At 43.4% G+C, this 576,716-nt stretch overlaps 4 protein-coding genes and 1 long non-coding RNA gene across 7 annotated transcripts; 1 reads left to right on the forward strand and 4 right to left on the reverse strand.

The window, feature by feature from the left end:
* Positions 1-148,867: 148,867 nt before the first annotated feature.
* On the reverse strand, positions 148,868-407,921 carry ptprua (protein tyrosine phosphatase receptor type Ua; the record flags this gene model as incomplete). Its single annotated transcript, XM_080516344.1, has 31 exons — positions 148,868-149,923; positions 153,233-153,368; positions 157,112-157,263; positions 161,655-161,780; positions 166,183-166,497; positions 167,618-167,767; positions 169,512-169,647; positions 173,438-173,592; positions 174,535-174,651; positions 175,859-175,956; positions 182,750-182,786; positions 185,540-185,557; positions 188,093-188,169; positions 192,436-192,508; positions 196,351-196,538; positions 196,862-197,022; positions 197,472-197,501; positions 201,458-201,596; positions 211,730-211,766; positions 217,094-217,373; positions 219,660-219,762; positions 224,566-224,767; positions 228,541-228,650; positions 235,617-235,937; positions 244,685-244,978; positions 252,030-252,201; positions 254,918-255,033; positions 266,686-266,767; positions 281,164-281,435; positions 339,049-339,177; positions 407,852-407,921. The coding sequence occupies 31 exons, from the start codon at positions 407,919-407,921 to the stop codon at positions 149,861-149,863; spliced, it is 4,359 nt and encodes a 1,452-aa protein (XP_080372470.1). The 3' UTR covers positions 148,868-149,860.
* A 33,194-nt stretch (positions 407,922-441,115) lies between these two features.
* Positions 441,116-453,357, reverse strand: gmeb1 (glucocorticoid modulatory element binding protein 1). 2 transcript variants are annotated; one of them, XM_080516206.1, is made up of 11 exons: positions 453,319-453,357; positions 450,521-450,705; positions 450,379-450,431; positions 450,179-450,294; positions 449,519-449,622; positions 448,261-448,409; positions 447,407-447,532; positions 447,174-447,311; positions 446,858-446,995; positions 443,461-444,309; positions 441,116-443,317 (listed from the first exon to the last, which is right to left on the reverse strand). In XM_080516206.1, the coding sequence occupies exons 2-10, from the start codon at positions 450,652-450,654 to the stop codon at positions 443,471-443,473; spliced, it is 1,797 nt and encodes a 598-aa protein (XP_080372332.1). In that variant the 5' UTR covers positions 450,655-450,705; positions 453,319-453,357; the 3' UTR covers positions 441,116-443,317; positions 443,461-443,470. The 2 variants fall into 2 exon arrangements, with proteins under 2 accessions (XP_080372332.1, XP_080372331.1); XM_080516205.1 differs by having other exon boundaries at positions 441,116-444,309.
* An 8,677-nt stretch (positions 453,358-462,034) lies between these two features.
* Positions 462,035-464,717, reverse strand: rab42a (RAB42, member RAS oncogene family a; the record flags this gene model as incomplete). Its single annotated transcript, XM_080515493.1, has 2 exons — positions 464,500-464,717; positions 462,035-462,476 (listed from the first exon to the last, which is right to left on the reverse strand). The coding sequence occupies exons 1-2, from the start codon at positions 464,712-464,714 to the stop codon at positions 462,035-462,037; spliced, it is 657 nt and encodes a 218-aa protein (XP_080371619.1). The 5' UTR covers positions 464,715-464,717.
* Positions 464,718-466,068: 1,351 nt separating this feature from the next.
* LOC308144614 lies at positions 466,069-467,704 on the forward strand. Its single transcript, XR_013937056.1, has 6 exons — positions 466,069-466,103; positions 466,589-466,647; positions 466,868-466,934; positions 467,104-467,153; positions 467,366-467,441; positions 467,612-467,704. It is a non-coding gene; the product is annotated as an uncharacterized lncRNA (long non-coding RNA).
* Positions 467,705-467,730: 26 nt separating this feature from the next.
* ctps1a (CTP synthase 1a) lies at positions 467,731-479,667 on the reverse strand. 2 transcript variants are annotated; one of them, XM_080515778.1, is made up of 19 exons: positions 479,516-479,667; positions 477,685-477,868; positions 477,436-477,606; positions 477,243-477,343; positions 475,382-475,498; positions 475,204-475,287; positions 473,259-473,339; positions 472,994-473,145; positions 472,778-472,910; positions 472,113-472,201; positions 471,361-471,455; positions 471,224-471,286; positions 470,850-470,893; positions 470,647-470,743; positions 469,453-469,508; positions 469,265-469,361; positions 469,035-469,179; positions 468,609-468,706; positions 467,731-467,883 (listed from the first exon to the last, which is right to left on the reverse strand). In XM_080515778.1, the coding sequence occupies exons 2-18, from the start codon at positions 477,851-477,853 to the stop codon at positions 468,622-468,624; spliced, it is 1,779 nt and encodes a 592-aa protein (XP_080371904.1). In that variant the 5' UTR covers positions 477,854-477,868; positions 479,516-479,667; the 3' UTR covers positions 467,731-467,883; positions 468,609-468,621. The 2 variants fall into 2 exon arrangements, with proteins under 2 accessions (XP_080371904.1, XP_080371903.1); XM_080515777.1 differs by lacking the exon at positions 467,731-467,883 and having other exon boundaries at positions 467,893-468,706.
* Positions 479,668-576,716: the final 97,049 nt, after the last annotated feature.

A 576,716-nucleotide genomic window follows, 5' to 3' on the forward strand; every position in this document is an offset into this window, starting at 1 on the left:
CGAAAAAAAAGTCTCATATTGTGACCTTAACTTGTACCTCTTTATTGTTGTTGTTTTTTTATTAATTCCTTGTTTATTTTTTGTTGATTTATGTTTTGGTTTTTTGGGAAAAACAAATCCAAAAAGACAAATAAGATAAGTCTCCACCTCTGAATCTTGTTCTGCAGGTTTCTTCTTGTTAAATAAGAGTTTTTCCTCACGACCGTCTCCTCTGCCTGCTCATCTGGAATTGTTGGGTTTTGTATGTAAAAGTGCTACCACGATTATGTAAAGTCCACACAGGAAGTCGAGCCCATCACCTTCTTGATATGAAGCCAGAATACAAATCACTAAAATCTGCACACGGCCCTCCCTCAATATTAATATAACTCTATATTTTCCTGTGCAGTGTGTAATTTGTTACCTGGCTTGAAATTCTAAAATGGTATGGCCCAAAGCGATCCAACAGTTTCTAACTGTGAGTTGAAGCCCATTTAACTGCAAAACTCATTCCTACAACTCGCCACTTTTGATGAAAATAGACACATTTTTACTGAAAGGTAACATTATTGATTGCATTTAATGTGCATTCTCGGACATATAGCATGAAAATCCAATGGAATTCACTCTTAACTAAGACTATTTTAGACAGTGTTGCTAGAAAATCATTACAGAAACAGAGTCCAGGACTCTGTTATGCTAAGTTTTACTTCAGACCAAGAGACTCCACTGTCTTCTCCGTCAAACTCATTTAAAGCACGGTATCCTCGAGAGCCCTCATTTCACACACACACACACACACACACACTCCATCCTCTGTTTCCCCTCCCCTTTACTTCAGTTAGTTTTACTCCCTTGCCGGAAGAGCAGCAGACACACAAACAGAGATAAACAAAACTACTTTGCTAAACTGCTTTTCATTTGAATAATGTCAGCCTACCTTGCATAATTACCCACATCACAGGCTGAGGATAATTATTTTGCAAACACGGTTCTAAGCACAAATTTCTCACATTACTTACATCCCTTCCTTGTTTGAATCTCTTGAATACGAGATGTGAAAAAAATCCCAACTGGGAACATTTTACGATCTGAGGAGCCAGAAATACCCAGGCCTCATCTCGACGAGAGAAAAAAAATAAATAAAAAGTTGTCATTGTACATTCACACAAACTGTAAACAAGTTAAAAGTTGAAAGTAGTTACTGGTGAAGTCATTAATTAAATTGGTGGAGCTTCAGAGTGGTTCAGTGTGGAGCAATTCAAAAGTATGAAAGACAACAAAGTCATGTATTTGGGGGGTTTGCTGTAATTGTTATTAGCCTTTCAGGATACAACTGTTTTCATCTCACTACAAGACTGCATAAAAGCTTAAGAGCGTTGTATCAAGTAATGTGGTGTCATATATCTAAAAAAAAAATCTAACAAAACACTGAATAACATCAATTTGCACAGTGTGGCTAATGGCTGTATATCTCACGAATACGCACTATTTATACATCTGGGAATTCAGAAAACGGAAGTTCAAGTTGTGATTGATGACAAATGCCAACCTGACAATTCTGCAGAAAAAAGATAAGAAGCAATGCCATCGCCCATATGAACCAACACACGGATGAAATCATGCTAGCGGACCAGCTACATAGGAAAAGTGTATCATTTGCGTGTTTTCATTTCACAAAGGTTTTGTATTTAGATTACAGCCTTTTGTAAACAATGGAAACGTACACAAAGAAATGGTCCAAACACTAAATCGATGTAGTTTTCATGTTCGGCCACTAGTGGGCACTGCTGTTTGTTCTTGTAATGAAACCACACACACGGTCAGACAAGAATGCGCTATGAACATTACCAATGGGAGGATATCATAATGAACAGGTGCTCAAGTTGGATTGTTATGACAGGTGAGTGTCAAAGTTGTGTTTTCTTGCCATTTCCAGGAAGACGGAGTTGGAGCGTTTTCAAAAAGTTCTGTTTTCAATGACTATAAGCACTGTTTTCACATAAACAGACACCCAAAATGCTACTAAAGTGTGTCACTTGAAAATGTTGTGGCGTAAATGAGGCTTAGGTTCATTTTCATATATTCTGTATCTGAGAGTAAGTTTCTAAAAAGTTTAAAGCTATGGTAATTATTCTTGCCACTAAAGATTATCTTCTGTCTCATGCATTCATTAAACCAAAGCCTTTCAAGCATCACAATAGTGTATTTATGATTTGCAGGAATATGAAACAGCAGTGATTACATTAGGATGTTGTGTAAACGGGGCCGAAGTGACGTCACATTAGCTTCTCTGATGTCTCAATCTTCCTGGTAAACAAACCATTTGGACTTATTAGGTGATGTGATATTCCAGAGCTACTAATGGAGATGTGAAATATTTTGTTGGGCTGAAAAATGAATATGTCATTCGAGAAATATAATGGACATCAAAGGGAATTGCCTCGTAATTTGTGACAGCGTCATCACAACGACACATGAAAAAGCCATCTTCTCTCAAACGCACACGGTTGCAACGCTGCTGCATTTCTACCTGCTTCCACAGTTGCTGCCGGCTACAGAATTACTTAATGTCATGACTAATTGGCTTTGAAACGATGTTGATTCATGTACGGTTCCTCACGCTGATGGGAGCCTTGTCATCCACGGGCATCTTCCACCGCAATGCAGTTGCCTTCAGAGCGTCATACATGATAAACATCAATAAATAATGGCGGGGGGGTTAAAAGAAAAAAAAAAAAAAAAACTCCCGGCGAACCGTTCATGCCAGTCACGATGATCTGGTATCTCTGAGGTAGCTCAATCATTTCTTCAAATGTCATCATCAGAGCCGGGAGCTGCCATAACGCTCTAGGCTCCCTTGAATTTGTCTTCAAAAATAAATCCAAAGCTGCATTTGAATGAAGGGCTACAGCTGCTCTCCCTGCTGATAACTACTGACGGGAGGGCCCGCGCTGTAAAAATTAATCTGCCTGATTTGCCTCATTGCACAACGTGCATGCAGGCGGCTCGGTTTGTCAGTTCAAGGGTGAGAATTCACAAACGCCGCCTCGTGGTGCTTTGTGTCTCATCTCGGGTGCAATTTGCTCACGAGCGCAACTGAAAAATCTGCTACAGCTTCCTTTTGTTTGTTTGTTTTCTCTTTTTTTGGTGTTTTTTTTTTTCTGGGGGGGGGGGGGGGGGGCAAGGCTGCTTCATCCGTCTGTCAAGGCAAGGTGCTGTTTCACCTTGTAAACATGGAAATCAGTCACAACTGTTTGATGATGTGCATCTCTGAAGGACACTGCCAGAGACAGACGAGCGCCACAGGGGTAAAAAAGAGAAGGTCTCACTTCCATGGAAACGTGTCCTTTTCTTCTTGTTTAGCTTGCACTGCATGAATGGAGGTTTCCACGATGGAAGTATCTAATGTGAAACTACAAACATATATTGGAAGAAAGTTCACTCTAATATCTTTTTTTTCCCTCTTCATACTGTGAAATGTTGTCCGTTCTAGAGAATCCCAGGGCTTCGCTGGAGCCTTTTACCCATTTTTAACCAATGGCCCAGATGTGAGAGCTCAAAACAAAATGCACAGACCAAGCAATTCAAATTAGTTTGATCCCTGCAGTGCCAAATGCAACACAATCCTTTCAAAGCACTTTTTACAGTGAAAAGCCAACAACTCAACATGAGCAAGTAGGAGACGGTGGAAAGAAAGCAATAAATTCAATTTCAGCAGGACAGAACCTGCAGAACCAGACTCAGAGGTGGAGACGTTAGTTGACAGAAACAGGGAACAGGACAGGACAGAGACAGAGAGCAACAAGCAAACAGACATAAATCCAGTCGCTGTTTCACAAAGTATGGTATTGACCTGAACGCAGAGACAGCTTGGTTTAGAGGTTAGCATGTTAATAAGTGCTATTATACACATATACTCCACAGCCCGGGGCAGATGGGAAATATTTGTCTGAGTGTCCTCCCATAAAAAACACAACCCCATAACAACCCGACTGTGCACACAGCTTGTTATGACCAAACGGTTGCCTTTCATTGGACATAAGATTGGACTCAAGGGAATGTGCAAGTCACCCGAAGGTCGCAGCTCCTTTTAACAACGACCAGACCCTAACTTTAATTGGACAGTTTTTATTGTAACAACAGCTATCAATGCACTTAGTTTTAAACCAGACTCCAAGTTGTTTGTTTCTACTCCTATAGAGCGTTTAAAGAGGACAGGAGTGGAGGATTTGTTGGTTTATCGAGAGCTAAGGATTCTTCCTGTTTGTCTCAAACTAATAACTGTACATTGATAGCAGTCACAATGTTCGATTTCACTGTTAAACATTAATATATTGTCCTATATACTCATATGTTGTTTGAACTATGGATATGTTATCAATATGTTAATAGGACAGTGATATTCTCTTGTATTTATTCAAACTTTTCCAGAAATCCAGTGAGAAATCTGTGAAATTGAAAGACATGTAAAGCTAAAAAAAAAAAAATTATAAAAAAATTGTCAAAGGTGAAGGGTGGATTGAAAAGCCAACACACAGTGGATAGCAAAACAAGTGTTTTCCTTATGAAGGTCAGATTCAGAATTTCACTCAAGGGCTGGGCAGGAATCTTGGCCAGACAGAAACAGGTTGGAAAGATGAGACTTGAAATGCAAGACGAAAGTTGGAGTGACAATCACACACTCAGTCACAGGTGAAACACATCAGGTCAAATCAGACACAGCTGAAACACATCAGGGCAAATTAGACACCGCTGAAACTCGTCAGGGCAGGGAACAGCAATAAGACAACTTTGGTCAGTCCTTTCAATATAACTTACCATGTTTAAATAGCATATATGTGTGATTAATAGTGATTTTCATTCATTATACTGTATTTTAGTTAGTGCACACGTCATATTACATGTTGTGCACACTGTGAGTTATTTAATTTAATTAGCTTAATACTCTTTTGATACCACAACATTGTGGAATCCTCTCGTTCAACAGTGCTGGTAATCTGACACAATAAAGTAAATGAGCATAAGTCAGGTGATCTGCCTTTTCTTTCTACATTTGTGTGTATTGACGATTATGCGCCTGGGAATGATGATGATGATGCTGGGACCACTTTATCCACGACGACTACTCCGGTCAGAGAGCAGATAAGGACACCGGGGTGGACTTTATCTCTTTTAATTCAATCAGCTGGCAGTACAACGATGAATGAATGAATGAACGAGGATGGATGAACGATGAACGTAGAATGCAGATTAATGCTGAATGCATACACGACGAATGTACACACGATGAATGTATACACTACGAATGTATACACGATGAATGTATACGATGAATCTATGCACGCGATGAATGGTTTTCTGCAACACAGAAAGATGTGCAAATCAATAACTGGTGGCAATGCTACTCCACAAACCGAATTAAATCTCTTATAGTATCACACACACGCAGTTAGCCGATTAGCATTAGCGTCATCCACACCCGAGCTAACTGACACATAACTGTAGCCAAACACACATCTACCGACCTATACACTTAAAATGAACATATGTAGGCATGCTTGGTGACTATTAAAGACTCACTTCTTCACGAACACATTCACGGCGTAACGAGGGGTTCACTACCGTCTTATTATTACACCAGAAAAACTCCGTCCACCGGGACGTAACGCGAGGACCCCACCACCTGACTGGGCTGTCCAAAATAATGCCTGATGAAAACCCCTAATTTAACACAACACACATTATACTTCACAGGGAATTTGTAACAGCCGCCCCCAGAATAGCAAAGATATTATGTAAACAAATTAAATTCCCTGAGGTACAACAGCAGTCTCTGAATTAGCGTCCTCTCCTGGAAGTGCTGGCAGCTGGACGAGGCGTGCAACCGGCCGCAGGTAAGTTCTGTCCCCGATCTGGACCTCGGCTGACCGGACACGTCCATCAACACTGGCATTCAGCTTCACCACCTTTCCGATGGGCCAATGTGCACGTGGCAACTGGGGATCGACGATCATCACCACCGTGTCCTGGAGGATGTCATCAGTCTGCTGCCGCCATTTCTGGCGAACCTGAAGAGATGGTAAGTAGCTTCTGAGGAATTGTGCCCAGAAGTGGTCCACAATCATCTGGCAATGGCGCCACCGTCTCCGGGTAAGAGTGTCAGGAGCAAATGACACCTGCGGGAGAGACGCGTCCCGCCGCCCCATCAACAACATGTTTGGTGTCACGGGATCCAGATCTGCCACATCTGATGACACATATCCCAAAGGTTTGGCATTAAGGATGGCTTCCACCTCGATCAGGACTGTGAGTAGGACTTCTTCTTGGAGAGCTTGAGTGCCGATAACAACCTGCAGCGCCTTCTTTACTGATTGTATTTCGCGCTCCCAGACCCCACCAAAGTGGGGAGCTGCTGGTGGATTGAACCGAAACTTGACTTGCTGCTTAGCAAGCCTTTCTCGCAACTGTGGATGCATTGCAGAGAACGCCTCCCTCAGTTCTCTCTCAGCGCCTCGAAAGTTGGTTCCCTGGTCAGAGAGAATCTCGGAGGGTGTGCCTCTACGAGCGATGAATCGCCTCAACGCCAAGAGAAATGCGTCTACGTCGAGACTTGTCAGCAGATCCAAGTGGACGCATCGGGTCGTGAGACATTTGAAGATGACACCCCATCGTTTTTCGGTGCGCCGCCCAATCTTGATGCTGTACGGCCCGAAGCAGTCCACCCCTGTCGAGAAGAATGGAGGCTTGAGGAGCCGCAGCCGGGCCGGAGGTAAGTCTGCCATCCTTGGGACTACTGGCTTCCCTCTCCACTTCCTGCAGTCAGCACAGGTTCTCTGATGCCGCTTGACAGCTTGTCTTCCAGACAGGACCCAGTACTGACGTCTCATCTCCGCGAAGACTCTATCAGGCCCTGGGTGAAGCAGACGTGCGTCCACGTCCTGGATGAGGAGTCTTGTCACAGCGTGCCCAGGATCGAGAACTATGGGATGGATGTCAGTCGAGCTGGGGATGTCAAGATGGCGAAGGCGTCCGCCGACACGGATGAGACCCATGGCCGAATCCATTTCTGGTGACAGCATACTGAGCTTACTGCTGGGTGGTACTGCTTTACCAGCCCTGAGACATTTAAGCTCTTCTGGGAAGCAATCTGCTTGGCTGGCCTTTAGCAGGAGGGGTACAGCCTCATGGAGATCAGGCTGAGGTAGAGAAGGGTCAGCCGCCGCCCCGTCAAGAAGCTGCTGCTGGGTGGCATTGACCAGATCTGTCCAGCTGCTGAACTGTGTAGCATCTGGTGTTCGCAATGCTGGACTCGTCGATGTGAGACCACAGAAAACACTTTGCTTGTGTTCAGCAGTATCTTCTGGCTCTGTGAAGGCAGGAAGTTTCGGCCATTCGTCAGGTGGACCATAGAGGAATTGTGGACCTTGCATCCACCGACTTGGAGATGCCAGTTCAGCCAAGGTCTTGCCACGGGTGAGATCATCAGCCGGGTTGTTGGCTGAGTCCACATACCGCCAGGTGTGTAGGGCCGTCAGCTCTTGGATTTCCGAGACCCTCGTCCCCACAAAGACCTTAAACCTGCAGGACTCTGAGGTCAACCAAGTCAGGACTGTGGTGGAGTCAGTCCAGAGGAAGGTCTGAATGATGTTTATGGTGAGCTCACGGTGGATGAGGGAGGACAGCTGGGCTCCTGTCACTGCTGCACAGAGCTCTAACCTTGGCATCGATTGCTGGCGCTTTGGGGCCACCCTCGACCTTGCCATAACAAATGAGACATGAACTGTTTCGTCTCCCTTCATGGTGAGGTAGGCCACTGAACCATATGCCTGTTCAGAAGCGTCACAGAAAATGTGCAAGATATAGTCTGTGTCTTCGGTGGCAACATGCAACGGTGCATAAGTTCGTGGTAGGGAGATGTTTTCCAGCTCGGGGAGTTCTCTCTCCCAGCTGGACCAGGCATCGAGAATGTCAGGAGGGAGGTTTGGGTCGTCCCAGCTCCTCTTCTTTGCCCACAACTTCTGGACGAGAACCTTGGCCCGTGTTGTATAGGGAATGATGATCCCAAGAGGGTCGTATTGGCGGGCTAGCACCTTGTAGATATGGCGCATAGTGGGAGTCTCCCTCTCCACCAGGCTGGGCTTGTAGCCAAGGTGATCCGTTGGGCAGTGCCATCGTAGGCCCAGAACCGGCTCCTGAGGGTCAGTGCACTTACCAGCTAGCCACTGGTCTGTAGTCTCTGACACTGCGGTGGAGGGCAAATGAGATGTAACCGATGAGAAGTTACTCGCCCATTGTCGGATCTCAAATCCTCCCAAGGTTAGGCTATGCCGCATCTTGTCGATGAGAAGCTTGGCTGACTCTGGTGTCGAAAGGCTCTGAAGACAGTTGTCTACGTAGAAAGCCTCCTCGACGGACTCTAAGATGTCTTCATTTCCCTCCAAGTTGTCTCTGACATGCCTCTGCAGTGCAAACGTTGCACAGCATGGGCTACTGGTTGTACCGAACGGCAGGACCTGCCATTGGTAGATATCCGGTTTTTCCTCCCTCTGTAGATTCCTCCAGACGAACCTTAGTAGCGGCTTGTCCTCGGGTAGGAGACGGACCTGATGAAACATCGCCCGGATGTCCCCACTGATGGCAACTGCATACTGTCGGAATCGCAGGAGGACGCCGATGAGCGATGGTCCAAGGGTTGGACCTGGGAGGAGTTGCTCGTTGAGAGAGAGACCGTGGTAGGTGAAGGAACAGTCAAAGACCAGTCGATCCTTGCCGTTATGATGGACGAGGTGATGGGGTATGAACCATGACTCGCTGGACTTATCCACCTCATCTGGTCCAAGCTTGGTAACACACTCTGCATCAATGAGCTTCTGGATCTGTGCTTTATACACTTCAGCCTTAACTGGGTCTTTCAGCAGACGTCTCTCTGTGTTGCGGAGCATTGGCATAACTGCTTCAGCAGTGACTTTGAGTCGGGGGGCATCCTTGATGCGGAGCAGAGGTGTGGCGTAACAGAGTGTATCACCGACCTTCACCCTCTCGGTGCGTGCTTCCAGGATGTTGATGGCCTCTTTATCCAGGCGGGACCTCACTGCAAGGCGTTCACTTCGGAATGGAAGCACATCAAGCTGCCAGAGACGCTCGACATGTTGGTAGAGGTCATCTGGTGCTGGTTTGAGAGCGGTGAAGTAGCATGAGGTTGTACAAGACGCAGCCCCATCCGGACCCTGAAGTGCCCAACCAAGAGCTGTGCGAATTGCTGCTGGTCCACCTCTGGGCCCGAACCTGACTGGCTCTCGAGCCGTAATCAGGTGGGTACAATCTGCACCAATCAGCAATAGTGGTTGTACCTTACTGAAGGTCTGCAGCCGGAGGCCCCTCAGGTGGCGGTAGCGTCTTTGTAGTGTGGACACAGGGTAGGATTGCTCTGACAGGGCAAGCCGACCCGCTGTGAAGGCACCTTTAATCAGGTGTCGTTCCGAAGGCTGCATCTGGGGAGCCACATACACGTCGACTGACTCACCATTGAGGTGAGCCACATCTTGACGGATGGTCCGCAGATCTAGGGACTCCGTTTCACCTTTGAGCTCCAATCGTTGAGCAGCAGCTGGTAGTATTATCGTGCGTTCTGCACCATCGTCCAGGATTGCATAGGTTTGAAGTGACTTGCTCCCATGGCTAATAATAACTGGCACGACCTTGAGAAGCACACGTCCACCTTGCTTGGAGTTTGTGATTGCGGTACGGTCCCTGGGTGTGATGAGATAGACGTGGGGGCCCGGCCTGGCAATCGGATGGAGAACCCTCAGGTGAATCTCCTGGCATTCACTGCATGCTTTCTTCAAGGTGCAGGCCTCCTGTCCATGGTTGGTGCGGCCGCAGTTGCGACAACGCCTGCTGTCTGCTATCCACTTCTCGACCTCCTCTGGTGAGCGCTGGATGATGACTGAACACTGTGATAAGTAGTGCTCACTACTCTTGCAGAAGAGACAGATCCTGTTCGGCTTCTGCTGGTGGGCTTCCAACCGAGGCACCTCTGAAGGTCGACGGTTGTCAGGTTTGGGCTTGTCGGTACCGTGATAGACCGAGACCGGCTGGGCCCGGGGCCTAGATGGAGGCGGTGGTTTATCTCTTTTGAGAGGGTGAGTTTCATCCGGACGATAGCGCTGTGCCATCTTAGTGGATAGTCTTTGAGCTTCCGCTTTCACCCTGAGCCAGTCGGAGAGGTCACGAAGGTTGTATGGATTCAGGCTGCTCGTGTTGAGACGACCTTGGGCTTGTAGATGCTCCACAAAGCCATCTCTCGAGTACTTGGGAAGCTTGCTGAGAAGCCGGTCAACATGACCGGTTGACATCACTTCCATGCCATTAGGCCCCTCCAGTGACAGCAGCATCCCCACCAGTAGGTCAACTCTAAGAGCGAAGCTCTGAAAGGCTTTAGAGTCTCCGGCTCTGACCTCAGGAGAGTTCAGGATTGCGGCAATCTCACTTTGAGCCAGTTGATGTGGCTGCCCGTACTGTCTCTGTAAGGCCTGCATGGCAGCGGTGTAGGGCTGTGCATAATGTCTGCACGACTGAGCTATCAGCCTGGCCTCATCCAAAATCAAGTGCTCCAGAAGTACTCGGTACTTGTAATGTTCAGACAGCTCGGTGTGTGGATTGAGTAAGTAGTCCAGCGCCATCTTCAGGTCCGCAAACTCTCTCTCACTGTCATGAACCAACTTTGGCAGTTCCGGTGTTGGGACTGGCTGCCTTGGGGCTTGGACAGGATACAGTGTTTGTGGTGCCATATAGGAGGGCTGATGACCATACTGAACATTTGGTGCTGGAGTGGATGTTGGATGTACCAGAGGATAGACCGGCTGAGTCGATACTGCAGGCTGGGGCTGATACACAGTTGGTTGGGAATAGCTCAGCTGATATACTGGCGGTGCAGCGCTGACTGATGGAGGCGGATACACTGTCGGCAGGGGAGCAGCTGGGACGTATGGAGATTGGTAGGTGAACTGCGGATGCATGACTGTTGGTTGTTGACCTAACAGCTGGGGAGCTCCAACTGCAGCAGGTGGGTGAGGTGCAGGATAAGGCATTATAGCAGTCTGAGGTTGATATGCAGGCTCCACTGGGTGATGAGCATTCTGGTATGGTGCATATGTAGGGGTTACAGAAGGATAATTAGGATGCGCCGCCGCCGATATGCCACCATGTATAGTCTGCATTGGTGATGGAATATGCTGCGTTGACTGGAAGACAGGTTGGTACACGATTGGCGTTTGCTGACCAAGGGGACCACCCCCTGTCATCGTCTGGACGTTAGCAGGTGTATTAATTGCACTGATCATGTTATGCGCTGGTGGCCTCGCGACTGCTCCAAACGATGGTGCGGAGGTCACGGTTTGTGGTAGGGAAGGAGTTAGCATGTAGCTTTCCTGCCTCGCTCCTGTTCCCGAATGAGAGTGCATTGTTGCCGTTGTTGTGAGGAGCCGTGTCGTTGGTGGCAGGTCACCTTGTCTCTGGGTAGACGGCCCCGGTGGGAGGAATAATGGTGGCTGACGATGGGCACTGTTATTCACTTGGGAGATTGCTGGGACAGCCCAATTATTGGGTGTTAATTGTCGTCTTGGAGAGAGGCCATCTTGACCAGTGCCGAAGCTCCTTTCTGTATGGTGCTCACTGTCGTCGCTCTTCTCTGAGAAGGTTGGCGATGAGGGCTCGACGCGCTCGTCCAACAGACCATGCACATCAGTTGGGTGCCGCACTGTGTCCCATCGGTTCACCTTATCGACTGTTCCCGGTGGTGAGAGACAGGGGGGTGGCCCGAGCGCCGGACGTAGCTGGTCATCCGTAGCAGCAAACTCGGTTTGCAGGCTGAGTGACTGCAGCTGTAGGGCGCTGACGCTCCCGCTGTCATCGTTTTGGGGGGCAGTATAAGGTGTAAGGGACCGTGGTAGACTGACCTCATAGCCTAGCAGGTGGGCTGGAAGCTGTCGTAGCCTCCCTCTCTCTGGAGCTTCACTCTCGGGTGCTGCCGTTCTCTGTGTGTCCATGGCGCCGTCGTGGGTGAAGTTATCCGGCTCGAAGGACCAATATTGACGATTATGCGCCTGGGAATGATGATGATGATGCTGGGACCACTTTATCCACGACGACTACTCCGGTCAGAGAGCAGATAAGGACACCGGGGTGGACTTTATCTCTTTTAATTCAATCAGCTGGCAGTACAACGATGAATGAATGAATGAACGAGGATGGATGAACGATGAACGTAGAATGCAGATTAATGCTGAATGCATACACGACGAATGTACACACGATGAATGTATACACTACGAATGTATACACGATGAATGTATACGATGAATCTATGCACGCGATGAATGGTTTTCTGCAACACAGAAAGATGTGCAAATCAATAACTGGTGGCAATGCTACTCCACAAACCGAATTAAATCTCTTATAGTATCACACACACGCAGTTAGCCGATTAGCATTAGCGTCATCCACACCCGAGCTAACTGACACATAACTGTAGCCAAACACACATCTACCGACCTATACACTTAAAATGAACATATGTAGGCATGCTTGGTGACTATTAAAGACTCACTTCTTCACGAACACATTCACGGCGTAACGAGGGGTTCACTACCGTCTTATTATTACACCAGAAAAACTCCGTCCACCGGGACGTAACGCGAGGACCCCACCACCTGACTGGGCTGTCCAAAATAATGCCTGATGAAAACCCCTAATTTAACACAACACACATTATACTTCACAGGGAATTTGTAACAGTGTGATTAAATCACAGTCGATGCGAAGATACGATAGTATTACATGATGATGTCTCAGGTGAAAAAGCATCGTTTGGGGGTTTGTTTCAGTAGCTTTCCAGTAGGTCTTCTCGTGGGTTCAGTTTTTATGTAATAAAACCACTTAAGTATGCGCGCAGAAAACAGTGTGCTGTATTTCCTTGTAATTTTGTTCTACTCAGTTGTTTGTAAAAAAAAAAAAAAAAAACTGTCCATGTGATCTTTTGTTGTAAATGTTAATTTTATTAGAGGAGTGCTGTTGAATCCCAGAGTGAACATCACACACTTCATTGGTATGAATGAATGAATCCTTCTCACTCCTGCACAGAATGATTTACTAAGTGCAGCATTTCAGAAAAGTTGTTCTCTGTTTCGACAGAGATGAATTTTTCAAAAAGTTGTGTTTTCCTCATTTCTATGGAAACGGAGTCCAAGGTTTTTCACAAATGTCAATTTTTAGTGGCATCGAGGAGCCAAAATCCATTTTTTCCGTTTTCTCTTGTAAAGATTGTCATATAAACAGAGCCTTGATACAACAAATGAAAACGTGTCTTTGGTGTTTGCACACGTTGTCAAGAGAGATTATTGCTTAACCTCTGGCTATACTGCATAGCATCAGCTGATTTTAAACCGATCACCCCAATAGTTCTTTGTATAGTTCACAAAACAACCAATTTGGTAATGAATCAGTGGAAAAGGAATAGTCTTTTCCTGGGGAATTATGTCACTTTCAAATCATGTGCATATGCATGTTTTCTGAGGAATGCATCGCATCACTAAGTACAAGGGGAATGGAAATACTTTGGGTTAAACTTGGGTCCTACCATGCATGTTGGTGTGACTTTGTCAGATATCACCTACCTGAGGTGTTGTTTACACAACTTTTTCAAGTAATAACAGCAAACTTTAATTGCCTTTTGGCAGTTCATTTACACAACAATGGAGTTTGAAGTCTCTGAACAAGGCATTTTGTGAAAGCTGAATCCGCACTGCAACATTACCCCTCCATCGCTTTCTAAACTGACAAAAAGGGAAACAAAATCTTATTTTTTTTCCCCCACACTATAACACTTCCTTTTGCACATGCACAAGTTGATTGGCAACAACAACAGTGGAGGATTGCAGAGTACTGTTTGGGCTCCTGCAGCAAAGTGCAGACTTCTCACTGTTTACTTCACCATCGTCTGGATGGGCAGAGACGTGATGGAGGCGCTTCAACGTTTACAACATTCTGCTCTCTGCATGTGTGGCTACGTTACAAACAAAGAGGCCCTCAAAGAGCACAAACCTCTTTCTGGCAGGACCATTTTCTCTTCCAGCTGTCTCCGACTCATGGTACATACGTATGTACATGTCTGGATGTGCATGGTAATATGGATCTTGACATTTACATATAGATTCTTTGTCCATTCTGTAACCTTTTTGCCTCGGCACATACGTACTCAATCAGCCTATTAAATTCTCGATTCATGGGTAATATTTGTATTTCAATGTGTACTCACAATTTCTCAGTTTTAATTCTGGATAGGTGTGTGTATATTGAGTATAGATTTATTAATGAGGGGTTTATAAATATATGCAGATAAAGGACGGACAGATGGAAGTTCAAACAATATACATGTGTATGTTTCCACTTGTCTACGACAAAAAAAGGGAATCTAAGATCATTTTCTTTCAGATCTCAACCAATTTTAAACCACTTGCCCCTTTCGATAAGATCTGTTAGTCTGACAATTTCTATCAAAATCTATAAACAAGTTTTTTAGTAATCCTGTGAACAAACCAACAAACTGACATTAAACACCACCGACGCCTGGCATTGTTTTCAATTATTCAAAATTGAACAAAATGATACCAACAGTCTTTGAGTCTGGATGGTCAGGTCATAGTTGTTATTATTATTAATTTGTTTTATTTCTTTTTTACATAAACCTGCATAAAAACCTGAATGAGAGTGACTATGAGCATGCCAAACCTACAGGGGGCAGTGTAGCAAGAAGCCTCCACTCCTCAGCATAATATAGCATTTGTGATTGTAAAAGAACGTATATTATGCAGACGATGATTCTGTCGTATACTGTGACCATAGAGTCTCTGAGTTTTCAGATAGAATTATTTTTGTGGCTTTATTTACATGTACACGAAAGGCTGAAACACATTGGAGAAATTACTGTTTTTGCTACATGTACAAACTGTACCTAATTATCATCAGAACACATGCAGTTTCTCTTGGATGATACTATCTGATGTTTCCTTTTTCACACTTTTGCACCTGTTTCTGTTTAAAAAAAAATAAAAGAGGTGTCACTCAGCGAGGTGTCAGGACTCCCCGGTGGATAAACAAACCAAACCCAAGTGTATTTTCTCGATATGTGCCACCTTAATTTCTGCTTATCCACCTTTCACCAAGTGAAGAGACTCTCATAAGGCAATAAATATTAACTGGCAGGCAAATGGAAAAAAAAAACTGGCTGCTGGAATAAACCTCGTGTGTTGGGGCTTTTAGATGTATTAAACACCCCCCCCCCCCCCCCCCCCCACCCCGTAAAGCTTCTCCCCTCATATCAGGAATGTGACTCTGCTGGTGCTTGGTGGGAAACACATTTTAATAATTTGACGCTTTTTAAATCGCAAGCAGGACACACAACAAACTGGTTCCTTTTTTTTTTTTTTTTTGACATTTTGTTTCGTTTACCTGCAGAATAAGTTTCCTTTAAAGTGCAGTTTTAACTCAACTTTCTATAAAACAAATGGTGATATACAAAGCTGAGGTCTCTCTAAATATTTTTTTTTTTTTTAAGACACAAATTGACTGATAGCTTTATCTCTCCTTTGTCTCCGCACCTCGTCACTCTACATTAACGTCTATAAATCCTTTGTAATTGGTATGCTTTGATCATCATCAGGTGTGTAAATCTCCTTGTCGGCCCGGGCGTGATTTCCTCATCTGCAAGTGGCTAAATGATCCTCCCACACATGCAGCTTCAGCTCGTGACATTAGAGGGAACAGATTTCTGGGTATTGCAATCAAAAAGGAAAAGAAAAAAAAAACAGCTATAGCCTATTAAGATAAGAGGCAGATGAATGATAATATGAGACTCAAATGATCCCCCGTTGGGAAATTAGGTCAGACACAGGAACGGATTATGCACAGATATAAGAGTGAAAGGCATGAAATGTGCGAATGAAATGTGCATAATGAAAACATGTGCCATTAAAGCCGCGGAAGACAAAACAGTGCAACGGTGAGACACACGGGGGTTGCATAAAATGACGGGGTGGCTGTGTTGTTCAATTTGTGTATGGTGCAATGCCACTTCTGGATCTCAGAGGAAATAAACTTCACCTCGGCTCTCGGGCGATTACGTGAGATTTTGACACGGTTTGGCTTCTTGAAGCCTCCGGATATGTAACGAAGACAAACTTCTGACAAGAATACTGAAGTAGAAAAAAAATAATAAATTCCACCATGACCTAGGATACAAATGTATATCCAGAGATCTGTCTTTTTATTCAATGCCTTATTTAACATGAAATTGATGGAATAAGATAACTAATCTGTAAATATCCTATTTTACTGGCTTTACCTTTTGCGTAACAGTGGAGAAAATATCAAGAGCCCGTCTGATGGCAACTCGGTCAGGGTTTTAGTGTTCATAGCTTTTTCAATCAAACTTGATTGTCATTTCAAGGCCATTTTTACAGAGAAAAAATAAATAATTCCTCATGAGCAAACGTACGTGACAGTGGAAAGAAAGAAGTCCCATTTATCAGGAAAAATCCTGCAGAAACAGCCTCAGAGGTGGAGGCTTCCTGTTCTGGTTGGATTTAGGGGATAGAAAGAGAGAAAAGGATGAGACAGACAGACACAGATTCAGAGTACTATATAAAACTATATTTTTTCTCCCCAGCCTTCTCCCAAAACATTCTGTCCACACGTCACTTATGAACACACCTCAACACGAGGCTTCGGGGCATGTAGTACACATGACAGGCCTTTAGAGGTGCTGTGACTCACCAAACACACCAAAAATGCAGAAGAAGACAAAGCACATAGAAATGTAGAAGATTATATTATCTTTTTTCCACAGATGCCGTCCACACACCGAGGGGTTGGACAGCAGGAGCCGGGGTTTTAAAATATTCGTATGCAAAAAACCCATCTTCGCGCTCTTTAAACAGCGCCTCATGTGGATGACAGGCCAAAAACAGCACGTTTAGGTGAAGCGGTTTCATGGTGTGGACGGCCCCTCAAACCCTGCTTCCATTATGGGGGAGGGGTTTCAAGGTAAAGCCTCATTTACATGACAATAGTGTGACAAAAGTGTTTTGACTGTCTCTTTCCATGACAATGGTGGTCAGAGTCCTTGAAAAAGCAAGGTTTGAAAAAGAGGCTCCCAAGGTGGAACTTTTTGCATATGCTCTGACTCAGTCTCTATGAAAATGGGTGAAAACCCAATTTTATGAAAATGGTTTGAGTCTATTTCCATTGAAATGCTGCTACTGTTCACAACTGCAGTAGAAATCAGTTCATCTGTACGTGAGTGAGTTGGTGAACAATTACTACAGAGTTTCCTTCCAGTTCATATTCTTCTGGGACTTAGTATTTTATTTTGACAGTCACCGTAATAACAATCCAACTTGTCGTCTGTCATTACGAATGTCCATTTTCTCTCATTTTTAATATTATATATACATATTATTCTCCAAGTTAATGCTTGTGTGGTTTCATTACAAAAACAAAGAACAGCATTCACTAGAGGCCCAACATGCAAACTATATCGTTTTTAGTATTTCTGCCATTCCTGTGTAAATAGACAACTTTTGTGAAATGTAAACGCCTGAAACGTTGTGGTCTGAAGGTGGCTCCTTTGCTACATATATTTTCTTCATCGAGTACATAAGAGACGTGAAAATAAAGTAGCATCAGTCAAAAAGAGCGAAGTCAAGGGATGGGAAAACAGTAAACTAAATAAGAGATATAAAGTGGAGGAGTTACAGGAAAATAAATGTGGCATCAAGTTATAAATCGATTCTTGTGTTTAGCTACCAAACTGAGGACGTTAAAGTAGTTAGCCTCCAAGCTGGCATTGGCTTCAGACTTGAAGAGGAAGATAAAGTCTTCCCTAAAGTGGCCATATATCAAAAGTGTGGTGAAGACCGGGCTGCGGGCCTTTCTAAGTTTGAAAGCATTGACAAGCATTTTTCTACATTGTGACCTTCACTGCAACGCCCTCAATAATGCGGTCAGGAAACGTCGGCATGAATTTAAATCCCTCAAGCATCAAGGCTTATTCCATTTAACTTCCTTTTAACAGTTTTGTGTTCACACTGTCATAACAGTAATATTTATAACCCAGATTTTGGAGCCTGATTGACTGGTACAGCGTATTATAGCACTTGTTGCTTTAGAGAGAAAGACAGCATTCCAGGAAAAAGTCTCAACTCTACCAATTCAAAATGTGCAAAACATGAATTCACCTCATTCCTGGAGTCTTTTAACAGTATGATTCATAAACCAGCACATCACTACTTTCTGTGTCTGTCGCAGTTGGGATGACTTGCAAGGTATTTCTTAGACCTTATTTTGGAATCACTTTAGGAACTGACCCCGATCCACACTGATCAAACATATTTTCTCAAGCAATTCAAACACTGTTTCAATGCCAGCACTTTCAATGCTTTCAGTGTTTTACACGTTTCCTTATTTTTTTGGTAAATGTGCAACACAATACAACATAGATATCAAATACACATTTCAACGGGCTGCGAGCAGTCAAGGCAGTATAACTCGCCGAGCCATTCCCAATGGGAGTATAGATGGACAACCAGGTTGGATTGTTTTTACAGGTGAGAATGTGGACACTTATTTCTTGTCTTCAAGGTTACTCGAACTGGCACATCGCGATCACACGGCCGTTCACATCGAGCGCCACCTTCAACGTGGAGATCAACAGATGAGGGCCACTCATACTTCAGACTGTCGCTGAGAATCGAGTGCACCCTTGGATCTTCCCTCTCCATCGCCTTGCAACTCTTGCTGGTAATTTAGTCAGGAAATTGTTTTGTGTTTGTTTACGGCCCGGGCGGCTCCAGGTGGGATTAGTGCAAAGGGTGATGCAACAGAAAAAGGAGGTCGTACTCCCGCGGTGATGACAGTTGTTGCAGGTGTTGTAGAGTCTTCTCCCCCCGTCGCTTTCCATTACCACTTCAGAAAACTCACACACGGTATACTAATCAATCCACATCACGGCTCAGGCGGAGCAACAAGCTCAGGAATAACACTGAAATTACTCTTCACCTTTAAAGAACATCCTGGCTTCAAGGTCTCGGCCCGTTTTATGATCTACATGATAATCCCTCATCTGCTCACACGGCCGCCGAGTGGCTTATTTTCCTGTAATGCAGGCGAATGAAAAGGTGATCATGGCACTTAATCTTCTTGAGGATTTCCTCTTGTTCACCATGTCTGTCAGTTCTGTTCTGATTCATCAGGCTGACCTTTCCCGTTTTCGGGCCTGAGTGATTATGGAAGGATTCATCCTTCATTCTGTAAAGGCCTTTCTTTAGTGGTAACTGGTGTTTTTCATTGAAATGTATAACACTTCACATTTGAACTGTTTTAGGTGTGAAAAGTTCTGAGGACGTAGCAGTGGGTGGGGAGTTGGTGTTGGATCGTATCGGCCAGCTGAGATAAAATGTTACAGTAATGTCTTTTGCTGATATAGATAAACTGCTTCTACTCGGATCCAGCAACATCGTTTGTGATTAATGCAGTTACAAATTTTCTTTCACGGGCAAATGAGGGATGAACCAGAGGAGACGGCCGTTTCCAGTTTGTGTTTCGAAAAATAAAAAAGTCACATTTTTTCTCATAGTGCACGAGAATGTATAACTGATATTTCATTTTATATATTTTTTTCTTTTTTTTTTAATGGGTTACTTTTAAAGGCAAATGCAATGTTTTGAAAATGTTTTTTTTTTTACAAATTCCAAGCAAACAGCAAAACAGGGACGAGTCTCTTTTTCGAGGTTTTCGCCGGCATGCTGTCGATCGAATTCATGCGAAATTTGTTTTTGCCACGAGTGCCGCCCGACACAGTCCCGAAGCTTTCTGCTGGTAAAGTTCTGTCAGCGTGTTCCGTTTGTACCAGTCCCATCAGTGCACACTGTGCACCCACACACAGACACCGCTCAGCTCCATTCAATTCCAGACACTCACCGAAAATTCAATACATGTATTTTCCCTTGGATTTGCTTTGGAGTGCTTAGCAAAATAACATTTCCTCTCCACAAAGTTCTCCTCCTGAAGCTCGAGCCGCACCAGGGTCAGATGAGGGGGGGAAGAAAGGAATCATCTTTGCTTTCATCCGACTGAAATTCGCGGCACACCTGCAAACTGGAGACCTCCGTGACCTGCTCAGAGTCGCCTTGCAAATTCACATCTTTCTAATCATCTTCATCAAAGCCGACAGCTAAAAGAAAACGAGAAACATTAAATAACTAGCTACACTGGTTGCATACGATTCCATGACACGTGACCCTAATATGACCCCAATTAACTTTAACTATCTGATGAAGGCTTTGAGGCAAACTGTTCTGAGTGGATGATTTCCATCAGATGGCTTGCACTGCCAGTTGGTGGGTTTAATGGGGGGAATATGGTATAACTACTCAAAGAAATCAACATCAGCTTCACATCTTTGGTATTAATGTGTTACCGTTTGTTTTAAATCCTTGTCTTGGAAATATTAGCATTAGCATGGACTCAGTAGCACACAGGAATCACCCATTGGATTGTAATCTGTAAATGTGAAGGGTTTCATTCTTCAAATCTTCCCATGATTTCATTTTTCTACATCTGTGCACTTTTTCCTGGGGATAACTGAATGAGCTCCACCAGGATTTAAAGGTTACTCCAGCCAATGAAATTAACTACATCCTTGAGGCTTTCTTCCCCGCCGCAAAATTTTTACTGTTCTTGCAAGGGTGTAACAACTCCAGACAAAACATGGAGCTGAAATCTGCTCACAATGACAAGTCTCACATCACTTTCAATGACATAAGGGGAAAAGCACAAAATGACGCAGAGAAAACTAAATGTTTTAACTCTGCTTTTATTACCACAACATCCTTTAAGGCCAAACTTCCTCAAATGGACCTGCGCTTTCATCAGACCTGAATCCTATAGAAAATGTCAGCTGAGTGAGTAGAGGCCTCAAACCCTCGATGACTTGAGGACCCTTCAAGAACAGTGAGATGCCTCAGCAGACAATAAGTCCACTTGTAAACAGCAGGAGACGTTGTCAAGCTGTAATTGATGCTCAAGGACACATAATTGAGACACTGACAGTTCTGTTGTGGTCCACTGCTGTTTGCTTCATCACCATTGCAAGCTTCTACTTTACTGCCCTTGTCGTGATTGAGTATCACTGTAGTATACAAAGACAAATAATCCTGAACTGCTTGTGAGCAGTGTCCATCATCCATCCATCCATCCATCCATCCATCCATCCTGTTTTAAGTCTGGTCTTAAAACTCATTTTTATCGCTTGGCTTTTAAAAACTAAAGTTATTTTGTTCTTGTTGTTTTCTGATCTCTGTATTTTATAATTGTAAATGTTTTTGTGGTTTTGAATGTAAAAGCATGTTGTAACCATGTTTAGAAAAGTGCTATACAAATAAAGTTTTTATTCTACTACTTCATCCCATGTAGGGTCATGGGGTGCCGGAGCAACAGGGTACAGTTTGAGCAGTGTATATCATATTATTATACACTATAAGATTATCAAATATCCTCAAAGTCACTTGAAACTTACTAAATCACACATATTTTATCATTTCAAAAGTGAGATTTGTGTGAATGGACTTTAGGTCATTAGGATATTGTCAAGTATTTCTGTCCTTCATCACAGTGCTTTAATTTATTATTCAGGAAAATATTGTAATCATGACCCTTTTGGGTTTTATGATGAGAAATTGTGATCTGATTTTGTGAAGGACATTCTGAAACCCCTCGAAACATGTGTTGGGTCCATTTAAATTCTCAACTGTATTGCATAACCGTCCTGTCCTGTTTTCCACAGAAAAAGCAGAAATGCTGAAAACGAAGTAGTTAGTATGTTGGTCCACGAGGTGGCGCTGTTGGTTGATTTTGTAGTGAAACTACACATGTGCACACAGAAAACAATACGCTATAAACATCAGCAACGTGAGCAGATGGAGTTGGATTACTTTTCTGGGACTTAGAGGATATGGACTGGGAGTCATGACACTTTCAAAAAGTCCTTTTTCCCCCTGTTACCATGGAGCTGGGGCTGCTTATCTTACTTTTGAACCTCTCAGTTCACAGCTTTTCCTCAGAGATAGAATGATGACAACCTTTATATAGAGATCTGGTCCAAAGACACCTGTACTGGGTTTAGTCAGGGATGTGACAAAAGGAATAAATAGCACATGAGAGTAGTTTAAAACCCTGACACTTTCAGTAAGGAAAAAGGGATTAGCATATGCTCCCAAACTAAATCCCCAGAAAGCAAGATGAGAGGAATATATATTACAGGGTCATTAGAGCTCAATGTGCAGGAAAAATACAAAGCAGAAGCAGGAAAACAGAACTATGAAAACAGGTGAGTCCTCCTCCGCATTTATTATCTCTAAAATATTGACGTGAGTTGCATTACATTACACGAGAAAATACCTGTTAATTCTTTGAAGGTGAAGAGTATCAAATGAAATAAAGCTGTTTCTTTTAAATCCTTATCTTCTCCGATTTGCTTAATCCGTGTGATTGTTCTGAGGCAGCCGAAAAGCAAACGTGAAAACAGACTTTTTACACTCTATTTACACCTGGGATTAATGCGATATCTCTGTCTGGATATCGTCTCCAGATAATGACCTCCGATCGCACCTCGTTACCACAGGGATTCATTTCCGCCTCCTTCCACATGGCGATCGGATCTCAACATGAAAACTGCTGAGAGGTGAAGTGAAAAACAATGATGGCGTTGGTCCAGCAGCACCAGTCGAGAGATTCATTAGATAGTTAGAGAGGTTAATGGGCAATTCATTCTGCCTGGTTGCTCAAAGCGAATTAAAAAAAAATAATCAATGTACTTAAATATTGTGATATTAGATTTGTCTATAGGGTAACACTTTAAAATTGATAGCCGTGTTTCATATTTAGAAATGATCTTTTAGGATCAGAAGGATTTTTTGTTGCCAGGTGTGAATCCCTTGCAGAGGTAAAGCTCTTGGAAGATGTAGAGATGCTAAACCTCAGTGGTGTGACTGGGACTTTCTAACTTTCTGTTGCAGATGGGATGGTTTTGGTCTTTATGGACTGATGCTTCCTATAGGATGGGACCTTCTTCATAACCTTCTCAGTACAACAGAGGGTATGCTGCAGTCTACCTTTGTCCTTGGCAGTACTTGCAGTGTAGATGTTGATGGAAGACATCGAGATAGATTCATTGATTTTCACCAAACCAGCCATCACTTGGTAAGACTTTCTGACGCAATAAATTACTCTCTTCCAAGAAATCGCTAAGGATAGATTCACAACATCACTGGGAAGCACAAAGGGTTGATGCACTTTGATAAAGGCCTTATTTTCTGATCCAATGCCAATTTAGTTTAAAGAGCACATATAGTTGTCCCTATCCAGCAGACATGTTCCGATGTTGAGATGTGATGAAGTAATACTGGCCTCATCAGAAATGATCCAGTGTTTTCTTTTATTTTGAAAATAGAATAGTATGTGCGGAGAAGAAAGTGCCAACTTTACCAAAGAGGTAATGTATTTCTCTATGTTAGGGCTGAAACTGAAAATGACGAGACAGGTAAACAACACTATCTTAACCAGGGATGGAGCGAGTCCTGACAAATACTGCAAAGATCAAATCATCTCAAACTTGTTTCATGACCATGATGGTTAGGGTTACCATAACAGTCCAGCTCCCTGTACTTTGTATTTTAAAATGATTGTCAAAGCATTACTGTGTCTAACTCAAGTTCCCAGGGTTCAACTTCTCAGAAAAGATGATTATTAAATCAGATTGTGTGCTTGGAATGTAATTCAGTGTATTTTTAAAACGATGAATATGTGCTAGCAGTCTCACCTAAAACTAATCTGAAATGTTCCATATCAAGGAAACAAACCTTGTGTTTATTTGAGTTATTCTTTTCTTTAACAAGTCTCCATGTGAAGAGACATCGAATTGTGAATATATCCCCGTAATGTTAATACAACTAAACTTCTTTTTTCTTTTTACTGGAATCTTTCCCTCAGCGAGGTCACATTTGGAGACAAATTTCCTGAGTGCAACATTCTTGTTGTGATTAATTGACTCAGAACAAATCAATATCGCCCACAGCGGGAGAAGAAGGAGGCAATAGAGGTATGCTAGAATCTGTCTGAAATTCTGTGACCTTCAATTCACTGGATAACTCATGCCCTGTGACAGCAATCCATTTATATAGATGAAAGTCCAGCGGTATGGAGGTGTGTGCCTCAAAGGGGCAAAAGGGAGAAAGAAAAATGTTTGAAATCATGACCTGGAAGTTGTGGCAGTTCAGACTTTTCCGACCAATTGTTACGGTGTTGCTAATACATCTACATGCCAATATCTACTGCGAGTCACGTACAGACTGACTTGCTGGACGCATTGAAAAATGCAGTTTCAATCAGTTGAGGTCAAAAAGTCAAACATCAGTGAGCCGAGCTCTGCCTCACTTACAGAATCTATTGTGTACAGAAGGTTACACCTCTTGACGCCTCACCTCACAGATACGGGTGTTGCAGGATCAAGTGCAGGTCTACTGCAGACCGCCAACCCTTTTGAAAACCTGGGCACCTGGTGGGCCTCCCTGGCACTGTTTCTCACTGATTCACCTCATAGAAGACTTCTGATAGGCGTGAATAGATGCTTCTCGGGGAATCATGAAAGAAAAAAATGCACCAAGGCTCAAATTTAGGCCCAATTTTTTAACTTGTACAAGCTCCCACTTGGTGATGACATCAGCAATTTTCACAGTTATGCTGACAATGCACCGCACTACATTGCCATGTCTCCTGAGGATATGCAGCTAATTGATGAACTTTATTATTACATTTTAGATATCAAATCATGGATGGCAGAAAATCTATAAGAACTCAATGAGGACAAAACTGAAGTTTTAGTTATGAGTCCTAAGTCAAAGAGAGAAAAACATTTGTGAGCATTTCAAAAAATGTCAGATCAAGTAAAGACCATGGTACACCACTTTTAAAGAGGTCATATTGTGCAGATTTCCAAAAATTTCACACGGCCTCATTTGTCCAAAAACGTTTTTTTTTTTTTCAAAGTTTATTGCCTCAAATCCAACTTTTCCTTGATTTTCCTCCATTTTAATTTTGGATCCCAGGAGCTGCATTCAGAATCTGCTGTGTCTGTTTGAGCTGGACTGGCTACACCCACACATGCCCATCTTGGGAAGAGGAGGAAGTACTTCCTCTCGTGGTGCCATGTGCCAGAGTGCCTAACTCTGCATGATTGTGGGAGGAGTCAAAGGGGAGGAGATAGCCTTGATTGGGATTGGCTAAACCCCCGATGACACTCTATAGGGTTTGATTTCTGATTGGCTGGTTGGAGCAACACACTATTTAAAAATTGAAACAAGCCAGGGAGAGATCCACATTTTCTTCCCTATTGGGGCATCATGTCAGGTATGAGGAGGATTATTACTGTCGGAGAACCAGTAGAAAGTCAAGTTTGCTTAATATGACCCCTTGAAAGGCTCCCTGTGTCTTTAAGGATCGTTATTAAATGGTTCTTAAAAGTATCCAATGGCCTTGCGCATTCTTATCTTACAGATTTACTTTTATCTGATGAACCACTGCCAACCCTCAGGTCCTCTGGCACCGGCCCTTTAATCATCCCCACCATTAATAGAAGAATCTGCTGTTTTCCAGCGCCATGCTTATGGAACAGCCTGCCGGAGAAACTGAGGGCTGCAGAGGACATCCATGTTTTTAACAGCAAACTCGAGACCTTTTTTAATCAGGCTTTTAACTAATGTCCCCTTTTACCTGCTCTAGAATTTTACCATTTTTATTTTGATATGATATTTAGCAGGGGTGCACTGAGCTAATAACAGTATTTTTCATTATAAACCCAAATTGAAGCATTTTAACAGTAATCAACACGAATTAGGTTAAAGTGCTTGTTGTTTCACTTTGAAAATGTAGCTCAAGTCCCACAACGACAGAAATTAACTGCATTAAAACAAGAATCACTCCACTCCAGTGTTCAGTCAATACAATATTTTGCAACAATCACAGGCATTGACTTAAAATTGTTCTCAAGCAGCTTATTGTGTAGGAATCATGAAGGTTTAACAAGCTTCCAATACCTTCAAATTAAAATAATATCGATATAAATCAATCTAAATAAAGGCCAGTGTCTGTGGCTGATAAATCTGCAGTTTGTCAGTCTTAGAAAGAGCTGCAGCTTCTTTATGGCCAAGTGTTTGTCTTGCCGTTGTCCTCACACGGGCTGAGCTCAGTTGTTAGCTATTTCTGTTGCACTCTTGAGAAAACTACCAAGACGTTTGTTTTGTACATTGTGAGCTTTGTAGTAAGTTTCTTGTATAACCTGACAACTGTTTCAGCAATCGAGCCTGTTTATGTGATGGAAATGAACATCGACTGTCTCCAGGTTGGAAACAACCGAACAGCAGCGGGTTGGTCTCTGTTGAAGGAGATTGACAATAAAATCATGCCTCATGTGGGTTTTCTTTTATTAAAACACACAAATACATATGTATGTTTTAATATTTTGTCATCGCCTGAAATGTCACAATAAACAAAAAGTTAATTCTGAGTAATTGTTCTGACAACCTATTGAAATGCATGTGGTTCACACACACACACACACACACACACACACACACACACACACACACACACGCACGCACGCACGCACGCACGCACGCACACACACAGATCTATATATTTTTTTCTGTCTTATGTCTTTCAGAGCAAATACAATCTCAACCTTTACAATGACAATTAAGGAATAATCAATGTGTTGTGTAAATGTATGAAAGTAATTGCACTTAAAAAAAATAAAAAAGAACAAAGGAAAAACATTCCGTGAGCTGAATTTAGGTATTGTTCCTTTTATTTGTATTCATCCGGCAAGAAAACAACAAGCGGTACAAATTAATGACAGAATTATAAATATGTATTTTTTTCAACGGCTGTATCTGTAGCAAATAATAGACTGAATCACAAGGTTATCACAATGAATGATAACTTTTTCTTTTTCGCTTTTGTAAACAAATAATGTTGTCTTTCGTTGGCCTTTGTTTGAGCCTGATTAAAACCACCAGCCTTGTCATTGTTCAGCCTACTATGATTACAATGTTTTCTCTTCTTGGAGTCAAAGTGAAAGCATGTTGTCTTTTGTTGGTCCTTCTTCAGGCATGATTGAACCTAATTAAATAAATATATAATATTCTTTTGACAATCCCACTGCATGAGTGAAATTAATGGATACGCATGTTGTGTTCGATTGACCTCAGTGATTTAAACTGTCACACATACGTTTGTCTTCTGTTGGTGTTGACTGGACTTTAATCACAAATCTTTTGTTGGAGCTTCACTTGTGCCCTATCCATGACAACGTTTTAAATAAAAAATTGCATCGTTTTAAAAACGATGTCTGTCTACACAGAAATGGCAGAAAAGCTGAAACCCATAGTAAGCATGTTGGGCCACTAGTGGGTGCTGTTTGTATAGAATACATGCTCTGTATGCATCCAGAGAACATTACACTGTAAACATTGAAGCTCCGTTGAAGCATGTCCACATGTAGAGCAAGTTACTGTTTTTACCGGAGTGTGCATGCACCATATCAGCATTTCAGGAAAGTTTTCTTCACCTGCCCACATTTCCCTGGAGACTCAGTCAGATCATTTTCAAAAAGTTTCACCTTGAGAGCAGCTTCCAAAAACATGCATTGTCAGTGGTTGTCTGAGCATCGCTGTCATGTAAACAGACGCCAGAAACACAACGAAGGTTTTCAGTTGGAAACACTGTTGTGTAAACAAGGTCTTCAAAAAGCTTGTCATTTCTCTGCCTTTTTATAAGAAGTGAAATATTAGTTTGTTATTCTTCATTGGCTTGTTGGAGCATCACTGAAAGGTTTGACAGAATGACTCATAGTGACTGTATAAGTATCTTGTTGCACAATCCATTTGTCTTCTGTTGTTCCATCATAACTTATAGGGCTGTTTGTCCCATATTACCTATTATCATAGTGCTGCTTCCTGGAGGTTCCTAGGTTTTCTAAAAGTAGAATGTGAGCCGGAGTTTTCAGCTATTAGGCTCCTCTCATGTGGAAGCAGTTTCTATTTTCAGTTAGGAAGGCTGACACAGGTTAGACTTAAAACTTTTCTATTAGATTAAGCTCACACTTCCAGTTCAGACCGTCCTGGACCATGAAGCTGCTATAGGTTTAGACTGCTGGGTGATTAGCATTAAGCTTCTTTACTTCCTCACTCGACATACAGTGATGTTTCTTTACTACATGCAACTTAAAACTCTGAATCATCTCTGACAGTGGGACTGAAAGTTTGAGGTCTGAGCTTCCATGACTGGACAAAAACAAACAAACATGAGTACTACTAATCATACTAGGAACTAGTGTCACATCCCATTCTGTAACCTCTCAGCCACCACTGGTCACTATTACGTTAAATTCCCTTTGGCTGTGTGTACATGCCTGAAGGTAAAATACACAACCTATGACATATTTAAAGTAATTCAGTCCCTTCTTTTCCCAATTCTGGTGCTCAGTTTAAACACCACTCTTGACTCTTCTTACATGCATTGCGTTCCTATCACGCTGATAAACATATACTGTAGATTAAGAAGCTATTGATCAAATCAACCTAATATCATGTGTCAAGTGTTACTATTCGGAAAACTGCTGTGATGATTTATTGATGAGTAGAAATGGAGGAATATAGATCATCTGCCCATTCTGTAAACTCTGCCGACTGGAAGAGGAGACCAAGCAGTAATTATCCAAATGTGAATCGGTTATGACTCGCAATGCTGAAGAGAAACCAGGGAAGTCCCGACATTAGCTTCTCATAGAAATAATAAATAACTCGTAAAAAAAATACCCTTCAAATCTATAAGCCAAGTTAACTTTGTGTAAATGTTTGGGCTTATTCTAAAGATCGCATTTTATGACTTGCCACAGTTTGGTATTACCGTCAGATGTTTAATTACATACATAGTGGGCTCAGTGAGTGACAGGATCATAAACTGACTCTTATTCTTTTCGGATTACCAAGTGCTCATTCTTTTCTGCAGAGAGAGAGAGAGGGAGAGAGAGAGAGAGAAATGAGCATCTGTTTTACAACAAGAGAAAAAGCCTTGGATTTTTTTCATTTATACTGGATGGAAACTCATATTTCATAGTGACAAAAGTGACAAAGTTCATGTAATCGGACTTCCTTTGGCTTGACAAAGTGCTGGTGATCAGTGTCTCCCGCAAATGTAATTACCCAGATGTAGCTTAAGCAGACGCCAGAAGAAGAAGAAGAAGTACGAATGCACGGATACAAACAGCCAGCGCTCGGAATGACAAACGACTTCGACTGCCGAAGCAAAGCTATGGGAAAGTCACGAAGTCGCGGGTTTGCGTCAACCCAACTCAAGGATACTTTTTGCCTGATCGCAGGTTTTCCTTTTTATTTTTCCAACAACAAACAACAGCAGCTGGCTTTTCCTCAGCAATTGATTGTGCAGCGCGCTTAGTCTCATCTGTGAATCACTTTGTGGCTCATCACCCCCATTTTGCCCTCTCAGTACACGGGTGCAGAAAGTCAATTTCGTTTCCCCAAGATTGCAATTTCTCTTGTTTATGGTATGAAAATGAGTTTGTATCAAGATGAAAAGGAATCACATTCTAATTTGTTTGGAGCTCGCCTCAATGTGATAATGAGATTCCGTTGTACTCCAGTAATTTTAATACATCTCTGGTGACGGTGATGGAGGAAGGCGGTAATAACAAATACCATGAGCTGGGAATAATGTCATTGCGTCATCGTGCAATAAGGCCCAGGCGTTTATTACTCGTGGTAACAACGTGGCTTAATTTCACATTTCAAATATGCACTTGGTGCAAATGTTCTTGTTTGTTCACAGTTAATCTACGACATTTGTAAGCAAGTATAAACACATTTTAGAAAAAAATTTTGCCCTATTAAGAAGAGCAAAGACAGATTGGTAATCTGAGGATAGTGGAGGCTATATTTTGTTTTAAACTGCATAGAGAACCAATTGAAGAGAGAGGTACTCCTGCATATGAAGAAATGTTTCAATTTAACCGGTGCCTGCGTTTCAGCAAACAAAATCTCAATAATGAAGATGTACCTTCCTTTACCGATGCAGGCAGTGAGATTTTCACTGATGATGCGAGACAAAAATGTGCGAGACAAACATCTGCAAAGCAAGTCTCGATCACGGAGCCGCACCTCATGACTTTTACAACTGTTTGTACTATCTTGACATCACGATGCATATTTTACAGAGAAAATGCCTTGATTGGAATGACAAACTGAGAATCCAAACAACATCAGGTAGTTGCTTTGATATCGTGGCTGCTAATCCGTGTACATGGATACTAAATTAGAGCATGAAAAGTTGTGTTTTTCCAAAACACAATCTCCAGGCAGGCCCAGAGTCGTTGCTCTTTTGAATTAATTAGGAGTCGTCTCAAGCTGCTGTGAATCAAGAACATGACTGTGTAACGAAACTCGCAACAAACTCAAGCTTTGCACTAAAACAAACAACTCATAACGAGACACCAGTCTCATTATCTTGACAGTTACTCCGATTCCCAGAACAGAAGGTCATACAAACCTGGTCCAGGAACAATGAGACACCAACCTCATTTAATTGCTGGTGACTGCTTTTTGGATTGTAATTGTACAGCAACCTCCAAACTCACTCATTGTTGAAATCTGATATCGGTACAAACAAGTGCTTGTTATGATCTACCTGCATCTTCCTCCCTGGTATATATAAAAACTCCTCCCTCGTGATCATCTTCACGCCTTCATGTCGAGACGTCCCGTTACCTTCCTTGTGTTCCCCTGTGTCCTCTTTCGTATTCGGACATCCTTATATTTTTGGATTTTTTCGCTTGTGCTTTGGATTTTTCCCTCAGGAAAGCTTCACCAAGGTTCAAACTTTTCAATAAACTTTTGAACTTTATACTTGTTTATGAATCTGCTTCTGGATTCATCCACTTGTACAGATAAACACTCAGCTATTCCGTCTGAGCAAGCAGGGGAGACGGTTGAAAGGAACAACTCCCTTTTTAGCAGGAGGGAACCTGCAAAACCAGACTCAGAGGTGAAGATTTCAGCAGAACCAGACTGAGAGGTAAACACTTCCTGCTGTTCCAGTTGGACTTGGCGGAGAGAAAAGTGAGCAAGCAGACATAAATCCACTTGCTTCTTGTACCAGTTTACAAAGAAAAGCCTTGGTATTTGGAACCAGCCTCATCACTGTTGCTTCTCTTATTCGATGACATGACTCTGAAAAGAAACACGTAGTGGATTTCAGTGGAACTGGACCAGGGAAGAAATGAGTTCTTGTAATTTGACACCAGCCTGATCGTCTTGCCACTTGCAAGTGTTTCTAGAGCATAAACGTGTAAAATGTTTGACATCCAGTTATAGTCGCCTGTCCGTAAGTTGACATCAGTCTCAAAAAATCTTTGATTCACTTGATTAGAACCTTGAATATGTGACACGGCATACAGAAATGTAAATAAGTCTGAGATGACGCTGCACACAACATCACATTGGACATTATATAGCTGAAGATAAGGCTTTGACTGAATATTCCACTTTTAAAAAAGCAGCACTAATACCACAGTCTCATTCACATGGTTGCGCCGTGCCAAGGTGACCAACTCATTGCATTTCTTGAGTTTCCCAAGGTGCCATGGCTATGGTCTCTCTGACACCAATGTGAAAATGTATTCATTAAACGCCACAGTCAGGAAAGGTTACCGAGATGTGAAAGTGCCGTGTGAACAGATTGTGAAAATCGTCTGCGAGGGTCAGGCCGGCCTCCGGCTCTTCACAACTCCTCCTGGAAACAAATGAACAGATGGAGGTGAACGATTCTGGAAGATGTCAGGGAACATTAGTGAACTTTATTCTTCCGAATGATGACCGCAGTCACGCTAACCTCAGACGTTGATCTCTGTGAATCCCTCTGCCGGCAAACCCGTGGTCACCTTACATTCCAACTCAAAACAGAAGCGTAACTTTGCAGGAAGGAAGGATTTTATTATGGACGTGTTCCACCTCTGCTCTATTAAGTGTCCACGGCGCTCTCTCCCCTCATCCCTCGTGGAACAAATAAGAGCAACAGACTGATAGAATCAGCAACCTCACATTTGTTCACCCTTTTGACAGAGAGCCAATATTCTACAGCTACTGCCACTGCTCAGACATAGTGCTAGGTTCTTTTGTTTAGTTTTTCTTTTTTTCTGTTAGCGATCCACAAGTGTTTACTCACTCTTAATTGCACTTTACAAGAGATTCTTTATGTAGAGCAAAGTTGGCAATTTTAGCAGGTCCTACTAGCCATCTTTAAATGTGAATATAGCATGTGTTCAATTTGAATTATGGGCAAATCATTAAAATGTGAATAACTGTTGTTTGAATATTTGGTCTTGATAGAATAGAATAGAATAGAATAGAAAACCTCACCACCACACCTGGAAGAAAGGAACCAAAAATTATGAGGAAAAAGGTTGATTAAGGCAAAAAGAGAGGAAATGCAAGATCATTTTGTGGCATTGCAATATTTTGTACCATCAACTTAAAATGAAAAGCAAATCAATGACAAAGTAGAAGAAAGAGGATAAACCATTGCTTTGTCAGGATAGAAAATTCAAAAATGAACTCACTTATGCCACATTACACGACGTTTTGAGTGAAAACATGTCGTTTTTGCATTTTCATTTCTGAAAACCTCCGAGTTTACGCAATAAACATTTGAAAATGAAGTTCAACTATACAACTATTAAGTCCGAGGAGAATATGGACTGGGAGTCATGACACTCAACCATTGTTTTTATTGTCCTGCTACTGAGCATGTGCAGAACAACTATTTACTATGGCCGTGGTGTGCATGTGCAGTAGTAGCAGTATCGGCAAGAAGCTAAAGGTTGGTGCTCTTGCTTGTACTTGTCCTTAAAAGAAGTGGTATCTGTGCATCTCCAGACTGAATGACTGTAACTCGGCGTTTATTATGAAAGGGAACATGGGGAAGTTTGGAATCAATATAACAAAGGTGATTGAGTGATTGTAATCACAAACGTCTGGAAAGTGACTGACATATTGAGGAAGACATTACAACTTTAATAATCCCAGTTGCGGAAGTCTCAAACAACTTTCCCAACTTGTAATCACAATTGGGCTCCAACACAAAGTCGTCTTAATATTTCAGGACAGTTATCTCCGATCAAGTTGTCAAATAGGCTTTCTGACCCTTCAACTTCTAATTACCATTGCTTTGAAATACACCTGCAAGTAGCAGATTGCTCTGCTATGAGTTTATGACATCAATCAGTTTCAGAAATAGCTTCGGCCTTGGCCAATAAGAAGGCGAGATAAGCAAAGTTGTCATAGCTTATCAAGTAACTGTCAAAAGAATGGTGTCTTATCTCTGAATCGTTCCAGGTGGTATTTCAGCAGACATGTTCTCTTGTAAAAATAGGACAAAAAGAACAAAGATGGAACATCAGTGTGTTTGACCCAACAAATTTACTTCAGTTTTCAAAGTCTGTGAGAAAAAAGGTTTATTCAGAGCTTGAAATAAAAAATAAAAAAAATAATAAAAAAAAAACAGTTGTAGACATTAGGAGAATCAAAAAATATACCCAAGGGAGCCTTCAAAGACAAAACTGATAGTTCCCTCTCTCCCAGCATCCTGCCTCATTTTTATCCTATCAAAGAAATTCCGATGATTAATTGATATTTTTGTGACGCTGCACAGAGCCCCTGAGCAAATGCAGTAGCGTAATGGGGCGCCCAGCAGAATTTCGGTTTGGAGTATTGACACCCATTAGTCGATTCAGGGTCACGTTCTCCATTCAGCTTCTGCAGGCCCAGACTGGAGGCGAGCGGCTGCTTGGGTAGATGTACTGAATAGCAATCCCACAATCAAGGCCATTCAATCATTAAAAATTGTTCAAGTACCAGAATGTTAATAACTTCAGGCCTGTCAAATGTCTTGCATGGGAAAGTGTGAAACACCTCTGAACTGCTCAAGTTGGGCAGGAATTCACCACAGCAGAAGTCAGCACAGAATCCGTTATCGTTTCAGAATGTCGTTAGTAGTTTAACTCCCCAGTGGATCCAGGAGGACTTCGCCTCAAGCTGTGCGCTATGCTAAAGCGTTTCGGGGCTCATATAAGAGCAATGCAATCCCACCAAACACCCCACGTGATTTTGACATTGTTTGTGGGGGCTAAATCTGGTCTGTCATAAACTCGATATAGCCCAAGCATAGTTGTAGAAATTAGGTTGTAATTAGACCATTCAATGTGGTGAAATAAAGCTCAGATATAGTCACCGAAATTGGGTTGTTACTCAGTCCCTTCAGGAATTCGGGGGTCTTTTAGTGATTGTTGTGGACAAAATCCATGATTTTGTGGCAGATTTTACAGAAAATTGCAATAAAAGTTTTTTTGGTGTTTGTTGTGGTGAAAGTCAATTAAATTCAGCTCAGGTTATTTATTTAGTGCCAAACACAACACAGACATCTGAAGGCAAATCCACATGAGCAAGCATACACGACTGTGGAAAAGAAAAACTCCTCTTAATAGGAGTTTTTAAAGTTTTTATACCTGTAGATCCAGCATCAGAGGAGAAACCTGCAGATCCAGGCCCAGAGGTGGCCAAATTGGGAGAGCAAGCGGTTTTGATGAATGGTTTCAAATTCTCCCTTTTTTTTACAGTACCGTATTTTCCGCACTATAAGGCGCACCTAAATACCTCAAATTTTCTCAAAAGTTGCCAGTGCACCTTACAACCCGGTGCACTATATATGGAAGAATTGCTCTACTTGAGACTGCTATTTGACAGCTGCACAACCAGAAGCTTTCATTTAGACAACTCTAACTTTGCATAGGGATCTTCAGAGCGCAGGACACTCCACACAACACATTCATCACTCATGGTTGCACACCAACATTCTAACAAACCAAAATAAACTAGATGAAATAATTACTCCCTAAACTGGGGAACAAAAACACAGCATAAACACAATCAACACAACACCAAGCCCAACAACAACCCACAATAACCTCCAACAACACAAAACATGAATTCCCATCATGCCTTGCATCCTGAGCTCCTCAGTGCAGCCGATAGAAACTCCCATAATTCATTGCAGCTGTTTGTGGTGTTTTAAATGCAATTATTGGGGGTTATGTTTGGTTTGTGGTGTCGGTAATAATTGTGTTGTGTTGTGTTTTTGTTGCTTAGTTCATGTAGTTTAGTTTATTACCATTATTATTACCGGTAGTTGTAAGTTGTCAACCAGCAGTGAAGAAGGTTTTGTGTGTAGTGTCGTCCTGGCATAGGCTGCAGGTAGGACTATCAAAGTAAATTGTGTACACCTCTCTGGGTGTTAGAATTAGTGGAAAATGTAACCTAATGGCTTTGAGCTATAAAGGTTGCTGACCATTGGTCTATTCCATGTGCCTTATAATGCGGTGTGCCTTATATATGAACAAAGTTGTAAATTATGTCAATTAATGTAGGTGTGCCTTACATTCTCGTGCACCTTATAGTGCAGAAAATATGGTAATTTATATTGTTTTGCTGAGAACCAGTTTACATGAAAACATCTTAAAGTGAAAATGTTCATTGTGCTTTAGGTGTCCATTTACACGACAGCAGGGCTTGGAGCATCTTGAAAATACACATTTTTGAGAATTGCTCCCAAGGTGGAACTTTTCAAAAATGCTATGACTCCCATCTCCATGGAAGCACAAGTTTTTGAAAACGCTCTGACTCAGCCTCTGTGAAAATGGGGAAAAGCAACTTTTCAAAAATGCTGCTATTGCACATGTTCATCATGGCCATGGTAAATAGTTCTTCTTGAAAGTTGCAAGTAGATGATTCCAGAGTGTCATGACTCCGAGTTCTGTTGGGACTTTTATAGTGGTTAGTTTTATAGTTGGGAGTCACCCCGAATAACAATCCAAATTGGTCGTCTGCCCATTGGTAATGTTCAAAGCTTATTATTGTCCGTACACGTGTGTGTGCGTGTGTGTGTGTGTGTGTGTGTGTGTGTGTGTGTGTGTGTGTGTATGGTTTCATTATAAGAACAACCAACAGTGTCAAGTGAAAATGATGGCGTTGGCATGCCTGGCATGCCAACGCCATCATTTTCAGTATTTCTATCATTTCCTTGGAAACCGACATAAAATCAATGGGTTTTCACTTGACTTCAGCATCTGGCGTTAATAACTTGGATGAAGTGAGCAAATTAATGGATCCACAGGAGCTTTTGGCAGCATGTCGGATTGGACTTGCTGGGAAAGATACTTTACAATAGTTGCTTTTTGGCAACCAAGCCGTGCTGCTTTAATGGCAATCTGAGATTCAGGACAATTTACTGGCCAACGTGGCTGACATCAAGCACCTGGTCTGAGGAAGTGACACCCAAGGAGTTTCAAGGTTAGTGTTCCTGGAATGTATGTCTGCACTTCCCTGTGAATTTCAATGCATCTTTACTGAAGGTTGTACTCTCGGTGGTCAATTTCTATTCACTCAACAATGTTTCCACCAAAGCAACCTTCCATCAGTGATGAGAGATATGAAAACTGGGTTGCTTTCTCCCCCCGGTCACACTCGCAAATAATTCCCAAAGCTCTTATCACCAGCCCCACACATTACCGTTGAGCCCCTTTCACCGATGCTCCAGTAAAAGCCAGATGTTGGGCCACAGCTGACTGCTCTTCAGACACATGAAACATTACGAGTCCACCCTGTTGGGCTGCTTTATTTTTTTTCCCTTCTCTTAAGAGGTTAATAATTGCAGGACAAAGGTGGTCATTGCGGGGTTGAATGTGAACCTTAATGGGAGAGTAATTGGTGTGATTAAAGAAGGTCAAAGCATTAGCCAGCAGTAGTAATAACCCAACAGTAAATCCGGGCAGGAAGTTTACTGCACACTCCGCTCTTGTAAAGTCTCACTTCTTTGTAATACAGGGCTACTGTATGTGATGGAGTGTTTGGAGAATGACAGCATTGAGGTGTGAGTCAAGTCATTACAATGTACTTTGTGTTACAGGACTACCACATCGTAATGATGGGATGATAATGTTCTATCACAGTACTGATGCCAGATGAGAAAAGAACATTTCTTACTGAGGCCAATTTAGTTGCAATCACATGGTTCTCTTTCTCTCTCTCTCTCTCTTAGTCGACCTCAGTTGGATATGGTTGTGCATATGAATAAAACTATGAATGTCATGTGCAAAGACATTCTTCATCACCTTTGCCTGGAAATGATGTATTGCACAGACACCAATCAGGCACATTCAATCTAATGACAGTCATAAAATACAGTTTGCCTCCTTGGAGTTACATGGTGAGATTTATTAGAACCAACATTCCCCAAAGTTATTCTGTAAGTGTAAAGACTTACACCTCTCTGCAGTGTTGGATACTGCAAAGAGTGCAAGATCATGATTCAATTTTCACTCCTTTACTAGTCGGCAAAACAGATATTATTTGCTCAGCGTTTTATCCAGGTCCATGGCACCCCAAAACAGGGGGGAAATCCCAACATGAATAACTCCTCAAGATCTCCTTCCATATTACTCAGAGTGTATCCGCAAAACTTACTTCACTTTTGGGGAGGCCCGTTTACACCACACCAGTGTGTGGATCCACTGTATAAGCAAAGTTTTTATCCCGGCTTCCAAAGTGGACAGATTCTTTCATGGTTGCGATTCCCTACTGCCGAGAAAGCCAGAAGTGATGGGGTGCTGTGACTGTGCATCTCTACCCCCTCCCATCCTTTTGTCAATAGTTCTTCTGCTCATTTTGTGGGACAACGGATGGAAATTAGCCTTGTGCTAAATCCGGCATATTTACGGTAACCTCAAGAAGAGAGTGGTTGTTCGTTAATATGCGCTGTCCCGTCCAAATAAACAAATAAATGAAATGCGCCTGTAAACAAACATGGACGACCCATAGTGGTTTGAATCGTATTCTAGTTTTATCATCCATATCGTTAGTTTAGTTGTTGAGACTCTCCCCTGATGTCGTCCGATTCCTCGTCAGTCCGTACGAATGTCGGGTTCTCTCCATTTTGCCCACGTTTATAGCGTATTGTTCTCTGCACACGTGTCTGTGTAGTTTCATAACAAAAACCAGTGACAGTGCCCTCCTGTGACCCGGCAGACTAACTACATCGTTGTCAGTGTGTCTGCTGCTGCAGTGGAAATGCAACACTTTTTGTTTGACGGATTAGGTGTCGTCAGGTGAAAGAATGTGGTGTAAATGAGGCCTTTGTTGAAGGTAACCGCTTCAGGAAGTTAATGGGATAAGCTGAACCCATCAAGATGGGACATGAATTTATAAATTATAGCATTACCATGCCTACCAAGTGCCTCCAACTTCAAGAACAATTCAAGTAGGATATGAATTGAGATTGAAATGACTTCATGAAGGAGATAATGTTAAAAAAAAATACCCTACGATAATTTTTGCCAAATGTTGACTATACATGTCGTTCAAACAACTGGAGCAATCGACGCAAGTGTTCATGAGGACTTCCCTTCATCTATCCATTTTGTGTAACGCTTTCGGGTCAGAAGGGCCTGCAGCTGACCCCACAGGTCTCAGTAGAGGCGGGATATTCCCTGTAGAGGTCACCAATCCAACTCCGGAGAAACAACAATCACATGTACAAAAAAATCATGTTTCTGCAATCAACTGGTTTTATAACAAACAGGAATATGGGGTTCAGTTTATCAAAATATGTAAACTTTTGCACTGACATGACACTTTGAGTTTAGGTGTTTACTATTGTAAACACTGTACTGTTTTTATTGTGTCTATTTTATATTGCTTTCAATTTACTTTTCAATTCTATTCTTTGTTTATTTATTATAACCCTAAGTACGGAATTTCGTACCATGTCATGCAAAATTCATAGCGATAAAGAATCCTTGAATCCTATAAATACTTTATCCCTTGGTTTTTTTTTTTCCAATAGAAAAGTTTAATAAACCAGGACTTTTCTTTATGATGGGAAATGTAAAATTCAAGGTTTTGAGCACTGTTTTGATTGGTAATCTATTTAATAAAGCATTTAATCATGAAAGATGTAACTCTGAGAAAACACTCCATGTCCTTGAGTTCAGCAAATAAAAATATTGTTGCTCCTGCTCATGACAGCCATCCCTCAGGCCACGAGTGATACTGCCTTTATGTCCTTCACTGCATCAGATGAAAAGTACAGAAAACAGAGAAAAACCTCAGCAATCCAAAGGTCTTTTTTCATGTCCCAAGATTTCACCCATTTCTTACAGAAAAAAGAAGAATCTCATTAAAAAGACAATGTTCTCTTCTCGAGTGGGAAAACTGTTCGTTAGACCAAAATTTTCTTCTGTTTCTTATTATTTTGTGGACACTTTCTTTCGCTCTCTCTCTCTCTCTTTCTCTCTCTTTGCTGCAGCTGAATAAAGACGCGAGTTGTGCAAAGGCTGGTACAACGTTTGCTTTATTTGACATGGCAGTTTGGAATGCTAATTCAGCAGCAAACACAAGAGGAAGTACTGCTAAAACCAGTGGTGAAGGCTGAGGATGCGAAGTAAAAAAATGAGGTATAAGATCACAGGAATGTACAGAGAAAGGTCTCCTTTAGCTGCACATGGTGGTGGATCAGTTCGTGGCTGTTGAGGGCTGCTGGGTGTGGTAATGCAGAATGACAGCAAGGCCCTTTCACACACTCTGGGTGGAGCTGCCCTTTGCCGAGCGTGTTGCGCAAAGATCTCAGGATGTATGGTGGGTGATAGAATCTGCTCTTTGCTCGCCTCCACTTTGACGATCACTCACATCTCCGCCACCTTCACTATAACAGCGAGACAGAGCATACCTGGGCAGAGCTGACCTTACTTTTATTATAAAATGCAACAAGTAGTCACATGGACAGCCACCATGACGGTGACAAAAGAGCTTCTGAGGCATTGAATGGTAAATTTCACTTTAATTTGTATTTCAGTATAGCATGTTTACACTGTTAATCGCATTCACCCATTCACACACCAATGGAGGGAGTTGCCATGCAAGACACTCAATCCATCCATTGGAAGCAATGGGACTCAGTGAGAATCTTCCAACCAAGTTCACGCTTCATCATAAGGAGATGAGGTATAGAGCACTTTTCCCAGGTAGAGGAAGGCATTTTACCTGAACCGTGGTCATGCAGGTGAGGGTAAAAAATCTTGAATCAATCAGTTAATGGCTGGAATGGAATCTTTGTCAGACAGAAAGAGAAACATGGAAACGGCTGGTGAAACAACACAGATGAATTGTGGCAATAAAACACAGAACCGACGCCCAACTTACAGTGCAGTCACCAGGTGCAGACAATCACACTCTCAGGCACAGGTGAAACACATCAGAGGAGGGAGCAGCAATTAGGCAGTGAAGGAGACCGAAACCAGGGCCAGTGTGAGACTTAAAAATAAAACAGGAAACAGTCAAGGCAGAAAATGTGCACTGTCTATATGGTGATGTTCCAAATTCCCAACTACATAAATGCCCTGACTGGACAAGCCTCTTGCACAGTATTTGAAATTTCTTGCCCAAAAAATAGCAAAAGTTTATTTAATAAAAAAAAAAAATCTTGAATCAAGGTGTTTAACTTTCAAAGAGGTACTGCTTGATGAGAATCGCATCCACACACTCAGTCACATGGACCCATGCTAACTTCACTGTTTTTATAGGTGTGTTAGAAAATGAGATGATAATCCTCTTGCTTTGATAACCTTCACACACTTTATATGTAATAAAGCAATCAGCATGTCTGAATTATGCTGATTTGAAAGAGTGTGGTGACAAAGTGCTGAAGTCCCTTGAAATAGAATGTTTATTAAACAGCTACTGAAGTCGAACTTTTTTCGACTCCATCTCCATGGGAACCGGCAAAAATGGAACATTTCTAGTTGAGTCACGCGTAATAGCAACATAACTTCGTCAACCGTCCATATGGAGGTCCGTATGGACAATTGTTACTGCAATTGTTAATATTCATCGCGTATTGTTCTCTGTGGTTTCAACACAAAAACAAACAACAGTGTCCACTCAAGGCCCAACATGCTAACGACATTGGTTTCAGGGTTTCTGCTGTTTCCCCGTAAAAAGATTTTCAAACGTTTTAAAAATGTTACATGAACTAATTTCTGAAATTTCAGCCCTGCTTTGTTCAAGCACGACCTCAAGGACACCGACCAGATGTTTGCTTGTTGAATTATTCCCAAACTTTAACTTTAGAAGGCCATTAAATCCAGATTCCCCTGAAACTTGTCAAAATAGGCAATACGCTTGAGATTTTTCCTGTAAAAAATATATTCCAAAGTTGTGTGAAAAGAGCGCCATTAGATATTTCTGTCTAATTCAAACCTCTGACATTTAAGGTCTGCAGTTTTCTGTGCTATTTAAGTATGTGCTGTCTTCATGCCAACATCTTAAAAGCTCAGCAAGGCCTCGAGAAGAGAAGTTGTGGATGACTTTTTGGTGAGATAATAATAGATCTTCACATGATTCCACTGTGAGGAAAATGCTCTGTGGTGTAAAACAATGTACACATTAAGTTAACTTGTATGAATGTTTTTGAATTGGTATGATTAAAAAAAAGTGTGTCTTGCCTAATATGGTGTCCAGAATCAGCCATAACCCTAACCCTTTATTAAATATAAAAGTCTTAAGCCGAACCGCTTTCTTTTCAAACAACAGCCCATTTCAAATGGATGTTTATGCCATTTTGAGGTTTACTGCTAATGATTTGTATACCATAATACCCAGTGCTCAGTCTCTTCTGCTCACACAAAAGAGAATTATTCCATTTTGTTCACAGCAAGCATTTTAAATTCAATTAACAGGCTGGATGCTAAAACAACAACAATGGCTGACTTCCATTCACACTTGCCAGCAAAACACGTGTCAGAGAGCTGGAGAGGCTCGGGGAGGGAACACATCCATTTCCAGTTGAAGCTTGCTGAAAGTACTGATGTGCTTTGTGCAAACACTTCCATAAATGGCTTAAAATAGGCCCAGGTGTGTTCGCACTATTTAACTCCTACAGGGCCATGTCTTTACTTCTCAAAACACAAGTGAACTAGGGAGTTTTGTTGAGTTTCACACCCTAGGCGATTGACTTCACTCATTTAACAGCAAATTATGTACAGTAACAATCACTGTTAAAAAAAAAAAAAAAAAGCAGCCTGGTATAACCATATGTTTATGTTTAGTTGTAATTGGTTTCGATATAAGTTTAGTGAATTCAATTAAATTATGTGGAATTTTATTTATATGCTCCAAATACAACATAATCAATACAGAAAAACCAAAAAGTATAATAAATTATAATAAAAAGTAAAGAAAACTGTGGAAAGCATAAACTGGCTTCCTGAGGTTACGCTGAGGTGACGTGACAGAGGGAGAGAAAATTATCCCACAGCTGGGATTTGAACCCTGGTTTGGTTATAGACTAGGAATTAAAGAAAATAATCAGGTGTTTTATAGGGTTCGATTTAGAATAAATGTGCAAGGAATAATCTGAAGCTCAACTAAATACTAAGGGGGTTTTTTGTCAGTAAATGGTAACAAGGGCATAGTTAAATGAAAATAATTTTGAGAAGTGAATAAAACATTAATACCGGTGATAAATCAGACTGAATGGTCCAACACTGCAGGTTTAGTTACACACAAGCCTCTTCCCCTCAGCTTTCTCCACAACCTCACAATTTATGTGCAATACATCCCATTAGCACTCGATTTTGACTCAGCTTTCGCAGTGGTTCAGTGTTTTGAGTTTTGGTGAGGTGTTAATGCATCTAAAGTGTGGAAATGTTTCAGGTGTTGGCATTGTAATTCTGGGCACACTTATCGGGAGTGCAGCTGTTTTTCTTGTTTTTTTGTTGTTGATCATTTATGACAGACTGTCACACTATCCATGTGAAGGACACTTTACTGATCGCTTTTCCCTGCAAAACCCAGCAGACATCCCAAATTCTGACTATGAAAGCTTCCATTAATGTTGTCGCGCAATATTTCACGGGCATCAGTCACCCGCTTTCGTTTTGTTTCAGAAAAGTTTCACGATAGCACAGCAACGTTTTGAAAATGATGTCCGTTTAAACAAAAATGGCAGAAATATACCGTATTTTCTGGACGATAAGTGACGCTTTTTTTTCAGTTTGGCTAGTCTTATAGTCCAGCATGACTTATACATGTTTTTTTCCTCTTCATGACGCCTTTTTTTTTTACTTGTGCGATGTATAATCTGAAGCAACTTGTAGTCCAGATAATACGGTAGTTCGTAGGTCAGGCCACAAGTTAGAAGCCGCACACACGAACAATACGCTGTAAACATTAACAATGAAATACACGGACATTCATGTGGACAGACGACCACGCACTCGACCTCGTACATGTGAAATTACATTCAAAATGATGGTAAAATCCAAGACGCTGCTCCTTAATCCTTCAAGATTAAGAAGCTTGATCCACCCAGTTTCACATATATCATCTTCTGTAAATAACTCGAGAAGTACACAGAAAGTCGGGAGTCAGCAAAGCACACTGATTTCACAGCAATTTGTTCCTGTTCGTGTTTCAAATTCGTCTCGTTAGATTTTCATCACTGAAGATAAACAAATACATTATTTTCCGGCTTTCATTGTCAAACGAGGGTTTTTGTTTAACTACTTTCTTTTTAGATTTGAAGCCATAAATTAAAAAAAAAATTTGTCTTCAAACTCTAATCTATTGGGCTGAGTCCTGTGATCAGTCCACATTTATTAAAAAAAATCTTCCTGTCTTTCCATTACTTCCTCTGCTCACATTTTAATGTAGCACAGATGAAGTCTCCCCAAACATTTGATCCTCTACTTATTTGATCTTCAACTGTCTTGACAACTTGCTTCTCTTGAACGAACAGGGAAATGTGCTACTTTATTTTTTGGGGGGGATACTTGTAGTATGGTTACAATTACACAAGTGTCACTGGCTCAGTGTTTTCTTTCTCATTTTAGAGTTTTTTTGATCTTTCATCATATTTTTCATCACAACCTAACATTAACCTTCCATCGGGCCCAAAGCAAGTGTTTGATTCATTATTTATGTATTAAAAAAAAGACGAGCTCTTCCAGTATTTTGGCTTTTATCGTACAACTCACAACATAATTTGCAGTGCACCTTATCCATTACCAGTCTTCCCACGAAGCACATAAACAACCAGGGATTAATTTAGCTGAGCAGGGCATGTCTTCCAAATCATGAGATTTTATTCTTGAGATGCTGCCAAGAAATGACGCTCCACAGCTGAACATGATTTTAAGGTCCTTCGTATTTCTTTGATAACAATAGTTGAAGCAACATGATTTTTTCCAACGTGAGCTGAGGCACTCCGTTTGATGGCCTGCAGTAATAGGACTTTAAGTGCCTGTGGTGACTCACATCAAATTATTCCTCACTTATGGGGCTGCCCTGACAGGAGAAAATGGTACACGAATATTTCAACTACCCATTTTTTTTTTTTATAAAATAAGATGTAAACAAACAACATGTCAAGCCAATCTCATAAAATCCCGCACCCCCCAAAAAATGATCAATTTGTCAAAGCTTATCTAAAGACTGAGGAGTAAAAAGGTATTTTCCAGGCCAATTAGTGGAACCAACTCCTGAGACTTTACAGCCACAGAGAATATGCAATCGCATGCCTTGCATCGTATTATTAATCCTGTCCTATTGTGGCTATGATATCGGTTTTACACCCACACAGAGACAAGTCATTCAGGAGAATTGATTTGAGTCTTGTTTCAAACAATTATTAATTCAAGTAATATCTAAAAAAATCTTGTTTGAGGCAAAAAAAAGGTTTGCTATCTAAACATTTCTGACCTATGAAGAGAATCACATGAGACCTTTGTAGGGAAATGTGTTGTTATTACAAGCATCGCAAAATCCTGCAAAGCTGTTAGATTTAGGCCTCTGTGAATACAAAGTTATTTTCAAGAATATTCCACAAATGCTTAATTGAATTGAAATGTTGGCGATTCATGGGCCAAGTCAACACTTTCTGCAGCGCCAGACTCAGATGTGGAGAATTTCTGCTGTTCAGGTCCGGGTGAGGAGATAGAAAGAGAGAAAATGAGAGGAGAGATTCAAACCCTGGTTCAGGTGGGTGGTAGGTAACAAACAAAAAGCAAAATGCTCAAACTGAAATGTTGTGGTCTGAGCAAATAAGTATTTTGTATCTGGTCCAACAAAAGACTTTGGAGGAGATCAGGTTTGAATAAACAACCTGATATGAGGTGTACTCATAATGTAATCTGAGACAAAGCCACTGCATTCACAAAAGATGAGGTACAATTTAGAAAAGCTACAGTTTTAGAAACTCAAAAAAGCAAAATGTGGCTCCTGTCAATCTCCTTCATATCCTCACTATTACCTTGAGCTTCAACAACTGACAGTGCACTTGTGTGGTGCCACAAAGTTTGGATTTCCTAAAGTGGGACATCACTTCCTTGAAAATAAATAAAAAGGATGAAAGGTTCCAGTTGATTACAATATTAAACGTCAGTAAATAGTATAAAACATGACCTTTTCGCTGAATGTTACACAGAATCAATAAATCCATTACAGTCCATTTTGAAGTAAACTATAACTTGTACGTGGCCGCGTTAAAAACTGAACTCAACGGAGGCCTTTCTTATTTCTTTCACTCCATGACATCAGTTTTTTAAATGACTGCATGTGGCAAATAGAAAGCAGCATACCTTACACCAACGGACATGTTTCAATGTGATGAGAGAATTATTGTCCTTTGGTTGGTGGTCATTTTCCTATGGCCTTTATACAAATAACAATAATTAAACCTGACGAAACAAATCAAGCTTCTTCCCGTGACTATATAGCTGGAGATGAGATCAAATTGTGAATGGGACAATAAACATAGGGGTATTATAACAAAGGCCTGTAATTGCAATGGTTCGAAGTGTCGGCTTGATTTGAATGGTTTCACATTGTCTTGCCTTTGAATGCAGGCCGTTGAGCTTTCCGTTGGTGGAGGTGCTCCATGGTAACGCCGCTCTGGCGGTCACTGATTAGGGGTCCTGGAATGACAGCGGAGGTGATTTGGACTGGAGGTGGCCCGGCACTCTGCATCCAGGCGGAGGGGATGAATTGATGTGAAATCTGGAGCTGCCCCGCAACGTCTCCTCATTACACACATTGTGTGGGAACACTCCAGACACGAAACGAGGTAAGAAATGCACACGTTTATCATCACGCTAAAATCACCGAGGCACAAGAATACATCTGACTCTTTGATGGTGTAGTTTCACTGGCATTTGTACTTGTTTTATTCATTTCCGGTCTAAACTATATAACTTAGGCCCCTTTTACACGATATTGTGAAAATTCAAGTGAAAATGCATTGTTTTTATATTTTTGTTCCTGTAAAGTTTCACGTTGACATGGCAGAAACACTGAAAACTATGTAATTTGCATGTAGTGCCACTAGTGGGTGCTGTTGTTTGCACTACGAAAAAAGGTATCCCAAATATGAGATATAAACACTTAATTTTAAAACTAGTGAAATTATCTGTTCACAAAGAAAGTACATTACACTTGCTATTAATTCTTGAAATAACATTTTTTCAATTATAGGTTTAAGGCTATACTGTAAAATCAAGGACTAGAAATAAGAAAACTTTTAAATCAAGCCAAATTACCCACAAAAATGAAAATAGTTGGGCATTGCTCCAGTTGTTAACATATAAATGAGCCAAGTTCTATGAGCATAATCTAATTCATGAACTAAAGTTAGAAGAACTTGATTCATTTAGATGTAAAAAATTAAAGCAGTTGAATTAAGTTGGTCCAACTATTTCCAACTCGTATTTTCTTTTTTCAGTATATCTATCATGGCTCAAAATATTATAAGATTTAAATATTGGCAATTGCCAAATAATCTGCATGGTTTTTGTATGAAAACACACACACACACACACACACACACACACACACACACACACACACACACACACACACACACACACACACACACACACACACACACACACAGACATGCACGCAGAGAACAATATGCTATAAACATTAAAAATCAAGATGGAGTTTGAGTGTTTTCGAAAAGTTCCACCTTGGAGGCCATTTACAATAAAAAAAAAATATCTCATCCTCAGTGGCTCCATACACCTTGTCGTGCAATTATGCAACCAACGTTTTTGACTTGTAAATGGCCCCTACAGTGGAACACACCAGGAATAATTGCACTTTCACTCAGTTTTCTGTGTCTGGTTCTTGCATGTACTGTGTATGCAAATGGGTCGTGTCATGTAGTATTTTCACAGAACAGAATTTGCATTTGTGTAAACACACACTTAACACGTCCACTCTTTTTTTGCACGCACTCTGGCTACCTGAAATGCAGCCGGAATAAAAGCGTTACCTTAAAAATGCAAATAATGTGCTCAGAGCATAACAAGTAGCGGGCATGATTTCGAGCCATGACAGGATTATGTGCAAGGGAGCGAAGGAGCAACGGGCAACTGTTTCTATTTAAATGAAACAGTGGGAAGTAAAGTGCCTCAAACTTCAACCGCACAGGAGAGATTTATCCACAGAAAGTCGTGCTCTGAAGAAAAACAAAAAAAGCAACTCAATGTTAAGTCTGGTGTTGTAGCAGAAGTCAGAGTTATTCTCGGTCAAAGTGGTGAAAGCAATCAAATCAAATCAAATCCAATTAAGTCAAATTAAATCAAATCAAAACAGATCCCATAGGAAAATTCTCGAATTTTTTGACTAAGTGGAATTTGAGTTTGATTCATATTACTGAGACAAAACCAGATTGGTTGAAAAAGATAAGATAAAATAATTTTTAGATTTGAGTTTGGGATTACAGAAAGTGAGATTAAAAAATAATAACGGAGGAAAAGTGAAAAGGGATAAAAAGACAAAAAGAAATATGCCAAAGAAAGCGAACCCATTTGCATGTTTTCAGTTTTGTACTAGAAGCCATGAGCTCGAGAATCATCGGTTGAAAGTGTTTGGTAGGAACCTGAGAGTCACCGTGGTCTGGATCTCCTGCCAACCAAAGCTTCAAAAGTTTAGCTTTGGCCACAGCTTGCGTTTAATTTCATCAAAAAAATGTGAGCCCCATTCCAAAGAGAAAGTCGAAAACGGAAGAAGAAATGAGGGCAACAACGGCGCAATTTCAGGCCTTCGGGCTCGAACCTCGACAAGGAAATTACACTGCAGAAAATTACGTTTCCTGACCTCCTGAAGTGAAATAGTGTTCCTCCCATCCACGCCGCAACGTGGTGTTAATGCCTCCTACTGCCTGGAAATTCTGCCGCAGCCTCCAACTTCTAATGAGATCTATTATCTGAAAAATGTGTAATCACTGTGAAAGCTGATGAGATTTTGTGTTGAAGGTATTCCAAGCATTAGAATAAAACGAGGCTAATATTGACATTGACGTCACGCCGGCGGCGGATGACCGCGGATGCCAGCAGCGGCCTGAACACTTCAGTCTTCCTCTGTGAGACAGAGTTCACATTCCGACCTGGCTGGACTTCTCACGAGTATCTTGACACACGTTTTTAAATATAGCGTCTCTCCGTTTCAAGCTGCTGAATGACTTCCTGGTTTTTCCTTCCAGTCAGGCCAGCGGTGTAACGTCTCCATTAATAAAGTCTCAAAGCGGCTTATCTCTGCTGAAAAGACACAAAGTCCACATGACTCATCAAATTCCTGTTGCAAATTTATTTTAAAAGATGTTCTCTCAGAGGCGTTTATGACTCGGATGTTTGATTACGTGAGCATGTTTTATTATATTCCCCAAACAATGTCAGCCAACAGACTGAGGATTAATAGTCCAGGACAGTTACGTTGAGGAAAGCAGCTTTCTGGAGGGAAAAGCTTCAAACGGTTCCACAAAATAAAGCTCACCGCAACATAACAGCAAGGTGCCGTTCACCTGACGGTGTTTCAAGTGAAAATGCATCGATTTTGCCTTTTCATTCAGTGAAGTTTTGCATTTACACGACATTTTGAAAAACAATGTCAGAAGCAGTAGAAACTCTGACACGGATACTACCGTGATAGTACTGTGATTTCTGGACTACAAGCAGCTACTTTTTTCACACGCTTTGAACCCTGAAATTTCTAGATTTTTACGGGTTCATGCAGCTACGTGGGTGATGCGTTCAGGTGCATCACGTAACTCTGTCCTTTCATTTTCTCCTTAAATTAATTGGGTGTGCCTTATATTACGGCTCAATGGGGCCAGCCGGGATGTACATGCACAATAGCAGGGTTTTAGAAAAGTTGTTATTTCCCAGGGTTACATGGAGACAGAATCAGAACATTTTGCAAAAACGTTCCATCTTTGGAGCCATTTTCAAAAAGTTGTGTTTTAACTGGCTGCAAAAACCATTACCAGGCATAATGTTTTGAAAATGCTCCATCTCCATGGAAATGGTGGACGATGCATGCGTGTCTGGCTTCATTATAAAAACAAACAACAGCACCCTCTAGTGGACAAACATGAAAACAACTCGATTTTCAGCATTCCTGTGTAAACCGACATGGTTTTCAAAACATTGTTGTGCAAACGCAAAACTTTGCTGAAACAGAAATGCACAAACGACGCAGTTTCACTTGAATCATGCAAGACTAAGTGGGATGAAGAGTCAACTGCAGCCAGGTCACGTCTCCTGGTAAAACCATGTCATTAACCTGCCCCTCCCCCATGCCAATCCTGTCATTATAAAATGCCATCACTGATATCAGTACTTGGACGTCAGGAAACCTAAAGCAAAAGTTTTCACAAGTCAGTAACAAAGTCTCTTCACTCACTTTCAGAAAGTTCCCAAACTAAATGTAGACTTGGGAGGAAAAAAAGTACTTTAATTTACTGATTGTGCCTCCGGTCTTCGTGTCACAATGAGTCCTCATCAGTTCTGACATTTCATTTTCCTCGGCTCGGAGCTGAACAAGCCAATCCAGATGAAAACACATAATAATGCTGATTTACCACAGAATCAAAGTGCTGATTAGAAAGAGAAGTCAAGAGATGGACTTTAACCCTCCTGGTGTGTTCACTGAAACGGCAGAACAAGAACAATTATTAGTCATCCCAGGTCCGATTGAACCATTTTTAACAAGACCAGTAATTATTTTCATACTGGCAGTGATCAAGATTTATGTTTTGTTCTATTTATTTCCCCAATATTGGCCCACAAAATCTACAAGTAAATAAATACACAACAAACACATGTGTTGTTCCTTTACATCTTAGGTGTACATACAGTACCTACTATTACTGTGTGTGTGTGTGTGTGTGTGTGTGTGTGTGTGTGTGCGTGCGTGCGTGCATGCGTGCGTGCGTGCGAGCGAGCGAGCGAGTGAGTGAGTGAGTGTTTGTGCGTGTGTGTGTCCATAAAGTACGCATTAAAGTATGCAAATACTGCAAATTGGTACATATGTATTTATATAGATTAAAAAAAAGTGTTTATATTATATATATTGTATTCAAAGTAAATAATTACCTGAGTCTAAGCGTATTCACAAATGGTACACACACACACACACACACACACACACACACACACACACACACACACACACACACACACACACACACACACACACACACACACACACACACACAGAGTTTTGTCAGGATGTTAAAACTTTCCAGAGCACCCGATGAGCCCGACAGGAAGGTGATCACAGGAATCTTTATGACCCTGAGCCACAGATTAAAAGAATTGCCCCTCTATCCACACAGTCCACTTTTCTCCACAGAGCCGGGGCGGAGTCCTGCGGGCCCCGAGTCGCAGCCATGCACTGAATGGCAAATAACATGGATGAATGCGTTCCGGCCCCCTAATTTAATGACAAACTAACTCATTAAAATCTCTCCGCTCTGAACCAAATCCCGAGATCGAGCATCGCAGCAGACGGGAGGCAGCGGAAAGTCATATTTCGGCAGGACTCGGACTTAATTGGAAGAGATGGATGCGGACGGAGCTTAGAGGAGGCATTTCCGATGGCGGAAAAGTAAATACCAAGACAAAACGATTCCCATGACTGCGCTAAGTCTTCCTATTTAATACTTATTGCTCGGGCTTTATTCATTAGCACAAGTGCACGTCTCTCTCGCTGCTCATATCAGTTGGATTTACTTTTTGTGCCGCTCCAAACTTTGTTGCAACATCAGCTTATAGCAGCCTGGCATTAGGCCTCGTGTCCCGCCTTGTTGGAATTAAGTCTCATTTACTGACACCTCGTGTGGTGATCCGTGGGATTAAGCGAGACGAGGCTCTGAAGACAGTTGTTTATTTGGATTCGTCTCGCAGACAATGGAACGCGGCACGAGCAGGAGCAAGTGGTAGGATTCCTCGAATGAAGCCGACGAGCTCTTAAAAAAGTCCTTTGTATCCGGCTGCAGGCAAAAACAGTCGATACCCGCCGCTCCCTGTTTGACGGGCCACGTCTTGGGGAAATACTAAGATGAGGTCTTCTACTTTAGTTGCACTATATATTTGGGTTATTAATCCAGATTAGCCGCAAGAAACTTTTTCCAGAAGATGCAAGACTTTATTCATTAAAGCGGCACAGGGAGGACGTGTCTGTTGCATCGACCTCCATGCTTAATTTTCTCACTCTGATTATCGTCCAATAACACAAATAAGGATCTATATGGCACTTTGCTTTAATTTTTCTTTAATTGGCGCACGAGATTGAGTCCTGCTAAGCAGCCGACAAGCTTTTCCCCCCAATCTTCACTGCAATAGCATCAGTGGCAATGGGGAGACACCGGCTGTATCAAAGGTTTTTATTCTTCTGTGAATTGAATCCTTGTACGTTTTGACAGTGTGAGATGTGTCTATTAATCTTAAAATTGCAAAATAAGTCTAGATTAGATAAATGGACCAACGGCCGCAATCACATCCTGAAAGACCAGCAATATATTGATCATATGGAGCCTCACCTGGGTTCTTCATCTGGAATAAAAAAAGCTAAAATATCTAAAAATTACTCTAAGAATGATGCACATCGACAGAAAAGTTAATAATAATAATCAAAATAGCTTCTGATGCTTCAGGTGGAGCACCAACATTTTATCAAGTGAACTCTGAAGAGATGCAATATTTCCAAAAAGCGACTCAAATCTAAATTTACAAAGTGACGATGATGGCATGCAAACAGGTTCCCTTAAACAAAAATTAATCCGAAATGACATGAAAGTGCCGCGAAATGGCACAAAAATACACAAGTTGGCCACAAAATGAGAGACAGAGCGACTACAAAAGTGCAAGTGAAACAACCGGACCGCCGCTGCAGAATACTAAACACCAGCAGAAATGCCAAGTGACGGCTCGTGACAGATTGAATGATCTCAGCAGATCGCAATCGCGAGACCGAGCGGATCTCAGGTGTTTTATCGGCTTCCGGAATGCGAACACATTCATCTGGTCGCCTGACAGAAGAAAAAAAAAAAAAACTTGCGTTTGAAAGCAGGCCCAACCGCTTCTTACATTAGGATTTTCATACAATCTGCCGGCATCAATCTCATTTTGCAACGTGGAGGTCTTTGGGGTTCCGATGAATTGAGGGGAAAGGGGAGAAGCATGATGTTGCAGACGCTCTCAAACGGCATGTTGATGACAGAGTGCACCAGCATCACAGTGGTATCTTCCTATACACACCAGATTACTGAGAAATAGAAAAATATACCCTTTTAACCTGCAGGGTGCAAGAAGAAGAATGCAAATAGGAAAAAAGAAGAAAGAAAAGATGCTTTTAGAAGTTAATTTCACCATCAGAACAAGACGGGAGAAGAAAAACATGTTTGATGTTATTAAGAGTCGAGACAGAGGTTTCACGAAACTAAGAAAACACAGATGGTGAACAAAAGCCAGACTGCAGTCACATAAATAGCGTTCCTAAAAAAAAAAAAAAAAAAAAAGAGTGAGTATTCTAATTGGTTGCTGGGTTGAACAAGGTTTTCATTTGTAACTGTGTCAACAACTATATGATTCTGAAGGTGCAGCTGCCACATGAAGTAAAAGTAGAAGATGATATATAAAACCAACATGGTTTAGTTAAAAGACACGGCTTGCATTGTGGGGGTCGTTCTACACGACAATGCTGCTCGAAACTTTTTGAAAATTCTTCATTGCAAACTATAAAAAAAAATTTAAAATCAATGACCTTCACCTTTTCAATGAGCGTCGATGTGATAAAAGACATTTTCTGGTGTTTTCCTTTGATATGGAGACTTTATTGTAACATCTAATCTAACGACGACAAATATTCCAACTGTGAAGGTTTAATCTGACCACTCTTTTCGCTCTGGTCACCTTGTGTCTCGGTTCTGAGTCGACTTACAGTTCATTGCTCCTGTAAAGCTGCTCTATCAACAAGTTAACCCTGGATTAAATGACTGTGTAACGCAGGCTAATGAGCCTACAATAAAGGCGTGTCAAGTTGAATAAACACTACAGCCTCGACGAGAGAACGAAGTTGAAATGGGAGCGAGTTCAGGGGCGACTCTGCCGCCGTACCTTTTTAATTAATGTCACTCAGGGAGAAAAATAGTGGCGGGAAACAAGGTCCCAAACTGCTTTTGACAGGTGAGCTCGTGTTGATTGACACAATCATTTTGGAAAACTGCTTAAAAAAAAAAACAACCCAAAAATATTCTATAACAGAAATATTGATATCTCATTAAGTAGCAGACCTCGTTGCATTTTCTTGAGCACCGTTTCTGTATTGACATGCATCATTTGTGACAATCATATGTCAAATTCTGACTGATTTAAGTGACTTCTACAGTAATAATATTTGAAAAGAGACAGAAAGAATGTCAAATGGGGCTAAAATAAAAAAAATAAAAAAATAAAAAATAGCCACAGAGTGATGCAATTAACCACAAAGTGACAACTGATGGTGGCTGGAGAGGTTTTATTTGATAGATCACAAACACATTTCCAGTTTGACAGGTTTATTACAGGTGAAGCAGCAGGAAGACTAAGATACACAAGTTTTCATTCAAAACTGGCAAGAAGTAGAACCTGAAGAGTTCGAAGAGTGTAGAACCTGAAGCAACACAAAGCAACGTCAATATTATGGAAAATGGTCAGTTTGAAGCAACTGAAAGGAATATTTACTCAAAAATTATGCAAAACAACTAAAACAGACATAGAATAACTACAATAACTGATCTTAGACAGATAATCAGGGCCCTGTTTACACAACATTGTGCCATTGTTGTTATTGTCCATCGATTCGCTCATGAGCGGGAAAAACTACAGTATGTGTGCTTTTGAAAAGTTGCAATTTCAGTGGCTCTGAACATCGTTGCCATGTCAACGGACAACCAAAATGCTGCAGTTTCGCGTTTTCGCAAACCACAACAATTTTTCCAAGATTCTCAATTTGAAAAATTAGCATATGACATTACTTGGCATCCATTCAATGTATCTTTGGTGAAAGTGTATATTCAGTCAAATAGTCAGCTTTAAAGGTGTACAGGAGGATTTTCCTGAATTTTAGGAAAGAACCGCCCTCTCCACCTTTTGAAAAAATGCACATGCGCAACGCTGTACCTGCTCCCGAGACGGAACGCCTACTAAAACGTGTGCGAGAGACATGCAAGAGCCCAGTTCTCCTCGTGCACGCTCTGTTTACAAGTCGGCGTCGCTCGTAGCGTACCGTAATAACTACTGACGATGCAAATTACAAAGCAAACTAATCAACCCTGGAAAGTTACAATAGAGACGTAGATAACTTTTACTGAAAGTTATTTGAAATGGATTTCTCCAAATAGAAGCCAAACTTTACCTGTGGAGTAGAAACTTGGCGACTGAAGCGTCAGTGGGAAGCCCAACCTGGGCTTTCAGCGCCATCGTGTGAAACAATCTCCCAAAAACACTCTGGTCTTGTTTCTCTCTTCCGAAGCCTTTCTCTTCTTCTCATACACTTCGAAGACACTTCTTCTCTTGCGACCCTCTGCCATTTTCAAAGTTACCGGTGAGAACTGCGAGCTAGCTGAAGGCGTAGTTCACCATATACACCTGAAAGCGCGCATGCGCAGAAAGTGAAAACTAATAGATCCACGCTACCTGGGGACGAGCACGTACGACGGCCTGACGTAATATATCACCAGAATGATTGACAATTGGGAGGACCAATAGTCTTGATGATCCACCCAGAAAAAGAACATCCTCCTGTACACCTTTAATGTGTGCGCTTCAACACGCTCCCCGCACCGCACCAGCGCCGCCCCCTTTCTGCAGGCGTCGCTTCACCGGTGTTAATATAATCTGTAAAAATCAGGACTACACGCCCACTGGTAATTACTCCCACTCCCAAACACTTCGACACAGACTCAGGGGCTGGAGGCTGAGTGAAAACAAGAAGGCTCTGGATCAGGCGTCTCCATTGTGTCGAACATCGGGGGCGTTGCTCGTTAACACGTGTTCATCAAATGGCCACGTCGGCGCCACTGTTGGTAAATGAGGCTTCTGCCGACATCCGACACATCACGATGAAGACACTCGCCAGCGGTTGATCACGTCTCAGGAAAAGTATTTGCTCAACGTCTGGGAACCAGGAGGTATTGATGTCGGTCATCCACCCCCCCCCCCTCCCACCCATCGATCGTCGGGACCGTCGATAAGATCGACTGGCGTCGAGGGAGGCCGGGGGAAGGAAATTACAGGGTCAAAAGATCCAAATGGTGTTATGCTGATGTTTTTATTTTCTTTCAGTCTCCATCAATAAACGGAGCACTCGGTGTAGATCTCCATCGCACTCAGCGTTGCGTTTACAATAAATGAGGTCACAGAGCGGACGCTATTAAAGGAGAGGCTCCAGTGTGTCACAGACACCAGGGTTATTGACTCAGATGACCAGAAGGAGAGTACAAGAGCCGCACTCACAGGGAGCAGCAACTAGTCTTTAATAAAATGTATCGTTTTAGGCACTTAAATTAAACAGATTCTATACATTCTCGATAAGGAGACGACACATGAACGCTGGCTGTCGTCTTTTGGGCTAAAACCTTCATTTGTTTAATCGACTTAATGTCCGTGTTTACTAGAGTCCGTCTACTCACATGTACAGAAGAATTATTTACTACGGTCGTAGTGTGCATGTATCGTAGCAGCGTTTCAGAAAAGCTGTGTTTGCCTCGGTTTCCACGATCATTTTGAAAAAGTTGACTTTTCCACCATGGAATCGAAGTGTTTGCAAAAACTTTGAGCACTTTTCCAAAAGTTGAATCGTTGGTAATGCTGAACACAACCAACGTTTCAGCAGAAAACATTGTCATGTAAAGGTGTTAGATAAAAGCGGAATAGTGTGTGTGTGTGTGTGTGTGTGTGTGTGTGTGTGTGTGTGTGTGTGTGTGTGTGTGTGTGTGTGTGTGTGTGTGTGTGTGTGTGTGTGACAGAGAGAGAGAGAGAGAGAGAGAGAGAGAGAGAGAGAGGTGAACATTGCACAAGGGTACATGTGTATTTCCCACATTGACTCTCGGATCTTTGTTACCTGCTGTACATCTGACAATTTTTCTTTTTTTTGTTCTTTTCTTTCTTGTCCACTTGGCCTTGTCTGCTTCTTCCTGTGGCTGATTTCTGCTTCCTGTCATCCCTCACACCTTCCCATTGCTTCAATGCTTTGCAGTTGGGGGCAAACGTCCGGTCGACTTATTATGTGCGATGTGACAGGCGCATTGGAGAGCTTATTGAGAAAGAGCTGTCTCGCTCTGGTGATACTAGTCAAGAATTCAGCCTTGAAGAATGTGCAGGCATTCAGGATGGCAATGTCAAGCATGTTGTACCGCAGCGTCTACACCTCCTTTGGTCTTCTTGAAGAAAATGTCGCCACTTCTGTTTTTCACTCTCTGGCTCAGTTCACCCACACATTCTTTTGTGACGCTTCATTTTTTAGGGGAATAACAGCCATTTCTTTCTTTCTGACAGAGGCAACAGTTACACAACCCTGGAAAACTTTTGTTAAACTCTAGGTGTCCGTTTACACGACAACGGTGCTCTGAGCTACTGAAAACATTACTTATTGAACTACATGGAGAAAATGCTCCATGGAAACGGGGGAAAACACAACTTCTGCAACTGGTTTTTCTGCTCATGCGCAAGTAGATGGACAATAACACGGCATAATAACCTTGTTTACAAGACAACAGAAGTAGGAGCCACTAAAAACGCAATGTTTTTCAACATGTTTTCCTCCCTGGAAACGGGGGAAAAACACACCTTTGTGTGAACACTCTGACTCTGTATCCATGGAAACACGGGAAATATAATTTTTTTCCAAAACATTTCCACTGCAGGTGCAACAGAGCTGTAGTAAATAGTTCTTCTGCTCATGTAGAGTAGACAATAACAATGTTTCCTCCAGAGTGTCCATTTTCTTCTCTTGGTAGTTTCATCATTGAGATTCACAGAGAAATAACAACCCAACTCCATCATTTGTCCATATATGTCTGTGAACTGCTCGCACTTGTGGCCTGTCATGCTAACGAAATTAAGCAGTTTCAAAAAGTTGCATTTATCATCACAGCGCTATGGAAAAGTTGCAGTTTTTCCACAGAGATGGACTCGTGGAGATGGAGATAGCCATTTTCAATAACTTGCATTTTCAGTGGCTCTGAGCATCATTTTCATGAAAACGGACCTTCAAAATGTGAAAAAGGTTTTCCGTTTGCACTGAAAAAATGTTTTTTTGTAAATGGGGCTTTAACATTGCCTGACTCAATGAAGTTAAATCGTGTCAATCCACGTTCACATCAACGGGAAAAGCAGCTCTCTCATTGACTTCAATCAGAGTCCTAAAAAAATCACCACGTGTCTTTTAACTGAAATTCACGAAATGGAGGATTTACATGTGGTTTGCACAATTGCCTTTGGTTTTTATCACGTTTACAAGACCTCTCGACTATCCGTCAAATTGTGTAATATATCCCCGCGTCTAATTATTCCCTGTTTAATACCGCATTCCGTTTCGTCTGACATTGTCATTACGACGCTCGTGTGTCTTGACCTTTTCCACACCTCGTCTGTGTGGACGCTCGCCACCGAGGATCGCTTGACCTTTAATAAAAGTGGAACCAAATCCGTAGTCACAGTCACGTGTCACAGATGTGAGCCGCCCCAGGTGTGCAAAAGTCGTCCGCGCCACATTTTAATTAATCACCAGAGCTTTGTGGAAGACTGGCTTGTACTGAGCTGTGAGGTTGTGAGGCGCAACACCGAATTAATGACTTGTCAGAAGTTTTATTTCTATTTACTTAAGTTGTACATCCTAACCTGTATCTTTGGATTGACAACTGAAACGGTCCTAAGCTGGAGAAAATGTGGAACAGAATGGCGGCCACATGAGCCTAAACATCTCTATTATCTAAATGTCACTGGTGACACTGCATGAATGCATCAAGGAATTGTATATTCATATATATGTAAATGTATGTTGATATTTCAATAAGATTGCATTGATGGCAACTTCATCTGCACTGGAGCTCACAACTATGCATGTAAACTATGACTACACTGTTTTCCTTTATTCACGTCGGTTTGTTTGTTGAAATTTATCAACAGAATCATTTTCAATGAAAAGATGGTGTGAATGAGGCCATGCTTTCACTTACTTTTTTAGTTAGCAATCCAGGTTAAAATACAACTACAGTTTGTATTATTTCCATCCAAGGGTCATACAGCTCATACGATTGAAAGAAAATATATGAATCATAAAATAAATCTCGGACATGAATGTGTAGCTTCATGTCATTTCGTTTATTTGTTCAGAGAAACTTGGTTGAGATGAAAGTCAGAGTACCGTGCGATTAAGAATAGAGTGGATGTCTTTCGGATGAGAGGGACCGGAGCGTCATACAGTACGACTGCAATAGATGTTGATTGGAGCGATTACATGTTCAAATGACTTGCCAGAGGCTTCGAGCGCCACGGCCAGGCAAGGCGGCAATTGAGATGGAGCCCGACTCTTGGAGGTGGGAGTCACAGTGTCGACAGGATCCGCAATGCAGCATGTGAATTGGAACATCAGCCAAGCAGATGCGCAGATGCGTTTTTTTTTTTTTATCTCTCAGCTGCGGGGCAAAATTCTACTTGCACGTCAAATATCTTATTTTACACCTCTATTGCCACTTTGCTTTACCGAATGGAGCGGCGGATGAGGCCAGGAATAGGACAGCGGCTTTGTTTGATCACAGCCATTCACTGAAGAATACAGCAGAGCTCGCAGGTTCCGTGGCCGACTCCTCCGACATCCACACTGCCGCATTCTAACAGGACCAGGAAGCATACGCATAATAAACCTCTCTCTTATTCCAGGAATGATTACGATAATCACCTGTGTCACATGTCAGAATCAGTTTAGAAGTCATTCCGGTGATACATGGAGGTGTCCACTGAACTGAAATCCCCTGCTCTCCACAAGTCACCAGCTTATTTATATGAATCTCGTACCATCCAACAGAGGAATCGATCGAAAGCAAAATAAACTCAAATCGGAGCAGTCATCAGGAAAAAGAAAATGGCTGACACAGCAGTTTTTCGGCAGACACTCCAGAGAGGGGAAACTAAACCTTCCGCAGGAGCAGCTCACTTTGTTCAAGAAAGTTTATGTCGAAGTTTGCGCATTGGGAAAGAACTTGTTTAAAGTTCAAGATGCCATGAAAGCTTTTGGGAGTTATAATTAGTGGGAGCTCAAACGTAATTAGAGACACCATCACACTAAACGCTAACGTGGTGTACTTATTGTCAGGAGAATTGTCCTACCTCAGAGGGACAGAATACACAGGAATCAGACTGAGAGCGATTTGAAAAAGTTTAAGACAATTTTATTCCATTATTCTTGCAAGAATAGACGATGTCAAAGTAGAGCCTTTTGCATTATTCTCCAGGAGTTTGTCTAACGCTGAAGTCAGACGGTGCCTTCTTGAAGGCTGAAGTTGTTTTGAGTCTGCAGTGAAGGCCACCCAAAGTAGGTTTGAACAGTGCTGACACACGTCATCCTTGAACACAGATTACACATCATTCTTTATGAGGCAAGATTTCCCTAACACTTAGACTGAAATTGTTTTAAGCATTTGGTGGATATTCCAGGTGTAGAAGCAGCCTGTGTGTCAGTCTTCCTCTAATATGCGTTTCCTTTACACAGCGAGGTTTCAATTGAAAACGCATCTCGTTTTTGCATTTTCATTTCAGAAGTTTAAAGTTCACACGACATTTAGAAAATTATTTACATGGAAACAGCAGAAATTCTGAAAACTAAGTAGTGAGCATGCCAGTCCACTAGTGGGTGCTGTTGGTTGTTCTCGTGGTGAAGCAACAAACATTGTGTATTTATTGTAACTACAGTCATGGTGCACATGTGCTTTAACAGCTTTTCAGAAAAGGTGCACTTTCCTGCTTTTATCCATGGAGACAAGTGTGTTTTCGTAAACGTGCATTTTCCCACAATACTTATATCAAAAAATATTTACACAGTTGATTTTTCATGTGCTTTAATTCTTCCCATTTGAGAGATCAGTTTGAAGCCTTTACAGATACATTTCATCAAGTAATCACATTACTGTATGAGGCTTATTTAAACCAAAAATATCCAACAAATACACATCACACCTATCTGTCACAACCACCATTATCTTCTGTTTGTTTTTTAAATGCTGGATTAGCCTTTAATGCTTTTTTTTCCCTCCCTGGGACCACTTTAGACAGATACTGACCACTGAATCCCACAAGAGCTGTATTTTTGGACAAGCTCTGACTCAGTCGTGTGTCGGTAACCCGCGGTGTATTGATCCATGGAGAAGTGGGTATACTCTCGATTTTTGCCTTCATTCAAAGCAGCCTAGAAAATCCATTTTTCAGAAACAGTGGTGTGTGAGACAACCATCCAGTGAAAATCTTACTATGACAGCGGGGCAACAATAGTTGCCCCGCTGGACCTGCCTTACGCCTCCTCTGATTGGCTGAACCCTCAAGCCATATGGTGAATGAGGACTGGCCAATTGAAGGCAGAGTAGGGCGGGTCATGGTTTCATCATCCTCTGGGAATAAATAATCAGTCTATTCTCATGGATACTGCAGAGTGGTGCATCATGGGGGATCATCACATTTTGCAACAGTTATTACAAAATGCAGGTCCCTTATTGTTTTATGAAAATGTAATAATTTGGTGCATTATGTAATAAATCATCAAAATACATGACTTAATGAGAAAAGCTATCATGCCATCAGAAAGCTTCTGGCTTAATTAGGATTTATTAAAAACAAAAACAAAACAAAAAAACTAGTAGGATGTTATTTCCCAAGCGAAATCAAATGTAACTGTACCCAGTGTAATGTGTTCACAAGCTAGAAACAAAAGCTACACTAATTAATTATTACGGAAACAAAAATGACGGGTGCACTGAAATTGTGCAAGACAGAAACACATGTAATCTGCATTATGTTATATAATTATTATGATACAAAGCATAAAAAGACAAACATGTATTACATTATTACATATTGCACTATTATTACATAATGCAGTGCTACAGGGTGTATGTAATGCTCACTGAAAAATATGTGTGTTTTTACCATATACCACATCTTTCTGCTCCTAAATCATCAACGTCGAGGACAAAATGTTCACATGCTGCCGATCACATCCCACCCAGGGATGATTACAAGGTAATCAGTGTCAATGGTCATAATCTTTGTGCTTATTCATCAATTTGGTTTAAATAGTTTCTCATCCTTTGGGTAGAGCAAGTGACTTCATGTAGAAGTTTTGTTTTCATGAGGCCACACAGATGCATTGTTTTCTTCCTCTGCGCTGATTTTCCAAAGCAGCTTTCACCTCTTCCTCCACCCAGTGAAGCAGAAGAACACACAGCAGCTTATCGTTTCCCACATTTCAAGTTGAGGTTACGGAAAATAGTTGTGAAGTGTCTGCATATTTAACATGAATAAAGCCACAGCAAAGAGCAGCTATATTTGGTACGAGTATTATTATTATTATTCTATATTTTTGTAGGAGCTGCTGTTGTTGTTGTTGTGGCCCGGGGTTCTCTGTGGACAGTCGACCAGCAGCTGAGCCTCTCAGATAAGCTTCAAGCCAGAGCGCAAGAGAGGGAGCAACAACAACAGTGGGGGGGTGAAAAAAAAGAAAAGAGGAGTGAAATAAAGAGCTGGCCAACAGTGCTGTGTGATTGAGAAGGGCTCCATTTCACAGTTAAACGCAGGCGGAGGAACGAGGAGGTCGACGGAATGGGAACGGCGATGGAGGGGGGGGGGGGGGGGGGTGGATAAAAGGCACAACATAGTATTAGGATATGGCCTGTGGGAGCTTTTTTTTTTTTTTCCCCCATTTTTGGGGTGGGGGGGTGAGGTTTGGGGGAAAAGTTGCGAGAGCATGTCGGTGACTGCAACCTTCAATGCCGCACTGCAGGGAAAGCGAGTTCGGTCGGTCTCAGTCTAATGGTGGTGACAGCCAGCCCTGAATGCTGAGATGCTCCCTCCGTCTCCCGCTTTCTCACTGCTTTTCTGACTTTCTGTCCTCTGTGTGAGCCACCATGCCCCCCCACCAACACACACACACACACACACACACACACACACACACACACACACACACACACACACACCCCTCCGGGTTTGCTGATGCGTTGAGGCTGCTGGACGTTATATAAAAGACTCCCTCTCTTTGGAAATGGCATCATCTGCCTCTTGTCAACAAACGCAGAGTGAAAGTGTGCTCATTTTAGTAGCTTTTGTCGTTATGAATATTTAATGACGTTACAATTAAAGAGAACTACAGTATTGTAAACACCACCAACACTTGCTTGGAGCCCAGTAACCATAAAGATGTCTGAGCTCTCTGTTTATAGTGATTAGAAAAAAAGAACATGCAGTAAGAAAAATATAGAATTTTTTTTTTTATTATTCTTTATTGCCCGAGCCACAAGCAGCACCAACACAAACCACAAGACAAAAAGTTTCCCTTTTTTTTTTTTTTTTCCAGTGCAAAGAAGCACGAGCGCATGAACTTTTGTTTTCTATATATTTTTACAAGATGCTAAAATTTACAAGTATAATCAATTTCAATAAGATCCCATCTGAGCAATGCCTCCCAGTCTAGACGTCAATAAACCATGTCACCTATTTAGTGTTTCTTCTGTGTTGCAAAGAAAGTGGAACAAATGATGCACATCTGTTGGTTTTAAGAGTTTGAAATCGACAAAAGGAACCAAATTGATTCCTGTGACTGTTTCACTGTGTGCAGAAAAGCTAGAAAAGTCAGTATTTTGACCAGATCAGGTGGAACATATCAGGTTACGTGTTTTCATGTAATGAGGGAGAGTGTATCCTCAGAGGATCAACACCTTCTATGACAAAATGTGTCGAATTATTGGGCAGATAAGGCTAAAAGAAGTGAAATCGCTGAAATAATGGCTCGTGATTTAAATAACAAGTAGAAACACAACAAAGACACAATCGATTGAGCTTGTGTTTGGCATAAAGGACCTTGTTGAATTTTTTTGGTTTGTTTATTTTTACACTGAATAACACATAAACACCAACTGAGCTTAATTTTAGTTTGCCTTAATAATGTTAAACAAAAGACACTACCGAAGAACAAAAAAGCAAAGTAAAGTGCAAAAAATTCGAAATCGTTCGTTGTTGTAATGAACCGCAAGCAGAAACAAATTGGGTTTACAATGAGTTACATTCTCACTTGTGCACCTGTATTTCTTTTCGGCTCCTGATTATTTGTTTTCAGAGTAATGACAACAATTTAAAGCATGGTGAATGTTTGTGTTCAATTCAAACCCCACCTTATAATTGAGTCGAGTCACAATGAGCAGGCAGGGATGTTTTTGTTAAGCTGGAGTTAATCTGACAGCATCAGCAATGAGAAACTGAATTATTGAACTGCTTTTTTTTTTCCAGGCCCTCGTTTAATCAACATAAACAACAATTTTACCTGCCAGGCTTTGAATTATGGAGGTTAAGTTCCACATTAATGACATACATATAAGCATGGCTTCACAGCACTGCAGGAGAGCAGCTACACAAAGCATCAATGTCTTCTTGTATAATTACACAGATGAAATATTATTTCCGAAAACATTACATAATGAATAAAGCAGGTACAAAGACCAACGATTTCGCCAGTTTTCTTTAATGCGTCTCCAAGTTTAAAAACTTTATTTGATGCATTTTGGACTGAAATGTGCCAAAAGTATTTTATACTGGTGTCAAATTGGGGATCGTTTATAGAATCTGCATTTAAGGCTTTACGCCTTAAGGCTAATTTAACCTCCACCAGCAAATGATAAATGGCAGCTTGTCAACAACAATGGCGTACTACAAGTACACGCTCCAGACTGTGCTGTGGAAGCTACTGATGCTTTTGAGTTTAATAATCCGATATGTCGGACATGTCGATTCCATTTCTGCATTTTGGCAGGCCCTGTTTCTTCTTCCTTGTTTTTGTTGGATTTCTGTGCCAGTTATAGCCCCACCTAAAGGCCTGGCAAAGGTACAGCATCGTTTTGAGTAATTTTCATTGTGATATTTTATGCACTGATGCCTTGTGGATAGGAAATCTTTTCATAACTGGGGCGAGAAAAAGTTTTGGCTCTTGTCACTCAGTGTTGTGTTGTGTCAACTACACTTTAAAAATATGTGCTTGGTGATTTGACAGGTTGGATTGGAGCCTCTTTACAGGATCTTATGTTTGATGTCTCGGCTTTAGATGGTATTAAACTGCATCTATGCTGCTTCTAAGAAAGAAACGAACTAACACTGTTTTTTTTATGGTACAACTTAATATTAACATACAGTTTCTCATGAAGTCAGATCTTTTTTCCCTAATAAACTGTAACACTTGCTACAGTTTTTTATTTTTAAATGAATTTAAAAAAACAACAACAACAACAACTTTTGTTTCTTTCATTAAAGAAAACAGTTTGCAAAAATCTATATTTTCTGATCACAACACTCATAAAAAACAGGCCCAACATCAAGCTGGTGAACAGATAAGAACAGAAATTAACAGATGACTGATGAAAAAATCTCACTAATGTGTTTTAAAAGATAGATTCTTCACCTTGTACCAACACGTGTTACTTTATTCTCCTTAAGAAACTCAGCATTGGTTTTTTCTAACAAAGAATGGAGGAAATCACAGAAAATAAAAACTCGAGAATTAATGAAAAACCTGATTCTCCTTATTACGATTCAGTGCTACTTTGGGATGATGTCCATCTTTTACAGAAATTATATCACAGGTCTACAAATCCTCACAAATTCCACAAATCTACCATTAGGATGTAGTGAATCCTCTCCAGGTGAGCACTGCATGTCTGAGTGGTAATCCAAGCTTTAAAAGTCAGTTCTGATAAAAAGCATTTAAAGGTGGACGTGGTCGACTTTGAATCCCGAAGACCAGTGAAAATGAAACTATGGCGCCTCAGGAAATATGGAATTAGACATATAACTAATAAGCTTGGATTGCAAAAGATAAGATTCAACACAGTATTTAACAAAGTAAAGCAGCGAAACTATTTGTGAGCCGTTTTGTTTGATTAGTTCATTTTTTTCCCCAGCAAAACGTAAGTGAAAGTGTTTTGGGTGTTTTCTGTTACATACGTGCACCGTTAGATGTGCAATTTCAGGTTAAGCACACTGAGTTTGTCAAAACCTGTGGAACATATTCTCAAGCCAGTGCCTCGTGAGGAAGCTGCTAGTTTGTAGGAAACTATTTGTGCAGAGTATTCATAAGAAAAGAAAAAGAAGTAGTTATTTTCCCCAACTGTTAGCTCACACGTGCTATTTGGCAGAAACTTCACCATGGTCGCAGGAGTTTGTTTTTGCTGAAAGCCTTGAAAGACCCTGAGATCAATACGTCATTGTTCTTCAAAGACAGAACCAAGACTTTTCGAGAATGTCGTGCCTCGCAGGCATGTTGATGTACTCGTGATGGGAACCTGTGCTGGTTCATTACTGAATCACACTAATAAGAAGGCCCACATGTGGGTCGTTACAGTGGGAACTACCAGTGGAAATAACGTCGGATGACTTCTGTTCATAAAGGAACAGAGGAGGTTTAATGAAGTCGCCACTGTGAGCTGGTGACGGAGTCGTTCTCCCTTTCAATCCTTCTCTTTACTTGAATTGATGGCGCAGCACCGCCGCTGACACACGTCCCTCCTGAGCTCCTTCACTCATAAATTAAGGAGGCACCCCGTTAAAATTCAGCGCCACCTTTTCCAGCGCTTGTTTGTCCCAACCTCCGTCCCACAAGTGCCTCCAAATTGAGCAGAAATAAACCGTATGTTGCTCCAAGCATTCAGATCCAAGTTTACCAACACAAACCCACGGATTCATTTCATTTGATTTGTTTGTGGGCGGAGAGGAGGAAACGTTCGGAACGCCTTACTGACTCCGGTGAGCACATTAACCCGTTTACCCCCCGTGAAACAGTCAATTATCTCATTGCCCACCAGTCCAAGCAAGAAAAACTAAATATAAACTGGATAAATTGTAAAAAACATTTCTGTTTTGCCAATCCGCTGAACATTAAAGCGTTTCTCCCGTTGCCATGGAAATGCTAAATTTTTCTGAAACAAACATTCATTTCCACTCAAGACAAAGTGACATTACTACTTTTGTTTTGTTTTACATTTTATTTATTTGTTATTTTTGTGCTTTCACGTGCCCCGATGGAGAGGTTTGCTTAATCTTTCAACATGTCGGTCCAACCTTCAAGTCATACGATGAATAGTTATCCTCATTCCAGGTGCGTCCATCACATTTTCATTGACATGGTCCAATGTCAGCAGCTTGAGGTCCCGGGCTACTGCCCACACAGACTAACTTAGTCCTATACCGAAACAAACAGTGCGTCCCTTGAAGTCAGCACAACAACTTTGCATTTCTGAAGCAATCATTGCTCTTTGTTTGTAGGAAGGAAAATGACCTGGCAAAAAGCCTAAAAGACATTGCGATGGCCTTTCATGAGGTTTATCTCTCGCTGGACCAGCACTAACCGAAAACATCTTCGCACTCAGATGTTGTTTCAACTAAAAATGCATTGTTTTCATGTTTTCGTTTCAGAAGGGCTTGATGTTTACACGGCAACGTGGGTGCAGTTGTTTTTATGTTAACACCACGCATATGTGCAAGCAGAGAAAAGTGCACTCTAAACATTAATAATAGGAGAACACCGACATTCTAGTGGACAGACCACCAACTTGGAATTGTTATTACGGTGACTGTCAAAATAAAACTACCAAGTCCCGGGAGAATATGGACTGGGAGTCCCGTGACACCACGGAAGAAACTTTATTGTTATTGTCCATCTACTGAGCATGTGCAGAAGAAGTATTTATTCTGGCCATGGTCTCCATGTGATGTAGCAGCGTTTCCAGAAAGTTGTGTTTTTGTCCATTTACATGATGACGGCGTCGGAGCGTTTTCAAAATGTTTGCAACTTTTTCAAAACAACTCCCAAGTTGTTCTGACTGTTGCGTCCCATACATACTGCAGAAAACAAAAGGACTAACTCCATTTTATCACCACTTGTGAATTAGTTTTACATCCCAAACACCAACATTGCTAAAAAATAAAAAAAATGTAATCAACGGTTGTTGGAAGATAAACGAAGAGACATGGATATTTTGTTCTCAGCCTGGCGATGTTTCGCACAAACAGTGGCAACATTAATTATCGCTTATCAGTCGTTAATTGTGCTGAGAACTTGTGCTGGAGCTGCTTCACAGACGTGAGACACAACCGGAGCCAAGAAAATTGGAATCCGTCAGCTAAAGCAAGCCAAACGAGAAAGTGGGGGGGGGGGGGGATTCGCCAGAGCCTGCAGCAACACATCAAGAGACGCATTTTCATATCTTATCAGGAGATAATAAAAAATGATAATAAACTCTCCGCAAACACATGATGTTGTTTGTCTTGTTTTGAGATGAAAAAGCAGGAAAGATTAGTGAACAAAGGAGATGAGTAGAACACACTCCCACCGCTCCAGAAGAGCAAATAAAAGGTAAATTAAAGCAACAGTGCGATGCATTAGTTGAAATGCTGAACTAAAATAAGCAGCGACCCGAGGAGAGTGCAATCGTTTCAAAGCTGCAGGAGTGTTTTCAGAACGGACTGGCGGTGATGGATGACTGTGCAAAGCGTTTGACTTCGGCGCAGGAGACTGCAGACTGCAGCAGACCCCACGCCAAAAGTCAACTGCAGTTTTATGTACATCGACAGCAGCAGAGATTCTCTGTAATTAAAGCCGCGAGAGGCTCGGGCCGCCTTTACCTGAGCGACAGGTGGAGTTTGAACCTGAGACGAGTTAAAGTCACGCAGTCACTTTTGACCTTTGCCAATGAAAGTTTTGGTGAAGGTTTTGTCTGTGTGTATTTCTTTATTGGTTTGTATGTATGTGTGTATGTATGTATGTATGCATTTTTACAACTTTTCACAAAAACTATTCCAGCTCAATCTCAAGCTCACTCATATTATACAAAATTTGCTTTCTAAAGGTTTACCAATAGCAATATCATCCCCACACCTGGACCGACGCCCCAGAAGTGTAGAAAGTGTGTCCTCTCTCTCCCTGGCTTGTTTCAGGTTTTAAAAAGTGTGTTGCTCCAACCAGCCAATCAGAAATCAAACCCTATATAGTGTCATCGAGGGTTAGCCAATCACAATCAAGGTAGAATCCTCTCTTTGACTCCTCCCACAATCAGGCAGCTCTGCTCTGGCACATGGCACCACCAGAGGAAGTACTTCCTCCTCTTCCCAAGATGAGCATGTGTGGGCGGAGCCAGTCCAGCTCACACAGACACAGCAGATTCTGAATGCAGCTCCTATGATCCAATATTGAAAATCAAGGAAACACAATAAACTTTGAATATGAGGTTTCTGGACCAACGATACTATGACCCCTTTAAAACTGCTGAAGAAGTTTCGAGTCAAACCTGTTGCTGACTTGGTTTGGTTCAAATTTAAGATTCATGAATGTACATATCTGGCTTACTGTATCAACACTATCTTATTTAATGTTAGCTGTTAGCCTTTTCATTTCAACTTAAACCTGCATGTTAAACACAAATCTGCTGTGCCCATTATTTATCTGAGATTTAACTTGAAATTCTTAGAAGAGGAAACGGGGCTGGAAACGATCAGCAGAACAGGAACCGTGTCAAACAGTGTCAGACTGGCTAAAGGTTACCATATTACCTCAGGATCATTCAGGATGGTATATTTTTGTGGAACCCCTCTGCTCCAGCGAGGAGGGTTCACAAAAATGTATCGCGGGATGCTGTAGGCTTGGTTTAAACTATTCATATTATTTCCTCTACAGATGCAGCTCTTCGAGCTCCAGCACCTCCAGCGCTTTGACAGGTATTTTTCATGCGATGCCTCAGAATGTGTCAGAGTTAAATGATTATGTGACGCGATTTCAAAGGCGTCGCTAACTCCTCACTTCGTTTTGGGTGTTGGAACCTGAATTATAGATGATCTGACAAATACATCAGTTATTAATTGCTGCACCTGCCTGAGTAAAAGTGGAGAAGTTGTCAGAGTGCCGCGGCACAGTCTCTCTGATGGATTAGTGACTCTGCAGGAGGCTGGAAGCTTCATGTGGTCAGATCGAACAGAAGTTATGTTTTGATCTGCACAAACTTAAAGTAACACCGCTTCAGTCGAAATCAGGTGTTACGTTGGAAAACGAGAAGAGACGTGTGTTTGCTAGTGTTTATTCCAATAATGTATCATACAAATAAAGGAGTATGAACTCACGTTGCAGTGAGAAGAACATTGATCACCATAACACTTCATCCAGTGGAAAGTATTCAAGCTCGCACTTTTTAAAAAAAAATTGCACAGCATAACCTTGCTGTGTAAACATGAAACTTTTCGAAATGATGTGTAAATGAAGCCTTAGTGTTTTTCGTGCTCTGTAGCTATAGTATTGATTATATATGGATTAAAACATATACCTAAATTAAATAACAATAAAAAAAACATCATAATTGGAACAGTTTTAGAAGGTAGGAGAGAAAAATAGTATTTGATTAGTGAAATAGGTTTTGTTATAATTGAGATAACTGGCCACTGTTCTTGGTATTTGGAGAAATATTTATATTAATATTTTGATCAGAATTAACCTTTAACCCCAAGTTAAGGAAGGTTTCTTCTTGTTAAAAGGGGTTTTCTCCTTTTCACCGTCTCCTCTTCTTGCTCATGTGGTATTGTATGTTTTTCACTGCAAAAGCACCTTAAAATAACTGTTTATTGAACTTTATACAAATATCAAATTGAAATGAATTAATCTTTAAAAAAAAACATTTTAAATCTAAGGTGATAATCAATTAATGTTTGGTTGAATACTAGAATTTTCATATTATAAGGTAATATATCAATATCCATTTCAATTGCAGTTCTGGTTCACAGGGAATGACAAGCAGTAATGTTCTGTTGCGAGTTAGATCTGTTTTAAATCAATTTGCAATATTTTTATTGGCGTATATACAGATAGCATTATTCCGGGTAATTGGCTTTACTTTTCATACCTTCTTCCCTCATTCTTCCACCAGCCAAACCTGCCCTCCGTGAAACCGACATCACACCGACTCCCGGAACATGAGGAAGTCATTTCTGAAGAGGCCAAAACAAACAAACAAAAAACTGAGTAAGGACAACAGAAGAAAAAAAAAAGAAATATCTTTTGAAATTGAAAATATTTGGAAAAACGTCCTGTTTAGTCTTCAAAGTAACTGTTATAATTCTGGTTTTGCATTACAGCCTGTTCAATCATTATGATTTCGCCTATGTTGCACTTATTATTTTATTTTTTCATTTATTTCATCAGGACAATGCAAATTAATGAACAATCATAAACAAATTGTACACAAATTGTAGATGGGCCAGATGATAGGAAAACTGCTAACCTCCACCTGTAGTCCCGAGGCAGGTCACACAATCAATACAAAACAAAATATAAAAACTATACAAAGAGCTGAGTTGTAATAAAGTCAGCTCATAAACTGTTTGTTTTGGTATGTAATACTTCATCCCAGAAAAGGCTTCCTGATGGTGCCTCTCTGGCGCCCCCCCAAGGATGCAGCCCTGACACTTTGCAAAATTGGTACATTTCAGTTTGATTCCCCCAAAAAGTAGGGAACCGTTATAGAATCTCAGAATATTTGAAGCGTAGTTATTTTATTTATTAAATCCAGTGTATTATTTTAAATTACTATTTCTTCGACTAGTATTTATTAGTTCGGTTCATAGCCTGGATGTTTGAAAGGCTCTTCATAAACGGTTGTGGTACAAAAGCTGCTATGACAGTCCAGTAAATGTGAGTGTTATGCTGCTCTCTGCTTTGATCACTTCATCAGTATGTACAGGAGTTACGATAAAGACTTTTTTTTTTCCCCTGTCTGGATCCTTTTTCATATGAATATTTTCCCTTCTCTACCCCCGCACTCAGGAGGAAGATGAATATGTATGAAGGTCGTATATCCGAGTCGTGGTCGCAGAGCGTGCAGCCATGAAATATACGCCGACGACACACAGAATCTGTACAACAAAGTCGGGAGTGAATATTAAGCACATGCTGGGGTCGATGGAAGCGCCTCCATCTGGCATCGACTCGCCGCCTCCTTGCTGGGCGCACATCGGGTCCTTTCTGAGAGGAGACGCCGTAGAGCGGCGTTCTCTTTAATTAACATCTGGGAGCAGAGACAGTCCAAGAGATCCTTTGCAAGAGCTATTAGGTTTTCAGTTGGGGTTTTTTTCCTCAGCCTGAAAATAGAGTTCAACTTTTGACCTGCAGAGCCTCAGGGGCACAATCACCCCGAGTCCCAACGACTCAATTAACACGGGAGACATCCATCAAACACCGGTAGTCCCAAGCAGCAACTACTGCAAAACCGCTAATGAAATCACTTGCAATTATGAACCGCGGAGCAGCGAAAGTCTTAACGATGAACCGCCGACCTCGTCATTAGACCGTACGCTGTGTTCCCCTTCTAACACCAACGGTTATTAAGTTAATCTGAAGAAAACACAGAGTGGGAAATTGATATATTTGCTATGGCTGTCTGGAAAACGCGGCCCTGCATTGTTATCGCCGCTTTATATTGGAGATGCATGCACGTGTGTGTTGGCGTGTTCGCCAAGCGTGCATGTGGAAAATGATTTCACCTGCTCCCGCTGACATTGTGGAACAATGTAAAAGGACGAAAAACAAAAAGCTTTGCAGCGCGCAGAAAACAGAATTTCCTCTTTTGTTCTTGTTTGTCTGAACATGTGTGATCTTTATTCAGTTTATACCATTTAATGTCAACTTGTTAAAAGTATTCACCCCCAAAGATGTAAGTCTGCTTTTATCGATGGAAGATGTGTTATTATCACATGAATTTATGGAAAGAAAAGAATAAGCTTGTTACTGTCAGAATAAGGCTGATTTCACTAAAGTAATGCCAGCAAGTGGAAGATTTGTATGTGAAACAATCGTGAGCATAAATATTCACTCCTTGAAGTCAGTACCTACAGCAGAGTCTTTAAACCCAGAGTTGCACATCAGGGAATTAAAGTTTTTCTCTGTTCTTCTCAGGCTGTACTGAGATGTGAAAAAAATATCTTGCTTTTTCATGCACAGCCACAAATTCTCCACTCATTCAAAGTCGAGACATGTGAGCCGGAAAATGACATTTCTCTTGAGGATCAGATGGGCATCCCCGTGGCATGATGCTGCCACCACCATGCTTCATGCTGGGTATGGTGTATATGTGTGTTGACATGCATTTATCCTGTTGGCTGGAAATCATTTGGCTCACAGTCCAAAATCAGCCTCGTCATGGTGCGAAATGAGAATGAAGCTTTAGGAAATGTTGGTGATGTAACACGGAACTGAAGCATGAAACCGAAAAGTAGATTGTTAAAATTCCCACAGATACAAAGGCTTATATTTATCGCTTTGGAAATGATGACGTACATATGTTGTTCAAATCTCCTCGCCTGAAGAGAATAAAGACAATACTTCGAATCACGCTCAAGCTGTAATGAACTTAATTGAATGGCTGACCATCAAGCTGCAGTGCTAATATGGTTATCATGGTGAACTGCAGCAATTCTGGAATATCCTCAAATTTCAATCAAGCAGCTTTTCAGTTACAGCCCATTAGCAGCACCAGGCAGTGTGCAGCAGGTCTATATTTGCTATGCAGAGGAGATTGATCCCGATAGAAAACCCCCAAAGCGTCCCGAGTCTGCTAAATTTGTGTTTTGCTGATGAGAAACTATAATAAACTTCATCAGCCGTGTCATACGAGGTGGCATGAGGACAGAAATCAAAGGCACAATAATACAAAATGAGTGAACAAAAATAATTATGAATGGTTTTAAACTGGTCATATTGTGCAAAATTCACTTTTGAATGGTTTTCCAACAGTAATAATCGTCCCCATACATGGAATGACGCCGCAGAAGTGAAGAGAGTGTGTCTTCTCTCTCATTGGCTTGTTCCAGGTTTTAAAAAGTGTGTTGCTCCAACCAGACAATCAGAAATCAAACCCTATATAGTGTCATTGGGGGTTTAGCCAATCATAGTCAAGGTAGGATTTTGAATGCAGCTCCTATGATCCAATGCTCAAATGGGGGAAAATCAAGGAAAAGCAAGAAACTTTGAAACGTTGGTTTTTGAACCAACCATGTGCTCATGAACCATGTGAACAGCTGGAGAATATCACCCCGTTCAGTCATCTCAGTTTCATCTCAGTTTTTGAGACACTAGTAATGACTAGTAATTGCCCGGTTCTAATTACCAGTTAGGCTAACAATGCCTTTGTACAAACTCTAATCCTAATTTAATCCTACTTTTGTCTTGGTCACTCTTCCATATCTGTCTGACTCAACAACCTGCAGAAGCTTTCAACTCCTTCCCAATACTGAGACGTTTCATGGAATAGACCTCATGTCTCCTTGCTTGGTTGCTCTTGGTTTTATATGGACTTTATGTCTTTCCATATTTTCATGATGGATTTAACAAAGAGAGAAAAAAAAGTTTGCATCCATTGCATGACATTTTGCTTTTCAAGAACCTTTCAAGAAAGTTTATGAAACTTTGATGTTTACGTTCATGTTGGGCCACTAGTAGGTGCTGCTGTTTATTTTTGGAATGAAACCACACACTCAAGAATAGAGAGAAATAGGCTAACGGGATGATTCGAAGGACGGATAAATGGACCCTCCACCAAAATGTACCACGGCCACTGCACTCGGGTGATATTCCATTCACCAACACCAATTGTATTCATTTCATTCTATTGATCCAATAAACACAATTCGAAGGGAGAACAGAGGGTTTTTTGGTTTTTTTATTTTGTGTCAGTGGCAGTGTCGACAGCAGTCCAGCACAGAGCAGTCGGTGTGAAGCAGCTCGTGAGGCCACTTCACTTCATGCTGTTCCCCCGAAATCCCATGAAAGCAAGTGGATTTGCCGTTTGGATAAATGTCAAAGGAGTGACTTTGTTCTGACATTTTGAGAGCTCTCTGTTTCACTCACCCGGTGGTTTGTTTTGCAAACCTGTATTTTTTTTTTTCCTACAATGATATGCAATTTTTTTTGTTTCTTCCTCTCGAGGGATATTCTTTGATGTCCTTGTACAGAAAAATACAGACAGGAGGCAAAGTCAAGGTAGGCATACATGCAAAATGCTGAAATCTGCCCTCCAAATCTCACTTTTCCCATAATTGTATTTTATTTTATTTTTTTAAAAGGTTGCCATCCCAGATGACAGGATGCTCCGTGTATGCTGTCGGCGTCCTCAGAATACCAGCGGCCGGCGAACACCTCCCATCTCCTCTCTGTCTTCTCGGCTGTCGCCCAGGACACCTTCAAGAGAGTTAATAAACGGTAATTGTTTACCGTTGCTCTGTTTACCCGGCTGTCACACGGCTTGCTCTGAATTTAAATACGCTTCAAACGTTTAGAGGCGCGAGGCGTCGCACCCGCTGAGCGATGACAAGCTCACGGAATCATCATTACCAAGGGCTGAGAGCAGAAGTGGCGCTAAAGGGCTTTTTGGGAGGATTTTGACTCCAAAGTAGCGGGAGGTCGTGCAGCATGAAACCATCATCGAAGCTTTTTAACAGCTGGTATCAGAACCTGCCTCGTCCAATGAGACGGGGAGTAAGATCGCGACAACGACATGCAGGGATCCGCTCATAGGTCACATCCGCCACGTTCGCTCTTGTGCGTAAATGTGGTCCCGACCAAAGTGAAAGACCTGAACACTGTCGAGCTGTCAGGCCAATTATAGAGCAGGGGTTTTACAGAATTTGATATTTTTCCTTTTTTTTACATCAGCAATCATCCAACTAGTCAGCCGAGAGGGTGAAGGTTGAAGCAAAAGCTTTTCACATCTACCCCATCACAAAAACAAAACAAGACTCTCTAGATAATGTCACACAAATTCATTAATAAAAAAAATTACTATTTTTACAATACACATTCAATATATACTATACACAATATACTATATCGAAGTTTTATATATACAGTTTATGCATGCACATCAAGCATATATACATATGTACATACATGTATACACATGTACATAATACTAGTAATAATAATAATATACTATTTAAATGTCATCAATTACATTTTAAATACAAAATAGTGTGGTAAAAAAAAAAAAATCCCCTCTCGCCCTCCGCGGGCGGTCACCTGTTTTTCTATTCCAAGCTCGGGTCCTCTACCAGAGGCCTGGGAGCTTGAGGGTCCTGCGCAGTATCTTTGCTGTTCCAAGTACTGCGCTTTTCTGGACTGAGATGTCCGAGGTTGTTCCAGGGATCTGCTGTAGCCACTCCTCCAGTTTGGCACTACTGTCACCTTCACCTTCCAAGCCCTCTCCAGCTCCTCTCTGAGCCCTTGGTATTTCTCAAGTTTCTCATGTTCCTTCTTTCTGATGTTACCATCAGTTGGTATTGCTACATCCACCACGACGGCTTTCCTCTGCCCTTTATCAACCACCACGATGTCTGGTTGGTTCGCCATTACCATCCTGTCTGTCTGTATCTGGAAGTCCCACAGGATCTTGGCTCGGTCATTCTCCACCACCTTTGGGGGTGTCTCCCACTGTGACCTTGGGGTTTCCAGACCATACTCCGCACAGATGTTTTGGTACAATATGCCAGCCACTTGGTTATGACGTTCCATGTATGCTTTCCCAGCCAGCATCTTGCACCCTGCAGTTATGTGCTGGATTGTCTCAGGTGCCTGTTTGCACAGTCTACACCTTGGGTCTTGTCTGGTGTGGTAGATCTGGGCTTCTATGGCTCTGGTGCTCAGAGCCTGCTCCTGTGCAGCCAGGATGAGGGCCTCTGTGCTGTCCTGTAGGCCAGCCCTCTCTAGCCATTGGTAGGACTTCTTGAGATCAGCCACTTCAATTATGTTCCGGAGGTACATCCCATGTAGGGGCTTGTCCTCCCATGATGGTCCCTCTTCCAGCACCTCTTCATCTCGCCATTGTCTGAGACATTCGTTGAGTATGTCGTCCGTTGGAGTCCTGTCCTTGATGTACGTATGGAGCTTGGATGTTTCATCCTGGATAGTGGCTCTCACGCTCACTAGTCCTCGGCCTCCTTCCTTGCGGCTAGCATACAGTCTCAAGGTGCTGGATTTGGGATGGAACCCACCATGCATGGTAAGGAGCTTTCGTGTCTTAACATCCGTGGTCTGTATCTCTTCCTTTGGCCACCTTATTATACCCGCAGGGTACCTGATCACTGGTAGGGCGTAGCTGTTTATTGCCCTGGACTTGTTCTTGCCATTGAGCTGGCTTCTTTGGACTTGCCTCACTCGCTGGAGGTATTTGGTCATTGCCGCTTTCCTTGTTGCCTGTTCAAGGTTGCCATTTGCCTGTGGTATTCCCAGGTACTTGTAACTGTCCTCAATGTCTGCTATTGTTCCTTCTGGGAGTGAGACCCCTTCAGTGTGGACTACCTTGCCTCGCTTTGTTACCATCCTACTACATTTCTCGAGCCCGAATGACATCCCAATGTCATTGCTGTAGATCCTGGTGGTGTGGATCAGGGAGTCTATGTCCCGTTCGCTCTTGGCGTACAGCTTGATGTCATCCATGTAGAGGAGGTGACTGATCGTGGCCCCGTTCCTGAGGCGGTATCCGTAGCCTGTCTTGTTGATTATTTGGCTTAGGGGGTTCAGACCTATGCAGAACAGCAGTGGGGACAGCGCATCACCTTGGTATATGCCACATTTGATGGACACTGTGCAAGTGGCTTACCATTGGCCTTGAGGGTGGTTTTCCACAACCTCATCGAGTTTGCAACGAACGCTCTTAGAGTCCTGTTGATGTTGTACAGCTCCAAGCATTCAGTGATCCATGTGTGTGGCATTGAGTCGTAGGCTTTCTTGTAATCAATCCAGGCAGTGCACAGGTTGGTATTACGGGACCTGCAGTCTTGGGCGACTGTTCTGTCAACTAGGAGATGGTGTTTGGCTCCTCTGGTATCTCTACCAATGCTCTTCTGTGCTTTGCTCATGTATTGATCCATGTGCCCGCTTATCTTAGCCGCGATGATGCCTGACATGAGCTTCCATGTTGTGGAGAGGCAGGTTATTGGCCAGTAGTTGGATGGGACTGCACCTTTGGTAGGATCCTTCAGGATCAGGATTGTTCGCCCTTCGGTTAGCCATTCTGGGTGAGTCCCAGAATGGCTAACCGAAGGGCGAACAATCCAATATATATATATATATAATTAATAATATTCTCTGTCACAATGTATACCTTTTATTATGTTTATTAAGTATGAATATATGTTATACCATTTTATACATATATTATTGCTGTCCTAGGTAAAATTGTTTTCTTTCTTATACGTACTAATTATATGATTTAAAATACTTTTTTTCATGTTTATTGATAGTTGTTTGAAGATGTGAATCCCAATCAGCAATAATTATATTTGATTTTAAACGCTGCTAAATTACAAGACTCGTTTTATGTTGCACTCTGGATCTTAGCATTTAGCATCTCAGCTCTATTTATTCTTTGGCTCAAGATCTGATCAAATACCATCAACTAAGTAAAAGCAGACCTCAGAGGGTCATTGTCAGTTTGGGTGAAATAAGAATTTAAATGATGTCAAACTAGCATGAGCGTGGAGAGCCAGCAGCAGACTTTCATTTACTGAAGGTTAATATACAGATTCTGAGGTGAATGCGGATGTGCAGTGCTCCTATGGAGGGTGTTTTTCTTAATGATACAGCTATTTTGTTTTCATTCTCTAAATTAATATTATTCCTTTGCTGTTTTCCTGAGCACTGACGTGGGAAGGTAGACTGCCGTCTGATGGCACTTTAATTCCAATTAAAGGCTCGTGCATGACGGTTAAGCAGCACCTTGTATGTTGATGAAACAGTAAAATACTCGTTAATATTTCTCTTTGGGGGGTGGACGTTTAACCGTTTAGCCGACTGATAATAATGTGCAGTCCGACCGTCTACAAGGACGTTCACTACATTGTTTTCTTCTGCTGACCAGCTTGAATGAAAAGCGGATTTCATTTTCCAGCACTCGCATGTCCATACTGCTAAATTTCCAAATACATGGATTGTGGTATCTTTGCCCTTGATTGGACAAGGAAATGTGAGACACCAGATGTTTTGAAAATGATCTCCATTGACACAGAAATGACCAAGAGACAAACCTGTATCTTTTGGACCTTATTCTCCCAGAAATCCTATCAGTTTTTGTAGTTTTGCTTCATGGCAGGAATTGTGAACGAAACATCAAATATGCTCCTAAATGCCAAGAAATACGAACATTTTCAGATGCTTTTATTAGTAAAGTGTCGGTCAGGTTGGACTTCTGCTTGTGTCCCATCCAATGTTAAGTAGTTGTGCCAATGCCACATTAGTGAAGTGTTTTCTGAGTGTCTGGAGCTGAGGTGTCAAACACAAGGTCTATATAAATAAGGTGCAATACCACCATCGATGTCTGTTTTTGGAAGTAAAATAAAGTAAAATATAATGTAAACATAAAATACAGTTTGCCTCACTGTCTGTTTAATAAGCTTCAGGATAATGTTTGGATCCACGACGGAGTAAAAACACCAAAGTCAGACCATTCAGAAATTTGTCTTCCTGAATTATTTCCTCTTCACTTGTGGTGCATTAGAAAACAGCCCCGAGCGACTTTCAGAAGCTGAATTCCCATTGCTTTTACGCCGCTCTCCCCGTGCGCTGCTAGACTTTCATTTCCTTGTTTATTTACATGTTTGTTTGTGTCTAAAGCAGAAGAACAAGTGGCCACTCGTAACATATGTGGGAGAGGCTTTCCAGCAGCAGGCGGGAGCGTTTGTGCTTCAGGCGTCCACTCGTGACTGGAGCACCGGAGATGCCAGGTGTGGACAGACCCTGTGAAATTAGTCAGAGCTTTAACGCTCGACAATATCACACGTGCTGTTGGTAGTGTTGGACAAATGTCAGTACTGCGGAAGAATTACATTCTATTAAGTCAGATGCTGAGCTGGCATGTATGACAGTCCAGTATTGTGATGTCCACTATCCCTGTGGAGGTATTTTATATAAAATACACATTGGAATAAGTACAAAATTTTGTGAAAAAGTTTTTATTTGCCAGACAGGCAGAGCATTGATTCAATTCAGTTTTATTTGGAAAGCACCAGATTCAACACAGTGACAGGAAAAAAGAAAAAAAGGAAAAGAAACTTTTAACAGGAAGAACCCTGCAGCACCAGATTCAGAAGTGGACATTTTGTCTGTTTCTCAACCTCAACCAGGACAACAGAGCGATTCAAACCCTGGTTTGGGTACGGGGACAAAAGCAAACAAACGACAATGAGATTATCACAACAAAGTCATAAATCCACCTTCTGCAGGTACAAAGGGAGCCTCAGACCATGAACTTCACAGTTGTAAATACAGAGAGAACACATATTGTAACTTACAACTTCAAACTCCAAATCCAATCACATCAGAGCACTTAAGTAGCACTATGAAGAAAATAGGTAGATCTTCACACATTAGACAAACACCAGTCTGGTCTGATCTTCTGACAGTTCTGGATTTCATGATTTTTAAAAGATGTTTCTATCACTTTGATTAATCTGAACCCAAGTGTCAATTCGATGACTTTTGTTATTTAACGGTTGCAAAGAGCCGCCCTGACCCAAACAAACCCAACCAGTATATTGAACAGACAGAAACTCATATTTAAGCCACTATTTTCAAAAGATTTCAGCCACAGTCTACCAGTGTGCGTGTTTATCATGTGATGGACTGGCCAACCTCGAACACAGTCAGCTGGGATTGGCTCCGGCAACCCTGAACAGGATACAGCAGCATAGACGATGGATGGATGGGTCCACAAAAGACCAGTGCAACCAGTTTTGACAATATGTTACTTGTTTCCAAGAGTCACTAAATGAAAAACAGACGGACATAAGAGGGAAAATGACTCAATCAAAAGTTTGAAAAAGCCTCAAAAGTCATCATGAACAACGTCAACGCCTTCCAATGCCCTATCCTAACGCCCCGTCTTCCTGATGTCGCAATGGCGGCACAACTTCATATATAATGACCTGGACAGGCGTCTATGAATATTTCAGGGAATATTCACAAGAATATAATAACGGGCTAAATTGACACTTCCATCCTGCGGGCCCGGCAGCATGGACGAGCCGGGGAGGGGAGGAGACGGAACAATAAAGAGCCGGGCGGAGGAACATCTATAATGCAATCACAAACAACACAGAGCTTCATTTTCTGGACCACCCCGAGGGACCTGCCCTGCACTGGATGCATATTTTCTCATTAAGCCGTCTCAGGAGCATAGCCTAGCCTTAACATCATGGGCCTCCGCTGAGCAGCTACTCCCATCTGGGTTCAGGTAGAGTTTATCTTTCAGATTTAATATTGCTTCTCATTGGGATGGTATCTCAACGGGGAAAGAAAACATGTCCCAGTGTGATTAGATTTTTTTTTAAACCTAGAACCATACATCATTGAGATGTTGTTCTTGTCTTTCTTTCAAAAGAGAGTCTTTAGTCCCATTAAACATTCCTGCCGACCAGTTGGAAGCACATGGGCATAGCACAGGCATATGCGAGCAATATGTTTCCCTCAGCACCTGATGCTTAATATCTTCTCTGACCTGTAGAATTTGAGCATTCAGAGAATGTCTTTGTGTTGTTTAGTTATTACTTTTCATGTGGTTTTACAGTCTGGACCATACTACTTGAAAAGCTTGTTGACATTGACTGTATTCAGGAAGTGGCAACCAATGAAAAGCCTTTCAGTCGGTAATCCTTTCAGAGCTTGTTTTTTTCCCCCTGCTGCAACACAATGCAGTGTCATTTAGCCATTTACGCCGGTGGGCACGGGAATGTGGTTTATAAAATATGGAAGGAATGACTGTCACGCACAAGCTACCAACCATGCACAAAAAGTTCTGAAGACATTTTAAAACTTTTGAGTTAATGTATTAATATAACTCCAAGAGGTGAGAAAGAAACGTGGTTATTTTTCTGCATAAGACGATGAAATATATTTTAAAAAGGAGAAAAAAGTGAGCCAATCAAGCAAAGAGCGAAAATGCAGCCGCAACCCAAGGAAAGTGTGTAAATTGTCTATAAAACCAGAACCTCAATTATAAATCGACCAAGTCCCAGGAGAATATGGACTGGGAGTCATGACACCCTGGAGGCTTCCATGTTTGTTATTGTCCATCGACTTGCAGAAGAACTATTTACTACGGCTGTGGTGCGAATGCACAGTAGCAGCATTTCCACCATCTTCACAGAGACGGAGTCGACTCGTTTTCATTGTTGTATAAATGGGACCTCGAAGCCTCTAACTCGAGGTGCTGACGGAGGATTTTCTTTCTTTAAAACTAGTCATCAAGGAGTAATTAAAGGAGTTTTTATGTTTGGGCTTTGTTCAAACCAGAATTGGCCACAAGGGGACGCATCGCAAAACGAGAGATTTTGATCATCGGTCAATATCATAAACCCACCTTGGTTAAATTAACAACAATATTCCTGCGACTCTCCCAGCCGCTCTTCATGAGAGAAAAATTAGTCACCTGGAAGATTCCGAGCACCAGACCACTAACAATTCCGTCTACCGAGAACAAGTGTCTTATCACGATGATAAATATTAACATAGTCTCTCATGTTAGGCAGACCAATCAGAAAACCTCTATCTTTCTCAAAAGTTAGAGATGAATATCTGTCCATGTTCATCAAAGTCTTAGAAAATTCTTCTTGACGGTCCTCAGCATCTCATTTTCTCTTCTTCAAAAAAAACCCACTCGTCTAAATGAAAGCCTAATCTCCTGCCTCTCCGGCTGATTGCACTGTCTACACCCTCAAATCAGTCTTTGCGTTAACCCGATGCCGTCTACCTCTATGTGATCGGCCGTCTCAGCACGCGGTGGTACGAGACGAGGTGGGAACGTCGTACAAGGAGTCTGACGCTGAGCATCACAGCCCTGGATGACAATTTGAGTTTATTGTGAAATGATTGCGGCAGCATAAGGCAGTGCTTCTCAAACTTTATGGCTTGTGAACTCCCTAAATGAAGCAATGCTTTTTTTTTTTTCACAGAGTCCCATCGAGGCATGCATAATGGTGGAGTTCAATCAGCAGAGGATTTTCTCTTTATAGATTGCTTGCTTCAGTTAATTATCAGGGGAGGCCTCCAGGCAGATTAAGTTTTTCATACAGTGGTGGCAATACTTTTCTACTGTAGATGGATGTTTCTTCTGCAACTGCCCATGGTCTTGCAGTTCCCCCAAATAGAAATGAACTTTAGGGGAGAGATTGTTGAGGGGGCTTCAAACACTTCAAATCACATCTTTTTCGCTTCTCCTGCCAAAAGGGAACTTTTCCTTCCCATCGTCTCCTCTGAGTGGGAGAACGTCTAAAAACTTTGGGAATCTTTTCAAAAGGTTTTCATCAAAGACAATAGTTCAAACTGTGTGCAAAGAATGACCAATATACACCTACGAGGACTCCGCAGTAAAGGTAATAAAATGAGCACTGTTGGGAATGGAATACATCCGACGGTCAATCACCGAGCTCTGAACTGGGAGCTGTACATCCTGACCTACAGGTTAATCAACAAAAGCAAACAAAGCTATGTGTTTGTGATGTTTGCTGCCTGACAGCCGAGGCGAAAATCCATATTACATCACGCTGCTGTGGTTCAGAGTGACGGGAAACTTACTTCACATACAGTACAGGCTTCCAAAGAAACATCTGCTCAGGGCTTTTTCAGTCAGAATTTAGAATATTTCACGAGAGTTTGTAGTCTGTTGAAGGTGCTTCCAAACCGATGTGGTTTTTATGTTTGTGATTCCTGTGTGCATTCAAATGAAGGTCACATCCACTGGAGCTGGCAGGAGAAAGCACACTGATAGTGTAAAAGTGTTAGAACACTAAAAAAGCTCCCACACACATTTCCAGTCAGAGAAGACCAACCAATAGAAATGCATGGCGTAGTTATTCACACAACACCAGAAATACACTGAAGAGACGCTCAGACCCGCGCTGATCTGTGGATTATCAATACTGTCTTTTTCCACACACGCTCAGAATTTATTTGACCTACAATGTCGATATGCACCATGCAACATAAGGCTCCTACAACGGGGAGAGTTCTGTCCTTGTTTCACGCCATTCTTTTTTCCGGAATGGATGGCACATGCTTCTGACGTTTTATTCTTGTGTATAATCACGTCGAGTCTGCTCTGAATGAATGAATGAATCTATATGGATTTTCTACATGGGCATTCAAAATAAAACATACAAATATATATTAATCATTTTGATGACATGTAAAAACACGAGGATTTTACATGTCTTATTTGCATTGTGGAATATGAAAGATAGAATCAAAATATAAATCAATAGATAAGATAAATAATAATAATATAAATCCCATAAAAAATATGAAATAGTGACATTAAAGTGAACAACCAAAAACACAAAATTGTACAAAAGTACGGTATACATTTGGAATAAATAGACAAATACAAGTTCTACCGATACAAATCTATTGCAGAAAAATATTAATCAGAAATGTATCTATAGATCCCAACATAAATTATCACCTACTGATTAATCATAAAAAAGAATAGAACAAAATGAAATGAGAAATTCAAGCTATGCATCGCAATTTAGTTAAAAGGTATATGGGAATAATTCAGCAGCTTGTATGGATTACTTTCTTTATTTGTTTATTTTTCAGGTACCATGCACAGAAAACTATTACTCTTAAAGAAAAGATGCTTTGTACCAGATTTAGCCGTGGCTGGTTTCCATCTGCAGTCCCCGGGCAAGAACAGAACATTACAATGCATATTACAAATATAACCTACGGTAAAAATGTGTAACATTGGCAATAATGATTCAAATTCATCGCCTGGTTTCATAAACATCAAAGAGAATCAAAAAAATTGTATGTAGTACATTATACAAACAATGCAACAAGCAGGAACACAACGTTACAATACACATTATAAATACAACATACACTACAATTTGGAATATTATTATTGACATTAACAATAATCATTATAATGCATCACCTGGATTCTTAAAATGCATACAGAATACCAAAATATATTACGCAACAATGTAATCAACAAATTAAATAGCGTTGACACAGTTTTGTGATTCAGCTCCTGTTCCTCCGTACAGTCTGCTGACACGATTATTTAGATTAGTCTTGTACAGAGAGGCTGTGAAGATTGTTAAACTTGTAGTGTGTGGGGAAGCCTTAACACACTTTAACTTTACAGGGTTGTTACTTTATGATTGCTTTGCTGAGACCTACTTATCTCATAGGTAAGGCAAAATGTTTTGCGATGAAGTTTCAAAATGAAGCACGGTTAAATACACTCATATTTTTAATGCCTTATGTTTTCTGTAAGTGAGCGAATTCAACGTGTTGAAGTCCTTGCTCCAATCAAGAACTTAAATCAATGCTTCTATCTGTCTTGGCATCAACACACCAAAGCCACCATCATTTAAACACCACTGGATTGTTACTGAACAGAGATGACTATTTACTAATCCTCAAGCCCATGTCAGGGTTCACCAGGATCATCAGGTGTAGAAGATTGATGGACGAATCATGACAACTTCCAAGAGGACAATGCATCAGGAGACAAAGTAGTACTGGCTCCATGAACAAGACAGTGATTTCAATAGACTATAGAGTCAATGAAACCGCTGTAGGAAGCGGTGGAACAAGAGATCCGCGGATCTACCAATGTGATGTGACGCAGAACCTTAAGGGAATGAGCCCACTGTCTTATAGAATAACAGACTCTTTGACAACAAAAGAAAGAAGTCAAAGTCCTCAACGTCTCCATTTAAACTACCTTCCAATTTATTATGCCAAAACTCCTTAGACTCTTCAGAGGGTCAAAGCAAGACCACCCTGTTGCCATCGGGGAGACATTTCCTCATTCTATCCAGGGAGTCCATATCGAAACATAAGGCTACAGTGCCCGTGTGTCCAGGATTGTTTTTTAATCATATCTGCGAGGCAGAACCGCAGAAAATTATAGTTGCAAGCAAGCAATCAGTGCCACTTAATTCCTTCGCCCAGTGGACAAGATTATGCCGTGCCACACCCGTACGTGCTGCATTTCCCCACGTTTTGCTGGAATCCCGGATTGAGTGGAGCAAACACGCTCAGGACAAACGAGCGAAAAAGTTGTGGATGAACAGCACGCAGCAAATGAGTTTTTAAATTGCCTGCATGCGAGCTCCATACATTCACGCGGGACAAACACTTCAAGTACCTCTAAGTGATTTAGAGTTGATTGGAACTGTCCCGGCCGTGATGAATGACGGCGGGTAATGAATTGATCGCGATCAAAACGCGTGCCGGGCCAGAGCCTGTGCATGCGACAACCATGCGTCAGCCGCCCTTACTGTAATCCCCATATTGCCTGTGCATCCATCTGATGAAGTGTAAAGTGATTGGCCGCCCCCGCGCCGCTGTAGTCCCATCAATCACGGCTGGGTCAAGTGTTCGGGGTTGCCGAGTGCGAGTGCAAAGAGGGCCTCCGGGGGTGTTAATGCGAAGCAGGCGAGGCCCCGGTGGAATCCAGGCGGATGGAGCGCAGCGAGGGCCTCCTCCACCCCTCCAAGCTGCTGTCGCCGCAGGTGCGACGAGCAGCGTCTGCATTCGACCTCACAGCCTGAGCTAACAACTGTGTTGTTTCTGCGGGCTGCTCTCAAAACATCCCCAAACATGAAGCAAGGAAAAGGGAAAATAATGAGATCCTCTGCGAGTTTGGGTCAAAACTGCAATGCAAAAAAAATTGGATTTCTCATCAGATAAATAGATGCATTCAGAGATCAAATCCAAAGCATCAAATCACCAGAAACCTACATTTTTACACACTTTTTCATTAAAAAAGATGTAAAAGGTTCGCTCTGGTTGGGAATGACTTGAAAGAAGTCAAGGTTGTAATCATGGTTGCACAGATGCTGCTTTTTTAAAAGATGAGTACAAGTTCTACCCTTTAGCCACTTGTCAATACCGAGTACTCATACGAGTACTTATTAAATACCATTAGGCCTAATTTATACTGCAAATGCATACGTGGAGGCTATGCAATGCTGCAAAATGAGCTGGCAAGGAACGTCTATGAACTGGTTATTGTTACTTCCCACACTGTAGCCAGGTTGTAATATATGCGTAAAGAAGTAGCCTTGAGATCTGCAGTATTATGTAGTATTGGTGCATCACGATGTATGATATGTATTTTACTGAAGTAAAATACCAATGTAAAAGAATAAACATGTACGGCGTATGCACATGCTGAATGATTGTAGTCTCATTACGTGATGCGATCAAGGCCCATTTTTCTAGCAGCGCTGTTTCCATCTGAAATGCAGATGAACGTACATCTGGTGAAAGCGAGGGAGCCCGACTCATATTTCCCTGAAATGTGTTGCGAACAGCCGTGGAGCAGATGGTGAAGATGCCGGGATGCTGATATGTTAATAAGTGGTGATTGTTTTATTCTTTTATTTTTTTATTTTTTTACTCAGATCAAACATCAGCATCTTCATCTTCATGTTTCGATCCAGATTTCTGTGCCACCACCCTGCAGAGGCACGTCTTTCTCCAAAGCATGACAACTCCCTACTGTGTTGAAACATCCGGAGCATAAATATGTGTATTTTTACCAGTGTACTATTTGTATGATTGAAAAAATACATCCCAAGAAGATGTTTTTCACATCTACGTCTGCGATACCCACACGTCGAATGGACTCCAAGTTTAGTGGCGATGACAACTGAGTGAAAACTGCCCAAGAGTTAAAATTAAGACAGATTTTATGAGGTTTAGATATGAATAATTTATTTGCATGGGGCCAATAATTATTATGCATCCAGTAAGTGACAACATGAGAATAAAGCTCAAAAACTCTTCAGCAAAAACTTCTGCTTTGAGAAAAGTACACAGTTACAATTCCTTACCTTTACACAACAAAGTGAAAACTTTTTCAAAACGTTCCAACTTATTGATTGTGGCTCCTCTGTGCTTGATTGGTCAGCAAACTCACATGACCTACAGAAGATGCACAACATCAGCAACGCAGCAACACCAATAACTCTGATGCAGATGTAATTTTGGATCAAAGTTTCGAGGAAATCCCAACAAACACTGAAAGTTGCATCACAATATTCGTTTTTTCACTCTTCAGCTGGAAACGTTAATCAAAGACTTGGTTACACAAAAATGTTTTTAAGTGAAAATGCATTGATTTGGCATCTTTATTTCAGAAAAGTTGCAACGTTTACACGGCAACGTTTTGAAAACAATGTCCGTATCCACATAAATGGCAAAATCGCATAAAATAATGGTGTTTGCATGGGTTGGCACTGCTGGTTGTTTTTGTAATGAAAGTACACACATGACCACAATACGCTTTAAATATTAACAGTGGAAATACACAGACATTCTAGTGGACAGACGACCAAGTTGGATTGTTATTATGGTGACTGTCAAAATAAAAGTACCATGTTCCAGGAGAATATGGACTGGGAGTCGTGACACCATGGAGGGAAATGTTGTTATTGTTCATCTACTTGCCCATGTGCAGAACTACTGTAATTTCCTGCCACTACTTTTTTCACACACTTTGAACCCTGAGGCTTACAAAACGACGAGGCTAGTTTATGGATTTTTACCAGTTAATGGGCTTCATGCCGCCAGATTCTACTTCCGCATATAGATACGTGCTGTTTTGAGTCTCTGCTCCTCTAAAACGTGCCCTAAAAGTGATATTTCTGCTCTTGGTGACCTCGTCTTGTGTTGCTTTCTGTCGTCCAGAAATCCAGCAGCTGACAGCCATAAGTGATACGTTCAGGTGCATCACGTAAAACCGGTCTGCTGCACTCCGTGGCTGAGAAATCTTCCTTCTTAGAATCACAATCAGCAAAAAAAAACACAACAATATAATACTTTATCAACAGAGATAAAACCCTGGCTGATTGTCTATCTCTCTTTCTCTCTCTCTTTCTCTGCAGGCTTCTCCCTGGCTCTGAAACCCAAAACGCCACAAAAGTTTTCCACTTCTGCACATGAAAAGATTGATATTAGGCCTTGGTGTCAACATGTTATCAAACAAGCACGTCTATTGATTGTATTAGGAAGCCAGGTAACAGCCACTCGTGCCATGTGAGAACATGCAAACTCGGAGCCGGCACGAGAAAGAACCTGAACTAAACCCTCGGTGTTCTCAGCACCAACACTGACTTTCCCCAAGAATCTAAAATTGCAATCTATGAAAGAGTCATGGCTTGGATGAACACCTCAGAAGATTCACATGAATTTTCCACGAAGTCAAAGTCATCAGAGCAATGGAAAAGGAAACTTTGCACCCGTAACGAGCTCTGATTGGAAGTTCATTTATGTTGGAGTTCAGGCGGAGAGGAAGTGAGATCTGGAGTCTTTTTTTTTTTTTGGCACGAGCTGAAAAATGATCCTAAGCTTAAGAGGATGCTGATGAATACTAACTCCGCTCACCCACCTGTTTCATCCGTCACGTCGGGAGCGGCTGCACGCCTCGGAAACATCCTTCCCAGCTCATCCTCACATCACTCCCATTACCTAGTTTACTCGTATAGGGGAGAGGAGATAAGAGAAAAAAAAGCTCTCCACCTTCCCTATTTCAATGCATAGCGGAATACGGAAAAAAAAATGTGTTTCAGTGCTGGAGATAATTACCCCCCCCATGCCAGGACTGTTTTTCTTCCCCGAATGATTTGAGGGTTTTATAACTACTCCTCCTTATTCATATGCACAGTTGAAAAAGCATCGGTGCCCATTTATGGGGAACATAAAGAAACGAGTGGCGTCCTATTTTCCCATTAAAAAAAAAAGGAAAAAATATTTCTCGCCTTCATTCTGGCACTTTCGGCTCTGAGATTTTTGGACACTTTTCCAAGCGTGAAAAAAGTGTCACAGCACTTGGTAGCTGAGTAACTACCATCAAGTTTTAATTAAAGAGACGAGGGAAACTATGATGTATATTTTAGACCTAATTAGCACGACGACTCAGGGGAGTGGAGTGATTAGATGAGTAAAGACTCCCCGTGGATGCTGCAGATGAGTGCACGCACACACACTCACACACACACACACACACGCACACACACACACACACACACACACACACACACACACACACACACACACACACACACACACACACACACACACACACACACGCACACACACACACACACACACACTTGCATTTGAAGCCATTTTCACTCGGACTCCCGGCTTTGCAACACTCAGAGCCATTATTCTCCTCACTGTGACATTTTCATTTTGTGGCATACAGCTTCGGGGTTTTATACCCCCCACCCCCCCCACCACCCACCCACCCATTCACTGTTTCTGGCAGTGCTCCGGCTTTATCACCATTTGGAGCAAAGTGAAATAGCGTGGTGAAAGAGGAAGATGGAAAACATGCTCCGCACTATCTATAACAATAACATTGCGGGGCCGCTATGTGCTAAAGTGGAGGTTTTCACAGCTATCAGTAAAGTGATCACAAATGGAATAAAAGAGAAAGAAAAGGCGGGGTTAGCCATTCGTCAAGGCCTCGGTAATCCAAACAGAAGTGGCGAGTGGGGAAAACACGAGGTGAATGGTGGGCGCGCTTCGGGTTGCAGATCGACTGGTGGTCGTAAACTGATGCGGCCGTTTTCCAACGACTGTTCTGAAGTCGTGTGAAAAGTGTGAAAAGTGAGGCAGCTTCGCTGGCGACCAACAGTTCTCTTCTATATTCAGAGCTCATCTGCATGATCGACTCCTTGACATGTTTGGATTCATCTATTTTGGTGGTCATTTACTGAATATACCATACACCTGTATGGCCTTGGAAAAGAAAATTAGAGCAAAAACGCATAATGTCAGCGCAAGAGGGATTTAGACTGTTGATAATAAATGTGTCTGTTTGTCAGGAAGCACTCGCTCTCTACCAGCTGCCTCTTTGGGCAGAAAGTTATACCTCAACATTAAGTACTTTTTTTTCCTCATTTCTTTGTTTGAATCACCAACACGAATGATGTTTTATTTCTTCAAAAGTGAGTTATCTGTATTGATGCGTAAGGAAGCGGTACTTCAATTGAATTAGTTAAGGTTTTCTTGAAAATGTTAAACTTGTTCTGTGCTGAATTGGCAGGTGGATCCAATTGTCTAGTCAAGAGAAAGAACAGGGATTGATGTGGGAGTGGGAAGACCGGCTGGCTCTGGAGGCCAGAAATCTGAGAGGAAATGGAAATGTATGCCTGGATGAAGAATATAGTCCCCCCAATATAGAGATGCAGATGATTACCACAATGCCCTGCTTTCTAGTCTCTCCAAAACTAGTATCTCACCTTCAATTACTCCAGAATTCTGCTGCAAATGTGCTGATGAGAACCATAATAAGGGTTTTCTATTACAACAGTTTGTCTCCCCGTGTGTTTCAGGATTGACGTTAAGGTCTTTTTAATCATTCTTAAATGTCTTAATGGTCTTCTTCCTTCTCATCCGTCAGACCTGCTTTTATCTTATGAACTCTCACAAAGCCCGAGGTCCTCTGGCACCTCTGGTAGTTATTCTACAAGTTGAGACAAAAAGCCCATGTGTGTGGCAGTTTTCCAACATTATGCGTCTATGGAACAGCCTGCCAGAAAAGCTGAGGGCCCGAGAGAGAGTTGACATTTTTCAGAAGTGGACTCAAGGCCAACATTTTGAATTGTCCATTTTATCATTTTGATTTTACTACATTTTGCTTTTTACTAAACTTGCAAATTTTGCTGCTAGTCTTTCAAGTGAAAATGCATGGTTTGGGCATTTTTAATTTCAGAAAAGTTTCATGTTTTCGTGGAAATGTTCTGAAAATTATGTCCATTTACATGGAAATGGCAGAAACGCAGAAAGGCTACAAAATACGCTGTAAACATTAATGATGGGAGAACAACATTCTCGTGGACAGACGACCAAGTTGCACGTTATCACGATGACTGTCAAAATAAAAGTACCAAGTCCCAGGAGAATACGGAAGCGTTGTTGTTGCTGTCCATCAGTTTGCACATGTGTAAAATAAATATTCACTACAGTCGTGGCGCACGTGCGCAGCAGCAACGTTTCAAGTTTGTTGCCATCGACGCAGAGCCTGAGCGTTTTCTTCCATTTACTGTACATAGAGACCAAGTCAGAGCATTTTCAAAAAAATACTTTCCCAGGCCATTTTAGCACCCCCCCCCCCAAATCAGGCCTGAGATTTGGATAACTGGCGTTTTCTCTCTGGTTTATTACTTTGAACTGTGTGCCGGGTTTTGGTTATTCAGGATCACCTGATTGCTCCAGCATCCTCAATTTTTTTACACATCATTTTAAATCGGAGTCCCATTTACTTGCCAAAGAAAATGTATTGTACGTTATAAGTCATCTTCATCCCGTGTCCCGAAAACGCCTCTACAGACTAGAGTCCCTGCTAAATGAATCCACTAAACCCAGACACTCCTCACTGGCCTCTCTCACCCCGACTCGGCAGCTGTGAGCTCTTTCATCAGGTCCCCCAGCTCCAGACATGGAATTCTTAAGTATTCTCAGTATTTTAAGAAGGCTGTCCTCTCGCTTAAATAAAGCATTATTCTGTGAACACCCAGCCAAAAAAAAATAAAAATCTGGCTCCACCATCCGAGCTACCTAGACTCACCTCCAGCTCAGTCATAACTCTCAACTGTGGCCAGCCAAGACCTCATATGCAACCTACTGCAATGTTTAACTCCCCATGCCCCTGGCTATTTCCCCCAACTTCCACCTGGAAGACAAAATAACACCAGAGAATTCACTCAGTAAAAGTTTCACCACTGTAAAGGCCAAGTGGACAACACTGGGCATCATGGATAAAAAGTTACTTGCAATAAATACAATAAATCTCATCAGGTCAGAACAAGATGAAGAAATGTTCATCGCAGGTTGTATAAGAGAGTCAACACTGATCTTATCAGTCGAACCGAGATCTGCGGAAACAGACCTTCAAACTGATGAATATTGTACGCAACATGTTTTTTTTAGAAAAGTTCAAAAATCCCTGAGTGCAGACAGAAGTGGACTGTTCTTTGACTGGTGCCTCTGATTGCATAATACTCATCTTAAAAGACCCATTTTCATTAAAGGTAAAAAAGCAGCTGCCACTCAGTGGGCTTGGTATTTTTGGTTTTCTTCTCTTCTGGTAAGTAGGTTTTATCAACGTACCTTTGACAGGGTTGCTTTTTGATGCAGGCGGGTGACGACAGTCAAAACCTCTCGAAGGCGTGCACTAAGAACCTGATGTCTGAAGAGAAGAAAGTATTTCACTCTGGCTTGTACCAGGTTTTATTAAAATTGGCTTCATGTGGAAATTATAGTGATTAGTTTTTTTTTACTTCAACAGTCTTCAGAAAAAGAAAAACAGAACAAACAACACTGGACGACTGGTCCAACTAATCAGCTGAAAGGATGAAGGTTGAAGCAAAAGCTTTTTCACACATACCCCTTCACAGAAAAACTAATCAAGGCTCTCTAGATAAAGTCACACAAAAAACTTTTTAAACTAATATTACTATTTTTACAATACACATTCAATATATACTATATACAAGTTTTATATATAAACGTCCCATACATGAACATGTATGCACGCACACACATGTATGCACATATACATAAATATACATAATATTAAAGATAGTGTACAAATAATCGGCATAATATACTTTTCAAATTCCGTCAATCACATTTTAAATGCAAACTATAGTGTGGACATGTTTAAATTAATATTATCTGTCACAATATTTACTTTTCATTATGTTTATTAAATATGAATATATTTCAAAACATTATATACATATATAAATATCATATACATTCATATTATAGTTATTGCTGTCCTGGGTAAAATTGTTGTTCTTCTTTCTTATTTATTCTTTAATTTTGGGAGTAAACGACTGGTTTTGTACAATAAGAGACATTGTCATCACATATATTCAGCGCCACAACAAAGAAAAACTTTAGGCGTATTCAATTTATTTAAGCGCTTTGAGTCTCCTACAATGAAGACTCATGCATTATTATTATCATTATTATTATTATTATTATTATTATTATTGTTGTTGTTATTGTTATTAGAATGATTGTTCTTAAGACGAAATCAGGTTCCATGTGGCTCCTGAACTAAGTGAGTTTGCTTTAACTGCTGTTGTGTTTTCTCAGTGGTCAGATGGGCAATTTTTGGCCGATGAGTCGTCTTCCGCTGCACCTCGGCCCCTGACATGGTGGCAGCAGCAAAAAAAGGGCACGTGACGGAAATCCATGAAAATCACCAGCCTCCTATTCTCTACTAAAGGCGGCAATCCCATCACAGCTATCGCTCTTTTTTTTTTTTTTTTAAATCCAATCATGGCAGGGACAGAATCTACAAAGGTCACGGGCATCGACTTGATTCATGATGAAGTGAATTCCATCGTGATACAGCTGTGATCCTTAAACCTGGGTCCGGGATCACCTGGGGGCACCAGAGATCACAAAGGGGAGCCTGAGGCAACACTCTTCTCAAAGGTTGTTAAAGCCACATTTGCACATGTCAAAGAAAAGCAGGATGAGACACTTTCAATGGTTTTGCATGTTGGCGACGGTGAGCGTGTCCACCAGCATTTGACTTCACAGTGATGTTTCATCATCTGAAGTTGTTTCATCACCTCATTATCTCGCAGCTTCCTTGGCTGCACCCACCATGAGACGGTCTCTATATTGGCGTTCTTCTAAGATTGTAGCACTGCTGCATGTGCAAATACGTCCCGACCACAGCCGGCTGTCCCATTAGGCAATAGAGGCAACTGCGAGTGGCGCTGTGGACTCAAGGGGGCGCCACAAACTCTGGGGAAAAAGAGTCACCTTCATTATAATTCTATTATAAATAATTACTATTAACTCATAAAGTTGAAAAGTTCACATTTGTATTTGTTCTGTTTAACTTTTTCTATATTTTTATTAGTTTTTAATGGAATTATTGCATAGTGTAAATGTAGCTTATGCAGTTATGAGTTATTGTGTACAAATTGTGTGCTTATATAAATTGTCCAGTGGCAATTGTTGCAGCTATCATTTATTACTATTATTCCCTTATTTGCAGGAATTTGATTATATTATTATTTTGTGGTGACGGTATTTACAGCACAATCTGATGAATCTGCAAAATACAGTGTTGAGGACACGACTGCCGATTCTCCTCAGGTAAATAAATAATAATCCTTAATAAATCATGCATACTGGGGCTAATATAACTTGATACCATGATGACTCTGAATATTAATAATCCATAAATGACAGATCTTAACCTGTATAGTGTATTTCAGATTTTTGATATTTATTTGCACTTAGCTAATCGTGCACATTTTAGTGACTTATCCCATAAATGAAACACAATGGGAAACAATCGATTTCTTTTGTAAGCGTATGGAAATCACTCATAAATCGGGGCACTAAACCTGACCCAGGGTGCCATATTGGGTAGGTATTGCAATGCATTCAAGCAAACCAGCATCCAGTAAGACAAACTTCTGGATCAACCCAGGCACAGATATCTGCAGTTTGTTTTTTTTTTGTTGGGTTTTTTTTTTGGAGTGAATAATTTACCAGCACTTAATTATCAAGCAGACTTCCATTTCCCCACACATATTGGATTTGTCACTGCGTGGCTCTATAATTCATAGCTTTCATAGCTGTGCACCATTTACTCAGCGAGTGGCCATCAGTGTTTCCTTCCAACTCGGCTGTGTATTTTAGTCGGTCCTTTTATTCCTCGGAGGTAAACCTTAAAACTCTCCGAGCTTTAAAGATCCGACCTAGTAAAGGATCGGGGTAATAAACTCCGGCATATGTCGCCTTTATGTTCTCTGTATATCTACATTTAAGGGCTGTGTGTTTTCAGCAAATTGCTCATAAAAGCACAAATGCTTTTTATCATGTGAAACCCTCTTAAAGAATCAGTTTTTTTTAATACTTTTGGAAAGGGTTCTACTTTATGGAAGCAGTTTCAGAGGTAGCGGTTGATTCGACAGCACCTGCTTGCATCCCGCTGAGTCCTGACGACATCACTTTGGTTTAAATTCCCTCCGAGGAGGGTTCTGTTTTTTTTGGGGGGGGGGGGGGGGGGGGGGGGTTTATGCGAAGCTGCTTTAAACTCTTCAACCAGACCAGACCAACTGCTGAGACTGTCGATACTAATGTGCCCTGCCAGGCCATGAGGTTGTTGTCACTAGCAACCTCATTTGGAATTTTGGCCGAGACGCCGCAGTGTTGAAAAGGGCCTGATAAGTCCAATAAGTCAGGTCGAATCGACTCGGACGGATCAGCTGCACATTTTCTCTGAACAAGAGGTATTTTTCGTGATTTTATTGTGTCAGAGATAATATTGGTGACCTTCGAAAAGAACCCTGGAGATATATAATTATTGGTTTCCAGATATGTCAAAACCCCAGTATGAAACAAAATACTAACACATGCACACTAAATAATGTATTACACACACACACACACACACACACACACACACACTTTAATATATACAAAAATGAACAAATCCATACAGAATGTACACATGCCTATTGAGGCATAAATACTTATATACACTTACAGATACATACAAGTGACTAATATGAAAAGGCAACATATAGATCATCCCCAGGCGTCCCCACTGCAGGCCAGTGTAGGATAACAGAATGCTGCCGCTGAACCACAGCAGAAGTTTCACATATGACTGAATGGATGCCAAACCTCACAAAAAAGAAAGTGCGAAACATGTTTTCGAAACAGCAGCTGCAAGATACCCTAATGGTGTCAGTTACATCGGAGCATGGAAAATATATATACTGCACAGTTAGTACAATTTACATATATCATTATGCCCTCTTCATATAGGCTGGATAATATGGTAATTAGTGTCCGAACACATGAAGTTAGTTTTATTTTTCGCCAATTTAGAGTTTAGAGTCATATCCTCAGGTTGGTATAGTAAGTACTTGATGGCCATTTAGGTGACTCTAGACAGTCCTGCCACACCTGGAAATCTACGTCGAGGTTGTACGTTCCACGAAATAGTTCACCGCCATGACTCTAGGGGGCGTAGTAGGATCAGTTGTGAAACCGCATGAAACTCAGTAGTGTGTATTTTCCAGTCTTTAATGAGCCATTTGGCAGAAAGCTCGTCAGTGATGCAATATTATAGAACTTATTATAGAACATATAATATTATAGAACTTAATATAGAACTTGTAATATTTTATTAATTATTAATGACATGATGACTTAAATGGCCACTTGAACAAAACAACACAGGCAGAAACAAATTGAACTTGTTCTTTGACAGACAAAAGGAGACTCAAACAGGAAGAACGTTTTTATTGTTTTGCTTCATTTTTGCATCTCAGATGTTGCTTTTCCTTGATTTTCACCCATTTGAATATTGAATTCAGCTGCATTCACAATCTGCTGTGTCTCGTGAGCTGGACTGGCTCCGCCCACACATGCCCATCTTGGGAAGAGGAGGAAGAACTTCCTCTTGTGGCGCCATGTGCCCATTTCCCCAGACATATTGGATTTGTCACTCTATAATTCACAGCTGCCTAATGGGAGGAGTCAAAGGGAGAAGCTTACCTTGATTGTGATTGGCTAAACCCCCGATGACACTATATAGGGTTTAATTTCTGATTGGCTGCTTGGAGCAACACACTTTTTATAACCTGGAACAAGCCAGGGAGAGAGAGGACACACTTTCTTCACTTCTGGGGCGTCGGTCCAGGTATGGAGACGATTAGTACTGTTGGAAAACCATTCGAAAGTGAATTTTGCATAATATGACCCCTTTAATTAACATTTTAAAATTAAATAATTTTGCTAACATATATTCTTGGGTTATTTTTCTTTCTTTCTTTCTTTCTTTCTTTCTTTCTTAACGAGCTCACCCCTCATTCCAATGAACCTACAGCCTTAGAGAGTCCTGTAATTTCCTTGGTGGCGTTACTGGACTTTAGCCCTTTTTATTCCATTTTAAATCTTCCGAAGCAGCTTTTTGGAGTTTTTAGTGTAATTTATGGAGCCAACCCACGGGTCGGATTGACTCCAGGTCACATGCTCGAGCAGACGCCACAGCTAATTACTAATGAATCATTGAGAGTTGTTCAACCACTATAGATGCAAAAAAAAACTAAAAAAAGTCTTACAATCTGCAACCACCAGCTAAATATAACCTTGAAATGTCCAATTCATATTATTCACTTTGTGCTCTGCAGTAAAGTCCTGACTCACATTAGCATCCATTACTGTAGCTGTAACGATACCTTTGACGTATATTTGATTGTTTAACCAGGCTTTATTTGGACTGAAGGATTAGCACATTCTCACACTAAAATCAATCCTTTCAGCTAAACTTTATGCTCACAAAAGAACAGACTTCACAGCCAATCGCATGCGGAGCGACGCCCGCTCCAAGCGTCCTTCAGCGCGTATTTCTCAGCCTTTGTGTGCCTTTCATTAACCTCGGCCTCAATATGCAGCGAGAGAAGATGCGCTGACGTGTTTATAGATTGCATACTTTCAGCTTCACTCATCTATTGTCAGAGCGAATGAGGAATCCGACGCAAAAGTCTCATTGAGAAGTTCAATTCGTAAGGTACAAACACGCGGCAAATCCTTTAATCATTTTCCGCTCGCATCTTTCACACTCTTTGTCTTGTTCTCTTTGAACTCGTTAGTTGTTTTGTTTGTCTTACCTGTGTGTAATTGTGACTTGTGACCAGACTCCACGAGTGCTTCCAATTCAGCTTCAGAGGCTTTTTCAATTATTCGAAAAGAGACAGAAACAGCTTTTGAATAAATATATTGCACCCTGAAATGATAACATTAAAGTTCTACTGGAGGTCTTTTTTTTTTTTTTTCAAGTGAAATCGCTGTCTTTAATATTGTTGGCTCCAGAGGAAGTAAACAAAAGTTGAAAGACATTCTTGAGTTTTTGAACACTGGGGTGCTATAAAGTGTATATCTGGATAGTCTTTTTCACCATTCAAACAAGGAAATTCAAGGATTTTTTGGAGTGACTGAAAATGCAACTTTTTGAAAACCTCACATAAGGTGGATCTTTTCCAAAAAACCCACTAATGTGTGAAAACACAACTTTTCGGAAATACTGCTGCACATGAACGCCGCGACCATAGTAAATAGTCCGATTGTTAAACACAAGATATACATTTTCTTCAATTATTATCTGCTTTATCATTTAGCATGCATTAACTACTACAAGAACCAATTGTCTGACTATATGATTCCATCTTCTTCTTTTGATTTGGGTTAACGATAGCATCTCTCTTCACAATTAACTACAAAGACCTCTGATTCGGTGGAGATTCCCATCCTGTGGTTCAACTTGGTGACAAGTTCTGAAATCTGTCTGCACAATCAACTTATGAATTGCTAGAAAGGAAATAGACATTCGAGAAGCATATAAATGAGCCAAGAGGAGGAACGTGGAGCAGACAGATGACAATAGAGAGGATCTTCATCAAAGAGACTCGTTCTAATCAACCAACTGATGGAGGTTCATTTTCAATTTGCAAATTTAGTATGTTTGATTAAACAAGGCCCCAAAAACCAGATACGTAACTATTCGTGCCTAATCTGAACTTTTCAAGAGTATAACATCCAAGTATCCATCTTCTACACCGTTTGTTCAATTAAAATCCCGTTTACACGACAATGTTTCAATGTGCATCATTTTTGCGTTTGTCCATTCAGAAAAGTTTCTACTTTACGTAGCAACGTTTGGAAAGTGATGTCTGTTTACATGGCAATGGCAAAGAAGCTGAAACTGATGTAGTTTTTGTGTAGGGCCACCAGTAGGTGGTGCTGGTTTTATTTATAATGAAACCACACGCAGTACGAAGAGAATGATACGTTAAAAACAGTAACAGTGACGAGTACACAGAGATTCATATGGACAAACGACCAAGTTGGATTGTTTTTACCGTGGCTGAACTCTGAATCTACGAACCCCAGGAGAATACGGGTGTCATGACACTCTGGAGTCGCCATTGCTGTTTTTGTCCATCTTCTTGTGCAGGAGCAGAAGAACTATTTAATGATGCTGTGGCGTGCATGTGCAACAACTTTGTTTCTACACCGAGAATTGAGCGATTTTTTTTTTAAGTTACATTTTCGACCATCTCTATGGATGAGAACGTTCTCAAAAAGTTCTGTGTTCAAGAAGTTGTGTTTTCAGTGGCTCCGGCCACTGTTGTCATGTAAATGGACGCCCAAGATGCAATGAAAGTTGTCAAATGAAAAAGGTTGTGTAAATGTGGCCTCGGTGTAATGAAGCCTTGTCCAGCTCCCATTGACTGAAGGCAGGTAGAGACCCACATGTCTACGGCCAATTTAGGGTCAACAATTGAGCTGACGTTCATGTTTTTGGACTGTCCTTAGAACAGATCATCAGGAGAAACCCTACACTTACACAGGGAGGACATGCAAAGTGGCTGGCCTGAAGATGAACCCTTCCTTATTTTCAGTCGAGGGCAGGGGTGGGCATTGGGCATTCCTGGTCCTCATGAGCCTCAGTCCGGCATGTTTTCAATGTTTCCCTGCTCAAACACACCTGAGTTCTCATGAGGCTCTGCAGAAAGCTTGATAATTACCGTACTGTCAGCTGTGTTGACGTGAGGACACATTGAAATGTTGCAGGACTGCGGCCCTCGAGGACCAGGAATGCCCGCCCCTGGCCGAGAGCGCTCACCACTACATCCCTGTAAGTGTAATACTGTGTCGAATCCTACAGAGGGCTGTGTATTTCTTGAGAACAAACAATGACATCCTAAACTGCCAATCGACTGGCAAACAAGCCATGAATCACGCTCGCGTCATGAAAGTGAAACAAAAGAAAAATCCTGGTCATCAGGGGATCTTCACAGCTCCGCATGTCTGGTAGCTTTTGGTGGATTTGATGTATCCATCACGGCGATGAAGCACAGAGAAGCGCGCCTGTGCAGCTGCCGTCTCATTTTCCCTCCCTCTCCCTGGTCCGTGGCTCAGAATGGGACATTATGCCGGCTTAAGTGGGATCGATTTGGCACGAAAATTAATAGCACATTGCAGCACTTGAGCGGTAGGTACGTCATTGTCTGCCATCACGGCCCTATTCAGAAAAGATGACAGACTATTTCACTGATAATTTAGGAGTCTGCCGTGGGGCCTTTTGTACTTTGTGATTTCAGAGCAGATGCATGAGCAGCACCGTGTATTTAAGACCTGGAGTGAGGTTTAAAAGCGAGGTTTAGAAGCGAGTCTTGAAAGCGAGTCTCGAAAGCTCGGCACTACAGTGGATTGACCTGCGAAATCTCGGAGGCATGGAAAAACCTATTGCGAAGTATAACAGGCAAAACGTACAAATGATGCAGTTTATCAGGAAGCTGCAGCAGCGCGGCATTTCATGCACTCCTTTGGCTGATGAGCGCCGCCGCCTGTGAGTGCCTCGCAGATTTCCCTCTGGCTCGGCTGTGCAGGCGATGGGGAGCGTGATGTGGCGGCGCGCTATCTCTATTGACAGCACATTTATCACACTTTGTCTCTGATAGCATTCATTTGCATGGGCCTGTCTCCAGTCGTGTTGCTGGAGGTTGGCGTGACAGTATGTTCTTTTTTTTTTTTTTTTTTTGTCCTAAAGCCACGCAAATATACAAACATTTGTTCTCTGCCAAACAGGGGAAGGCTGAATGCAATTATCCGCCCGCTGAAAACGTGGGATCCCTTCATTGCTCATTCTCACCCATTTATTCTGGGCAAATGTTTGCCGTGCATTGTCACATGGGCTTCATATCATGTGCCGCAGCACAGGACAGGACAGCACTTGACTGTTTTGATTGGAGTAAAGGAATCCTAAATGTGGAGGAAACAGGAATTTTTCCTTCCTATAAATGAATCATCATTTGTGGCATTTATTGATTGTGGGTGAAGTGATCGCCAAGTCCCACGTTACATTACCAAACCACAGACAGGAGGTGCACCACTCATTAGCATCCAGCTACTTTCTTCTCTCATACTTCCTGTTTGTTTACAGCAGTTTAGCAATAGCTCTCAATTGGATTCCTGGATTTATGATGATCATCAATTGGGAGTCATGAATACAAACTCCAGACAAGTCATCTCTGCATGCATTCTTCTCTCAATGAATTTTTCTATGGAAGAAATTGACATAGATTGAATATTATACTGCCAACTAGTGGACAAAAAGGCAACAGCTTGTCAAATTAATTGCACGAAAGTCTTCATTTAATTTTGGATATTTGAGCATTGTGGGGAAATAAAAAGCAGATTTCACAATTTAATTTGCAACCAAAGATTATGAATGTTTATTTTGCTGTAAAACTGAATAAAATCTAAATATATTGTCTTGCTTATAGTAAGAATATGTATCATATCACCACATCTGTGTTACAACTCAACCATGCCACTGGCAAATGGCTCCAGAGGTGAAACTTTTCGAAAATGCTCGAGGACCATCGCCATGTAAATGAGGTGAAAGTGACACTTTCTGGAAACACTCGGGGTCCCTTCTTCTTGTAGATGGCGAAAATGCTGCTCCCACACATGTACACCACGGCCAGAATAAAGAGTTCTTCTGCACATGCTCAGTTGATGGACAGCAACATCCCAGTCCATATTCTCCTGGGACTTGGTAGTTTTATTTTGACAGTCACCGTAATAACAAGCCAACTTTCTTGTCTGTCCACTAGAATGTCCGTGTTCTCCCACTCCAAGCGTTAAGTTTATCGTGTTTTCTTCTCTGCGTGCATATGTGCGTAGTTTCTTTGCAAAAACCACCCCCCTGCCATGAAAAGATACTGTATTCAGAACTCTGAATTTGAAACCTTTCTGAAATAAAAGCACAAAAATGATGTGTGCCTGTACGATCTGTTTCGAGACGTGGAGAGCAAAGAGCAGGAACTGAACTCACCTCAACAGGTAGGAAACATACTTGAGATCTGTATTTTTGTGGGACACTTGCTGAACCACTTTCGCTCGTCTCAAGATGGTATTGCATTTGATCACATCTCGCATTAAGAACAAGAATCCAATATGTGCTCAGACAAGCCATTTGAGCAGCATGAGCACCAGACGGGAAAATGATAATAGTTTTGTTCTGAAGTCGCCACAGAGACTTACACAAAGATTTATCTTGGACAGACATCCGAAGTACGCAAAGGCAGACGAGTCAAAGGAAAGCCTTAAACTGATGAAGTAACTTGGGGGGAAACTTCAATACCTACCTCCTACCCAAACCACGGTTTGAATCCCTCCACACAATCTGTCCATCCTTTTTTCTTTTTCTTTTCTAACCCAAACCAGGACCGCAGAAATTCTCCTCTTCTGAGTCGTGTAACCCTAATCCTGTTCAATAGGATTGTTTTCTTCTCCACAGTCTGCTCTGCTTGCTCATGTGGAATTGTTGGGTGTTTCTCTGAAAAAGTACCTGAAATTGAATTTGATTAAATATTCAAGTCCAGTTGACCTGATTCCTTTGATTGGACCTGCCTCTGACCTGGCCGACATACTAATTTCACATATTTAAGGATATTATGCTCTCTGAATCACTTTGAAAAGCCATTCTCCACATGTTGCACATACATTGCATGAATGTCGCATTACTGGAACGATCAAGAAAACTTGGGTCAAAATGCGTCTGTCGTTTCCATGCATGTCATATAGTGATTGCGTGACTTTTAGTTGATAATCACTCAAGATTTTGAATGAATTGTTTATTTCTGGTTATAGCTGGACACATCGCATCACTTGAAATGACCAAGAAGTTAAAGGAATAACTTGGAACAAAAGCAACCTATGAACAAAAACCCAAAACAAAACAAAAAGAACGAAAAAGGTCATACAGAACATATCGCCATAATTAATTACATTTCCTTTATCTTATCAGTAGTATGAACTATAATTCTTAATTATTCCCTATTTTCTTGACTTTTGCAAGATAAATTCACCAATTCTTGGCATTTGAATATTTTTTGAAATGTGCTAAATTTGAAATGTATGCAATGGGCGCAATTTCTTGAAATGTGTGCAATATATGGAATTTTAGGAAATATACCAAAATTGCAAGATGTCCCATAATGTAAGATATTTGAGAATTCTTGATTGTTATATCTCCTGGAAACAAAATTGAGAAGGGTTGAACACATTCGAGATACAAATAAGATCAACAATGAAAGATCATAAACCTTCACTGCTACAAATTCTTCGCCGGTTATCAGACGACTCCTGCTGAAAACCCCCAAAGTCAGAAAGACGCCCATTCCTCGCTTGCATGGTCTCCATTCGGACTGAAAAATCAAGATGAAGCGAGCGTTTGCCCTTCTGCTCTGCTGGAGCTTTCTTTCCTCCCTGACCTCACCTCAGGACATCTGCATTAGTTTGACAAGCGCACCGGCCAAACTGCACATCTGCCACTGTGCCTAGTGAGTCACGGCTGCTGAGGCATCGCGGGGCTTCAAACCAGAAGAGAGGAACAAAAAAGTTTTTATTGTGTTCACAATCCGGGCGAAAAGTTTGTGATGCTCCGAAACACCTGATGACAATTTGCCAACTTTGAGTCCGATCAGCGCTAAGTATTTGATTTCCTTTTAGAAAGACGTCACGTAATGCGATGAAGGTTTCATGATGTACCTGAGAGGCAGTCAAGCAGAGACGAAGCCATTGTGTCAGAAGTGTTTGGGTAGAATTTCGGGTTCACGTCAACACCAGCAGGAGGCAAATAGAGAGCTTCAATGGCAGGTTTCAAACACGAGCGGCACTTCAGAGAGCGGAGAACAAAATGCAAAATATAGCTGAAAGAGAGGCAAATTGTCCAATTTCCTTCGCCTAAAGTGTCTGTGGCGGCTTCGAAAGTCTCCTTGGATACCGTCTCCAACACTCTTGACCTAGGTGGATGTTTTCTTGTTTTGCTCCTTTGCAACAGAGTGGATGTTTGTCTCACACGATAGCAAGAATAAACCCAAAGCTTTTAGCTGAATTACTCAGAAATGAAATGTCAGGAGGAGGTAGGTATAATGCTAAGGTTGGTTGGTTGGCCTTTCTCCCGCTTTGTTGCGGCTCTCAAATCAATTTGTCTTTCACTTTAGGAAAATAAAACTAGTCAAAATTGAAGGTGGAATTCATTTGTGCATTTTTAATAAATTTAAGTCTTTGATCCTGAAAAACGAAAACTTGATTTGGTTGGTGTGTACACACACACACACACACACACACACACACACACACACACACACACACACACACACACACACACACACACACACACACACACACACACACACACACACTGAAAATACAACTTTTTGAAAACAGCTCCCCATGTAAAACATTTTGACACATTTTGAAACAGCAGAAAATGCTAATTTTCAAAAAATGTTCATCTCCATGAAAATGGAGGGAAACTCTGCATGCCCACTAGTGGCCACACATGAAAACTACATTGTTTTAAATATTCCTGCCATTTCTGTGTAAACGGACATTGTTGTCGAAACCTGGAGACGCAAAATGTTTCTGATTGGAAAACGCAAAAATTGTTCGTCTTCACTTTACTGTGTAAACAGGGTCCTAAAATATATATTAGAGATTCTTTTTCCGCCTGGGAGGAAAACTTTTATCTACAGAAAAATTCTGTGCATCCTGTTTTTGAAAAGAAAACTACAAGTAAGTCAAAGTAACTGATCACTTTTGAAAATAAGTCATCAATAAAGTAACTGGATTTTAATCTGGAGTTCATGCAGGTTTGACACAGTCTGTGATGTCAGTCTATTTGCTCAAATAAACAGCAGGTTTGAATTTTGGGCCCTAATTCCTCTGGTGGCCAGAAGCACACGTCCGTAAAAGTGGCCAAAAAAAAAAAAAAAAAGGCCCAAAGAGAGCTAGGCATTAGACTTGTGTGCCTCTTCATGACAATCTTCCCTAAAGCGGCTTTAGAAGTGACATTCTTGTTAATCCCTGCCGGCTTCTTGAGGCCCTGCTTGAAAAAGCGGAACACCATTTAGAATCTCCTGCATTTGCTGCCGGCTGCTTCTCTTCACCAGTTTCTGCTCCAGGTGAACCTCAGCATCGACACAAATCTCTATTATTTGCGTCAGTGGAAGGAATCGGCAAGGAATCGTACTGGTGAAAGGCGTTCAATGCAAATTACATGACGTGGCAGATTCCTTCTCTCTTATATCACAAATTACTGATGATCTGGTGAAGATTCAGTGAAAGAGTTGGACCCGGTATGCACGGCGGGGAGATTTCGTTTGCCGTTTCTGTTCATCCTTCCCCTGCCAGGCTTTGGTTATCAGATTATTCCATTGAGGGGATTCTGCAGGGAACAAAGACGCTCTTGTTAACGACCTGAAGAGAAAGGTGGAAGAAGCATCTGATAGGGTTTTTATCAGCACGACTTTCAAACCATTTCCACCGTCGGACCACGGTTAGCGATTGATCTCTTGTTTTCCCAACATGCACTGTCCCACCGTGAAGTTTGAACCCGAAGTGAGTCACGGCACCTCTCAGGGAAGGTCAGCGCTGCTGAATGACGTCTTCCCAACTGACTCATTCGCCGTTTCTCCGGAAATCGCTTTTGGCAGGCCGACTTCGGCCAGCCTCGTGGCGTCATCGGAGGACAACAGTTAAACTTTATTATGTCGTCTCTCAACTGTGCCTCGGCCCATCTCTGTTTACGGATCAGGAAACACGGGAAGCAACCGTTGGGGAGAAACGCTGGCTGCACACACAAACTGGATTGAGAACTCTGCAAAGTCACGCAAGGACGACAGTATGGAGACCATAGAAGTCACCCTCAATATCCTGTTGACTCGCTGCCATCAGATAGGTTACGGGAATAATTCTTCTAGTATGTATTAGTTGAATTCTAATCACATAAACTGAAATTCCAAGGAGAATAACACAAAATTGAGTCCCGATGTCATTCTGCCGTTATATCTACTCAGCTACGTTGTCTGGTGGCTCTTCCAAGGTGGGACTTTCAAAAAGTTGCATTTTCAATGCATCGCTGTCATTTAAATGCAACCAAGTCACGTCACCTTATATTCATGTACCGTTTTAAAATATATTTCTTAACTTTGCCAACGAAAGTTGGGGCAAAGGTTATTTTTTTGTCTGCATGTATTTATTTATTGGTTTGTATGTATGTATTTTACTGACTTTTTGTAAAGACAATTCACTCTAATTGTCATTAAACAAGGAGGATTCCGTTAAGTTTTGACAGCGATTTGGTCAAAGGTCAAGGTCACAGAACGGTCAGTTTTAATCCGATTCATGTCAAGCCCAGGCCAAAATGTTCAATTTCCATGTCCCTATCCTGACTGAATAATAATAATAATAATAATAATAATAATAATAATAATAATAATAATAATAATAATAATAATAATAATAATAAGAAATATATTACAAAAAGTATATAAAATTATTCTAAATTAAATAATTATTATATTAAATATGAATTATTATTAAACAAATACATTTGTTATAGGTGCCTTTCACCACACAATGTCACCTCACAAAAATTTAAAAACCACATAAAAACCAATATGAGACAGGAAAAAAAAAACACAGGTGGTATAATTGAAAAAATAAAAGGTGATATTGATATCAATCAAATAATTGGTTTGACATGAGTCATGTGTGACTTGGTCCCATGTAAATGAGGCCTCCGATTAAATCGTCTCATAAAGGCAGTGACTTCACCTGTTTGTATGAAACATGACATATTCTGGGTGAAGATCTGCTTTTCCAAGCTGTTGCATTGTTGGGTTTTTAAGTGACTCTTTAGTTAAATGGCAGCATCTCACTGGGCTTAAATAGCAGCACAACAATATAGCAGATATACTAGTGCTGGCACTATAAGTGTTGCATTAGCATTGTATACGTAGCTTCAGCCATCTGTGTAATTTGTAGCGTAATTTAGTCCTGGGATCTGCAATTAACTCTTTAAATTAAATAACATCATTATGAAATACGGAGCAATTTGAAGCTCGTTGGCCAGAAAAAAAAAAGTCTTTTCTCCAACAATAATGAAATAACCCCGTGGGATCGTGCCCAGCGCTTCTAACCGGACTAATAACATGGGCACAGTGTGGCGACACAAAAAAGCTAAAGTGCAAAAAGCACATATTCAGTATTTTGGAGCCTCAGTGTGACACTATCAAATCCATTCACGTTGCGCTTACAAGTTGAAAAAGAAGTGCTGATGGAAGCACATGAAATACATGTTGATATGCCCCGGGAAATTCTCTTTTCTTCTTTTTTTTCCCCAACTGTTCAGAACAACACAAGGCACCCTCAGCAGAATGAAATGATAAGGGACAGATGAGTGGGTCTGAGCTGGAAGAGGCAGAAAATGATTCACCGCAGCCTAATTCACTCCTCCGTCACTCAGTCCTAATGTTTCGCTGCAATTTTACACCCTCCCTTCATCGGCTGGCGGTCGGCCTCGGCTTCGCTCTCGGGAGTCAAACTACTGGCTCTGGCAGCCCGCGTCCACGAACCCCGGCGTTCTCCGCCGAGATGCCTCGCCGTCACCGCGGCCTCCGACAAACGACGAGCGGACGAGTCCAGACTCGTTCCTCCGGGCCAGCTTTTCATGTGGTAACTCAAACCTGTTCTCGCCAGATGACTGCCGGCTGCTACGACCGAGCACCGAGCGCTTTGATGGAGCGCCGCGCCGCCCGGGGACGTCTGCAGGCTGATAAATATTGAAGGTGTGAGTTCGGCTCAGTTCAATGTTAGAGAGCATCTGTGAACTGGAGGGGCTACCAATACAGACAAACATCAAACGTAGACAAACATAAACCAGAAAGTAAAACTTGTCAAAAAGCCTGCATAGGAAACACCAACAGATTCTAGGTTCTACAGTTCTAGAATCAGATTTTCCCAAAAGGTCTAATCTGCAAACATTGTTATATTAAACAAAACAACAACAACAACTAACAAATAGAAGTCTGAGGTTTGGTTGACTTGACGGTGTTGAAAACGCAACTTTTTGAAAATGGCTCTAAAGGTGGAACTCCCACGCCGTCTCCGTGGAAAAATGGGGGAAAACGCAACTTTTCTGAAACGCCGCTCCCGCGCACGCACACCGCGGCCGTCGTGAATAGTTATTCCGCACGATGCATTTCCACCTGAAACATAGTCGTGTAAACGGGGCCCGAAAGCTTCCACGTCATGAATATCATTAGAGATCATTACATTTCTGAGACTTCTGCATCATCTGTGTTGTTTTTCAGTCAGACACATGGCCTTTAAGGACAATCGTGTCTTTATATCAGCTTTTCTACCATGGTGAAACTTTTCTGCTACTACTTAATTTCTTTATATCTGAATAATACTGGTTTTAATGACTTTTTGAAATGTGTGTGAACTTGATTCTTTTGATTCCATGCCTAGCTTGTTCCATAAATTGACCCCTTTTTTACAGAAATGCAGCATTTCTAATTAATTTTAAACTCAATACATGGTGAAATTATGTTGTAAATGTGCGTTTGAAAGTAGATTGAACTTGTATTTATTGAGCACGTTGAGGCCAAGATTCTAAACGGGTACAGTAATTTGCAGTCCCCTGCCGAAACCACGGGCATGTGCATTGAAATTTAACTATGCAGAGAATAACTTCAATCTACTATAATTTCCTAAAGCAGAGCAATAAACTACCGAACCTCAAAGGTGCTTTAATAGCAAATCTCTTGGTTTAGTACATAAAATCACTACACAGTATTTTTCTTGTTCCATTAAGATACTTTAAGGTTTAGCTGACCTAATTAGCTACTCAGACTAGAAATTGAGATAATTCTAAAAATAGAGAAAACACTTTCAACACTCAGAGATAAAAATGAACATATTTCAACACAGCACAGAGCCTGTATGGAGACAAGATGAATGAAAACTGTCAGAAGGAGGAAAATGAAGAGGAAATAGAATCAGTGGAACAATAAAACCGTCCAGATTTGATAAGCGTGTTTAGAGAAATTCAGAAACTGGCCACGCACATTTTTATTACCGAAGAAATGCTACGTGAAATGACTAAATGTAAATTAATGAACACTGCTTCACAAAAACAAGCAAAATTCCAGGAAAATCCATTTTATGAAAGACAAAAACTTTTTCGCAGTCTATAAAAAGGCTAAATGAAAAGGTTATGAATTCTCACTCTGCAGATCCCGAGTGCTTAGGGATCATCTGTAAACCGGAGAATCTGCTGATAATCTGCATGTGAAGCATTTAAGGAGCTAAAACGCAGCATGGATTCGAGGCGCTCAGGAAATATCCAAACATTAGAGCAATCGATCAAAGTCCTACTTCGGCTTGTGCTTAGGGAACATCTATAAATCACAGCGTCAGTGATAATTTAGGTATCTATAAATTAAAGAATAAGCGTGTAAAGTGCCTCGGGAATGTTGGCTTGTCTGCCAGGCTGCATATGAAGGAACAACGTGAAAGGGGTTAAAGTTGCATTGGAGGCAATAACGTCAATAAATTGCAGCATCTTCTCTTGTAAATGACCGAGTTTACGTGAGGATTTACGTGAAAACGCGTCATTATTGTTTCAGGAAAGTTTTGTTTTTACAAGGAAATGTATTAAAAACCGATGTCAGTTTACACGGAGGTGGCAGAAACACTGAAAACAGTCGTTTGTGCGCTTTTCCTTGTAAACAAACATCATTTTCAAAAAGCCGAAATGGAAAGATAGAGGAGCATCAAATATGAACACAATTGTTGAGTTAAGTGTTGAGCCGCACAGAAAATAAAATTTAAAAAAATATCCAGAGCTCACATGCACAACAGACAATCATGGAATAATGGTGAATTTCAGTTCAAGCACTCAGAATCTATCTGCTAAAGTGGAACACTGAAAATTGTCCCTCAAAATCGATGCGAGTAATACTCCAAGTTGCATTACTCACACTGCCCGACGCGCGTAGAAACGCAACCTGCAGCCGCGGCGTTTTCACAGATGTGCCTCGCCTTCGCTGCGGGCCCCAACAAACATTCGCCCGGTGAGACTCGGCGCCGCCGACGAGTCCAGAATCGCGCCCCGAGGCGAGCGTTTCATGCTCTCGGTCCCGCCAGCAGCCCGGCGCTTTGATGGAGCAATGCAGAGCTGTGTGGAGTGGGGAGGGGGTGGAGGAGGGGGTGGAGGGGGTGTCTGCAGACGCAGCTCATGCAGCTGGATGAATATTGAAGGTAAAAGTTCACATCGGTTCACCAGACGGTGATGAAAGAAGGTTTGTACGGCTTCGACATTTTTATTTATTTTGGTAGCAAACGCTGAGAAACGAGTCTAGTGCGGGCGACTCGCTGGAAATTGTGCCACAATCATTCCGTCTCCACGGAAACAAGTGGAGCATTTATCTACCATCTTTGCGACCGGGCTCATCTCTCTGTGAAACTGATATGAGCCTCCATCACTCTCCACCAGACCGAACAAGCGCTGGTGTTTCTGGGAAAAAGAAGATTCACTTTCCTCCGTCATTCCAGTGTGACCAAATTGCCAAACGCCGCTTGACAGAATGAGGCTGGAGAGTTGCCTATAGCGCCATCGAGAGATGACATCAGGCTGGAAAGAGAGAGAAAAGGATTTCTTTTCTTTTTTTTTTTTAAACTCACAGACACCCGGGCCTCTACGCTCCTCCACTTCCTCTCACTTGGTGGCTCCGCGGGGAAAAGAGAGGTCATGTGGGGAGATCGCAGGACGGCGAGCGAGAGCGAGGCTCAATATTCCCCAATTAGCTTCAGAAAAAAGTTACGGAAAAGTCGTGAGCCGGTTGTCTGCACGGACTCTTGGCTTTGCAGTCAAGAGGGGCGATCCTGCCGGGTTTGGAGAGCTCCGAGTCTCGGAGGCCAGTGGAAAGGAAGTGAGGCCTGTCGGGGTGAATTTGGAAAGAGGGCAAAGCCGGTCAGTCCTCCACATGTCGGCAGAGCTTGCAGATCACATGGAGATTGCAGATTTTGAGAAAGTATCATAAGTTTTTCATAAGGGAGTGTCAAACATAAGGCTCGTGGGCCAAAAACCGGTCAGCATGAGGCTCCAATCTGGCCCACCAACACCAAATTGTGAAAATTTCAAAGAAAATATGGATTTAAAAATGTTTTAAATACATTTAAGAGTAGCGGACACAACATAGCATTGAGACCTGAGCTGAGATTTCGGCGCCGCCATGAAAACTGGTTTAAAAAGCTACTTTACCTCGACACCATCAAACCAGCCTCAAAGCCAGGCGGTCGGGGGGAGAAACATGCACAATGCAACTGCTATACAAGACGTGTTTTGGACATTTCGCTGTATTTTTTCATTAAAATTGTCTTTATGTTGAGAGTATAATCGTTTTCTGGAGTAGTTGTTTGATTTTGTGGAAGAAAAAAAAAATATATATATTTTTTAATTTCCTATATTTTGCTCCACAACAAAGAAAACCTTTATATTTTGAATTTAAAGATTATTATGCCCCCCCCCCCCCCCCCCCCCCCAGTCCTGGCCACACAAGATGAAATCAGCATTATGTGGCCTTAGAAGTAAAATGTGTTTGACACGTTTTAGTTAGTAAACATTAGTGCCGTAGAGGCTACGATAGATTGGGAACATGCGTTGGAGTAACATTGACAACCTTGTTTGACAATTGAGATATAACTGGATACGGTCGATTCTATCTTTTTTTGTGCGTCCAAAACACCTGTAACCACCATGTGTAACAATTTCTATTTAATTCCATAACAAATAGATCCATAGCTGCTGCATAGCCTAAAGTCTGACGTTAACTATTAGTCTTTTCTCATCCGAGAATTCTGAGAATTCAATCAAACATGTCAAAGGTCTGTTGGAAAAACCTACTTGCCTGAAGGGAAGAAAGACAAAATACTTACTTAGCACGTTAAAGAGATAATGAACGAAACTGAACTCTCCACTCAAGTTCTGACTGTTTTTTTTCCAGGGTCAGATGTATTTATCGTTTCATAACTGAGCTCCACACTTTCCCTGTGTTGGTGGTCAACTTCTGACATGACCCTGTGCTCCACTAAAACAGCTGTATTAGCATCAGAACACGGAAGAGGAATCAGTCACTCCACTGAGCAGCAAATAGGGCCGACATATCGAAATACCTTTTAACTTTAAAAAATAAATGCTGCATCTAAGAAAAGTAACTACAATGCAAATATTGTTATTTTACCATGAGAATAAACCCAATAAACAGACATGCTATGGAAAGTATTGATCTTTTGATGCTCGTCTTTTGATGCCCGTCCTTCTGCCACAGGCGTGCGTCTGTGATTCACTTGATAAGGTCAAATTTATCAAAGGCCAATGCATCACAGAGTCCAACTCATTTCAGAAAATCAGCTTCGAGGCTCAGTTTCAGTGTGACAATGGTAGAAATAATGCATTTGAATCATTATGCCTCATTCAAAACATCAGAAGAAGGTCCTAAAATGGACTTTAGATATGAACCGAGTCATTTGAGTTCAAATGAACGCCAAATGAGTATTTTCCGGAAGTAAACATCATTGGATTTCTTCCCTATTTTGCATTCGATTCTAAGGGAATTATTGCTTACACTGACCTTAAAATGTGAAATACCTTTCTATTTTTTTTTTACATGAAAGAAAATTCAGACCAATCACAATTTATTACACAAAAGTGATATTGTGCAGCCCATATGAAAATAAACCCAATCATAGCAAATGTTTTTAGGATATATTTCAAGAAAATAACAGTTTGATCCTGCTTTGATAGCTTAAATTCTCATAAAAGTGAAATTTACAGCTCCTCCAGCTGGAGCATGCATCTGTCACCGAAAACACTTACAGGCATTCAAACTGGTCTGGTTTCTTTTACTCAAACAGGAACATTTTGTCCCTGTTTTAGACGACAAGTGACAACACATCATTACATCATTACTGTTCAAGTGACAGCACATTGTTTTTGCATTTGTGTTTCTTGTTTACACGGAAATGTTTTGAAAACAATGTCCATTTACATGGATATGGCAGAAACACTGAAAACGGTGTAGCGAGCCTGCCAGGCCACTAGTTGGAGCTGTTGTGTAATAAAACAACAGAAATATGCTATAAATATATATAAATGGTGAGCACATGGACATTCGCATGGAAAGACCAACTTGTCCGCCTGGCGCGTCAACGTCTTCCATCCCATGGTTTGGGAAGCTTTTCCCTGCATGATTTCTTTGTTTAAATATTTTTAAAAGCAATCACAAACAGAAACTAAAACTAAGCAGAAGTGGAGTGACGGCAACGGGTGAAATCCACTGTGATTCAAATAGAATCAACCAACAGCTGGTCAGAAAAAATATTTGATTATGTAAAAACTTATCTGGCCCTCCAGCATTCAGCCAATAACTATTAGTCTACTGGAACATTTATTGCTGTTTTTCTTTGTGTCTTATATTTCCTTCAATTGATTTTTATTGCCATTATTTGAAGTGTTTTTATATCGTTGCTTGAGCCCATGTTGTTTTAACAGCATTTTGAGATTTACAAATGTAAAGTGCAACACAAATAAAACACATTAGTATTAATCACCCTTATCATTGTTATCATTATTATCTTCGCAATCCCCAATGTAAACACGTTGCTCAAAAGCTGAACGGGCAACATTTCACTAATGTACATTCTCAACACTGCCTGCAGTGTGCTTCTTGCAGGAGACACAAACAACCAGAGAAAATAACGCCTACCTCAGCGTCTTAGCGCCTCCCAGCAAAGAATTCAAAGTGTCAAAGCAGAAGTGAGGGAAAAATCTGAATAACAAACCTGGTTCGTGCTCAGCAGCATTCTGATTTCTCACATCGTCTAATTCCTACGCAACACACCGAGCAGCATTTCTTAATCTATGGTTGATCTTACATTAAAGCACCTTATGTCACTCGCTTAGAGCCATAATCATATGTATCGTTTGCCTTTGGCGCGAGAAGCTACTAATAACTTGAAGTAAAAGTTGCTCTGGGGAGATCGCTGCATTATAGTGGCTGATTGGACAGATGCCAGGGATTATTGGATATAATGGTGGATGCTACAATTTACAGATGTTCCCTCAAACAAACCTTTGAGCCTAACAATAGCTGTCACCAGGTGTGCAGGGACGATCGGTAAATCACGGCGCATACTGATGACTCCCACGTCGGTAAAGCGTTGCTTCTACCTCCAGCGTTCATGTGACTCACTAAGGGAACATCTGTTTAATTTAGGGTCTCTGGCTGGAAAGCAGATGTAACTTGTCGCATCGAATGCGAGACGTGTATCAGTGATGTGTGACGGGCTTCACGGCAGGTGAGGCACTGATGCAGATTTACAGAAACACGAACCCAATCGACAAGCTTCCATTTGACATTTAATTGCCGGCCTGTGCATCAACTCGAATGCGTTTCAGAATTCTCTTCACACTGTTCGGGAAAGTATACACCGAATATGCTGATTGAATGTAGTGTCAGCTGGTCAATAGGAGGCGCCGCTCCTCCCTTGTGGAAGCTGAGGAATTTGTTTTTTTTTTGTAATGTAAAAGATATGAATAAACTGTAATATTGTCAAAAATGTATTTATGCCAACAAACTAACAATGGGCCCTGAACTGTATTTGCTTCATTTTCTACAGATTATCTTCAATAAAAGAGAGGATTTCTTGATTTCTCTCTCTTGTGTGTTCGTTCAGCAGGGGGTGATGAGGAAAACCACCCAGAGGAGGCGGGGCTAAGCAGCGATCTGACCAATCACTGATCAACACCAGAGTGACTGACATGTAATCAAACTAATCAGCGTCATTTCATGTCTGAAACTTGGGGCGACTGTTAAATCGCCACTAGTTCAGTGATTGCTTTAAAGTCAGTTCTCGTTTGTTCTGGTGTTTCTACCAGATGTTGAGATGAAGACAACAAGCGGAGAGTCTCTGATTATTAACCCTGTCACGTCTCTTCTAATTTCCTGTTTGAAAGGAGAAATTTGGCTGAAAAGCTGCAGGTCAGGTTCAACTTTCTCCATCATAGCTATTTTTAAATCCACACAAACTGAACTGTGTTCAGAATTTTGTAAATGTGTCCAGGTTTGTTGGTTCAGAATGTTTAGATATGATCATATTTGTTAATGACTGAAAATCTAAGTGCTTCCAAAAGGCACACAGTTTATTTTGCAATTCTTGTTTGAGGTGTCTAAAATGTTTATCCCCCTCATTCTAAAATTCTTTAAAAGGGGAATGGATGCGTTGTGTGAAAATGTGAAAATAAACCTGATAAACCTTTTGTTTTCCCTAAACTCAGACTAACTGTCATTTCCAGTAAACCAGCAACAAAACACATTCATTTTCTAAAATGGACTAATGAAGCTACTGCTCGTATTTGTTTACATGTATGTTAATAAAAGTCTTAATAAGTGTCCCTATTCATCAGCTGTTTAAAAGAACTGAAGTGTTTCACCACTAGGGGGCTCTCTCAATCTGAAAAAGGCAAGATTGTTGTAATGTCATTTATAAACGCACAAGTTCCATGTTTCTCAGGAGACTGTTTGATTATTAGGTTGGATTTTTTTATTTTTTTTTTACATGATGAAAAATTACTGCTGGTAATGAGAAGCTACTGGATGTTACATTTCTATTATTTGTTTTTTGGATTTTCTTTTTAACAGGAGAAATCAAGACGATGCTGTAACTGAAACCTTTCCCAAGAACAGTTGAGGATGAAGGGGAGATAATCTTTGAATCTTCCTGGTACAGTGCTCCCTGTCGTAGAAAGGCACCAGCACAACAAGCCTAAACTCCTGGGGTCAGTACTGCCTCAGTACTGCCCCCTACAGAGAGGCAGAGGCACCAACCGTCTCACTTCCTGCTCTTTCAGGGCGGGTTCTTTCCTCAGATTGGAGACGAGATCTCCTGTGGTTCAGGTTCCGTTCACATGGAAACAGCAGACGTACTAAAAACAATGTAACTGTCATGTAGGGCCACTAGTTGGGGCTGTTTGTTTTTAAATCGAAACCACAAAGATGCTTGCAGAAAATAATGCTCTAAAAAAAACATTAACAATTGGAGAACACAGACATTCTAGTGGACAGATGCTCATGTTGCATTGCTATTATGGCGACTTTCAAATATGTAACTCGTCCCAGGAGAATATGAACTGGGCATCAGGACCCTGTCATTGTTGGTATGATAAACTACCGACACAATGGGACCTAAATATTTCACCAACAGAGATGGAATGCATTACTTTCCTATTGAAAATGTAGACATAACATCGGTCACCGGAAAAGACACACGTTAAACTCATCAATTCAAGCCACTTTTAAAGTGATCGTACAACCTGAGGTCAGGTTTCTAGTCACCCTCACCAAAATTCACGATCAAGAAGGTGTTGCACAAGTAAAACGAGCGACTTCAGCTTTCGTGGTTCAGTCATGAAAACAGTTCAAAGTCACTTGGACTTGATTACATCGACTCATATTGTTTCCTTCACATTCACACCAAGCAACGCTTGAATTCCGGGATCCGAGGCATCATTCACACAACATCCCCAGGCTAAAACACGGCTTTTCTTTTCAGAGCGACAATGAGTAATCATAAAGCCTAAAGCATTTGAAGTATCTCCAAAGCCTGAGACACATTAGATGGAACAGCTAAAGACAGAAAAAAGAAAAACTTCTTCATCTTACACAAGTCTTACTTTTGTTATTTTGTTAGCCACATTCCTTTTTCTGCACTTTGAGATTTATTTATTTTTTTGGCCCTATTTCAAGTGTAATTGCAAGTAACAGCTGCTGAAACCACAGAAATCTGGACTTTCACAATGTGTCACATGGGTATTTAGTTGTTTTTTTTTCTCTCCACCTGTGAATCAAACTGTTAGTGACAAACTGAAAGAAACAGGTTGTGAGGACAGAAAGTTCTGTTGGTTTTTGTTCGAGCTGAACAGACTGAACACTTTCATTCTAACTCTGAAGGTGAGGTTTTGAAACGTGGAGCTCCTAATGGAGTGTCTCATAGTTCCAGTGTGATTCCAGCGTCATCTAAAGGCACAACATGTTTGACTCCAGCAGCGCCACACACGTCTACAAAAGCGGATTCAGATGCAGCAGCAGCAGCACAATTTCTCCGAGAATGGAAGCCTTCTGCTGGGAATCGCTTTGCCTCATCTTACCAGAGTGACGTGAGGCAAAGTTCAAGCAATTCCTCAGCAAACCAAAACGATCTCTTGAAACTGGAAATTGGTGTTTGAACATCGTGGACACCGACGGCGCGCCGCAGTAGTGAGACACTAACGAACCATCTCCATCATTTGTCAGAATTATTAATCCGAGCAAATACGCTCTTTGAACTCAATCTGTTTGACAGATAATTACAGGCGTGTTGAGCGATGATTAACTGCTGTGAAGGCACGAGCAGGACGAGCTGATTTTTACCGCCGCTGTTGGAATACCCATCAATAAATGGGTTTTTTGGTTTTTTTTATTAAAGTGTTTCATTCATCAATTTAACATAATTGAATTTTTTGCTTAAACTGTTGAGGAATGATGAATTGTTCTTCTCTAACTGACTGAGGACTTCGTACATTTTGGTTCATCGTTCTCTTCGCCTTTGGATGGACCTCCACTGGGCATTTACGTTGTTATCCAGTTCTTCTGGGGTTTCACCGCCTTTTTTTTGTGATTGTTGAAGCCTAAATCCCTGACTTCTCCAGAAAGTTTTTTTTTTTTTTTTTTTTTTTTTAGGTGTTTTGTTTTGGTAAAATTTCATACAATTCAACTTTATTTCTAAGGTGCCCGAAACACAACACAGTCACCTCCAGGCAGTTTTACATAGAAAACTCAAGAATTCCACATGAGCAATTGTGGAAAAGAAAAACTCCTCTTTAATAAGTAGAAACTGCAGAAAGTTTCATTCCTTTTTTTCACCACAGTAATTCAGTATTGTTTTGGAAAACGAGTAATTAGCATTCTGAATTCATGAAATATCTTGACCAAAGAACAAAAAACGCTGAAAAGGATCTGTGATATTGCCTTAAGATGACAAACGAGTGGAAAAGTGTCAGAGACGAGGCGAGGCGAGTCAAATAGGGCCGAGTTGGTACTCCTGGAAAAGCACCAATACTCAGTGTTATTGATCATTAATAGTCCTTAGATAGGAAACGACTGTTCAATTTCAATAACACAGAAAATGTTCCTCACAACTCTGAGCTGTGCAGAACTGCAGGTGTTCCCCTTCACCATTACATTGTCGGTGTCCACATTATATCAAGATGTAAAGGGACCTCGAGCACCAAAAGTATGGGAAATCTCCATATGACAACGATTCACAGCATCCCGATGCACATTTTCAAACTGACTATATGAGAAGAAAACTTTGAAGAAGTACTTTGGGAAGCCCGAATCTAAAGAGCATCACTGATAATAAAACATGTGTCAAAACAACAAGTCAAGGCAAAGACAGGAGTGTGTGACAGTTCACTCTCAAACTCTGACTCACAGTCATTATTTTCATTTCTTGTTTGTTTTGAGAGTGAGGAGTCGGTGACATGTTTTGTTCCACTTTAAGTTGCTCTGTGAGGAAATTGATACGTTTAAAGATGGGATATGAAGCGGAGTAGGATTCGTGAGAATAAAAAGCACTGCCTTGTGACAATAATCACAGCAACCACACATTATATTTTTCTGGTAAAAGCCTGAATCGGAGAGAATGCTGCCGACTTCAAAATTCTCATGTTTTCACAGCTCTTTGTAAAATTATTTGATTAAAAATAAAGACATAGGATTAGCATTTTAAGAGGGAAGTGTGTAGCACTCTAAATGCGAGCAGCCACTTAGGGACAAGGAGTCGGTACGAGGTTCATGAGCAGCGAAAAGTAAAAACTAAAATAACATCCATCCATCCATCCATTGACTACCGCTTATCCGGGGCCGGGTCGCGGAGGCAGCAGTCTGAGCAGAGTTGCCCAGACTTCCTTCACCCCAGACACTTCCTCCAGCTCTTCCGGTGGCACCCCAAGGCGTTCCCAGGCCAGCCGAGAGACATAGTCCCTCCAGCGTGTCCTGGGTCTGCCCCGAGGCCTCCTACCGGAGGGACATGCCCGGAACACCTCCCTAGGGAGGCGTCCGGGGGGCATCCGAAATAGATGCCCGAGCCACCTCAGCTGGCTCCTCTCGATGTGGAGGAGCAGCGGCTCTACTCCGAGCTCCTGTCTGGTGGCTGAGCTCCTCACCCTATCTCTAAGGGTACGCCCAGCCACCCTACGGAGGAAGCTCATTTCAGCCGCTTGTATCCGGGATCTCGTTCTTTCGGTCATGACCCATAGTTCATGACCATAGGTGAGGGTAGGAACGAAGATCGACCGGTAAATTGAGAGCTTCGCTTTTTGGCTCAGCTCCTTCTTCACCACGACGGACCGATACAACGTCCGCATGACTGCAGACGCTGCTCCGATCCGCCTGTCGATCTCACGCTCCATCTTTCCCCCACTCGTGAACAAGACCCCAAGATACTTGAACTCCTCCACTTGGGACAAGGGCACTCCACCGACCTGGAGGGGGCAAGTCACCTTTTTCCGGTCGAGAACCATGGCCTCGGATTTAGAGGTGCTGATCTTCATCCCAGCTGCTTCACACTCGGCTGCGAACCGTGTCAGTGCACGCTGGAGATCCAGGCTTGATGGGGCCAACAGAACCACATCATCTGCAAATAGCAGAGATGAGATCCTGTGGTCCAAGAGGAACTAAAATAACAGACCAATCGAAATGAAAAATCAATCGATTACCAGCTTTCTTTATGTATCTGGAACGGCTGACAGAAAGCAACATGTTTACATGTAATTCATAAAAATTTTTGTACAGTTTTACTTTAACCCGAAATTAAAAAAAAAAAAAAAACATTAACCACGAAAGTGATTTCCTTTCTGGGGTTCAGTATATTATTTCAGTCCTTATTTGGATTTTCTAATCTAATTTGAAACTAAACTTCCTTTAAGTTGTTTTATTTCAGTTCTATCCTATCTTTAGTGTTTTTTCAGGTAGGTCTATTTCAGTGTATTCCTCCTGTTATATTTTTTTCCCCCCCAGTGAACTCCCTCGAGACGTGGTAAAGTCTCAAAGAAAACTCCATGCACGATGGCTCCAGCCCAGATTCAATCCTCTACTTTGGTGCAGTGATCCACTGCATCACTGTCACAAGCCGAGTAATAATTCATAATTAATGGAATGGCTTTGTGCCATGTGCATGAATAGGTAATATCTGTCTTGATTTAAACACAAAGACCCGGCTGTTTTCATATGCTGCGGCCATCGACACGCTCAAAGAAAATACTTTTTCAACTTCAGCGGCTGATAACGTTTCGAGCAAAAAAAAAACCATATTCACAGGAAAGTAGTGCGAGAAGTCCTACATGCCAATGTAATTCTAAAGATTTGTTTAACTGGGTTTACATTTAATTATATAAACAGTGTGAACACATGTGATCAGGAAATGGTCCACTGGTCTGGAACGAGAAAAATCACTTGGCTTTTATTAATTTCCAGCAGTTTGAACATCAACCCATGTGCTTTCTGTACTTCCTCATTTAACCGCCTCACACCACCCCCATTATCCCCATTATGATGAGACAAACGTTGTCTGGTTACATGGAAAACGGCCAACAGGGCTGACAAAAATGTAGTTTTCATGTTGGGCCACTAGTGGGTGCTGTTGTTTGTTTTTGGAATAAAACCACACACACATTCAGCAGAGAACAATGTCTTATGAATATTAAAATGCAAGGACATTTGTATGGACGGACGGACAGAGAAGTTGGGATTGTTAAAACGTCCCATGATTGTTAAAGTCCCAAGAGAATATCGTCGAGGAGTCACGACACTCTCGAGGCAGCCATTGTTGTTATTTTCCATCTGCAGAAGAACTATTTACTACGGCCATGGTGCTCATGCGTAGTAGCAGCCTCTCAGAAAAGCTGTGCTTACAGAGTCGAAGAGTTTTCAAAAAGTTGCATCTTCAGTGGCTCCGAGCGCCGTCGTCGTATTAATGGACACCGGAAACACAACTAACATTTTGCGTTTTCACCTGAAAACCTTGTTCACTAGACTTTATCCAGTCTCTGTCTGACTTTCTCCTGCTAATCATCGACATGGTCCTCATGGTTCAATCTGTTTCGTTTATCATTTGTTCATTAACAAGAACTTTCCCTGGATCGTGCAACTTTTGCATTTTTGGAGCCCTTGTTGATAACACACGTCTTGCTGTGAGCACAAAGGCCAGATCAATATTTCTCTTTCTAATGTGATGATATTTGGAAAGTGCCGTTTACTTTAAAATAGATTTGTCTATTTACAGGGAATCTGGAGCAGATTTAATGAGCACAGCCTTGCAGGTTCTAATTTAAAACGCACGGTGAGCTCGGCGACAGGCACTTTCGCTGAAAAGATGGAAGATGTCTATATTTACAAAACAACAGTCCCTGTATGGCATAACTGGATTCTTACACCGATGGAATATTAATTGGAAATGTCTTCGGCTGCTATTTGACTGCCGTTATTCACACTTCAAGCCTGCATGGTCATAAACAACTTTTTTTTATAATTTAGGCTGGCTCACAATTACGCAACACAAACATAAATATTTTTGAAACACCAGCTTTACCCCGTCGTTGGTGTGCCATTGAAATAACTGTGCTTTTCCAATCAGGATACTACTGGGCATGTTTGGTGAAATTGAATAAGTATTGACGTCGTTTCTGGAAGCCGTTTTCTGCAGACTGTGAAGCTGTTTGGAGTGGGAATGCAGAGTCCCTCACGACTGAACTGTGAAATACAATGAATTCACTGCAACTGAAAAATAGACAAATGCTCATACGACTTGCTCAGAGTGCCAGATTAAACCTACGAGGCATTAAGTGTTAAGTATTTGGAAATATCTTAATGACAAGACGCCTTAATGCGGAATATTATGTGTTTCTCATGTGCATTGAACATGGAAGAAATAAACTGTGATAGTTTTGTATCAACGCTACAACTTGTGGTGGATTTTACTCTGCATGTTAATGCAAATATAATACTTTGTGTATCCCTGGTTATTAGGTCTCCACTCTGTGTCTCGTTCTTCGGGCTTCCTCCTGTTAAAAGACAGTTTTTCCTCTGATTGCTCCTGTGGAGTTATTGGTTTTTCTCCGGAAAAGTGTCTACAAATTACTATTTGATGCTTTACACCAAAAATCTAATTGACTCGAACTGCATTTTTTTAATTTCCCAGAAAAATACTGGGTTGAACGCTTGTGTAGGATTAGTGTTGTGACATTTTATCAGTGGAGAAGTCACTCAGACAAAGTAAAGTGTACTAAGAAGTCAAAATAGTGGCAGTTACTAAGGCATTCAGTTCTACAGAACAAAGATCTGCACTATGGAAATGGCTGTTGTGATAAACATCACTTCCTGTGTTGTAACAATGTTGGACGTCATTGTAACACTGCTACTTTTGTAAAGAAGCACACAAGAAACTAATGTAATTAATGATTATTACACGACTGAAACAGTGGTTGAGCTGCACATCTGCATCCCTGCTCACTGCGCCAATCATTGACTGCAGCGCTATTATCTTAACAGTTAACTATTTCGGCCGGCTAAGCAATTCTGCAAAGTGAATCAAAGTACTGGTGATTTATTGTCAGTGGCTCAACTGCCCCAATCACCATCAATGAAGAGGAACTGGAATCCAAGAAGCCTTACATGAGATGAAAAGTTGGTGCCTTTCATAATCGCTTCCTCCGTAAGATCTGTGATATCTTCTGTTCTTCTACACGTTCTTAAAGTTCCATTCCATCTGTGTTTTATACTGTATATAGCTTTACATGTTCTTACAGTCCTGAATCCACGAAACTCAGAAGTGTTGTCAACGTTTATTCAGAAACTGTCTAAAATATATGGCAAACAAAGAAAAAGCAGGGAGACAAAGTTTCAACTATTTACAACATCAAGCACCGTAAGTATTTACTGAAGTAGGGCTCTGCAGCACCACGGTTTCTTGCCATGGAACACGTCCCACCGGCGTTTAGGAGAAACACATCCGGTGTTGAGTGCAGCACGCGATGCTCTGGCCGTGGACGGCGGCCCGGGATCCAGCAGGTTGCCGTCGCCTCCACTCGCCTGGTTGGACGTCTCCAGATTGTGTTGTGCTGTCAGTATGATTTGCAGGGATTTAACGTGTGTTTGCTGTATCCGCGGCATCCTTGCATGTAAGGAAGTTGTGTTGCGCCACACAAGCCTTCACCATAAGGACAGTGTTGTCTGGACTGCACTCGATTGGACGTCCAAACACTCTCCGCCATGATGCCAGGACCCTCAAGGCATTCTCAATGATCCTGTGTGCCCGGCGGCGACGGCAGTTGTGCATCTGTTGCTCCACGGTGAGGATGGAGCCTGTAAACGTAGAGAAGGAACACATTTGTAAATAGTAAATATGACAGTGAAAATAACAGTAATCACAAACAACATGCCACAGACACATGTCCACATTTTAACTAGTATAATCACCTGGGTATGGACGCATTTGATTTTGGTGGCAGGTTGACAGGTGGTGGTATCGACAGGTTCCCATCAATGAGCTTCGAGCCAAACAGGCTGTCTTGGAAAATGTCGCCATCGCTTTCAGGACCGTAGGCCCCGACGTCCACCATTGTGAAGCGGTCATGTGCGTCACAGGCCGCCACCAGCACAATGGAGTGGGTCCATTTGTAGTTAAAATAGTCACTGTCGGAGCTCTTATTTGGATGTCTTGGCCATCAGTGGCACCCAAACACAGTGGAAAGTTCCAAATTCTCCAAAATAAATCCTGTGCTATTCCCACTCACTGTGCTGGCGACGGGAAAACTATACGGGGCTCGCCACACCTCCGGTACAATGAACGCAATGGCGCTGCTGCCAAACCGATAACTTGCAGCTGTGACGATCCAGTCGATAAAGCCTTTCAGCCACACCACCCGGAGAGCCGTGTATTTTTTTCCTGGCGGATATAAGGAGAAATGCGACGCACCAGCTCGAACACACTTTGAAGCTGACATACGATAATATAGTTGATGCTTGTCCTCGTCGACGCTCCTCGTTTCCTGGACCAGCGTGCTGAACTCTCCGTCCCTGGTTCGATTCACGTTCAGCGTTCGCACACCATTACATCTTCGTTTCTCCGCCCAAATACAGCAAAGCACAGGAGCTCCATTTCTTCTTCTTCACGCACGGTCGACGTTTTCAATGCACAGCGTCCTTGTCGACGGGGGTTGCGTGGACCAATGCACGTGAAGGCCTTAAGTCCCATTGTTGTGACTGCGAAATTTCTTTTAGAAAATAAATGTTTTCTTTGAAATGTGTCCATTTTGTCCAGTTTTGGGCCACGAGTCTTTTGTTTGACACCTCTACATTACACTGACCGACACTGTGTCACAATAGTAAAAAGATAGTAGCTGAAATAACACCATTCAACTCCGGGGGTACAGAAATTGAAGTCATTCGGTACGCGGAAGCTTTGAAAGTCTAATTTTTGGACATGCTTTTTGCTGAAGTTGACTTTGAATTGTGTGTCAGAAGTCCTGTTTATTGTTCCTCCGTGAGCTCAAAGCTTCACATATTTGGCTCCTTCAGGACGACTATAACAAGTCACAGACTGGCAGCAAAGCACAGACTAATTGGTGTTGCTGAGGGCATGTCCGTCGTGTATGACTCATTAAGTTTAGTTTTAATGAACCGGTGTAGTGCATGATTAGGAGTGCAGGACAATGACCCGGCGCCCCGGTGCATTAGTGTGCTTTATAGTCTGACAAGCTGGGTCTCGAAGAGTCAGGGTGGAGAAGCTGGCGAGTGCTTTCCGGTGGCACCTATCTTTTATTTTTTTCGAGATTCGGTATCTTTAAAACGGCGAGAAGAGGCAGAGAAGTTTTAGTTCAAGTTAAGGTGAAAACATCCAAAGTAAACTGCAAAATCAAAAGCCAACTTCTCTTCAAATACCACCAGCGCTCAGGGTAACCAAATAATGATGCACACTTTAAAAGGATTTATGGCAAGAAAACACTTGAAAGAGGTTGAGGAAATATTGATGCATTATCCATGGGCTACATAGACCCCACCTCTGAGTTATCTTTTATCACGCTGTGCTGGTGCATGTCCCAGAGCTATTTGCTCCGCAATCGTCAGCGGGTTTCCACGTCAACATTTTGTTAGTGGTTGCTGCAGTGTGACTGCCAAGGAGCAGCAGCGGAGCTTTGATCCCACCAAGAAACCATGGTCGACTGGATATTAGTTCAGATTGAACACGCCGACATTGATTTTTTCCTCCTCCGATCCGCAAACCTCATTTCCGGACAGGCCAGAAATTTTCTCCCGTTAAATGTCACCGGGTCAGCCTCTGTAAAGTTGATGGAATTGACAAGGACTACGTCACTGTGCACGACCAGTCAAAGCGAAGGCATTTTGGGGAAATGCGCCCATCCGCCAACAAAAGCCAACAGAAACTGGGTGAACTCATGATTTGGAAATGATTCCGTGCCGAGTGCAATCATGAGGAGAAGTGGAACACAAATGGAATCTCTCTGGACTGACACTTCCACTCCAATCGCCCCAAATAAATTATCTCACCGTTCACGTGGATAACACCGAAATGTAAGTGTAATGTAAATGTAAGTGTGTTATATTTCCAAAATGTGTGGCTGACCTGCGTCACAATCAAAATGTCTTCTACCACCGTTTCTGTAACCACGTTTCAAGATGCAGTTTTTATGATTTGTTTAAACAAATGGCCAGAAGCAGCAGAAATGCTGAAATGATTTAGTTTTAATGTTGATCCACTAGTGGGGGCTGTTTGTTTTTGTGATGAAACTACACACACACACACACACACACACACACACACACACACACACACACACACACGCACACACGCACACGCACACATGCAATATGCCATAAAGAACAATATGCTATCAACAAAGCACACGGAAATTTTAGTGGACAGACGAGCGAGTTGGATTGTTAGTACGGTAACTGTCAAAATAAAATTACACGACACTCTGGAGGAAAACGTTGTTGTTGTTTATTTACTCACAAATGTACAGAAGAGCTATTTGCTCGGGTTTTCCTTCATTTACACAGAGACAGAGCATTTTCAATAAGTGCCCCCTGGAGAGCCACTTTCAAAAAGTTGCATCTTTCGTGGCTCTGAGCACCATTGGACTGGACACCCTAAACAATAGGAAAGTTTTACCATTTTCACATGAAAACATCCAAAGACTTAAGTAATTTCTAACAAATGTTTAATTTCTGGTGTGTGTTTACACACGACGACGATCCTCAGAACCACTGGAAACAGTAAAGTTGTTCTGTACATGCATGAGTGGATGGAAAATAATTGTGTCATGACTCGTAGTCCATATTCTCCTGGGACTTTAATTTTTTTTTTTTATAATTTACAGTCACTATAATGACATTCACTTTGTCGTCTGTCCACTGGAATGTCCATGTACTCGGCATTGCTAATGTTTATAGCGTATTGTTCTTGTTACTTTTGATAGTAGGGCTTCTAAACACATCCAGTGTAATTGACTCTCCTCCACAATATTACTCCACTCTCCCGCACAATCCAATGCAATTACATGTACGTGACCAACTACACAATTGGGTGAGAACATCAATCAGCAACCTGCTAATAGAAAATCCAATAAGTACTTGGATTCCCGATTAGCAACACGAGTTGTTTCGAACATCGGGGTTGTACTTGGTGTACTTTATTCATGCTTTCCCTTTTTATTCTAGCTCTTAGTATTATTATTAAAAACTGTATGTTGATGACTGAGTAATTTATAAGGATGAACATTTGAAAGTCAAATCTGTATTACAACATGAATGGATGTGAAATGAAGGTTTAGATTCACATCAGGTCAAACTTGAGTTTAATAGATATTAGATGCTTTCAATCCATTTGCAGTGGCAGTGCATGTCTGAGCGCGTTTCTGCAGAAACTCTCCACCTCTGAGTCTGGTTCTGCAGGTTTCTTCCTGTTAAAAAGAGAGTTTTCCCTTTTCGCCGTCACCTCTGCTTGTTCATATGGAGTTGCTGGGTTTTTCTCTGTAAAAGTGCCTTGTGACATGTGTTGTATTTGGTGCTTTAGATAAAAGTGACCTAGTTGTGCATCTATGGTCGGCCACTTTTCCTTTAATGACTCAGATTTTGATTCTCAGCGCAAAGCATCATTATGAAAAAGACACCCATGAAAAGACCATTTGTCTGTAAGGATGGATGATCAAAGTTGTTACATGTATATTACGAATATAAACTCTGAAATAATGAGGAAATTCAAATTCTGTTCAAAAAAGAAGACTTATTTACTCTCAATAATGCCATTTGAACCCGATTTGGCTCAAGTTGGATTGATGAACAATAAACCCCATGAAGGGAAAGTGGAGTGTAAAAAGAATTCTCAGAAAACTCTTTTCTTAGTTAAAATTACTGCGAACCTCATTCACCTCAAAGACGCTTGAATAATTCAAAGTGACTTTAAAGATTGAAAGTGCTAGAATTTACATAAAGTCTGGGCAGAAGCAAAAATAAGAAATATCATTAAATCACTTTACTTAAATGTATCCTCAAATGTTTCGATGAAAGATCATAATTATTTTTTCACAGCTGCACATTTTACGCAGACTCCTGATTTGAGAAAATCTAATGCATCAATCTTTGCCCTGTATTTTCTTTTTTTTCTTCTTTCATTCTTTACACAATGCTGCTCCTCCTCTTCAAGCTGTGATTGTACAAAGAATAGGCAATCAAGTAACCGAGAGCACCTCAAGTGGAAGTCGTATTATTCCCTGCTTTCAGTCAGTCGGAGCTGAAACCGTTTCCACGTTTCTACTTTCTGTCTGCATATAAAAATTAAGTTCACTGGTCAACTGAAGCTGCTGCTATTTTACGGTCATCCAGGAGAACATGAATAAGAACCTTGAGAACTCTGTCATGGTACTGATACCAGTACCGGGTCCAATACTAACCGGTCGCCTAAAAGCTCCACGATATAACTTGGCGTCTATCGTGACGTCGTCCGTCTGCAACAGGTAGACAAGAGGGGAGTGAATTCCACGGTTTGGAGATTCTTCGTTATTAATGAGAACAACAAAATTAAGACCAAAATATCATATTGAGCAAAACTATATTATGAACAACAAAGAAAAAAAACCTCATGACCTCTTCCTCTGGGTTCAAAATGTTGATTAGGCCAAGTTCAGAACTTTACATTTTTTATGATATGAAATTAAAGGTTTTTGGACCTCCAGGAAGTAGAGGTGGATATATGATCACTTTAAAGGCCCCCAACATCATCAACTATCCTTCAGTTTAATTCAATATTCTCCAACATGTATGTCCTAATAAATAAACCTTTACATTTGCCTCACTTGACCCTAATAAAATGTGGCCTGACTAACGGAGCTGGATTTCCTTTCATTCGAGGCTCAACACCAAAATCTCATTCCGTTGAATAAGAGCATCTGGACGCCCCGTGTTGAAGAGGAGTCCTGGGGTCTGGCTCAACTCGAAAGGCATCCTGGGATCGACCAGTGTTTTAGGTGAAGCCCCCCCCCCTGTGATAAAACCCTTAATCTCCAGCCCTCCTCTGTTCGGGTTCTATCTTATCTGCCTTTTGAATCCATCTGTTCCTCTGCAGGGAGGAGAAAGACTCTGAGCTAATGCAGCCTGTGGTTTCCTGACGGAGCTCTTGTTGTTTCTGGGGGGTGAGGATGGCTCCACGAATTCCCCCAAAAGGTGACGAAACCAACGACTAACTGAAGCAGGTGTAGCGAAACCAAGATAAATGCACTGGCCTGCACTCGGCGACACTCCAGACGTTGCCGTTGAACCGCATGAAGGCTCCTGGAGGTGGAGGTCAACGGCGGCCGGCCGGCCGGCAGGGCGCAGCGACTCGCCGCCGCAAAACTCACTGCTTGTCCGTTTCCACCTGAGAGCAAGTCAAACAGCTTGCCTTCCTTTCTTCCGCGACTCTGATTGACCTCCAAACTGAGTTGTCCTCATTTCTAAATTGATCCATTTTGTAGTTTTAAATATAGAACATTAAGAAAAAGGCCAATTTAATTTGGTGGGTGTGTCTTATATTCAGGTACATTCAATAGTCTGGAAATTACGGTTGTCAGTTTAATCCAGCAGGTTGCTTGAGTAAGAAATCATTCTTTTTCCTCTTCCTCTACTGTATGTCCACCTGACGGTTTCACCAGTGACAGTCGTTGTTTTTAACTGCTAAGCATTTCAAAGAGGTACAATTCATCCTTGAAAACCCCGGGCAGTTAATCCAAGCACCAACATTCAACTGTCCGTCGGTGCCTCGGAACATAAAACATCTTCATCAGTGTAAATAACCCCGTCCCAGAGTGGCTGTATTTTCATGCATGATGAGAAAATGTGTCAGTGATTGGCATTTATTTGCCCTCAGCTCCTCCAGCATTGCTGTTTAGATTTCATAATAGAGTAATATTAAAAGGGGGGATTTATTTCTTTATAATAAGGGTTCCCAGTGTTTTCTCATGCAACGTTAATCACTCGTTGACAATTTAATGTTCATTCCTTTTCGCTGTGCACAGTTACGTATAATCCATTCCTTTTTTGGGGGGTAAACGCTTTTATTTCCTGGAAATAATATCTGAATGCATTTCTATGTGTACTACCTTTCAATACATGCAATGATATCATCACAGGTTCGGTTTCAGTATCTTAAAAGATCAACATCTTCAAAATCACATAGTTTATTGTAGTTCTTTAAAGCTACAGAATACAATAAAAAACTGAAAAATACAATTGGCCTGAAAATATATTTTATTCTTGTGGCACAACATAATAAAAAAAATAATACATGAATAAATAAACATTGCATTTATATTGTGCTTTTCAAAAATCCTCAAACACTTTAAAATCAGCAAATCATAAATCAGTAACATCATGAAATGGGTCATAAAACACATCATAAAAATAGATTAGTATTAAATATTAAAAGCAGCTCAGATCAGACGGGTCTTGATTGGAGAGTTCGAAGTGGTCATATCTGTGCAGTACTGCATTAATCACAACACTGAAATACCTGAATCGCATATAAAACACTGATTTGGTGACAAATCGTATTTTTCTGGACTTTCTGCGAGCGATTGGAAAAGGCCTGAATAAATTATTGTCTTTGGTTGGACAAGGAACAGATGTGAAACAGATCAAGATGAAAGAAACTCCACACATTTTACAAAGAATTTACTCGTCCTGTGGTTCAAGAGTAGTTTAATAATAGCTGTCGCTGGACCAAAGAAAGATAAACCCAGATTAAGAAGGATATTGATCCGACATGTGAAAACTGCCAACAAGAACCGGCCATATTAAACTTTTAGGGACACACAATTTGTTTCTGAAACAGAAACACTGAAACTAAACGTTTTCTCTCAAACGGGGCCTCAGACTCTGACTCGTCTCAAAAATCTTCCCGCACAACAACAAACCGAAACGCACAACAAGCTGCAGTCTCGTCACATTGAGCCACGAGAGGAACAGAACACCCACAGAACCACACGGTCATCATGATCTTCTTCACCCCGAATTTCCATTAACTGAAGCCTCAATGCCAAACAAAAAGCACTGAAAGAAGAACAAGTAGTCCTGCAGACGTTCCCCCACCGAGCCCGGAGCTCAGCACTGTGAAGTCTGAAGATCGAAGTGGGCTGAAAGGAATTGTGAGGTTTTTCCTCTCATTTCCTAAAAGAAACTCTTTCGTGATTCACATCAAGTTGTATATTTACCGCATAATCAGAGTGATGCTATACTAGATTCTGTAATCAAATGTTAAGAAATACATTTTGTTGGGAACTCCCACGTCGAATACTCTTTTTTGTTGTTGTTGTTTTTTTGGACTTGTGTGTCCTGACAAAGGTGGAGCACATCCTGAGCTGACGACATGATGCGGCTGCCCCCGAGCTGAACTTCCCCCGGAGGAAGCTCTCTTTATTTTATTTCTTGGCTTTCTACTTTCGTAGTGGACAAAGTACGAGAAAGCTACAATTGGCTTTAATTCTAATTAAAGCATCAGCAAGGTTGGTTGACCGAGGGATCACAGGTTTTCCAGAGACTCTGTTTAATCCGTATGCGTGACAAAGCAAACATTTTGTTTCAGTTTACCTGATTAACACTGCGGCTCCGTGCCTCTGACGTTTTGTCCTCCACATCCAGTCTAAAACTCTGATTATTAGCTCGTTGTTCTGAAGGAGTCTGAATGATTAGCATGAAGGTGGTTCACATGCTTTTAATTGAAGTGTTCTAGTGAGACAGTTTGAGTTCATTTCTTTGTGTCGTGGGGGGCGGGGGGGTGGGGAGGGGGGGTCTGTCTCTTGTGCTAACTGGCTAAACTCACATAAACGTCTCAAACCAATGCATTTCTATGGAATGGCTACGTAGCACGTCGCCGTTGAGATGCTCAGGAAGCACTCTTGTCCATTGTATTGTATAGTGGTTAGTGCTAATAGGACACTCTTATGTAATCTGACTTTATATATAAATCTAAATATCAATTATGTTTTAACACAAACACTGTCCAAATAATTTGATACGCACTTTATTTGCGCATGTATTTTTTTCCAATGTATGTAATCCACTGCACGATATTTGGAAGGGACTATTTCGTGACTTTTCTTTCTATTCTGTTTCTGCAAATGGGATGAATTATGATTTATGAAATTAATCATTGATGTTATTTATCTACACACGATTATGAAATACTGGAAGCAACATAATAGTACATTGAGTTCTATGATTTAACCTAGCGGGTGATGATGGTTTAATTCTGATACATGGTCCTGGTTGTATATTATACAGACCAGGTCCCCATGGTTCCAGTTGGGGTGAACCCCGGATGGTGAGCGAAACTAACCCGGAGCCAAAGAACCTCAGTTACACCTTCTGCTGGTAGGAGGTTGTGGCAAGGGGTGTGTGGGATTACTACCAACTTGAATTCTCATGGCTGTTGTTTTCTTTTGATTATCTCTTTTGTAAATATTCAACTCTAATGAACTTAATTCTGTAGATTGTAAATATTCTGAGTTTTGTTTATGTTATGTTTTGTTTGTCACCTTGCACTTAAATACAAGGTGCCAAGAGCAAACATAAATCCCAACTTCTCTGTGTTCAGTCATCGTTATTCGCTCGTCTCGACGCCTCCTCGCCTTTTTCTTGACGAACTGCTGACTTAGTCAAAGAGACCATTTCATATATACCAATATATTTGTTTGCTGGGGACTTTGAAATGATGAAATGACAAAAACAAGGAAACTCACTTGAAAAGATGTATTGAAAGCAATGAAAGAACAGCTTTAACAATTGCTTGAAAGGAAATTCAATTGAACACTAAGAATTGTGGGGGTTTGCTGTAATGAGTATCTATTGAACAGAAACTAGTGTAATAATGAAAGTTCTCCATGATTCTTTCACATAGGACAAAACATCATCTGAAAACTATGACTCCATAAATCTTATTTCTTGGCATTTTATGCATTTATTTAAAGATTCAATTTCAGGACTAGAATTATACAAATATGACCTTAACTATAAAATGGGGGAAAAACAGCTCTGACACGGAGTTCAGCACAGGATGAGTCGGGCTGGGGGGGTGTATCAATAGTTACCAGCTCGCCTTTTGTTTTTTTTGTTTTTTTTCTCCCCTACTTTTATCCCTGCACTAACCGAAGTCTTTGAAGGAGAGGCCTACAGCAATAAGGAGCCCCATGCTTTCATAGAGCTGGTATAAAAGTAAAAGAAGCCATTGATCATGGTCCTGTGTGCTCACCGAGCCCTGCTATTTTCCACTGCTGCTCCCTCAGGTCCGTCTCATGGGCACTGCAGTTTCTTTGAAAACGTGTAGGACAACACACACCCACACACACGTGATAAAAAAAAAATGATAATAATAACAATAATAAAAGTGCTGCACTATACGGGTGGTATTTTTGGATTTTAACCTGATTGGAAACATTTGTCCTCAAGGGTTAAGTACATAACTACACCCATTCATGCCTCAGCTATGTGATTGAGTATTGATTTTCCATCTGTGGAGTGGATTGGTCGGAGGCTTTGGCTCAACAGAGACGGAGGACGACTGCCATTTCACTTCCAGAGCCATTAAAGCAGAGGAACTTATCAACTGACATGTTCTAACATTGTCATCATGTAGAGTTCAGCAATAAGCACTAAGGCGTCCTTCTCCGGTGCCATTGAAACATACAGCATATGGATGACAACTCAGTATTTTCCATGAAAAAAAAGACTTTATTAGTTGTACCTTTGACCGCAATTAGTGTAAATGGAAAGGTCTCAATGGGCCAACACACTTGGACTTATTTTTCTGTTTTGGTAAATTGCACCAGAGGTGAGATAGTGAATTGCCCTTTTCCTGTCCTGCTTCCTATTCTCAAAATCAATAGCAGCCAACGTGACGCCCTCCGGCGCTGTGCAGATGGACCCGAGCGCAGACTCCAGAGTTCCATAGAAGCCAGAGTTTATTTTAGAAAATGTCCAGGGAACACAAGAAACCACAGGGAATCGGGACAGACGGGCGACACGTTGACAAGACGAGCCAACGAAGACAGCCGAGGGAGAGGGGCTTTAAATACACTGGGAGGGGCTGGACGCAGGTGGAACTCGATGATGGGCGCACACAGAGGGAATTTCCATTGCTTAATTGGAAACATGAGGTGACACACACAGAGACCTGACACCAGGCAGCCGGTAGGACACAGGGACCTTGTGGGTCGGTGCTCCAAACAGTAGTTAGTATAAACCACATGACCCGAAACTCCTCTTATCAGTAACCTGACCCAGTAACTCCCAGTCACTGCACAACTTTAAACCTAAAATACCTTTAAATAATGTCTGTGGAGATTGTTTGGCTCGATGGCACCAAACTGTACCTTTCAGGCCATTAGAGGAGGCGTAAATACCAACAAATCAGCCAGACTGCAGCCATGCTGAAGCCTGGTGGAGGCAGCGTCATGTGCTGGAGATGCTTGAAAAGTAAAATACATGTAATGTAACACAGGAACATGGAAGATACGACTGGTGAGGAGACCAGAGACACTTCCAGTTGAGTCGACAGTCTCCCACCCGAACAAACTCCAGTCCTGAATTAATCTGAGCTTTCTCCTCACCACTCTTCCAATCAAAGCTTTGATTGATTAAGAATCTGGTTCCCGGGTTGGGATTAGACGATGGGAGAGAAGAAGACTGACATAACTACCCAACCTGGTGGAAAATGTCAGTGAATGGGTTCATGATGAAGAGGAGTAATCACATTATGAGGCTCGTCTCAAGTTTTGACTAATTGATTTGCGCTAAAACAGTAGAGGCGGTTTTCTAAGAGCCAATCGGGCCATAAAATAGTAAATAATCAGCCAAGAAACATGCTAAAACTCTTTGCGGAAGTAGTTTTGAATGAGACAACAACTAATCTACAACCAGTCCACAAAGCAGTTCAGCTTGTAAAACACCACTCGGTACTTCTTGATTAAACCAAACACACACATCAGTTTTCATGCCGCCTTCACTGAGACACACTCAATGTCCTCAAGCACTCAGTACTAAGAAGAGTTTATTGTCCATTTCCGACTTCGCAGGTTCAGTCCTCCATGCTGCCTTGTCTTCATTGTGACCAACGGCGATGAAGCGTCAAGCACCAATCACAGTCGTCTGTGTGAACAGACCAGTGTGACTGATCAAGACGTAAAGGATCAAATGGGCTTCATAATTAAAGATCATTTTCCTTCTCGCTGTCAGGCAACCAGTACAGACAGACCGGACATCGTCTCACAATTCAAAGAGGGTGAACATTTAATCAATCCCTGATTTGACACCATTGTAATTCATTTAAACTGTGGTACTTTGTTATCACCCCGATAAATGAAGCTCATTTGTAAATTCTTGTTCGACAAAGCAAATCTCATTCATGAAAGAGGAAGTCCATTTAAGAGATTTTATTTTTAAAACTCTTTTCTCATATGCACTGCACATCATCAGCGGCGACCAAACACTTTACAGCGGCGTGTGACAGGGGTGGGGGGGGGTGGGGGGGTGGAGGGGGAGGTGGAGGGGGGGTCGAGTGTGTTTAATGAATAGAGACGTTGCATTAGTATTCTCGGAGTGCCGACACGCAGGCCTCTTTGCCGAGGCGCTTCCCTTCTCCGTCTGAATGACACAGAGAAATCAAAAGAGCGCCGGCGAGGCACTGAGGTCTTTCATCTGCCACCAGGCGAGAGCAAGTGAAAGAACAGGGCAGAGAGTTGGAGGAACTGTGTCACCGTCTTCTGGCGATAACGCGCTTTTTTTTCTTTTTTCCCATCCTTAACGGCTCGTGGTGTGTTTGCTGACCAGTGCTCTCCATTTGCATGGACAATGTCAGGTCCCTGCAGGTGAACCACAACAATCTGACCTGGGATTTATGTTTCAGCTATAGCAATAAACTTTTTAATGAAAGATTAAATCGGGATTTTAAGGGTCACTTTTCACAGACGATTCAAAATTGCTGTCGGTTGCCTCGATTATCATATAAATTGAAGAAACCTCCGGCACGACTGAAAATATCTTCGCTTCCTCCAATAACAAGACATGTACGGGTAATTATCAGCGTGTTTTATATTCAAACACTCCAAAAGGGAATTGATATATTTATTTATTTTTCATGGCAGTGAATAACACATGCTTTAGCTCCACAGTTTGAACAGTCAAACTTTCCCGTTGGGTTTTGACGGAGCTACTGGAAGGTGGGAATAGCGTCCACAGCACCCTCTCATGGCCACACATGAAAAGTACGTCACTTTCAGCACTTCTGCTGTCTCCATGGAAACACTCATTATTTTCAATACGCAAAAAAAACCCCGATGCGTTTTCACTTAAACGTCTGTGTACTCGTGTTGTTTATAGCATATTGTTCTCTACGTAGTTTTCTTACAATAGGGAACAGCAGCACCCACTAGTGGCCCAACATGGAAACATGGAAACGTTGTGTAAATGTCATGTTATCTAAAGCGGTGACTTTCAGCATGAAACACCTGCCGAATAGACTTTTCAATTGAAAAGAAATATTTGTTTTTGTGTGGTTTCTCTCTCGGTGCTTTATTGTTCTGCGCTGCCTGAATTTCACAAGGAGAAAAAAAAGAAGAAGAAAAAACAAAAAACAAAACAAGCCTTGATTGTACAGGTGTTCTCATTTATTTCAACAAAAACAAAAGATGTTCAGTGGAGTGGCGTCGCCATGTTGGCCACACAGTCCCGAGAAGAGCCCTATCCAGGCAGCACGAGTGGGGACACCTGCGCCGGCGAATCGGGGCCTCGGAACCGAAACGATAATGGCTTTGTCGAATATTCTAAATGAAAAGCGGCGCTTGTGGATTTCGTAACACCTGCTGTCTTTGAGCCCGCTCCAGGCTCCGGCTGGTGAGACTACAGCAGCCGCTGCCGGAGCAGCCGGCGCGTCGGTTTTATGCGGCGAGGCCCGACTTCAGACGTCAGGCGGCTGATAATTGCCTCCTCCGTCTGATGACACGCTGCGCGGCGTGATCCCCGACACACATCCAAGCTCGGTGGCGGAGTTTTGCCACGGTTCTGAGATGTCGGCAGATAAGAGTCATATCTCGCTCGGAAAGGCGGCGGCAGAGAGCAGCTCTGTTAAAGGTGCAAATAACAGCAAGCACCGAGGGAGGAAAGAAACTCAATATCCAAATTAACTGCAGGCAAAGTTTGTTTTCTGTTGTCGTCTGCAGGGGGAGGGGGGAGGGGGGGGAGGGGGGAGGGGGGGAGGGGGGAGGGGGGGGGGGGGGGATCCAGAATGTGATTTGACTTTCTTCTAACCTTAAAAATTACATCTTAATTATGATGAAAATTAAGACGGACCCCCCCGATGTCTGCCTAATTAGTTTTTTTTTAGGGGGTCTTCTCAAGATTAATGGACAAATGAAGCAGGATGTGGCAGGTTTGATGTCGTTTTTGTGAGCAAATTAGGGTTTAATTAGGGGCATTCTGATGGATTTCTGTGTCTGGGAGACAAAAACAACAGATTTGTGCAGAAATTTAATGACATACCTGAAGTGATTCATCACGAAAAACTCATAATAAAAAGTAAATATTATGATATCAGTGTATTAATTCCCCAAAACATTTCCTCATTATTGGCAGCATGGTGCTGTAGTGGTTGGTGCGTTTGGTAATTTTGTGAGTTCAGGTCAAAGTAGTACCATGAAATAATAATAATAATAATAATAATAATAATAATAATAATAATAATAATAATAATAATAATAATAATAATAATAATAATAATGATATCAGCAAACAATATAACTTAAGAAGACCACTTTATTGTTGTCACTATCAATATTAAAACCAAGCAGCAATTTCAGTTTTTGCATCAATCCTGCAGTCAAACAATGTTTGTATTCAGAGTAACTTGGACTTTTTAAGTGACAGTCCTCGGCTCCAGCCTTCACCCTTCTGGCTCCAGCGATCGTAAAGCGCCAGTATGATTGCAGTGGCCAAAAGCGTGCGAAGATCGTAAAGTTGAGCGAGAACGAGAGAATGTGTGGTTTTCTGTCTCTGTGTTTGTTCTGTGAGAGTCTGGGGACTTGTCCAGCAAACCTGGCAACCCTGGACAGGATGAAGAGGTATAGAAGACGGATTAATGGGGCAGAACAAAATCATTTGACAGGACTGATTCCTCACGCTGTCTCTTTTGAGTCACTCTTGTCCGTTCCAGTCGCAGATCAAGGACGAGGGTTTGAATTCTGTTAGACAAAATACTGGCTTACAAGAATATGTTATTATAAACATATTCAGGGTGGGATTTCTTTTGTTTCTACTTATTTTCAGTATCTCCCACACACTGTTGCTCCGCTCTAATTCAAGTTATTTCAGTCTGTCTCGCAGTCAATGGAACAATGGAAGTAAATTTTTAATTTTCTCAGATAAAGGCAGCCTCTTTTATATTTAGAGCTTCTCAAAATGTGGTTCTTATTGTTGGAGAGGGATTAAAAAAAAAAACACTTTCACCTCGACAATTGTGCAAAGATAAGTACATGGTGACACTTTACTTCAAACTGTTAAATGTTTTATTTAAAACAGATTCATTACTTTGTTGATATTATTTATTCATTCCTTGTTCGAGAGCATGTGAAATGTTTTCTGTCCTATATGTTCAGTGTTTAATGAGACAGGGGCTCCTAAAATATGATTTGTGAAATTTGGGGGTGGGGGGGTCTCTAAAATATTGTTTTTTTCCCTCTGCATTTCCTTTTTGTTTTTTTGTTCGTTTTCAGTTTTGTCATGATCATGTGTTAAATTAGGCTATTTTTATTTATTTTTATTTGTGCGTTAGGGTGAATCGTCACTCTTTCACTTCAATAAAGGTATGGCGCCAGTCTTAATGATCACTTTAAATCATACAGCTGCTCAAACAGGGGAACCTTGTAAAGTAAGGATATCCTAATATATGCTACAGCTAGATGATGAGCTAACAGATTGTAAATGTACTAGAAACTGCAGCGTTAGATTTTAGCAGAACGAATAACGATTTTACCAACCTGGTTGCTAAAGAAAATCACACTGACACAACAAGCTATAAATCAATGTATATCGAGAAACAGCACAAAGCAACCACGTTAATATTTACATTTTTATTGCCAAAAACTGAGGCCTCGTGTACAATACAATGTTTGATGGATTGAAAAGTTGATTTTGGACATGTGGGCACAAAAGAGATTTAATATTTAATATAACAGAGCAGAGCAAAGCCCCAAAATAAGTAAGTAAATAATAAATGCCCAATCATATCTGAAAAGGAGTATGCTGGACGAAGCCTGAGCTTATTTACTCCGACCTCTTCTCCACCTCAATTAATCACTTTATACCCCAGTGGTTGTGTTTTAATTTACAGAAAAAAGAAAACAAATGTAAATATATACCAATTAACACAGAAAAAGTATCCCGTTCAAACAGCAGCGTTTTGAAAAAGAATGTTCCTATTTCCATCGTTGTCCTGGAGACACCCGGACAGGAATTTCAACAGACTAGTGTGGTACCTTGTTGTGCGGCTCTACTGTTCTCACAGTGAGGGAACACTATGCCAAAGCTTATTATATAAAGACAAATGAAAAGAGAGAGAGGAAAAAAACAACAAATGGGAGGTTGAGTGCAAGTATCTACGTCTGATGAGGCAGAATGTGAAAAAATGGCTATCATTTTGTTGTTGAGGCATCATTCCAACCATTACCACTCCTGTGATTGTGTTCCCTTCGCTTACAGAGACACATTATTTGGTGATATAACTGGCCTTTCTGTTCTCATACAGGGATGGTGAATGGTGGCTGGAGTTCACTATTCCACTGCTTGAGCCATCCGCCCCAAAAAATAATATAGATAATCTTTCTAAATCTAAATCTAAAATAAGAAGAAAAAAAAAGAATTAGTAGCATTTTTTTGCATGCAGTCCTTTCTGATGACACCAGGTGAGGCTCCGCCCCTAATGACCAATCGCCCCTGACGACAACAACAAATGAAAGTCAAAGGTTAATTGGCAGCGGTCAGGAGTCTTTGACAAAACCGGTAGTCATTTTTATGTCCAGACGATGGGGGGGGGGGGGGGGGGGGGTGTTGTCGGCAGCTGCTGAAAGCAACTAAAAAGTTGTAATCTAAGTAATGAATGAAGTCACTAAGTTACTTTTTAAAGGAGTAACTGGTAATCAGATTGATCAGACACTGAAAACACGTGGGGTTTCAGTCACTGAACCCAGATTTCAGCACCAGGGACAGTTCCTGTACTTTGTCCAGGATGTGGTGGAAGAGCTCTGGAGGCATCCTCAGAGAGTTCCTGAAGGATTTCTGGTAAAAAATGTGGAGTCGTGTTCCCGGCTTTGGCCTTCTGTCTTCTGATAACCACTTGCACACCCACATGGATCATGCCCTTCTCACCCACTTCCGTCCTTCCTGTTGTGCTCTGGCCTTCCCTCTGCAACGTGCTTCAAAATGGCTCACCGTCCACCTCTCATCTGCAGAAAGCCTTGACAGAACGTGAAAAACATGCCAGACCTTCCTCACGAGGCGAGGAGCGTGAAGAGTCCCACCAGAACCCAACAGGCCTTGAGGGAACGTGCCGGAATCGGTGATAGACCAGGGGATGAACCGTGTTGCGTCTCTGAGCCTCCGGCCCAGAAAGGAGCAGCTGGATCGTTGTCCAGTCACTACTGTGGTCAGGAAACTTTAATTTGACTTCAAATCCTTTATTTAATGTAGATATTTATAGAAGTTCTATATTATTATTCATTGACAACTACAGATTTGGCTGCAAGGGGTGTTTTTCTTCTTGAATTCCTGCCTCCTAATGGTAAAACAATCATCTGCTGCTGTGGAGTGATTTTTTTTTTTAGGCCTTCTTCATGCTAATTATGTTGGAAAATGAGAGCAACAAAATCAGCATGAAAACCATTTTTACTCGTTCCTTGAGGGATTTTTTTATTTTAATCTGATCAAAACTAATCAAATTAATTCTGATTTAATCTGTTGGCACTGACAACTTCCTGTCTGAGAAGTATTGCAAAGAAGTATTGAGATTTCAAAAACTGGCAAGCTTTTGAAAAATATCACTCCTTTATGAAACTCACACTGCTCAATGTGTTTTGTATTTGTGTTTTACATATTGCAATTTAATTTCAATATATTCCATTTAAAGGCTACTTTTACAGAGAAAAACCCAACAAATCTACATGAGCAAACACAGGAGATGCTGGAAGGGGGAAAAAATCAGTTTTTAACAGGAGGAGACCTGCAGAGGTGGAATCAGTCTGCTTTTCCAGTTGGGGTTGGATGAGAAGTTCACAAAGTTTTGATAGCCGAGGGTGGATTGAGGAACTCTACATAGGACTGAGGGCCACCGAGGAAAAAAAAAAAGGAAGAAAACAGACCAAAAAATAAAAAGTGACCAGGTTGCATCGCCTTGCAACGCACACAAATGGACTGTTCTGCCCTCGACAGTCCGGTTTGGGATACAACAATCCTTTGTGCAGTCCATTTTATAGACCAGATATTTGGTGAGTCACAGCGCCCCTACAGGCCACGTCTGTGATTACCCCTTATCGTTAGAGAAAATAAACACAAATCCACCTCGAACAAAATCCTTCTATTATAATTCAAACTTTGAATCTGTTGCAAGACTTTCTTTTTGAAGGCCAACAATGGACGACGTCGAGATACCGTCCTGCTCCGTGAGAAAACATGATCCTATAACTCTTTCAAACTGAAATCTCTGCGTAGTTTGTGAAAGAAGCAGCCTGAACTCCTTCCATGAAGGGTTTTTTGGGGGGGTTTTTTCCGGCTCCGACAGCCGGTTGATTTTCCACAGGTGAGGAGTGTTTGCAGGTCAGGCCAGGCTGAATTACTCATGTGAGTGAGGACCTTGCAGGTCAGGCCACCTCGGACCCTTCAGCCTCCCCTCAGGGCTTATCGTGGTGCTCAGAGGTGGAAGATGGAGGCCGTGTGTGTTTGTGCCATCGGGATGAAGCAGGGTCATTATTGACTTGCCCTTCAAACCCTTCCATCGCCGAGGATTTTCCTTCCCTCTGTGCGGATATCGTGGGCGGAAGAACAATCTCATCAGATCTCCTCATCCCACCCCCCCCCCCCCCCCCCCTCTCTTTATCCGATGGATGGCTCGGCTGTCTTATCAAACGACACATTTGCCAATAACTGCCGCCCTCATGGACGTTCCATCATCCCAGCCTGACGTAATCGATGGTGATTGCCATAGTGAATGAGACATTTTCTTAAAGGGAAAAAAAAAAAGGAACACAGCTTGAAAACACTGCTGTGGACATTATTCCACGAGAAAAAAGAAAAGAAAAAAAAAAGGAGATGAGAGAGGCTTCCGGTCCACGTTGGTCCCAAGAGCAATCTCATTTAATGCAACGTAAAGTCGGCTTGGAGATAAGATGAACGGGCGCCCAGATAAAGCCGGCTCAAATTGAATCTGCCATCAGGCAGCGGGGGGGGAGGGGGGGGGGGGGGGGGGTTGGTCTCCGGGGTTCTCCGGGGGCCCGCAGGTCCCCCCCTGTGACGAGTTTGTGTCAAAAAGGAAGGAGACAATAATTGATTCATGCAGCGACTTGGCACATGGCAGGAGCTTCACTCAGCTGAGCCGCGGGGGGGGGGGGGCATGGGGGGGGGGGGGGGGGGGGGGGGGGTAGATCCGATCGCATTACCAGTAAATAGACCCTTCATTCAAACAGTGAAACCATGAGAAGAAGAAAGAAGACGAACGTTCTCATTTGGCTTTAGAATGTTTACTGGTTGATTTATGCATTAATAGATCTGTTCTGCAACTTGTTGTGTTTTGGAGCTGATCATACCTTCTTTGATCATTGTCATTCTAGTTTACATTTTTCTGTGGTTTTCCGTTATATGTACAGTATTCATGCTCACTTTGGGCGTCTTTTAGTATCTCAGGGGTTCAAACCGAGTCTGGTTCTGCAGGTTTCTTCCTGTTAAAAGGCAGTTTGTTAGTTTTTATCTACAAAAGTGTCTTGAAAGAGTTTGGCGCGACAGCAATAAAGCAAAATGGAATTGAAAAGAGCAACGAGCAGTTTTGCGGTAATTGTGGTCATTTTGTATCGTCTCTCCTTTGTCCTTTGTCATCGATTTGATTGTATTTGTAATCATGTTGTTTGCATTTGCTCTGTCCCTCTTTGTTTTCTGTCTCTGTGTGGTCGCTCTGGTTGATCAATTCAAGTTTCTCTGCTCATTTTAGAGTTTTTGATTGTTTTGTCTTTTTCTTAAGTGACTTCAGACCTTTTAAAAGTCACTATTTCATCTCTTTGTTCTCACTTTCTTTGTCTTTGGTTTCATTTGTATGTTATTGTTTGTCGCTGCTTTGTGTTTCTTTGTAAGTTGTGAGTGTTTCTCTCTTGGTGGGCATTGCTTTGCTCCTTTTTGTCTTTTGAGTGGCTTTAACCTGTATTGTAGGAACCGTCTTTGTGGTTCTCGTCATTTTTGATCTTCTGGGTTGTTTTTTTTAAGTCTCCACAAAGGAATTTTCTATCGTTTTCCATCACTGTTGGTATTTTGAGAAACTCCTGGCTGGCTTCCGGAGTTAAAACGGAAAGAAAAAGAGGAGCCAGATGTTGCTGTCGTCATTTAAAGAAAATCTGGAAGCCCCACCTCCCGACAGCAGGAGCAGATCTGTTGGGAACCGGCCGGGTGTTTCTGCCTGGAGTCGGTTCAAACGGCGCAGCGCTCCTCCTCTTTCATGTGAGTATTAATAACTTCACAATGAAACCGCTGAAATCAGTCTGGAGCGATCGCTCTTGCTGGGGCGTGAAGACGAAACGTGAAACAAAAGAGCAAACAATACACCATTGATGTGTATTTTGGATTGTTGACAATAAATCGTGAGTTTTGTGCTCCTATTTCTCTCCTCGCGGACTTGACGGGGTTACAACAAGGTGTTTTCACGTTTTACTCCACAACATTCACGCGAGTCTTTATAGTGACATGTTTTCTGCTGACTGCAAAATGTTTTTCCGCGTGTGTGTGTGTGTGTGTGTGTGTGTGTGTGTGTGTGTGTGTGTGTGTGGCACTCCATGTTTCTGTGTAACAGACATTGTTTTCAATACGTTGCAGCGTAAATGCAAAACGTTTCTAAAACGTCATGTAAACAAGGCCTCTACCTTGTTTCATGCTACTCAGCACTCCATGTTACGATGCAATGCGCTCCAGAAAAGAGCGTTGTTGAGTTATTTAATGGCAGCCTGTCTACTGTCTGAAAGCCCCGGCATGCTCCCATAAGACCAAGAAGGAAAGTTTGGCCAGCTGCCGAATAAAAGTACTTGTTCATTGGGAGAGTTCACGCTCCAACTCGCAGGCCACGCCCCCTCACTCCGGCCACACGTCTGCAAAACAGCATATAAAATTTCCGACTGCACAACTTATTTCTCACTTCAAAACGTTTTCAGAAATACATTTTGCTCAACGGTTCCAGTAATAAAAGAAACATTTCCGAGCCGCCATGTTGCTCCTGGTTTTAACTGGTGGGAGCTGACAGCCCTGAGTGATGCGTTCAGGGGCATCATGTAAATTCTAATCCGTGCTACGTGCTACGTGCTAAACAAGATTAAGTGCAGTCATTAGCGAGCTGGAACGTACAATGCGCAGCACACGGCAGTGTGTGATTAGAAAACACACATTCCCAGTCACGGACTCCTGGTGGAATGCAGAAGTAAACAAAAAAAAATCGGACCAATCACACAAGAGTTTGTGACGCACACTGCATAACTTTGACAAGATACGTTGGCCACAGCCTAACAACGTTTCTTCTGACAGAGAGAGATGGCCCAAGAAAATCACATCATTTTTACATTTGTGTATGTAAATGAACTCAGGAAATTCTTCCATCACTCAATATTTACTATATGATTATCATGAGGACTTTTAAACCAACAATTTCACAGAACAAAACTAAAAACTGGTAGAATATAGTAGTGTCAATCCAAATGGTGAGCAGGAAAACAGATTCACTGAAGCCCAAACGGTACATTTCTGGAGACGTGGTGCAAAACGACTGGAGGAAAGACGCAGGTGAAGTCGTGACGTCCGGCTCATTCGTTGCTCACGAGCAGTTAATTCAGTCCAAAAACTCCTGGAAACTTTGAGCTGAAGTTGTCTGATCGCAGACTAGTACTCTTACTAGTCTCTACTAGTACTAGTACTAGTACTAGTAGAGACCCAAGTTGCTTTACGCAACAACTTCTTAAAACTCTGTTTTTCACACCATCAGCCTCTCTGTTGACTCGTCTCCCCCTTCTTCACACCCACATGCCAATCACACCCACACCCACACACACACACACACACACGCACACACACACACACACACACACACACACACACACACCTGCACTTCACTCATAATCCAATCAACACCACAGACTTTTCTCCAGAAGTGAAGCTCTCACAGATTTACCTTTTTTTTTTTTTTTAAAGAAAAAAATAAAATTAAATACATTGAAGTATTTAAAAAAGAATTTAAAAAAATCATGATTCTTCACACATCTTTAACAAACCAAAAATACATATTTTATTCACTCTTTTCAATACTTTAAACACTCTATTTCTTTATTGATTTACCTGTGCCTCAGGAACAATTATTTATTAGTACATTTCACCGGGCGACATAAATATTGCGAGAGTGACGGCCGTGTCAATCAGCAGATGGAAGCGTTACGTTGGGAAGGTACTTTCAGTTCTATGCACAACTTTTGGCGGTGGAAACACAAAAACACGCAGTGGAAAGTATATTGAAAAAAAAAAAGAGAGATAACATATTACTAAAAGTACGAGGTTTAGTATATTGACTTCTAATATTTAACAGGGTTAATTTCCAGTGTGGAGTTCAAACATCCACCACAGGCTGCCAAGTTGACACTTACTGCTTGTCACATTTCACATAAAGTTTGCCTGAATCAAAGGAAATATTTAGCAAGATTGGCCCAATTATAAAAAAAAAAAATGCCTCCACGACTCGTGAACTCTTCTTATGTTTGTCATTCAGTCATGAAAGAAAGTCTCAGTTGGAGCACGGGGAGCCTTTCAGCACCGAACAATGGCCCCCACTGTAATTACAGACAAAGCCGGCGCTACAATGTCACTCGTGCTGGTTTCCAAAGGCTTTCAGATCAACGCTGAATAAAAACAAAACATCTGACTTCTTTCTTCCAGACTTCTTTCCAACAACATATGAAGCGTGTCAAAAAAAAAAAATTAAAGTCTAGGTTTGTGTAATCTGGCATAAACAGATGCTTTGAGGAGAGCTGCTGTCCTCTTCCTTTTGTGGCGGCAGACAATAGCGATTGTTTTCCATCCATATGAAGCTTTTCATCATCCTTCTTTTATTCCCGCAGCCAAAGCAGATCTCGGCCTTTTTGGAAACACGACAGCCAGGACGTAATTGAACCTGGGAGACGGCGCCCGATGGCCGGACAATGCAGCCCGCCACGGCCTTCGAACTCCATCACATTGTTCTGACAAATTTCTGGTTTCATTTGTCTCTTCGACCTCCTTCGCCTGCGACCAACCAGGACCATCCGTCAGCGTCGTTCCGAGAGAAGGAAAAAAAAGAAAACAGGACGCGAGGGGAGCACCGTGTCTTGATAAGCGAGGCGGAGAAGGGGCAGCGGCGGGTCAAACGGTAAAACGCCGGCGCTTATCAGCCACTCATAAAACTCGCTAACTGGATGTGACACCCTGTGTAAAGTGTGCCGCGACGGCGGCGATCAATGGATCATCAAGACTCTCCGGGTAATGAAATGGCCGGATAGAGGCTGTGTTTGGTGGCGTTGATAAAAAAAAAAAAAAAAAAAAGAAGAAGAAAGTCCATTAAAGTTGCTAATTAAATGATAAGCGTAAATTATAAGGCAGGTCAAGAGAGGGAACCAGGGGAAGGCTTAAGCTGCAGAGTCCGCCGGGCGCCTGAGGTGAAGGGGGGGGGGGGGGGGCTCATGGGGGACGTGGACGGAGAGGGAGGAACTGGTGGATTTGATTTGAGGTGGACCGTCAACATGTCACGAGACAAATTGACAACTCCTGCAGAATACTGTTCCATGATGTCGTTTGTGTGTAGGCTATCTCAATGTCACGAGTTTTGCGTTCACACGACATTTTGAAAATGATGTAAGTTTTCATGTTGGTCCACAAGTTTGCTGATGTTTTGTCTTTCATAAAAAAGCAGACATAAACACAGAGAATACACAAATAAGTATTAACTAGAGCTACACTTGGTAGAGTGCACTTCTTTGCCAACGCCACATTTGAGCGAGTTAGCATCGCAAGCATGTTAGCCGTTAGCTCATAGATGCTAACTCGGGAGGCCAGGCCACTGTGTGAGAGAAGATCCTGGCTGCTTGATGAGCTCAATGTGGGCGGAGTCAACGTGGGCGGAGTCACACGTCTCAACTTCAGTTAAGGCCGATTCATCCTCCATAAGAACAAGAAAGTTCAGCACTCTGGAGTCCTGCGAAACAAAAATGAATGTAATGTAATGAAAGAGAAGGTTTGTGTCCGAGCTGCGATGTTGGTCCGGCTTATATCTCTGAGTTTTAAAGCAGCTTGGAGTCCTTCACCTGAATTTGAGAGAAACAAGGAAATGTGGACTTCTTAGCTCCTCCTGTTGCCATTCCAGTTAAACACACACCCTTTCAACCCTGTGGCTTAAACAATGATGCGGCTCATTTCTGGATTTTTACAATTTATGCCGACAATACATGGGTGACGCGTTCAAGTGCACTCCAACATTTCTTTTCAATTCTTTTTTTTTTTCAATTTGGTGGGTGCGCCTCATATTCAGGTGAGCTCAATAGTCCGGAAATGATGGTACGTTAATATAACATATCAGCTAACCACTTGTTTTTGAAAATTCTAAGGCCCCCGTTTCCATTTTCAAGTAAAAACAGAAAACTTTGGTTGTGTTTTGGTGATAAACTCACATGACAATGGCACTCAGAGCCACGGAGATGGAATCAGGGCATTTTTGAAAAGCCCCCCCGTGAGTTTTAAAAAAAAAATTGCATTTTCAGTATCTCGGAGCAACTTTGTCGCAAACATTTTTTCCCCGTTTTCACTTGAAAATGTCACGTAAACGAGGCCTGAATCATTCCTCGTGGTGATGTATGAAGGCAAGGTGCAACAAAAACACGAATTTCTATTCCGTGTGAGTTTTAACCTTCTCCTGTAGCTCATGACACATTTCGTGAGAAGACCAGGGAGCCTCCAGACCTCGCAGCGCCCTCTTCTGACCCACGTATTAAAAACATCCTCGAAAAGCGGAGCCGTTAGGCAACAGCATATTTTATTTCTTTTCCCGTTTTATACACTATTTAGAAAATAAAACACATTGAATAAATACAAATTTAGAAAGCGACAGGTTTTCTCTTCCGTATTCTCACAGCAACACGCGGTTATTCTTCACGGCGCTCTCGGGACGAGCGGGGGGGATCGGCGTCGCGGGAATCCCACCGAAAGCAGACGTTGGGCCACACACTGCAATGGAACACTTAAGACTGGGCATGCAGATGCTGAACCCTATAACCCATGTTTACACACACAGAGAGAATGAATTGGCACATTGATAAAGACGTCGAGAACATCTAAGTAACACCCGAGGGAGGGGAGGGTGGGGGGGAAAAGAAACCAAACATCTATATACACGAATAAATAAAGAGAAATTAGGTCCAAGACAACTCCACTGTACAGATATGTCCATCGGATTCGCCCGATTTCTTTTTTTTTTTTCCGTCTTTTTTTTCCGCCCCCCTTCGATTACCTTGTAAAGCCCCCGTCCCAGGATAACGCTCAAATATAGTACAGTACAACAGGGGGATGTTCACCGACAGCAGATTGCACCATTTACAGTGTTACAGACAAACACAAAGTATCAGCCAGTGGTTCATCGTCTGTCGTTCCCGTCCCGGTGTTTGTTCGTAGTAAGGCAGGGCACAGCGGAGCTCTGTGGAAACCAGTCGGCGACGCCAAGGAGGTCTTAGAAAACAAACTCCGGTCCAGTTCAGTGTCCTCGGGTTTCGGTGTGAAGTGGCACAAAAGAGAACAGGGATTTATTTTTTTTTCTCGTATTTTTCTTTCTTTTTTTTTGTTTGAATCAAAGCAAAAAGGAAAATGGAGGTCAGTCGTATGTTACAAGACGTCTGGCGAGCATTCTGGATTAAGTCTTTCGCCTTTTCATCCAGGCGCGGCGGAGAAGACGACCGGAGCTGTGGGCGTGGACTGAAGGAGGCGGGAGCAGAGGTCCGGGGCGTGGAGGAGGACCCGGGAGCCGGAGCTGGTGAAGAGGGGGGATGGGTGCTATCTGACCTCCAAACAGTCCAGGTACTCCTGGGCCAGGTCGTAGCAGAACCGGTACTGCTCCTGTGGAACCAAGAGGCGGGGAGACGGTCAACAATCAAATATTATCTAAAGTCAGGGCTCCTGGAACAAATGTTGAAATTACACCAGCAGCATAAAAAAAAAATCTAATCCAGCAGGAGATGCAGTTTTCATTATTTTGTGTTTTTCATTTGGTGAAAAAAGGAGAAACAAGAAATAAGAAGGTAAAACTTTGTTTGTTTGTTTTATTGTTGTTCTCAAATATCTGAAATAAACGTTTCATGAAATTGTCACGTCAGTTTGAAACTATATAGAAAGACCTGGTGATTTGTAATTTAAAGCCTGTAACTGGGATTTGAACTACTTGATTGCCTCTGTAGTTTATCGAGCTTTTTAAAAGTTTAGTTTTAGATTAGATGAGTTTTGGTCGCCACCTTTTTGAAATTAAACAACAGATCTCATGAAAACACATTTGATTTTCCATTTCTGTTTCAGAAAAGTGTTGCGTTTACACAGCAACGTTTTGAAAACGATGTCCGTTTCCACGGAAATGGTTGAATAAAAACGATGAATATGTGTTATTTTCATGTTGGTTTTCTCAGCTGGCATTCTGAAAACTGAAAAACGATGCAAACGGGACCGGAATTGTAAAATGTCTTCTTTTTTTTTCTTCAAATATGTAATTATATATGTAAATTACTGTCAAAAGACAAAGTGTTGTTGTGACGACTTCAAACTCAAACCCGGTCGTTTACTGAACATAACTGCAACCAGGAAAGTTTTTTTTAACCCACCCTAATTCATTTTGTGAAATGATGAAAACTGAATGCATCAGTTGCAGGTAAACATATATTGAGTCTGACTTCTGCTTCAGGTTTTCAACGTGGCTCCAGCTTATAGGTTTGATTCACAATACGGACTTTTACATAAGTAATCAGGCCCCGAGCTTCATTCCAGCCTACACCTTTAAAAGAGTAGTGTGGTTCAGCACACAAGAGGCCATTGTGTTCTCTCATCGGTGAAATAGTGTCTTTGTTTCCAGGATGACAAGGAAAAAAAACAAAACAAAAAAACACCCGAATTTTCGAGACGTGTCGAATCTTGAATGATTTGAGAAAAGTCACTTCCTGAATTCTCTGTCTGGCAACTTCACTCACATGACAATTTACTCATTCCAGCAAAGAATGAGTAATAAAAGCACTTGTCATGTTTGCACTTTGACGTGCTAACAAATTAACAACGTGCTAATTAATGTGCCTGAGAGCTGCAGATCCTCAGGTTTCCTCGATATGATGAGCAAAGCAAAGTGTAACGCGCCGAGCGAAGCCTCTCGGAATAAATAGTAAATGTGTGATTTATTTATATTTCGCTCTCTTAAAGTATCTGAATTTATATTTTAAAAATCCCTGTTATCCACAATGCTTCAGATCGAGTTGTTTTCCACTAATTTACATCTTTTTTCGTGTCACGACAGCGGCGTCAATAAGAACGCGGCTTTTTGAAAACAGCCGCAGTAGTTATTGATTTATTCTGCACATGCTCAGTCGACGGACAACAACGAAAATGTTTTCCTCCAGAGTGTCACGACTCCCAGCCCTCACTCTCCTGGGACTTTCAGAATTTTATACAATAACTTGGTCCGTGTCTTCGTCAATGTTAATGTTTATTAGGTAATGTTCCCTGCATGCATGTGTGTGCGGTTTCATCATAAAAAAAAACAAAAAAACAACTAACACCGCCCACTAGTGGCTCAACATACTAACTACACTGTTGTCAGCATTTATGCCATATAAGTGTAAGTGGACATAATATGCAAAAACGATGCATTTTCACTTTCACGTTTTAAACGGGGGCTAACATAGTCAAGTTTGGTCCAATAGATTCTTGGTCAGTACGTATCGGACCACCTGAAGTGAAAGCGAGACCACAGGTCTATTCGCTTGTTCAAAGTGAGTCGTCATTGGTCACCAGAGCTCCGGAATTGAAGCCGTCTGCTGCTAAAAAACTGTCGGTACCATCTGATTAGACACCAGTTGAGGTTTCTGTCAATATCACATTAGGAGACGAAGACCTTGGCACTTCTGGAAATCTAATAATCTAATCATTTCATTTAATTAGATTTTTTCTTCAGAAAACAAAAACGGCACAAACAACACTCAGTCGTCCAACTAATCAGCTGAAAGCAGGACGGCTGAAGCAAAAGCTTATTCACACCTACCCTTTTACAAAAAAACACTAAACAAGGCCTCTAGATAAAGTCACACAACTTTTTTTTTTTAAACTACATAAACAATACGCATTCAATATATACTATACACACGTTTCATATATAGAGTTTAAAGTCCTCGTGAAATGAAAATTCGACCTCCAAAACACTCTGGCTGTCGCTTCGAGGGACATTTTTTATGCCAACTGGTCCAAAGGTAAAATGTTAAAACACGGCAATGTGTGAGAAAATAGCCGATAAACGTTGGTATTTCCTCTGTTGGGCGGAGCTTCTGACAATAATAGAGTGACGTCACTGGTTGTGCACACGCCCAAGTTGTGTTTACATTATGGAGGATCAGAGTTTTGACGACGAAGAGGCTGAATTTAACCATATTTCATCATCATCATCATTTCAAACCCAGTGATTGATGAAGAAGACACAGAAGGGTCGTTCTGCCATCGGTGACCCCGTCTGGAACATGTTTGAGGAAGCAGAAGACGCTTCGTCCGCCATTCGTCCTCGTCTCCTCGCCTCAGCAGCCGCCAGTTTTCACCTTTGAGGCTTTGAGGCTCCTGACTTTTGGCAGAACGACTTCCTGGATCATGTCGAAGCGCTTTTCCCACTGCACGGAATCACCGAAGTATTACTTGATCGTCTACTAGCCGCTAGAGCTATCGGCTCCCGCTAGCCGCTAGCTAGCGGCTCCCGCCGCCTGTGCTCCTTTTCTCCTCTCTCGGTCTCTTCCAGGCTCAATCTTTCGTCAAGGCTCATAAAACGCCGACTATAACTTCAAAACTGTTAAAACGTGGATATTTCAGAGGGAAACAAGTCGATATAAACACAACGGATCGAGATCTGCACAAGTCTTGACGTCACGCTCACGAAGAAGGATTCCCCCGACTTCCTCGGCTGGAGATTCAAAATTCAAATAACTTTGTTATGCGACAACAGTGGTGGTGCAGAGTCGGAGGAACCTTAGAAGTAGTAGCCCAACTATAATTTTTTGCAAAGTAGTGTTTTACATTTCACTAGGCCTTTAAACCTGCACATCAAACATATATACCTATGGACACACATATACATGGATGTACATGAACGTGTGCATAATATTGCTGCTCAGTGACAGACGGGCGGCGTCTCACCATCGTCTCCACCATGTTGGGTTTGGAGTTGCGCAGCGTTTTGGCGGCGAAGAACACGTCGGCGACGCTGTGGTGGCGAATCATCTCCAGGATCATGGTGCAGGCGCAGAAGGTGCCGCTCCGGCCGCCGCCGTTCCTGCTCCAGGAGGACCGAACACACACACACACACACACACACACACACACACACACACACACACACACACACACACACACGCACACGCACACGCACACGCACACGCACACACACGCACACGCACACACACACACAACAAGACATGAGCGACCTAATAAAGATGTGGCAGAGCGGCTCAGACGGCGAGGGAAATGTCACAGTCTGAGTGAGCACAGATCCAACGCGCCGTCACAAAAAGGCCAACTGGCAGACGTTCAAGATGAATATCTCAACGAAGTTCTCATTAAAATACGGGAGCCGGGGATTTAATCAGATTAAGAGATATGGCCGACCCCGCCACCCCCGCCCAGGCCGCTCAAAACATGAAGATGTTGAGACGGACGTAATGCAAATATACAAAATGTTGGTTTTTTTTTTTCCCCCCCTCTCCTCAGTAACTACAATTTCTGAGATTCACCAACTTAAAAGAGGGGAATTTTGAAATCTCAGCAGCGAGGTGAATAATATGAATGTGGTATTAGAGCGGCGTTGTCTTCGTGTCTTAAAAAATCTCGAGTCCAGCCTTCAGATGAGGGTCTTTCAAAAAAAAGAAAAAAGAAGCTATTTCAAAGGCTTTTCAGATGGAAATAAAATTCATGAAGAGCTGCTGAATTCGTAATGCTTGTGAATGTCACTTCAGAATATAATGTTGGACATTTGGTTGTACAATGTGCCGCTTTGAAGGCTCGTGTCAGTATTGGAGGTTCAATACACTAATTAAACACCTATTTGGCAGCAGTCAAAGGTGCAGGCGCCTTTTCAGCACAGAGTTTTTTTTATTTATTTATTGGAGTGTTTTACTTCTCGGAACAACGGAAATATATTAATGGGATCATTGAATAAACAAAAATGCTTGAAAATAAACCACAGATATGATAAACGTCTTACAAGTGAGTAATTTAGCTTCCGGCCTCTGGTTGCTATTGGCAACACTGTCTTTTCGAGTGAAACTTTTTGAAAGTGGACACTTTAAAAAAACTAAACTTTGTCTCAGTGGAAACGGTGGAAAACGTAACTTGATTTCATAGTTTTACACTCCATACCAACGTACGTGTAAACAGACGAGTTTTTAAAAAAGATTTTGCAGCGCAAACGCGAAATGTTGCTGAAACAAAAATGCAAAAATTCAGAGTTTTTATTACAAATGTTGTCGTGTAAAATGAGGTATTGGAGTGCAAGAATTCCTCTGGACTGCTTGTAAAATATGCAATATATTAAAATTTTTGATCATTTTCTTTTTGTCATAAAACACATTATCTCATTCCTCATAGCACCGTTACTATGGCAACGGAAGTTAGCGTGCTAACCAGGTAGCCGCAGCTTGTTCTACACCTGTAAATCCAGCAGTTCGTCTTCAGTCCGAAAGGATAAATAATAAACGCGGTACTAAAGTGACTGTACGGACAACTAATACAGAAAACTATTACATTTGTCGTACCGCAATGCTTTTCGTAGCGGCTAATGCTAACGGCGCCAATTTGTCACTGCTTGAAGCTCGTTAGGAGCGGTAAATGCACACCTAATAGTACCGTGATGCAGTTGAGTAACAGAAGCAAGTCAAATTAGTTTGTCATGTATTTGTCCAGCAAACGGAGATGAACCTGCTGAAGAAGGAGGAAAATAATCAGTGTCTCTTTGAGCTAAGTCGGCTTTAAGTCACACGGTTGTTTGGGGTGCGCCGCGCCGGCCAGACTCCTCTGTGAAATCCATCAAACATTCAGTCCAAGGTCGCCTTGTTCCCAGAGTTTTCCTTCTTGTGACGACAAAGTGAGTCAGATGCTTTTATGGGTTGAAATCCTGCACATCTTCCCGTCAGCTGGTTAATCCTCTTTCACGTCTACTGATGGAGTTCCTCCACGCTGCCCCACGCTCCTTGTTGTGTGGAGCTCGTGAGGAAGGACATTTGCTCTGGTCGTGTAGAATTTAATATGCTGCTTTTGTCCTTTTCCACTTCTCAAATACAAGTGAAGCAGAATCTGGCTGGTTTCTTTGCTCATTAGTTTTATTCTGTATCGAGACACCGAGGCTCCAGTTACATGGTATTTTCAAGCGGAAACCATTGTGTTTATATATACGGTTTTTTTATTTTCAATAAATATTCAAACTGGAGTCAGACCATCCTTCAGAGGGACTGCAGTTGGTGGCTGCATTTGTCGCATTTATATTACTTAGAAATTGGTACCATATTATGTGGACTATGAGTCACTTACTAACTGGCCATTTGACTTCTGATAAAAACAAACTCATATTTATCAGCATGTACTGGTAACATGATAACATCTTGAATCATGAATATTTAATATGTATGGTAAATACCACGCTGGACCACTAGATGTCACTGTGCGATAACATAAAGCTGCTATAGCACCACAGAAGAATCGCCATTAAAACTACACAGCTTCCAAATAACAGTGCTCTTTCTCTTGCCGCTGATTTACACTTTGCCCGTTTCTCGATATTTACGTCAGAATTTACAAATAAGCAAGAGGTTTTGGCTGAAATTCATCTGGGAAGTAGTTTTATGTTAAATGATCTCAAACACATATAAGCTTTTAATTCAAAAGGAAAACAAATCCGATTCTAACTTCATAATTTAGGAAACTAGAGCAATTCCTTATACATATGCAGTAAATAATACAATATATAAATAGATATGCAATTTGATTTTCAGAATTTGTTGAAATAGGAACGCAAGAAAACTTCTGCTTCTCATAAAATGACATGAACATTTATCTAGTTTTCCCTTTAGCAAATAAATGTACTCACTATTAGCATACAAGGTCATTGGATGGAGGCTTTTAGTTTCAAAATCTGATTAAAATGAGAAAATTGAATCCTTAAAAAAACGATTTGGGGACAAATTTAGCAACCTTGTTTGGCAAATGACTCATGACAGGTCATTACTTCTCAATAGTGGATAAGTTGTTGTGAAAAGATTAGAAAAGAATCCTGTGAGGACAAATCTTTAAGCTGTAACTCAGGAAGAAAATGCTATTTTGGACAGTTTGACACGTTTTTTTATACACTGAAATGGTAAATGCAGGCGTTAATGTCGTATTTTGGTGAGTTTAAAATGTCTCCTGCAAACCTTCAATTTCATGTTCAAGCATCTTAGTAAATTTTCCATGAATTGATTAAAAAAAGGGAAAATGTAAAAAAAAAAAAAAAAAAAAAAAGAATTTAAAAAAATGCTTTAGAAACAATTTCAGCTCAACACTGCCACCTAATCTAAAGGTGGTATTACAAGACCAGACATCAGTTTCACAGTACCATAAAACTGTGTAATAACCAATACTGAAATAATGTCCAATTTCGAAATACCTGCCAAAAATATAATAATGAAGAACACTTTAAATGTAATAAAGCCCATATTGTAATAACTATGATATTTGAACAATCATGAATTAATATTTAGCCAAGAATATAATATAAAATCCATGCTCAATATAGCCTTTCAGAAAATTATGGTATAGTGGATGTCACGCTGGTTCATGTAATGAGGATAAATATGATGCAACACTCCCAATTGTGGTTGAAAGGAACATTTTCTTTGATCCTATTTGATTACAGAGCTGGGAGCCATAATCCCATAATTACCGTTTGTAAGATACCTGTAGTGTGAAGGATTGTTAACACTGTGACATACAGTGTGAAGTTCATTCAGTTTCGAGGTTTTTCAACCCCACTAAGGAAGGAGGACTCACAGGCAGTGGACGACGGTGCGGCCCTCCCCGCACTCCCGCTGCCAGTTGTGAACCTGAGCCAGGAGGCTGAGGAAGGCTTTCTTGGAGTCCGGCACGTCGCGGTACGGTGACCAGCGCAGGAACTGGAAGTGACGCACCACCAGCTGGCCTTCCTGAAGCTACGAAGAAAGAGAAAAAATCAATAAATCAATAAATCAAAAAAGAAAATGGCAAGATTGTTAATTATTTGTGACTTTTGCTGCATTTGTCGGCTGTTTGGCCACTGGGGGGCAGCATACTCTCAAGAACACGCACCTGTTTCGGATTCAAGCTCCATTTACATGACATTCCAAGTGAAAGCACAAGAATTTAGCTTTTTCATTTCAGAAAAGCTTTGCGTTCACGCAGCACTGTTTTGAAATCGCTTTCCGTGCAAAAATGTTTTATACGCAAAACTTCTCTGAAACTGAAAAGCAAAAATTTTAATGTCATGTAAACGGGGCCTAAATCACTAAATTGTAATTTCTGCAATATGTTCAAGAAAAAAAACAACTTTATTTTGGAAATTGGCCAACAATTTCCTACACCAGTGGAAAGAATTGGCTGAATAGGTTTTAAAAAACGACAATACATTTCTATAAAATCGAATTGCAAATAACTTCAATCAGTTAACCGTGAAAGAAAACAACTGAAGGGCTTCATAGTGGTGGGAATGACCATTGCAACCATCCTCATTAAAATTCACTCCCTTGTTTTGCGACACAACCTGCATTTTGTCTCATCAAGTATCACTCGGGGACAACTCAATACCTTCTCGGGACAGAGCCTATCGGTGTCCTGATCGGTGGCGTCAGGATCCTCGGGATTCTGCAGAGAGGCCGCGATGACACATGGTGTGAATAATCTGAGGGGCTGGAAGGGCTGGAGCGTCGGGGTGCTAACGGGGGGGCTAACGTGGGGCTAACGGGGGGGATAACGGGGGGAGGGTGTGGAGGGAGGGAGAGGGGAGCCGGGGCCTTCATGACACGACACAAGTCGTCTACCAGCTGCAGCGTCCAGGACGCAGTGCAACTTTTTCATATATCCGCTTTGGATTAGCTGCTTTTAAGAAAAGGTCAAATCTTGTAAAACATGAAAACTTGTTGGATTTATTGTGAACCTGTCGTTATTGTAGCAGATTGGGCGCATTGGCACGCAGACGTTAAAGGATGCATCAACATTTTCATATTTTAAAGTCAGCGTAAGACCTTGATATGTTATTTATACCTATTATAGCTTCTTTAACAGGATTGAACTGATTAAAAAAAAAGTTATTCTTACCTTCAAAAGTATCTAAAAAAAATATCTCACCAGATTTCTGTAATGGATTCTGCCTTCCCCGGTCTATTACACTATGTATTGTGGGATTCGGTGCCCTGATATATGACGGATTAGTTTGCATTGGGTGCATCTTTAAAAGTGGAAATGCCGACATATGAACATGAACGTGTCTGAGGCCTTATCTGGAGACGAGCTGGTGTGACGACTGCCGTATGTGAAGTGCTCTGCTCGTCTATATTAACAACTATCATTTTTGCTACATGTGTTACATTTATCTTCTTCAATTCTCTTTAAAGAATTATTATTATTATGGTTATTATTTACTGAATTTGATGAAAGGTTTTCAGTCACTTATTCTATGACCCCTTCAAGTTCAACTATTACTTTGGAAGAAACAGGAAGTGAGTGAAAATGACCATTACAGCCAAAAAAGTTCAAAAACTATGTCAAAGTTCCTATTTTCATACATTCTGAAGAAATTATTGGGAAAAATTGCGAATGTGGGAAATGTATAGTTGGATATTGGGACATTAATGCTGGTAAGACTATACATCTTAGCGATGCTAAGATCAGTTTTGTACTGATATAAAACCAACCTTTAAAAAGTGTCACCATATTTTAGACTATAGAATCCTACTGATAGAATCCTACTGATAGAATCCTACTGATAGAATCCTACTGATAGAATCCTACTCATAGAATCCTACTGATAGAATCCTATTCATAGAATCCTACTGATAGAATCCTACTGATAGAATCCTACTCATAGAATCCTACTCATAGAATCCTACTGATAGAATCCTATTCATAGAATCCTACTGATAGAATCCTATTCATAGAATCCTACTCATAGAATCCTACTCACAGAATCCTACTCATAGAATCCTACTCACGACCCAAGAAGAAGCCATATTTGTCGGTGAGGCAGGACTGGAGAGATTCGGGGGTTTACTGAGGTCAAAGGATGGGAAACTACGGTCTACAGTGGGAGCTACCGCTAAATTACTCACAACAACAAACACAGAGAGTCAGAACCCAACAGCGACGTGACGAACAACAAACATTTCATTCAGAATGTAAACCGGCTTTGTGGCGAACACGTTTCGTTTTGGGATCAAATGTCACGGCGGTGCCGTTGAGACTGTCGCTCTGCTGAAAGTGGGATTGGGCGTCGGTAAATTATTCGGATCGCTGGGAGGAAGAAGCGCCAGCTGGGACCCGGGTCACTGTTCACAATCATTACACTGATATCAGCCGTCATTAACCCTCGTGAAAGAACATGAATTGATTCAGTGCCAGCAAAAAAACCCCAACAAACTAAAAACTTGCACAACAACACAGAGCCTGACTCTTGCAAGCGTTTCAGTCCATAAACTATGAATTATAACTAAAATCATATATTTAACAAGAGGGTTACTCTTTTAAACGGTATGAATAGTTTACTTGTCAAGGTGAACGACAGATGCGGAGTTTCGATTTTCCTCGATCGTTCTGATAAATGTGGACGTTATAGTTTCTGGTTGTTTCACATCTGATGGTAATCTTTAGTACTGATTTGTAGTGAGTCTTTCTGTGGTCAGAGAATTTGCAGTTACTAATTATTTTGCCCTTTTGTGTTTGTGATTGTTTCCACTTTGTTGTCATTTTCTGGTTTTTGTCTGCGGCAATTTCATTTCCCTACCGCGCTTGCCTGGTCTCCAGGCCCGGTAACACAACGCGAACACGCATCGTTTTCGTTTCAGAAACGTTTCGCGTCTACACTGCGACGTTTCGGAAAATGATGGCGTTCTCATGTTGGGCCACTAGAGGGCGCTGGCTGTTTTTGTAATGAAATCACACCTATGTGTACAGAGGACAATAAACATTGCCAGTGGGAGAACACGGACATTGTAGTGGACAGACCACCAAAATAAAAGTACCAAGTCCCCAGGAGAATATTGGCCGGGAGTCGTGACACGATGGAGGGAAACATTCTTATTATGATTATTCTGATTAAGCTACTGAGCATGTGCAGAAGATTTCATGCCACATTTTCTTGGTTTCAGCTCCTAGTTTTCAGTCCATGTCTGGTTTTACTCTCATGACCTGTGTTGAGTTCAGTTCAGTTTAGTTCCTCTTTGTTCTTTCCTCCCAATCCCAACCTGATTTCCCCTTGATTGTTTTCCAGCTGGACCATGTGTGTGTGTGTGTGTTTTATTTGATCTATTTGTCTGTGCCCTTGTTTGCCCGTTCGTCGGGTCCCTCATGTTTCTCTTCTTCTCATCCTCCCCAGGATCTTTGGATCAGTGTGGACTTAGCGTTCCTCTTGTCCTGTTTTTTTTCCCCCCGAACTGTTATTAAATAATGGATCTTTTGAAAACCCACAGTGTTACATTCCGGTCTGTGACAGTTTTCAGTCTCTTTACGATCAGTCTGATTCTTTCTAACTCTTTTCAGATGTGTGTCCCCCTGAAGCGCAGCGCCGTTTCAGTCCTCTTCTCTCACTGTCGGGACCTTTTTGCTTGACCTCTTCAGGCTTCACTGTTAATTCTGGTACTCGTAATGAATTTAACTATTAATTCAAATGCCAAATTAACTGTTTCGTACATCATATGAGACTGATATAACGGAATTGGCTTTCATTTCCTGTTGAACGGGTGACGCTCCCGCGGTATCCGATACAGATCAGATTACATTTTTAATAAAATAATGAATAACCATCTCTGATAATTATCGAGGGCCAAGCGGCCAAAACACAACATGATTGGTACTTTTTGTGAAGTAAGTAATCCCTACATAGTTGGTGCTCATGTGAGGCCTGGAATGAATGAGTTCTGCCACTGTCAGTGTTTATAACACATTGTTCTCTGCTCACATGTACGTGCTTTTATTTCAAAAACAGTGGCCACTAGTGGCTAACGCGAAAATGACATCATTTTTAAAACTTTCTGCCATTTCTTTGTGAATGGACATCAAAATGTTGCTATTTAACGCAAACCTTTCCTGAAAGCAAAACAGAAAAACAATGTATTTCTACTTGAAATACTGTGTCGACAAGTGGTTTGTTTCTCTCTGTGGTTATGTTTGTATATTTGAGTCTCAGCTTCTTATTTCTCCCTGTTTCTGATTTCTTCTTCTTGCTTTGCACTTTTTGTTGTGGTCACCGTCTAAATGTCCAGCGGTCTGTACGGAACAGGGCCGCACTCGAGGCTGGCGTCGCGAAGCTGTTCACAGTTTTTGTTTTTTCTCCATCTGCTCCACGTACCCGGGTGATGTTCTGGACCCGGAAGAGACGGATGATGACGTCGTCGTCGGCCGTCCTGGACAGGAGCTCCACCGTCATCGGTCCGAACTGCTGCAGCCCCGGCTCAGGCCAGTACTGCAGACAAGGCTGAGGAGGAGGAGGAAGACAAGGAGGAGAGAGAAGGGAACAGGTCATTAGCCCACACTCGCTTCAGGCAGAACAAATCACTATGTCAACATCCAGTGATGGCGATGGCGAGTAACAAGACACCTGAGTATTGACGGGGGAGACAATTAGCCTAAATGACAATGATTATCTACAAATGGCGAGCGTAAATTAAATGACCAAAAAAAAACAAAAAAAAAAACGCAACGAAAAACAACCCAGTCATCGTCGTAGAAACAATCCTTCACATGAGCCGCGGTCACCTAGCTTGAATTATTCATGAGTTGCAATCATTACCATTAGCGCATTATAAATTAATGGAGTAGGAGACCTTGGCTGCGCCCGGCAGAGATAAACAGGAAGCGAGCTGAGAGGTTGGACGACGAGCCAAGCCCTCGCTCGCCCCCTCCCTCGCTCGTCCCCTCCCTGGCCACTGCTCATTTGGAAGACGCGTCCGCCCCCGCCGGCCCGAGGAAGAGGGCGAGTGGCGTTGACATGCTGACGTGTTCCCGTCGTGTCTCCGGGGTTGAGCGTCGCCCTCGGAGTGGGAGGCGATAACGCCATTTCACAGTGACAGAAGGGTATTAACAGGTGACATTGGGCAGGAGGGGAGATAAATATTTATACATCCAGACAGGAGACAGGCAGCTAGCAACTAAGCTTGAGCGCGTGTGTGCGTGTGCCTGTGTGCGTGTGTGTGTGCATTGCAGGGCTGAACTGCTAATCCACTGGCAGCGAGAGGCGAGGAGGACGGAGACGAGGAGAGAGTGACAGAGGAAGAAGGACAGGTTGCAGCTGACAGGCATTGGTGGAAATGTTGAGAAGGAATGAGACATGACAGAGCGGTGATAGGGAGGCGGCGGCGGCGGAGCGGAGGGACCTGAGCGCTAGGCTAACGCCACGGCGGGGGAAGACGATAAGAGTGACAGCCGGCGCAAATGAAGCGAGCTGAGTGATTGTGGGACTGAAGTTGTTCTATGGCGAGGCTAGGAACGTGACGACCCCTTCTGCTAGTTGTGTATGAAGGGTGGGGGGGAGGGGGGGCTAGTGACACGTTGGCGATGCAAAAAAGAAAAGCGCTAGTCAAGCAGCGGTCTAATATTTCTGCTGTGATTTCCTGACTCGGGCTGGAACCTCCAGTAGCGAGCCACGCTCATGGGATTAATCGACGACGAATGTTTTGTTTCGTTTTAGTCGACAGACTCGAGAATCACCGGAGACGAGTGAGGAACTGAGCTGATTGCAGCTCATCGAAAGTGAGAATCTGCTAAAAATGTTCCAGATTTACTTATTTATTTTTTAATTTAAGGCTCTATGCTCAGTTTTTTTTTTGCTTGTCACCCACTGATTCATTATTATAGTTATAGTTTCCATCTGTTTTATTCAGAAAATTGTGGTATTTGGAGTGTATTAGCTTCTCAAAGCTATTTTAGGTTCATTCACAAAATTATAGTTATGTCATTGTCATTATGCTTAAATATACATAGAAGTACACAGTAATTACATCAAATGAAATACAGCATATTTAAAATTTACTAATAGAATGATGCATTTTAATGATTTAAGTGATTTTAAAAAACAGATGAACACGCCACGATTGCACAACTTCAAAGTAAAAGAAGCTGCTTTGTCACTGGTTGGATTTCACTAGAAGGGAAACCTTCATTTTGGAAACAGTAGATTGGTTTGTAACAGTATTTTTACATTGGAAATAGTTTATTTGTTGTTGTTTATACCATATTAGGTGCAGTTTACAAGTGAAAACACAAACATTTCATTGTGTTTTGGGGTTTGCTGAAATTGGACATTTTCAAATTGTGTAAATGCAAAACATTTCTGAAAGGCAACTGGAGAAACGATTCACTTAATATTCTTTATTTGGATTATATTTCTTTTCAAAATTGAGGACAGTAGTCCCGCCTGTTCACACCGACATTATTGTTACACTCTTTTGGATTTTATTCAGTTTATCATTCAATACCTGCAGCATCATGCGGCGGCAGGATCTATGGAAACATCCACAACAGCCTTTCATCAAGCTCATAATCTAAAACTTTGCTGAGAAACAAGTGGATGGCAATGCATCTGAAAATTTTGCCACGGACACGATGGGAATAGAATATTTGAAAGGTGTTCTGAGAGCAGCCAATTCGCTCGTCATCGGGTCAAAACAGCTCGTTTACATTCGAGACAGTCCTCAGCTGTCAGTTTCAAACGTTTTGACAGGTAAATAAATAATCACCAGTCGCTATTAGCACATAAACAGAGCAGCTTCACACATAATTCCTCTTTTCTTTTAAGAAGTTGGTTTTTTTTTTGCTGGCTGATATTTAGGGTTATTTTACTGGAAGACATATAGAAAAGTAGTGGGATTGGAGTTGCGCTGCAGCGGTTTTCAGCCACACAGGGATAAAAGGGTGTTACGAGTCCTTCCTCTTCTCTGAGAGGAAACCAACTCACAAGGCAGCCCGTTTGAATTCTCCAGGAAACAGGATCTGCTCTTCTGCTGGAGAGTCTGAAGGCGAAGTGGGCCGAGCTTCAGAGGGCAAGCTTGACAGCTTTTTTTTTGGAATTTATCGGTTTACATTGTTGTTTTTGCAGTTTTTCCACTTTTGTTCTGGTCTCCTCTTTGCCTCGCAGCGCTTGGAAGTGGTGTATCTTCTGCAGATAATAAGCACATTCCTCAGAAGAGAGGCTGCGGCGGTGGCACAAGTTTAATCGCAGGGCGCCGAGAAAAATAAGAAAAAGTCCAAAGGAATTAAACAGGACAGGAAGTGATACCACCGGCAACAACTTCTTCTTTGATAGTGGCAAGTTGTTTTGTTGAGTGTGGGTCTCCGAAACAGCGTAATGATAGAGTGTATGTAAATGCACCGTATAGCGCTAATCAATACCCCGCTGTGAAGAAAACGCTGCCATGCAGAGCAACTCAATGTCACCCGTGGCTAAATTACAAGTGGCAGGCTGATAAGTTGGAAGTTCGGGCGTAGCCTAATGAGATTTATACTAAAATTACTCCAACATCCAGGGTGCGCTCAGACAATTTCATCTCAAGCTGCTTTATGGAGGGCTGCGGGGACGGTGTATTTTTGTCGCCTAATGTACGAGATGGCACCTCGTCGGCTCCTGCCAAGACAAATCAGCCCCGTTTAATGTTTTTTGCGGAAGGTTGAACATCGTCAGCTTTCAAAACTGAGCAGAACTTTTTAGCACTTTTTTTTGTAAACCCAAAATTGTGACATAAAAGTAAAAAAAACAACCCAACAAGTCTATCTTCATAATATGATTTCTAACATGTGGTCGGTTTAACCTGTGATTGACCGGCAGTGTGTCCGGGTTCTACTGTGACTTTGCTCATATCAGCTCATGAGATGATGGTCTAAAAAAAATTAGTGGATGATCTGCTTCGTATAATAAACTTCTAAAAAAGATACTTTTTCTTCGTGGAGGAACCTTGAAATTCACACACACTAATACAAATTGAGTTTCGATGGCTTGAATTAGAAATGCTGGCCTGGAGAAGGGAGAAGGGTTGAGGTACAATATCTGCCTACAGGTGTTATCAGATAGTGCCATGCACATGAAACTGGATATTTCATGAAGTCAAACTGATTTTTATCTGAACCGCGGACATTATAAACACACTTCTGCTTTAGCCTTAATATATTAACCCTGCCAACCAACAACACAAGGTTAAAGGGTTATAGGATTGTGTCCAGGGAGGAGAATTAATGACATTTTTACACTTCTGGTTTAATTTTCCATTCTGCTTAACAATTCAAGTTCTTTATCGATTCTCATTACAGTCGAGCACTGACATGTGGGCAGAGGACGCTATTGAGACTACAGGGATGATTATTATTATTATTATTATTCCATCAAAACAAAGACATTTGAAGGCCTTTAACAAACTTAACTTTTTGTGAAACTGTATTCAGTTGTTAGGTCCAAAAAAAATAAATAAAAAAAATCTGAACATTTGAGGGAGGTAAACATTAGACTTGCAAAATGGCTCAACGGCGCCACCTGCAAAAATTGGAGAATCTAGAATCCTGTTTCACCGAGCGCTATGGAAATCGGCACACATGTAATTTGGAAATGAAACCTGCGAACCTCTGCTGCAGGGTTGATTCACTCCAGATGATTGAAAACATCCATTGAAACTTATCGTATTTCCTCCCTTTGATGAAATGTCCACTTTTGCGTGTTTGAAAGTTGGCCTGTTGTCGTCCGTCCTCCTGAAGTGGCTCACACTGCACACTTTGAGTTTAATGTGCACTCTTCATAGTATTGCATTAGTAATAGTAGTAATAGTATTAACATAAGCCCTGACTGAGGAGTTTAAAGTACCAATGGCTCCAGTACAGGCGAGGCCCCTCCTTACCCAGGCGGAGTTGGACTGGTTCAGCTGGTTGAGCATCACCACGGAGGTGCAGCCGTAGTCGTAGACGAGCCTCCAGAAGTCGGTGGTGGTTCCCGGCAGCGGGTGCGGCGTCACGACGAAGGCGGCGGGCCGGAGGAAGCTGTCGGCGAGCGCCGCGTTGATGTAGTTGCAGCTCTCGCCCTCGGTGGTGACGAGGAAGGCCAGCGAGCGGTCCGGCGGCAGCACGTCCATGCTGCGGTTCTTCTCGCGGTTGCGCGGCATCAGGGAGATGCTGCACTCTTCCACGTCCAGGTGAGGAGTCACGGAGTTCAGGGTCTGAGGGGGAGAGGCGGAGGCGACGGAGGAGGGAGGGGAGGGGAGGGAGGGAGGGAGGGGGGGGAGTGGAGTAGAAGAGAGCGAGCAGAGGAGATAATTAGAAAAAGGCTGGTGCGCTAGAGGACGCGTTAACATCCTCGATGCCGAGATAAAATAAGAAGACTGAGAATAGAGATTGTGATAAGAGGAGACGGACGCAGCGGAACAGAAATGGGATCAAAGGGAGACGGACAGAGGCAGTGGAAATATTCCAGCTCAAACGGCCCGGCTGTCAATAATCCACGAGCGCAATCTCTAATCATCTCTGGAAACTTGATGTATTATCAGTGGAAATACCCACAGGGGTTAAAAAAACCAACATAGTTCAAATACTCCCATACATTATGAACACAGTTTATAACAAATATATGGTGATTGAGGTTTGGCTTTGGAGAAGAGGTTTAGTCCATGCTGATTAAAGGATTTTCGAATTATTTTAGCTAACAGTTGCCCACCAATAGTGCCGCCTATAACTGGCATCCACTGGAAGAACAACCTTCGCATGATCTCGGCTGAAATCGCAAACTTTTGCCTCTTGCTATAACCTCTTATGCCTCTTGTGTAACTTATGCCTTTTGTTTAACGCCTGCAAAGACGTAGGCAGCCTTAGCTGGCGACTCCGTCACCCCCCCCTCTCGGAAAAAGAAAATTCTGTTTATTTTGCTCTCGATTACAGAATGCAAATATTCAAAATGGCACAAACTGATCATACACTGGACAGATGTTCCTAAACTGTTGCGAAAAAAGGGTTCTCTTGTTCCGTCATATTTTAGATTTATTTCTCAGCAAGTTTCAGCTTCAGCTGCTTTCGGGTCTTCGGTAAGCTGTAAGGATGATCGATGTGAGATTATCAACCAGGAAACAATGGCACAACAAAACACACACAACAGGAAGTTGAGGTGGATTGGATGCTCAGGAAACCCCAAGACGAGCGCCATCTTGGAACCTAACAAAGTAAACGAGTCAGGAACTCTCCTCGTTCAAGAAATGCACAAAGAGTGTTTTTTTTTTTTATTATTACTTTTGAAGGAAATAAATTAAATAACATTTTTTTTTAAACACCCTGCAGGACAAGTATTACCTGGAACTCCTCTCTGAGCTGCGAGGTGTTGCTCTGCGAGTCGACCTTCAGCATTTCCTTATAGGTGAGAGAAAACTCAGTGACGGGGACGGCGGTCTCCCCGCACAGGCAAGCCTCCAGGATGGCGTCGTGGATGAACACGTACTGCTCCTGAGACACGCAAAGGTGGCGAGTGAGCGAGGAGGGGAAAAAAAAACCCATTAACAAATACACAACCTGGCACAAACAGAAAAGAGTGGGGAAAAAAAACTAAACAAATAAAAAAAAAAAAAGCCCTTCGGTGCACTTCTGCGTGTTCCTGGCTGCTAATTGCCTACTTGTGAAGAACAATGCTGAGTTTAATTACTGCTGTTGAATGTTGACTAATAGTCAACTGTCAAAAGGTTCTTCACATGAAGCGAGCCCACTCTCAGGCATTGTTTTCCCAGCTGAAATCTGTCTATGAAAAAAAAAAAGAAAAATGCAGAAAACACACAACACAGCGAAGCCAAACGCTGCCCACACGCCACATTTAAATAACGTCACAAGTCGTGCAATTAACGGGAAAAACTAGGGGAATCAGTTTTGACGTCGCACCAAACAAAAGATCAAAGAGGCGAGGAGATACATTGAAAATTACAGGCGTGGAAAGCTGTCCCTCTTCCAACTTATTTATCTTTCTTAATGCGTTTCTGTAATTGCTGAAATAGGCTTTTGGACCGGTGGAGCGTCTTCGGCTGAGAGGTGAAGGGATGACATTAAATCCTCATTGTTTTGGTATCCGTGGTTCTGGCACACATTCCACGCGACTCTCTTCCAACTTTTAATAGTTTCATTTCTTCCCCTAATGAATGTTTTTCTCTGCGTTGTTTGTTTGAAGACCGAGAGTTCACACGAAGCACACTTTGAATAGAACAACACGCAGCCGCCGGTTTATTGATGCAATTAGAGCGAGAATCTCCGTACACAACTAGTTGTTTTTGTGTCTTTTTGTCCTTATACGTCAGTGTGACAGAGCCATGCTACGCTAACGTGGCTCCCGCTTCAGTAATTAATCCAATTTTGCTTCACCGCTTCACATCGTTTTGAGCTAAATGGCATTTAAATCAAAAATACCATTGTTTACTTGAGAGATTCAAGAGAAAGCAATAACTAGGTCAGTGAATTTGTTAATTTCATGCTGGTGTGTCCATGTTTTTGCCGTCAATGAAAGGAGGCATGGATGGCGTTTACAAAAGTATTTTTGTCTCGGATAAACCTGCCAGGTGAGGCCCTTGATAGACAACGGAGGTTAATAGTTACCAAATAAACTCGGTAAAATGAGAAGCCACATGGCAAAAAATGTGTCTATTGCAGTTCAGTAGGTCGATGTTTAAAAAAAAATAAAATAAAAAATAGAGCTTGAACCTAATAAACCTGCAAAGTTAGCATCTCGCTCCAAAACTGAGGTCCACAGTTAGCAGCTGAACTTAAACTGAAAGGAAACTAAGTGTGCTATTGGCCGGATCCACAGACGAGGTAGAAGAAGGTCACATTTCCCAATGAAAGCTTGCATACGTCTGCGATGTTATTCAATTAGTACGTTGCTAACCACCACCTGAGGTCAAGAGTTACCAACTAAATAACAACAGATGGTAAAAAACAAAAAACAAAGGTGGGTTGTTGCAGAGGGAACAGATGGCTGGAGCTTCAGCCCCAGGAGATGTACGTATGATGTTTTTAAAGCCCTGAGAAGCTATTCATTAAGAAGCAAATACAACGTCGGCATGTTTAGGGGGTCCGCTGACACGACAACGTGGAACTTTTCAAAACTGCCTCCTGCGCATGAGCATCACATCCATAGCAAATACATTTTCTGCATGTGATCATTTTACGGGGATATACAGTGATAGTTTATGCCGACATGATCACTCACTTCAGTCTGGATCATGTTGATGCGTCGGGAGCAGAGCGTCTTCACGCAGTTGTAGATGTCCACCACCCCTTCACACTCGGCCATATCCAGCATGACGTCCAGCACGATGTAGCAGCCGGTCCGGCCCGCCCCCATGCTGTCCCACACAAGAGAAGACGTCACAGACTCTCCTCCCGAGACGGTCAGGATCGCTCCGCCAAGAGGTTGTGGAAATCTCATGACTTCATTTTTTTTCCCCGGGAAGTGTAAGTTATAAAATATAAGTGAAAGTTAGAAAATCCTCTTGGTTTGAGAGACTGCAGAGACACTCACTAACGCACTCTGTGCTCCGACTTCATAACTCCACCATTACAAAGGCCTGTGTGGGTGTTTACAAATGCCTCCATTCTCTCTCGGTAGGCATTATTCTATAAAACTATGCCCGCGTTGGGAGTATTTCATTCCTCGACTAAAAGATCTGTCTTCATATTTCCACGCGCTTTGTGTTCGCGTTTCTCTGCAGTGCATCTGTGTCGTTTAACAAGCCCATCGTTTACCATGACATGGGCACAGATCGCTGCTTGAGCAGAGTTTGAATTTGGAAACGCAAAGGTAAATCAACAAAAGTAGCCCACGTGGCGTCGTAGTGCTGGAACGTGAAACAAGTTGCAAATTTTTTTATATATTATCGTTATTGAGGGAACATGAAATTCATGTTAATTCTTGCAGTTCCCTCCTAATAAAAACACCAATAATTTGAAGAAATTACCTACAAAAAGGCTCAGATAGTTATTTACATAGTTAATCCTTTAAGAACCGGTAATTCGGCAATACAACTGTAATTTATTGTAAACGGAAGCTTTTTGATAAAATCTACTTCAGTTTGTCATTTGTTTTTTCAGGTTGTAAGTCGGTACAATTCCACCTGATATGATGGTCATTTATGCCAGTTTTTGAGAATATTTACCCCAATTAGTATAACGCATAGAATTTAACTAACCACAGCTACATTATATTAACAGTTACATTAATTTCATTGTACCTTCTGATAACTTCTTCCAGAAAAACGCACATTTCTGGCCTGACATTTAAAGAGTTTCAAGAGTTTCCTTTTTTCCCCTTCATCTCAAAAGGAAAAAAAGAAATCGCCTCAATTACCCTGAACGTTATCCTCTGGGGTGGGAAGTTTTCATTTTCATTGCAACGTATTCATTGTTTTGTTTTTATCGATTATTTTCAGAATGAATCAAAACAAAACAAACAAACAAACCTCAGTTAGCATTATTTTGGCCACATAAATGCAGAAAACCTTCCTTAGTGTATCAGCTGGTTGCTTGTTTTTGGATGTTTGGTTAATTAGTTAACTATTGCCGGCGATTTTATGTAAAATTGTGTTAATTTACAGGTTTAGAGAAGATAAGCTTTAAGTCGGACAGTTGATTAATTGATCGACAGCACATATTTTGATGAATTATCCTCACCTGTATTATTGAGTGATCAAATTGAACAGACATTGAGATCCCGGTGTGATTGACTGACATGATCGGGCACTTTGATTCATAAACTTTCTGTAATTCCTGTGCGTCTTTAAACCAGAAACCGTTCTCCTCAGTGGTCGGGGGCCAAATGAACCGGAGCACAGGTGTAAACGTGCGCCAAGTGCCTGTTTACGTTCATTACCTCTGTGCTAATACACGGGAGATTACACAATCAGCGGAGCACTCGTTATTTCCACGCATAATGACATTTTATCGCCGCTCGTCGTGTAATCCGATCGTGTTGTTTACTCTCCTCTCGCGCATGGTGGAATTGAAGCGCCTCCACACTCGCAGCTTGTTATTTCATCTGATTATTTTGACAGAAACACACGAAAACCAGTTTATTATTCTGACAGAATGCTCGGTTGCTGATGGGACATCTCCAGCCGTCCTCCTGGATCGTTAGTGGCGTGGAGGAAACTCACACTGCTGACAGACGGAAGGTCGGGGCTGCACTTTAACGTGAGTGCTAGCAGAATTACGACGCTGTGAATCAACTGCAAACGGTGGTGACATGCAAGTAGCGACCAGAGGGAAATGGCGGTTCCTGGGAGTCGGATACAAATTGGCAAGTCACGCTCTTTCTCACGGACCTCGACTGTCTGTCGTTGCGTTGCCGTGGATACTGAATGATTTGCACGAACGCAGGTTAAATCACTTTAAACGCTCAGTCTCATTATCGCAATCAGAATTTGAGTACAGGCCCCATTAAGGCTTTACTGGTAAAAGGTAAATGATCTAATTCCTCGACAATTATCCCATGACTTGTGTTTTCTCCGCTCAGCCATGTTTCTCTTCTTGCTTGATTGGTTCTAAATGGTCCTGGACATGAAACGAGTCAATCAGACATGGCAGGGGGACAATTGTGCTTCATTTGTGAAAAGAAATACAACTGATTTTTCAGATTACAAAAACAGACTTTAAAAAGAGAAGAATTGAATCTGGATAAATGATTAACCACAGGAGCACATCTGGGTTCCTGCCAAGCTTCTTATTTAAAAAGCACATGTGGGCCTTGAACATGCAGTTTGTTGATATGCTCATAAACCAGTGGGTGGGAATGTAGTCAGTGGTTTCTGGGTACTGTTGAACCATCAAGTATCTATAATAATGACTGACCTATTGGTGGGATTCAGTTCAGCAGCAGCAACTTCAAAGGTTTAACAGAGTCCAAGAAAATACATCTACTGAAGCACATCAGCTTAAAGATCCAGAGAACTTTGAGCCAATTTCACCAGAGGCACATTAACGATTGCCAAGAAGTCCAGACAATCTGGAACATATTGACTTTGAGGAGAATTAACAGCCTTTGAGTATCTTCCAGAACTGTGACAAATGTGAAATCAAGACTTGTACACTTTGGCTTCTTGGGCATCCATTGCCACAATTTGAATCAAGCGCCTTCCTGAGCATTTCTGAGATACGACCCCTCTTGAGGCATAAAAACTGGCATCATCTGCATCTATGAACATATTGACTTCCAGACCTAAACCTGCATCAAGTGAAATTTAAGATTCCTGTGAACTGTTTAACAGTGGCTCTCTGTTTGAACCCGTGGCAGCTTTATACCTCAGAAAAATCTTCAGGATGATAAAGTGCGTCAGATTTATCTCACCACGAAAAGCAGGCAAACATGCAACTACATCACTTTGCAGATTTGATGGTACGCCAGCTTTTTTTTCCTCATGACTGCACTGATTTGTTTTTTTTGTTTTCACACAATTGCCAACTTTTTGGGATGTTCATGTATTTATTTTCTAATATGACACTACTTAAAAAAACAAAACAACCCAAAAACCCCAGCATAAACCGGTTCTAATGTATGCGAAGGTACTCGTCAGTAAATCCTGTTTGCTGTCGAACCTCCAGGATCCCTTGATAAGCTGTCCGATAGATTCACAGCTTTGACAGCAGCCTACAAGAACTATATGCGTGTGATTTCAACAGAATTTAAAACAGGAACTGATGGTGCCATTAATGTATAGTTCTCGACATGTGAACAGATGTATCAACAACAGATCAAAGGTTGTACAGAAGTGTACATTAATTAACGCCGTGAATAAACGAAAGCCACAGTCACTGTCCTTGACAGTCAAAAATCCCACTGCCTCCGTCTTTCTCAAATTCCTTATGAAGATGTGTGGAACACAACTTTTTTATATTTGTCATTACCTTGGCACACTCTCCGCTAACACATTCGCAGCACTGTGAGGCTGACAGCTATTTTGGGAAACCCAGACGAGCACAACACGAGGCAGACTAAATCGCTGCAAATTAAGTGTATCGCAATGTGTTGAACATGGCAGGAGGAAGATATGAGAGAGAGAACCTCTGAAAATGGAGCTATATATGGAGGCACCATCTGTCTGTGTATGTATGCCTCATCATCAGGAGGGAGGCGGGGTTTACCTGCAGTGAACTACCACAGGACCGGCGTCTGGAGGTGTCGAGGCCTTGACACGGCGAAGGAAAGCGAGGAGGCCTGTGGCGTGGTACGGCACGCCGTGCTCGGGCCAGGATGTGAAGTGGAATTGGCAGACTTCATGTTTGGCGGGATAGCCTCGCTGCAAGACACAATGAGGAAGGAGACCACAGCCAAAACCCATTAAAGCTACAATAAGTATGATTTATTGCCCCCCTGGAGATAAAAACAGCGACTCAGAGGTCGGTAGCTGCATGGTATAATGAACAATTTAGAACAATAAAGAAACCAGCACGAAAACCGGAGAGGAAATGGCAGTTAACTCAATTAGAAGTAGTTTAAACAGCCAAACTGGAGCTGCCTACTATTCCACCCTTAATAGAAGAAAGCAAAAAACCAGCCTCGGTTTCTCTCCAGCAGTGTCGCCAGGCTGACAAAAAAGGTCACAGCTTTGTCAAACCTCATATCCCTTCAACATGGCTGCGTTGGGTGGTGTCAGTCACCGTAGCCTTTAATCTGTTGTCAGTCTGGATGGTTAGTTCGCTGTTAGATTATGCTGGCAGACAGTTTTTGCACTTGGTTGGTTGATGATCCATTTACTCACCTGCTCCCTATGGGGAGCACTCTTATTGAAGAAAGACTAATGTTATGTGTCCATAACCGCCGTCAATTTCTCACTTCCCATTCAGCGTCGACGTGAAACGCACCACGGAGCGTGGCGGGGGAGTTCTGGAGCTGCGTTGCGTTGCCCCGGAGCTCATTTGCATAAAGTAGAATCCTGGCTACTTTATGCAAAGTACACAGGAGGTCCGATGCGACGCAAAAACCAAAGCAAGGACAGATTCAACTGCGCAGCTTATATTGAGTCTCTTGGTCCGGTTTGAATTAAAAGCCTCTTTTTACCTTAACACCACCTAGTGGTTCGTAAGTGTCATGTCCGCTAAGCGCGCTGTGTTCAGATGCGTTGCTTTCTCATGCGAGACAAAACATCCCTGTAGACATGTGAATGTTTCAAACCATCACAAAGAAGAGCTGTGATCAAACGCGACGGTATTACAGGCTGTGAACCTGAGAGTAGACTCACCCGCTCCATGGCGAAGGTGCGCACCGTGTACTCCGCCAGCGTTTCTGTCTTAAGTAGCGTTATCTTAATGTCGCCGTAGAGCTCCGTGTCATCGGGCCAGTACTTACAGCACTTCATCTGCAGAAACAACAGAGTTAAAAAAAAATACAATAAAACCCAACAACATTTAAACACACACATACGCACGAGCTGCTGATTTACGTCAACACTTTCAAAGAACGGAGCGTCTCATTATTTTCTCCTGAACACTCTGCTGTTCCAGACTTTTGCTGGAAAGACTCGGCAATGACGACCCAAGCTAATGGAGGTGTTGCTGTATTGCAGGTGAAAAGGTACAATTCTGGGGCACTCCTAATGATATAGGCTTTCTGCAAAACTTGTTAAAATGTGAGTTTATTTTCATTTTAACCTTTCATTGGCACAAAATGAGATGCCTGAGCATTCGCGCAACTCTTGCTTATGAATGAAAAAAGTTTAAAGTTCAACCGGCTTAATGGCCGTGCTTGTTACTTTCACCGTGTTTCCAAAAAGTCAATGGACTCACGACGAGCCCTTGTCCTCATATTCCTACAGATGAACTCAGCCTTTGGCCGTCAGCTATCGCTCCCATCATAAACTTCCACAATTGACTCATTCCAAATAAAGAGCTGTCACTGCGCGTGCGTAAATCTCCCCCTCCCTCGCTGATGAAAATCTTCTGCTCATCTGCTTGTAAACAAACATGGCCGACCCATAGTGGTTTGAGTCGCGGTCCGTATTCTCGTTTTATCCTCCATATCAGTAGTTTTATAGTGACTCTCCCTTGATAGCATCTCATTTCTCTACATTTTGTTCACGTTTATAGCATACTGTTCTCTGCACACAAGTTGCATTAAAAAAAACAATGGACAGCGCCCTCCCGTGGCCGAGCATACTAACTACACCGTTGTCAGTGTGTTCACTGCTGCAGTGTAAACAAACCCCAGTTTTTTTTTTATTGGATTAGGGTTTGTCACCTGAAACGTCGTGTAAACGGGGCTTTAAACTAACCAACTGTATCCAACATACACAGTGATGGTTAGTACAACATTCTACAGTATTCCGTCGTACACATCGAATCTTTGACCTTGCACTTCGGCCACCAAGGTAAAAACGGTGATCAGTCAAGATCAGACAGCGGCAGCGACTTCCTCCCACACACCTCATCTCACGGTGGCAGCGCGCCATATATACTGTATACATGGAATGATATAAAAGGGGAGCTCCAGGAATACTCCCCCCTCCCGCCGCCATCCATCCTGAAGAGGTCACGGGACAAGAAAGGGAAAGGGGGGGGGAAACCTACCCTGCCCACCTCCACCAGCTTGGTGATCATGACAATACTGAAGCAGTTCTCCTGCCACACCATCCGCCAGAAATCGTAGATCATCTCCTGCTTGGGGCCTGCGGAGATATACGGCAGGGGGGGGGAGGTATGGGTGTGGGGAGCAAGGTGGGAGAAATGGAGAGCGAGATAGGGTGGGGGAGGGAGGGGAATGGGAGGGAGGATAAGGAGGGCGGAGAGATGAGTCATATATCAGAGAAAATAGCAGCAATAACCATCAGCGTGAGGCGCTGTGTAATTCGTGCCAGGGAATGGAGTAACAATGTGTCATTCATGAACTATTGCCCGCACTCTGTTCTTCTAATACTACGGAGAAAATGTCATTTCAATACACCCACAAATCCTTGGCCCATTGTGCAAACAAGCGCTGGTGTTGCTTTTCCCAGGCACCGGTGGCTGACACACAAATCACACCTCCTCCCTCCCCCCCCTCCGAGAAGATGACACTTTCATTGATTTCATTACACTCTGGCATTGATAATATCACAAGGTCCTCCCTCATACAGACTCTCCTGCCAAACAACACGCAGAGCACCTCTTCCCATGAACAAGGTGTCCCACCCCCCACCCCCCCCACCCCCCTACCCCAGCCCTTCATTGTGTTAAAGTATCACCTTGTAAGATGATAAGATGTCTTTATACAAAATAATGCTCACGTACGGGCGGATAAATAAAACCTAGAATAGTCTGTTGAAGAGCTTTATGTTACAGTAGTATATTCTTAAATGACTATGGGTTGGGTGAGGCTGCCCCCCCCCCCCCCAAAAAAACAAAACCCTACTCACACTAAATATTAAAGTTGATTGAATGTCATACGCCCTAATGTTTTTCACGTATTAATGTATTCTAGACAGTAATCAAAAGCCGAACTCTTGCTATGATAAAAAAAAGATGCTGCAATTTTATCTCATCTCTAGCGTACAGTAATATTAATATCATTCAGTTTCTATTTGTTTTAAAGTACAATGGGTGGCAGAGCTTTCAGCTCTCAGGCTTCTGATTCTGACACAGTCTGTACTTTTAAGGTTAGGCTTATGACTTGTCTATTTAATGGAGCTGACAGCTCGGGCTGCTTCATGACATCCTGGACCATCTTCTAGTGACGCTGCTGTCGGTTTAGGCTGCTGGAAGATCTGCACTGAACCACTGGAGACCAGAACGTCTCCGACTCCGAGTCCGGTCCTGCGGGTTTCCTTCTTTCCACCGTCTCGTATATTTGCTCACGTCGAATTGTTGGGTGTTAATCTGTAAAGGTTTCCTGAGATAATGACTTGATAGAAAACATAGCGAATGATCTTTTATCATGATTTCATCCCAAAATGATAGTCTGAAAAGACATTCCTCTTCACCCTCACATGTTTCCGTATTGTGCTATACTGCAAACATTACATTGTTCTTACGATGCACTCTTACTGCAGGTATACAGTATATTTAAAGTGCGACATGTGGCACGTCTTTGTTTTGCTGTTCTCTGAAGGTTATTAAAAACACATTAGTGAGTTTCTCTGGGTACTGGTGCAACATAGAAAACAGACAATATAGCATTTAGTTTTTTATGAATACACACAAACACTGCTGATATAGGCACTAATAAGAACACCTATTTTATATTAACTTGAATTTACTTAAACAAAGAAAAACACTTTTACAGAGGATTGTGTGGATCGAGTGGGTGTCGGGCCCACTTCCTGTTTATTTGTCTGTTTATATCTGTAAATGTTGAGTCTAAATTTACAGGGCATTATATTGGCTTGCATAATGAATGTACTGTATAGATGTCAGTCAATCCGGTGAATGGCGTGAGGTTGCAACAAGTGCCTGGAGTTTTCAATTAACGCACTTGTTCAAGAACTGAAATATCCATTTCAGATCAAACAGTAACAACCACATCTGCTGTATTTTTAAATATGTGTCGTAACTGTACTGTATTCTTATATATGGCTATATGTTTGGAAACAACCAAGTGGCTTTTTGGGGCAGTTTACCGCTCCGTGTCGAAGGGATATTTCGAGGTTTCTGAGAAAAGTGACTCTTTTTATGTGAATCCTTTTCATGTCGGTGGTTCTTTTTCGGTGGTTTTCCCTCAAAGAGACCAAGACTCCAAGCTTCTTGGATGCAATTCAATAGTGTATAAATACAACAGCTTCCCCACAAAAGCACACAGTGAGCCAGTGTCTTCTAAACAAAGTGTTGCATCAGGAACTTTTTTAGAATGGTAGTAAATTGCGATGTTTTTACACGTAGTTTGTCCATTTCATTAGCAACATTAGCACGGACTGTCAAAACTGAAACAAAGAGTTGAGTATCAGGGCTTCATAATGTAAGATAGTGTGACCAAATGTGACATTATCATTATATAAGGCTGATAAACAAATGCCTGCATAGAAATGTGAGGCGATCAAGGTCTTGCACAGATAATAGCCGTGGACTTGGATCGTCCCCTCAACCAGCCCTACGTGCTCTTGGCTTCAGACTGTAGCAATAGAAGTTAATCAAGAGCTTCACTGTCTTGAATCAACTATAACCATTCGGCAAAATGAATGACGGATTGTAAGAACAACTCTTTTTTAATTCTTACGGAACAATAAAGGTTTCCCAATGAACAGATGTGTCAAATCATCTTGTTCAAAGTCACAAAAGGGGCTGCTGCAGCTCCGTCCATCTTCTAATCCCAATATTGTCGGCTTGATCCTCCACCCGACAACGTGTCCAAGACCCTGAAGGTTTCTCTAATGGCATGGCTTCGCCTATGTTGGGTAGAAGTGACAAATCATGTCGAGGCTGTTCAAGAGGGAAATGTGTCTTTTGACCAGTTCAATCTCAACATTTAACAAACTGGTTCCCCGACCAATATCCTGCACTGCATTCATTCTTCCTTCCTCGTTTCCATCATTCCCCAGTTGATGAGTTGACTAAAAGATTTCGACGTGTCACATGCTCCATATTTCTTCCTCCCTAATGGAATTTCTGGACGATTCCTGAAATGAAGAATAGCTGGAGGCGTATTCCAGCAGGTCCACACTAAGATGAAGCTACAGCCAGGGGAGACTTGACAATCAAACAGATATGATTGAATCCTGTGGTCTTGGTCAAGGTACAAATTGAAAGAGCTGATCCACTGAATGAGCTTTTTATGGGAAGCCTTTTGAAAAGGGGGCATCGCTCTAATCCATTTGACTGGATATCCAACCAAATGGAACGGGGCCTCGGCTTTCATCTGGACTGAAATGTTTGCACCTTTGATGAAATTTGGTTAAAAAAGAAACCAAAAACTTGCTGTACAGATAAATACTCTGTTTCCACACCGCTTCCTCTTTAATAGATATAGACCCAAAAGCCTTGGACGACAAGCCCCAGGTCAAACATGCAAAGACAATATGAGCAGGATGAGGAAAAGTCTCATTTTCCTGATAAATCGCATCCGCAGAGCTTTTTCAGAGCAGCCGGCACTGTGTTGTATCGACCCACGATAATCCGTGGCTCGCGTCTGTGTCCAATGAGAAATGTGGGGCCGCCACGTTACCTGCTCACCTGCTCCCTTTCAATGTTGGGTTCCCCAACATCAAACCCCCTCCCCTGTTAGCAATCACTGCGGTAAGCCTCCACGTGCATTAGCGAGATGAGATGTTAATGTTTCAGCAGCAGCCGGAGGGACGGGGTGAGTCTGCAGTGGAGAGACGGATGGTGTGTGATCCCGGCAGCTGGGGCCGGATCTGTATGCAGCGCCACAGTAGCAACGCTTTCTGAAACCGGGGCTTATTCAGAGCAACGCCTGGCAGTTTCTCCTCCCCTCGCTCAAACCCCCCCCCCCCCCCCCCCCCCCTGGATCTCATGTCTCTGGACATAATGGAGTCAGCCCCCAGAGCACCTGCTGCCTGCCGCAGAGACACAACTGCCTCAAGACTCATCGGAGACGTAAGGGATGATCCTCGACCCGCGGCACCAAAGTACCAGGGGCACACGACAGCCTTAATGGTGTGGCACGTGTACTGTATGTTGGAAGTGTGTGGAGAATCTCTGTCACACAAGAGGAAGTAAGACATGGCCGGTAATTAACATACTAGAAGTGACTGTGCTTTGGTATGTCATCTGCAACAGTGGCCTCGAGGTCTATTTGATTTTATTTTGTGTTGGGCTTGTAGTTTTTTGGTCGAGGAGGAAGGGGCGGGGGAATGCATTAAGCCCAAAGCCACTCAGGTAATCAATTCATTATTAAACAGCAGTTAATGCTCATTCTTGTGCTTTCAGGTTGATTAGTTTTGTTTAAGAGAGTACAATTTAGAAAATGAAAAATTGGTGTGCCTCCTGATCAGAAGGCTCAGGTTCGATCGCCCGTCTTTCCATGTGGTGAATCGACCTTGAGCATTTTGAAACCCTACTTGCTCCCACGATTCTTGATATTTTCATGTCTGTTTAGTTTATTACTGAAGTTTTCACCTTATAATAGAAATGAGGTGATAATATTTAACATTTTAGCCACAGAGATTTCCAACAAAATCTAAAAGTTGTATTTTTAACTTCATTTTGAAACTTTTCACGTTGTTCTTAAAAAGGTTTTGGCAGAAATTTTCAAAATCGGATAAAGAATTTGTCTTTGACATTTCATCATCATTTATACTCGGACCTGATATTACTAATTTGCCTTTATCATCTTTTCATTTATCTTTCAGTAGAAATACCTGTTGTCTACTTTGTACTACCTTCATATGATAGCATTCCCATCAATATTGAGCAAGATGTGGAATTTCACAGCTAATTAGAGTTGATAAGAAGCCGTGATTATAGCTGTCATCAAATTAGCCATGGATTAATTTCCTTTGTTCTTCACCGTGTCCTGATAATCATACGTGAATTGTCGAGACACGCGAAATACACAAAACTCTCAAGGGAGAAATATCAACCACTGAGAAAATGATGGCACTAGTTAAAGTGGATTGAAGGAATAATTAGAAGGTTTAAGGAAACTTGTCATAGAGACTACTACAAGATGAAGTTTGGCGTTTTGACCGTACGCCATTGGCCTGGATTTTTCTCATGTAAAAGCCAGATACTGTACAACTCGTCAAAATCCCTGAATTGGTGAAACATGTGTGAATCAAAGGACTTAATCTGTCTCCATTCTTTTGGTATTTTTTTCCCCAGGATATGTAGAAGTAAAATGTAGAAAATCAGCTTTCCAAGTCTTTAATATTTAAACTGGGTTACTTTTTGTTTGACTGATCTTTAAACCTGCAGCTACCTGAAAAATTGTATATACATATATATATGTATGTATATATATATACACTTGAAAGGCACATTGTGGAACTTCTTCCACTTCTCTATATCCTCTGCAGGAGAAGGAGAGAGAATATTTTTTCAGAGGTTACTTTTGAGAAGCGACAGAATTGAGACCAAAGTGAAAGATGGCGGGGAAATCAGAGGGGATTACTGAGTGAGGAACACATTCGCTGAATAAACAGGATCAGAGCCGGGCTGGAATAAAGAGAGTCTCTCTCTCTTTCTCTCTCTCTCTCTCTTTTCTCTCTCTCTCTCTCTGTGGGTACGAGTGTTTTCCACTTGGGAAATGCAGCCGGTATGTGGAGGGTATCAAACCCACATCAGAGCGCCGGTGGGGAGGCGAGACGTGAGCCAACTACTTCACACGCTCGTGTTACAGTGACGACTGACTGACAGTTACAGTCCTGGATCTGCGGAGCAGATTGAGATGACGCAACCCAGACTTCCTGTTTGCACAGTCGGATGCTGAATAAAGGTAATGTTCTAATTAAAACTCAGCTTGATCGTCCTTCTTTGTAAGTAATGACGAGCATCAACCGACCAGCCAGAGCCTGTCAGTGGCAGGAAGCGAGGATTCGTTTTGGGTGCAATTATGACACAAGTAACTGTAGATCCTGGGTTTAGAAAATAAAGCTCCTGCTAGCTTGTGAACAAGAAAATCATTTGTTGTGTTTTGGGTATCACTGTGCACGGTGAAGGTGCTTTACACATCTTAGAGGCCAGAGCAGTAGACTTAGGATCAGGAGGTTGAAGGTTCTATTCCCACAGCTGGACTGGTCACCACTGTGAGTCCCTGAGCATGACCTTTAACCCCCTCCCTCCCCCAATATGGCTGCCCCCTTAGAACTTGGATGGTTCCATGTGGAAACACAGACTTTCCCCCAGTGGATTAATGAGGTATGATTAGATTAGCTTTGCATTCCCCCCACTGCAACTCTATACTGCCACCTAATGGACAAACAAAACATTACTCAAGTTTAACATTGTGCACCTTTAAAGTTTATAAAGTGACTTTCTGGAGGGACCTCTTAATTTATAATGAATGGGTTGTGTGACTTTTTTGTCTTGTAGGATGAGTGTTTGTATGTATTTGTTTTCTATTGTGGTATTTTTTGCTCCTCTTTTATTACGGTCCACTTCCTGTTGCCACGATGCAAATATCCCTATTGTGTGACGAATAAAGGATTATCCTATCATATCTTTAGAATGAAACGGAAATAGAAAAAAAAAACTAATATATTGTTATGGGGTGCGTGTCAAACTTGTTTACCCCAATATATATATTTTGAGTTAGATGGACTATTTAAAAAAAAAAAAGAAAGTATACTAATCTGTAAATATCCGCAACTCCAAATATTGTCTTCCCCGTTTTAACCCGAACAAATCTGCTTACGTGAAAATGTAATTTAATATCTTTTTTCAAAGCTTGAAGGAGGAGGAACAAAATAATATGACACGAGTTTCATTTTAAACCTGTGCTTGCTCATCACACTGATTCGTGGTTCAACCTTCATACTGTCACACCTCTACGACAAACAACAACATCATCAGCGGAGGTCGCCGCGCGCTCACCTTGAGTGGCGATGAAGTGGTTGGATCGCTGGTAGCCCTGCGTGACAGAGAAAAGACGAGTTAATGATTACACCGGCACATGATGGAGTGAGACCCGGACGACCCCCCCCCCCCGCCTCTTCCTCCCTCCCTCTCCGTTCCCTTCGAGTCAAAACTTCCCCATGCCGCCCCGAACAGGTGACAATTTGTACGGGAAGCAAAAATCTGCTAAAAACGTGTAAATGGCCGTCGCTCTCCTCGCTCGCGTTTGAAAGTCAGGCGAGGTGCTTTGCATGCGGCCGGGAGTCGTTCAGGCGGCCGATCAAAGCCGAGATTGACAAATGAAGGATCTCCAGCCCTGGGAGTAATTCCACCTGAGAGACGCTGACTGATCGGACCGTCTGCTTCCTGCACTGCGGCGCATTAGCAGGGCGATGATACAGTGCAGGCAGGTTGGGAGGCTGTTAGCCGCGTCTTGGCTGTCCACCAGGAATGGAAAAAAACCAACAAAACAAACAAACATCGTGCCTGGAATCTAAAGCAGCCCGTGCAATAAATATTAGCACTGCTTCTGTGATTAACAAGTGCGGTAGAGAAACGCACAAGATAGATGGAAACACAGTATTCACCTCCAACGTCCAGTTTCTCCCTGCTCTGATGAGACAACACATTTAGCCGGAAGATCAAAGAAGATCAAAGATAAAACTGTTTTCGACAAAACAGTGGTAATTAATGAAACCAATATCCTGTAAAATACACGGCTGCCCAAATATTCTGGTTTCAAAAGTTGTCTTTTCCTCATTCGTGGTAAAGCTGCTGACGCGTCTGGTTTCTGAGACAATTGGGTCATAACACTAACTACGCTCAAGGATTTGCACCGACGAGGACCCCTCCACCCAGATGTTACTTCATTGCTGTCGTTAAATCATTCTTGTGGAGCCTGCTCTGTCTGTCGTTTTACATTTCTTTGTCCTATTCAGACAAGCAGCAGGGAAAAGTCGTCCAAGAGGAGTGTATACGTGTCTCACACACTGTCCACATCTGCATGTTTCAGCCAGATGACAGAAAGGAAAAAAAAACAAAAAACATTCAATAACACGAAATTGATGATATCCACTATAAAACAGTGGTCTGACCAGTTTCCTCTACATCACTTCTTCATATACATTTTTCCCAACAGCAGGCAAGCAGAACAACATTAAGAAACACAAATTCACAATGGACTGAAAGTAATTGAACAAAATGACATGCACAACCATTTCAAATATGGAGAATCGTGAACAATGAGGCCGTTGCACTGACCGCTCCAGACCAGTTTTTTTTATTTTATTATAACGTTAAACCGTTCTTGTGTCGCTGTTCTGTGTATCGTCTTAAATTTTAATCTTCTAAGTCGTGTTTTTTTTTTTTTTTTTGCAAACTGTCATCCCTCCCGCTTGCTTTACAATAGTGGACCACACTAATGCCTTCTTTATTAATTCCGGCCCACTAATATTCCCTGATCCGGTAAAATTCCAAACAGCTAAATTAAAGCACCAAGCTAGAAACAAGCAACTGCCAGACAACATACAGGAATTTAGACTCAGGCTCAAACTTAAAACATTAATCATGTACAGGGACGAAGAACCTGGAGGAAAGTATTTGGTGTCTCATGAACCGCAAACAGGATCGTACACGGGTGATTGTAGGTATATTTTTATGTTGGGTTTGGGTGTGTACAGGCATATTGGGACGGGCAGCACTGTGTGAATGAATAAATATGAATGCAAACGTGAAATTGTGTGTGTATGTGTGTGTGTATATAGGTGGTAAATATGTATATGTGTCTATATTAGATAACATTATTACAGTTATATTTACATGTATCATACTCACTATTGTAAATCCAGAAAAAAAAAAAAAACACTTTTCAGGCATGATCATGTGTGTCTGTATATTAAAGCATAGAATTATATATTTTGTATAAATAGATTTTCATAAGATATAATTCAATTATATATTATGCTCAAATGCTGTAAATATTTTTGGATACGCGTGTGTATGTGTGTGTGTGTATGGTTATGTCTGTGAATGCACAAAATGTTCGATTGTCACGTGCCTGAAATTAATGAATTACAAAAAAAAAGCACTTTTTATAGCGATGCAGCCAAATGACATGATGCTGCCGCCACCGTGCTTCACACACAGCGTGACCACAGAAACGTCTTGCAGTTGATGTTTGCTAATCTGAAAGTCTTCAATTCATCCTGGATTTACTTAAAGCGTTCTTCAACAAGAACTCTATCACATTGTATTGTTATACTTTAAATATAATTATAGGTGCTTTGTGGGCATTTAGCACCTGGCTCTTTCCCTCCCACTCTGCGCTGAGATGCTCGGTGACGAGATGTGCAAACATCGCTTCTTCACTCGTCCAGATCTTTCTATTTCATCTCTTTGGACGGTGTTTTGTTTGATCTGACCTCACGGTCCTCCCTCGCTGTCGCGTGCGATCAGAACTAATAAAAGACATTAACCCGACGTTAAGGAAGTGCTCCGGGAAGGCGCTTGACTTCGGATGAAAGAATATTACAACCAGCGTTTGAAGAAAACAAAAAAAAAAGAAGAATGAAAACGGTGGACTCGGGGGGGGGGGGGGGGGGGATAAGCGGTGACTGCAGGCGGGAAAAGAAAAGCTGAAGCCTCGGCGAGGGAAGGGAAGGAAAGGGAAGCCATTGGAAGGAAGCCAAGGAGGGCTGGCGAGGACAGCCAAGAGGGGGCAGCATGAAAAGGGAGAGGAGATGAGAAAGAGGAGAGAGGCAAGGTACTTACTTCCCTGTTTATCCGAATCTAAGAGAAGCCAAAAGGTTGGACACAAGAGAAGAGGAGGAAAGAGAGAAGAAGGGAGGCGGGGGGGAGGAAACAAGAGCTAGTTATTGTGATTAAAGAGCAGGAAAAAGAGGGTATAATGAAACGGTTAGAGAGCAGACGGAGACCTGTGGAGAGAATTCATGTTCAGACCTATCCAACTCCCAAGATTCCGTTTTAAAGGTCAACCTTTGTTTTCCAGGAACAAATGTTGTTTCAGTTAGTCAAAGCAGAATGAGCGGCACAGTCCAAGTTAGAATATTGAGTAGCTTTGAATAAACCAGAGGTCCGCAACCTGAAGCTCTTTGTACTGGTTTCCTCCAACAGTTTTATTACATCTTCCTTTTATCTTCACACCAGATTTAGCTCACGCTTCAGGGAGACAAATGTGACATTTAAACTAAAACATAGCTCGATGGCTTAACTAAAATAGGCGTCCAATCCCACCGCATCATTTGCAAGCTGGCCTTTCACTTCACAGTTTCCCAAATGGTGAGCAAACCACGGTGAAATCCAAATAAAGACCAGGAAATAAACGTTCATTCGGCTTCGACAGACTCGGGTCCTCGCTTAACGTCATATATTCAAGGAAAAGGGGGAAAACTTCGTAGACTTTTGGGAATCCGGCCACTGAAAACTCACTTTTTAGAAAACGTTTGCACTCTGTCTCCGTGGAAACGGCAGAAAAACAGAACTCTTCTCAAATGCTGCTATTGTGTGTGCCATGGCCGTAATAACTATGTTCACGTTATATATTTTCTCTGCACGCATGTGTGTGTCATTTTATCACAAAAACTAAACAAGAGCGACAACTTGCAGCCTGGCATGTAAACTCCAGCATTGTCAGCATTTCTTCCATTTTCTGTGGAAATAGAAATTGGTTTCAAAATATTGTCGTGGAGACTCAAAACTTTTCTGAAACTTTTCATGTAAACGGGGCCTAACATTCCTCCAAGAAGAAGAAGAAGAAGAAGAAGGGACTGCTGCAGCGGGTCCTGACCTGGACCGGCGATGACACAGAGTTCCCTGAGCTGTTAATAACCCACATGACACTTTAATAAGTCTGGTAATGAAAGAAGGCCTCTGGAAATATACGCTGTCATTGAAAACAGTCTCAAGGTGAACACTTTTAAAACGTGAAGGCAGCAGAACTCTTTAACACACATTTGTGAGGTCGGAGAGTAAGACGCCAGCTTGCTTCTCATTTCGCTTGTTGATACATAACGTGAAAAGCTTGGGACATTTTTGTTCCACCAATAATGGGGATGCACTTCTTAACTGTTAAAACCAAACGACGTTGCGATCTGTCGGGGAAAAACAGTGTCACATTGGCAAACGGCAAACGGCAAACGGCAAAAACAGCAAAAGAAACCTCCATCAAATGAATGTCGTTGATTGGTTTTCTCAGCCAGGAGAACCAATTCCATGTTCAGATCAATTAAATTCATTATACCGTGAGACTTTGAAAGGATTTTCTCTTCTATCTCCAGGAAAGTACACTATTGCACCATACTGGATGTAGTTGGACTGGATTCTCCCGTCTTCATCACAAACGTCATCCACCGCCATTGGATCATGTTTCTGATGAGGACGAGAGCATTCGCTACGTCCAATCATGTCAAAGGTACAGTATGTGACCTACTTGCCTGTAAAGATGGAAATAAAAAAAAAATACTCCTGATCCAATTACAGTAGTCAATACAACCTTTTATAGCGCCATATTAAAAGCTATATAGAGTTCCATTCAATTTGTTAACAGCAGACAGCAATAAACCCTATCAGATGTGGAAATGTCCAGTTTTTTCCAATCCTGCCAAAGAAAAATCATGTTGAAAGTCAAGTCATCAAGAACTGCGAGGCCTCGTCTTGCCGCCTATTTCCCCTTGCTCGCCAAAATAAAGGCACCAAAACCATTAAAACCTTAGCGGAACGCATCTCTGGAGCTGCGCTGCAAACAGGAGGAAGGAGGGTTGAGAGCTGTTCCGGCTCCCTTCAAAGTGACCCTTCTGATATAAGTGGGGAAAAAGGAAGGCCGCCCTTCAGATAATATTGGTCAATCTAAGACGAGGCAGCCGAGATAGGATCATTCAGGAGCGGCGGGAAAGTGAGGGCCGGCGAGGCTCCTGGAGATTCTCACTGGAGCTGAACTGTAGGTGAGATCAAAAACATCTGAAAGCAGATGAAAGGCTCAGGTGAGCTATATCGGGGCCAATTTTCCAAAGCGTTTGGTTGAGTCGCGGGGCCCGCTGCCCGGGGCTCGGAGAAGAGGGGGGGGGGGCTCTTGTAGGATTTCTCTGGAGTCGCTGCGATAAAATCCCCCCTCAAAGCCGGCGCCGAGCTGTAATGCTATCATGTGGGTGTGGCGGTTAAACAATAATGTAGCGGAGGTGTCCGGCGGTCAAGCGCCGGGTCAAGTGCAACAATAAACCATGACCAGTGTGAGCTCTTAAGGCTGGGGGATCGGGAAGAGACAGAGGTGGAGGAGTGGGAGGAAAAGTACGATTAAAGGTGACTCACGTCGATGTAGTTGGCGTTGACGTAATCGGAGCTGGGGTCTGCCAGCAGAGAGTGGAGCTTGACTCGATGGCGATCATCTGGAATAGGAAAAAAAACCCAAACAAAAGCAGAAGATAAGACATATCAGCCAGTGTGTTGGCTTCAAATCATTAAAAAAGGACACATCAGGTCATCTCCCTCAACAGTCATTGATGTATTGGAGAGGTTAAATGTGTGGGTCTAATTTCAGAGTGCTGCTCAGTATAGCTCAGACAAGAAACATTAACTCTTTATGAATACTTTAGTGTCTCAGTTTAACATACAAATCCAAGACAGGGAAACTTATACAACCCTGTTAAGGAGATACAGCAATACATCGTGAATGGACTTTACCTATATAGTATAGTATAATGCTTTTTTTTTTCTGTTTTCCAGCTGCGTCAACAACCCATTGTTAGTCTCTGGGACCTTTTCACAAACCCATGGTAACGGCTGTCAATGGTCGCCGATGGAAACCAATGGCTGCCTTGCAAGGCAATCAACGTCTGTTGTGACCGATTTGGTATTTAGCGCCTTGCTCAAGGACACCAACACTCAGATGATGATGGCTCAAACCTGCCACTCTGTGATCGGAGGACAATCCCCGATTGCCGACGTGATGCACATCGATCAAAATAGCGTGACTGACAGCTCCTTTGAACAGACTACTCACTAGCTCTTATGTAATGAAGTTATTCTGACAGGACCTCGAGGGCCCTGGTTTACGCGTTAGCCACTCCTATAGACTGTTCAGTCTCGTGATCAGTTTGATTGGAAATGGCCGCTGCATTGTCGTCATGATCGATACCTTCCTGAGGAAGTACTCATCAACAAACAGGTGCTCTTGGTGTATCAGGTTCTTAAGGACACAGTTCTGTAGCGCGGAATACAAAGACTTTCATTTTTTATCTTTCATTGCAAATGTTTTGCGCCGGGAAGAGCACCAGCCATGTTCATACGCAGCCAAGTTTTACAGTGGAGATAATGAATCCCGCTCTTCCAGTAAATCATGGGAAATAAGCCAAACTCAAAAAGATTTCTGTTGTTTGTTTTCTTTCTTTCTTTCTTTTTTTTTTAATCTGTTGATGTCTGTTGAAGTGTAAAGTGTTCTAATTTGTTTGATTGCAATTAATTGCTGCAGTGTCACCATGATTGACACCTTCTCTAAAAGAAGCAGTCATTTGCAATTGGGTCATCGGGGTGTTGCAGCAGGACCTTGAAGGCATGGCTCCACTCCCCCGCCGCTAATGCACACGACAGTCATTGTGTTCATTTTGTCAGATATTACGGCCTCACTTTTACAAAGTACCATGACGAGCATCGCCTTTATTTATGCAACGAAAGTGCCTGAACCAGAAAGGATAGATCCTGACGACCCGGGCAGCCGATGGGACCGAGAACAACTGAAACATCAAAGACGGTTCCTTCCATTTTGAAGCAGGATGTGTGTTTACAAAATCCTCTTTCATGTATTTTAATTGTTATTAGTTATTGGTTGAGGTGTTGACAGAATTAAAAATTTTTTAAAAATTATTGAGGATTTCATTTCATCCAGTAAAACCCAAAAAGAAAACTATAAGAGTGACATCGAATCACTTTAGAATAATTGCTGCACATTATCACATGGTGATCCCAAATGAATGTTTCAATGGTATATGTGACACACGGCTGATTATAGTGGTTAGCAAGTTCAGCCATTGTGGGAATTGTGGGTCGTTTCTGTGGAGCGAGCCGGGGTTTCCTCCCTCAGGACAAAAACACGTCGATTGGTGAATCTGTGTTTCGTGGGCGTGAATGTGAGACTGCCTCTCTGTGTCCGTTTACATGGGAATGGCAGAAACACTGAAAACAATGTAGTGACCACGTTGGGCTACTGATGGGTGCTTTTGGCTACAACGGGAGACCTCGTGGACAGACGACCCCGTTGGATCGTTATTACGGTGACTGTCAAAATTAAAGTCCCAAGTCCCAGGAGATCGTGGACTGAGAGTCATGACACCACGGAGGAAACCATTCTTGTTGTTATACATCGACTGAGCATGTGCAGAAGAACTACTTACCAAGGCCGTGATGCAGCTTTAGCATTAGTGGCATTTCTGTCGTCTACATGGAGACAGAGGCCGGGCGTTTTAAAAAAGTTGCATTTTCAGTGTCTCTGACCACCACTGTTATGTAAATGGTCACAACGATGCAGTGAAAATGTTTTCACTTGAAAATAGAAAGCAGACACGAGCTAACAGGCTTAAACTTGAGCTTTTATTTGGTGTTTAGTTAAGCAGGTGAATTAGAGTGAGAAGCTGAAGCTGTTTGAGCTTGATGTGTCGTCGGACGTCAACCCTGTCATTCTTTTCCAAAATGTTGAGAAATTTTTCAAACGAGCCACCTTCATAAACACATCAGTCATCTCATTTAACCCCGAGCCACAATATTGACACAATGACAGTGTTTTCTTTCCCTTTGACTTTTCGCTGACAGGAAATAGACTTTGGCTGGTTATTGAGTTTGAAGGAACCATGTTCTTCTTCTGAAGTGTACTCGCTGAGGTTCAATACTTCCAAGCAACTAATTCAATGAGAGGAAACCCTCACACTGTCTTTGTGTTAAATGACTAATTGAAGTCGAGTCTTGTCAGAAGAAAAAGAAAATACAAGCAACTCTCTACAAGGGGGCAATTCAACTTTCAACTCCATAATCATTTCTTGAAGGGGAACACTGTCCTTCATGTAAAATTATTTTAGACTGGGAGTGTGACTCCCAGTCTAAAGTTGTAAAGATTGCCATTTGATTGCATTCATGAAGCTTCACTTTGCCAAACAAACAAATTCTGAACTGTTTTGTGCACAGTAAAAACCATACACTGTAAAATCCATATTATATTATTGGGGAAATCCAACAGCAAACTGATCAGAATTACAATTCCAAGTGTTCCTTGTAGTGTTTTCCAAAACTCAGTAAAAGCCACAGCGAAAACAATCAATTTCAATTAATCAAAGCTTAATCACATTATAACGGGGGGCTGTTTTTCTAGAATTAACAGTCATCCCACTGGGAGTGAAAACAATTATTGGGCAGCTTCGCCTGACTCGCAGGACGTGGGCGGGCAGCGCCCGAGTCGTTAAATGCTAATCTGCTTTACAGTGCATGTATAAAAAGCCATTAATGTTAAGGTGTGCTGTAACCGCCACTGAAAGACACGTTGGACCTGAGCCCAGCAACATCGGCGCTCGGATCAGTCTCCAGGAAGCCTCCAGGAAAAGATACATCTGTGGGACTTTGGGGATTTGAACACAGCCCAAACATAACAGGAAGTAGTTGAGCTGAGTTAGCATCGCTAGCATGATAGCCATCAGCTCAAATCCATGCTAACGAGCCTGTCAGGTAGCTCCATCACCGTGTTAAACACTGAGCAGGGAGCGTCTCCATGGCAACAGACTCTAATACACGAGCTCCTCCATGAGGCGCATGTCTCATCTGCTTTGTTTGGGACATTATTTTGCAGTTTTGTTTTGTTTTTTTCAGAAACGGTTTAGCTGTCAACGTCCCAAAATCTAATTGATTGATCAATTTGGGTGAGTGGTTTTAGTGAAAACTTGTTCAAATGCATACATACAAAGCAATGAATAAATAAATCCACGCAGATGAAAATATAACCTTCTCGGCCAATGTTGTTAGTCACCCAACTTCGTTGGTGAAGGTTATAAAAACAAAACTAAACTAAACTAGGCAGGTGGGTAACTTTGAGTGAAAACACGTTTCCACGACAACAAAGCAACACTTTCTGGAAACGCTTGACACCCGTCACTTGTAAATGTTGGGTAGTATTAGATAGTTCTTCTGCACACTCACGAGTATATAGACAATAACAACAACGTTTGCTCCAGAGCATCATGACTCCCATTCCATGTTCTCCTGGGACTTGGTAGTAGTTTTATTTTGACAGTCACTGTAATAACAATCCAACTTGGTCATCTGTCCACGGGAATGTCTGCGTTCTCCCATTGTTAATGTTTTTGACAGTGTTCCCTGCATGGCTTCATTCCAAAAGACAAACAGCACCCTCTCATGGCCCTACATGAAAACTACATAGTGGTCAGTGTTTCTGCCATTTCCATGTAAACAGACAAAGTTTTCAAAATGTATCCATTTAAACACAAAACAGAGCCACTAAAATGATGTGTTTTCATTTGAAACTACTCAAGTTTTTTGGTCCTACTTGGTACTCTCAATATAACGTCTGCCTGCAGTCCGTACACATCATGGATAAAAGTGGATTCCTCTTCATTTCACATACTGGAGCTTCAAACAGGAAGTGTGAAAACACTTACGGCTGAGCAGGCTATCGTGCCTCCCTTTGGTCTTGTCCTTTTTCTTCGTGACGTCCCATCCATCGAAGAAACTCTGTGGAGCAAAGGCAGGGATCAACTTCACCAACTTCTACAAAGAACAAGCGCGAAAGAAGAAGGAAAAGAGAAAAAAAAAAAAAAAAAACAACATTGCCAAGGCGCTTCAAAGTGTTACCCTCAGGTTTTTCAGAGGCTTCGGCATTTTAGCGTCTTGCCAAGTTCTGAACAGACATCTGCTACGACATGGCAGGGACAGACCGAAGCTGAGAGTCGACAACCGGGGTGGCATTTAGAGATGGCTGTGGCCTTGAGAAGAAGAGGGAGGAGGAGGAGGAGGTGGAACAGGAGGAGGAGGAGGAGGAGGAGGAGGAGGAGGAGGAGGAGGAGGAGGAGGAGGAGGAAGCTGCAGCCCTGCCGTAGTGATTTTCATTCTTGACGCGGCGCAGAGCTCCCTGCTCGAAGAAACCATCGCTTCTGTAATACCCTGGTGTTAAACTGCTAAATTTGTAACAGCTGTTTATGACACCGATCTACTAAATCTGTTCCTGCAGAGCGATGACTCACTGAATCTAAATCAATACTCGGAGGAAAGGAGGAGGAAATAAAAACCCAAAACGTCAGGCCGGGATGTTGCATGGGCTCAACCTGACCTGTGTCGTAATTCTTTGTGTCTTACGCCCGAAGCCTCCAGTTTCTCATGAAGAAGACCAAATCCTTCCGAGCGCTACCGTCACACTGTTCCACCTGGAACACGCGGATACTTTAATGTAAGCTGGAGGAAACGGGCTGATCCGAGGCTCACAACTAATTAAATAATTCTAAATAATACCCTGTTAATCACAGTTTAATCAAAGTTCAGTATTAGTGAGCAATTTACATGTTACATGGTTTGAACACGGTCAAGCTCTTATCGACATTTCCATTTCAAAATGACTGAAACTGATGAATTCCCATCCAAAAATCCATCTCTTCTATTTCATGATCACTTGTCGCCTCCTGCATCGAAACCAACAAACATCAGATCCAGAATCCGCTTTACTAATCTGTGAGTCACCACTGTCCGCTGAAAATAAAGCACCTTTAAATTAATAAAATGTCATTTGCACGCAATTCTGTCTGGTTTGTCAAAACGCAACCTGTCTGCCAATGGCGCCAGGCTCAACTGGCTCGGAATTTGACACCGGCTTCACTTTGTCGTTGGCTGTCGCCATGCCTCATACGGAAAGGGGGCCCGTTAATTTGCCGTCTCTCCGTCGGTTCATTAGCGTGTGCTGCTGAAAGCTGCCTGCTGTGCTAAGAACATTTAATTAGTGCACAGTGAGCCGCCTGGTAAACAAACACGCACAAAAAAAAAGAAGTGGAGTAGAGGCGATCGGAAGTGAAGGATCGAGTTTATCACGCCTCGTACACCTTTCACATTAGAGGTGGTTAGGCTTTCGAGTCATGCCTCTTTGATGCGTTGACGAAATCTCCCCTTCATCCCGTCGGTTCGATTCTGCAGCATATCACCGTCCTGCGGGGGCGCCACGCTGCCATACTGAGAGCCACATGACATCACTCCACCTTCCGTGCATCCTCACGGAGCGTGACACACTTTCTGCCGCTTGTTTACTCGCTCCAGATGTTGACTTTCAATGCCCGCCGCCTACTGTACCCCCCCCCCCCCCCCCCCCCCCCCCCTCCCCCGCCACAATGCCTCGCAACATGCCTGATCAATGACAGCGCCGGCTCGACCCTGTGGGAAATAAAGGGTTATGAAGTCTGACAGCAGTGTGCAGGCTGATCCCCTTCATCTTGTTTATTTCTCCAGGCGATGGGGAGCCAGGCTGAGGAGTGAGAAGGCGACCCATATATTGATTTTGGAAGGTGGGGGGGGTAATTTGTTGGCCCTGTTGAGGGTCGCTTAATGAATTGACAAAGTACTGGTAGAGGTGGACATTAGAACATTTCTTTCAGAAATGATTTTATGATAAATAAAATAGAAATCTGAAAGGAGGACAAGATAATTAGTCCACACAGCGCGGGAAAGTTCAATATGTCTCCATCAATGTGATGTTAATGAAGCAAATCCACACTGGAGTATAAAATACTCCATTTAAGCACTTTGAGATAATATAGTTGTGGTGCGCAGCAACTCAGAGCAAATGATTGCTTTTAAAGGATCCCATCTGAATACGACTGTTTTGGGCTCTTTAGCTGTTTTGGTTGGGCCACCAATTTGTAGGAGCTTCAATGTTGAGAATCTAGCATTAGTAATAACATTGCTAGTTGAGACAATTCCAAGGTATCCCAAGATAAATATACTGTAAAGAATCCCCCAAAAATAAAAGACAATGGAGACAATGTGAGGACACGATACAAGTTGAAAACATTTTTTTTGATTGAAACTGGAAACCAAATGTACGGAAACCCAGGTTGTAATACCATTTCCTGCCACAAGGGGGTGTGGTTAGCATTCTCAGCTCGAATGTCACTCGGTAGAGTGCAGATCGTCGTTACCATTGCTATCATGCTAGATAGACGTTAGCTCATATTGACGCCAACCGGCCTGTCAGGAAGCTACATCACTGTGTGAAACACTGGGCAGGAAGCGTCTCCATGACAATGGACGCTGATCTCCTTTGATTTCCTCCATGAGGTGCCCTTTGTATACGTAGGATATTTTTTCAGTTTTTGGGGATTTAGTCAGAAACGGTGAGCCTCTAATGTCCCACAATCTAATAGATTGGTCCTTGGATGATGACAAATCATCCCTGAATGTTTCATGCATTTCAGGAGAGTACTTTTTGTGAAAGGTTGGTAAAATGCATACAAACCAAGAAAAATAAGAAAATACACGCACACAAAAATAAAACCTTCTCGGTCAACGTTCGTTGGACCTTGTTGACGAAAGTAATAAATAAAGGAACGCATTCAACAAAAGATCTTAATCACCAGCTACACACTGCTGGAATGACTCTACTTTTGAGAGCTACCCTAAGAAGTAAAAGATGTTGAACTTCCAACATTTCCTCTATAAAGTTGAGTGAACTGCCTTTAATGCAATGGAACCTCCATCATCTGCCTTCGGTCCTAAATAAACCTTCCACAACTACACTGAAATCACCCTCTGCGCTTTAATACTTCATTAGATGGGCTATTATCTATGAACACGAAGCTGTAATTGAAAATATTCTGTAAATGTCAGCTGAGAAAATGTTGGAAAATACTGGCCAACAGCCAAAGCTCTGCGAGCAGAACTGTGGACGCTACTGTGACTCACTACTGCCACCCAATGCACACAATTAGCATGACAGGACAGAGCCAACGTGTCAAATGTAACTTACTCGTGCATTTCTATGAATAGTCTTTGGTCGATCAGCAAAACCTGACTGGACATGAGAGGGAAGACTTTTACCTCAATAAATATTTTCTTTTCAACACACCTTTGACATGTTTCGACAGAATTCATAGAACCGTTGTGCGACATCAAAATTCCATCGGGCCACACGTTTGTGTCTTTTGGTTCTCGCGCCAGCTGTGTTGACTCTTTGCAGTTTGGATGTGTTAGTACAAGTAGCGGTTTTAGGATTTCTGCCGGTGATTTTGATCAATTGTATGCGAACGACCTGATGTCGGACGGCAAAGACGAGAGAATCCAGTGGAAACAGTCCGAAAAGGTGTGACGAGAAAAAGCCTACTTGCCTGAAGAGATGAAAAAAAGTAAAGACATAATGAACTCCACCGAACTAAAGGCGTTGTTTTCTTTTAAACCTTTTTCATAAATGCAGTCAGACTTCTTTTGAAACAACTGCTCGTTCCCAATCCAGCATGGATGTATTTCAAGCGACCTTCGCCAACCGTTAGCAAAGGAATCGCTGGAGCCTCCCGTCACCCTTCCCCGGCCTCGTTTCTCACCTCGTACTCCTGCTTGAAGCCGTAGCCCTCGGCCGTCTTCATCTGGTTGATGTGCTGCAGCAGGTCGGCCACCCTGACGGCGGGGTGGAGCTGACCCGTGTGATACGGCGAGCTCTTCCGGCGGCAGTGGCGCTGCGGCGAGCCCCCCAGCAGGCTGCTGGACTCGTTGACGGAGCTGCGCTGCTCATCTGGGAAGACAAAGAGAAAAAAAGACAAATGGCCTCAGTGATTGACGGACGCAAGGCACGACGAGCCAATCGTGGACGCTGGTCTTTGATTTTTAAATATTCATGCTAAAGAGAAGTCTAAGATGGAGCTGAGAGAGAGAGAGAGAAAGTGAGGGGACACTGACAGAATCCTGAGAAAGGATTTGAGGAATGTCTCTCCCTGGCAATGCGAGACCGAACACATGCTTGGACAGAAACATGGCTGAAGGTCAGGATTCTCTCTCTCTCTCTCTCGCTCTCTCTCGAACGCTCGAGAGCGCCCATATGCCCCATCGCCGTCTTACTTCGGGCGTTGCAGCCGTGGGCGTCCATGAAGGAGTGGGCCATCCTCTCGTCCTGCTGGAGAGTGCTCTGCTCCGTCATGCTGCAGTCCAAGGAGCTCAGCTTCCGGCTCTTCTCCTGCCTGTAGGACATGGCCGCCTTGTTTATGGCCACCTTCTTCCTACTGGAGAGAGAGGAGGAGAGAGAACAGGAGAGAGAGAGAGAGAGAGAGAGAGAGAGAGAGAGAGAGAGAGACAGGTAAAAGAAGATAAGGAAGAAAGGGGAAAAAGGAGGGCGGGTGAGGAGATGGGAAATTGAACGGAAGGGGGGGGGGGGGCAATCTAAGAGCTACGAGATTGAAACTGGACAGTAAGATTTGGTGATAGCGAGAGAGTGTCGGGTGGGATGGGCGGGTGGCGGTGGGGTGGAGGAGATGGGGTGAAAAGAACGGAGAAGTGCGAGGAGGAGGGGGGGAGGGGTGGGGTGGGGGGGTCTGTACAATACTGGAGAATGGGGTGGAGATAGCAATGCTTATTTCCACTCTAGTAATCCTGAGGGCTACAAAGGGCAGGCGAAGGGGAGAGATGGCATCAGGGTGTCGGGGGGTGGAGGATGGAGAAAGGAGTAACTTACGGGTAGTAAGGGTAAGAATAGAAGTCCCTTCTGATTAGCATGAAGGAGGAGGAAAGGAGAGAGACAGAGAGTGAGGAGAAAAATAAAAGATGGCTTATCACAATGGGCCTTAGAAAGATAAATGAAGATGCTCAAGTGTGTTGGGATGTTATCGCCGGACCGCCGAGGGAAAAGCATCGTCCGTAAACTCAGAACACACGAGAACTCACATCTGCACCACACATAAAGTTTCCCCAGGCTTCTGAAGTTTGGCTTCAATCATAAGTGCAGAATGAAAAGGTAAGGTATTGTCACTCACTCAAACTTTATACTGAGCATCATGATACAAGTTAGGATTAATGATTACAATTGAGACTATAGATCAGAGGTATCCAACACATTTTACTTCAGGGGCCACATGGCAGAGAAATACCAATACCAAAGGAAGACCAGTAAAATTATGCCACACTAACATCTTAAAAGTTTTTTTTCTTTGTTATATGTGATGAAAACATGCAATTATTACCGAAAATGACAAAAATCTCAACATTAAGCCAATTTTTCTGGTACGAAATACAGTGAAACGTCCCAAAAACATTCTCCTATTGCTGGTGCCTTATGTTTTTTTTTTTTACAAACTCAGTTGTAATTCACAGCCTAGTAACTCTCAGATTTCCCAGCCTCCCCGTCATTTTTATATGTTCATCATCGGAAAAAATCAACAACCTTACAATCAAGTCAGTGTGTATTAAAGCTTCCTTCCTGTCTGAATACCTAAACGTTGACCTCCAGTATGTTTAAATTTTAAATTATTCATGGTTTCAGTCACGATTTTAAACAAGCAATATGGAGTCACGATATGTCCAGCATGTGAACTTTACATTTTCACTACCAAGCAAAAGTGAGTGAATTTCTTGTCTGTGGACTTTTTCCCATTTCTCCTCTGGCCCTCTGCACCTCCGAAAGATTTCCACTGTTGGAAGACATTTTTTTGACGGTGCCCCGAGGCTTTCAATACATCCTGCAGCGCCTTACACACCTCCACCTGCCCCCCCCCCCGTCCATCAAGTGTCAACCGCACGGGAGCCCACTTAGTAGCAAACCTCCGACATCCCAAGTCGGCCACTGCTTGTGCAAAACCAACACGCACAGCAGCCAAAACCTCAACTGTCAGTTATATGCTATAAACATGGCGGGGACACAGACATTCTAGTGGACGGACAGCCAGGTTGGATTTCTTGTCATGCAAACAGGACTTTTATTTGTTGTCGGGTTCCATTGCTTGAATGTCTTATTTCTCAAATTAGGAGAGAGATGCTTGAAAGAAGCTAATTAGTTATAGTGTAATATATATATATATATATATATATATATATATATCGTAAGCCCTTCCTTGTTAACATCTTGTTGCAAGAACAATAATAAAATTTTGGGAATATGCTCCAGCCAACAACATAGGGCTCTCTAATGCTTTAAACCAGTGCTTTTCAACCTTTTTTGAGCCAAGACACACTTTTATGTTTGGAAAGATCTGGAGGCACACCACCACCACCCAAAAATGTTAAAATGTGAAACTCTGTAGCCTCTATTAACAATATAAAGTCATTCTCATCAAAGTTTTATCAACAGGAATCATATAAATACAGAAAAAAAGTATTTCCCAATTTCTTTTTTTTAATTGTGACTCCCTCAGTGTGAAACCTGGACCTGACGGATGAAGAGCTGAGATCCTGGTTCACATTCTTCCTTTTCAAAAACTTCTCCATCACTGTCACTGACACAGTACTTTGATACAAGATGGGAGCAGGAGGTGGAGATTAACCAGACTGACGTCTGTCAGTTTCGATTTCACCGGCAAAGTTCTGTGCTGCCATCTAGTGGCGAAGAGTATTTATACATGATTACTCTGCAACACACTGTCGGCTGTGAGAGCAAATGTTTTTTTAGAAAAAAATGTGAAATTGGATCATTTCCCACGGCACACCTGACGAGATCTCGCGGAAACACCAGTGTGCCGCGGCACAGTGGTTGAAAAACACTGCTTTAAACTATCACATTCACACACTGATGGCGACAGATTCCATCGGGAGCGACTTCACCTTGGCCCGAGGACACGTTGACATATGAACATGGCGGGATGCAGATCGAACCTCCAACCTTGTGATTGGAAGGCGACCTGGCGGCTGGGTTTGGCCACGGCGGACTGAAATAGAGCTCCGCAGAGCGAACGTGTCTCAGCGGTTGTATCGTCCAAACAGATGTGTGTGTGTGGAAGGTGTTTCATTAGCGCTCCCACTACACTTACACAAGGGATGGGCAACTTAAATTATTGGGAGGGCAACGGAGTTCATATGTCAAGTGGGAAAACTTAAGTCACAGCAAGAAAACCTGAGTTTCTGAGTTTCTGGCTACTTCTGTGTTGAGTTTGCATGTTCTTCCAGCACGTGCCTATCTCTAGATATCATGTCTTCTTCCCATGAAACATGCTCAGTATTGGCTGGAAGTGGGACTTTTTTTCTGCTTTTATTTTAGGAGATTTTTCTATTTACAAAACAGCATTTTGAAAACAATGTCTGTTTACAAGGAAATGGAATGAACGTAAAAAAAAAAAAAAAAAAAACCTATGTACGTATAAAGTCCCTTACATAGTTTTCAAAAAGTTGCATTTTGCCCCATTTCCATGGAGAAGAATTGAGTCTGATCACTGATGTCGCGTAAACAAGACCCAGCCGGCGACGGTTCGGTCCCTGATCACGAAACTCAAATTTGAATTAAAGTCTTTATAGATGCATTGATATGACTTGTTGCCTTTCTGTCTTTGATTTCGATCTAACACTGGAGCCTTTGGGACGTGTGCCTTGCGGAGCGGCTCCGTGTAATTATCTCCCTTTAAAACAGTTGATTGGATTCCAAAATAGTTGGTATTAGGTGCGTTAAACGATCAAACAACACCTGCCCACACGTTCCTTTATGTTCACGGTTCATTAGCCTTCGGTGAGCCGGACGGAGCTCACGCAGCCCGAGAGCGCTGCTCCCACTTTCTGCAAGCATTTTCAAAAATAAACTCAACCGCTGGTGCAGAGCCTCGCTCTGACGTGCGGCGGCTGACTCTTTATTTATTTGATTTCATTCTTCCCCACGTTTGACCGGCGTCCCGCCGAACGTGCCACGGTGCAGGCAGATCTCTCGCAGCGATTGCGCGGCGCATTAGCATGAACAGCTTTGTTGCATGCACAGAGGCGGTATCTTGCCGCTAAATATAAACATGTCCGCTCCTCTTTGCTCTCGCGCGGCCGTCTCGCTCCCATTGTCCCTCGCTAGATTGGTCTGGTGAATCTTATCAGCCGCTGCCTCCTTCCAGACATCCTCATTCATTCCGCCTCCATTCTGTCACGGGGAAATTCCTCGGGGTGAAGAAGTTCCCGTACACCCCCCCCCCCTTCCCTTCCCTTAAAAAAATAAATAAATAAAATAAAGCAAAAACAACCTTCCTAACCAATTACGAGCCCATCCACTGGCACCTCACAGCTGCTCGCCTCATGTAATTGAGTGGGCAATGGAATAACATGCCCCTTGATGGAATATTTCACACTCAGATGAGTGTTCCGCCGTCACCCGGCGAGCGAGGGAAGAACACACTGCAGGTGCAATCCACGACAGAGGTAATTTGCAGGTGGAAGGCAGCCAGCCATTCCAGAGCGAGCGGGGCCCTGCATTTGAATGTGCTCAGCCAACGCGCAGACCTTGAAATTAAAAGATGACATGAAAACACAAAAGCTTGGCTGAGGCGGCGCGGGGAGAGAGAGAGAGAGAGTTTAGGATTAATGCTCTACTATTCCTCTCTAACTCCGGCTGTAATTCACTCTCATTGCCAAGCGCTTTCCTCAATAGACCCTCGTTGCCAAGTGGGATAGAGATAAATTCTTTTACTTGGGCACTCAGGAACAAGGGAGACTCCAGACGGTAAATGTTTTGACTGCGGGCAGGTTTGTGGATGTTCCACTCACCCCTTCTTGACGATGATGACGATGGCCCCAAGGAGCAGGATCAGGACGACCAGCCCACCGGCGCAGGCTCCCAGGATCAAACCCATGTCCTCGGCATGCTGGGATACCTCCATAGCCCTTTTGGAGTCTTTGCAGGCAGCTGTGCGGGAGACGGTGAGAAAACACAGAGAAAGCCAGCGAGATTGTTAGCATATACAAACGGACAACGCCGCTGAATTTCCTCCTGCAGGTCTGGATTCTCTCAGATTTCAGTTGTATTTCTAGTACGTGACTATAAACAGAGCCAAAAACATGAATTCGCCCAAGTATTCCAGTGTATATTTATCTTGTGAATATATGTTTCTCTCATATTCTTTGGTGAAACTGGCAAAACATTCATCGTTTTATTAGTACAACTTTTACGAGAACCTCTTGGCTGTTTCCCTCCATCAAGAACTTTGGCAGCGACTGAGTTTAGCTTGAAAACATCCCCACAAGCACTGGAGTCGTTATTTCACTGCTTTCTTTGTGAATCCTTTCATGTGTTCCATATTTCAGAGGAATCTTGAATATTAACAAAAGACACCGACCAAACGTGGACCCTGTACCGCTCAGCTCACGTTGTAATAGCAGGGACGTCTTTAAATAACGAGTTCGTCTTGGTGTGAGTCGTAGGGGAAATGTCTAATGGATGGAGGCAATTGTAAAGGGTCTGTCCTCCGGGCAGCTTCAGGTGTTATTTCTAGTGGATGGGTCTGGAAGTATGTCACGAGTGGGGCTCCTCAAGGCTCCATCCTCGGGCCTCTTTTATTCAACATCCCTCAGGTTTGGATCAAAGAACGTCACAACTTCTCCGATCGCAATTATGCAGATGACACATGGCTCTATATATCAGTGTCAGTGAATGAACACAGGACCTTATACCTGCTGAGTGAATGAAATGTCAAATGATTAAGACAAATCGGACTGAGTAAACTAAATAAACTAATAAAACCCAAGATTTACAAAGAGTTCATGTAGTAGATGTTGGACATGTGATGTGGAGTTACTAGGGTATTAGTAGGATTGCTGGTGATTTTGAGAGTGAGAGTATCCGCCTTGCAGACTGCACATGGATTGTCTGGAAACGCCTACAGCTGTGTGTGAAATTGCAATATTCACTCTGCACTGTGCAGTAAATTGAGGCCTCATACACGAATGACTTACAAATTTGTGGCGTCAATGACTGGAGGTGAATGTCCAATGATTGTTTTTAATTTACCAATTCCCGGAGATTTGGTCCAATCTGATTTCATCACGGCATGACTCATTCACAAAGGGTTACAGCTTTTCTTTATTATGGTTGATTGATGCACAAAGTGTAATAACTCTCGATTCAAAAAGAGGTATTCGTATTTATGAGAACTATACTTTAAATGTTTCAATGCATAGATTTCAAGGCAATGTCCACCACAGTAAATAAACTTGGTGGAGGGAGAAAGATTAACGCAGAACCAAGGCCAGGGGCTTACGTTTGTGTTGCCTTGCTTCTATCTAGCTGTTTCCAAAACACACCCGGCCCAAAATGTACAAGGAAATAAAACTCAACCTGATTTGAAAATCAGATTTTGGCGCGAGAAATATGATTTCCGTTTGATTTCTTCAGAAGTGTCTGTCCAGATGCACTGCTTGCCCATTCCCAAGCAAATTTTGATTTCAGTTTCTTAATAACTGGTGCGAAAAAACAATGTATCTTAATCTCTGTGAGGACCTCTACATCGAGGAATTGATAAGGCTTCATCCAAAGAGGATGTTTAAAGTTGAATAGGTTTTATAAAAATAACAACACGGATTCTTTAAGGTCTGGAGGCCTGAAATAATCATGAAGATTTGATATTTGCTAAAATATCTGCTGCTTCAAAAATCACAATTTGATTACTAAAAGAAAAAAAATCAAGAAATTAAGGTCGCACTTACAAAATATTCTGTATTAAAAAAAACGATTGTTTTTGTATTTTCATGTTTACACAGCAACATTTTGAAAATTATGTCCGTTTCCAACAACAGAAATGCTGAAAACGATGTCGTTAACATTCCAAGCCACTAGTTGGTGCTGTTGTTTGTCTTTGTAATGAAAGCACACACACATGCAGCAAAGAACAACGGGCTCTAAACAACAACAATGTGAGAACACGGACATTCTAGTGAAACAGACGACCAAGTTGGATTGTTATTACAGTGACTGTCAAAATAAAAGTACCAAGTCCGAGGAGAATATGGACGAGGGGTCCAGACACCACGGAGGGAACAATTACTCATGCATGTGCTAAACAGCTGTTTACTCTAGCCATGGTGCATATGCACAGTAGCAGCGTTTTCAAAAAAGTTGCATCCTCCAGGGAGACGGAGTCAGAGCGCTTTTGAAAAGCCACGTTGTCAATGTTTATATGGAAACGGTGTTGGAACATTTTCAAAAAAGTTCTGTCCTCCCCAGTGACACAGTTGGAGCGTTTTCCAAAAAATCGACTTTGTGATCCGCTTTCAACTTGCAAAAGTTGCATTTTCATTTTCTCCGATAATCACTATCATGTGAACCGAAACCAAAAACACACAACGGAAGTTTCCCCATTTTCACTTGACAACGTTGTCGTGTGAAGGCTTGTGTCATGATCCTGCTTTGACTCCTCCCCTCCTGTGTTCCCCTTAGCTCCGCCCCTGTGCTCTCCTGCTTCCTCCTCCTGGTCACAGCTGTTTGTTGTTGTCATTACTGTGTGTACTTAGATCCCCTCTCTTGTAGCTCTGGTTGTCAGTTCGTCTGAGTTCTCACACCATTCGTACCCGCCATTTTCCCCTCATGTTGCCTTTGTGTTTTTCGACCTTCTGCCTGCCCGACTTGCCTCCTGGATTTCCTCCTCTATTGCCTGTACTGGTTTTGATCTTGGACTGCCTGACTTAGCTTCTGCTGTGGTTTTTGATAATAAACACTTTCAAACTGAGCTTCTTGTCTGCCGTGCAACTGAGTTCCCGAACCCTGACAGACATGATTTTACTATGAAGCAAATTTTCTCGGACCAGAGACGTCTGGACAAAACGCCACCTAAATCCCACGCGGCCTCCTCTACAGTTTTGTGTATCAAAACTGTACCCAGAACAGTGCATCTGATATGAGATAGCTAGAAAGACGTATCATACGTTTTAAGCTCTCATGCAGTTTGTCCTGGTTGGCGTGTGTGCTTTCACACACTCCATCCGTGTGTGGCTTAACAAACTGCTCACTTTCAAGTCTAATTTCTCATTATGCGATCGGTTCTGGATACAAACAGGCTGTGGAGGATCATAAAGGAGAGCTCTGCGGTAATCCTGGCATGGTTATTGTAGCGCACTGACAGGATAAAGATCCTGCACTCCATGGCATTAAGGCTGATTCAAACAAGCTGGTGGAGGGGAGTGAGAGTATGTGGGAGGAAGAAGGGGGTGGGGGGTGGGGGGGGTCATCACCAATCAGAGCTCACGCTAAAGCAAGTCGACTCAGGCCTGTGTATTACCATGGAAAAGCCAATGGCTGGAGGCTACACTGGGATGAGGAGACAGCAGCAGGAAGGCCTTGAACTCTTTCAGAAAAATAACACCCATCTACAAAGAGATGGAGGCGCCGTTATCTCGCCGAGTCGAGAGAAATCCTCCTCTTTGTGAACAAATGTGAGCCCCCCCGTTGTTTTATCCCAAAAGGTGAACAAAGTGCCATTAGGTGCAAATGATTTGTAGGGATATTCCCGCAAATGTGACAGCAGGCGGAATTAGGCCGGGCGGAACCATTTGAAGGGTTCAAGCGTCTGTCGGGGGAATTTGCCTGCACAAAAGAATCAGGCTGCATCTCAGTATTTCATTAAAGCAGAAGCGCTCCGAGCACAAAAGTTACTAAAGGCAGAACGCGGAGTTTGGTTTGATAAGCTGCGGATTGGTAGAGGCTGTAGCTCCTGGCAGACAATACAGCCCGACAGACTTGCTGTAATCACACAAATCACGCTGGGTGAGTCATGCCTGCCTTTAGGGCCGTATTTAGAAATTGGCTATCTCGGTAAAAATTTCATTCCGCTAAAGAAGAAAACTAAATCCAGCAGATCCATCACCGGGAAATCCAGGGGGCTTAAGAGAAGTGTGGCCGCGGAGGAGGGAGACATGTTTCATCATAATTTGTAATTTCCCTGAACTGATTTGCAATTTATCAGGTAAGACACAGCTGCATTATTTTGGTCATGGGGGGGGCGTCGTCCCCAAAACATTTCTGGACAGAACAAACAAAGTGCTGCTGGAGAATTAAAGCGATGGGAGTGTTTATGGAAGCAGTGCAAGGACATAAATGTCTCACTGTAATCTGGGTGTATGCCATACCATGTATACCGCGTTATCAGCGTGACACCAGAATGAAAGCGTGGTAAATGATACCTGGTCACGAGAACCAGGGCCGCCATTGGTCAGCCTGATGATCATGTAATTCCTCAATAAAAGTAGCAATTCATTTCAACTCTTGTGGTCGTTTTGGGTGTTTGCGTGTACGACGGCGCTGAACGCGCAACTTTTTAACACGGCTTTGAAAGTGGAACTTTTCGAAAGCGCTACTACTGCGCATCAGCGCCACGGCCAGAGTATATACTTCTTCTACACACGCTCAGTAAATATATATATATATATATAAAGATCAATGCACGCAACTGCCTGGAGAAAGAGCATCAGTAACGTTTTCCAAACCAATCAATAACCAATCAGTTGTTAACAAAGCAAACATAATGAGTTAACAACTGTGGAAGACGGTGGATGTGGCAGGTGACAACGTTTCCGGTTGTTTTTTTTCTTTTCTTTTTTAATATATATGTCTATAAAGAAAAGTACTTGTCGGTTCTCGCCCACACGAATCGCAGCCATATGATTTACGTTCCTGGAGTGTTCGCGTTTCGCTGACTTCCTTCTGGTTTGTATGTTTGACAAATCTCTTCCATCCACTTTCAGTTCGGCATTTTGTTTGTATTGTGTTCAGCCATTGTCAGTAAAATTCAGCCCTTTCCCCATTCTTGATGTTTTTTTTGTTGCCTTGGTCTGCCTTTTGTCAGATAAAATGCCTCTCATTATTTTAGACCGAACGAAAACAAGAAACGAGAACGAGTTCGGCATAAATAAAAGCCATCCAGTGGGAACGCTGTCGCCAATCTGCCACAGAAATTCGCCTTTTAACGGGAAGTCTATTTCCATTTACTAATAAATAGGTGCTTTTTTCCTTCGTTTTTCTACCGAGTATTCCTTCTCAACAAAACTTAATGGTTCCCATCCTTCATTTTGTTTGTCAGGCAATGAATGAAGCTGAAATGCTTCATGTATGATTTCTGTATTTTCACTAATTCCTTCATGAGTCAATGTCACGCCACCCCAACTATCTGTTTCCCCGAGCTTCAGGTTTTAAGGGAGACGCGTCTCCCAGTCGCTAATTAATTCTACTTGCTCCTATTATGTCAGTTCTTCATTTGGCTGCTGGCTACGAATCAGAGCGCTCCATCATTCATCACTTCTTTACGTTGCAACCGAACCTATTACGCGAGGTACATCGAATTATCATCGCCACACAGGCGAAACAAACAGGAATATGGAAGCGGCGGCTGGTGTTCTGATGTTTAACAGAAACACACACACACACACACACACCGGTTCTAATTACTGATGGATTGAAAATGACCTGCTTCAACTGAGCGTCATGTTCCAGGAGTCCGACGCCAATCATGGCTGCGGTGGTTTTCATCATGTGGGAGTTCTCTCAACCCAATGCACTGATTTCCCAGGCAGGAGTCGACCTGCTGCTGGGGGCCGACAGCAGATTGTCGCCTCCCATCCTGCCTGAGTAATGGATTGGTAAAGCAGAACTGAAAGTGACGGCTTGAGCTCAGGACTGAAGAGTCATTCAACGTGTTTCTATGTGACACTCCGTCCTCATAAACAAGATTAAAAACACAATCTGATGAAGTTCTCCCTCCACGAGCTCAACTCCACAAAAACAAAAGATATTTCCAGATATATTTCCAGTATCTTTTAATTATTGTTTGCACCTTATTATTGAGAAAACATTTTACAATTCGCTTAAGATCGCGTTTCAGTCCCTGTTTACGTGTTGTTTCTACAGCTGCTGTTTTGACTCTCCATCACAGACCTACCGTCAAGTGTTCCGGAGGGGAAAGAAGGTGGAACTCAGTTTGAATTTCTGAGTTATGAAGAAACAATACTGCAAAGTTCAGGGTCTTCATGTTGAAGGGATTTGCAAAACAACTGCAATGTTTCAATACAAGCAGTTGGATGTTGTTTTGATATATCTGTTAATGTTTATATATTGAGAAATATGTTGAGAAATAGGAGTTCAATTGAACATTTTTGAGTTTATTAATAAACAAATTGACATAAACTATTACATAAACAGACAAAAGTGGCAAAAAATTGGTAGTTACTGATTCCCAGGTGTCGGGTATCGCTACCGTACCGGTGTAAATGTGAAAGGTTGTAATCCCTGCTGTCACCATGTCAACGGACTCTCAAAACACAATGAAAGCTTTCCATTTCACGTGAAAAGTTTCCAATAGATAAAATGCCACATTTCTAGAAAAGAGGATCCACATGGGAGATGTTAAATATAAAAAAAAATTGTAAAAACCAACAGCGAACAGCAGCATGTCTTAAATGTTTATTTTCCTCATATAGGTGTTCTCACATGATAAGAACCCATCAGACAGAAGCAGAAATAGAGCTATGCATCAAACACTTGTCAGTCTTGCTGCCATCTTGCTCCGGGGTCTGTAAGTTTTCATCTGATCTCAGCGGACCGATTGGTTGACTTTTTAAAAGTTTGCAGAAACTCACAATCGCGGCATCTGTTCCCAGTCCGATCAGCGAGCCGAGAGAGGAATTCACCGAGGTCGGAGACGGTACAGCCATTGGTTTTTCCTCATATAAGCTGCTTTTTTGTTCATATAAGCTGCTTTTCGTATAAAGCCCCGATTCTTTTTACATCGTGGGTAAATAAAAGTATAAATAAACTATCAGGGAATTTAAGGTATGATGCGATTCCATTGAGCTGTCAAGCGAATTTCAGGCCCGAAATTTCAAACGCTGCAGAGACGCTAAATGCGAATTTGACGCTTTTCCCACCGGCTGAGCCGCCGCGCATTCAGGGGAGCCTTTCAGGACGATTTGATTCGTAATGAACACGCTCTCATTGTTCCCCCGGTGTCAGCTCTGGCCCTATTGCGTCCAAAGACAAAGATATGAAGCCTAAAAAAGGAAATGCACCTTCGCCCACCGCTGAGGCGGCTCGGCCCGGGCGAACACGACTGGCAGCGTCGGCGTGTGGGATGCCTGGCGAAACGGAACGGGAAACTTATCGGGGGATCTCTGTGTCGGGGTGGGATCAAGAACACCGCCACCAACCTTTGGGCCTGTCGAAGTCATAGAGGCACGACTGCAGCAAAAAAGCCGCCTCCTCCACACAATAGCGTTCTTTTGATGTCATCGCCCCACGGAAGAGTTTTGTAGGGATGTGGAATCCAATTTAACTGCCACCTTTCTCTAGAGCACTACACAACTCCAGGCATTATTCAGCAGGGAGGAAGGATTGGAAAAACTCCATTTCACCCTCTGTGCCCCCCTCCCCCTCCCCTCCCACCCCCCACCCCTTGTTTGAACTGAGAGCCTTCTATCAGTGTCTGTCTCTCAAGCAAACACTCGTGGTTGCTTCCTCTCTCTCTCTCTCAGAGAAAAGAAAAGGAGGAAACACAGCTGCACTGTCGAATTCAAAGCCACTGTAGCCCAAGAGATTGAGGCAGGGTTGCCAAAATGTCAACGTCTGTGATTCCCGAGAAGCCGGAGATCCATGTTCGCGCTCACCTTTCCTCTGTCGAGAGGAGAAAGTGGCATGGGAGGGGGGGGGGGGGGGGCACTTCCTGCCGCTCGGTGGACCAAAGCGCCACTAAGTCCATGTCAAGTCTGCTAAAGCGGCAGCCTGATCTGGGATGACGGTGGAAGTGTCTGACACGCGGCAGCGGCCACATGGCTGGATTCCGGCCGACTTGTGAGGAGACGACAACAGGTGGCGTCTGAGATGCCGCGAATGCGGCGGCTTCAGTTTTCTGGCTCCTCGTGGCCTTCATTAGCTTATAACACAAGGTAATGACGACCTTTGATTCTGCTTGATTGCTGAACCATGAGGGTATCATTTTTCCACACGCTCCTACTCACTTGTTTCCATTACAATATCGTACCAGCGCAGCGTGGGCGGAGTTCTCGCCGCTTTTCTCCATTGTGCACAAGTAATGACGCTAAAATATGACGCTGAGCGAACGTGCATTGGAAATCAGCGCAAATAATAACTTAAATTGTCTATATTTTTATGTATTTATTCATAATATTAAAAAAAAGGGCATTGTTACGGTCGTGCTCCACTCTCCGGTGTTTCGGTTTCACTGGTGCCCCTGTTAACTGGTGACTTCTGCCACCAGCCGTCAGCAGCAGCTGATGTTAAAATAAGACAAATAAACGCTACGATACTTTAAACTTTAATAGAAATGTGGTTAAACGGCGTTCGCCGGGACAGCTAGGGATTTCGGTGGGGTTTTGAACGTCTGCTGTGAAAAGGGAACGTTGGCGGAAGCCCATCATCAGTTAACAGGGAAACCGTTGAATCTGAAACACCGAGGGCATCCGTGGCCCGGAGACTTCCTGATACTCGTAGCGGGTTGCTCCGCCGACGTCACATTTTCAACTCGCCTTAGCTCGCTTGGAGCCTCGGTCCAGCAGGTACCAGGAAAAGAGTCAATAGCCAGTAGAGTCAAGTCGAGGAGGAACGAGAGGAAAAAGCTCCAATAGAGTCCTTCATGCAGCCACCATGAGCTGGCGGCAGCAACGTATCATCTTCTCTGCTCAGCACGGCCATTATGATCTGTTACAATCTTCCCGTCGCCACAAACCAGCAGGCAGGAGCACAGCATGTGGGTACATCCACAAAGTACTACTTCAAAAAAAAATATGTGACCTAAATATCACAAATGCAACTGTTCAGAGTCACTGAAGTCTCATCCGGAGACTCGCTGAACAGATTCCTGACGCCTCGGGTCCCACTGTGACGCTTCAATCCTCTGCCACGTTCACTACAAAGGAACTGATGCGTAAAATATTTGCTGGAGAAAAAAACCCCCGACATATTTCGATAATTTAATTCAATAAAAGAAGTGAATTAAGAAAGTAATGAAGGCTTTGTGTTAGAGATGTATTGATACTGATGTGAGACACAGGTGGTATTCAATATAAACAAAGAATATGATGTAACCGAAAATCACACCTGTTTCAATTTATAATCAACTTAATAGAAATCACATTACCTTCTACTTCCAACTTATCAGTAAAGTTAAAGACAAATCCAATATAAGAGTGACATCTATATGGCAACAAAATACATTAACATAAAGAACAGAAAAGGGTTTAAGATGTTTTGAATGTAAATACTTTTATTTATACTTGAGTATGTTTTTATAAAAGTAGTGTACTACAGTCTCAATAGTAGCCGTTGCTGAGTACAGATCAAGGGCTTTTATTTTGACATACCCTAATATATCCCAATGTCTTTCCAGCGCTCCTTGGGAAACACCATGCTGTCACAAAAAGCAACTTTTACTCTGAGTAAAATATTATCAAAGTAATTGTACTTTTACATGAGTAGAACTTCCACCTCTGCATTTGAATTAACGGCATTTCATAGGTACTCGCATCAGTTTTTGGTATCGCAAGTAGCTGAAAGTAAATACCGATGCTTTGGTTCACATATTCTAATAAATATCACCATCATTTATAACCACTTTGCAGCATCGTGAGTAAAGTACATCAGAACATATATGACATCGTTTCTGTAAACCAGCATCTCTTCAGCAGGCTCGTACTTGGTGGTGCAGCTGTTTGCGGATGATGGACTCCTATTTCACCTGCACTTCATATGAGCAAGTTACCAATATCGGCATATTTTGCAGGCTGGTGAGAGACGTGGAGGAGGTGATGTTTGACCACAAGTCCTGATCAGATCACTCAAGAGAAATACTTGGAAGAGTCGATACAAGTTTTTCATTAGATATTCATCTCAGAAGGAAGTCATATTGTTGTGTAAGACACAAAAGGAGATCAGCCTTCATGTGAGATACGTTGGATTCATAGAAGGTCCATGTCACCCTGACGCTTTGAAAAATAAATCACACGCACACTTGCCTTTATGAGAAGGAGAATAAAGAAGCGATTTACCTTTGCGAGCGATTCGAATGCAGTTGATTCTGGTCTCCTGTGGGTGGAGAAAAAAAAATAAAGTCTTTGTTATTTGACGAGGCTCGGCTCCACACGAGGACACAATGAAAACACAGTGGAACTTCATTATGAGTCTTAAAACTCACAACCTTTGTCTAGAGCTGGCGACGTGGGCGGCGGGACCTTCGCCAGACCTTTTGTGAGCGGGAGGAAATAATTGAAATTTCCTGGCGGATGACATCTCCCACTGATACCAGTGACCTGGCGTCACCTTCAGCATGTCAGACGCCCCGCCGCCGCCGCCACCCCCACCCCACTCTCTCCCCGACCACTGATTGGATCTCCCTGCCTCCCAAAACAGCCACCTCTGTCCCGGAGACAGAGAGGCATGTTACTAAATTAAGATTTAAGGAAGTTAAATCAGCCTTTATGGGCAATTATGCTAATCTGGTGTCTGAGATTGGAGTTGAAAACCTTTCACCTAAAACGCTCGCCAAATTACCTTTTTTTAATTGGAAATCTGCTTCAAGTGGATTCTCATCTCCTCTCATCTCTTACAGTGACAGATCAGTCATATTTACTCCCACCTCAGGGGTTATTAAAGCGGCGGCGAGTAGTAAGTCATGTGCCTCCTTGTCCTCTGGCAAGGTGGGATTTCTGAACTTTTTTCCAGACAGAGCAGGGATTATTAAGTTAGGAATTTCAAGCAGCCGAGACTCCAATCGTACCAGAGGAATATACCATCCTTCTCCTTGGGATAGCTTCCATATTATTTTGTATTTCATTGCAGAAATGGATCTGTTCATCACATCTGAATCCTTTCTAATCCCCTTCAGAATCCATTTAGCCTTCAGTGTGTGGGAGTCAATATAGATGGAGGAAATGGGAACCAGAAAGTCCCCTTCAGATTTGCAATCAGAAATTGCTGAACACAGCAGGTTCTGCCGAGTGGATTAAGTGGAGCTCATGGCCTCCGATACCCCCAGGCTCGGTCGCACCAATGAGGATTGGCTTTTAAACCCGGATTCAATCAAGGTTCAACGGTGATGCCGTGATTTAAACACAGAGTCGTTTCATCCCGTTGAACCAACAGTCAAGATGTCACCCGTTCGGACGCTCATATGGAGGTTTAACCAGAAAAACCCCGCGAATCGAGCAAAGACCATGGGGTTTTTCGACGGCAGCTGCCAAAAACCATCGGTCGAGGTGAGTTTGTGATGCTCCAGATATTCGGAGGTATTTCTTTCAGTAGGGGAAACTGAACAAGAGGATTGGACCGACTGTCAAAGCTTTGAGGAAAACAAACGCAGCTGAACCAGAAATGCTCCAGCTCCTGCTGGCACTCAGATATTGAACCAGGAAGGTTTCCAGATCGCTGAGCGGACATCTGATCTGCGAGTCGGACGGCTTTCTAGAAACTTTATCTTTCAGACAAAGGTCAGACTTTTGAGAATTGACACTCTGCCTTACGTTCGTCACTGCCACTGGTAAACACATTGCTCGGGCTCTTTTGCCTACATTAATGACGCATGATGTCAGGTAGTACCAGCATTCCATGTGGTATTGGACCCAGTACCTGCTACTGGTATCATTATTAGTGGCTCTCGATGGTAATTCTGTATTGATGCAGTACTTCTTCACCGGAATGTTTAAAGATGGCCAAACGATGGGAATCATACTTTCCATTTTTTTTTATTAATGAACTCCTGAAACACTTTTCTGATTAAAACAATTCTTTAAAGGGACATTAGTAAGCCATGGTGAATAGGATGGATTTTAAGACATCCACTGACAAGTTTAACCTAGTTAGAAGTTGTTTCCAACATCTTTACACATATAAATAACATTTATATGTCATTTATATGTGTAAATATATAACACCCCCCATATATAGACCCTAAAAACTAAAACTATTGTATCGAGATCCCTATAGAGTAAAAACTAAATTTGCTTAAAAAGGCTTTGTGGAGCTTAAGCGATGTGTTAATTCGCTCAGAGCTTTTTCCAATGAATCACACCTCTTCTCCCGCGTAATGACTCAATTGACAGCAAACATAAAAATCTGGACGAGAGCTGCTTCAACAGCTGGAATCCCACTGGTGAAACGGGCTTGATCAGCTTGACGTCGATCAGCAGTTTGTTGGTCCCGTTGAACAGCGGAGAAAAAAACCCCAAAACGCACGGATCATTGGAAATCACAGACTGGCTCTTTTTCCTTCCCCCCCCCCATCAGTGACTTATAGGAGGCGACGGCTTGCAATGCGGGATGCTTTCAAGCAGGGATCAATCCAGCGAAGTTGGGATGAAGGCGGATGAAATATTCATTCAGAAATCTGCTAACTTGGCAAATGTGGGTAGTTTCCCTCAGCTGAAAGCTGGAGCCGGAGCAAAGATCATCAATAACCAATTCAGAATACAAGTTTATACACTATGTGGGAGGAAAAAAAAAAAAAAACTGAGATAAGTGAAAAGTAATCCCAGCTGAAGTGTAATAAAACAAGCAATGGAGGGCTGACAGTAAAATCAGCATGCTTCTCTTGTCATGTTTAGTTGTAATAGATATTTTAGCTGTAATTCCGACTCTTCCAAAGCTTCGGCTGTCATGACAGAGAGAGAAATGACTCGTGTTTGTTTGTGCGTTTTTATTTTTTTCCACGAGAAACTGGCAACACCAATCAGGCATCTTTCAAGCCCCGCTGAAAGCATATCTGCCAAAGCAATTACGGTTCTGATTCAATGGCAGCTCCATGGTCCACAGTAAGCCTTGTACATCTAATTTATCCAGAGTAATTGTCAAAATAATTAGGTTTTTGTTCCCGTCCCGCTCTCCCCAGGCATTCGCATCGCCGCTGCAAAAACACCACAGTTCAGAAAGTAGAGATGAAAAGGTTCGTAGGGCAACAACAACAAAAACAGAGAAGAGAATCAACATGAATGACTAATAATTCAGTTTGTTGTGCTGCCAGACGTCCGTCCACAACAGTTTCTGGAGAGGAAGTGTACGTCGGTTCTTAAGCGGGTCATGTTATGCAAAACTAACTTCCTAAAGGTTTCTCAGCAGTACTAATCGTCTCCATACCTGGACCGACGCCTCAGAAGTGAAGAAAGTGTGTCCTCTCTCTCCCTGGCTTGTTCCAGGTTATAAAAAGTGTGTTGCTCCAAGCAGCCAATCAGAAATCAAACCCTATATAGTGTCATCAGGGGGTTCAGCCAATCCCAATCAAGGTAGGCTCCTCCCCTTTGACTCCTCCCACAATCAGTCAGCGCCGCTCTGGCACATGGCACTATGAGAGGAAGTACTTCCTCCTCTTCCCAAGATGGGTGTGTGGGCGGAGCCAGTCCAGCTCACACAGACACAGCAGATTCTGAATGCAGCTCCTATGATCCAACATTCACGAGAGAAAAAAAAAACCCAAGGAACTCTGAATCAGGGCGGTTTTTATATATATTTTCAAAGAAAAATTGTAATTTTGATTCAATTTTCCACGTTTTTACTCATTGCACTTACAAGTGACTGCAGACATCAGATATATTGTCAAAAGTGCGACTTTGTTGTTGTGATTGTCCTCAGAGTTAAAATGCATATAAACAAAATAAAAATAAAAAGTAAATGACGCGCTGTCGTTCAACAAATTCAAGCTTTAACCCTGGTTTGAGCAAAAGTGCAACAGCAAATATGGACTCCCACAAGAAATAGTAGAACGGAATGCAAAAAAAAAAAAATACCAAAAAACTGCAGAAAGAGGAAAAACTCAAATTTACAAAAACAAAAATCTTATTTCGATTAATCGATTTTCTCTGGAAACAAGGTTTTTGGACCGACGAGACCCTGTGGAAGTGTCGAAAGGCCGGATCATATGAGCCCTTTAAGGGAGAGCCGGCGAAAATGGAGGCTTTAAATCTCACCGGCCAAAAGGAAGAGGGTGGACTTCAGCTGAGCCTTCATCGTGTCAATTCTGACCTGAAACACATCGGCTGTGGTCTTTTCCTGCTCTCGAGCTCGTCCAAACGGCGTCGCGCGAGGGAAAACTGCCTTCATCACGGGGCGTTAGAAATCTAGATGAGAAGCAGCCCACAGCCAGCCAGGCGGGCGGGAACACATAAGCTCCATATGGGCCTTAATGATTTAAACAGCATTAGCTTGCTCTTCTTCTGTGGGCCAACGCATTCCTTATTCATGCTTCAGTCGCTTCCCCCGAATGCTGAAGAAGCTTCTCGTCCAATCTTTTCAAGCCTGCAAGGCGAAGACGGTGTTTGATTTCAGTTTCCCACCCCCCGAAGACAAACCAGTTCGGAAAGTTTTTTTAATTTTCTTTTTTTGAAGAGAGATTGAATATGAGGCGATCTGACGACGAGATGATTACAGGGGGAAAAAAAGGAAGAAGGAAAAAAATGCTAGACTCTGCAAGTCAGCGAGCCACTTTGTTTGTGTCTTGTTTTTGAGGTGTTTCAGAGAGAAGCAATCTTGTTATTTGCTTCTTCTTTTTTTTTTTTTTTCCCCGCTGAGATATTATGCAGCACTTAAAAAGTCCAAAATGGGAACCATCACCTCATTTGGCGACAAATAAACCCTTCGTTATGCAGAGAACTGCTTTTTTTCTGTAGTGCCTCAAGCACACTGCTCCTGCCTTCTCCACTCGTTCCACACAAGATCAAATCGACTGTCAAGGTTCCAAAAAACACGAGAGTAGAGCATCAAAAGCAACAGAAACCATGTATGAACCAACGAGGAAGAGCGCGAGGACGAGTGTGGACTTTTATAGTCCTATTATACAGGTTTTTCTACAGTTTGATATGAGTCTTGGTCCAAACAAATGTTGTACTAAAAGTGTATTGCTTTTCCTGGATTTTCAACTATTTGAATATTGGATTATAGGAGCTGCATTCAGAATCTGCTGTGTCCGTGTGAGCTGGACTGGCTCCGCCCACACATGCCCATCTTGGGAAGAGGAGGAAGTACTTCCTCTTGTGGTGCCATGTGCCAGAGCAGAGCTGCATGATTGTGGGAGGAGTCAAAGGGGAGGAGCCTACCTTGATTGTGATTGGCTAAACCCCTGATGACACTATATAGGGTTTGATTTCTTTTTACACACTTTTTAAAACCTGGAACAAGCCAGGGAGAGAGAGGACACACTTTCTACACTTCTGGGGCGTCGGTCCAGGTATGAGGAAACAATTTACTGTTTACAAAATCAATGCCGGGTTGTATCGAGAAACCTTGACGAGAAGGCGTACTCCGTGTGGTATCGGCCCCGATGCTGGTATCGGCCCCGATGCTGGTGTCGGCCCCGATACTGGTATCGGCGCATCCCTTCCAGAACCAAGACAAAGAAAAACCCCAACGGGTATGAAAGAGATCCTCACCCCTCTGAAGTTGCTGGTGGCCTGAAAGTAGACGAGGTAGTTCTTGGTGGGGTCCAAGGGGCTGTTCCAGTAGCCGTTGTAGGTGTGGTTGTCACCGACGGTGAAAGGCGTGGCCTCAGGAAGGCTGCTGGGAGCCAGCTCGGCCGTGTAGTAGTGCGGCGCCCCTTTAGCCTGGGCCTCACTGTGGGAGTTGGGCGTAGGGAAGCAGTCCACGGTGCCCAGCTCGCGGCGCCTCACCTGGCGGGACCCGTCCTCTTCCACCACCACCACCTGGTAGGCACTGGGAGAGAATGACTCGGCTTTAGGCATCATCTGCAGTCAAAACACCATCTTTTTTTTTGCATTGTTGTAATGCAAAATGCTAATGTGCGTTCGCAAATAGGACAAATGCGCGGACATTCATAAGAACAGATTGTTATTAAAATGGCCTGGCAGTCATTTATTGTTTTTGTTATTGTCCATCTGTGACATAAAGTTGTGTTTTGAGTGTCTCTGAGCATCGTTGGCATTTAAACAGACACTCAAAACGAAACAAAGATTTTCCATTTGTACATATTTTAATTTAAATTGTACATATTTTAATATTCATATCATACTTCTCTGTATTATATTTTCCACCATTTTTTTGCTGCTGTGATTGAGGTTGCTGTTACAACATTTCACTGCTTCTTTCTTCTTCAGGCCCTAAGAGCAGCGACTGACACTTCCTCTGTTCTCTGATTTGCTTCAGCAGCACAGTGAAGTCAGATCATGCTGGAATCTTCACCAAAAAAGTGTGATTCTCTTTGACAACTCTAATTTTAGTGATGTTAGGAGCCACTAATTTAGAGCTATTATCATTATTATTATTATTACTATTATTATTATTATTAGTAGTATTATTATTTCAGTCACTCCATGAAAGGTCAAGCAGACGCCCCCTTGTGACTGTGGCGATTACAACAACAGCAATGTAGAACATGAGGCTTGACATTAGGACTTCTTTCGGCTTGTTCTTCTAAACTTAAGCAATATTTTGTGTATTTTAGGGTAAGATAAAATGTCTCCAAAAATCACATTTTAACTTGTCGTACTTTCAAACTTAAAAAACCCCAAAACAAATCACATCTCGTGTCAATGCTGACGTTGCAGCATGTTGTTTGCAGCTCGATCGAATCCATTTCCATCAAACGACGATGAAACTTCGAGCTGAATGGTGATGCTGAGACCCGGGAACACCGCGACATTTCTTCACCGGAGTGTGACAGCACCGGTCGACGTAATGTTCCCTCGCCATACAGTGAAGTGAGATATCGCAGGTCGGAGTTGAGCCCAAACGGCCGTCTGGAACGGCGCCATCGACAGCCAACAGTTTGTGTAATGAGTTCAGCGCGTCCTTGTTTTCTCTTCCAAATGAGTTTGGAAGAAGCTGAAGGTTTGTCTGCAGCCCCCGCGGTCGTCTCGTGCCGCGTCTTCTCAGCAGCGCGTCTTATTTATGGTGAATCACATTTCTTAGCTGCAGACTAACGAGTAGACATATTTGTTTGGTCTTGAAAACCATTTAGCTCCATATGTATCTTGTTGTTGTGATGAAACTACGTTTCATGCCTTCTTTTAGATAACTGAACATGAATGATAATAGTGATAATAATCTTCAAAGGTTGCAAATTGATGATATTAGCGTTGTTGCTAGCTCGACTGCTAACCTTGTGTCACAATAACAATAAAGAACAGATAGGTCAGCAAGCTTACCAATTATTTAAATTACTGTATGTGGACAAATATTCAAGGGTTATTTACAAAATATGCTTTGTTTGTGTGACAACAAGCTAGCTAACATTGCCGTTGTAGGTAACAGATACTAACTGGTTATTTTAGTCAGGTTTAATTCGACATTTTAGTAATTTAATAGTAATTGGGGGAAAAAAAAACCTTAACATTTTAAGGCTTTTGTTCAGAATAGAGGAGAAAAAGTAAACAATTTCTAATTCCCTATTATTTGAAACGACAACAATAAACAGGCTGTTTTCCTTCAGACTGTATCTGATGATACAAGATTAACGCGTTAAAAGACAAGTGACAATACAGTATTTAAAAACGTTCTTTCTCTTCATATAATACTGGCTTTCAATCCCACTGAACATGTATGTTTGGAGCAATGTTGACACTATTTTTTTCCTCCTTTGTTTCCAGAAACAAAGAAAAAAAAACAAAACAAAGCATCATTTTCCTTCCAGACAGCTCAACATATGTGTATATATACTTTATACATATACTGTACACATACTGTGGGGTAATAACACTCAATAGAATGTGGCCAATGTTTCACAGAATTCCTGTGAGAAAGATATTTAACAGAGAGACTAATTCAGCAAAAAAAAACATATTTATCATGTTTAAAAAAAAAGACATAACTGTGTTTTACACTGACTTCCATCGACTGGAATGCGCTCAGATGACACTCTTGGGTGTGATATGTCAATAAATGTGACACAAAGGGTTAAAGAACAAACTGCAACGGCAAGACATAAACGCCACAATGCGGAGGAGGGCTGCGTGGGGGCGTGAGGCGGGTGTTTGGTAGTACCTGACGGGAGCGCCTCTGCCCAGGGCCGGGCGCAGCAGCACGGTGATGGTGCTCTCCGACTCGCTCAGCGGAGACGGGACGTCTTCGTAGTCGAACACCGGCGCTGGAGGGGGCCAGAACGGAGGACAGAAACCATTAAAAAAAAGACTTGATTAGGCACTTTTGGGCGGGATCGAGGTTAAACAGATGACTACTTCTAAAGCTTTTCACCATGTCCGATGATATAAAAAGATAGATTGCACTATATTCATTACCAGCCCGCATCCCCGCGGTATAACCACGCCGCGGCCTCCCACACAGTGCCATTGACTGATGATGACTAGAAACAGCAGCCAACTACTGAGAAAACAAGAGGCTCTTATAATATAATTAGGGCAGATCTCAAAGCGGCACAACCCCAGCAAAGCTCTGGGGACAATGAGGTTGAGTGGTCCAATCTCTGTTTACTACGGGGAGTGAATTAACTGGAGTATGTAGTGAAGCAAATGGCCATCCTGGTACAACCGATAAGCTGAAGCAAAACAAGGAAGGGAAAAAAAAAGAAAAAAAAAGAAAAGAAAGAGGCTAAATAAGCTCCAGGATTGAAAATGTTTTGACGTCCATTAAAATCATTGTCAACAACACACAACACAAACAGCCGACGTTTGCATAATATGCCGCGGCAACAAGAAGGGAGGGTTTTTAATGTACGAGCGGTTGTTCGCTGGTTATAAAGGATGAATTATGAAAAAGACTAACAGCGTATTGTTGCTTTTTTATGTCGCATTTATCTGAGCAGTGGTGCAACAAATGTTTATACTACCGTGTTACTGAACCGCAGAACCGTATGAGAATAGAAAGGTGGGAGCGACTTTCTGGCAAAGCGAGGAGGATTTTATTGCCTCAGTTTGTCACCGTTCTTGCCTGAAGACTAAAGCCCTGTTAACAGGACAACGAATCAAGTGAAAACGCGTCGTTTTTGCCTTTTAAATTTGGAAAAGTTTCCCATTTACGTGGCTACATTTACAGAAATGCTGGAAATGATGTAGTTGCCATGCCAGGCCACTAGGTGGAGGTGCTGTTGCTTGTTTTGTAATTAAACCACACAAAACAATGCAGGAGAAACATTAAGAATGATGACTAAACGGACATTCTAGTGGACAGACGATGAAGTTGACCTGTTATTTCAGTGACGCTCAATTATAAAAGTACCATCAGAATATGGAGTCACGACACACTGGAGCCAAACATTGTTGTTATTGTCCATTATTGTGTTTCACACAAGTGCAGAAGAAGTATTAACTACATCCAGCAACACTTGTTATATTATATATTATTTTAATAATATATAACATATGTATTATATACGTAATACCGACAGCAGATTGCCTGTAGATAAGGGGCCAATGAGGCAACAGCGCAAGCTAGCTACGCTATAGCATACAGATAAACATTCAAACATCTACAGTGTGAGGTGGAGTTTGTTCGAACAGAAAGGTAACTTGGTTATTTCTCCAGGTCATTATGTTTTTTTTTCCTTTACCTGTCTGATCCAAATGAGATGAAGTTGGGCTGCATTTAGCCCCGGCACTAAGATTTAGGAAAATCTATTCATCTATTTTGAGCAAAATTCTTCTTCTGCATTTAACCTATCATGTTCATATCTCATTTTAGGGTTAGACTTAGAAAAAAGGGACCCTTGAGAAACTCCATGTGTGGTTTTAACTTTCAGACATTAATGACGAGAAACTGAGACAATCAAATCCTTATGAATAGGATTGAAACCACTAACCACAATCTTAAAAAGGAAAAGGGGTTAAATATTTAAACCACCAAATCTCTCAAATTGTAAAACCTCGTAACATCTCCCAACACATTATGCAGATGACACACTCCTTTACATCACATTTGTCACCGGATAACGACAGTTCTTTACTCTGCTCAATACGTATTGTGACAAAATCAACACATGGATGCTTTCCATGTACATTATCTACAGTACAACATAGAAAGAAAGAAAAAGGTCTAACAATCGCTTTTGTCCACGACACAAAAGCCGACAAGACAACCAGCAGCTGTCCTGTAGCTCAGGACTCGAACTTGATTCTTATAGCAAAACAAATCCGTCTCGTGTCTCAATAAAAACAGCAGGACAGAAGTTCTATCCAAGAAAAATCCCGTCTGTTGTCATTTTGTCAGACTGGACTATTGTAACGGTCGTGAACGAGACCAAAATCACGGCGGCGCCCGCTTCCCGTGTGTCAAAGGAAAAATGCTTTAACCCTCTTATAACTGGGCCACCTGGATCTATTTGGATTTGATTCCTGCGGAATTGTTGAAAAAATGTGTCAATTCTGCTTCTTTTTTTTTCTTTTATCCACCGTTGGGGAATCTGGCAGTGATTTTGATGGTTGTGTTTTTGCTGATGGTGCTGATGGTTGAACTGCAGTAAGTAATTAAAGTAATTAAAGCCACATTGATGACGAGCATGAAGCTCCATGTCTCAATCTGAATGTTGGTTTTTTTTTTTACTTTTGAATTTTAATGTCTATCCCATGTGTTGTTTCAATGTCTTTACAAGTTCTGGCGAAACACCTCGAATCCTCGCCGTGCCTGGATAGCGCTATATAAAGAAACGTGCCCCGACTCTCCGAGGGTTGAAATGTGCAGCTCTGACAGCCGGCAGCCCACATGGGCCTCAAACCTGGTGGAACACGCAGGTACGACGGGGGAGGAGGCACAATACAGGCTGCATTATTTACACTCTGGGGTTGTGACGAATTCAAGATCCAAAACTCACATTTTTCTGGGATCAAAATACGAATAGGATCTAAATATAGGTTTAGATTGTTTGATGGGGGAAAAAAACAACACTATATTCCTATGGTCCTAATTTAAGTATGTGCTTATTAACAGTGTTCGCTTCACAACAGTTTTTTTTTGTTTAGTTTTTTTTAAATTAACAGGCCAAATGTGTATCTTTACAACCATTTTATAGCTGTCAAAACAAGACTTAATGTTGGTTAATTGTTATTTTGCTTGTGCCAAACATCAGAGCAACCGTTGCTGTCGTGGTATTTTGTCACAGTCGTGAAAATGTCACACCACTGCTCTACACACACACACGTCTGCATCTAATTGGGAGATGTTTTCCTATTTGTGTGCAAGTCTTGCATTTTATTTGTCTGTGTTTGATTTATGAGAGACTTCCGGCACGAATCGATCCGCAAACCTCAAATCGTCTGCAGCCCAGAACATCAGGTCAGGTTGGAAGTTCACGGGATTAAGTGAAGTTTGGATGAAACTGCCAATGGTACGTCTGGCCAAAGTGTTTCACAACATCTCCTTCATCTTTTAGCAATAATCCCCTGAACCTGTTTTTTTCTTCTTCGACCTCTAATTGCCCAGAGTGGAGACGAGGCATTATGTGGTATTTGGAAACTAGTTTTAGGCCCAACGTTGGTGCCATTTAAGTGCAAGTTATCAACAATCATCGTAAAAACTGTCAGTTTAATCTGAATTCTTCACTGTGGCCTGGATTCTGTCTGACTTTCCAATTGTGCCAACGTGTCCTGAAGTATTCTGCATTTGTCTGAATATTTTGATTGGACAATCTCCAAAAGGTAAATCAAACTCCATCCATCTCAAAATATGTATTCACCCATTGTTTAACGGGATGAATAAAAATAATCGCCCCTGTGTTTGTATGTTATTGAGGCAGCTTGAACTGAAATGTTCAAATATTCATTTGCTTCTCGTCCTTCATGTCCAGTAATTTTGTCACGTGGGTGGATGATTCTTGATTTTTTTAATTTTTTTTTCCTTTTCTGACCGCTTTGGGAAAAGCAGCCAATACTTCAGAGTAAAAGCACATCACGAGAGCATTTCAGGAGCACTTCAAGATGGAGATTCTCCGAGATGGAGCGAGAGCCAAGAGACACTCAACGTCATTCCTTCCAAAATGTCAATGATGGTGTTTGATTGAGTTTGTTTTAAACACTTATGAGAATCCTGACAGTTTCCTTCCTTGAACCTCCTCTGAGGTGCAAGTTCAGTCAAATCCTGACAGTTGTGACATCAACCTTGGCGGTTTGAGTTCCGAGAACTATAGGATTCACTCCGGTCGTGACGCGTTTCTAACCCCCGTGGTCTTCAGCATTAAGAGATTCATGCTGATTCTCTCCAGACGTCAGGGGGGAAAAAAAAAAAAAAAGTGAGGCGTTGAACCCTGCTCTTCCGTTCCGTTCCTTCATTTTTGTATTCGAGGATGAAACCATAGCCGTCCCCACATTCGATTCACCCCCTGCGAGCTTCACGGGCAAAACCATCACTATAGCGTGTGTTGTTTCATCAGGGTAAACACAAATCGCCAGAGCTCCAGCTGAGACCGGCGCTCCAACCTCTCCAAAGACACATTTTCCAGACCCACCTCAGGATCTATATAGCCAAACCCTCGCCGCTCAAATACTTTGCTTTCCCCATTTCTTAAGAGTCTCCTTCGACTGGTAAACAAACGCTGTGTTGATGTGAACAAAACCTTTCGAAACCCTCCAAGCTGAACATTCGTAGGTTTGGATATAATTCACTGTGCTGCTGCCGCTGCATCAAATGAATCCGGTGTTTATCTAAAAGCTGCTGCTGCTCGGGGAAAATGAAGATGATTTGTATTATTTACAAGCATATGTGTAATTTAATCGAAGCCCTTCAAAGGAAAGACATTACAAGTGATTACTTCCTTCTTTGCCGTCATTGCGGATTCTTTGTATTTTTTCATTTGCGCATGAGACATAAGAGTTCTTCTTTCTTTTAAAAGCAGTAATTCCAAACTTTTAATTCCCGCATTGTCCCACTGTCTGTCCCCGAACCAAGGCCACACTTTTGATTTCCTTGCTCTCTAACCCAGATGACAGCTCCTTCGAAGCCTCACCGGAGATGTTGGTGGTGATCTCAGTCAGCGCCGTCTGGCCGAAGCCTTTGGCGGTGCGTGCTCGCACCGACACCAGGTAGGTGGTTCCAGGGTGGAGGCCCGAGAACATGTGGTAGGTCTCGTTCCTCAGCTTGGACACGGTGCGGCGGGGACCCGGCACGTTGATGCCCGGGTCTGACGACTCGATGCTCTGGTAACTGATCTGCGGGCAGAGAGAAGACGAGGCTGGAATGACGGGGGAGGGTCAGGGCGGTGTGGTCATTGAGCCTCGTTTTTTTTTTTTTACACTAACGTTTCATGTGACCTGGAGAAGAAGAGGAAGGAGAACGTCCTGGCGATTCTCTTCTGCAGCGAGAAGCTCCAGGTTTTCTCTCATTTAAAGAGCACATTGCAATTATGGTTCAGAAACTTGAAATTAACATTGGATTTTATTTTCGTAACAAATCCATGTTTGTCCCCCGAAGTGCTTGTAAATGTCTTGTGTCTGCCACATTTTTCACCACTTATCGACTATGGCGATGTTCTTTCTCATAGAACCAACAGCCATTATTCATTACGTTCAAATGACAGTCTTCCCCTACGTCTTCCTCGTTTTCTGAACTGAACTGGGAAATGGAGCTTTTAGTGTCTCTGCCTGGAACAGCCCTTAAACACACACAATAAACTGGTATCCTTAAACTATTTCCGTCCTTTATTACTCTTCAAAGAGCGAGGATCGATAAATCAGTGCTCGTGTTTTTAACGTTTTTACAGTTAATTTATTCACCTTAAAATTCTATTGCACCTTTGTCTAATTTGCCTTACAAAATCTGCAGCTTTTTGGAAATCTTCACTATCTCACTTTAACTATTGCCTTCTGTTAATTGTGTCAAATCAGTTATATATGTTTTAAATCTAATGAGGCGATGTGTGCTGCCGACCTCTTGTGAAAGAGATCTTGACTTCAATGGGTTTTATTTTCCTGCTTTAATAAAAGTTACATTTGTCAACTTTGCATTGGCTAACAAGGTGAAATGTTGTAGATTCATTCATATCCGTGGCAGATACAGGAGGAAGATCACATTTAAAAACAGTGGTGATTCTCTAAAGTTGAATCATGTTTCTCATTCAAATCAGGGCCAGTAGATATGATCTCTATACAGTATATATATATATATATAGAGAGAGTGTATAGAATGGACTCAGGTTGCACAATAAAGGCACGGAGAAACAGTGTGACACTTTGTCACATGCCACTTCTTGAAACGCTGAATTCAGATGACTCTCTCAGGAGAAACACCTCTCAATTAATCTCTGAGCTGCCGTGAGAGGACGTCGCCTCTCTCAGCGACGATTTAATAAATCTTGTGCCGCTGATAATCACACTAGATTCTGTGTCAGATCCTCGTTCGACAGCAGAGCCGGCCTGGTCTCGACACGGCTTTCTGGATTAGCCCATGAAAAAAAAACGAAAACCCCCCCCAAAAAACCAAAGATAGTGAAGGTGAAAAGCACAAATGTAGGGCGATGGTGATGGTGGTGATGATGATGATGATGATGATGTGTGTTTTCGTGCCGTTTGACGAGTCAATGCGCGAGTCTGTAAATCGGGATTCATAAAAGCGAGAGAATCAATCGCGCCGCTCGTAACGGCGCCCCGTTCTTCATCCTAACAGCCTGTCTGAGGCACGTTTTAAATGTTAACACTCCACTCCGGCGGCGGCTTTTCGGAGAGTTTGGTTGAGATCTCTTTCTTCATCTCTGGGCTCCGAGGGGAGCAAAGGACTGAGACACTTCCCAGGGGGGGGGGGGGGGGGGGGGACGGTGCCGATCGCCCTCCTCCTGCTCAGTGTTTTAACCGCTTCCTCCAATATTAATACGCCTTTGAATAATCTCACTGAACCTCTTTCATTTCCTTTACCCTCCTGTCTCGTCCTGACAAGTCTTTTCAGGACAGCCTGGCGTCTTCTACGTGTCGCTGGGAGAGGCCACGCTTTCAGACATGGTGCCGGAGGATATCATACAGGACCGAAACTACACAAGCCGAGGCAGTCAAGACGAATTCAAGTAAGATTTTTTGACAATTCTGGGTAAAAACAAAAAACAAAAAAAAGTAAGTCAGAAAGTCAACAATGTGGGATTGATAACTGTTTTGTGTCTTTTCAGGTTAGAATTCTACGGAGCCCCTCTGGTGACATTGGTGAAAAAAATATTATTGCTTAATAACGCGTGGCCACGCGTTATTAAGCAATAATATTTTTTTCACCAATGTCACCAGAGGGGCTCCGTAGAATTCTGTCATTTCATTTAGTTCTAAACGCAAAGCTAAAGGCATTTCTGCTGATTTCACTACGACCCCACTAAGTTGTTTCAGTTACAGTTGATCTCATGCTAAAACAGCTTCACCTGCTAATTATTGCATTAATGGGAGTTTTTTTTAGTTGAAAACATCATCAGAGTTGAAGAATACTGAGTGTTTTTGTTACAAATAAGAATGAAAACCACTTCAATGTTGTAGAAAACCTTACGGTGTACGAGTATTCATATTTTTGATGACAATTTTAGGATGGAAGGAAAAAAGATGTTTTTGAAAAGATGTGAAAGATGGACATCTTTTCTAGAATGCTAAATCTTTTCTCATTTCCTTACCAGCTTTACTTCATTTTTAAAGTATCACAATAGTGCGCCCAAGTATTCCCCTTCAAGGGCATCTAGTTCTTATATTGTATTAATAAACTGTGGTATTATATGATGAAAGGACCAATCATTCATCTCTGTGCTATACGGTATATACAGGCTTGGATGTATTGTGGAGATTTAACTGTAATGTACAAATGAATGGATGACAAAGGCCAGATGTGATGTTGCCATGTGAACCATGGAAAACACTAAGAAAAAGAGAATTGGAAAAAAACAACTTGGCTCGATACAAAAACCAATCAAATTTGGAGGGTAGTTCTTTAAAAAATGGAATGTGAAGGTATAGATCGATCTTATTTTCTCAATTTTGTCTTTACATTTTAAAGACGGTGAGATGAAACAGTACAGTGGCAGAACAACAGGAAGAGTTGAAAATATTGCGCTGTTCACGCAGGTGGTATGAATATCAATATATCCAATGGAAGGTTCATAGTGTCAGTTACTTCAGAAGGTTTTTAGACACTTGAAACTTGGTGGATTTAACGGCGAGGTCTGGAAATGATAGAATTAAGGCTTTGAAAACATGTCATAATAATTCTATTTACTCTGGTTACCAGCAAGTATCAGCTGCTTTGTACTTTCCAGATTTTATCATCGCCCTCAAACACGTCGGCGCGTAGCGCCGCGCCGGAGGCCGCGGCGAGGTTCAAGGCAGAGACGCCTCATCGGCGTGCGGCTAAATTCTCCGCTTCGTTGCCTCGCTTCGCCTCGTTTCTCTCCCTCGCCATGCGTTAAGCCGTAGTGGGTCTTCACATCTATTTACGGCGGGGGGGAAAAAAATAAAAAAAAAAGCTCTGAAGCCAAGCTACAAAGGTCTACACTTGATACGGGGCCATCAATAATTAATTAGAAACATTTAAAGTTGCCCCCTTGTGGAGGCATCTCTTAGGCAAATAAGTAATTAGAATGGTTGTCCCCCATGTAATTACAGCCTGGAGTCTGTGCCGGCGCCTCATTAGCATATGAACGTGTACAGTAAATCCCATGAACTGTGAAAAGTGGGTCCACCCCGCTGTGGTGACTCCGGCACAGTTTTGGGGGCGAGGAAACGGGCAAAAGCGACCCCTCGGGGGGGGGGGGGGGGAATCAGGCCGGGGGGGAGAAGAGCGCAGAATTTAAAGCTATTGGACGGAGACGTCTCCTCGATTTGGAGTCGTTGTACTGGAGGAGGGTGGAGAAAATAGATGGTGGCAGGGGGGGGAAAATAACACCCCGCACCTGGAGACGTGTGGCACCGAGGCGGCCCTGTTGTGGGTTTGTTTCTCCCGGGCGTGGGACGGAACGGCCCGCTCCTACCTCGTACTGCGTGATGAGGCCGTTGGGCTCCACCGGCTCCTCCCACTTGAGGAAGATCATGTCGTCCAGCGGGGTGAAGGTCAGGGACTCGGGAGCGATGCCACCGGGAACTACAGCGGGGGATGAGGGAGAAAAGAAAAATCAAAAAAAAAAACAACACGCTCTGAAACAATCACTCCACTTGACTTAATGGACTCTCGTGGCGGGAACGCCAGGGGGTAAAAACACCTTTGACGGAGTGAGGAGGGACGGAGGACAAGGAGGAAACAGATAGAAGAGGAGAGGAGGGAAGGAGGAGGGAGGAGGGGTGATGAGCAGGGAAAGCGTGGACCGACTTTGCTCCCGGCCCTCGGGATGAATTGGGATTCTGGCTCCTACCGTCTGATGACGGAGCACCGCGTCTCGGAGGATGACAGTCGATTCTTCTTCTTTAGCACCTCGCTGACGGAAGAAAACCGAGTGATCCAACCTGTGAGCCGCCTCCCTGCGTTGCCCGGCTTATAATGAGATGCGTATTCCCGAACGCGCTCCACCGCTCGCTAAGCTCCGAGGAGAAACGCGGGAAAAACCTCGGCGGGCCGTCGGCTCCCGACGACTTCGCGGCAGTGGAACTGTCTGGAGACTGTTGAGAATATCAAGGTCAGGCTAACCTTGGACTCAAGTTCAGCGCTCACACCGAAGCAGTTTGAGCTTTTTATCGGGAGTCGACCTGAGAACGTTTTAATACCCCTTCAGTCGTGGACACGAGCCATATGGGAAAGCAATTTCACTGTTCGCCCTCAAGTCGTCCCAGGTGGCCGTACCTCATTTAGCTCCAGCTCCTCCAAGAGGCTAATGTCTTCATTTATTCTTGCTCAAAAAATGAAAGTTCTGAAAGATTTATGTCGGGGGAGGGAAGGGAAATATGCAAACAGCTGGCAAATAGTCAACTAGCAATGCCACCGTTTGCCTTCGGTCAAACTGAAAAATAAAAGCAATCAAAACTTCCATCTTATCAATCAGACATTTTTTTTTCTTGAAGGTTTTACATAGGAGGTTGCTTTAGCTTTTTTTCCCCCTCCAGGCAGATAGAAATAATCATGAAACTCAATGTCAACCTGTTAATATCAGGACGCTTCACCTATCAAAAAATAAAAACAAGATGGCTGACATCAATATGAGAGATTGGCTGATTAATACCCAGTTATTAGAATGTATATCATTTTCTTGAGGATCAGCAGGAACTTTTAATGCTCAACGATCAGTGAACGTCAAAAGCAACTCGCCATCATTGGAGATTTCAAGTGAAAACTCATCATTTTGGGCTTCTTTTTTTTTTTGCTTCAGAAAGGTTTTGTGTTTGCACATTTTGAAAGCGATGCCTGTTTACACGAAAACGCTGCAAACGGTGTAGTGAGCATGCTGGGCCACTGGAGCGTGCTGTTTGTTTATGGAATGAAACCACGAGCTCTAAACACCAACAATGGAACTATGCGGACATTTAAGTGCACAAGTTAGATTGTTATTAATGGGACTGTCAAAATAAAAGTACCAACGTCATGACACCACGGAGGAAACTTTGTTCTGATGGACTCGACGAAGCAGTAGATTTGCTACAGCCGCTCCAAATTGTATCTTAAGCCAAAATACATCAGTTAAAATGACTTTTACTAATTAATTCTGTGGCAGTTCCTTGTGTAAGTCTTATTTTATCTGTTTATACCTACAAGTATATTTATATCATTTGACGCCTGGTGCTTTCATCTGCTGCTGGCTGGAGTCCAGGTTCCATCTCTGTCTGACCCAAACACAATCGTCTTAATGGAAACTGGCAGGAAAACCTCCAAACGTCCAGATTCGTAGCATGACGAAGGGAATACGGGGTATTAAATATTAACCGCCTCTTTGCAAATAGTGTCATTTTCACCGTTAAGCTCTTCTCCATCCATCCATCAATCCATAGAGGCCCAGACGAGGCACGCAGTCCATCCGAATGAAATTAAATCATTAGCGATAATTAGTCGCAACTTAAGAAACTGCTGAAAGAGAAGGAGGATGTGGGCAGCCAGGCCGGAGCTCTGGAGTCCCATCGAGAGCGGCTGAACTCTGAGCTCCGTCATCAAAACCAACTGCTGAGGGACAAGCGGGACGAGGGTCGGACCTCGGGAAATTGTCTGTGAGCTGCAGGAGGTCTGGTGCCGGTTCGGACCAGGCCAAAGAGCCTGGAGCCGACTGTGACGCCAACGCTAGCTGCCTGCATTTGCATGTGGACGCCCTCACAAATCATCTGGCCCTTAAAGAGGCTGAATGTGAGAGGAAGTTGAGAGAGAGGATGGAGAGGCAGGTGGGAAGGAGAGAGAGAGGGAGGAGTCACAGGCGAGAGAGAGGATGGAGAGAGAGAGGAAAGACAGAGAGGAAGGAGAAAGAGAGGGTGGAGAGAGAGAGGGAGAGGCAGGAGAGAGAGCGGAAGGAGAGGAAGTCGAGGGAGAAGGCAATGCAGGCAAAAGAGCAGGAGGAGAGGCAGGAGAGAGAGCGGAAAGAGAGGCAGGAGAGATTGAGGAAGGAGAGAGAGGAGGGAGAGGCAGATGGAGAGGAGAGGGAGAGAGAGGGAGGAGAGAGAGAGCAAAGACAGAGAGGCAGGAGAGAGAGTGGAAGGATAGGAAGTAGAGGGAGAAGTAAATGCAGGCAAAAGAGCAGGAGGAGAGATTGAGGAAGGAGAGAGAGGAGGGAGAAGGAGACGCAGACGAAAGCGAAGGAGAGGTATGAGAGAGGAAGGAGCCTCCTCCCTCCGGCTCTGTGTCGTCCTGCCACAGTGTTAACGGGATTAAACAGTCAGCAAAACTCTTTTGAGAGGCAGGAAAGCTTCTTTAATGACTTCCTGTCGCTAATGGCGCTGTCCCACCCGCTCCTCCTCGGCCTTACTCGACTTGACTCTCCTCGCCTTGCCCTGGCCATTCTCTATGTGAGCCATTGTGTTGCTGCCGTGTTTGTTCTTTGCCTGAAAACGTAATAAGAAATATTAACAAATTAATGAATATTATTGGGAAAAACTTTCTTCAGATGTTTGCTGGAAAAAGTCAAACTTGGACTTGAGGACAGGAATCTAAACGCACGACTCCCACGCAACTCGCGCCTCCGTCCAGGCGGTCAGAGACGAGCTGCTGCTCCATCCCTCAGTCCAATCAGAGTCTCTCTCCTCGGAGGCGAAGCAGTTCACCGTTTCCACTTCGGGGGGAGAAAAGTTTGAAATGAACGTAACGTATTCTAAGTGCGATTCCGAAGCCGGGGCGGCGGGAGCGGAGAGACACGCGGTTCAGCACTGGACGTGATTTGGAGGCGCACTGTGCCAATTACAGATTCGACTAAATACTAAAAGCTGGAGACGCGCGGCTGATGGTTTTTTTTTCTCATAACGCCGATGAAAGGCGATTGTGACTGGAGATTTGAGTGCGTTTTGAAAATGATAAATATGAGCGAAGCCGCAGCAGCGCCTGGTGAATCCTGAACAGTCGAACTGGGAATTCGTCTGGAACGGTGGGATTAAGTCGGAACAACACCAGTTAGTTCTTCCCTGATCCCTCTTTTATTGTAATTTAGCGCGCCGGGAGGAATCCGCCGCGCGGATTCTACCGCAGCGTGTTGCAGGTGAAGCCAGGACTCCAGAGCCACAGATAAAAAGGAATTTCAAAAGTATCTTTCCCAGGAAAGGAGATGCAGGATATCGGATCTGAGGAGGTCGTGAGAAGAATGTTGAAAAAAAAAGAAGAAGAAGCTTGAAGTAACTGTGACAAAACCGAAGGATCAGACAGGAGAGGGAAAAAAAATAAAAAGAGAAACAAACAGAAGAGGAGAGACAGATGAAGACAGGAAGATGGATAACCCTGCATCAGTGAGTCGCCGGGTGTTTTTACTGGGCGTCCTATCGAAATTCCACTGCAGTAACAACCGTCACTCACTGGGGGAGCAGCAGTTAGAAGCTACACCTCCAGAGGTGGAGAGTTCCTTCTATTCAAATGTATTTTACAGGAAATGTAATCACTTCATACTGGAGCTGAAGCTCCCGATGAGGAAAGAATAAACACAAATGTTAATATAAGCAAGGAATAGATCGCAAAATGTCAAAAATGTTGGGAGTTCATGAGAAACAAAGTCAAACTTTATTAAACACTTTGACTTTGTTTTAACGGCCACGTCCTCCAACCGCCAAAGGCCAGCAGGACCAGGAGGCTGGTGTTAAACTACAAAGATGTCCTTATATTGTCATGTAGCCCAAGTACAGCGACATCAACTGCAACAACTGGTGTCAAATTACCAATAACCGTTCACTCAGAACAATTATCCACCAGCTGATAACAGCAGGATGGTGAGTCTGGTGTCAAATGACAAAGGGTGAGGGTAAATCTTTTGCATGAGCTTACAAACACATCATCAAAGCACAATTGCTGCTGGTGACAAATTACAATGGTATTTTGCCCCAATAATGCAACATTTCAATGGAGATGTCCCTACATCGTCGTCTTGTCCAAACATGGCAAGAAGTGCAACGTTAAGCTGGTGTCAAATTACAACACTCGCTCACTCACATCACTTACATGCAAGCTGATGAGGCTGGTGTCAAATTCCAATGTGTCATTTGCAGCAACGATCAGATGTCCTTATATGGTCATCCTGTTGCACAGGGACAAGTGCAACATTAAGCTGGTGTCAAATTACAACACTCACTCGCACCACTTATAGATGCAAGATGACGAGGCTGGTGTCAAATTACAATGGTAATTTGCTCCAGTTTTAACACCTCCTCCACAAAGGCCGTGAATCTCACTCGTTATAAACATTCTAGGCATGAAAAACATGCACACTGCTGATCCTAGTGCCAAATTACACCTCGTCCAAAAACCCTGCTCCTGCATTTATTCACACTTTTTGTGTGCTTTGCAGCCGTTCCTAGCTTCGGGGGTCGTAGCACGCTTCAGAGCTAAACTCCAAAAGGTGACAGGCTACAGCTTCTGAGATACTGAGACTCACACACCACATGTGGTTTCTTTTCCCTCCTCTAACCCTGAGAACCATCGGTTCTGGACCTTTAACATGTCCACATGTGGTAAGCTTGGTAGAAAAAAAACCCCAGAAAAGTGAACCGGCATTTACTTTCTGTCCAGAGAGGTTATGTGGAGGGCTTCCCCTTTTTGTTTGTGAAGTCACGCTGTGACATGAACAGCCGAATCTATTCTCCGGCAATATCAAAACTTCTCCGGGGCTGTCGGTTCCCCTCAGCGGAGGAGGCGAGAGCTGAGGTAGGCAAAGCGGACCCTGGAAGGCAGAAAAGGGAAAAACAAAAAGAAAGAAAAAAAAAAAAAGAAAAACTCTTGCTGTATCCATGAATCCTGACAGCACAAATCTGCTTCCTCCGAGCGGCGCGGGGAAGAAAGTGCTCGACTGGTGCGTTTGATTGTGGAGCCCGATAGGAAACAGGCGGGAGGAGCTGTCGCCGGCTGCGGCTCAATTACTGTAGTTGTGAAGGTGATGGCAGCTCTGGGAGGGGGGAGGGGGGGGGGGGGGGGGTGGGCTGTCAGACTGACACTCCCAAGCTCAAATGCAAAACTTTCCATTGGTGCTGACATTCAAAATATCAAGTCGACAGAGAAAGAGGCAAAGAAGAAGAAAAAAAAAAAAACAATCGCACCTGTTTTATTTTGGTTGTTTGTTTGTTTGTTTTTTCGTCCTGGCATAAATATTTTACACTCACGATTCCAAACCCGAATTAATAAATAAAATCATAGCATCTTTCTGCATCGTATATGTTAGTCAGTTGTCGTAAAAGCAACATTTCCCAACAACTACGTGTGTTGGTAGATAATTAAACGGTTTTTAGGTAAAGTCGGTCATATTTCTGGTTCAGAACAATAAGAGATTAAAAATCACCACAAAAACAAGATTAGAGCATTATTCCAAAAGCTGCTGAGCGCAAACTTCATCAGCCATCGTCGACCCGGTGTTACCGTTGTGTACCACAAGGTGGCGTCTGGAGCACGCACTGGCAGCCTTCACTTTATTTTGCACCAGAATGGTTTCGTTAAAAGTAGCTTTGTGTTGAGATTGTTGTTATTTACAGTGGAAACGTTTTTGGTTTTGTGAGAATAGAGACGTTTTCTTTTCATTTACAATGAAGAAAATGTTAAAATTTAAAGGTTACTAAAGCGTCACGTTACCAGTCCAAGATGAAATTGGGCTGAACTATAATATGTTCGACACCGCTGCTCTGACATCTGAGCAAACGGTCAAGTTGGATGATGGATTTATGTGTTTTTGTTTTGACCTGCTGGTCGTTATTGACGAGAGACTTCCAAACGATCAGTCCATGTCAGAAAGGTTGGAAACCTTCAGACTTTACAACATTAGGATTACAAACGTTTGGGACCTGAGATCTGCCGAAACTAAGACCTTGCGTCTGCCGAACCGACCCGAACATGTCATAACATGGAAAGTTTAGGACATTTAAAAGCCGTACAGAGAAAATGTTCTATCATTGGATGAGACGCTCGCGCTTCACTCTCCAGGTGAAACATGTCCCCGAGGGGCATTCAATTACAGTTCTACACCTTCTGCTCCGTCACAATAGGAGTTTGACCTTCTACACTCCCACTCTCTGGGAATTTGCATTAGAATGTGCTTAATCTGCTGATGTGCACAGGAAAAAATATTAATACAAAGATAAGCATAATCATTTTACCATTTCGCCGGCGGCCATGGGCCCAACTGATTAATGTTCCACTGGTCTCCATTTAAAAGGCTGATCTTCCATTTAGTTGCGCTGATCCAGCTTATTTTGTGAGTCAATATTTGTGCTTTTTTATTTTTTTCCCCCTTCCTTCGCCCCGGATGACTAAATGCCCGGATTTGAATAAGCAGTGCACAATAATTATCTGAGCATGAAGGAGCGGCCGCAAACTCAAGAAGTTCAGAAGCCGGAGCTGAGTAAGTATGACAACAAAGGGCTTCATTGCACACGTGAAAAAAAGAAAACACAACATAGCTGTCCTCCCCCCCGTTCGGGCAAAGCCCACAGTGGCGGAGGAAGAGTTAAGAGGAGCACTCACTGTCTTCTTCGGTCTGGAAGGTGACCTCCCGGCTCTCCTTCTTGCCCTCGGGGTTGGCCAGCGCCAGGCGGACGTGGACGGCGCGGAACGGCGGCAGGTCGCGCAGCGTGAAGTGGGAGGTGTTGCGCTCCACCGACAGGCACTCCCTGACGGTGGCGTTGTTGCCGCCGCTCCCGCCCGTCGGCATGGAGTAGCGGTAGCACAGGGACAGGGTGTAGGTGTGGCAGCGGGTCAGGTTGTAGCCCAGCGGCTCCCACTGGAGGGCCAGCTGCCGCGGCTGGATCTCCGCCGCCGTCAGGCCTCGCAAGGCGCGCATGGGCTCTGGAGGGGACGGAGGGTGGAGTCAGTCACACTGAGGAAATGCAAAGAACTGGGGATACAGCAAGTAACTTGTATTGGGTCTGTGTACTCGTACTCGTATGAAGTATAGATTAGGCTTCGTGGCATTCATTAAATGGGTCATATTATGCTAAATTCACTTCACTAAAGTTTTTCCAACAGTAATCAACCAGTAATCAAACAGTAATCTCCCTGGCTTGTTTCAGTTTTTAAAAAGTGTGTTGCTCCAACCAGCCAATCAGAAATCAAACCCTATATAGTGTCATCGGGGGTTTAGCCAATCACAATCAAGGTAAGCGCCTCCCCTTTGACTCCTCCCACAATTAGCCAGCTCTGCTCTGGCACATGGCACCACCAGAGGAAGTACTTCCTCCTCTTCCCAAGATGGGCATGTGTGGGCGGAGCCAGTCCAGCTCACACAGACACAGCAGATTCTGAATGCAGCTCCTAGGATCCAATATTCAAATGGTGGAAAATCAAGGAAAAGCTATAAACTCTGAATAAAACATTTTTGGACTGACGAAACCATGTGAAAGTGTTGAAAAGTTGGAAAAGAGGAGATCTCTCATATCTGTACTCGGTATCGGCAAGTAGCTAAAGGTTAGTACTTGTTCTTCTACTGGTCCTTTAAAAAAAGTGGTATCTATTGTCTATCGGTGCATCTCTACAGAAAGCAGCTTTTTAACAATGGCAATTTTAACAATTGGAACAATGACTCCATCCAGTTTATCTGCCACGTTTCATAAACAGGTTGACTGTGTATCAGTTCAGAACCAGATTAAAAAAATATTGATTCTTGAGTGCATCACTCAAGAATGTGCACAATTCTAAAACTATCGTCTTTAAAAGGTTCAAACCAGCAACCTGCCACTCTGGAGCCACATGTGTAACGGCTCCCCGAAGCTGTCAGAAAATGTAGTATTTAAAAAGTTCTCTTCATTTTGTTTGCAAATCTTACAGTTTTCTGAAAGGACTTTTATCTTCTGGCTAAAAAAAAAAAAAAAAGCTGGAAAAGGTAGAGCAGCCAAACTGGCTATAATCTAATCAGCAACAACAAAATAAACATCTCAGACAATGGCAAACAAACATTCTAAAATGCCGCTAATCAGTACAAAAAAGAAAGAAAAAAACAGACAAAACAAAACATTTAATATCAAAAATAGCTTAAAACAGATGAAAAAACTTACAAAAGTAGCCCCAAATGAAACAGTCAAATCAGCCACAACTAAAATGTTGTTTTTTTAAATAACAACAACAATAAAACATTAAAATTATGCCAAAATATAAATATTTGACATTCTTAATTGTAGCCATGGGGGAAAAAAAAGTGTTTCATCAAAAAGTTAAACATCGCGGCTCCAGACTAAATTAGCAAAAGTGTCTCTTTTGGTCTTAAAGGGTACAAACTCCTGGATTAAACACACGATATTTAAAAATAAAAATGGGGATTTTCCCTCTTAAATGATTAAAAAATTCTAAAACCTCTTAAAACCACTATTATTTCATTTGTTTCTTTCGATGATTTTCTTCATTTCTTTGCTTGACTCGCTGGAAAAAAAAGGACCACAGACCAACTTTCAAGGAAACAGAAGTGAATTGAGAACTTTTCCGGTCGTAGTTATTAGTAGTTGATGGATTCAAGGCCGCCGCCTCGTCAGTCCGGGTCGTCTTGGGTTGACGTCGGATCGATGGGAAGACTGTTGCTGCGTTTGCAGTCGGGGGAGTTTTGTGTTGTTCTCTCATGAAGGATTTGCTCATAGATTTCCACTCTGGCCTCCTCTAATAGTCACGAGCTCTATGCAGAAAAGAGTGGTGTTATCTGGATCCCAGTGGAGTTTCTCGGGAGGAACGTCGGTTCTGCGCCGAGGAACTTCCAGGGATGAAAGTAGAAACACCGTGATGCTATTTAGACTGCACATGTTAAAGCCTCTTTTGAGATTTTCTGGGCTTAACCAGTTGGGAGGAGACCCAAAGGGGGAGACCATGAGTATGCTGGGAGACCCGTGAGGGCATCGCCATGGAAACGCAACTGGACGCTGATAAGAGGGGAAGGGAAACTGAGGAGACGGACAGAGAGCCATGGTTAATTTATTTCTAGTTTGAGGGGGCGAGTTGCAATTCTCTGCTCAAGCTCAATTTCCTGATTCCTGCTGACAAGACAAATGTACTTTTATTTTTTTACCTGAAAACCTCTTCTGGTGGAGCTTGAAAGAGAAATTCTGATGTGGATAGGAAGGCAGCAACAGTTGCAGCAGACTTTACAGACTTCCTCTGTGAGGTTAGCGAGGGGTGAATCAAGCAAAAAAAAATAAAAAATAAAAAACTGCTTTAGGAAGTGTGACAGTGATCTGCACTGCGCACAGCCCCGCTGAAGAATCGGACGGTGTCTAATTGCTGGTGTCATGTGTGAACGCCAGGCCTCCATGTCCCTGTCACGAGGGATTTGGAGTTTTGAGCGCACGCAGGGGGTGTCCGTGTCCACCAGCCAGGCCTGGATCGCCAAGTGTCCTCACCGAGACTTCAGACTCGCCCAGACGAGGACGGCGGCGCAAAGTCGAAAACTGCTGGGGGGGGGGGGAGCGGAGCGACGGCTGCGCTAAACATAGATCAGACGCTGTTGCGTAAACGGATGAAGCAATGTCACGGAGGAGACTTTGAGGGGATGGAGGCGAGACAGAAGGAAAATGTCCCCGGAGACCTTGCTGATTCCGAAAGGCGCCTTGCTCGCTTCCCAAAAGGGCAAAATGTGGCGAGGTCAGATTGATTTGCGCCCCACCGGTTGATACGAGGGAGGGAAAAAATCCCCAAAAGAAACACCAGTGGAACAGCGATCAATCAATCACGCCAGAACAATTTAATTCCACCAAATAGTGTGGCGTCCATCATGTCCGAGGAAGAAGCCGCCTCGGATCAGATTCCCTAACGACGTCAAGGCCGCTGTCGTGGTCTTATCCCGCTAAAAATCAGGTCTGCCGCCAGAAGCCGGCCGGACTGAGCGCTCGCTCTCGGCGAGCAGACGCCATTACTCATCATTACAGCGGCAGCGTGGCAGACTCCTCCGTCCTGTCCTCTGTACCAGCACCGTCCTCCAGCAAGCCTGCCCCCGAATCGACATTCCGCTTGATTAGCCTAATCACAGGGATTAGCCAGAGGCAGGGGGGGGGGGGGGGGGGAGATGATGGCGAGGGTGGGAAGGGGGGGGGTGCGAGGGAATGAGTGCTGGAAGAGGAAGCGATGGATTGGGAGGGGAGGGTGGCGTGCAGAGTCCTCTGTGGTTCCGCACATTTCCTTTCATCCTGCTCTGGTTCAGCAGCTGCCTCAGCGGGCCGCCACGCTGAACCGATGACATCACCGTCGACCTCACACCCCAACTCTCGCCTGTGGGTTCTGAAACGCTCGCACTCTTGTTTGATATTCTTGTTTGCTCTGTTCAGTGCCCACGGTTTCCCCTCTGCAGTGGTCGTCGTGGTCACGTCGCCCTCACGGTGCTTCTTCCTTCACGTGTTGGGAAACGGAACATTTGACTGTCTTTATCTTCATCTCGTGGTACAAAGGTACAAATAAACGTTTCTGCTGAAACATTCAATCAGTACAATGTCTTGGCCCACCATTGGGGATGCTTGCCGAATTCAGTACGTTTATAGGTGCGCAGACTGACGTAAAAAACAAACGGTCAGTCGCCGCGAGTTCAGACAACGCTTGAGAGGCTCCGCTTTTCAAAACGTGACGCAGGTTACGCTCGCTGAAATATTTGTGACGCAAAGTGCAAGGGCCAGCAGTGGGAATACTTTTGTTCTGAGGAAGATCCTGGTTAAACACAAGCTTGTTTCTCAACAATGAAGACGACACAATTAGACAGCTTCAGATCTACCGTCGCAGATCTACAATTATGGAGATATTTGTGAGACAACCGCCATGTTGCAATAGAAACAGCTGGATGTTGTTTTGATATGTTTGTTAATGTTTACATATTGAGAAATGAATATGTTACACTGGAAAATGTAACAGATTTCATGATCACATAAACACGCAAAAGTACTGGAAACTGTTATCGTTGAGTACCGGTATATCGACTCCCGGGTATCGGGTATCGATTGAAATCTGAAAAGTAGCCATCCCTAACTCGCATTTAACGTCATTCCTGTTTTCACCTTGAAGCAAAGAGCTTCTATCACTGTCATATTTACATTACTTTGTATTTGAACTGCAATACTGGACTGGCTCACCACTTCCTCTAGTGGCACAAGGTGGAATTGACCCCACGTCTCCTGATGTTTCCACTTGCTGTTTTCTTTCTTCCTTATTGTTGGATAAAAGACAAATTAAACTAGAAGGAATCACTCCACCATCTATGGTGCAATGCAGGACAATACAGCAAGTATTGCCGTTCAGCCACTGGAGTAAGACGGTCCTACACTGCTTGAGCAAGACGACGCACATTTCATTTTGGACCTTCTTGACGTGGACTTTACATGTTTAGCGACAGAAACGCCACAGGTTCAATTCAATTCTACCCAACATCGATCACTACACTCAACTCAGAAATCACGTTTCAATAGTGATTATAAAACTTCACAATGGAACAGACGTGCCCATAATATGTCTTTATGACTTATTAATATGTCCTGAAGACACGACAAGATGTTAAGACGTGCAAAAGGAGAAGCAATTCAACTTAGAAAGCAGCTTCAGACTCTGCTTTCTAGAACTGGAGCGGTCTAACCTATAGGAGACATTCTACTTTTGTAATGTGGGAGGAAAACTTCCCAGAAGAGAAATAAAAGAAAAGAAATTAAATGTAAAAAAAATGATGATTAAGGTGAAGCACATCACGGCTTTCATTTTTACGACCATTTAATTAACTTGACTGACAAAAATGCATAACAGCTGGTTGGGACTTGCAGCGGAAAAAACAGACGTAATGGAGTGTAGGTAGTAAAAGCGCTGTCATTACTGCCACACTGACTTATTCGGGGAAGACATGCACCAGCGAGACTTTTCAAAAATGCAGATGTAGTTACATTGAGTGTGACCAGGAGGTTGGTGGCTTTCTGAGGGTTTTCTTTTCCCCGTTTCCTTTGACGTAGTAAAATGTTCTGACGGCAACAAAACTCACTCAGAACGTCACTGCGGCGCCCGTCGTTAATTCTCTGACTGTTGCTGGGAGTGTGACGAAATCTCATCACACGAGTCGGTCGATGATCTAAACCAGTGTTTTTCAACCTTTTTGAGCCAAGGCACACTTTTTTGTTTTTGAAAACTCTGGAGGCACACCACCACCACCCGGAAATGTTAAAATGTGAAACTCTGTAGCCTCTATTAACAATATAAAGTCGTTCTCATCAAAGTTTTATCAACAGGAATCAAATAAATACAGAAAAAAAGTATTTCCCAATTTCTTTTTTTTTATTTTGACTCCCTCAGTGTGAAACCTGGACCTGATGGATGAAGAGCTGAGATCCTGGTTCACATTCTTCCTTTTCTAAAAAGGAGGTGGAGATTAACCAGACTGACGTCTGTCAGTTTCCATTTCACCGGCAACGTTCTGCGCTGCCATCTAGTGGCGAAGAGTATTTATACATGATTACTCTTCAACACACTTGCTCTCACAGCTGACAGCGGCTGAGAGCAAATGATTTTTAGAAAAAAATGTGAAATTGGATAATTTCCCACGGCACACCTGACTAGATCTCGCGGAAACACCAGTGTGCCGCGGCACAGTGGTTGAAAAACACTTCTCTAAGCGACTTCACGCGACGGGGAAATGGAAACCACAAACAGACAGACAATACTTCAGCAATTAGTTCTAAAGGCGAGAAAACGGAGCATGTTTCCCTTTCTTTCAGCCTTCATTCAAAATCAATGGGTTTATAGACATTTTGGGTGGATTATGAAATATTGCTTATTTACACCGTCACCATTCAACAACAACAAACACTGTCACACAAAAATGAGATAAAACAACTGTTTGTTTTTACAGAAATAAAGATTGAACCATTATCCTTCCCATCGCTCCATACCACATTTTGAATTGGGCGTGAGAGATTTTTAAGGACGTAATTTACCGCGCAGCCCTACTTCTTATAACCTGAAACCAAATACTCCACATAGGATATTCCGGGCTTCAAGTTCTTAATGAGTTCTTAAAGTGGCTCGACGGCAGTACAGAACCTGTGTCTTTGAAAACCGTCTTCAGTTCCAGTAACAATTATTTCATCACATGCAACTCCGCCGAAGCCTATTCTTAGAACTTGTACTTTTCACTGTGGCAACTCGATTCCGCCGTGAAGAAATGTAGTTGACACTTGTGAAGGTTATGTTGCTGAATAAAATGCCAAAGTTAGTGACGAAACTCTCCAGCAAAGTGAAAACCCCGATGCTCGATTGTGGCTCCTCCATTACGAGTTGTAATACAAACTCTGTGATGAAATGCATCGGATGTGATCCGGAAAGGAGATTTGAAGTTGCCATGTAAATGTGAAACTTTTTCAAAACGAAAACACAAACACGATATTGTCACCTAAAGTTAATTGGTTTAGCACTTGAACTGCCGCCCTCCCTCAACAATGGCCTCATGGGATTGAAATCCTCCTCCTCCTCCTCCTCCTCTTCCTCCTCCTCCTCCTCTGCAGGGATGAAATGTCCCACTCGGCGAGTGTCCGAAAAGAAAAAGGCCCGTCTTGCTAGAAGAAATGGCTCGGTGTGACACGTCAGGTGGACAAATTCATACGTCGTTTTGGTGTCGTGAGGCCTGCGCTGGTCTGCCGCCTCCTCCCCGGGCGAGCGGATGAAAGCGGGTGGCAGGTGACGGGGACGTCACGCTGCCTCCTTGACAGGAGCGGCGGGGTGTCCCCACGTAGACGAGCGGCCGCCGCGGCTAAAAAACCCTAAATGAGAGGTAATGGGCGGAGCCCGCCTTCCGCCGCGATGATATGTAACCATTAAAAGCACTTAGATATGCTGCGATCGCTCTTGGGGGCGCCCGCCACCCCGGGGAGCACAGCTTCATCCACGTTCCCTCTCTTTCAAGAGAGTCAGCTTTCATTAATTAACCCCCCCCCCCCCCATTCATGTCTAACTATGTGTTTTCATTACGGAGATTCCACGAGGACAAATTGAAACCATCCAACGGCGCAAAGGCAAGAAACGCGCCTTCTGATGTCGGAGGCTGCGGGCAAAATACAAGCTGTTTGGCGTCACAGCAGCTTGAAGTCGGAGCGAATATCTGAGCATCAGAGCAAGAAGAGACTCCGAAAAACGGGCTTGTGTGTTTCTGCGCCGCTTTCCTCCGGGACTCGCGGCGCCGCCGCCACCATCAAAACTCACATGGGCGCTTACGGTTGTGCGTCCTCTGGCGTTTTGAAAGTGACAAGTGGCGGCGGCGTAATGCGACGAGCGCCAAACATCTTCGTCATGTTCAAATGGAGCCTGATGAATATCGTGAACTCGTAAAAGAAAATTTCACCCAAAGACATTTAATCGTTGGTCAACTGGGAATAAAACTCACGGTGGCCAAGTGGGACGTTTACTTGAAGACTCGTATTCGACTTCTATATTCATGTTTGTAGTTATAAAGTCGTAATAACAATCCAACTTGGTTGTCTGTCTGCACAAACGTCGCTGTACTCCCATTGTTAACGTTTAGATTGTTCTCTGTGTGCATGTGTGTGGATTCATTAAAAAAAACAAGTAACAGCACCACCTGGTGGCCTGGTAGGTTAACTACAAGGTTTTTCTAATGTTTCTGCTGTTTCCATCAAGCCACACACAACAATTATACAAAGTATAATGTGCGGTGAAACGCTTTAAATGTATGTTCTTCACTTTAAACACGTTTTTTTGGGTGAATGGAAGGACAAAATTAAAAATCTACAACTGACAATAATAACAAAAAACACATTATGTGACAAATAAAACTAAGGCACATGAAAGATAAAGATAAATAGACATGATTTTCAACACACTGCTGTGTGAAAATTTACATTTTCTAAAGTAGAAATGTATAAAAGCTGCGCTTTCAGTTGAAACGTTGTGCAAAAGGGGCCTGGATGTACTTTTGTTGAGTCTCTGTCCCTGAGTAAAACATCAGCGCCGTCACCTTGGTGGTTCTGTCCCGTCCTTACCTTTTAAATATGCAATTCAACCCAAAGCGCGACGACAAGATCACCACCCAGAGTGGGACTAAAATGTGCTGCTGATCTGTTTTTTTAGTTCCTTTCCTCGTTTCTATGTGGAGAGAGAACTCCGGCACCATCCATCACGCAGTGTACATTCCTTTTTGAGAGAGCGTGGGCGTCACCGATTTGGCCTCCTTTATTTTTGCCCGCATTTTTTTTTCCTTCATACTCTTATCAGCCGTCAACGCTTAAAAAAAAAAAAAAAGCCCGGCTGGCTGGGAGAAACTCCACTTCACACCGTGACCTTGGACTTACTTCTTTCCGAAAGCAGCATCTGTTGTTGAGTGGCGTCGAATCAAGCGGCGGGCGGGTGTTTTTTTAAGCGAGTGTGTCAGAAAGAGGTATTGTGTATTCACATGCAAATTCTGCCAGCCTGGGTCAACCCGAGAGATTTTATTCCATAACTCAAGCCTCCTGAATGGACCTCACTTCTTTTTGTTGCCACGTTAATGCAAACTAAACACAGTTTTGGTTCTGAACAAATTATGGTTGAGTTTTTTTAAATGCATTATATAACCATAGGAAGAAGAAAAAAAAGGACTTTGGCCACACCTGCACACTTTGTCCGGCTGACAAGCGGTGGTCCCGGCGCCCCGGTGCCGCCGTCGCCCGGCCGGGTGAGCAGCACGCTGATGCGGTACTCCGTGTCCGGCTCCAGGTGCCACACCTTGTAGGTGAGCGAGCTCACGCCGTGGGTCTCCGTCCACATGGACTGGCTGGCCCGGTACTGGATCTCCCGCCGGATGACCGGCCCGTCCCCGACGATGGAGTTGGTGTTGAGCTGGATGATCAGGTAGGTGGGGCCCGCCCGCAGGAGCTGGGGGGGCGCGATCGGCGTCGGGGGCACTGCGGGGAGAGAAACACTTTGGGTGTCAAACTCTTAAATTTAAAGACGCCGCGATAAAACTGAGATCTGTGGGTTTGGTTGGTCGAGTGGAACTCTCGTGGCTGCTGCCGCCATTGGTGTGTGTGTGAATGTGATTAAAGGTGTGAAGGTGAAATCCAGTCACCATTTAATTTGATACCAGACACAGTTTATATACCCGATGTACTTCCAAGTAAATCAGTCCCGCACTCATTTTACGGAATATATGTAATTTGTCAATTTTTTTTAATTTATATTGTGCTTTATACATTGTATTGCTTGTGACCTGCCTCAGTACGACACATGTAAATTAGCGGTGTTGCTATAATCTGTCACATTTACAATTTGTATGCAGTTTGAAAGAAACGGTTGCTTCTATAAATGTTGACTTTTGTAATAAAATTCTTCAATGCACTTTGTAATAACTTGTTACATATTGCAACAGTTATTACAATTCCTTTAGAATATAAATGTATAAATGTAATAATTTAGTGCATTATGTAATAAATTACACCCTTTATTAGGTATACATGGTTCTATGTTCAATAAAGATTCAGTTGCACGAGAATTATACGCCAGTTGTTGCTTGATCTCACATCCTGCCAGCATAGCAGTGGTGGAACGCAGGGATCGAAATCAGTATGTATTAATGTATTACATATTGCACCATTATTACATAATATGGTGCAGCAGACCTTCAACACAGAATAGGTAAAATACCTCTGAGCTTATCTGCACAACCACTGTTTTCAAATCCTGCCCTGTGGTGTCTTTAATACTAATTGAAATTAAATACACATTCATTTATTCAATCATTTAAAAAGGTGTTTTTTATTTATTTATTTATTTATTTATATAAAAGCTTTTGTAGTCCAGCACAATAAAGACTGATCGCCATGCAGACACCAGCCTTATTACAACGTACAATGCAATCCAGCATTTCCTCAAATGAACTCGTTTATAATATTTACTCCAAAAAGTGAGAGAAAACCAAAAATGTGTCTTGGTTTGCAGGAAGGTGTTTGACACTGGATTTGCCTGGTGATGGATGTTGTTTATTCAGACATTCAGGACTTCTGTCTTCTTCACACGGATCTTACAGCCTGATAGTGGAGATGCTGATGGCTGCGTGAGACGAGTTTGCACGTTTACTTTTTCCATTTTCCAACACAGAAGTGTAGAAGCAAGCGCCTGAATACAAGTATTGGCAAGACAAATGCACTTTCCACATTTTAAAATGTACTTAAAGTTGCGTAAATTACAAAAATGCTTCACTGCGGGGAAGTTACTTTTTTTTTTTTACTTCCACCGCGGCATTTAATATGCTCAACCTTGCCTTCTGAATACGAGAGAAGTACAATTAACATGTATAATACTCTTAAACATCCCCGATTTGGTTTCAAAGTGATTTGAAAGAAAGTTGCAAATAAATAAGTTGCCGTCCTTGAAAACCGTCGAGGCGACGCGGCAGCAAAAGACCAGAATGGGGCGAGCGAAGAAGTCAAGGAGTTCTGTCATGGAGTTTCTCTCTTCTTTTTCTTTTTTTTTTTTTTTTTTCTCTTCGTGTTTTACAGTTTCAATAACATTATTTCTGCTCTGCTGGAGCATTGAGTCATAAAAGTCTTTTAATCACATCAGGACGAGGCGAGCGACAAGCAGAGCGACGGCGCGAGAGAAGCTCTTGAAAAATCGCCATTTTCACCCTAATGACGCTGAATAAGAGCTTATTTGCATGAATAATTGCATCACTAATTCTGTCCTCCCTCCGCACATAAAAAAAAAAAAGCCTTGATGGATAATGTGACCCGATCAGGCACCAAATGAATTCCTGGCGCTGCTGCTGGGGGTGAGGATGGGAGGCTGCCTGACTGATCTATTGAGCGGTGAATACACCTGCCTGCACTGCTTTTTATGGCGCGATTTATAGAGACGTGAAGCAGGAGAAGGGGTTTCGCTGGGCGGATTCGACATCTTTTAAAAAAAAAAGCAGATGTTGACGTTGTTTCCGCGCCGCCCGGCTCCCAACCACACACTGAGTTATCAAAACGCTCGCCAATTAGCCGGCGCCTTCCAGCTTTGATTCATTTAAATCCGCACAGGAGAGACCCAACACTATCGGTTATAGATGAGTTTTAACTTCTTTTTTTTTTTTTGGTGACCTTTTAATCTTTAGCTCATTACTCGTTCTCAGCTGGAAGCGCTTATAAGAGGAGTCTTTTTAGGCGATCGTAGAAAACCTCTTTGTTGGCATCCACACCCTACTTCCAATGACTGTGTGACTTTTTAATGAAGAAAACTATACGCCTCTCATTTTTAATCATCATTTTCTTGGAATTTAACATCTGCTTAGACCACAAGCAGCCCAATGTCATCTTGAGTGGCCGGACGTGGAAAATAGTGCCTTAATAATGGTCTTTTGAAGAAGATTTCTTTCTTAATATACAAAATGTACACGATGAAAATCTGTATTTTTTTTTTTACAATTTCACAATTACAATCCAATCCAATCCACTTTATTTATATAGCACATGTAAACAACAAAGCGTTTCCAAAGTGCTGCACATGAGACTGCACATAAAAACAATAAAACTAAAACAATGCAAATTAGCTCCAACACTAAATAAGTATAAAACCAACAATGGGGAACTAGAAGGGGCACATTTGTTATCACACAAGATAGCCGGCAGCTCGGCTCAATGCTAACCAGGTAGGTCAGGTAGCAACATCACTGAGCGGGGAGCGTCTCTATGGCAACAGATGCTGATCTCCCTTGACCTCATCCACTTTGTGCGGGGTCTCTTTTCACAGTTTTAATGGGATATATTTGGAAACGGTTCAGCGTTTATTGTCCCAAAATCTAATTGGTTGGTCCTTGGATGATGGCAGATCATCCCCGCTGATTTTACGCCATTCGAGTTATTAGTGTTTGCAAAAAGTTGGTCAATTGAATACAGATAAATAATTACATCCCAGACGAAAACATAATCTCGGCCAACTTTGTTTGTCGCTCAACTTTCTTGACGGAGGTGATTACCAAGGTGTCAATGTAAATCCAGTTTTAATGGAAACTTCTGGTGCAAAATATAGTGAATTGTCAGGAAAAAAAACTACTTTTGAGGTCAAAATGAGTTTGCTAACGTTCATGGCAGCATCACTGACATGTCAGCTCAGGGCTCCGTGTTGTGTTGTGTCCACTACTCTTGAGGAATTTGTTTAAAAAAATAAATAAAAATGTTTTGGTGGATTGCAGCTTCTCGTGGTTCTTACGTCCAACACCTCTGGTTTAAAGAGCGTCATTTCTTGCATTTGACATGGCAACATTTTGAAAACGATGTCCATTCTCATGCTGGACCACTAGAGGGTGCTAGTGGGAGAATAGAACACCGTAAACATAAACATCAAAGCTCTTTTAAAAATGTCGTTATTGTTTTGGTCCACCTCCGGTCAAAAATGTGTCTTCTAACATCGTCCAGAAGCTGCTGGACTAAATGTTCACTTTATTGGATTCACATTCCTCCGTTCACGCAGACGGAGCATTTTCAAAAATGTTGCGTCTTCAAGTGTCGGGTAAACGGACGAAACGCTACGACGGCTTCCTGTTTTCCCTTGTCGTGTAAATGAAGCATCGCGTTTACTAATTCACAGCAGGTAGGTTTAGTCCCACCACTTGAAATACAAACGTGGTACAAAGCGCTGGAGACCAAATGAAACTACAATGAAAACCTCACTGACATCTCAGCTTTATAAATAATCCTGTCAGCGGTAAACGAAGCCACGATGCAATGCAGCTTTTTTATTTATTCATTGCAACGTTATTGGAGATTTCATGGAGCACAGTTTCCCAGACTGTGGGGGAAACTGGTGGGGAAAAAAACCAGTGAATGTGTGAGGATCCACTTAAATATGATTCTAATCATGATAACATGGAGACCAAAAAAATTAATAAATCATTAAATTGATTTACCAGGAAATCAAAGGGCAGAATCAAAGCTTTTGGACCTGGAGTCTGATTCTAAATCCTCTCCTGCTTGGAGCAAAGACGGTCAGAGAGAAGTGGGGCGCAGATCTTCAGCTCCAGGAGAGACAGAGAAGGTCGGGTGTGCCGAGTGAGGCAAAACCTTCAGGAGCAAGTAATGAACATTTAAAATGCCCCGCGAAGGTCGCAGGTAATGCGAGGCGGCCAGAACGGGAGGGGATACGGCAGCGTTTCGCCGTCCTGGCTTTCAGCCGTACTTTGTACACTTTTGTAATGTGTTCTTGTTTGCGCGCTGTGGAAAAAGCTGCCGGGCGGAGAGAAGCTGTACAAAGTCATTAGAGAGCAGGAGAAAACACACTGTTGAGAGCAGAATTGTAATCCTTCATTTTCGGGCACATTTACGAAGGTTTCATGACCTCGAACAGCAGCTGCTGTACTGGATGCTGCTACGCGCTGGGAAACACAACCCCAGGGACGCAATCAAGCCTTAACGGAGCCCGATAACAGCTGCAAATTATCACTTTTAGCTGTAATGTCGCCAGTTGTAAAACTCTACAGATGCAAAAACATAACCCCACCAGACCGCGTGCGCCATTTTAGGTGAAAATGCAGAAGCTCCCGTTGCGTTTCAGGGGTCTGTTTACATGACAACGGTAATCAGAGCCACTGGAAATGTAACTTTTGGTATATTGCTCCCAAGGTGGAACATTTTGAAAGGGCTCCTACCTTGTCTCCATGGAAACTGGGGAAAGGGCAACTTATTGAAAATGCTGCTACTGTGAATACTGAATAGTAAACAGTTCTGCACATGCTCAGTAGAGGGACAATAACAAAGTTTCCTCCGTGGTGTCACGACTCCCAGTGCATATTGTCCTGGGACTTGGAAAAATAAGAAGAAATCTAAAATTCAACCAAACTCTATGACTTGATTTGCTCATATTTGCTATGATTGACTTTAATGTTACGAAGTAGGAATGAACTTCTCAGCTAATCTCAGTTAGAACTATAGAAAATATCAGTCTGAGATGATCTGAAGGTTCAAAGCTACACTTCTGATGATGAAAGAACAAAACCATACAAATGTATTCCAGTGGGCTCTCCTTTCTGAAATTGACTTTGAGACCAATCTAGTCGCTGTGTGTCGCTTCTAAACTCATGAACCTCGCCTTGCTGGCTTCCTTGAGTTTGAGGGTGCTGAGGTCAACGAGAGCACGTTGGCCTCCACTTCAAAGGGATTTTTTTTACATTTTTACACTTTGATGCTATAGCTGCAAACCCACTGAGGAGACATAACAGAGTAAGTTTGGAAGAGGTTTTTTTTTTTATTATTAATGACGTTCCCGGTGTTTTCATTGATGTTTCTCTGTATTGTCTGAGTAAACGTGTGCAGCTGACGGCCTCAATTTCCTTCAGCATTAATAGACTGCTCCTTTACCTCCGATCCAATTCAGCACGGATGGATCTGGTCTCCTCTTCCAGTTCATGTCTGCTCTGCGGGACGCCAGTGTTTATTAAACCCACAAATTCATTAGCTGCACCGGCGCAGCTGGGATTAGCCTCTCAGGTCTCAGGAGGCGTGGGGCTGTTTCCAAGTCTGGTATCAACGGGTTCCCCCCCCCGCGGGGAGGCTGGCGGCTGAGCAGTGAGCGCAGGAGCTCCACCTCTCTCACATTACCCAGGCTGATAAAGAAAAACTGACCGCTGTTAATCTTCAAGGTCCATCCTTCGCAACCCGGTTCGACCACTTCCGAAAAACAAGACTGAGACAAAGGGTGCTTCCTAATCGACCTCCTTTCCTATCCACCTTTCGGGAAAGGCGTTAGGAGACTTCCAAAAGGAGTCAGGGAAAGGCGGTCCCGTCGTTTTGACAATCCGACCACACTTCCACCAGGTGGCGTAGTAGTAACCCGAAGGGCGCGCGGGTTAGTGACGCGTGGAAATACTGCACGTTTGTGAAAACGGACTACTAAAAGTACATTTCTACCATTTTCCCCTTCTAACCGCTGATATCATCTCAAACAACACAAGGTTTGAATGGAAACGAAAGGAAAAGAGGAAGTAAAGTGAAACGGCTGCCAGGTGAATAAACAACCAGTTAAACTGAGAAAAGGCTTTATAGAATCGTTTCACAACATCTGCGTAACGTTCATAGTTGGAATATTAGTTTTAGATTATTTACAAGTGTTGAAATGAAACTCACTCCTTTGGTAACTTACATGATCTCTTTTCAGTCATCATGAGTTTTCCTGAACGCTTGGATCAACGCGTCCCTCTAAATCTTGTTGCTGCAATGAATTGTGGGGCAGCATGATCTGGTCTCCTTTGCTAAAGGAAGCATCAGTGTTTCCTAGGCTAAAGGAGGTTATAAAGGAAGCATAGAGCCTCCTTTCCTTAGTGTATAGTGAAATCCAACGTTCCTTATCATGGCCGCCACTTAAACACTTGAGCTAATTTATAGAAAAGTAGCTAGGAAAGGAGATAGGAGGGACTATTTGGATGCACCCATAGCCGCCACACACTTCCTGTTTCACATGCTTCATGTGTTCCTCGGGATCAGGAGGTCCTCTGTGGTGTTCTGCTCTCTCTGAATTCTCTTAGATGTATATCTTAACTTGGCCTGTGTTAAACTCTCTGCATCAGACTCCCTTCAACTCAGGTCACACAGGAAAACAGGTCAGATTTCTGTCTTTGATTGATATCAGAGAGGAAAAAGGTTTTGGCCTTCAGAGAAACTGTTTTTGTGAAACTTCGTGTTCCTCCAAAACACAAGATACAAAGAAAAGGTGACCAGAGGAGATCAGAGTATTCACTCACACAGTATTTGCAGAAACCAAAGATACTGACATTCATAGGAAGGCACAGCTTCTAAAATACCTCCCACGTCTGAAAACTCAACCGCAATGTTTCAGAAAAAGTTTGTAATTTGACACCAGCCTCGCCGGTTTGTAAGCCAATGTGCCATAGAGTTACCTACCGCGAGCTACGGCTTCTCTGCAAAAGTCAGAGAGAAGTCCATTTCTTGTAAATAACACGTGTCCACCGTGGCGTTCCCTTACCTCTGACGATGAGCTCTCCGAAGTTGGACACAGTGGCGCCCCTGGTGGACGAGGTGACGCAGCGGTAGAGGTCCTGCTCGCCGCGCTGCGCCTCCACCTGGAACGTGGCCATCAGCCGCTTGTGGCTCAACCGCGACAGCAGGGGCGTGTCCAGCACGGCGCCGTTCCTCCGCTGGAGCCCGGGTCGAGACAAAGAGAGGGAGAGACGGGAAAAGGGAAATCAGACCACGCGTGTTTACCTGACGCCCGTCGGATGGACAAAGGAGGGCTGGAGTCGGCGACACGGGAGGGCGAGATAATAAATACGTGATAAATGTCAGCGGCAACAATGGCGTGCGAGGCTGGTGACATGGGGTGGGGGGTTGCTGTCGCCCGAGCTGACATGTCCTCATCTCTCGCCATGCTAATGTGACAGCGCTGCAGGCACACTGGCAATTGGCTCGACCGGCGGGACGGAGGATCGGAGGCCGGCGTTCCAGGTGCAGCTCGCAATATGTGCAGCCCCCCCCCCCCCCCCCCCGCTCGCACGTATCAGCAGATTATTATGTAAGCCGTCGCCTGCTCTGGCTTTTCACGGGTAAGTGGGTTTGACATTCGCATGTTTGTGTCGGTTTTTGGGGGGGAGGAGAGGCGAGAAATGTGCTGCCGTTCGAAAATGTGAATTCACGTCTGCAGCGGTGGGGAGCCGCTTTCCTAAAGCCGCAGCTCGTCTTGACTTTAGTGTCGGTGTCAATATAACCTGTAATCTGCAAGAAGGGATGTTGATAAAAAAAAAAAAAAAACACAACATTTACTCCTTTTGACTGGTTACGGGTTCTGAAGTATGGACAGGAGCAGGAAAAAGACTGTATGGGTAACAAATATTTAGCAGAGTGGGCGAGAGTCGCTCAGGACAGAAAATGGAGACGGCGTCACGCTTGTGTGAGCCGCTATGCTAGCACCGACTAACGAGCAACGACTGCCTGTCGCTCACCGAGCTGCTGAGGACTCTAATTATTTCAGTGTTTACAGCCTCTCTACAAGTACGGCGAAGGAAAATAATAGTCTGTGGCAGAAGTAACTTTCCTCCAGACGAGGTGAAAAAGGCAGAGACCAGCGTCCAGGACATTAATACGTCATCCTCCAGTCATGGATTCAGAGATTTTAGCTTCCAAAGGGGTTTTTACCCTTAAAGCTCGCATCAGAAAGATAAAACTTCTGTGGCTAATTCAGGAAAGTCTACCAAATAATTTGAATACATTTGCTCTTCCTGCTGCTGATTTAAAGGCGACTCTCTGTAACCACATTGTGTTTCAGTGTTTTTCGCTCAAGCTTATTTTTCTTTCTCCTCTCACGCGCAGAACCGTAGCAAATAGTTGCTCTGCACATGCTCAGTAGAGCCAATCAGAGCAAAGGTTCCTCTGCAGTGTCCCTGTCCACATTCTCCTGGGGGTTGGTAGTTTGATTTTGCCAGTCAACATAATATCATTCCAACGAGCTCGTCCGTCCACCAGTAGAGCCTCGTTCTCCCATTCTGAAGGTTTATTGTTCTCTGCTGCATGTGTGTGTGTGTGTGGTTTCTTTACAACTCGTGGCCTTGCATGCCGATATCGTTTTTTTCTGCCTTTCCTCTGTGCGCTCATGTGTGATTTCCATATCCTGCATGGCCGCCAACCAAATCAGCGCAACATCAAATCCACGTTTTGAACACGCCGGCGTCAGAGGCTCAATCCGAGATGTGAGACTGTGGTTTTGTGACGGCAGAGAGGGAGATGAAGCTAATTGACGAGGAAACAGTTTGTCTGGACGACTTGACTCGGAGGGGACGGTGAAAGAGAGGCGCTCCAGACCGGTGGAGGGGACGACCTCTCGCGTCGCCGAACCGGCCAGATCAAAGAGGCGGCGGCAATTAGCCGCCGCGGCGCCGACGATCAGGCCGGCTTTGAACGCCGACAAATGCGGGAACAGGAGGCAGTGATAGTTTGTGACGCAAAGCTATTTTCCCTCCTTTTCTCTTTCCTCAAAACACTCGCTGGGAAGTGCATTTCATCGAGTTACGCAAGACGAGGGGTATTGTTTGCATCTCCGTGTGTGTGTGTGTGCGTACCATCAACAAATTCTGAAACTGATGAAAATGTAAAAATGGCTCTTTCACATGCCGATGATCTTCAAAGGCTCCGATCCACAGAAGGGAGAAAGAAGAGGGGGGGGGGGGTGAAATAATATTGACTGGAAACACACGGGATGGATCACCCAGTATGCAGAGATCTCGTTTGCAGAAAGAGGGAAAGAATAAAAAAAATAAAAAGAGAGAGAGAAAAGGCGCATTCTCCGTCATTTCAAAAGCACTTAGATGTGCAGGCTTCCAGACCGGCAGTGGAGTGCAGGCGTTCAAAAAAAAAAAGGATTTCTGAAGACTAATATTAGCTGATATTCAAACTAGGGAAACTATTTTCCAGTCGACGCATGAGAGGAGCGACTTTAGGGGGCTTTAGTAAACTCAAATGCCGTCACAATGAATAAAAAAAAAAACAACCAAAAAAAAAAAAAAAACACAAAAGCAAAAAAACCTCAAACGGCTCATTTCTCTGCACGAATGCAACCATTAAAAGACAAACTCGTCCAACAGCCTCACTCTATTATTCATGATGAGGAAACTGGTGGGTTGATCCAGACACTGAGATTTCTTCCTCTAGCGTGGTGGGTTGAGTCCAGGGGTGGGTCAGCAGCTAGCGGAGAGGCTATTGTCCTTCCATGACACTTGGGTTTCTTTTCTAAGATTAGCGTAAAGAATTATGCAGAACAGACACGAGGAGATTTTGGGGGGAGATGACGCTTAGAGCAGTGTGCAACGCGACATTGTCGTGACGGGATGAGGAAGAGGAGGAGGAGCCCAAAGCGTCGCTCACCTCCAGCAGGAAAGGCTCCGCCTCCGACACTTTCCCCGTGGCCACGCACTGGAAGGAGGCGTTCTGGCCGGCGTTCACCTCCACCTCGCCCAGCCGAGAGAAGTGAGGCACCTTGTCTGCAGGAGAGAAAAGCGCACACACACACACACACACACACACACACACACACACACACACACACGCAGTGAGGAAAGTGGCACATCTGCAGCCCAGTGTCGCCGTCTAAGTATATGAAACACGCAGATGTTGCTGTTAATTTATTCAGGGCCCGTATGCTAACGACACACTGCGGCCTTGCAAACGCGTATATCAACGCGACGCTGACATTTTTCCAAACTGCCAATTAAAAGTTTTCAAATGTCGGCTTTGTGTATCTGAAGTCGCTCTCTTAAGCGTCCGAACACGATGGAAACACAGACATTCTAGTGGTCGGAACGCCAAGTTGAGTTTGTTGTTACGGTGGCTGTCAAAACAAAAGTACCAAATCCCGGGAGAGTGTGAACTGGGGAGTCAGGACGTTGTTATTGTTGATGTATTCGCGCATGTGCAGAAGAACTATTTACGGCCATGGTGCACATGTGCAGTCGCAGCATTATCACAAAGAGACGCCCAAAACTTTTGTTTTTTGCGTAAACGTCTCAATTAAAGTTCATCATGTCGTTAGAAAGTTTTCATGAGCCAAACTGGAATAAAAGCTACTTTTTCATGTTTAACTTGGTAATTACTGCCATCACACCAGGAGAGGCCCTCGGCAGGCCCTGGTGGCCTCACATTGTACTGCAGCTCGTAGAAAACCTTAGATTTGATTGTTTGTGGGAGAATGCGTGACAGGAAATTGGAGCGAGACTGAATTATGTGTAGCCTTGCAGTAGCGCCATAGATAACCGCAACATAAGCTGCCTTAAAACAGACTGAACTACCTATTCAAATGGATATTTTTCTGTAAATTACATCCACTTAAGAGCCACACAGCAATTTTGTTTACACAGCAGCCAACAGTGTACCTAACGAAGCCCCCCCTATGCTTCTGTGACAGATGAGAATTACTTTTCAATCCTACTGTAATAATGCAGTATGTGTATTTCAGCACAATGCGAAACAAGGTGATATGGAAATGAGCTGAAATGCAAAACAAGGCTAATTCCACTAAATGACTCTTCCTTAATGCAGTTTGTGTGTTTAAAAAAAAAAAAAGATGCATAAGCAATGGGACTGCTGGAAACGTACGTGATATGTGTTCTTAATGGACCCACTGCCAGATTCGGCTCCACTGAGCTCTGCCAATGTATAAAACAACAGTGTTTTATTTGTTTACTGCAATGTATGGTCGCACCATATGGTCGCTAAGTCAACTGGCAATACATCCACGTCGTCATCATTTTCAGCAATGTGCTCATATATTCCGGTCATTCCTCGAAGCTACCCCGAGCAGCCAACACAATTACACGTACATTTTCCCAAACAAACGGTCTCCTGCTCGTAAAAATCTTTATTTCATAGACGCCGATCTTCACACAACCAGAGAAAAACGCTGGGAACGAGCCGCTGGGAAGAATGTTCTCACGTAAAGATACTCGACTTTCCTTGTGTTTTCAGCGTCCGTTTATACAACAATGGTGTTTGGAGCCACTGAACAACAACTTGCAGAGTGAAACTTTTTTTAAATGCTCTGATGTCAATGGAAACAGAGTAAAACACAACTTCTATGAAATGCTGTTACTGCTGCTTTACACACACACACACACGCAGAGAATTATACACTATAAACAATAACTATTAAAGTGACTCTTTTATGTAAATCTACAAGTCCCGGGAAAATATGGACACTCTGTCATGACACTCTGTTGTTAATATACATCTACTGCATAAGAACTGTTTATTCCATCGGTGATCCACAGTTAGTGTTTTCAAAAAGTTGCAATTTCCTGTTTCTCCATCGACACCGAGTCGAAGCAGCACATCAGAGGGAAAAGTCCCCGTTATCATTTTTAAAATACCTACATCAGTGCTATCCAACCAGAATCCTTCAAAAGAATCCAAAGATGTCTCTCCACTCTACAAATGGACTTTTATTGGTGGGTTTTTTTCCCCCACATGTTGTTGTTGGGAGCCACCGACTTCCCATGATTGACCAATTCTTTTCTTTGCCACAGTCATCGTGATTTTCAACGCTCCATTTGGAAACATCTGCTGATTTTTAAAATCCAACATTTAATGTTATTTCCACACTGCCATTGCAATAATTCACCAGACGCCTGCCAAGAGAACAAGAAAAGAAGAAAAAAAAAGCCCATCTTCATATATTTCTAAGAAGCTTTTTTTTTTCCTCCGGCCTGTCAGTACGATTGATTTATATTCCTGACTTGGATCTGCTGCTACTTTGTGGCCAGATGGCTGGTTTTCTTTCAGCACGGCGCTGATCAATAAGGAAAACAGCAGGGAACAATCACAGAGGCTCCAAACTGTACACGCCGTGACCACTTTATTAGGTGCCACTGTGTGAACGTCACCCGATGCAGCTGCACCTGGGCTGCGTCTCGTCTTGACGCCGACGCCGTGAGAAGAGTCGCCGCGCCGTTTGTTACCGAGGCCGTCGTCGTGGGCTTGACGGCGATACGTTGCTAAGTGCTCCTGATACGATCTGCTCCTCCCGCGTATGTTCGTCAAAATACTGGAATCATGTCTCAATACTGTATGGAGAAGAGCTGGGAGAGGAGAGGCTGGGAACATATCTTGAGTGGCGGCAAGGCGAAAGACACGGAACTACTGAACGAGGACGCGCAAACTGATTGTGCTCAAGGGCCAAAACGAGTGACCTGTCTGCTTTGGGGATTGAACCTGTGAACTTCTGATATGAAGTTGAACCTGGAGGCCACAGACGCACCGTCCGGCCAATGGGACCAGATTGAGATTCCGAGTCTTCGACATGCGGGCAGGCACAGATAGGGAATTGAACCTGCGACCACCTGATAGAAACACGACCATTCTAACAACTTTCTCACATTCTAACAACAGAATAGTTTCACCGTCACTCCCTTTAAAATGTCTGTTTCCCTCTAAGGCAGTGTTTTTCAACCACTGTGGAACACTGGTGTTCCGCGAGGTATAGTCAGGTGTGCCGTGGGAAATTATCCAATTTCACATTTTTTCTAAAAATACATTTGCTCTCATCATCGCTGTCAGAGCAGTGTGAATAGTAATAAATACTGTGGCGAGCGTCACGGAAGAATTGCTGAGTTGAGATTCTATTCTGCCAGCTGATCATCAGAGGCTTTTATTTTGACATGAACACTCGCAACCGGAACTTCATAACAGGATCAGACTCCACACAACACATTTCTCACTCACGGTTGCACACCAATGTCCAACAAACCAAACTAGACGAAATAATGAACTATCTGAACCGAGGAACAAAAACAACACAAGCACAAATCAACACACAACAACCCCAACAATAACCCTCAATAACCTCCGGCAACACGTAACCTGAACTCCCACCATGCCCTGCAGCGACCAACTCCGTGATGCTACAATACTCTTCACCACTAGATGGCAGCACAGAACCTTGTCGGTGAAATCGAAACTTAACAGACGTCAGTCTGGTTAATCTCCACCTCCTGCTGCTCCCATCTTGTATCAAAGTACTGTGTCAGTGACAGTGATGGAGAAGTTTTTGAAAAGGAAGAATGTGAACCAGGATCTCAGCTCTTCATCCATCAGGTCCAGGTTTCACACTGAGGGAGTCACAATTAAAAAAAAGAAATTGGGAAATACTTTTTTTCTGTATTTATTTGATTCCTGTTGATAAAGCTTTGATGAGAATGACTTTATATTGTAAATAGAGGCTACAGAGTTTCACATTTTAACATTTTCGGGTGGTGGTGTGACTCCAGATCTTTCCAAACAAGAAAGTGTGCCTTGGCTCAAAAAAGATGGAAAAACACTGCTCTAAGGTACAACAACACAGCATATGTCAATGTATAAAACACCTTCATTGTTGAGGCCGAACTGAAACAACCCAAAGATCCGGAAGCGGAATCATTTCACTTTTATTCTTCACCCACCATAACACATCCAAGTACACGTGGAGAAAAAAACCACCACCCTGCGGTAAGTTTAATGCTTCAAGACATCACGTTTTAACTGGAGAGCTATTCAGTGGCCGTCGTGGAGTGCCGCTTGGCAAGTATGCTAATGCATTTCTGGGCTACATGTCAAGTCGCACACTCATTACTCCTAGTCTTTAAGCATTCGGTCTTCAACTGATAACTCTGACAAGTCCGCTGGAATATTAATGGGGCTTGTAACCCCCCACAACATCTCCAGTGCATTAATATCCAGCGTACGGTACGGGGCATCGTTACTAATGCAAATGATGACAGGAGTGTCGCTAAATTAAAAAAAAAAGACAGCTTAAAACAAAAGTGCCAAAAAAGAGCAGAATATTCACACTTTCAAGTGAAAAATGCAGATCTTTTGTTGCGTTTTGTGTGAGAAGCTGGACAATAAGAGCAGAGTGTTCTCCGTGCTGTCACCACCCCCAGTCCAGGTTCTCCTGGGACTTGGTACTTTTATTTTGACAGTCACCGTAATAACAATCCAACTTGGTGGTCTGTTCACTACAATGTCCGCGTTCTCCCGTTGTTGTTGTTTATAGCGTTATTGTTCTCTTTGTAAATGTGTGTGTGGTTTCATTAGGAAAGTAGCCAACACCACCCACTAGTGGCTCAATGTGAAAACTGCATAGTTTCCAACGTTTCGACAAGGATTTCAAAACGCTGCCATGTCAACCCCAAACATAAAAAACGTCCAAGTCAAGTTAAAATTGACGTCTGAAAAACAGGTTTCATGCTAGTATCAGTAATAAAAACCACATTTCCATGATGCACTTCCTGATCGTTATCTTTTCCACGTCAGAATATGGAATAGTGATACTTCAAGTGGAATTAGAACAACATTCCCAAGCATTATGAGTATTGTGATGTGAAAAACCACGTACGAGCCTGGAAAGACATCAAATCACGACAGAAATGGCAAAATACAACGTCCCACTACTGTGAAAGTGGGAACAGGAAGTGTGTCACACTGGGTGGGACTGGCATGATGGCCAGATTAACTCACGATGCTTCAGAGTGGTAGATTTTATTCTCCTCTTGGGAACAAACTGTCAGTAGTACAAAGTACGAAAAAACTCGTTATACAGAAGCAATAACTACACATTGAAAAACTATTGCGAGAATTTGGCTAAAGTTGATTTTTTTTTTTGTGCCTTCTTCGTTTGCTGAAAACGCCGTTAATTAGCAAACAGCAGGTTGTTAATTGGCTCTGTTTTCTCAATCCTGGGAATCTCCCGGCCTGATTGTTTGACTTATCTCTCCTCTCAGTGTTGCCAATTCAAATGAAAGACACGTTATCAGGCTCATGCAGAGCCGGACGCACAATCGCAGGATGAAATGTGCGCTCCCCTCCTGATGTGGAAGTGTTTATTAGAACCAAATTAGCACCTCATTTTCCCAATTGGTTTGGTTCAGTATTTTAATTTTGGGTTTTTTTTTAATGAGCACAGCCAAATGCAAAAAAAAAAGAAAAAAAAAGAAGCTGGCTTCATAATGAATAACAAATAAAAGTGGCGAGTTGTTTTTACTTAATGTTTTACCAGCTGTGACACTGTCCAATTGTGTTTTTATTGAAGGATATTTTTTTAATAAGAATATCAGCATGTGATTGTCCTGACACAGATGCTGCACAATCTGGATTTCTAGCTTTTTACACACGTTCCACTTCCACGGGAGTTTTTGTTTTCGCTCCTTGAACCGTTGACAGATTCGATAAAAACTGACACTCGTACTACTTTAACCGTGGGGTAATCTCAAACAACACAAACAACACAAACACCTGCGATTACAGATTTAAAAAGAGTCCTTAAAGAGAGTTGAAAGCCTCTTTAAAAATATGTGAAAATTAATTTCAACTGTGATGGATCGGAATCAACGTTGCCTTGTTTATAAGCACTTATTTACAGTCATCGTTTATAAAACAATATTTGCTGAAGCTTCCAACATTTGACCTCTGAAGGGTTATAAATAGTGACGGTGCCAATCGAGACCAACCTCCCAAATCACAGCGGTTTGTTTTTTTTGTTTTTTTCAGTGTGTAAACACAAACATGAGTTGAAACAAACAACAACGCTGTGGAACAAAATGAAAGCGTGGAACCAGGAAATGACAACAGTGGCAAAAAAAAAAAAACGGGATTGGGTTTACAGCGACGGGTCCGGATTCAATCTTCCATGCTTGGTTTCCACGGTAACCAACGCTCAACATCTGGGAGGATCAAAATTTCCCCCCGCCGCCGTGAGCCCCCGGACGGAGCAAACATCAGACTCTTAACTCATCGGGGGAAAGGCAAACGTTCAGAGCCTCCGATTACGAGGAAGTCATTTGAGGATGAGGCGATCGCATTAATAGTTTCTAGGGGAAAAAGTAATTTGAGATCTGAAAAAGCTGGGCGGCGGGGATGTGCGACCTGTCGAGCCTTAATTAGTGGCGTTAAACATAAATAACAGCAAGGTAAATTGAGCCCGGGAAACGCAGTCCCACTGTCTGAAGGTGTTGCTTCTTTGAATTAGTAATGCTGCCTTTTATCGGCGACGCCGCAGAGATTGGTCCTGACTGGGAGGCGTGTTTGGAATAGAAGCCGCCGACTCCGGAGGGAAAAAAAAAAAAAAAAACACACACAAATGTCAAGCGAGGAGGGCGGCGGACGGAGGAGCGCTTCAGTATTTCCTGAAGGGGTTGTACCATTATACTCGCTGCCCGCTGGGAAATTTGTACTAATGTTTACTTACATGACTGTGTGGGCAAGTGGGGTTTTTTCTTGTTGTTGGGGTTTGGTTTTTTTTGTTTTTTTTTAAAGGCCAGTTGGGGTGAGCGTGTTTTCACCAACAGAAGAAAATCTAGTCTGGATTTTTTTTTTTTTTTCTGGGGGGGTTTAAGCTTGAGTCAGTGTATGTTTGTACTTTATGACTCGTGTGTTTATGTTACACTCCTTTATATCACAACCTGGAAGTGGAAGTGTCCTCTAACGTGAGTCATCAGGCATAACGAGGGTCTCAGACCCCGCCCACACGACAACGCCGCTCCACGTAGACCAGGGGTCGGCAACCTTTAATGCTCAAAGAGCCATTTGGTCCCGTTTCCAGCTGAACACAACACCCAGAGAGCCGCATACATTTTATTTTGACAGTCCCACAGGAAGACCATGCCAGGAAGACACGACACACAAAACCTTCTTCGCTGCTGGTTGACAACTTACAACTAATAAACTAAACTACATGAACTAAGCAACAAAAACACAACACAACACAATTATTACCGACACTACAAACCTAATAAAACCCCCAATAATTATATTTAAAACAGGACAAACAGAAACTCCCATGATGCATTGCAGCTCTCAGCTCCTTTATTGCTACACATTATTAAAATGGAAGATAAATGTGGGAGATCTGGGATTGTTAGAACCATGAGTGTGAGTGTTGTGGCTTTAATGTCCTGTAGTTGTTGTGTAATTCACTAGAATTTGCCGTTGCTCTCAACAAGTCTGCAATGAACCTCCTGGAATTGTCGGCGCTCCGCAGCGCAGCGGTTTTACTGTGAAAGGTACAGGAAGCTCCCAGCTTCAGACACCAGTTGAGCCACTGTCATGACCTGCAGCCGTAATTCTACGTTCTTCATGCCATTATTGTTGCGTAATGACGTTACGTCGCTGCGTCGTTGACGACCCTACATTTTACCACTCTTTGTGGAGGGACTGCGCTCTGGGTGGCCTTGCCTCCTTACGTCCCTCTCTGGGTGTCCTTGCCTCCTTACGTCCCTCCGGGATGAACTGCAGTGGGACGGAGGCTCAAGGAGCCGCAGTGGAGGGACCAAAGAGCCGCGGGTTGCCGACCCCTGACGTAGATAAACATCCACACAAAGGGTCCCAGAGTGGGGAAATTTTAAAGGACGCCACATACAAAACGATGATGTCATGGCCCCACCTGTCGACCTCTAGCCCCGCGACCCTCTCGGCGACGTCACTAAACAACAACATGGCCGACGACCTGCTGCAGGCGAAGCTACTGATGCTCCTCGCTTTAATATGGAGATATGCTGGATTTCTGTGGCAGGGATACGATGCCACCTATAGGTCTGGCAGATGTACTACACCGTTTTCACTCATTGTTCTATGGTGCCGTGTGGATGGAAAAGTTTTTATGAATAACCGGGAGAAAAAAAAGATTGTTTTTGGCTGGAGTGGACAGGGACTTCATTTCCTTAATTGTAACCTCGACCCAAAACCTTGCATTGATGTTAATCTGAGTTTAATCCACAAGATTTAATCCTGACCTTGATCTTAACAATCATATGTCTGATCCCAACATCAATCCAGGTTTAACTCTTACATTAAAACTATCTTTAGCCTAAATTCAAGCTACTTTCACTGTTTTTAGAAGAATTTCAGTCGTTGATGCAAGTTGAAACTTTTTTTTTTTAGCAGATGTTGCTTTACAGCTGTTGTATTTTTCAGAGTTGGAGCTGTTAGTGACATCTTTCCTTTTCAGCCATTTGTTTCTGTACTAGTTGTTGTAACTCTCTAAACCTTGATGTGTCAAATATATTTCAGTTAAGCCGCCACATACTTTACAGTTTCATTTTGAGTGATCCGCACTGGTATAATAGTGCCGTGACAACCTTTAAATTTAAACTGTGAAGTTTTTTCCTTGTCGCGTCGTGAAAATGTCAATATTTTTACAATGGAAAATGGCGGCAATCTCTATCTTTTAATGAAATCGTCTGGTGTAACAAACAGTCAAAGAATTTTACAATGTTTCCTTTAAAATCTGGACAATTTTCTGGGTGGTTTGCGCCGCTGCTTTAAGCTCTTTTAGTCAGATACTGTGCTTGCTATTTAAAAATCAGCCGGCGTCCACTGGAGGAATCTTCCACTGAAACTTTTCCTTCATTTGGGTTCGTCTTCGCTGATCTCACACGGCGGTGGAACCGCAACACGTCTGATCTGTTCCTGATGTCACACCAGCCATGTAGAGGAAGTCATAGTGACCTTTCCCCCCCCGAATTAAACCTTTATCATAACCCCAATCCATCTAAAATTATCATACAGCTGTAGGTGACAGAGGGCAAATGGTAAACAGTCGAGCCCGTGTTTGAAAAAAAAAAAAAGGGAAGGGGGGGGGGGGGGTTACGAGGGTCTGGACGCTGATATTTCATGAAAGGTTATTTTAGTTCCTGCTTCCCAGTGAGGATTCAATGATTTATAATATGTGGCCTGCCTGATTTTTTCAGCAGTGCCAGAAAGGGAGATCTGAATTTCATGAGCTCATAAATACGCCACATTACCATTCATTAACATTCTCCTCCATTTAAGCAGCCAGAAAAAGAAAAAAATAATATATATTTAATTTCCCTCTGAAGGCCGGGGTGGATTCTAGCAGGAGGGATTAAAAAGTAAAATGAAGCATTTCTAAACAACAGTAGTGTTGTTGGGTTTTTTTTTTGGGGGGGGGGTTGAAATAGTTTATTGTTTTTAGTCAAAGTGAAATGTAGAGCGAAACAAATAGTCCATGCTAATGCTAATGTAGCACAAAAACATTTACACTTTTACAAACAATTAATACATTTTTGATCATGTTAAGTCAACAGTCAGCAGCGCGCAGAACTTTTCCTTCATAACATCGCCGACAAAGACGACATCATTAATAATAATAACAAAAAAACAATATTTGTACTTTCTAGTATCAGAATTAAAATATTCAACTACTTTAGTTACTTCCCATGATGAGATTTATTCTCAACAGTAAATGCTCTCTGATAAATACGATACTATTTTGAGTTTTATCTTACAAAGCACTGATTATACATTAATAATTGCAGCGTAATTTTACTGACCTTTCATGTCAGAAGGAATTGATTTATTTATTGATTTTTGCCACAAGAGATATACAATTATGAAGTTATCTGTCAATGCTAATTATGTGTCCAACTTAATGTGTATCTCAAGTGAAATTATTTGCAAATGTTTAGAGACCAAAAGAACTAGTGGGTATTAGACATTATTTGTTTTCAATATACCGTCAAATAGAGAATAATCTTCATATCCATCCAACTACTTTAAAATGTGTTCCATAATACATCTTTGATTAATTTATAATGTCTGTATGTAATGCCTCCAGTCATCTATTTGTTTTCTCTTGGTGTGATAATTACACTGAAAACAAGATGTTAATTTCGGCACTAATGATAAAAAAAACATTAAAATTGTCTTAGCTGTTCTACATATTTACTCTTTTTATTGCATTTTAAAACCATTTTAACTTTGTTTTTAGATTCTTTTGCTGTTTTTACGTTTTTCTTTTCCCCTGCAGCCATTTCAAATAGTTTTTCAATCATTTTGGCTGTTTCTAGTTTCAAACTTTTAGTGACATTTCTGAGCCATTTTTATTGATTTTAGCTCAACACAATTCAACCATTTTATCTCTTTTACAATTTCTAAGCCATTTTTTTTAATTGATTATAGCCATTGAAACTTTGAGTCTATATTGTGGCCTGAATTAATTCACCTGTTCACCTTCAAATCAGCTTTTGGTGGGTTTGATGATTTTAACTATTTTTATTAACGGAAAAAATAAACACTACCTACAAATTTGATGCAGCTTCGACCGGTCCTTTGGCGCCCTCTAGCGTTACGGTGGTGAACTACATCACGGTTTATAAAACCTCGATGCAGAACTTCCAGGAGTGATTATATGAGTGGACGACATGATGAAACAAGCACAATGTTTGTTGGTTTTGCGAAGTTTGCAAAAAAAACTAAACAGAAAAATGATCCAAACTTCACAGAATCTTATGACATGATTGCAATATATTAAGTCGCAGAATTACCACCAAAGCCACCATAACTTAGGAATTCTATTGAATGTATAATTCAACTTAAAGGTGTATTTTAATTTTCAATGGAACCAAAATAATAGTTTTTTTGCTTGAATCCAAGTCTGAGCTGTTTTGTCTCGATGGCGTCCGTCTCCAAAGTCGGTCTGGGTCAGTCGTGTTTTTGCATTGACCTCTACTTCCCGGCACGCCAATCAGATGGAATTTAGCCGTTGTCCGCGGCGTCCAGTCGCGCTAATCCTCTCGGTGACGGCACCGCTGGGCCGGCGAAAGGGCCCGTCACGATGGGACCCACATCTCCACTGGGCTGGCGGTCCCGAACGCCGCAGGTGGTTCCATAAAGGACAGGATGTTTTGTAACACAGACTCACGAAAAACTGCCCAAAAAACAACGCCAACCCTTCAGCAATGTCAATGTGATGCCAAAGAGGAAACAACAAAAAAAAAAAAAACTCCCAGAGATGATCAGAGTAGAACCACGAGCTGTCCTTTTCCCGCCGGTGACATCACATTAGCGCTAAAAGCCCCCGGTTGGGAGCGCGGCGATTAGAAGGAAAGGTCAGGCGTTCTGCCGGGAGCCGAAAAAAGATGCCCCCCCGCTGTGTTATTGCGGCCTCGCCACCGTTCGGGTTGGTGCTTCGCCTGCCCTTCTACCCCCCCACCCCTACCCTACACCTACCCAAACCTCCCCCAGTCACCCCCCCCCCAGTCCCCCTGTGGGGAGCGGCTGGCGCCCAGTGTGCAGCCAGACTCTCTCCCAGAGCTCAGTAAAGGTCAGCAGGTAGGGGCGACGAGCGAAATGCGCAAGTGGGTACTTACAGCAGGGGTAATTGAGCAGCACGATGTCGTCCAGGGCGATGTAGCCCTGCCGCTCCTCGGAAACCGTCGCCTCGAAGATGACCTGCGAAGACAAAGGGGCCAAATGAAATAACTGCACACCGCTACCTGTCGAGTGGCACCTTGATCGGCACGAGGGGAAATTAAAGGGATATGGACTCCCAGGGGCATGGCCAGAGTAGACGTGCACGGTTTTCCTTTCCACATCCCCTCCACTGTACATTTAAAGGGAAACCTTAATTGTAGTTTTCATCCCGGCAATGTTTCTGTAGCGCTCGTTGGTATTTTTCACACAGGCCTGTTTAATCAACAGTCACAATAGAATTAATTATCCACTGAACCTTTGCGGCTCTTTATTGAAACACTAACGTGGAAAATGTCAGGATTTAGTATAAGCCCATCAGAATGCAAAAACAAAAGCTCTGGAGAGTCATTACTTTGTACTGAAAGGTCACATGATGGCGCCGGGGTGGGAACACCAGAAGTACGAATGCAAGTTGCTGCGATCACACCGAGCTGGAAAGTTAACAAACGAACGTGTAATTCCGTCTATCGAAATACGCGACTGGTCAACGTTATTACCTGCAATGTGATCAATTGCGCTTCGTCAGCCCAAAGTCAGAAGATTCAAGGGACAAACGTTGTTCTGTGTATTGTTTTGGGGTGTAAACAAAAAAGTGTAGCTCATGTTGCATTAGTGAAATGTCAAAAATCGTTTTCAAAACGCTGCTTTCCTGGAACAAAAACGCAGAAACGGTGGGTTTTCACTTAAAGGCCTAGTGAACAAGAGTTGTGCAGATCTCCATCTGTTGTGTTTATATCGGCTTGTTTCCTCTTAAATATCCACGTTATAACAGTGTTTTGAAGTTATAGTCGCCATTTTATGAGCCTTGACGAAAGATTGAGCCTGGAAGAGACCGAGAGAGGAGAAAAGGAGCACAGGCGGCAGGAGCAGCTAGCGGGAGCCGCTAGCTCGCGCAGCTAACATCACCGATGGCAGAACGACCCATTCTGCGTCTTCCTCATCAATCACTGGGTTTCAAATGACGATGATGATGAAAAATCGTTAAATTCAGCCTCTTTGTGGTCAAAACTCTGATCCTTCATAATGTAAACACAACTTGGGCGTGTGCACAACTAGTGATGTCACTCTATTATTGTCAGAAGCTCCGCCCAGCAGCGGAAATAGCGCTGGATATCGGCTATTTTCTCGCAGATTGCCGTGTTTTAACATTTTACCCTTCGGCCAGTTGGCATAAAAAATGTCCCTCGAAGCGACAGCCAGAGTGTTTTGGAGGTCGAATTTTCATTTCACAAGGACTTTAACTTTGTCGTGCAAATGGAGCCTACATATGATATAATGTACTAAAAACCAGTTGGGATGTGTAAAACAGTCAAAAATACACTGTTAAGAGTTGAAAAAAATCTCTAAACATACTAAGATTGTGATGAAAAAAACATTTCACCTAATCACCACATGACAATAATAATAATAATAATGATTTGTATTTGTTACTTTCGTCATGAAGGGTTAAGAGATGTGACAAAGTGGGATGTGAAACATATTTCAGCAGTAACGAACCGTCCATCAGTTTGAACACACCTTGAACTACACAATGAGACTTATTTTGAAAGAACCTCTCGTGTGCGAACATGGATTTCCATGCGACTCTCCATGTGAGCGCTGCAGGAAGCCGCTGCAGAGCAGCTGAAGAGCCACAGGTTGTTCACAGCTGGTCGAACCAATCATGCTGAAGAAAACAAATGTGACAGCGCTGAAGTGTTAGAGAAACCTTCCCCCCCAAACAAATTAAAATAAATGCAGGTGATTGGCCTGTGGATGTGTCTTCGAGGAATAAGTGTTCCAGTTCTTACCCAGTTATTAATATTGATTAATGATGTACAGCTCATTCCCAAATTGTCCATTTTAAACTAAACTAGTCATACTTTGTTAATCCCCGTGGGCGTATTCCATATTTTGTGTTCTCGCGGTGGGCAGACACATTAGTGCTGCTCCGGGGGGGGAGGGGGAGGGGGGCGTCAGGGGTCTTGAGCAGAGACCAATAGAAGCATAGAGTCTATATGCTCAACGGGAACGGATGCGGCTCGCTTCGTAGCGGCTAAACTCCCACAAAAAGATGGACACTACAACGTTTTTTTTTCTTTTTTCCAGCTGAGTCTCAATGCCAAATCCCTGTACTTGAGAAATTGGCTACTTCAGTCAATTTTAATCATGTAATTTGAGGGTGCTATGCTTTACCTCCGACTGACCTCTGCCGCCGTAACGTGGATGAGTGCGCGCGGTAATTAGAGATGGAGACGATGACCTCGGGGATGACGACTTGCCAGAAAGTCTAAGGCACGTAGAGGAATTTGCTCCGGTGCAAATTCGCAGGAATTCAAAGAAACATCAAATAGCATATAAGGTTATCACATAAGCCTAAATATTCACAGCTATTCACAGCTCTGGGTCTATTGGGTTACATCTCAGTGAGTGCTTCTGAATCCGTATCAAGGAGCACAACGCATGGATAACCCCCCCCCCCGGCCCGCCGCCCCCTTTATTAAAACCATACAGCGTCGGCAGGAGTCCTTAAACAAAGACTAAATATTCACTCACTCATCTAAATGAGCCGGGCCCACGCTGAGACGCGGAGTAGAACTGGGGGAGGCCACCCGGCACGCCGCAAAGTCATTGTGGGTTTTACCGAGGAGTAATTACAGTCGGCAGAGCCCCGATTGGTTCCTCAGCCACCAGCGACTCCTCACTTCTTTAACTGCAATCTCTCAGCTTAAGGGGTGAGTGTATTAACAGACAGCCGGCGAGATGAAAGTTGCTACTGTAAGCTGCTTCAGGCCTGTGCGTGCGTGTGTGTGTGTGTGTGTGTGTGTAAAGGTGGTCGTGTTTCACTCGCCGCTGGTTATCTACCCCGAGGCCCGGTGGAAGTCAGGACTCTGACTCTGCACTCAAGACGAGCGATAGATTGCGATGTTGACAATACATCAGGCTCTGAGTGCCTCGGGACAATCGATAGCACAAAGGGCCTCGGCAGATGGATACAGGCCAGAGCTTTCTTTGCACTAATTTATTTATTTTTTTATTTTTCATTCCCACGCCGGGGCCATTAGAGGCGTCTGACCGATTAACTCTTCCAATTCATCACGCGTCGGCGCGCCCACCGCCATCGATTCACTCAGCTCGGTGCGTTGAGCTGTCGTTAAGCTCCTCCTCGTCCGCCCTCGCTCGTGGGAAAGTGTGTGTGAGTGTGTCAGGCGGCGGAGGAGAACTTTAGAGGCCGTGATCGCCGTGAGCCGCTACAGAACTGACACCTGCGGGGTTTGTCCAATGCGATGGGAGACTGCAGCGAAGGTCAACACGCTTCACCTTTCAAAAGAAAAGTCATCGTTTACAAATAGATTCACTTAAATATGGCCAAATCTAGAGGCGGCTGTGTCTCAGCCGCTGGAGCAGGTCACCTCACAAGGTTGGTGGTTCGATCCCTCATATCTTTGTCGATAAATTGATGTGTCCTTTGGCAAAGACACTGAATTCTGGGATGCTTCCATTGTTGTGTGAACACTGCTACATGCAATGATGTAGAATGAACACAGAAGGATGAATGAAAGAATTAATGGTTTTCTGTCACAAATAATGAATATACAAATAAGTAACCGATAATCATACTAATGTTCAATAAACTGGAATTAAATCCCCTCTAATGTCACACATACGCCAACAGAGTTAGCCGGTTAGCATTAGCTTCATTTACATCTGAGCGAAATAAACACAGTCCTGTTCCCAAATACATGCCTTATAAAATATAAACTGAACATATCCAACATAAATACCCCATAAATCACATGTTTGGCGAACTAATAATGACTTACTTCTTCACCAAGGCATTCAACATGTAGCAGGAGGTCCACGACCGTCTCATTACTGAAGAAATCTCTGTTCACCCAGACCTGGCACGAGGACCCCACGGCCTGACTGGGCTGTCCAAAAATAATGCCTGACTGAAAATCCATTATTTCAACAGACGATATCAAATAACGATAACGACTTTCTATATCTGTCTAATTTTAGTTTTAAAAATCTTTGAATCAAAGGTGGCAAATAAGATGCATGAGCTTTTAGAGGGAGACATTAAAAATGCATGGGCAGAAGAAACGTGCGACGCCGAGCATGGCGGGAGATCGAAGGGGAGGAAGCATAAGCCACACTGATATTGTGAGGCCTGATAGCATCTTCAATATTTTATAGCAAAGTTTCCCTCTCTGCCGATACTCCCACGAGTCGGAGTGAAACAAAAAAAAATCTATTTCTGCAAACGGCGCAGGAGACGGATCGTCCAATTGAGGGTATCCAGTTCAGGGTGACGTCATTCTCGTCAGACTGTCTTTGTGACAGACAACAATAAGAAAGGCGGCTTTAAAACTTTGCAGCCGTGAAATATGAATAAAGAAATAAGGGTTCCTACACACATCAGGGTGCAATTTCCCATTAAAGGAAACCATGTCATCATCAACAAACAAAGACAAAGGCAGGAGAAATCACGAAGCTCCAGCGCATGCAGCCTATTAAGATACAGCTGGGCAGCAACATTTGATGTAAAAGAAAAAGGAAAAAAAAGAGGACGCTTGCATGGATTTTAATATGCACCTCCCGTTGCATCGCGCTTGCCTCATAAAACTCAACGAAGGAGAATTGATAGTGTCGACTAACAGAATCCATACCGCGTTCCAGGAGGTCTCGCATAAAGTGCCTGCATTAAAGTCACAAGTGGAAACTCTGCACCTGATCGCAGTGGAACGAGGGAAAAAAAAACAAACAAACAAAAAAAGAAAATTGCACAGTAATTAATATTTTTAGCTCGTAGTTTTCATTACGGCTCTGCAGAGACTGTTTATGTCCGTGCTGACGATAGAGCTCTCCACCGACACGGGGGCGTCATCCATCTTCGCCACGACTTTAATTAATTTACCCACTTACGTTCGATTGTTAGTGGAACGTGTTGAACGAAAGCCGCAACGATGCCCTGTTAATTGATTCCTTCAGGGCTGCCAGTATTGATCCGTATTGGCTTCACGGCGGGGACGAAAATGTAAATATATGACAAGCGTTTGCCTGCCATCGCTTCCTCTCTGCTGTGTTGCGAGAACTGGAGATACTGAACCTCGTCGCATTTCAGGAAGCACAAGTACACAATATATTCATTTGACTTGTACTGTGAAGACGCGAGGTCACGGCTCAAGTAAGGTCAGGTAGGAAAACGTCAACGGAAGATGGAAGAAAGTGAGTGCAGGTAACGCAAGCTCTTATTCGGCAACAAAACAACGGTCGGTGGGTATTTTTTGAAAAGTATATACTTATCTGTCATCTACTACCTAAACAGCCCCGAGTCATCGAAGCCTGAACTCCTCTGAAGCTCTGAAGATGGCTTTTATTATAGGATAATAGCAGTGGGGGGAAAAAAAATATCCCAAACGGAACGAGACATGGGACTCTGAGAGGTTTATTTGATGAAATGCCCATGACACACATCGAAATATTAAAGACATTCTATTGATATGGAACTGCAATTAGACCTCCTTTACACTGCTGACACATCTCCACCCATCCATTCATCCATCCATCGTCTATTATTGTTCCACCCTATCCTGTTCAGTTTAGCGAGAACTGAAGCCAGAAATATACAAACACTGAGGGTTTTATCTCTGTTGACAAAGTATTTTATCGGTTATTCGCTGATTGTGATTCTCAGGAGGACGACTGGTCAGCCAGCAGGTCGGAGTTACGTGATGCGCCGGAACGTATCGCCCAGGGGGGATATTTACACAGGAAGCGCAGAGCGACTGATCTGAATAATTCAGTGCGAGTGTGTTTAACTTTCTGGTAATTGCACCGCACCAATGAAAACAATTGAATTGGTCTGATGTGACGAGGCCAAATGTATCGATGGCACGAAGCCTATTCATCTATAAAAATCCATAAATCAATCATAAGCAGCGTGGTTCAAAGGGTGTGAAGAAAGTAGCGGCTTACGGTCCGTAAACTACGGTAATGGTTCGGATCGAGGCATAAAGGGCCCTGCAAGGATTTGAACCCATCAGCATTTTCACAAATCCAACAAATAGTACATAGGTTTAGAATTTGATAGTTGGCGGTGGTGTGGACTTCACAATAAAACCCACCACAGTAAAGCGTCAGATCATGTCTGTGTGCATCAGAATTGACTTGATGCAGCTTTAATATAGCGGCATGAAAAGTGAGACTGCTGCATTGCCAGTGACTAATCCAAGGGGGTTTAAGTAAGAAATCCAGCAGTGGACTCCGCCGCTACCAATAACCGCCATATGATAGAAGTAATTACAGGAAGTAAATACATCCACGAGTTATTGTAGGAAACAATCAAACCATAAAGTCATTTCTAATCTTCAGATCTCACTAAAGCTGTAAGATATTATTATCCTGGTAATCATATTAAAACAGGAACATTTTATCTAATTCCCTGGCCACAGAAGTAAAACGAACGCAGGGGAAGGGACTGAAAATTGAGATTAAGACGGCGAGACGGAGACGACGAGGAAAGAAGAACCCAAATGGTATTTGGAGACGGGTGCGTTTCTCCGGAGGAGCCCATCTTTTAGTTTTCAGAAACCAAGCTGACAGCCAATGAGTGAAGCCATCTGAACACATTTCTCCGCCGTCCTCAAAGCGCTGACAGCTTCAAGTCCGATCTCCGACAGACAATCTCTCCACCAAAGTCAATGAGTGTCACGCCCACGTCCGTCGCAGCCGAAGACGGGAGGTTGCGAACTCAGTCAAATGACACGCGTTGATATAATCGCGCTGTCAGCCGGCGCCGGTTCATCCACTTCCTGTAACGGCATAAAACCAACTCTCCTCGAACGAAACAAAAAGAAAGTGCCCCCCCCATGCCGCTGCTCAAGTGTCTCAACCAGTAAAGCTGAGGGAAATGTGTGAAATTTAGCAGAAAACGGCGACTAGTTGCACGGCGCGACGCGCATATGCAACTCCTTGGTGTTTTCTGGTTGACTGCACAAGTCCGGTTGCTTCTAGTCACTTGAGGGCTGCATCGGTGGGAGGGGAAGCCTCGTCACGCACCATGAAATACAAAAAAAAATCACGTGTAAAAATAATGAGCACGAAAGACAATAGAGAAAAAGAACAAGTGAAATCACTCACCATACAACGTGCATTGATTGAGGCAATATGTATCAAGATGGGTATGGAATGAATTTCTCTCCATGGAAAATAGCCAGTAATACTCTAGTAGTACTGAATTCAGCTATTGATTCTAACAATTTCAAACACAAAGTGATCAAATTGAGTCAGTCGGACCTGTAAAGGTAAAGTTTTGCTGCACAAGCATCCACGTATTGAATCTGTACATGCGTAATACACCCTCTAGTATCCAAAGAGATTATGACAGGAGCAACTCTGACGAGTAAGAGAGGGAAACGCGAAACGGCGGTTAAAGTTTAGCCTCAAGACCGGAGCAAGGTTTAGTTTTGAAAACCGCACGCCGTTTCAAGTGAAAATGCATTGTTGGCTTGTTAACTATGAAACTACCAGGTCTCAGGAGAAAATCGGACTGGGCAAACTGAGCTTCCCCACGTTTACACAAGAGATGGAGGTATTTTTATAAAAGTTCTATCTTGGGAACCGTTTTGAAAAAAAGTTTTGTTTTCAGTCACTGAGTTTAATGGCTTTGGACACTCGAGGGTGTATTATGAATAAATGGATCTCACATGTCGATATGATGGAAACTGACACCCATAATTAATCCAGATAAACACTTCTTCCAGTCTTATTTATTTTATTGTTTGACATCTCATGGTCACGAAAGCTCATTACATTTATCTATTTACAATTACATCCTACTTGGAAACTACCTCCTATTAATGAAGTCTTATAAATGAGCAGATCAATTAAATAAATGCATAACAAAGTGCTCAGGAGGACCCATGACCTTTCTCCATCACGGCCTGGTCCACATGTTCACGGTTCAGTCCAGCAATCAATACTAATTGCTTAGTAAACACCACATTGGTCTTCTGAGAAATATTTTATGTTCATAATCGACTCATAGGAGATCGATTGCTTCCATCATGTCAGTATTCTTAGGAACTTATAGCTCAAGGGCGTCCCATTTGTAGCAGTCAATAAAAAGGTATTCAAAGTGGAGAGTGCGCAACGTGATTACAGCAATAGGTTTCGAGGAATAAAAAAAAAAGAAAAAAAAAAACATCAGGAGCTCTGATGCAGAATAGAGCTGAGGAATTGGAGTTTTATTTAAATTATCAAAGAATTTAGTGCAAAAGTCAGAGGTTTTAGGAACCTGATTAGATTTTAAAATGTGCAAACATCCATCTACTTTCTGGAAAAATAAGCTCTTAGATCTAAAGATCTAACCCAGGGGTGTCAAACATAAAGCCCGTGGGCCAGAACCGGCCGGTCGGAGGCTCGGAGGCCAAACCAACCAGTAAATGGTGAAAACTTCAAAGTAAACATTTATTTTGCACACACATTTCTTCAGAGTGAAGGACAGAACACTGAGAGCCGAGCTGAGATCTCAACCGTGTTAGCAAACTAGCATTAGCCTCAAAGCCATGCGGTCATGGTGAATTTGTAAAAACAGCCATAATGCAACAGCTATAGTTGTTTTATTAACATTTCACTGTATTTTGCAGCAGAGAATTTCATTAAAATTGGCTTTATGTTGAGATTGTGGTCATTTTCTGTAGTAATTGTTTGGTTTTGTGAAAATACAAACATTTCCTTGAATAGCAAAGAAAATCTTTGTAGTTTGAAAATAAAAGCTGTTGTGGCACTATTTTACCAGTCTGGTCCACTCAGGGTGAGAGTGGACTGTTTATGGCTCCTGAACTAAAATATCTGGTTTAAACTCAAGATTCTCCGGAGCAGCTCGAGGTCATACAGACACCCGTTACCATGCTTCAGCCCATTTGGTCACATTTTCCACATAAAAACTACAACTATATATTAAAGCCACTTTGTGCTGGTTCATTTTAACTGACAACATTATAAAACAAAAACAAAGAACAGGTGGGAACTGATCAACACAGCAGCTCTTCACCCAGGTCATGATGTCAATCGATGGAGGCCATGGTTTAGTCACATGATGTCTTCTGAGGTTCCGCTGAAGCTTCCTGAAGAGATTCCAGATAAAGCCATCGGGATTAACCGAGCTGTTCGAGACAAATGAATGAACGTCTTCGAACAAAGAAGGATGGATCTTGATGAGCAGATTCCATTACGGGAAACGCAACGCCGAGCCATTTAGCGTCGGAATCAATCACCGCGATATCGCCGCTGTATCGTTCAGCCACTCTTCTTTAATATTCATTGTGAGGATTTGTAAGTGCACCGCTAAATCACTTTGACTGATCAAAACCACGGCGGAGTTCCGTCTCTCCCATCGCTACGGTAACCAAACGGTTCCAGGAAATACTTATTGGGTCACTTTACTGTGGATGGAAAAACATTCTGAAGTTCCCGGTGGGAAATGTGCCATGGTGTCATCAACAATGGACATCTGGAAGACAGAACCACTGGTGGTGCCGTTTGCAAAACCTCCTATCAGTGGAGGCCCGACTGCTAAAGGCCGAGAACACCTCTGATCACAGTCCAACATATCTCTGAAGCAGTCTGTCTGTCCTCAGGCGTGTTGACGCTCCATGATTATTTTTTTGGGATTTTTTTTCTTTTTGGATTTAATCTCATCCAACCAACAGCTGCTCGTTTTCCCCTCCAAGCCTTCTGAAGTCCTCTCCCCCGGTGCAGATCCGCTGCTCGGCGGGCCTGCGGGGCCTGATCTGCTGGCTGGCGGCGCCGGACAGCGATTGTTATCGACGGGCCCGGGCGGATGGACGAGTGCCGCCCCGCGGGGGGGGGAGGAGGGGGCTCCGCTCGGCTTTGCGCTGCAGCGGCGGCTAAAAAGAGAGCGGCTGCGGCCATCCCGGGGCAGAGAGAAGAGGAAGGTGGAGAGGATGTGGCTCCCGATCGACACGTTTTGTCCCCGCAGGCCCGCGTTTAAAGCCTCCTCACTCATCTGCATTGGTTTTGCCCTGCTTCATTACCTGCTGCCCGTCATCCCGGTTTATAGGACAAATAAAGGAATCTGCCGCGTGTCTTGAGTGCCTTGGGTGGGGGGGAGGGGGGAGGGGGAAGGGGGGGGGGGGGGGGGGGGGGGGGGGGGGGGTTTACCGAGCAGCTCCTCCTCATCGCTCAAGCGGCTTGGACATACATCAGCCGGGAGTAGTAGATTACATTGCGTATGCACGCCTGCCCGAACCGTAAACACTGCGGCGCTGAGCAAACTCCCCCGCCCGGGGCCGACTTGTCTGATTGTCACGCCGATCCCCCGCCTCCTCGCCAAAACCCCTCTGAACCTCCCCTTCTTGCGAGCGCCGCTGCCTCTGCAGGCGGTGCGTGGCGGGAAAACTTTTGAAGCGTCGGCGCAGGAAGGGGCGGAGGGGGGGAAAAAAATCATTACTTTGAATCAGTTTGGCTCTTGGTGATTCGCCGAGGAACGGCGCGGGCGCGGCCCCGTCCACATTGATCTGCGCAGCGCTCTAATCTCATTAACTGGCTCTTGATTTATTGGGATGGGGCTCCGAGTAGCGCCAAGGTTATAGAAGCAACCCCCCCCACACACACACACACACACTCACACACACACACACACACACACACACACACACATACACACACACACACACCCCACCACTATGCCCTGCGCCAGGGGTCGCGCCGAATTGAGGTCAATTGACTGCTGGGAGAACCCACGCTCCTGCGATCCCTTACGCCTTCTCATTACCAGCTGCTTCTCCGGGGGGGTGGCGGGGTGACAGGCTTGGAGTGTGTGGGGGGGGTGTGGGGGGGGTACGGGAGCATTAGGAGCATTAGGGGATAAATTATCCGCAGTAATGAGGTGAGGCAGGGCTGCATCCAGTCATCAGATTCTTACAAGCTGCACACCGGCCCGTTAATAAAGCGGCGCCGAGCAATACGGGCCCGTCAAACACTGCCGCTATTGATTGCACTGCAGCACACAGGTAAATCGACCAATAAATAACCACACAATCCAAACACATGCCCGCTGTAATTATACAGCCATTGAAGCTACGGTGATGTATGACGTGGCAGCAATTTGCTAATTCCTGCGATGTGGATTGAGAAAGAGGGAGCGGGATAATAAAGCTGCTGCGGCTGACAGGAACCGTGGCTCATGGGTTGGTGACCGGTGAACTACTTAATGGAGCAACGGCAGTGCGGCGGCCAGCTAATGCTTCAGTGAAAGGCTGTATGGCTGGACATTATGGCTGAGTAATCATTACTCTATTACATAGACGCGTGCGCAAACTGATATCCGTAGTGATGCATGTTTAATTACAATTGGCTGGTTTCCACGAGAGAAATACTCCTGTGGCGCCGCGTTATGTGATCACCGGTGCAATATGTAATAATGGAATACATTTTCAACTCATTCTGAAATAACACTTCCTAATAATCTGCTGCATTTCGTAATAATCATTGTTGAATTTTGTAATAACAAAATGCGGATATTCTCCTTTTTTATCCTAAAGTAATATTTGGTGCATTATGTAATAAATCATCAAAACTGATGCCTTAATTAGAAAATCCATCATGCCATCAGAATAACATTAAGCTTTCCAGCTTTAGTAGGATTTTTATTTTTATTTTTTCAAACTTAGAGGATGTTTTATTGCTCAGTCCTAAATCAAATGTAACTTTATTCATTATAATGGAGAAAGTGTTTACCAGCAAGAAACAGAAGCTGCACTAATTAATTATGACTGACACAAAAACGATGGGTGCGCTGAAATTCTGCAAGACAAACACATGCAATCTGCATTACGTTATAGAATGATCATGATGACACATTTATTACATGACATGCAGCATTATTACATGATGTGGCTCTAAACACCTACATTTTGTAATTACTGTTACAATATGTAATAACTTATTACAACATGTGGCAAAATTTATTACATAACGAGTTGAAAATGTATAACATATTGCACTGTTATTACATAATGCGTCACGACGGACCTTATTAACATCTCCACCAGGAATCCTTGGTATGAGTCCATCCATCAGCGCCGTCCTCCAACAGTCACGACACCGCTCTCTCTTCTCCCTCACACTGTGGCCACAACAGCTCGCCATGTACGTGCGCCAGGATCGTTTCTTTACAGCGTGGACAATTGACCCGTACAGACATTTTGCTAAATTGTGCTTGACACAAAGAGTGACTCAGCATCCCTGAACAATGGGGCAAAGAGAAGCGCTTTCAAAGCCTGGCTGATTAAATCCACTTGCTTTAAACCCCAGAGAGAAATTACAGTGTGTGTGTGTGTGTGTGTGTGTGTGTGTGTGTGTGTGTGTGTGTGGGGGCAGGAGTGTTCGTCACTCCTTCTGATGTAATAAGTCCAACATTGAGACTCCAATGTGACTTTACTCATTCGTTTCAATCATTCAGTCCGTGTTACTCGAGTGTATTGTTGTCTGCTCCATGTGTGTACACAGTTTCATTGAATAACAACAAAAGAAAACCAAAAAAAAAACAAACAGCACCCACTAGTGGCCCAACATGAAAACTACATAATCTTCCATGTTTTTGTGTAAATGGATATCGTTGCAGCGTAAACCCAAACTCTGGCAGAAAATCAGTCGGGTTTGCTTGAGAAAAAAAAAACAACAACAACTTTCCACTTTGGCTTAAAAGCATAAATATGTGACACCTTGACTGGAAACCACTGGACTCCTGACATGTGATGCAGAACAGGCAGAAATGCCGCCGGCTGCCTGTCCTTGCATCTCAATAAAGAGTAATAAAGAGAGCCGTGACTTTTTTGCTGAAGAGGCACAGTGATCAACAAACTTATTATTTTTCGGCGTAAAAGCATCGATTAATTTCTTTCTTGCTGGTAAAACTATTTGATACGAAACCTCCAAGATAATGAAAAATGTCCATCGGCTGCGTCATTTAGTAAAGCAACAAATTAATTGTAAACATTCTAATCGATGGGTATGAAATAACGTTACTGCCTATTGTCGCAATATATTTGGGAGCTCTTTGAGGTCATTCAGAAAATTGGACATTTTAATTCACCTGAATCAACTTGATGGCAGCAAAACATTTCTTTAGCTATGATCACATCAGCCAGTGAACTCTAAACAACAGCTCATCTCCTTTAGGTTCCATTTAACTTTCATACTGAACATATTTTTATATTTAGTTCACTTGAGCCAATAAGTTCAAACGCATAACGTCTGCACATCGCTTTCCTATATATAGTATGAATTAGGCTTCACGGTACTTCTTTCAATCAACTTAAAAACGCTCTTGTTTTTCCAGCGAAGGGATGGCAATCAAAGCAATCTCAGAAAACTTGGTGTGAAAAGTTGAATATTTAATGAAGAAACTTTAATTAACTTTGGGGCTTTTTTTTTAATTGCCGCATTTTTTATCTGTTATATATTATATATTAGAGTTTGCCGCTGAAAACCGCTCGCCTTCATCAGGACGGCGCAGACAGCGGCGCGATCACATTTGATTGACGGCGGCGTGACGTGACGGGAAAGTGGCTGCAAAAGCTCGAGGGGGTTTTTAACAACGCGCGACTCTTCGTTATTGACGAGCCCGGTATACGTTGCTAACCGCTAAGTCAGCCGACTGAGTTATTAACGAGCCAATCAATGAAATTGACAATCCTTCAGGTCCCTTTTTAACCCTTGGATGCGCAACCTACCAATACCTACACTCTTCCACACGTTCCAATTCAAATCAATGCGTTTTGGCAATATACTGGCTTGTTATTCTTCAAAACCTTTCAAACAAAAGAGTTGCGATATTTTCACATTCTAGGTATTTCCTCAGAAAACATGTTTGTGACATGAGGCCATTTGCATTTGTATTAATTTTTTTTCATTAATTTGAAGAAATTGCAGATTTTGTCTTCTATGAAACTTAATTCTTAGCAACTCTGACTATCCCACTTAAACATGTGATGTCATCAGTCTCACCGCCCTGGAGGTCAGTTCTACCCAGTAACGTACATGTAGGTATGATCCTACATTTATGAACTTATTTTTCATTGACAGATTATGATGTGTGAGGAAATTAGTGATCAAATGTGTTACTTTGACCCCCCCTTGTGATACATAAACTAATATTTATGAAAAAAATACATAAAAATACAAATGGCCTCATGTCACAAACACGTTTTATGAGGAACACCTGGAATATGAATATATTACAACTTTTCATTTTAAAGATGTTGACGAATATACAACCCGTGGGGTCATTTTTGACCCCACGTGTGCATCTAAGGGTTAAGACAAATAAACGTCGCTCGGGTATAACGGAGCGGCAGGTGTACCTGGTACTCGCTGGGCCAGAAGGTGCTGACGGCCAGCTCCACCTGGTGCCACTGGTGTCCCTGGGAGCCGGAGACGTTCCACACGGCGCTGCCCTTGGACCCGGCGTTGACGCGGATGTAGACCTGCAGGTCCCCGGGGCTGTGGCCGTCGCGGCTGTACAGGAAGTAGCTGAACTGGATGCAGTGGGTGTCGTTCTCGCTGAGCGGGAGCAGCAGCAGCTGGGCCCGCTGGCCGCCGAAGTGCTGCGAGGAGTTGACCATCATGAAGGACCCTGGCGGACGGAAGAGGGCACCCATTAACAGAAGAGTTCTTTCGGGACTCGCCGCGAGGTCTCGAAGGGATAAAGAGATCTTTCAAAGTTTGCACTTAATAAAGCGGGATGACCTTGGCCGAGCAAAGACTCTGAAACAACTGAAGCTATTTCAGCCTTTTCCGCCTGCCAGCCGGAGCTGAGTGGCCTGCAGTACAAACAAAAATAACAAGATCCAACTCCAGGCTTTACCTGTAACACCTCGGAGTGGAATAGATATGTCATGTTAGTTTTCACCCGCTGAAGAACGTCCGTCTTCTCTTGATTTGAAAAGCCCCGGGACGGCGCCTGAGAGTCTGAGTCGACAGGCTCAAGGTTGTTACTGGGAATGTGTGGCGAGATCCTGTCTGGCTGTTTGTCTGTGTTTGGTCTGCTGCCCCCCCCCCCCCCCCCCCCCCTCCTCCCCCCCCTCCCACCGCCTCCACTGAGCTCAGGTCAGTTTGGCGGCGCTGCCTCAGATCTGTTCAAGGTGGACGGAGGCCTGATAAGAGTCACTCTCTCACCCCGGCAGCATAGCGGAGATCCTCCTGACCGCCACAGTGCATGCTGGGAAATTACAAAGGGGACGGGGTCTGCCACTGGCTTTATGGCCTTCAAATGTGGGAATCTCACCCGGGGGCGTGCGTTTCCATGACAACGTTGAAGTGAAGCGAAAACAAATCGTCTGTATTTTCATTTCGGAAAGGTTTCGCTTTCACAGGGCAAAAATAAAATGTAGTGAGCATGACAGGCCACAAGTTGGCGCTGTTGGTTGTTTTTGTAACAAAATCTCTCTCTCACACACACACACACACGCACACGCACACGCACACGCACGCACACACACACACACACACACACACACACACACACACACACACACACACACACACACACACACACACACACACACACACACACACACACACACACACACACACACACACACCCACACACTCTGGAGCCACATGAGGCTCATTAAATAAAAATGTTTCATCTACAGACCAGAGTGACTTTTCAAGTGAGTAACCCTAGAAAAAAAATTTAAATGGGGAAAAAAAATGCTTAAATTACTATTTCTAAAATTAAAAAATAAAACAAATAAAACTGCTTCATAAATAGATCAGGTGGTTAAAATTCCTAAAATGTTGTAACTGTGGGAATAAGATTTATAAATCCTTGTAATTTGATCGTTTCTGTACTTGTATTTGTCACGATGAGCCTCGTACATATTATATTACATATTATTACATGTTTTACCATTGTATTGGATTTATTTTGTTCCTCTCCTCATTCTACAGAACTGTTTACAACATTCAACTTGGGCCAGAGCCTGGGCACTTTCAAAAAAGTTGTTTCCAGTGGCTGCGAGCGCCGTTGTCATGGGAACAGGCACCCAAAACACAACGTAAATGTTCAATCAAAACGGAAGTACAAAATCTGAGCCTCCCCTCATGTCCAGATCACAGTGGTTTTGTTCACACAAGTTTGGAAGTTTCAAAACTTGAGTCTTCTTTGGCCTTAATTAAATCATTAGACCTTCCGAGGCCCGTCGATAACGCCATCAGAGGCCGTCTGCTCATGACAATGAGTTCCGTCTCTCCAAATCCTGCGGTAATGCGCCTCCCCGCTCCTCCAAGCAGCCGACTGACGATCCCAAATTAAGGTAATTGATGCTCGAAAACCAGGGGGGAATCTATAAAAGGAAACCCAATGGCTGCCCGTTTAAAATCTCCACTGTCATTAAGCGATGGTGATTTAGGGGAAGTGTGTGAAAGAAGAGACGAGAAGTGGAAGCGCAAGAAAAAACTGTCAAGTCGTGAGGAACCGTTCAAACGTTGAGGACTTCCTGAGACGTTGAGCATTTCCAAGAAAAACCCCACACTTTTATGGGCCATTGCAACTAAATGAAAGAATTGGAAGGTGGAATGATAGAAGACGTTTTAGAATTCATCAATTTGTTATAAAAGGTTTTTTTTCAGTGCAGAGATTTTTTTTTTAAAAAGAACACGATTCTTCATTATTTTTATTTTCAAAAAGATTTTTTGCAATTTAAAATTCAAACTCCCAATTCATTCTAGCTCCATTTCTAATAATCAGGCTATACAATCAGTGCTGAAGTCACGATTAGTCAGGATTAACTGAGAAATACACCAAACAGCAGGTAGCATATTTTCTGTAGACAGAAAGTATATAAACATCAATTCAAGTATTCTTGGCTTTGAAACATTAATTGAAAATCATCTAACTACCAAACAAACCTCATTAAAACCCTCCCAGGGACTGAGGATGGACATTCTGTGATCTATGATTCATTGAATGTGAAATGGTGAACAACACAATTGGAATAATTGGTCATAAATAATAATGAATGGTAATATCACGAGAAACCAGTGAGTTGGAAAAAAAAACAAAAAAATCAAATAATACATAGAAGCATTCATGAATGATTTGTTGCTGGACAGTTTTTAGTTTTTTTTTAGAAAAGCCTTGTTTTCCTGAGAGGAATATGTCATCGTCCCATCGCTCCCGCCAAGAAAGGCAAGATCAACATTTCACATATCAAACAGAACACACTGCAGATAAGCTACGATTTGGATCAACAAAGGAGCGCTTGATTAAAAAATAAAATAAAATAAAGAGAGCGAGAGACGTGGTGCCTTGTGTTACGCATGTGGGTGGGAATGTTCCGCTCCGGGGTCATGCGGCGTTCTGGCGCCGGCGCCGCGAAAATACAAGCCGTTGTTTTTGGATGCAAATGTCAAGAAGCTGAGAGGATCGGCGGAGGACCTCGAAATCCGCCACTTGGAGAGAGAGCACACAAGCCAAGGCTTTAGAGGGGCTCTCTGGAGGGGGGGTGGGGGGGGGTCGCCTGGCCATTAGAAATCTGCTGGGAGGATTTAGACGTCGTGGACTCAGAATATCTGGGACCTCGGAGGGTTGAAACTGGATAAATATGGACAAACTGTGACTAAGTGGGGTGAGTAAGTTTGGATCCAGCAGTGGGATTGTCGGGTTCGGCTTATTGATTTGTTGGCTTCACACCATGCCTACTGGCGGGGGTGGGGGTGGGGGGGGGGGGGGGTGTTGGTCTATTTGAGGACGATGTTTAGAGAAAATGTATGTTCGGCCCAAATCTGAACATGCATGAATCACTGAACACTGAATACTGTAAATATTACTGCGACCATGTGTATTCTCCCCCATCTGGAGCTCCTGTACGTCCATGTTTGTTATACGGATATATTTATCTAATCGTCCATTTATTCTCTTCTTCTGATTTTGGGTTTAACGGCAGTTTGCATCGATGAAGTCGCCTTACTGCCATCTGCTGGTTGCAGCTCGTCCCTACCATTCCAACCGCTCGACAAAATGAAAGAAACAAACTATGTATTTGTTTTTTGCTTTTTTAATTCATTGTATGTTTGGCCATCGTGACTCTTCTAATAATCATACTGTAGATGTAATTCACCACTGAAGTGGACCTTACATGTACAATATGGAAGATTTAATTTAAGATGCTTTCATCCACTAGATGGCACTGCCGAGTTCCCTCAGTGTCCATCAGGTGTTTCAATTGTAATGTTGACTTCACCTCATAACATCCAAGAAGTTCACAAGATGCTAAATTGCTGCTGAGCACAAATTAATTCTTAATCGATAAAAACCACTAATTACGGTTCAGATGGTCACTGAATCCAGTTCAATCACGTCACCATCTTTTTTCGCAAAAACTTTCTTGTGAGGAAAACGCTTACAAGCCAGACGAGGAAGGTTTAATAAACTTATTTTCAAAGTTAATCAGGACAGTGTTGGCCCAGAGGTCACAGAAGCAGAGGCTCAGATCCACATCGTGCGACACTCAGCGAGGACTTTGACCCTAAACTTCCTCCGAACCCGTCGCCGCTGGTTGGGGCTGAATGCCGGACGTGAGAGACGACGACGAGCTGCGTGTTGTATTTAGCGTTCGGACTCGTTAAAGTGGCCCCGAGGATCCGCGGCTTCTTCCCTGACCTCTAATCTCCCATCATCATTAGGCTTCCTCCGTCTTTGATGCAGCCGCCTGCAGGAGGGCGAAGGCGTGCTAATTGCACACATAACCTTCTCATCCGGCGCGGCGGCGGCGGCGGCGGCCGGCCGGGCCGGGGTCTGGTGAGGCAGCCGGCGATGGAGGCGAGTGTTGCTGAGGGAAAGTGCAATCAGAGCCCAGCCTCCCGCCATTAATCATACTGACACGGTTATTAGGCCATAATGGCGGCCGGGGGAATGCTTAAACCAGAGAGATGGCTGTAATACTTGCGCGCTGACATGCAGGACGCATATCAGCGCACGCTCCTCTCGCACGCACGCACATATATGTGCAGTTTACGCCGTAGATCCAAGCGATGGCTCCTGCTTTCATCTTCCTGCTCGGTTCCTCTTCTTGCTTCTCCCCCCGAACAGCGAGTTGCTTTATTTATACACACAAGATTCGCCATCTGCTTTCCGTTTTTCGCGGAGCAGGAGAAAACAAGGCATCAAAGGATGATGCAAGCAAAGGTATTTCATTAGCAGGTGATGTGTGGACTCATTTTCAACAAGAGATTGGAATATTTGTCAGAGAGTAATTGGCGGCGTTATTTCAGAGTCTGGAGCCGGCGCGCTGACGGGGAGGCGAGAGACGAGCTCTCTGCACTTTAATGCGCTCCGGAAGGAGGAACCTTCCTCTCTGAGTGCAGCGATTCATTTAAGCAAAAGGCAAAAGCGGAATGAACTCAATTATGCCAAGTGTCGCTCGTGTTATCAAGTCGTTTGTCCGGGTGCTGCCTGCGTTACGCCGGGGGCCGTCCGGTATCCAGTTAGGAGCGCTGGGGGGGTGGGGGGGGGGGTCGTTCTGATTCCTTCATCACTGCCTTTAGAGGCCAGAGGTCAAAGGAAATCCCGATTCCCCAATGTCTCATTTGGTTTCCTTTCTTGAACACGTACAGCGTCTATATATTCAGATTCACGGTCGAATTTTGCCGTTTTATACCACTTTTTGCCGATAGAGCCGCCATTGCTAGCAACGTGTTCTACTTCTATCTGGAGGAAGTACACAGGAAGTCTGCCTTTCCATCAGCATCCTCGACGAGGCGTGTGCACCGAGAGTGTGAGTTCAGACTCTTGACATTTGCTCGCCAGGAAGCTCTGGACTGAATCGCGGCGGCGCCTCAAGGCTCAATTTAAGTTCCCTTCCCCATTATTATGTACATGGACATAAAGATAGAGTTGTACCGACGGCATACCTGCCTCCGACGCCGCACGGCCTCCTCGTGCTCGTGAGCGCCGCCCCGATGCAGCCCCAGTGAGGATTACGTGGCGTCACGCGTCGCCCACAGATATGCTGCAGGCTACACATGATTAAAGGATGACTGATACGCTCGTTAGCGGCGCCGCACGGCAAAGGTTAACACTTGTACGCATTCCTTCAAAAAAAAGAGTGGTATCGGTGTATTCCTACATAAAAGGATTTAGATTGTGTGTCACAAAGTCTCCCAGGCCGCCGTTCGGCTCCAACTCTCCGGCCACAAAGGCTCGGATGAGACGTCAAGATGCCAGAAATATCGTGTGATAACAAGCAGCTGCCGTCCTTTGAGATCGCGCTGAATTTCTTGGACGCCGCCGATACACCCCCCCCCCCTCCCCTACCAACGCAAGCCGGGCAGGCTCTGGCTTCGCCCGTCCGCCCGCTGCCGCCGACGCTTTGATGTGCGAGTTCCCCAAGGGCGGCGGCGGAGACGGCGAGTGTGGGGGACTCTGCAGCGAAATTGCTTTTTCTTCAGCTCCGAGCGCTGGATCGTCTCATTGTCGGAGGGCAAGTCTCCAAGTGTCCCGATGACAGGATCGTATTGGGAGAAGTAACACAGGAACACGGGCACAATAACCCTCTGTCTTTGTGTCTCTGTATATTCATATATCTCCAAGCAGCTCCCTTTTGCCCGGCCAAATATAGACTCAAGCTCTCACAATATTACTTACTGAAAGCCTCGGTGTGTTGAAGCCACCTAGTGGCCAAAAGAGGAATCCATTCCTACTTGCTACGTTCGACTGTTTCATTTGGTTTTATGAATTACATTTCAGTATTTAGTTGATGAATCCATTCACCCTGATGTCTGATGAAACGTGTTCATTTTGTCGTTTCTTTGGCTATTGTTCCTTTTTAAGGGGCAATAAATTATTTATAAAATATCATCAGGTGTCTTTCTTTCTAAGTTCCCCAACAAGTTGTCTCATTCATGCTAAAAGACGCGGAAAAGACGCGGAAATTTCATAGGTGTCTCAGTCCGAGGAGAAGTTTTAAACTATCGGTTTTTGTCTCGTTTCATAGCAGCACCGAAAAGCCATTTCCTTTAGAAACAGTGGCCTGAGAGATTTCTCCATTTACCGTCATTTCCTGACTATAAGGCAATACTTCTATCTTACCTTTTAAAATGTTCAACGGAAACAATGACGGCGATTTTTTAGCAGTGAACAAGCTTCACGCCACTATTTAGCCTCGTCACACATCGACTTTTCAGGTGGCTACTGTTTATTTTTTTTACTTTTCTAACCAGCCGTGTTCCAAGCACTGTACAAAGCCTTTATCAACAAAAAGTTAAAAAAAATCGTTTTAAGAATCGTTCTGTGAAAAGATCCCCTCCCGGGGTGATGCGTTCAGGTGCACCCCCCCCCCCCCCCCCCCCTCCCTCCACCACCACACCATGGACGCTGTGTTTAAAAGTTGCGTTTTTCTTTTTTCGTCTTTTTCTAAAAAAAAAAAAAAAAAGAAAAATCATATTTTGTTATAAAAAAAAACCAAAACAACAATAACAAAAAAACTTAATCCCACAATGAAATTCATGCAGTGGCTCAAGTGCAGCCTACATATGTCCACATTTCCTTTTTCTTTATATATCTATATATAAAGAATATCAGACAGACCATTAGCTAATTAGCTATTGTTTGACTAACAATCTGAATTAAGGAACAGGTGTTCCTGAAGGTTTGCCTCCGTTTCCCAGCGAGAATTTAAAAAAATAAAAGCCCTGTTGTCTTTCTCAACTCAGCATGATGAAGTGACTCAACATGATTGATGCAGTAATTATGAATTTGATAAGACGCACGAAGATTAAAGCATCGGCGATAACCTCAGTGAGCAGGGAAGACAGACACGTGCTCAGAAGAGACGGAGGCCGTCGCCAAAAAAAAAGAGTGGGAAGTAGAAGAAAAAAAAAAAAAAAGAAGAATGAAAAATAAAAACACCAAATGCAGAGAAATTCTCAATAAATCCATAAAAGCTGATAAGGCTCCATCTATTTCTCCCATGACCCTGCCAAGGGCGAGGGAACATGCATTAAGAGATTAGGGAACGGCCTCAGCTCCCAGAATTCATATCGGGATGCGAGGTGGGGAACCTGAGTCATAGGTCTGCCCGCTTTTATCGCACTTACACCACGGATAAATAAAATGAGAGGAGCCGCAACGAGAGGCGGTGGGCAGGGAAGTGGCGGGGGGGTAAAAGAAGAAAAGAGAGAGAGGAAAGATAGCGAAGGGCTTTTATCTTTATGTTGGTCCGCGTCATATTTCGTTCGCCTCCCTCCGCCGCCATCAATAACGTTTCATATAAAGCCGGGCGGCGCCCACTCCGCCCGCTGACGACGCCGTCCCCTCCACCAAACCGATGCATTTTAATCCACCTTTTTTTTTTGCTTTTATCTGACGCTTCCCACCCACCCGCCGCATCCACGAATAACCGCTAACAGTTTGGGGGTTTTTTTGTTGTTGTTTTTTTCTCGCCGTTGTCGATCATGTGATCGAAGAGCCCCGGCTCCCTACGGGGGCGTTCGCAGAAGGTCATCCCAGATGTTCAATTTCGACTTGCTCATCTTCATTCGCTGTCTTGCCCTTTTTTTCTTTTTTTTCTTTTTTTTTTTTACTCACTTCTCAATATTACAACCCTGAGCCACGCTGACCTCAGATGATACTGCGACACAGCAGGAGAGGATTGAAGTGCGGCCGGCGTGGACGATTGGGACGACGCAGATCGGCCTGGCTGTTTGCTCCTGTGCCTAGAAGTGTGTGATCAGGTAGTGGTGGTGGTGGTGGTGGTGGTGGTGGTGGTGGTGGTGGTGGTCAGGGGAGTAACAATGCTGGAGCCGGTAGCTCCCCCCCCCAAAAAAAAAAGGCAATGCAGATTTTGCCATTTACAAAGTGACGCGGCGCTCACGGCGTGCAAATGGGGAAATATGCAAACCAACAGCAGCTGGTCATGAATGCCACACTGACAAGAGCTTGAAAAAAACAAAACAAAACAAAAACAAAACAAAACAACAACAACACAGGCCGACAGCGGCTGGCAGCTCGGGCCTAATGAATTCCCCAGGTGAGCTTCAGGGAGCCGGCAGACAACCTGAAGACCTCAGACGACAAGAGGCATTACTGTGTTATTAACACTTCCGCCCCCTCGGTACTCAGATTACTGCTGCACACAAGCACTTCCATGCAAATTGCGGTACGGCGCTCCGATACGATGCAACTCACAAACGTCGGGTTTATAGTTTTCTATCAAGCGATGTTGTCATAAAAGTGGATTTCGATATCGACGCGCCGAAACCATCGGACCCGATACCAGACACACTGCAGTTGAAGGTGAGCCGACATGTCTCTGGTCCTATGATGGACGGTCCAGGTCAGGAAGTGTGCAACCCGTGACTCCGGAGCTCCCGCTGAGTCTTTATTCGACCTTTGACACATTGAGAGTGAGTGAACATAAAATATAGCATAAAAGAGATTTTTTTTTAAATAAGACAATAACAGCCAAATCCACTCAGTTCCACTGGTTGAAGCAGCTTAGAAAGCTAAACGTGCTACGCTAACGTGTCAACCCCTACCTGGAACCCGGGTTTGAATCCCTCCCTCTGTCTTTAGTCTCCTTCTATCCCTCAAACCCGACTGCAAGAACAGATAGTTTCCTCCTCCGGGTCTGGTTCTGCAGGTTCCTTTCTATTAAAGCCGAGTTGTTCCTTTCCACAAGCTCCCCGAGTTGCTCCCGTGGAATTGTTGCTTTTTGAAAATGGACGGGTTGTCTTTGGCAGTATAGAAATAAAATTCAATTGAATAGTATAGAACCACACACAAATCAGAATCAAAAGCGCCTCATTAATCCCTGGAGGAAATTCTTTTGACATCCACACAGAATGAAAGGACGGTTAAATACTTAACAAGTTAAAAGTCTATACAAACAGGTCTGTATAAATCACAATTTTGGTTTAAATTGAAAATCAGAATAAATATCTCCTGCCTTCCAATCATCAGGATTGGATTATGCTGTATTAACGTCATATCACCGCAGAGTTGATTCCCACATCACACGACGTGGTTTTCATAATAAATGACATTCAAATAAAGAGGATCTTATTATTGTTTCTAGTGAAGCCTCGTCTGCGAGGTTACAGCCGTCTTCAAACAGCATCAAACCACCCAGAGAGCAAAGAGAGCAAAGAGAATCTCCACACCAGTAGGTTCATCTCTAGACGTCGGCGCTTATCAAGGGGGAAAAAAATAGATTTCAGCTAAAGGAAGCAGAAATAGCCAAGTGGGGGGGAGGGGGCTTCAACCTTTAGCCAACACATTCAATTTACTCTCAGGAGAAGATCTTGATGAACTCCCCAAAGTAGTTCTGAGTCATTATGTGTCGCTTCAGTGTGGAAAGGATGATTCTTGGTGTAAAAACACATTTCAAGACAAAAGAAAAAAAGACTGGTTGAGTTTAAAAATGGATTCCAGACCTTTGTTTGTCCGCTCAATCTTTCTCTCGACTCCGAGGACATTTGTGAAAAAACACTTCGTAGTTTTCTTCATTTAGTCGTCCGCCTCAACTACAGGAACGTCTTTGCCAGATCCCATCCGCTCCACGGTACTTATTTAGCGACCATACACGGGCACCGTATTCTGATTACTTTTTTGAAGTAACTAAAAGAGCTCAATCTCATGCAGAGTTTTTCTTACCACTTTGACATGAGCCCAGCGTCAGTTCACGTTCCTGACGTAGCATGTAGCCGACGAAAAAACGGGAATGGGGCGTGACGGTATAGAATCCTGGAGAAACCAGGAGCGGCGCAGCTTTTGTACGAATGAATGTTGCACAGCCGTACCGCCGCCGCAATTTATTTCCTCCAATAAAGTGAGAACAAATCAGCCGGCGCCGTGTTTCACGCTGTTTTTGAGGCAATTATTCAGAGGCGCTATTGAAAGAAGTGATATGAAAGGCTGCAGTATTGTTCATAAAGAGCATTAGAGTGTGTGTGTGTGGGGGGGGGGGGGTTCTACGTACTTGGAGGAGGAGGATATAGGGTGGAGGAGGATGAAGGAGGATGGTGGAGGAGGCAGATGGTGGAGGAAGGTGGAGGGTGGAGGAGGAAGATGGAGGAGGAAGGTGGAGGAAGATGGAGGAAGGTGGAGGGTGGAGGAGGAAGGAGGAGGGTGGAGGAGGAAGATGGAGGAGGAAGGTGGAGGAAGATGGAGGAAGGTGGAGGGTGGAGGAGGAAGGAGGAGGGTGGAGGAGGAAGATGGAGGGTGGAGGAGGAGGGTGGAGGAGGAAGGTGGAGGGTGGAGGAGAAAGGAGGTGGGTGGAGGAGGTGGGTGGAGGAGGAAGGTGGAGGGTGGAGGAAGATGGAGGAGGGTGGAGGAGGAAGGTGGAGGGTGGAGGAGGAAGGTGGAGGGTGGAGGAGGAGGGTGGAGGAGGAAGGAGGAGGGTGGAGGAGGAAGATGGAGGAGGAAGGAGGAGGGTGGAGGAGGAAGATGGAGGGTGGAGGAGGAGTTGGTGGAGCAGGACGGGGACGGCGGTCGTCTCCGTGGTCAGAAATCAATAGTCCATTAGCCACAGCGTGCGAGCCGGCCGGCCTTCCTCCCCTCACATACACACCGCCACCAACTCTCCACCCCCTCCTGCTGCATCTTGATCAACCCCCCCACCCCCCCCACCACCCCTCTCTCACACCCCACCCCAAAACCACCACCCCCCTTCAGGCCCCCCCACCCTCAGCCTCTTCATCTAACTCCTGTGATCTACTGTTTGTTTCATCTCGGCATCCCAGCGGCATTTTTGGGGAGCTGCTCTGCTCTCCATGCCAGAATCTCTCTCTCAATCTCTCATTCTCTCTCTCTCTCTCTCTCTCTCTCTCTCGCCCTATTTCTTCCTGGCTTCTCCGGTCATTTGGTAAACACGTCATCTCCCCTCCGTCCCCGTTCCCCTCGCCTCTCCCTCTCGCAGAGCTCCGGGTGACGTCCCTGAATAGATCCGTTGTGTCTGAAACTGTCCACGATGTGTGAAGTCCCGTCTTTCATCCTTTTCACCGAGGTTCACCTTAAATAAGCCCGGCGAGCACATTCAATCAATCCAAAGATGACGACACATATCTAAGAAGAAACACCTCTGGTACACAAAATGTGTTATCCTTCTTTTTTCTCCCCCCTTGCATCACTACTTCTTCTTGTGAATTATGTGGAAGTCGAGGCGTAGCGGTGCGTACCGCAGGTGGAAGACATACACCCCTCTCAGCGCAGGGCGGGGATTTATTGTATACTCGCCTAAAAATAGCCCGGGATACGTATCGCTGCACATCTCGCAGTGTATCGGCGCAGTCAATCACGCCCCGGTCCTTAAGGCTGCGGTGTTAAAACCCCCACAGAGACGTACGTTCCCTGGATTCTACCTTTAAACAGTCGGGACGTTTTATTGGTCTAAAAAAACCAAAAAAACAAAGAAAATGTGTTGAACATAAAGGATACGTGAGAGAATGAGTGACTAGACTTGGAGGGTTCAGGGAAGGACGCTGGAACGGCTTTGCACCAGATCTGTCCTTTAACTTTAGATAGCCAAGGCTGTTTGGGTCAGAACGTTGCGGGTTCGAATCCCATCTCCACACTGAAACGGCTCCCGTTGGAGTGACGGCGCCTTGCATGGCAGATGCCTCCGTGTGTGTGTGTGTGTGTGTGTGTGAATGGGAGCTTCTCACACAGAAAAGTGCTATATAGCAAGTGAATTTACCATTTCAATATTCTTCAGGGTCCACAGACCCCCCAGAGGGTCCGAGCGACTTCCACCCACCACAAGCCTTTTAAAAAGACACTTTAATTCACCCACTTTTATTTTGACAATCTAAATTAGAATCACCGAATTCCATGCTTGGTTTCATTAATATGTTAATTATGAGCTGAAGTGAACTATTGTGTGTTCATTTCAAACTTTGCTGTAACTTTTTTTTTAAAAACGTTGTGTTTTTTTTTTGTTTTTTTTTTTTAACCGATCAGCGTGAAGGTTGGCACACCTGTGGAGCCGCTAAATTCAAACCGCAAAGAAATTAGATTAATGTTTCGCGATAGCATCCAACAAAAAAATTATTGTGAATTATTAGTCATATTTTAAACGCCGGCAGTTTCCTGTTAAAGAGGACACGTTTCCCACACGATCTCGCTGGAAGCCTTTAAATTCAGGGAGTTTAAGCGCATCAATCTGAGGAACGGACGCTCGCCAAAGCGACGGAGCGAGAATGAAAGCAGCGTTTACGTTCTAGATACCTGAAAGCTCATTAAGAGGCTGTGGCGAGATAAATTACAGCCGCAGGTAATTAATGAGAACCGCTGGAAAATAAGTTGCGCCTGCAAGCGTTCCATTTTTTGGGGGGGAGACTGTGTGGTTCTCGGGACATAAAGCAGGATATTTTACACTCACGTTAACCCAGGGACAGGAATTATAGCATGGAAATGTACCAACCTGGGGTCAAGGAGCCTCGTGAGGAGAGGAAACTGGAGGGTGTGAGGTTGGTGAAATGAAATCAGTACATGTCGGAGTAAAGGCTCGCGGCCTTTTCGACTGAAAACCCAAAAGTTCAGCTGCATTTTACGGAGGTTTGTCTACGTGACAAGTCAAAGCCACTCAAAAAAATTTTATAAAAAGGTTCCCAAGGTGGAACTTTTGGAAAAATCTTTGTCTTGTGTAAAGAGCGAAAAAGACCTAATTTTATAAATATAAATAGTTCCGTTGTGTCTGTTTCATTACAAAAAACAAATAACAGCACCAACTCGTGGCCCCACACTAAAAATTACATCGTATTAGCTTTTCTGCCGTTGACAAAAAAATTGACAAAAGCTTTCCGAGACGGAAACAAGAAGAAACGAAGCGTTTTTCTCTTGAAACAACCGATACACTCCAGAGCATCTCTGAACCCAACAATCCGTCCATGACGGCTGACGAATACACTGCAAATCTGTCGCTGCTGCAATATCAACGTGAGGACAACATATAGAGATTCTCCATCTCCTCCTGTCGACGTGTCCAAGTGTCCTTGAGCATGACCCTTGACCCCCACCAGCTCTCCTCCGGCACCTCAATGTGGATGCACACCAGACGCAGAAAAAAAAGATCATTATTTCCCCAGGTGGATATTTTATATTTAATTAAGCTAATAAAATGTCCCCGCGCTTTGCGTTCATGCTCCGCAAATTAAAAAAAATGACAGAAGTGCAGTTCAATCACAACTGACTAAGAATGTGCACCAAAGTTAATTAAAATATTGAAATGGATTGATCAGCCGGCGTGTTTCATATGAGGTGGTCACGCTGCAGAACTCGGGAAGAAAAAAAAAAAACAAATATAATGAACCTTTTGCAAATCAGATCGTTTTTGCGATCACTCAATATCATGACTGCACGTCTACGTAACGCTGAGGATGTTCCTGGATACACACAACAACAAGAAAATGGCTTTTTGTGAAAATGTTCACAGTTTGTTCTGCTGCGTGTTTTTCTTCACAAGAAGGAATGGATGTGACTCGGGTCCATTAAGGTGAGAAAAACTTATAAGCCGGCCTCAGGCGGGCATCACATGGCCTTCTGGGTGAGACTTCACGCTGCGGTCTGGACGCTGCCATCGTCGTACGGCGACACAGAGGGAACAGGAGACTCAACATCCTGGATGTGCGAGGAACAGGAGAACGGCGAGGAGTAATCTGAGGTGAGGAGGAGGAGGAGGAGGAGGAGGAGGCCGATCGATAAAACCCTGGACATGCAGCGGGATTTGCCCAGAGTCCTCGGCTTTCCTCGCCGTTTGGCAAAGACAAACCAAGCATTCGTTCCCCGAGACGCCGTCTCCAGCGCGAGATAAAACTCGGACTGTTTGGCCCCGAGCCGCCGGGGACGGCGAGGAGTGGGTGGCGAGTTGGAGGCCGGCAGCGGTGAAATCTGATTTCCAGCAGTTGGTGCAGTGCAGAGCTGCAGCATCTGTGTGGAGGAGGAGGAGGAGGAGGAGGAGGAGGAGGAGGAGGAGGAGGAGGAAGAGGAGGAGGAGGAAGAGGAGGAGGAGGAGGAGGAAGAGGAGGAGGAAACTGGCGGGTGATGGTGGTGGAGTCAGGGGGGGTTGGCTGGTTTGTTGGATCTGCCAGGCTGGATCAAAGCCCAGTGCAGGTCCCACTACCCACACACACACACACACACACACACACACACACACACACACACACACACACACACACAGCGGCTGCGATAAGGCCCCCTATCTCATACAGTCCGACTGTGAGCCAGCAGCACATTTTGAAAAAGGTAAAAGTGCATCTGGAAGGAGAGACAGGCTGCCATCTGGTCCAGATCACCTTCAAGCTGGAAAGGGGGGGGGCGACACTTTTATTTCCTCTTACATCTGTCCCCTTTTGCCCCCCCCCCCCCCCCCTCCCCTCTCAACCACCACTTCACCTGAGGGAAATGACTGAGGTGAGCGTGGGCAGCGTGATGCCGAATCTGAATCCATGGCCGCCAAGGAACGGGCCGTTTCCTCCCATCACACACGCCTCCCACACCCGAAGCCACGCACTGGGTTCCAGCGGTGGCAAACATGAGGCCCGCGGACCAACACCGGCCTGCCAGAGGCTCCAATCCGGGCCAAACCACCAATAAAAAAAAAAAAAAAAAAAAAGATTCAAGGAAAACGTTGATTCATTGAGCAGATTTGTGAAGCGACAACAGTGAGACCTGAGCTGACATGTCGGCCATGAAAGCCAGGCTGTCAGGGTGATAAAACACCCAGAATGCAACAGCTGGAGAAGTTTTTCCACTGTATTTTGCACCAGAACTGACATGAAACCAATTTACTAGATTATAAGTGACATTTTTGAGAAAGAAGAAAAACTACAAGAAGAGTGTGTTCATGATAACATTGTTATTCTGTTGTTGGCTTTTCAGTCAGTTACAGTCTTACATGGTTAAATATTTCAGGTACAAATCAATGTAGTACCTCTTTATACACATTTTTTCTTACAACAGATGTAAAAAAAAATAATTCTAAATTGACACTGTGGTCAAACACATCAATTAAGCTTAATCTTCTAAATCTGAGGAAATTTGACCATGAATTGCACCTTTTTATATATATATAATATATTTACATTTATCCTATCTACTGACTCTTATGTAAAAAAAAAGTATATATATACTTTTTTTACATAAGAGTCAGTAGGTAGGATCATTATAAAATATGATTATTGAATATTGGAAAAAAAGTGAAGGATTAAACAAGTTTTATTTCTTATGACCCGTTTTTCGACATGATAAACCAAATATATGTGCATGTGTATAACTAAATATGTCTAAATACAGCAGGTATGTGAACAACAGATATAAATCTATTGATTGATAGATACTGTAATTTCCGGACTGTTGCCCCCCCCACCAAAAACTAAACAGGAAAAAAAATACACAAAAAAAAATAAGAAAGATCCAAGTTATGTGATCCACCAGTGGAACTAGACAGGGCGAGCAGGCCAGGTTTGGGGTTTTGGTTCTTGGCAGTAGGGGGCGCACTAGTGCCAGGTTCCCTGTGGCCCCTTCAGAAAGCAACAATGAACCTGTATGTGTCCCTAATCCCGGGCCAAAGCACGCGGCGGCCGTTAGCTTAGGAAGAGCGCAGTGAATGGGCGACCGTTGAACTGACAGGGGGCCTTTGAAAGGGGGGAGGGGGTGGGGGGTCCTGGAGCAACGGCCTCGCGACTTAACGCGCCACACACAACGGCGTGACTGTGGGTTTGTTCAAAATCGCCCACGCTGCGACCCAATTGGCTGCGAGCGGGCGCGGGACGGGCCAATAGCTCAGCTTGCGGGATTCAAACGAGCCAAACGCGCACAAAGAGATCCCTCTTCTGGCCTCATTTGCTTTCACGGACGCGCGCTCATTCAAAAGTCATCGCTCTGCCAGATACAATTGAAAGGCCTTTGTAATCCCCGGGATCTTAATTCATATCCTGCGCGGCCACACTTTCTTTCTTTTTTTTTTTTTTTTTTTTTTAATGGTACAGCTTCCAGCAAATAAAGCCTTAGAAATTGAAATCAATAGTAATAAATCAGCATAATAAGCATCTCGGCCTGCAGTCGGGAGGGAAAGCTCGCGCCGTTCTCAAATTTACCATTTGACATTTATGAGCGGGACTCTTAATCCTCCGATCCGCCCATGGTGGGAGCGGAGACGTTCCGCCGACTGCAAATCACGTCCATCAGGGTCTCTTAAAAAAGAAAAGAAAAGGAGGGGGGGAAAAAAAGGGGGGGGTGTAGCGGCGAAAGCTGACCCCGCAGTAGCAGCGGCAGTAATTACCGGCAAAGCAAGAGATGAAAACCACTGATGAAAAGTCTGCAGGGAAATATTGAGACAAAGTTAGCCGACATTCATCATTAGGTTCTTTTTCTTTTTTACATTTTATTTCTTTCCCTCCAATAAAGAACAGAGCGAGTATTGCAAGGTCGTGTTCTTCACAGCGGGCGCGGGCAGAGGGAACCTTCCAGCAATAAAGCGCGTTCAGCCACACGAGGAGGAAGGTAAGGCGAGGGCGCCGCCGGGCCCAACCTCTCATCGGTCTTACTGCCGGGGAGCCGCCGTCTGATTTAGAGCAACAGAGGTGGGACGACACAAACACAAGGCGGACCCCCCTGGAGTTCTCAGCAGCCAGGCATTCTGGGTAATTTCTTCTCATTCGACAGCGTTGAGAGACGTATAAGTCCAGGCGGAGGGGCTCACCTCACAAACTGTGATCCAACATAAGTGCCAACGACCCGAAATTATATAAAATATAAGGTAATAAAACCCAAAATGTAATAACTGGTAAATAATGTAACAAGGCCCTGAGCCTAAAACAATGTTACATTAAGGGGCAGGCAGAATGCTGTAATAACTTTATTACATCATAAAGTGAGTCAATGATTTATGGTTTGAACTTTACTTTGAACTGTTTTAATTTGAATAGCAATGAAAGACTGAATTCTAAATGTTTGGAATATATATTTTTTATACGTACATCTTTATACAATCTATGGTTCTTTTGTATGATTGCTGTTGCCCATGTCATTTATATTCTTCTATTCTCTATAATATGTAATCTATTTCTCCAATCATCAGTACAATATAATGTACAACCATAAACACATTAAGATCACATTTAAATTCTTATTAAATCTTTTCACTTTATTGACTGGTTATTACATTTCAGGTTTTATTACACTAAATTTTATAACAACTTGGGTGATTGTTACATTTTAAGTTTCATTGCTTCACATTTTATAACAATGTGGGTCCTAAATACATATCGTCCTCCAACAAGAAGCTTTTGCAGAAAAAGAAATCCAACAATTCTACACAAGGGAGGAGAAAGAAAAACTCCCTTTGAGCAGGAAGAAACCTGCAGAAGCAGTCAGAGGAAGAGAGTTTCTGTGGTTCCGGTCGGGGTTCAGGGACACAAAGAGATCAAAGTAAAGGGCAGGCAGACGGATTTAAATCCTGGTTCAGGTAGAGGGTGGGAATCCAAAAACAAGAATCACTTTCAGTGATTCTTTGAAGGGATCGACTTGGCTTTTCAAGAAGTGGCCTCTAACTAGACTACCCTCACACGCGTTTTTGACGTTTAGACTAAAGCTCTGTTCATTCAAGCTTTCAAGTTTTTTTTTACATATCCGTTACAGAATGTACACGTTTTGAAAACGGTGTCGGTTACCATGGAAATGGCAGAAACACCACAAATAATGGTCATTTGAGGAAAGTGACACGTATTCCGAGGTTTGACCATGTGCTCAAACAACTGTTGATTTGACAAGTCAAAAAGAAAAAATTTCAAAATTACCTCCAGATCAACTGAAGCCAAAGGTAAACATTCAGCAACATTAAGCCAAACTCCGCATTAGCAGTCTAATATTGGATATTTGGAATAAAGGAATGTCAGACAGGTTCATACAATTATTAGTTTCAAGCGTTAGACAATTGTCTTTTCAAATGGCTGCGGCGCAGGGTCAAAGAACTGCATTGGGAGCAAAATGTTTTAGATTAATTGGGATTTCACGCCTCAGGTGTAAAAAAAAAGAACCCTTTCTTTCTTTCTCTTTCCATTTTCTTAAAGACTTGACTCTGCTTTCACACCAAGTGATCAAAATGCAATTATCTGCAGTTGTCTTGAGGGAAAAAAAAAAAACAAACGACAAAAATAAATAAATAAATAAACCCTTCAGGGACGTGATACCAGGGAACGACCCAGCCAGCGAGCCGATCGCCACAAGTACCGTCGCCAGGCGTGACTCGCTGCTTTGTTGGCAGAATCTTCACGCAGCTTCCTAATTGTCATTGAACTTCACTCAACGGTTCCGTCGTGTTCAACCGACTTGAGGAGACGAAGTAACTGCCCTGTGATGGCTACCAGCCCCGTGATGGATACCCGGGTCACACCCCGGGTCACACCCTGCTGCTTCATGGCCCCAGGCCGACCCCTGAACCCCACATGGGTCAGCAAAACAGCCAAATTGGATTATTTTTAACCCAGCAGTTCATTATTCAGCTGCATTAGTAGGTGGGGTGAGGGTGGGGGGTGGAGGGGGTGGGGGGTGGGGATGGGTCGCGCCGGAGGTTGTCGATGTGCGTCAACACTTTCCGTCTGCCGGCAGCAAGGCCGTAGCTGCCATTGTGAACACCACCACGGTGTTTTTTCTGACGGGTACATAACAAAGACAACGGTGAAAGCGACGCGTTGGGACTGGGTGGTTATGCGAGCAGTTCCCCCAGGTCGCCATCGGAGGCGCTGCAACCGCACAAGGCAGCCAAATTAAACGTCCACGAAGAAGAGCGCAGCCGACGGTGAAACATAACCGAGGTAAGTCGCTGTAAACAGTGTATTTTAATCCCATTCTTCTCCAAAATAACTGTTGGGACACGAGTTTTCACTCCTCATAACACTGCTTTATGTATGTGCACGCACACACACACACACACACACACACACACACACACACACACACACACACACACACACCACACACACACACACACACACACACACCGGGTGGGGGGGTGGGTGGGTGGAAGGAAGACAAAGGTTCCCAACGGCCTGGATATGAGGCGGCCAATGACATAGTACCCCCCCCCCGCCCAAAACTCTGTCCCCCCTCCACACACACAAACATGAGAACAATATCTCATGACGGTGCCCAAGTGGAGAGCGAGGAGACGGAGGGAGGCGAACTGGAACTGGGTCAAAAATCCAATTAATCCATGACAGGAAAAGACGGTTTGGACGACACTCAGAGGGACAGGGGAGGGGGGGAGACAAAAAGAAAAGAAAAGAAAAGAAAAAAAAAGAAAAAAAGCAAAGGAGATGGGAAAACAACACACCACTGCCCTTTGACCTGTGTGAGTGTGTGTGTGTGTGTGTGTGTGTGTGTGTGTGTGTGTGTGTGTGTGTGTGTGTGTGTGTGTGTGTGTGTGTGTGTGTGTGTGTGTGTGTGTGTGTGTGTGTGTGTGTGTGTGTGTGTGATTACGTGTTGAGCGTCCCGGTTGAGGGTCAAGATGCGTTCGCCGCTCGACAGTAGCAATCTTGCTAATGCACTCAGACTGCTGGCAGCTTCTCAAGACCCGTTTTAGAGGAATTCCCCAAATCGCACATCAAAACCAGGGTCTGACTTTGTGGTTCCGGGCTGATTGATTGAGGGAGCGTTTTGGGGGGGAAGCGTGACTCCGCCCCCAACCGCCTCGGCCACACTTCCAAACGTTCCCTCCTAATTCCTCCCAACGGCTTTATTCAAATCCCAGCTCCTGTGGGGCGGCGGGTGGGGGGTGGGGGGCTTCAGGAAGGTTACGAGCCAAACTGGGGAAAGTTGGGATGTTTAGGACCGCCTCCGCCCTCCTGCCCCTCCCGCCCCACCGGGGGAGGAGTTCAGTGAATAGGCGACAGCAGGGCCCCAGAGCGGCCACCACGGCTGATAGGTGTCAGCTGGGGGAGGGGGGGGGGGGGTAAATAACAAAATGCCCTCGGATTGTAAGAGCAGCTGTGTGACTCGGGCTGGTGGCCCTCCTGGGGAACGCCGCGCCGTAACGGGAGGACAAACTCACAGGCGTCAGCTGCTGCTGCTGCTGCGGCGACGGCGGCGTGGCGAGGAGAAGCTTCCTGCGTCCAGCAGGCGATGCGGTTCAGCGGCTTCAGAGTGAATCGCCGAATTTCTCGGACAATCCCAAGCATGTGGCGCAGCCGATGGTGACAGCAGGTGACGGCCGCCAGCTGCCCGCAGTCAAAATTACTCGCAGCCTTTTTTTTTTTTTTTTTGTGGGAATCGACCCTTTGGGAGCGGTCCGGATTGAAACACGACGACTTCGGCATCCCCGGGCGCCATTATTTTGTCAGCTGTCAGGGAGAAACTTGCACCCCCCTGCTGTGACCCCCGTGGGCCGGGAGACGAGCAATCAATTAGCTCGCATGTCCCGCCGAGTGACGCCTCAACGCTTTGGGACTTTGCGAAACCACCAAACAAACAGGAAGAGAAACTGTGTTTATTTGTCAGTAAACTACACTTTAAAGTTTAAAAAGAAATAGAAAACACAAAGAAAATCTCAATATAAAAAGCTCAATTGTTTACAGAATGAGTGTTAGAGTGTCACAATGTCAAACACGTTGGTCTCCTGAAATGACTGAATATGTAGAATTTAGCCAAAGCTCATTACAGCACCTTTGAAAGTGTTTTACACCATAAAATGGATAAATACAAAAGTGCAGACAGGTCTGTGACCTGCAGCTCCGGAGCCACACGTGGCTCTCTGGCCCTTCTGCAGTGGCTCCCTCAAACCTTTTCACTAAAAAAAATATACCGAAATCAACATTTGATCTTGTTTTCCATGTATTCACACACAAAAAGTCACTTTCAGAAGGATTTTTCAACTTCAAACTTCAAAGCCACAACTAAAGTGGGGGTAAATCACTAAAACCACAAGATGAAGGTAAATATATATACGAGGACGTCACAACCAAAAGTAACGACACCAAGGTACTTAATGTTTCTATTCACTGTTTTTAGTTCGTCTAAAAGCGCGTGGTGATAAAGGAGGCCAACGTGACGGGCCGGTGAGAGGAGGGGATGAAGGGCAGGAATGGGATGGGTGAAGGAGGAGGGCGGGAAGATTCATCTGAGGTGTGGAGGCGTGGCGAGAGAGAGAGAGAGAGAGAGAGAGAGAATGAAAGAGGAGAGAGAGAATGAAAGAGAAAGAAAAGTGCCGCCGCCACTCATTTCTGGGGTGGCCTCAGCCTTAATCAAGGCTCGGCGGCAGGTCGCAGCAACGCGCTCGTGGAACGTTGGTAGTCTGAGGAAAGGTGATCAATCAGAGGCGGCCGCCGCCACACAGATGCTCCGCTGCACCGTAACTATCACACACACACACACACACACACACACACACACACACACACACACACACACACACACACACACACACACACACACACACACACACACACACACACGAAAGCGACAGTGATGAATTAGGAGACGCTCAGCCAGTTTAGGAGTCGCCGACTTTCCTCATCTGCATAATAAACTGTCGCATGATCTCATTTCACTTTGGTCTCTCTCTTTTTTTTTTTTTGGTTTTTATTCCCCTCCTCTCTTGACTTGTCGCCCATCAGGTTCCCTTACAATTTATTTTCCAGCTTTCTCACCCAAGAAACGCCAGAAATCCAAAAAAGGTGACCCACGATGATCACGGTACCTGAACCCAACCAGAGCTCACTTTAATTCACGGATTAACGTTGAGTTTAAATGCAACGGGACACATTTCTCCATCGGAACCAACACCAGCCAAACAGAGTTGCATTGTTTTTTTTGTTTTTAATCTTGAAAAGCTCCCCGCAGTAAAGTTGTTAACTTGAGCGAGAAACACGAGAAAAAGACATTAAAATACGCCTCCTGTGACTGTTCCTGAAATAGGTTGACTGTGGTGTTTCCTTTGTCCCTCTGCTGTCGCAGCAAAATAAATAAATAATAAAAAAAAAAAATATATATATATATATATATATATATATATATATATATATATATATATATATAAAAAATAAAAAGTCGCAGCCTCTCTTCCTGCTACCGGGGCACCTTGAAAATAATGAGATCCTGTTGGCGAGGAGACACTTTCTCATAACATCCCCACTCGAGTTTTGTTGACACTCGACTGGGGGTCTAAAAACAAGCAGGGCTCCTCGTCGGCGGAGCGAGTGGGACGGCGGCGGGGAGATTTAATACGCACTTGTTGCTCGTGTGGCACTGGAGCCGCAGCGTTACGGACCCATACGCTCCTTATTTCAATGGCGCTTCAGCTTTTTTTAACCGTGCACAGATGAACTCGGCCGGCGACTTCTTCAAAGGATCCGCCGTTCAGAGGCGTCAAAGGCCAAAGGTCCGCCGTGTGGCGGCGCGTGGAAACCAAAATAACCTGCAGGTTCGCTCGGTGGGGGGGTGGAGGGTGGGGGAGTCACGGCAGCCTGTCCAAGACCTCTTCTTCGGCCCGACGGAAATATCTGAGAAGCAACTGGATCCAGGGCAGATATTTCATCCCGCCGTCAACTGTTGACATGGTCTGAAGTTTCAAAACCCCAGACGGTGGGGGGGGGGGGGGGTATCCCAAGTAATAAGTGTGAAAATAACTTGGCTGCTCTCAGTTTTCTCGCACTGGATATAGAAATGTTTAAGGTGATAAGTAAAGACTGTGAAGACACCAGAGGAAAGGGGATGGGCAGCAAGCCAAGAATTATTATTATTATATTTTATTTTTTTTGGTGCTGAATGTAATGTAAATGTAATGAAAACCTATTAAAGCCTGTATAAGTTTAACAGGCCTGTTTGTTTACTTCTCTCTCTCTCTCTCTCTCTCTCTCTCTCTCTCTCTCTCTCTCTCTCTCTCTCTCTCTCTCTCTCTCTCTCCTAACTCATGTAGGCCTGAACTTTCATTTCCAGTCAAAGCGCCGTGTGCTGTATTTGGCGCCACATCAATCAAATCATATGGAGTTGCAATGCCCACAGTGGGATCCAGTTCAAAATAAATGTTTCAGTTCGTTGTCTGTCATGCGCGCCCACTTTGCTCGCGTTTGGGGCGTAATTGATATTGAACCACGGCCGCTCGTACATCATCAGAAACGACGTTTCTTTTCATACGTTCACGTGCGGGAGTGTTTCTTCTCCATTGATGTGTCGACAACACGACAGTCTGGGTCTGTATCAGTAAAGTGCATCAGCGCTAACCGAGAACAGAGCCTTATAGATTTCTCCCTCAAAAAGCAGCTTTTTAAACAAAAAAAAATTATTCCACCTCCACATTTGCAAACACCAGCGTGACATTACTCCACATATTGATTGATTTGATTATTTTAGCTTGACATTTGCGGCGCTTCAGGCTGCGCAAGCAGTATCTTAATATATTTCTGCTGGCGATAACACCTCTCCATCCAGTGCCTGGGTTAGATGCATTATTTTTCATTTCTCTTGTTATTTATGACAGTGTGTAGCGGAGGAGGGTGGCATATACGCGAGGCGCGTTATAGATTATTAATCACAGAGACGTGTTCCGTGCGCCGAACAATGACAAAGCAGAAAATGGTGAGATGAATAATCCGGCTGTCACAGCCGGTCCTGGGATGGAAGAACAAGAACAACAACAACAACAACAACAACAACAACAGGTGGATTCCAGTCGTCCTCACAGTGAACAACTGGGGGAGGAGCGTGGATCCATCGCGTCTTCCGAGGTGTCCCCTGGTTATTTTCCTGCTCCCTGCCGGTCGGGTTGAAATTCATGCAGCGTACTACATTAACTCGGAGAACGGCTCCCATTTTGGTGTTTATTACATACTTGAGGCGTAATTAAAAAGCAGCTCGGCTCGCCAGCTCCTCTTCCACAAAGAGGAGAAAACCATTCGGTGCTATAATTCAGATAAATGTACATTATGACCGCGCAATACCTAACAATCAAAAGCGAGCAGATGCTGAGCCATTCAGATTGTTTGACAGAGCAGATAGTTTAGACTCCTGGTTCATTTGAATCAATAAATCAACTTGTTTCGTGGACGAAGAGACCGGAGGAAAAGATCCATGAAATGAAATCGCCTAAATCTGGAACATGTTTTAAGTTGGAATCAACATCAACAGACCATGAATAGAGAAGCCAAGAGAAATTATTTGAACAAAATGTACCCGTCGATCATTTTCATGATTTTTAATGACTAATATCTCTTATATAAACGTCGTACTGCAATAATTGTCATTCGGGAAGCATCTTTTGTTGTTTTGTTGTGGTTTTTTATCTTATTTTTAATCAGAGAGATCATACAGTCAAATCCAAATTATTCAAATATTACACATCTATATATACTTTCCATATCGCTAATTTATAAGCGACCCATTTTTTCCAGCATCTCTGAAATGTCTCTGGTTTTCCATGACATATGTGTCACATGGAGTTTTGTACCAATCATCTCATGTTGGAACTTCTAGTTTTTCAAGGCTTTCTTCCATTCCACAAGCAATATTCTCAATAAGTAACACTAATAATAGTATACCAATACTACAGAGATACTACAGCCCCCCCAGATGCAATGTGAGAACGACTTGGTGTATAGTTTCTAAACCTTTGTGGACGTTCTCGCCAGACATGTGAGTTTTGGTGCAGCTCCAGATTACGTAGTAATGACTGGCTTCAGTTGAACCACGAAACCTCCACCAGTTGGTATCAACAACTTTGATCTGCAAGCATCTTCTGTTAAAAAACATCACATTTCCCAAACGCTGTGGAAATCCGGAGTAACGTAACCAGATTTCTTGGGAGATTCATTTTCTTTGTGAGGTCTTTAAATAAGGTCTGTGTCCTTTGTGGACTACTTATCTATTTTAGGAAGATTGTGTTGTTAGAATAATAATAATAATACGACAAACCTTCAAGGACTTCCTGTCTTGTGGACAAATCTCAATCAATCGGCAATTACGTCTCATGTGTTTGCACTTTTGCCTCTGCTAGCAGGAGATATATATGTATATACAAACATTTTGTCTCTACTTTCAGCTGACAGGTGCGTGAAGCATCTCCTGGGTTTTCACATCTCTCGTTACTATATACCCACTCCTGGATGACCCTTGTACTCAGACGATGAGACTCTCTGCCGTACCCTGCGCGGTTTTTTTTTCCCCTTCGTCGTTTCAGGCTCCATTTAGACCAAATGTGGAGAGACAATCAAGGACCTGCACAAATGTAATACTAATTCATTACAGGTCCTTTAGAGATACGGCTAATGCGGCATTCAAAGACCACTCGAAGGCAAAAAAAATTACTCCAAAAACTAATTCAATGTGCAGTTGCCGAGAGAAACTTTCCTGAATTTTAATGACTTTATCGCTCTCGCGTTCTCTATCTGAGCCGCAGTTGAGTCTGAGCCAGTGGGGAAGGGAAGGAGGCCGGTCGAGCGAGAAGTAGACGGCGGAGGAGAGAAAGGAAGCGGTGCGTTGTTGACGTGCGGATTTCTCTCGGCCTCTATCGTGTCTGCTCCGGCCTGGCCTTTCTAGCACACCTAGTCTGATAGGGGGGGGGGGGGGTAGTGGAGATTACACAACCGTCTTGTCCAATTAATTACTGGCCTGTTTGGGGAAATAAACGCCCCGTATCTCTCCGCTCCATCGTGGAAGAACTTCTCACCTTTTTCTGGAAGTCGGGGGGAGTTTTGAATTCGGCTGTGGAGGATAGAAGAGAATTGGACCATTGGAGGCAATGATTTCAAGTGGCAACGCAAAAGCTTTGTTGCGTTTTGATTTGTTGGACAATAACGACAATGACGTGACTCCCAGTCCATATTGGGAGCTTTTAGTGTTGCGACAGTCACCTTGAATGTACGAATGTCCGTGTCCCATTCTTAATGTTTACAGCGTATTGTTCTCTGGTATTTTGGTAAAAACAACCAACAGCACCCACTAGTGGACCAACATGCAAACTACAGTGTTTTCAAAGCCCTTTTTGAAATGATGATGCAAAAAAACCAAAAAAACAACTTGAAACTTTGTCGTGTAAACGGGCCCTAAATTTCCCAGCTTAGCTTCTATTTTCCGAGCAAAGGAAACACTGTTTATTTGTTTTTGTATTTAAAAAAAAAATACAAATTCATCCTAGCTTCTCTTCTCACGGCCAACTCCTCGATACAAAGCCAGTCTACAATTTCTCCGTTTGAGTTTTCGGGGGTTGGCTTTCTTTATACAACAGTGTCTCTTTGAGGTCTTTGTTCTCCTCATCGAGTAGAGAGAGCACAAAGGCAAAAAAAGTCTATGCTTATACAAGCCGAAGGCAATTTTCAAGGTCGCAACCTTCTATTCGTTATTTCTCTCTGCCCGGAGAGAAAAGAATGAACAGCAACAACTATGAGACAACTAAGCCTTCAGCTCCGGCCCCCCTCCTCCCCCCCCAAAAAAAGAAAAAAAAAATTGCACCAGTGTGGGCGGTCCAATCAAAGTCTTGCATTCTTCTCTGTGGGAGTCGCAGCCCCCGGTGAAAGATAGCAGGATGGTACATCACATCCTGGAGTCTGGATTAGGCCTGCCATGTGCAGATTCCCTCGCGCTACTCTCGCTCCTTCTTCCTCCGATGGCGGCTCGAGGAGAGCATGTCAGTTCATCTCAGCATTAAGACGTGCCGGGGGAAAGTAGAGACAACACTCACCCCCCCTCCTTCAACAACCCCCTCTCTCCCCCACCACCACCACCTTCAACTCACCATTGAAGCGCAGCAGAGGAACCGAGGGGGTACCCGGGGGTGCGCCTTGCAGCGCCGCTTCCAGCGCTCGCTGGTGTTCTCGGAGACGGGCGGAGGGAACGGGCGGCGAGACAGAAAGCAGAAGTAATTGTCAAGTTGTCACGGGGAAGCGGGGAAGCTCCGAGTGATGCTCGTTATGTCTGGTAAATCCAGCGGAGTTGGACCGCGCCACGGAGGGGAAACCGACGCTGAATCCGCAACAGGTTGCACGCATGTCACATATCAAATGATTTCCTCAATCGATAAAACGGACGGAAGGCACGGGGTGTTATCAGATATCGCTAACGAGTCTGGTTCTGCAGTTTTATTCCTGTTGAGAGTATTTCTTTTCCACCGTCTCCTGCTCATGTAGAATTGTTAATATCACTTTAAATTGAAATGAAGTTGAATGATGTTAAAGAGGTAATATCATGAAAAATTATCTTACTTGCAAACCGCAAGTAAGATAATTTTTTTTCCAGCAGTACTAATCGTCCCCATACCAGGAATGACCCCCAGAAGAGAAGAAAGTGTGTTCTCTCTCTCCCTGGCTTGTTCCAGGTTTTAAAAAGTGTGTTGCTCCAACCAGCCAATCAGAAATCAAACCCTATATAGTGTCATCGGGGGTTTAGCCAATCACAATCAAGGTCCTCCGCTTTTGACTCCTCCCACAATCAGTCAGCTCTGCTTTGGCACATGGCGCCACAAGAGGAAGTACTTCCTCCTCTTCCCATAGATGGCCGCGTGTGGGCGGAGCCAGTCCAGCTCACCCAGACACAGCAGTTTCTGAATGTCGCTCCTATTATCCAATATTGAAATGGAGGGAGGAAAATCAATGAAAGGCAAAAGAACTTGGAAAGCAATGTTTTTGGACCAATAAAACTATGTGGAAGTGATAAAAAGCTGAATAAATGGAGATTTAAAAAAAAAAAAAATTCAGCTTCTCTGGAGAAGCAATGCCAGAATCTACTGCTGGTCGTGGTCTTTTGCATTCAGCCTTCGTTCTTCATGGCAGAGATTGAGAAAAAGTAAAAAAAAAAAAAAAAAAAAAACGATTATCTAACAACACAGTTTACATCCACAAGTGCAAGTTAGATCTAAGCTAAATGGAGAAGAACCCGTCCAGACAGGATGCAGATATCCTGCTGGGTCATCTGGATCCAGATTCAATAAAGACAGACTGAGCTGAAGTGAAACACTTTGCTTTGGTCGGATGGATCAAAGCCAGCGCTCTTTTCACCAGACTGAAGAGGAGAGAGTCGTGTTCTTGTCAAGCGGCTTTGCTTATTTCAGCAAAAAAAAAAAAAAGAAATAAAAACCCAGCATTCAATCCGGCAGCCCTGGTTTTGAGCTGACCTGCCCACACTGCACACCTCCACCTGGCATCCTCTGAAAACATTTGGTTTGTTACCGAAAACAAAAACATTAAAGGACACAAACACTCGAGCCTCAGAGGAGAACGGCGAGCAGCGACTTTTGTTGCCTCTGAAAGATGTTTTTTCTCTCACCTACTGTTTTGAAACGCCACCGTCAGCCTCAGCCGAGGCGTACGCCGACGAGCCACAACATTATGACCACCTGACCCCTTTCATCGGTTCTGAGGTTTCTGAGATGGAACCTTTCCGATCAAAAGATTTTCCGCCAAATAAAATGCATCTGGAGCCACATGACATGGTAGTAAGCTGGGAAAAGGCCACATATACAAACACCACGGTTGCATTCATCAAGTGTCACAATGGAAATTTTGATGTTTTACTACATTTTTAGCTTTTCAGGCCAATTTTCAGTTTTTTTCCATAAATGTTCTGGCTTTTTATTTTTTTTATCATCATCTTAACATTTTGTTGCAGCCGTTCAGTTTCTACGAGATAGAAAAGCTACAGCCATGCCGGTGTTTATTCATTTCCCCACCTTTTTATTTATTTTTTCTTCCTGTTTATCATTTATTTTTCACCGTGTCCTTTTCCTTTTTTATTTTCTGAAAATGTTCCTCCATCCGTCCCGGCTGGTTGAGTTGTTTTACCACATTCATCTGTTTCTGTCGATGAGACCACTTTTTTTGGGGGGAGAATCGGTGTGGTGTGGAAATAAAATAAACACAAAAACATTGACAAATCATTTTCTCAAAGCTTCATTTCCTCTCCAAACGTCCAAAAATTCGGTTGCTTTTAACACAAACTTTGAGGTTGAAGTTGCTCATTTCAACCTGTCGCCCGTTGCTGCACGGCGTCCCACGGCTTCGTGCTGCCGTCGGTTCTGAAAGATTGGAGTTGTTCCATTCAGATCTCGTCCTGTTAAATTCATGCATCATCAATAAAACTCCCACTGATGTTTGTCCTTCCTTTGAGTGAAACGTCGCCGCAGGTAAAGACGAGTTTGATCGACTTCACAATGAGGAGGAAACTGCCAAAATGGAAGAGACGGGCTTTTATTGATTGATTGAGTGATGGGAGTAATTTTACCCCCCTTCCTTTTCAGAGGACAAATATGCTTTGGAGAATTTGTGTTTTAAAAAAGTGTATTTCTCATTTTAAAATAAAAAGAGCTACACTTTCCATCAAGAAACATCGGTTATTGCTTTCTGTGATTGTCTACAACAGCTTTAATTTCATCAACAATATAAATATGACGTAACAAAGGCCATGCTGAGGCAACATAAATAAAAATATTATTAAAGGAAGCTACAATCTCCTATGCATACCATTTAAAATCGCTATCGTCAACATTAATTCTTTTCTTTTTCTTTAAAGTTCATTGTTCGGTAATGCACCATGTACACGTTACAATTTTCAAAACTAATTTCAATCAGCTCTTAAATGGCAGAGTCTTTAAAACTCTGCTAGCCCTTTTGTAAATCACTCATTTGAAAATTACCCATAAGTACTGGATGTTTCAAGGGGATTATGTCCTTTGAGTTCCTTAATAAGTGCTTCAGTCAGGGTTGAATTTTAGTACTGGGCGCTTATTGGCAGCGATCCACAAGCTGGATATGTAAAAGTCAGATTGGTGATAAATTAATCGTATCACAAAATAAATATTTTAGCTCGAGAACAAAATAAAGAAGGGCAAAAGATCACTAATGGTGCAAATCATGTGGAGTATATCACAGCTGAAGTCTTACACTGGATCTGTGAGGTAAAATACCTCGTTACGTATTCAACAGAGTATAACTTAACTTGTGACTAAACTGGCTTTACATTTATAAATACCCAAACTCAAACAACTAAGGTGTTTGAAACATATATAATGGCAGAAGTGTTAATTATTAATGAACAGATGCAACTTTCGAACTCGGTTGATCACACCTACATGTGGCCGAGCTTCTCTCCCACTGAGCTACATGAATTATTTATTGTGATTTCACAGTTTCAAGCCAAACGTTAGTCACACAGCCACATTTGTATGAAGGCAATCTTCGAACTCCGAGCCAAACTTTGTTGCTCTGAAAATAACCGTGTTACAATCGACTTTGAAATGTTATATTTATTCGTCTGCAGATTTATTTTATATCGTGTTATTCTGTTTACTTTTTTTTTTTTTACTGTGTCTGCTTTTATGGGCTTTTGTACTGCTGCTGGATTTTCAACTTTATTAAGGGATGTGTTCACCGCCGCCAAACGGCCCAATGAAGGTTCTTGTTGAAGTCAAGTCAAGAACCCACATTTTTATACAAAGCAGACTGAAGTGCGTCATTGGACCTGTTTACACCACAACAATCGCTTTGCAAGCTATTAGCATCGCTGACATTTTAACCTATTAGCATAGATAACATATTCGCATAGCTGAGCTATTAGCATAGCAAACATTATAACCTATAAGTACAGCGAACATGTTAGCATAGCTGAGCTATTAGCATCGCTGACATTTCAACCTATTAGCATAGATAACATGTTAGAATATCAATTAAATAAATTGATGTGATATATTTTTTGATCAGGCAGAATATTGGGGCTTCCCTTTTGGGTCCTCGTCTGTGTGCGCATTTTAGAAAGGGTTTGTGTTTTCACTGCAGCATTTTGAAAATGAAGTTCGTTTCCATGGAGATGGCAGAAACAGTTAAAGTGATGTAGTTACTGTTCCAGACCACAAGTTGGTGCTGTTTTTCTTTTGTTTTTGGTAATGAAACATCATACGTACAGAGAACAATGCTATACAGACGTTACATGGCCATTCACGAGAACAGACGACCAAATGTGATTGTTATTATGATGACTGTCAAAATAAAATTACCAAGTGCTAATATACTGCGAGTGGGATTCATGACACTCTGGAGACAAACGTTGTTGTTATTGTCGACTCCATTATCAACATCGTTTCTGAAAAAGTGCATTTCCCCCCGTTGTCATGGAGATTGAGAGTCCAGCTACTGAAAGACATTACTTTAAGGTTGCGTCTGTTTCCAAAGAGTTTATCACGACATTCCCGCTCCCCCTGATCTAAAGTGTGAGAAAGGCGACTCCACCGAGTCAATGTTGTTTTTAATCTTCCAATATTAAAAATCGGTGAAGTTAAGCCTTTAGTTTGAAAGGTGAAACATCTCCATTCAACAAATCCAGACGCCTCCCTGATATTTCCCGTCGGTCCAATAAAGAGTGTTAGACTAACAAGTGTCAGATTATATGAGTGGGAAAGGATCTTCTTACAGGCGGAAGCGCAAATTAAACAGCAATTACAATGAATTTCTCGACGTTTAAATGTGAAGACGTGTCAGCGAGGCGGCGGCGCTGAAAGAAAGAGTTACAGCTCCGTCCTGGTATTTACGGAGAACTCGGCGTCGAGCAGTGAAAGGTCGCCGGTCGGGTGAAGCGGCGCCAGAACTTGGCAGCCGCTTCGCCAGGAATCCAAGGAATCCACGACGCAGGTCTTGATGCTCCATTCCCATTTTTTTTTTTGGCCGGGATCTGGTTTTTTGGGTTTTTTTTAAATTTATTTTATTTTATTTCAAACTTTGCCTGCCGAGTGAACGTGATCGGATCGGAGGTTTTCGGGCTCCAGAGTGCAGAAGACGATGCAGAGTCACACTGAGCACGCTATTGATCCAGGGTTGCCAGATGTGACTCACTGTTTCCAACCCAAATAAAGTAAAACTCACACACTTCAATTAAAAAAAAAAAAAAAAACAGCCTAAATCGCAGCCTGTGTAGGAAGCATGTAAAAACTACTACATGTGTGATAATGAACGCGCCATAAACTTTGGCTCTCCCCAATTGGGGGATACCGCCATATCTGGCAACGCAGGTCGTGTGTAGATCCCTTTTCAAGCAGTTGTTTACTACAAGCCGACAGAATCGAGACGACATGACGAGAGAAAGAAGAAGGCGAATGAGAGGGGGAAAAAAAGAGCACAGTGTAGTGACTGCATTTACCACAACTACAGAAGCGACATAATTCACCTTAAGCCAGAGATGGCCTTGTTTATAACATGTGATTTACATGCAATGTTATTGCTTACTGCTAAACCGACAGGGTGGCATTTAAAGCAGTTTAGGTTCATGTTCATTATTGTATGTATGTTATTGGAAGTTGCGGTCCCTTTAAGGACCTGAAGCCTTGCGGGTTATGGTTTACGGCAGTCGCCATATTGTTTTTTGCACTTTACGGTTCGAGAGTAAAAATAAACGATGCACACACTTGTGTGATCAAGGTTAGAAATTGTCGCCTCTCCGGTTCTTTTACAATTTCTACAACAGCTCTAATTCTGGCGGAGCCGCTTCCTCCGGCGCTCATCAGTGACGTCGGTGAATGACGAAGCAGTCGCATGTGGAGAAATATCCAGATTGGTTACACAAGGAAACGAGGCCTGGGTAAAAAAGAAATGTCACCCGGCCACAAAACAGTCACCGCGAGTCAAAAGATCAGAATTGTAGTGTGAACGAGGCCTGAGTGATGCCTCTTCATCTCCCTCACAACAGCTTTCCTTTCCCCCAGGTTGTTCAGCACGAATGTGAAAAATATTTAATTCGGACATCATCATCATCATCATCATCATCATCATCATCATCATCATCATCATCATCATCATCACCATCATCATCATCATCATCATCATCACCACCACCTCCTGCAGCCCCACCATATCCCCGGCTCCCACTTCCTTTCTTCAGCCTCGACAAATACTTGAGCAGAGTGTCACGGCTGCTTCGCGGCGCCGCTTCGAATCTTAATCCGGCCAGCGTTCGATTTCACCGTCGGGTCTTCATACAGGAGGCGACGCGGCCTGTGAGAATGGCGAGGGAGCGCAGCGCCACTTATCAGCGGGGAAGCAGGCGAGAGGACCACGAGAAGAAAGACGAAGGAGCGGGAGAAGAAGAATTAGACCGTGTGGTCAGGCCGACCACGGGGAAGCGGAGCAGCGGGGTCGCCTGTTCGGCGCCCGATAACCACTCACCCCCGACCCCCACCCCCGACACCCTCCACCACGTCATCCACTCCGTGTCAACCAGAACACTATCTGCCGCTGGGAGCGCGGGTAGGAGGGTGGGGGCGGCGAGCGTCGCACAGCAACAACAACAACAACCTGCAGCTGGACGGAGAGGAGAGTTAAGAGTCAGGAGAACCGCGGGATACGCAACACGAGCCGAAAGGAAATGGAGTAGAGGGAGGGAACGGAACGCCAATAGTTTACCCTCTTTCTTTTTTTGACTTCTGAAGTGCCCATAAAAACCTGAAGCTCCATATTCACAACCCCGATACATCATGTCTGGTGTGTTGTTAAAACAACCTGTACAATCTAATTATGTTTCCCGATCTGCCGCACGCTTTGAACAAAAAAGAAGAAAAAAAAAAATGAAGAGAAGAGAGGAGGGGCATTTCTCTGCTCGACGGTACGAACGGCTCGGCAGTAATTAAACCCCCCGACGAGTCCAGTATTTACCTCAATAAATCATCCCGGCGTATTGGCGTAATGGCTATACAGTAGACGTAATGGCTTTTGGGAAGGCGCCACAGCAGAGGGCTTAAAAAACAACAAGAAAAAAAAAAAAAAATATGGAAACTTTTTGCTGCAGACGAGCGTGACGTCATCGGCATAAGTGAACTGTGGGGAACCAAAGGTGAACATGTGAACCACGTGGATTAAATTGTTTTTGTTTTTTTTTCTCACTTTAATCTTCTGATCCAAAGGTGTTTGTGAACCATTCTTGATATCTTTCATCCATGTTGGTTTGGTTTTTTTTTAATGTAGAGTGAGTTTCAGCAACTTCAGCCATACTGAGGGCCACAAATATAGATTTTGATTGATGACTTGAGCGTTTGATCGTCAGGGCAAACTATTTGGTTTGAAGGATGAAATGCATCAGTGTCAATTGAACTTATTGCATCAAGTTCAATGTAATGTTTACAATAATTGCAGTTTGTGTTGAATACGGTAAGCTTATTGACCTTTTCTTAACGAACTTTTCTTAACCAATTTCATAGTGGAAATTTAGATGTTTTACTACATTTTTAGGCCAATTTTAGAGATTTTTTTTGGTCTTTTTTACATAAATGTTCTGATCTTCGCTCTTTTTTAATTGTCATCTTAGCTATTTAGTGTCTTTCACTTTAGTAGTTTGTAGCAGCTGTGCTTCTTCTATTGGATAAAAAAGTTCAAGCTAAATAAGCCTTTTTTTGTTTTCTTGAGTTTTATCTTATGTTTTCCCCTTGTTAATCCCTTCTTTTTCCCTTCCTTTCCTTTTTCCACTGTTTAGTTTGACAGTCTGTCTATCCATCCATCCATCCATCCATCCATCCATCCATCCATCCATCCATCCATCCATCCATCCATCCATCCATCCATCCATCCATCCATCCATCCATCCATCCATCCATCCATCCATCCATCCATCCATCCATCCATCCATCTATCTATCTATCTATCTATCTATCTATCTATCTATCTATCTATCTATCTATCTATCTATCTATCTATCTATCCATCCATCCATCCATCCATCCATCCATCCATCCATCCATCCATCCATCCATCTATCTATCTATCTATCTATCTATCTATCTATCTATCTATCTATCTATCTATCTATCCATCCATCCATCCATCCATCCATCCATCCATCCATCCATCCAAATATTTATTTATTAGGTCATGGCCAGTTGCCTACTCAATGTCTACTTGAATAATATCTACATTATTTTCAGAATGTACATAACGCTAAATTCGATTCATATGCCGGGATTTAATGCTACAAATTTAGTATTTGGTAGTACGAGAATACTTCCTCGCTTTTCTCAGGCTTTTCTTTTTCAACTCTTCACTGTCTTGCGAGGTGAAATAATCCTATGCAATCAAATATAATTACAGTGTTAAACAGGTCATGGTGTTTTTCCAGTTTGCGTGTGGCTTGATTCCAAAGGCCAAGGACTAAAAACAACACCTGATCGTGAAACCTCCAGACTCTCGCTGTGTCAAGTCGAGTGGAGAATCTCACCAAGTAGCTTCGAGTGTTTTGATTTTTATTGTGAAGAAAGTTCGACTTGATTAATTACTATGACTTGGGGCATTTTCATACTTCAAGAGGTGTTGAGATTTTAGCTGTTTGAAGTGTGCAGCATACAGCATCAGGAAATGCAGGGTAATAAAATACACCAGAAGGTTTCAGCAGGTTGGTTGGTTTTTGTTTGTAGTTTCGCTAACTTCTGAAGTTTTAAGAGCTTGAGTAGATTAAAGTACAAAACCATTACCCAGGATTTGAGGTGAGGATTCCAGGCCGACAATTATGTTTCTATTCGTAGAAGATTAGTTGTCGTTTTCAAAATGTTCCAGCTTGGATGAAGCATGTTTGCCTGTAGTGCATTGATCATATATTAGCATATTAGCCATGTGAGCTAATAGCATAGCTTGATTTAACCCCGTCATCTAGCATCTGAAGGTTTAAAAACCTTAGTTTGTCTTTGCAGTACTGTAGGTTTCACTCCATCTGAGGAGTTGTGGGCTGTTTGAGATAGATATACAGTATCTTAGCAACTTGCAGAGGTAACAGTATTTAGTACTTATCTGATCGCCCTCCCTGAAACTCCACAGAAAAAACTCAACTGAACAGTCAGCTGCAGCAAAAAAAAAAACCTCTCCTTTTAGTGTCCAGTCAGCTTAAACGTTCAAGTAAAAAAAAAACAGCATCAGTAATGTCACTGTCCAACAGATTACAAGAAAAAAAAGTCTAAGATGTTAAGAAATGAAAGACAAGACTTTTGGAAAAACTTTCTGGAGAAACTACATACTGCACTTTTTTTAAGCACTTATTCCACATCTGCAGATATGCTGTCAAAATAAATGCATTTCTCAGAGTTTGCCGGGGGGGGGGGGGGGGGGGGGGGGGGGTCACACGTTCACCAGCCCGTCCAGCTCTAGCTCCTTGTGTTATTCTGCTGAAAGGCTATTGTGAGCCTGAACAAAGGCTAATGTTTGGGAGCGCTCACCCTGCCTGAAATGAGACGGCGTTCTCTGCATTCCCCCGGTGAATCGATGTAGCCTGGGGCCCCGGGTACATCAGGGCCTGAACACACAAAGACCCCCCCCCCCCGGATAACTAAGGCTGTATTTAAAAAAAAAAATTTTGCAGAGAAAACCCAGAGAGGAATAGTGCAGCAGATAACATGATATATCATAAGAATCTTTCAAATGGTGATACAAGCACCAAACTTGGTACAAATTTTCCTTAGACATTACTTTTTTCAAAAAGTACGCGGGCCACTTGAAATTATTTGTTTGATTTGTTTTTGTTGGCTCACTACTTTTTCTGCATCTTTGGCCTGTGTATTTACCTATTTTATATTCATCATCCTAGTCCAGACTCTCAAGATTATTGCGGCTTCTTGTCTCGGTAGCTGGTTCATATAGTTTGGTCTGGTTCCTACTTCCCAATTTGCATTTTTTTATGAGATGGTCAGTCTTTGTTTTTCCCTCGGCTGAGTTTTTTTATTTTTTCCTTGAATTGAGTTTTGATTTTGGTTGGTTTTGGCATTAGGCTACATTTTGCTGCAGTTTGTATTTTTGTCTAATTTCTGTTGTTTTTTCCCTCCAGCCTCCTTTTGTTTTTCCATCATTATAACGGTGGTTAGGGTGTCGGTTTTTTTCCTATTCTTTTTTCCATGTTTATTCTGTTTCTTTCAGATAGAGTGGTGATGTCCAGCAACCCTGTCTCGATATATAGTGATTCAATTGGTGTTGATTGTGGTACCATGAGGATCCTCCATATGATGTCACATGTCCTGGTCTATATATATTTTTTTTCACCAGAAATGGTAGAAAGAAGCTCCTTATAAGGTTTAGACTTGGGTTTTTAGCTTTCCCATGGTCAAAAACCTACTTTTAGACACCAAGATCATCAAAATTGATCAATGTGGTGAAATTCTGTGGTAACATATGATATTCCCACGTCCGTGTGGCTTTTGGAAAAATGGCAGCCATTTTGAATTTCAAGTGGCCCGCATTCTTTTTCAAAAGAGTAATGTCTAAGGAGTATTTGTGCCAAGTTTGGTGCTTGTATCACCATTTGAAAGATTGTTACAGTTATCTGCTCCACTAGAATCAACAATCGCCGAGTTCAGGCCCCTGCATGCTCCCTTAAGAACCCATAAGAACAAGAAGAAAGGTTCGGCTGTGAAGCAGCGTTTTAAGTTTGTTTCTCGCTTCCAATGTTTTCAGAAATGTACTTCTCTGAACTGTTTCAGTAATAAAAGAGAAAGTCCGAGCCGTGATGTTGGTCCGGTTTTTAACTGCAGGAGCCGAGAGCTTTCAGTGATGCGTTCAGGTGCATCACGTAAATCCGGCCCGACCAGCTGCGAGATTCACACGGTCGCGAGGTTACAAGTTAAATATGATTAAAATATGACTGATAGTCATTTGCGAGCTGGAACACGCATGCCCAGATTCATACCTATGGAGTATGAATTGGCCTTTAGGAAAGAAGAGGAAGATAAAGTGTTGAGGAATAGCTGTGGCGCTCTCACGGGGGTTTTATAGGAAGTGTCCACATGAGGCAGACACTCGTGGGACCGATTCCGCATTAGAGAAGCTAACAGACACCTCACCCAGAATGGGGAATACCCTAAGTGAGTGTCAGAGGAAATCTGGAGTTTAGGTGAGATGGAGGCACGCTGCGGTAATAGCCGACGGGGCTGGAGGCGGCGGCACAGCGAGGGAGCAGCCGAGTCGACTGACTCACGGTTCAGGAAAGTTACCCTTACTTAAAGGAGACTGTCTTTTTAATTACCAGACGGAGCGTCAACGTGAACGACCCCCCCCACCCCCTCCAGACACAGGAGCTGTTGCACTGACTTAACAGGGTTGGCGGATGTTGGAACGCCAAGAGCCGCTTGATTTAAAAAAAAAAAAAAAAAAAAAAATACATGGCTATTTACAGAGCATAGAATGAGAAGCACCTCGCTCCAGTAGCTGCCGAACTATTTGTTTTGTCTTATTACATTTCAGTTGTGTGATATAAACGGAGCGTTGGCAGAATCTCACATAGAGATTGTTGGATTCACAACCGGGTCTGACAATGGCGATCATTTCATGGCTCATTGTGGTCTCAAATAGAACTTGTCAGACATTTGCAAACGTGGTTTCGAGTAGCTCGTCGGCGACGGCTAATTTGGCCATTAAATACTAGAGCGCACTTCTGCTTCACCTCATTTATCAGATGGCTGCCTGCACTGCCCGTCAACTGTTCGGGGTCTTTTCCCATTCGGATAGTGCGGCACTCTGATCTGATTTTCACCTCTTCATTTGGTTCAGGTGGCGTTCACATTCACTTTAGAGACCAGATCAAAGCGCCTGGAAAACGTCATATCAGTTACAGCAGCTGCCAGTTTGGGGGCGCTGTTGCCCCAAAGAAACACTGACCAGAGAGGAAGTGAAGAAGAAACACGGCTCATTCATTGGACCGGACCGAAACCGGACGTCCCGCCGCTTTAGCCCGTTGTGGCTAAGCTAGTTAGCTCGTGGCTAATGGGTATATAGCCTTCAGACCAGATATCAATAAGAGTCTTCCTCCCTACTTCATGTCTGCCTGTGAGATATTTTCCAACTTTTTCTTTCTGCGTCTGCTTCTTCTGATTTGCGCCGTTCGTTTTGTTTGTTTAGTACCCAGAATGCATTGCCCTCTACGTCACGTCATGTCACCACGAACCATTGAAAAGACTGTTTGTATGAGAACCTCGATCCAGCAGCTTTTAAAAGCGATCAAATCTGTGTTTAGGGAAAATTATCAAAGGTTTGCTTAAAGGCACAGTGGGTAAGATTTAAGTAACTTCACCTTTGGGCTCTGGGTGTCAGCAGTGAGTCGACCTTTTTCTGAGTCTTAGCTACAAGCTGATGCCCAAAACTTAACCTCTTCTTGTACTTTTTATTTGGTTTATGCCCTATTTACAACGTATTTCTCCCAGAATAAAGAGGAATGGAAATGGTCCTCTAATGGCTCGTTATTTGAATTATATGAAAATAAAAATGACCATCTTGACTTGTGGTACTGAATGAAGGAAAAATGCCTTCCAGAAAACCAAACAGACTCTGAAGATCTTGCTGGTTTTGAAGTTGAACCACCCAGGAGTCAGACGATGTAGATTTAGCAGGTAGGAGTTCGTCACGGAGTTCACAAAGTTTTATTTTTTGAAGGATTCTGACTTTGTTCTGGACTTGGGTGGATTTCCTGTGTGTTCTCTCTTTCCCGCCGGCGACAGCACTCCAGAGGTTTTGATCTGGCTGGAAAATATCACTTATTGTGCATTATTTAAATGGTCATTAGTCTTGCGAGCCTTGTCCTTCCTGCACAAAGCTCTAGGCTTTCATTATTACATCAGTTATCAGCCCCATTATATGCAAATGAGTCCTCGCAGCTCTGGAACCTATAATATATAATGTATCAATTGCACTGGCATTAAGACGTTTGCTGAGAGCAGATATGGAAATGTGTCCTAAAGATAGCTTGCCAGCACCTGAAGGATGTGAGGAAAAGACGGGGGAAGAGTGAAGGAGATTTTGAAAAAGAACAGAGAGAAACGTTGAAAACAAGCGATGGGGAAAAAAAAAACCCCCAAAGAAACACGAAACAATTGATGAACAAAGACAATTCGAACAATAATGAATAACAATAAGCTGAGGTTCTGATTCAGTTGTATAACGAATCATGTTAACACCCTACATTTTTAAAGCGAAGCCAAGTTCCCCAAGAAGAAATAATACCATTTTGAATGTTGCCGACTAAATCCTGCAGGCAGTTTGACTGCTTTTCAGTAATTCATTGAAAAACTTTCAAATAACAGGACAGCGATGGTAGCGTAGTAGCATTAGCGTTTTAATTTTGTTTAAATTCTTTTACTATTTCAGATCACCTGAGATGTTTTGGGCACAAATACTCTTCATGCTCTAGATCCTTTCAAGCAAAAACAACGTCTTTACATTTTGAACTACACCGGAAAGAAATACAATCTGGATCAGCTGAAAATAAAATAAATGTTGCCTAGCAGCAATAAAATGGCCAATGACTATATATATATAATATATATTTGTATTAATACAGAAAGTGAAGCTTACACAACAATATGTTTTCCTTTGTAGCCATAGACAGTTTTTACAGACAACTCAGGCCGGATTTACACAATAACGTTAAAATACCGCCGTTTTGTAATTTCATTCCTAAAGCTTTGTTTGGAAAATGTTGGTTGTTTGTTTTGATAATGAAACGTCACACACATTCAGCAGAGAACAACATGCTATAAACCTTAACAATGGGAGTACACAGACATTAGGCTATGTTGACTGTCAAAATAAAAGTACCAAGTCCCAGGAGAATATGGACTGGGAGTCGTGACACCATGGAGGAGACGTGGTTCTGACTGGCTCTACTGAGCATGTGCAAAAGAACTATTAGTGGATGTCCAGTGGCCCCCCCCCCCGTTACCATGGAGACGAAGTTGGAGCCGTTTTCAAAAAGATGGCTCCGAGCACCGTTGTCGTGTAACCTGACACCCGAAATGCAACGAAAGTTCAAAACATTATGTGAATGGAGCCTTAAATGCATCAGAAATGTGGGACTCTTAAACTTTTAAATATAACTTTTATGTTCGAATTTTACAAAGTTAAACACAATAACTTCATTCAATCAAAAAAGAAGATTGTGTTAGATAAATTGATGGTATTCCAGTTAACAGTATAAAAAAAAAAACAATAATTTAACGTGTTTAATTAACCAAAGCATTTATGTTGTTTTGAAAACAAATTTAAATGAAATGAACACTGAATCAAAAAGAATAACTCAGAAAATAAACGGAATTAATGGGAAACAATTTAAGATATTAAACATAATAAAAAGCAAAACATTGGGTAACAATACTGCATAATAAGTGCTTTGTTTAACTTCAAAAATGATCTTTTTTAATCCACTTGATAAAATAGATTGTTTTGAAATTAAATAAACATCCCTCAAAAAAAAAAAAGTAAATGAGCTTATAATATGCAAATGACTTAGCAAAGCGCTAATATGCTAAGACGCGCTACCATGTTTCAGTGCAGGCACCATGTTGGAGGGTCTGCTGGAGTCAGTGCAGTGGCGCAGGTACACAGAGGATAATTGTGGTCAGGATATGAAAATGTAAGTAAGCAGCTTAACCGGAATAAGACTTTAATCACAAGACGGGCTATTGGCGCCGACGACACGCTACAAGGCCTATTTACTACAACTATTTACTAAGTCTGTTGCCATAAATACACCTGGAGGGCGGAAAGCCCACAAAAAGACTTTTAAGTTTTCATTCCTCGACTGCTGGGTTTTTTTTTTTTTTATTTGTTTGTTTTTTCTTTTCTTTTTTCTTTTTCCCCACGACTGAGGCGACGGTATCTTTTTGGCTGTTTACGTTGGCTTCGCGGCGACGGCAGGGGTTTATGTAACGCCGTATGGGCCGCGGGGCGAGAGGGCGTGGAGAGAGCGCCGAGGCGAGATTGGGAGCAGCTTGTTGGAAGAGTCAGCGGAGGTGCGACGCGCCGTTAATGCCAAGTATTAACAGCTCAAGCAAACATTGAAGGGCATGGGCAAAGCTAATAAATGATGCAAATCCACTCTAAATGCCTTTCATAAACTGGAGAGAGCTTAAGGCAGGGGCGCAGCGATTGACCCCCCCCCCCCCCTCGTTAGCGTAGGACTGGAGAGGCGCACTCACCGGCGCTGAAAAGCCGAAACAAAACCAAGAGGTTTGTTTGAGGAGGCGAGGACTTCGAGCGGCTCCTCTCCAGGTCCTCACCGCTCATGGACAACTTTTTGTACAGCGGTGTAGGCGAAATGAAATCAGGCACTTAAAAAGAGAAACGAAATGCTTTTCATTATGAGATGGCTGGTTAATCGTTGGAGAGGAGCCGTGAAAAGGAAGGTAAACTCCAGAGATGCCAGGCGGCGCTTTTGAGTTTCACATTAAATTAGGAAACGGGGCCGTACGGCGCTCGGTGAAAGAGTGTGGCACCGTCTATTAAGTTCACATCGCCACTTGAGCTACATCTGTGGCTCTGCGTGCTTTTGAGAATAGATTACATACATAAAGTGACTTTACATGTAGTTTTATCAGTTTAAAGGGCTCATATTATGCAAAATTGACTTTCTAAAGGTTTCCCAAGAGTAATAATCGTCCTCATATCAGGAATGACGCCCCAGAAGTGTAGAAAGTGTGTCCTCTCTCTCCCTGGCTAGTTCCAGGTTTTAAAAAGTGTGTTGCTCCAACCAGCCAATCAGAAATCAAACCCTATATAGTGTCATCGGGGGTTTAGCCAATCACAATCAAGGTAGGCGCCTCCCCTTTGACTCCTCCCACAATCAGGCAGCTCTGCTCTGGCACATGGCACCACGAGAGGAAGTACTTCCTCCTCTTCCCATAGATGGGCATGTGTGGGCGGAGCCAGTCCAGCTCACACAGACACAGCAGATTCTGAATGCAGCTCCTATGATTCAATATTCAAATGTAGGGAAAATAAAGGGAAAGCAATCAATTTTGGACACAAGGATTTTGGACCAATGAGACCATGAGGAAGTGTTGAACAGCTGAATAAAATGATCCAAACATCCGGAGGGCTGATTTGGGAAAATTGTATATTTTTTTAATCAAATTTTAAGAAAGGCAGAGTGCAAAAAAAAGTCATGTTTAAACGTAATGTTTAAAATCTGTGATGGGGTAAATTTACTCAACAATCAACAATGTTTCCCACTGTAATTTTTCAACTTCCAACATTCTGCTTCATCTTACCAGCGTGAGCTGAACGGCCCAGAGCCGCCATTCCACTGCCAATCCAGCGAATCTCATCCCGACAAAAAATAAACAAAAAAAAACAAAAACCCCACATACATTTCATTAGAGCACAAGGACACGCTTGAGTAACGCCGGGCGATGTCTATTCATGCTCCTTGTCATTAAACGGCGAGGATAACGGGGCCGGCAGCCGCGTCATTACCATACCTGCTGCCGGGACGGAGTAATCCCCCGCAGACGCCGAGGAAAACGGCCACCTTAATTTAAAATGCCAAGCCATGCTTGTGATTGAAGTCGACGTGGCGTCTCCGCAAAAATAAGAAGGAGAGGGAAGGCACGCCGCCGGGAGTCGTTGGCGTTGGCGAGGCCGCGGCGTCCGCGGGAGACGCTAAACTCTCGAGTCTGAACGGGAAAATGAGCATCTGCTGTTTTGAAATGCGCTTCATCAAGGAGGGCAACATGTGTAGGATACTTTACTGTTACTTTACGGCAAAACACCACAAGCATTTTTTTTTTTACTAAAATGACTAGAATTTTTAAAAAAGTTTCAAATAGCATAAAAATTGACAAATGAAAACATGTAAAACTGTTTTGTTTGTTTGTGTTGTTATACCTAAATAAAGATTTGATCTTATTTTTACTTTTGTTTATACACCATACAGTCATTTTCAAAAAGATTTTTATCTACTGCTTTAAATGGGGGAAATGGTAAAAGCCACAATCATTCTTTTTTCAAACTAAAATAACTAGATTTTGACTTGTAAGAAACAGAACATTTAAAATTGCTTTAAAAAAAAAAAAAGGTGCACAAATGGTTACTAAATTATACCCAATTCATTTTCAAAAGGACTCTTGTCTCTTGGATAAAAAAAAGACATGAAATAAATGTAAAATGGGGAAGAAAATGGAGAAAATGGGTAAAACCACGGAGTAGATCACTGTTACTTTTTGTCGATGATTCAGATAACCTTTCTTGAATAAATCGCAAAAAAAAAGAAAATGTGAAAAAGTTCCTATACAAAGCGGATGGGATGAAGGGAGATCAGCGTCGGTTGCCATGGAGACACAGGGGCAGAGAGGCAAGCAAACAAAGTGTCCTCTGGAATTATAATTGGAGTTGTAATCCACTATTCTAGGTCCCCATTTACACAACACCTTCATACTTTTTGTTCACTGAACCCTTGACATTTTAAAGTAAAAAAAAAAAAAGTAAGATTACACATTGTAGCTCCAAGAACCATCTGAACATTAATCTGCGAAGATTTCTCCCTGTCAAAGCCAACAAATGACTATGTCCTGTTGCACATTTTAATGGAGTGGAAGGATGTGGTCCCATTATGACACACGCCAGTGAAGAAATCCTGCAGCAAGCAGCTAATTATAGTGGTCAGCGGCACTTTTCCAAAAAAAAAACAATGGTGAATCAGACGGCGTCTTCCTCGTCACGGCGATGTCTGGCAGCATAATGAGCCAATCACCACGTGCTGTCAGCACGCTTTTTCATAACATCACACTCACGCGGCTGTGAAAAACATGTATTTTCTCCCCGACGACAAGCCGATTCGCAAAAGGGCTCCTTGGCCCCGGGAGGAGTTTTTTTTTTCTTTTTTTCCCCTCCCCCGATGGTTTTTGTTATCTCCAAGTTTTTCTCCCACTCCGAAGTGCAATTTCACCGTTTGTCCTGAGCCTTTATCGTTCCGTGTGCTACAAGAGGATAAGAGGGCAGCGGCCGAGTTAAAAGTTCCACATGGAGGATTCCCGCTATTTCAATAAAGGAAAACAGAGGGGGAAACGGGTCGAGATATCGCACCCCGATATCTTTTCCCGTGTCGACACGATAAGTGTCCCGACGTCGCCTGTCCTCCCCCTCCACGCAGACCCTTCCTGTTGTTTTAACGCTCTTTCTTTCTTTTGTTTCGTCTTCTCTGCCGGTGGTCTGGCGTTTCGCTGTGCCGAGTCATTCTGCCGCCGAGTCATGCACAAGGTTGATGTCCTCGCCTTGAAACTTTCCCCAGAGTCTGATAAGGAGAAAGTCAGTTTTTTTTTTTTTTTTTTTGGTAGAGTCGTTGAAGAGTCGACACGGGCAGAGGCGAGCGTCACTCCTGAGAGAACGATAACCGGGTCCCTTCGGTAATGCCGGACGGCTCCAGCCACATTTTTCATGCGACACGTCTGCTCGGGAAATCTGATGGTGGAAAATGTTCTGGCTGTAATGAGACGTGAAGTCAAACCAGGACCGACGCTGAAGGAAAGGAACAAAACATGCCAATGATCTGAAATGAGGGGGAAAAAAACATTACAGGCATTTGATAGGTGCAATTCTGATATACTCATTTATTTATTTTTTATTTTGGGGTTTTTTTTGCAGCTAATTTGAGCCATTTTTCTTTATTTCATCAATTTTTCTTTTCCCAATTTAACCATTTTATGCATTTTGAGTCCTTGAACAATTTTCGCAATTTATTGCCGTTGTGCATTTCCTAATGGTTAGAACAGTTTAAGCAATATTAGAATTGGGCTGTTTTTAGTGATTTTACCATTTCTTTGTTGTTGTTGTTGTATTTTTATTTGAACAATTCTCTCCTTATTTTAGTGATTCCGTCTGTTTCGCCTGTTTTTGAAAAACAAAAGTGCGGTATGTATATAAAAAAAAAAAAAAACAGGCAAAATATTCATTTCTATAGAATTCTATGGGCGTTTTAGGGTTAAGAGGCTGAAGAGCCACAGGCTGCAAACCGCTGGGCGAGAGTAATGCAAGGCATCATCTCGGAAAAAAATAAAAAGTTTTTAAAAAAATTAAATAAATAAAAACCACCACTGTGTTGACCGGGACTGGTCACATTCCTCTTGGTTCAGCTCCAAAACTGCCCTTGCTCATGGACACTTGCCCTCCTGACCCTCCCCTCATTATTTCCATTTTCCGTCACACTCTGGTCCCACTTTGGACAAACGTCATTTCTTTTTTTTTTTCCACGAAGGCCGCCGTCCCCCGCCGTCCCCCGCCGTCCCTCCCGTGGCGTTTGCTTTGGATTGCTTTTCGCTGAGCACGTGCATTATTCATGATCAGCCACTCTCACTAACTGGAGGCGTGGCCCCGGGTTCATGTTCAGCCAACTGAACTACAAGCTGATGAATAATGCACATCTCTCCGCACGCTGCACCCCCCCAACCCCCCACCCCCCGCCCCCCCCACCCGCCCCCGCGAGCAACTTGTGGAGCCGGACACATCGGAGCGTACGACGCACGATGTGCAGGGACAGTTTTCAGACTGGATCTAAACTGTGTGACAAACTAAGTTTGATTCATTCTAATGTAGCCGCCGCACGCCGCCGGCCACCATGTTGCCTCCTGCGCCGATGACGGCAGGAACTGAATATCGGGAGCTCATTTTGAGAAAACGACTCACTCTTTAGGAAGGAGGTCAGAATTTTTGTTGTTTTGTTTTGTTTTTTTCAGACACGGAAGGTTTCAGGCGATTCCGATCGCGTCTCGGCAGCGCCGGGAAAACTACTTCTGCTTCAAATTGTACGAGCTTCTCGGAAGTGTTTCATGGGCCTCCCCTAGGGGGCACGGGAGAGCTTCAGGAAGGGCGAGGAAACGCACAAAAATCTGGAAGCCTGTTCCTCGTTCACCACGTCATTCTGAAAACCGTGAATTTACTGAGCGTTAAATATTTACATCCAACATTTTGAATTGAATTGCGTCGTTTTGGAATTTTCGTTTCACGACAACGCGGAAACAACGGAAGCGCTGAGAGCGATGTAGTGAGCATGCCGGGCCTCGGGTTGGCGCTGTTGGTCGTTTGTTGAAACCAAAGTTAAAAGTTTAAGTCTCAAGACCGTTTCTAAATTTTAGTTCTAGAATTTGCTCAATGAAAGCCCGTTAACGTAACAAATGTTCTTGTATCTTCTCAGAAGGAAAACATTTCACGTTTACGTGGCAACATTTTGAAAATGATGAATCGGTTTCCGTGGAAACGTGACAAACACTGACCTTTCGTGTAAGGCCTCGAGTCGGTGCTGTTGGTCATTTTAGTACTATAATTATAATGACAACGACGCACCATTGCTTCAGAATTTTTTTCCCTGAGACGGAGCGTTTTCTAAAAGTTCCGCCGTTGTCAAAAAAGTTGCGTTTTGGTTTGGTTAGAGCAGCAGACCCAGTCAAACAATGAGATCTCAGCTGAGAACAGATCATTTCAGGGGGAAAATATAAAAAAAAACATGCATGAAAGCTGCAAATACATTTAAAATTGAGGCGTTTTTTAAAAATAGGACGACGTCAGAGCGTGAGAGCTTCTTCTCACGGTTGAAGCTTTTGACTCCGCACAAGTGACGTCACATTTTACAGATAAATACAAGCTGTGGCATTCAGTCAACGCCTGTTGATAAGAAATACACTTGAAATTCACCAAATGTTCACAGGTGTTGCCCGCCCCTCGCCAAACAGGCGGGACTTGTCGACCGAAGCCGGTTATATAAATATAAAAGGGGACAAGAGGAACCGTGGCCGAACAAAGTGTTCGCCAAACGCCTCTCACTGTACCGCCATTCGTCAGACCGATAAAATGCTGATGAATTGGAGTAAGTCAGGAGGATCAAGAAAAACCAGCTCCCTGTTAATGCGCCATTTAAATGCAAAGAGTCAGTCCGTCTCCCCCCCAGTTATTTATTTATTTATCCTTCCCCTCGCCACCCCGGGGCCGTCGAAGGCGGCAGCGTGGAGGAGAGCCGGCGAGGAGGCAAGAGGGCGGAGTACGAGAGTACGAGGATCCCGTGAACTGTCTGAAGCGGCGTTCCCGCCGAATCTTTTGGTGCGCGCATTTCGAATCTGTTCGAAAAGCGGCGGGCGTCTGAGGACCTCACGCACGCGTGACGACGGCTTTCTAAACATGAATAGGCTTGTTCTTGTCGACGGCGGCGTTTCCCACCTCCGTTTCAAAGCTGATATACAACTATTGAGCCGTCTGCCAAAGCGCCAATGCTTCAATTAATGCTTTTCTCCAAGGCAAAGGCCATTATCCTCATTTTCCACTGCGGGCCTCTCTCCGCGTGGAGCAGCAGGGCGTGTTTGACTTTTGATTTACAGGTGATCAGGCGAGCGGCGAGCGGCTCAGAGCAGCTGATGTCATCAGTGGCGACGGTTCCACAACACCACATGAAGACCAGCGAGTCCGTCTCCGGTTACCAGGGACGTTCCCGACGGCTGATTCCTCCGCAGACGAAACAAACATTTTGCTTCGAAGCTAGTGGAGTTGGATTTTTAAAGGTGTTTTGAACAGTGTCCCTGTACTGAGAGCCATTTGAAGCCTTTTGTTACAATTTTCAACAAGGTTACCGGATTAGAGTGCAGACGAAACTGCAAGGCGCTTTGCTCAACCTGCGAGATGTTTGGGACCAGAATTTGGCGGATTGAATTAAATAGAGAAAAAAAAAAAGAAAAAAAAAAAAAAAGGGTAAAAAAGAAGGAAACAAAAAATAAAGAAAAGAAAGCCAAGAAAAAGGAAAAACAGAAAAAAGGAGGAGAAAAAAGAAAGGAAAATAAAGAAAAAAAATAAAAGAACAAATATTTGAAAAAAATTATAACAGGAAAAAAGGGAAAGTTAAAGTGGGAAAACGGAAAATAAATCTAAGGAAAAAAGGGAGAAAAATAAAGAAAAAAAACAAGACCAAAAAATGCTGTAACCACTGAGAAACATACAACCGGAAAAAAACAAAAACCCTTCTGAACAGCTAAAGCAGCTAAATGAACCAAGATGTATAAAACAGCTAAAGTGGGAAGAAACAACTATAAAAATGGCTTCAACAGCAAAAAAAGTAATAAAATATATATATAAATGGTAACTTCTGAAAGTTTTCTTTTAAAAGAAGTTTTTCTTTATTTCAGATAATTAACATGTTTCGTGGCTCCAGAACAATTTAATTGGTGTTAAATGGAGAAAACGGCTCTCGTGGCGTTAAAGGTTGCTGAGTCAGCATCTCAGACCGGGTAAGATTAGACCTCAGATGACGACAAACTAGCGCAAGTGTCAAAGACAAAGGGAGTGTTGTGACGGTTGAGGTGGTGATCGGAGATAAGTCTCACAAATAAGACGGGAGAGAAGCAGTTCGACACCTTCCCGTAGACACAATAAATGATTTCCCCACAACGACATCCGTTGGCAGACGATAAAATCCAAGATGGCTTTTGAGTGCTGGCAAATAACTCCTTGAGTTCCACTGAACGACGTCTCCGCAGCGTCTTCCAAAGTGCCTTGAGCGCGAACCCGTTACTACCAAGACGGTACAGAGACGTCGTCCTGATTGGAATACTGCAGTATACGACGCGTCTCGTTATATTGTGGGCGTCTGGAGGCTAATGTTGAATGTTTCCAACTCTTCACTGTGGTTTTTTTTTTTTTTTATCAGGCTCCCTCAATGTTTTCAATTTAATTGAACACAAATAAAATACCCTTCAGGGACATTTCTTTGATAAAAGGAGGAGGAGGGGGGGAGGGGGGGCAAAAAAAAAAAAAAAAAAGTTCAATTCTATTATTAAAACAAGAGAAAGCCCATCTATCATGCACACCAATCATGTCTCTTTTCCCACACAGCTCCTGACACTGAGCCTTGGCATCTCACCTCCTGCATTATAATGATGACAAGCCGAGCGAGAGATCCAGAGGAGGCGCTACCGTGGGGGAAAGAGAGAGAAAAAAAAAAAAACTGCAAAGCTGAAGGGCGTAACATGTTCCTTTTTAGCTGCAATGTTTCATGTCATTGGTATTCCACTGGCTGGTGGGCGCCGATCAATAGTATCGAGCTGCCGGTGCCCAATAAACTAAGTTGTTGTCTCAATTGCAGTCTCTTTAGCGTCTCTGAATAGAATTTAAAGCCCTTGGAAAAAAAAAAAAAAAAAAAAAAAGTCGAGGTAAGGCGTGAAAGCTCGTCACGGCCGGCCGGGCGAGGCGTCTGACCTTGCATATATCTCGCGGGGTGTAAGACCCCATGCCGCGCGTGGACGAGACGCTTCAAAAGAAAAAAAAAAAGAAACGCAACCGACAAACGCCGACCTCGCGCTCCCGACGAGCAGGTAGAGAGGAATTTCCACGGGAACAGACTGTCGGTACGACTTGACAGCAAATCGATCCTCCTCCGCTGTCTTACACGGCGGCGTGATGTCGGGGAAAAAAAAAACACACTTGAAAGCTGAACGCCAGTCCATAACGACGCGGTAACGGGGCGAGGAATGGAGACGCCAAGCGTCGCCTGAAACACGTCGGTGGTTTAGATAACCTCCATTCCCTCCTGGTGGAATCAGTCATTCTCACGCATTTCACAGAGGACGGTATGGTTTGTAGCGGGGACGTTACCAAAAAACGACGACATACCAAATGTGAATGACGAGTCTGAAATGGGTGGAAAAAGAATTTCACGGAACTCTTCTATTGGTTGAAACTTTTTAATTTCTCAACCTTTGCTTGCATAACCGCAGCTCTTTGCCTTCCCGGAGCAGCGGTAGTCCTTCTGGAGGCCATGCATTAACCATACGCCGTGTATGGTTAATGCATGGCCCCTGTCGGTGCGCGCCCAGCAGGTTCCTCTGATAACGGTTGGGGGGGGGGGGGTTCACACTGATATACAGTGAGTGAATGGGGGGGCGTCTCACTCATCCTGCATGAAATCCAGCTTCTCTAATAGATGAGAAAGAAGTGAAATCAGCAGCGAGGTACGACGTCCCGACCAATCGCCAAGACTTTAGACAACAACCACCTTTTTTTTAGAAGAGCGTCTTGTTTCAGATGCGAGACATTTCCAGGTGAGGGGGTGAAGAAGAAGAAGAAGAAGAAGAAGAAGAAGAAGAAGAGACCCTCGTCGCAGTAAACATATGTAAAGTGCAGATTGGATGGGACCTCCTGTGTCGACGCGCGGCGAATTTAAACAGGCTGTCACAAAGGGCGATGATTGGAAGCGGGTCCACCGTAATGAGACTGTCAGGCACAAATCAACGGGAGCCGCTCGGCGCGCCGCCGGTCCGTTCTGACATCCGCCGCCGCCGCCCGCTGGCTTCAGACGAAAGGCTCGCCGGCTGCGGCGATCGGCGACGAGAGGGGGGCAGATTTCACCGCGGGTCAGGAGAGAGGGATCGTTACACGTCTTTCTCTGAACCCGCGTGAGCTTTGTTTTGAGTTCTGTCGCGGCGGCCGCGGAGCTTTATGCTCATACCGGAGGCAGGAAGTACGTGGTCACGTCCTTTCTGCTTTTCAACGGAACTGGTTAGAGATTTTTTTTTTTTTACGGAAACTTTATCGTGTGAACAGAGCCTCAGACTGAATAAATTCATTCATTCGGATTTTCTACATACAAATATATATATATATATATATATATATATATATATATATATATATATATATATATATATATATATAAAAATCATTGTGTATAAAACCAGAGTCCTACATAACACTTATTTTGTTGTTGTCCTCATACATTTTTTTATGGATGGATGGATGGATGGATGGATGGATAGGTAGATAGATAAATAAATACAAATTTAAAAACTTAAATATGAAATAGTGACATTATAGTGAACGATTAAAAACTTTTTTTTTACAAAATGACAGTATAAATCTAGAATGAATAGATAAATACAAGTTCTACTTATACAGATCTATTGCACAAAATAATATGTCACAAATGTATGAATTTAATCACAAATGTATAAGACTTTTAAGCTGAAATTGTAACCGCTGAAATATATAGCCAATTCTTCCAAAATGCAAGAAAATGATTCCATAATGTGTTCAAGCTATTTATTTGGAAACGCTGCAATTGAAAGTCATACTGGTGGATATCTCACCGTTGTTTTGGTAATAAACACACACACATAGAGAACAATGGCCTCTCTTCTAGTGGACAGATCACCAAGTTGGACTGTTATTCCGGTGACTGTCAAAATAAAAGTCCCAGGAGAATAAGGAGGCCCGGGAATATGCTCATGGTATGTTTCACCTTCTTGCCTTAGTTTAACGCCAATGTGGTGTAAATGTGGATCAAAAGGAAGTTGTAAAAATAAAGCATGAATAAACACTGAACAACTTGATATGCAGCAACTGTTCAATTTACCTTATTATGAGTTGCAGTGTTTGATTTTTTTTTTTTTTAAGCTGCTAAAGCTCGTCGTATTAGCAACTTATATTAGGAAGCGACAAATATATCAAAACATACTATGTTAGCCCACTAGATGGCACTGTTCAACTACAGAATGCTGCTACAGTACCACAACAACACTACCGTATTTGTCACCGAAAAGTATCTATCTATATATATATATACACACACACACACACACACATATATATACATATATATATACATATATATACACACACACACACACATATATATATATATATATATATATATGGGACCCATTTTTGACAGATGCAACTTAGTCCAGGAAATACGGTAGTTTTCATATCCAGTTAAGAGTGTTAGGGTTATTAATAGGATATTAATACTTCCGTTGTTAATTCACATTATAACTCGCCTTGTAAATCATGCTGCTGTTGGCAACATCAACATATATTTCAGGTTTGTGCAGCTTTTACAGCGTCGACTCACAATAAACATTATTCACACGGAGTCGAACTTCCAAAAAGCCTTCTCAGGTTGAGTTGGATCCCCCGGAGCCTCTTGCTTCTCCTCACCATCGGGTCACCCCGGGTTGACGCTCCACCCAGCGGAGGTGTAAAGGCATCCGCACCACAGGAGCGGGTCACAATTATTCGCTCCACATTTGGAAACAGATCCCAGTCCGTACCGAACGGCCGCCCGGGCGACCATAGAAACCAAGACCAACCCCTAAAAAAAAGTCTGTTTATTTGCCAAACACCTCGCGCGAGGTGACGAAGTTCACAGCTTCCCGGAGGCAACGGATCCGGCAGCCACCGCCGCTTCGCCCTTTCCTGGCTGCATGGCCGAGCACAAATGTTCATTTTATTTTATGCTTTTTTCTCTCTCTCTCTCTCTCTGTTGAGCAGCGGACAAGGTTTGCTGCTCACACTCTTAATCAAAAGTGAGGCAGGAGGCGAAATCCAATCGGAAATGGATCTCTTGAGAGGTTTTCGAAATGCGCCGCGGCGCTCCGAGAGGTGAAAGGACGGGCTTCAGTCGGGGGATGGGCTTTGCTAGGTTAGCTATATCTAGATGGGAGATTTGAAACTAATATTTTTAACTAGGGGGCATATACGGTCCGATTTGAAGTAAACAACAACATTATTATCATTAATAACAATAGTTACAATAATAATCTGTATTTATCTTACGTCTTACTGTGATGCAACAAACGGACACTTTTAAAACCCTGGAAAGCGTTTTGATGCTATTGTTCCTTTTTGGTGAAAAAAAACAAACAATTTCTCTTCAACTTGGCCAAACACATGTAACTTTTGAAAACCCAACATTATCTCCACCCTATTTGTCTGAGAACGTGTCCGTTCAGAAGCCACTGCCATTATCCCGCTCGGGCCGCCGCCAAATGACCACAGATTTGAGGTTTGGACTCCCGACGTTTCGCCCCTCTGGCAATTCGACAACAACGCCGCCACAAACAATCCCGGTCCGTTTTTTTTTTTTTTTTGCAGGAAATTTGTTTTCATTAAATGTGTCATTATTTTCTTGGGAACATTCACAGAGCTCCCATAATGAACCGCTGGGAAAAAAAACAACACAGCACACAAAAGCAGCGGCAAGTCTGCTTTATATTAGACCGCTGGGTCCTTCTGTGTTGTGCTTTGTACCAGGAAATAAAAAAATAAATAAAAAAACCTTGTTTATAACTCCAATTCTGGTGGAGGTGGTGAAATATCTCCGTACCCTATGCAAGTCTGTGGATTGATGATATTCTGCTCATCAAACTGGATTATTAAATTAAAACCCAGTAAATGTTCTTCTTGGAGCTTCTTGTAGTTGTTCCCTTGGTGATATTTCCTCTTCCATTAGTGTAGTGTGTGTGTGTGTGTGTGTGTGTGTGTGTGTGTGTGTGTGTGTGTGTGTGTGTGTGTGTGTGTGTGTGTGTGTGTGTGTGTGTGTGTGTGTGTGTGTGTGTGTAATAATGCCGTTAATTAGAATTCTCCGGTACAGTAACGGCATGAAGTCTCTGCGAAAGGTCATTGAATTGCATTTTCCTCCGTTTCCAAGGAGATGGAGCATTTTCAAAAAGTTGCTCCGACCACCGTTGCCATGTTTGCGTCTACACGTGAATGCAGCTCAACGTTTCGGCAGATTAGATTAGATCCGCGCGAGGTTTCTCTTGTCAGGAGGCGTTGTGGGGGAACTCCAGGATCCTCTGGAACGAAGTTCTTACGTCGTCTCGGACAACAGTGACGCAAAACCAAACGCACGACCGTTTGGAATAAGATTTAGCAAACTTTAAACAAGATCTTGGGCTCCGTTCACACTGCAGGTCTTGATGCTCAACTACCATTTGTTTCTTCATTCCTGACTGCCGTTTGGACGCATCTGAACGGACGGAGACGCTGTTGGCAGAAGCAGATATGGACGCCACGTCTGTCAGCACCTGGGTTGCCAGATCTGACTCACTGTTTCAGCGAGGGCTGGGTCAAAAAAATCTATTTAATCCATTTAGCGAATTTGTAGCAAATAATTTTTGCAAATTCAAGCCCCCTCCCTCACAGTTTTTCTGCATTTTTCAGGTTCCATTCTTCCATTCCTTGTGCGTTTCCGTCGTTGCTGTTAAAGCTGGGTTAAAGCTTGAATTTGTTCGATGGCGCCCCAAATACTTTTTTGTTTTGGAACTCTTGAGAACACTCGCAGCAATAAAATTGCCCGTTTGACAATATATATCTGATGTCTCTAGTCATTGTCAAATCAGAGATTTTTTTTTTTCTTTCAGGCCAAATCGCCCAGCGCTAGTTTCAGCCCAAACAAAGTAAAACCCACACACGTCAATAAAAGCCAGCCCTCATCTCAGCCTGCATAAAAAAAATATGTTAAAACCCTAACTATGTGCAATGAAGAACACGCCAGAGCAGGAGAATCCCCCAATTTGGCTTCCCAATAGGGGGATACCAGCCATATCTGGCAACCTCTGGTCGGCGTGCAGATCCATTTTCAAGTGGTTGTTAAATACAAGCCCACAGAATCTTGACAACATGAGGAGGGAAAGAAGAAGGAGCAGGAGTGGGAAAAAAAAAAGAAGAGAGCGCAGCTTTTATTCTGGCGGGGCTGCTTCCTCTGGCGCTTTTCAGTCACGTCAGTCACGCACGAATGACGAAGCAGCTTTTGTCACGGAAATATCAAAGTGCTCAATAAAAAAGCTGCGAACCTGAAACGGTTATGAGGAGACGACCGTCTGCAGGTCCACACGTAACCATGAAGACAAACTGGGGCAAACGTTAAAAAAAAAAAAAAAAAAAAAAAAACACGCCCTCAAAGCATCATGAGGTCACGCCTCTCGCTGCTGCTCCAGATGCTCGGAGAATAATCACCCGAACAGACGAGGATGAGCAAGCCCACGTTGTTTTTTGTTGTTGTTTTTTTTTAGCAACTCCTGTTTTCTTTTATGTGTACTATCAAGCTGGGACTGTTAAAATAAATCACTTTTTTATTGTGATATAATGAACCCGAAGTGAAAGTAGAAGGGATTAATCACCTGGTCGGCGGCGGCGGCAGCGGGACTGACGGAGACGCTGCCTCACAACTTTACACTCCAATAATGAACCGTCAAGGACATCAATGCTCCGGAATAGCAGGTATTAAAATGGACGAGCGGCGCCGCCGGTGACAGGCCTCGCTTGTTAATTTTTAAAGGATCTCGGTTGGTTTATGAAGCAGCGATTTATCGGGTTTAAGGGGCAGTTTGCGTATCCGACGGACGTCGGGATCGCCTCTCGCCGCCGGTCGAAACCAGCCACGTTCTCATTCTCATCGATGACATTTACGTTAAAGCGGCGTGGCCGCGAGCGCCCCGACGCGGCGCTTTAAACGGGGTCTTAGTTTGTGCATAAAAATGTGACACATTTCCTTCCGCACGTTACACAATATTGACGAGAAAATTAAAAAAAACAAAAAAAAACAGGCTGCTTTCCCTCTGCTCACAGAAGAGCTTTTATTTTTTGGGGGGGGATCATCACACTGAATATTTGCTACAAAGACAATATGACGCCCATTAAGGCGCTTGGAAAAGTCTGCTTGGAGCAGATGTTGGTTTCCACCTGTTGCTTTTCACACATGAGAGACGTCCAACGTCAGCACAGTCCAATGGAGTGAGCCGCTCTCACACACACACACACACTGCAGCAGCTGCTGTGTGTGTGTGTGTGTGTGTGTGTGTGTGTGTGTGTGTGTGTGTGTGTGTGTGTGTGTGTGTGTGTGTGTGTGTGTGTGTGTGTGTGTGTGTGTGTGTGTGTGTGTGTGTGTGTGTGCGTGCGAGCGTGTTACGATCTGTGGTCAGTGGCCCAGACGTGGAGCTCCGCTCAGTGTGAAGATGGATTTTGTGCCAGTGCAGAAACAAGATTATTGCCTTAAAGGGGAGCTTCAGAAACCTGCGCGTCTGCTTCATACCAGCGGTCAGGAGTTATTATGAAGAACCGAACGGCTCCGCTAAGCTGCCGTCATCCCTGCTGCCGCGAAAAGGAATTAGCACGTCAACACAAATTGATAGGCTAAAGAAAATGGACGGAAAAGCTTTAAATAAATAAATAAATAAATAAATAAGCCCACGGGGTGGCTGTACTTTGGATGATGACAATAATAATAATAATAGTAATGATAATAATAATAACAATTATAATAATAATATCAATAATAATAAGAGGATAGAGTAATAGAAGAAGAAGAAGAAGAAGAAGAAGAAGAAGAAGAAGAAGAAGAAGAAGAAGAAGAAGAAGAAGAAGAAGAAGAAGAAGAAGAAGAAGAAGAAGAATTTTAACATTAAGCTACGATTTATTTACGATATTTCTCCTGTCATAAATTCAGAGCCCAATATGTCTCCTCACCTGAAGCTCTGTGGAAACTCCCCAACGCTTCAACTTCAGTTTCACGTAAACATCAGAAATCCTTCAACCAAATGCTTTTCACAGTAATTATCAGCAGGAGTCGAGATTCAAACAAGTCAAACCTGCTTTTGGGGGGAAAAAAAAACCCTTGATTGTTGAAGAGGTGATTCTGGATGGAAGCTACATGCTCCATGCTAAAGTGTTTCAGGGCGCAGCAGCGATGCTAACATGCTAAACGTGGTGTCATAGCGGCCCTCGCTGCAACTCCAGCCTACCTCGCAGTAGGTCGGGCGTCGGGTGCGGCCAGTTGTAGGTCCTGATCAGCTGCCAGTCGAAGTCGTCCTCTTGACCTTGTCGGTATTCACACAAGCCCGGGTCCGAGTCCTCGTCGAAGGTGCAGCCAGCTACAAGAGAAACCAAAGAGCAGAACTACTTACAAGGTGTCGTATAAAAAAAAAATCCAAACATTCAGCTGCGCCTCCGCTAACATGCTAACAGAAGGAGAATTAGTCAAGGCTTATTATATTGTTCGGTTCCACGACCACAGACTTACTATAAATGCCTCCATGCATCAAAACGCCCACAGAATCTTTACGGCTGCCAACTGAATTGCAGCTAATGCTTGGCGGCGGGCGGTCGGCGCGGTCAGGCCCGTCTCATTCTCACCCCCTCCCAACCTGCCCGCCATTTGGTGCAATTAGCCCTGTGGTGAGAAAATGACACGACGGCCACGGGGTCGCCCAGATAGCCAGAAATAATAGGCGGCGGCGGAGCGAAGGGGCTTCTTCCGCTGGTGGGAGGACGACAACAGCCCCGGCTCTCAGCCTGTGAAGGTGACCCAACCCCCGTCCACCGCCTAATGGCCACATTCACCATCCTGCCATTATCGCTCTAACCACACGCTTTCAAAGCCACCCGGGTTTTATATTTTTTTCCCTCTCTCTTTCTCTTGTTAAACTAACATGGTGTATTCTTGTTTAATTGGGCGGAAAACGCCGGTGCACTTTAGAAAATCTGAAAATGAATAGCAAGGTCTTTTGAGGAACAATTTGTGCCCATCCACCGCTGCCCGTTCGAGTGCCTCCCAATGACACCCGAAGAAAAATGACTTTCGACACTGTTGTGCTTCGTGATCCTCATTGTTTGTTCAAAACTGCGGGAAAGGATCAGTCAAAACCTCGTCCTTCCCTCAAGCAGCCGCCTGCGTCCCCTGTAGGATTCAATCGCCGCGTTGTACCTGAGAAAACGAGGGAGGGATTGGAGAGAATCAATCATCAAAAGTGCGTCTGCGGGTGGACTCACTGATGAATTCACTCGGAGGAAAACACGCGTTTCCTCCCATTAATTGGCCACTAATCTCAGATGCTGCTGCATTTTCATGAGTCGTGAACACAAACACCGATTCCCGAAGGGAAATGGGATTTTTTTTTTCCTTCCTGCAAACCCAAGTCAAGAGGTCCCTCTCAGAAAACCTCTGCAGACGCGATTGATTCGGAGGTGGAGAAGCAGCGGTGATCTCAAGGCTGATCGTGTCGCACGGCAGCAAAGTTGTGCCGAACGCAAACACTAACTAATCACGTCGGAAGACGATGCTTTAAGAAGAAAACAAAGAAATCTTCATTGACAGTGCAAAATACTGTATTCCCAAAGTATGCAATTAGAAACCATTGGATGAAACTTAAACTCCCATCACCACAAATTATGATTACTGGCGTTATAATTGGCTGCACAGGTTGGTTGTACATTCTGCTTTATATTATAGGTTTATTAACTTATGTAATCATTAGAAGTCATGTTGTGTCCGTGTGAAAATAGAACCATCTGTAGAATCTACTTTCAATGCAGGCGGTTATCTGAAACAGATTGATTCCACAAGCTGTGACACTTTGATTTTGACTTGATTACGTGAAAAAGCTTGTAATAAACTTAAATTGTGCCTTTTTTCTGCCACATTTGGACTCCTGGGATCCCATCAGTGTGTATTTTGCTGTGGGGGAATTTGTTTGAAATACAAAAAAAAAAATGCGTATCGGAACCAATACCCAATGCATCAGTATCAGTGGGTCAATAGTAGTAATCTATCCCATTTACAACCTGCTCGGCCTCGCTTCTTGTCCAGTGCCGGCTCGCCAAAAGCACAACCCGAGACACAGCGATCATGCAGGCCCGCGTGCTGGAATCCCATGCAAGCAGAATTCTTTTAACCCGTGCTGCCGCAGACCCCCAAAAACAAGCCTCCTCAGGTTACAAACAAAGGGTGATTTGTACAGTTGCAGCCGCCCGGAGAGCAGCGTGGGACCTGCTGCCAGAGGCTACGCTGAGGAATAATGGGGCGGGATGCAGGCGGGCTGCTCATTTAGAAGACATACAGCATAGCGTGGGGGGAGCCTGTCACCGACCCACTCAACGGCCCATTGCTCAGTCTGGCCCCGGATCGGGAAGACAGGCCGGTCTAACTCCGAGTCGCACCGGTCCCAGGACCCTCTTCACCAGCAGATCGTATTAAAGCCAAGGCAGCGGCGCCCGTCGGCGCTAAAGAGCTGCTCCGATTCGGCGCCAACTCTGCTCAATAGTATCCTGTTCGCTCTACTTTCCCCCACGTCGCCGTTTCCGTCTTTTTGCCGTGAAGCTCCATCTGTTTTCTTTAGCAACGCGGAAGTTTGGCGTATGAAGAAAACACTGTATGCTGCAATAAACTACCAAGACTCCTATTTCCGGGCTGCTGCTTTAACTGTTCCTGCTGACAAACAATTATCAGCCGCCGCCGCCGCCGTCACCACAACGGACCTCGACCCCCGCCGCCTGCAGCCAAGCCAGCGTTTCCTGGCGCGTAAGCAGATCAGAGTTTTTAATTGCCTCCTGTGTGAGGGGGCTGCTTGTTGTGTCGCGGCGTGCCCAGTTATCTGAGGATGAGAGGAGGCTGAGTGGAGGGGAGCGAGGCCCGCGGCGAAGGCCTTGCTTTTCATGGAGAGCCCTCCAGCTCCAGGAAGAAATGTCACCATCAGACACGTTCCACTGATTCCCCTCATTAAAACGCATCCTTCCAAATCTCCTTTTGCTTTTTAGCGCACGCTTCCACCCCCCCCCTACAAAAAACGTGTCTCCGGCAGCAGGAGGGCGAACCCGTGTAATTAGAAAAGCTGAATTCTCACTGATGTGTACTTCCTCAGACGTGTGAGTCTGTGCTGTCGAGATGTTTACTTAAAAACAAATAAAACTCTAATGAATCTGTCAATGTCACAGGGGTGTGTGTGTGTGTGTGTGTGTGTGTGTGGGGGGGGGGGGGGGGGGGGGGGTGGGGGGGTAATGACTTGTGGGAATTAACTATTTGCTCACGGTGGCGGCGTCGGGGGAATCTGGCCAAGAGGGGGACCGGTGCGTCTCTAAACTTCCACATGCTAATGAGTTAGCGGACGTAGCTCGGAGAATGCTAATTGCTCATCAAAAGGCGATTGTGTGAATGGGAGACGGGGGGGGGGGGGGGGGGGGGGGGGGGCATGAGCATCGCCGGGCGCCCCTCGAGACGACTTCAGTGAGCCGCTGTCACAGCTGACGGGTTTCTCAAGAGCAGAACAAATAGATAAGTGCCCCCGAAACAAAACGCCCGTCTCCTTGAAAGGTAGGAAAGGTAATTTGCCAAACAAGATCCGGGCTTGTCGTCAGATACTGCACCTGGAACGTGTTATCTGTGCTTGGCTCGTCCTCTTGTCTCAACAGAGTCTAAGCTCTTTGTCTTTACCCTCCGTAAAGGTAGAAAATGTGAAAAGAAATCAGCTTTTTCCACATCAGACGGGCTCACACCCGTCTTGTAATTAATGCGAGCCTTTTAAAAACAAACGATAGATTGTCAAATCAGTCCATTTCCGAAGCCGGAGCTTCGCCGCCCCGAACCGTCCGCAGCGTTTCGTCAGCTATGGCATTAGCCAGCCGTGAAATGTTTTTCTTTCGACTAATTTTATATGAGACTGCTGATCAGAGGAATTCATCCCGGTGCCGGATGAGCAGGATTTCACGAAACATCCGGCAAAGCCTGCAAGAGGCAGCAAAAAAATCTCATTAATACAGCTTTTCACTGATGGTTTAAATACCGTTTCAGAGGCTTCCCCATGACTGGGCAAAAATCCGGGAGAGTTTTTTCTCTGCTTCGCCAACAACTATATTCTACCCTCCATCGGTAGCAGGTTGTTTTCACCTTCAGACAGCGCTAACAAACATCAGCAGGATCTATAGACAAACTGAGGCAGAATGAACTGCAACATGGATTTTCAATCGACATGCACACTGCAAAACCTGTAGCTTTGACGTAATCCTTGAAAGCCTATCAAATGAAATCCTGATCCAGAATCTGGAACAGTTATGATCCATCTCCTCGCACATGTGCAGAACAACAATGGCCACAACGTGCATGCGCGGTACTCGGTATTCAGGCGTTTGCCGAAGACAGAGCCATTTTGAAAAAGTTGCATTTTCAATGGCAATAAGCACCGTTGTCATGTAAACAGAAACCTAAAACGCTATTAAGGTTTTCCATTTTCACTTCAAAACATGCCTTAAGGGATACAATTCTGACTGGCTCCACTCATTTAACACACAAACTCATCAACTCTCCATCCGTGTGGAAATATAACATTTCTTGGCCTCGTGAGATTAACTCCTGGAAGAATGAAAAACTGTTTCATGGTCCTGCCTCATAACTAAAGAGAGTCTTTATAACATGAAGGGAGCGCTGATTCTGTAAAATGCATTCAGGAGTAAACCTCTGAATTTGCTTCTTTTTTCTTTTTTTGTTTTCCCACCACCGACTTTAATTATCTCACTGTCAAAGAAACTCAACACACCTGCGATGTTTGTTCTCTCTCGGTCGAGGAGTTTCATCAAGTGCTCTGCCAAACGTGTTTGCGCCAGAAGAAAACGCTGTCTGGGCAAAGTCCCTGAAGTATCACCTGCCATGTTTTTCTTACACAACGTTAATGTTGGAGTTTATATTCAGCAGAAACACTTTGCCCTTCGCCAATTATCTTGAAGGAAAATGTGCAAAGCAAAATTCACTTTAACTTCAGCAAAGGTGGATTGTATTTAATATTGTCACGCTCATATTCAAAATGTAGGTAAACTTTGCTTTATGTGGTACGGTTGTATTTCTGTGGTGTGACGTCACGTCGGCTCAACAAGGAAAATACAAACTGTTGCCAAGTGGATGATGAAGATCCGCTATCAAGGTATCATCGTCCGCGATCCGTTTCCTTCTTCCGACGTCAGTCAGACGTGGTCTACGGTCCATTGCGACGAGAAAATGGAAAGCAGACTAGATCAAATCCTCCAGCTCAGAACTGGCCACGATTGGTCCATCTTTGACCCAAGACCAATAAATATCACCGAGGTTCTTTTGTCGGACTTGACCCACCATTTCTTTCATCGCTGGCAGGCTTTTCCCCGGAACCCCCTGAACACTTTGTCCTTGTTCCAATCAGTGGCTGATCTCTACATCCCTCCTCCCGGCGCTCAAGAATAACCTGCAGATCATTTAACTCCTCCACCTGGAAAGGTGGTTTTCTCCCCCGTCTTGCTGGAGGAGATTGTTTAATTTCGCCTGCCAGACGTTTAGTTTAAACCCCCGAGCCTCCATAGAAGGTGTTAATTGAATTCTATTACCAGTCGGGTCAAAGTCGGGAAGAAGTAGCGGTAAGAGCATAACTCCGGTGCACAGAGACGCCGCGAGGCGAGCCAGAGGAGGCCCGGGAGGGAGATAAATGGCTGAAGGAGCAGATCTGCCCCAAGTGCTTCGGCGACGGACCCGGAGCACGACCGCTCCGGCAGAGCTCGGCTTCCGCAGCGAGCAACCACAACCCTGACTAATGGCCCGCACAGCAGGCACATCATAAATACGTTTGTGATGGAGCGCCAGGAAAACACAAGCCTCTTACACAGCATTTATCCTGGAGAGGGACACATAAATTAGAGGGGGGGGGGGGGAGACTGGAGGATGTGGGCTGGGTGAAGAGCCCTCCAACAGAAGGAGGGGGAGAAAGGAAGAGCAAAGCTAAAGAAGGGGTGGGAATAATGAGGACAAATCACACAGAGCGCGGAGCTTGTAGAACAAGAGGATCGGTGCAAAACCGGTCTTCTTCTACAAGGCTGTACAGTACAAAACGCTGAAGTAATCAGAGAATTCTGGAGAGCGAATGGGTTTTTAATGATCACACGGCACCAGCGCGGCGCCGAGATGGGCCTAAATCATCCATACCCAGATTTAACAAGGACACTCGTTTGCAATTACTCTTACAAGACGGTAATGCGGAACGGTTCAGAACAGTGACGGATTCCCGACGACTGAAATCCCGACGAGCTGGACGGCCGCCAATCTGAGAGCCTTAAGTACGCCAATGAGCGATTTCACCGTGGAAGGAGCAGTCGACACCGTGGGGAATTCTAGATATCCTTTACATCAGTGGCTGCAGCGTACCACTGCCGTCGTTAACGCCACACAATTCTCCCTGGAACCTCAAGAGATTTTGATCATTTCATCATTTTTTTGGCCATTTGTCCTCAATTATTGCACTTTTCTTCCTCGGACTTCAAGCCAGCCGCCAGCAGGTGAAATTAAGATAATGGAAGCGGAATCCCAAAGACTTCTCAAAATGGACATGTACAGATTTGCTGTGGCTTTTATGGTAAAGTGGTAAATGGATTTCCTCTCTGTGCCGCTTCTCCGCTGTTAATCACATCCCCGCACGCCGTGCAAAGTGCTCAGTCCATCCATTGTGAGCAGCTTGGGGTTCAGTGTCAAGGACCCCTTGAGAGAAGAGATGGAGAAAGGAACCGACAGCCTTCTGCGAGGCGACCACTCTTGAAACGTATAAAATAGGTGAACTTGACCTGGTCGTGTGTTTTTAGAAGGCGTTTCGTTGTTTCTGCCTCGGTTCATGCTGGTTCCCTTAACTTCCTGTCTGAGTCCATCACCTTTAAGCTGCTTGACTTGGTTTCTGCCAAAAATAGACCAAGCCACTTCTGGGAAGTTTCCAAAACACACCGGCTTTAAGTCGGGGATTAGCAGCACATCTACTGCAAAGCCTTGTAACATTGCCAGGAGAAAAAGACAAATAAAACAAAACATTACTGTCCATCGTTTCAATATAAAACTGGCTCGTCAATATACGATCAGATTGCCAATCGGTAAAAGTGTAACCTCGACTCTAAAGACCTTCGACCTCCGGAAATATATTTTTTTCCTCCAATTTAAGTGCAGAAGTTTTTCTTAATTCTACTTCAGAGTTGATTTTGCTTCCAGACATGGAACTGCTATTCTCGTCACTATTCTTTCTTTACGTTCACTTTCTATTTTTTCGCTGAAAGTCTCACTTGAAGCCGAACAAAAATATCCTCCTGTGTTGAAAATGCAACCCCTTAAGCTCATTTCCTGTTGCATTAAAGATAATTCCTCAAGCAAACCGCCTGATATTGTGTCACCAACAGCGGTTATGGCGGCGGCGGCGGCGGCGGCATTCTGTTCGCGTTCTCTTAATCAGAGGCTCTCAGATACGGCGGTTCTATTGGGACTCGGCACCCTGGATGTTTCTCCCGCTTCTCTTGTTTGGTTGAAGATAAAGCGCCGGGGCCACGTGATTTGCATTTGAGCGTGTGCAGGCAATGCATCAGAGCTGACAAGTTTACTTACGGTGGGTGAAGCCGGTGGGGGTGGGGTGGGGGGGGGGGGGGGGGGGGGGGGGGGGCTGTACAGCTCATCAATAGCGCAAGACCAAGAGTCTACCCAACACCACTTCTTCGTAGGCCATTAATAACAACCGACGCATTTTCAGAGGCCGTGCCGACCGAGGAGGACCGGAGGCAGCGCACCGGAGGAAGATGGATGAAGAAGTACGAGACGAGAGGATGATGGTCTATTAAAAAAAAAAGAAAAGAAGCCTCCACGTGGGAGGCTGCAGAGTTTTGGCTGATGAAGCTTTTTGATTGACAACGATACATAAAATATGATTTTCTACTTTTACTTTTTTTCCCCTTGCCATAGAATCTCTGGGAGTTTTCAACGTACGGCTCCACTTCCACCGCCGGTACGCTAACCGGGATAAAGCAAGGCCTCAGGAGATTTATCGTACACAAACAAACAAAAAAATTCTTTACATTCAATTTCACCACTAGAAGTAAGTCTGTGCATGCCCGAGGTCGAGGAAACTCAGCGAGCGCAGTATCTTAATGGCTAAACATTCAAAAAGCAGATCCAAAAACAAATGTTTAATTTTCACCCCCCCCCTCCTCTCCTTCCCCCCACTTTGATTTCCGTGGTGCATTGCAGTGCGCTTTTTCAACACTACTGTCACCACAGGTCAATTAACACTCCACTGTGGTGTGATTACCACGCACCACACAAAGGCATATTGAAACTGCAGCTGCAAACAAGCATTCAGTTTTATTATTCCATTCGCGTAGTTCAGCTTTTTCAGGAAACACATTTGTGAAAAGCAGATTCAGAAATGCCTGCTCTCCTTTGTTTTGGGAAAGAATTGTGGGAGAAAAGACTGAACGACATAATTCTGAATCCTGACGATAACAATTGATTGATAATAATTGTCACTGGGGCTTTGCAGCAATTAATGACGCTTGAGTTGAGCGAGCGGCGGCGTTTACACTACATCTTAAGTAGAAAACAGAATTCTTTGCCTTTTCATTTCAGAAAAGTTTCGCACTTATGATGTCGGCTTACACAGAAACATTGGGAAAGGTTTAGTTAGCGCCTTCGACCAAGTCGGATTGTTATTATGGTGACTGTCAAAATAAAACTGCCCAGGAGAATATGGACTGGGAGTCATGACATTCAGATAATTTCCAGAAAGTTCCACCTTGGAAGCCATTTTCAAAAAGTTTTGAATCCGTGTCTCCGAGCACAGCTTTCGAAAACATTTGAGGTGCAAACGGGGCCTGAATCTGGAGAAAGGGTCCAACTGATTCTTCGACAAGCACAAAAAATACTGTTACAACTCTTCTATGTCTTGATATCTTCAGATTTCTACCATTTAATTATAGTCTGTTGCCTTTTCACTGCTTATATTATTTGATTTCCATATTTATTGACGTGAGCGACCGTTTCAAAGCAAACACTCAATACTTGACTTTTCTGATGAAGACATGTAAATATACTTAATCTATAAATATATTATTAAAGAGCTGTTAGAGCTAAATCAGATTTCGCTATCCACCTAATAAGCGCTCCAAGTATTAAAACTGTAAGTGACCTTTGCGTCACTGTTATTTTCAAATGATCTCAGTGAACACTGTTGTAAGAATTGTATGAAAACTCTTGGGAGAAAAACATTTAAGACCTCATCTGCATAATGAGGCTGCTGTCAAATTACAAAAGTTCAAATGCTCCATATTGTCATGCAATTTACGAATAAAAAGAACATTTTGGAAATACACTGATTTAAGGTTGTAGTCTTGTCTTTTTTCTTTTTTATATACATGTCTATGTATACATATATATGTGTCTGTTGTGCTTATAGGCTGTAAATGTTCAAACGGGAACTTATTTGTGTTCACTGACGAGCGCTGACACATCACGGCCAATTAGGCTTCACACGTCTATAAGATGAATTAATGACTACACACATTTTATAGGTGGCTTCTGGCTTGCTGTGCAGTCACGCCGACACTCAAAGAGAATCTCTACTAAACAGCTAAATGGACTTTTTTTTTTTTTTACCCTTTCTTTCCACTGACAGATGAAAAGAATGGAGGAGAAAGACATGAGTTTTGACATGCAAATGGGTGATTAAGGGGTGTGTCCTTCCTGATTAACTGCTGCCTGTTATTCTAATGGGAACATCAATGCACATGGGTCCATTATTCTGATGAAAGAATGGGTGTTAAAATAAATAAATAAATTTAAAAAAAACCGAGCCTTAGTGTGGATAAATTGTGTTTAGTGGTACATACATTCATGCATCTGCTCTGAGTCATTGAGTTAGAACATTACAGGACTGCGGCGCGTGGCTCTGCCACCCGACTTAACTGCATAATGGCTGGTTGAAGACGCCTATACTGGGATTTCTTTGTAATTGTATGCACACTCACGACGTGTCTCTTCTCACACTCATCCGCCCCACAACATTCACCTCACGCTATTTCTCTGGTTTCTATGCAGCTCTGATTTGTTGTTTAACTAGACTTTGTCGATATATCTATTTTTTTTTTAAGATTAATTCAAGTTTTTTGTTGCGGATGATTTGAAAATAAGACATTCCGTAGCTCCATAAATCCGTAGCTTCCATAGCTCTATAGCTTCTGTAGCTCCATAGCTTGCGTAGCTCCATAGCTTCCATAGCTCCGTACCTCCATAGCTTCCGTAGCACCATAGCTCCGTAGCTCCATAGCTTCCATAGCTACGTAGCTTCATAGCTCCGTAGCTCCATAGCTTCCGTAGCTCCGTAGCTTCATAGCTCCGTAGCTTCATAGCTCCGTAGCTCCATAGCTTCCGTAGCTCCGTAGCTTCTGTAGCTCCATAGTTTCTATAGCTCCATAGCTTCCGTAGCTCCCGTAGCTTCTGTAGCTTACGGAGCTCCACAGCTCCATAGCTTCCGTAGCGCCATAGCTTCCGTAGCGTCATACAGTGACATCTAGTGGTCCTAGTTGGTATGTCTGCTATATTTTCATAAGACGCTTCTGGATAAAGGATAAAAGTGTGACTTATAGAGCGGAAAATACGGCAATTCCTTTTCATTCTTTCGGATTTATTATTCAAGTCTGAAGTTTACATCTTCCACACTTTCTCAGTTGTAACCATTTCTAAATAATATTCCTTTCCCCATCTTAACCTGCTTGTACCTTCTTGTTCCACCTTGCCTCCGCGTTCGGCCAAAGTTACTCGAAAACACCGAATTCGACAAATGACAAAAATCTAATTTCCTTGTAAACTGCACGCCGCGCTGTTCTCGCTGGGGCTGCGAGTGGATGGAGAGATTGGCACTGGGGGGCAAATGGTGTTGTGTTAAATTGTTTCATTACTGGCCTGTGATGGTTCATGTCGCTAACCGCAAGACACAACAAAGAAAAAAAAAAAAAAAAAAAAAAAAAGGTCCCAGTGGCTGAAGCCTTTTTCTGAACAACTGGAAAACTTCACAGAGGTAATGAATGGATCTATACGGCAGTGGAACACCGAGCTGACAGGGTTGTTGATGCACTCGCTTTGCAGCAGAGACGTGGGAAAGAAGTTTCCACGGCTCACGTCAAGGGTCGACAGAGGTCATCGATTCCCTAATGTGCCTCAAGGTTTGACTAAATTCCCCGTCGCAGGAGAGAGAGTAAAAGAAGCATAACCGACTGCGCCGGTTCGTGCCGGCAGATTAAAGGAAGTGGCGGCGAGACGCCCCACCATCAGGGAGAGGAAACGTTCCGGCTCAACAGCTACACCTCACCTCCTCCGTCAGCGCATGAAACTCCGGGTAAACTCTAGGCCTCGCAGTTTATTTAGACCCGGGGAGTGTGTGTGTGTGTGTGTGGGGGGGGGGGGGGGGGGGCTAGTGAAGGTTTCATTCTGGACAAAGCAGATACTTTTCATTAGGCCGAGCTCTCGCCTTTCATTCCTCATTTAATCTCCCTCCCCACACTCCCACCACCCCTCCACAGAGACATCAATTACGGAGCTCCATCTCCCGCAATCTGGAGCCGCCGCTGAAACTGCGGCGCGGCGGCCTCGCCCATTAATGCTATTGTTGTGGGTGTCATGAGGAGAGGGCCCAGGGAATGGAGCTTGATGAATAAAAACAGACCTTGTCCGATGAAGCTCGACTCGCACTAATTACAGAGACAGAGCGTTTTAAAAAAAAAAATGTTTTACTATTTCCGTTTTTCACCTGCATTACAGCACTGGTCCTCTTAGCTGATGGAGAAAAGGGAGGATGATGGCAGTCAGCTACTGTTGGATATGAAAATTTAATTTTGAGTGCCAGAGGAGACACTTCATGTAAAAGAAAAAAAAAAAAAAAAAAAGCTGCTTTAAGTGGTTGAGTCAAGCCTTTTTTGTCCCCTGCAACAGATGAATATTTATTTCAGCAGTGACCTAAATGCATTATTTGAGGATTTCTTATATCCGTGTGGATTTTGATGAATTTATTGAAAATTATGGCCGTCTTCACAACGTTAGCATTTGGAATAGACACTATTCTCAACGGTCTTTCCAAAAAAAATGTGTTCATTGTAGAAGAAGATGGGAGGCCACACTGGAAACTGAATGTATTATTCAATCGACACGCAACGTGTTCTTCAAGTGAAAACATGTGTAGTATTCTGGGTGGCAACAGCACTTTAAGCCACTGAAAATGCAACTTTTTGAAAATAGTGGAACTTTTTGAAAATGGTGGAACTTTTTGAACATGGTGGAACTTTTTGAAAATGCTCCACCTGTCTGTGGGGGGGGGGAATTTAATTTAAACTTTTTTTTGCTATTGCACTTGCGTATCACAACTATAGTAAATAGTTATTTTGCACATGCTCCGTAGATGGATAATAATCCACATTCTACCATAATAACAATCCAACTTCATCATTTGTCCATACGAATGTCTGTGTACATGCCAGTGTTGGCGTTTTCAAAACATCGCCGCGCAAACGTGAACCATTTTTGAAACAAAAGCACAAGAATGATCCATTTTCACCTGAAATGTGACGAAAACAGGCCAAAAAACACCGACAGAATTTGTGAATTGATACACTGCTACCTCTAATGCTAATGTTTAAATACTGCTGCAGAGCACGCACTTTTAGCAAATTTGATAAATATTTGACTGGACAAAATCTCAACAATAATCCATTTTTTTCAAGGCAACATCCAGAAATTAGAAATGTATAATTTCAAAATTTAAAAAAGGACCCCTGGCCAATGGGTATTGGAGAGTAAAGCTATTGCTATTTCGTTTCAGTACGTTACAAATGTTAATTGTAGATATTTTGGCGATTCCAAAGCAAAACAATTCGATGTTTAGAGCGTTTCTACCAAAGTCTAACAAACACTAATAGTCTGCTCAATGTGAGTCACAGCTTCCGTGGCTCCTGTCAACCACTTTACCGCAATCTTTAAACAGACTTTCACTTTCACTTAAAGAGAAATATCAAAACTCCAGGTCTATAAAATAGAACATGCCAAAATGTCAAACGAGTACTACGTAGTTGTTAGCTCTATTGTAAAACTATAAAACATATTTTAGCGCACTGACATGTAACCAACTCGAAGCTTCGTGGCTTTAATGTTACAACTTCTGCTTTTTCCACTTTTTGGTTAAAAAATATCATGTAATAAACCTCATAGTCAAATTAAACAGAGCAACAATTGTACACAAATTGAATGTGTCTACTTTTAATCTAAAGGTGTGCATTTGATATATATATATGTATATTTATACAGTGATAAGGTCATTTGGCGTAGTTTCAAATAACAGATGGTTAAAATATGCTAAAACTAATGTGAATATGTATAAATTGGCTTGTGGCTCACAAAGTTGGGGGTCGAATGTTGACCCAGCAATGCGGTTAAAGGAATAACTTCAGAATAGTTATTTTTAACAGAAGAGCAATGAGAATCCACTTGAAAAATACCCCGCGTCTATGTGCTGGATGTCGTTTGCATTTATGGAAATAGTATGCATAGATTTACACGCGATGCATGAATACATGATGTCACAACAACTAAGCGCCCTTTGGGCTTTGATGTCTATTTTCCATGTAATCAAAAAAAAAAAAAAAAAAAAAAACAGCTCACAGTAGCTCTGAGCGAAACCGGACTCCATCATGTGAATCCACAAATGAAGAACCAACTCCGCGGCGCGTGCGGCTGATTGAGACGGTTATTTATCGCCGGCTCTCTTCTCGCTCGGGAATTCGTCATGCGCCAGCGCCTGGTGTTCTCAGCGGGCGGTCGACCATAACAACGGGCATCTTTCATTATTTATTTGTGCACACTATACCCAAAAAAGGAGGGGGCATTGGGGGGGGAAATAAATAAATAAAATCAACCCCAGGGAAAAAGAGTGAGATGATTCACACGACAAGCCTGCGCTTCATTTCTCTGCTCTGGGTCCTGGGAGATCGGGGGGGGGGGGCGCAACTGCAGGGCTCCAACCTCCATTACCGAGACGGAGCCTCCATCCGCTGCCACACCGATCCCCACAGACGCTCCTGCACTTCCCCTCCGCCGCCACTAAACCGTCCCCACGTCAGGTTCCAACACCGCTCCCCTCCGGTAACGTCCGCAGGGAGTTGAACCAGCGGCTTATCCTCACAAATACACGTTTCATTGTTTTATTTTTACTCTGGAGCTGCACGGCCCACCTGAAAGTCACATTTATCTGCAGACCAGGAACTGGGAAACGATTTCCATAAACACAAATGTGAGGCTAACGCTTCGTTTTTACACGACTTTTCAAGTGAGGTTTTTTTTCCCCCCCCGATTTAGAAAGGTTTCACATTTAGATGGCAACTTCCTCATAATGATGTTCATCTGCACGGAAACAGCAGAAACGGCATTATTGTTTCAGATAAATTCTACATTTTTAACAGGCTTTGAACCCTGCGGCTTAAACAATGAGGCGGCTAATTTATGGGGTTTTACGAGTTAACGAGTTTCGTGCCTCCGTGATGCATTCAGGTTCATCATGTAACTCCAACCTTTCTTCTTTCTTCTTTTTTTTCTTTTGAAATTCTATTGATGCGACTTATATTCTGGTGCGCTCATTAGTCCGGAAATGACAATATAACAACGTTGGATTATTAAACTGTTAAACTACCAGGTCCCAGGAGAATGAGGACTGAGAGTCATGACATCTCTGGACGCAAACGTCGTTATTGTCCATCACCTCGCACAGGTTAAAACTAACTATTTACATGGCCATGGTGCAAATGCAAAGTGGCAGCGTTTCAGAAAATTTGCGTTTTCACCCGTTTCCTTGGCGACAGAGTCGGAGGAACTTTTTCAAAGTTCCACCTTGGAAGCCATTCTCAAAAAGTTTGCATTTTCATTGCCTCCGATCATCATTGCCGTGATTTCGATCCGCCAAAACGTGACGAAAGTTGTCTGTTTTTACTTGAAAATATTGTTGTTTAGACGAAGCCTCAGTGTAACAACTAAACCAAACTAAGGGTGACGACAGCGGAGCCCCTAGTGGATCATGATGGAAGTGAGAAGACGCTAGCTGTGTTTACACAGTCACTTTTTTTCCATCGCTCGAAATGAATTCTTGCCTTTGAGCCTGGGATATTTAGCAGAACTCATCTTTCAACCGGCGGCTTTCAGCTCAGCGGCGCTACGCCATATTATTCCTCGCTACATTAAATGCAGCGAAGGCACCTGGTGGGGTTTTGCCTGCAGAGAAAAAAAAAAAAGGCAATTCTTTGACCCAGATGCAGAGGACTGACTGGGGAATGTCTGAAAAATAAAGCCTCGTGACTTGTGTGGTGACTTTACGCAGCTCCTGTGGAGTTTCAGCCACACGTTCAACGTCGCACAGAGACGACCAGCTAATGCAATTGCTCGAAATGACCGCGGTCAGACGAGCCGACCCAAGACGTGAAACCAACGGGCCATAAGAAACTCAGAGATACGTCGTCTCCTGGCCAGGAAGAAGGAATTTCACGTTTAACCGTGTGTGCAGGGTCGTAGCTCCGATTATGATGGGATTTATCTCCGACTGATCATGAATCAGATATTTATTGAAATATCGCCATATTATTTAATACTCTCATAAAGAAGTGTAAAAAAATATATATTGCTTTTTACACGTCAACTTTAAGGTCGACACTTTCTCGTCCAAAATAAGTGGACATTTAAGTGCAAATATGAGTTATTATGCAGGGATGTCAAAAAATTATTTCCGATCAGAAGCCACATGCAGGAAAATGGAAGCAAATAATCTAAAATCGACAAGAAGTTTGAAGGTTTTTATGAAGAAAATCAAACAGTATTTCATAATTATTCAATTCTAATGGAGCCACTTTGTATGAAATACAGTGAAAGACAAAAAAAAGTCTATTTTGTGCCCCTTGTTTTGGTCAAAATCTACAAAAAGATCTTTCTGCAACGCTCTTTCCTCAACATGCCTTCAACGCTCCGACTCCGTAGAAACGTGGTTAAACTACGTCTTTCTGAAATGCCGCTAACTGCACATGTGCGTCACTGCCGGAGTAAACAGTTCTTCTGCACATGCTCAGTAGAGCCAATCAGAACAGCGTTTCCTCCGTGGTGTCATGACTCCCTGTCCATACTCTCCTGGGCCTTGGTATTTTAATTTGACAGTCGCCGTGCTAACAATCCACCTTTGTGAGTTATGGAGATGCAAAACTTTTCTAAAAACAAAACCGCTACGCAAATCTCTCACCACCGACACCTCTTCGCCTGAAATCCTGCACCGACTTGTTTTTCCTGCTGAGAATGTATCGGGCGTTTCTGTATGAGAGTTTTTATTTATTTATTTAGTTTCAAAACGGGGACGCCATCCAGCCGCGCGGCGGGGCGCGCAAACGGAACGGGACGCCGGGTAACAAGAGGCTTTACATGAAATTATAGGGAGCGTTTCCTTCCAACACCATATACATTTAAATGAGCACTTGTAATAAGAGGCTTAGCTGCAGGAGTCCTGTCCCATTATTACGATAAAGAAATATTACCCTAATGTCGAAAATGCCGACATAATTGCTCCTCCGTCTCTTAGCAGACGTTCGCCGGTTGCCTCATCCCGGCAGGAAATAATACATGCAGTTACTTAGGGTACGCTCAATTTCGGGACGGAAAGCAGAAACTGTTCATTCCCCTCGAAAAGCCAGTAAAAAGCTCCTCTTTATTCAATAGGCGCCACATCAAGCTCCGGTTTCCACCACATTTACCCTTCGCATGAATACTCAAACAGCGCGTTAATAAAAGAAAAAACAGAAAAGCAGCTTCGGCACAAAGCGAATCGAAGTTGCTCAATCAAGCACACCGAGTTCCCCCACAGTCGACTTTATTACTTTTTCTTTTCTTTTTTTTTTTCCCTCTCAGGCAAATACCACAAGTAACAATTACCGAACGATGGTAGATGGAGTGTAACGGCGGCACGACGCGGCGAAGTGACTCGAGCACGCGTAATTTCTACCGACGCGTTAGCCAAGGCATCCAAAAAGGATGCGGTGAAGACGGTTCTTTCACTTTGGCCGCGCGTTTCAAGAAGGAAGGAGAAAGGTTCTTTCGTTCTTCCATTTGGAGATAAGCAGGGAGGAGGTAACAGCCGTGTAACGACTGTGGCTACAACGAGACACACCGTCATGAGGAATTACTTCATTTCCACTCAATCACAAAACGATTTACTTCAGTACCCCCTGCTGGACGAGTCCATCATTACAAGTAAACGACACAAAAATATATAAAAAAAAGATATCAAAGCTATTCGGTTCGATTTGGTATATTTCGAAAGTAGTGGTGCCGTCTTGTGGCCACTTGGGGGTATATTTCTATTTGTATGCAGCCGCTCCTTTCATTCAAATAGTTCCTAATTTCGATGAAGTCTGCGATTGAAGAAGTTCCAAAAGAGGACGGCCTTCCTCCTCCGGTCACGGAGCCGATGCATATCAGCGACGGAGTCGGATGGGAGAGGTTTTCGAATCAAGCGGCGAGCAGACAGGATCTCGCCCTGAAGAACGGCGGAGTGCTGCGGGGAGCCACGGGGACAGCATCCATTCAGGGTCAGCAAACGTAATATGAAAACACCCCTACCGTCGCAGGTCTGACGGTTCAGCAATCTAATGCAATTTCTACAATTGGAAAAATCTGGAGTTTGGCTCCCTCAGGATCGTGGCGGCTGATGCAATAACCTCTGGGTAACGCGATATTTGGCAGAGGTTTGTACAGCGTCTGCCGGAGACGGGAGACGGAGTGGAGACGCAACACGGTCGGGATTCTTCACACGTCTTGTCTTTTGCAGCGGCGCTAATTTGTACACGTATGTCTTGAAAACACCGAGGCTCACTCCCCACCGAAGCCTTTCTGCACCAGTTTCATTGTACAACATACCATTTTTTTTTTTTGAATCCTCTAATCTTCTTATTATATCCCCTCGACTTTGTTCGGTTCCCGAGAAAAAGTAGAACCAACAAGGCAAATTGTGTTTTCAAATTCATGCTTTGGCGAGAACAAGAGAGAATGAAAAAGAAACAGGCATCAGCGATGCACAAGCGCCTTGCCACTACAAACCCAAGCAGTCACAATGAATTCTTCACAGCGCTCTGCGAGCCCAATGAAAAAATTACTATTGGAATCATGTTCCAGGAGGGGGAAGAAAAGATCGCAAGGCTTTCTGATCCCTTTGGTACCCTTACATAAGGAGCAACGCTTTGTTGGGTTACATGACCGCTGTGTGAAGTTTAATGACCGCATGATGGAATTTAGTTAGGACAATTAAGATGCTCCAGATCTGCATGGACTCCAAATATAGAAGCAGTCAAAGCTGCTTTGGAAAACGGGTTCAGAACTCACTGAGTGCAGAGCCAAAACCTGATAGGAGAGTAACATTTAGGAAACCTGTCGTTCCTTTCCAAACACCGAGATTCGTATGGACCGGCCACCATTGTTGTTATCATCCATTTAATGGCACATGGGCAGGAGAGCCATTTACTGCAGGCCGTGGTGTGCAGGTGCACCAGCTGTGTTTCCGTCGTCCACATATAGACAGGACTATAGCGTTTTCAAAAAGTTGCATTTTCTCCCGTTGTGTTTCCAGGAGCTCCGAGCTCCTTTTGTCACGCAAATTGACCAAATCGCAACGGAAGTTTTACGCTTTCCCTCAAAACGTTGTGTAAACGGAGTCAAAGACTGTAATCCCATTAGAGCCGGTACCTTCTGGAGGAAGCTGCTGAGGTGTAAATGGAATCACTTGAAAACCTCATCTATGGCTATTTGGGACATTTAACAGTAGCCTATTAATAGGGCTTTATAGGCTGACGCTGTGCAGTGTGTATTATTAATGCATTTACTCAAAAAACAGATTCCCCTAAAGGGCCAATAAAGAAATATCTAATTCCATCAAACAATGTCACATCTTACACGTCAATCAGTCCATATCAGAAAACATCCGACCCCCCTGTTGAGATCTGATTCATCCGATTCTCCTGAACCGTAGAGATTACAGCGCCGCACCAAGCAAAGGAAGAGTTATGGAGCGGCGAAGGCGAGGCGAGCGTGTCTTGAGATGTACGATCCCGCAGCCTTCCCCGGAATTACCACAGCGTGGAGGCACTCTGGTGCGCGGTGAGGGGGGGGGGACGGCGCGGCGCCTTCGCCACGTTCCCCCCCTCCGGGAGGCCACGACATGCGGACGGCGGTGTCAGCGTTATCGCCGCCTACCTTCCCTCCCTCTCGCCGCACCCCTGCGGCGGACGATAAACTCCTCGGCGTGGCGGTGTAAGCCGATAATTAGGTGCTTAGCAGTGGTCGTACGGCGGCCACGGATCTGATACGCGGGCCTGGCGGGCCACTGGGGAGGAGTTAAAAGACTGTGGAGCGAGGGTGAAGAATTACAAGGCCGGGGAGTTTGTGCTGCATATTAATAGTCGTCAATATAGAGGCCGGGCCCCAACATGGCCATCTGGGCTGAGTTAGAGTGCAACTGGGACTCTGCTGGAGGTTAACTACAGCCCGTGTGAGTGTGATTGTGTGGCGCGAATCCGCCCGGGCGCATGCGCCGCGGCGGCGGCGGTGGCGGCGGCGTCCCGTCTTCGGAGCATTAAGCACAGAATGAAAGTTTATGGTGTGGTAATATCCATTATGACACTTAAGCCGCTGTTCAGATAATATTTTAAAGCCTCTCCCATCCATCACGCAGCGCCGGACCACCGAGGGCCCCCTGACAGCGACGAGCCCGTCCTCATTTAGCATTCACACGCTCCCAACAGCTGCCAATAATTCACAAGGAGTGGCGTCCCTGGGCCCGAGGCGCAGAGCAAACACATCAGTTTGTTCCGGCGGTTAGTGCCACTTGGCATCTGGCCTCCGTAACGGGGGAAACGTTTGTACGACAAGGTGGGAGAACAAGCTCCAAACAGACGGTAATAAAGCCTTGGAGTTGAGGAAACCTGCGGATATATTAATACACTACGCTTGTCAGGGAAATTATTCTTTCCAAAGTGAATTGAATCAAATATGTGGGATTGAAATCATTCAAAAGGTCTCAATGTTGAGTGTGAATAAGTGTGTTTACACTATGAGGGAGAGCCGGCGTGGTGTCGTCCCACGTATTGGATGTTTTTCACAGTTATTTTTTTTGCAGGCAGCATCGCGAACGCCCACTTCCAAATCCCCCATGATGCACCACTCAGCGGTATCTAGCAGGCAGTGGGCCGGCTTCATTCCCTGGGATGAGGAAGCCGTGACCCACCATACTCTCCCGCTGCCATTTTTAATGATGACTTTTTGTACAAAACAGAGTAAAAGACCCAGAAAAATGATCAATATTTTCCATTCCTTTCCAAACAAATGTGCAATATATGTGCTCAAACTTCTGTCCTTTTCTCCTTCCAACTCTTCAAAAAAAAAACTTTTCACGCAGCATTCACAATGTGCTAATGTTACTTCACTGGAAATAAAAGTACTCGCTTACTTCTTCTCTTAAAAAAAAAAAAAAAAAAAAGCAATAAGTGGAATGCAGTAATACTTGTTCAGTAGGAGTTTTGTGTTCATGTCTGTTGGTGTAGTTTCATGTGTACTGCGTATGCCCACTCACTTTTATGTCCAAATCCCCCATGATGCACCTCTCAGCAGTGATCTTTACCCAAGGATGAAGCCACGACCCGCCCTACTCTGCCTCTGATGAGTTGTCTGCTCGAAATATGTTCTTCAAACATGCTTGAAAGAAGATAAAGAAATGGAGAGTATACCTCCAGGAACCACGACACAACTGGTACCAAAATCTGGATTAAATGCATTCAGTGACACTTAGAATCTGGTTTAATTTTCTTCAAGAAAATAGAAATGTCTGGTGGAAATACTGATTGGCGAGTTCAACTTGATTTAGATCCTGAGTTCTATCATTACTGTGTTGGCCGGATGTGAGCAAAAGGACATAAAAGACTGACATATAATAGTCCAACTGAATCAAATTTGTTTTCTTCTCATTATCAAACATAGAACCATGAATAAAGGTCAGAATATATCACATAATGGACGATGTGATACATTTTGGATTATTACATAATGAGGTGAAAATGCATTACATTATGACATATTGCACCATTATTACATATTGCAGCGCGACAGCATATCTTTCTGTAATTCAGACTTCTGATGAACAAACTCCATTCCAAAGAGGATTTTTTTGGCGGGTTATTTTCCTTCAGATTTAACTCCGGTTACGGTTCCGCGGTTGATAAGCGGTGTGCAAACAGACACTGTGTCTCTGTCAAGGTGAGGCGGTGGGCACGTTGCCAGAGCCCAGTCCGCGGCAGGAAGAAGGGAAAGAAAAGAAAAGAAGTCAGGCACAGGAAAATCCATATGTCTTCCATAGCTGGGGTTGGCTGTGCCAGCGAGCAGAACGCAGTGACCTCCCATTAAGCCTCCGCCATCTTGCACGGGGCGTGTGAATGACTCTCTCACCTCATGCTGTGTTAACATTATATGGAGCAAACGGCCCGGGAGGAACACATTAGCCCTGTAGTGGCAATTACTAGCGCGGTGAGAAGAAGGTTTTTCGCCGCCGCCGAGGTCTCATGTTGATCATATCATGGCCGGATTAACCGTCTCTGAGATCCACGGGCAGAAAGGAATATATGGAACCGGACGGTTAAGTGTCTCATTTTATCAAAGTACTTTTTACCCAAGTTGAGCAAATTAGTTCTTTTTTTTTTTTTTATATACTTTGAGAACTTTAATGACGACACGTCGTACCAAGGTGGTGAAATTAAAAGTTAAGTCAAAGTACGTGTAGAAATCTGGAAGCGTAGGGCTTATTTACATGGCATCCTTTTCAAAAGTGGATTTCTCCGCCTCAATTGAACAATTTGTTAAAAGTCACGTGTTCCACCTCTGCCTGTGGTTGGATCCGACCTAATGAAACCTCATTCCTGAACTCCCCCAGGCTTTCAAAACGTTTCCCAGTTACACTCTACAGTCCACAACGTCTATCCAGAACATTCACTCGTGTATCACATGAGAGCGACAGCCCAACACTTCCCTCACAGGCTACCAGTGGTAGCATCCTATTTGCTACACATCTATACGCTCCCTGTACCTGCAGCGTCTCTAATCCATGTCATCTTCACAGTGTGTCTCATCCACCATCTGCTGGATTCATAGCATGTCTGAGCCAAGTCCCCTTCCCTATGTGGTTCCTATGATCTACAGAATAGCCAACCGACGCTCTGGTCAATCGCTGTAGGTATTTGCTCCAGTATGTCACGTTCTCCGTTTGTGCAAACATCCTGTCTGATCCAGGTAATCTTCAATCAATAACCCCAGTCGCAGCGTGTTTGGTGGAGAACAATGAATCGTCAGCCCAGTCCTTGGTATCGTGACTCAACGTCTGTTTGAATTAGACCTTGACCAGTTCAAAGTCTGATCAATTTTAGTTGTTTTTTTTTTCCTTTCGAGGGTGAGTCCGATTCTGTCTATTTGTTGATATCGCCTATTCTCAGTAAACCTAACCTATACGTACTCAATTAATTTGATGTCTGATTGCACAAGTAAAACATGCCTCACAAGCACAGGAAAATCATTGTGATTTCTTCCCCATCACGGCATCAGGTTGAATTAGCAACTGGAGCCGAAAGACATTTAGGATTTTGGAGCTTTTACCAGAGCAGAGCCGCCTGAGCAAAAACACCCCAAGGGAGAGAGAACGAGCGCTTCAGTCAAGACACTGTGGCATGGAGACGGGGCGGAAACCAGCCTTGGAGCACTCTCAGACGATAATGACCATCAGCTCTGTGTAGCAGAGTGTGTCTGAAAGTGTGAATCTAAGGAGGGTGGGTTGGGGGGGGGGGGGCGGAATCCAGAGGTGCTGGAGCGTTGAGGAAGTGAGCCTGGGCGAGGGGAAAATGGAGGGCCTGTCAATCTGGCCTTGATCCGCAACACGACCAGAACAACCCAAAAGATCACGAAATACGCCCCTGTGTAGTGAGTAAGTGGACGTGGGGGCGGTGGGATTGGCGGTGGGCCTCCCACCGCCAATCCCACCGCCCCCACGTCCACTTACTCACTACACAGGGGCGTATTTCATGATCTTTTACTCTATTCCCCCCCCCCCATCAGCAAACCTCCCTCCCCATTGTTTCTTCAACTGATTTACGCTCCATTTAAATGGTCACGTTTCTTGTGAAAACACATCATTTTTGCGTGTTGGTGCTGTTGTTTGTTTTGTAATATTTAAAAAACACACACACACACACACACCTGCATGCAGAGAACAATAGGCTCTAAACAGTAACAGTGGGAGTACACAGAATGGGATGGTGTTCTGGGTGACTCTTATCTACAAAACTACCAAGTCCCGGGCGAATATGGAAACCCCCCCCCCCCCCCCCCCCCCCCCCTGCAGGCCGCCATTGTTGTTATCGCCTGTCGTGCAGAAGAACTTATGTATTGTGGTCGTGGTGCGCATCTGGAGTAGAAGCACGTCTCCGGTCCACAAGGAGACGGAAATATTGTCTTGGCCTGTTTCCATGACGATGGAGCACAAGCGTTTTTCAAAAAGTCCCGCCAAGCATCGCAGGGAGTCTTAACCTGAAAATGTCATTGAAACGAGGCCCAAGACGTAAGCGTACTTCCTCCTCTTCCCATAGATGGGCGTGTGTGGGCGGAGCCAGTCCAGCTCACGCAGACACAGCAGATTCTGAATGCAGCTCCTGTGATCCAATATTGAAATGGAGGGAAAATCAAGGAAAAGCTAGAAACTTTGAATACGGGGTGTTTAGACCAACGAGACCATGTGGAAGGGTTGAAACGCTGGAGAACATAAGCAGGCGGAGAAAGTCGGTACGTGGTCACTGTGTTACGGGAGGGGGAGGGGCAGGAAAGCAAGCATAGAGAAGAGTGGCTTTTGATAACCTTGGATAGAAATGAAAAAGCATTAGCGCAAAGCCTCCTGCGGGCTAATCAACCCAAAACCCAGCTCTGGTCCCACTAAAGCCACCGACCACTTTTCCCTTGGCTTTGTTCTAAAGCAAATAAAAACTGAAGCGGGGAAACGGTACAAACAGGCGTGGAATGCCAACAAAAGAAGCATCTGAGAAAATACTCTGCACTTCCATTCTTCTTCGCAAAAAGAAAGGGAAGCAAGATGACGAGTGGCGCGAGATAAACACCAGCCTCGGGGTTGTGCTTTACATATTAGTTAGAAATATTATTTTTCCTCATATCAGCGCAATCTGTCTTTTGTAAATTGTTTCCCCCAAAACAGTCAGTGGAGGTTCTCCCCCTCCCTCGGCTGTTATTAAATAGTGGGAAATGGCAAAATTTTATGTTGACAAGAAAAGTGAGAAAGCTGTAGGAAGGAAAGCCGCGGCGAACGCCAGCAGAAGCGTTTGCCATTGTTCCACAGATTACTGGGCATTTCCCAGCGGGTTCCCAGGAAAGGAGCATTATTATTTCACAATCATTAATTTAACGTGATTTCCTCTCGTCATATTGGAGCTCCTTCCAATATGTAGGTCTGTGACTTTCATGTTAACGTGACCCCGTTTCATTCATTCCATTTGCCGTTTTCTCTCTCTCCCTCTCTCTCTCTCTCTCTCTCTCTCTTCTTCTTTTTTTATTAAACTATGTCTAGATGGAATTTCCTGTAATGACTTGCATGCTGTCGCCCGCTGCTCTTCGGTGACAAAATGAAGCAGTTGTTTTGACCGGGAGATGTGTGATGACTAGTCATTTCCATTTCAACAGAGTCATGGAATAGATATGGAGCCTGTCACCCACCCCCCCACCCCCCACAGGGAAAATAGATGCATATAGATCTGTCCAACCATTGTAACTTGAAGCAACGGTGCCGCGTTGGAAGCAATTTCAAAACAGAAATGTGGAAAAAAAAAAAGAAAGAAAAGTTTGGGGTAGTTCAGAGATAGTTGTCATTTCGATGGTGTTGTGCCGTGATGGTGTCGTTACAGGAACCTTCTTTTGAAAGCAATGTAAGAATGTAAAGGATAATTCAAGAACGTTGATTTAGAGATAATTCAAAGGTTGAGAATGAGGCGACGTTATCAGAATCACATTAAGTAAATATAGCAGACGCTTTACGAACATGGACTGTCGGTAATAAGTGAGAAACTGATACAATTAGTGAGCATCAATAAAATAAAAACACTAATGAAGATCTAATTTGATTAAAAAAAAAAGAACATAAATGTGTGTGCGTGTGGGTCGATGCTAAATCTAAAGAATGAGTAAGAAATGGCGAGGGAAAAAAAATGTCTAAGAAATCCAAAATAAACACTTGAATGTGAACACACCGAGAATAGAGGTTTAGTGACGTAAAATGGTAAAAACAAACAAAACAAAAGAAAACAAAAAGACACTTTGGAATAAAGCTACAGTGTCATATTAAAGTGGAATTGTCAGGGATAAATATGAAAGATGTTTAAAGTTCATATATTGACAACAAAAGCTAATCTCATACAAAAAAAGTTTATAAAATTATAGGAGGCTAATTGATGAATAAATGTAATTACGGTAACGTCAAAGACAATTAATGAGAATGATGTCAAATAACCTTGGTGTGTGAGGCCCCAAAACCCTTCGCATATAGCATCACTGGTGTTGAGCCATGAAACTCTTTAGCATGTAGCAAGTGGCAAGTAGCAAGTAGCATGTAGCAAGTAGCAAGTAGCATGTAGCATGTAGCATGTAGCACGGCTTGGAGTTAAATCCTCCTGGATCCACGGAGCGGTGAAACTACTGAGTAACATCGGGCCGACTCTGCTCGTCTGATATTTTGTCACAACACAATTTACAGTCTGTCTTACTTTCCTAAGAGTACGAGACTCTGGAGTGAAATCCCCCTGGTGTCCCTGGATCAAGCCGCCCCGCGTCTCTCCAACCCCGAGTTTTTGTACAAACTTCATGAAGACGTTGACTTTGTTGCTGGGATTCCATGACGCCGTCTCCAGCTCTTTCTTCGCCACCTGGCTCGTCACCCCCGTCACCTCCGTCACCCCCGTCGCCTCCAAACACCCCGGTAGAGTGGGAAAAACGTCATTCTGACTGCTGAAAGGTGATCGGCCACAACCTGACATCCCGCCAAGGGGGGGCTTGACGGGATGTCAGGATGTCCCCCGGGGGGGCAGCGGCAGAGGTCGGGACCTCAACCCTTCGTCTTCCCTCTCAGGCGAGACGCCGACACGTCCAAGTCCATGGCCTGGACTCTTAATAGTGGAGTGGGCGGCTTCCATCGCCGTCCGCTGCTCCTCCACTCCAACACTCATTCCCGGGATGAGAGCTGACCTAATATTAAATCTCATTCCGATTCTATTTGAACATGTGGGCATGACTCTCCCCCCACCAATTTAAACTCGAGTTCTTTTTGATGCTTTTTCATAGATTTTCCTCGAGGCGTTCATCACGACTCCAGGCTATAGACACTCATTTCCCCCCGGAGAGTCATGAGGTCTTGCAGGCCCAACCCTTGCTTTGTCCGGGAGAAACCCGGTGTCGTGTTATGATCTGAGAGCGTGGCGGGTGTCGGCTCTGAAGCGCCGCCGCCGCCGCTCAGCCCTTTGGAGAGTAAAAGAATGCAGCAGATACTTTGAGTGCACCGAGACAGGGTTGCGGAGAGGAGGACCAGATGAGATTTTTTTTTTTTTATTTAAAAAAAAGGAACTTTCATGATCACGCCAGAGGAAATTAAAGTGCCGCAGCGACAAAACGCCCAAGGACTGAAACAGAAACACAACATAGAGACATGTACGGGCAGGACGGGGCGACGGGTGGAGATTTATTCCTTCACTAGACAACGATCCCGTCGCGCTGCAGAGGCCAGACGACTGACATCACGTCAAGAGGGGCTCTGGCTTACAGCTGGTGGAACGCTGAGGCGAGCAGAGTGGGATGTTTTTGTCATTTTAAAAATGCAGAGGGCTCAGGACCCCCCCCCCCCCTGCAGGTACCCTTTGTTTACTCTCACAATCCAAATCCATGTAGAAGTTAATTGGTGAAAGTCTTCTAGTTTGTCTCTGGCCACGTTTACACCACATTTTTGCATTTTGGAAAAGACGTTTGTTTACACAGAAACACTGTCAACGATGTAAGAGGCATGTTCTTTGTTGTTTTTGTAATGAAACCACACACACACACACACACAAGAGACCAACACACTATAAACACCAACAATGAGAGAACAGACATTCTCGTGGACAGACGACCACGTTGGATTGTTACTACGGTGACTGTCACAATAAAAGTACCAAGTCGCAGGAGATTATGGAGCGGGAGTCATGGTGCCACAGAGGACATTTTATACTGATTGTCTGTACTGAGCATGTGCAGAAGAAGTATTTACTCCAGGCATGCACAGTAACAGAGTTTCCGAATGTTGTGTTTTTTTGTAATAATAGTTTGATGGTTTTAACTTGATTCCTGCACAGGCTGCGATTTGGGCTCCTTTTTATTGAGGTGCTGTGGGTTTTTTATTATTTGGGCTGAAAACTGAGTCAGATCTGGCAACCCCGGTGCCAGATCTGACTGAAGCACTCTTGGCAACATCGGGCCAAAGTAGTATTGTAAACCTTTGTGAGTGAAGAAACATTACAGCCTCTACTAATTTACGTAATGTGATTGAATATCAGAGTACACATGTACATTCCTCTGCCTTAAATGAGGTTCAACTCTGCCGTCTTTGCCCAAGAGTGCGTAACTTTGAAGAAAATACTCATTCAGCGCGCAAGGCTTTCTTTCTTTAAAGGCCAAACCAATACAGGGCTCTGTGAAGATTTCTCCCCCCCCCCCAGCCTTGAGTGGGATGTGCCGCCCTCCTTAAAGGCTCCGAGTACAAGCATCCACCAATCGGGACCCCAGGAAATCATCTCTCAGCGAGAGGAGAGGTGAAACGTCGGTCAAAAGAAAAGCGGCCTTTTCATGAAGTCTAATTACAGCGGGAGTGACACCGAGCGAGATCTCGGATGTATATTTTCAGCTGGTCCTCAATGAAAACTGGTGAAAGCTTCAATTGTGGCACTCAGGAGTCTCCCCCCCCCCCCCCCCCCCCCCCGCCATCGAAAATTCGATCAAGAAAAGTGAAAAAGACCGGCGAAACATCTTCGAACTGAGACGTTCCAAATGAGCGGGAGCAAAACGAAGCGATATTAAAGTTGATTGAAGAAAACACAACGGAGAAACGCTGCAAAGCTTCGAAGGAATGTGAATCAAGTGGCTAGATTTACTTTGGGTAAATGGAGAGATGGGAACAAAACGTGTCTCGGTTATCTCCGAGCATTTCGTTAAGTCTTTTCAGAAATTCTCACTGGTTTCAGTTGAAATGTGGAAAAACGGATCCACCCACCTTAAACACGAGGAATATTTTACTGCTTCCAGGCTGTAGACGTGCAACACTTGCGTGGAGATCAACAGCTAAATAATAACCCGTTACGCAAAGTGTGTTCCGACAACGATAGTCATTGTACTCGAGTACTGCACAGCATTAACACTTCACTGATCACCTCAACATAATGTAAGGAGGACACGGCACACATTTCGGGTGAAAACGTAAAACCTCTGGGTCTCCGTTTCCAAGGCAACCGAGCTGGGAGCCGCTGAAAATGTAAATTTTTTAAAAACAACTCCCAAGGTGGAACTTTTCGAAAATGTCCGGGCTTCACCGTCGCGTAAACGTGCGAAAACAACGCTTTCTGGAAATGCCGTAGTAAATAGATCTTCTGCACGTGCTCAGTAGTGCCAATCAGAACAAAGTTTCCTCCGTGGCGTCACGACTCCCAGTCCATACTCACCTGGGGCTTGGTACTTTTATTTTGACAGTCACCGTAATAACAACCCATCTTGGTCGTCTCCCATTGTTGATGTTTATAACTTATTGTTCTCTACGTGCATGTGTGTGTGTTCGCTACAACAACCACCAGCACCAACTAGAGGCCAAAGATGCTCACTACAGTTCCTCGTTTTCAGTGTTTGTGCCGTTTCCATGTCAACGGACATGGAAGAAAAACAAGCAACGCGTTTTGATTGCGTTATCACAAGGTTTCGTAAGGATTCAAGATTCAAAATACTTTATTTATCCCCGAGGGGGAATTCAGTAACAGCCCAACACTGAGTCATTCATGTAAACACAAACATAAAACTTAAAAATACCATAGTGTAGAAAGAAAATGCGCACAAATCGCATCATAAATATCATAAATGCAACAAAAAAACGCATGCAGAGTCCTCAAAACAGTCCCAGATATCGCAATAATAACAAACAAAAATGACTTTGTTCTATTTTCTACTACAAAAATCAACTTGAATTGAGTCTAATGAGTGAATGAAACAAAATGGCAGCTAGTGAATAAGATACGTGTTTCTACAAAGCTTACGCGGCCTCAGGTGGCTTTGTGGAAATGGCGAGAAGCTCTGGCGTGTGACACCCCCCCCACCTGCAATGTTTTGTCATGACCTACCAAACAACAGAAGTTCTATTGATTTCAGCGCGAGAGCTATTTTTAAAAAAACAAAAGCCACCGATGCAGACGTGTTGTCTTATATGCCGTTCGCTCAATCACTCGTGTTCAGAAGATGCAAATTAGTCTCCCGGGATTGCGAGCTGTTGCTGTGAACCCCCCCCACCCCCCACCCCAGACTCAAGACGGATTAGACTCATGTACAGGAAATTGCAGACATGTAGAGCGCATTGATTTACAATCACGTGCAATAAAAACACCTTGGATGACGAGTGTGAGGACAAAAAGAGACGCCGTCCCACCGGAACCACACTGGGTGGGTGACGAGTGAAGAAAAACACAAGCTGCACAATAGATATGGAAGAATCGTCTGACATTTGGTTTAAATCATTCTTTTTTTTTTTTTGATTCATTGATCTTTCTCTTCAGAAGACAAACAGATCTCACACTTGAATAACAGTTTCCTTAATAAACTGGCACCTTTATGCACTGTGTTGATTGTACATGTTAGAATACTGCGTGGAAACCTTTTTTCAGTTTGTTGTTGTTGTTTTATTATCTTGGTATCTCTGGTGTCCTGGCTAACTTCATGGGTTTTTAAGGGATACCCATTTCGGCTACAGGTACTGTTAAAAAAAAAAAAAAAAAGGAAAGAAAGAAAGAAGAAACGTGTGTGAACTTCAAAGCACTACAAAATAAATGCACAAAAGTCAAATAAAACCAAAATAAACCATTCATTTATTCATTGTGACAATCAAGTGCCAATGAAAATGGAACTTCTTGAAAATTGCTTCCGAGGTGGAACTTTTTGAAAATGCTCCGTCTCCAGGGAAACGGGGTCAAGCGCACCTTTTGAAAAACACTCCCGACGACATCTCCGTGTAAACTCTTATGAAATGCTGCTCCTGCGCGAGTCGATGGACAATAACAACAATGGCGGTACATTGTCTATCGCATTTTCACCGTTTTTCAGAAATGAAAACGCATGTTTTCACAAAACATTGTCACGTAAACGGGGCTTTCATCCAGACTGCAGTCTTTATAAATATACCGACAACAACAACAACAAAAAAAAGAGTCAGAAAAAAGCAAAACCAAAATACCTGAGGTGCCCCCTGCTGGCTCGATGGAGTAAACGCCAGTACAGGCTAGCCCGATGACAATTACTAACATTTTGTTTGGTGCTTATCTCTCTCGCTTTGATCTTTAAGTTACAGGAAATGGTAGAAAATCCAGTGTGTGAGAGTGAAGGCATGAACCCTGAGAGCCGGGAATGAACCGTCTCCTCCAACAACCAATTCCGATGCGTTCGCAAACTTTTAAACCAAATTACTTTGTGCTTCGTCTGAAACAATAGCAGGATGTTCATCTACGTTGATGAAATCATTCATCAGTTATGAACGACTGCGTTCACTGAGCCGCTGAAATCCAAGTCAAAACTCATTTACTCAAAGCAGCGCCGGCCACTTTTCTCTGCTTTCTACTGAATTGTAAATTTCATTATTTATTGAAATATTGGACAGTTGGTTGGGGAAAACAAGTTATTTGCAGACAACACCTTAGGATCTGGTGTGCGGCATAATTCAAACACTTTCAGCAGCCTCAGTCTGGAGGGTGGTGGGGGGGGGGGGGGACTTTACGCCACGATCGAAAAGAAACACAAACAAACTACACGTCCCCGCAGCCATCCCCGAGCTGGCAGTTGGTTTAATTAAAAATAAATTTTAAATACATCATTCTGTTCCCTGCGTGTCGGCGCCGTCGAGCAGAAAGTATTTAAAAGCAATCCGCTCCGACTGGAAGCTCAAGCAAAGTGCTAACGAGTGAGACGCCGCTGTTTACAGTGTCCCCCCGAACGCACCATCGGAGCCCGGCGCTGCTTGTCGCGTGGAAAAAAAAAAAGGTTTTCTCAGGAGGGCACACTGCCCCTAGTGGAAGGCGGGGATGCTCGCCAAGTCCGAATTATCAAGGACACATTTAAAGTGTTGGTTTCTAGTGACGGTCCTGCTCACCGCAGCTTGGCAAAGGTCCAGGAAGACACCATCACAGAAGAGAAGACATGAAAGTACCGGGACAAACCACAGGCAGAGCAATGGAGCCTTCAATGTAAAAGCGCGCCATACCAAGAGTAAGGCATGGTGGAGGCACCATGATGCTGTGAGGCTGCTTCGCTGCATCTGCTACCGAATCGCAACACAGAGAATCAAAGCCGGAATGGATGAAAATGAAACGACGGACAACAAGAAGTTCAGATGAAAATCTTTGTGTTGCGCAAATGTTGAAGGGTGAAAGAACTTCCGGAAGCTTCTGGAGGAGGAAGAGACTGGTCTGGAGGCTCCCGTCACCGCCACAAATTAAAGATCAGTGAATGCTCCAAATGCTGCTTCTTCTTTGAAATTACAGTATAAGTGTCAAAAACACTTTGGCACATTTCCATTTACTTCTGAAGATATTGTTCAGGTTATGCAAAAAAAAAAAAAAAGAAGCGCTGGCAACAATTTGCATTTCCCGCATCTCTTGGCATGTGAAGCAGCGAAGCCGATCGGTGGAGCAGAAGAGCCGGAAAGGCCCTCTGATGATTCAGCAACCCCCGCCCCCCCCCCGCTTTGCGCCTGCAAAATGTCTCTAATTATCTACATTTACCCCCCACGGCCCTCCGCCAGCCTGCCAGAAAACGCCCCCCCCGCCCGCTGTGCCAGAATTATCCCGTCTCCGCCCCTCCCCCGAGCCCCGTCCAAAAACCCCGCCGCGTCTAGACGACACCCACGTCCATACCCCAGTTTCCTCTCGCTCTCTCTCGGGGCGGGGGGGGGGTTCATCGCGGTGCAGAGTCCACCGGGACGGAAACCAGAGCTGAAAACACAGGAAGTGGAGGGGAGCGGGGGAGGGGAGGGGGGCGACGGAGACGGCGGAAAAGGGTGATGAAACCGGAGATGTTTTTCGCGCAACGACGTGTCACCTCTTTGTGTACAAAAGGTAATTTACTCTGAATGGAGCAGCAGGCGCCGGGATTTAGGAGGCGGACGCAATTTCAGCAAAGCTCGGGCCGCCGGGGCGTGTGGCGGCTTTTTGATGTGCTCCGCTCTGACGTTTATGGAGAGCAATTTGAAGAGGCACGCTCTCATTCAAAGACCCGAGACAGATGGAATCGTGCACCAGGTTCACTCCATAACCACGACGCAGCGTGAGCGCCGGCGCCATCAGGTGGTCCGTGCGCACGTCTTCAGCCGACCGCGGGGCGAGCGGCCAAACGACCGGAGGACGACTCGTCCCACAAGACCGCAAACCCCTGGACAAACTCGTCCAATGTGGTTCTGGACATTCCCCCCCCCCCCCCGGCATTACCGATTCGAAGGATTTCAAACTATCGTGTATTTTTAGCGTCTTTCATCCGCCAAACGGGATTTCTCGGAGCGTGATGATCAGCGTCTTCTGAAGTAACAAAATAATAGGATCAATGTTTGTTTTATAATTATTTCCCCATATTTAACTAAGATATAACTCGGATGTGGAGAATGGGCAGTTATATAATAAGTTGATCCAATACTGATCAGATTTCACACATTATGCAGATTTCCTTTGCTCATTTTGACACCAGGATATTTATATCCAACTGAGCTTTTCATCAAAAGTCATATTTATTATTCAATTTATTGTCACTTATTTATTTATTGTTTTACAATTAAGAGAATGGTATGATGAATACTATACTAAATATATACTAGATATATGAAAAATATATAAAATATCAATTAGAAATAACATTTAAAAGTACATTCTACAGGATTTATTTTCTCCAAAAAATTCTGAAATCTCGTCCATGCAGTTTTGTGGACGAGTCGTCCTCCAATCAAATACCGGCGGATTAGTATGCACCGAGACAGAAATACAAACGACGGAGTGCTGAATAACCGAGGCGAGATTCTGTCTCTTGGCCGTCAGCCTGAAATGGCAGGAGGATGTTCACGCTGTAGTATCGATCAGATGACAGTCCGATAGAAAGGCCTCTAAATTAAGCAAACAATCCAATAGCCCCGGTTATTGTGTCATTTCATTTCCACGATAATAACCGCAGCTGGGGCGCAAAAGTAAAAGTCCAAACATTCCCGGAGCTCAATAAAACCTCCAGGAGCGGCTCAGACAACGCAATGGCTTCATTAAGGGGGAAAAAACACAAAACAAAACACAAAACGCAGATAACTTGGCTTCCTTGTACATTTTTGAAAGTCAAATTAGCCTCACCCACAGAAATGAGATATATAAATACAGATCTTGCAGTTTCTATGATTATCTCCAGAGGACAAGTTAGGATTTTATTGTCTTTTACATTTTCTTTTGTTTTAAACTACATGCGCGCAGAGAAAAATCCACTCTAAACATCATTAATGGTTAGTAGACGGACATTCCAGTTATTACGGCGACTGTCAAAATAAAAGTCCCAGGAGAATATAGACAGGGAGTCATGACATCACGGAGAAAACACTGTTGTTATTGCCCATCAAGGCCCAAGCGTTTCCAGAAAGTCTCATTTTTGCCCGTTTATATACCAGCAAGATAGAGTGATGAAGAAACGAAATATTTTCTGGAGCAAATCTAGAATAGAGAGTTCCTTTGTACAGATCTCAGTCCAACACCGATCAGAACGATAATTGTCAGCGTGAGATACACTGCGTTCTACAATCTCCTTTACTTCTTCGACACATGGAGACGGTAGAAACAGGAGAAAAGCAAACGAAGGAGTCGAGCAACAGATGGTGAGTTTCCCACTTCGCTCCCGTGTGGTCAAACACAAACAAGCTCAAATTCATTGATCGGGACGAGAACCTCAAGCTGTGCAGCGATTGATCTGTGCAGACGAGTTGCAGCGATTCCTCAGACATGCTTGGAAAATGATTCTCCACGAGAACCTTGAAAGGAGCTCTGGTGAGTATTTCTCTTGCTGCCGCCGCCTGCGTCAAGTAAACCCGTCAATTTACCACGGAAACGTTCTCGTGTACAAATGCCGACTCGTCAAACTCATCCAAGTCAAAATGAAGCGGCGTATCCTGTTTCCAAAATGGCGCCCATCCCAGAAGGTTGAGGTCCAAATCTCTTTCTGACTTTTCGGAATCTCTCAGCCAAAATTCAACTTGTACCCAAGATGAGAAACTCCTAAGAGATAAATGTGCCAGTACTACAGTAAAGTCTTTACGTAGTTAAGCGGAGGAAGGTCTTGAAAATTGCGTGCGTGTGCCTGTAAGTCACCGGTCCAATTATGAAAGACCTGCGTTCTTTGTTCTCGCAAACAATAATAAAAAAATAAAAAAAGCGTCCCGGGCATGAAAAGCGGTTTAACTGAAGCGTTTGTCAGCGCCAGACAGGTTGACATTAGCAGACGGAGACGGAGTCCCAGGCAGCTGAAGATTTGAAAAAACAAATGACAGGCCGTCATCGTCGCCGCGCTGCTGCGTCTCCTTCCAGCCGAGCCATCTGTGCCTCTTTCCACACCGAAAGACGTAAAACGGGGAGGGGAAAAAAAAAAAAAAATCAACACTTCGTCGCTTGGTTTTGCTTCAGCTGCCCTCTGAAAGGCTCGGCCTTCACGCCCAGGGTCACCGGAGCCAACGGGAAAACTTTTTGAACAAAAAAAAAAATCTCCATTTCCACGACAACGCTTTCCAAGTGAAAACGCATCGTTTCAGAAAGGTTCCGCGTTTACACGGCAACGTTTTGAAAACGATATGGAACGGAAGGAAGGCGGAAAACGGCGTTTTCATGTTTTGAAATGAAACCAGACACACACACACACACACACAAGGGAATAATACGCCGCGGACACTAGCGTTACCGTGAGTTGATTCTCAACTATCAATCCAGAGCGCGCTCTGGATTGATAGTTGAGAATCAACTCGCGGTAACGCTAGTGTCCGCGGCGTATTGTTCCTTTGTGTGTGTGGTTTCACTTCAAAACATGAAAGTGCCTGGGCACTTTTGAAAAAGTTGTGCTGTCGGTCCCCGAAACCGAGAAAAAAAAGTCGACCGAGATCTATTAAATTATCTCACATCTGAAGCGTAAGCTGCTGCCTTTAAAAAAAAACTAAAAAAAAACGATTTCCCCTCAAATCCCCGAGGTTCATAAAATATTCACCTGTTACCGTGGGCAAGGTGGCGGCTGGGCGAGGCGAGGTCGTTCCGGGGCAGAGACAGTGAGACAGCCCCCCCCCCCCCCCTTCCCATGAAGGAGGCGCTCAAAGACACACAACCTCAATTAATCTCTGTCAGCACCGGGACAATGTGACCTGTACCTGTCCCCGCTCATCACCAGCCTCATCGGGAGTACGTGGCTTTGACTCCGCCGCCATCATCCGCTCAATTTATGGATAACCTATAAGAGCCGCCGCGGCGAGCCCACAGGCTGGGAGCGGTATTGATTGATTTTTTTTGTATTTTTTTTATTTATTTTTTCTGATCTAAAGCCATTAAATAAGCCGTCCAGAGAGTTAGTTTAAAAGTCTATTACTTTGCTACTTTTTTTTTTTTTTTTTTTCCAAAAAGATTTTCAATGCTGAAGGACGCGAGTTAAAAACACGTGAAATAAAGTTAATAACTGAACGCGGGGACTCTTGTGGGGCCCGTGCAGCTCAGACGGAGGCATGAGCTGGATGTACCGTCATTAATAAGCGGCCAGAAGAACATCAAAAAAAAAAAAAAACAAGATGAAGGAAGGAGGTCAATAAATGAAGCGAAGCTCCTGCCATGGCTGCACCGTCTAATTCCACATGAGGACTTTCAGCGCAGGAGAAACGGCCATCAGCCCAACTATCACCCAATAATTGGTTGTAAAACTACTGGTTACCAAGCAGCTTTTTTTGTTGTTTTTGTTTTTTTAACTTGGAGTTCATCCAGAGAGCCTCGGAGAAATGCTGGTCTGCACAAAACAAGACAACATCACTTTATTAAAAATGGATGCTTTCTAACCACGACTCTGCTGCGGCTGCACCGCAACATCACAGTGGAGCGAAAATCAATCAAACCGAGGAGAATTTCCACGGATTTTGCGATGGGTTTTAATTCTTTAGACTATTTGTTCAAGTTTTAAGAAGAAGGGGTTAGTGTGTGTGGTGTTCGCCACTAAAAAAAAGACAATAAATACAATGAAATAAAGTAAAAAAAACATCTAAAATGGCTTCTACATTCAAGGAAACTTCAAATGGGGTCAAATCTGATCTGAAGATAGAATGAAGGTTAACAAACAAGCCGCCTTCCAGTGTAGAGTAGTGATGAGTGTGTGGGAGGTGTGCTATATTTGCTATCGAATGCAGGTTACAGCAGCACCCCCCCCCCCCCCCCCCCCCCCGGGAGTGAAAAAACTCCAGGAAGGACAGACAGAGGACGTTTTCTCTGTGTAATGATGAGTCCCGGAGCTGGACATCAGGATCATGGCCCGACTTCAAATGGAGACGCTGCAGAATTAAAACCGTATTTGTCACTCGCTCAAAGCGCCGGACGCCACTGCATCCCACTAACGACCCGCCTGTGGAGATCAGGCCACAAGTGAGAGCAGTGGAGAGAGAGGAAGGAAGAAAAAAAAAAAAAGATGGAAGCAACATGCAGGCACATCATTATCTCGGAGACTTGCGCTCTCCTGCTGCCTTGCTCGAGGTCGAGGCCCGGCGTCGGCGGCCGCACGGCCGGTGGCGCCCTTGGCGGCCGGATGACGCGTCGCCTCATGTTAGCGTCACGGGCCGGATCGGGGCGTGAGGCCGTCGCCGGGGCGCCGCGGCGGAATGATGCCCTGATGCGTTTGGGAACTTTTCATGCTTATGCATGTGCTGGTCTGCTCAGGGAAGAAGCAGGGAGGGCGGGGGGGAGGGGGGGGGGTGGAGACACCCCGGACGTGCAGTTTTTTTTAAACAGACACCGAGCCGGCGTGTGTGTGTGTGTGTGTGTGTGTGTGTGTGTGTGTGTGTGTGTGTGTGTGTGTGTGTGTGTGTGTGTGTGTGTTTTCTAATCCACTTATGTTTGCACCCCGAGGCTATCGCAGAGTGAAGTTCCAGAAGGGAGCATTGCATTAGGCTAACCTGCCAGCTAATGCTTTATTCAGGCAGAACGCTCTCCCCGACACAACAGGGTGAATCACTCACTCTCGCCGAGATGAAACACATAAATACATCTCTGGCCCAAACAGGATTGGGGGGGGGGGGGTGGGGGGGGGGGCTCACAATGGGATTACTCTCTCTGGTCACAATTTTCCAAATCCAGAGGTGTCGGTGAGAAGACGAGGGCAACGGAGGGAGGATTAATTCGGCGTCGGACCGTCCGCCGATTGATCTACCTGTTAAAACTGCTCCACGTCTGCCTAACGGCAAAGAGTGGCTTGATGGACTCCCCCCCCCCACTCCCCTCGCAAGTTTGTGAGGTGATTTATGGCACTTCCTGTCGCCGTTGACACCGGCCGTACAGCCTATTTGAAGAGTCGGCAGCATCGCTTCCGTTCCGATTAAAAGGAGAATAATTCATGGCTCGACTTGGACGGACCCCCGGGCGTCACCCTTCCAGAGCTGCCGGGCAGCCTTGGACACGCCCCCCCCCCCCCCTGGACACGTCTTCCATCGTACCTGAGCGCAAGTGAAACTGACGACAGTTGCGCTCACGGAAAAGCGAGCCTGGGAAAGTCAGAGGCGAAGGAGTGCTCAGTCAGTAGCTTAGCGACTGCAATCTGTTGACACGGCGCCACGCAGAGGTCAAAGATCAGCCCGGCGGTGCGTCGCATGCATTTTTTGGGTTCCGCCGCCCGCTTCAGATGAGGATTATACATCTTATTAGCAATCAAGACCAAGCGCGCCCAGCGGGTCCACCTGGAGGTCATCGGGAGTAGGGCGGCCACTGAATAATCCCGTCGCCGCCGGTGACCACTATCGGACGCATCCGTCATTGGCGGAGGCGAGCGAGACAGGCGGCCGCATAAAGCTAAGAGGAGCCGAGGCTGGTGATAGGGATATAAAACTCTCCCCTCGCCCTCGGGCCGTATTCTCTCGTATGGCTAAAGTGGATTTCTGAAGAGAATTAGGGCCTCTTAATCTCCTTTGTCGCCGCTCCGCACAACTCAGCCAGGAGACAATGACGGCATCCGGAAAGAAAAGAAGCTCGATTTTCCACATTAAATTAATTCTGCTTTAATTATTTTTGGGACCTATATAACAGAAGGGATTGATCCCATGTCAAGTCCCACAAAAAAAACCCACAAACGACACGAGGGAGAGGGTTCAGTCAGATGTTGCGGGGGACTTGAGTAACGATCCTCCTCCAAACACTGATAAGAACCTGCCGTGGTCATGAGAGTCTTAAACCTGGAAACAATAGAGATAACGTGGCTTAAGGTGGGTTTTTTTTTTTAAATGTGCAAAATCTACCTATTTGATCGTTTTTTTTTCTTGTCTTGGTTGCTTCGCTATAAATTCAAAACACTATTTGTCCTTTTTTTCCCCTTAAATTTTGAATCTCTTCCCAGAATCTGCTCCACTTTTCTCTCTTTCTGTCCCCTAATTTCAACCAGAACAGCAGAAAATCTCCACCTCTGACTGGTTTCTTCCTGTTAAAAGGGAGTTTTATGTTGCCCTATGTTATGGAAGTGTAAATAATAATACAAATAAAAATGGTCAGTCAATGCAATATCTAATTGGTTGCTTTTGATTTAGCTGTAGCATTTTGAAACTCGACTAACTACTTGATGTCCCAATAAGAATGAAGAACCTATAGGCTCGTTTTCATTTCAGCGAAAGGTTAAAAACTCTTTGTGATTGTAACAAAAACAACTTGTGGGACTTTAGAGCCAGCGCGCTACAGGCTTTCACATTCCTCTCACAGCTGCACCGGCTCGTAAAGCCGCCGCCGGCACCTGCCTCACCCGTTACGACGCCGGGTCGCCAACGACGTGACACATTAGCGAGCAGTTCCCAAATCTCTTCATGCAGTCTTTTTTTCTTTTTTTTGGCGAACGCCGCGTCTCAGCAGTGATTAGCATGTTGCACTAGGCGGGCGTCCTGGAGACGCACCAACCAAGTCCCCGAGTCGACAGGGTGGGGGGTTGGGGGGGATGAACGGATGCGATCTCCGGTAATCCCGGATCATCCGGGCCCTGATTGAGGTGTGAGCCAGCCGAGTCTCCGCGCATCGCCCGGCCTGTTTAGCTACCCAGACACATTAATGCCAGTCATGCATGGGGACACAATTGGGGCCCGCGGACCTAATCCTCACCCAGAGCTGTGTAAATAACTCGACACGGCTCTGGTGGGGGGGTGGGGTGGGGGCTGGGGGGGACGTGTTACGCTGGCAAAGTCACATACCGAATATACAGTTTTGGAATTCATGAATCATCCTATCAGGCTTTTGCAGAAACGCACAGCCAACACACTGGAATTATCCCGTTATAATGCAGCGTGTGTGTGTGTGTGTGTGTGTGTGTGTGTTTGTGCGTGGGTGGGCACATATTGCTCGGGTGTGTGCATGTTTTAAGGGTGTCGGGTTTTTTTTTTTGGTTTTTTTTCCCACCCCGTCAGCACTGCGGCGTGACAGGAAGCTGGAAGTGAAAGAACAGGGTGATATTACTGGCTGCTTGTTCGCCCCCCCCACCCCCCCACACACCCCCACCCCCCACCCCTCGGCGCTCTGTCACTCTAGCTCAGCGTCAGGACCACGCTGACTGAGACGCTCTGACGGCTCTTCTGTCACGTTGGCAGCTCGGCGAGAAGGCTGACTGACGGCCCGGGACAGGCGGGGGAGAGGTGTGGCGGCGGGGGAGAGGTGTGGCGGCGGGAGAGAGGGGTGGCGGCGGGGAGAGGGGCCACGGCAGGGGAGAGGTGTGGCGGCAGGGGAGAGGTGTGGCGGCGGCACAAGCTGAGCGCGTTTTGATCTTCGTGTTGTGTTCCAAACGCCAAAAAGGAGAAAAAATGTCCGCGGGGAGGACTGTAGGACTGTAGGACTGTAGGACTGTAGGACATGTAGGACATGTAGGTCTGTAGGACTGTAGGACATGTAGGACTGTAGGACTGTAGGACATGTAGGACATGTAGGTCTGTAGGACTGTAGGACTTCACGTCGGGTGGAAATTCTGTGGAACAATGACTGTCCGGCATCTGGGAGGGAGGCGACAGCCTGAGCAACACAATTAGCAAACCGCGGGCGGTGACGGCGGCGGCGCGATCGCACAAGTTTGTCTGGGTGAAACACGTCGGTGCTGCACTTCCAGAAGTTGTGGAGCCCGGAGTAAGTACCGGGGGCTTTGAAGCTGCATTAAGCAGGCTCGCCGCCATCCAGCTCCGTCGGCAAAACGCTGATGGAGGTGGAGGTCGGGCGTCGCCACGGAGACCACTCACCCCGGCTCTTCCCGGAACGCTCACAAGAATCAAATACGTGGCAGATTATTTATTTACGTATTCTTTTTTGTTTTTATTACATGCTTGGTGACTTTGTTTACTTCATTTTTCACACTGTCTGTCTATAAAATGTTTTATAAATAAAGTTATACATGGGAGGAAGTAGTTTTCCTCATAAAACTGAAAAACATACAAATACTTCTTACTGAGAAACTGATCTCTATTCTTGTTTCCTGCTCAATTCTAACCGGCAATCCATCTGAATCTGTAATAATTGAGATCTGACTTTTATTTTTAATCAGAAGTGAGAATTACCGCAACAACAAAAAAAGATGTAATTGGAGAAATAACTGGAAAACCAACAGATTTTGAGACGCATCTGTAAGTTGTAAAGAAAATATATTTAATGACTAAGTTTTTAAGAGATATTCAACTCAAATTGGATCATTTTATCACATGATTTTTGGTTTCAGGTTAAAAAAATAAAGCAATAACGTGACGATGTTGTGAGCAGCTGAGTCTTCTAGCTGGTCACTGTCTCAGCCTGGAGGGGAAAAAAAAAAGCGCACAGTAAGAATGGAAATTGGAGCCCCCCCCCCCCCCCAGGAGACCGTCTTGAATGCCAGCACTATAATAGTCATGTATAAATGCAGCCATGTAAAAGCGTCACGCTGGGCGCAGTCTCCCAGTGAGAGAAGTGAAATTGCTCCATGAACATTATTACACGCCGCGTGCTGAGCGATCATAATACAGTTTAAAAAAAGACATATTTCAGCCATAAAGAGACGTCACCCTGTGGTTGTAAATGGTGACATTCACAAACCTATGGATGATAATGTTGAAGTCGCTAATGCAACAATTATGAAGTGTGATTATTGAATATTTGGGGAAGTGGAAGAACTTATTTATTGATATAACAGGCGTCGTTCATCTCACTATAGGGAAAAATACATTCATAAACTCATCAACGTACTCAAGATGCACCGATATGACAAATCTGTCCTGGTATGGCTGACAACTGATATTTACTGATATATATATATATATATATATATGACAATATAATAAAGCATCTCCAATAACTATTTTCACAGTCTTTTATTTTTTTTAAATGACTCCAATATGACGGCCAACACTGGTGTATAATTTGTTGAGTGAAACATGGTTTGCAAAAGACATTTAAATAATAATACATAAGTAAAAAGGAATAATAAAAAAAAAACATATGAAATCAGGTGAAGTGATAGCTACAGTTCTAATGTGATCTAGTATTTGCACTTACTATGAAATGTTGTTTTATGATTATACACTATATTAGTTTGCAATACTGTATGCACATTGTTAACTACTGGACTATTTGTTCAGATAATTTATTTAACATTTATACATTTTCCTGATTGATTTTTTTTTTTAATTCTTTAAAGTTGTAATAAAAACACGGTAGTAATTGTATAAACCAATGGAGATAGGTTTATAGCCTTTCATCTCATGAAAGATTGAAAAACGTCCAAATTATATAATATTATTCAGGAGGGGAAAAAAAATGAATGAAATCATCACATAATCACTAAATAAAACAAAACGAATGAGGGAATAGACTCAGCCAGGTGGTTTGATCCAGGTCCCCCCCCCCCCCCCGCCCCGGTTGCCCGGCGACTCCCCGGGTCGTGCGGCTTTTCCAGCTCGCTGATGAACGAGCCCGTGAGCGAGGTTTGGCTACGTGAGCTGAACCGTCTTTTGTTCTCGCGCCCGGAAGCGACACTGACAAAGCGGCTTTCTATTAAAGTATTTATCACAATATTTTGCATGGTGACATGCCCCCCCCCTACCTAAACCTCATATTTCTCAGCCGCAGTTTGTCCAGAGACCTTTCCTGCGTCGGAGGGCGAAACGCCGCAACCTTTTTGATTAGTTCGGAAAAGATCGGAAATGAACGGCAGTGGAATTCCACATCGGAGTGGAGACGCTGGAATGGATGTATTATTAAAGATGCATAATGAGAAAAAAAAAAAAAAAGAAAGTGTTGATATGAGATATGAAGCTGTTCTGAGTCCGGTGTACAATATGAAACAAACTGCTGGCTGACGACACTCAACAATTCATTCTCAACCGTCCAAACATCATGCTTTCTGACAGAATTTCATCACCTGTTTATCAGGTTTTATCTTTTTTTTTTTTTTTTTTTTAATATGAATCAGTTACAAAACCTGGAATTGGTTTTTTTTTGGTCCAGCCTGTCGTCACACGACTGAAGTAAAACAATCTGCACGGCCTGTAATTAACACATTAAAAATTAACTTGACATCCGCCATTATAATCCTCAGATCAACTGTATCAGACGGACCCGATGAAATGAGAAGCGACGTGAGGTGACGGTGGGTCTGTGCAGCTTCATTCAGCCATTCTGCCAATACGCCGTTTGTCATTCTGCATCTCGTCACTCTTCTGCAGGCATAACAACGGAAACCACGTGGAAAATTCCTCCCTTTATTTTAGTGCAAGTTCGTTCGGAATACTATTAATAGGATTTGCTTGCATTTTATGAAAAATATGTGCACTAGATGAGGTACAAGATTGGGTTGGCTGGTTGGATTGGATGGACAACAATATATTTTAATTATATTTCTAAGTACAGGAAGTCCGATTTTCAAGCAAACTTTACTGTATTCCGCTGTTTTTGTATCACGAAGTTTGTAAAATTCACTGAATGACACAAAATCATGAACAGATTTTCTCCTCGTGTTGCTTTGGTGACTAAACTTGGCACCGTAAATTAGTTGCGTCTTGATTAAACAGTTAATCCCACTGAGCAAAATTGGCAAATTAAGTTGATTTTGTAAACAAAAAAACCCCCCAAAAAACGAATTCTTCGTGATTGAAGATTTCAATTTCAGGTCGATCCAGTCTTTTGACTAAAAATGTATTATCTGAAAACGGGTGTCAAAAGACTTTCATTCTCATGTTTCACTTTCTGGCGTCACATTTCCTTCTCTGGATGTAAAAGATCTAAACGTGGCGCGTCGTCGTACCAGCGCCTCCGGAGTCCAAATCTCCGGGATTATGGGCCGACCAATGCAGTTTGTCTTCCTCCAGTCTGGCAGCGAGTGAAGGAACAAGAGTTCAAACAGTCTGGAGACACTCTACAAATATGAAAACTGACAGAGGCTGATGTAAAAACACGAGATTGGCAAAAATGACATTGAAAACCGCCCTTGGTCAGAATTAATGAATGCAATCTGTGGAGGTCACATAACGCAACACCTTTCACAATAAAGGTGTCCAATTTATATGAAGTGATACTTTAGACACGTAAAAAATGTTCCAGATGATGACAAATTGTTTTATTCCTGAATAAAAATACGATATCCAGATACAGGTGACTGAGGGTTTTTGTGTGTGTTGTAACTTTAATATGTATATTTCAGAATTTCAAATTGTTGCAGTGACAAAAGGATCAAAAGAAGGAAGGACTTTGACATTTGTCCGTATCTGCAGTTTAACATGCTACCTTTGACTCGTTGGGCCCTCCAGAGGTCAGATCAGGTTGACGTGGCCCCTCAACTAAAATGAGTTTGACGCCCCCTGTCTTAAGAGCATCGGCGGGAATCAACCCCGGGCCGCTCCGGAGCAACAGGCTGCTTTCAGAGCGGCGGGAGTCGTGGGATCTGGGAGCATTCAGCAGCCTACTTAGCCACACAAAACAGTTCTCCCAACCCCGGAGAGTTCCTATAATTAGTCCATTGTTACACGAGTCACTGAGAAAGTGGGTAATTTATTTGCGAGCGGGACGACGTGCCAGCGACCGGCTCGCCTTCCGAACATGCTATCCGTAATAAAAGTGCCGTTAATGAAACAACCATCGCTAAAGATGGTTGTTTTTTTTTGGTTTTTTTTAGGGAGGGGAGGTAGACAATCTGCCATTATGGACAAAAGTACCGCCAATTTTCTCATTTCACACTCGCCACTTAATAAAGCGTGGTCTGTGATCTGTCAGAGCCGGGCTGTAATTATCATCAACAAGGCTCCAGGAACTTGGCAATCAGCGGCACGTGTGCGCCGCAATAACTGCACTTTTGGTATGTTTCCATAATCATTCTTATTCATGCTGGAGAGTCGCTGCAATCAGATGCACTTGTGCCGCTGGCCGGAGTAATCAAGCCCATTCCAGGCTCGGCCTGGAGCGCAGAAACAACCGCAAACACTTGCACAGGTGCTAGCGAATGACTGGCAGCAGTGAAATGAATCCCCTCCCCCCCTCTGGAAAAAGTTTGACTGGCTCCAGAAAATAAAAAGCTGGGATCTGGTTTTAAGGGTTTTGGGAAGAGCTTGCGTTGCCAGTGTCCAAACTTGGCAGCTTAAATTCCAGAACGTCCAGGCAGACGTGAGCGAGGAAACCAACGAGACTGAGATATCGTCAGCCTGACGCTTTCTTCTTCTGGACGTCTCGTCTTGTTCGGCGTTCGTCAGCTTACAGTTTATCCCCACGGACACAATGAGTGACACCGGAGACACAAAGCGGAAGCCGGCTCAGGGCTTTGGATTTTTTTGTTGTTGTTTTTTTTTTTTTTTTTTACAGGAGCGACAGTAAGAACTGTCAACGAGTCAGTAAAAAAAACGTGTGTTCAAAACGCGGCGCTGACACGCGGTGTCAACGCGAAGCTAACCCGTCGGCGGGAGGAAGCGCGGCAAGAACCGAACGGAGACGTCAGAGTACATCAGCGTGGCACCCCCCCCCCCCCACCCCCCCCACCCCCCTAGCCGAAAGGTCTTTTCTACTTGGATTAATTCAAAAGTAAGGGTGACCGAACATCGTTTTCTGAGAAACCAGAACACGTGGCGTAGAAACGGACGAACCAAGAGGTACAAACACTGGTGTGCCGTGTTGGTCCCTGAAAAAGTGGATTTTTTTTTGTTAAGCAGCCTAGAAACGTCTTTTTTTTTTTTTTTTTAAACAGTGGCACGACCACATCAGCCACAGTTTTGTGTTTTTTTACACCACAGTGCATTTATACAACAGTAAATAATTAAAACCCTACAAGAGCAAATATGCAAAAAAAACGACCAAGGTCGTTCACGTCCAAATAAACCTGTTGCCTTGTTTATCCAGTTCATGTTTTCATGCTTCCACAAAAGGAAAGCAGCTTGGTTAATCACTAAAGCCTGAACGCGCTGAAAAGATACTATCTAAGGCCAACGGGGGTCAATGTCTGCCACCGGAGGAGCTGCAGTTCACCTTGGTGCTACTTTCCATGTGGGATTAATGAAGTTCTTCTATTCTTTCTCTGAATTGATAAACTGTTTTTTTTTTGTTTTTTTTTTATTAAATATATTCCTCCCCTGGCAAGATGCTGGAACAAATGCAGTGACTAAGACCCCGATTATAAAACAAGGTTTTCAAGTGAAAATGGGAAAAAAAAAACTTGAAAACAGCTCCTGAGGAGGAACTTTTTGAAAAAGAAAAAAAAAAAAAAACAGCTCAGTCTGTTACCATGTAAACTGGAGGAAAACACAACTTTTCGGAAATGGCGCGACTGCACACGTGCACCACGGCAGGACATGTGCGAGCAGTTCAATTACAAAGTAAGGGAAAGCAACGACATGACAACTACAGTGTTTTCAGCGTTTCTGCAGTTTGCGTGGAAACAGATGTCAAAAAAAGAAAATAATAAAAAGAGGAAAAAAGGGGGGGAAGATCAAATGAAAAAAAGAATAAAAAATATGAAATCTGATTAAAAAAAAGGACAAAAGACTAAAAAAAAATTAAATAAGGATGAAAAAAGAAAGAAATAAGAATCATCCTTTATTAACTGCCTTTATTTATTCCTCCAGACCTTTAAATGCCACGATCTGCGGTCGTGGTTCTGGTGAACTCTTGTATTCGGGAGTCAAACCTTTAAGAACATCACCGTGTAAAATCCTCCACAATAAACAGGAAGTAAGTGGCGCCATCTACCAAAACCTCTCCTCTATGGACCGAAGCCCATGATCCCCCCCTACCCTTTATGACTGAACGCTCTTTCAAACCCACGTCTACATTTTAATTTCTCCCATCTTTCCACAAAATCAGAACTCCACCTGGGCCTGCTGGAGGTTTCCCTACGTGCCACTGAGCAGCACTGGGAGTTAATTACCTGGTGATATCACGCGGAGCACCTGTATGAAAGCATCTGCATTCGTTTCTCCACTCATTTACTCCGCTTTCCGCTTTAATTAGTCACCCGTCTGCAAGCTTTGGATTTGAAAAAAGAAAAAAGAAAAGAAAAAAGAAAAACTTTTGATGAACAGAACACTTCGCCGACTGTTATACACAGAGGTGAGAACAAAAGAGAAAGTAATGACTTGGTGGGGGGAAAAAAATAAAGAATTTTTTTTTTTTCAAAATCATGCAAATCGGTTGCAAGTCAATCAAATAAGCGAAAGACTTTCTTCAAACAGAAAAGTAAAAAAAAAAAAAAAAAGCGCTTCAATTTTAATGGGTACATGTAATTTAACAGACGTGAAATTTAACATTTTGACTCGCTCCGGCGGATATTATTAAGATAACGCATCGGGACGATATTAGAAAACAACTGTTGGGATCCGCAGGCAAGGCAGGGAGGTCATTGTGTCGTCTGGACGATTTCAAAACCACGAAGATCTAAAAACGGTGCGCGGCGACCAGGTGAAACAGGAAGTGACGGAGCAACGTCTCAGGCTGAGGAGGGGGCGGAGCAACGCCTCAGGCTGAGGAGGGGGCGGAGCAACGTCTCAGGCTGAGGAGGGGGCGGAGCTCCATTCTGACGACACATACAGACGCTATAATGTTGTTTTTGTACACGCCGGAAACACCGGCACCTGCTTCGTGAAAACCGGGAGCGCCCGTCGGGCGTTGATCAGTTCTGACGGAAGGCCGAGAAAAGCAGAACAAATCTCTCTCTCTCTCTCTCTCTTTCTCCCTCTCTCTCTCTCTCCGTCCCAGGAATGGAGCTCCGCCAGGGGGCCCATGCAGCTGCAGACAGTGGCTCTGCTGTGTGGAGGCGGCAGACAACCGTCTCTCTATCCCCTCCTCCTCCCGTTAGTCTCTCCTCCACCTCTCACTTCCCCCCCAACCGCCATCACTGCGTCTCTTTGTTCCCTCCCTCCGCCCATTACCCGCGTTTCCGCCTCCTGTGGACTCCGATAACGGGGGAACGCGCCGCCTCGCTTCCTCCCTCCAAAGAAGCAGGCCACGCCGCCGATCATAGAGGTTTTACGAATCCTGAGCGCTGCTCGCTGGGCCGGAATAACTCCGGGAACAACACGCCCCCCCCCCCCCCACACCCCCCCTGTCTGGCCTCGGACCGGGCACCCCCGAAAAAAAACAAACAAAACCCAACCGGCAACGAACCCAGCAGGCCCTTCATCTTCTCCGACGACCGCGCTTTCACAAAGGATGATCTCAGCTGCCTAATCAACTAGAAAAAAAAAAATTACCCCCCCCCGCGTTAATCTGCCACCAAAATTTCACATGCCAGTGATTTTGTTTTTCACAACAGAGAGGGCGATTGCTGCGAACAACATTTCCTCCCGAGCATATTTGAAATGTCAACATCATTAAGACCGACTGTCAAAGTCGGTGACAGCGAAAAGGGCCCCTACCTACCGAATCATTAGACCCTTATGCGGAGCCCTTTTTTTGAAAAAAAAAAAAATCTGGAGCGGGAGAGAGAAAAAACAAACCTTGTTTTTCCTGTCAAAGCTCTACAGGCGTTTCATCCCCGCCTGCGCCTCCAACACCTGTGGTAATCATGTCGGTGACAGAATCAGGCAATTACTGGACATTTTCATTCGTGGCCCCCGGCGAGGTCAGAGCGCGCCTCTTTTCTCGCTCACTAGTTCTTATTTTCCCGGTGGCTTGCTCAAGTGTTCGTGGCAGAGCGGCAAAACAAGCCCCTGCTTGCCCCGAGGCGAGAGCCGCCGCCGCCGCCGCGAGCCTCCGGGGGGAGTCGTGTGTTGCGGCGGCCGAGAGGCCGAGGTCGGGCGCCACGGCGCCGCCGCCGCTAGGCTTTGCAGCTCCAGTTCAAGGCTCAGGGAGCCACAGGGGGGCGCTCTCCCCCCGCAGCGCTGGCTGCTACACACACGGACATGCAATAGTTTAAACAGATTTTCTCTCACAGTTAAGTCGCTTTTAAAATCGAATTGATAACAACGAGAGGATTCTGGACGTCACTGAAGTGGTGAACGCCGTCGCGAAAACGCAGCGGTTCTGCGTTTTCGTTTCAGAAAAACAAAAACTCCAATACGTTGCGTTTTGAAAACAGTAAAAATTCTATCGTTCCCCCATCAGGCCACTAGTGGGTGCTGTTTTGTTTTTTCTGCAATGAAACTGCACAAAAAAATACACGCAGATAACAATACTCTACAAACATGAACAATGAGAATGAACAGACGTGGCCGTGATGCGCAGTGCCAGCGTTTCAGAATAGTCGCAGCGTTTTCAAAAAGTTGCACCTTGGAAAACCGTTTTCAAAAAGTTGCATTTTCAGTAGCTTCAAGCACCGTTTTCGTGTAAACAGGCTATAAATTTCGATTACACGAGAATCTTTCAGCCTTATTTCTCAATGATTTCAGTAAAAAAAAAAAAAAAAAAAAAAACCTTTCCTGGATTTTTGTGGAATAATTTGCTGCCTTTTTTTTGTTGTTATTGATAAAAATGGAAGAAAATCACAAAAATAGCGACACTGAATTACATGTTCATATTTTGTCAGCAGATCTAAACTCGAAACATCTGCTGTGATGCAACAACCTTTTAAATCATCCTCCATCTGTTAGAGTCACATTTAACGAAACACAATTGCAGCAATATTTTGTTTTTATTATTTAATATTGCTTGGTATTGCAATTAATTACAGAAATCGCAAGAGTGGAAATTTATGACTGTTTCAGGAGCTTTCAAAACTGTCTAAATGTAGCCAGAAGTTTCAGGAGGCACTGCAAAGTACTACAAAAAGGTACTTTAAACAGTTGCGAGGAGTGTTTGAGACGACGGCAAGAACACTTTCATGAAGCCAAAAAGCACAATTCCAAATGTCATTGAGAAATGACAGTTAAAAAGAAACTGGAGGTGAGGTTAAAAAAAAAAAAAAAACTTTGTAAAGCGCAGCTCCGGGGAGCAGGAGGAGAGCTAATCATAAGCTCCAGTGACTACAAAAGGTGAGCAGTCAGGGCAGAGACGCACCAACAAAAACCTTCATGGGAGTGTAATCAGAGTACATCCGTGTCGATGTGCTTGCCGCAAGGATTTCATATCGGAAATGATCCTTTACGCAAATTTGACGGCGAGTTACGAGGAATATACGAATACTAAAAGTGTGTTTTGCTCCACGGAGACAGAAAAGATTGATTCCTGTGGTTTTGAAGTATTAACAAAGAAGCGGAAACTATAATACTGCAGTTATACGTTATAATTTTCCAAACTCAAATGATCGTATTAGTTTTAGACTGACATCGAAAGTCAGTCAGTCTGCTCCTTCGGCGGTACCACTTTGAACCACAGGGTGGTGCGACGAGTCACTGTCTCGGTAGCTGAAGCTCACCCTACCACATGGCAGCAGTAGCATAGATGCTCTGTGTTGGTTTCAGATTCATTCATAAACATGTCGAGGGCTTGTCAGCGGGGCCCCTTGGGAGAGTGTGAGCAGCATCGGCACTGTTCACAGTGATGCACATTGAGGGGCGGTGGAAGAGCGTCGCCGAGGTTTCCTACATCGTTAGTTAAATAATTGCGCGTCGCCTTTATTCGACATAAACTGTGTTCCGCAGCAGCAGCGGTCGACGCCGAGCGTCCACCCGCCCACACGCTGTGCACCCGCCGATCCGTCGGCGCGTCCGGCGCGGCTCTGAACGGTAATTATTATTACTTTTATTCCTCCGACAACAGAGTCAAGTTCGACACACAAAAAAAATCACCCGGTGGGGTTAATGATCTGTTTTTTCGCTCATTATTCTTTTGAGAAGTGTTCAGCATAATGACCACTTCTCATCAGTTTCCCTAAATAAATAAAAAAACACATTTCAAAATAAAATTAGGAATTTTAAGTGTAAAACTCCCTGAAGCTGAGTAAGAGCCACGGTCACAACCAGAGTTTATGAATAGACTAACGAGCTCAAATTGCTCTCGAACTGAAGACAATTTCCAACGGTGAACCTACTTAAGAGGAACATGTTTCCAATTCCATATAATTTCGTAAACTCACGGTGAGCAACGACATATTTTCTCTAAATGGACCATCTGAAGTGAAGCCTTTAGAACGTGGGTGTCAATCATAAGGCCTGTGGACCAGAACCCAGCCGAGAGGCTCCGACGTCGCCAAGCCATCAAGCAAATTGTGAAAGATGGCAGGAAAGAGGATGTAGTTCTCCTGTCGGGCCTCCAGTGGGTGCTGTTTGTTTTTGTAATGAAAATATTGGGTTGGGGGGGCACTTCTTAAAAATAACAGACAAAACATGGAGACCGTGCAGAAGGTTTCATTAAAAGTGGTTTTATACTGAGATCGTAGTCATTTTCCGTCAAAATTGTTTGGCTTTTGCAACAGGAGGCGACGTGAGGTCACGGCGAGCACGCCACTGACGCATGGCACCAGGGTTGCCAGAGGTGACTCACTGTTTCCAGCCCAAACAGGGTAAAACAAAATCTCAGCCTGTGTAGGAATCATGTTAAAACTGTGAAACTGTGAAATAATGAACGCCATAAACACACAAATGCACGAAATTTAAAAGGTAAGAGAGTTTGGGGTAAGAGAATTTAGAGAATTGGGGGACAGCAGCCACATCTGGCAACGCTGGTCAGCATGGAGATCCATTTTCAAGTGAACCCTGACCTGAACCCATGACAATATGACGAGGGGAAAGAAGAAGGGGAATGAGGACTATAGAGACACAACTTTTATTCTGGCGGAGCTGCTTCCTCTGGCACTTCTCAGTGACGAAGCAGACGCGTGTAGAAAAATATCCAAACTGGTCCCACATATGATGGAGGCCTGGGTCTTGATCACCTGAACTCAGCACAAGGAAAAGTTTCAATCTAGTTGTTATCACGGCGCTATTGTACCGGTCCGTCCCGCTCCAGACGAGATCGTTCTGCATGCGGCGCATCTGTACTTGGCGTCGGCCGCATTAACATTGAGAGCAGGCGTCGCCGTCGGTACCTTCTCTTCCCCCTTACCTCAGCACACCTGCCTGTCACCGTCCGCCTTCCGCTGACGTAGGAGGACGTTTTCACATCTGTCGTACAGTAAGCGTTTCAGTCGGCGAGCCGCTCCAGCGCGACGTCAACCCCGATTACATCCCAAACGAATCGGCCTAATTAGGCGGGAGAGATAAGGATTTACAATAGAGCGCCCGGGATCACGCTGGTCAGCGTGAAGGAACCTTGTTAGCGGCCGTGACTTTTTCTGTTCAGTCCACCGACCGTCCGAGCCAAACAAACCTCCCACGAGCGATTGGAACTTGTGCTTCTCACTCCTTCGCCTCTACAGATTCGCCCCTGCCTTGCACTGTACTCCCTCTCCAGCGCCACCCTTGATTAAACACAGGGCGGCCGCATGGGCAAGGTCAAAGACGTCGCCAAGGCACGAGGAGGATGGAGAAAACAAGACACTGAGTCAGAGCGTCACTTCTGACAGGGTTCCACATAGAAATGCTCCTTTAATCACTCCACCCACCTCGTTAATTGCTCCACCCACCATTAATCGCTCCACCCACCTCGTGAATTGCTCCACCCAGCCATTAATCGCTGCACCCACCCGTCAATCGCTCCACCCACCATTAATCGCTCCAACCACCATTAATCGCTCCAACCACCATTAGTCGCTCCACCCACCATTAATCGCTCCAACCACCAACCATTAATCGCTCCACCCACCATTAATCGCTCCAACCACCAACCATTAATCGCTCCAACCACCATTAATCGCTCCAACCACCATTAATCGCTCCACCCACCATTAATCGCTCCAACCACCAACCATTAATCGCTCCACCCACCATTAATCGCTCCAACCACCATTAATCGCTCCAACCAGCCATTAATCGCTCCACCCACCCGTCAATCGCTCCACCCAGCTGTCAATCGCTCCAACCAGCCATTAATCGCTCCAACCACCATTAATCGCTCCACCCACCCGTCAATCGCTCCACCCAGCTGTCAATCGCTCTAACCAGCCATTAATCGCTCCAACCACCATTAATCGCTCCACCCACCCGTCAATCGCTCCACCCAGCTGTCAATCGCTCCACCCAGCTGTCAATCACTCCAACCAGCAATTAATCGCTTCAACCAGCCATTAATCGCTCCACCCACCCGTCAATCGCTCCACCCACCCGTCAATCGCTCCACCCAGCTGTCAATTGCTCCAACCAGCCATTAATTGCTCCAACCAGCCATTAATCGCTCCAACCAGCCATTAATCGCTCCATCTGCCCCATTAATCGCTTCACCCGACCCAATAATCGCTCCGCCCGACCTGTTAATCGCTACACCTGCCTCGTGAATCGCTCCAACGCGCCTTTTCATCGCTCCACCCAACCCGTTAATCGCTCCACCCGCCTAGCTAATCGCTCCAACCCACTGTTAATCACTCTACCTGCATCATTAATCGCTCAAACCCACTGTTAATCGCTCCACCCGCCCCGTTAATCGCTCCACCCGCCCCATTAATCGCTCCACCCACCCGACGCCTGGACGCAGGCCTCGAAAATGAAGACGTGATGTGCAATCCGCAGGAAGTCGGCGGCGCCAGGAAGCACTTTTTAAAAAATCCCAGTCAGAAGCTCCCTTCCTTTTCTTTCCTCCGCCGCTCTGTGATTGGCAGCTTTAATTAACCGCAGGTCTCCCGTCCCGCCACGGAGAGAGGAAGTGGGTGACAAGACTTGGCGAACGTTTCGGCGGAGGAGAGGAGTAAACCGGAGGGAGGTGAAGCGGAGCTATAAAAACAATGCATAGCCTACTTTTGAGTGTGTGTGTGTGTGCGTGTGTGTGTGTGTGTGTGTGTGTGTGTGTGTGTGTGTGTGTGTGTGTGTGTGTGTGTGTGTGTGTGTGTGCGTGCATACAATTAGTGGGATGTCTGAGACCGGCGGTAGAACGGAGTGGGCGTGTCCCCCACAGATCCCGGCGCGAAGCAATTTATGCGCAAACTGTCTGCGGGGAATAACAATGACAAACATGTCACGCATTGTTCTGCATACACATTCCTCAGGGTCGCAGTGCCACCCCCCCCACCCCTCCACCCACCCCATTACCACCCCCACCCTCCTCCTCCCGGCGCTCCGGTAAGCAGCGGCTGACAAGCTAAAGTTGCCTCTTTGTTAAGTGCTTGACATAAAATATGTAGAGGAGCCGAAAAGGATCTGCAAATCAGGTATCTGATTTGCATTACAAAACGTAATAAATGACCTTTTTTTGCGGCAGCTGAGTCAGAAAAATTCTACTCGGCTCTCGCTGTCAGGCGGGAGCCATTTTTTTTTCCTGCCGCCGCTCGCATAAATTGATATTTGGTTCAAGTCCTTTTTTTTTTTTATTATTTATGTTGGGTAAGGACAATGTTTCTTTCCGCCGTTATGCTGACACCAAGCTTTACTTAGCTTTACGGCGGCGATAGATTAACAAGCATAAAGAACTACGTACAGGACAAAAAAAATGGTATGAATTCCTTGATAACGGAGCCGTGATCCATGTCAGGTCTGCTGCTGGCTACGTCTGATGGGCGGCTGGTGCCGGTGGCTCCCACTGCTGAGGAGAAGTCCAGGAGGGGGACTGAACATCGCAACCACTTCTGTTTCTGAAAGTTTGAGTTCTGACGGAAGAAAAAAAAAGTGGGTCATATGTTTTTGTAATGTAGTGTTTTTGTAACTCAATATTTCATAGTGGAGATTAGGACTTTATCAAACTACATTAATCAGTACAATTTTGTAGCAGTTTTCTGGAAATTGACTTATATTTTCATCTTCCAATGACTTAAAAGGTGGTCAATTAACCAGATGCCCGGGGCTTTTAGTTTACTACCGCGCTATAGAAGTACTTTTTTTGTAAATTGATGAGTATGTGTATAATTTAACAAATAACTGCATGTTCTTTATTAGTGTAGGGATGCTAAAAGGATAATAATGGTCCAGCCCACCGCAGTAATACCGCAGATTTCCGGGATATTAACACGACATTGTGACATCAGTACTGAACTCCGATTAGCAAACACAGTAGTTGAACTCAACTAACTTTTAAATCCATTTATTTACTGTCTGGAATTAGTAAGTGTTACTTTAGACCCATATAAACTGATATTTGGCAGAAAGAAAATATGTCTTTAAATGTTGAAATCTTCATAACTCCTCAAGTCGTGCAATTTTTTTTTTTTTACTTAAAGTCCGTAGTCATTGTTTTGCCCTTGGAGGAGAGTTTTCTTTAAAACACATTAAAGACCCACAGGAAACAGAAGGGAAGGAAGACAAAAAGCCAACCAGTGCAGCCGTTTGATGGCGAGCTTTCTGCTGCGCTCATCACTTTTCTAGGTCAACATACAGGAGGCTGCGCTTCAACCCACTCACAAACAACATATGTCAACTGCTGCTTTATGCAAGGGCAAACAAAGTGGGTCTGTTTTTTTTTTTGTTTTTGTTTTTTTTAATGTCTGCAACGGGTCAACTCAGCGTCTGGGCCGGCCCCCATCCTCCTCATCATCCTCCTCATCATCCTCTCCTGGCCTAGTATCATTGTGTACGGGCCCGGCGACCCCGGCCTCGCCGCCATCTGCTCAGACACTATTGAAGCTGGAGATTAGGGTGGAGGTGTGAGGGTGGGTGGGGTAGTGTCTGGTGGCACAACGTGGACGGGGTCTCGTCCCCCCCCCCCGTCTTACTTTCGCCAAGCGAGCGAGGATGGGGGTGATGAAGGGTGCAGACTGGAATCAGACCACCGGCTGATGCGCTTTCCTGAAGCGTCGCTCGCCGGATCAGTGATTCAGGACCCGGCAGAGACAGCTTCTAACATTTTTTTTTTTAAATCAGCAGTTTGGGCAGCGGCGCAGCTCCTGGAACAGAATTGGGTCCTCAGATGCAAACGTGATGCAGCAGCCGAGTCCTCCGCCATCCGGCTCCTCGCTCGTCAACGTATTCCTTTACGTTTAATCCGCCCCCCCTCCCGCTCCTGCGCGTCTTGTTTGGACGGCGAGCGCAGCAGATGCCGGCCCAGGTGCCAGAAACGTCCAATGGCTGCCAGAACGCCGTCAACAGTCAGAGGAAGAAGTGAAATGGAACGGGAAGGAGTGAACAACCTGTGCGCGCCAAGTCGCTTCTAAAAGCGGAGGAAGAAGTGCAGATGGGAAGAAGAAGAACGCTTCCAGGGTCAAAGGTCAAAAGTGCCGGCGGTACCGCCCCACACTGGAGGCGTTTATTCATTTCACTGTCAAACCTCCCAAGCTTCCTTCGCCATACAACGAGACCTTGACGCGTTCTCTCCGACCCGCGATCCCGGCGCCAGCGCGCTTCAACGCCGCCGCTCGTCAAAAAAAAACCACAAAAAAAAAACACGCCCGGTGTCGTGGAAACTCTCAAAACATTTCCGACCTCCGGAGCAGAGGCGGCCGTGAGCGGCCTCCAGTCCTTTATCTGGCGTCAGAAAAAACGACAAGCTGACAAACCTGCTCACTTCATTCGGTGTCAACGTCTGAAATCTCCGGCGACACGGTGAGGAGGAGTCGCGGACCGTAGTTGTGAAGCTCATCGCAGTTTTGATTTCATACGAAACGTGAGACTGCTCGTGTATTTTCATGTGCAGATAAATAGTAACTGAAGTAATTTACAGAATTCAATATTTCAGTTCAAACATGAGCAACTGAGCAAACATTGTTTCACAAAACTGAACAAGTGAAAGGAAAAATAAGTTCAAATTCAACATTTGCCTGTTTTTTTTACTAATTCCTTTTTGCATAACATAAATCAGGGCCACCGCTCTGGCACATGGCACCATGAGAGGAAGTACTTCCTCTTCTTCCCGTAGATGGGCATGTGTGGGCGGAGCCAGTCCAGCTCACACAGACACAGCAGATTCTGAATGCAGCTCCTATAGGAGGATCAAGGAAAAGCTGTACACTTTGAATACGAGGTTGTTTTACCAGCGAGACCATGTGGAAGGTTTGAAACACTAGAGAACATGACGTCTTTAAAATTGCTGGTGTACTGGTATCAGTGTATCTGTACAAAAAAAAACCCAAAAAAACACAGACTTTGTGCTTCATTTGGTAAATCTGATTAAATGTAACGAACACTACTAATCCTAAAACATCATTCTCGGTAAATTCACTCGGGTAAAAACGAACATAATTCTCGTGTTTGTAATTTTGCCCTGTGGGACGGGTTAAACTTCTGCCGTGCTCGTTTTGGCCCAGTTAAGACCTTAATGTCTGTCAGTGCAGTTGCTTTAAAAACCTCTCGCAGATAAAACCTCCATACTTCGGTCTTTATCCCAGTGTCGAGAGGAATGTTCTACTTTTAATGTGAACATCAGACAACAACAACAGATTTGGAAAAGGGGAATTGTGATATTTAACCGAATTCTAAAGCGCCACGATGTTAAAACCAAAAGGAGCAAGTGAAGAAAACAGCCGAGCACATTACACTCCAATAAGCACCAAGGACTGACTCGTTTTAGCACAATTTATCTCTATTCTTTCCGCGAGGTTTATTGCTAAATCCAACCAAAGCGTGATGATTTCACAGCTAAAAAAAAGCAATAATTGTCGACTTTAAACACAAACGACTTTCCAGTACTCATCCGTCTGGTCAATATAAAACCTATCGGTGATTCAAAACCCAACAATAATCAAGGAATATATATTTTTTTTCTCCCCCACAGTATTCCAATTTGTTTAATCTGTTGACTTTAATCCAGATCTCGCCGTGTCTTTGGACACGTGGGAAACGATACCCTGGATGTACGTTTGCAAATACATGGAGTGACATTTCCCAAACGGGGGAACCCACCGTCACCGGGCTCCAGGGTTTTGGTGTCAGACCTTAATCTTGATCTCTGTCAAAAGATATCCACCGAGACACCTGATCTGCACTGAAACTGACATCGGCGCGAGCGTCAAGTGTCCCGGTCAGTACCTGATCCACCGGACCGTGACACGTCCGCAACTTCTTTATACGAGGATTGTAGGATTTAGGACATTTTGGTGGAAAGGCCAATGTTAGGCCAGGACTGATAATATGTGTTCAGAGGATTTGGAGGGTGTGAGAAAAGAACTGCCTGGAAGTGAGGATATCCCGGTTCGGTCGCAACGTTCTGGTGATACTTCAAGATTACAGCCGCCTGATGGTTGAAAACTTGTCCTATTCGGAGCGGTTGACCAATTCCAAAAAGACTATGTTGGTAAAGTGGAAGGAAAGGTGGTGTTTTGAAAACAATGTCCATTTACACCAAAAAATGAGAAATGCTGAAAGCGATGTCGTCATAATGCCAGGATTTAGTTGTGATTATGTAATTAAAAATTTTTTTTTGTGCAGCATTTCAGAAAAGCTGCATTTTCAGAGGCTCCGAGCACCGTTGTCATGGAAACGGACCCACATAGGTTTTCCGTTTGCACTTGAAGACACCTCGGGGTTGATTTCGCCTTTCAGTTCTTGTGCTAACGTGCAGGTTTTACAAGTCGAAGATGTGGCGTCGTGTCACTTTTCGTATCTGTCCTATTTCATCTTGATAAGACTTCCCTTTTCACAAAAATTTCAAAAAAGAAAAGAACAGAAAGTTGCTCACCCTGTTTACACGACAACGGTTTGCAAGCGAAAATGGAAAACGTTAGTGTGTTTATACGGAGCCACTGGAGAAAAAACTTTGCGAAAAAAGGTTTTCACTCGTTTCCACGGAGGTCGAGTCTGAGCATTTTCAAAAAGTTGTGTTTTCAGTGGCTCCCAGCACCGTTGTCGTGTAGACGGACACCTCCCAACATGAAATGTGAAATTGAAGTTTGGGGGGGAATTAAAAAATTGATGGACGTGAACAACAGGAAGCTCCGGCAGCCGAGCTGCAGGGAGGAAGTCTGACGGCCGTGTGCCGCAGCTGAAGGGGAGAATCCTCCCTCCCGCCCTCCCCCTCTTCCTCCCGTTCGCCACCCCGGGGGGGGGGGGGGAGTGGGGGGGGGGGCCGACACCTCATGTATACCATTACAATGCAAAGATGGCGCTGAATAAATGAGCAGCGCCGAGCCGCTGGTAACTGGCAGGTGTCCAGGCGTTCCGTTACCGGCGGAGGAAGCGAGCGAGGCGGCGGCACCGGCGTCCCGTGGCGAGAGCAGACACACAGGTGTTGCTGCTCATGCTGCATAACCTCCCCTGCTGTGCACAGACGGGTCAACGCTAACCTTGACAGGGGGGGGGGAGGCACTGCTGCAGTGCCCTTGTTCACTCTGGTGAGGGGCATGTCACCTTTATTTATTTAATTATTGCATTTTCTCTCTCTCTCTCCCCCCCTCCCCCCTCTCTCTCTCTCTCTCTCTTCTTTACAAGTTTCTCTTCAACTTTTAATATGTCTTGAGAGCCACGGGGACACACCGAGGCCCACAGGTTTGATAACTTTAAACGCCTACTTTTTAAAGTGTAATATCTACAGCTACCTTGGGACCCATGCACCCCGGGTCTCGCTCCATATCACCAATTTTTTTTTTTTTTTCCAGTAACTTCCTGAAAAAAAAAAAAAAAAAAAATTGAAGCGTAAGATATAAGGAGAAGTGAGTTTGCCAGTTAATCTAACTTGAGTTTTATCAGCTCCCTGGTCTTCTACATTAATGACACGGGGGGCTAAACATGTGAGCCTCCAGAGGGGAGGAACTCCAGGAGATAAGGAGTCCAGGACGAAGGTAGCAGAGCTGAAAAGAAATAGCTTTTGGCCCAAAAAAAAAAAGTCTGAGCCGTGGAGAGGAAAGCAAAGGAAGTGAGAGGAATGCTATTCCCGCCGTTTGGCCCCCCCAGATGTCATCTCAATCCAAAGTGACAGATAAATATAGAAATAAATAAATCGTCCCGCCGCTGACCTCTCGTCTCACGCCGGAGCGATTACCCGGCGACGGTTTTACGCCCGGCGCCGGCCTCCCGTCATCCGACGTGACAGGCCCGACCACAGGTTCCTTGGCTTCGGACGATTGGTTCGGAGTGTAAACACGCCGCGGGGCTGAAAGCGGCTCGGGCGCGGCGGAGGGAAGATTCATCGAGATTATTCACGCTCGGCTGTCGGAGGGGGCGCCGGCAGATCCGGGGGAGGTAATGGCGGCGGCGGCGGCGGTGGAATCTGACGGGAGAGCGGGGGGGGGGGACCGCGCTAAATGGACAGGCAGCCATCACCGCGGCGCTGCCATGCTCCCGCATATCTCATCCCCGCGTACACACCTCATCCCTAATACATGCGCACAGTCGCGGCTGCAACCGGCAGGATTTGGACACCATCAATCTCACCTGCCATTCGCGCAAAGTTGGCCGAGTCTGTTTGTTGAAAGCACATGTTTTCCACAAATGATCCTTTGAAAAGAGGGAAAAAAAACCTCCTACCACTCCACACTGTTATCTCCCATCAATCTGTGATGTTGGGAGCTTTCCAGGGACTTACATTTTGATGAAATGTTATAATTTTTACTTTTGCCACAGACCTGCTTCTACTCCCCCCCCACGGTCGGTTTATTTGTGTGGCGCAGATATGAAAACCAATAACAACGAACAAACAGGTTCCCTGTGATCCAAACGATACCTGACCGGCGCTCCGCTTCATATCAAAGGATGTGACTCTGATTCATCCTTTTCCCAGAACTCTCCGCAACAAACACACATCAGGTTTAACAATTTTTGTCGAACAGTTTCTCATCCGCGGAGCTGTAATCGTTGAATAATGGACAAATTCAACATGGCAACTTTCCTAATGGCTTTTTAATTTATTGATGTTTTACAGTTTTGAAGCAGAAATGGCAACAATTTCAGCCTCAAACTTGCTTCGGTTTTCCTGCCTCGCTTTTCTCGTGTGTTATTAAAAGTTTCGCGATGAAAGACAGTATGAAGAATTGTATCATCTAATATTGTGTGTGTGTGTGTGTGCGTGCGTGCGTGCATTATCAAAAACATTAGATATTAAGCTGATGATATAAACCAGGAATGTCAAACCAGCAAGAGCAAAAGATTTTTTTTTTAAACACATTTCTTGTTTTGCAGCTCAACACAACACAACACAACACAACACAACACAACACAAAGACCTGAGCTGAGATATCGGAGATACCGCCATGAAAGACAGCGAACGTCGGGCTGCGTTTACGCAACATTTTCAAGAGGAAATAGGGAAACTTCCACTCCTTCCAAGTGACGACGCCTTGCCCGTTAAAGAAAAGTCTTATTCACGCGGTAAAAGCAGACACTGAAAATGATGTAGTTAGTATGCCAGGCCACAAGAAGGTGCTGTTGCCCGATTCTGTAGTGAAACCACAGACACGTGAGTGAGGAGAACAAAACGCTATAGACTTTAACACAATGGAGACCACCCAACATTCGTACGGACAGACGATGAATTGGACGCCATTAGCGGTGAATCTCAACTCTAAAACTAGAATACTGACTGGGAGTCACGCCGTGTTTGTCCGTCACGCATTAGGCTCAGTAACAGCGCTCCGGAGCCAACCGTCAAAGAAAAGTATGGGGAAAAAAAAGGTTCTTCACAACCAGAACACCCCAAAAAAACAACAACCAGCAAAACAGTCCAAGCTTCCACAATCCCTCTCAAACCACCAGGAATTATCACTTATGTTGTGTTTAGTTTATCGTTCAGGCAGTGAAATTGAGCGAACGCTCTGAAGGTAAAAGCAAAATAACAAGCATCGCTGCACATACACGACTGGGTCAAAGTGATCCACACGCTCGCCGTGTTTGTTTTAGAACCGAGGAACAACAACCCAGAGCACAAGCCTGAAAAAGAAACAGGGAGCTTGAGAAGAGAGTCCGCAACGGCGGCACGTGCCGCCTGACAGCGCCGCGGTGTTTAAGGTGAATTTGTTGCAGGTTCATTCTTCCAGATTTGACAAGATAAGTGCTCCTGTCTGGGCTTGATGATATTTCCTTTCTTGGGGCTGTTTGAGGAATTAAGAGAGACTCTCGGTCGGCACGAGACGCCAGGCGAGGTTTTCGGAGACAGATATTGTTGTCAGCGCAATTGCCTCGGCCCGCAAATCGGGTAAGCTGCCGACGTGGCCGCTTTTTAAAAGCGCCGCCTTTGACGCTCGGTGGACAATTTGAGGCATGATCTGTGGACAGACGGCTGGAGGAAGGAGGGGAGGGGAGGGGAGGGGAGGGGAGGGGAGGGCGGATCTGGTCTTCAGAGTTTAGAAAGACTCATCTCGGGGTTTTTTTTGCTTCAGTAACCGGTCTGATTGTACAATTACCAACAGGACACAAATCCGTCCACACTTCATAAAGCATCTGCATCCTGGAGGCCGGAAACCACAGGAAAGGGAAAGAAAAGACAGATCAACAGTACCCAGAAATCCAGCAGCACCTTTTAAAAGCCCAACGACTGACGTACAACAAAAAAGAGCAATTTAACGCCATTGTCTAAACATGTGTCCATCAGCTCGACGGACTGCTGGCGTCCCTCCATCTGCTCAATAATGATTTGTTGTCAGTGAATACATTTCCAACACCTGCAGAGAAAAAACCCGGTTCCTAGTTTCGTTCTCTCTCTCTCTCTCTCTCTCTCTCTCTGTGTTAAAGAGGCCTCGCGGGCCTGCGAGCCGAGGCGCTCTGGCAGCGTTGTCAGCTCCATTAACAATGACGGACTCGTGTGAGCAGCGGCAGCAGCAGCTGCACTGGTGGATTAATGTCACGAGGAAAACCAACGAGGCAATAAGAGTCACGGACAGTCGGAGTCTGGACGCCAAACGTGGACATTCCAACGCTGTAACCTGATTAAATGACTCCAAATATTGATACGTTACTATCGGATAACCGGTAACGTCTTAAAGGGGTTCTTTTCACTTCTCTAATGGTTTTCCCAACAGTAATAATCGTCTCCACACCTGGACCGACGCCCCAGGAGTGAAGAAAGTGTGTTGCTCCAAGCAGCCAATCAGAAATCAAACCCTATATAGTGTCATCAGGGGGTTTAGCCAATCACAATCAAGCTACGCTCCTCCCCTTTGACTCCTCCCACAATCAGGCAGCTCTGCTCTGGCACATGGCACCACGAGAGGAAGTACTTCCTCCTCTTCCCAACATGGTCATGTGTGGGCGGAGCCAGTCCAGCTCACACAGACACAGCAGATTCTGAATGCAGCTCCTAGGATCCAATATTCTAATGAAGGAATGCAGTTTTCCATTTTATTCCTTGTCTCGCGCTGAACGATATCAGGTAGACATGATCAGTATCGCTATGGTTTGCAAAGAGTGAGCGTCTCCACGGCAACAGACGCTGATCCCCTTTGATCTCGTCCATGAAGTGCCGCTCTCATCCACTTTGTATGGGACATTTTCTGTTGGTGAAGGTAAATATGGCTCATGAATTGAATTTGACTGTATTGAGAGTTTTAACACTAAGCCTGAGCTTGAACAAAGTTGGTTTTGTTTCCGTGAAGGACCTCATCGTTTTCTATGTGACCATCCTTGAAAAAGATTGGACACCGCCGCTCAAGTGAGTCCCCACATAACACAATCCAGAGAGAAAACATCAAATTGAAAGCAAAGTACTTGCTACTGGAAAGCAAATATTAAGCTTCCGGCCAATAATAATAATAATAATGTGCGGATTAGTTGGAAGTTCATTCAAAGCATGCAGGCATAAATTATCCACGCCGACAACAAATGAATGATTTCCCTCCATTTTAAGCACCTGGTCACACATTAAGCCTACTATTACAACTCAGTGGGGTGTCATTGTGAACCATTTCACTAAATTGTTCTCGCTCTGAACTTTCCTGTGCTGGTGTTTGTGGGTTTTATGTCCTATTCTCTATTATTTGCTTCTCGCACCGTGTTTGTCTGATTGAGACAAATAGATCCAAAAATCGGTATGAGAGTGAAGCCTCACAGTGCTCAGAAGCATCGGTATCGGTGTACCCGTACTGCTGGTAAAACTTGAAATTTGCTCACGATGGCGATGCCTTAGCATGCCCAGCAACAACCAATCCAATAAGAGGTTGTTTTTTTTTTTTCCAATGAGAAGTACAAAATGAAGTCGATGTTGAGCCTAAAAAACTTCCTTTCACTTCAAGTCCAGGAGAGAAATTGCCTCCGGCGGCACGTCGGCAGCTCTGACTCCTCCCCCGATAAGAAGACATCTTTCTCCAGATAAACAGAAGCAATCAGTTCTACAGGTACCAAAGTTGGCGGAAACTCTCAGGCCTGAGAACTTTTTGAAAAGAGAAAAAAAAAACCCACCAAGTTTTCCCACTGTGAAGATTAAAGAAAGAAAAGAAAAAGAAAAAAAATCTCACATTTTAACTCCGTCAAACACCTTTCTACAAGCCGCTGCCTTCCGCCGCCAATCACAGCCTCGGAGATGAAGCGAGCGACTGACGACGGGGCGGCCGAGGCAATTAAAATTTCTCAAAAGCCATCAAAGTGGTGGAGTGAAGCGGAGGAAAAGGCCTTATTGACTTCTCGCCTCAGCCGGGGCTCCGCCGGTCGAGCCGCTCCAGCTGATTGAATACGTCTGCGCTTCTAACGCTTGACCCGCCCATTTACATGCCAGTAAAACGCAGCCTGTTGTGTGGAATGCCATCCATCCCGGACCCGCCGGGGGAAACACGGGTGGCGGCTCCATCGTCACAAATGGGTCATTTCAATCCATTTCAAACTAACTGCAACCCTTTTATCACTCGACAAAAAACGACAATTAAAGTCGGACCGTTTAGCACGTCTCTTTTGAAATCTGGTTCCCATTGCTCTGAAGGCTCGTCGATTTGTAGATTTCAGAGATTTTTTTTTTTTTTTGAGAGAGAAAACAAAGCTGGTGTGGGAACAGTCCTTGTCTCTTTGCCATCTTATTATCATGAACCACAATTAGAGCCGGGTCGTTTTCTGCAACACCGTGTCGCCATTATGCAACCGGCCATTGTTCTACCGAAAGGAATCTTGTGTTATTTCCTCCGAAACGACCACGTTTCATCATTGCCTTTTTGTATGAGCACACGTTCCATTTTCTCCGTTTACAGCCTCCACGTTTGCCCCAGGAGAGCCGTGCACGTCGGGCCATTTTCTCTTGGATTAGCACTGAGCCGGATCCGTGCCCGCCCCCCAAACCACCCACCCACCAGGAGCCTTTCCTACAGGATCCCAGCGGACCATGTAAAAAAACCCACCGTCTTGCGTCGGCACACACTTTCCGTGTGGTCTCTTCAAGCATCCCACCTCCAATTTGGACGGCGAGCTCAGGGCTGCGTGGCAGCGCCGCTCAGCATCCAGGGTTTTTCTCCCGTGGCTTGGTTTTTCAACATCAAATTGCCTCTCCTGGCTTCGACTTCATTGAACAACGCGGCAGGTTCCACCTGGGCGATCGCACACTCCGCAGGCCAGACGCCGCCGCGCACGGCCCCCGCGCTTTGATATCGGTACGTTTGCCCGAAGTACAAAGCAAGGACGGCAACGCGGCGCTCGCGGTTTCAACCCCCCCGATCAGCATTACCGCTGCATGGCACGACTCAAAGAAAAGCAGACTTCAAACGTCATCGTCTCTGAATCAGAAAACTAAAAAGAAGCGTCGGTCTTTGATGATTTATAGCCTGAACTCCATTACAGCCGACGTCAGCAAGCCGGGGCGTCAAACATGAGGCCAGGAACGGGCCCGCAACATTTCCAAGTCAGACAAGCCACGAAGAAGATAGTAAACATTCCAAAGAAAACATTTGATTTCTAAACAGATTTCTTAAGAGCAGACACAACACTGAGCTGAGCTGAGATAGCCCGTGGTGGCTAGGCTAGTTAGCTCGTGACTAAACAACCGTGATATATAGTCTTCAGACCAGATATCAATGGCTCTTCCTCACTACTTCTTCCTCTCCTCTCTACCCTACTCAAACTTTTTCTTCCTGCGTCTGCTTATTCTGATTCGTGCAGTTAGCTTTGTTTGCTTACTGCCCAGAATGCATTGCGCTCTACGTCCCATTCTCTCACCTCGCCTGCTAGAAAGATTGTTAGTAAACAAAGCGAGACCCGGCATTTCAAGACAACCAGAGCTCCTTTTAGCTCCAGGTCAGAGTTGGTGGGAGAGTTCATGTCGCTTAAAACAACCAGTTTATCCGTGGAGAGACTCTGGTCTGGATCAAACAGACGAATGTGAAAAACGCCCTGAGCTGAGATACTAGTGATGCGGCCATGAAAGCTAGCAAACTAGCATTCGCCTCAAAGTCACGCTGTCAGGGTAAGTTTGTAGAAACACCCATATTAAATGAAGCTAAATACAATGAAATGTCAAAAAAAGCAATGAAAAAACCCTAAACCGTTGCATTATGGGTGTTTTTATAAACTCACCCTGACTGCATAAGGCTAATGCTCGCTGGTTAGCTTCCGTGGCAGCATCACTGATATCTCAGTGTTGTGTCGCTACTCGTAAGAAATCCATTTTGAAAAAACAATCAATGTTTTCTTTGAAGTTTTCACAATTTGCTTTGTTGCACTGGATTAAAGCTTCTTCCGTTTGTCGCCTCTGCGCTAAACCTTCATAGCATCTCTAATAGCTAATGTGCAAGCTGAAGAATCCTGAAGTGGTTAATAAAAAAGACATTTATACCAGAGTGCAGAGTTGTTTTAGAAGTTAAGTTCTTCTTTCCGACACCAAGAAACTGCACTTCCTTCATCCTCTCCACGGATCAGTACCACGTCAATACTAGTTCCATCAACGAAACCTCTGGGGAAACAGTTCATCAGGTAGATATGGCAATTAAACGCTATTATCCTCACCAACCTCTCCCTATAAACCCTGGCTACTGTACGAGGCGTCCAAGCAACATGTGTCAAAGACCTTTGAATAACAGCAAATGGTATTTATGTCTATAAATAAAAAACTGGCTTCATGGTTAAAAATTGCTGCAGATAGCAAAAAAAAACAAGCAACACAAGGGTTGAAAACGGGTATTTTGTGCATTAATAAAAGAAACTCATAAATAGAATAGATTTTCTCGGGATCCTCGTGCAGCATAAACACCTTGACATCAAATCTGTTCAAGAAATTTCTCAAAGGGAATAAAGGCCTTTATATAAATATAAAGACGAAGAAGAAAGAACGTTTCCTGAATGCAGCAGCATGATGTGTTTAATATTATTCTTACATGACATCCTGAGTCACAACCACTTTGCAAACCACGGAAATCAGTCTAAACCAAGGAAACTGTAGAAACTTCAAAGAAAACGTTGATTTTTTTTTTTTTTTTTAAACGTTTCTTAGGAGTAGTGAAAACATAAAAGCTGAGATATCATGATGCTGCCGCGATGGCTCGCTAGCTGGCTGCTATCAAACTAGCGTCGAAGACGTGCCGTCAGGACGTAAACACGTCATGAAACTTCCATCAATAAAATTGTCTTTACGTTAAGATTGCCGCCATTTTCTGTTGTAACTGGTTGATTTTTGTGAAAAATAGACATTTTCATCGACGCAACAAAGAAAAAGTTTGAATTTAAAGGTGACTATGGAACTATTTTAGCGGTCTGGCCCACACGCAGAGCTGAACACGGCATTTCTTATATTTGTGTTATAGCGCCACAAATTCTGTGAATACATTAAGAAAAAAAAGACTTTATCACAATACTGCTGAGAGAAAATCAAACTTTGAAGTAGCAGTACTCAAGACAAAGTATTTAGTGTCTGGCGAGGCGTTCACAGGCCGTTGGACACGACAGGTTTCAGCCTATAACAACATAAAAGGCAGAAGTTGACCCCCGCAGTGGTGACGTCAGACTCCCCAACAAACCGAGCCATCTGAACCCCCCCCCCCCCCCCCCTCCGGAACAGATCCTGGAGAGCGCCACCTGTGTGTCCGGCAACTGCTGCACGCCGTGGTGAAACCGATCCCCCCCCCCTCGTCCCAGGAGGGAGGGGAGGGGGTTATTTATACTTCTGCCCACAAAAGCTCCACAAATCAATCGGCACTTTCACTTCGCAGGCGAAACCGACGAGGGGGCCGCGACCGGACGGCCTCCCATCATTCCTGGGACGACTTCGGAGTTCGGAGGCCCTTCGCAAACCCTCCGCCTGAATGTTTGAACTCTTTGCCAAGGGAGGAGGGGGAGGAGGGGGAGGAGGGGGGGGGGGGGGGTTCTTTTAAGTCCCGCCTCACTCATCTCCCAGGTTTTCTCACTACCTCAAATCTCGACAGCCGTCGACGGAGAGTTTGATCCACGGAATCCGCTTGTCAGCGCAGATATTTGGCGGCACCGAACACACGTTACTAATTCGTGTACACTGTGTTGCAGCTGGATAGCAAGCGGCCGTACGGGCCGGACCTCCAGACCTCCAGACCTCCAGACCTCCAGACCCTCCAGACCTCCGGGTGACTGGGGTATTCGTGGAAATCTGTGGAGACGTTGTGAGTTTGGCAGGTTCGAACCGAGGTGTGACACCTCTGGCCGGCAGCTGAAGCTGCAACCACGATGTGCAGAGATGCTCCGGCACCTCCGGAGGCACAAACCACAGAGGAGACGGTGGATCCGGACCTCCTGGAACATTCTGCCAGACATCTTCCTAACAGACACTGCCGTCACATTTCAACCCTTGGCACAACGACAGCAGGACAGAATCTTAAGGGAGGACAGTTTGGAATTTCTTTTTTGGTGGGGGGGGGGGGCTAGAAACCAGCTGGATGCTGCATTCATTCACAACAATGACTGAAATGTCTATTTGAAGCTTTGCCTGGACAACTTTCACTGCAGCCGGAGGTGTGAAACGAAGCTGAGAAGGACATTTTCAAACGTCTCGGGATTTTGGAAAGTTCGTGATCAAGAGGCAACTTTTTAAAGTCCTGCGAAAGCCATGCATGTCATGACAACGTCTTAAAGCGCGACAAGTTTGGGGAAAAACACAGAGCGAGAGAGAGAGAGAGAGAGAGAGGCGGTGGATGAGCCGGTGTCTTTACGCATTTACCTGTTGGTCCCTCCATGCTGTCCGCGTAAACGTTGACGGCCAGCACGAGGAGCAGAGCCGCGGGACGCATGCTGGAGGAGGAGGAGGAGGAGGAGGAAGGTGAAGGTGCCGCTGAAGAAGAAGTGGTAGTAAAGTCCAGAACGCTCTGTCGCAGGGAGCAAAATCCTGGAGGGGGAGAAGTCCGGCAGGTGTGGAGAGAAGTTGTGCGCGCGGCTCCATTCACGAGCGCGCGGCGCTGCTCGCTCCCAGCCGCACAGGGAGCATCTGATCCGCGATGCTGAGGCGTTCAAAAAAGAGACCCCCCCCCCCCCTCCTCCCCTCTCTCTCTCTCTCTCTCTCTCCCTCTTCTCCTCCTCCCCTCTTTTGTCCTCCTGTAACGGCTCCACTACTTTTCTCTTTCTGCGGCGGTTGGACGCCGGCAGCGGGACGCAGGAATGCGGGTCTGCGGCGCCTCCACGTGGCCGAGGCGCGCAGTGACGCAGAGCGGCGCGCGGATCCGCAGCTTGAAGAGGAAGAAAAGGCTCGGATTTATTTTGAAGAAAAAAAAAGAGAGAGAAAAAATGGTGGTGAGGAGTTATGTAATGCAGTTTGGAGAATAAAAAGACAAGAAAAGGCTCCGATAGAAGAATCTGTGTTCAGAGTCCAGACACGAGGATCAGTAGAGTAGAGTAGAATAGAATAGAATAGAATAGAATAGAACAGGATAGAACAGAATAGATTAGATTAGAATAGAATAGAATAGAATAGAACAGAATAGAATAGAATAGAATAGAAAGGAGAAGAGGGGTTTGTATGTTAAATTGAAAATCCAGACTTCATTGTTAATCTTCAATCAGATTATTTAAAAATGCTTCATTAAAAAAAAAAAGTGGTAATCAGATTATTTCCCTCACTTGGTTGATTCCAAACTCAGATTAGATGTTAAGCATTAAACATATATATTTCATTTCCAGTCGGTTGTATTATATTCCATTCCATTGCATCTATTCTATCATGTTCTACTATTCTATTACTCATCTATTTACTCATTCATTCTACATGTGTTTGTTTATTTATTTATTAATGTATCCAGTCTACATTTGTTTATTTATTTATTAATGTATTCAGTCTACATTTGTTTGTTTATTCAGTCAGTCAGTCGTTTATTAATTTACTTATCCATTCCATTCTTATATCAATTCTAAGATTTTTCATTCATAAATTTTTTTTACTCAATTATTTAATTCTACATTTGTTCCTTCATTCATTCAGTCGCTCATTTGCGAGGTTGTCACATCTTTAGATTTATTTTTGTTTAACAATGAAGTCAAACTATTATCTCCACCTAAATTTCTATCAAAAGTATCATCAAATGTATTGGGGAAAAAAACCTTTGTTTTCTCAGTGAAATTGAATTATCTATAATATTAATCCCCCAGTGGTGAAACATAATAACACACAAGACTCGTGGTGCTTCCTCGTGGTCCCTCCTATCTCCTTTCCTATACACTTTTCCTCAACCCCGTGGATGACATCACAGAGTTAAGGAAAGGTGTTGGGAGAACTTCCTGAAGGAGTTATGGAAAGGCGATCACGTTGTTTTAACCATCTGATTGCACTTCCAAAAGAGAGAAAAAAAAAACGTCAATCTCAACCAAACAAAATACTCAAAAAAAGCTCATTGTTGTCAGAATAGGACCAATATTAAAAAATCTGAAATGACAGTCAAACCAGGCTCAACAATCTGAATTCGGTCAACATTTTGCCCGTTCTGGTTGCTATTCCAGCCAAACTGGGCGTCCCAAACTCTCTGCTGGCGAGCCGATGTGGAAGCGTGGCTTTTCAGTCCAGCCAGTTTATCGGCTCCCACAGCTTCTCCTCCGCTCCGCCATGATGCTCAACGGGCTGCACATTCAAATCCCACTCCCTCTTTTTTTCTACCCCCCCCCCCCGGGCGTTTAGCCTGTTGCACCTCGCCGAAGGCTCCCGGAGGTATTTGTTATGAGCTTCACGCTGCTGTGCCCGACAGCGGCCAACACGCTGCGCTGGGGTGAAGAGAGGCCGAGTTCTACCTGGACGGCTCGGGTTCAAGATTAAAATAATAAAAAATAAAAAGCCTGTGGCAACAAAACGAGCTGGCGAGTCCCGTTATCTGGCTTCAGCAGTGCTGTTCTGCTGCCGACCCCTGACCCCCCCCCCCCCCCCGCCTCCAGGAGGGGGGGGCTTTTAATTAATGTTTATTCATCGCTTCCACGGAATTTTCAGGAATTATAAATTAGACACAGATTAATGTTGATTCCTCATTTCTGTTTATTTATGTCAAACTGAGTTGGATCCCAGTTGGCTTGCACCAGTACTAAAGATAACAAGATAACTTAGAAATGTATTTATATATTTTTTATTTAATCTTTATTTGACCAGAAAGAAAAAAACCTTGTTGAGATTAAAAATTTCCTTTTCAAGAGTGTTGTGGTCAAGACAAGCAGCAGTACATTAAGATTCCAGACAAAACAGCCACGTACAACGTATAAGAACAAAATGCCAATATATTAAAATATGCAAAAATTGCAACATGGAAATTACAATGAAAAGTTTTGAGTTTCAGGGTTGTTCTGTAGTTTTTTTCCGAGCAGATGGAGCCCCATATCGACATCTGAATCAAATCCAAAACAATTGCGACCAAAAATGGCTACAATTTCAATATAAAGTCCATTTTGATCAAAGATCCTGGTGCGAAACACAGTGAAATGTCCAGGAAACACTGCTCCTATGGCTGTTGCATTATGGGTGTTTATACAAACTCACCCTCAAAGGTCAAAACTGAACAACATACAAGACTCAGGTGAATTTCCTACAAGTGTTTCTTGTTGAAACACAATAATTCAATAAGAACATGAGCTCATGGCAGTAAAGTGGCTCCACACATACATTCATCCACGTCCTTGTATTCACACTCAGTTTATCCAAGAACTGTGGTACATTTATTACAATCCATCTGATCCGTTGTCAAAACTGTGTGAGATTTGTGCCGTTTCAAGACACAAATAAAATGCTGACTCGTGAACATAATCGATAGTCACACGACGGACCAGGAGTTGGCGCTCATGCACACAGGGAACAATGCAGCATGAACATAAACAGTGGCCGTACATGGACATATGGCCGAGTTGTAACTAAAAAAGTTACTCAGTTACTTTTAAAATAGAGTAGCGAGTAATCAGCAATCACATTACTTTTTCAAGACAAAACACGTCCTTTAACAGAATGTCAATGGTCCCTTGAAGGGTCCAGACCATTAAAAAGTGAGACGTTAGTGTTCATGCCATTATGGTTATTTAGCATGTTTGAATACTCTTTGTGGAGCCGGACACGACCCCCCCCTCTCCTCCTCCTTCCTGACCTTTCACTGGACATGCACTTTACTCTGAAGGGGAGACTGCACACATATTGCTCCGGATTCTAATGAGGTAATGACTTGTTTTACGTTACAATCATTTCATTTGACCCATTAAGGCCATTAGTCAATACGATGCATTTCACGGTGGTGAAATGTTTTCGATGCATTTAATAAATTGTCTGCTTAATGACAGCGCTTTCTGACACGTGAAAAGAACCATTAACTGATCAGTCCGTCGCAATGACTGATGCTTTTGGGAAGTCGGGGAACAGCTTATGGATGTCCAATTCTGTCCACACCAGATGGCTTAATTGGTTTATTTGTTGGTTTGTTTTATATTTGGCCACCGCCACAGTATTCTGAAGGCACCAGGTTAAATCGGCGATGAGGTTTCTTATAAATAAACTACAGCAACACATCAAGTGCATTTCCAAAAGGGTTGCAGAAGAAAAGTTTTTTTTTTTTGAGAGAAGGGGAATATAATTTAAGAGGAAAACTACATTTCAAGAGGCAATATGCGAGAACAATACTGTAAAGGCTGAGTACACCAACAGCAGGGGTTAAATTATGGCACTGCCTATAGGATGAAACAGAACAAAGCACCAACATGAAAAGCTTTTTTAAATCATATACCATCAGTAAAGATATAAGAAAGACGAGCAACAACTTCACCTCGGACAGCAATAATATATAATACCTAATAAACACAATAAAAGTTATATATTGCGATAGAGATCATTATTAATAAAAATATTCTGTATTAAAATGTAATTGATGAAATTTAAATAGTATATTCTTAATAGTATATATAAATGTTCTTGCTCGATATTATTATTAATATTATATACATGTCATCACTATCCATGTCTATGTGTGTACATACAGTATGTATATATGTTTGATGTGCATGTATAAACTGTATATACTATAAAACTTGTCGATAGTGTATACTGAATGTGTATTGTAAAAATAGTAATATTAGTTTAAAAAGTTTTTGGTGTGACTTTATCTAGAGAGCCTTGATTTGTGTTTTTTGTGAAGGGGTAGGTGTGAATAAGCTTTTGCTTCAACCTTCATCCTTTCAGCTGATTAGTTGGACGACTGAGTGTTGTTTGTGCCGTTTTTGTTTTCTGAAGACTGTTGAAATAGAAATTCAAATTCTAGAACAGCATGCCGCACAAAATTGAAGCTCCTTGAAACGGTCTTTCTTCATCATTGCGGTCGGTTTTTGCCGTTTAAGCATTTTCCAAAAAGTTTTCAGTGATCGCCAAACAAAAGATTTCCATTTTCAATGGATGCCGTTGCTTCGACACCTCCTGCGACCTTCAACCCAAACACTACCAGAAACCCTGATTCTCACCAACGCACAAGAGCAGGAACTGTTGAAAGAGACTATCGTGTTTTAATTGGACGCGTCTCGCCTTGGACCCACTCCGATCTTTGGCGACCCCCCCCTTGTTAGTCCCGGAACCACTGACGGATCTTGTTTTATGCTGCAATTGTGAGAATCTCATTGGTCCGTCGTCGGAGCAGTGACTTTCAGTTTGGATCACAGAAATATGTCATCCTTTGGTGGTACCTCCTCCTGGCCACAAATCAAAACCCGGGATGATGCATCAGCGCTGCAAGTTTCTCGTAAACCTCTTGTATCACCTTTAAAGCCAACATGGAGATTTAACAACTGCCTTGAGTGGAATCATATAACACCGGTATAAAAACTCGCTATAATTAATCGTTGGGCGAGAGCTTGTCTTGCAACAAAACGGATTCCAATATACAGCGGCTCGCGGCGCAGTAATTCTCTCCGGTCTTGGGGAGCGTCTTCAGCTTGAAAGCGAGCCGAACTGCCGGTCGCGGTATTGATTTGAACCCGGTTAAACTGGACCCCGAGCCACCGGCGTTTATAAAGTAATGACACAGCCGGTGTGCTGGACACTTTTATCCCCGCTTGTCCGGGGGATTCACGGCGGCGGTCATCCCGGAGTGACGGGCTCACGGTTTGAGAAGTCGTGGATAAATGGCTCCGCGTGCCTCCTGCGGATGGTCACCCGGGCTTTTATTCCCCCCCCCCCCCCCAAAAAAAAATCGCCAAGACGTCACGGGGTGAAGCTCGGCCAACACTTCCCCGTACCTGTTAAATCTGTGCACTGGCCCGTGGCCACTTGGCTGTGGCTTGCGGTGGCGTGGAGCCACGCCGCTGCTCACTGGCCGACTACTGGCTGCCGCAGAGACAGGAAGGGCAAGATCAAGACTCTTCATCACCCCCCCCCCCCCCCCCCTTGCCTATGAAATATTGATTTCTGTAGCCTCTAGGCTTTTAACGTGTGTCTGGCAGATATTTATTTTCTCGGGGAAGCCACGTATTTGCGAGCTCGCTTCATTTGCCGGGCTGCAATAATTCAACGCACATTCTGAACTGGTGGACGGCGGTGATGCATCGGTGCCGGTGGGACGGTGCTTCCACGTGCCCTTCAATTCTAATCACTTCCTCGATGGCCATGTTAGCGGCGCGCTCATAAACTGCTTATATTACATGTTATATAACCAGTTAATTTGACCATATTAATCCCGCAGTATTTCACGTCACCGTGTCACTTGTAATATAGCTTGGAACGATAAAGGCGGAGCGCCCGGAGCTCCCGCCGGTGATTGCTATCGGGCAAAGCTGGTGGTGGGCACCAGCGTTAACACGACGCTGCTTCATCTGCAGGGAGGCGGCCATTTATTCTCCCTCCCTCAAGGACTCCTTCTACAGGCTTGTATCTGTTCAACCCTTATTAGTTCTTGAATATGTCACATCAGGGTGAGAGCACTTTCAGGGACAAACTGGCACGGCAGCTATTTTCATATCCGTTCATAGATTGAGTTGACGCCACCTTTGGATGCGTTACAATATATCTGAAAGGTATATTGCTTTGCTTCGTTTTCTTTTTTAACTGTAAAGATTCTACTTTGTTCACGGTAATGATGAATCTTCAGCCTCAGTACCACAGGGATCTGTGTTCGGACCCATACTTTTGTCAATATCCATGCCGGTAGGGAACGTGAGCTGGGAATAGACCGTCATGAGACAGGTTAAGATTTATCCGACTGATGACGTGTAGCAATCCTGCTCGTTGTCATTATTATCATTATTATTACATTCTCGTCGTTGGTGTTGTGTTCCCATTGGTTCCGTCTTGTCCTGCTGTTGATCTTCGAAGAACTGTGAACTTCACTAACCTGGTTCAGCGGTTGGTTGCGTTTGCTGGACCGTTGTTGGGTTCCGGTCGGTAGGCGGATCGATCGGTCGGTCGATTCATCCATCTGTTGGTTGATCTGCAATCAGACGGTGCGTTTGGGTCAGTGTGTTAATCTGTTTTAGCTCATTGGCAGTAGATGAGATGATGTTGGTTGGTTAATGGGTTGACTGGGGACCTTTGACTCCCAGTAATACAGAATCTTTACTTTCAGCTGCACTTCCATCTTTGGTGAGGGGAACAAGCTTTTCACAGCCACGGGTCGTCTTCTGATCTCAGCAGTTTAAGTTTTCCTGTTCCACCTCAGAGATATGGCACGAGGATCGCCGGCTGATAGTGAAAGTCACACCCTTGCGGTACAGACTTTTGTACGTCGGTTATTACTGGAAAACTTTACCTGCTGACTCTGTACCTCACTTCATTTTTTTTCTCCCCCCCTGTGGTATCAGATTAAAGATAAGCGAATGTGTCCTGCAGTACATCACAGCCATTTGCACTGCAGAGCTGTGTGGGGTTTTTTTTTGTTGTTTTTTTTGCTGCTGCTGCTGCTGAAGTCGACCCAAACAGAATCCCGCCATCGCCGCTGCAGCATGTGCCTTACATTCAGAGTGATTTAATGCGAGCGGATAGGTAAATGAAGGATTGCAGAGGAAGCGCATGTCTGGATGCTGCGGCGGCAATTTTCGCCTCGACGCGCCTGAGTCAGGCCTTTTTAGTTGGACGGCTTTATTGTTGTTGTGGCGGCACACGAGGCCGCTCAGGAGATACACACTGAGTCACGGGTCGGCTAGAGGTCCGGGCTGTTTCGTAATTCAACAGGGCGCCACAGTTCCCCCCCCCCCCTCCCCCCTCCCCTGTTGCCAGATTCATGGCCCAGCATTGATCATATCGGCTGGTATTTTAAGATAAACAGCCTGTTTTTAATGTTAAGGTGCCCTGGCTCCAATCCACCATGTGGTCTAATAATCACACCAGATTGTGTGATCCCTTCCTCCAGCACGGGGGATTTGCTACTTAAAAGGATATGCAAAGCTCAAGTCAAGGAAAAATAAATAAACAAATATTTTAAAAAAAGAAAAGAAAAGTGCATCCACTGTACGCGCTTCCATGCATTTAAATGTTTGCGGTCGCTCATCTTTCGCAGCCATTAGAAGCATTCGAGTGAGAAGTTATGGCCTCAATTATGCAAGTGCCTGGTATTCGGTAGTGTCGTGAATGCAGCTGTTTCTCGAGGGGGGGGGGGGGCTAAAGCGACTTGAGCAGAGTGGTTTGTACAACCTGTAGACATTTTTTTGGTTTGTTTGTTTTCTTCAGTTTGCAGCCTCATTATACGATCGCTGCTGAAGCCGACGGGGGTTTTGACCTCTCGTCGCTCACCGTTCTGCTGCTGGGATCTCGGTACTTTACACACCATAAATAAAGAGCACACGCAAAATCCACCGTAAAGTTTTTGTCACCAACTGTGGTTCGTTATGGTAGTTTGTCGGTTTCCTTTTCTTTTCTCTTCTCGATCTCCTGACTTCAGCGTAGACTCCGCCCCCTCGAACAGAAAAACCACATTACAACAAGCTTGCCTTTTTTAGATTGAGAGCCCCCTTGTGGTGAAACACTATAGTTCTCTTAAACAGCTCGTGAATAAAGAGCACTATTTAGACTCAGGACTCTTACTAAGAGTCTTTTATTAACATAATTCTAAACAAATACAAGCAGATGCTTCATTAAGTCCCTTTTACAAAATGAAATGTTGAATGTCTTGTTGCTGGTTTCCTTGAAACGCCAGTTAGTTCGAGTTTAGGGAAAACAAAAGGTATGTCGGGTATATTTTCAACCAACACATCATTTCATCTTTTAAAACATTTTACAATGATTTGAAAGAGAACCTCAAAAACAGAATTGCAAAAGAAACTGCTTTCTTTAAGCTCGTAGATTTTCAGTCGTTAATAAATATGGTCATATCTGAATAGTTACAAACATTAACAAACCTGGACACGTTTTGTAAATTTTGAACACATTCCTGTTTGTGTGCGTTTTAAAATAGAGTGGTGGCGCCCTAGTGCCCTCTATTGGCCAGCTGCCACTGGTTTTTGCATTTCCAAAGCAACATTTTCAAGTTGAAATTGATCACTTTTGTTACGTCTCCAGTGTCTCAGACTCAGACTCTCAGGCTCAGACTCACTCTAAACGGCCTCCAAGGTGAACCATTATGTAAACACTCCGTCTCCATAGTAACGGGGGGGGGGGACACAAAACTATTTTGAAATGCTGCTACAACTACTGGGTAAGGTACATGGGATTGCGTAATAAATAAATAAATAAATAAAATAGTTATATTTATCAAATGGTTTCAACAATAAATCATTTTTAAAGTTTAATTAAAATGTGAATGCCGGTATGAGACCTGAAACATAATCTACGGTTATGTTCGTACGCTTCGTAAATATGACTGTGACTCACTGCTTCTAGCTCATCTGATCTGTGTTTTCAAATGCGACCGCTCCATTTGTCATCATGGCCAACGATCCCCCCCCCCCATTGTGATCTTTGATAGCGTCTCTGCATTATTTTCATTGTTCCTGTCACAATAACTAAAGCCACTGGAAGGCCCTTGTTCACAAGTGGCGGGATAAATCAAAGTGGCATGTTGATATGGTTTGCTCACATGGCTTTCTGCTTTCTGAGGTCACAAAGCATAAAACCATAACAACCCAACAACTCGGCGTGGAGTTGGGGTGAGTGCGGGGGGGGGGGGGGGGGGTAATGAACCTTTGCCTCGCCATGTTTAGCAAGCCCGCTGGAAACGTTGCATACTTAATATAAAAAATATTGATTTGTGCAGCTTTGAAGCTCTAGCTGTTAAAAAAATAAATAAAAATGTCTCTTTTAAATGGATGAAGCCCAAAACAAAGCGCTTGTCTCTATAATCACAACCACGCTACAGTGCAGTGACACAATTTACACTGCATTAATATAATATATCACTTGGAGGATTAAACAGAGCCGTACCAGCGCCGGGCGAATCATCAATATTTCACACGGTTCTCACCGATTTCCAAACACGGAAAACACACAGTGTTGGATACGACTGCCAAGCAGCAGTGGTGCTCGTTTTATGTTTGATCTTGATAATGTGCAACCTGCAGTGAGTTTTTAACAGCCAAGACCTTCAAAAAAAAGCAACACCTTGGTCACCTATACTTAGGACAGCAATAATATATGATATGTATATAATAGTATAATACATGAATACTTGATAAACATAATAAAAGGTATGTACTGTGATAGAGAATATTATTAATTTATATATTATATATATTATATATATTGCCACACTATATTTTGTAATTCAAATGTAATTGATGAAATTTAAATGTTAAAGCTTTCTTGTGTTGCACTTTTCCAATACTTGAAGGGCCCCCACACTGTTTTACACTGTTAATCACATTGGATTGAATGTATTTGGATTTTCCACACGTACATACAAAATGAAAACACAAATATATATTAATCATTTTGATGACATTTAAAAAAAACCTCCAGAGGATGACAGAAAAAAAAGTCAAAAAATAGACTTATTTCCTTTGTGGTCTGAAATAAAAAGAAACTTTGTAAAAAAAATATGATGGAACAATTAAATACAAAATTGTACAAAAAGGACAGTATAAATAGATAAATACTAGTTCTGCCTGTACAAATATGTTGCACAAAATGATCTAAGGCTCAAGCCATCTACTGAGCAGTTTGGGGTTCAGTGTCTTGCTCAAGGACACGTCAACATGTGGACGGGGGGAGATGAGGAATCAGTCCTGCAACCACCTGATTGCAATACAACCACTGCACCAACAGAGCCACGGACACTCCCAAAAAATATCCCAACGTTTTCAAATATCGCGAGACAAAAAAGCAGTGTCGTGAGCAACCAAGGCCACTAGATGCTGTTGGTTGTTTTAGTAATGAAACCACACAAACATGCAGCAACATAAACGTCAACAATGGGAGAATGGTACGTTCCAGTGGACAGACCACCACCTTGAATTGTTATTACAGAGACTCGAGTGAGAAAATGGAGTTTAGAGTCATGACAGTCTGGAGGCCAGCGTTGTTGTTATCGTCTATTTCCTCCTGCATGTGCAGAAGAATTATTTATGATGTGTGCAGTGTTTATTTATTTATTCAGTTTATTTTTCAGGGACCATGTACAAACATATTAACCTCAAAGAAAAGATGCTTCGTACCAGATTTTAGCTGGCTTCCATCTGCAGTCCCCGAGCAGGCACACAACGTAATAATACATACAAATACAACATACAGCAAAAACTTAACACCCATTAAAATGTAACACCTGCTTTCATAAAAGATATTTAAAAACCTTATGGAACACATTGTACAGAAAACACAATGAGGAGGAACACATTATAATACACATTATAAATATAACAGACAGTAAAATCAGTAACATTGTCATTAACATCAACAATAACCATTAACATGTAGCAGTGTTTCCCCCCCCCCAAAAAATTGCACTTTCACCCCGTCTCCATGGAGACAGTGTTTTCAAAAAGTTCCACCTTGGGAGCCGTCTGACAGAAGAGTCAGTGGAAGCCCCGCCCACCAGCGCATAGATGCAAAACACAAATTGAAGAGGCAGGCGTGTTAAAAACTTGACATTTCCCTCTAGTTATAAATCCTTACGAGATGGTGCATTTCCACTATGACACCGTCTTGACAGCACGAGCAGAAGGATCCTAAAAATAACTGATTCTTCTCTCTTGTTCAATTGAAGCTTGGTTAAAAAAAAAACTAAAAAAAAACCTGACATTCAGGAGAATTTCATTTCCTGCCTTTGCATCCTGTGTTGTGTGTACCGCGCTCCTCAGAGTCGACTGATCAGTCCAATCTTCATTAAAGCCACAGTTTCCTCCATCACCTCTCCAGTGGATTCCCTCCGACAGCCATTTTTCATGCTTGAAATATAATGAAAGGTGCTTCCACTTGACGGCGTTCCCTGCGAGCGGCGCCACGCCGCGTCATCAACATGTGACAGTGATGGAAAGCTCGACAGCCTCGCAAAAATGAAGCCTGAAAGAAAAATTGCTATCGCCGCTGAGTACCCTGCTGCAGCACGAGTATTACGAGACGACTGATCCTGGCGATGATTGAAAACATTAAAAATACACACCGTACCTCTCTTGGTCCACTTTGTTCTTCTACATTGGACTCCAAGATGGCCGCCACACTTTTTTTTTTTTTTTTGCCACAAATTAGATCACGCCCTCTATTGGTGGCTTATTGGAACAACATGCTTTTGGAGATATTATTAAGCATTATTATCAATATTCACTATAAAGTCCAGAAACCGTAGAAACAGACGGACTCACAACCAGAGCACACAGGAGATAATGTACCTATACCTCATTTGCTGTCCAACATATCCAACGACTGATGAGATTCTATTCGGTGGTTCAAGTTGATCCTCCACCAGGGGAACCCGGTGGTCTTTCTTGAAGCTTCAGTTGTTCTGGGTTGCTCCAGAAAACATTTGTACGAGTCAGAATCACTTTGACTCCAAGGTCCACGGTCGGTGATTCAATCCCCTGCTTTGCTCTGGTCATGTGTCAAACTCTTTCCCTGTTGGCAGCCATCGCCACCCCCTGATGTACGAGTGTGGGGACGACTGAATGTTAAGCAAAACCCTTAGAATTTACCAACAAACTGGCCCATCGCCTCCATTTTGAAGCCTCCTCCTTGTTTTTGGCGGCAAGATCATCTGTCCACCAGAAAGAGGCGCCGATTAAAAACAATTTGCTGCCTTGAAGTCAGAAGAATTGACCTGTGACACTCTGCCAGAGGAAAGAAGTTTAGAAGCCGATTCACAAACCGACTGCTGTCTCAGCGGATGATTTATCGACGGTCACCTTCGTCGATCAGCGTTGATTGACGCCGACTTTAAATTTCCCCCGTAGGTGTGAGTGTCGGTGCAATGTTGTGGAAAAATGTTCAGGATGTACCTCATTCGTTGAACTGTGTTAGTTAAGATTGGCTTCAGAGATCAGAAGGTGATATCTGAATGGACGGTCACCTTATCTTTAAAGTAGCGGCACATCGCGGCCAGATGGAGCGTCTGTCGACTCCGTGCGAGAGTTCATGGTGATTCGAAGAATCTCTGTGAAAGGCTGAAAATGGAATCTCCAGGATGTTTCTTAGCTGCGAGATATAAAACCTCCTCTCAGCCCTAACCTTTCACACTCGGGCCCGCCGCTAAAGCTACTGCAGCGCGGCTCATTTAGCGTGGCAGGAATCCCACTCGGTTGTCTCTCGTATTGATCCAGCACTGTAATTACCCGGCATTTTGTTGAACGCCGTTTTCATTCGCACGCATCAATTTACCAATAAACCCAGAGTCGGACTGGCGGGGGCATTAAATCAGTGTCAGAAGGGAAAAGCGACGTGTGTTCCAGAAAGAAACGTGTGGGTGGCTGCCGGATATTAGCGACCGCGGTTCTATAACGCACACAAACACTGATAGGTGTTACGGTGTCATGAAAACTTTGTACATCAGATGGAATCATTCATAACAGTCAACATGTTTCTGCTAATCGCTGCAGCTGTTGAACGACATCAGGCCAGGAGCTGCTTTTTCTTTACTTCTGCAAATCAGTACTTTCGCCCAAAAGTGACACTGTCCATCCATCAATCCAGCCAGATCATTCGAGCTTTTTGCTCACATAATAATACCCACGAGGAAACAGGAAGAAGGTATATTTTTCACACCTGTTACAACAGAGGAAGGATAATTCCGTGGCCGAGCTTTTAGCACTTTTCCAGTGTGAAGACGTGTTTGTCCTGTCAGTTGCTTCTGAGTGTTTGTTCCTCTTCATGAAGGGGATTTGGATGATCAGTGTGCAAATAATCGACAACGTCTGTCTGAATTAACTAAAGCAGATTAAGTAAGAAACTGAATATAATCTAAAAATTCCCCAATGCAAACCGTATTAAGACTGTTTATACCTCAAAGGACTTCTTCCCTGGTGAGGAGCTTTGGAGACAGAGGTGATTTGAGAGTTTGGTGCTTCATGTGACGGTCACGCCTCATTCAGGTTGTGCTTCTCACGTTTATTTCTGTTTATTTGGTAAAATATACATGGAAACATGAATGTTTCAAACTGTTTCGCTTTGTTCTGCAAGTGATTTCAGGTGATCGACTGTCCCTCGTCAGGTTCTGACCATGAAAACAGGAAGCAGTCCGTTCCACACAAAAGTCCATGTAATGATGTTGAGTTCCACTTTTTCCACACAAAACTTTAAGTTATTGCTGCATTTATTTTCTATCCTCCAACTAAAGCTTGTCCTCATCCAAGTTCAATGATTCAGTTCCATTCAGTTGGACTCCAGACTGCGAACAACCACACGACCATGTGGCCTTCAACGGAAGCTCGGTCTGCAATCTGAATAAAACTCTCGAACCGCTTGAACCCTTACGGTAATTCCTTTTATTGACTCCTAGACAATAGAACTTCTTCAGTTTCTTCCAGACCTGATAAATCGCCTCGTCTGGCATTTGACTCTGGAGTACAAGTCACATCTGCAACCAAGCAAATCCACTTCGATGTACCTCTGTAGACCTCCAGACATGGACGTTCATGTTTGTTTTCATAGTGTTTTGGAAAGCTTGAAACACAGTCTAACTCAGACCTTATTGTCTTAAATGAAGACACAATGCCGACTGATGACATGGCGTATTTTCCTGTAATGCCAACCATCCCAGGACACATTCTGTTCACGCGACAAAGTCTCTGTGGTCAGATGTGTCCCCTGACCACCTCAGGAAGTTCTGTTTGGTGCCTGTCCGTACTGGTCTTTAGGGCTCGCCACTTTTGATCCGATCAACAACAACAACAACAACAACAAAAAAGGACCAAAACACCAGGTCTGACCAAAGAAGAGGTTTTTAAACTGAAAGTGGTGACCAGTCAGTGTGAAGAGGCTCAATTAATTGTAGATTTGATGACCGTCTTAGGGTGTTTTCACACCGGTTGTCCAGTTTACCCGTTACCCCTCGATTGGCTTGAACCAAACCATCTGGGACGATCGGGTCACTTGAAGGAGAGTTGTGAGTGCATTTTAGTTAGGTTTTCTTTCTGTTTCCCTTAAAACAAATGTGCATTTTAACATTCTAATTAATTGTTTAACCCTCCACTCATCATTTTCTTCTTAAAAGAACTCACCAGCCAAACTACAGATAAAGGAGTGATGTGTCGTCTGGGAGATACGGTAATACACTTGCTAAAAAAAGCTTCATGAAGAGGAAAATAACATTTAAGATGCATTTGTCCTTTTTTGTAGTTTGGCTTGTGCGAGTTCTTAAAAGAAGTGACCTGTATATCGGTACACACCATGTAGGACCACGAGATGTTGCCGTATGATAACAGAATGCTGCTGCAGTTAAACTTTCAAGACGACTTACTTAAAGTACTACGGCCAGAACTGAGCAACAAATGCACAGAAGGTTCTGCGATAAAAGGATTAGAACTTCTACAATTACATCATGAGCATTTTTACATTTTGATTTCCCCTTTTCATGACACATTTTATGAAGGATTTCACTTCTGGAATATATAGTAGGTATTATCAAAGATGGATATATGATGATGGGAATCGCTTTCCATCAAAAACACCAAATTTTGACAATAACTTGTCTGCCCTAAAAAAAAAGAACTATCATAAATAAAAAAGACGACCTTCGAAATCGTTTAATTCCTGATATCAACATAATTTCTTTGGGAGACAAATGATGCTTTTATCCCATATCCAACAAATACATCATTCTTTCTATTCATCACGTTTTTTTTTTTTAAGTTCCATTTTCTCAAAAGCTAAACCAAGAAAATAGACAGTTTACCATCTGCAGTGTCATATATTGAAATCGTCTCAACCAGAAAATACTTCAACGCAGTGTTAAATAACAAACGGCAAAGTAAAATGAACCCAGCAAATTACTCCATAACACACATGACAGATTCTCAACAGGAAGCAGATTAAATCTACATCCAAGGGAAATAATAGCTACCCAGGACGAGCGCTCCCGAACCCGGCCATAACCGAGACGCCGGCTCGCATGTAAACTCGCTCAATGAGAGCATAAATTTGACAAAACGCCGATCAGCTTGTTTACTATTAAAATATTTCAACGCAAATGGGGCCATCCATCAGCCGGGGCTCCTGAGCCATTCCCTAAAAAATTTTTAACGCAGAGGCGCCACCTGTGCTTCCATCTCTTCACTTCGTCTCCCTTGGAGATGCCGCACAAATCACAAGCCGGAGCGACGCCCACGCTTGCGCCGGCGTCGCTCCAACCGCGTGCGTCCGCTCCGAGTACGAGCCGGCCCTCGTGATGAATGTCCACGCCCGACGTCCCCCCCCCCCCCCCCCCCGAAGAACGCCTGGCGAAAAAATATTGGACACGTCCGGCATCGTGTTTACCTGGTGTGTGTGTGTGTGTGTGTGTGTGTGTGTAGTGAGTATAGAGATACAGCAGGCTGCTGCTCCTACATATACATCAATGAGAGGAGCACGCGGCTCGTCGTTTGTCTTAATGTAGCGGCGTTACACAAGCCAATAATACATTTTGTTCCTCTGGTGGCGCTGAAGAGGAGCCCCCATTTTCTAGGGGATAATGATGATGATGATGATGATGATGATGAAGAGCTCATCAATAGTGAAAGTCATGCTCACAAGCTTTGTAAATATTGGTCTTCTAAACCAGTGTTTTTCAACCTTTTTGAGCCAAGGCACACTTTTGTCTTTGGAAAAACTCTGGAGGCACATCACCACCCGAAAATGTTAAAATGTGAAACTATGTAGCCTCTATTAACAATATAAAGTCATTCTCATCAAAGTTTTATCAACAGGAATCAAATAAATACAGAAAGAAATCTATTTTTCTTTATTTTTACTCACTCAGTGTGAAACCTGGGCCTGCTTGGATGAACACAGAGCTGATATTCTGGTTAGCATTCTTCCTTTTCAAAAACTTCTCCATCACTGTCACTGACACAGTACTTTGATACAAGGTGGTAGCAGCAGGTGGTGGAGATTAACCACACTGACGTCTGTTAAGTTTCGATTTCACCGGCACGCCCTAACGTCTTGTCTCAAAGTTCTGTGCTGCCCTCTAGTGGTGAAGAGTATTTATACATGATCACTCTGCAACACACTGTCGGCTGTGAGACCGAATGTTTTTTTAGAAAAAATGTGAAATTGGATAATTTCCCACAGCACACCTGGGGATACACACACCTCCATATCTTGTGGAACGCCAGTGTGCCGCGGCACAGTGGTTGAAAAACACTGATCTAAAAGGACCTTCCCATTGAAAAATGGCTCATTGCATTACAAAGGTAAACAGTAATAGTATGTACAGACCAGACCAGGGGTGTCAAACATAAGGCCCCTGGGATAAAACCGGCCTGCAAGCGGCTTCTATCTGCCCAAACCATAAAGCAACTGGTAAAAATATTTACATATTTCTTCATAGCGGTGGACACAACATGACCCTGAGACCAGAGCTGAGATACGTATCAGTGACACAGCAGGAATGCTAGTTTCCTCGTTGCTATCAAACTTGCTTCATAGCCATGCTGTCATGAGCTTAAAAAAAACAAAAAAAAAACAGATTGCAACAGCTGTTTTGGAACATTTCACTGTATTTTGCACCAGAAGATTAATGATCCGTTTACATGGCAGTGATTCCAAGTGAAAAATACAAAACTTTGTTGCATTTTGGGCTTCGTTACACGATAATGGAACTCGGAATCACTTTAAACGCAACTTTTCGAAAACGGCTCCCAAAGTGGAACTTTTCAAAAACACTCCAGCCTCGTAAACGGGCAGATGCATCATTTTCTGCAAGGGCTTGGACTCCGTCCAGAGTCGACACACGCTGCCACACACACTCACTATGGCCGTGGTAAATAGTTCTTCTGCTTCCAGTCCATATCCTCCTGGAGACTTTTATTTTGACAGTCACCGGAATAACAACCCAATTTGGTAGTCTGTCTACTCTCATTGTGAATGTTTGTTCTGAGCAAATACCAAATAACTTAGTGGCTGAGAGGGTTGAGAAGCAGAATTGTGATCCGCAGTCTGCAGGTTCGATTCCCACAGTGGACACGGAACAACTGTGGCTCCCTGAGCGAGACGATCTTCAAGAAACATGGAGAGTTAAAGTATGATTTGTTCAGCTGAAAGGTTAAAGTGCTAAAATATGGATGCTACAGGAGCCCGACATAAGTGCTGCATACTGTGTACTTTCAGCCTCTTCCCCAAAGTGTCAGACGCATCGGCTCTGGGTGAATATTAACAACACAGACCGAGAAATTCTTGGCAGTTTGCCACTAAATGTTATTCTATTGAAATACGGTTTCACGGTGTCGGAATCACGACTCCTACAGTTCCGAGGGTCGAACCAACGGGCCTCTGGGAGCCGCTGGTCATGTGAGGACACGGCGAGTCGCAGCAGCCTGGACGTTTAGGACGCAGTAAACGAAGGCCGGATCCTTGAATCGAATCCTCGACACAATGGGAACCGATGTGATTGCCGCCTATCAGCAAAGTTTGAAAGTAAGTACTTTTTGTTGCACTTGTAATTACATCCATTTGTGATGTGGCCTTGTTCTGGAGTCCACTTGTGAGGCGGGAGGTTGAACTACTAGAAGGCAGCAGCAGAGCTCAATGTCTTTTTTTTTTTTTTAAGGGTTTGTTAAATTCTTTTGTCGGACGTCGAGTTATAAAAATTTAATGCAGCAGTAGCTTGAGAGGCTAATGGTGCAGTCTGGGAGCTACAGGGACACAAAAGAATAAAGAATCCAAGAAGTCTTAAAAACCGATGTGAGACAGAAGGCGCTGAGAAAGAACAAAATAAAGAAAAGGAAAAGCCACAGCTTGTGGAGGTCATGAAAAACGGCACGCTCCTCCACCAACGCGCCATAATGAAAACTTTAACAAGCCAGAAAAAAACAAAACAAAAAAAAAATATATATATATATATATATATTTTAAAAAATAAGCCCGGGTGGCGGTTTTCCGTCTCTGCAGCTCGGTAATAAAGCCAGTTCCTCTGCGGGGAGAACACAAATGGAAGAAAGTCAAATGGGAGGAGGGGGGGGGACATGAAAGTGGACGGACGGGGGTTTGTTGTCCGACAGTCGCAGACGTATCGTCAGGTCAGTCACAGGCTGCGCGCCGGTTCTTTGTAGACATAAATAATTGCGGTGCAAGAAAAATGCGACAACTTTCAGTCCCTTAAACCGAGGCTCTGTGTATTTACGGTACGTGCATCAACAAATATTTACTTCCCCACTGAGATGTGTCGTCCGCTACAGAGATGCTTTAAATCCTCCACAAACCTCACGTCATCTAAGACAAGCTCACGTTGCATTCCGGTGTCACGCCGAGGCTCCGTTTTACATGACGTTTGAAGTGAAAGTGCATCGTTTCCCATGTTTTCCTTTCAGAAAAGTTTCGCATCGACACGTTTTGAAAACGAGGTCCGTTTATACAGAAATAGCAGGAACACTGAAAAGCATTTTTAGTTGCATGTCAGAGCCACAATTGGCGGAGGTTGTTTGTTACCTTCGCCAACAAAAGTGACCAACTGCGTGTATTTATTTATTTGTTTCAGGGATAATAATTTAATCTAATTTAATTATTTCTGGGTTTGTAAATATGTATGTATTTTACCAACTTTTCACAAAAACTATCAACCCGAATTGCATGAAACCTTCAGGCATGATTTGTCATCATCCAAGGACCAATCGGTTATATTTTGAGACGCTAACGGCTAACCGTTTCTAAATAAATCCCCCCCAAAGAGGTGAAAAATATCCCACATAAAGTGGATCAGAGAGGCACCTCATGGAGGAGCTCTCAGGATGATCATCTGTTGCCGTGGAGACACTCCCCACTCAGTGATGTCGCTACTGGTTTGACAAGCATGAAGAAGGGAAACGCTGAAGAAAACACCTCAAGTCTAACCTGTTATTTCCAATTCACCTTGGGTCAGATGTAGGGTAGTGCCACATGTAGACAGGAGAAGGAGCCCAACATAAGAGGAGGGCCTGAGCTCTAAGCTCCTCCTATGCGACTCCTACCCTGATTTAAAATCGATCGCACCTGTGTGGTTAGACACTCAGAGAACGCAGTGGAGGAGCTCAGAGACGTTGTTGGTGAGTGGCTTCAGATTCAGAACTATTTTGATTTAAATGTAAAGATAAACTCTGCTACCATAGTGGTTGGCCTGAACAATTTGTTTGCAGATGCATAATTTAGGCAAAATTCATTGTTACCAGGTGCTGTGTGGTCCACTTGATACATATACATATTGTGATTTTATAGTGAAATTTCTGTTAAAACAATGAAGGATAAAATTACTAATATGTTAAGAGTAATGATTTTTGGTTGAGTTAGATAAATACATTTATATAAAGACTAAAATGAATAAAAATGTTTATGGGTCAAATGCATTGTAAAAAGTTAGACTTTGATTAAATGGTTTAAGTAAGTGCATCAAGGTACATGATTTAATTTTACAAATAGAAAACATTTTAGGTTGAAACACTGGTAAATGGCAGATCATTCAGTTAATAAAAATTATAAAAAGCTCATGGTGTTAATTCATTGGAAACAATTGAACAGAGCTTATTTCTTTTGTCTCTTTTTTACCCTTTTCAACCTGTTGTATAAAAAGCTGGAAATAAACATTTAAAAAAAACTGAGTTGGCCTCACGTTGATGTACTTGAGCTCCGTCCACGTCCCGTCAAGCTGGGAAGCATGGAAAAGAAGAAATAAGCTTGACAGCTACCTGACCTACTTAGTTGGCATCAATATGAGCTAACATGCTAGTGATGCTAACTCGGTTCCGAAAAAAAATGTGGCATTGGCGAAGGTCTGCGCTCTACTGAGTGTAGCTCTACTTTTAGTAACGAAACCACACACACACACACACACACTCAGCAGTCATGTGGAATCGTACCACAGTGCTAGGTACCTCAACGGAAGGGTGACCAACAATGGTAACGGTTGGGTACAGTACTTTCAGTACTATCGACAACTTTTGTCATGAAATCCCGAAAAGTACTGCACTGTGGGAATGACTCATTAGAATCATGTGAATAAATAAAACAACAAACAACGACCTTTTCTCATTCGCTATTTGACAGAACTGTGTTCGCATTGATCAAACGTTACCAACTAAAAGTTGGTTTCGCCTTATTATTGCAATATTAGAGCCAGCGTTTGAGTTTCAAATCCCACGTCTGAGCGATTCATGGGACGACTTTCAGCAGGTATGAGGCACTTTACCTGGACCACTCATCTAAACCACTGGGAAGGAGGGAGTAGATCTGACGTTTCCTTGCTTGGTAATATATTCCATTGTACCAGTGGCACATAGGTACTTCTAACATACATTCAAGAAGATAAAAGCAAGCTGTGATCAAAGCATTCGATCGGTAATTATTGTTCTGATTGTGGTGTATGCAAGTATTGTCCTTGTACTCGGGTTACTCTGATTACACGATATTGCATCATGTCTACCCACTGCTGCTGTGAAGAGACAACAAAAGGACCCATGGAGTTTGTTTGTTTTATAAACACTCTGGGGGAGTAGTTACCACCAAAAAAAAAAAAGACACAAAGGGGTTTTAAAGAAGCCTTGTCCAAAATTGCTTGTGAGGCACTGCCAATGAGTCGTCAGTCATGGCGTAGAACAATATGAGCAGAGTATTAATGAAGCCTCTCAAGTTTCATTTTTTTTTAAAGGCTCACACTATTTTTCACGCTTCTACTCAAAGCTTATAAACACTGTCGTCATGTTCTCCTGGTCTAACCCTGGCTGTTAAGAATTTAAATTCTATTCTTGATTTAACAGGCTAATGAAGCCAATGAAGGAAAGGTGATATTAAAGTGATGTGATCACAGTTTCCCTTCCATTACATGGACTTTTGTCCAAAACGGGCTCCCAATAATCTGACGAAACAAGGCGGAGCTTATCAACGTAAAGAAAACGAAGCACAAAACCCAAAAATCTCCAACACAGTGATTTCAACAAAAGGAAACATGCGAGTGCGAAATGTGAAGGGAACTTCAAACTTACCCAAACCTGCCTTGGGCTACTTTTTCTGAAGAAACTCCATGACTCAGGTGCGAAAACAATACAAAAGAAACACTGTTTTACTGTCTAAAAATGAAGTCCTTTAGAAATTCGTGGTACTCACAAATACTGCCTAAAGACTAAAATACCTGGATTCAGGTTAAAAACACTTGTAGCTGCAAATAATGGCACCAGACGCATGACTCGGGCCTACTTCCGGTTTTGACTCGCCACTTCCGGGTTTTAAAACAACTACTTCCGGTTTGCGCAATCACTCCCTGTGGGGCATGGGTACTTCATATATAAATAAAAACACTTTCTCCCAACATATAGACCTTGGTAAAAACAAAACACACCCAAACACCTTTAGATAGAAATGTGACAAAGAAGCTGAAACACAAAAGATTAGCCTTCCTGGACCCCTGCTCATACATGATTGGCTGGCTCCAGTCGGTGATAACCAATGGGTAAAGCTTCCTGGGAGCCTTGGAAAGAGAGGAAACACAGCCATGTCTCAACAGGAACAGTTTTGTATTTTCAAGAAAAGTTGAGGACAATTTCTTTGCAGTACGATGACGGCAAACTCTCTGCGATGTCCGTGAATCAGTTTCACAGGATGAATTCTACCCCATTATGTGACCGCCAATAGTGTTAATCTGACAAAGATCCAGTTTAAAAAAACAAACATTTTAAAGAGGATTGGTTGTTGGACATGGAAATCACTTCTGTTAGAGCTCATTTTGAGTCCTACCTGTGGCTCCGCCCACTAAATCACTTGGGACAGTTTGCTGGCATCAATGTGCTTCCACAACATTTCCCGAGACGTTCATGACTTGCGCCGCTCTGGACCTGAAGAGTCCTCTTGACACAAGCAGCGTCACTGAGCTCCAGGGGAATTGGACTTGGCGGCTGATGAATTAGTTGCATAATGGGTTTTGTTTTGTGCAGGAGATGTGCTAATATTAGCGCAGGTCAAGTTTTATATTTTAAGGGCGCCTGAACAAAAGAGTGGCTGGCAGCGGGCCACTTCAAATATTCAACATTATTCAGGTGCTGAGAGTCGGGTGGAGACAGAGAGCGAAGGCGAGGGCGAGCACGGTCTCACGCACGGACGAGCCTGAAAGCAGAGGCTGCACATGTCGAGAGAAAAGTGCAGCGACAGGCCCCAAAACGAAAACCAGTCCAGCTTCGGCATGGAGCCGAAGCGACAGCGACGTCCACATCAGCACTTGTCACAGCAGAACGCTGATCGGGCGACACGCTGCCTCAGCTGCGAGCCCCCGGTCTCCCTGGCTACCGGGCCGGAGCCGACAGCCGCCCCGACAACGCTCGCCCTCTGGGGGGTGCCGTCGGGTCGGGTGGGAAGACCCCACGGATCTCTGTGTGTACCTGAGTAAACCTGCTCTTTCTTTTCTCTGGAACCACCTTCATCCTCTTGGTTTTTTTCGAGATAGAAAAAAAAAAGCCAGAAAATACATCAAATAATTGATAGGGATGCACCAATACCCCTTTTTAAAGTGCGACTACTATACATTTAGCTACTTGCTGATGCGTGTACTTATTAAACACCATTAATCCATTGGATTCATACTGCGAACCACCTCCACCCACCTCTGGTATCAGTATCGCCGCATCTGTAATAACTGGCCTGGAACAACATTCATTTATTGTCTTTGTTGCGTAAATGTTGTAAGAATTCATTACAAATCTAATTTGGGGATGCTCACATGGCACTATACTAATTAAAGGTTTACCAACATTCGAAAGATAAAATCTGCTAGTTTTAGGGTCCGAGCACTGAAAGTAATTATAATCTATTCATTAAATTAAATTAAATTAAATTAAAAATTTTCAGCCCAAACAAACGCATTGTTGAAGGCCTTAACATACATACATTTTTTGTGAAACTCAACTCACTTAAAGGTTTACCAATATTTGAAAGCTAAAATCTGCTATTTTTAGGGTCCAAGCACTGAAAGTACAGGAGGACCCTATTGGATTTCCTCATTTTAATTTAATTTAATTTAATTTAATTTATTCCAGCCCAAACAAACGCATTGTTGAAGGCCTTAACATACATACATTTTTGTGAAACTCACTTCCGGCGAAAAATTCAATAACGTGGCGGAGGTACACATGTGACTTGTGAACTGGCTCAACGGCGCCACCTGCAAAATTGCAAAAAAGGCAGCCCCAGAATCCTGTTTCATTTATAATCGCAACATCTTGTCATGGAGTCAAGTTGTCTTGATTAGATGATTAATTTCAGCGACAATAAACTGAGCAAGAATCCGGTATGGAAATAAATTGGTTTGATGTGTTGAGGACTGAGTTTATTCAACCTCAGCTGGCGAGGTTGTTGTGCATCTTGTTAAAAAAATAAATAAAAATCCAAGCGATATGTGAGGAAACTGCATATTTTGCAAACTCCTCCGCGAGTTCTGCTGGAAATTGGTCGCGGCTCGGCGGGACGCCGGCTCCGGGCCACGAGAGCAGACGGGCAGGAGGCGCGTCTGAGCGGCGCTTTGAAAACTTCCACGTGAAAAGGATTCAAAATGTCAGATGTTCACCTCAAACCGTCGGCAGACGCAGGATTAACAGCTTAAAATCCCTTCATCCCCAAGGAGATGGCTGACTTTCAGTCCTGCGTGGGCCCCGGCTGGGCTCCGCGGGAGGCGGCGGCGGCGGCGAGGCGGCGGCCTTTCACCTGCACCTGCTTTGCTTCCTCCGCGCCGCGGGTGTAAACGAGGTGGCGTTTTGAGTCGGGGCGGCTCTCATCGGCGCTCAGCAATTACACGTGCCCCCGAGGAGCGCTGATAAAAACACACGTCGAGGAGGAAGTCGGCGGCGCCGGATGACGGCGGGAGGAAGGCGACGGCGGGTCCATGTTAAACAGCGGGGTGGTTGGGGGTCGAAATGCTCACTGTGTGACCATTTTGTGTCTTCTTGTACATTTTCAGTGAGTTTCAGCTCATTGTATTTATAAAATGGAAAAAGTGGCCCAGATCTACTTAGAAACGCCACTTTTCTTAAAGGTGGAACTTTTTAAAACACATCGACCTCTCTTGGCGTAAACAAAATGTTGCCTTGTTGTCGTCAAACTTCTCAGGCCTCAGTGTCACCGCTCTGCCTTCGGCACCATGTCATCTCTTGTTATTGTTTAGTCTTTCAACTCTTTCATCTATTTATAACTTTTTGTCGTTTTATGTCTTTTACAATGCGGTTTACCTCCGTTTATGGAGAAAATGGCACATTTTGTAGTCGTTTCAAGTCTCAGGGTTCCATCTGTTTGTGGTCATTGTGTGTCAAATCAATTCAGCCTGAGAAGGAAGTTCCTTCTCGTTCTCTCTGTTTTCCTTCTGATAACTATTGTACCGATAACTATCATACTGATAACTATCATACTGATAACTATTGTACCGATAACTATTGTACTGATAACTATCATACTGATAACTAACGTACCGATAAATATTGTACTGATAACTATTGTACTGATAACTAATGTACCAATAACTATTGTAATGATAACTAACGTACCGATAACTATTGTACTGATAACTATTGTACCGACAACTATTGTATCGACAACTATCGTATCGATAACCATCGTATCAAAAACTATTGAACCGATGAATATTGTACCGGTAACTATCATATCGATAACTATGTCACCGATAACTATCATACCAATATTGGGAAATGATGATGTAACAGATAAGTCTGATAATTTAGATTTTTGCCGATAAGTGGATGAATAGCCTACATTTCCTTGATTTCACTGATTGTCAGTTTGTTTATCTTGTGACCCCCCCCCCCCCCCCCCCCCGTCGTGTGCATGTTGTCAGATTGATGCACCACCGCCAATGGAAACATGGCGCCGCCGTCACCTGTGTGGGTATTGCATTAAGAGGAGGTAGAAACTAAAGTTTCCACATATCTTTGCCTTTATTTACCTCAGGTGAGGATATAAAATATATAAAAATATTATTGGTACGAAGTGATCAGTTATCGGTGTTTGTTTCCTCCTGTTCAGGCTTACGAGGCGTTTCAGTCCCACATATCGGTTTACGATCGACCGACACGACTTCCTCACTTCTGCCCGTCTGGACTTTTAACTCAGCAGCAGGTGGTTAGAACTTCTTTTTAACTTTCAGTCTGTGACACGTTGTGGGAGAACAAAGTTCCCTCGCGGCGACAAACAAACCACCCGGGTTCCGCCAGATTAAAGTCGACTGGGCTTTCTGAATCGGATCCAGCGGTGTGATCTGCAGCCGTCAAGGCGTCAGCCCATAAATCTTGTCTGTTCCACTTGAAAACGCCTCATCGTCATTTCACACCTGTCCTCTTCGCCCAAAACAACCGGCGGGTTTTGATGGACGCAGCTGCTGCTGAAACGTCCCGACATTTTGGAAACACATGTGGTGGCGGAGGAATGTGAAACTTCAATCCCTCTAAGAGGAGAACAGATGCAACTTTTTTTTTTTTTTTTCAAGGATTTTTCTCGTCCTTTATGATTCCAGGAACAATCCCACTCTGACCTTTCTACTCCATCTTGAAAACTTGAAGGTGTGAATTCGTGAACAGGCTGGGGTGAAAGAAGGGTTCCTGTTTAAAGTTTTACATCAGAGAATCCTTCTTTCTCAAGACAGACGCGGTGAAAATCAACTAAGAAACACTTTACAAAAATATTTAACTTCTCTCTTTTCATATCTTTATCCTCTCAGGCAGAGATACTCGATTTATTTCTTTTTGCACAGTGCAAATAATTGTCAATGAATGGTTTATTTTGGTTACAAAAATGTAAATTTATATGCATCCAGTTTGTAGTGTTTAAAAGTTCACACACACACATTTTTTTGAACAATTTCAGTGGCGGAAATGGGTCTCATCTGAAGCCAAGGATTATTTTTGCCTTTCTCTAAAAAATCCATAAAGTTACCCTGAACACCAGAGATATAAGAGAGAAGAAAAAAACGAAATAAAAATAATGGAAGTAATACAAAAGAAGAGAAAAAACTAAAACTCAGCGGGGGCTCCGGGGTCACGGGCCTGAGGAGGCGGGGCTTAGTAGCCATCTGACCAATTACTGAGCAACAGCAGAGTGACTGACGTGAAATTCAACTAATCAGCGTCATTTCATGTCTGAAACGAGTTCTAGTTGGTTTAAATCAGTTCTAGTTTGTGTTTCTACCAGATGTTGAGATGAAGACAACAAGCGGAGAGTCTCTGATTATTAACCCTGTCACGTCTCTTCTCATTTACCGGTTTGAAAGGAGAAATTTGGCTGAAAAGCTGCAGGTCAGGTTCAACTTTCTCCATCATAGCTATTTTAAAATGCACACAAACTGAACTGTGTTCAGACTTGATCAAATGTGTTCATGTTTAGAAATGTTTAAACATCGTATTTATTAATGACGACAAAATCTAAGAGCTTAAAACAAGCGCACAGCTCATTTTGCAATCCTTTTTTGATGTGTCTAAAATGCTCATTCTAAAATACTTTGAAATAATAATACTCTAATACTCTAAGTGAGGTTGTTTTTCTGTTCTTTTTAAAATGTGCTGGCTGTGGCTTATATTCCCTTGGCGCTAATCAGTCCGGAAATGATGGTTCTTCCATCGTTAATGTTGATAGCGTATTGTTCCCTGCCGCATGTGTGTGTGTGGTGTCGTTACAAAAACAAACGACAGCGCCCACTCGTGGCCTTGGATCCTTGGATCTTCGGCATTTCTCTCTCGAAACCTGGAATCTGTACCCGCAGCACTCCAACTCCTAAAATACAGTATTCTGAACAATCCACTGCTTCTGTGGAGAATCAATATAACTCCTCCCTGTGCTTTTGAAAGAGAGGTCAAATTGATTTTTCTTTTCTTTTTTGCTTGGTGAGCTTCAGTAGTTTTGGAGGAGACACGACGCCGCCATGAAGATTCTTTTTAAACGGCGGGCAGAATAACAGCACCTGTAATCCGTCAGCTATTTTGACGGCATGCTGTGTTTCTGCGCTCCGGCGGTTTTGTAATGACTGAGCGGAGCTTGTTAAACACAAACACACACACACACACACACACACACACAGAATCATACAGGCAGAAATCGAGCTATTTAAAGCTCCTCTCTTTGAGGCCACAACGGCACAACTTGATAACTCCGCCTCCGCACACTTCGCTTGTCCTTTGCTTTCCATCTCCTGTATTCTTATCTTCCTGAAACCAACACTACAGACACACACACACACACACACACACACACACACACACACACACACACACACACACAGTAATTGTTAGCAACTTGCCGATACTGAGTACCGACACCAGTATATAATTTATTTATTTTTTTAAATCACATAATAATGCAAAACTATACGCGCATATCTTTTTCCTCATTCTTTAATATCTAAGTGAAGCCTTTTAATCCGCTAACAAATAAAGAAATTGGTGCCTTCCTTTCAGAGGACGTGTTGTAAGATCTATGTTCAGATTAACTTCATATCTATTTCAATCAAAAAAAAAAAAAAGGATCTGCACTGATTTCTGACTGTATTATGTAATAGATTAGTTTTTTTGGTGACATGTTTGTTCTATTTTTTTTCATGCAGTCGCAGCGTTTCAGAAGACTTCCATTTCCCCGTTTCTGAGGAGGTGGAATGTTTTCGAAAATAAAGTTGCATTCTCTCAGTGTCTCCAATGAAAGTTCAACTTCACCTGCTAGTTTTAATGCCTAAAATCAACCCTGGTTAATTGAAGTAGTTCATACCCTTTCGGGCAGTTTTAGAAACTAAATCATTAACGAAAGAGCGAAAATTGATGAAAGTGGTGAATTTACCTGACGTTTTCTTCCAGCAGAGGGCGCCTGAGGTCAAATCTGTCATTAAGCGAGAAGAAGCCGATACCATCCGTTTGTTTCCTCCAGTTTTTTTTGTTTTTTGTTTGCATCTTTTATTTGGTATTTCATCAGTTTCCACACTTCAGTGCTTCGTGGCGGGTCGACGTCTCTCAAACAGGACAGTTTGTGGAAGTTCAGGCGGGAGCAGGACGTTCGACGACAGACGAGAACCGCACAGTATTCGAAGGTGTGAAGAGAAAAGAAAAAAGAAAAAAACATGGCATGAAAGGCAACGACGGCGTGCGGGGGAGGGGTGTGTGTGTGTGGGGGGGGGGGGGGGGGGTGGTGGTGATTTATGAGGACGTGAAGCTGGAGGTCTCTCTGGGGGCGTCGCCGCCGCCTCGCGGCGTGATAAGAGGAGGCAGATCGGCCGTTCGGCTGACAGACAAGGTGACAATCTGGCGACAGTGTAAGTAAACAAGAGCGCCGCTATCTCTGGAGGTGAACGTCTCTGTCCGTCAGCCGGCGGCCGTCATCACTCACGACGCCCCCCCGAGCCCCCCCCCCCCACCCTGTCCACTTGTCAAGATTCACGGAGGAGCGGAAGTGGCATCGTCTGCTGCGGGTGTGAGGAGAGGAAACATGGCGGGCGAGAATGCCAGAGGGCATTTAAAGAGCCTCTCACATTGGATAATCTAGGATTTGGTTCACTTGGAGGGGGCGGAGCCAAGAGGGTTCACCCCTTCATTTGGTTCGGTTGCGTTCACATTCACTTTAGAGATCAACCTGCCTGGAAAATGTCCCACAGTTCCAGCAGCTGCTGGTTTGGAGGCGCCGTGGCCTGAAACAAACACTGAGCAGAGAGGAAGTGAAGAAGAAACACGGCTCTTTGATTGGTTCAGACTGAAAGTCCCGCCCCTTTGGTCCGTGGTGGCTAGGCTAGTTAGCTCCTGGCTAATGGGTGGCTACAAACAACCGCGATATATCGTCTTCAGACCAGATATCAATGAGTCTTCCTCTCGTCTTCTTCCTCTCGACTTCCTCCTCTCGTCTTCTTCCTCTCGACTTCCTCCTCTCTTCTTTTTCCACACCACTTCCTCCTCTCTTTTTCTTCCTCTCTTCTTCTTCTTGAATTCTTTGTCTCTACTTCCTCCTTTCTTTTTTGTCCTCTCCACTTCTTCCTCCCTACTTCTTCCTCTTATTCTTCCTTCCTCTCTTCTTCCTCCCTTCTTCCTACTTCTTCCTCTCTATTTCTTCCTCCCTAGTTCCTCCTCTCTCTCTTCTTCCTCCCTTCTTCCTCCCTTCTTCCTCTCCCAACTTCTTCCTCTTATTCTTCCTGTCTTCTTCCTCTCCTCCACGTCTGCCTGCAAGATATTTCCCAACTTTTTCTTTCTACGTCTGCTTCTCCTGCTTCGTGCAGTTTGCTCTGTTTGTTTACTACCCAGAATGCATTGCACACTCCGTCACATGGTCTCACCACGCCCACCAGAAAGTTCATCAGTGAATGAGACCCAGCTTCTGCAATATTCGGCCATTTTGTTCTGTTTCACTGGTTCAACCTGTTATTATGACAAACAGCCAATCAACCAATGGCGTGGCACCACCTGCATGTATTTCATCATGATTCAAGTGACTCTGAACCTTCATGGTTGTTTCCTTCGCCAACCAATGGTTTTGTTTTTGTCTCTGTGTTTTTATTTATTGCTTTCTATGTATTTTACCAACTTTTTTTTTTTTTTTTTTACCTGAACTGCATGAAATTTTCAGGGAGGATTTGTTTTCATCTAGGGATGGCTCCATTATTTTTTGGAGAGCAGCGGGGTCAAAGGTCAAGCTGCAGCTCACGAAAAGCTCCAAAAAGTATTTTTGTCATTACGCGGTCAGTCCTGATTTGATTGGTGTCAAACCAACGCCAAAATGTTCACTTTTCAATTCCCTATCCTCTGATATATGATATGCACAAACCTGCATGGAAACTCCAACATGAATTAAATAAAAGGTTTCACTGATTGATGAAGTTTACTTTTTTGGCAGCAACCTTTTGAAACAGACCTTCAAAAAAAAAAAAGTCTGAGAAACTTTACTCATCAGAGCTGTTTCATTATCATAAATTTCACTTTCCCATTCTTCACTTTCTTTGTAATGAATATTGATGATTGTACAGAATCCGAGAAACTACCCTTTAACATTTACCTTCAGAGCAACGAGTCGAAAAACCTCTCAGAACTGCAAATTCCACAGTTTACTTTGTTCCCTCTTTTGTTGAATACAGAGTGGAGGCGCCGCTCGGTGCTGCCGGGGCCAGAGGCTCACCGTCAGACTCTGGCTTCTCCACTCCGGGGGATCCAGGGACGCCTCCCGCTGCCTCCCCCTTCGGCTTGTGCGACTCGGAGGAGAGTCCCGTCGGGTTTACCCAGCAGCCTTAAGAACCCACTTGTTTCCTTTGAGTTACATCACGACAAGCTAACAAGAAAATATACTAAAACTACAGTTCGATGGGATTAAACTACTTGGCCTCATATCACATGACGTGTGAAAACAATAATAATATATAATATGTGAATAGAAACAAGCCTATATATTAAAAATAAAATTAAATCATTGTTCGTCCAGAGAAGAAGTTTGTTCTGCTTCAATAAATACCTGAAAAGTAAATAAAAGCAGTATAAACTCTCTGGTTGGTGATGAAAAGTGATTAACATTTGCCACTCCGTAAATAATGACTCTTCAAGGTTCTTTCAGAGGCATAGACTCGTCACGGTAGTGTCAAAACAAGTCCTCCGTGTATATTTCCCACCTTACATGTGTGTTCAGCCTCCTGGAATATGACGGCCGTGTTTATTTCCGAGTTTGTTGTTCTCCCCCGTTCAAGCTATAGATAGACCCGAGACGCCTCCAGACTCCCACACGTCAGGCTCAGGATCTCTCCCCGCCTGGAACCGCTGCAGCAGCAGCAGCGGAGGTGATGCCGACAACCCGCCGGCCGTGTCGGCCTCCTCTAACAGCCTCCCCGCTGGCCACACACGCTTTCTTTTTGTTTTGCGCACAACATGACAGGAAATCCAACCTGCGGGCTGTGAGGCTGCAAATTGCGCCGGATGGTGTGTCGTCTTCCTGTGGCACGCAACAACCGTAATTTCACTGCAATTCCTGGACTGCAGAGCACGCCTGAATATAAGCCGCACCCAGGAAATAAAAAAAAAATAATAATAAAGAAAGGTTGGAATTACAGATGCGCCTGAATACATCACGGGTAAAACTTCATAAATAAGTTGAGTCACTGTTTAAGCAGCAAGGTTTAAAATGTGAAAAAGAAAATTGTGGCTTCTAGTCTGGAAATTACGGTATCTAACTTCTTCAAGGAACCCCCCCAGTTTGGAATTGATCCAATTTTGGGGATCTTTTACCACAAATTGTGAGGTATGATTTGATTCAGCTGAGTATTGACACATTTGGTTTTTATGTGTGTTTCCATTTTCTAGTTTTTTTTATAAATAAAGTCTGACAGTAACAATCACAAGTGGAGGTCAGCGAGTGTTGAAATATGATTCCAGTGAGGCCGTTTCATGCTGTCGGACCAGGGGTTTCAAACTTATTTCACTTCAGGTTTCACACAAAACAATTTCTACATGAGTGGTCGGGATTGTTAAATTAATGCCATAGTAATATAGTTATACAGGTTTTTCTTTGATGTGGCGCAGAATATACGCGATGAAAATTTCGAGGTTTAAAAAAAACAACACTTTTTTAATACTCAAACTATAATCACAATAGAAAAAAACTTCATAAAACGTCTATCGCTGTTGCATTGTGGGTGTTTTTACAAATTCCCCTCGACAGCATGCTTCTGAAGCTCGTCTGTTAGCGTTGAGGTCGTGAGCGTTCCTACCGATATCTCACAGTTCATCTGTGTCGCTACTCTTTCAAATATCAATGTTTTTCTTTGAATTCTCGACCATTTGCTTCGTGGTTTGGCCGAACTGGAGACTCTTGCGGCCGGGTTTCGGTCCACGGGCTTTATGTTTGCCACCCCCGCGCTGAACCTTCAGCTTCACCCTGTTGGAAAAAGTCCCCGTTGTGTTCTTATAGCTGAAGCTACAAGTTATTTTTTTAAGTTACTTTCAGCAGCTGCTGACAACACCCCTCACGACATCTCAACATAAAAATGACCCAAAAGGGGCGTGGCTTCCTGCCAATATATCTTATTGGTCAGGAAAATGAGAAAAACGGTGCGACAGCTACACGTTAGCCACGAGCTAAGTGGCGATCGTCTCCTGTGTCACAGAGAACGGAGGCTGTTTGCATTACATTATGATATCACATACTTACATTTAAACATACTCCCACGCGCAGTGGGGTCGAGGCCGACGACCTCTGACCCCCAACGAGAGCCCGGGGCTCAGCGGATCATTTATCTCAGCGTGATTCTGGATGAAAGTCCCCAGAGAGCAGCGATTTGTGAAAAATACTCCACAAACAACTGCTTATCCTCAGAACTGCAGCACATCTCCTTCAAGGAATAAACCGGGTGACTTGTTTCCACCTTGGACTCACACAGCCGCTCCGCCAGGCCGTCGAGCTGCGAGCACACAGCGCCATCCAGTGGAGAAACAACACAACAACCACACATGTTTATTGGGGGGGTTTTTTTCCTTCCAAGTTTTAATCCGATATTAAAACACATTACAAAGTCAGTATACAAATACCCTCATTGGTTTAAATTAAATTACTGAAAAAGCACAAGTCTTCAACAGGTCGTTTGGAGCGAGAACCCCGCCAAAACAAAAAGCTTAAATTAATGTGTTTGCACCTGCAGCACAGAAAACCTCTGCTTAAAAAAACCTAATAAATAACAAGCTACTTTACAAATGTAAAATACAGGCAAGTTTTACATTAAGTACATATATATATATATATTTTCCTGTACACATCCTGACTTGAAATATCCGCCCAGTAGTTCATCATCAGTGACACAGAGGACAAAAAAAAAAAGTTTGTAATAAAAAGGCAAAATGGAGGAACAGCAGAGAGGAAGCATCGATGTTGGCAGACCTGCGAGGACGCCACACAGTGCAAAACAAAGAGCCACGCCGTCAACAGTGCAATTCGTCCCTCGTCTGGTCAAAATACTGTTTCCTGGTAAAACCAGCCCGACGGTGTCCTGTGATTAGAAGCTCAACCAGCCAATCGGCCGCACCCAAGTCGTCCCACTGTTCCATTGTAGCGACACGCCCCCCCACCCCTGCGGTTTATGACATGGCTGCTGGTATTTCCTGTGTTTTTGGTCATTATGTGGATCAGTGGAGGCCAAAACACAACTTGGGATGATTATTCCACAAGTCCCCTCTTAAGCAGAACTTCAAACACACTGTGAAGTGGCTCCCGACCGTTTCCCTGAAACAACAAAGAACGCTGCAACAAAAAACACAAAACTTGTTTTTCCATGATTCGGTATATTCCGGCATTACTTTTTTGGTGTGAAGATGAAGTGAAGACATGGAGAGACGTCTTGGTCTGCGTAGACGTTGTTAAAGACGAGAACCAACCAGCTCGTCAAGGGTTGCGTAAAACACGTTAGTGTCTCGGACGTTTAGAAACTCGTCTTAAAACATGCGGTAGTTTTACAAGACTTCAATATCTGTCTGCCTTTATTGACGTAAACTGTATTTCCTTCATCAGCGTTGCTGGAATTAAAGCACCAGCTGTCGTTCTGATCAAAAGCGACTTCTTCTACACTGAAGATGAACTTGTCATTTTCATGTTTTTGCGTGCAGTTTCACGTGATGATTCCTTGCGTCGGTCAGAAGCGGCAAGCTTTTTGGGAGGCTCACGGGTTGGACAGATTAGATACCCGGCTGCTGCAGGTGGATCTCGAGTGTACAAGTCGACGCCAGAAGCTTAACGGGTGGAGACGAACACGTTTCTCGACAAGCCTGTGACGTCAAAGAGGAAACGCGCTTCCGAGGGTGAAACTGTCAAACGGTACGTTGGATTTTAAAGCTTGCGTGTGAACTTGTGAGTGGGGTCCAAAACCCTGGGGTGGCACAAGCAGACCAGGGTTCCAGGGTTCAGTTTGAAGGCACCTTCAGGACCTCTGAAGGTATCGGGAGATCAAAGTGGGGGGGGGGGGGGGGGGGGTGGATCGGACCTGTTCCAGCAGATCCCTACGTGGCTGCTCCGTCAACCAAACTGTCCGATGACACGTTTCCACGTAACCAACGTCGTACCTCCAGGAATCTGTCTCTGGGTTTTCTTCTCCAAATGAATTCCGACCAACCTGGACCTGAAGCTCTGTTATTCAGAGTCAGAGTCGACCTCAACGGAGTTTGACTGGAGTCCATAGTCAAACGTTGTTGCTTTCTCAGAGTATTTCACTTGAAGAAGTATGACAACCGTCTTCCAGACGACTTGATCACTTCCAAACCAACTTTAACCGTTAAGACTTCAGTGGAACTGAAAGAGGGTTTGTGGTGACTGGGACGCGTCGTGTCGGACACCAGAGCGTGTTTGTCTCTGTTGAATCAGTGTGAATGTTGTTGTTGTTGCCCGTGTGGAGCTGCTGTGACTCAAACGCCATCAATTGCGATTAGAAACAACAGAAAACTATTTCAGGCTTGGAGCAACAGAAAAGTTGCGCGCGGGTCAATAACAGTTTGTAAACCGTGATGGATGTTGGGTTTGGTTCCCTGGCAGGTTTTCTTTACGAGCCTCTGCTGGGATCTTTTTCCATCTGTGTCTCTTTGTCCCTGGGTTGAACACTTCAACACAAATAATGACCAAAACCACAAATAAATACAAAGTTGTCATAAACCAGCTATAACCAAGACACACTGGACTTTTGTTTCCACGCTTCTTTTTGATTCCCGGTCAACGAACCTGTGAAGAGAAGCATGTACACACACACACACACACACGCACGCACACACACACACAGTTTGTACTTAGGCCCAAGTGATTTGGAAATTCGGTGTATTTACACTTTCGACAAGTCCGCGACGGCCGGACCGGCGCGTCCATACCTGCCGCGCCTCACTTGACCTCGCCGTGTTCCTGAGTACTGTCCTCGATCACCACTATCTGCACGTTGGACAGCTGGCCGTTGGCGTCCAGCTGCAGCCCCTGCACCCCCTCGGTCTGCGCCTCCTGCACGTGGCACTGCGCCTCCTCCGTCACCTCCATCCCGCCCTCCACCACCACGCCGCCGCCATCCCGGTCCGAGTCCCCGGCCAGGTGCAGCTCCATCACCCCCAGCGCCTGCTCCACCGGCGCCGGGTTGATCTCGATGACCGTGTGCTCCGGGCCGCCCTCCACCTCGCCCTGCAGCACCTCCTGCTGCACCAGCATTGCGCCGTCCACCACGTGGCCCTCGATGGGCACCATCTCGGCGGTGCCGGCCTGCTGGCTCAGGTGCACCAGCTCCACGGGGCTCATCATCGCCCCCAGCTGGCCGGGGTCCTGCATGGCGGCCGTGCCCACCAGCGTGAGGCCCGACGACGGGTGCAGCGTGATGGTGTCCGCCTTGCCGTCGCCCGTCACCATGTAGCGGGTGAAGAGTTGCGAGCCGGCCGGCAGCAGCGTCACCGTGTTGGACGACTGCGCCAGCGAGGCGATGGGCAGGCCGGCCACCGTGAACGGCTGGCCCATGGACGAGAGCGAGATGGGCGAGAGGACGGTGAACTGCTGCGGCTGCAGCGTCGCCGGCTGGCCGACCGGCGTGGCGAGGAGCGTGGTGGTGGAGGCGGGCCTCTGCAGGCGCGGCCTCTTGGCCGGACGCTTGGCGGGGGGCTTGCTCTTGGCCGGCTGCGGGCAGGAGAGGAAGGCCCGGACCTGCTGCTGCTTCTTCTGCTCCTCCAGCTGCACCTCCAGACCTACGGAGACAAAAAAAAAAAAAAACCACGGGCCCCGTCAGCGAAACCGTCACCCGGCGCCACGGTGCTCTTTTCTCCCCTCCTGCCTCCCCACATTCCGAGTCTGATATTGTCGGCTGATATCGATCTCTCCGTGTCAATATTCATCAGGCCCAGCCGGCGCGACGCAGCCGGCAAATGTCAAACCCAATACCGCAGCGTAAACACCGGACTCAATAAAAAAAAATGTTAGCCGTCTTTTAAATATTTAGTATTCAAACGCCGCGGCCGCAAAATACATTTGCAAGCGTAAACACATCAATTCACAGTCTTTTGATTCTTGGGTTTGGAACTGGAATCCGTGGCAGGAAGGAAAAGTACAAACGTCACAAGGAAATGAGCAACAAGCTCATTTACCACTGGATCGCCTTCTGGACAAACAAACTTGTTTGACTGAGTCTCATGAAGTCGTGTGACAGTTTCAAGTTAAAAGCCTCAGTTGGACATTAAAGGACACCTCCACTTTCACCAGAGTGAATCGCTTGTGCTTTTTTGGGTTGGCATATAAAATAAATGATTATTTTACTTTCACACTAATTAGACTCCGAGAGAGAGAGCGAGAGCGAGAGCGAGAGAGAGAGAGAGCAAAAATACACAGAGGGTTTCATCGCTGTTGATAAAGTATTTTATCAGATATTTGCTGATTTCTGATTCTGAGGAGGACGATTGGTCAGCCAGGAGGTTGGCGTTACATGATGCACCTGAACGCACCACACAGGAGAATATTTACAGGAAGATCTGATCTGACGAATTAATTTGAGTGTGTTTGATTTACCGGTAATTGAACCGGACAAATAAAAAACTATATCATTGGTATGATGTGACGAGGTCAAACATGAAGCCCGTCAACCTGCAAAAATCCATAAATTAGTCGCATCATTGTTTAAGCAGCAGTGTGAAAAAGTCTCTCATGATAGACTGGAAATTATGGCAAAGCGATTTTTTTTTGTGCTATTTTCCACCAAAAAACTAATCTAAAATGTTGATTATTAATTTTTCGAGGTAAAAAATTGTTCCTCGTGAGAGTAAATGTCTTTTCCAACCTTGGCGTGCAACACCTCAGTGACCAAACGAGCTGATCTGAGAACAGAATCCCAATTACTTTGTCAGGTTCAGACCCCCCCGAGGAGCTCTTGGGTTGAGTTTTCAGCTGGTTGTGTAAACACACCGACCCCGGGGGGGCCGACGGGGTCCGGAACACTTTGGAAGTTAGAAAAGTTTTGTCGGATAATAAATATCTTGAAAACCTCCAGTCCGGCCTCGGGAAACGATCCAGCGTGAGGAAAAAGGTCTTAAACGGGGGAGCTGACGCGTGGCCGCTCGGAGATCCGGCTCCATTTCAGAAAGAAGCATTTGAGGCGATTCAGTCCAGGAAAACTTAGAAGAGCCGGAGTTTGGGGGCCGTCGTGAAAAAAAAAAGGGGGGGTTGGTCACGTTTCGCCGACGCATCACTCTTCCTCTGGAATGCAAACAGTGAGACTGTGGGGGGGGGGGTTGTTGAGGCGTTGCGGATTCGCCATTGATTCTCCATCAGTGTTTGGCGTAAACAAACTTTCCGTTCGCCGTCACGCTGGGTTAAATTACAGCTGCGAGGTTAATCGGAATACGATTCTTGTCGCCGTGCAGGCCTCCCGGCAGTTTTGATTTTTTTTTTTTTTTACGCGACTTTGATGAGTTTATGAGGGTAGAAGAAATCCAAAGTCATCTGAGGCACAGTGAGGGGAGGGAACATGAATACTCTGAATACTCTTCCTCCTCCGAGGCAGGGAACCGGCGAGGAGGTAACGAAGGGCAACATTTCGATGCTGAACTACGACTAGTGAGCTGTAAGTGGGTCTCATGTCAGCGGCGTTGTGTTTTCTTGATATCTTAAAGGCCCGTTGTACCAAAGTGTCTATATAGACGTCAAGTTCAGATCAATCAGGATCACTTGTTGTTTGTTTGTTAGTTACTCGGCGATGAGCCTCAGTTTTATCCAGTGTGCATGAAACACTTCAGTTTCTTCCGCGCGAAAGATAAATTCTCTTGATGAGAGTTGCACTGCTTTGGTTTGAAGTGTTTATGGCGCTAAAGTCGCCACTTGCTCCTTTTTACTTTATTATTCCAGATAATGTCAGACGACGACCATTTCGGAACTCTACTCTTGACAGCGGGGAGCAGCTGGGCTGATTGTGAGGGCCACTAACGTTCCAGACTGTCAGAGGGCCACATTGTGCCTCCATGTGAAGCATCAGTAAATCACTTAAGTCGATTTTTACTCCCTTTTGCAAAATCAAATCCTGTCGCTTCCACTCGTGTTTGATCTGTGTTTCTCACTCGCAAGGCCAACGAAAGCCAGAGTGTCTGGAGCTGCAGTGTGTGTTTGATCCTTGATAGTTAATTTCCTGCTGTTTCTATTCCAGCCGGCGCGGTAACGGCTCCCCAAGTTACAATTAAAAGGACCCAACTGTGAACGGGAGGAGCGCCGTTCTCGCAGTCTTGCTGCCGGGAGGCGAGAAGCGGTACTCACTGCTGAGCGTGCTGAGGACGTCCTCCTGGCTGGGGTCCGTCTGCTGCCGCCGCCGCTGCACGATCTTCTTGACCGAGTCGAGCAGGCCGAAGACTTGGGCGAGGTTACTGAGCACCGCCACCTCTACCAGACAGGAATCTGGGATCGGTGCGGCAATCGAGCAAAAGGGTCAATCGGGTCAGTCAGAAACAAAGGGAGGGGGGGGGGGGGGGGGGGAGGGGGAGACACATTCGGCTGTCGTGTAACAGGAAGTCCCTCCCTCGCCGCCGTAAGTTTGTTGCTGCTCTCTTGCTTGGGTTTTTATTTTTTGCCGTACCTGTGTCCTGCAGCGCGGCGGGATCCCGGCGCTGCTGCACGCCGTTCAGCAGCTGCAGCAGCTCCGTGTTGATGTTGGTCACGACCTCGCCCAGTAAGCCCACGTCGGCGATGCCTTTCCAGAAGTTCAGCGTGTCCTCTGGGGGGGGGGGGGGGGGGGGGGGAGTCACAGTCACCAGCTGCTCGTGATCAGTGTGTGTGTGTGTGTGTGTGTGTGTGTGTGATCTCACTGACCAGAGATCTCACTGGAGCTCTTCTTCTCTGCAGCCTCCAGCGAGTTGGAGCTCCAGTCCGTCTTCAGGCTCAGGGCCTCGGCCTTGTCCTCGCCGGCTGCACCGCCGTTACCCAGAACCACCTGGGCTGAAATGGAAACCAGGAGTCACGGCGTGTGGCTTGTAGCCTGAACGTAACGTACAAGTTGTGTCGTATGAAATAGGTGAGTAGAATCACAGGCTGCGTTCATGTTGTCATTGCTGAGCTAACTGATGCCACCATTCTCCAGGCATCCGTCTCTTCATCGCCCTCTGGTGGCTGCTTAGAGAACGACTTAAGATAAGATAAGATAAGACTTAGAGAGGAACTAAAACTCCTCTTTGCCTTTATTTTCACTTTATTCTGTGATTGTTGGTCCAAGTTATTCCCATAACTAATGATTGCTGTGTTGTCCGATCAGTTGCTTAATATCTTTTTTATTGTTTAATAATATTGTTTAATATCTTTCAAGAATTAGTTCATCAGTTCTTTACTTCCACTTTAAGCCACTGGTTTACTACTGGAATGAAATATATTTACTCTTAATATCCACCTTTTTACTGTCATACTGTCCCATGACTATTATGATAGCAACGGTTTTATTTTCCTGAAACAATACTTATCAGGAATTCTTTAAATATGCTCGGGGAGGAAACTGGGAAGTGTTTTGAACTCCGTCTCCATGGAAACGGGGGAAATACGTGTAAGTGAATGTGTTTGTTTGTGTGTGTGTGTGTGTGTGTGTGTGTGGGTGTGTGTGTGTGTGAATGTCCCTCTTGGTGTGACGTGGGTCCATTAAAAGCCTCAGGACTGGTGCATTGTGTGTGGTCTCTCACCGTGGGAGGATGTGGGCGTGGTCAGCCCGCTGCCGTCCGGAGGGAAGCGCGTGTTGCTGATGAGAAGGTCGAACTTGGTGCTGCGACACGTGTTGGTGCACAGCGTGCTGTGCTGGTAGAAGTCCAGCTGCCCAGAATCCATCATTTTTCTGCAGAAACAAGTGGGAGACACACAAACAATATATATATATATATATATATAAAAAATCTTTTTTCATCCTCCAGACGCCGGCTGACGTGTTTTGATTTGTGACTTTCTGTAAGTTGGAGGCGGAAAGTGTGACTTGGGTTCACTTCTCCTGCTTGTTTGGGAGTCGTAACGCGCGAAGTGTAACGGCTCATTCGTGCCACAAATATCTGGAGCCGAGCAGCGAGAATATCTCTGATGTTTCGAAATCTGGAAGTGTTTGCTGACGAGCCAAAAGAGGCTAAAATAAATAAATAAATAAAATAAAATAAAAACAAACCTCTTCAGAAGCGAAGAGACCTTTGGAAACTCCCAATTTCCCACCACAGGAAGTATCTTGTGGAACACGTTGTCATTTCATACACTTTTAATAGTGACGGGTGGAGCTAGTGTGAAGTCAGTTAAAGCTCAGTGGAGGGTGGAGGGTGGAGAGAGAGGAGAGGGTGGAGAGAGAGGAGAGGGTGGAGAGAGAGGAGAGGGAGGCGAGGGTGGAGAGAGAGGAGAGGGTGGAGAGAGAGGAGATGGAGGAGAGGGTGGAGAGAGAGGAGAGGGAGGTGATGGTGGAGAGGGAGGAGAGGGTGGAGAGAGGAGAGGGAGGAGAGGGAGGCGATGGTGGAGAGGGAGAAGAGGGAGAAGAGAGAGAAGAGAGAGGAGATGGAGGAGAGGGTGGAGAGACAGGAGAGGGAGGAGAGGGAGGAGAGAGGAGAGGGAGGAGAGGGAGGCGATGGTGGAGAGGGAGAAGAGAGAGGAGAGAGAGGAGAGAGAGGAGATGGAGGAGAGGGTGGAGAGAGAGGAGAGGGAGGTGATGGTGGAGAGGGAGGAGAGGGTGGAGAGAGAGGAGATGGTGGAGAGGGAGAAGAGGGAGAAGAGAGAGAAGAGAGAGGAGATGGAGGAGAGGGTGGAGAGACAGGAGAGGGAGGAGAGGGAGGAGAGAGGAGAGGGAGGAGAGGGAGGCGATGGTGGAGAGGGAGGAGAGGGTGGAGAGGGAGAAGAGAGAGGAGAGAGAGGAGAGAGAGGAGAGGGAGGAGAGAGAGGAGAGAGGAGAGGGAGGAGAGGGGTTCACCTCCTCACCTGAGCATGACTCCTCCCATCCGGATGGCTCTCTTCCAGTCCTTCAGGGTGGCTTTTCCAGAGATGTGCACAAACTGCTTGGGGCTGATCAGCTGCTCTTCATACTGGGGGGGGGGGGGGGGGGACGACGGAGCAGGTGAGGCGTCACGGCAGGAAACGCTTCTAACCGTCTAATAATAATAATAAAAATAATAATAATAACACATTTTAGTTGAAAACAAGTCGTTCGATCGGTTTCTGTTGCATGTCTATTGGCTCGCAGCTCGCAAGAGCTCACTTTCTGTTCTGCCTTCTATTCAGAAACGTTTCTTCTTTCAGGAAAGTCACTGCTGTTTCTGATTGATTTAAACTGGTTGAGCGACAAAATCAGACCCAACAATAAGGCCTCCTTTAACGTGAAGTTTGTTTTTGATTTAGAAACTCGTCATTTTAGGGCTTTTTTTTTGTTTTTTTTAAGCCGTTTTAACTATCCCTTCTACCATTTGAGCAATTTTAGTTGTGCCTTTTTATTAAAAGCCTTTTTTAGCCAAGAATTAAACATCGTTTTTAACATTTGTGTGCACAAAAAAACCCAAAAACCAAAGTTGGAGCCACTGCAGAAGGTCAAAAGAGCGATATTTGTTATAAAGTGCATAATGAACTCCACTGAACAGCACGAACCTTCACACACTTCACGTTGATTCCCGGACACACAAACTTCTTCAGCAGCAGCATGGCTTTACTGTCGCCGCACGTGATGGGACATCCGATCTCCACGTCTTCTCCTTCCATTTGTTCTGCCGGGATGAAGAGACGATGATCCATTGACACTTTCCCAATGCGATTTTTGCACAAAAAAACTAAATCAAAACGTGTCGTACCTGGATGGTGTTCCACAGCCATGACGGCGGCGTTCGTCTCGGCCGATTCGTCTCTGGAACAAAGAACACGGTCAAACGTCGAGAGTCGATGTCGAGAGATGGGGGGGGGGGGGGGGGGGGGGAGCTCAATTCCGGGACGTACCCTGTGGCGATCTGCTGGAGCTGGAGGATGACCTGAGTCTTGCTGGTGTCGCTGGGGTCTCCGTCGCCTTCGTCCTCGGCCTTCACCATCACCACCTCGCCCATGGACACGGTCACCTCCTCGGCGGTCGCCATCACACTCGCGAGAGACGACTAGAGCAACAGCGGTCCCGGGATTTGTTCCATCTAGAAGGAGAATTGAATGGGATCTAATGGTGATGTGGAATCTGGAAACGTCTCTCTCCTGATCAACTGGTACTATTTGTCCTTCTTTTAATGGGTTGTTACTTTTCAGAATTACCGACTGCAATACCTCCACATTGGGCAAATGAGAGAATAGCTTGTTTTGTCAAATAGGGAGTTACCTTCTTCTCCATATGGAGCTTTAAATAAAAGTATTAATTCACGACTGTGTCGTCTTAAAGCGATCAGGCATTAAGGAAACAGTAACGAATGGATGCGTATGAACAATGACGATTATGGCCAATGGGATGATCTGGATAAGACTGAAAATAAAGTAGGGTTTACTTTTTAGTCCTGAACAGAGTCAACACTTTGGCCTGATCCCCCCCCCATTAATACTTAATTCCCAGAAATTTCTCTAGTAATTTTATGATTGATTGTTGAACAATTTAACTTGGCATTAAACATGTTGAATAAACCCGAAGAAACCTACATGAATGTGAGTCTTTGGTTATAAAGTTTTGTTCATTATTAAAATACACACATACATACATATCTCCACACAGAATAGATCAAAATCAAATATATTAATATTATTAAACGTTAAAGTATCAGTCAAGTATCTTAAAGCTGGAACTCAAAATATGACCAACCTACTAATAACGGAGGGTTTTGATGTTTTTATTTACTTTTTGATGTATTTTACACCAGGAAGTGTACTTAAAAATCAAATAATCTTAAAGTGTCATGTTCATTTTGTCGGGGGACACTTGTGATTCGTGACGTTATTCTATTTTATATCGATTAGTCCTTCTTTATCTCTTTGTTGAGCTTTTGTGAAAAGATATCAAACTAAAACTAAACTTTTTTATAATGTATACTAAATATATTAATAGACACAATTTGATTGAATGTGATCGTTTGAGTGCTGTTATAGATATTAAGTATAGATATATATTATATAGATATTTAAGTATAAAAATTGTTTCAATTAATACAGCAATACTTCAAAAGAGAATTAATATTTTGTAAATCGTATTTGCTATTGAAAAGATGATATATTTTATTCCTAGAGATTTTTAGGTTTGTTTTTTTATACACAACAAAAGCTTATTTCAGGCATTTAATGTTGTTTTTGAGATATTTAGTTATAAAAAAAATATCTTTATATCCACAACAAGGCACAGTTGGAAAATTTGTATTTGAATGCTAAATGAGATGTTTTCTGGACCTTTAATTGTATTTTGCAGCCAACAGCATAAATATGACATTTTAAATACATTAGGCTAAATGTGAAGTAATTTATGATGTGTGGCCCAATGACACAATAGATGTTTAAATTCCTGAGTGGAACAATATTAACTTAGCGTTAAAGTTACCGGGGTTAAACTAAACACGAGACAAGATGCATAGACTGCTGACAAGGTAAATACCATTATAAGTCTTTTTTTTTTTTTTTACATTTGAGCAAACACGGCACTTCAGAATGGTTAAAGTTGTTTTACAATGTTATTTATGTGACTATTCTGCTGATTCAGCCACTTATGAGCAATTTTTTCCGTTACTTTTGTGAAAATGAAAAAAGAGAACAACTATTTTGTTGTTGTACTTTGAGCTTCCATCTTGAAGATGCAAGATTTTCACAATTCTTTCTTTCCTAAGGATGTGTACGTTGGTTTTTATACCACCCCGTTTGAGTGTTGGTTTTGAGATATTTAGTTATAAAATCATATTCTTTCAATTAGTACCAATTTGACTTCAAAAGAGGATTCATAAATTGTACTTTGATTTTCTATTGAAAAAATGCTATATTACTATGATTATTTAATTCGTGGATAATTTCAGATTTGTGTTTTAGACCACAGATTGTTGACAAAAAGCTTATTTTGGCCATACTTGTGATATCTGGTGTCGTTTTGGGGATATTTACACATAAAATATAGAGGAATAATTGAAAAATAGCAGTATTTTTAAGCATCTTAATGCTAAACTACGCGCTTCATGGACTTTTTGCATGTGATAACGACATAAATGACATATTTTAAATAGACCAGGCTGGATGTGAAGTTATTCATGTGTGGCCCAGTCACTTTATACAAGTTTAACTTCCTGAGTGGAACAACATTAACTTAAGTATCAAAGTTAGCCACAACATGGCGCTTTAAACCGGGTAAAGTTGTTTTAAACAGTCGGGCTTTGGGCGCGGAGGCTAACGCGGCGCGAGCCGCGCTTTATTTTACGCCAATTTGACGCTAAGCGTCCCTATGCTAACGTGCTTAGCTCCAACATCCGCACCACTACCACCCGCCGCCGCCGCCTTTCCGCCAAGTTCCCCCGCTTTTTGACGACTTTCCAGCGGCTCGTCTTCAAGCCGCAAGTCGGCGGCTCGGACTCGGCAGCCATTAAAAGCTAACCAGGGCGTAACTTGTCGCGTGGCTGCGCGGTTCTAAAACGTTTTTCGGGCGCGAGGGAGGGGGAAAAAAAAAACGCGGCGCGCGACGGTTGTTGCGGCGGCGGCGACGTGCCGCTCGTCTGTGAACCGTACGTCCCTTCGTAACTGCATTTTAACTCTCCGCTCCCCCTCAAAATGACGTCTCCCTGTGCGGCGGCACGTACGGCAAACAACGGCACGGCGGCGGCGGCGGCGGCGTTGCCCCTCCATTCGGTGCGAGCCCTCCCTCCTCTTCCCCACCGCTCCTCCGCCGCCCGAGCGCGGCCGTCAAACCCCCCCGCCCCGGGACGCCGTGCGAGCCGCGGCGGCCGGCCGACGTTTCGGCCGCGTTTATTAAAGCGAGATGGTGAATAAAGTAAGGATGTCCTTACCGTTTTATGAAGACATCGCTAGATACTAGTGGGGTGCCGGCGCGCATGCGCACTGCGCCCATGCAAGATGGACTTCCTGCAGAACAGCGCTTCTGCTGTTTTCACGCTCCTGTAAACCCCGAAAAAAGCAGGGGAAACCTTCACTGCCGCCGCTCCGCACGCGCAAACCGACTGCCCCGAACCCTTAATAACGGCATGGAATACTGCACGACTGCGCCAAGCACTCTCTAATTGCACCAGATACTTAATAACTGCACCAAGCTGGCTGACTGCACTAAATACTCAGTAGCTGCTCCAAATACTTCATAGCCGCACCAGAGACTTAATAACTGAACCAAATACTTAATAACTGCACCAAATACTAAATAAATGTACCAAACGCTCTCTAACTGCATCAAATACTTCATAACTGTGCCAATCACTTCATAACTGCACCAAATGCATAATACCTGCACCAAATACTTTATAGCTGCACCAGAGACTTAATAACTGAGCCAAATACTTAATAACTACACCAAATACTTTATAGCTGCAACAGAGACTTAATAACTGAGCCAAATACTTAATAACTACACCAAATACTTTATAGCTGCACCAGAGACTTAATAACTGAGCCAAATACTTAATAACTACACCAAATACTTTATAGCTGCACCAGAGACTTAATAACTACACCAAATACTTAATAACTACACCAAATACTTTATAGCTGCACCAGAGACTTAATAACTGAGCCAAATACTTAATAACTACACCAAATACTTTATAGCTGCACCAGAGACTTAATAACTACACCAAATACTTAATAACTACACCAAATACTTAATAACTACACCAAATACTTTATAGCTGCACCAGAGACTTAATAACTACACCAAATACTTAATAACTACACCAAATACTAAGTAAATGCACCAAACGCTCTCTAACTGCACCAAATACATAATACCTGCACCAAATACTTTATAACATCACCAAATACTTAATATCTGAACTAAACACTTAATAACTCCACCAAATACTTAATAATGTCAGCAAATACTTAATAACTCCACCAAATACTTAATAACTTCAGCAAATACTTGATAACTGCACCGAACTCCCTCTAACTTATGGACTCCGTTTATATCTGTAGTTTATTGTATTTTTATAATAATTATGTTTCATAGTAGTGTTTATCTTTTTAGAATAAGGTACTGTCTATTGTATATTTTTATTTTCTTTATTTATTTAATGCTGCTGTAACAAGTGAATTTCCCAGTTGTGGATACCTAGACACACACACATACACACACACAGGGAAAACAACTTTTTCGATGTGTTCCTAATTGTAACGATTCAAATTAAAAAAACACACTTCCTCTAAATAAAACAAAAGTAACAGAATGGGCTTACTCGTAAACTATGATTTCCAGGCAATTTTATTTTGTCCAAAGTTTTTGGGAAGAAAAAAAAAAAGCTAATTAGACTATATTGTCGGCCATCTTGAATGCCACACTTGCAAATCTGGGGGAACACGTGTAACAGTAATACATTCCAACAACGACGCGTAGAACAGAAGAGAGAAACGAGAATCGTCAGTAATGTGGCGTGAAGGAGGAGCACACTTGTTTCAAAAGGCACAGATTTTTGTAGTTTGCATCAAACAACACTGGAAATTAAATCCCCTCCAACCTGCCAGCTCATACCACGTCAGAGTTCAGCTCACTGACTCAAAACGACTGGACAATTTAATTTCACAGCTAAAGATATGGCGTGGGTAAAAAGATGAGCTACTTCTGTGCTTTGTGTGGCTTTGAGACTTTTTTTTTTTTTTAATCTTTTTTTTGTTTTGGTTCAACCAAGTCGACACAAATTGATTGTACGTCTGGGAAGATGTTCCTCAGCAAATGGCTTCACGGGTTCGTTCAGTCCCGTTCTTTGACTTGCCTCACTCAACGGTTGAGAGCCAAGTTGTTTGGGTGTGTCGAAAATTTGTAGTTTATCCACCGCGGCAGACGTCACTGACCTTCGCCGCCGTCGGATTATTATTGCAGCACCGAGTGGACAGTACAGTCATATTGTCAAAACAAACGTGATCGCCGTTCTCTGACTCCTTCAGGAAGTTTCCTGACACCTGAACCCTGTGACCTCGTCCACCGGGTTAAGGAAAGGTGGATAGGAAAGGAGAAAGGAAGGATGATTAGGAAGTACCCATAGAAATGTACAAATAGACTACTGCTCATAGAATTCGATATAATTCTGAGTTCTATAGATCTATAATCCTGCTGCTTCTGGTACTGGAGAAATCCAACATCACCATATTAAAGTATTAATTTTAGACGTACAATCAGACATTGTGTTTTTTTTGGTCAAATTGGTGCTTTTTGAACTTGTCAACACTTTGTTTCACCTTGACTACCTATAGCCTGACAACAGAAATTCACTACCTTTACACATTTATCAATATTATCAGTGAACCCAGAGGACGTGACTCAGCATGAGTCGAAAAAGCCAACTGAGCTGAGACGAAAGAACCGACTAGTTTTCGTGGGTCAAGATATAATAACTAGTGGTTGGCAGATCGATCCAAATATCAATACATACGTTGGTATCGACATGAACAAAACCAGAGATCAATGCTTACTTTAGTCTCTACCCAAACTGTCTGAAATCATATTCTCTTCTCATTTGTTGGAGTGATAGGTTTATACACTTTATTTAAGATTCCAGATATCACAATGTATGGGAGAAAAATGTTTCATTATTGTTGTTGGAACAAAAGTTGTTATTATCTGTCAACCTTTCTCGGATTCAGTTCTAGGTTTTAACTAATTAATAAAAGAAAGGGGGGGAAAAAATCATAAAACACACAAATTCATCCAGCTTTGAAATTTTACGGTGGCCCAGAAGGGCCAATGGCACAACGCAACAATAGTTAAAAGTCAAAATGCAACAGTAAAAGCGACAAAAAAATAAGTGACAATGATCATTTTTATTATCAAATTAAGTCACAAGAGAAATATATGATTGAAGAAGGGGGAAAAAAGCAACAATACAACAACAAAAAGTCACAAAAATCCAAAAAGTATCCATTCAGAGTATCACACACCTGTTCACACTGATAATAACAATAACACTGATCAGTGACCATAGCAATTCTATACGATTCAGCTCTACATTAATGAAACTGAGCTTAACTTTGTAAAAAGGTGAGATTTGTGCTGAGAATTGAGGTCATTTTTTAAAAAGTGATTTAGTGTGAGAAGCAGAGCCGGTGGTGACGAGGGGATTGATGCCGTCACTATGGAAGGAACAGGTGAGCTGCTGGAACAGTGTGTGAACAATCAAGCAGTACTTCTAATATATGAGACGTTTCTCAACAGTACATTTGATTAAAAACACAGTCAGGAGCACTTTGACCAGAATGAACCTTGAGCCATTCATGCTCATGGGCACTGAGGAAGAAATCTTCATGCCTTTGGACAATGACATTGTCATAAACAAAGTGGTAGAGACCAGGGTTTATTCATGTTTCAGGGTTGGCCATGTGTCTTTGAAAAACAGATGATATTCTTATAAGAAACTTAATTTTTTTTAAGGTTTGGCTATCTGTAAACACGTTTCTGAAATGATGACGTAAAGATGTACTATATGGTTTGTGCACTTGTGTTGAACTCAATTATCATGATTTTAATGGGTCATGGTCCAAAGTCCAGGGCTGGAGAATGAGGCCCCCTTGTGTTATTTTATGTGTGATGTGGAACCTCATCTTTCTGTCATATAGCCTCCTATTTAATCAATGATTTTATTTCCACCTTTGAGTTGGGGCGCCGGGACAAACGATCACCAGCTTCCCCATTTGAAAAAATTGTGCTTCCGAAATCTCTTGATAGCGATTCCGCTGCAGCGATGGACAACCCCACCGCTCCAGTGCCAAACATAGCAGAAGCCCTTTTTAACATGACCATTGAACGCCCCACGACATCACTCGAAGTGACGAGTCTCTCACTCACGGGCGGATCAATTTATAAAAGTACCGCAAAATGCCCCTAAACAAATTAAAAAGAAGGTCAACTATGTCTTTTTATCTGTATCTTTACAATGTGAACATTTTAGATTAATATATTCCACTTTTGTGTGCACAGTCCTTTACCCAACTGCATGACGGGTATTAAAAAGGCGGGCCATTTAAGCGTTCATGGCTGTGATTGGCTGTTCAGGCGCCTGTGCTGCGTTCATTTCAAACCGGGGGAACTCCTCTCACGTCTGCAATACAACCACATATTCCAGATAAAAAGCATTTAAAATAAATCAGAGAACGGAATCTATGTTGTCTAGCATCGTCTAAAGTGTGTGTTTTTTGTTCTATTGTTTCGGAATATAGATAAATCGTCAGGAGTACGGCCATTCTTGTGGCATGTCCGTCCTTTATTATTGTTCCCCCGAACATCCCCACACATAGTTCCTAGCACAGGTAATAACCCAGCGCTACATTTCTGTGTATCCTAACAAGAATAATAACAGAACACTCATTTCCTCACTATCATGCTGTGCATTCGCTATATTTAATTCATGTTGTTGTCCTCAACCTTCCAGGAGAGGACGCCAAAACACAAAAACAAAACAAACAAAAAAACAGCCAGACACAATATTAATTCGACATCTATTTATTTATTTCCTTAATCAATCAGTGAAATCACATCAAATAAAAGGCAAATTCTTTATACACAATATATATCTAAAATAAATAACATTTATTCAATCAATAGAGTGACATGTGACCAGTAGCTGAACTCTTGTATGATCCTTGAAGGCATCAAGACCAAACTCATGATTTGTATTTATTGATCGTCAACAAAGGGAAACACAGGTTGACAGTTTGAAGTAATTTGAGAATTCTTTCTTTCAATCAGGCAACAATTCAAGAAAAATAATGAAGTTTATACTGTTGCAACTTACACAATTAAAGTCGGAGAGTGAAAGTTTGGTGGAAGGTTGAGAATTCACATAGGGCATGTTGAGTTTTGGACACAATATTTTTAATAAATTCAAAGCATGGCGTTCGCATACAAGGGTCTTGGGTTTTTAAATACCAAGAACTTTGAGCAGTTTGCCTGCTGTACATACAGTAACAAGCTGCAATCAGATTGTATAAACCAGGAGTGTCAAACTCATTTTGATTGAGTTGGAGGATTAAAGTGGAGCATAATTCCAAAATTCCAAAGTTTTACAGTTTGTATGTAATAAAGGTCTACGTTTCTACACAATGTCTTTCACTATGAAACCAATTTTGACAAAAGGGAGTGAATTGTCCCCCCCCCAAAAAAACATTCTTCAATTTTGCAGCCTTTTTCAATCACGTTTTTTTTTTTTTTTTTTTTTTTTAAACAGTGTGTTTACAATGCAAATGATTCTTCTCAATGAATATGGCAGCTTTCTCTTCCACAATTTGTTTAATAACAATATCCTGGTAAGTACATTTTGAAGAGCATTTTGAAAAAAAAAGAAGAAAGAAATAACGTTGGACACTCGTGGTTCACACAATATGACAAACAAACACACATGAGATTTTCTTAGTTTCCCCCGTCCTGACTTCATAGCACATTACAAAAAAAAAAAAAAAAAAAATCTGGAAGAAAGAGCAGTAAATAACAAGCTAGCTGTTGCTTTCGATTTCCTGGCCTTATGCTAAGCTAGGCTAGTCGCTGCCCGGCTCTGATTCCAGTTGCTGCTGCAAGTGAGGCGTCGATCTTCTCGTCTCGGGCTTGGAAGGGTCGTTTCAACAAATGTTTGTCTTGCGAGAACGTGGTTTTGCCATCGTTTCTCAGAATGCACACACCTAAATGTATCTCAGCAGAAAATATTGTCTCCTACATATTTAGCTATTTTTCACAGATGGATATAGAGTTGTTTATTTTCTCCTCGTCCCGTTAATTCAGTCTTTTCAGAACCGTACTTTTCCCTTCACGTCTCTCCGGAGTTTGTCCATGTTGAGAAACCCTTTTTATCTCCTTGTGAAGAAAGGGAGTCATCCTGACTGGAGAACTAACAGCACAGTATTAACATACGATATCATACAATTTAACCCTGTTTTAGATGAGAGGTAAAAGTGAGGCGGCTCGTCGCACAGGGCTTCTGGTCAAATGGAACAGCGGGATTTCAAAGGAAAGCATCCTGACGATGAAGTTCTCTCACAGATCATGAAATCATCTGATTGTCTAACAGATTAAAAAAAAAAAAAAACCCAACAACAAAATCACAGAGTACAGTGCAGATGAATCCAGATAATAGATTGGTGCCAATGCATGTGAATACATTCCTGAACTGAAATTTGAAGCCACAATAACCGCATCTTTGCAAAAGACTCCTAAAAAGGTCAGGTCAGTGACATGACCACAAGCGTTAAAAAAAAGATGTAGAATGGAAGGGTTTGTGGTGAGATGCTGGTGAAAGGTGAGTGAGTGAATGTGGGGGGGGGGGGGGGGGGGTGCGAGGCTTCCCAGGGGCTCATGAGCAGCAGATTATTTCAGCTGTGAAGTTTAAAGCTGCCGCAAACCTCGAAGAATGCTTGATCCTCCGCTGAAGGTCGTGGCCGCTTTAGCGTGTGCAGACGTCGCTCGCGTTGACAAAATAAACCAACCGAGAACAAGCGAGGAGAACATTAAATACTCTTTGAAAGGGAAAACCGAAAAAAAAACAAAACAGATCATCTATAGTGCCACTTCACACTTCAGGATTAACATTTTCCCTTAAGCGTCGACTTTTGGGCTAAGTTTGAATAAAAACGTTATCTCTTTTGTGAAATGAAGAAAGCTACATGTACGAAGTGGAAGAGCAAAGCTTCTAGCTTAGCTTAAAGACTGAACGGCTGGAGGAAGGTTAGCCTCGCTAACGTAACGGTATCGCATCGGTAAGAGTCAGTGACAGCACGTCAAACTCAACAATAATTTAATACACTGATAAGCTGCCTTATAACACTACTTTCCAATTTGTTGTGAAATTCAAGCGTGAGAAAAGCTCTTTGGAAGTTGTAATGGTAGAGGGCCTCCATGTTCATGCTAGGCTGCACAGCGTAGTTAGCCTGGGAGAGCTTGGTATCGATGTTCCGTTTGGAGACATCGCGCTTTTCTTAGCCTGAACAAGAATGACTCTCGCTATCTTTCCTAAGAATGACTTGTTCTGTTCTTTTTTGCACTGAAACCTGAAATAGTTCATCGATTTTAGCGACAATGACTTGCTAAAAATGGCCCTTCAGGTGTATGTGTACAGCGCACACAACCTCCCATATTGGGACGCAAGACAGTCTGATATATTAAATAGTAAAGATCCGTGAACTGTGGGTCTTAATGCTAAGCTAAGCTAAGCTAAGCTAAAAGTATCCTGACTCGCGTCTTCATATTTTACAAACAAGATGTAACAATGTCATATAACCTGTTCTCACAAACGTCTGACCAATGTCTATAGTCTCTACAGAAAATAATATTACAATTTTAATTCTAATGGCGAAATACAATTTGAGTCTTGGAAAATGATGGAATTAGTGACTAAATATGCCGAAAGTAACCGCAGCGACGTGGAAAACATATTTCCCGAATCAAAAATTCAGATTCCTGAAAATGTTAAATCAGAATAATAATAAAATGCAATCATTCTTCCATGTTTCTATTCAAGATCTGATGATTTTGAGATCAACCACTGGATGTTTCGCTGCCATTAATACCTCTATGAGCTCGCCTAGCTTAATCACAATGATCTATTGTTTATGTATACGCCTTGACTACAAATAATCTCTTATCTTTTTACAAAAACGTCACTTGCCTACTCACAGGATGACGAAAAGGTTTAAATCAGTTTGGCGTGAGTGCACACAGCTTACAGTAGCAGGGGGAGCACATTGATTTAATAAGGTGACACTGAATACAGAGTGCGTTGTGTCCGTGGGATAGCTCTTCGGTGAGTGTTTAGCGCTCGTCCCTATAGATATCATTATTATTTACAATGGTACAGTCACAACAGATCGCAGGCAAAAAGCATTGCACAAACTTGGACTGGTAGAAACCCACAATAGTGCCGTATGGAATGGAAGGTGAAGCCAGGCCCGTAAGAGTCCGTCAGTTCTTTCTCACACTTGGGTAGTCCATCAACTCCCTTTTTCAATTAAAAAAGAAGGACTGGCTACTTTCCCAGCTTCTTTTCGGTGCTATTTTTTTTTTAGGGGAGGGGTTAGGAACCCAAACAAGTTTCCCGAATCGCCCGTCTCATGCTACACCATGGACAACCCTAACCCTTTAACAAACGACAAACATAAGGACGGACACAAGACCCCCTGGGGTCAGAAAAAACATCCCCGAGGTTTTCTACAGAACTCGACATACGGGAGGTGCGTGAGGGTGAGGAAGTGGCGGATGGCGGAACCACGGGGGTGGCTTGAGGCCTTGACTGAGCTTCGACTGACGGCTGTGAGGCGAGGTGAGCGTCTTGGCGTGGCGGGTTTCCGGGGTTGGCGCGGGGGAGGTCGTTTTCCGAGTCAGCAGTGGCAGCCCTTCTCGGCGGACGCCGTGGCCAGCTCCTCCTCGTCGTCGGCCGGGTAGAGGACCTTGGCGGTGAGGCCGCTCTTCACGCCGTCCCAGCCGTCGCGGGTGACGATCTCCCCCATCTTCATCAGCTCGTAGATGTCCTTGGTCAGCAGCTCGAAGGCCCGGTCCACGTTGCTGTTGCACTTGGCCGACGTCTCCACGTAGCGGATGCCCAGCTCCGCCGCCAGCTGCTCGGCCTCGTCCCGGCTCACCTTGCGGTCCTTGTTGAGGTCGCTCTTGTGGCCGATGAGGATGTAGACCATGTGGTGAGGCAGGATGTGCTCACTCACCTCCTTGTGCCACTCCCTCACGTGCTCGAAGGTCTTGCGGTTGGTGAGGTCGAAGACCAGCAGGCCTCCGACGGAGTTGCGGTAGTAGGACGTCGTGATGGACCTGGCGAACGGAAACAGACAACGGCGGAAACATTTAAAATCCTCGCTTCATAACATCCAGATGGATGGATGGATGGATGGATGGATGGATGGATGGATGGATGGATGGATGGGCCTATGCACCTCCCCAGTGAGTTCTCAAGACCCAACAAAGGGTGTATCATCAAGTAATTCCTGATAATCTTGTTTCCAGTACTGTGGTAATTTCCAGTCGTGGTCCCAGTTCACAGTATCTTTCATTACTACTGTTCCCAGGTTGCAGTCAATATGGAAGCTCCCAGTTTGACGGCATTCAGACACACCTTTCCAACTTCCCAGTCGCTCATGAACATCAGCCTGTGTATTAACGTAGAGAGGCACAAATCAACCGTGGATTCATTTGGGTTTTTTTTTAAACCGAATATCAAGTTACACATCAGGCCAGTTCACATAAACTATAATCCTCACTCACGTCTTAGGAAAACAAGTCTGGGAAAGTCACAAGGTTCCACATGCGACTCGCCAGTAAATCTGGAAGTCGTTAAGCTTTCTGAAACCAGTCGCTAATACAACACACCGAGTTGAACTATTTCTCCTCGGAGCTCTGTTGATTCTGTTTCACTGTGACATTACTAGAAAAATAAAAACAAACTAACAATGGAGATCAACCCTCCCATTCAGATGAAACTCACGAAGATCATGCTGGGACGACACTTTGAGGACTACGATACCGATATGATAGTAATACTGTAATAAACTAGATATCCACATGATATCATTGCTTTGTAATTAAAAAACGAGGGTTAGGGAATTATCGCTATTGTTATCATGGTAACCAGTTCGAAGTAGAAGGGAAATGGTGTAACACCTTACGACTTTAATGAAATAGCTAGAAATAATAACTAAAACATAAATGTTGACATTTCAACATGAGAATCGTTGTAAACCAATATTTACATGGTCTCAAAACAACTGGTGACCCTCAATTGCACTTATAGTTGTGACGATGAATAAACACAGAGTGACACAATTGTAATAAATCCGTCGGCTGTGCCTTTTCGCTCTGATGTCATGTTGAAATAATGAAGTGAACTATAAGGTAATCTCAAGACAATCTCATCCAGTAGGTCTTCATGACACTTAACATTTAATGCAGAGGCATGTTTTAGCTGTTAGCACTTCCACTGCTACATTTCGTCATTTGGCGACATTCTACATGATGTGATCGATATTTTATTTGGCCAACTACTGAATCGTCCTTTAATTTAATAGTCTGTGTTTGTTGGTAGCAATGTTAAAGATCCAATTACCTCGGGGCTCCACAGCTGAGGGCTGCAGACCATTTGCATTAAAAAAACAAAAAAACAAAGGGGGTCCCAGACAGGGACCCTGCAGAATTCCTTTCAAAATACAAGTGTGTCTGGAGGTTCTTAAAAAAAAAAAAACAGCTGGCTGCTTTCCTCAAACAACACACACATCTCTCGCTCTCTCTCTCTCTCTCTCTCTCTCTCTCTCAGGGAGGAAAACACCCTCTGAAGCCTGAGCTTCAAACAGGGGAAGGCAGATCTGAGGAGCACACAAGTGTTTGAAAAAGCAGATGATTCTCGGTGACAGCAGAAGAAAGCACATGAAAAAAAAAAGCACAAAGCAAACAGTCTTGACGAATGAAGGGGAAACACCGGTGAAAGGATGGAGGGTTGAGATTGTGGAGGGAGCCAGACCAGGGCCTTCGGTTTGAGCAGGAGAATTAAAAAAAAAAAAAAAGGTCGAGGCTGAATGATGCAACTCGATGTTATTTTATGATTGGGGACATTTTATTTTACCCCCTCACCCCTTCATTTCGCCCTAAACAGACAGTAAACAGCCCTGGTTGTATCTGGATGGATGGAGCCTCGACACAAGGCCTCTTGGTTTTTTTTTTTCTCTCGTTTTTTTTTTTTTTAGCCCCCCTTAAGCTTCGATACTCGATATAATGTTGATCTGAGGGTTTGTTAATTCCCCCCCCCGTCTCCCCCTCCTGCTCCTCCCGCCGGTACACGTCGTACCTGAACCGCTCCTGTCCCGCCGTGTCCCACAGCTGCAGCTTGATCTTCACCCCGGGCTCGATGTCCAGCGAGCGGGCGTAGAAATCCACGCCGACCGTCGGGTCCGCCACGTCGCTGTAGATCCCGTCCGTGAAGCGCTTCAGCAGCGACGACTTGCCCACCGTGGAGTCCCCGAGCAGGATGATTCGGAACTGGTATTGCCAGAGAATATCCATGGCATGACTCTTGGAGGAGAGAGGCAAGGAAAGAGGAGCGAGCACCGCGGGAGCCGTGCGCGTGAGACAAAAGCCCGGTGCGCGGCGCCGCGAGCACGGAGACTCCCCGCTACCGAGCCGCCGCAGCAATCATGTGATAGATTCACCTATCGCCCCCTGTAAACCTGCGGGCACCAGCTGACTGTGTGATTGCCTCACGCGCGGCTCTTTATAAGGCTCCACTTGTCCTAATTTCCCCCCCTCCCTCGTGAGGTTATTGTCCTCAAACCGCGCGCTTCTGCTCGCCGCTGTTGCTGTCCGTGGTTCTGAAGTTGCTTTGACACGCACCAGTCATTCATCTCTCCTCCGCGCACCGTGCATATACGCCCTCCTCTGTGAATAAACAAACATTTTGTGGTTTATTGTGTATCACAAACACGTACGTCTATGTTGACTTTATCGCGTTAAAACGGACCGAAACACGAATACGCAGACGCGCCGCCATATTGGATGGGTCATAGTGGAGGACCAGAGTCCAGAGGAAATATGTTTGCTGCAGTCTGTCATTGTGATAGTTTAGAATAGATCACAAAGAATTACATGATATTTTTAGTCAATTTTATTGATATATTGTCAAATGTAATACAGTCATCCCAAAGCACTTTTATAGAGAAAAAAACCTGAAATTCTACACAGGAAAGCAGAGATGTAGAAAAGAATAACACATTTTTTAACAAGAAAAACCTTCAGAAACAGAAACAGAGGAGGAGACTATTTATATAGTGCCAAATACAACACAATTCAAATAACCTTTATAGAACCCCCCCCTCAGAAGAGCTTTAAGAAGTTGTAGTCCTCTGCAAAGGGATGTATGAGCCCCTCACGCTGCCTCTGCAACTCTACGTGGAACATGTTGGGAAAAAGATAAGGTCAATGGTTGAGGTTAGATTTTCAAGTTGTTCCTGTGTTTCATATTAATTGACGATAGCACACTTAGAAACATTTCTGTTCTGGCTATTCTTTGGCATTCTCACATTTATTGGCATTTTTCTGTCATTTTCGTTGCTGTTTTGGCACTATATTGGTATGTCATTTTAGACATATGGCAGAAAAATAGGATTAGATTTTCAAAAGGATTATGTAACTGCAAAGTGGGTAAAGTTGTCAACTTTTTCCAGAATAATACACTCCTATTTGATCTGAGTTTGCGAGTTAATGCTATTGTATGAAATGAGACAGCATGCCCGGTCCAATATGGCTGACGAGTCTCTGACGCGTGTGTCACGTGACGCAAGCAGACCAATCACAGTGATGAATCAGAGCGAGCGGCTGTATATATAAAGGCAGTGCGCCGCTGTTTTCTCTCTTTTCCTTCTTACAGTTCGTCCGAGGAAACGTCTGAAACTCCCGGTGAGTGGATTCCTACTCTCCTTAGAGCTATTTGCATGCAACTCCGGCGCTCATTTGTCGCATTTTGCTATCAATTATTAGTGATTAGAGTTTGCTAACTGCGGGGTTAAAGCTACAAGTTAAAGAACGTAATACAAATCGCGCGTGTTGCTAGGCTAAGATAGCTGCTAAGTGTACCACGTGGTTGTCTTCCCCAATGTAAACCGCTGTATTTCCTTGCATCCGTCACTGCCCTACTTGATTAGACATATTCTGTGTTCGTATTCCCTTGTTATTTATATTGGCGATGCCTCTTGATATTGGGCCATGACTGTTAAGAATGGGCCTCGTTTCAGACCACGTGAGCTCCACGCTGCAGTTAGCTTTTTTTGTATCATGATGGTGGGCGATCTGTCAAATCTGTAGCATAACATGTTTTTTCCACTGTTGATTTGCCACGTGGCGGCAGCGTTTATTGAAGTTTCTCCATCCTTTCCTCTTCACAGGGTTTCTCCAAACATGGCGGCTCCACTTCTCCTCTACCGCCATTCACTTGTAGCTACAGGTGAGTTCTCCATTCCCAAGCTGCGTCTTTCCAAAGGCTCCGATCGAAGCCCGTCATGTTCCCATGTAGCAGTGACGGGTCAATAGGAAGCCTAGAGCGACTCTTTCACCGACGGTCGCTGCTCAGTTTGAAAGTAGCTGCTGCAGCAACATTAAGGGGAAGCACACTGGAGAAAAATCACTCGATCTGTGGTAACACCAGTTTGTTTCCCCGTTTTTAGCAGATGCTGGATGACCTACAAAGAGCAGAGTGATGAGAGAACTTGAGAAAGAAGACGGCACCAGCAGGTACGTTGTTGACGATCTTAATTGTGACTGGATTCTTGGCTGTGATGACAAACTTGCCCTCACTGAGTTTACGCCTGATTGAGTCTTATTGTACTGAGCCACATTTACTGCAGCTCTGATACTCTGACCAGATGGTGCCAACTTTCTAACCACATGCTTCTTCTGGCAGGTGACCCTCATAGATGAGACGAGGAGGAGATGACTGTTTGACACCTCGAGGTAATTTTTACTGAAGTGTTGTGCAGCATGCAACCTAAAGGACCTGAGCTTGTCCGTAGCTCCCGGTTGTCAAGGCGCGTGCTAGAGAATGGGGTGGTCTTTGACTGCTGTGGCCTCTCTGTGCCATCAGCAGCCACTCAGCTGTCCTACAGACGCCCCATTAGTCAGACGTGAAGGACGACCTCATCCTCTGATCATTTTTTTTCTCGTAGGGATTGATTGATTGATCGATCGGTTCGCGAGCCTCGGTCGGACGCCAAGCGGCACGCTGTCACACTTCAGTCTGAGGTGAGTTCATTTGAAATGACACGGGGGTACAGATGTGATCTGTGATGACCATTTTAACAAGGTGACTGCTCGGATGAAACTAGCGGATATGGGACTGAGATCAAAACTCCCAATAAATGTGAATGTAGACTTTTCAGGTGTCAAACTGAACAAGTTTTCTTTGATTTCAGCTCCGGAGTCTGGAGAAGACTGCAGGAATGTGGAGAAACATGCATCACAATGATTGTAAATGGTGGAAAAAGGCAATAAAAGACTGAAAAGTTTATTGTTGGGAGTTTTATTAGGATGTAACATGATTGAGGCAAAAGGTCGTAACGGTCTGTATTTACAGTAAGGCCACCACAGCACATAGACCTGGAGAGCAGAGGGTTTTAAAGCCTGAAGGTTTTTGCACTTTCGTCCACAGCAGAGTTCACTGTCCAGCTGAGGGCGTCCAGTTCAACTGTAAAGAAGAAACCATCAGTTTAACCTCAGGCAGGAATATGATTACAGAGATCTGCAACATTTGTCCAAATGTGGGATTTCTTTTAGAGCTAGGATCAAAAATTTAAATGCATTCATGACTTGACGGAGTTAATGCAAGTTTAAACTTTGACTGTGCCTCTTCCAGAGGAAGAAACTGGTTTGTACAAATAGTTTTGCATATTTCAGAGTTGCAGGCTTGTATAAAACATTTGCATTTATGCAATTCAAATACTTTGCCCACTAGCTGTAGGCAATTTAGCCCGATTAAGACACGCATAAATTCTCAGTTTGATGGTGCTACACCAGCAGTTTTATTGTGCAGAAATGTGCATCATGTATACAGAATGATTTGTAGCACCAAAGCGGATTAAAGACTTTGACATTTGCAAAAACAATCCCAACACGACCAGACTCAAGTGTTCTGTATTGAAAATGAGCCAGTCCATAATATTTATTCGATTTGACCTTTATACATAACCAATGACTTTAAAGAAGCAGAAACAAGGTAGTTACAGAAGCAAACAAAGCCCATAATGCAACGGTTAAGTTTATTTGACCATTTCATTGTATTTCGCCCCAGAAGGTATCAATCGGACGAATGAGCTGCACATTTTCCGTCTTAAAAAGGTATCGAAGGCACACGAGTCAAATATATTCCCTAATACAGTAACTTCAAAGTTTGAGTAAAAAAAACCGTCTCGCCTCTGTACTCAAGTTACTCATTCGAGATGGACGGGAGCTTGAGTTCTGAGATCTCGGAGTCTGGTGTGCTGCTGCCGCTCCGGTCGCTGTACGTGTCTCTGTGGGGGAAAAATCAATTAGTCTGCAAATATACAAGTGAACTGGAGCTTTCCTTTTCACACTTTCATGTGTTATCTTTACATCCTTTCTAATGATTAACAACCCTGAACTGGGAACACATGAGCCTCTTGATACAGTGTTAAAGTGTCACTTTTTCATTTCCTCTCCAGAAGAATTGCCACCATTGGTCTGTTTTGGCTCCTTGGCGCCCCCCAGAGGCCTGCACCACACCTTGACCAACTGCCAGTCCTCTCTTATTAAGCTCACAGCTCCGGTTCATTCCTGTTTTCACAACTTAAACGACAGGAGCGTGTGCGAGTCGCTCACCGTGGCGACAGCCGGCAGCCCTTCTGCAAGTAGCTCTGCAGCTTCCCGGCGGCGGCCAGCAGCAGGCCGAGGTAGGGGGGCGACGGCTTGATGGGGCGGGAGGTGAACTCGGGGTGATACTGCACTCCCACGAAGTACGGGTGGTCTGGAAGAGGACGGCAAGAATCAAACGCGAGGCCTCGGACCCACTGTGGGGGGGGGGCCCCCCAGGAAAGTCCTGAATTCCTCACCGTCCAGCTCGATGACCTCCATCCTCTCTCCCTCCACATCCTGGCCGACGAAGCGGAAACCCTTCGCCTCGAAGTGGCCTTTCAGCTCCGGGTTGACCTGCGCACCAAGACACACAGTCAATGAGTGAAAATCAAAAAAAAAAAAAAAAACTAAACGGAGAAATAATCAAACTGTTCGTGAGAGTCACCTCGAAACGATGTCTGTGTCTCTCCTCCACGTACTCGGCGTCTCCGTAAAGCTTTCCTGGAAAACGAGGAGGGAAGGTGATCGCGGATCTACGAGGACGAGTCGGTTCGTTTGAGCGGCTTGAAAGTCCTCGTGAAATGAAAGTTCGACCTCCAAAACACTCTGGCTGTCGCTTCTAGGGACATTTTTTATGCTAACTGGTCCAAGAGTAAAATGTTAAAACACGAAATAATAGCCGATAAACGTTGGTATTTCCACTGCTGGGCGGAGCTTCTGACAATAATAGAGTGACATCACTAGTTGTGCACACGACCAAGTTGTGTTTACATTATGGAGGATCAGAGTTTTGACGACGAAGAGGCTGAATTTAACCATATTTCATCATCATCACCATTTCAAACCCAGTGATTGATGAAGAAGACACAGAATGTGTCGTTCTGCCATCGGTGATCCCGTCTGGAACATGTTGGAGGAAGCAGAAGACGCTTCGTCCTCCATTCGTCCTCGTCTCCTTAGCCGGCAGTTTTCACCTTTGAGGCTTTGAGGCGTCCTGACTTTTGGAAGAACGACCCAGCTACGTGGATCCAACATGTCAAAGCGCTTTTCCCACTGCGCGGAATCACCGAAGATGAGTCCAGGTATTACTTGATCGTCTACTAGCCACCCGAGGTAGTGGCTCCCGCTAGCCGCGCGAGCTAACGGCTAGCCGCTCCCGCCACCTGTGCTCCTTTTCTCCTCTTTCGGTCTCTTCCAGGCTCAATCTTTCGTCAAGGCTCATAAAACGCCGACTATAACTTCAAAACACTGTTAAAACTTGGATTTTTCAGAGGGAAACAAGCCGATGTAAACACAACAGACTGAGATCTGCACAACTCTTGACGTCACGCTCACGAAGAAGGATTCCCCCGACTTCCTCCGCTGTTGATTCAAAATTCAAATAACTTTGTTATGCGACAACAGTGGTGGGGCAGAGTCGGAGGAACCCTAGAAGTAGTACCCCAACTATCGTTTTTTGCAAAGTAGTGTTTTACATTTCACTCGGCCTTTAACTGACTGACGAGAACCGGCTCGCCGGTGTGACACACGTGATCGGGGAGGACATATCGGCGCCGAAAGAAACGCAGTCGCACAGCGAGCAGGTGTCGTTAGCGAACGAGCTGCTATTGTGAACGACTCCCTCCTCCGCCAGACTCACTCAACACGCTGCTGCTGCTCTTGAAGATGGTCCGCCTCTTCCCCAGCCGCATGGTGCCGCCCATCTGACCCGGGTTGTGCTCCGGCATGTCGATCACCTGGCCGTCGAGAGAAAAAAAAAAAAGCAAAGCTTTGGATTTGGCAACTCTTCTGGAGCCCTGCGGGGGAACGAGGTGATTCGTGGGGGGGAGGGAGGAGTCTTACCACGGGATGCTTCGATTCGGGGTCGAACTCAGTCGAGTTTGCGTCTGGCGGGAGAAACAGAAACGCGTGTTGGGATAAACTGTGTGTGCAGAATTCCTCCAGGGAAATGTAAGTCTCTTTTGGCCATAAATGTTGCAGACCCCTGGTATATAGACTTTAAATATATGTAAATAACTATTAATATCTATTCCATTTTACCTTGCACAACACTGCTTTAAATGGGAAAATGAATCATTGAAAGTTATTTTAAGAACAACTGCCATCTAGTGGTTGGAGATGGTATTAAACACCGTTCTTTCAGTGGGGGGCAAATACAGATGCACGTCTTCTGGATTCCCCTTGAACTCAAACAAAGCGGCGTGTCGTGGCGTTACCTGTCCATCCCAACGTGTTCCTGGCGAACTCGCACACCGCCAGCTGCATCCCCAGACACACACCTGAAGACACAGCGGCGCCGTTAAAACGTGCAAGATGGAGGACGGATCGGAGAATTCCAGATCCCCAAACCTACCGAGGAAAGGCTTCTTCTGTTTCCGCGCCCAGTTGATGGCCTGGATCTTTCCTTCGGTTCCTCGGACGCCGAAGCCTCCCGGAACCAGGATGCCGCTGGAAAAGAGGAAACCAAACTCAATATGCAGGCGACATCGTCACTCTGTGCCGACAGGAAATTAGCTCGTGCGTCGGGTTGTTTTCTTCTTGATCCGATACAAAAAGCAGGAACTCTCGACGGTTCCGTAGTTACATTGCAACTATTTGAAAACAACGTCACACAAATGGCAAACATGCTGAAAACAATGTAGAGAGAGAACATTATATAGACATTTTAGTGGACAGACCATCAAGTTGGCTTGCTATTATGGTGACTGTCAAAATAAAAGTAGCAAGTCCCAGGAGAATATTGTCTGGGAGTTGTGGCACCACGGAGGAAACTTTGTTCTGATGATGTGTGAACTACTGTAAAATCTGTTTACAATAGACGTGTGCAGTCGCTATATTACAAAAAGTTGCGTTTTACCCGTCTCCAAGGGGATGGAGTCGTAGTGTTTTCGAAGTGTGAAAAGTGTGTTTTCCTCTGTTTCCATGGAGACAGAACTGGAGCATTTTCAAAAAGTTGTGTTTACCCCATTTCCATGGAGATTGCATTTTCCAAAAAATTACGCTTTCACCGTCTCCAATGACATAAAGAATTTTTTTTTTAAATCCACACGAGTTAAGGTCTGAAATAATAATAATAGTAACATGATTTTGTTGCGTGGAACTCACTCGGCGCTGCACAGTTTCTGCCAGGCTTCGTGGTATTTCACCGGCTCCTCGTGGAGGGTACTCGGCTCCAAAGAGGCCGAGTCGATGTACTGGAAGGAAGACATGGATGGAGGTTAGGTGGTGCATTCAAGGACCAGTATTCAAGCTGGGAAAATAGCTCACATTCTATATGTCTAGCATTCGCTGGTGGCTGCATAATTAGCGTTCGCTGGTGGCTACATGTTTAGCGTTAGCTGGTGGCTGCATGTTTAGTGTTAGCTGGTGGCTACATATTTAGCGTTAGCTGGTGGCTACATGTTTAGCGTTAGCTGGTGGCTGCATGTTTAGTGTTAGCTAGTGGCTACATATTTAGCAGTAGCCGGTAGCTGCATGTTTAGAGTTAGCCGGTGGCTGCATGTTTAGAGTTAGCCGGTGGCTACATATTTAGCATTAGCTGGTGGCTACATGTTTAGCGTTAGCTGGTGGCTGCATGTTTAGCGTTAGCTGGTGGCTACATATTTAGCATTAGCTGGTGGCTGCATGTTTAGCGTTAGCTGGTGGCTACATGCTTAGCGTTAGCTGGTGGCTACGTGTTTAGCGTTAGCTTGTGGCTACGTGTTTAGCGTTAGCTGGTGGCTTCTCTGGGTGACCACACTCATTGGTAGATTCCAGGAAAGCGTTGGTACCTTAACTTCCAACTTGTGGCTGATGGCGAGTGCCGAGTGCTCCAGAGCTTTGATGACCGAGGCGTAGGAGTCGGAGAACTTGGTGTACTTCCCCACCAGAGCGATGGAGCAGTGCTCCAGCAGCCTGTCCGACCTGCGCGTGGGAGGGGAACCAGGGTTAGCGTTAGCGGCCGACCGGGTCGCGTCTCGTCTCTGCGGCTCCCGCCGCCGACTCACCGGTCGGACATCTCCTTCCACTGGGTCAGCATTTTCCTGGGCCGGGCCTCGATGGGCATGTTGAGCCTCTTGCTGAGGTAGCCCACCACACCCTGGTCCTCCAGCAGCAGAGGCACTCTGTAGATGGACGACACGTCGTGGACGCAGATGACCTGCGTGCGGAACAGGAGGTTAAACGCAAATGTCCCACAAGACGAGAGCCTGCGCTCCAGATAAGAAGCTGCTCCCCGCGAACATCGCAGGTGAAGTAACATCAGCCCCTCACCTGTTGAGGTTCCACGTGGCAGAACATGGAGATCTTTTCTTTGACCGAGTTCTCCAGAGGGGTGGAGCAGCGGCACATGATCTGTTGGGAGAGACGAGAAGCCGGCGCTTTAATGAGCTCCTTGGGGGAGGGGGAGGGGGAGGGGGTCTCTGAAGCAGGAAGAGTCTCAAAGATTACAACTAAAACACCAACAGAAGATGAATGAGGACCAAGGAAAGTGTTGAAATAAACACCTGGCACGACGTAACTTTATGAACCTGGAGTCTAAGGCCCCGCCCACACGACGCCGCCGTTTCACATGAACACGTGATTTTTTTTCCGATCATCGAGTCGGAAAACAGGTTTTTGTTTAAAACGGGTTGCAGAGTGGGGACATTTTAAAACACCTCCTCGGCTTTGAGGTGAGGACGGGCAAGACGCACGTTAGCGATGATGTCACCCCTTGAAACCCCTTCTGCGACGTCACTTATCAACAACAATGGCGGACTACCTGCTCCAGGTCGAGCTGCACAAGCTACTGATGCTACTTGGTTCATTCAGGCGACACGTTTGACCTGCCTTCTTCTGCGGCGTTACAGTGCCCCCTAAAGGACAGGCATGCACATGACATCATTTTGAGCCGCGTTCATAGTGACAGGTGGACGGAAATGTATTTAAGAATGACGGGGAGAAAATAAGATCGACTCGGCTGGTGTAGACACGACCTCAACTTCACCGAATGCAAGACATGAGTGATTTTGAAAATACGTGGAGCAGGAAGCAGTTTCCAGTAATCAGACATTTTTACCAACTTCTACTGACAATTTGTGGCTTCAAACGACATCAGATTGTTTAGAATCCAGTAATGTTCAGTCCAAATTCATTCCCGATCAGATTCTTTGTTGATCATCTCATGATTAACTTTTTTTCCGCGGTTCCGCTAGAGAAGATTAATTGTACGTTTCCACAGTTTTTTTTCTTTTCCGCATCTGAAAACACTCCTGAGAGTTCAAACCGGGCAAACATGGCGGCTCTGTGACAAACTGAGGTGAGAAATCAGCTGTTCAGTTGCTGAATCCGTCGTCTCGGTTCCTCTACAGCCAGTTGTGACCTTTTAAAAAAGTTTTGCGATGCCACAACAGTTCCATTCACATCCAGAGGACAAACCACACACACACACGCACACACACACACACACACACACACACACACACACACACACACACACACACACACACACACACACACACACACACACACACACACACACACACACACACACACACACACACACACACACACACACACACCCTTCCACTCCTCATTGATGAGATTTGCTGCTGATTTTTCTTATTTTCTGCTATTGTTCTGTCAATTATCAAAATTATGTTTTTTGGATTTGTTGTTCATTGTTTTGTGTCCCTTTGTTATCATTGTTGTGATTATTTTGGATAATTGTTGCTCAGGCTGGTTTAATCTCATGGCAGTTGGAAAATATTTGGATCACTGTGATTACTGTATTATATACATATATATATATATATATATAAAAGAAATGTATGTAGCACTAACAAGGGTATTGTATGCATCTCCCCACCAAGTCTTTCTCTGTCTCTCCTCTCCTCTATCCTTTCACCCCAACCGGTCCGCAGAATGTCGCCACCTCTGAGTCTGGTTTCTACAAAGTTTCTCCCTGTTGGGGAGTTTTTCCTTTCCACAGTCGCAAACACACCTGCTTGCTCATGTGGATATGTTGGGCTTTTCTATTTTCTTTATAAAAGCACAAAAAAACCAAACAAAAAAAAAGTTTTGCGACGCGTCTGGGGCTCAGCTCGCTGTGCCTCGTCTACACAACTTTGAATGGACTCAACTTCATCCAAATTCTCAGTGGGCAGTGCCGTGTCCCACGTGAGACGCCTGAGCTGGTTGAAGATACAGGCGGCGGAGGCGAAACGTTCCGACTCACCAGGTCCGGAGACAGGCCCAACCCCCGCAGCTCCCGGACGCTGTTCTGCGTGGGTTTGGTCTTCTGCTCCCCCGTGGCGCTGGGCTGAGGAGTCGGGACGACACGAGACCTCGTCTTAGCCGGACAGTCGGGACGGCGTTTCCGGCTCCGAAACCAAACGGCGGCGGCGGCGTCTTACCTGCGGGACCAGACTGACGTGGATGTTGCAGAAGTTCTCCCTCTTCACCTTGAACTGGAACTGCCTGAAGGCCTCGATGAAGGGCATGCTCTCGATGTCACCCACCGTGCCGCCCAGCTGCACACACACACACGCAAAATACGACATTAATGATTCTTGACTATCACTGCAGTGAGCGTCGAGATGCAAAAAAAAAGCAATAAAAACGAATCACTTCATTCATCCCCTTTGGAATTCAGATGTGGCGAGCAGCCACACCGGGGGAGCAGGCAAACATTCCAGTGTTGCCTCAGCATCTATTTAGGAGTGGCCACCACTCCTTCAAAAAAAACATTTTTTATTTGTTTTAAATAATTGTCGCACCAGCACCTTCACAGCAGAGTCCTGCCGTGGCTCGGTTATGTGCAAGTCCTGAGGTACACCTTGTACTGAGCCGACCAATCTGCACGGACTGGTTTTAAACTGTTAACAAACCTTAATGAACAAGCTGCTGTTTCTTGCAGTGGAAAAGTTAATTTCTTACTTTTCATTTTAATACGTTCTTAAAATGTCGTTTTATATATTACTTTTGAAGTGTTTATTCTGTGCAAATGTACCTAGTATTTGATTGTGTTCAGAAACTCATTGAGATCTATACACACACAGTAGAACAGAATATATTGCAATATATATATATATCTCGTTACCTGTAGGTTCCAGCCAGCCCTCGTTTCCCACCCAAAAAGAAAAGATGCATTCAGCTCTAAATCACTTCTTTGATGTTCTCTGTAACTCTTTCTCTTCACGCGCTACCAACAGTGTCCATATACATTTAAACTTTAAAGTATTTTTGTGACATAATAGAATTTAATGCTGACTTGGCTCCTTTGAACAAATATTTAAAAAAGTCTAAAAGTCTGTTTCATACTTTATTTTGAAGGTCGTCGTCGGTGAGCGAGTTCCTCGGCTTTTCTAAGAGGCTCCAGTCGTTGTTCAAGCTAGAACGACTGGTTGAGCGTTCGTAGCGTCGAGCCGCGACAGGAAGTCATTCATTACATCAGATCGCGATGCGGATTTAGCTCTCACCTTCTGGCTCTCACATACTTGAAAGGCGGGTATTTCCACCGAAAGTATTGTCAACATCACCGACCTCCGCAAATTCCCAGAGTCTTTCAAGAAAACTTCTACCTGTTTAGCAACATTTTGTGTTTAAACCATCAACATTTTCCTTAAACATGTTGAATCGCTAAAGACAATCATTAACCGGAATCCCTGCAGGCTGAGCTTCATAACATTCTCCGTCTGTTTGCAAAAAAGAGAGAACAGAACCTTTCTGAAATTTTAAGCACAACACACGATGACACAATCTGCTGTTTGTGTGCAAATAGACATAGTTAATATAGTTCTTAAATCTATCTTAGTCTATTTTATTTTTTCTGTTCTTACTAATATGTTTTTACTTGCTTTTAACTGCAATTTTAAGTTGGAATGTAAAAAGTGACACTTGGGTGTATGAAAGGCGCTGACAAACAAAATATCCTACAGTTTTCAAAACATCGCCGTCGAAACAAACTTTTCTAAAACGAAAAGGCAACAAAAATTAGGCGTTTTTCATTTAAAGCGTTGTGTTAAACGAGACCCGGAATTTTTTTTTTAACTTTTTCGAACCTGTAAACTGGTGAGGAGCACATTCCCACCACCGTGTGTGATTTATAGTTTGCTGAAGGCAAATAACCCACGAGAACCAGCAGGCCCGCTGAGCTCCTTGGCTTTTAACACGAAGCAGAGTCAATTTGCGGCGAAACAATGAGAGGAATCTCACGTGGAAGCCTTTAAAAAAAAAAGAAGAAAAAAAAAACAACAACTCGAAGCAAGTTTTTACCTCGATTACGCAGACTTGAGGCTCGACGTCGTCGTCGTCTACGGGCACCCGGGCCTGTTTCACCACCCACTCCTGGATGGCGTCCGTGATGTGCGGCACCACTGAAAGAGAGGGACGCCGGCGGCGCCACGTTAAGCCGCCACCCCCACGAGCGCTTTTTTGAAAATAAATAAGTAAATAAATGGCGCCCTACCCTGCACCGTCTTGCCCAGGTAGTCGCCCCTCCTCTCCTTGTTGATGACCGACTGGTAGATCTTCCCCGTGGTCAGGTTGTTGTCCCTCGTCAGCCGGATGTCCAGGAAGCGCTCGTAGTTCCCCAGGTCCAGGTCCACCTCGCCGCCGTCGTCCAGCACGAACACCTCGCCTGGGCGGAGAGGCGATTCAGTGGCGGCCCTGCTTCCTCCCCCCCCCCACGTTGCTCGCCGGCGCCCCGCGGACCTACCATGCTCGTACGGCGAGAAGGTGCCGGCGTCGATGTTGATGTACGGGTCGATCTTGATGGCCGTCACATGCAGGCCGCAGGACTTGAGGATGGTTCCCATGCTGCTGGCGATGATGCCTTTACCGATGCCGGAGATGACGCCGCCGGTTACCAGGATGTATTTCATCATTTTGCTCCGGTTCCTCTGGAGACAAATCACGCGTCAGACTGAAAACGCTATTTGGTTTCAATACCAAAATAAACTAAAATTTGAAGTTTTTTTTTTTTTTAAACTGTGGCGTGTTTCATCCTGGCGTATTTGTTTTATTCATATATGACCTTTGAAACCCTTTTTTCCAGCAGTCAGTGTGACCTTCCCATTGTGTCAACACCAACTCATTACACAACAATAGTGTCTCTATGTTTTAATCACATGACAAATCCTCACAGTACAGGAAACTCCGTATCGATTTAACCTGAAAACTGAAAGTACATCAGATTAACCGAGCGAAGTCGACCAAACACCATCTCATCTGACCCCGAAGACGTTCGTTTCTTCGCGGAATCTTCCAACATCTCCATTTGTTGCATCTAAACTTCTTCAAACTCACCTTATTCAATCCGTTTGCCAACACCAGCTTGGATCTTTGTTGACGTAAAAAACACCTTGAACTGCTTTCTTACTGAAATTAGTTTTACAAAGAACCTGCACTGGAATGTTTTGTTTCAAGAAATCACGCTGACTATTTGTACATATTTGTAGTAACTTGTAGTGCTTGGATGTTCATAATGAATGCTGTTTGTCCTTTCTGGGATGACTTATGCTATGTAATGGGAATTTTAAAGTGATTTAGAATCTGGAAGAACTACATTTGACATATTTTTGGTTGTTCTGTGTTAACTGTGTACGTACAGCATTAATACCTACATTAAACATCAAATGAGAAACTATTGGGTGAGAAAATACATTTAATCACCAAAACTGTGACTAAACAATAAACAAACCACTATAATAAACAATGTTATTATTAACGTGTAGCTTGCTGAAACATCCCGCCTTCCGCGTTTATTGCCTCCAATGACTTCGCCGTTTCAAAAATAAAAGGAGGCAAAATAAATACATTTATACAAATCTAAAAACAACAGTTTAGAAAACATGTTAATTCGTCATGAGGACACGTTTTAATATCTCCAGACAAGCATGGTAAATTAAACCAACTCGGTTTCCTGCGCGGCTTACACCGAGCGAGCGGAGATTAACGAATTTCACGTAAAAGAGCAGCTTTTCACCGTTTAGCTCCGCCCGTCCGGGATACCGTTGAAAGCAAAGTCAGCGTAAAAAACAAGCGGAAGCCCTTACCTTTTGCTCGAGGTTACCGCATTGGATCTTACCGCAAAATACACTTAACGAACTCCTTCAATAGAGCATCTATAGACGAGAAAAGACAAACTAACATTTCGAAGTCAGCTCTTGATTCTTTATTTGTTTACGTTGAGAAGCTAGCGCGCGATTTTGTGTTGCAATTGGCAGCAACATGAGGGGGCTGCATCCGGAAAGAATTTCAAAACAGTTAGGAATTAATATTTGCTGACATGAATAGTGGCGAAAACTGTGAACGCGAGCTTCTTTCACAAATTAAACAACACTACTGTACATCACATGACTACCATCAGTCCAAAAGATGACAATCCGTGCCTTCACTATGCTGCGTTATTATTTGTCCCGTTTTCATTCATTTTATTTTTGACCATCATATTCCGGATGTTACTGCTCTTCTGAGATCTAGCTTTCCCGTGTTTTCCTACGTTAGCCGAAAGCTTCTCCGATTACGCGGAATCAGATTTCACTCACCGAAACGTTCTTCGTGGCAGAGCAAACGGTCACCAGAGAGGAAGACTCGAAGCCACTCGCTAAGTTTACCTCGAATAACCAGTTTCTTTGTTGTGTTATTGCGCTGCCCCTGCAAAACGATCCTCACACTGACTCTCCACGTGTTTTGCAGCTCCGCGACGTCACTCGCGGTGCATTCAAGGACGGCTAGGAAATCACCAAACCCTCGGTACGAGTCTACCTTAGAGTTAAAGGTGAAAAAGGTTAAAGATGATTCAAACTACTCCACGGTCCAGCATACAGAAACTGGAAAGATATTTATTTATTGGTTAAATAGAATTCAATTACACGTTTAAACGAGGCGCTTTGATTGGATATCAAATTATTGGGTGCTTTGTTTCTGCAGCACTTAAACGCCTCATATACTCTACTACTCATTGATAAATATTAATAAATACAAGGAAACTTACATGATTTACATTATATAAGTCTCAGTTTCGAAAAATAACCCCATCTTGGTTATCTATAAATTGTGCTTTGTTTAACCCTCTCACCAGGAATGTTTGTACAGACTTTGGATGTGTGGATTTTATCAAGGTATTTAAAATTCCTTCCCCAAAATAGGCTTTTTATGACCTTTGTCAATGAAAGTTTGGCAGAAAATTTTACTTTTTCACCTTTGTGTATGTATGTATGTATGTATGTATGTATGTATGTATGTATGTATGTATGTATGTATGTATGTATGTATGTAACCGACTTTTCATAAAACATAATAACCTGAATTGCATGAAATTTTCAGGAATAATTTGTCTTCATCCAAGGACCAATCGATTAGATTTTGGGATGTTATGGTTAACCTTTGCTGTTTTTACACGCACGCACGCACGCACGCACACACACACACACACACACTTACTTCCTAACGACAGGAATAATAATTCCAAAAGACCATACTATCTCCACAAAGATGTCAAGTTCAACCCTAAATCATACAGAAATACAGAGATAATAAAATGATGGCTCACATGACAAGAAAATGTGATGAAAGAGAAGAACGACAACAACCTACACATAAAAAAAAAAACATACCGGGACAAACACAATTGCAAGGGATCATAAAGAGACCTTCAAATTGTACAACTCAATCCTAAAAGAGACAAAATAATGCAAAACATCCTCAAAAGACAGCAAAACAGACACAAAGTTATTCTGAAGTTACACAAAATATTGCAAGTGATGCTTAAGTGAAGTTAAGTAAGTGAACTATATAAAAAAATAGACAACATGGTCACAAAAGACTATTAAATGAGCAGAAAGTTGCAATGAAAAAATCTAAACAGACGCAATTATTTGCACAAAATATCATAATCCAAAGACAGAATATATCAGTATGACAACACAAAGAAAGTTTTTATGTCATCAGTTGTCTGATGATGATCTGAGGAAAATTGCAGAGTCGAAACTTGTGTGTGTTTGTGCGTATGTGTGTGTGTGAGAGAGAGAGACAGTGTGTGTGTATGAGAAAGAGTGTGTGTGTGTGTGTGAGAGAGACAGTGTGTGTGTGAGAAAGAGTGTGTGTGTGTGTGAGAGAGAGAGAGAGAGACAGTGTGTGTGTGTGAGAGAGAGAGAGAGAGAGAGAGAGAGAGACACAGTGTGTGTGTGTGTGAGAAAGAGTGTGTGTGTGAGAGAGAGAGACAGTGTGTGTGTGTGTGTGTGTGTGTGTGTGTGTGTGTGAGAGAGAGAGAGAGAGTGAAAGCATGTGTGTGTGAGACAAAAGCGTGTGCGTGTGTGTGAGAAAGAGAGAGAAAGTGTGTGTGTGTCGTGTGATGTGTGAAAAAGGGAAAGCGTGAGTGTATGTGGGTGAGAGAGAACGTGTGTGTTTGATAGAGAGAGAGAGAGCTCCTTTCCGCTGTCACACCAGCAGGGGGCGCTCACATCTCATATTTAAACGCTTATGATGAGTTCAGAGGTTTAAAAAAAGAAAAAAAAGAAAAATGACCTTTCCTCTCCCTCTCTTGTCCAGAAGCTGAGCACCAGCTCATGAAGGAGGGCTGGCTGTTTGCTCGAAGCTTCTCAGATCGCAGCGGGCTTCCATCTGCAGTAAATCCCTTCGCTCCGAGGCCCCTCGCATTGTTCACGTCTTTAAGTGGCACAGAATCCCAAAACGCCTCGCGCAATCTATCTGCGCGCAAATTAATTTATTCACATCTCCTCCTTTTGTTTCTCCCCTTCAGCGGGAGGAAGAATAACTGCGGCGCATTCATGCGCGCCTCCACGAATAGAGCGAACCATTGTGTCGCCACAATGGACGCCACAATGTGTCAGTGTGACTCCGGCGATGATGGAAGCAGAGCGAGGCTGAATCGGTCGCCGCCGCGGAAACGCACGGGCGGCTGGAGGCGCGGGGACGTTTTCCCGCGGGGTTACAGCAAGCACGTTCTCCCCTCACACCAAAAACACAACATATAGACTTCATTGTCGTCCAAGAGTCATTTTTTTTTCTTTTTTCAGCATTATTGATTTGAAGGATTTCAAAGTATATTTGACACATTTGAAAGGGTTATTAAGTGTGTTTGACATAAAACCATGCTGGTGCATTAAAGTCGACAATATCGTGTATTTTTAGTCTTTAATATGGCAAACAGAGGATTTGTCGAAGCATAATAATAATATTCGGCTTGATTTATGAGCATAATGGCCTTCTTCTGAAGTATAAAAAAATAGGATTAATGTTTGTTTTCTAATTATTTCGACACCGTAACTCAGATATGGAAGAACGAGGGAGTTATAGAATAAGTTGAGCGAATTTTAATCCAACACTGATCGGATTTTTCACATCGGATTTTATACCAATGAACTTGTTTTGCTTTTTTGAACAAAAATCTGAAATCTCATCTGTGGACAAGTTGTCTAAAAAGCTGAAATAAGAAGGATTTATGATGGACGACCAAACAAAGAAGAATCGGCGTGACGTCCATCAAGAGCTGATCTGATCAGAAAGCTTCAGGACTGGTTGTGAAAGAGCAGATGGAACCTTTAGCGCTGAGGTATGGAGGTATTATTGGTGAAAAGGGTTTGAGCGCTTGGAAAAGTGGAATTTGTACAGAATACCCTCTCCTGATTGGCTACGGGGACCAAAGCTTCTCTCCTCTGATTGGCTGTGACGATCTTGGTTGAGACAAGTTCAGGTGAGACGCAGAAGTAAAACGCTGCTGCGTGATGATCGTGATCAATGTTATTATATTGTCTTCAGAAATCACTATTGCTGTCATAACGCTATGCATGCGCTCTGCCATCCGTCGTTCCATCAGAAAATATTGTCCCTCGGAAACACGGCCCGTTGGTTCCATAGAGTTTGGTTCCCAGACTGCAAGTCCGTCAGAAAATACTCCCCCCCCCCCCCAGAAACATAGCCTGTTCTCCACATAGACATTCTAAAGAGACATTCTAAAGATATCACATATATTACGTCTATGGTTCTCTGACCACAAGTCCGTCAGAAAATATTGTCCCCGAGGAACAAAACCTGTTCTTCAACCGCTGCGTACTTTCGTGGCTTTTTGCTGATGCGTTTTGCGTTTTGCTCTTCCGGGCCACCGTAGAATTACAAGCTACAAATGGCGTTTGCGTTGTGGAAGGTGTGAGCGATTGAATAAACCGACATCCCTTTTGTTCATCATAAAGCAGGGTATACGTTTCATTACGTCTGTGTTCGCTGTACCTTATAGCTGGGGTGATATCATTTCTCTGTATCCTCCTGGTTTAATCTCCTCTATAATAATGAAAATATTACAAAAAAAAACCCTACTTGAATGTGGAGCAGCATCAAAGTGACACGTTCAGATTTCCAAAGCAGGTTGACTGGCCGTGTCGTGTGTGTGGGTGAAGCACAAGCAGCGCGAATTAAAATGACAAAAAGTGACGGCGCTCGGTGACTGATGGCTGACTCACAGACTGATGCCTCCATGTAAACGCCCCGATCTCGCCAGCTCAGGCTCTGGAACACAGGACGGGGGGGCTTAATGAGAGTTTTAATTCATTTTTGACCCGAGCTGTGATTGAATTAGACTCCCACAGAAGGGCTGGATCCTTTCCTCACCACACGCCATTTCCTTCTATTAGAGGTGGAACAGAAGCAGCAGGCGGGCGGCAGGTCAGTCGGAGATGACCGCTTGCCTGCCACCCCCCTCAACCCCCCCCCCCCCCCCCCCCCCTCGCTTTATGGAGACATCGAGTCTGACGGGTGGTCTTCTGCAGGTACGCCCGCGCGATCCGCCAGCCGACATTGGGGGAGGGTTCCTTCAACGGTTCCACACGTTGGGGAAGTTCACGTGTTTGTTTCCTTTGCGGGAGACGGAGGAGAGAGTCCATTGTGATCTGAGTGTAAATGTACTGACGGGCGGAGCCGGGATGCACTGAGCTGAGCTCAGCGGACAGTCTGGACACGGCGAGTGTGGGTCTGTCTGGAATCAACAAATACTCCCACCGTCTTGTTTACCTCACCTTAAAATGTCCCGCTGGATTACGGACGGGATCAGTGACACTTTGGGCCTCATTGGAGTTTCACATTGTCTAAACAAAGACTGAAAGATACTCAGAAGGAAGTTGCCATTGTCCAAAAATGAAACCATTAATACATGATTGATCACGGCAGCCCATTTCTACTGGGGTTTTTTTTTTGGTCATTTGAGCCATTTAGCTGATCTTTTAGCTTTTTAATAGCTATATTTATAGTTGATTTATAGCTTCTTTTCCCCCCCCTCATTTTAACAATTTGAGCTGTTTTAGCCATTTTAGAGCTATTTCAACCGATTTTTTTTAAATAACTACTCGCAATTGTTTTATAGTCGCTAGTGTTGCCAACTCCCTACAAAAAAAAAAAAAGGGATGTGGATGTGTAGTGAGGTTAGGTTGCCTGAGGTAAGACTGTTTGTAGTCACACACTCCTCATGAAGTTCATCCAGAGAGAAGTTTATTAACAGAGACGAGACGTTGACTTGAGTCACAAGTGGCACATTGGTCATTTAAAGTGGTGAATAAAAGGGGGAAAAAAATCATATTGTTATACTTATAATTCTGTATAGTATTTTGACTACCTGTACAGTTTACTTTATTTATCCATCCATATATTAAGTATATGAACTGCTTGAATTTGTAAATTGTTGAATAAAAGAATGCACATTTGTGTGTCTACTGTCAAGTAAGTTTATGATCATGTATTTATTTGTATATATATCATCAATCAATTGTATTCATGTGTTTGTAGCAATCAATAATGTTCAAGATGGTTTATCACGACACTGGCTGTTTTCATTCTCACCTGCCGACCAGGTGAAGCTGCGCAGCAGGAGGATCTAAAGGCGCTCCAGCACCAAGTGTTATCACGCTCTTTTTCTTGCGTCTGTCACCATGCTGCTTTGCATGCTCGTCTGTTGTCTTCACGTATTTTATTCGCGACATAGCGATTTTTAGGTATTTTAACAAATATAGCTATTTTTGCTATTATAGTCATTTTTGAGAAGTTTGCCTGTTATGGCCATTTCTCAGTTTTATTACTGAGGTAAACCCATTAGACACCTTCGCTATTTTAGGTGTTTCAGCTGTTTTCAGTGTTTTTTTTGATCACCTTTTTATGACTAACTCTATTGGCCATTTTAGCTACTGTCATAGCCGTTTTAGCTGTTGTAGCCATTGTTAGAGAGCCCTTTTAGCTCTGAATCTGTTTAAACAGTTTGACTTTATTTATTTATTGATTTATCTATTCATTCATTCATTCATTTTGGGGGGATTTGGAGCCGTTTTAGCCATCTAAACAGCGGACTCATTACTGAATCATTTAAGAGAGTTTGTCACCTTAAAGTGTGAGATGAGAGATAAACGCAATAATAAAAATCTGATAACATTTTTTTTGAATAATTAACGAGAACCTGACCGAAGCACAACGATGGCTTTTTAATAACTGACCGGATGACGGCTTATGTTTGCATTATTTTATGCTTTAATAGTGACGATTCCCAGAGAAAAGTGATAATGTCATTCTCACAAGGCCCCTGGATCGGTTCTACCGTCTCCTTCTATTCCTCTCCGAGCAGGAAAAGTCATTTATCCTCTAATATATCGACATATAACTGACTGTGCCAGAGGGCTTGTGTCCAAACACACTGTCCTCCAGTTTCACATCAGCTTTGTTTCCAGATTAATTGCTCTGCAAGTTTGTCAACGCTGTTGGGCTTTCACAATGAGAAGACCTGCAAGGTTTCTCAAGGTTCCAGTGGCGATATGCAGAATAGTATCTGTAGTTACATGTTTGCTGCTCTCTGTGAACCCTCCTCCGTCCTTGGATATGAAATAACTTCAGCAAAGGAGGGGGAAAAGTCATTGTTAATCGGCTGGACGTGATGTTTAAATTCATCCAGCACAGCAAAACATTTATTCAACAATGGCCCGATAGCTTGAGCCAGTGTTTTATCTCAAACTGTGACACATCCCAGTGTTTTAGTCAGAGTAAACACAGAACATTTAATGGTAATCACATGTATGAAACCATCAGGACGGTCACTAAATCACCTGTCAGATGCCTGTAGCGGCTCCACGGAGCTTTCAGAATATTATTTGCCAATAAATGCTTGGTTTTCGTTTGAAATGTATTTGAATTTCACAATGATTTCCAAAAATGGTCGAATCTCCACACGACACCATTTCAAGCAGGAGATTTTATTCCATACAGAGCCTCAAGCGCATACAATTTGAAAGTTCCCATTTCTACAACAAGGTTTCAAGTGTAAACAGGATAAAAACAGATAAAGGCAAAACAGCTAAAACAGCCAGTTTAGCTGGAATTGATAAAAAAAATTAAAAAAAATGGGGAAAAATGGCTAAAATTACTCAAAAAAGATAGATACAGGAAAAACAGTTTAAAAATAATTTTTTCAAAAAAAGCAAAAAGTAAAAAGAAAACAAAGGGAATCAAATGAAAAAAAAAACAATAAAGATAAAGTAAGACAAGTAAAAGTTAAAAGAAAAAGTAAGGAAAGGGGAAAAAGAAAACAAAAGCAGAGAGTGAAAAGGTAAAAAAATAAAATTTAACAAATAAGAGAAAAAAGAAAAGTGATAAAAGAGGAAAACAGCAAAAAGAAAAGAAAGGTAAGGGGCTGAAAAGAGAAACAGGAATTAAAATAGGCAACTGGCAAAAATTGCTCTCCTAATTAGGAAACAGAGCAGTTATCAACAACTTAAAGGGGCGAGATTAAAAAAACGTTGCTTTCTAATAGTTTTCCATTAGACAATTCACCTTATTGATGTATATTGTAAATATCCTCCTGTCCTAACCTCACCTGGACACTTAAATCACCTCGTTTGCGGTTTTATTTTACCGTCCATATCAGCAGGTTACTAATTGAGACTCGGGGTTCTCTCTATTTTCTTCACGTTTATAGTGCATTCTTCTCTGCAACAGATGCCTGTGTGGATTCATTACAAAATCAAGCAACAGCGCCCTCCTGTGGCCTGGCATGCTAACTTACATCGTTGAAACGTTGTCATGGACACGGGGCCTGAGTTGCACCAACGTCATCAAAACAAATTCCTCGTATTGTGTAAACTATTGGCAATAAACCCGATTGTGATAATAGATTACACCATTGTGCATCATAAATGCATGTCTTCGCATGAACTCTTCCCACACACCCTATATTCTATATTAGCAACAAGCTGAATCCATCGAATAAATCACAGGTGTGTGTTTTAGGATCATCCTCCATGTGTAGAAACCTGTTTGTGTTCATGCAAATATAATTTAATAGATCTTTGTCTTCACTGCAGACCAGTAGAGCCTCAGAATCTCAAGGAAAGGGTTCAATTGGTACCAGAGTTGCCTAGAGCACTCCATTTCTCATTTTTAATCAATTTCTCTTGATATTCAGTAGCGGTGAACACTTTTTCGTTGCAAATTCCAGGCTCCTGAAAATACTTCTTTTTTTTTAATGATGGTTTGATTGAACACTGCTGGAAGCAATCAGGTGGGGAGTCACCAAAACAACGGCAATCAAGTTTTAAAGTCAACGTTTTTTTTGCTCCACTCTGTACCGTCAGCATTAAAAACTGCCTGCTTGAACCGTCGCCACGACGATATCTGCTTTTGCGCGTGTCGCCTGTGAAGGTTCACTTCTACTCAAACCGAGTCCTCACACCGGTTCATTTGTGAAGACGGAGCAGAGCAGAAACACTCCCGCCACTCGTTTGTCGGCAAACCTGAGAGAGAAAAAAGAGAGTGATTTTATTGTGGAGACTCAGAGAGAGCGAGAGAGAGAGAGAGGTGGCATCGATCTCTGTCTTTCACTGAGCGATAGCGGAATGAAAGGAATGAAAGAACGGACAGACGTACGGTTCTTTAGCGCTGATACACACCGCTGAGTTTTCCTCACGCTGCTCATATCCGAGATTGTTCTTCCAGGTGCAATGAAAACATCCGTCATTTCAGAAAGGGCCCCCGGAGCCAGAAAGCCTGGCGTAGCACCACAGTAATTCTTAACTTCTCTCTTTCAGAGCAAAGACAGAGGAGATTTTTTATTAGCAGTGAGTCAAGAGAGAGAGAGAGAGAGAGGGGGAGGAGGAGGTGGAGGAGGAGGTCGGGGTGGACGGATGGCTCGACCAAACCTGGGGATCTCGCCATGGTTGGGTTTTTTAATCAAACCGCGTCGCGTTTGATCCAGAGGTCGTTCTGCCAGCATGATTAGAAATGTCACTTTGAGCTTTAGTTTATATCCAAACACCATCCGAACGTCGACTCTACAAACGACCGCGGGAAATAAGATTCTCCTCCTGGAAGCATAAACACAAGGTGGAGCTAACCCGGCCTAGAGGAGGCTGCGATTCGCCAAACCACCGAGGAAATGGTCAACACTTCTAAGAAAACATAGATTTTTTATTTTAAAACCAAATTCTTAAGAGCGGCGGACACAAAACAACACTGAGGCCCGGACTGAGATGTCAGTGGCGCTGCCATGACGGCTATATGATGAGCATTGGCCTCAAAGACATCCAGTCAGGGTGAATTTGTAAAAACACCCACAATGCAGCAGTTATAGGAAAAGCTCATTGTACATGTCACTGCATGTTGCAGCTGAAGGTTTGAGCAAAGTTGATTTGATGTTGAGATTGCGGTTCCACAATAATTGTTTGGATAATATAGACATTTTCGTCTTGTTTAGTTTGATTGATTCATTGTAAATAAAAATTTAAAAAACGACAAGATGGCGGATGACCTGGTCTAGGTGGAGCTGCAGATGCTGCTGATGCTAGTCCTTTTAATAAGGCCATATATTGGATTTCTCCAATACGAGGATGAGGCAACAAATGCCTTCTTCTCTGCTTCTGGTGTATTTCTGTGGCAGCGTTTCAGCGCCACCTACAGGCCCGACATATGTAAGAACCCATCTGGACAGGGCTTCAGAGCTTTTGTACCAACGTCGATTAAAAAAAAAAAAAAAAAAAAAAAAGGGGGGGGGGGGGGGGAAAGTGACAAAACCCGAAGGTCTAATGAAAAAGAAACCCTGTTTAACATTTGTAAGCGTTTCTCCATAAAGCCGGACTCGGAGGCCTCTTCTATTTGCAGTGAGATTAGTGGGATCAGTGGGAGACGGAGTCTGAAAGGAGCGTGTCTCACGCCGAAAGCGTGAGAGTGGGCAACCCGGGATAATAATGGAGCTTAAGCCTTAACCTCCCCATCTACTTCGGAAGATGTGGATGTTTCTCGCTGCAGCGTCGGTAATGATATGGTGGGAGGGGGGGGGCGGGGGGGTTAAAACCACACGGAGGCCGTTTGGTTTGTGTGCGAGCTGAGAGCAGAGAGGAGCTGTGAAGGGGGAAGGGCAGGTGACTTTGTCTCACACCGAGGTGACGAAGCCGATTCCTTCTCTCTTTAACGCCTTCAGTCTCCCTCCATTAAGAACCACTGGATCGCAGGAAGCGACCCTCCGAGGAACATTGTGGTCATTCTGTGAATATGTTGAATATAAGGACTTCATTTGACTAACAAACCTACTCTTAAGTTCTGTATATGCATCAATTCTAGTTGTTAGTTCTAAACGTTACTTTTTAAACAAGGAACATAAGCAAAATAACCAAAAAGAACCCCCCCCCCCCCCCCCTCCAGAAACCCTCACCCTTTTAACCCCTTGGTGACCGTCCTCCTCAATCGGCGACGGCTTGTATTGTATTTTTGCTAAACCCAGTATTCCAGAAGTTTTCACATTTTCTCCTTTAAACTTATTATATCTTGTTTGAAGGTTTGGTTTCTCTACAAAATGAATATTATATTAATTCTATTTTCACAAAAAAATTTAATAAAAAATACAACCCCTGAAGTAATCAGCGATGATACTGCGTTAAAGTCAAATCAGTAATCTAGGATTTCCCACCTTTGGTTAGTTTCTGTCCAATAAAAAAAAGTGCAATGCGGGGCTTTTTGTGCACATTCTGTTTGTAATAATCCACCAAATAAGAATATCACAACACGCTGTCCATCCATGTCACTGATAGGGGTATAATTAACTCAAAATAGAGGTTAAAAGGAAGAAACCTTTGCAGAAGCAGGTTTTTAGGAGTTGATATATTTCATTTTTATTTAACCTTTCACATCACTCGATCACTACATCTTTAGTTTACCCATCATGTGAAAAATCCAAAGCATGTTGAGGCCAAAAGAGCTGCTCATTGACCAAAAGAATTTCTCCTCCACTTGGTTTTAAGGGTTAAAATGGTTGTCTGGGCTCAGGTCTGTCCACTCCCTGCTGGGATGGCGGCGATGTGCACAAAAACCCAACACGCTCGCCAATTTAGTGCGATAATGTCCACTCCAGGCTGAGCAGCATGGCGGCCGAGCCTTAATTACTTGACATCATTAACCACTTAATGTGCTGCGATGCACCAAGGCTTCAGTTGGAAGACGCACCGGCAAAAAGGGGGGGAAAAAAAAAGAAAAGCAAAAGGCCGTCAAGCTGTGCCGGTCAGTTTGTTCACAATGCTGATCAAAGCCGCTCCACTTTTAGTGGTTGAGGCTTTTTTTCTTCTTCTTCTTCTTCTTTTTGCCAATTACATTATGCAGTTTCACTGCGTTTGACAATTCCTGCCAACCCCCTCCAGGCTTTTGTAGGCTGATACAGAGATACCACGTTTTAACAGATAAATTGGCCGTTGTCACCAGTTTTAAAGCAGAAATAATTTGAGTTATTATGCCCTGTAATTCTGTAATATTTCGTTTCGCGGAAAATGTTTTGGAACATTTACCAGCTTTTTTTTTTTTTCTCACACAGCGTGGCCTTTATAGCTCATTGGTTCGTCACACAGCCTGGAAATAAAGACAATGAGACACTTTTGAAAACCGGCAACGCACACAACATACATCGGGATGTTTTTAATGGTTCAGTTCCAGTTTATCTATTTAAAGAGCTGACACCTCGGCCTGACGGTTCACTTCACATACATTAAGCCTAATTATGCTTTCAGTGCTTATAAACGTCATTATCTGATCCCTGATGCATAATCCCTGTAAATGGAAGCCTCGTTACGAATTGGCGTCCTCTTCTGCATGAACATTGACCTTTACCGAACATTTGCTTAAATGGTTTACCTACTCAGTGAAACTGGGTGAAGTGTGTGTTGTTCAACGGATTTTTGTTTTAGAGCCCAGTTTGGTCGTTATGGGGAACGAAAGCAAAAACAGCTCGATTACCTGTAAATAATAGGCACTAATGGTATTTTACAGTAACAAGGCCGCTCGCTCTCATGCATATTTTACAGGCATTGCTTCTACTGATGTGTATTTTGTGTGACTACTTCCCCATCGTCAGTAAAAAAAAAAAAAAAAGGTTCTTTTATTGAAAAATATGCATCTATTCATCTTTTATACCACTTTCCAAATCCAAATCTTATCAAAGACTCGAGGGATTTCATTGAGTTACTGGAGCTCGTGGAAAAGGAGCATGCGCCACATCACGGGGCTCTCAGGGGGGTTCAAAGTAAAATTCAATGCTAACCTTCATAGCTCTTTTACTGTTTCACAAAGCTGCTTTATGAAGCTCTAAATGCCGCCGCTCCTCCTTACATCGCAGACATTATGTCTGATTATGTTTCGGGTGGATCGCGTTCCTATAAATAAAGGTTACTCTCGCCACAGTAAGAAGGCTGCCTGGTATTTCACGCACTTCATCACAGCAACCCACTGTCGCACAGATCTCTGTATTTCTGTAGGAATCAAGCGTGTACGTCATATATATACAGGTCAGTCTTTCCCAACGTTGTCGATGCCTGATTTACTTCCCTTTTTATTGTCTTTTTCCCCCCCAGATTTAAATCAGATGCTTCACAGGAGACCGTCAGCAGTACAGATGGCGACGCAGTTAAGATGGCGGCTTGACTGTCTCCTCTTCTTTGTTTTTGTCTTCCGGTTAGTGGTTAGTAGCAGACCCTAGCACGTACACCTGAGTCTGAATCTGTTCCTCGCATCCCCGACGCCGCCATCGAGCATCTCCGGCTTCTCCACACACAGATCGGAGCAGAAGAGGACTGTGCAAAGTCACCTCGATAATGATAAATGCTGTAAATATTCCCCCCACATGCTAATGCTAAGTTAGCATTTGATACATTACATGACGTCATGAGTAAACGGCTTAACGCCTGTCCTGATGCCGTGACGACAGTCGCACGAGGCTTCAATCGCAGAGATTTTGAATTGGTCAGGGCCAAATTTAATTTAAAAGACGAAAAAAGTGAATTTCCTGACAAGAGAAAAGAATGTTCTGGACCAAGTTTTCACCAACATCCCAGGAGCAGTAAAAGAAACCCCTTCAGCACACTTTGGACAATCCCTTCATAGCTGTCTCCTTGATGGCAATCTGCCAATCTGCAAACCAGCAACCAGGACAGTTTCCATGTTTCCCATGAAGAGGAAAATCTTTATATTTAAGCCTGAAAGTGTTCTTTCACACAGAAGATATGTGATGAAAATGTCTGTGGTTTCACCAAACCAAATAATTACCACAGAAAATGACTCTAATCTCAACACAAAGACAATTTTAATGAAACTATTTGGTTGCAAAAATGCAGCGAAATGTTTAAAAAACTTCTCCCATAGTTGTTGCCTTGTGGGTGCTTTTAGAACTTCCCCATGACTGCATGGCTTTGAAGCTAATGCTAGTTAGCTATCTTTCATGGCAGCATCACCAACATCTCAGCTCAGGTCTCAGTGTTGTGTTGAGTCTACTTGGAGCCTCTTTCAGGCCGGTTTTTGGCCCTTGGACTTTTAGGTCATGTTCACATTCGCCTGTTTGATCCGGACCAGAGTCTCTTCAGAGAAAAGTGACCTGAATCCCAGACTATGTCAATGTGAAAGGCCCATTAGTTTGCCATCCCTGCACTAGAGTCAGATCACTTGAGGAACACAAGTCTTCAAAATGAAACCAGACTTTTTTTTTTTCTGAATTTCTCAAAAAAAGATACTTCATTCAGATTTCTGTAAATATAATTGATCAGCATGTTTCAGAGTTGAAGAATAAATCATGAAAATCTACTCCTGAACTTGTGAAATATCCCCCCCCCCAAAAAAAAAAAACCCACTCACGGCTCCTTGTTGGAGGACCTAATGCGGTGATCATCAGATTGAGTGTGAGGTGTTGTCCAGCCGAGGTTTAACTCTTCGCGCTGCACAGAAACACGAGCTGATGCCACAGCGATGCAGTCATCCGCCTTTCAGGCTCGCTGCCCATCGTTCATCTCATTTAATTACCCTGCGAGGCCGACATCGGAGCTCCGGTACACCGAGATACGACTCGGTCATGTGGGAGCATCACTGTACCCCCCCCCCCCCCCCCAACGCTGACTGATCTCTCCATCTTCTTCCTCTCATTCATTGGTTAATTACGTTACTCATCTCTCCCCTTGGCCTCGGCGGCGTGGACGGAGCAGCTGGGGTTGTTCCTGGAGGAGAGATCCTTGGAAGCATAAATCAAAACGGCTGCTGCCACAGAGTGAGACAAAGGGAAAGGAAGGGCAAGCCTGCCTTACCTCATCTCTTTTTTTATTCTCTTGGAAAGACTTTGTTCATGTGAACATCAGTGGATGAAAGAGGTGAGACAATGACCTCAGGTGGATTGTTCCGTTCCGACCTTCTCAGTTTATGTTTTCTTCTTTTATTCGCTCACTCCCACATTTATGCTGTTCTGGTCGTATTGTGCATCAAGAGCTGAATCATTTTCCTGTTATTCAAACGGTCGCTAACAACCACAGCTACAACTGATAGAAATGGACACAGATCAGTTCAGTTCACTCAAATCTGCATAAATGAACTGGAAAAGGCCTTTGCCAACGCTACATTTGTCACCATGGAAACCAATAGATTAGGTTTTTTGATCCACCACAGCACTTCTTCCATCATGTGTCATGGTTGTTTGAATAGCTTCATGTCATCACTGTTTGACACTGATGTACAAACATTTTACAATTTCTATGTGGACCCCCCCCACGACCTTTGACCCCTAACCTCAGGTAATGATGTCACTGCATCATGTGGCATATCAGAGGATACGGAATTGAAAGCTCAACGTTTTGGCATTGGTTTGACATCAATAGAATTAAAAGCGATCGCATTATGATGAAAATACCTTTTTTTTTTTTACCTTTTCCTGACCATGACCTTTTACCCAGTTGCTCTTTGCCACTCTTATTTAATGCAACCATATGTGAATAAAGATAAATCATCCCTGCAAATCAATCGTTTTTGTGAAAAGTTGCTAAAATACACACGTACAAACCAATAAATAAATACCACCATGGGGTCAAGGTGGGAGGATGTTCAGCCTTATATGAGGTTGTCAACATTCGATTTATGCATTTAAAGAAAACTGTCCTACCCGGTCAACCAGAGGTCAGAGAGGGAGTCTGGCTGCTTTTTTATTGTGCTGTTTACTGCAAAAATAGTGTTGGAGCCATCATGTGTGTCCTGGAGGTAAACGTGTTTTATAGAAGTTGGCAAGCAAACCAATCGACATTGGTTGTTTTGATGTGGCTTTCCAAATCAGATGGAGCTGTACGTAACATCTCTGCAGCTTTTAGCAAGCGAGTATCATTACCACCATTGAAAAAAGCCGTGCTGGTCATTTAAAAGTAGAAAGAAAACAATGATTAGCAGCAGTGTTGCCATTTATTAGTGGGGACGGCTGCAGAGGAAATCAATGTGGCTCAATGTTTCTTCGAGGCTGGTGGGACAACGGCGGCTAATGCTAATGTATAACGGTATCGGCAGAGTTAAACGGCGTCGTATTCATTGCAGAAGTGCCAACGCTGGCTGGAGTGGATTCCTCTGCCATGGATAAACGCTCTGTGTGGAGCCAGTTAGCTGTTGGTTATACACTCCAGCTTGCTCTTCGCTTTGTCTGTTTACTGGAGGAAAAAAAATTAAATACACAAGGACATGTATCTTGAAGAATTCAAATGACTATTATGAACAAATGTATGAACAAACGTTCAACATAATTCACAAATGGGACATAAACACACAAAAATATTGTCCGTTTATGGTTTTAAACTGTTTTACAATACTTTTTTTTTAAACTTTGAATCGCTAAAATTGTCATATTTAAGATAATTGCTAATGAAGAGCAAGGTACAAAGGATCTTAAGGTCCTGAGTGTCCTACTGCGTCTACAGTACACATGAGGAAGTACATGGCATTTAGCAGTCACTTCACGCTGCAGGTTCTGTAAAGTAGTTCACCGTCGTAACACAAGGGGGCGTCGAAGGATCGGCCGAAATCGCATGAAACTCATATTGGTCGTGTTTATTTTTCTGTCATATTGAGAAATTTGGCATAAAGATTGGGACTGACGCTCCGAACCTCAGCTTCAGGCGTAAGTCAGCAGACTGCGTGGTTTGCTTCAGTGTGGAGCCTTCAAGTATCGTTTGCTTATGCTGTTATAAAGGAGGCTTAACAGGTTGTTGGTGTTCATCTGATTTGAACTTTACGCTGCCCTCCAATACACAAGGTTGCATTACAAGAGGTTTTACCTCTGACAATAACCCAAACGCAGGAAAGAAAAAGACCTGCTGTGCTGGCTGGGCTAAACTCTGAGTATTGAAGGTGGATAGAATGAAACCGGTACCGGAACCTTGAAATGGCCATAGTAGCTTTTGTTCTTAGGGCTCGTTCACACTGCAGGGAAACAATTGGTTCCACACCAGACCCAGGCCTCATTCGTACATGATTGCTTCGCCATTGACTGATGTCGCTGACAAGTGCTGGAGGAAGCGGCTCCGCCAGAATAAGAGCTGTGCTTTCTTTTTTCCTCATTCTCCTTCTTTTTTTCCTCCTCATGTTGTCTGGATTTTGTCGGCTCATATTGAGCAACCACTTGAAAATCGAACTACACGCTGACTAGGGTGGCCAGACATGGCAGGTGTCCTGCAATCGGGAAGCCAAACGCTCCTCACTTTTAACTTTGTTTATTGTGTGCATTTGTGTGTTTATGATGTGTTCCTTGTTATACATATAATAGTTTTACAGTTTTAACATGATTTCTGCTGGGATTTGTGATGGAGGTGTGTTGGTTTAACCTTGTTTGGGCTGAAACAGTGTGTCTGGCAACCCTGGTGCTGACCGGTGTGGCGTCCATGTTTCCTTTTGTCAAAAGTGTTTTCTGCGCTCTGGGGCTCGAAACCGTTGGGTCTGATCATGTTCACACCGCAGTCTGATAGCGGTCGCGTTTAAAATGTAATGTGAACAATCACGCAACAAACAAAACTGGATTCCAGCAACAAATTGGAACAGAACATCGAGACCTGCGGTATGAACGGAGCCTAAGATCCAGCAGTGACTTCCTGTCAGTACATCATCAGTGCAATGAGGTAATTGTACTATCCCAAACTATCCCAAAAAGCATCTTTGTTCAGAAGAATACTGTAAAACTAAGTTGAGTAGTTGGTCTTCCAGTGTGGTCCGGGACACGTTGGCATTCAACCGGCCAAAAGAACAGAGCCGTCTGGGCCCAAGACCACCTCCCAATGTGGTGTGAACGTTTGGATCATGAGAGAGAGCATTAAGAAACATCGCAGAACCGCAGGAAGCTCGAGCAGTGACTGAACCAGCAGAACGCCGTCAGCAGGCCTCCTCGCTGCCTCGCGGGGCCGTTTTCCAGGGAGTGACACTCTGTGGTCACGTGGCTGGGTGGTCTGGGAGGTCAGGGGCAGGTGGAGGAGGGGGTGTAGTGGAGGGGAAAATCACATGTTGCCAGGAATGTTAGGCTGTGTTGTGGGTGAGCAGCAGGCGGCTCATGGCTATCAGCATGAAAACAGCGAAAGAGCGCAGTCAACTGAAGATCAGGAGGGAACTGCATGTACCGTTTATAATGAAGCCAGCGAGCAGAGCAGAGATACGGCTGTTTTTAAAGTCTGACCTTCAACTGAAAACTCCACAGCAACTCCAGTGAGGCCCTTCAAACATTAGGTTGGATTATTATTATTATTTAAGTGAGCATTACATTAGTTCGCCATGAGCATTCCTCTATTTGGGACTCTACAGATGTGAAATGATATTGAAATAAAAATGGCTGAGCAGAGGCTGGAACAGGAGTTTGCTGTAGGACAAGCACAGCAAAAGATGAGAGTTTAAAAATAAGTATTCTTTCTAAGATCTAAGATCACTGCATTGGGCCAGATTCACTGAGGTACTGTTTTGTGAGAGATGATTCCCTGTTCACACAATGTTTTCAGGTGAAAACTGACAACTTTTGTGATTTACGAGTACATTCACATGACAACGATGCTCAGAGGCACTGACAATACAACTTTTCCAAAATGGCTTGCAAGGTTGATGTTTTTGAAAAACGCATCAACTTCCTTTCCACGGAAACGAGTAAAAAACAACAACCAGATTTTTCAAAAACACTCCAACTCTGTCACCATGTTGTTAAGGCAAAATTACATATTGGAAACCTCACTTTAACCTTTCCCTTTTGTTACACAAGAGTTCCTGCAGTATGCAAACTCTGTCTGAACATTTGAGACACAATCTCAGTGTAGAACATAAGAAACACCTCCTGCATAGTCTCAGTCTGTGTTCCAAGAAGTACTAGCATATATCCTGTTTCGCCGATGTCAGCAAGATGAAATAAAGATGCACTAATGTCACTGTTTGACCTTTGCCGCCTACAGCGATTCAGGGCAGGTACAAATAGTCTGTGTCTGCGCACCCTGAGGCATACAATTCTGTTCTCTGTGTGACTTGTGTCTCGAGTCTTAGAATAAAAATGTTACAAAATAAACAGTTGATAAGAAACCTTTATTCTGTGACAGCAATTTCTGCCATTACAATGGAAATGTGGGAAAACAAAACTTTTAGAAAAGTGGAAATACCCAACTTTGCTCCCATTCTGTCTCTGTGGAAACGGGGAAAACACAACCTTGTCAACACATGTTAAAGGATGTTTTTGACGAAATTCAGGATGTAAACAAACAGGTTCATTTTGAAGACTTCTTGTGTGCAGGGGTGGCAAATGTAAGGCCTGTGGGCCAAAACCAGCCAGCAGGAGGCTCCAATCCGACCAAAGCAACAGGGAAATTACTGATTTCTTGAATAGGATGCTCTCTATTCACTCGCTGTTTAAAAGAAATATAACATTCCACGACTGGGGGCCTCTCTCAATCTAAATAAAAGGAAGAATTTTATAAAGTGTATAAATGCACTGTATTTCAATTAAGTTAACATGGGTTGAAATTGAACAATGTTTCAGCTGCCTTCAAAACCGATGGGAGGCCGAGTATTTGCTTACTGACATTGCCGGTAACCCCGTTTGTCTCATATGTGGAGCTAATGTGCTGTGGATGGAAGTACTGACATGACTGACACTGCACAGCTAGCCATCTTCATCCATGGGATGGAGTCCAATTTGCGCGTCACAGAGGAAATATTGGACATTAAATTGATGCACGGGACAACGACTGGAAAATACATTTTTGAAAACGTATGCCAAAGTGCAACCGACATGAAACTGCACTGGGACAAACTTATTGGACTTACAGCTGATGGAGCACCGGCTATGTGCGGTGAAAAAAGTGGACTAGTGGGGAGGATGCGAGTAAAGATGCAGGAGGAGAACTGTACAGGTGAGGTAACAGCATATCACTGTATCACACACCAGGAAGCACTATGTGGCAAAGTCCTGAAGATGGACCATGTAATGAGCACTGCAACGCAAACCGTCAACTTTATCCGACCTAAAGGTTTAAATCACCGTCAATTTCAGTCCTTTATGCGGGAGATAGATTCAGAGTTTGCCAACATTCCTGATCATACAGAGGTGCGTTGGCCAAGTCTGGGACAAGTTCTCAACAGAGATTTTGAGCTCAGCAACAAAATCTGTCAGTTCATGGACAGTAAAGGAAAAGACTCCACCGTTTAGTGGGATGAAAAGTGGAAATGTGAGTTGGTGTTTCTGGCTGACATAACCGCTCATCTCAATGCCTTAAACCTGGAGCTCCAGGGACGTGACCGCATGATCACTGACATGTATGACGCAGTGAAGGCATTTCAAGTGAAACTGCTTTTATGGGAGACACAAATGCACCAGTGCAACTTGCCCCACTTTCCCTGTTGACAAGTAATGCTGAACCAAGTCGGCACAACGGTGTTCCCAAATATGCACTTTGCTGATAAACTGAGCGCACTGCGCAGAGTTCGCACGGCGCTTTGGTGACTTTGAAGAACAAAAAGAGAATGTCGACGTGGAAACTGCACCTGTGCAGATTCAGATGGAGCTGATTGAGCTGCAGTGCAATGGGACACTAAAGGCAAAGTACAACACTGCAGGGCCCGCACAGTTTATTCACTCCATTCCCGCAGCAATGCTCCAGCTCCGTCTGCATGCGGCTCGAACCTTGTGCATGTCTGGTAGCACATATCTGTGTGAGAAGCTCTTCTCAGTGATGGAGACTAACAAAACAGCACACAGGAGTCGTCTCACTGATGAGCACCTGCAGTCCATCCTGAGAATCTCCACGACACGGGACCTCACACCAAACATAATTGAACTTGTTGACAAACAAAGATGCCAAGCATGCAGCTCTGATAAAATTTCATAAGAACAAAGAAAACAGAATGTTTGGATTTATTTGTTATTGCTGAAAAGCACACATTTTATTTTTATTTCCAGGTTGTTGTATTTATTTGCAGCATGTTCATATTTTGAATCTGTATAATTTTGACTGGATATATTTTTATGGAGAGCAAGATATTTTAAGTTATTTAAAGTTTAAGTTTATTTATTCCAGAATAATATTCCTGTCTGTTTTTATTCATATTCATGTTTGAAAAAAATTGGTTTTAGAGTGTTCAATAAATGTTTATTCTGTTCGCACACAACCTAAAGTGTGTTTTGAATTTTGGCCCCCTGTGCAATTGAGTTTGACATCCCTGGTCTATCGGCACAGGGCAGGCGACGCTGTGCCCCAAGAGTTTTTGTGGGGAAGGGTTTGCCTTGAGAGAGTTCAGCCTTGAGAAGCAATTAGCACATATCGTAAGATAAACGTTATTTAATATACTGAACCAGTGATGGTGTATCTATATAACGTGTCCTCTTAAAAATTACACCATATAAACAGATAATTACTTTCGCCCTACCGCAGTGCTAACTAACAGGTCTTTGGGTAAACTTATCCCTCGTTATCACAGCAGCTCATTGGTTGTTCATTTCCATTACCTTATAGCAGCTACAGGAATGCTGCCCCCTCATTGCTGATTAAATTGATCTAATGCCCCAATCCTTTGTTTTCAATGTAATTTGCCATGAATTTATACTGTGACTGACCCCAAATTTCAGGCACTGAAAATACAACTTTTTCTAAATGGCTTGCAAGGTTGAAGTTTTTGAAAAACGCGTCTACTTCCTTTCCACGGAAATGAGTAAAAACAAAACAACAACATAATTTTCAAAAACACTCCAACTCTGTCACCATGTTGTTAAGGCAAAATTATATATTGGAAACTTCAGTTTAACCTTTCTCCTTTGTTACACAAGAGTTCCTGCAAAATGCAAACTCTGTCTGAACATTTGAGACACAATCTCAGTGTAGAACTTAAGAAACACCTCCTGCATAGTCTCAGTCTGTGTTCCAAGAAGTACTAGCATATACCCTGTTTCACCTATGTCAGCAAGATGAAATAAAGATGCAAGTTGGCAAATCTTACTGCAAAAGGGGAATTTTACCCACTGACCCCCTTAATCTCACTGTTTGACCTTTTCAGGGCAGGTACAAATATTCTGTGTCTGCGCACTCTCAGGCAAACAATCCTGTTCTTTGTGTGACTTGTGTCTCGAGGCTTAGAATAAAAAAATTATTAAAAAAAACAGTTGACAAGAAACCTTTATTCTGTGACAGCATTATCTACCATTACAATGGAAATGTGGGAAAAACGGGGAAAACAGGGGAATTGCAAAAATCTCGAAGAAAATGCTGATTTCTTGAATAGAATGCTCTCTATTCACTCGCTGTTTAAAAGAACTATAATATTTCACAACTGGGGGCCTCTCTCAATCTAAGTAAAAGGCAGAATTTTAATATAGTTTACAAATGCACTGTATTTTAATTAAGTTAACATGGTTTGAAATTGAACAATATTGAAGAGCCCCACCTAAGAAATTTACCACCAGCTGCCACTGGTGTAACATTTTCTCAAACATTTAGATTTTTTTGCTTATTTTCAAAGTAATGGTAATAGAAATGTCTTTTCATGATATGATATAAATCAGAAAATGCATCCCTATAAAAACTTTTTGTCAAATCATGGCGTTTTGTCGAATTGTAATTTTTTATTTAAATGTATTGCATATTTATGAATACATGAGCTGGAATTAAAAGTGAACCCACCAAATAATGGAGATTTACATCAAAGGCAGTTTTGTTTGTGTGCCACTACTGGAAATCATCACCAGATGAAAGGAGATCAATGATATCAAAGGCAACTTCATGACTTCACCAGATTAAAGGAGATCAAGGAGATCAAAGGCAACTTCAGGACTTCACCAGATGACAGGAGGCTGAAGCAGACGTCAGTGTTTCAGTTCGAGAGCAGCTGTGAAGGAGAGAGATCGACAAACTTTAGACCTGCCATACAAACTACAGAAGCTACTTGCAGTACTTCCCCAACGCCACGTGCAATTGATAGCCGGACTTCCAACGCCAATACTTCAACCAGCAACAGGATGAGCTCTTTTCAAAGAAGCGTGAACCGCAGCAGAGGGCCTTTTGAGCGAAACCACCAATATCGCCAAGACACCCAAAGGCGGCCATTCCTCCAGCAGGAGCAGAAGAGGGTATGAAGATTTTCCAATCCAGAGATTCACGTGGGGCCGTTCACATGACAACACCGGTTCACGTAAAACGAGACGTTTTGGCCGACCAGTCATACCAGGCAGCGTTTAAGAAGCTCAAAAATATATTTTTTAAAGATGGGACACAACATCAAATAAGCGAGCCAATCGTGTGGATGTGGCCTGAGAAAAATACCTTCAAACAAAGAAATTGAACGCAACATAAAAATGAGAATAACTAAATGATTTGTCAAGACAAAGGTAATAACATGAATTTATTGTTGCAGGGGCGCTGGCAGCTGGAAGACGAACTGGAGAAGGAGAGGCAGAGAAGCAAAGCTCTCCGGGAGGAAATCGACTTCCTTCGAGCCTCAAAGCAGGAACTCAGCTCCACGTACCAGAATGAGATCTTGAGACTGAGGCAGGAGAACCAAACTCTACAGGATGAGCTGGAAAGAAGGAAGTCCCATGAAAAGAGGAGGAGGTCCAAGGACCTGGAGACCTTTGACCTCCCGCGAGCCGAGCAGCACGTCCGACGTGAATGGTTTCCTGTGGCAGCCATGTTTTTGTAAGTCTTGTTTGACATTATTTTTTAAATCATCGTTTGTTGCTCATGTCTGAAACAAAAATTTACAAATTCAACTCTAATTCAAGGTCGGCTGAGGAGAAACAAGCAGACAAGTGCGAGAGGAAAGTGGAGATCCGGAAGCGGAAGCCCAATGTCAGCTCTGAAGGATCCCTCAACGGCGACCTCTGGGCCGAGATCCAGGGAAGAGAGGAGTGCTGCGCTCCCCGCAGGAAGAAGAGGAGGAGAGAAGACACGGAGGGGCTCAACCTCCAGCCACAGCAGCAGAAGCAGGAGGCCATCGTTACTCTGCTGCAGCCTGAAGATCAGCAGGAGCAGGAGGTCATCTTCACTCTGCTGCAGCCTGAAGAACAGCAGGAGCAGGAACAGGAGTCCATCCTCACTCTGCTGCAGCGTGAGGAACAGCAGGAGCAAGATGCCATATCTGCCTTGCTCAATGACCCCGAAGCCCTGGAAGACGACTCGGACTCAGAGACATTCCTCCCCGACGAAAACGACAAGCGGTCCGTCTGGAAGAGAGCCCGTTACTTGCCGGGTTTGAACACGCCACAAGCCTGGATGAAGAAGTGGATCTGAACCCTTCACACCTCCCACAACCCCAGAACCATACAGGCCTCCCAACTTCCCCTCCAAGTGTGAAGCAATGTGATAATTATTGTAAATAGACTGTCCAGAATGGACATGTGTAAATAAAACTGTTAATGCAAACTGAAATGTGTAGAACATCTGCTTGTCTGGATTAGAATTTGCACATGTAATACAATTTGTCAATATGTACAAAGATATTTGAAATGTCTGTGTTTCCAGCTGCAAGTGCTGACAAATCACCAGTTACGACTCACAATTGGCTGTTCAAAAAAAAAAAAAAAAATCCTTTTTTGTACACGTGATTTTTGTTACAATTCTGCCAGACAGGATTTATAGCTGTAAACCCTGGGTTTCCACGCCCTGAGTGCAGGCTCACAGGGGTTCGCAGAAAACCGGCCAGTCCGCTACTGCCTATAGCATATGTGTCAAACTCAAGGCCCGTGGGCCACATCCGGTCCAGCTTGCAATTATATCCGCCCACGAGATAATTTTATATTATTGTTACTAATGGCCCCTTGATATGAAGCACTGATAACCCAATAAACTACAGATCTCATAATGCAGCGCTTCAGCTGCCTTCAAAACCGATGGGAGGCCGAGTATATGTTTACTGACATTGCCGGTAAAACCGTTTGTCTCATATGTGGAGCTAATGTGGCTGTAATCAAAGAATTTAATGTAAGACGACACTATGGGACAAAACATCGGGATAACCTGAAAGACCTGAATGCAGAGCAGAAGATACAGAAAGTAGAAGAGTTAAAGAACAATCTGACATTTCAGCAGAAGTTTATTACCCGTGTAAAATCACAAAGTGAAGCTGCTGTGAAAGCAAGTCTTATCGTGGCAGAAGAGATCGCCAAAGCAGCCCGGACATTTACTGAGGGCGAATTTCTGAAGAGCTGCATGATCAAGGTGTGCGACGTCTTATGTCCAGACAAAAAGTAGATGCTGGCAAATGTAAGCCTGAGTAGAAATACGGTTGCTGATCGAGTTTGTGAGATGGCCACTGATTTAACAACACAGTTGAGTAAAAGAAGCAAAGACTTCATTGCATACTCTCTTGCTGTGGATGAAAGTACTGACATGACTGACACTGCACAGCGAGTCATCTTCATCCGTGGGATGGAGTCCAATTTGTGCGTTACACAGGAAATATTGGACATTAAATCGATACACTGGACAACGACTGGAAAATACATTTTGAAAACGTATGCCAATGAGTAACTGACATGAAACTTCCCTGGGACAAAGTTACTGGACTTATAGCTGATGGAGCACCGGCTATGTGCGGTGAAAAAAGTGGACTGGTGGGAAGGATGCGAGTAAAGATGCAGGAGGAGAACTGTACAGGTGAGGTAACAGCACATCACTGCATCACACACCAGGAAGCACTATGTGGCAAAGTCCTGAAGATGGACCATGTAATGAGCACTGTAACGGAAACCGTCAACTTTATCCGAACTAAAAGTTTAAATCACCGGCAATTTCAGTCCTTTATGCGTGAGATAGATTCAGAGTTTGCCGACTTTTTTTCTCTCTCTCTTGGAACAGAAGGCCCCTCCCCCACCTCAGTGTGTGTGTGTGCGTGTCACAGGGCTTGTAGAGTCAGTTGAATTATTGTGACCTAAACTGGTGATCTAAACCTGAACATGTGCGCTATTTCCATTTGGATGTATTTCTCATGAAGACAGTGATCCATCTATAAGACCATGTCCAAACCTAAGACCAAAATCGCTTCAAAAACACACGACCAAGAGCCGCGTGTGGAGACAACTAGCGACGCGCCGCCAGGTATGGCTAAAATACTAAAAGAACTAAGGGCTTTCCGCATTGAAACTTCGGGGAACTTTGAGATCCTGAGAAAAGAAATAAGTGACCTGAAAACAGAGGTGGAAGCCGTTAAAGAAAGAATGGACATTGCCGAGCAAAGACAATCCGAAAACGAAGACAACGAAAGGAACATCACGAGAGTGATGATTCATATGTTACAAGTACAAAACCAACTAAAGGAAAAATGCGAGGATTTGGAAGGTCGCTCGCGGAGGAACAACTTAAGGATGTATTCAGTGCCAGAGAAAATTGAAGGAAAAGACATGATCAAGTTTGTGACGAATCTGATTGTGGAGAAACTGGAAGTGGACGCCGAGCTCCAGATCGAGCGCGCGCATAGGGCACCCGCTCCAAGGCCGCTGGAACAGAGCGAGCGTCCCCGGTCCATTGTAGTACAATATCGAAGCTATGTCACGAAACAAGCCGTTCTCAAGGCAGCGTGGACGAAGAGGAATATCCAAGTGAGCGGTAGCAGGATATATTTCGATGAAGACTTCACCCCCACCGTCTACAAAGAGCGAGGGGAATATAAGGAGGTGCGTAAAATCCTGCGCGAAAGGAAAATACAGCATCACATCCTATTTCCTGCAAAACTGAAAATATTTCTCGAAGACGGCAAGGATAAAGTTTTTGACAACCCAGTTGCTGCTGCGCACGGCCTGCGTGATTTTGGCAAAACAATGAGGCTGCCAGTGGAGGAGCCAAACCTGGAAACCACCCTGCGCGCAGCGGGATAGCACGCGGTGAATTCCCGCAGTAAGTAAGTAAGTAAGTAAGTAAGTAAAGAACCTGAAAATGTTAACTAGAGGTGATGAAAGGAACTTAAAGAAGTATCAGAACTCTCGGACAAGAACTATGGCTCATCAAAAACAACGTGAGAAGGAGGTACTGTTTTATTTCTCTCGATTCATAAAGATCCATGGGTCATTCAAAATCTTTTTGAGGCAATATCTTGGTTTGATGGCAGATGGAAGACCCTTCCCCAATTATGGAGACGAATAGAGACTCACATAGACTATTTGATTTTGAAGACGATATAGACCCTGATAAGCATGTATTTAATTTTAGTTTGATCCCATGCAACTAGTACTGCCAAGAGGAATTTGATTTAAAAGTTGACTTAGAAAATAACTTCTCATTAATTCATTTTAACTCCAGAAGCCTTTATTCGAATTTAAATAAAATTACAGATTTTTTTTAAGTCATTGAAATCTCAGTTTAATGTTATTGCATTTTCCGAGACATGGTTAAACCCTGAAAAAGGTGCTCAGTTGGAAATAAATGGGTATAATATGTATCACGTTGATCGACCAGGAAAAAGAGGTGGAGGTGTGGCATTGTGCATAAAGGAAACCTGTTCCTGTAAAATTGTGGAGTGTGTGTGTTGCAATCGAGGGACTCATGGAATATGTGGCGGTGGAAATAGAATTGGAAACCAATCGGAATATAATTACAGTATGTGTGTATAGAGCGCAAGGTTCCAACGTAGAAACATTTACAGCCAAACTCACCGAATTAATTGACGGTGCAACTCTAAACAAAACCATCCTATTATGCTGTGATTTTAACATAGATCTAATTTATCCACATGGGTCAAAGAAAACTCGCGATTTTCTTAATGAAATGTATAGTAGATGCCTGTTTCCAGGCATTTCCCAGCCCACGAGAGTGACAAGCACATGTGCGACGTTAATTGATAATATTTTTACGAATGATATGAACAATACTTTATGCAACAATTTACTGGCTTGCGTATAACTGATCACTTGCCTGCTTTTACTGTCATTAGAGCCAAACCTATCAACAACAGGAAAATGCAGAAATTGAAATTCACTCGAATTAGAACAGAGAAAGTGATTGACTTATTTAGAAATGACTTGATCAAACAAGACTGGGGAGAGGTGTATGTGGAAGATGCTAATGTTGCCTATGAAAAATTCTTAAACACCTATGTAAACCTCTACAATGCAAATTGTCCTGTAAAATTATGTAAGAAGAATAAGCCATGGATAGCAAGTGGGCTACAGAAAACATGTAAAAAGAAAAACAAATTATGCAGGGATTACATGAAATATCGAACAAAAAGGCACGAGACAAAATATAAAGAATATAAGAACAAGTTGACAATGATAATGAGGAAAGCAAAAAGAGATTATTTTTAAAATAAATTAGACAACAAAAATAATATGAAGGAAACTTGGAAAACCCTAAACAAGGTGATCAAGCCAAACGCCCAGTGCAATGACCTACCTGAATTTTTTACCCATAATGGAAAAGTATTAAATAGCCAAACTGAAATAGCAGACAAGTTCAACTCCTTCTTTGTCAATGTGGGGCCAAATATTGTTAAACAAATTGAAAACCCTAATCACAGAGAAACGAGATGTAACATGGCAGCAGGTGGAAGTACAACCCTTCAATCATTGTTTCTTAGTGAAATAACAGAATATGATATTCTGGATATTGTGCGGAAATTCAAAACCAAAACCTCAATAGACTGTGATGAAGTATATATGTATATAGTAAAAAAGACAGTTGATTGTATTCTCAAACCACTTTCTTATATTTTTAATCTCTCCTTTATTTCCGGTGTCTTTCCTCAAAAAATGAAAACAGCAAAGGTAATACCAATATTCAAAAATGGGGACAAGCACATTTTCAATAACTATAGACCCATATCCGTACTTTCACAGGTTTCAAAAATTATTGAGAAATGGTTTACAATAAAATTAGATTCCTTTCTTGAAAAAAAAAATTTATTATTTGATTATCAATATGGGTTTAGATCTAACAGATCCACCTCTGCCACACTGATACACCTTACCGAAGAAGTCCTCGCTGCTATTGACCACTCACAGTACATGGTGAGCGTCTTTCTGGATTTAAAGAAAGCGTTCGACTCAGTGAACCATGAACTTCTGCAGTCAAAGTTACAGGACTATGGCATAAGGGGACATGTTTTTAAATTAAAACCTACAAAATAGACAACAGTATGTTCAATTCAATCATCTAAATTCAAAACTTGAAACTGTGGTATGTGGAATCCCACAGGGTTCCATACTCGGCCCAAAACTTTTCATTTTATTTATAAATGACATCTATGAAGTAACTAAGAGCATGGGCCTTCTGTTGTTTGCAGATGACACTACTGTTTATAAATCAGGAAGTGACCTGGATACACTATTATCTTGTGTGAGCACTGAAATGGAAAATTTAATAAAAATGGTTTGACCAAAACAAATTATTATTAAATTTGGAAAAAAATAAATATATGATTTTTGGGACGAGGAAATGTGAGGGGAATGTAAACATTACTATTGATGATTTGAGGTTTGAAAAAGTGACCAAGATTACATTTCTGGGAATCATGGTAGATACCAAACTCAGCTGGAAGCACCACATTGAGTATATTCGAACAAAAGTGAGTAAATGTATAGGTGTTTTGCATAAAGTGAAATATGTTCTTGGTAAGGATTCCTTATTTCTTTTATATTCTTCATTAATTGTTCCATACTTTACATATGGTATTGAGGTTTCGGGAAACGCATGCAATAGTGTAATAGAACGAATGTTCCTGCTTAAAAAAAAAGGCAGTAAGAATTATAAGTCACAAAGGCTCCAGAGAACATACAAACGACCTTTTTGTGAAGCTGAAACTGTTAAAATTTAAAGACCTTGTTAATTTAAATATTTTACTGACCATGTGGAAAATTAAGAACAAGTTGGTACCGGAACATATTTACATGAAATTGACCTTGATCACAGATGACACAAGACAAAAAGGAAATTTTTGTGTACCTTTCTCCCGAACCTCCATAAGACAGAGGGGTTTCTTAGTGGCTGGGGTAAGATTATGGAATTCATTAAAGAACACATTAAAATGTTCTCAAACAATAAATACATTTAAAAATATGTTTAAGGAGATGCAGATGGAGAAATATAAAAAAATTTAACTTGCATGTTGCAATGGGGAAATTTGTTTTGTTTTCTAAATTGTTCAAATGATTGATTTTTAAACACAGTAAAGTGTGTTACAATTTTGTTGAATGGATCACGCCGTTTATGGTCATCACTTTTTCTGTACATATTCAAAGGGGCATGAACAATAAGACGATGTCTTCATCGTGCTCCTTTTCACCATGCACTGTTCACATTAATGTATGACCCTGTAAAGTAAAATGTGAACATGGTTGAATAAATAGATAAATGAAATGAAAAATGAAACATTCCTTATCATACAGAGGTGCATTGGCCAATTCTGGGAAAAGAGTCGAGAGTTTTTGAGCTCAGCAACGAAATCTGTCAGTTCATGGACAGTAAAGGAAAAGACCACCTGTTTTGTGGTGTCTTTCCACTGGAAATGTGAGTTGGCGTTTCTGGCTGATATAACACCTCATCTCAATGCCTTAAACCTGGAGCTCCAGGGACGTGACCGCATGATCACTGACATGTATGACGCAGTGAAGGCATTTCAAGTGAAACTGCTTTTATGGGAGACACAAATGCACCAGTGCAACTTGCCCCACTTTCCCTGTTGACAAGTAATGCTGAACCAAGTCGGCACAACGGTGTTCCCAAATATGCACTTTGCTGATAAACTGAGCGCACTGAGTTCGCACGGTGCTTTGGTGACTTTGAAGAACAAAAAGAGAATTTCGAGTTGCTTCGCAACCCATTTGCCGTCGACGTGGAAACTGCACCTGTGCAGATTCAGATGGAGCTGATTGAGCTGCAGTGCAATGGGACTGTGAGAAAGTGACAGCCCTTTCTCACGTTGAACACAGCTCACCTCACGCACTTCCTGGTCCTCGGCGGAGCGCGCGCCGCTGAAGGAGCTGTATTTCAGTGGGCAGACTGCAGGTGGAACAGTCCACTGGGTGTAGGGGTGCACTGTTTGTATTTCTGGATGTAAATATGTATAGTGGGGACTGGGTGATGTATCACGGTAATATAATGTATATGTTTTGTACATAATTATGCTTGTTTGATGTATGAGTACTTTATTCATGTATTTCTTTGGTTGGGTTAATTTAGGATCAGTTAAACACCCCTTAAACGGTTGTGTCAGCCCAGAACGTTCTGATTGGCTAAACTCAGGGGGCTGGGCCTATTTAAAGAGGCCCGCTGTCAGTGTCAAGAGGACTGAGAGACTGAGAGACTGAGAGCACATGAGTCTGTGTCTGCTGGCCTGTTCTGAGGCAGCAAGTAAAAGAGTCCTGTGAACATTTGTAAAAAGAAAAGTCAAAATAAAGGTACGTTTATTTTTGAAAACACCGTCAACCCTCTCATCCTTGCCGCATCCGCTCTCCCAACACCCGCCGACCACATCCCGAGTCGGGGTGTCCGCCTTGGAACCTCACAGGGACACTAAAGGCAAAGTACAACACTGCAGGGCCCGCACAGTTTATTCACTCCATTCCCGCAGCAATGCTCCAGCTCCGTCTGCATGTGGCTCGAACCTTGTGCATGTCTTGTAGCACATATCTGTGTGAGAAGCTCCTCTCAGTGATGGAGACTAACAAAACAGCACACAGGAGTCGTCTCACTGATGAGCACCTGCAGTCCATCCTGAGAATCTCCACGACACGGGACCTCACACCAAACATAAATGAACTTGTTGCCAAACAAAGACGCCAAGCATGCAGCTCTGATAAAATGTTATAAGAACAAAGAAAACAGAATGTTTGGATTTATTTGTTATTGCTGAAAAGCATACATTTTATTTTTATTTCCAGGTTGTTTTATTTATTTGCAGCATGTTCATATTTTGAATCTGTATAATTTTGACAGGAGATATTTTTATGGAGAGTAAAGTCTTTTGGGATATTAAAAACGTTAGTTTTTTTTTTAATCAAATGACATAAAAGCAAAGGAATTCTAATTTGTTATTTTAACGTTTGCTTAAAGCACAAGCACTGTCACAATTTTTATGTATTTTTTTTCAGGTGTGTTTTGCAGTATGTTCGTATTTCTAACTTGTATAATTTTGACAGGATATGTTTTTATGGAGAGCAAGATATTTTAAGTTATTTAAAGTTTAAGTTTTTTTATTCCAGAATAATATTCCTGTCTGTTTTTATTCATATTTATATTTGAAAAAATGTGGTTTTAGTGTGTTCAATAAATGTTTATTCTGTTCGCACGAATTGAATTTTGGCCCCCTGTGCAATTGAGTTTGACATCCCTGGTCTATCGGCACAGGGCAGGCGACGCTGTGCCCCAAGAGTTTTTGTGGGGAAGGGTTTGCCTTGAGAGAGTTCAGCCTTGAGAAGCAATTAGCACATATCGTAAAATAAACGTTATTTAATATACTGAACCAGTGATGGTGTATCTATATAATGTGTCCTCTTAAAAATTACACCATATAAACAGATAATTACTTTCGCCCTACCGCAGTGCTAACTAACAGGTCTTTGGGTAAACTTATCCCTCGTTATCACAGCATCTCATTGGTTGTTCATTTCCATTACCTTGTAGCAGCTACAGGAATGCTGTCCCCTCATAGCTGATTAAATTGATCGAATGCCCCAATCCTTTGTTTTCAATGTAAGTTGCCATGAATTTATACTGTGACTGACCCCAAATTTCAGGCACTGAAAATACAACTTTTTCTAAATGGCTTGCAAGGTTGAAGTTTTTGAAAAACGCGTCTACTTCCTTTCCACGGAAATGAGTAAAAACAAAACAACATAATTTTCAAAAACACTCCAACTCTGTCACCATGTTGTTAAGGCAAAATTATATATTGGAAACTTCAGTTTAACCTTTCTCCTTTGTTACACAAGAGTTCCTGCAAAATGCAAACTCTGTCTGAACATTTGAGACACAATCTCAGTGTAGAACTTAAGAAACACCTCCTGCATAGTCTCAGTCTGTGTTCCAAGAAGTACTAGCATATACCCTGTTTCACCTATGTCAGCAAGATGAAATAAAGATGCAAGTTGGCAAATCTTACTGCAAAAGGGGAATTTTACCCACTGACCCCCTTAATCTCACTGTTTGACCTTTTCAGGGCAGGTACAAATATTCTGTGTCTGCGCACTCTCAGGCATACAGTTCTGTTCTCTGTGTGACTTATGTCTCGAGGCTTAGAATAAAAACGTTATAAAATAAACAGTTGACAAGAAACCTTTATTCTGTGAAAGCAATATCTGCCATTACAATGGAAATGTGGGAAAAACGGGGAAAACAGGGAAATTGTAAAAATCTTGACGAAAATGCTGATTTCTTGAATAGAATGCTCTCTTTTCACTCGCTGTTTAAAAGAACTATTAGATTTCACAACTGGGGGCCTCTCTCAATCTAAATAAAAGGCAGAAATTTAATATAGTTTATAAATGCACTGTATTTCAATTAAGTTAACATGGTTTGAAATTGAACAATATTGAAGAGCCCCACCTAAGAAATTTACCACCAGCTGCCACTGGTGTAACATTTTCTCAAACATTTAGATTTTTTTGCTTATTTTCAAAGTAATGGTAATAGAAATGTCTTTTCATGATATGATATAAATCAGAAAATGCATCCCTATAAAAACTTTTTGTCAAATCATGGCGTTTTGTCGAATTGTAATTTTTTATTTAAATGTATTGCATATTTATGAATACATGAGCTGGAATTAAAAGTGAACCCACCAAATAATGGAGATTTACATCAAAGGCAGTTTTGTTTGTGTGCCACTACTGGAAATCATCACCAGATGAAAGGAGATCAATGATATCAAAGGCAACTTCATGACTTCACCAGATTAAAGGAGATCAAGGAGATCAAAGGCAACTTCAGGACTTCACCAGATGACAGGAGGCTGAAGCAGACGTCAGTGTTTCAGTTCGAGAGCAGCTGTGAAGGAGAGAGATCGACAAACTTTAGACCTGCCATACAAACTACAGAAGCTACTTGCAGTACTTCCCCAACGCCACGTGCAATTGATAGCCGGACTTCCAACGCCAATACTTCAACCAGCAACAGGATGAGCTCTTTTCAAAGAAGCGTGAACCGCAGCAGAGGGCCTTTTGAGCGAAACCACCAATATCGCCAAGACACCCAAAGGCGGCCATTCCTCCAGCAGGAGCAGAAGAGGGTATGAAGATTTTCCAATCCAGAGATTCACGTGGGGCCGTTCACATGACAACACCGGTTCACGTAAAACGAGACGTTTTGGCCGACCAGTCATACCAGGCAGCGTTTAAGAAGCTCAAAAATATATTTTTTAAAGATGGGACACAACATCAAATAAGCGAGCCAATCGTGTGGATGTGGCCTGAGAAAAATACCTTCAAACAAAGAAATTGAACGCAACATAAAAATGAGAATAACTAAATGATTTGTCAAGACAAAGGTAATAACATGAATTTATTGTTGCAGGGGCGCTGGCAGCTGGAAGACGAACTGGAGAAGGAGAGGCAGAGAAGCAAAGCTCTCCGGGAGGAAATCGACTTCCTTCGAGCCTCAAAGCAGGAACTCAGCTCCACGTACCAGAATGAGATCTTGAGACTGAGGCAGGAGAACCAAACTCTGCAGGATGAGCTGGAGAGAAGGAAGTCCCATGAAAAGAGGAGGAGGTCCAAGGACCTGGAGACCTTTGACCTCCCGCGAGCCGAGCAGCACGTCCGACGTGAATGGTTTCCTGTGGCAGCCATGTTTTTGTAAGTCTTGTTTGACATTATTTTTTAAATCATTGTTTGTTGCTCATGTCTGAAACAAAAATTAACAAATTAAATTCTATTTCAAGGTCGGCTGAGGAGAAACAAGCAGACAAGTGCGAGAGGAAAGTGGAGATCCGGAAGCGGAAGCCCAATGTCAGCTCTGAAGGATCCCTCAAAGGCGACCTCTGGGCCGAGATCCAGGGAAGAGAGGAGTGCTGCGCTCCCCGCAGGAAGAAGAGGAGGAGAGAAGACACGGAGGAGCTCAACCTCCAGCCACAGCAGCAGAAGCAGGAGGCCATCGTTACTTTGCTGCAGCCTGAAGATCAGCAGGAGCAGGAGGTCATCTTCACTCTGCTGCAGCCTGAAGAACAGCAGGAGCAGGAACAGGAGTCCATCCTCACTCTGCTGCAGCGTGAGGAACAGCAGGAGCAGGAGGCCATATCTGCCTTGCTCAATGACCCCGAAGCCCTGGAAGACGACTCAGACTCAGAGACATTCCTCCCCGACAAAAACGACAATTGGTCCGTCTGGAAGAGAGCCCGTTAATTGCCGGGTTTGAACACGCCACAAGCCTGGATGAAGAAGTGGATCTGAACCCTTCACACCTCCCACAACCCCAGAACCATACAGGCCTCCCAACTTCCCCTCCAAGTGTGAAACAATGGGATAATTATTATAAATAGTCTGTCCAGAATGGAGTGTGTAAATAAAACTGTTAATGCAAACTGAAATGTGTGGAACATCTGTAGAACATACATGAATATCCTGCAGGGACATGAAGGGCTGGAGGCAGTGAATCACAGTGAGGGAGGGACAGGAGCAGAACAACAGTAAGAATAACATATAACAGTAGATATTTTATAAACGTTCACTAAAAAGTAAAGAAAATTAAGCTGCTGGCTCGTAGCAAGTTCAAACTTATTCTACTTTATTGGAGCCTTATTGGACCAGAAGTCAATATGTGAACAATCTATGCTACAAATGAAAGGAGGAAGAAACATTTATTCTCTTTGGCTTATTCCAGAGTTTTTCCACCTTTTGTGTGTCGGTTCATGTTTGACACAAAAGAAATCCTCTGAAATGCAGATTATTGAGAGCAGGGCTGTAAAGTGCAGGAGCAGCCTGGCAGTGAGGCACTGAGCTTGTTTATTAGATGTGAGTGGTATCACCCTTATTTATTTTTGATGGACAGGCTTTTGCGGGTTAGGGTTAGGGTTATATTAACATGAGTTATTGGAAAAGAACAAACCTTGCTTATTTACTAGACTTTAGTTTTGTCTAAATTTGCTGTATTGAGTTTCAAACTGAGTAGGTCTATTATACTATCTGTTGTTTTCCTTAAGGTTTTAGTAATAGGCATAACAATGAGAAGTATAACTATATAATGTTAAATGTAATTTTTGCATTTTAATCATCTGATATTTAAAAGTGAATAATTGTTGTCACATTATTCATCTTGTTTTTTCATGTCAGAAAGTTGCTATTGAAAGAACCAGTTCAATTGCCAGACAGCCTCAGTAAATGCATTTTTTAGCACAATCAAATCGATTTTGACCAATATAAACATATTAAACTGTGCAACTGTGTGTGATTCTAAATTTGTCTTTGTGCTACTGAAATATTTAGCTTGATAGTCAGTGTCAGAATCATTACACTTTGTTTGAGACTTTTGTTGTTGAGAAAGAAGGAGACGCCTTTTTTGTGGTTTGCGATGTAGATAATTTTGGACATTTCTGCTTAAATTATTTACAGATCTGCCAGCTTTCCAATAAGTCCCCCCCCCCCCATTGTTAAACTCCTTCCTTTGAATTTCCCTGACTGCAACAGTAAATGCTAACGTAAAATGCTAGCAGATGCTAACAAGTATACACATTAATCACACAACAGCGAGGCTCCATCCATGTTTGCGTTTGTGACGCATTTCTTTTGCACAAATCTGTCCAACTCACGCCGTCGGAGACAATTCAGCCTGTATTTGTGAACTTATAAGATTGTTAAAGCAACCTGTTACTTTACCACACGCGATCAGTGTCAGCAGCAGGTGGCTCCGGCAAAAACAACCACAATCATTCTCCTAGTTTCTTATTTTGGGACGCTGTTGATGGGCCAAAACTCATTGAACATCATTGTGTCTCCACAAGTGGTCTCCACTTTCCAACAGGTCCGCACATCGCAAAAGCTATGTATTTAAAAATGAACATTTTTAAATTTTGTTCCAATTTGTGAGAAAGTATCGCCTCCAGGAACATTTTTCTTGCCCGCAATAATTGCAAAAAAAACCCCAAACTTCCACCACCTCATCAAGACATCGAGATATGCAGTAACCCTCTATTTCACAGTACGAAGTATAAACATGGAGTCAATTTGCATCTATAAATACGTGAGGAGCTGATAAAGAGAAGTCAGTATGTCTTCAGTGCGTCTGCAGAGGTGGAGGATGACACTAACTGGATAATAAATCGCCCTCCTCCATGGCCACTTCACTGCATTCATTCAAGCTGATCTTCTAATCTGCAGTTGTTTTTTGTGTGTGTGTGTTTATTTGCCTTGAGCTGGCGGAGAAGCGGGTTTGTGTGATCTCCATATAGAAGCAGCCTACCGTTGCCTCTGGCTTATTGAATTCCCTGCAGTCGCCACAGGAAGAAAATCCTAATTGACAATTTCACACTGGCTCCTTCCCTCCCCCGTTATTCATTTCCTATCATTAGTCCATGATGGGTCTTAACTGTATTCCATCTCTTTATTAAAATTACTTACACATTTCCTCCTACCACCCCCCCCCCCTGCCAGCGCCCTTGTGAGGCTGGTCTTTGAGGAGAATCGGTTGTATAATTGTCTGTTACGTAACTGAGTGAATTAGGCAGGAGATATGTTTAAAATGAGGGCAGGGATTGGTGGCAGTGAAGAATACTGTGTTCCAGCTTTTTGCCTCGCAGAATGAAGGGGAGGGAGGGCCATAAATGTGTGTGTGTGTGTGTGTGTGTGTGTGTGTGTGTGTGTGTGTGTGTGTGTGTGTGTGTGTGTGTGTGTGTGTGTGTGTGTGTGTGTGTGTGTGTGATGGAGGGAGAGAGAGAGACAGAGAGAGACAATAGCAGTGAGGGATGGAAAGGGGACGGCAGGAACAGTGAGAGCTGGTGTGCAGCCGAGGGAAAGATGCGTAGGCATGGTGTAACAGCATGACTCATCACAACTTAGCTGATGGACGTGTGGCCTGAATCCACCGAGGCGGGCCCCTCCTCCTCCCGGAAACCCTACGCGTTGCATCTCAAACTTCTCCCGTTAAAACCTTTTCGCGGCGCTGATCTGACAGAAATATCTTTTCTTCTCGGAGATCACCTGCTACTCGGTGGGTGTGCAGCTCTGTAAATCCGGCTCTTAAGTTTCTGGGGCTGATTTCCCCGATCCGTCAGGTACTTGTGCCCAGTGGTGTCGTCGTCTGTGGAGAAGCGAGTACTTGCTCCATTTGACCTTCTTTTAAAGCAGCCCAGAAAAGCCCTTTATTAGAAACAGTGGCATGAAAGACGACTTCATTTAGTGAAAATCCCTCCACAGCATTTGCTCCTTGTCACATAAATTTGTCATTATTTATCACTTAGGAATATTTGCCTTGTATTTGCCTCATAGTCTTTCCCTGATTGACTCGTCAGTCCTTAAACACAAAACCAATGAAATCAGGGAAAGTAGCGAGTCTTACCATGCATTACTGAGTATTACTACTGAGTGGTACCTCATGGGGGCTTTGGAAGTGGGTTCTTGTGATGCTGACTGAATAATTAGAGGGTATACTAATGTCTACCCGGAACTACACCACTGTTTATACTACTTCTGAGAGTAATCTGTTTAAAGGTAACAACACTAACGTGTCGGTGCCACTTATCATCAACTGATTTCGTGCACAAAAATGTATGTTTGTGATTTTTCTCCATGCTAGTTGTCGTCACTTTCACTTTTTACAGCAGCAGCTAGCCGAGGCCCTACCCACACGACAACACCGCTTTGTGTAACCACGTCGTTTTTCATATGTATATATATTTTTTTAGTCTGCTGGCTTGCAGCATGCTGCTACAGTCTACTAGCCTGTAGCGCACCACTACGGTTTACTAGCTTGTAGCGCACCACTACGGTTTACTAGCTTGTAGCGCACCAGTACAGTCTACGAGCTTGTAGCAGGCCGCTACAGTCTACTTGTTTATAGCGCATTATTACGGTCTGCTGTCTTGCAGCGTGCCATTACACTCTCCTGGCTTGTAGTGCACCACTACATTCTACTAGCTTGTAGCGCATCACTACATTCTGCTAGCTTGTAGCGCACCACTACTGTCTACTAGCTTGTAGTGCGTCACTACATTCTACTAGCTTGTAGCGCACCACTACATTCTACTGGCTTGTAGCGCACCACTACATTCTACTAGCTTGTAGCGCACCACTACATTCTACTAGCTTGTAGCGTGCCACTACAGTCTACTAGCTTGTAGCGCACCACTACAGTCTGCTAGTCTGTAGTGCACCACTACAGTCTGCTAGCTTGTAGCGCACCACTACAGTCTACTAGTTTGTAGCGCACCACTACAGTCTGCTAGCTTGTAGAGCACCACTACAGTCTGCTAGCTTGTGGCGCACCACTACAGTCTGCTAGCTTGTAGCGCACCACTACAGTCTGCTAGGTTGCAGTGCGCCGTTACAGTCTACTGGCTTGCAGCATGCCGCTACAGTCTTCTACCTTGCGGCTGAAGCGTGCTCAATATGATTAAACTACCAACGAGTTTCTTGCGGTTTTGTCTGACCCTTCATCGCCTCTCCTTGCCTTTTCGTGGTGAAACTTCACAGAACATACAAGCTCAATGAAGTGACAGCGTAGGGGAAACCCACTGTACTGGAGACGTAGTAGTATTTATGAATCTTTAGCTTCATTACCTGCTCGTCAACAGACGTGGCAGCTTCACTTCTTCCAGTCAGACATGAGAAGACAGCTGCTCTGTTCACGGTTCAGTTCTATCGTGCCGTAAAGCCATTCCGTTGTACACACAGAGAGTTTTTTATTTTCAATGAATGATGTTTAAGTAATGACCAGATCTTACTGGAGGGGTGTTAAACTCCGTTTAGTCCAGTCCGACCTTGACGGAACCAGAGCGGCAAAATCTTAGCCAAATAACCTTTAAACACACATTTCTTTATATTCATTATATTGTCAAGAATCACTTTGCATTTAATTAGATAGTGTTTGTAAAGCCTTAATAAGTGGCCTACTGGTGCAAAATGCAATGAATTGGGCAGCATGTTTTCACTAACTCACTGCTCAGAGCCTCTGTAAAGTCAACTTTTGTTGAATCTCCACCTCCGTCTCTAAGTGAACGGTGGGAAACGCAACTTTTTGAAACATTGCTATTGCACATGTGCACCACGGCCTGAGTAACTAGTTCTTTTACACATGCTCAGTAAAGCTAGTCAGAACAAAGTTTGCTCTGTGGTGCCATGACTCCCACTCCATATTCTTTTGGATGTGCTTTCATTATAAAAATCAACCAACAGCACCCACAACATAAAAACGACAACATTTCTGCTGCTTCTGTGGAAACGGACATTGTTTTCAAACTGCTGCCGCGTAAATGTGAAACTTTTGTGATACAAAAACACAGAAAAGGTGTGTTAATAGAACCTAAAAACAAGCAAAGCAAGTACAGAAGATTTTTTAAATTAAAATTGTAATTTGTTCGGTAACATTAGCTCACACCACTTGCTTTGCTTGTTTTTAGGTTCTATTAACAAGCAAAGCAAGTACAGAAGATTTTTTAAATTAAAATTGTAATTTGTTCGGTAACATTAGCTCACACCACTTGCTGCAGACGTGGTGTTAACATGCGTTTCGGGTGATTCGAACACATTTGGCGAGGCCTTACGCAGAGTGTTTGCATTTGTGCCTAGCATACGTTTCTGGCTAACTGCCTGGGATCATATCACATTACTTGTAAGTCAATTTCACTAAATGGCTTGGCGTGCAGTTATGAGTCATCCTCTGCATCCTACGCCATAAGGCACAGAGGGGTGTGTCCAAATAGTCCCTCCTATCTACTTTCCGATCTATTTTTCCTTAAACCCGAAAGTGTGGTTGCCATGATAAGGAATGTTGGAATTCTAAAGAAAGGAGGCTCAATGCTTCCTTTAGAACCTCCTTTCGCCGAGGAAACACTGATGCTTCCTTTACCAAAGGAAACCAGATCATACCGCCCCACAATTCCTTGCGGTGACAACATTTAAAGAGACCTGCTCATCTGAGCGTTCAGGGAAACTCATGATGACTGAAAAGGGAGCAGATCATGTAAGTTACCGAAGCAATAATCTGCTTTGAGCAACTTTAAATCATCTAGAACTCATATGCCAACTATCAATGTTATGCAGATGTTGTAAAGCAAACACAATAAAGTAAAGTTTATGTGCGGCATATCCTCAGTTTGATTGGTTATTTGTTCACCTGGCAGCCTCTTTTCCTTTGTATGCAAACCTTGTGGTGTTTGAGATTATATCAGTGGTTAGAGGCACATGGGAAAGTGGTAGAAATGCTTTTTGTAGTCCATTTTTTTTAATTATAAATATAGTTTTAATGCTGATTGGTGACAAATTCATCGGCTGTGTGCTTCGGTCATTTTCATTAATTGAATTTGATACAATCACTTCAAAGTCAAGGTAATAATCATGTTTTTGATTGAGTCACACAGTTGTTGGGGAAAAAAACAACAACATTTAATTAAGATCATTACATTTGGAAGTGCTCTCTCTATAAATTGTGCTTTTGAAGCTTTCAGAAAGAGTGTTTAGTTTTGCAGAATTGACTTACCACGCTTTGACACTGAGGTTAATATAGCTGTTTCAACTTATGAAAAGTTAACTTGGTGGCTTTGGTTTATTCAGGAGAGAGAGAGAGGGAGAAAGTGTTTGTGCGTGCGTGCGTGCGTGCGTGCGTGCGTGCGTGCGTGCGTGTGTGTGTGTGTGTGACTCAAAATAGATTATGATGAATGCAAAAGACAAACAGCATTAAAAGGCACCAACCAGGACATTCAGCACAGGGAATCCAGGCAGTATCTAACATTGGCAGGCAGCAGTGGATCACTATAGAACAGTGAGATAAGTGGACGTTGTTGTCATGATGTAGGTCCACAGAATCAGAAAGCGTGGCGACAATGTAAGGAGCTAAATGAAATATGTGTGTTGATGTTTATAAATCTTCCATCCAACCATTCATTTATCACCCGTATCTGCTTTTCCCAAGAGAAGACTATAGATGGCTCGGCCGGTCATTTAACACAGAGATACTTCCATTCTCTCAGCTGGAAAACGAGCTTTTCTGAGGATAAAAAACAAACAAACAAGGTTTTCAATGTAAGGGACTGTTGTCAATCCTGCTGTACAGCCTCATCTCCAGCAGCTACAGTGAGAGATGCTGACGCTTCCTGCTCCACTGACAGATGGAGGAAATCCTCCCTCCATCACGCCAAACTGCTTTTTACCTCCACCACGGGGGAAAGAGAAGGCTGAGGTCAACAACCCTCAGCTAGGAACTGGACAGAACAGCAGGCACATTAAAATCCAGGTTCTATTTCATCTCTCTTTTATTTATTGGTCTAATCTCTTTCTCGTTTTGATTCCATTCCATTGAATCATGTGTTGATGCTGCTGGAACTTCAATTACCTCACCTGATGAATAAAATACTGAGCGAACGAGAGAGCGACCAAGAACTTCCTTCCTCCCTTCCTTTCTTTCTTCCTATCTACCTACCTACCTATACCGACCTACCTACCTCCCTACTTACCTATACCGACCTACCTATACCTACCTACCGACCTACCGACTGACCTACCTACCTACCTACCTACCTACCTACCTACCGGGGGTCTGTACTGGGGCTCTGTACCGGGGGTCTGGACCAGGGATCTGTACCGAAGGTCTGTAATGTTTCGGACCAAAACCTGCTTACCTGACCTTCCCCCAAATAAAATTTGTCTGAAACTGCCACACATGCTAATTGTCTGAAATGAAAAAAAACAAACAAACCATCCTTAAAAAAGATTATTTTCCATTTGGACACAGATTGAACTTCACTATTTGGCTGTACTGCAATCAGATCTGGGAAAGGCCAGGTCGAAACCTAGAACAAATTTTCTTCAAACTGTTTATGAATCATGCTTGCACTGAGTCATGATGCATTATCCTGCTGAAAGAGGGGATTCTGTGACCATGAAGAGGTTTTCTGGGGATTCAACCTGCAGCTACACGACCCCTTATGCAACACACTGCAGTCTGCTATGTGTGTGTGTGTGTGTCCTCTACTCCACAAAAATCAGCGTCAACATTTTGTTGCTGCTCGAGCTACTGCCGTCGACTGTCAGAGACAGCCTGGTGTTTTTGCATCACATGAATGGAGAAGTGGGTTCAGATCTCGGTCGACACGATTTGCTTGTCTTTACATTGCTACAAGTCTTGTTGGCGACTCTGTGATGAAGTGATGACCTTTCCCCGGTGTACCCTGCTGGGTTTGAGTCAAGCCCTCCCGTGATACATCTCAAGATTAATGGGCTGCTCCAGGCGGATGAACGGATGAATAAATGAACAGATGGATGGATCGCTCCTGATGAATTAGATCCTGGCAAATCATGACCACTTCATTGGGCCACTCTTTCTAACGGCTGAAAACCCCACAGGAACTTAAGATTTGGAATTCTCAGATTCTGCTTTTTAATGTGAATACTCTTTTATACACAAACCTCACATATTCTACATTGATTGTGTGCATTTGTGATCCTTCAATCGTGGATCGCAGCAACTGAATCCATCTGGAATGAGTCCAATCAGAAATGTAATGAGCCAAAGAATCATCCGCCTTGGTGGATAACATTTCAACGGATATCTTCCTTCGCTCCTGTCCATTTGCTAAGTAGTTATTCCGACTCTGCAGTTATGGCAAGACATTAACCGCTGGCCATTTTCAATCACAGCCACCGGCTGTGTTGCTCTCTACCCCCCCCATTATGGTTCTACCAACTCCAGCAATCAAGCAAATAATGGGGGACTATAAAAGGAAATTGAATATGTTGTAATAAAACTCAACCGAATACCAACACAATTAAGTCCATGGGCTTATTCATTCTTAAAGAGCAAAGTCTTGTTTGGATTATTCTCGCCGATTAAAGTAAATATGCAAAAGGTGAGTGTTTGTGTGCACCCATCTTCATTAAGTAGCAGCCTATTGTTCTGACAGCTACGCCTTCTGAATGCTCAAGTCCACAGTCTCCTTCCAAGAAATGTGTTTTTTTTTTTTTTTTTTAATTAATTTCACGCTCGCCGTCATATTCGTCCTGACCTGCAAAACAACACGTTCAAGTGCACACGTTTGTCCACAGCACTTCACACTGTGTCCTTTGTTTGTCTCCCCGAGCACTCGGAGCTGCTGCTTTTGCCGGAGAAACGAGGGAACGACTCGTCCTGCGGCGAACAAACCCTAAAACAGAGTTCACGAAATCCAAAGCTGTAGATGAGAGGTAATTGGGCCGCCGCCGCCGCCGCCGCCGCCGCTCGTTACCGTGCCGGATCCGATTCCGGCAAAGTGAACTGATGCTTACATGGATGCTCACAATATCTTACATAGCAGCCAACTCTGTTTGCACAGACGAGAAGCTGCCTTCGCCCCTCTTCTCATCTGGCTCCACACACTAATGAGCCCATTAGCAATTACACATCGGCTCCGGCTTCTATGGCAACACAGCATGAACACGCAATTTTGGGTAGAAAGATTAACTCCACATCCATGGACAGAACCTTTTTATTTAAAAAAAAAACCCCGAACAAAACAGAACTTGGCCTTGTTCAAATGAGCAGGACAAGGTTGATTTAACAATAATTTGTCAGTAAACATGGTTCAGCCAAAACCTTCTTTATTGGGAAGAATCCTCATTGAAGAGCCATTTTGAACGACGTGTTTAACCGGATTCACTGTCCACTAAACACTAGACCTTCATATTGATGCTCCATAAGCAGCAACTCTGAGGCCATGATGTTCTTTTGGTAAACAGTAGATTAACACCAACCAATACAGGAGACAGTGCGTTTAGTAAAGAATCTCCAGGGTTTAGTTGAATAGAATAGAATAGAATAGAATAGAATAGAATAGCTTAACCAAGGCTACTTTCTTTTATTGCCCTTGTTTTTGGAGTATAAGAGTCGGTACACTCAGGCCCCATTTGCACCACAATGTTTCAAGTGAAAACGCATCGTTTTTTGCGTTTTCGTTTCAGAAATGTTCCACATTTGCACAGAGCTGTCCCGGAAACAATGTCCATTTGCACAGGAATTGTCGGAAATACAGAAAACGATGTAGTTTTTCAGTAATTTCCAAACCAGTAATCAGATTAAAGTTACTTCTCAGTCAAGTCAGTGGGCGTTACTATTGTGGTGTCTCGCAGGACGTTGAAAAGGAAGACAAGATTGGTTCAGATACTTTCTTCACAAAAGAATCTAAACCTACAAACATTCTAATAAAACCTTATCATTGCAGAGACGTACACTGTTTTTGAAATTTTCCTGAGTAAAACGATAAATTGGCAGGAAGCCCCGCCCCTTTTTGGGGGCAAAACTGGTTGTCATGTCAGAAGCTTCTGAAAGTAACTGAAAAGTAAATGTCATCTGACTTAGTTACTTTTAAAAGCAATAAATCAGTCTAGTAACTAAGTTACCTTTGAAAGGAGTAACTAGTAACCAGTAATCTGATTGCTTGGTCAAGGTAACCGAGGCAACAGTGACGTGCTTGTTTTTGTGTACTCCTGAGCACGTGCAGAACTATTTACTACGGTTCGCAGGCGCAGTGGCAGCGTTTTCATAAAAGTTGCGTTATTCTCCCCCCGACAGTGAATCGTCAGTCCAACATTGAATTTCTGCCTCCAGTTTAAGGGTTTTTCTCCACTTTGGAAAGTTTGCAGATACATCCAATTAAATTGAATGTAATTCAATAGAGTACATTTCTCAAGGTTCAAACCAAACAGCTGCTGCTACTTTACATGAAAGTAAAACACACACAAACACACAAAGACAAACAAATCACCCTGTTTGGTGGAGAAGAAAATCAGATCATGCAGTAAAGTGGGTATCGCATTCTGTTGCAGTGTGAAGTGGGAGAGAAACATCTAGAAGAAGCTCTTGCTGCACAGACAATTAAAACTGTACTCGTGGAACGCTTTGTCTCCACATCTTCACATCTCTTGGGTTTTCATCAGAATCATCATCATCATCACTACTGTGTAAACATCACTTCTATATCAAGCCTGAAGACGAGGAATCTATTCAGTGTCGTCTCTTTCTCCTTAATCCTAATTATTCCACTGGCTTCAGGAGGCATGAATATGATAATACATGTTGCTCTTGGATGCAACCAGCAGACTCTTGTAACTCAGATGACATCGTCGATACAGAACCAAGAAAAGGAAAGCTGTGGTGCCGTCCACAAGGCTTTCCACACTCCTGACAATATGGATACCGATGCCACAGTCTACATAAAAAATACCAATGAGTTTCATGTAGTTTCGACCAACGCTTTGACACCCCCTAGCGGTAAGGCGGTGAACTACTTTGCAGCTACAACTTTGACACAGAACCTTCCGGGGGTGAAGGTAGAAACTACGCAGTGTGTATTTACGCCCCCAAAATGGAAGAAGTAGGTATGGATAAGTGTGTTCTAATGACTTTAATGGTCAAAGCTCCGGTACGGGACTCCATTGTTGAGAATCTGTTCCCAATGTTTTAATTCTCCACCAGCGCAGCAGGAAACATGGCGCCAAGCGGCACAGACGCTCGAACACTCGGTTGCATTTCAGGAGAAACGACGACAGCGGGACAACTTGTGATAAAGTGGATGTTTCATCACAGGGAGGAAATACGACCGACGCGCAGAAACATTCTCACACAGGAGCGATAAACTTTAAATGAATGTAATTTTTTTGATCATCTTCGGAGTTTGCTCGACCTCGACTGTTAATGCTGCAGGATTCATTTCCACGTGAGAATCAACAAAGAATCACATCATTGCGCAGAATCCAAAATGGAATCGTTTCAATCAAGAAGAGATTATAATGCTGGCGAATTCCACTATCTTTTTTTTTTTCTCTCCTTATGGTGATGCTTTGTTTTTATTGTGGCCGCAGTTGGTCCATAAACTATGACCAAGTGTTTAATGCAACCGCGGTGACTAATGTCAACGCAAAAGACTCATGGCAGCAGATTGAATTAGCACTCGTCAGGAGACGTGAAGTGATGTGAGGCTTTTTGTTGGAAATTACTGATGTAGGAGTCGTGAGAGGAGAGCTGAGCGGTTTCATTCTGATCCTACACTGATTGCAAACGCCAGAGGGGCAAAAAAAAAACAAAAAAAAATCAGTAAGTGCTCTCCACAGTCTAATCAGGACCGAGCACCAGGGCTTTTTTTCCTCTTTGTGTCATGCAGCTCAGCTCGATAGAGTGGCACGCTCTAATGAGTAAAGGAATTGTTTCAGCCTGTTGAAGTCTTTTGATTACTTGAGTCCATCAGCAGATGCGTGAGTGTGGCGTCGACTCATCAGCGCTGCTCCTGGCCGGGGGGGTGGAGTGACGGCGGCGATGACACTGGGAGTTACTGCGCTGGAGCCGACGTCCCCATCCAAGGAGAAAGAAAAAAAATTTTTTTTTAGACGTTTGGCTGCTAGAAATGCACATGATTAGAAAAGCTGTTGTTTTCAGTTCCGCTGCCGACGCTAACTGAGCTCTCAGAACGTCTGGGTGTCGTGTTAAAAGGTTAATTAAAGCTAAAAGCAACGATTTGTCAAATCCCATAAACTATTTCATTCCAAGTAGGACATGGAAGTCTTATCGGATGTTGACATTTTAAATTTTACATGGAACTTTCAAGTCATTATGAATTTGACAGCAGCAATAAGCAATATATAAAAAAAGAAGGTAGGACTGTTGTGTAGCATGTTGTTGTCTTCTAACGATGACATTTATTCGTGTCTCTTCATAAAATGAACTCAGGCTGTTGGTTGTTTTAGTAATGAAACCACATACAACATGCAGTACAAAGAGTTACTTAAAACAAAATAAAATGTCAGACATAAAATCGTGACACATTCATGGAGCAGCTTGAAAAAAAGGAAGCAAATCAACAGCCGGTTCAACCTGCTTTTGGCAGCAATGAGCTGAAGAGTTTTCAGTGTGAAAACAATTCATTATGCCGTTCATACAAAGCAACTCCTTTGCCATCTATTACATTTGTTCTTTATTCATGAGCCTGAATGTCAACCTTCCCATCGCCACCAGGCAGCCGCTCTGACCGAACCAGGAGCCGACCAGGGTTCGCCAGAGGTCTTCTTCCCTGGCATTAATAATGAACGCAGCTTTTCCAGTGGGTGCTGCTCTGAGCTGGAAGATTCACGAGGAGTAACGGCCCGTTGTCTGCTCTGAGTTGATCTCTGAGCTCGTTCCATTGTAAGATTCACAGCCAGCCTGCAGTGGATTTGACATCCATGTTAGTGGTCGCCGCCAACGAGCTTCTGCTGTTGTTGGCGTGTCTGTCAGCAGCTTTACATCCTCCTGAAGGAAACAATGTGAAACTGGAGATTCGATGTCTACAGTCACGAGGCTCCCAACACCTTTGATCACGGCTTGGACTCAAAACCATGACGTCAACATGAGAGCATAAGGATAACTACCCCAGAATGTTATATTTAAAGGGCTCATATTATGCTAAATCTTCTTCCTAAAGGTTTCCCAGCAGTACTAATTGTCTCCACACCTGGAACGACCCCCAGAAGTGTAGAAAGTGTGTCCTCTCTCTCCCTGGCTTGTTTCAGGTTTTAAAAAGTGTGTTGCTCCAACCAGCCAATCAGAAATCAAACCCTATATAGTGTCATCAGGGGTTTAGCCAATCACAATCAAGGTAGGCTCCTCCCCTTTGACTCTTCTCACAATCAGTCAGCTCTGCTCTGGCACATGGCACCACGAGAGGAAGTACTTCCTCCTCTTCCCATAGATGGGCGTGTGTGGGCGGAGCCAGTCCAGCTCACACAGACACAGCAGATTCTGAATGCAGCTCCTATGATCCAATATTCTAATGGAGGGAAAATCAAGGAGAAGCTGTACAATACAACATTTCTAGACTAATGAGACCATGTGAAAGTGTTGAAAAGCTGTATGATCAAAATAATTATAATCAAAATAACACATGTTGGTGCAAAGGATCAATGAATGAATTACTTGGAATTTCTTGTTTTTTGCCCATTGGAACGCCTCCCAACAGTCAGTCTGCCACTTCTATAACTTTCTCTCCTTCTATCCACTAACACCGACCAGAACAGTAGAACGTTTTCTCCTCTCAGTCTGGTTCTGCAGGTTTATTCCTGTTATAAGGGACACTTTGTTTACCATCGTCTCCTCTACTTGCTCATGTTGAATTGTTTTTTTTTTTCTTTGTAAAAGTTGCCTTGAAATGACTTTGTTGCATTTGGCGCGATAGAAAATGAATGCTGTGTTGTGTTGTGTGTGTCCAGCCTGTAATGTGTGGCGAAAAAGCTCTTTACTTGGGCAAACAGTAGTTTGTTTATTATAGTTTGGACTCAGGGTCGAACAACTCCACTTCTGCAGTTTGTGACGGCCGTAGTTTCTCATGAAAACACGCTGGTTGTCGGGGCAATGGAGACACTTTCCTTGCGTTATGGCTAGAAGGTGCTAATTAGCATTCAAGGAGACCAATGGGACACAGCAAAGAGAAGCTTTTCCGTCCACATTCATGAAGACCCGCAAGACTCCAATGGCTCCAATTCTACACCATAGTCTGTGAGTCATTACATCCTTTTGGCTCAGCAGTGTGAAAAGTCTTATCAGCACATCTCATTTCTGACTGAGAAGTGGTGATGATTCTGTGCAGGGAGTCGGGGGAATGAGATTTATTTGAATTCTCTCTCTGTGGATGTTTGAGCTACATTAAGGCCCTTTTAACATGACAACGTTTTCAAGTGAAAACCGAAAACTTCCAATGCATTTTATTGAGTCATTTTCATTACAAAAACAACCAGCAACACCTTGTATGTACCGCTTGTATGCAAAATACATAGTTTTCGCTGTTTCTGCCATTTCCTCGTCAATGGACAGAGTTTTAAAAACATTACTGTGTAAGTGTGAAACTTTTCTAAAATGAAAACGTAAAAACGATGTGTTTTCCCTTGAAACATTGTGGGAATAAAACCTGGATTTGATCTTTGGCATTTCTTTCAGTTGTAGGTGAAGTGATCAACACATCTTTGATACAACTGAATTTATTCCATAATTGCCGGTTAACATCCAGTTATCATTGTCGTGGAACAGGAGCATGAAAAAATTCTTCCTTTAGTACAGCGTGTAAACTGTCCTGCAGACAGAGACTCCTTCATGTTATGTCCACCTTGTTATTGTACCAAAACGATGACGAATCGTTTCTCCCTGCCAGAACAAAATGTCTCCTGAACTTAGAACACACGGTTCTCTGATAAGGCTTTGGGGTCTGTCTTAAAAAAAACACACACAAAAAAAAAAAACATGCTCATTACTGTGGTCTGTTCCTCCTCCAGCTCCAAAACAAATTCCTGTAAATCTTGTGTCATCAGAACACTTAAAGGGAAAAACAAGTCCACACAGCATGAGCTCAGTGGAGCGGAGAGACTCACATCCCTGCCTGAGGAGACCGTCTCCTTTTTAGGCTCTTTCATGTCACTTTTCTTTCACAAATAAAACTATTTATTGTTTTGATCTGGTTCATTTTGGCTAAAAACAAATGTTATTTCCAATGTAAACAACTTGTTTTAGGGATTTCTTGCATGACCTGTTATCAACATCTACTTTCCTTTCTTTTGGCGTTGATTTATGTCAATGATGAACTGAAAAACATGATTTCTTGGGATGAACCAGGAAAAACTCGGCCCTTTGTCAGATTCTGGTTGTGATTCTCACCAGTCTTTATATAACTTGGTTGAAGTGGTTATGGAAATTAGATTAAAAAAAAATGTAATTATTTAGTAGAAAAAGTAGAAATGAAGCAAACTGCATTCTTTAAAGCCACAAGAACTGTCAATAATGGCAACAGCATAGCCATAGCATAGCCATAGCATAGCCATAGCATAGCCATGGCGTGGTTATAGCATAGCCATAGCATAGCCATAGCATAGTGGTCTTTCGCTCACATGAACATTTTTTATAAAAATGTTGGTCTGCAAATGTCAACAAACATCCAGGCCCCAAAGCGATGCAGCCCAAGATTTAAAATACACTACTATCGCATTTGTACGCATTGTTCAATGTTTATACTGGTCAGATTAGCATCAAATGGCTAAAAATAACAGAGGTGGGTTTATAATATGATCCTCCGGTGTTGACGACAACAACAGAGCACAAAGTCTCACGTCTTGGGGTGCGCCCCCTTGTGGCTGATTCTGGTTTGAACAAAAAGCCAGAACGAAAAAAAAACCAACCAAAAAAAACTTTTTTCAAACTCTAGATTTTTAGGCAAGTTCGTACAGAGGTCCAACACTAATAACCATGTTTTAACAAGAAACATGGGATTTACGAGTGACCACTGTTTCAAAGGATATTTTCAAATCTGCATCGATGACAAGTTTTAATATTATGTCAAACACCTTTATACGTTTGTCACCGGGACCTTGTCCAACAGTCTGTGAGGAACATTTAAATACATTTTCTCTGTCCTGCCTTCCTTTTTCGTTTTCAGGAACCTCAACAAACCAAATCCTTAACAAATTAACTTTTATTAAGTTTAATATGCCGTTAGTTTTATTCAGCTTTCTTCTTTTCAGGCAGGTCAGGTTTTAAAGCACACCTTCGGCATGTTTTGACAGTATTTTTTATGTCTTCTTCACAAATTCAGTTTTAGTTCCAATGTCAAAAAAACCCCCCAAAACACCAAAAATATGATATGAGATTTCCCCCCCCCAGTTCTCTGTGTACTTTCTCTGTATCTGTGTAATTTGATTACTACGTATTGTGACCCCGAGGACCAAAGTCCACCAAATCGGGTTCTTTCTTTGTAGTTATTGTATTTTGTGTGGGAATGTCCATCTATGTGTCCTCTGGTTCTTCCCCTCGTTGTGGTTTCCTAACAGCAATTTTTACCTGAAGGTCAGACTCAAGCACTTTGATTCCTGCAGTGGAGGCTGAGACGTGTCTGCTCCCCGGGAAGCATGGACGTGGGCTGTAACCCGAGGTGTCATTCATTTTTGATACCTCTCAGGCTCATATCTTGAAATAACTTCCCTCCATGCAGCAGAGGGAACTGTGCTTATCGGGGCGTGCCTCAGGAGAACCAGTTTCATCACCGCTTTCAGACCGTACTTTATAAATGTTACGGAAGTTCCTGTAATCTACGTTGTTCTATGTTGGTGATTGTAATTTGAGGGTTTTATTTGCTTTTACTTTACCTGTCTGACACTGTGAGGCTCTTTGAGGATGAAATGCCGTCGAGGTCCCATCGTGCTGTGAGGATCATTGTAGGTCGAAGTGTTGAAAACATCACAAGAATGATGCAAACGTTGAAAAAAGAAGCTGCATCGACCAATCTGACAATCCCGAATGTAATATGACTGACCCCGGGTCAGTGTGCAGGACAATGAGCCAAAACTGACCTCCAGTAGCCCAAAGGAATGTGTGGACTGATTTAAAGTCACCAGCAATGACTTCTGACCCAATCCGACTCTTGAGAAAGAATACAAAAAAGTGCTTCTATCTTTCTTTTACTCCAAAATGTCTCACGACGCTGGGCCAGATTCACTGAGGTACTGCTTTATGAGTTCACAATGTTTCTCGGTGGCAACTGACAACTTTTCGTTTTGGGTGTTGATTCACGTGGCAACGGCACTCGGAGGCACTGACAACACAACTTTTTGAAAATGGCTCCCAAGGTGGAACTTTTAGAAAATACAAGTTTAAAAAGAAATGCTACACCTCTAAGTAGAGGATGGAAAATGTAACAAACTCTTAACTGAAAAAAGAAAATAGTTGGAAATAGTTGGACCAACTTAACTGATGAGTAATTAATAATTCATACAATTAACTTAAATTAATAATATGTCAATGATTCCAATTGACGAACTTCAATTCAAGTTGGTCCAGCGGTTTTCTTTTTTCACATTGTTTTCAGTGTTTCTGCCGCTTCCTTGTAAACAGACGCCGTTTTTAAGACACAGTCGTCTCAAAGTGAATGTTTTTCTGAAACCAAAACGTAGGAATGATGCGTTTTCACTTGAAATACCATCGTGTGAACGGGGCCTTGTAAAGCAGCGGACAGGGACGTTAAGTTTATGGAAGGATAGAATAAAATGTTTGGAACGGGGGAAGGTTCTGGCACAATTGTATGTTTTGCTGTAGTGAATGTGTTTCCATCATTTCCCCTGTCCTTATTTTGTTTTGTTTTTTGATTGTTTTTTTTCATATTTCATTCAGTTGCAATAATGTACTTTGTATTTTGTTACGTGCACAACTTGAAATAAAATCTTTTTTTTTTTTATAAAAAAAAGACGTTTGAAGACGTTCAACATGGTTGTCAAAATGATCTTTTCCGTATACTTTTCTAATTCATTGCACTAAATCATCTCTCAGATTGTGAGTTTGAATATTTCTTCAGTGTTTCTTCCTTTTATTCCCCAAGATATCCCACAGTAATTTAAAGGTGCTGTCCAAGATGTAATCTATTCTTTGTATTCTGCCTTTTCTTGAGAGACTTATTGCCCCCAATTATTTTGTGACCCATTTTCACTGCAGTGACGCCCCCTCCGGAGAACTGGTGGGGGTTCGGTGGGTCAAATAATGTCGAGATGCGGGACGATGACTGAGCCTCAGCCGCCTCGCTGTGTAATGCCAGACCCCGTAGATGCTCTCCCGCCGGGCCCTTCGCTCTTCATCCGTTTGTGTCGTCGCTCGGATGCGATTGGCTGATCGGCGAGCGACGGATCGTGATTGGAAGTGGACGGCTCCGATGTGCTGCTAGAGAGCGGCGGGATGTTTGGACTGCTGACTGAGACTTAGTTCTGATTTGGTCCAGGCCACACACACACACACACACACACACACACACACACACACACACACACACACACACACACACACACACACACACACACACACACACACACACACACACACACACACACACACACACACACACACACACACGCCCAGTGATGTTGTTGCTAAACCGTTTTCCTCCCTCTTCACTTCCTTCTTTCTTCTCTTAGTGTTTGCAGTCATAATCCAGTTCAAGAGGCTTTTACTGGAGCCGTGAAAATATCTGTCAACACCGGTGTGGAGGGCCCGTACAGTGCGTGTGTGAGTGTGTGTGTGTGTGTGCATCAGCTGGCGCTATTATCTTCACGAGGAAAATCTATATTTGTGTTTTCTTTGCGGAGGCCAGCTCCAGCTGTAAAATCTCAAACTCTGTTCTGACGGAGAAAAAAACAAAATAAATCAGTTTAGTCCAAATTAGGAGAAAAAGAAATACGAGTCACAATTAACCACACTTTCCTTCCGTTTGCTAATTCGCCTGCAGAATTTGGACGCTAACTTCTGGCGCTAACAAGAAAGCAATATATCCAGGCTGGAAGGCATTGCAAACCTTCACTGAAGATAACATACAGCTCAAATAGTGTTATTGGATGACAGAGGTTTGGATTTTTCTGAGAAGGACAAACTGCAAGACGAGAGTTGGACGTGTTGGACGCTGGCGGGACGCCTACGGAGCCACAGGTGGAACCAACTCCCAATGCACTTATCTGAGCGTCGACGAAATGCTTAAGTACAGCTGATGGTTATAATCTAAAGAGGAACGGACTGCCCTTTTGGATCCTGACCTCATCACTCATCACTTCAAGGTCCGTCGGAATCTGTGCAGAAAGTTTTATGTTAATCCGTCCAATATTCGCCTGAATACTTCGCCCGTAACCTTGCATGGCGGCACTAAAGGAAAGGCCGGAGTCTAACAGCGCAGCCATCAAAATTCATTATCTATGAATTCTGTGGCAGAACGTCTCATAAATACTGGGAGGCCAAATGTTAGAGTGCTGGCGGTGACCGAGCGGCGATCCTCCACAGAGGATTACTTATTCCTAAAGGTCTTACTTGAAGAATGATTCAATAGAAAAAACCAGCAGATAGAAAACCCCCCCCCCCAAAAAAAACCTCCTGGTTTCTCAAATATCATCAAAGTAGTTTTTTCTGATCATTATTACAAGACTTGCTGGGCTATGAAAGGCGATTATACTGTACAATCAATCAGCGGTTCACTCAACACGTCCCATTCATACCGCCTGTTCCTCTCATAGCGAAGTGACTGAACTGTTCAGGCAATCGAGACGACGGAGACGTTCCTCTGACACCGTGCAACAAATGGCTCCGATCATTTCAGTGTGGATTCAACAGTTCACAACATGCGTCAGGCATTCTGCTGCGTTTGGAGCAGAGCGGGAGAATTAGTGCATTTAAACACCCACTCTTGTGCTCAATGGGACTGTTTTGTTTCCACATTACACAGGAAATTATGATATTCTGATACCAAGAGTTTGATGTTGATCATGTGCACTGAGACGAGCTTGTCAATTCATATGTTGAGCACTCATAATAAAAGGCAGCTCATTAATTGAATGACTCAATTCATTTGAATGTATTTTGTTTTTCTCACAAAAGCCATATTAAATCATTTAGCCCCCAGTCACTCTTCACAAACATCCAACACACATTGCATGAAGAGTCTGATTTTGTTACGCTACATATCTCAGTTGGACACAAATTCTATTATTGACCAAAAATAGCATTTTCACTAACTTTAAAAAGTCAAAAGGTGAAAAAACATAATTATCCTCCCAGAAAACCTGAATTTCTATCGGTGTTCCATGAAGTTTAACAGCAACACATTAAATTCAACCTTCCTACGCTCAAATATTGGAAGGACCTTTTATACAGGAAATCAAACAATCAAGTGTTTAATAAAGTTTCCAGATAAACGCAAAATATGAGCAAATTGTATCCACATTCACCAAATCAGAGCTAAATGATATCCTTTGTTAAAAAGATGGAATCTGATATTTATATGGAAAACATCAACATTCAGATGCTAGTGCACATATTAGGCCCTGTTTTAAGTGAAAATGCTTCGTTTTAATATTTTTGTTTCAGAAAAATGTTGCGTTGAAAATGAATAAAATGAAGTTAGCATGTCCGGCCTCCAGTGGGCACTGTTGGTTGTTCTTGTATTGTGTGCAGAGAACAATCTGCGCCAAACATTAACGATGGGAGAACGCGGACAGCCAAGTCGGCTCGTTGCTACGGCAATGGCCAAGCATCTATCTGGGTGTCGCTCTGGTCAGTACGTCACGTCACACTGCATTTCTATTGGTTAGTTAGCCGACGTGCAGTCGTCTTCACCGTCGGAACTTTATCGCAGGTTGTTTTTGGTCGCAGGACCATGACAGCGTCCGTTTACCATCCGGCCTCAACCGTGAGACGGACGACCACCGACTTACGGACAAGACCAAAGACCGAAAGAGACAGGATTCTCTGACGATTGTTATCTCTCATCTGGGACGGATGGAAATCGCCACATTATGTAATCAATGCAATATGTAATAGTGTAATACATTTTCAACTCAATATGTAATAACGCCACATATTGTAATAATCTGCATTTTGTAATAACATTCTTCAACACATTTTGTAATCACTTGTTACAATTTGCAGCAGTTATGACAAAATGTGGGTGTTCAAAGGGACATTATGTAATAATGTGATACATTTTGAACTCATTATGTAATAACACCGTATTTTTGTAATGATTTGCTGCATTTTTAATAAACATTGTCACATTTTATAATGACATATTGCAACAGTTATTTCAAAATGCTCTCCTTTTTTCATTTGAATTAAAATGTCATAATTTGGTGCATTATTTAATAAATCATCAAAATTGATGCCTGAATGAGAAAAGCCATCATATCATTGGAATAACATTAAGCTTTCCAGCTGAATTAGGATTTATCAAAAAAAAACAAAAAAACACAACTGGTTGGATGTTTTATTGCTCAGGCCTAAATCAAATGTAACTGTATTCATTATAATAAAGAATGTGTTCACACAAAGCTAAACGGATTAATTATTACTGACATAAAAATGATGGGTGCAGTGAAATTTTGGATGTTAACAAATGTAATCTGCATTACGTTATGTAATTATTATGATACAAGGAATAAAAACACAAAAACAAACATTTATTACATTATTACATAATATGGCTCCACACACCTGCATTTTGTATTAGCTTTTGCAATATGTAACAAGTTACTGCAAAATGCAACGTTATTACATAGTGAGTTAAAAATATATTACATTATTACATATTGCACCGTTATTAAATAATGCGGCGCTACAGACCCTGAGGGTGAGACAAAACACCAAACTGAGCTGGAAAAGCTCAGTGAAGCAGAAACGGGGTTCAGTTGACCAGATGACCTCCGGATGGTTCAGGGTGGTGTAGTTTGGTGGAGCTCTGTGCTCCTTGCAGGAGTTATGGGCTGAAGTAGGTTAACTAAGACAGGGAGGAGAAGCAGCTCTGGTTCATCGAGTTCACTGGTTTATTTGTATTATTATTATGATTATTATTTTTTCATCCATTCAGGCCAGAAAATGACTTGAGTAGTAATCCTGCTTCTGTCGTCCATCTGTGTTCCAACCCTGATAACAATGATGTTGGAGTTTTGCTCTGCCGTATCAAGGCACCACAGGCCTTTTGTTCGTAGGAAAACAACTTCCTGCCAAGGTCGTTTGCACAAAGCGGTCGACAGATTCTGTCAAGAGTTTGAGTTCTGAGCTCGGTCATCAACAAATCAACAGCTTTGGGCTGAAATGGTTTCTTGTCATCATGCAATAAACTGAAATTGCATCTCGTCGGCCGTGCAATTTAACCTTATTAGCCAATCGGTGTCATTGAGGCCGTCCTGGTCAAGTTGTGATTTTCATCTGACAACACTTGAGCGTCTGTATGAGGCCACGTTTACATGAACCTGTGTTTTTATATAAAGCTGATGTTTCCGCTCTATGTTTACAAAACAGTTTTATTTACGCTGACCCGTATCGCCACCTGGTTCAGAGCTACTATGAGCAGCCAAACCTGTAGGGGGCAGTGTAACCAGAAATACAAAGCCACAATAGCCAATAAGAATCCTGGAAAAAAAACCATGATGCCACTAATAGGGATGTAAATCTCCCCCTCCCCTCTTTAGATACAACCGGAGACAGAGTTTTCAGGAATCATCGTTTGCGGAGACTCGTAGCTGCATTTATGTGGCAAGAAAGGCAGAGAAATATCACCATTTTCTAAACGCCCGGATACGTGGAACCGTAGGCCATGAGACTCCCGTCCACAACCTCTCTTCCTTGCTCACAGCCACATCACAACAGAATCCAACAAACGCACAGGTTCACATTCGGGAGCTTTGGAAAAGACGGGGGGAATAATCCCGGGTTCCCCCGTGGGAGCAGATGTCACCGCCACAAACAAGCGACAGATTGCCTCAGCCCACGGCCAGGCTGAAGGTGCTCTGCCGAGCGGAGGGAGGTCATTACTGCTGGCTCCTCTGCACCAGAGAGGGGGGTTGGCGGGGCAAGGTGCAGCACTCTCTGCGCTGGAACCCCCCCCCCCCCCCCCCCATTTGTAATGTGCAGCACATCAACTGTGAGGCCATTTAGCCGCTGAGCTATGAAATAACATGAACACAGACCTGAGATGGTCACCAGTCTGAAACGAGACGACCAGCTTGACCCACACTTCAAAGATTTCTGTACGCGAACATGTGTTTTATATTACTGTATACATGATAACAGATTGATTACAGCTGCAAGATTATAGTCCAATGTAAACATTTCTGTCCCTAATAACTTTACAGTTTGGTAGGATGACAAGAAAATCATAGTCGTCGTCATAAGGAGTCCTTTAGGCCTTGTTTTACACAACATTCTGGTTTCCCCACATAAAAAACAAACAAACAAAAGAAAATACAGACAGAATAAAAACCAAGCCAAGGTTTCAGTGAAAATGTATCGTTTTTGCAGTTTTGTTTCAAAAATGCTTCACATTTTGAAACCAATTCACACATGGACATGATGTCGTGTTCATGTGGAGCCACTAGAGGGTGCTGTTGGTTGTTTTAGCAATGAATACACCAGAGAGAACCAAACGCTATAAACATTAACAATGGGAGTACGCAGACATTTTAGTGACTGTCAAAATAAAAGTACCAAGTCCCAGGAGAGTATGGACTGAGAGTCATGACACCATGGAGGAAGCTGTGTTCTGATTGGCCAGTTCCTCATGGTCGTCTGCAGAAGAACTATTTACTGCGAATGCCCAGTGGCAGCGTTTCAATTTTTTTTTTTTCTTGTTTCCATGGAGACGAAATCAGAGTTTTTCCCAAAAGTTGCATGGTCAGTGACTACGAACATCGTTGTCGCGTAAACAGAGCCAAAGACGAGCTCACTTATTGTTGTTAGGTTTCCCAAGATAGTTTTCAACAACTAGAGCATGAAAGTGAAGGTTTCGGTCCATTGTTGTTCTCCAGCTCTACTGAAATCCCCCAATTTATATCTACAGTTAAAGGTTTCCTTAAATGTGGAGGGCTTACAGATAAATCCATCTACCACAGAGACATTTGGACCTAAAGCACAGCAACACATTCTAAGAAAAGAATTTTCAACCCATTTTTCACATCCTAATCCCGTTTAACCTGTTTTTGCCTGACAGCGCATCTTTTGTGGTGATTAGTAACATTTTGAACGCCTTTCATAATTCCCAGACACCTGTTGGCTTGATGGAGTCGAGGATGAGCTGATTTCCACTTTGGTTTTCACCCAAAAAACAACTTGTCGCACCTCGCCGCTCTATTAAGTAATCAATAGCCAATCATTGGCCTGAATACATCAGTTACCACAACAATAGCAAACCCCGAAAGTTGAAACAATGGAGACGGCGAATGAACAGAATGGCTGTGATTGCACTGTGATGAGGCGTATTATTCAAATAATAGCTTGAGCTGTCTGCGATGAATAGATGAACTCTAATGCGCGGCCCTCCTGCCGCTTGATGCCATCTAAGTGGATTTGCATGCGAGGAAAGAGAATCGAGACACTTGTGGTTGAAAGCGCAGGTGTGTCAGCGGATTACAGCTCTGCTCCCTAAAAGCAGGCTCGGGAGGCAGAACAGCTGCGGTGCAAATAAAACGCGGCTCAGAAGTAGGTCAAAAGGCAGGAGCAATCAAACAAAAACCCAGAGGACTGAAGCCGACAGCAACAACAGGGAGGATGATGTGGTTTTAAGTCAAGTTCTCGCCTTTATTTATACTCAACAACTCACTTATGTAGGCTCTATTAATGTGAGACATCAGTAACACTCTTTAATAGATGTGTATTCTTGCACGATTTAGCTTTTAATGGCAAAATAATACACGTCAGAGCCACAACGTGTCACCACCAGGTTACAACGATTTCCAACATGCTTTTATTGTGAAGAAATATGTTTTTGTTTGAACCCAAAACCCTCAGGATTATATTTTTGTACTTAATAAACTAGAAATGACGTCTTATAAATACCGGAGGCATTAGTGATCAAAACATCTATTTTCTCTCTGTTTGATGAAAACAACATTTCATTATTAATCGCTTTGTATATTGTTTTCTTCTTCTTCCTTCATCCTCATGTAACTGTGTCCAATTTCTATCTTTTTACAATTTTACCATGATATTTCTATCTTTAAATCATGAGTACTCCACCAGGCTGCAGCATGAACGTTGTCCGGCCTGAGTGACATCACACCAAGTATGCTGTTTGAGGAAGTATATCTGGACGTTCAACACGTGTGCAACCATTTTTAAGTGGTTGTGTACTAGTGGTCACTTTGAATGACATCAGATCCAATTTGGTACCGCATGTGATCAAGGCCGGGGTCGAGCGTGCAAAAAGTCGGCAATGCAACACGTGCATAGCATAGCATAGCATAGCATAGCATAGCATAGCATAGCATAGCATAGCATAACATAGCATAGCATAACATAACATAACAGATCAGATATGGGTCAGCTGGGAACAGAAAATGGGAATTAGAACACATTTGCCTGCAGTGTGAACATATCCATATACTACGAAAAAAAGAAAACCTGAGCCGAGGACTGAGCCCTGAGGCACCCCACTCGAGATGACCCCCCCCCACCCGCCCGACGGCAATGATGGCTGCGATTTTATGGTGATACCATTCATCTGTTTGTTCTGTTATCATGTTAATCACTGTGTTGATTTCATGGTTAATAATAACAGGACTTTTTAAATGGCAAAGAAAGCAGATGAAAAGCCCTTTTCCCTGTGTGTTCAACACACACACACACACACACACACACACACACACACACACACACACACACACACACACACACACACACACACACACACACACACACACACACACACACACACACACACACACACACACACACACAGAGGACAGTGAGTACAGTAGCCCCGGGCCCAGATGGTGCTCCTTCTTCGCCGATGACGATGTTACATAAGTGGATTGAGGCTGGGAGCAGAAAGGCCTGCTTTCCTGAGTGCACAGTGGTGCATTGGGAGGTTTTTTGTACGAGCAAAGGAAAGCGAGGGAGAGAGAGAGAAAAAAAAAAGAAGAGCAGTGGACTGGGGGTTGAGGCATGTATGTGTGTGTGTGTGTGTGGGGAGGAGGAGGAGGTATCTACATGATGGCCGAAGCTAGAGAGACAGACGCATGGAGCTTTAAATAGATCTAATCCCCACTCCCTCCATCCTCGCACATGTATTCAGCCACCGGGTCAGGAGGAAGGCGAGGTATCGGGCCCCCGCTCCCTCCCTCACGTGCACGCTCGCCCGTGCACACGCACAGCTGCATGCGCACAGCGGGTGGAAAGGTGATGTGGTTGTGATGTGAATGTCGAGACGATCCGGCTTCAGCAGAGGAGGCCGGGTGAATAAAAAAAAAAAAACAAACAGAAAAAAAAAAAAAAACAAGGACAAATTGTGGTTTTTTTTTGCTCCAAACAAGGACGAGTTAGTGACCTTGGGGTCGTGATAAAATCTGATTGTGTGTCCCTGACTCTCTACCAATGTTGTTTATACAGAAAAAGATAAGAAATAAAGAGATAGACGGCGAGGCTGTGGCTGGACTAGTTTGCTGTTTACAATTGACCTGATGCAAAATGGAATCTGGTGATGCTGCAGCGCAAATATTCTACAGGATCAATGACATCATGTTGTCTGATGATTAAATGCCATACAAACCAACGTTTGCTTTAACCCCCCCAAGCTCTCCCCTGTCCATCATTGACACCACCACCTCCACTCTCTCTCTCTCCCTCCCTCCCTCTATCATTACTTCATTCATTCCACGCCTCCCTCAGAGGCAGCCATCTCCTCCTCCCATTGTCCCTCCATCTTTTGTTGTCCTCCTCGACAAAAGAGAACACTTGAGGCTGTTGATGTGTGGGTTTGTGTGTGTGTGTGTGTGTGTGTGTGTGTGTGTGTGTGTGTGTGTGTTTCCGTATGACAATGATGCTTCATTTCCTCTAGACTGGTTGCTTGGGCATAATAGCTGGTTGGTTGGTTGGGGTGTGTGTGTGTGTGTGTGTGTGTGTGTGTGTGTGTGTGTGTGTGTGTGTGTGTGTGTGTGTGTGTGTGTGTGTGTGTGTGTGTGTGTGAGACATTAGTGCACTGCCTCTTTAAGTCAGGAGTGTGACAGCTTGCAGCTATGCTGCTGCTCCCCCCCACCCCACACTCCACCCCTTAACTGGTATACACACACACACACACACACACACACACACACACACACACACACACACACACACACACACACACACACACACACACACACACACACACACACACACACACACACACACACACACACTACTCCGTGCACAATGACACATGGAGACAAAACAAACTGGCCCACCAAGGGTGCTTTGCCTTATTTTGTTAATGAATTTTCTTGCCTTCCATTATTTTCCTTCTCAGCTTTTCTTTCACTGTGTTTGTGGTAAACATGGGGCCAAGAGTGAAAATTACAAGAGTTTAAATACCTACTGCATCACCATAATAACAATCCAACTTGGTGGTGTGTCCATTAAACTGTCTGTGGTCTCACATTGTTAATGTTTACAGCCCGTTGTTCTCTGCTGCATGTGCGTGTGTATGTGTGTGCGTGTGTGTGTGTGTGTGTGTGTGTGTGTGTGTGTGTGTTTTCATTATAAAAACTAACAGCAGCACCAACTAGTGGATCTTCAGTAAATCTTAATCAATTATAAAATGTTGCCACATAATCATAAAGCTATTCTGAAACAAAAATGCAAAAATGTTGTTTTTTCACTAAGGCTAATTAGTTTCTTTCTTTCTTTCTTTCTTTCTTTCTTTCTTTCTTTCTTTCTTTCTTTCTTTCTTTCTTTCTTCCTTTCTTTCTTTCTATCACAAGAAGACAAAGGGGATCTGGTCGTGTGGTAAACGGTGAATACATTTCCCTCGTATAGCATCTTTTCACCACTTGAGCGACTCACAAAACCCTTTACTCTGTCAGTCACATTCACCCCTTCACACACATTCACACAGCAGTGGAAATAACCGTTACGTTCAATCCAAGGAGCTCAGTCCATCCAGTGGGAGCCGGGAGCGTCCATTGGACAGGAGGATATTGGGGGGGGGGGTCGATATGAGTGTTTTCACACAGTTAGCATTAGTTGTTGCTCTGGGAGACGGAGGGAAACCCTCTGGATGAAACAGTTTAAACGTTCTGTCATGTTGAAAAGCCGTCTTGCTGAGTGTTGGGTAACAACAGGTGAACTGTATGGAACAATCACAACAGGGTGATAACGGCGACTCGGCTGGTAGAACCAGTTCTCTTTGCATCCCGAGGTTTGTCCCTGGATTCCTCGCTCACCTCTGCATGAGTCTATTGGCTCGCCTCCACCAGCTCCTACTTTTAGGCTTTTCCGTTACGTATTCGTACTTGGCAGATGTTTGTTTGTCTGGTGGCCGGAGGAGCTGGACGGAGCGACCGATAGGGGCATTATTGTAGCGAAACCATTTGTCAATGGGTATGAAGAGTTGTCTGTGTATTTCAATCCATCTGTCCAAACTCAGAGTAAATGTAGGAGCCTGTAAGCCTGAGCTCAGGGCAGCAAAACCCGGGATTTCCAACTTTGAATCCTGTCAGGGGCAGAACTGTTAAGTTTTCTGGATTTTCTGGATTTGACACTGAAAACATACATTTCAATTACATATATCTTTGTACATGTTGACAAATCTTATTACATGTACAAACTCTGCCTTTGCTCTGACAACTCCACTCACAAGGTGGCGCTGTATTGTAATAGATAACAAGTGAAACTGAGTCGAGTGGAGCTGAACTGTGTAATGGAAAAGCACCATAAGAGTGTTTGTGTGAGACTTCGTTGGTTAATGAACAAATGGTTCCGATAGCAAATGCATCAAATTGTCTGGGAAAATCGCTGGCTGCTTCTGGTCGTGACCTGTTGGTACCAAACAACAATAATCCAACTCTGAATCAGTTTAGTTGACACAATATGAATTAAAGTACTTAAAGGATCTCGCGGTGGAGTCTTGGTGTCGATGCCAAAGGTCTTTCTGGAGCCCGGTGATCCTGAACTGTTTGTTTCTTCTTTTCAGACTCCATCAAGTCTGCGACATTCAATCCTCACCAGTTAATTATACCAGTCTTTCTTGCATAGTCAGTCTGCTGCAATCTGGCGCGGCGGCCCTGGAGTGATCCGTTCCTGGCATGTCGTGGCTTCTGGTTTATGTTGATGCTGTCAGAGCGAGTTCAAAGATTAACCGCCTGCTACTGATTTTTTCCAGGTAATTTTCCCATTTGCCTTTGTTATTGTTGTTACAAAATCCTATTATGAAGTCAATAATGTATCGTTACAGGGTCATGCATTAATATAAAGCAAACACATGAGTCTTGTTATTGTTCAGCTGTGCTCAGAGAAATCCCAACAATAAAGAGTGATATAGCGCCTCTAAATTACAGCGTTTGACGGGGATGTCATTCGTCTCCCTCGCTCGCTCCGGCTGAGTCAGCACTCAATCACACATATTTATACCTACTAAATTCAGGCTCCGGGGGGCTTTTAGCATTATGAGGCTCCTGAGATGTTTTGGCCTCACAATCTCACACATTCAGCCGTCCGCCGGCTTGTAATTAGAGTGGTTCAGTACATGGATGGGAGCTGAACGCTGAGTGTACTGAATCACCGCCATCAGGAACTTGTGGCTCTGAAGCGTCGCTCAGCTGCAGCTGAAAGCATCGGGACCAATCAGCCAATCGGCATGCAGGAGCCTGAGAGCCCCCATGTCACATTGCATTGCTCATTTTTTGAATTAAGAGAAGTGAAAACCAACCGCTTCATAGAACTACTTTCTGTTGCAGAGTACCAATACAAGTACTGGTTGAACACTGCTGATTACTAAGTAGTTACTGTTAGTTATTTATTGGGGACAAGTGGGGATTTGTTGATTATTATTGGTAATAGACTGGTTGCTATTAGCTGTTGGTCAGTGACGATACATTAAAATCAGTTATTAGTTGATCACTATTGCTTGGTTTACTATTTGATATTGTTGTTGGTGCAGCTAACTGAAAGTTACTTTACATTTCCCCAAATCAGTAAGGTTGAAGCTGTTTTCTCTACGGACAAAAACCCCAAACTTAAAAAATCGAATATAACAACAAATGAGACATTAAAACTGAAGTGTTTGTCAATTAGGTTCAGAATGAGCAAATATTGTCCACCTGATATAGTGCTTATGTTGGATTATGAATACAATGCTGGTTGTGAAGTACACAAAGCTTCTGGGCTCTGTTTTTAATTGAAAGTTTAACTATTGTCCCAAGCTCTTTCAAATGTGCCCTGCTGTTTCTTAAACATTTAAAATATAAATATATGGTTTAGAAAAGCCAAAAAAGAATACACGTGAACATGGAAGGGATAGCTGAAATGACAAAAACAACATCTTAGTGCAAACAAAGAGCCAAAATGAGTTCAAACATTGTGAACAGGAACGCCGGACATTATCTCTGTGAAGCCGACGTCGGTGTTTGTCGTTGGGTAATAAAGAGACACACAATCTACTATAGCGCCGTCAACATAGCGCTCCAGTGGTAAATTGTTAAAATGGAGCAAATATCAACATCAGGCGCTCCGAGCAGCTGATGACTGGACTTCTCTGTTCCTGCACATTTCAAACACCTCCCCACCTCCTTCACTTCCATCTTCCCATCAGGCCGCAGGCAACTCAACAAGATCCTTTGTTATGGGTCTTACAGATACCGTAAAACAGCAGACTTTGTTCTCTCTCTCTCTCTCTCCTCCTCTCTCTCTCTCTCTCTCTGAACCATCCCTTCCTCCTTCCCCCTCGCCCTCCCCTCTTCCCTTCCACCCCACTGCCAGATGGTTAATGATTCATGGACTGGGTGAACGCGTGCTGTTGTGAGTGTTGCGTTGCTCTGTGGAGCGTCGTCGCCGGCCTCCACTGCTGTGGTCCAGTTAAAAGACCCACGTTTGTTTGTCGATGTGCGGGAAAGTGAGAGACGGTGATGATCCTCAAGTGAAAGCTGCCTTGGGGGGGGGGGGGGGGGGGGGGGACATTGTTTAGCTTTTGTCGGGGAGGGGGTTAATCATTGGGAGGACGAAGGCGCGTTGCCTCGTGTGAGATACGCACGGGGGGGGAGAGAACGACACGAGAGCGGCGATAAAAACGTGTGACAGCATTAATCATTAACTCGAGGGCCAAAACGTCAACTGTGGCCAAAGTGTGTTGTTGGGGTTGTTTCTGGCTTCCTGTCGCCATTAAATCCTAATCAGATCATTTAACCTTTGCTACTGCGCTCTCTGCGTCTTTTCCACGCTCCGCCTCCCCGGGCCCTTGTCCTCTTTCTAAACTTAACACCCGGGGGACGCACATCTCCTCCGGTTACAAATCCCCCCCCCCCCACGCCACCCCTTCATCTCCCCGCAGTGCGGCTGCAGCCATTCATCTGAGCAAGAAAGGGAGAAGACGCTGCCGGCGGCTGCCTGCTCGTCTCCTGAAAACAAGTCTCCTCAACAGAAACCCACATGGTGGCAGTTTGTTTAAAGGAAAGGCAATTTTTTTTCTCACTCAACTCCCCCCCAAACCACTATCTCAGGCTCAGGAACCGACAATAAGAGGAAGTATTTACACAAGCGTGTTGTGGGTTGTTTTTTTTTTTTGTTTTTTTTTGTACAACTGCAGCGGGTACTTCAAATAATCTAAAAACGGTGTAAAGTGAAGGCTTTTCCAGAGCCATTAAGGAAAAACAGCGAGAGCCCAGAAAGGAGGTCACATCCCGCAGCCTGTCCAAACACTTTCTCTGCTCTGGGGAAGGGAACCGCCTCCCGCCGCACTTTGCAGCCAACGTTACACTTGCATACGAAGCGTAACGCTCACAATTCAAAGAGTTTCGACCTGAGCGCGGCACAGTTACAGTGTCGGAAACGGCGTTAACCCACGGTTGACCTCACTGACGTTAATAAAATCGAGAACATGGCACAAATACTCACCTGAATTGATTTGGTTTTCTTTTTTCTCCGATATGGAAAAACAAATGCAGCATGTTTGATGTAAAGAGTTCAAATATATAGTAGAAATAATAAAACACTCAACGGAGTTGGAGGTGGAAGACAGTTTAGTTCAACACCGGAAAAAAGACATAAGCAGGTAAATTGATGCCTTCTTACGTTCGTGCCCAGACATACACTGACGCTAATTTCACTGGACGTGAGGAATCTGGTGACTGAGACATTAAACTGTATTCTTAGCAACGGCATCCGCGAGCTTTACGTATGGATTTTCATTATATCCTCGGAACCACATGGTTTCTCACTGTGCTGCAGATGGGAACTCAACGCTAAACGTCCACTGGCTGGAATCAGAAAGATTAATGCTCGGGATGCACCGATGCCACTTTTTAAAAGTATTCATCTTTAGCTGCTTGCCAATACAGTGTAAGTCAATGCAGCACAGCAACAGCGCCAACCTGTGGCCTGGCATGATAACTACATTTTCATTGTTTCTGTCGTTTCCGTGGAAACATCATCTGTAAAACATAGCTGCGTAAATAATGTGAAACTTTTCTGAAATGAAAACACAAAAACGTGTTTGCAAAAAAAAAGAAGAAAAAAGGGCCTGAAATGATTGTGGAAATCGTGATTGTTTAGATGAATGATAAATGAGTAATGAGACCATGTTGTGCCGCATTATGTAATAATGTCATAAATGTAACTCATTATGTAATAATGCTGCATTTTCTAATTAACTTTGGAATATTTTGTGATAACTTGTCACATATTGCAACAGTTATTTCAAAATGTGGGTACAGATGTCCCTCGCGATAACGCGGTTCACCTTTCGCGGCCACGCTGTTTCGCGAATTCTTTTAGTGCAATTTTGCATGCTTTTATTTCTTACAGTGCATGAACGCGTATTGTATTCTGCATCATGATTGGCTCAGGGACTGCAGACCATTGTCAATCAATCTCCTCCGTGCCGTGTCTCCTGTACAGTACAGAATGTGTTCGACTTAGAAAGATTGAGAAAAGTGTATAAAGTGTGCGGTGAGGGGTTTTACAGCTTAAAACATATAATAATTGAAAAAAAATGAAGCTAACGACTTCGCGGATTTCGCCTATTGCGGGTTTTTTATTAGAAGGTAATCCCCGCGGTAAACGAGGGGCCACTGTATTCCACTTTTTTTTTTTTTTTTAAAGAAAATGTCATAATTTGGTGCAAAATGTAATACAGTTTGCCCTTTATCTTTATACATGTTTCTATGTTTAATAATGAGAAAAAACTAACATCATGCTCAAGACCTGCCAACATAACAATGGTAGAATGCAGGATCTCACACTGCAATTCTGACCCAATTCTGATTTTTTTTTATTCACAATGACTCATATATGACCTGTTTTGTGTGAAAGCTCCATCACATTTTCCCCCACACGATCGTATATGGAACCAATTCAGATATTCTAAATGCAACCTGCTTCATCACAGATAAGCGCCAGAGGAAGCGGCTCCTCCAGAATAAAAGCTGTGCTCTCGATTTTCCTCATGTTGTCTCGATCTTATCTACTTGAAAGTGGAAATACACGGACTGACCCGCGTTGCCAGATATATCGGGTATCCCCCAGTTGGGGAGCCAAACTCTCTTACCTTTTAACTTTGTATATTTCGTGCATGTGTGTGTTTATGACGTGTTCATGATCACACATGTAATAGTTTTATGGTTTTATCATGATTCCTACACGGGCTGAGATTTGGGCAGCTTTTATTGAGGTGTGTGGGTTTTATGTTGTTTGGGCTGAAAACAGTGCGTCACATCTGGCAACGCCTGGTTGTTGACCAGCTCAGTGTGACTTCACGTCCTCTTCTGCGCTCTGAGGCCCGAAAACCTCCGGTCCGATCATGTTCACACAGCAGGTCACGTTTGAAACAATCACCCCAAAAAAATCTGATCCGGGCAAAAAAAATCGTAATCCAGCATCAAGACCTGCGGCGTGAACGGAGTCTTCATCAGTTTTAACTTTTTAGATCACCTGCCATTGTGGCTGGTAGATTTTTTAAAGTTACAAGCCAATCAGTATTTCCATCAGACTTTTCTATTTTCTTGAGGGAATTAAACACGGTTGTTAGTGTCACTGAGTGCATTTAATTATTTAACCTGCATTTTGTCGTAACTGTTTAATATGTAACAACTTGTTACAAAATGGGGCGTTATTACACAGCGAGTTGGGAAAATTATCACATTATTCCATATTGTACCATTATTACATAATTCGGCGCGACGGACGCTGCAAGTGAGCAAGTAAAACAATTTTTTTTTAAATGACAAAACTGACTTGACTTTGCTCCAGATCCACGTTCTCTGCTCTTCAGGGCCTGTTAAATCTGGGTGTGGCACCAAGAAGCACCGTCCCAGTCTGCCCGCCATAAACCACAGATGTTTTCTCATTGTAATCCGAGCGCATCCCGGAGGGCCGCTCGCCGCTCCCGCCGCACATCTCGTCTCGGGGAAAAGCGCCTGACAGGATTCAACTGTGCCTGCTCAGCATTCGTGACATGAAGCGAGATTTTCCCCGGTTAATTGACCTCGTGTCAAAGCGCAGGATTTATCAACGGAAGCTATAGACCAGAAACATGGATTTTGGGCTCAGACACAAAAAAAAGAAAGAAAGAAAAAAGAAAAAGGCAGATTTGAGAGAGAATTTGGATGTGTGTGGGTTGACATTTATTTTAGAAGTTGCCCACACACAAAACCTGGGAACTCACAGCTGATCGTTTCTGACAGCGGCTGGCGCGCTGCTTTACATTGTGTAACCTCGGCGTCTTGGAACAAAAGGAAAGGCTTAGCGGCGACTCTCTCTACCTCCTTTTGAGGAATGCTGCGTCGCAATATGCCATATTTATTGTAAGATTCTAAAGACTAACAATCAGCTTTTTCCTCAGGTTGTGATCACAATTATTAGCGATTCACTTTGGGTCAAATCTAAAGCCGCTTTCACCACCGAAACTTCTTTCCCCAAAACAACCTTCCAACTGGCGTTTCCTCTTCGGTTGTCTGAAAATCTTAGAGAACCATCACACGACATTTTGTGGACCCTGGAGTAGAACTAGGAAGCCCTCAAGGGTTCCGTTGTTGTAAGCTTTAGTGTTGGTAGTGTGTTCTATAGAAAGTGGAGAGGTGGTCTGTTGTTTTCATTCTGGGGGGGGGGGGGTCACCAGCTAAAAACATGGTGGGAACTCCCCTGTTCAAAGTAGCATGAAGCACAAGTGTCTTTGCACGTCTGCAACGATGCAATAATCATTTTTTAGTCATGTCAAGGGATGAGAATTGATCAAACGTATTTTAAGATTACATTTCATGCAGTTGTGGTCAAACCTCTGTTTTAGCTTCTGCCTCAAACTATCAACCTCGGGCAGTTATTTTTTTCCTTCGTTCTCAGCGAATGACTCAAAGGTAAATCAATCTCCAGTTAGACTGGATGGGTTTCGTGCTTGATTACACCTCTGAAACCCCACCAAAAAAGTACTGAAACTCAATACTGAGTGCGGCAACTGAACTGTAACTGGTAACTTTGCACCGTGTCTGTTGGTCCTGTGGAGGACTGGGGACTTTCTGCTGTCAAATTAGATCAGCAGCTGTCCACTCGCCGTGTCAGAGCAGGTACGGCCGCACTGAGCCGGACCGGCTGGAGCGGCTTCCGGAGTCCAGCCAGTCAGAAGCGGCGAGCTTGGACCGTCACTTCTGACCACCTGCCGCCTCTCCGAGACGACCTGACGTCTGCCACCGACAGATGACGGGGACGAGGACTGAGTGTCTCGAGGGCTCTCGGAAAGCGGCAGAAAGGCAGGAGAATAAAGGAGGGACTGTCCGGGAGCGCTGGGCTTGACAGGGCTTTCATTCAACAGCATCTGCTGTCTGTTTGGAGGCGGATTCAACGAGGTCGCAGGAACACAAGCCTTGGCTTTATGGGCGAGTCAATGAACTTGTTCAGTTGGCAGTGACTCTTGTGTGAGTACATTTGCTTTGAAGAGTACGAGGACACGGGGTTGGCGCTTGGGGGGTAAATGGTGTGTCATCGTGTCATGGAAGCCTGCGGAAACTAAAAGCCAAAGACTCATCAGTTTCAGCTGCCAGAGAGAAGCAGAAAAACAACCCTCAGTGAAAGTGTTGCGCTCAACACAATCACTAAGATTGTGGCTCATTGGTAGAGCGGGTCGTCTCTCCATTGGATGGTTTGAGGTTCCCTATCTGTCTACATGTTGAAGTGTCCTTGAGCAAGACACCCAAATTGCTTCCAATGGGTGGACTGAGCGTCTTGCTGCATCGAGCACTCCTACTTGTATCAACAAGTCGCTAAAGGTTACTTGTGGTACTTGTTTTCATCCTTTAAAAAAGTGCAATCTTTGCATCCAGAATATTGTAGGTGATGACAGACAAACAATCACTATTGTTGTGTGTCCTGGTAGAACGGATGTTGTGTGGCTGTAAATGAACTGAAAGGTCCAAACAAATGTAAGAAAAGAGCACATCAAGTCATTTGATGTCAACACATCCCCACATGACACGAAAGAGCACTTAGAATTTCCGAAAGCAAGAATGAAAATGTGTTCTGGTGCTGAATGAAAAGGCAAGATGTGAGGTTCCATGAAGATTAGGACCACTGTGGAGGGTTTCCATCAATCAATCTATCTATCTATCTATCTATCTATCTATCTATCTATCTATCTATCTATCTATCTATCTATCTATCTATCTATCTATCTATCTATCTATCTATCTATCTATCTATCTATCTATCTATCTATCTATCTATCTATCTATCTATCTATCTATCTATCTATCTATCTATCTATCTATCTATCTATCTATCTATCTATCTATATCTATCTATCTATCTATCTACTGCCAAGGCACCTAGAAGCACCAATCCACATGGAGTTAACCTGAAACAAACAGTAATGTCCATGAGTCCTCCATCCTGACACCATGTTGCTCCACCCACAGTGGACCAGAGAAGTCTGTGATTGAAGATACGAGTCCCTGAACACCAACCAATACATTCAGTTTCTTGGTTCTTGAAGTCCTCGTCTGCTGCAGACGGCTATCTTCGTTTGGCACTCTTCGTTTTTCCAAGATGGCGGACATTGGAACCGGACTTTGAAACTCGTAGTATATTAGTTTTCGTCTGCTCAGTACAGAGTGTCCACTGTGATTGTGTCCCCTCGCCTGAGGGCCACTAATTTGAATTGGACTCAGGATTTCTTCTTGAAGCTTTGACGGCACAACCAAAGGGTCACAAAGTGTCTCTGGTCCTCTCAAGGCCCAGATCTCATCTGGAACAATTCAATTCAATATTGTTTCCACAGCACACAATACAACAACATTATTTCAAAGCACTTGAACAGAAACCCAACAAGCTCATCAACTGAGCAGAGGAGACTATATAGGAGACGATAGAAAGGAAAAAAACAAACAATTTTAATAGAAGAAAACCTGCAGAACCAGATGCAGTGGAAGAGACTTTCTATATTGAAGCTTCCTGCTTTGATATGCCAACAGCGGTGGATGTTTCTGCCACTTTCCTGGTCTTCATGTCATGTTTTAGAAAATCAGAGATTATAAATGGGGTTTTATAATGTTTTTAGACCCAATCTGCAGAGTTACTGGACAAAAGGTCCAGGAACTACCTTTGAGTCAATCGGTTAACCTTTTGTAAATTCCATAACTAAGCTATATGGTTGTTTTTCACATACAGATGTTCTCAGCTGACCAATAAAAGTAGGTTGTGGACAAATCACCAATTCATCACACACTTGCAGACAAACATTTTCGCACTCAAAAGTTATCAATTTCATTGGATTGTCCGAAAAATCCAAAAGACCTGGAGGAGACTCGCAGTGGAAAACATGCAAATTCTAGACAAACGAGGTCTTGGCTTGGATTCAAACTCTAACCTTTAGCTGCAAACGACAGCCCACTTACTACTGTTAAAGTCCACATTTTCATTTCACTGGTAAAACCTTTTTCTTTACCCTGGATTATCATATCCACTCTTTATAATACAAGGTTTTTTTTGAGAGTACACATAAAAGCAGGCAGAGAATTACTCCTAATGACACGACCACGAGGTTAAGGAAGTGAGCAGGGTTTGAACTTTCCTCCCAGGATTGGATTATCCGCCTCGCAGCCTGCCACTGCCAGAATCGCCAGGAGGAGGAGGAGGATACGGGCTGCAGACTTCTGTCAACTTCCTCTCAAGTGTGGCCCTTTATAACAAGTCGAAACAAGACGCAGAGGGTATCGCTTGTTTGAAGCTGCCCCAGCGCAAACGTCTTCCAATGCCTGGTTAAGTACTTTCCTGGTGGATTCCTCGAGTGGCGTGCTTCGTATACAACCTCTTGTTTATTCAGAATTACTTTAACCGGTTTCTTGGTGCACGTTAATATAATTTCACACTTGGTGGTCTTTCTATCTTGCAATTTCTTCTTCTTCTAAGTCAAACACTAAAACACCATAAGGTCCCGTTTACATGACAGTGACAATGGAAAACCTCTGTTGTGTTTTGGTGTCTGTTTACATATAATGGTGCAAATCATGCACACCACTGGTGTAGTAAATAGTTCTTCTGCACATGCTCAGTAGAGCCAATCAGAACAATGTTTCCTCCAGAGTGTCATGACTCCCAGTCCATGTTCTCCACTCGGTCTATCCACGAGAATGTCCGTGTTCTCCCGTTGTTACTGTTTATAGAGTGTTATTCTCTGCATGCATGTGTGTGTGTGGCTTCCTTATAAAAACAAACCACAGCACCCACGAGAGGCCCAAAATTAAAAATACATAATTTTCAGCACTTCTGCCATTTCCGTGGAAACGGACATCGTTTTCAAAATGTTGCGGTGAAACAAAAACATAAAAATCCTGCATTTTCCATGGAAATGTTGACGTGTAAGCAGGATTAAATGTGTCATGAATTAAAATGAATGCATTTATTGAGTGAAAACATTTATTGTCCATAACAAGGAGCTCTGCTGCTCAGGGTGTTTTGGTTGCTTTGGTAGCTATAAATAGAATCTTTATAGTGCGACATTTGGTCTTTTTTTTCTCTGTTGCTTTCCACATATGGACTCTGATATGAATTGCTCTGGAACAGCTGTAACAGTCTCTATTAGGCTCATATATATAACATTTATTCGTAGCTTGGCAGCACATCACAGCCGGTTATGTAAAAATGTAAAATCTAAACCACTTAAAAAAGATTTAAAAAAAATTATCTGAAATATTATGTCATGCTCATAAAACATGACTGATGATCTATTCCATCACCATGCACATATCGTGCAGCTGGCATATCTAACATGTCTCCTCTAAAACAAACCAAACACAATATTGCCGAGGCTCGGATGCGTGGCGTCGGACCACAGGCTCTCTGGGGGAACTGATGGATGTCTTTGCCGCCAGATGCATGAAGTATAATAAGGCTATGAACCCTGAACAGGGAAGGAGAATGTACTAACAAGTAGGCAAGAATCCCAGCACATTGATTACTGTCCAGCGCAGACCTTGTATTACAATGGCAGTTGAAGCTGCTTGGCCGCAGTCCCCAAGAAAATCAATGATTGCAAGGCTCCCCATACTGCTCAGACCGTGTTCTCCCAGAACTGCAGTCTTTAAGTCGCAAACCTTGTTTTATACAGAGAAAAAGCCATTTCAGACCCAGACATGAGAATACATCCAATCACACAGACTCGGTGACTCATAAGTTACACTATGAGTTCCTGCCGTTGTCTGGTCGAGGTTGGAGGAAGTATTTCATAATAGGCTTTAAAAATTCTATATGAAGGCCATAAAATTCACATGTTGGAGCCTTCAGTGTGGAGCCAAACAACATTAGACTCCGAGTTTCAAGTGGAAAGCACTCTGGCCGTCTGTCCACACTAAATAAATGATTATGTGCTCAGGCTGGATACTTCAGGAGTCCCGCTCTACCAATGGAAACGTCTGTCAGCTGAATCATCACTGCGTCTAAACGGCAACTATTATTACGTGGATTACTGCCGCTGACATCCTGAATGCTTACACACACCGTGTTTTCGTATCAGAGACAGGATATAGAAGCCATTGACGAGTTGCAGAGGATGACGGCAGGCAGATCGTGTTACAATCAGCCTCAGATCACCCAACATTTTACCGTTTAATATCTCAACAACTGGATGGATTTTGGAGTCTTGATTCACTTTCTCTTTTAGTCCCCGGCGTGTTTTGGAACGATCACCTTGAGAAACTGTTTTATTCAGCAGACATCGATGCCCAGAGGATGGAGCTCTGACTTTTCTTGCTTTATTTTTTTTCTTCGTACTTTTGTCATTGAGATCCTATTCATATTTAAGCGACTCTGATATGATAGCAGCTCTGTAATGAACTGGTGATGTGTTCAAGTGCATCCTGACTTTGCCCTCAGGCAGCTGCGATTGGCTCTAATGTGCCGCGAACTGGGCAGCACAGAAGCTGTTTTTGTGAGCAAAATGTGTTGGTTGCAAGTTTGATTCCCCATCTCCCCACTGTCCACGTGCTGAAGTGTCCTCAAGCACTGGTGCTTGAATGCGTCGACGGGAAGAAGAGTGTGATGGTCTTTGGGGACTGCACAAGCAGTGGAAAACAGCTACATAAATAAAATCAATTTACCATTTCAGAGCCGAACACAACAGTTGAAGTATCACTAACTAATACTGTACCTCTGCCAGTGATGGGAAGACGGGCTCAAAATAGTAAGTGCAAGGCTGCAACGTTCAAAACCTTCCACAGTCTGATTTTGCTCCGTGTCCATTGCTACTGTTTATAGTGAACGGTTCCCTGCAGGAATCTGTGCATGGTTTTAATCCAAAAAACACGTTTTATAAACAGGAAAATGACACTTTCTCCAAAAGCTCCAACTCCTTGTCGATGGTGCAAAACCTGCTACTACACAGGCCCACCATGGCCCTGGTAAAGAGTTCTTCTGCACATGCTCAATAGAGAGACAATAACAACAATGTTTCCTCCATGGTGTCGTGACTCCTAGTCCATATTCTCCTGGGACTTGGTAGTTTTGTTTTGACAGACATTCTGGTGGACAGACTGGACTCTTATTACGATGACTGTGTTCTCACATTGTTATTGTTTAGAGCTGTGTGTGTGTGTGTGTGTTAACACAACCAATAAACAGCACCCACTGGTGGCCCTACGTGCTAATTACATCATTTTCAGCATCTCTACTCTCCCCCCAGTTGCTGTTGCCGTGTAAATGCAAAAGTTTTCAGAAATGAAAAAAATACATGCATTTTCACATCTCCTCTTTGATGGTAGTTTAAATCTTTCACAACAGTAACTTGGATTAATCATAATAAATAATAAGGTGAGAGTTGTTTGTTATGAATCTACTGAAGCTGTCCACATTGACGTTTTTAAGTTGAGTTTTAACAACCCAAACTGGGCCTCAATGCCAGATATTGTGTCCATCTTATTTCTCCTCCAGTAACTTATATATTCAGACTTACCCTCACTGACAAAACACATTGTTAACAGCAGAGACTCTCCGGTCCTGCGAGCGAGAAAAACGTTTCCTGCCTTGATGTCCACACACCAAGAAAGAGGCTCGATATGAGGAGGACAATAATGACATAAATCGCTGCATCCACATGTTTACAGTCTCATCTTTTTGAAAGAAACCAGCGCATAAAGAGATTTGTTCTGAAAATCCCCGAGAGCCGAGACTCACAGCAACCAGAGAAACAGCCCACCTCCACCTCCACCACCCTCCCCTCCATCCCTCAGCGTCTCCTTTCGTCCTCTATCCCTCCATCGCTCCCCCTTCCTTCTCCTCTGCCCCCCCCCCCCCCCCCCCCCCCCCCCCCCTTTGCAGGCTGCATTTTGACGTGTGTGACCACGGGGAAGGTGACCACACTCAAGGACTTTACGTGGGAGGGTCGTCCACATCAGAGAACGCAAGGAAAACAGAAGTTTCTGCATACATTTAAGCCGTCATAACCGGCCGCAGCACCGCCGGACGCGATGAATCTCCTTGAGAGAAGAAGAAGAAAAAGAAGAGTGAGGAAGTTTATTTTGTTTGGAGGTCGGGGCTTTAAAGCCATGGACGTGCGTTGGCGCGTGGTTCCGCAACACCCTTTGCGGGGTAACTGTTCCGGCACCGTGAACCCCCACAAAAAGAAATAACAGCAAAACGGCGGAGTACTGAGCGCAAGAGAGATGGTACTGAAAGTCAATGAGCTCCGCGGCATGCCAGCCGGAGATGTGCTTATTGAATTTGATGTCAAGCCCTTTAAGAGCAGAGATCCTGTAAGACAAACAGAGGATTAGATTGGAAACATGGCCTCCAGTCATACGTCTGTCTTACCTCTCCCCCGCCCCTCTCTCTCTCTCTCTCTCTCTCTCTCTCTCTCTCTTGCTTCTTTTTTTTTGCCTCCATCTTTCTTTCTTTCCCCACGAATGTGTGTGTTTGTGTGTGCCTGTGCTCGCCGGCGTGCCAAATGGAGCTCGTTCACGTATCCAGAGGCTATAAAGAAGAAGGAACTCGTTGGTGCAGCGAAACAATGAGCTTGGCTACATGCTTCCGTACGGCTGCCTGGGGAGGCTGAAATTGACAAGGCGGACAAATGGGAAGAGAAATGAAGGCAGAAATCAAAGACAGATAGGAGCAGAATATCTGTCCCCGTCATGTTAGTGGAGCCAGAAGAAGGTCCCTGAAGGCTGTGAAGTAACTAGTGCCCAGAGATGCTGGTTGATGTTAAGCTCAATTGATTGGACATGTTTTGAATAAAAAATCTTTTAATTCAATTGGCAAATGATGAGAAAATAAACTAATATTGGCATTAAGTTGTTTGGTTGTTTTTTTTGCTATCCTTTCAGACTGTGAATTCCAAATCAGTTTTTTTTTTTTTTTTTTCATAGTGTGGGAGGATGAGTAACTTTTCATAGATAAAACTGCTTCAATTGGCAGCGTGTGGGCTCATTATGGTACCACTGCAATATGCTTCATAGCTTTGATCATTTATATAGCATAAGGATCGGGTGGGGAGAACGTTTACAGCTACTTACAGCAGTGTGATTACAGGTTTCCAACCCGACAGAACCACCGGCACCGGCTGTGTAAAGGAGCTGAATATTGTTAGTGGAGGACGTTTTCAGTCCTCCTCCACCCACTCCATGAAGGAGAAACTGGTTTTAGTAAAACCTGAAATAGTTTTCTTTCTAATACTTACAAGACTAAACATCTGGCCCATTGGAGGGAATATAGAACGATCAAGCCCATTTTTCTTCATTTTTTGGTCCCGCCCTATTATCCAGAGTTTCTCGAAGAAATTGTTAATACTCTAGCGTGACATAATCAATAAGGCTGAAGAAGAATTGAGATAGGAGTTGATCGCAAAATGGCTCAATAGCTAGTTAATAAGAGAGGTTTCCCATCCACGCGGCAGCGTGAAAAAAACTAAAAAACGATGTAGCATATATGCCAGTCCTATAGGTGGCGCTGTAGCGCTGCCACAGAAATACACCAAAAAAGACAGGGAGCATGTATAAATCCTCGTATTCCAGATATCCAACATCTTGCCTTATAGAACCAAACAGCATCAGTAGTCGTCCATTGTTGTTGTTCAGTGACGTAGTGGGGCCGAGGGGCGGGGCCATGACATCATTGTTGTGGAGTCGGAGCGTTTTCAACAAGTTCCACCTTGGAAGCTGTTTTGGAAGCAGCGACACTGAAAGCTCAGCAACGAATTTCAATTTTCACTTGAACACATCAAGTAAACGGGCCCCGAGTCTACTTCTATATTTCTACGTGCTCCATTGAGACACAGCGCCTCTCAAGGCCTGGCATATGTACTACATGCCCTGAGGCGCCCTGTTCATAGTAACGGGTGGACAGAAGTTATTTGGGAGAAAAAAAGAAAGGGTTTTGGCTCGTGTGGGCGGGGCCTAAGTGTGACAGAAATCGTTGGATGGATGGGTTACAGTTCCCCACCTAATTAGCAAATAACAGGAAAAATGAGAAAAATCACTCAGAGGAGATATTGGAATATGTGTTATCTATCAATAGTTCAATATTGATGAGTATAACGACCAGTGGCGGCTGGCCAATAGAGGGCGCCAGGGCCCCGCCCTCCCTGGGATCAAGAAGGATTTTTTTTCACATGAAATACAGTATATTAATATACTGTAATTCTGTCGAGATACATTCATGCCAACAAACTAACAATGGTCCTTGAAGTCTATTTGCTTCATTTTCTACAGATAATCTTTAATAAAAGAGGATTTATTGATTTATCTCTCTCTCTCTTTCTTTCTCTCTCTCTCTCTTGAAGTGTGTTATGTCTCTTCTAATTTATCGTTTGAACGGAGAAATTTGGCTGAAAAGCTGCAGGTCAGGTTCAACTTTCTCCATTGTAGTTATTATTAAATGCACACAAACAGAAATGTGTTCAGAATTTAGAAAACGTGTCCAGGTTTGTTAAAGTTTGTAAATGTTTAGACATGATCATATTTATTAATGACTGAAAATCTAAGGGCTTAAAAAAATTCACACAGTTCTTTTTGCAACTCTTTTTTGAGGTTTCTTTCCAAAGCATTCTAAAATACTTTGAAAGATGAATTAATGTGTTGTTTGAAAATGTACCTGATATGCCTTTTGTTTTCCCTAAACTCAGACTGACTGTCATTTCAAACAAAACACAACCATTTTCTAAAAGAGACTAATTGAGCTTCTGCTTGTATTTGTTTACTGATCTGTTAATTAAACAATGTTCTCTAGTCACCATTTGTTTCAAAGTACTTCACCTTTCATTGGTGGAGTCTCTCTCCATCTAAAAAAGGCAAGGTTGTTGTAATGTGATTTATAAAACACGCTGTATTTAGATGAAGTTGGCTGAAATTGAATAATAATGAAGAGCCCCACCTGAGAAATTTACCACCAGCCGTCTGATAACGACGACGTCGGTGGCCGACATTCAAAACTCTCATGCTCTTCTCCAACTCCTCGAGAGAGTCGGCGACGTAACAACACAATGACGTGCGCCGAGACTGATTGTCTGAACGCTGAACACTCAAGTGTTTCATGCACTATTATGTGGCGCCAAGTGTTGATTGGAAAGATGAAATGAGACGTGGCTCCAGTCCCGATGCTCAAACCTCACCACGCCGAAGCGACTGTGACGCGTGTCTGCAGACAGTCGTTCTGCACCCCCGCTGGAGTGTCACTGACGACGAGCAGCATGCGGGTATAAATAGTGACCCAAACCAGGCTTTTCCCCCCTCTCAGAACGCGCCACAATAGTCCACAGCCGATTAGTGCATCACCCTCTTTGTCCTTGTACATGAAGTGGACGGAGGAGCGACAGTCTCCAGGCAACTCGGAGCGAGGGAGGCAGTGGCAGCAGCCTCCAGTCCAAAGATCCCCGGCTGATAAATGGCTGATCAGTCACAGAGTCTGTGGGTCAACAGCAGCTGAGTGGAACGCAAAGAGCCGCCACTCGCTGGCGTCCAGCCACACGCTGACCTCGGTACTCAGACACCGGCACTGCCGCGCCAACACGCTGGAACACACGGTTACACTGCAAAATGTGTCTGAAGAGCATGCGGTCGCTGCCTGAGTTCTCGATCACGTCACAGTTATGCTCCACGGACAACAGTGTTATTACTTACTTAGAGTATCCTGTACTTTGACATACTACTTTGGTCTGATACGGTGTTTTGTGATAGGGTATACTTTAGCATGCTGCAGTGTGTTACGTAAGGTATACTTTGGGATGCCAAAGTCACTTAAGGGACAGACATTGATATACTACAGTAGGTTGAAATAGGGTATATGTTGTTATACTATGGTGTGTTGTGTTAGGGTATACACAAGCTATGCCATGGGATACCAAAGTTAACTTGGGACAGAGTTTTATATATATATCAGATATATATAAAAAAGATAATATATATATACTGTATATATATATATATATATATATATATATATATATATATATATATATATATATACATACATATATATATATGCAGAAATGTGCACTACATTAAGCTACATAAGGTAGAGGTATATTAGAAGACTATATAAGAAGGCCATGTTAGAAGTCTATATTACAGTGTATTATAGTATAGCACAGTTAAGGTACTACGGTATACTATGTTGTATGACCATTACAGTGACATGCTGACACATATTGAAAACCACTATTACTGTTTTGTTGTTTAAATTTTCCATTTGAATCTAATCCACCAACAGTCAACGATTAAGAGTTCTTTTTTTTTATTTTTTTTTATTTTGCAGGAAAAACAGCAGCAACAAAAGTTCCTCCAACAATAAAAACAGACAACTTGGCTGTAGTTGGATGAAGTAGGGACCTTTTCTTCCTCCTAACAAGCCGGCAGACTCACAGACACCTGTTGACCTCGTAATCAATGACAACAGATGCTTCCTCTGTGGCTTCTCTAAGAATAAACCTGAGCTTCGTCGGCTTGCCGTCAGTCAGTCACACTGCAGATGTTTGGCTCCTAAATAACTTTCTTGTATTAACCTCCGATTGTAAAGTGGCTCTTTCTCACAGACCATTTGAGAACCTATTTCCACCCGGCGCTGGATTTTCACTTACATGATTGCTTTTTCAATTTCTGTCTGTTGACTCCCAAATAAATATTCGGCATGCGAAACGCATGGATAAACACACACACACACACACACACACACACACACACACACACACACACACACACACACACACACACACACACACACACACACACACACACACACATGAGGCGAACAATAAGAGCGGTGGCAGGGCGCCACTCAGCCTTGCATCCCGTTGTGTCACTGCACGCCTCTAAATTATTCAGTGTCACTCAAATATTGATATGGAAATCACAGCTGACTGAACCGACGGAGAGCAGAGGGAAAGATCCACCGTCCTCCTTCCACTGTCCTCTCCTTCGTTTTAGCCCCTCTGCTCCATTTGACTGATACCTTTTGATGCTGCCAGCTGCTCATCCTTATTTTATGTCCATTTCACACGAGATTCGACGAGTCCAGCTAAAAGAAAGACCCCCCCCCCCCCTTCATTTCACACATGAATATAAAAAAACATCTCCAGTGATTTCAGGCATGGCCATCGGAGGTAAAGTGCCTCCCGGAGCCTCGTTCCGGAGCAACATGTGTCCCGGAGCGTATTGATCCGGCTCTGCGTGACTCTGATCACAGAATCAGCTCTTCCTCTTCACACCTTGGTGACTAAATGAAAACTGACATCCCGACAATCACCGCGCGGTCCGGCGCTGAACTGGAGAAGACGGGCGAGTCGGATCGATACGGCGATGTGCCGGTCCAGGCCGTGGGGCAACAATACTGCCAACAATACTATATCACAGTATTGTTGGCAGTTCTTGGGACACCTTGGCACTGAAATGGATAATTGTTTGTTTACCAGGTAGATGCTTTGGTTTGTTAATTTGACTAGAATAGAAAAAATTTATAAATCATTAATTAAAATTTTTTTTTTTTTAGCAAATTAAATACAATAAATAAAATACAAGGAATACAAGAGAATAATATTAGATAAAATAAAATAACATCAAATTTAAAAAAATCATAAATTCCAAAATGAATAAATGCTTTTTATTTATTTAATTAAATAGAATTCCACTGACAAACTGGCTTCTTGCAAGTCAGGCGGATGATCAACTCTGTCAAGGAGAAAATTGGATGAAGAAAATGACCAGAGAAACTCAGATATTCAAGCAGAAAGCGGGATGTTGAATCTGAAATAATACGGTCGCCATTGTTGAAACGTGCTATGGTTGAAAGACGAGATGTTAAGAATGTTTTTTCCGTTTCATTTGTTTCTCATAATCCATTGGTTGCATTAAATGCCTCTAACAACTACTAATTAAATACAGTATATGGACTTTTCTCTTTGCTTTGAATTTTTTTTTAAATATTCTTAAAAAAACGTGTGACACCACATGGAAGCAGGATATGATCAAGTTTTGAAGGTTAATCAAGAGTGTTTTGCCCTTTTGGCTCATTTTAAAAGAGAATACGCTCCTGGAAATCATATTGTTTCCATGGAATTCCATAAGTTGTCAAAAAAATTGGCATTAGCAAGCAGAGGAGATGCAGAACCAGACTCAGAGGGGGAGACTTTCTTGTAGGATGACAGATAGATTCAACCCCTGGTAGTGACTAAAAAGATTGCGTCATGGCTTAAACGACACTTGTACAGTGAAAAGTACAGCATCCAAAGCCGCAGTAATCCATTACTTGACAGAAACATCTTAACGTGTCTACCTGTTACGTAGATTTAGGTGTTTTATTCCCTACTGGACTGGAACCTTTTAGATTTTATTGCTGTAAAAATAGTTTAAAAAAAATTAAAGAGTTTGGCCAAGAAGATCAATTTGTCTGTTTTCTGGAAGTCTGGAAGTCTGGAAGTTATGCGATAAGTGTGACTGTCCAATCCAGTCTCTGGCGACAGGACAGCAGTTTGATGGTTAACGGGCAGAACGTTGTATTATGTGACACATTCTGAGCCGTCAGCAGTGTGTGGGTCAGCTCAGTGACTGAGTCACTCATTCAGATCAGCTGATGTTACATCAGTCAGTAGGAGGACGATTCTCCACGTTCTGGACGACGATGTGAGGCAGCAGGAAAAGAGCTGATGTACATAAACCAGCAGTACGTGAGGCAGTGGGTGAGCCTTATGAAGCTAATGCTGATTTACGCCTGCTCATGCATCGTCATGAAGCAGACCGAGGTCCTGTTTACACCACAACATTTCAAGGGAAAGCTCCACCCCCCCCCCCCCCCGTTTCCATGGAGACGGGGTCAGAGCATTTTAAGAAAGTAACAATTTCTCTTGTTTCCATGGAGATGGAGTTAGAATGTTTTGAAAAAGTTGTGTTTTCCCGCATTTCCACAGAGACAGAATGCCTTTAAAAATGTTTTAGTTGCGTTCAGCACCGTTGTCACGAAAACAGACCTCTAAAACGAGACGAAAGTTTTGTATTTTCACGTGAAAACGTTGTCGTGTAAACGGGGCCAATGAGTCACGAGAGCGTCACGCTAATGTGGAGCGGCTTTCACTTCGTGAATCCTTCCAATGCTTTTATCGGAGGAGACAGGAGCTCCACTGTTTGTCCACCAAGTGGCGAATACAGTGAAGCTGTGTGACATTCAACCACAACCAGGAGCCTCATACCCGAAAGCTAAAATGATGTGAAAGTGAAGCTAAAATGCTTTATTTGTACTACCGAACCAGGACCAGGGGCCTTGCTTCGCCTCGTAAAACCGACTGAACCGTAACCAAAGTGTCAACACGAGTAGAAACCTGCCACCGTCTGCCTGCACATGAACCTGTTCAACCTTCTCCTGGATGGTAGGAAGGACTTTCTCTGGCCTTACCACAAAACGCAGCGTCGAGAGGATTTCTGAATAAAGTCCGGTCGGCAACCCAGCCCACGCCGCCAAATCATCATCTGTGATTATATTGAGTTGCCCCGCTCTGCTCCGTTGCCAAGCGCATGTTTTGCAGCCAGCGTGTGCAGGTATTACGACGGCACACTGTGCAGCCCCTTTGTTACATAAAGCTCTTTCACATATCCAGGTTCCTTTGTGCTGCTCTCAGCTCTATACTGTGCAAACAAACAGGCACACGGAGGACCGCGCCATCCAGACAGGCTTCGATTGGATAACAGCTTACATAATCCGGCTGCCTGGGAAGAGCGCAGCAGAGGGCATGAGGCGGAGGCAGCCTGTGTCATCCCGACGAGCTGCTCAGGAAACTGGTGTTTCAGGAGGATTTAGCGAGGCTACCTGGCTCCTGACACGGCGACGCCTCGCCTCACGTCTCGGGCGTCACGCGTTGCGTTCGCAGGTCTTTCAGGCCTCTGAGGACTTGCATTCATCCCGTTGTCAGGCTGGCGCACAGATCTTTCTTATCGGAGACGCGACCCGACGTGTTGATTAGCTGCTGATATGTGAGCCGGCGCTGACAGCCCAGTTAAATATAATACCAACACAAGGAGCAAGAATCCTACTCTTGCTTTAGCTCGGGGAAAAATATGTTATATTATATAATCACAAATATCATGTATTTAATTTAATTTAATTTAATTTAATTTAATTTAATTTAATTTAATTTAATTTAATTTAATTTAATTTAATTTAATTTAATTTAATTCAATTCAATTTAATTCAATTCAATTCAATTCAATTTAATTTAATTTAATTTAATTTAATTTAATTTAATTTAATTTAATTTAATTTAATTTAATTTAATTTAATTTAATTTAATTTAATTTAATTTAATAAATACATTAAAACCTTACGCTTTTTAATGTTACTGCATCGTTTTTTTGGCCGATCATCCACACGGCATTTTAGGAGCCTGAATAGGTTATTGTTGTTTTTTTTCAAACAGGTTCCAGGGTGGATTAATTTGAAAATGCTGCTTTGGGGTGTTTTAAAAAAACACTTTTATATAGTTTTTAGTGTATTTCTGTGTCAGAATTACAGTGCCACCTACAGGCCTGGCATATGAACTGCATTGTTGTGATTCCTTTGTATGGCGTCGAATGGTGTTTCCTGCACTCATGCCGAGAAACTTTTTTGAGGAAAACAGATGGTATTGGCTCGTGTGGGCGGGGCCTCAATATACAACATGAACAGAACTCCTTTATAAAGTCCAAGTATTCTGGAGAGCAGACCTTCTGTGGCCTGCCTTCTAAAAGGGGAACGCGAGGTGCTGATTGGTCGGGATGCTGGGTGACGTTTGTAGTTTTTATAGAATGACTTCCCTGTTCTTGTGGTTCAGTGGGCTTCATGTAGCTGTGACCTTCAGTGGTTTGGAGCTAAATTACTTTAAATATCAGATTCAGGAGGGAGTGTCTGCTTCAAATAAAGGACGGTGCTGCATCGCGTCGCCCGCCGCCGCCGCGACCCGGAGCCAGATAAGCAGGAGGAAAACAGATGAGCGGATTACGCTGTGAGCGGGCGAAAGAAAATAACTCTGGAAATGTAATATTACAAGAAGCACTAGAGAAAAACTCTTCATGACTGCTCTGCTGTCTTTATATACATCGACTTTTTTTCCCCAGCACGTTGCGTAATAAAGCACAATGCTGTCAAACTTGAAGGCTGGTAACACGGTGCGGCGAAGTCGACAAAGAGATGACAGCCTAACAATAGTTTTATTAAACATGTCCTCGGAGCAGAAAATCCTTTGTGTCGGTACAAAGATTTGGGAGAGCTTCTGAAACTGGAGCTGACAGCAGTGTTCAGTCGTCACACACATTATTTACGTGTTTCACTTGTTGTTAGTGAGCACGACGTGTCTGAAAGTGTCAGGTCTCCTTCTGTTATTCTTCTTATTGGCACTACACGAAGAGAAATAGTGATTGATTCACTCCGGTCGTATCAACAGGAAACACAGGGAGACAGAAACTCCAACACACTCACATTCACACTTATAGGGACGACCAACAGACACGGTTTCATCCCAGACGTCTGTCTGGGATGCCTTATTGAATTTAGTTACTTATTTGTAAAATTCAGGTGACCTCAGATGAATAGTATGGTTTTTTATTGTATTCTATTCACATAAAAAGACACATCGTTCCATTGAAAACGTATCTCATCATTAGTTTAAAACGACGGCCTGGGGGAAAATAAACTCAAAACAAAAACACAGTGTATGATGCAAACTTTAAAAGAGAAGACTAAAAACACATTTTCATATATATATATATATATATATATATACACACACACACACACACACACACACACACACACACAGATAGATAGATAGATAGATAGATAGATAGATAGATAGATGGATGGATGGATGGATGGATGGATGGATGGATGGATAGATAGATAGATAGATAGATAGATAGATAGATAGATAGATAGATAGATAGATAGATAGATAGATAGATAGATAGATAGATAGATAGATAGATAGATAGATAGATAGATAGATAGATAGATAGATAGATAGATAGATAGATAGATAAATAGATAGGTAGGACAAAAGTGTCTCCATTTATTTTCTCAGAGTGGCAATAAACAAAACAAATTGCCTCTCAAAACAAACAAACAAAAAATAAAAAAACCTGAACTCGGAGGTCAATTTGCAAACAAGCTGAAGTGGAAGGAGTCAAATTTGCTTCACTTCAACATCATCATTTGCTCAATAAAAGCTTGTGTCAGCAGAGAAAAGCCCCGCTGAGCCGTGAGCGAGGGCCCAAGCTGATGCTAATGACTGAAACAATCATCTACAGTCAGATGGTGTTGTCTTTGTCCTCCCTCTGACACTTCCCCTTCTGTCCTCCACCACCCGGCCCCACCCAGCGCCTCAATCCCTCTTTGTATTCCGCAACCACTCAAGAGTTTGCAATGTGTGCATTGAAGAGTTCCTTCTGTCTGCTTGATAAAAAGGACGAGGTAAAAACAGAAACACACACAAGTGCCGCCTGACGAATTACCCCCGAAAAGCAGAAATGTAGGCGAAAGCTGGACGGGGGCGCTCCGTCCTGCAGCCTCGTCTCAGTGACGTAGCGCAATCCCTCCTGGCTTTAATGGAGGATTTAACAGATTTAAATGAGTCAAATGTGTTTTCCAGAATTTGGAGCCTCTTCCAGGTGCGTTCGGTCAGATTGATCCTGTCATGAAGCTGAAAATGTAAGATTGAAAACATATGAACCTCAAACTAATAACGAATACTGACAGGACAAATCAAATGATTTATTCTTGACTTGACAAAGAGCTCTATAGGGAAAGAGACACGTCTTTATGTGTTGAGAAGAATTAACAACCCAGCCCACGTTTCCACAGAAAACAAAACAAATTGAAGACCCAAACAATGGCTGCAGAGAGAAATTTGAATATTTATAAAGGTTTGCTGTTTTTTCCTTCCAGGCTGACACGTTGCTGTCGAGACGACTGGCTTGAACAGAGTGTTTCATCAGCTTTGGATACTTTATTCACTCATTAACAGCATAATGTAGCAACATAGGTTGCTGCAAGGAAGATGCTCTATAATCTGATGTTAGAGGAGGAAGATGCTTTATAATCTGATGTTAGAGGAGGAAGATGCTCTATTATTTGGATGTTAGAGGAGGAAGATGCTCTATGATCTGATGTTAGAGGAGGAAGATGCTCTATAATCTGGATGTTAGAGGAGGAAGATGCTCTATGATCTGATGTTAGAGGAGGAAGATGCTCTATGATCTGATGTTAGAGGAGGAAGATGCTCTATAATCTGATGTCAGAGGAGGAAGATGCTCTATAATCTGATGTTAGAGGAGGAAGATGCTCTATAATCTGGATGTTAGAGGAGGAAGATGCTCTATGATCTGATGCCAGAGGAGGAAGATGCTCTATAATCTGATGTTAGAGGAGGAAGATGCTCTATAATCTGGATGTTAGAGGAGGAAGATGCTCTATAATCTGGATGTTAGAGGAGGAAGATGCTCTATAATGTCCAGTACTTTCAAAACACTAACTCTATAAATTAGGCTCTCCTGTACCAGAATGAACATTGACAGACTAAACAGTTTGGACAGTGATTGTATGTGTCTCATACTTTAACCCTTCATGTGCCAAGTAAACATATTTTAACACACCAGGGATTGTGAAAACACCATGTGGGAATCTTGGCTCATAAAAGACATTTTTTTTTTGGCATGAATTGTGATTTTTCACATAATTTTTTATAAAATCCACCCTCCTCAATAGATTTTTATTTCTCTATTATTACATTTCAACAATATGCGCTTGCCTTTTGTCAGACTGACCATACGAAGCAGGTTTGGAATCTATTGTTGAACAATGCCCACATTCAGTTTCCAAGAGTCTCAGGATAGAAGGAATGAGTCAAACGTCGTCCTCCGCTGTCTACGAGCTCTGTCCAGTCGCTCACTATACTTAGCAACAGACCCATGAATTTGCTCTACGTGGACGGTGAAGAGCGGCGATTTCAATGCTGATGACTAACGTTCACATCAGCCACAGACTGAACGTTCTGGAAGGCTTTGTGTTCGCAAACCGCCGAAAGGAGAACGGCTTTAATTTGTGTTTTGTGTCCAGCGGATCCACGTCAAGTCCTCTTCCACCGCCTCAGTTAACAAAGGACGAGAGTCTGACAGTCGCCAAGACGAACCGTATAAATCAACCAACTGATGGGAAAAAGCTCATAAAATAGACGAGATTAATTGTCGATTTCCAGCTTTAAGACTGCTTCCTTGAAAGACTCGCGGCTGCTGTTTGTTTGTTTCCAAAGCAAAACGAAACACACAATTCGACTGACGACACTGAGTTAAGACCGAGGTTCAGCTCAAGGCCTCGACAGCTCAGCAAGTGTAAACATTCATCTGACAGTTTTTCGCTCAAACCTTTCCAACGCCTCTGTTCACACAAACGAAGGGCAACGACTACTTTCACACCTCCGCACACTTTATCACGGTGTTTTAAAGACCGTCAATTAGCTTTGCTGAGCTCCGGGTTTGGGGGGCATCGTGAAGCGAGGATTCGCCGCCACGACTGACCGTACGTTCAGAGCCGATACAGAACCAGCATGTCGTGTCTCACATTCTCTCTCTCGATTTTAGTTTCCCCCAACCCCCAACAACTTAACGAAACACAAAAGGTTCCGCTCTCCTCACGTCCGTTCGTCAGCTCCGTCGAGTTATTAAATCATCAGTCTCAGAGCCTTCGCTCCCATTGTTGGAGGAATGTGCGTCATTTCAATCGCTGAACAAGCGCTTCATCTCAACAATCACAACTTAAAAAAGAAATGGTAAAAGCTTTTTTTGCCCGGCTCGGCTGAAGGAAGAATTGGTGACAGTGAAGCAAAAATATCTGAAAACTCTGAATAAAGGATTATTTCTTGTCTATCTCACAGCCATAGATGCCATTTTTCATTATGTTTTTATTATTCATTTTTGTCATTGCTGCTTATTTGAACCAGGCAGTGGGGGCTCGTGGTCTGGGGGGTGGGGTCCATCAGGTTCTTGGCATGGCGTCCTGTAGCCATCCCTCCAGGACTCACTGGGCTGGAAAACTAAGGCTTATTGGCTTCTGTCATCTTGGTGGAGATCTAGAGCAACGGTGTCATTGTGGATTCAGCACTTAGTAACTTCTTGTGAAGATTACTTGGGAGGAGTTCGTCTTGTACATCTGGTGACTCTGTTGTTTGGCCATAAAAGTTGTACTCCTCTGATGACAGCTTTCCTGAAGACGTTGGTCATCGACCAAAACTCAATTATGTGTTTGAGACAGTGGAACGGCATTAACTAACAGCCAGTGATTATCATACATATAAAGATAACCAACTGCTAGGAGGAGGTTAAACCTTTTGAATCAAGCACTGTTACAACTTCATCATGTAAATAGTCTATTCAAACCGACTGAAGACTCCAATTTAAAAAAACAATTGGTGGCCAGTCTGTCGATACCGCTTGCCGAAACATCAGCCGACATTTGAAACCCAAATGGTCTCAGTGTCGACGGCCCCGCTTGAAAAGAGCGTGATGAGTGGATTAGTCAGAGGCAGCTCGGGCCGCGTGTCCCACTGTGTAAAGTGGAGGAGGGGTCCAACTTTTGTGTTTCAGATTAGGCTCGCCCGAGGAATGTGGGCTGAGAGGAGGGCAGCGAAAACAAAAAGGAAAGAATGGGATTCACAGGGATTACAAACAACGCTGAATGACCCTCTGTTTAACTCACTCACCCTCTGGAACTCCTGTTTTATTCATCTGCTCTTTAAACAGGTTTTAATTGGCTGGTTCAAGGAGCCGTTCACAACAATTTCAAGTGAAAAGATGAAACCTTCGTTGGAACTTGAAGACCAGTTCACACGCCAACGGTCCTCAGAGTCAATGAAAACACAACTTTATGGCACCCAAGTACATCGATGGTGGAAAACACTGGTACAGCACACGAGTACCATGTCCATAGTGAATAGTTGTTCTGCACATGCTCAGTAGAGCCAATCAGAACAAAGTTTCCTCCATGATGTCCTGAGTCCCAGTCCGTACTCTCCTGGGACTTGGTACTTTTATTTTGACAGTCACTGTAATAACAATCCAACTTGGTGGTCTGTTCACTGGAATATCTGTGTTCTCCTATTGTTAATATTTGGAGCGTGTTGTTCTCTGTTGCACGTGTGTGTGCATTCATTACAATAACAGGTCCCACCACCTTAGCCTCTGGTGGCTATGCTAGTTAGCTCATGGCTAATGGGTAGCCAGAAACAACTATGATGTACAGTATAGTCTTCAGACCAGATATCAATGAGAGTCTTCTTCTCTACTTCTTCCTCTCGACTCCACGTCTGACCGCAAGATATTTTTTTTTACTTTTTCTTTCTGCTTCTTCGGATTTGTGCAGTTAGCTTTGTTTTTTTACTACACAGAATACATTGATCTTTACGTCACGTCCTCTCAGGACCACAGGTCTTTGTTCGCGTCGCCCAAACCAAACGGTTTGTCCCTGAAGAGACTCTGAAGAGACCGCACCCTAAAGTGAAGCGAAAACAGTCATACTAGTTGTAGAATTCACATGGAGGGAAGGTAGCGTAGTACCAATCCCAGGCTCGCCGTGCGAGACCCTGCAGACACTCCGGCAAATGTGAAAGCTTTCAGGAGCGGGCTCGAGGTTGAATCATTACGGCGTCCCATCAATCAGCCCTCCAATGCTGCGCGAGCGCCATTTAGTCATCTGACGGCGTCTCTATTTAAAAAGAAAGAGAAAAGAAAATCGAGCTTTGATTCAGTGTGCTTCCCTTCATGTCTCGTGGAAACCACTGATGCCGTCACGCTGAGCGACGACGACGACAACAAATACACCAAGAAAGACGCGGGCTCACGCACAGTCTCACCAGGATTGACATACGCCAGCCGGAGTGGGTGCGGCGGTGCGGCGGTGCGGCGGCGCGGTGGCACGGCGGGGCTCGTTCACGGCCTTAATCAATGGGAGGCTTAGCTGGTGACACAAACGATCACGACAGCAGCAGAAGCCACAGACTGAAGCAAATCCCAGCTCATCTCATTACCACAGATGCATGAGACGAGCCATATTACCATTCCTGCCAGATCTGTCACTGCGAGCTCAGCGGAGGGGGTGGGGTGGGGGGGCGATCCAAATATGAAACAGCGAGCTGTATGTAAACATCTGGCGTGGTGCGAATATCCGCAAGCTAATCAACTGTGTTGATAAGTGTGTGAATGGAGATTGTGTTTGGCACATGGTGTCAATGTGTGCGCTGTTCATCTCGTCGCTTTACAGGTGCGACAGTATGTGGATCATTTTGCTGCTCGAGCAGGAGGTTTATGGTCATTTCAAGGATTTTGTATAATAGACGATGATGAGGGAGAGCGGCTGTGTGTACGTATGGTTTGAAATGTGCCTCAACGGCAAATGCGACTGGCACGGAGAAAAGAGAGCTCAATGGAGACGACTGGATTATTTTCCTTGACGGGGCCCAATGATACAGTTAATAAAGCACGAGAATTAACCACAGAATTTAGAATTGAATGCAAACAAACACATCGATCCATGTATTCCCCCGCATCCAAACATTTTCATACCTGTGTGAAAATGGATCAAGTTTTGTTTTTTTTGCATTTTCATTTCCGAAAACTTTCGAATTTACACTGCAAAGTTTTGAGTACAATATCAGCTTCCATGGAAATGGCAGAATTGCAAAAAAAACCCCCGATGTAATTGGCACCTCAGGCAATGAGTGCGTGTTGTTGTTTGTTTCTGTAATAAAAGCACACACACACATGCGGCAGAGAGCAATAACGATGCAAACATGAATGCGGACTATCTACACTTCAGTTCTTAACGGCCTCACAGACCAACGCCACCTCCAACGCTGCGTCGGCTCCAGCTTCCGTCGTTAATATCAATATTAGCGCTGCCTGCAGCGATCACCATTATACTTGTCGTTGACTCCCTTCTCCCTCTCTCTTGAAAGAGCTCGGTATTTGGTTAGCATGTTGATATAAAGCAGTGGCCTCAGGGTTTTCCCGCCGAATGTTCATTTACATTATGTTTGGTGCATATATGTATATAAAAAGTGACCTTCACTGTGTCTCAAACGTGAACCCTCTGTTTCCGTCCTGAGGTGGAGCATAAATGCACCACGAGTGCCATCGCATACATACGGGACTATTCAAATGACTGAATGCTTTGTGTGCGTCGAGCGCCGTTTGCATGAGAAAGGCCTGCTGGAGATGCCATTGTGTTTGTTTCCTTCACGTGGATGGATCTCTGAACCGCAGGCACCAAAATGAAAGGCGACACCGTGGAGCGAAACAGGTTGGAGCGGATCGACGTTCACCACAGCGTTTCCCACTGGCCTCTGTATTTACCAGACGTGAACCCAGTAGAACATACAGTGTGGTGAGTTTGTGCTCGAGTATGAAAAAAAGTGCCTCATTTCCAATATTAACAAAGTCAAAATCCTCACCAGTTACTGATGTTATCATGACCACAACTTCTGATTGATAGCGAACACTCTCCCCGTCCGGCGATCCATTATTTTCCTCCCTCCTACACGATGCAACTGTGGTTTTACTGCCGTAATAATAAAAAGCAGACCCCAGGATTAAATATCTGCTAATGTGGGCTGCTGTTTTCCACGGCACTGTCCGTCATGCTGTTGCTATGCCGACGACGTGCCGCAAAAAATATGCGACACTTCCATTTGTCCGAAGACCATCTGTTCCACACTTCAAGTTTCCAATCACTGAAAGTCGCTCCTCACTTTGTGAACGCATAAAAGGCTTTAGCGACAGATCTCCTCAAACTGTTCAACATCTTCTCGTGAGTACCAAGTGCAGCTGTGCCTTTAAAGTGAGAACTTATTTACACAGACCAAAGCCCAAGCCCGGGTTTCTTGTGTGATGTTTCCTTTTTTTCCCTCTCCGCCCACCTTGTACTCAGTAGAACATTTCCAGTCGCCATGAAGGCGAATAAAGCCTATGAGCTGGACTCAGAGCTCCTTTGTAGCCCGGAATCAAACAGATATATTTAGACCTGCTGTTCTGCGCTGAACAAACTGAGCGGTATTCCCCTCTCAATCCATACGGCCCGTGTTCTGCCGCCACCGCACAGCCAGGGGTCTTCCACACTGGCAAAGGCATTGTTGAAGGAATACCCTCGCTGAATCAGTCCCTTATGCGGCCCGGACACAGGAGCCGATTCACAGCGACAGGTTGCTCAGAACTGATCCATGTGTTTTTGGTGCAAAGCCTGCCGTTGTATCGACGGGAGCCGAGCTGTCTTCCCATGACCGGCCTGCCGGCCATGTCTAAAGCAGTGTCGGGCTGCCGTGACGGGCCTTGTGTCACAGATAACAGGATATGAGTGACCACTGGCTCCCGCTCCGCTGCAGGAACGTATGAGTACGATGTGTGAAAACTGTGGCTTCCCCGTAAAGGAATCGAAGCATGTGACAGGTGAGATCTCTTATCTTGATCCCGAGTTTACACGACAACGGTGCCACTGAAAAGGAAGCTTGTTGAAAACTGCCTCTGAGGTGGAAACGTTTGAATACAATGTCATCTTGGAAACGCTGCTTACTGCACATGTTCTGCACATGCTCAGTCGAGCCAATCATAACAAAAGTTGCCTCCGTGGTGTCATGACTCCCAGTCCATATTATACAGGGACTTTTATTTTGATAGTCACCATAATAACAATCCAACTCGATTGTCTGTCTAATAGAATGTCCGCGTTCTCCCATTGTTAATGTTTATAGCATGTTGTTCTCTGTTGCATGTGTGTGTAGCTTCATCACAAAAAACAACCAACAGCGCCAACTAGTGGCCAGGTGTGGTCACTACATCATTTTCAGTATTTCTGTTCTTTTACTGTAAATATTGCTTTCAAAATGTTGCCATATAAATTTTTAATCTTTCTGAAACATGGAACATTCCAAGTGACAGCGCCTTATAGGTTATAGAGCATCTTCCTTCTCTAACATCAGATTATAGAGCATCTTCCTCCTCTAACATCAGATTATAGAGCATCTTCCTCCTCTAACATACAGATTATAGAGCATCTTCCTCTCATATAACCTCAGATGATCATCATGAGAGAATCCGTTGTTCTGTGCACTTCATTAAGAAAGACCCAACAGAAGAGAAATAAATTACTTTTGATTAAAATTGACTTTTTAAAGGATAAACTAGTCATTTTAATCAGATACTCCCCAATGCAGACAACCTTGGTTGTAGGACATGTAAAGGAGGACTAGTTTGACGAAATTGACGGCTTCTTTTGTAATTTGTTTAGAAAAAAGTTTTTCGCCCACAGATCTACAGATTGTCTATATATTACTATAAAGTCATTTTCCATTACAGTTTTTTTTTTCTTATTTCTTCAAAGCTAACAATCCATTATTTTGGTTTTACACATTGTTATTCCATACAATTAATCTTTGTGTTTTCTAAGACTGCCTCTAACATAGCATAAATAATTCGGTATTGCAGACCAACAAGTGTTGACATTCTCACATGCATCAACCCTGTAAAGTGTTAAAGAAAACTAATCTCTGTGCTTTATTAAAACATTTTTTTTTCACACTTGCGTTGAACAGATTCGTCGTCCTTCTCGCAGTCAGCCCATCCATGTGTGCATTAATCACAAGTGTGATCCAAACATGAGAACGACGGTGCGTGAGCACGCGCTTGATGACCCGGGCGCTCGGTTGCACGCTGAGTGTTTAGTCACTGTGGCGGCTTATTGGCGGCGTCTGTCCAATTCACCGCATTAGGTGTCATCTATTAACTGGAGCCTGGTAGATTCCTCACAGCGGTGACCCGCTGACTTCCCTTTCACGGTGGAACAGCAGCGATATTCAGTTTTTCGAGCTAGCGCTGTGGTTCTCAGCGCCTCAATCAGTGGGGCTGTTAACTGCTCTGTCCATTAACCTCTCGAGCGCTGATTGTCCACTTCTCATCTAAGTACCTTGTAAAACCGTCGCCACGGTGGAGCTGCTGGCGGCGCTGGAACAGAATAAACTGGACGCTTCGATCCGTCCAACAGATTGGCTCAAAAATTAATCGGCCTCATTTAAAGACTTCATTATGCACAGTTCTAATAAAGGATTATTGTTTTTTTGTACAGTCAATATAAAAAGGCCCCATTTACTCGACAACGCTGTGGGAGTCCGTTCACTGAAGAAAATGTTCCAAAAGGAAAATGCGACTTTTCTGAAACACTGCTATCACACATGCACGCCACAGTCACAGTGAATAGCTCTTCTGTAAATGCACAAGTAACAACATGAACAACACACACAGAAAGTCGAGGCCTGGACTACGAAGCAGGATTAACATATCCAGGATATCGCTCCGTTATCCCGATTGACAAAACCAGACATTCGCGATCCTTGATGAGCGTTTAGACGAAGTTGGTTCATTCTCACTCATTCGTTCCAAACAGGCTTTTCCCCCGTCGGGATCAGTGCACGTTCACGTAAAAGAGGCGGAGTTTGCAAACATCTGACCAATTGTAAATGGAGAATAACGACCACTCTCCAAAAGCCAAAGGCAGGAAGGAACGCCGCAGAAGAGTATGACTCTGTTAAAGCCTAACTTCATGGGACTGAACAACAGTCATTCAATCGGACGGTAAAAACGGACGACACTGTTCTCGCTACCTGCCGGAGCAAATCGCTAGACTTGTATAGGATCCTGGCCGACCACGCAGCGGTATGGCGAGTCATTGTCTGGCGTGTTACGGAGCTGCAGAACTGCTGCCCTACATCGCCTAAGTGTTTTGAAATCGGAAGTGGAAGTGGGTCAACACACTGTCAGTGAGCGGGGGTATCGGGGCTGGAGGATCGAGGGAGTTCATCGGTCTGGAAGGCAATTAATCCAACACCCTGGTTCACTTTCTCAATGGCGCACTATTTAGACTCATGAATGCTGTACTGGACAATTACAATACTAACCACAGCAGGAGTTTGTTCAGGACTTGTTCAGCGTGAGACACGACTTATTGTCTTTCAGTGTAGATTTCCAGATATTTGTGAGCCCAGTCTACTGCTGTTGCTCAAAGAGAAGTTAAATTTGCAAATATTCAAAGTGTCTGTTGAGAAATTGCATTAATAAATATTCAAATTGAGAAACATATAGAAATAGAGTTCTAGAAGGGGTCTCGTTATGTGCAAATAAAACTTCAGGAGCTGCTGAGTCAGCGACTGCAACCACTGCCATACACCAGTGAGGATATGAAGGGTTAACAACGATAAGGTGCGTCAGTTTGTGTCTTTAACGAAAACTGAACATTTTCATTGCGTTTTGAAAGTTTGTTTTCAGGTTAATGGTGCTGGAAGCCAGTGAAAACACTCCGAGGTTGTGTAGATGGGCAATCACAACAATGTGGTGCTTTTATTTTGAATGCCAGCTCACCCTTAGCTGAGATAACAACGTAAATG

This window comes from Blennius ocellaris (assembly GCF_963422515.1).
Source record: "Blennius ocellaris genome assembly, chromosome: 20".
In the NCBI taxonomy this organism is placed as follows: Eukaryota; Metazoa; Chordata; class Actinopteri; order Blenniiformes; family Blenniidae; genus Blennius; species Blennius ocellaris.

Coding starts and splice junctions, on each gene's coding strand:
- gmeb1 (XM_080516206.1), bottom strand. CDS start 450,654: ATGGCGACCGCCGAGGAGGTGACCGTGTCCATGGGCGAGGTGGTGATG. Junction 448,410..449,518: donor ATGGGAGGAGTCATGCTCAG/GTGAGGAGGTGA, acceptor TTGTTTCTGCAG/AAAAATGATGGATTCTGGGC. Junction 444,310..446,857: donor CGTCCTCAGCACGCTCAGCA/GTGAGTACCGCT, acceptor TTGTCTCCGTAG/GTCTGGAGGTGCAGCTGGAG.
- ctps1a (XM_080515778.1), bottom strand. CDS start 477,853: ATGATGAAATACATCCTGGTAACCGGCGGCGTCATCTCCGGCATCGGT. Junction 473,146..473,258: donor GCCACGTGGAACCTCAACAG/GTGAGGGGCTGA, acceptor TTCCGCACGCAG/GTCATCTGCGTCCACGACGT. Junction 471,456..472,112: donor CAGAAACTGTGCAGCGCCGA/GTGAGTTCCACG, acceptor CCTCTTTTCCAG/CGGCATCCTGGTTCCGGGAG.